At 43.0% G+C, this 576,716-nt stretch overlaps 1 protein-coding gene across 4 annotated transcripts; it reads left to right on the plus strand.

Moving 5' to 3' along the window:
* The first annotated feature begins 99,824 nt into the window (after nucleotides 1–99,824).
* Nucleotides 99,825–400,160, plus strand: FGF13 (fibroblast growth factor 13). 4 transcript variants are annotated; one of them, XM_083159475.1, is made up of 7 exons: nucleotides 99,825–100,093; nucleotides 100,516–100,701; nucleotides 265,805–265,972; nucleotides 346,894–347,004; nucleotides 350,280–350,383; nucleotides 391,806–392,004; nucleotides 398,541–400,160. In XM_083159475.1, exons 2-7 carry the CDS (start codon nucleotides 100,653–100,655, stop codon nucleotides 398,675–398,677), a joined length of 768 nt encoding a protein of 255 aa, XP_083015601.1. In that variant the 5' UTR covers nucleotides 99,825–100,093; nucleotides 100,516–100,652; the 3' UTR covers nucleotides 398,678–400,160. The 4 variants fall into 4 exon arrangements, with proteins under 4 accessions (XP_083015601.1, XP_083015604.1, XP_083015602.1 ...); XM_083159476.1 differs by lacking the exon at nucleotides 99,825–100,093 and adding an exon at nucleotides 100,121–100,271; XM_083159478.1 differs by lacking the exon at nucleotides 265,805–265,972 and having other exon boundaries at nucleotides 99,836–100,093.
* Nucleotides 400,161–576,716: the final 176,556 nt, after the last annotated feature.

The following is a 576,716-nucleotide window of genomic DNA, read 5'->3' on the forward strand; positions in this document are numbered from 1 at the left end:
GTGAAATTTCAGACATTTATCATGCAAACTATTTGATATCCTACACCCAAAAACTGATCAACTACTTAAACCCCCCCTATACACCCCCTATACACCCATATACACCCCCATATACACCCATATACACCCCCATATACACCCATATACACCCCCATATACACCCATATACACCCCCATATACACCCATATACCCCCCATATACACCCATATACACCCCCTATACACCCATATACACACCCATATACACCCCCATATACACCCATATACACCCCCATATACACCCCCATATACACCCATATACACCCCCATATACACCCATATACCCCCCATATACACCCATATACACCCCCTATACACCCATATACACCCATATACACCCCCTATACACCCATATACACCCCCATATACACCCATATACCCCCCATATACACCCATATACACCCCCTATACACCCATATACACCCCCATATACACCCATATACACCCCCATATACACCCATATACACCCCCATATACACCCATATACCCCCCATATACACCCATATACACCCCCTATACACCCATATACACCCCCATATACACCCATATACACCCACATACTCAGGGACACATTTATAAAAAGTACAGAAAACATTTGCAAAATAACGCAGGCATACTAGTAAATAAAAACTTACATCGGGCAATATGGCGGCGAAGTGTGCTGAGCAACACTGGCTGCCGCCGGCGCAGGTCCGACCAGCGCCGCTCCAGTTGAGCAAGGCTCCTATCCACGCCGGTCCTGGCGAAAATTAGCCGGCGGGCAGCATTGTATGCCCGCCGCTTTTCCCGATTAGATACATAAGGGCCCCTGGGCCCCAGGCGGCGGTCCATGACCTCAATTAAGGCCAATAGCTCCTGGGTAGAAAACGCCCTAGCCCTGGTTGAAGTCATGGTGGCAATGGCGCAGTTATTAATTGCAGGTACATATATCACTTTTGGTGCTTGCTGATTGGTGTAAAAAATTGTTTGTTTGGTATTAACTTTATTAATCCTTCTTACATTAACAAACTGGATGCGAATAGAAACTTACGCGGACCGTTCCGATATATGTGGTGCCCCAAGGGTTAATGCCCGGGACGTCAGGGGTTAACACATCCCCGCAGCTTCGCGCCCAAAACGAGTAGGACGGGCAGGAGGAGGAGACAAGTGGGGAGTGAAGATAAAGTGAAGGGGAGGAGAGCGGGAAGCGTAGGACTCACGTGGAAGGAGAGGACACGCTGGCAGGAGAGAACGGCGGGAGAAGAGGATACCCGACAGCGGCATCAGAAGCACAGCGGGACGGAGCTGAAGCCAGATCCAGCCGAGAGGCAGCGCGTCAGGAGCCCTGTGCGCGTCACTACCCAAGCGCCGAAGAAGGAGAGAGACGGCGACGTCAGGCCACGTGGGAGCAGGGAAGGAGACTGCACCGCCAGCCGCAGCAGCACGGACCGACAAGCTGCTGTCGCCGCTTCCCCCAGCCAGCGCACAGAGAGCCGGAGGAGCCGCTGAGTGGGGCAACGCTGCGCCTGCAGCGCCCCCACTAGTGTGCCCCGGTGAAGAGGGAAGAGAGAAGCAGAGACCCCTGCAAGGAGCCGCGACGCTGATCGTGACGGGCGGGAGCCTGCAACTAGATCCTGAAGCCAGGTACCCCCCTTCTCAGGCCAGCCAGGGCACAGCCGGACCCGCACCAGTCACCCTTACCCTAGCGCTGCCGCACACCAAACGCTCCCCAGCACTCCTACCCCAGTGCAGCACTCACCAATCGCTGCCCAGCAAGGCTGCCCAGCACCTCTTCCCCTTATAGAGGAGACAGCTTAATAGGACCAAACCCCACTACTCACCTGTTGTGCACTTAGGGGTACTGGAATACTTAGACAGATCCCAAGGGACCTGGGTCCTCACGTGGAGTAACTACTCCCACCCTGATTAACTCTCCTTCCCCAGTATTAACATTTGGTTCATTTGGACATAAGAGGGGGGACAGTGCCATCTTGTGGCCACCCTTGTAAATTGCACGCCAGGCCTCTTAAGGAACACTTTTTCAGGATTCACCGTACACCTTATTCTCCGGGACTCTCTGTGACATTGATATTCTGTCAGGGACTCAACACTAGGACGGACTGATATTACCGGCCACTTCATTGCAGGTGACCCCCGGGGGAAATTGTATTGATATGTGTTATGTGGTTTGATAAATGTTGACTGTGCCTTATGTATTGCGAAGTTTAGTTGTAAAGTGAAGTGTATAGCGCGCTTCTGAGTTAACAGTACGGGCGCGGTGTGGCGATCTATTAGTCACAGTAAAGCGGGGGTGTTCCGCCCTATACCACACCGGCCGGTATTCGTAACGTAAGAAGTACCTGGGGTCAGTCCGGACTTGGGGAAGTAAACCCACCCCAAATTAATACTATTGCCAATACTGCCGGCCAGGTTGGAGTTAATTGATACTGTGTACCTGTGTTCAGTAGGTGTTCAGTAATAACTGTCAATTGAGTAATTATTGTTGTATACTGCTGTGTCTTTACGTTTGCACTATTAATGATAGTGAGGGTCAGTGGGTAACGTTTACCTTCAGCCTTCCAATAAACCTGAGTTAACCCAGCAGCAAGTGTCCCTTTCATTGAAGAGCTACCTCTTGCCCACCCGGTTAACAAGAAACGGACGGATCTGGAGCGCCCCGGCGTCGTGAGGTAAGAAGCAAATTCCTCCAGTGCACCACATATACACACACCACAACCAACAGCATGCATTCAATGAAGAGAGAAGTACTGTATTTACAGTGTGCGGAAAATAATACACGCAACCCTCTACTTATAACTACGCTGCTTAAAGGGGGCACGATACACCGATATGCATGGAGAGGAGTACTGTATATACAGTAGGCGGAATATAATACACGCAACCCTCTACTTATAACTACGCTGCCTAAAGGGCCACAATGCAACATGTTTCTGTATGACAATTTCATACACATTACATATGCAAGGCAAGCATGATAACGTGATGTTTTGAAATGTGACTCACAAAGCATACACGAACTCCAACAGATACCAGCTGACAACACTCATCATTGGAATGACAGGTGCACACATTTCACGATGTAGCCCACAATGCTCCACAACCTGTGTATATACATATACGGGTGATTGATCAGGTGCATTGAGACCTGCGTAATTTAAGCGGCAATTATCGGCGGGAAATATCGGCGTAAATTTGCATCTACCTTGCGGGGAAATATATACGCCCCCTTGTTCGTGGCGGGAGATTAACATATAAATATTCAGTCAGATGCAGCCCACAATTGCTGCAAACATGTCTGACTCTGACGATTCAGCAGCAGAGGACGCTCTGCAGAGAGCACAAGCAGAATCCCTGCTTGAAGCATTACAGAAGAGGGAAGAGGAGCGGAGAAGGAGGGCCCAAGAGAGGAGTCGCCTGCAAGATCAAGCGGGCCCCTCAGTAACAGGCCCTGGTGAACCTCCACCAGCTCCACAAGGGCCAAGCAACCAGCCAGAACAAGAGGTTGCATCTCTCCAAACAGGTGTGACCCAGCAGGTGCATGGTGAGAGAACTGGGGCCACCAGAAAACGTGCTGCAACATCTAGGGTGATGACTGAGCAGGATACCACCACCAGAAGGAGAAACCCTGCATTTGTAGAGGCCGAAATGCGAATTCTAGTGCCCAGGGCACGCGAATGGATTGAATTGGCAACCAGGAAGCCGGGTGCCAGTGCAAGGAGAAACCTTTGGGACAAGATAACAGAGGAAGTGAACCAGGTGTCACCAGTGGTCAGAACTTGGGACGCGGTGAAGAAAAGGTTAGTGTGTTTGTCAGGTCAATTTTTCAGCAGTCTCCAGCAGGAACTGAGGCCCTTATTCTAGTTCACTCTTTCTGGCCAAATATTTCTTAGATGGACAAAACCATGTGCACTGCAGGTGAGGCAGGTGTTACTTGTGCAGAGATAATCAGATTTGGGTGGGGTTTTACACCTGCCTCACCTGCAGTGCACATGGTTTTGTCCATCAAAGAAATATTTGGCCACACATGGCAAAAAAACATAAGATCACCCACACTAGGAAATGTCACGTAGCTAGGGGTACCACCTAGTCCCTTTAATTCCGGACACATATTAATTACACAGGTTCTGTGGCTGGCTGACTTCAAGACTCCACTTCACCTAATTTTAAACTGCCACAGAACCTGTGTAAGTAACATGTGTCCGGAATTAAAGGGACTAGGTGGTAACCCTACACGTAGCACAGTGGTGCACATATCTCATGGTGATATTTGTATTTTTAAACTTGTAGGTGGACTGACTTCAAAAGTGCCCTGAAGAGGAAGATGACTGACCGGTACAACCACAGCATGTCCACCGGGAGCGGTCCTATGCCTGACCATTTGGAGTATACCCCCCTGGAGCTGGACTCCTGTGATGTCATCGATGTGGGGGAGATCAGGGGGATCTCCAATATGGACAGTGAGCTCCCGGCGGAGGTCTTTGCTGCTGCTTTTGATGGTAAGTCACAGTAATGCATTGTATTTAGAAAGATATTTTTTATTGCGTATGTGATGGTGACATTGTTTTCAATTCTTATCCTAGCAGAAGCAGAAAGTCAGGATGTACCGGCAGCATCTTCCTCTGCAGAGCCACAGGTGGAGCAGGTGGTCCAGCCTCCAGCAAGACGTCGCCCCCAGCCCCAGCCACAGGAGACATTGAGTGAGAGCCTGTTGGTGACGCTGGACAGGATCGAGCAGCAAGGGGTGGATGCTGCGATCCGTCAGCAGCAGGTGGCGGATTTTCTGGCGGAGTGGAAGGCCACAAACCAGCTGCAGGTTGAGGCGTTGAACCGCATTAATGAAACTCTGGCGGCTGGCATGCTAAGCATTGGCCAACACCTCAGCCGCCAGAATGAACTTATTGCGGAGCAGCTGTCCACCGCCAGGTCCCTAAGGGACAATCCCCCACCTGCTGCCCCACCCCAAGCTGCTCCCCAACCTTCCACCTCGGCTGACCCTCCTGTGTCGACTAGGGGAAGACGCCGAAAGCCAGCTGAGCCAAAGGCCCCTGTCCCCAAGGCCCCATCTAAAAGGGGCAAAAAAGGGCCCAAATGAGACCTGGTTCACTTCCTCTGTGGTTGGAGGCCAAAGGTTTAAATTGCACTGGACATCCGCTTCCTGAGTTGCCCATCGATCCATTTGCGTGCCATGGGCATGAAAGTTCGTATTTTGACCTCTACAAATGCAGGATATTTTTTTTTGGTGGTGTGTATCTTGCTTAGTATTCACCCTGGTTGTTGCAGTACGTATTCTGGTGTCCCCATTTCTTTCACCATTGCATTTGCAGGGTAACACATGTTTGGAGATATGCAACCTCTTGTTCTGGCTGTTTTATTATTTGTGTGTCTATTTTATTTGTTTATTTGATTTGTCACATTAAAGTGTCAAGCTGTGATGCTGAACAGCAAATAAATTTATTTTACAAATTAAAACAAAATTGTGGTATGTGTAATTTCTTGTGTGAAACAAATACTAGATTTATGTGTACTTACTGACCAGGGTATTTTTGAACATTTGTTGAAGTGTGGTGGAAGTTTCCCATGTGTAACCCTCTCCATGGCCATTCCCATGTTCCTATCCAACTTTTCCCTGCTAATTAGTTTGTGTCAGCACATGTGCAGAGCAACTTAATAGGTGAGAAAGCAGTTTGTGTGCAGGTGAGGTAGCTCCTACAGTAGTAGGTAAAAGCAGGTCCAGAACAATGCTTTCCTCATGGAGTGGGTGGGGCAGACAAACAAGGGTGAAAAGGTAAATTTCTGTAGGAATGCATATGTGTCCTCCCTAAAAAAAGATGTGTAAATGGGCCAAACATGATAAATTAGCTTGTGAACAAACATGCATAACTTTTAAAATATATATGATTTGACAGTGTCATAATCAGATGTAGGAATCCTTTGTTAGAGAGATGAGAGTGCAATAATGTGATTGGTGGCATCTTACATCCAGAGTGTAGTGAAATCCAAATCATAGCAGATGAGATAGTGGTACAGGTCATAATTTTGGGTACTATACAAAGATTGTGTGGAAAATAGTGGTCATGGGCTTCAAACATTGCTGAAACATCCTTTGTAGGTGTTAGATGTGGTTTATGTTATTGTATCCTAAATACAAAACCTATGTTAGTATTAGAGTGAACACGTTGACACATGTCGACTTGTGTAGATTGAGTGTGCTACTGCGTAAAGTCTATGAAAGCAGGTAGTGAATGTGTCTGTTTAGCAAATACCTACCTTAGCGTATAAAAAGATTCTTACCTTAAATTAAACAAACCTTTAAATGTGGAGAAGTATAGAAACATAAGCTTCCAATGTGTTTGCGTGCTGCATGTGTGGCTTGCAGGCAGTGAAATCATGGTTTGGAGTTAATAGACTGCAGCATTGCTTATTACATTCAGGTGTATGTGTTTGAGTAGTAATCAGCGTTAATTAGCCAACTCAGGCGCACGCTGGCAAGCGGTATCTGTAGGGGTGGTTTTAGCTGGCGGTTGGCGGCCGCCTGTTTTGTGTCCGAAACGAACGGTGCCTTAGTCGATCGTGCGGTAGTAGCACCGCTCATTTTTGGTGCACACCCCCGTGTACGCCCATATTTACACCCATTTTCCCTCATTATTTCGGCCGCTCCCATCAACACGCCCCTATGCCGCCCCATTACCCGTACGCTCGCGTACAGGTTTTTTCGCACGTTGAGACACCGGCCGTAAGCGTTGTAGAGTGTTCGCGCCGGCGCATTAGCGTATCTGCACATGCGCAGATCGTAAAAAACACCGGGACGTACGCGTACGGCCCGGACGCTCCAAGCAGAATAAGGCCCTCAGTGTACAGGGGCTGCAGTGTCCATAATACAAGGGGCTGTGTCCAGTGTGTCAGGGGCTGTGTCCAGTGTACAGGGGCTGTGTACAGGGGCTGTGTCCAGTGTACAGGTGCTGTGTCCAGTGTACAGGGGCTGTGTGCACTGTCCAGGGGCTGTGTCCACTGTCCAGGGGCTGTGTCAATTGTCCAGGGGCTGTGTCAATTGTCCAGGGGCTGTGTCCATTGTCCAGGGGCTGTGTCCAGGGTAACGGGCTGTATCCAGTGTCCAGTGTAACGGGCTATGTCCAGTGTGACAGCATATATCTAGTGTCCAGTGTGACGGACTATATCCAGTGTCCAGTGTGACGGACTATATCCAGTGTCCAGTGTGACTGACTATATGAAGTGATCGAAATTGACTAGAAATGAGTGGAAATTAATGTTGTTGAGCCTAATAATACTTTACGGGCAAAAACAGGCCCAAAATCTGTTATTTTAGCAAGTTTTAGCATTTTCCCCCAAAAAAATCCAGATCCAAAACCAAAACCCACAAGGGTGGTTTTGCCAAACACAATCCAGATCCAAAACACGAAGGGAGATCCAGATCCAAAGCCAAAACCAAAACCCGAAAAAGTGCCCGCCGCTCATCTCTAATTCCTACCATCAGAGATGAGCCCGATGCTATATACCAGAACTAGATTTCCCCTGGAAGTCTATTCATTGTTGCTATGTTAACCAGCTAACACACAGGTGCTTGACCGTGCACATATTTAAATTCCCAACCAATCACTAGCATACACCTGCACATAGGAAACAGTGTGGGCACACAGGGGTAGATGAATGAAGCAGTGATAAGGGAGTAAGCCAGAGGAGGAGTGGCCCATGGCATCCAATCAGCACTGAAGTAACATCTATAATTTACATACTATAAAATTATACAGAGCAACTTTTGAGACTATCAGCCAATCCAAAAGACCTAAATTGTCTAATGCTAAACCTTGGTAGTCCTGATAGTTTCTGTGGACTCCTTCTTAGGCAAAAGGCTTTTTTGGGGAGATTCTCAATACATTTTATTGCTGAGTTTTAATACATAATGGTTATGAGAGCTAATTACCTATTTTAATATAAACTTTTTAAAAAAAATTGTGGATGTGATAATAAATTGGTGCTGAGCACTTGGATTACAAAAAAGGTGGTTCTGGAATTTTGCACAAAATGTTGTCTGATTACAAATGGAGTGCCGTGCGTGTACTGTGTGGGGTGCAACTTTAATAATCCTGAACACATTGTGATGTTGATGAAGTCTTTGATTACCCACTCAATTACAAGTGGAATGCTGTGATTGCATTGTGTGGGAGGGGCAACCCCAATAACATTTTAACCCACCTCGTTGCTTATGCAGATTAAGATGTAAAACACATACAGATGGAGCCTTCTTCAACTAGCCTTCTCTGGATAGCAATGGTAGGCCATGGCAAAAGCTGGTCATGTCCCATGGAAGCCTATGGGCTACTACGGTGACCCACCGCCACCCCGCACTGCCCCCCGCCACCCCGCACCGACCCCACCCCTCACCTGTGTCCGGGCAGCACAGAGCTGTGCTGTCCGGACCTGTGACCTCCTCCTCCCTGCACTGTAATCCTCTTTTTCCTGGTGCAGGGAGGAGGAGAGGCCGCCCGGCAGCAGCATCCAGGCCGGGTAAGGGAGGGAGGGGGGAGCTGCAGAGACCTGCCAAGACCTGCTGCACATGTCTAATTATCAGCGGTCAGCGGTGAGTGCAATATGTGCATGGTTTTTCGGCACCCAAAGACAAAACCTCAGCTTACTGAAAACTTTGCTCACCAGTGAATGATTTTTTGGTTCTTGTTCAGTTTCACGGCACCAGCATGGCCGCCTGCTACTTCCGGGTTCGGCGCTTGGCAAACTTTCTAAAATAAAGTCCATGCCAACGTGAATAGTTCATACCCCCACTATCCATGTTGGCATGGAGTTGATTTTAGATAGCGTGGCGAGCGTAGGGAGCCACGGAGCCCGTATCGTGGGCGAGCGAAGCGAGCCCCGCAAGGGGACACCGACGCTGCTGCGACTGAGACGCTGCCGCCAGGAAACTAAACAAGTACTGATTTTTCTTCCGTTCATGGATAAAAATACGTCTATACTTACTTTTATCCTGGATGGAGATGGACAAAAAGTGGACAGGCACTGATGTATGAGATGTCAGCTGCCTGCCCCAAGCAGGCATCAACAAACCTGCATCTGCAGGGGTACACCCAGAGTTTTTGTGCCCATAAAATACTGTTTGGTCCCTTGCATCTGCCTCCTACCCTCCACCCTGGAGTGAACGCCCAAGCATGTGTGAAATTTGTGAAGACGTTAGCTCCTGGGGCTTGCACATGTGCATATTCACGCATGCGCAAAGCCCCACAATATGGACGGGGGGCGAATCTGGACCACAAAGCGCAGGTCCATCTTTGCAGCTTGCACCATGAATCAGACCCATGGCTCCTTAATACTACTATCTGATGCAATGGGTGAAATTCAATAGGATGAGAGATTCAGAAAGTGAGAGATTTGGTAAGACATCTCCAGTTTATTTAAAGCGGCAATCAATTACATTGCAAAACCAGTTTGATTTTGCAGTGTAAATGATTGACGCTTTAAATAAACTGGAGATGTCTTACCAAATCTCTCACTTTCTGAATCTCTCATCCTATTAAATTTCACCCTGTGTATGAAAAATACTAGGCTGTACTAATTGTGTTTTGTTGAACAAATAATTACAATCTACAAGTGTATGTGTCGGTGCCTGGGGGAGATTACCTTTAATTAAGTACATTAAATTGAAATTATGTATAAATGTTAAAAAAGTACACCCTTTCCTCAGTGTAATCTTACATTCTCTCATTATTGTATCATCCAACTAAAACCTTGTAATAGAGCTAATCATAAAACAAACTTTATGCTTAAAAAGAATTTGCAAGGGATTAATTAGCAAACTTCACAATCCACCATCTGTCAGTTTGGTCGTTAGCTGACACTTCTCACCTGCATCAGGATAGAACAGTTTTCCTGCCAACACATTGGGCTACCATATCAATAAAACATGTCAGGCAGGGGGATAATGAATAATCTGAGACTGTTCTGTGCTGCCTGACATGGTGGGGAAACTTACAATGGCATGATTGCTAACCCGTGATTGATCCGTTTTTTGTTTTTATAAATATAGGTTATTATTTTGAATGCAAAGAAAAAGAACATAGTGTATGAATCTATGTAACTGTAATTATGATGGCAATCAGGCAGTATGCCACTTACATTTATACATATAATGACACAACAAATTCAGCAAGCCATAATTAGACGTACAGTATGCATAGCAGGAGAATAGGCATCTATTGTATTACTCATAGATCTTAGCTTATGAATGCTAATAACTTTAAAGCACTTTGTTAATTGTACGTGACTTTAAAAACCCACGTTCCAATGTTTTCAGAACAATGCACTGTGTCATGAATAGAATGTTCCGATGATGCACGTACAGGCTGACTGGTAACATTGAGCCCATTGGGTGAATGCAAGCAAGTGGCCCTGTCTTTTTGCAAAAGAAAAATGGTATTTTGTATACATGGTCACCATGGCTATATTGCGGCCGCAGTGGCTCGTTTGATGAAGGTGCGAGTTCGATGCACATGTGGCAGCGGGTGCACATGTTACGCCAGGGATATCGCACCTGTGACATAGCAGACCATAGATTAGCATGGCTACTTATTTACAAACATCCTGTAGCTACCCTTATGGCTGAAAAAGTGTAACTGGACTGTAACAGGCTATCTCATGTACTGTAGATAAACTTCAGTGAGGGCATGCTGACAGAACTGCAGCCACAGCCAAAGTACAAAAATATTTCCATTAATTAATTTTATTGTGTAGGTATAATGATCATCATTGCAAACCAAAGATACAGCTAGAGGCCAATGCACCACAGGAAGTGTACTTAGGAGTGGCTGAATACAATTTTTCCTATAAATGCAAAGCGGGAACATATTTGTCCAAGTCCACTGGCCTAGTGTCTGTCTCATACACAAATTCTGCCTAAAATCTACATGCAATTGTGCGGAGCAGAGTATTAGTGATCTCCGTCTCCCTTCAAGTGCCCCATACCCGTGGGACACTGCCACCTGTTGGAGGGATAGCGGAACTGTCTCCAAAAAGCAGGTTTGTCCTCCTGTAATCAGAACAGTTGGGAGACATGCTGTATTCCCCTGGTGGGCCCTCATGCCCCAGTCTGATACTGGGATGCAGTGATGTCAGCAGCAGACTCTACAGGACAGAGCAGATGAGAGCCTCCATGACATAGACAAAACATAGACTACCCATTCTCCTAAAAACAGTAGTGCACCCTCTTTTAAATAATGTTGCGGGGCAGGGACTGTGCGTGTCGCTGTCGCATGTCCCCCTCTATTCCTGCAATGGAAATGGAGCCCGGTGATCAGCTCTGTAGACGATGGATCATTGCGTTGCTGGCGTTGGGGATCGGTAGGAGAAGAAGGCCCAGCTCTGGGAATCAGGAGGAGAAGGTCCGGTGCTGGGGATCAGGCGGATAAGGCTCGGCATCAGGGATCAGGAGGATAAGATGCGGCATCGGGGATCAGGAGAATAAGGTGGGGCTGATGATCAGGAGGAGAAGATCCAGTGCTGGAGAGAGCACTGTATTGCTGTGCTTGGAAGGAGAAGACCTGGCGTTGGAGAGATGGAGCACTGTACTGCTGGAGGTACAAGTGCTGCTTTCACTGAGAGGGATGGAGATTATCATCCACTCACTGGTCATCTCATGGCTGCAATGTTCTCCTCACTGGCCTCTCTCTATCCCAACTGACTCTTCTCCAATCTGTCCTCAACTCTGCAGCCAAGCTTATCTTCCTCTCCCGTCACTCTACTTCTGCCACTCCCCTTCAACAAAATCTGCACTGGCTCCCATTCCCCTACAGAATCCTCTTGAAACACACACTCACACTCACATACAGAGCCATCTCTAATTCCATTGCGCCATATATCTCTAACCACATCACCATTCATACACCCTTCCGTCCCCTAAGTTCGGCCGACACCTGTCATCTCTCCTCCACCCTCATCACTGCTTCCCACGCTAGAGTTCAGGACTTTGCCCGTGCTGCACCCCTTCAGTGGAATGCACTCCCTAGCTCCATTAGACTCTCCTTGACCTTGCAAAGCTTCAAACAGGCACTGAAAACTCACCTATTAATCAAAGCGTACCCTTCTGCTGCATAAAATAGTCTTGAGGCTGGTTCTCCGACCCCCTTCCTGCTTACATCCTGCTATCTAGCCACCTCCCACTTGCTTGCACCTCTTGTTATCTGTCTGTCTCCCCTTCCTACTAGACTGTAAGCTCCTCAGAGCAGGGCCCTCTTCCCTCCTGTTATAAAGCCCTCTTCTCTTCACATTTCACTCACAGCTCTCCTATACTCAAACACTCAGTGACCATTTTTGCTCGCATACTCCATCATTGGCCACAAGCCTCTAGTAGTACGTTGGTTGAGTCCTCACTACTTTATATTTAAGCTGTAATGTGTATTAAACTGTGGCCCTGTTTACTTGTACTCTATTTTTTGTTATTTATTCAATGTATTTTAAGTTTTGTCTCCCTGTACTGTTCCTTTGTACGGCGCTGTGAAATACCTGTGGTGCCTTATAAATAAAATAATAATAATAAAGCAAGGGGGGGGGGAAGAATTAGGAGGGACATAGCGATGGCTGTCACAACCCCCCTCCCCCTCTCCTCCTTTATTCTCTCTCTTCTCCTCTATCCTCTTTTCCTTTTTTTTCTCTACTCCCCTCTTCTTCTCCTCCAACCTCTCTCCACCACTATCCCCTCCTGTACCCCGCTTCTTTCCTCCTCTCTCTCCTTCTCTATCCACCTCCTTTGCCCCCTCCACTCTTACTTTACCCCTCTCCTTCTCTACTCCCCTCCTCTCCATCTCTACTCCTCTCCACTACTCCTCTACCCCCCTCCTCTGCTTTTCTACCTCCCTCCTCTCATCCTCTACACTACTCTGTCCTCCACTACCCCCTCTCTTCTCCTCTAACCCCTATCCTCATCAACCACCTCCTCTACCCCCCTCTTCTCCTCTCCTTTCCCCCCTCCCCTCTCCTCCTCTAACCCCCATCCTACTCTAACCCCCTTATCCTTATAATGGATCGCTATTCGCTATTATCTTAAAATCCATACGCAATTTACTATCCATTGAATGATTTTCCCAGGCTGTGCAAATGTGAGAAGTTCTGACTCTTCCACATCTCTGTGACCGAATCAGGCTAACCGAGGTCGGAGCTGATGTCACAGCACACCTGGGCACATCTGAGTTTTTTCTTATACTACCAGATAACGTCTGGTTACCACCCACAAAAGGTGACTTTCTGTCTGTCTTATTGAGATTGTAATAAGAAATTTTCACGAATTCTCTCGCTATTTTGGCTTGTGCGTGAAACAACCCATATGCATCCGCAGACATTCGATAATCGATAGGATTGCGAATTCGTACAATAGCAATTAACTCAGAAAAACACCCTATGTTTGAAATTTTCTAAGATGGGGGTTCTATTTCAAATGGGTTGTTGTTGTTATGGGCAACCAATCAGAATCTACTTCTTATTCATTTAGCACCTTCTAGAATCTAGAAGATAATAGACAGGTTCTGATTGGTTTCCTTTAGCAACATCACATTGGAAACAGAATTCCCATCTTTAGCGATTTTCACACTTTTGCAGCAAACTGAATAGGATCCTGTGTTCAATGAAAGGGGTTCAAATGCATATATTTTTTGCATGCAGGGTAAGCAATGTATCCTTTTGCATGTAGCTGACATGTTTTATTTGTTTTATTTCTAACCTGCAATTTTCATCTGTTTGGTCACACCCCTCCTAAATGGATTCAGTATTAAATCCCGGCGGTCGGGATCCCGGCGTTCAAAATCCCGACGCCGGAATCCCGACCGCCGAAATCCCGACAAGGGATCGCCCCCCCCCCCCTTGCGGGCTTGCTGCGCTCGCCACGCAGCGGGCCCGGTGCCTCGCTATGCTCGGCACACTAATTTATTCTCCCTCTGAGGGACACCCACGGAGGGAGAAAGTGTCGGGATTTCGGCGGTCGGGATTCCAGCGTCGGGATTTTGAACGCCGGGATCCTGACCGCCGGGGTTTACACTGCATCCCCTCCTAAATATTCCCCTACTGTAATACATCATGGCTTTGCTAAGGTGCACAGTTACTTGCTCATTTTACTGTACTCTTAACACAGAATCGGTAACTAAGGCCCTTATTCTAATCGGCACGGTACGGCCCGCGTGCGGCCGTACCGCCGATGTTTTGCCACTGCACATGCGCAGAGGTCATTCTGCGCATGTGCAGCCCCCTTCGCCGCAGACGGATTTCGTCCGCCGCAAAGGGGGCGTATAGGGGCGTGAGGGGCTTCATCCCCTCATTTCCCTATGTGTACGCCCCGCGTTTCATGGGCGTTCCCATGCAAATGCGGGGCGTATGCATGGTAATGAGGGCATGACGCCCTCATTACCATGACATGGGGGCGGAAAGCTGACGTCGCCGGATGTCAGCTTTCAGCCCCCATACAAGCTACCACACGGACGATTGTCCGTGTGGTCTCAGCTTGCGGGGCTGCCGCGGCGTGCGGCCCTGCCTTCGATGGTCGACGACCATCGAAGGCAGGGGGCAGCTCCCACCATGGTGGAGGCGTACGCCTCCACCATTTTGATGCGGATCGCCAGCCGTCCGTGTACGGACGGCAGTGGCGATCCGTCGGGTGGGCGGCCCTTGGTTTGTGCGGTCGGAGCCCCGTGTGCGGCTCTGACCGCACCAACCAGAATAAGGGCCTAAATGTGACCCCAAAATAATTAATGAAATGTACAATAGGCAGAATCAAACCAACTGTAGGAAGGACAATCACACAAATCTGCAGGAATTGTATCATACTTGCCTACTTTTGAAAACTAGTTTCAGGGAGATTATAGATGGTAATAGAATTTTGCACAGCGCCCCATTGAGAGGGTGTGTCATGCTCCACGCAAAGGACGTGGCTAGTTCCATACTGTATATGGAGAGATTGTGAAAAGAGATTATGAATGTGGCACCGAGAAGCGTGGGTGTGTACTGCTACATCTGAGAGGAATCTTTTAAAATGACATATCCAAATGTAGATGAGCCCCAAAGCCAATAGTAACAGCTACTTTACTTATTAAAATGCTTGAAAATAGTACTGATGATTCAATGTAAATGTATCTGTCTCTCATATCTTTTTCCCCAACAAATGTACAGTAACAGTGTAATGTGGGCTAGGTGAAATGAGGGAGATTGCTAGACTAATGAGGGAGAGAGGGAGATTGCTTCTATTTCAGGGAGTCTCCTGCAGAATGCAGGAGGGTAGGCAGCTATGAATTGCATACCACCATCACAACCCATAAATTAGTAGGAGACAAGGTGAATGAAACTGCAATGTCCTGGTGTCTGCCATATAAAAAAAGAGAGCATCCTAGTAATTAACATACAATAAAAAGAGCATTCTAGTCATTACCATTAAAACACTATTCTCTCCTGATGCTAAATAACGTGGATATAGCCAGATTTGTACAACAGTCCAGTAAGGTGGCAGTTGCACGACATCTCATCTGTACAGTTTAGCTGCGCAGCCATCCAGTGTTATAAAGTGCAATGGAAACACAGGGCAGTGCTAAGGGCTGAAATAGTGGAATAGCCTTTAACCTCCTCTCACCTTGTGGAAGCTGGATCTGCTTTTAATTAACACCCCTCCAAGGCTGTTACGCCACCTTTTGCACTTACCCCTATGATCACACAAGTCATTTTTCCTGGCTGCAGCATAAAGTGAGTGCTAGTATCTACACACTGCTTCTCAAATATTGATTTCCTTTTCCATCCTCCGTGAATTAAATCTTAGGAAGCTTCCAATCTTACTCGCTATATTGATTTTTTTCCCTAACAATTACATTTCATCATTAGAATATGTCCCAATGGAATGATCTCTATTAATTTTACTGTAGTGATTACAGCAAATGTATAACACATTATTTCACGGATATCTCTGAACAGTAGATTAACGTATTGTAAAAACATTGGGGCGAATCAAGCAGCGTAACTTAATTTCCACATACTGAGAAAACATTAATAGGATATATATATACATGCATAGATATGTCATGCCTATTCAATGCCGTACATATGGAAATGTAATACTAATAATAATGATAACAATTAATGGGAAAGCTGTCCATCCTGCAGGAATTCCCCCCGTCCTCCAGGTGGCAGCCTGCACTATGTTATATGAGGAGAGAGTGGCTGGTGGGTGCCAGTGATTAGACCCAGCCTGCACGATGTTATATGAGGAGAAAGGGCCTAATTCAGGTTGGCTCGCAAAAGCAAAATCTCTCTAATAGGCAAAACAATGTGCACTGCTGGTGGGGTAGATGTAACCTGCAGAGAATGTTAGATTTGGCTGAAATGTAAATTGCAGTGTAAAAATAATGCAGCCAGTACTTACTCTGCACAGAAACAACATAACTCTCCGAATTCTAAAGCTGTGTACACTACACACGGAGGCCATAGGGGCTGAATCGCTGGAAATATGGTCACTGGCGACCATATTGCCAGTGATGGGAGTGTGCCCCGGCGATAAATCACCGGGTGCGCACTCCCGTTTTCAGCGCCGTTCTAATCGCTGGTCGCAGGAGCTTGTTAAGTATGCACCTTAACTCTCTATGCACGTTACATCGGCCCCACTTGCAATGCACATGGTTTTGCCCATTAGAGAGAGATTATGCTTAATGAGCCAACCTGAATTCGGCCTATGTGCTCTTTGGGGCCTAGTTTTTAAAACTGCTATTCTAGATGTGCCACAGGTTTGCCACCCTGTTGGAATCATTCCTTTGGATGTCAGGATAATAAATAACTCCAAGTTCCTGCATGTGCACAAGGGCTGGTAAAACATCAGCATGATATGTAACTCAGCTGACCTGAGGGCTGATGGAATGATATATCACGCAGCTGTGCATACTGTGTGATCCAGTGTATGGCAGCAGCATATACCATTATATACTTCAGCAGATCAGGTCACCTGACTTACAGCACATCAGATGAGACGACCCACTGAAGACAGCCAGTAGCGGGTTATTACACACTGAGCAATACGGACAATATATCGGTCCTATCCATGTCAGATTGATATATTGTCCAATATATCGCCAGATGTGTACCTAGCCAAAAGATAAGTACAGACTCTACGATTTGTGTTAACAATGTGCACAATCATGATATCATTAAAAAGGCTCACTCCTGTGGATCGTTAACGATGACCCCTATCGTATGAACATGCAGTCAAATGTGACGATATTGTCAACGGCTGCATGTTCGGTGGGGGTCCCAGTGACATCACTGAATGATATTGTTAACGAAAGCCGGAGCAATATTGCAGCAATAGTTAATATTAGTGCGCAGCAAAGTCATTTACATAACATTGGAATAAAATGAACATCGGAATATACATGCAGCGAAGTTGTGCAGAAACAACGATATTATTAAAGCTGGAGTAATCCTGTAGTTAACACTTTGTTACCCTCCTAGGGATTTAGGTTTTTCAATTGCTCATTTAACACAGCAGTCTGATTCACAGAAATCATTTCTAACTTGGCAACAATTTTAGCATTGAAAAGTTGAAATCACTTGTCTCCACATAATGAACGCTTTTGTGATTAGCTAAAGAAATACTACAAAATGATCACTAATCAGCAATGTAGCTGAAGAAACGGAAATAGATTGTTTTCAAGCTGGATTGTTCAGAATGAGATTTCAAAGTGTTCTTTCATTAATGCCTTCTATAATAAGATTTGTTACACTGTAAATTCAGGCTTAATAATTTGTACCGGCAGATGGTATCATTTATCATCTCTTTGAAAAGGGGGGGGGGGGGGGCAGGGGGGGTCTGCTATGTCAGGTTTATAATATTGCCGTTTTTTTTTAAAGTTGAGAAAAAGATGAGTTGTTATTTATATATATATAGAGAGAGAGAGAGAGAGAGAGAGAGAGAGAGAGAGAGAGATACAGAAGTACCAACACACTCACCATTCCTAAGAATGGGGTGCAAACACCCACACTTCCCAGGCTGGGGTGCAGTGGCCTATGACCACACACTCTAGTAACTACAAATACAGGGGGCCCCAGCACTCACAATACTAAACTAACCAGGGGCGGATTGGCCTGCCGGGAAACCGGGCATTTTCCCGGTGGGCCGGCCCAAAATAGACATAAAGAGGCTGCTCACTACCCTTGCTGGGCCGCGGACCGCACGGCCGTCATCTTTTCAGCTAGCGGCCGCTGCCGCAGCAGTTTTCCCATAACAAATATGGCCGCAGCCAGCAACAGCTCTCTTACTGCAGAGTGCAGATGGCCGCGGGAGCAGCTGCGTGCGGCCGCACATGCGCACCAGCCCTCCCGCGGTTCTGTCACTGTGCATGTGCACCACTGTGTACCTGCGTGCAGGGAGGCGCCTGCCATGAGATGCGCCCTCCCTGCTGTCCATCCCCGCTGCTGTACTCAGGCAGAGCTGAGCTCCCTCCTGGCTCCGTCCCAACCCCCTTTGATGTCAGCCGATCTAAAGGGGCGGAGCTACACGAGTTGAAGGGGCGGAGCTACACGAGTTGAAGGGGGCGGAGCTACACGGGGAGCACAGGCAATGAAAGCATTTGAAAGAATTGATCCACTGCCAGCCAGTTTTTAAGGTAAATAAAATGTTGGTGCTGGCATTATGCAGCACTAGTCATGTCGGGCATTATGCAGTGTCACTACTGTCGGCAACTCGTGTGGGCGTTATGCAGTGTCACTACTGTCTGCAACTCGTGTGGGCATTATGCGGTGTCACTACTGTCGGCAACTCGTGTGGGCATTATGCAGTGTCACTACTGTCGGCAACTCGTGTGGGCATTATGCGGTGTCACTACTGTCGGCAACTCATGTGGGCATTATGCGGCGTCACTACTGTCGGCAACTGGTGTGGGAATTATGCGGTGTCACTACTGTCTGCAACTCGTGTGGGCATTATGCGGTGTCACTACTGTCGGCAACTGGTGTGGGCATTATGCGGTGTCACTACTGTCGGCTGCTGGTGTGGGAATTATGCGGTGTCACTACTGTCGGCAACTCGTGTGGGCATTATGCGATGTCACTACTGTCGGCAACTGGTGTGGGCATTATGCGGTGTCACTACTGTCGGCAACTGCTGTGGGTATTATGCGGCGTCACTCCTGTCGGCAACTGGTGTGGGCATTATGCGGCGTAGCTACTGTCGGCAACTGCTGTGGGAATTATGCGGCGTCACTACTGTCGGCAACTGGTGAGGGCATTATGCTGTGTCACAACTGTCAGCAACTGGTGAGGGCATTATGCTGTGTCACTACTGTCAACAACTGGTGCGGGCATTACACAGCGCCACTACTGTCGGCAACTGGTGCGGGTGTTACCCAGGGCTAGTACTGTCAGCAACCGATGAGGGTATTAAGCAGCGCTACTACTGTCGGCAACTGGTGAGGGAATTATGCGGTGTCACTACTGTCGGCAACTGCTGTGTGTATTATGCGGCGTCACTACTGTCGGCAACTGGTGTGGGCATTATGCGGCGTAGCTACTGTCGGCAACTGCTGTGGGAATTATGCGGCGTCACTACTGTCGGCAACTGGTGAGGGCATTATGCTGTGTCACAACTGTCAGCAACTGGTGAGGGCATTATGCTGTGTCACTACTGTCAACAACTGGTGCGGGCATTACACAGCGCCACTACTGTCGGCAACTGGTGCGGGTGTTACCCAGGGCTAGTACTGGCAGCAACCGATGAAGGTATTAAGCAGCGCTACTACTGTCGGCAACTGGTGAGGGAATTATGCGGTGTCACTACTGTCAGCAACTGGTGTGGGCTTTATGCAGCGCTACTACTGTTGGCAAATGGTGCAGGCGTTACACAGTGCTATTACTGTCGGCAATTGGTGCGGGCATTACGCAGCGCCACTACTGTCGGCAACTGTTCTTGTCTTACACACACACATATCTATCTATCTATCTATCTATCTATCTATCCAACTGGTGTGGGAATTATGTGGCGTCACTACTGTCGGCAACTGGTGTGGGAATTATGCAGCGTCACTACTGTCGGCAACTGGTGAGGGCATTATGCGTTGTCACTACTGTCGGCAACTCGTGTAGGCATTATGCAGTGTCACTACTGTCGGCATTATGCGGTGTCACTACTGTCAGCAACTGGTGTGGGAATTATGCGGTGCCACTACTGTCGACAACTGGTGTGGGAATTATGCGGTGTCACTACTGTTGGCAACTGGTGTGGGAATTATGCGGTGTCACTACTGTCGGCAACTGCTGTGGGTATTATGCGGTGTCACTACTGTCGGCAACTGGTGTGGGCATTATGCGGCGTCACTACTGTCGGCAACTGGTGAGGGCATTATGTGGCGTCACTACTGTCGGCAACTGGTGAGGGCATTATGCGGCGTCACTACTGTCGGCAACTGGTGTGGGCATTATGCGGCGTAGCTACTGTCGGCAACTGGTGTGGGAATTATGCGGCGTCACTACTGTCGGCAACTGGTGAGGGCATTATGCTGTGTCACAACTGTCAGCAACTGGTGAGGGCATTATGCTGTGTCACTACTGTCAGCAACTGGTGCGGGCATTACACAGCGCCACTACTGTCGGCAACTGGTGCGGGTGTTACCCAGGGCTAGTACTGTCAGCAACCGATGAGGGTATTAAGCAGCGCTACTACTGTCGGCAACTGGTGAGGGAATTATGCGGTGTCACTACTGTCAGCAACTGGTGTGGGCCTTATGCAGCGCTACTACTGTTGGCAAATGGTGCAGGCGTTACACAGTGCTATTACTGTCGGCAATTGGTGCGGGCATTACGCAGCGCCACTACTGTCGGCAACTGTTCTTGTCTTACACACACACATATCTATCTATCTATCTATCTATCTATCTATCTATCTATCTATCTATCTATCTATCTATCTATCTATCTATCTATCTATCTATCTATACATACTATTTTTTTTTAGAGCCAAACATATGACCAGGTTAAAGCTTTGCTCTAATATATATGTATGGGTATATATGTATGGGGAGGTTACGTAATGAGCATGCATATATATATATATATATATATATATATATATATATATATCCAACGTGGTAACCAAACGATCCAGAGACCCCAGGATACAGACCGGCACTGCAGCAATTTTCAAATAATCATTTATTCAGCTCAACGTTTCGGGTGTTGAGCCCCGTTTTCAAGAGCAATACATACGCTCTGTGTTGCGTATGTGTTGCTCTTGAAAACGGGGCTCAACCCCCAAAACGTTGAGCTGAATCAATAATTATTTGAAAATTGCTGCAGTGCCGGTCTGTATCCTGGAGTCTCTGGATCGTTTGGTTACCACGTTGGCTATTTGTCCGTTGGCAGGGCACGCAGTCTACCATTGACTTTCTGTGTACTGAATGCCGGACCGAACATATATATATATATATATATATATATTCATGAACTAAAACCCCATTATTTATTTATTGATTATTTGAATGTTAAGGTGAGTTAGTTTGTTGTAGTGAGTGCTGGTCCCCCTGTGTTTGTATTTACTAGAGTGTGTGGTCACAGGCCACTGCACCCCACCCTGGGATGTGGGTGCTGTTTGCACCCCATTCCTAGGAATGGCGAGTGTGTTGGTACTTCTGTATATATATATATATATATATATATATATATATATTCCACGAACTGCGGCATTCCAGTCTGATTGAAGTCTCCAATTGGTCTTGTCTCCAGTCTGAATGAACCAAATCATGGTTTTGATGCACCATGATTTGAGTCTTCATTTGAACACTTCAATCAGACCATAGTGCAGCAGTCCGTAGATTATATATATATATGTGTGAGCCGTTGTGACACCAACAAGTCTATTATAACTGTGTTATGCTTTCCTTGGGGTTATAGGGGGTCAGCTATTCACAGCATGGGCGTGTTATCGGAGTGATATGGGCAAGTTGCTGATAGTGGTGGCATACAGAGAAGCTGATTTGCTCGCATTGGAGGCTATACTGAGACGGATGATCTGCACCAAGGATAGGGCTGGTGAAAGTTTCAATAATGCAGCCAATGGTGGCAGCGTAGCAGCATTAGCATAAAGTCGCATACGCAACTGCATCAAAAAATACAAGGAAGACCACAATTGCATGCAACTCTGAATCAGATTCTATTAGTAGGGATCCGCCCCCTCTTGACAGACTCCACCCCCTCAGCAGACCACGCCCCCAGGGCTGCTTCCATAAATTTCCCGGGCTGGTTTTACATCCCAATCCGCCCCTGAAACTAACTCACTTTAACATACAAATAATCAATAAAATAAACAATTAAATAAATAATGGGGTTTTAGTTCATGAATTGATCAATGCTTTTAAGCTTGCAGCCCATCGCCAAGGGACCCCATTTCACTGCAAGTCCTACTCTAACAACTGGTCTCTCAAGAACCTGGCACCTACTGACACATTATAGCTAAAATGAGATATATATATATATATATTTAGAAGGAAAAGTGATAGATGTGCGCTCTGTCTGTTTCACCACTTTAGTATATTAGCAATCATGCATTGGTACATAAAAAGTTTTTTATTATGATAAATTTCATCACAGTGATAGTATGTCAGTAAAAAAGGTTTGTACAGAGTTTTAGTTCACTTTTCAAATTCAGATTACAGTTTTGTTCAGACAAGTAGCATCAGATCCAACTCCATGAAGTGTGTAGCTTCTTAAAATGCGAGAACCCTACGCGTTTCGTCCCTTTAGGACTTCATCAGGGGTGAAATAAGGATCCAATCTGAATAGTAACGTGAAGACAGATTTCCTCCGGTAATAAAGATAAGTTTATAAAGGGTTACTGACCACGTTCAGATAAAATCTCTGTCCTGCAGAGATATGGGACTTCAAAAAGTCCAATTTTTGCTGATAATTGTGGAACTGCTCTACCACAGAGATCACTCCCACGTATGTGTGGATAGAAAACTGACCCTCTCCTTCATATCTCTGCAGGACAGAGATTTTATCTGAACGTGGTCAGTAACCCTTTATAAACTTATCTTTATTACCGGAGGAAATCTGTCTTCACGTTACTATTCAGATTGGATCCTTATTTCACCCCTGATGAAGTCCTAAAGGGACGAAACGCGTAGGGTTCTCGCATTTTAAGAAGCTACACACTTCATGGAGTTGGATCTGATGCTACTTGTCTGAACAAAACTGTAATCTGAATTTGAAAAGTGAACTAAAACTCTGTACAAACCTTTTTTACTGACATACTATCACTGTGATGAAATTTATCATAATAAAAAACTTTTTATGTACCAATGCATGATTGCTAATATACTAAAGTGGTGAAACAGACAGAGCGCACATCTATCACTTTTCCTTCTATTTGTCCCACCTGGTGCCTATATTAACAGCTAGGTACGGTAGAAGTGCTGCTCACTAACCAGCGCAGAAAAAGGACCACACTCCCCCCCATTTTTCTATATATATATATTTAATTAATTAATTTAGCACTACAAGAGTGACTGTACACATCGCCACAGTGAGCTAGTGCATTTATAAAAAGTACGGGAGCATTATCATACTTGGAAGGTTTCATTCGGTATTAAACAATGTAATGATATTTTCTGCAAGTTATTGGTCAGTTATGACTCTAGTCTAATGAGTTTTATATGGAACTGTCACAGTCCAATGACAAGAGTTATATTACATTAAATTCTGCCAGTAACAGGCTTTTAGACAGCAGACGGACCCAGGACAAGGCAACATTATTGCAAATAGAGAGGGGCAAGATTACTTGGCATGTCGACCTTTCATGTGCTTTAAAATAGCTGGGTAGTAAGTGTTTGCTGAACCCCTGAGGAAAACTGGCATAAGCCAGCTGAAACAGCTGCTGGGTAACTGCTCATTGTGTCTCTGAAGACATGTTGAACCCTGTGGATTAACCATTAATTTAATTATTTACAAATGCTGGTTCTTTACTTTTTTCCATGGCGTGGGGAGGTTAGTGCTTTATATATTTATACATACAGTATATAGGTTTACCAGTGGTGTAAGTTTGCCCCAGTTCCCCGGAGGCATGAGAAAAGTTGGTGCCCCCCCCCCCCCCACACCCACACACACACGCGCACATACTTCTCACTCAGATGCACACACACCTCTTTCACTTCGCCATGCACACATACGAATATCACTCAGACGCAGAAGCATATGCCTTTCCATCAGAAACACAAATGTCTCTCATTTAGCCACGCACACCCCCCCCCTCATTTACTCAGATGTGTACACATGCACCTCTTTCACTCAGACTCACATGCCTCTATCACTCAGATGCACATATGTTTACATGGACAATGCTAGGGTGTTCCGCGCCCCCTGCAAACTAAAAATGTGTGCCCTCCCATACTTTACTAACAGACAGTGCTTGCCAAAAGCGCACTCTGAAAAGAGGGTGTAGAATGCCCGTAGTAGTAGTGCATTATCCACATAATGTGCTTAGTAGTGTCAAGGCAATATATATAGACTTTTTGTTGCCCTGTGCCAGAAAATGAATTGGTGCCCCTGTCCCCCACACATGCACCAAAATCAGGGATAGTGCGCCCCAAAGCTGCGCGTACAAATTTTACACCGTAATGCCTATTACACATTATGCCACACACCGTAGTGCCCATTGCACATGGTCACACACCATAATTCCTATTACATGTTATACACAACCATAATGCCTATTACATATTAAAACACACACCATAATGCATATTACATATTATACCACACACCGTAATGCCTATTACATATTATGCCACATAAGTGGCACTTACCTACATGCTCATTGCCAGGAGTTATATGCTCGTTGACAGGGGATTCTTGATCAAATCAAGGGGTTATGTGCTCATTGCCAGGGAATTACATGCTCCTTGCTAGATAATGTGTATCCGACATGTTTCGGGCCAAGCCCATCCTCGAGTATCTCTGAGGACGGCTTGGCCCAAAACATGGAGTCCGGGAGTGCCGCCTGATTCTTCCTGTCTACAAAAGGACTACAAGGTCCATACTGGTGGGCACCGGGTCAGCATAAGAATTCATTAGCAAGGAGTGCAGGACTGTAGGACATATATATAATCCTACATGTAATTTGTGTGGTTTTAGTTACTCATATTCAATTGCTTTTAAAATGAGCAGTTTGTCTATTATAACTCTGCTTTCCCTAGTGGTCTAGGGTGAAAACACTATAGCAAGTATTTCTTACCCCTTCCTGCCACAAACTCCACACACCCACCACAGCGTTTTTTGGTAGCAGCCAGTACACATACCCCAGGCAACGAGGAGCAGGGCTGGTCCATGCTTTAGATGCAGCTCCAGGCGTGTGCTGCGCCTGTCACACAGGCAGCCACAGCGCAAAACACATCAACAGCGCAGCTGCCCCAGTGGAGTCCCGGGTATTGGTGAAAAATTGTGGAACCTGGGAGGACATGCTGTGGGGAAGAACCGCTCTATGCGATAGCCGCTGTGGTAGAGGCAGTGTTGTTGCTGTGCTTCCAGCACCGCTGTCTGTGTGACAGGCTCATTGCTGCCAACATTTATTATAGACAACCCCTGCCTGCCTCACACACGCAGACACACACACACACATACACACACACACACACTGCAGCGTGTTGCAAGTGCTGTCCGTGCCTAGCTTTGGCTATATCCCCCATGGTAATTGCTACAGTAGTGCCTGTTGTTTCTCTTCTGGCCTTTTGGTGCACCTGAAAAGGGCATAAAAGGATTACAGGATTATAATATTGAATTAGAGCAACCAACGGACCTAGCAAGGTCTAGGGTGGGTTGGAGCTGTTTTGCTAGGTGGCAATCCTATTCCCTAGAACAGCGGTTCTCAAACTGTGGGTCCTGACCCCAAAGTGGGTCCTGGCCTTCTCAGCATGGGGTCGCGACTCCATGTTGCTGACCATCAGGCTGATGACTTTTCTAATGTCAGTCAGTGATTCAAGGAGTCTGAAAGATCTGTTGAATTGTCTGTTATTTTAGACTCCTCCCATCAGTTTGTGCCTCCACAATGCTGCCATGTATGTACTGTATGCTGACTACACGTGTGATGTGATGACCTTCTGCAGTAACTTGCTGGGGTCCCGTGATTATTTTTATTGTCTAATGGGGTCCCAGATCAAAATACTTTGAGGACCCCTGCCCTAGAACAAAGAAAATTTGCAGGTCATAGATTCCTAGATAGATAGTTTGTTCGTCGGGAGGCTTGCCACCTAGCAACAGCTGGTGGGTAGACTACCACATGAGGATCAGTGGGTCTCCAGTAATGTTTATCAAAGGTACGGCTGGATGACTAACGGGCAGCTTGCATTATTAATTGCAGCGGTAAGCCCTTGGCTGCAGTGGAAGTGGCAGCTGCGCCTCTAATTGAATGGCATTTGAAGACAGAAGTATCTATTCCTTCAAGATTCATTGCAGCGATTATCTATCCATGGATAGTAGATGGTCTAGCAGGACAGAAGGGTTTACGGCATTTATTGAAGAGCTGGGAATGCTCGTCCCGGATGGAGGATGTAATTTGAAGGTAAGCATGTATCTAAACACAGGTCAACATCTGAGTGATCTTTTAATATGGCGAACTCTACCAGTGGGTTGTTTAGGAACCTGGTTTTCGTGTGACCCTTATGGATGATATGAAAACTTAATGGGGTTTGTGTTACCCAAACACAAATGTGTATGAGGCTGAGCTCAGCACGAAGCGAAGGCTTAGGCTAAAGGAGATGCTAGATTCTTAGATAGCAGGCTCATATCTGTTGTAGAGTTTATGGAGGCGAGGAATTGTAAAAGTGGTTAAGTGTCCCATGTGCTAGACTAGCGGAGACAACATGGTCTAGAGAGGAAAGCTCCTTTTAGAAGGTGTAGGTAGAGTTTATTCTCTGTAACCAATAAAGCTAAGGCGGAGTCACAAAAGCATATGGTGGTAGATGCCAAGCTTAGCTGCTAAGAATTCTAAGGCTAAATTAAGAGTATTGGAAGAAGAGGCCTGTGACTGAGTAGCTATCCAGGTACTGTATTCGTTCATGATAGCTCGGTATCTGGCCCTCATTCTAGGTCTCAGAGAGGCATTGATTACTGCAACTGATGGGGATGATAGGTTGGCATTTGCTAACAGCCAAGTAATATCGCCATCCACATGGACTGTGGAAGTTTCTGGAGGAGATCTGGGGTCCCTTGGAAACAGTCCCTGGAGAGGCCTAGCGGAATCTTTGGGTCCTTGCGCAATTGATTGACTAAGGGGAACCAAATCCTGAAGGGCCACACTTGGTAGACCAGGATTAGGTGAGCTACTTTGTCTAGCCTGATCTTGTGGAGGACTTTTAGCAGCAGACCTGGAGGGGGGAAATGCATATGGGAGGGGAAGATCTGCCCAAGGGAAAGACATGGCACACTGCAAACAAAGGTTGGAACTTGTGCATAGGATGGGGTCGCAAAAATATCTAAACCTGGAATTCCAAACGTTTTGATAATGTTCTGGAAAACCTGTGATCTGAGGCTTACTCTGTCTAGAGTTAGGTGTTCTCGGGATAAATAGTCTGCCAGTTTGTTTAACTCCCCCAGTATATAAATGGCTGTGAGGAAAATGTTCCTCTGGACAGCCCAATTCCAAATCTCTACTGCTTCTAGACAGATGTAGAGATTTGTTGCCTCCCATTCTGTTTAGGTAATAGACTGTGGTCATGTTGTCTAAACAGACCTGTATTGATATTCCCTGAGAGTGGGGATGAATGAGGGAGTGTAGTTCTAGTTTGGCCATCCTCAGTTCTAATAGATTTATGTGGAACCTGGATTCCTGAGTGGACCACACGCCTCTTATTGCTTTGTTTTGTGTGCATTCCCCCCAACCCGTCAGGGAAGCATCTGAGGAGATTATTATGTTTGGAGTTGGGTCTAATAGAGGTCTTGGTAGGGGCAAGGGAAGAGTTGACGTGTTCTCCATTTCTGTTCGAACTGGAAAGGTTAACTGGATTTTCTCCCTCCAGGAAAGACCCCTTTGAGTAGGTTTCCTTGGAGGAACTAGGAAAATCTGCATAGGAGATGGACTTGCAGAAAATTGGGACCCAGAGCTCTAATTTTACCTTTGAGTTTGGCTAAGTCTCTCATCAACACTGCGTACGAGAAATAACCATTTGTACTTTTCCCTCATCCATTTCTCTGCTGGGACTGCAATTGAGAATGAGACGGAGTCTATTAGGAATCCCAGAAATATTATTGATTGACATGGGACTAGGATCGATTTGGGGTAGTTTATGGTGAAACCTAAGTCGAGGAGAAGAGTTGTAATTAGATTCCATTGTGAGAGGAGAGTTTCTCTGTCTGCGTGAACTACTAGTAGATCGTCCAGATATATTAGACAACGGATTCCCTTCTGACGAAGATGAGTCACTACCATTTTCATCAGGTAAGTATATGTGTACGGTGCATTCAAAAGTCCGAAGACCATCACTGTACATGGCTAGAGTGTGTCTTTCCAGAAGAATCTTAGGAATCTTCTGTGATTTTTGCAGACCCGTATTGAATGAAAAGCCTCTTTGAGGTCTATCTTGATACAATAGTTGTTTTTGGAAAGTAGGAATGGGACTTCTGGTAAGCCCTCCATCCTGAATGTGCGTCTTTTTATGAACCGGTTTAGGGCTTTGACGTTCAAGACGGGTCTGTAAAAACCATCTGTTTTCCTTATTGGGAAAAGATGACTGATCCAACCTTTTTGGTTTTGTCTGCTAAATCTATCTTGCCCTTTGATAGTGCTATGGACAATACTTTGTCTAGCAGCAGGCTGCAATTTTTTGTACAAGGAAATGTTTGGCATGGAAAATGGATAAGAGGTAGGGATAGCCCTTTCTCTATAATTTTTAAAATCCACCTATCTGTGGAATTTTTTTTCCAAACTGCTATATCTTAAGAGAGGCCAAGGTGGGGGTTATGTGTAAGGGACTTATCATAACCTGCCTCTCCTGTTGAAGGGCATTCCATCGCTTGTGGGTCTTGTCCTGCAGGAACCTACTCTTGATCCTCTGGTGTACCACTATATTCTGGGGCTGAACCACTGGCTGTTGCAGCTCGACCCTCTTGGGGAAAGGGTATTTTGGAGGATTGAGAGCCCTTGAGATCTGAGAAGGATCTGCGGGCCTTAAATCGTATCTTAACCTCATTGATGAATTCGGGGCCAAACAGGTCTGCATTTACAAGGTTAGGTACCTCTACGGGCTTAGGAGCGAGGTTAGTTAAACCTGCTTTTGTGAGCCAGCATACTCTGCGGTTATTTGATATGAATTCAAAAGTTTAGCCAATTATTAAAGTGGCTCTGCTAATAGCCTTAATTAGAGCGTTCTTAGATGCTATTAAGGAATCTAAAGAACTGCCACACTCCCCTTCCTTTTCAGCTTTATCTAGGACAAAAAGGAGGGGACCAGCTGCGTCTGACACTTTCAGCTGTATCTTTCTTAGAAGTTTATTGGTAGCGTCACTTTGGGTTCTTTCCCCAATCAGTGAGCTAAGTGCCGGGTCAATTTCCAGGGCAAATAGGGCTGGCATATCGGGTATGCCGGTATGGGTTCTTAGAACATCTCATCCTCTTTCACCAGCGTGGTTCTGAATGCTAATTGGGCAAAATTGTAAACCTCTGAGTGTTCGTTAAGTGCCCAATGAGAGGCATATCATTTATTAGGCGGCATTCTGCCCGCTAATTGTATCCTGCCCATCTGTAGGTCGCTGTACTTGCCTCTTTCAGAGGATGCAGATGTTCTAGTAAGCTCCTCTGACTCCCAGTCTACCAGAGGGGTTACTGGTTCACTATAATCATGAGGGTTAGGCAGCAAGTGCTGCGTGCTGGAACCCTTATGGGGATTCAATTCAAAGGCAGTGTATCTGTGCAGGCTGTGGGCAGAAGTTGGTGGTACAGTATGTCACTCACCATTTGGGTATTCCAACTACGGGCAATACCCAGGAAAGAGACGTGTTCTCCCATGCGGGCATCTCTGTGAGAAACATTTTCTAAATGTTTCTTTTTAGTGGTGTGTTTCCTCACCTTGTTCTGAGGTGGCTCCCTCTCCTTGTTCTGAGGTGGCTCCCTCTCAGACCGAGATCTATCCCTGCTCTCCTCAAAGCAGACAGGGACTGTGCTCTTTTTTTTCTTTTAATAACTAATTCTTCTGAGGAGGAACTGTCCTCAGACTCCTGTTGCCTCTTCTTTTTTTTCATTTTGGGCCACTTGCTGATGGATGGGGAGTGCTTCAGTCAGCCAGCTACTGTACAGCCTGGGAGGAGCTGTGCACAGCAGCTCACCCTAATATCAGACGGCTGCAAGCTCAATCTGCAGCTGCCGTGACTCATCCCATCCATCTGCTAATGAAAACATTTATAACTGCAGGATGAATCTGTGGGAAGCAGAAGACAATGGAGAAGTGCCCCCCAAAGAGGAAAAACCCAGCGGCAGCTGACTCCATTGACTCCCGCAGTTACGTGACTGAGGCTTACCATACTATCCCCATACATAGGCTTCATAAGTATTCAATTAAATTTGAATCCATACTGTTAATCAATGTTTCAGGACTGTCTTCTATCAGGATATGCAGGTCAATTTCCCTAAGGCTTGGTCTCTGGCTACCTGTAATTCTCTCTTGATTTCCACAGGAAGCTTAGAGGTTAAGCTTGGGTAAGGAGCGATGCAATGTAGATGTACAGCATGCACAAAATGTATGCATATAGGAGATGCAATTCATGCATGTTAATATGAACCCCTATGGGCTGTTTCACATGCTCTGGCTGCCGCCGGGTGGCGAAACACAGCACGGGTAAAAGCCATGCCATACAGAGTAGTTAATAATGGACTGGAGTGTGTCATTTCACACCGGTCCTCTTTTTTTAATATATATTAATTAGAAAAAAAAATCTCCAAACATAACCTTAAAACCATTGTAAACTTCTGTGCATGGCATGGCTTCTTCGCTTTGTGGAGTTTCACCGCCCAGCATCAGCTGGAGCGTGTGAAACCACCCTTAGGGCTGCAACCAAAATGCACTATTAAGTGAAATTGCTGGGCACACACAGGGCTTGGTTGGCCTGGAGTAACGGGTCCCACACATGCGCAAAGTACCCAACATTGTTACGTTGAGGCAGGGTCACCATCAAGAGGGTACTGTGGGCACAGCTTTCCCAGGTTTGGCCACTCTGACAGTAAGGGAAGGGTCCAGATTGCTCATTCCGCCCACCAGACCCCCCCCCACAGTCATGGCTTACTTCTTCCGCTGAGCTGCCCCCGCTGAAGCCCCCGCTGAAGCCCACTCTTCACTGAGCACTTCTAGAGGAGAGCAGGCTTCTCCCACACCATTAAAATGCGGCACCATCTGGTGATCCTATCAGAGCTTGCGTACCGGTAGCTGCTCCAATTGGCTACCGTGCTGCAAGCTTTGATAGTTTTAACAGTCGGCGGCATATTTTAAATGGCCGCCAGCACCCGGAGGTGTTTAAGAAGCCTGCTCTCCTCTACAAGTGATCCGAGAGCAGTTGGCTTTAGTGGGGGCACTGCAGCAGAAGAAGGGGGAAGCCTGCACTCTCCAGTGACCAGCACAGCAGCAGAGCCAGCCAGGTGGTGAGTGAGTGAGCACCACAGGGGCATAATATGCAAGGGGCAACCTAGGCAAAAGTGGCACTACAGGGGGCATTCAAATCTGGCTGGTTTGATCTTTTATGGGTGGTTGCTGTTTATTCAGTCAGTCCCACGATTTCTAGTGGCATCCATGCTTTGAGGCATGTGCCCCAGCAATGACCGGGCGTGAATGAGGTACACATACTGATATTCCTAACAATATTGGAAGTTGGTTCGTTTTCAGAGAATGTATTGCCTGAAAACATGAGCCTTAGAAAAACAGTTGAAATTCAGTTGATCAATATTGAGCATGACTGCAAATGGGGTTGGCAGATGACTGTGTGCAATGATTTATCATAGAAGCCAATAGGCCTTCAAGTCATCACCCTGAGCTCTGAGTAGAGTGTGTGTCTTTGTGGCATCCTACAACATGATTGTTGCATATATGTATACCTAAGTGAACCTTTTATGAAATGTTTTAGAGGTTGGTCTCTCACGGATGGAAATGTATAATGCCTTATAAGTGTTGTGGTATAACATGATCTGCAGAGACTTTAGTGAACTTTCATTTAAAGCAGGGTCTGAACTGTTTCAATAGAATATGTCTCCAGACTGAGATACACTGGTGGTTTCAAAGTCCTGCTATTAGAGAGAGCTGGTGTAAACAAAAGAGACATGCCAATAAAGTTTCCTGGAGCTGGGAGAGCTCAGGCACCAGTGTAGCGCGAGGTGAATGGTATAAAAGAAAAGAGCCGTTACCGGTGTGGCGCAGTTCCCCTAAGGAAAGAGTTAAATGCAGAGCTACGCAGCAGGCAGGGCAGATAGCGATGCTGGGGAAGGAAGTACACTGACCTGAGCACCTGGACGTCTTCGGTGCAGCAGGGAATGAGTCCGGCCTGACGAGGAGAGTCCCGGCAGTTTCCTTCTGGTAAGATCCAACGACGAGTCGTAGGAGGAGGGCTGTGATGTCATCCGGAGGGCGGCGTCTGAAGTGGAAGGCCAGGCTGGAGGGAGCCGCATCATCGCTGGGTGGCTGGACAGGCAGGGAACTTCAAGCGGCTGCTGGTGTCGAGATCCCAGCAGGGAGTCCTGAGGCAGGCGGCACCAGAGTCGGAGAGTCTTCTGAGGAGGTGGGGAACAGCGGAGACCGGGGCCTGCAGCGTATAGAACAGGGAGTGGAGAGTGAGCTTTGACGTTGCCCCGCAAGCCTAGTACAATCTCCCTCCCTAACCAGGCATCAGCAATTCCGCCTCATTAGCACCACAGCGAAGGAGGGTTAAATCAGTTAGCGCCTGGGGATGCCTCATAGACACAGAGCAGCTAATCCAAGTCAGGGTGACCGCTGGTAACCCACGCACATATATGTCCAGTCAGCATCAGCAGCTTAGTATTGAAGCATAGCTCCAGCCATGTATTGGGCAAACGTGTTAACATAGAAGAGCCAGAACTATAAGCAGGTAGCAAGCTGGCCACATACTGAAAGACAGTTACTTGATCCTCTGTTGGCAAGGAAGCAGTATTTCCTCACTGCATACCGGATAACTATCTTATACTCGGTACCCCGAATAGTAAATCTGGAGGGAAGGGGAAAGCTAAACCCGGCTTAGTGCTTAGTGACCTGGGGACGTTTAGTACCGAAGACCCGAGAAAGATGCCTATGCAGGAGAGATTAGCCAGAGAGAGTGAACTGAGTATTTCAGGTTCATGCCGATGAACAACTAAGTAGCATCTGGTATTTTAGAGTGCTTAACGCAACAGTACAGGCTAGTGGAGAACTAAATCTTCCAACAGGGTCCCGGCTACACCCGATTGTCAGTGTCAGGGGACGCCTATAAGGGGACACCTACCATCAGCCGGCAGCGAATTCAGACAGCAGCAAGTGAGAGGGCTAAACCCGACGGGCAGGGTCATGGGATGCCCACAACCCTCACCGGAATCCGGAGAGAAGCACTATCAATAACCGATTAGGATCCATCAAATACCGTCAGCTAGCTATACAGGCGCTGTCTAGGACAAGGAAGGGCTAAACCCGGCTCAGAGTCAGGGGACGCCCTGGAAGAAGCCACTCCATTATCTATTAAATGTTAGTGACAGTGTAGGAAAAGGCAGCGTTGATAGAACTATACTTGCCAATAGAAGGTCTTTTAAATCAGAAGGATTCGGTAGGAGCAGACTTAATTTTAGGGAAATGTTTTTAGGGAAATGTTCAGTAGCAACAGAATGTTCATAGCGTATTGACATTACATATACTAGGACATTGACATTTATTGATATAGACTGAGATTCTGTATTACTTACCTGGTGAAGTGTAGAGGTGGATGAGTAAAAGGTAGAAGATCTCTATAAAATAACAACGTAAATTAGAGTTGAGTAAGTGTACCGTTTATGCATTATTGTGCAATAATATCTTAGCTTGCCTAATTAAGCAGTAGTGAAAGGCCTATCACTCTTTAGGGTATTATTTTTAGTATTGTTATAGTATTGCTGGTGTTAGTTATTGACAACTAAGGTAAGGTGCCTATTGGAATGTGTCCTGAAACACCCAGAGTCGCAGAAGCCTGGAAGGGAGCAGAGCACGTTCCGGTCAAATAGAACCTTGTTGTCTGGATTGTAGAAAGTGCATATTGGCTGTGTTGCCCAATTCTTTGTGTATTGTTATTATATAAATGTGTATGCAACTAACTGTTTATTAAATAAAACTTGAAAAAGAAACTTCCGTGTGAATACCTGCAAGAAAGAAAGGAAACCAAAATACTTACCGGTTTGGAGAGGGTGACATCTTTTACATAACTTCTGCTGGATTTCTTTTTTTAAACTAAAAGTTTTCAAAGGTGTATTTCCAAATTTGAGTGTTTTTGTTTTATTTTTATCTCCATGATTTTTCCATCAGAAAACATTTTTTTTTTGCATGAACAGGCCTTTTCTTCTTTAGCATTCACTATTCACAGTGGTATATTAGCACATGTTCCTTCACCGTAGATATGCATGGGCCATATCTCAGTTTTCTGATGAAAGCTAGCTATGAATGGGATGCGGTCATTTGGTCTACTGCATTATGGTCGACAGTCATTAGGTCGAATCCATTAGGTCGACATGCTAAAAGGTCGACATGACTCTAGGTCGACATGGGAAAAGGTCGACATGATTCTAGGTCGAAAGGTCATTAGTTTGACAGGTCATTAGTTCGACAAGGTCATTAGTTCGCCATTGTCTATGTCGACATTCACAAGGTCGACATGGGGTTTTTCACTGGTTTTTTTTACCTGAATGTCAACACAGTCGAGGCCTCCATGGGTCAGACTCATTTTTGCAGTACATTCAGTACACAGATACTCAAATGGATTGACATCTGGTGAATATGGTTAACACCTTGATCTACAGATGGAGCCAACATTATCCATTGGGCTGGCCTGCTGGAGCGACCTGTTTTGGCGCACCAGTCTCTGAATCGGGGATGCGCAAGCATCTCACACGCGCATGCGCCTCGTTCTTGATTTACCTCAGTGAATGGCTTGCCAAGAGCGGCATAGATAAGACTGACTCCATCTGTGTTTGTCACGTCCCTCAAACCAATAATGAACACATTTTTGTATTGTGGCAGTGTGCATTATCCTGCTGAAAGAGGCCATGACAATAATATTGTCATGAAGGGGTGTACAGTACTTTAATTTTCTCGTTAATTTGAGCTACAGTACTGTTCCTCTGTAGGATAGGACCAAAGGCATGAGACTTTATTGAAGTATATAGATGTGTCCACATATAACTATCCTCAACTTTTGCCAAGTAGCCCCATTTGGTTTGCTGCCTCATGCATCCCACAATACACTTTTGCACCAAATATGCATATGCACCAGTACCCTGTACACTGGTGCTGCCATGTGTGTGACAGCAGTGTATGACACAGATGCTAAACTGGGTATAAAGACTTGAGATGTCTGGATCTAACCACATGGATGTGCCTAAGCTGTGACTTTATACCAATCCCTGAAACAAAAATACTAATACTAAATCCCTAGGACACTATGGGTGACATTTAATGAGATGCAAAAATTTGAATTTTGCGATGTTTTTGCCAAAAATGCCCGAAATCGCACTTTTCCCCGAATTCACATATTTAATGAGACGTGAAAAACTGCAGATTTTGCCGCGAAATCGGACATTCTGAAAGTGCGATTTTTAGTCATGCCGGAACTCGCATCCAGATGTTTTCCCGTTGAAAAGTATACAATTTGCATATTTAATGTGAAATCTGGAAAATGTGTCTAAAATTCTCCACATATGTAGACCAGGTTCTGACAGGTGAATTGGCCAGAACCCTGCACAGATCATTGCGATCTGTGCATGGTCCTGTGTAAAAAAAATGTGTAAAAGTGTCATGCCACATCCAGGGAACACTTTTTACATAAGGTCCCCCGGCCGAAACATGAGCACCGTGGTTAGTCAGCCTTGGACAGGGTACCTGGAGGAGTGGAGACCCCCCCCCTGGGGCCCCCCCCCCCAATAAAGCCCCCCCCCCCCCAGGCTTCGCCTGTCCAGGGCTGAAGCCCGGGGCTGTCACCGCCGTCCGTGGCCAGTGGACGCCAGCCTGATAGGGTTAAATCACACATTCCTAACATTGCTTTATGCAGGTGCAAGGGCGTAACTACCATAGGTGCAAGGGGTGCAGCTGCTATGGGGACCAGAGCTGTAGGGGGCCCATCTTTGCTGTCTAACTAATATGTTTTACATACATTTATCACCATCAGTTGCTAACTAGGGGGCCCTTACAAACTTTTGCTATGGGGCCTACAAATATCTAGGTACGCCTCTGTGCAGGTGAACTACAAGTGCCAGCAGACCTCCCCCACATTCTGGTACTTGGAGAACAACAAATCCAAGCATGCGGGGCATTAATTGGCTGTACGGGGTCTCTGTGCTGCAGAGCCAGCTCACCCCGTACTGACAGCGGGGTGAGCCGGCTTTCTACTGCGCAGCTAACACCTTCTGTAGCACTGTCCTGGCCCAGAATGAATTATTTGTGCTGCAAAGTATTATACATTTTATATGCTATTTTTGGCTCACGAGAAATGCTAATGAAAACACTGAATACAAAACTGGTATTTCTCTTCTGGCAAACACTATGGGTGAGATTTAATAGGATGAGAGATTCAGAAAGTGAGAGATTTGGGAAGAAATCTCCAGTTTTTTTAAAGCGGCAATCATTTACACTTCAAAATCAAACTGGATTTGCAGTGAAAATGATTGCCGCTTTAAAAAACTGGAGATTTCTTCCCAAATCTCTCACTTTCTGAATCTCTCATCCTATTAAATCTCACCCTATATTTCCATATAGTTTAATTGAAAGCTTAAGCCAAGAATGTGTAAATGGGCTTTAGAAAGTATACAGAATCTTGAAAATAGTCCTCCCCTCCCTAGCCAAGAACCATTCCTCCTAACAGATAAAAACTATTGTAAGGAAGAAAGAGACTTTTATTTTGATTGTAATTTCTCTGACCATTCTTAGCTTGTGAGAAGCTTCGAGGCAGCCTCAAGGCCTCAGCTTAGCACACCATGTAGCCACGTTATTGGAAAATCTAGATTCTCATTTTAAAAAACTAATTTTGGTAGAACTGCTCAGCTCACATTACAGAAGTGTCAGCAGATTTTCTACAGTCTTTGATATCTGCCAGAGTTTCTGGTAGAGATGAGTTTATCGTATGGAGCTAAGTTTTTGCTTTTATTATGTTATTATTAATCATTAACTTGATTTCCCCAAACATATTGCAGTGTTTTATGTGGGTCCCTGGGATCCCCTCACTTTCTAAAATTGGGTCCTACTCCATTGTTTCTGGGTTCCATTACAAGGGGTCTAAGGGCAGGCAGCAGTAGGAAAAGTGCTGTGGCCATGTGGCAGCGTGGGCAGTATTGGAGATAAATAGCAGTGAGGGTAAAGCTGGGGGCTGAGAGTCAACTGGGGGGTAGACAGAATTGTTCAAAACACTGAAGCTCCATTCTGACCTGATATTTAGGGCCTTATTCTAGTTCACTCTTTCTGACAAAATCCTTCTTAGATGGACAAAACCATGTGCACTGCAGGTGGGGCAGATGTAACATGTGCAGAGAGAATTAGATCTGGGTGAGTTATTTTGTTTCTGTGCAAGGTAAATACTGGCTGCTTTATTTTTACACTGCAATATAGATCTCACTTTGAAGTACAGTAAAACCCCACCCAAATCTAATTCTCTCTGCACAAGTCACATCTGCCCCACCTGCAGTGCACATGGTTTTGTCCGAAAGAGTGAACTAGAATAAGGCCCTTAGTGAGCAGGTGCCAGTTAGTAATAATCTGCCAGTAAAATGTTGACTTTCTCGGAGAAGTACAAGGGTCAGCCCTAATGCAGGATCAGGGAGAAGAATGCACTGCCTGGATAATGCTGTTTTGATCTAGTGTTAATATCACTAGGCTCTGCTCTGATTTTTTTTTTTTAAATTGAAGGTTAGTAAATCTGAGTAGATAACATTTCCCATGACAGTTATGGGAAAGGCAATCTGCTTTCTTAACCCTTTGACTGCCAAGTGAATTTGTCAAAACTGGTGTAAAACTTGCCAAGCAAACATTTTTAGTATCTTAATGACCTGTTATGTTTACCTAATATAGGAAAAATAATAATTTTTATCACAGCATTTTTTTTTTCATTTATATAACAAATGTGAGTGATGCTGGCATTTTTAGCTGATATTTTGCACATCGCTCACTGAGATGTTGACCCTTTTTTTGCGAATCTCTCAGAGATGTAGGCATTTTTAGCAAAAATTCTTTGCATCTCTCACCAAACTTTCAAAAATCTTAATGTAAGTCTCGTCACCAGTAGAAGGGGATATTCTATTTTACATGGGATGTTGCTATGGGCAACCAATCAGAATCTACTTCTCAGTTATTCAGCACCTTCTAGAAGATAATAGATAGTATCTGATTGGTTGCCTATAGCAACATCCCATGTGAAATAGAACTTTCATTTTAGAAAATGTCTCCCTCAGTGTCTGCTCCCACAGCCAAGGGCGTAACAACCATAGGTGCAAGGGGTGCAACTGCATACCTCCCAACATTACCCTCTCCAGGAGGGACACATTGCTCTGTTTCTGAACTTACCTCATAATGTATGATTGCCATCACCTGTTCCACACAGGTTAAGCCAGGCTTGTCCAACCTGCGGCCCTCCAGATGTTGTGAAACTACACGTCCCAGCATGCCTTGCCATAGTTTTAGCATTCCCTAATAGCAAAACTGTGGCAAAGCATGATGGGAATTGTAGTTTCACAACATCTGGAGGGCCGCAGGTTGGACATGCCTGGGTTAAGCGATAAGAAAGGAGTCTCCACACAGGTAATAGCAATTATTAATTAAGGGAAAAGTCCAGAAACAGAGCAATGTGTCCCTCCTGGAGAGGGTAATGTTGGGAGGTGTGCAACTGCTATGGGGCCCTGAGCTGAAGGGGCCCATCTTTACTGTCTTAGTAATATGTTTGGGGGTGCCGTGAAACTATACAAGTACCATATGTTTTACTTACATTTACCTTAGTCTCTAAATAGGGTGCCCATACAAACTTTTGCTATGGGGCCTACAAACATCGAGTAGGGCCCTGCCCACAGCGTATGAAGTGGTGGCTTTTTAGATATCCAGGAAGATCAAATGAATTGCTTCAGTCCAGCGCCAGATTAAAGCCCCAAACAATAAAAGTGTCTATAATATAAGCGGGCATTAACATAAAGTACAGTATAATGTACACATTTTTCCCAGTACCACAAATGCATTGTATAAACAATGTATAAACGATACCATAACTGTATAAACGATCAGAGGATTTTATGTGTCTTTTAAAAACCACAAATCATTAAAGCATCGTTGGCAAATTTTCATCTAGACACATGGAACAATGGGCCTTATTCTAGTTCACTCTTTCTGACAAAATCCTTCTTAGATGGGCAAAACCATGTGCACTGCAGGTGGGGCAGATGTAACTTGTGCGGAGAGTATTAGATTTGGGTGGGGTTTTACTTCAAAGTGAGATCTATATTGCAGTGTAAAAATAAAGCAGTGAGTATTTACCCTGCACAGAAACAAAATCACTCACCCAAATCTAATTCCCTCTGCACATTTTACATCTGCCCCCCTGCAGTGCACATGGTTTTGTCTATCTAAGAAGGATTTTTTTCTGAAAGAGTGAACTAGAATAAGGCCCCATGTGTGCCAAATACTGCAAGATATGTCATTATATTTCTGCACAGAGCTGCTGACAGAGGGTAGGGCCTGCTCCCCCATTCACTGCAGCCGCCCCTCGCCCACAGGTCAGCTGGTCGCTGTCCCCCACTTCACAGCAGCAGGAATGCTGGGTGCCTGCACTGTAAGCCAAGCTTGGTGTGACATCATCACGCAGCTTACAGTGCGGGTGCCCAGCATTCTAGATGCCAGATGCTGGAGGACTCAGGTGGACGAGCCAGAGAAGCCACAGGTATCCTTTTAATACATGAGGGGGGGGGGGGATATTGTCAGTCCCGGGCCCCACAATTTTTGATGGCAACCCTGTTTCTGCATGCCGAAGGGATCAGCAAGAAAGATGAACAAGCGGCAGGTACTATGTACATTGCATTATTATCATGCCCACGCATGAACAGCTTTTAAACAATAGGCTACCAGCACCCTGCGCATGATTTTTTGAAGCACCCCCCCCCCCTAATATGCTCCATTATACATATGCCACACACCGTGATCCGTGATGCCCATTACACATTATGACACACCCGGTGATGACCAGTGGTGCAAGTAGAATTGTACTGATAGCACATAGTAGGTGCAAGCAGCAAAAAATGGACATGGTCACATGTCATGAGAGGAGTGGTCACACAAGCTAGAGGAGTGGCTTCATGACAATAGGGGCATGGCCACGTTATGCCACATACCTTAATGCCCAATGCACATGAAGTCACATACCATAAAGCACAATGCACATGACGCTACACACCATAATGCCCATTACACAAGACGCCGCACACCGTAATGCCCATTACATATTATGCCACAAAAGTGCCACTTACCCACATGCTCATTGCTAGTTTCTTTCTCAATGCCAGGGGCTTTATGTTCAATGCCAAGGGGGTTTCATGCTTATTGCCATGAGGGATTACATGCTTGTTGTTACCGTGGATTACATGCTTGTTGCTATGGGGAGATTACATGCTCATTGCCACAGGGGATTACATGCTTGTTGCTACAGAGGATAACATGCTCTGCCATGGGGATTTCATGCTTGCTTTGCAGGATTACATGCTCCATCAAGGAGGTTCTTGCTTCTTGGGGCACTGTGCTCACTGCTGCTGCCTGCCTTGCGCTCTTGACTGGCACTGCCAGTGGGAGGGTGACTAGTTGGGGACTCGGTAAATGTACCCCCGACCAGGGGCGGATTTAGGGATGAGGGCGCCCCTAGGCACAACAATAATGTTTACTAAGTAGGACAGTTTACAGGGGCAGTATCTGCTTGTCCTATCCATTTACACTCTATTTAAGATGGAGTATAGTACAGTACAGTGGATATTTTGCAGTTATTGGTACATTTTGGGCTGACAGTACTATCACAGGCATCCAAGTGCCGCCCCCAAACATGTGCCACCCCTAGGCCGGTGCCTCACGTGCCTAATGGGAAATTCGGCTCTGCCCCCGACTCTGCGGCAAGCATCGGAGAGGGCTGTTGGGAGAGAGGGAATCGGGTGAGGCAGCGGGAGGATATTAGGAGCCGTTGGAGAGGGTGAAGTTCCACAGGGCAGGGGTATGGGCCCAGGAGCTCCTCCACTATGCAGCTTCACAGTTTTCCAGCCAAGCCACGCCCTGAGGCTGGAGCTTTGTGCACTTTTTAAACCTGGTGCCCGGCGCGGTCGTTCCTATGGAGCATGTCTGCTGCAGGCCATGGGGGAGGGGTGAGAGCAAGGAAAGCAGCTGTGGGAGGCGGGGACATCCCTCACTGTGCAGCACACACATGTCCTTTTTTTTCACTCAGTGCTGCCCTTCAAATGCTGCCGCCGCTAGGCAGGTGCCTAAAGCTACCTAATGGTAGCTCCGGCCCTGGGCTTATAACCGCAAATGTAAAATCACGGTCCATCTTAATCTTTTAGCTGTGAAAAATCTGATGCTTATCTTTTTATATTTAGAAACACATCAATCTGCATTATGATCTCCCACACGCTTTTCAAAACTTTCCCCAAGCTAATATCCCTTTCACACTGCACCTCAGACCCGGGTTATTATCGGGTTGCTGCCTGGTCCACCTTTGTTGAGGTGTGGTATGAAAGCACCAAAGCTTATTACCCAGGTCGACCATCACAGCAATTCTACCTGGGTTATAAGAAGGGTTAAACCTGGGTTGCCCTATGTCTAATGTGAAAGCATCGGACTGGGATCAAGATCCCGTGTCCGACTTGACATTGTGATCTGAAAGGGGTATAAGCCATGTCACATTGGTATGATACAGGATATCTGTGTATTCGGTGTCATATTCCTTTAGTTGAGATACAAATTACGCCAATGTACTGTACAGTAGTTGACCATTTTTGTAACTGGTGTCCACAATATTGCCTAATTTTAAAAATTATTTTTACAAAGGACCTCTTGATAGATAATGCAATGTTTGAGGACAGTCTCGTGTTCTGGATTCTTTTGTTTAACTGAAATTCTTTTTAGCAATCCAACATTTTTTTCTGTTTCATTCAGGTGTCCATCAATTGTCACATTAGTCAATTCTTTTCCACTCCACTGAAAATTTGGACACACGCCCCTTTACTGTCTACAATAATTCCTGTCAAATTGTTGACTGTATTTTTAATTGCAGTTCCAATGTGCACAGATATGTCCTCAATTCTATTCGCAACAGTACGCCTTGACAAGCTAATGTTTTCAAAACTTTTTCTTGTACTGTATGTACACAAGATTACTGCAGAGTGAACTATATCAATTCTTTATAAATGATCTTGAGTGAATGGTTTACTACTCTTGGTAGATTTTTGTGCGCCACTATACCCAGGGCTGCCGAGAGGTATGCTGATCGTTAAAATGCTTGGGGTGTGGCCTAATCACGGGAGGTGTGGTCACCTCCCACGATTAGGCCACCCCCCAAAATGTTTAGGGGGGCAAAAACCACTCTAAAGTTGAGGGGGGTATTATTGTCCCCGTCAGTAGCAGCACAGCTACAGCATGTGCTGTGCTGACAGCAGGCTCAGCATGAGCTCTCACGCTGTCAGTGAGACGCTTATGCTGAGCCTGCTGTCAACGCAGCACATGCCGAAGGTGCACGGGACCAGGTAATTAGTACCCCCCTCTGTAGCCCTGATTATACCCATTTTCCACCAAATTCCAGAGTCTGAACCAGTATTTGGAACATGGTTAGAATACAGGTCAGACCTGGGACACTTTCACCCTGCGGCTTAGGTCCGGGTTACTCACGGTTCAGCACCATTTACACTGCACGTTGGTGCAATATCTCTCTTCTGCCAGTGCTTTGAGATGTCATCAATCAGTCAAAACCAAAATGGTCCAGATCTCAGCACACCAAACCATTGACCTGCAGTGGGATGGGGAGGGTGTCTGTAACAGCTGTCATCAGGGAAATGGGAAGGGAAATATTATAGCCTCCCTCTATGAAGCATTGTTGGGTTAAAAAAACACAATGGAATGGACCATATTTGGAGGATGTAATCTCTCCCTACCCAATAATGGCTGTCACAGACAACAGCACCCAGGTTGGATGACCCAGCTCCTACGGCTTCCATTACCACCTTTATGCTGATGATACCCTAATCTATCTCTCCTCCCTCGAAATATCCCCATCACTCCTGTGCAAGGTCTCCGAATGCCTCACGGCCATCTCAGCCTGGATGACCCAACGCTTCCTGAAACTGAACATGGCTAAAACTGAACTTCTAATCTTCCATCCCCCGACCATCCCCTCTTCTCCCACTATCTCCATCAGCATTGGTGAAACCGAGATTACCTCCACCGACCAAACGCGCTGCCCCAGTGTCAGCATTGACTCCTCCCTCTCATTCACCCCCACATTTGTTCTCTCTCACAGTCTTGCCGCTTTCACCTCCGCAACATCTTGTGCATCAGACCATTCCTCTCCACTGATTCGACCAAAGTTCTCATTCACTCTCTTGTCATCTCCCGCCTTGACTACTGCAACATCCTTCTCTCCGGGCTACCTCTCACCCGCCTCGCCCCTCTCCAATCCATTCTTAACGCCGCTGCTAGGCTCATCTTCCTCTCCCGCCGCTCTACCTCCACCTCCCCCCTCTGTCTATCTCTTCACTGGCTCCCCATTCCTTTCTGAGTTCTCTTTAAACTACTCACCACCACCTACAAGGCTCTCTCCTCCTCCACCGCTCCTTACCTCTCTTCACTGATCTCTATCCGCACTCCCTCCCGTCCTCTTCGCTCCGCCGCCGACCACCGCCTGACCTCTCACCTAATCACCTCTTCCCACTCCCATGTCCAAGACTTCTCTCGCGCTGCCCCCCTGCACTGGAAAAACCTCCTGCCACCCATCAGGCTTTCTGATTCCCTTACCTCCTTCAAGCACTCCCTCAAAACCCACTTCTTCCGACTAGCCTATCCCTCCTCCTCCTAACCTCTTTTGCTCCTCCTATCCTGTCTACCCTACCCTTCCATCTGTTCCCATACATTCCTACTTACCCTATTGTTTTTCGTTCGTCCACCCACCTCCTTTTAGTATGTTAACTCTTATGAGTAGGGCCCTCCTTCCTCACGTACTCACCCTACCTCTTTACCTCACCAGCGCTCCTGACCTGTTCTTCCCTTCTTCTACTTCATCTTCAGCCTCCTCGACAATTTTGTCCCCTACTTCAGAACTGATGCTGATTTTAGTTCTACCAGCTATACCCCTATTTATGCTGTATTTTATCAACACACCCTGTACGTTACCTTGTAATTTGTTTTTTTGTTTGCACGGCGCTGCGGACACTTTTTGGTGCCTTATAAATAAACAAACTACTACTACCCAGTTACCTATTTACACTGCCCCTTAATGCACATCCTTCACAGAGTCAACCATGGTGGCTACTAAGGTAGGATTCCTGGGTCACTGGATCCGGTAGAGGGATGGAACTGTTTACCACTAAGCTGCATCCTTAGGTATAATGGCAACAGCATGGGATTTAGGGGCAATGGAAATGGGATATTACAGTAGCTCATCTTTGTACTTGCATCCTGTGCAGAAAAATGAGCTTCTCGAAATATGTTGCTCTTTTTGCATTCAAACAACCGTTTCTTTGACTTCCTCTGATTTTTTTCTTCAGCCGATACATTATTATACTTCAAAGCATGTTTCGTCTCAAAATGTCGATTCAAATTACACTCTTTGAACATTGCCAAAGATTCCTTACAAATTAAGTACATGGATTTTTCACCCACAATGTAAAATAAATATTTTAACATTTCATTTTTTGTTGGATTTTCTGCATTAATTGCCTACATTTCTTTCCTTTGTGGCATTCATTTCTCAATCTGTTCATAATTTAAACTAAAGATTGGTGTGAAAATATGAATGAGACACCCCCCAGCCCCCATGCCCAGATGCTCGCAGATTTCCACTAACCCCTACATATGACAATGACACCTCTATAAAAATATATTTTTTATTTATAATGTATAACTGCCTGGACTGTTTGCACAGCTTTGCTGGGTGGTGGGAGTGTGCCTACTTCAGTGCTCATTTCAGTGGTATAAGCTCACCCCAGTTGCCTGAAGGCAAGATAAATATTGGTGCCCCCCAAATAGCTCAATCAGTAAGGTGTCTGTCTCCAGTAAGACAGGTCATGGTTTCTAATACAGGTTATGCTGCTTGCAAAAATGATGTTAGGGGGAGTCAGCCACAGAAGTGATATTGACTGCTTTCTATTAACTGATTCAAACTAATAGAGGAGGAGAGGTGCCCCCCTGGGAGCAAGAGCCCGGCGGCAAATGACTCCATTGCTTCCCAGAGTTACACCTCTGGCTCATTTGCTGAGTGCGGTTGGAGATGGGATGTCTATTTAAGACATATCTGCTGCACCCAACATGAGGCCTGTGTCAGCCTTTATCCTGATGAGGATGGCTGCACAAAAGTGGTCAACTTAGAAATAGTCCCAAATATTTATACTGTACAGTAACCCCTGCTCTGATAGCAGGAGTCGGGAACGTGCACATCCACCCAACTGTGCGCGGCTGTTGGCAGTTTGTCAATGACAGTTGGGTTGCTCCGAGAACTTCCTGCATACTAGTGTAGAGCAGTTTGTAGGTAGTGCAATGACAAGTGGATAGTCTTACCACTTGTGGCACACTTGCATCCAGCTATATAAGTCCTTTTGCCTACGATATGTGCAAAATGGGCCTGGTGCAGAATGGCGAGGCATACTGTATGCTTCAGAAATTCATGCTGTACATTCTCATGCCTGATATAACACTTGCTGACCTGAACTAATTAATGCTCATGATTGGCATCTGCGCAGTAATACTGGCCCGATACCCAAAGAGGAAAAAATGCCCATAAAATAAACATTTACATATCATCATATATAATATTGCTATAAGTTGATTTTTGGTGATGATCCCTTTTTGTCCCTTCATACTTATCTAAAATCGATTAATGAGGTACCAATTTAAAGATTACGTTCTTCACTTCGGAAAAATTGTTCATTTAGAATTGCACATTGTTTTGTTTGTTTAACAAAGCCCTAGAGTTCTTTCCCAGGATGCGCCCATACAGCACAGCTAAGATAATCAGTTTTGCTCAGCTACTCGAAATGGCTACAAATAAACCGGTTCTTCTTTCATCCTACTACAAACCACCAAACTCACTATAAAATTAACTGCATGCAAAATTTTAGCATGGGCCACCTAGTACTATTTAAAAGTGTAACCTCTATAATGTTACCATTTGTTCCCAGGTCTTCACTTCTACAGCTTTGTTAGACCATTTAACATTTAGAGGAATTACTTCCTTTTTTTCTTTTATGAATGTTTGTAACTCCTTCACTTATTGCATTATTAGTGTGGACAGACAATCTTATTTTGACTGATTAATTTTTAAGGATTTTTGTTTACCTATTGTTGACTTGATATATAATTTCTTACCTACATTGTGTGCACACCGCCATGCCCCCTCCCTTTTAATTTCTGTATTCCTACTCCCATCCTTTAATTCATGGAAATGCAATACAAATTGATATTGAACTCTTTAATGAATTTGAACATTTCATACATGCAGTAGTGTGAGAGAGGGGGGAGAGGGTACTAATTAACTGGGCCCAGGTCTGATAAAGGGGACCATTGAGGCCCCCGTTACCTAGCAGCAGCAGCAGCAGCTTTTCTGTAATTCATTCTACAGGTGTGTCATGGGCTGGGATTTTGATGGTATCGTGTGGTGCTCAGGAATTGGAGACTGACCAGAAGATGACAGGTTAAAACGGGCAAGTATAATAAAGGATTTGATATCAGGAAAAACAATAGCAGATTTAAATACATCTTTGAGAAAAAAATCTATGACAAAAGAAATAAGCAAGTCTTTGCGGGGCAACTTGGATTTTCCAAGGGTAGTTGAGAATAACTGTGATGGAAGCTGGGGACGATGAATTGAAAGAATAACGTTGACTGTGGTTATGTTTGGAAAGAGGAGTGAAGCTGATAACGACTATTGGATCCGATGAAAAGAGCTGAAAGACCTTGAAATACTGGAACAGGCAGAACTTGGAGCTGGACTTGAGACTGGAACTGGACCGGGACTGGAACTAGAGTGTACTGCAAAGGACCAGGAAGGCACAAGGACTGGATGAGGGCCAACGGGAATGGCCGACCTGTAGAGACTGCGATGAGGCCAGCACTGACCCTGACCTGGCCCAAACACTCTTTTCCCACAAGCAAGATGGCGGCGCTGGCCTCCCAACACCGCAAACCCATACCGCATACTGAAGCCACCCACAGCCCGCTACCGCCTGTCTGCCCCTGGAGCCTGCCGGACACATGCCAGCCGTCGGCGGACATGGACAGGTGAGTATTGTGCCCGCCGTGTCCCGCTGCTGCAGCATGTGACACAGGTGCATGGCCACACCTCCCGCAATTAGGCCACACACCCTGAATGTAGCTGGGTCCCGTCAGGCTTTCTACTGCCTTGCATACATGTGATCTTCAAACTCTGTAAAAATTATAAAATTTTGACAAAACCAAGCAGAAAAAAAAAGTATAGACACACTGTACTTGGCAACAGCTATGAAACATAATTAGGGAGATTGCTAAAAACTTTATTAAATAATAGCCCTAAAACTAGAATAAAAAGATACCAACCAGATGTATAAAAGCTGCAGTCCTCCCAAGAGTTGTAGTATATACCTCAGTGGGCACTTTCAGTTTCTAGGAATTACCAAATCCACCATTTAGACTGCTGGTGGGGAGGAAGCACCGCAGGCATTTTGCGATATTAATCTTTTTATACATAAGTGACCATTTGGAAGCCACTTCCCTGTATATGCTGGTGCTGCCTAGTCGTTCTGTTACAGTGGTTACCTAGTTCCAATGTGTCAGATTAATGGTACTAGATATGGAGGAAATGACTACAGGTGTCCATCGTCACTGAGTATATGGTACTATTTCTAACAGCAATTGTGTACTCATAACTCAGAGACATATGAAAAATATAATGTATATTCCGATTTTGTGCTCCAATCCTATGGCCATAACAACAGGGGTTGTGGTCTTTGCTGTTCCACAAGTGCCATGTCTGATGTGTTTCTGAAGCATCCCCCACTTTTATGAATGACCTTTGGAGAAATCTATTACATTTATCCCATGGCGCTGTGATTGGCTGTGACAGGATCTGCTATCATACCACCTTTATGAATAATGTTCCATGGTTTACGTCACCTCTTTGAAATGCCCATTACAAAACGTTGTGTTTTATACTTGACTGGATAAAAGTGATTACATATATACATGATTTTTTACCTTATATAGGGAAACAGAAAGAAATACAGTATAGCATAGGCAAAAAAATACAAACACTCTTTGTTGCAGCCGTGCAGGATAATGAATGTGAAGATACACAATGAGAAGAATACAGCAGTATAGATGGTAATAAGAATACAGAAGTATAGATGGTAATAAGAATACAGAAGTATAGATGGTAATAAGTAGAGACAGGATTATATGCATTTGCATATTTGCATATGCATTTGCATATTTTGCCCATTCTCACTGGTTATTGCATATTTTACCTAAAATCTAGTGATGGTGCATATTTTAGGCCCTGCCCCCTTTCCCCCCGCCAGTCACAGCACTGCTTTGCCCTGCTGCTGCTGGCCAGGTAGTGGTAGAGTGTGCAGGCTGGGGCAATATGTGCGCAGTGTGGGGAACCTTGGATGTACGCTATGTCTGACACCGCTCTAAGCTGCCAATCCATGTTGATAAAAGTCAGTTGGGGCAGATGCCATTACGAAGCTCCTGAACCTTTGCCTGCCCCTGGCCTGGGACATTACACCAAGAGAGACTTCTGCAACAGAGAAGGAGGAGGGCAGAAGGGTTGTGACATCACGCATCGCGGAGGAAATGCCGTGTCACAGTGAGTATGCGGCGCAGGGAGGAAACCATCCACTGCACCGCCCTCACACACTATGCTGACATTGGATCCATCAGCGCTGGAGATGAGGGTCCGTGTAGTTGATGCCATAAGAGCCTAGGATGCTGCAGTCTGCTATAGCAGCCAGGGAGAAAAAAATCCTGTGTACAGCACTAGACATCTGCAGATGCTGTGGGCCTATTTTTGAGGTTTATTTGCAACTAATTGTATGCTGATTTTTAAATAAATAAGTTAAAATTACTTTTTTTATTACTTAATGTAGCATATTTTAACACTTTTCATGCATATTTTAGGTATTTTTCATGCATATTAGCATGCATATTTCAAGCTTTTTCTGTTGCATATAATCCTGTCTCTAGTAATAAGCGTATCAAAAACCACAATGTGCTTATTACCATCTATACATCAAGAAGAGTGCAAAGGCTCATTGCTCCTGAATGAAGCGTATTTCATTGATGTGCAGATACCGAAGAATACACAGAGTAAGAGTAAGTACATCACATGGAGACTGAAGAAACTTTCAATATAAGGGCTTATGCCGGGCTCTATTGCCACCCACATTCATTATCCTGCACCAAAGTGTATTTGTACTTTTATTGGCTATAATAATTGTATTTATAGAGATCTCTACTATAGTATGTGTCTGGGTTTTTTGTTTTGCTGTATATGTCATAACTAAGCATCAGATGCGCCAATCCTGAACCACTTTATCCACTCATTTATACAACATTTAAAGAAGCTAAGGTGAAATCTTCTTTGTGTTTTGGCTAGGCTTTATTAATTTATTGTGCATTTTCTTGTCTATTATCTTTTTATCTTGTCTATTGTCTGTCACTCTTGTTGGTCTGTTGGTGTAGTTGTGTCCATGTTGGGTAAGACCCTGATTACATCTGTACAGACGCTGACTGGACATCTGTGACTGCCTAAATTAGATATTTTCATTTCTTGACCAGTATGATTCCTTATTTGCTGATTTTAACATTATGTTGCCATCCATTCACCTTCACAGTGCAATGACTACTGTGATCTCCTCTTATCTTGCCTCCCTGACAGATGCCTCTCTCCACTCCAATAAAATGCTGGTGCCGGGCTCGTCTTGCTCTCCAAATGTACCATGTCCACGTAAATTATGTATCAAGCCCTACAATGGCTCCCCTTCCAAATCCAATTGAAGCTCCTCACACTCACAAAACCCTCACCCCTTCATCTCACACTTACATATATGACCTTATTTCTCTTTACACTCCCAGCCACCCTCTTCACTCAACTTCACTCCTTAAAAATGGTCTGCTGTTAGGGGCAGCCATTTTGTGAGGATCATTTTTCATTAGCAGCAGGAGCCAAGATGAGCGCCAGGACCGCAGACAAGTAGAAGTGTAGGTCCCGGCCACAGAGCCAGCGGCAGCAGTGGCAAGCGGAGAAGTAAGGCAAGGTTGGGGGGGTTCATTTTACTGGGGGGGCTGCCAAAATTTTCCATCGGGGGGGCGGGCGTAAAAATTTTTGTTACACCACTGCACACACGCATAAAGCTCACCCAGCTAGGTAGCGCTGCCGACCCCAGGAGGGTAAAATCATCTAACCCCATGTCCTGAAGGAGACATTTATTTATTAACAGTTTCTTATATAGCGCACACATCATTCCCTGCCCCAGTGGAGCTTACAATCTATATTCCCCACCACATGTACATGCACACACAGACATTCTAGGGTTATTTTGTTGGGAGCCAATTAGCCTACCAGTATATTTTTGGATTGTGGGAGGAAACCGGAGTACCCGGGGGAAACCCATGCAAATACGGGGAGAATATACAAACTCTGCACAGTTAGGGCCATGGTGGGAATTGAACCCATGACCTCAGTGCTGTGAGGTAGAAATGCTAACCATTACACCATCCGTACTAACACAGTGTTTGATGGCTAATGGACTGGCATTCTTTCCTGTCATCCACTTACAAGGCTGACAACATGACATACTAAAAAGAGGGGATAGGGAAGGAAGGTCTGAAAACAAAGAGCCAAATCACTAGACATTCATCCACTGCAGAACTGTACATACATCCAGTGTCTGCCCCGACACAGTTCTGACACCACACCACCATCCCAAAATGGAGACCACAACCTAAATAACATTTTGCACACAGCCTGTCCCAGCCGTGGCGTTGATAGGTCGTTACATTTACTTCAATGCTCCCTTATTATTATTACTACAAATTATTACTGGCTGTAGCAACTATAATGTTTTAATTTGCATGGAATTTTCTGTATTAGAAAATCTTTGGGGTAACACTCATTGTGTTACTCAATTCAGCTTTCGACATCATGATGCATTAAAGCATTTATCTCTAGATCACAGACTAGTAGGCCAATTAAAATCATTATAACAATTACGTTCGGGCATCAGAATAACCAGTCAGAAAGGTCAGCTTGACAAACCAATTTTGCTGGTATTATCCAATCAAAGTGGATAATTGAGTGCCTTAGAGGTTTAGAACAACTCAATGGCCGTGTTTTATGAGGGATGCTTTGTATCTTTCTAAATAAGAGTGACACAAAATCTTACATAGTATCGTGTTTATATAAAACTGATATGATAAAAGCTAGTGCAGTGTCTGCCTGTACCAAGAAGTATTTACAGCACCCATATCATTTAGTAGAAAAACTAATTATACTATTAATCTGTTTTCTGAATCTACTGTATATTGTTTGTGCACATCCTGTAGTCTGAGGGAAATGCTTTGAGAAGCAGGGAAGAGTAGATTGTGTCTGTATTAGGTTTCTCCGGCCTCGTCTCCTCATACTCATTGAATTACTTAAATATTAAATTTAGTACTCAGGCCAACAGAATCTAAACTGATGTAAATCTCTGGCCTTTTTGAGGCTTTAATGAACAACCACTTAACCTAAAATGCAAGTTGACTTTCATAAAAGCCTCCTAGCAACATTCCTAATTGCACATTTAACTGTTTGTTGGCTGTATATAAAATGACCTGTCGGACTAGAAAATTAATTCTTGAATCAGGCTGTCAGACTGCAGGCCTGATTCAGATCTGATCGCTGCTGTGTATATTGGCAGGGGACTATGATCAGCTAGCACCCACCCAGTCAGAGTGAAATCCCACCCCGTGTAAATCTGTGATCACTTGCGAATTGACCACGGATCTGCAAATCCGTTCACAACTCACTCACCCTCTAACTATTTTCCCAGTCTGTGCAAGTGTGCGTAATTCTGACCATTCCACAACTCTGAGACAGAGACAGGCTGTACAGTGGCATCACAAGGGTGGTACAGAATATATAGTGGCATCACAAGTAAGGTGTAGGCTGCTTCGTGGTGCCACCTTTCCAAAGTAATAGGAGCAGGACGCTGCAGTGTGACATTAAGCTTCCAGCAGTGCTGTAGAGTTTGTAGATTGGGAATATATGATCACAGTACATCCACATCCCCAGATGCGGATGGTGGTAAATTGGCCCCAAAATGTGCATACACACTAGGCGACATAATTAACGATTTCCCTCATTTTGTCCCCTCTGAATTTTATTGTTCATAATATTGGAAATATTTACACTATGCCTGCCAAGAGATGCACGTTCCTGTGGGTCGTTACAACCCCCTCCATCGCCTGCATGTGTACAGATGAGTGAGTGCATGTTTAACAAGGGCTGCAGCATGGCGCTGCCCCCACCGACGCTCCCCCACCCAGACCCGCAATCAGCCAGTGTATACAGGCCATTAGTCTACATCTTCTGTTGTCTACTCACTTCTCATACATTTGCTGCCTTTCCTAGGTGTTTTGGTCTTTGTCTCCAGCTGGATCTCATTATAAAATGACTCTGAATCTATCTCCTCTACATGTCAGCTGCAATATCTCCAGGCTCAATCCTATGTCCCCTGCACTTCTCTGTTTATACCACGCAACTTCTATTTTTTGCGTTTCAGAATCAGCTCTATGCTCATAATACCCAAATTGATCTCATTTCCAGATCTGCGTTGGCCAACATTATTGTCAGCATTTTGCCATTTCATCTTGTAAATGGTACAATATTGTTAATGATTTCTCTTGGTCTTTCCAGAGCTCTAGGACAAACGATATACAGTAGAGTGTACACACTAAACAATATTTCAAACTATATTGTTCAGTGGCCACATCCAGGAGTATAGCTGTTGTTGATGATATAGACATGATTAAACTGCATTTGCAGGCGACAACAAATGTGAGGTAGAGTTTTGCCATGTTTTGAGTTTTGACATGCCTGCCTCCCTAAATTTTGGGAGCCGTACCTGTCTGTTACTTCTGGGAGCAGTACGAGGCCAGCTTCTAAAGAGGGAACCAATAGCCAGATATAGTTAATGTAGCGGGCGGTAAAAACCAGGCCCACGGCAAATGTGCTGAAGATCAGGGAGATTGGCACCACTGGACCCAGCAAGTGAGCACAGACGCACTTTGATTTTTGCAATTTGCTTTTTTCTGATATTTCCCTAAGTGGTTTCCTGTATTTTAAAAAAATACACCAAATACAACTCTTTACATGTTTCATATCATTCTGCTAAGTAATGTGTCTCTCATTGCCACATTTTCCAGATACCTGGTTGCAGGATTACTCAATTTTTTGTACAACCAACTTTTAAAAGGCTTAAATGGAAATTTCTTATGGGATTTCTGAAGAATTTGGAGAACATGAAAATCTAAAGACTTGACACAACATTGTTCTTGAGGAATGAACCCCTTCGAACCCACCAGATGCGTAAAGGACCTCTAAAAATCTTAGATTCATTGTATACAGCTAGCAAAACCACTTGTGGGTATCTCAGTACAAACCCGGGCAGCTGTGGCATGTCACGGAAGGCTCTCTGTGGGGCTCGGGCAGCGTGCGGTAGTGCAGGAGGGTGTCAGGTGGCACGGCGGGACCTGGAGCTTGATGACCAGAATGCAGGGGTAGTGAGCAGGGACTGACTGGTGGACGGCGCCAGGAGGCCGGCGCCGCCATTTTGCCAGACACACCCAATTCCTGACCTCACGGTCTGGGAAGCCAATGACAGCCGCTCTTAGCACTTAAGAGGGATCTGCCTAGAAAGCTCAGTGTCAGTGCAAAAAGATAGACAGGCTGTATGCTTCCTGGCTTTGGTCTTGGCTAGTTGGTCCTAATTTCCAGCAATCTTTCTAGTCATATTATCTTCGCTGAAGGCTCCAGCTCCTTCACCGAGTTCTGCCTGCCTAGTCTTATCTCTCTCGTTGTGGATCCAGGCCGGTTTACCGCCGACTGCTCCTACTCTGTAGTTCTGTTACCAGCGCAGGGTTGTATGACCTATCACCCTATCTCCATTAGGCACCTCTCACATGGCTAACTATTCCCAGCCTCTTCTAGTTCCCAGACCGGATTCAATTTCCTCACCTATACCTAACTTCTTCCGTTCTGAAGTAACAAGCAATCACGAACCACCTCCAGCTTTTTCCGGACTCCAATATTCCTCAGCCATTATTTACTGCAAGACTCCCGCAAGACGTACTGAGATTGCACAAACTCTCTGTTGACTCTCAAAGACATTATTTGGGACAAATTTGTTTCTTTTCTTTAAATGCAGAGGTCTTTTATTAAACCGGCACACTTTCAACCTACTCCTTTTGGCTCAGCAGTTCTTCCTGACAGTCACACGAGTTCATGCAATCCTAAATCCATGACACGGCATTTCTATAGTCACTGCCTACCAGATGCGGCTGCAGGCCCTGGGCTGTAGCACAGACCAAGTAGAGGAAGGGGGGATCGGTAGGTACTTATAGGGTCGATCTCCTGTAGATCGCAAGCACTGAGCAAATCGGCATAAACCATTTAACACTGTTAAGCTTGGGGGGAGGGGGTGGGCGGCGGTCATGGGTCGCGCCCATGAAAACGCCCAGTGTTTCATGAGCGTTCCCAGGCAACGCTGGGCATTCCCATGCAAATGGTGGCGTGATGCGGGTCCCAGGGTGGGCAGCTGATGTCACTGGATGTCAGCTGCCCACCCTGTTCAGGTAGCAGGGTGCCGCAAATCTGAGTCCCCAGAGAGTGATTTAGATTTGCGAGCAATTAAGAAATCAATGGTCGGCACAACTGTCTGTTCTGAGGCAGCCATTTTGTAATGGACACTTTTAACGGTATTCCATGTGGACGGCCAGATATTTACTAAATTTGGCACAAGTAAAGAAGGTAGGTGCAAATGGTAGGTGGGACAGTGTCCAAATAGCAGGACTGTCCCACTGTAATTGGGACAGTTGGGAGGTATGCTGTAGTCATATTATGTAAGACACTGGTGTAAGACATTGATTTTTGGTCATTTATGCTGCTGTATTATATGCTCTATTGCACTCTCACATCTCTGTTCTGTCACATAGATACCTCTGTCTTTAAATGTGGATAATTATGCAGACATATACTCACTCAATCGTATTCATCCCAAATAGTGTAGCCATACTTAGCACACACATGACATCACTGCTATTTATGTTTTAAAATATTGCAGGTGCAACTGATACTCAAACTGTCAATGGTTACATGGCAGAGCTAAACAAATACTTTTTTATTGGCCAGTTGAGAACACGTCACCCTAAGGAAGGCATTACAGGATGTGGCTGGCAAGGGTTATCATTTATGATATCTTTTGATGGCATTGGGATTAGGTAAATAGGTAGAATCCCTTTCTTTAGAGAAAACACCCATTTATATTATATTTGGAGTCTGATCCTCTTGATTAATAGACTCCACGAGGGTCACTTTAACTCATAGGCACAGTGGGCAGTTGCCCGATGTCTCACAATTCTAGGGGCCTTCAAGCAGGAGTTGGTGGGGGCTACCCAGAGTGGTGAGGCAGCATTCTCTACCAATTTGCAGCCAGACAGTCTATTGCTGTCAGAATGCTCACTGGTGTATGGCTGGAGCTATCCGCCAATCAGAATTCTGGAAGGATATGGAGAGATGGCACAGAACCGTAAGAAGGGCATGATCTCACTTTTTTCTTTAATTTTTATCATGAATGGATGTAGAGGCCCCAGTGCGTTACTTTGCCCTAGACCTACAATGCTGTTATGATGACCCTGGACCCCATAGCTTGTTACACCCAGTGCCAGCTCTACCATTAGGCAGCTACCTAGGGCGCTGATATCGGGGGGGGGGGGGGTGCCACCATGTCTGCCTATCAAAACATTAAGAATGTCTATGATGATCCTTGTTGTGCTTAATGCAGGTGGTGGCTGTGGAACTTCTAAGACCTCAACCCATACTTTCCCTTTGGGCATACTTTCCTACTTTGCTGCCTTGTACTCTGTTGTGGGTGGCAAAGGGGAGGGTGCGGGGGGCCTCCAGAGAAAGCAGGGGACTTGACCACCACCCCAGGGGGCTGGTAGGACCTCACAATTTTTTAGCCTCCCTGCCATTCCGGAATATTAGGCAGGCCTTAAGAGGTTGAAAAGTGGGTATTGGTAGCAGTATAGGGGGGCAGTTGGTTGAAGTTTTTCCTAGGGTGCCGAGAAGCCTTAGCCCTGGTTACACCAACTTTACTTTCTTACTAATATTTATGACAGTTGTTTATGCTTTTCTTCACTCCATTTCTAATCCTAGATAGGCCAGTGCCAGGAAACTCTGAGGTTTTTACATGAGAATGTATTGTACCCTGCATACCTGTGTGATTTACAGAAGCTGTGATGAGAGATTTATATAGTGCATGCTGTTAAAGGAGTTCAACTCTTCAAACTGAAGTCATATTCCAGCACAAGAGCAGATTAATTACATGAGATAAAGATAAAACTGTGATAATAAAGGGTAAGATAATCTGTAGTAATATATTGTAGTATATGGTAACATAGAAGTGATAGGGAAGTACGGGTTGATAAATCCTACTTGAGAGTTATGTAGATAATAAATCACCCTGGAGTTTTTTTTAAATAATTTTACTAACATCAATTTTGATTAGAATATCAGAAGGAATTAGTAATTTACAATACACTAAGGGATCCCATATTTAGCTTGTAATGTAGCCACATTTTTTATTTTTTTATAGAGGAATATTATCCATTAACCTACAGTAGTATTCATGGCACTATATCAGAAAGGATCTAATTATACTTACGATAATTCCGTTTCTTCCGATCCACTCCATGGCAGCCATTACTCTGGGTTATTTCCTCTTGCTCCTATGTTTAGACAGGTAGATTTGACTCCGCCCACCTTGGGTATATATCCTCCCCTTCCTCCATACCCTGCAGTCTTTTGAGTGTCTCCTATATAAAGGATAATTACAGGGGGGGAATTCTAGGCTGCCATGGAGTGGATCGGAAGAAACGGAATTATCGTAAGTATAATTAGATCCTTTCTTCCTCACCCTCCATGGCAGCCATTACTCTGGGATGTACCAAAGCAAAACTATAATAAAGGGAGGGTCAATGAATAAAAACCACACAACTAGATGATGCTCAAGAAGGATATATTAAACATATCACAGTACAGCTTGTTGGAGCACCACCTTCCCAAAGGGGGCGGGAGATACATCCAAATTATAATAATTTGAAAAAGTATGAATGGAAGACCATGTAGCTGCGGCACATATTTCTTTCACTGAGAGCAGCGCTCTGTTGGCCCACGACGTCGAGACTGCCCTAGTTGAGTGTGCCTTTAGCTTCTCAGGAGCTTCCATGTTGTTTTCTCTATAAGCAAACAAGATAGCTTCCTTGATCCATCGGGCTATCGTTCCTTTAGAGGCTGCTTCTCCTTTCCTCGGTCCCGAGTGGAGAATGAAGAGTTGTTTCACCTTCCGAAATTCACTTACTCTCAGGAGATAGACTGAGATTGCTCTGTGAACATCTAATTTATGCAATCTTTCTTCTTCAGCATCCTTTGGATTTGGAAAGAAAGTTGGCAACATCACCTCCTGATTCAAGTGAAACCCTGAGACTACTTTTGGTAAGAAACCAGGATTTGTTCTTAACACTATCTTATCAGGAAAGATATTTAGGTACGGTTGTTCTGACCACAGTGCCTGAAGTTCGCTCACTCTCCTGGCAGAGGTGATGGCTGTTAGGAAGATGACCTTCCAGGTAACATACTTTAAAGGTACTTGGTCCAATGGTTCGAAGGGAGCAGACATAAGAACATTCAGAACCAGATTCAGGTCCCATGGAGCCAAGGGTTCCTTAAGTCTTGGACGTTCTCTCTTCAATGCTTGTACGAATTGTTTGATGAGAGGATCATCTGATAGTCTCCTATCTAGGAGGACAGACAGAGCAGAAATCTGAACTCTTAGAGTAGAGGCTGCTAGACCTAGCACAAAGCCCTCATAGAGGAATTGTAGCACACAAGGTGTTCCAAACCTAATATCTTCGGGGTACGACTGAGCCCAGGACAGAAATTTCTTCCAGACCTTGTGGTATATTTTTGAAGAAACTGCCTTCCTTGCTTTCAACAGAAAGCCTGCCACCTGCTCTGACACCCCTTTCTCTGTCAGAATCGCCCGCTCAACATCCAGGCAGTTAATTTCAGTGTTTTGATGTCTGGATGGAGTAGTGGACCCTGATGCAGTAGATCGGGGATCATTGGCAGAGTCCACGGCCCCTGCACCACCATCCTGAGGACAGTTGGGAACCAACTCCGCCGGGGCCAGTAGGGGAGAATGATCACCACTGTGGCCTGTTCCTGCCGTATCTTCTTCAGGATGCGAGAGATCATCGGGAATGGGGGGGAACACATAGGCGAGTTTGAACTCCCACTTTAGGGCGAACACATCGACTCCTTCTGACCCTGGGAGATGGTACCTTGAGAAGAAGCGTTGGACCTTCCTGTTTAGGTGTGTCGCCATAAGGTCTATTTGAGGGACCCCGAATCTTTGTGTTATCTCGTTGAACACCTGCTGATTTAACTCCCATTCCCCTGGCCGTACTTGTTCCCTGCTGAGGAAGTCTGCCAGCGTATTGTCTTCTCCAGGAACATGCAGAGCTGTTAGTGACAGCAGATTTGACTCTGCCCACGGTAGTATCTTTGTGACTTCTTCTAACAGGGCCTGACTTTTGGTGCCGCCCTGTCTGTTGACATATGCCACTACAGAGGTGTTGTCTGACAGTATTCTTAGATGGCTGTGCTTTACTTGATCCTGAAAGTGATGCACTGCATTTACTACCTCTCGCATTTCTCTTTGGTTGGAAGACATGGTGCGTTCTATTTTGGACCATAGGCCTTGACAGCTTGCTTCTTGCATATGTGCCCCCCAACCAGAGGAACTTGCGTCTGTGGTCAGTGTCACGTAGTGAGGCTGAGATAGTGGAGTGCTTCTGTGCTTCAGGAATGGACTTTGCCACCACACCAGAGAATCTCTTGCACCTTGACTTAAATTTACATTGGTATTTAGGTCTGAATGCACTCTCCTGAGAACCAGAGCTTCCGCCTGCAGAGTCCTCATCCGCCATCTTGCCCACGGAATTATGTCGATGGTGGAAGACATCATCCCTAGAAGGCGAAGAACTAGACGCAGAGATGACTTCGTCTGATTCTGAACTAATGCAGCTAACTCCTGGATCTTGACGCACCTCTCTTGCGACAGAGAAATCGTGTACTGGGTAGTATCTATCATCACCCCCAGGAACTGCAGTTTCTGGCAGGGCTTGAGATGGCTCTTGTCTCGATTGACCAACCAGCCGTGAGACTGTAGAATCTCTATCGCTCTTTGGACTGCTAGTTCCACTTCTAGCTCTGATCTTCCGCAGATTAGGAGATCGTCCAGATAGGACCACATGGCTATCCCCTGTAATCTTATGTAGGCTACAAGACTCACTATGACCTTTGTGAAGATCCTTGGAGAGGATGAAAGGCCAAAGGGGAGGCATGTGAACTGCAGGTGTTGATTTAACACGTGGAGCCTGAGAAACTTTCTGTACCTTGGGTGAATGGGCACATGAAAGTAAGCATCTTTCAGATCCACCGATGCCATGAAATCTGCTTGTTTTATGCCTTGTACTATGGACTTCAGGGTTTCCATCTGAAACTTTTTGTCCACAATGTATCTGTTTAAGTCTCTGAGGTCTAATATTGTCCGAAACGCCCCTGATGGCTTCCGAACCAAAAACATTTTTGAGTAAAAGCCGGCCCCTTTCTCTCCGCAGGGAACTGGTTCTACTGCTCTGGATTTTAACAGATCCTTGATTATTTGTCTCAAGGCCTGTATCTCTTCTGAATCTGTAGGATTTCTTGACTTCAGAAATCTTTTGTTTATTGGAACCTGCTTGAACTCCAGCCTGTATCCAAATTTTAGCACTGAGAGGACCCATCTGTCCTGTACTGATTCTTCCCACTGGTGGACGAACTTCAACAGTCCTTCTCCCACTGGGATGGACTCTCCCACATGTTCGCTGTCAGAATTTCTTGAACCCCCTTCTGGAGGCCTGACGAAAGGACTGTCTTGTAGATCCAGAGAATCTACCGTACTGTCTACCAGGCCTATAGGTCCTGGCTTCTTTGAACAGGTCTCTAGATGACTGACCCTGATATCTTTGCTTCTTATCCTGTGGCAATCTAGCCGATTTACCGCAGGTCATAAGTTGGATAATTGACTCCAACTTACTTCCAAATAATAGTGACCCCTCATAGGGAAGTGAGGCTAGCCTATTTTTTGAACCTGCATCTGCGGACCAGCTGCACAGCCATACTGCCCGCCTTGCTGCCACACCCGCTGCCATAGACTTAGCAGCATATTCTACTACATCCAGGGATGCTTCACACAGAAAATCAATGGCCTTCATCATGACAGTCAGGCTTCTTTGCAGATACTGTCTTGACACATTGTCTTCAATATCAGTGGCCAAGGACGAACCCCACGCTCTTAAGGCCCTGGAAGTTGACGCCATAGCCACTCCAGCTTTTAAGGATACTGCTGAGGCGCCATGCACTTTCTTCAGTGCACCCTCAGCTTTTTTATCCATACTATCCTTGAGACTAGCACCATCCTCCAGAAGGATTGTAGTCTTTGACACCACTTCGGCCACTGCCGCATCAACCTTAGGGACAGTACAGAATTTTTCAAATGCTTCATCCTTAATTGGGAACATCCGTTCCAATCTCTTAAAGTTACTCGACTTCCTGTCCACCTTCTGAAACTGACCAACCATTTGGTCCATAAGCACTTTATGCACCGGAAAGTTTCTGGTTTTGACAACCCTGTCTTCAAACAGAACATCACGGACCTCCTCCTTATCCTTAATGTCCATAACCTTGTAAACATACTTTAGGAGATTATCAACCAAATCAGGATTGTATGATCTCTCTTTCTCAGTAATCTCTCCAGATTCATCACCAGTATCATCATCTGTATCCTGAACCAACAACAAGGAATCTGTATCATCATCATCATCACCAGCACAGTCTAGGCTGACTTGGGATCTATTTCTTTTAGTCCCCTGCATATCCTTTAACTCATCCTTAGTAACAAAGGATTTCTTCATCCAGTCCATTAACTGGAGCATGGTTAAAGACTGTGCCTCTGCTGGCTGCCTGCAGCCCTTGCATATATGGACATCCTTTTCAGGAGGGAATTCCTTGTCACATAGCATACAAGTACTGGACAAATTCTTGGATTTAGCCTTCTTCTTTCCAGAAGCTTTAGACACACTAGAATCAGACAGATACAAAGCCTATCACTTAACTGCCCTAAGCTATGCACAGCATGTAGTAATACAAGTGCCTCACTGAGGGCTTACCTCTCCATGGCAGTTTCAGCTTCAGGGGGGGTAGAAACGCTTACAGGATCCATCTGCAGACTTCACACTTCAATCAGCATACAAGCTTCAGATAGTGTGTGAGATCCAGCATTTTTGAATCCAGCGCCAGTCACCTGCGCATGCGCAGAAGCGACTTCCGGACACCAGCCGCGTCACTTCCGCCTTGCGTTCCAGCCTCCAGAGCGCTACTTCCTGCTTTTGCGTTCCAGACGCTCGGGGCACAGTCCAGCACACTGCTTCCGCCCACCTCCAGCCTGAAGCGCTGAGCCGCTTGATCCCAACGCTGTACCAGCAAAGACTCAGCATGGAGGGGCAGACAAAGTGGATGCCACAGGCACAGCCTGATGTCTGGCAGCAGCTCCAGGCACACAGCGCAGGACGCAGCCTGATGAGTGCCTCTTCCCCCGGGGAGCCACCCCGCAGCCTGGCCACGCAGGGACAATAGCTGCAGCAAACGAGGTAAGCCAGGCACAAAATAAAAAAAAAATAAAAAAAAAAAACCTATCTACCTATCCTAAAACTTTGAGACAGGAAAAAGACTGCAGGGTATGGAGGAAGGGGAGGATATATACCCAAGGTGGGCGGAGTCAAATCTACCTGTCTAAACATAGGAGCAAGAGGAAATAACCCAGAGTAATGGCTGCCATGGAGGGTGAGGAAGAAAGATATATTGTGCAGGAAATATGGGCGTGGATTGCAACAGTATGTAGATACATAGTCAATATGGTCTTAAATGTGTCAACCTTTTCTGCATAGGCCATCTAAGTCCATGTCAACCATTTAACCTTCGACCTTTTGTCCCTATCGACTGTTGACTATCTGGTGTCGACCTGTTTACTTTCGGTACTTGTGTATTATCACGACGCCCGGCTATGCTATGTTTTCAATGTAGGCTAAGCTACGTTGTCAGCGTAGTCGATGCCGTGATAATACTTACCCTCCTCCGGCCCGGGCAACATGTCGATCCCCGCTGACTCCCCGCAATCCAAGGTGACTCCCGGCAGTCGCATTCAGTCCCCCTGCTCCGGCACTCGCAGCAGACGCTGTACGGAATTCAGTGTAGTGCCGCTGGCGGCGAATCACATGGTTTCCCTGCTCCCCCAGTGGCACTACGCTAATTGCGTACAGCATCTGCGGCAAGTGACGGAGCGGGGGGGCTTAATGCGACTGCCGGGGGGGGACTAAATACGACTGCTGGAGAGTCGGGGGGACTGAATGCGACTGCCGGGGAGACCCAGCTTGAGTCAGCGGGGATCGATGCGGTGCCCTGGCCGGAGGAGGGTAAGTATAGACCAGCCATGTTACCCCCACTATCCACGTCATACCCCCACTATCCATGTCATACCCCCAGTATCCACGTCGGCATGGAGTTGATTTTATAAAGCCTGAAGCGTGGCGAGCGCAGCGAGCCCCGTGAGGGGACGCATACCCGCTTCCCCTCGCCACGCTTCGGGCTCGCCAAACTTTATAAAATCATCTCCATGCCGACGTGGATACTGGGGGTATGACGTGGATAGTGGGGATATTAAGCATTGTGTATTTTTAGGGCTCCAGAGCCACTTACGTAGTTTACGTAGCCAGCCAGGGCCGGCGCCACCACTAGGCAGTGTTAGGCATTTGCCTAGGGCGCCACGGGGGGCGGTAGTTGGGAGCAGGGCAGGAGGGAGAGCTGGAGGTCTGGCTTAGCGGGCAGGAGGGAGGGCTCGCTGCGCTGTAGTTCAGTCCCGGTGCATGTTAACTGACATCTTCCTACACCCGCACCGCGTACAGCCGCTCAGCCGGGAAGCGTCTGAGGGTGAGCCACGTGCTCAGCGCTGCCCGGCTGAGCGGCTGTACACGGTGCGGGTGGAAGAAGATGTCAGTCACACCGCGCCGGGACTGAACTGCGAGGCCTCCCTCCTGCCCGCTAAGCCAGACCTCCAGCTCTCCCTCCCTCCCGCCCGATGAGCTAGACCCGGGTGAGTAATTATATATGCACTGGAGGGAACAGCACGGCGGCCGTATCCCTCCCCCCCCCAGATCAGCGCGCCGGCCATAACCCCCCCCCTCCCCCCCACCTGTGGAGCGGGTGAGCGCCGGGGCGCCCCCCCCCCCCGGCCTGGAGCGCTCTGGCGCCTTGCACCGGCACTGTAGCCAGCATAGTGTTGTATTGGTATTCTCAATACAACACTACATAAACTATGTAATAGGCGCCCTGATAATACACAAGTACCTTACTTTCTAGCTTCCATCTGCATACCAAGCACTATGATGTAATTATTTTTGGAACATGTAATCAATTACTAAATACTATGGACAAAGTTAAGGGATGTATTTGTAACTGCTGTTTCTGCGTTCTATCATTACCCAGTTTCCAACCTGGCCTGGCATCAATAATATCTGATCTGCTAAGAGGCCACACACCCATAAAGCTATTATGGGGATTATCCCACATTAATTAAAATAACAGGTGTTCAAAGGGTAATGTGTACCAGACACATATGTTGCATTCCACAAAGATCCTCCTGCGAGCTTCAACAATACAAAAAGGGGATGAAAAAGGACGTTCCTATCTTGCAAGGAGCGCTCCTCTTCTCCGATTTCAGGAAGATAAGTACAAAAGTCACCACAGTGTATCCTTAATCGTAAATGGGATAGTGGATAACCTTCTACCACACTTCAGGGGTGAGGGGAAGGTACCATACGTCCCTTGTCAGGGATAGGTGTCTCCTCTTCTCCGAGCGATAATATATTTCACCAAATGACAGGTCACATCAGAAACCTTTTATCCTCTTCACATGTATCCATATGCCAATAAACCATATAGGGACAGAATAGAACCGAAATATGGTGTAATACAATTTCATTTATTGGTCACAAACATACAGATAGGGGACAATGATAAAAAGGTGTTTCTATGGTCAGATGGGAAAAGAAAAAAAAAACCATATGTAGGGATTCAAGCTATTACCAGAAATGATGGAGAACTTAGGTGGCACAAAGTTCTCAAACGAGCATCAGAGGTAAAAAAGTCCCGGAAACTTTTTCCCTCCAGACGGGTGTACACCAGGTCCTGGTAACGCGATCCTCAAATGGGTAAGTGACAGCTGGGTCCTACGCGTTTCAACCGCCTTCTGCGGTCTTTGTCAAGGATAAACTTCCAGGCTGTCAGTTCCTGTTTAAAAAGGGTAAGTGTCCACCGGAAATTCGGATTGACGCGACGTAACGCGGCATCTCTAATTGGACACTTACCCTTTTTAAACAGGAACTGACAGCCTGGAAGTTTATCCTTGACAAAGACCGCAGAAGGCGGTTGAAACGCGTAGGACCCAGCTGTCACTTACCCATTTGAGGATCGCGTTACCAGGACCTGGTGTACACCCGTCTGGAGGGAAAAAGTTTCCGGGACTTTTTTACCTCTGATGCTCGTTTGAGAACTTTGTGCCACCTAAGTTCTCCATCATTTCTGGTAATAGCTTGAATCCCTACATATGGTTTTTTTTTTTTCTTTTCCCATCTGACCATAGAAACACCTTTTTATCATTGTCCCCTATCTGTATGTTTGTGACCAATAAATGAAATTGTATTACACCATATTTCGGTTCTATTCTGTCCCTATATGGTTTATTGGCATATGGATACATGTGAAGAGGATAAAAGGTTTCTGATGTGACCTGTCATTTGGTGAAATATATTATCGCTCGGAGAAGAGGAGACACCTATCCCTGACAAGGGACGTATGGTACCTCCCCCTCACCCCTGAAGTGTGGTAGAAGGTTATCCACTATCCCATTTACGATTAAGGATACACTGTGGTGACTTTTGTACTTATCTTCCTGAAATCGGAGAAGAGGAGCGCTCCTTGCAAGATAGGAACGTCCTTTTTCATCCCCTTTTTGTATTGTTGAAGCTCGCAGGAGGATCTTTGTGGAATGCAACATATGTGTCTGGTACACATTACCCTTTGAATACTCGTCCCCGGTGGTACGGGGTTACCACTAGCACTCCATCTTTCCACCTGCAGACCTACAGCGCTCTGATTCGGTTCACCGCCCCCCTTTTCCAAAATAACAGGTGTGTTTTGAAACTTAGTAAGGTTTCTTTGTTTGGTTTCCGCACTGGGTACTCCACTAATTTAAATATTGTTGACAATGGAGTAAATAATTAAGAGAGATCCAGATCCTATTAAGTTTAAGTTATTAGGGAGCTCTCTCAACAGGGAGGAGAGATAACTCCTTTATTTAACCTATTTATAGGCTGGAGGTGCTCCCCAGAGTCAGAGGTAAGTATATGTTTGGTCACATGGAGAAAAAGAAGACTCGTTGTGTGCCCCCACAACGAGTCTTCTTTTTCTCCATGTGACCAAACGTGTTTTGAAACTTGAAAGGGGGGAATTGAACAAAACTATAAGCACTACACATACCTGCCTGCTTTCTTTGTCTTTTTTTGTCTTCTCTCTGGATGAAGCTGGGAGAAAACATGTAGAAAGCTACTCCTGGGGATGAGGCCTGACTGTCAAGTCATTAGACCCCAACCCAAGATGGGGAAAAATGTGTGGGACCAAACCATGTGCACTGCAGGTGGGGCAGATGTAACATGTGCAGAGAGACTTAGATCTGGGTGAATTATTTTGTTTCTGTGCAGGGTAAATACTGACTGCTTTATTTAATTATTTTTATTAAATATTTTATTGAAGCAATGCATCTTAAGAACAATCAGTGTACATAGTAGAAAGTCTGAAATTAATCAGAACAGGTTACCATATGAATTACAGTTGTATAACTGCAGTGCTTGCCTATATAATTAGTTAATATATTTAAATAGAGAAATATTCTGATGAATAAACAGGACATACTTATATTTAAATAAGAGGGTGATTTCCTAATGCTCTAGTCATATACCATATGGAATTAATAAAATACTTGTGGATTTGTCATTTTATCGGATGTAATTTTGATTTGAAGAGAGCTAAACTCTCTCTGCCATGTTTCATCTGCCCCACCTGCAGTGCACATGGATTTGGCCATTAGCAAACCAAATGTGCTTTGGGAGCCAACCTGAATAAAACCCCATGTTTACTGCAGGTGGGCACCAATTCCTGCTTTAACCACACCCATAAAAATTATGCAATGAAAGCAACTAATGTGCTCAATGTCATACAGTTCCGTATGGACTGCAGCTTACCTTGTATGACAGTTCATTTAGGGTCCTGCATTGTTTATTGTTTCTTTGTGGTTTTGTTTCTTATCGCAGGCCACACACGTTGGATATTATTAGGTTGGGCCTCCTGTGAGTACCACCCTTATCATGTAAGGTCTGTGTCTCATTCCGTTTGATTTGTATACAAGCTGCTTCTGAGTGCTGCGTGTGATGAAGGCCTAAGAGATGCTGTACGATAGCATTCAACTGGAAAATAGGAATGACGTACTCTCTCTCCACTGAACCTGAAATGATGCGCAGGCAGATGCAGATGCACTTCTGATCTCTACCAGTGCATTATAATCTACCAGAGAACCAGCTCAACAGGATTTTTCACTGCTAGCAATTCTCAGAAAAAACACCCAGGCGTTTATCGCACATGATCGTCTCTCTCATAGCCTGAGCACCACACAGCTGCATCTCTTTGCAGTAACACAGTGAGGATCTTAATTGTTAGCAGGTGCTGCAGCACATTTAAGACATAAATAAACAGCTGTTTGAATCATGCTATGACTTATACACTGGAATATTTATTTGTAACTGACCAGGCTTAGAGCTCGGGCTCTGCCCTCTGTGACATTTCCAGCAAGCAGTATGATAATAGTAATAAAAATATTAATGCGCAAAGGTCCTGATTCAAACCCACTCGCCACCCGCATCCTCTTGGTAACATGCAAGGGGATCTGCCTGAGAACAAATCGCCTCGCATGCGGCCGACCGAAGGGGACAGAAACCATTCGATGGTCCCCGAGCGTTGCATGATTTCTTTCCCCATCAGAAATAAAGGTCAGTGAAAATTGACTTTTATTTCAGCCGGAAATGGCCAAAAACAGGGTAGGTGCGGACATCATGTGACATCAGATGCCAGCCCCGAGTAGGCATTGGCCCACCTGCGTTCCCAGGGGAACGCCCATAAAACACTGGGCATTCCCCTGTTTTGGCCCGGTGTCCACCCTTGCCCGCTCCCTCTGGAGCAAGCGGCTCGGCAAGAGTGAAACATTATTGGTATTTGTACTGTAGTTCTGTAGGTGTCAGCAAGCACCAAGCCGTTAATGACTGAGACTTTTAGTACTACATGTAGTCATTTTGATTTTTAATGACTATTAACATTAAAAAAGATGTTCCAAAATGCGGTCCTCAAGACACCCCAACGGTCCCGGTTCATGGCTCAGCCCAGATAGTTAAATCAAATTGACTGAGGTACTGATTTAAGCCACCTATGGCCAAGCATAGATATGATTAAAATGTGGACCGTTTGGGGACCGCATTTAGGAACCACTGGATTAAACTACTAAAGGAAAGTGTTCATACCCATGCACCCTGAGGAGTAAGTGGAATTTTATATTTAACAGGTGGACTAACAACTATAAAGTACGCATTTAGGAGAACATTCTATTGTGTTTGTGCTCCACTGGATCTGTACATGCCCACCGGCAGCTATCCAATTGTTTTTGCCAACTGGTGTTCTAACATCATGGGAGAAAAGTGACCGTTTGGTCACGCAAACTTCACTTTTTGCATCGAATGTTGATTAGGGTTTAGTCAGTTTTCTTAATCTGATCTGTCTAGGCGTGGTCAGCACGGAAAAAAGCCCACCAATTAAATAGTGTCTTACACCATTCCATCTTCAATTTAATTCCATTTAATTCATTCCATCTTCCACCATCCATTTAAATTCTTCTTGTGTGAAGTTTATTAGAAATTCCTGGGACTATGCTACATTGCATCACCTAAGAATTCTGCAATCTCTTAATTTCTTGATATGCTTGAATGATTTATATCAGGTGAATATGTTACTTGTTCTTGGATTTACATCTTTATGTGCAAACCTGTTTGCATGAACAGATGATAGGGACCGCCAGTGCCTGATTAACTAATCGATTGATTAGGCTGTAGCCTAGGGCCCCAGGACTGGGTGAGGAGGGCAACTTGCAGGTGACAGCCGGGGAATAAAATGAAAGCCTTTTACACTGCAACAAAAACACGGGTTTTTTCCTGGTGGACCCGGGTCAGCGGCAGTGTAAAAGGGGTTAACTTGTGTCCCTTTACACAGGACTTCTACCCAGGTCCTGACCAGGGTAGAACACGGGCAGGACCTGTGTAGTGGGCAGTGTAAATGGATATGCCGGGTCATCCGACCCAGCTCCTGTTTACAGCTAAAGGGGAAGCCCAACCTCCGGACCGCAGTGTCCTGCAGTCAACATGGAGTTTGGGCGGGGGGCGCACACAGCCTCCGCTGCTGTCTGCTGTACTGTGCAGACAGCAGCAGAGGCAGGGAGGAGTTGAATGGATTCCTGTGTGTGGCATCCATTCACCTCGCGGACAAGGGGCTCACGATGCACGGAGGCTGGGGGCAGCCCATCAGCTTGCCTTGATGCGTGGTAATCGGCGGTCCTTGTGCTTGGAGATGATGTAATCTCCAAGCGCCGCCCTTGTTTACACTGCGGGTTGGCACCGCAGTGTAAACGGACAAAGATCCGGATCCGACTTGGCTTGGAACCGTATTCCAAATCTTTTTTAGACTAATATAATATTAGAACAGAAATCCTATGTTCACATCTTTATACTGCAGTCTAATCTTCCTTGAATATCACAGTCATCATTAGATTTATAGGTGAGCACACTAACTTATACAGTATTGGGACTATTTTATAACCAATCTCTATTTCCACATAACTCCACTTGCAGAATCATGTCTGTAATGTGTCCCTCTGTACACGATGGTCTTGTATAACATCATAACTGGGTTCTCTATAGTAAAGTTCATTATAATAGAGTTTAGCGTGGGATCGGAGAGTTAAGTTTAGGCACTACCGGGGAACTGAGGGATAGGCTGTGGGAGCGGGGAGGGGGTGTTTAGGGTTAGGCACATAGAAGAGGGGCTGTGGGGTGGGGGTAGTTAGGTTTAGGTAGCAGGATACAGGAATCCATACATCTATAGCTATATAATTTGCTTCAAATATTTGCATCTTGCCACATTTTTTATTATTGTCAACCAAATTCAGGAAGCAAAGCAGCTGATCTATAGCCATCTACCTGCTCTAATCTAACAGGGTATACCCCAAGCTACGCACCCCTATAGTCATAGGGTGAACAGCACATTCCCCATACATCCAACACAGGCTTGTTGTTTAAAGGCTGCGAAGCTTACATCAGCTCCCTTATTCTAATTCGCTGGCTTGCACATTGAGCCTGTGCACCCTGAACTGTGGTTTCTGTGCAGCAGTGTGCTTTACTTCATTGCGTTGGTCCCTTGATATTATGGCCATTCTTCCCATTAAACGCCAGAGAGGATAACCAGTGACATTGCTAACAGCATACCAGCATATCAATCCCCTACTGAGCAATGACAGACATAACCTCCCTGACAGCCAGCTACCAGCATCAGGCTGCCAGATAATAGTGGCAGCGGCATATGCCATGCTCAGGTGACAGTTCCCACCGGAGCACCTTAGTTAACTAACATAGACCTTAGCTGTCCGGCCCAGCAACTTGTGCTTATTTTTATTGCAGATGCCACGTGTTGGATGCAAGTAAACAACCACAAACAGCACATGTTGATGTATTAAAGCTTACATCACCAGAAGTGTAGAGTTACTTTGCAGTAACCTTTCTTAACTTATTCCAAACCCAATGGCTGATCTCCATGACTTCTCACTGCCTACGGAACCCAAGCCAAAGAATCACAGTTCCATCATCTAAGGTATCTTCATGAGCTACGCTCGTTCTTCTTTATCTGCATACAATCGCATTTTCAGTGCAGTAAGGACAACTACTGTAATTCTTATTAAAAGAAGAGTTATACATTATACATTAAGCCATTCTACTTAACAAAAATACACATATATATATATATATATATATATATATACATTTTATGTACAATAGTCATTTCCATCTTTTTTCTATGTTTCCTTAAGACTTGTAAGGTGATCTGTGCACAGCTGTCTCCTGCACTTAGTTAGAGCAACTTGGAAAGAAAAAGACCAGTCAGAGGAATTCAGTTTCCCTAAAAATAGAATCGATATACAGCCTGTGACATGCCACTTTTCAGATTACTCTGGTGTGAACTGCATTGAGCTGATGACCCCTGTAATTGCTCTTGACATATATCCCATATTTGATTAACTTACTTTTTTGTGGACAATATCAGCAACAGGTGGTCTTACCAAGTGGCGAACAGGACTTACGGTTCTTAAGCAATTTAAAGTGATGCAGTTAAAAACCACTGGCTGCACGGTGTACTTATATTGGAAATCCTAACCAAGCAAAGGTAGGTACGAACACAGAGCGGTCTCTGACATTCTCGTCATCGTTCTAGACTTGGCTTCTTTTGATGAAACCAAAAGGATAACACGAAAATGTAATACATGAAGTCATATTTATGGAAGATTCTGACCATATGTTTTCAGATAAAAACTGAATTATGAAAAAAGCAGACAAAGCGATTTGTTTTGCACAGTGTTACGTTTCTGCTGAAGAATAGGTGTTATCTGCTGTATTCTTTCTGAGAGATTTATATTCTAGATCTCTGTGTTGCTGTCTATTCCTTACTGCCTTCTGCTGAGAAACCCTTTGGAGAAACATTTTGTATGAAGTAAAGATATTTGTTTTTATATGTGTTAGTGTTTTAATCTGAAAACAAAAGGTGTTTTTTTATTACTGGTATTGTATTCCCGGTGAAAAGTCAAGACTTTGGATGGTTTTAGTCATAACTTTGGTAATAAAAGCAAACCCAGACTTTAAATGCTACCAGCCTCCCACACACATTATGCCCACACTGTATCACTGTTTTATTACTGCCTCATTGAGGGCGTGGGGGAAACCCCTGTAGTTTACTGGCACAATTACAGCAGAGACCCAGTTTATAAGACGTTTTCTGCAAGGTAACATTATAGTTCTTGAACATTACCCTCACAAAATGATTACTGTAAATAGATCTGCATGAGTTGCAGGTACTCTCAGCAGATCATGTGCTAGTTTTAAGTGCCACAAGTCTAAAAACACTTTTACTAGTTTACTGTTTTTAATCGGATTGGTACTGGGTTGCTATGGATTTTGCAGAGCACCCAGCAACTTTAGCCTGTGGCAGAAAAGTCAGGATCCAAAAACCAAAGTCAACTTGTAGTAATACATTTTAAGCTGTCTGTGGTTTCTTTCAGTAGGGCTTAATTCAGGAAGTCCGGAGTACATAGAAATATAAACTTCCCCTAATTGCAAATTTATTAAACATAATTTAGGTTCTGATCATTTCCTGCACATTACATGCCGCTGAACCACTAGGACATTATTTTGCAATGCTTTACCAATTCTCCACATCTCCTCAGATTCCCCCATTCTGTTTTTCTGAGCACACAACAGCCTCACCTAGGGCCTATTTCAGACCTGTTCTCTAGGTTGCGTATGTTTGCAGCCTAGCGAGTAGGTAAACTCCGCCCAAATGCTGACTGACCGAACCCCCCCGCCACCGCGTGAATCCCTGCATTTGCCAGCAAGGGGATGTGTATGCTTATAGGCTATATTCTTATGCATTTAATTAGCTCTCGAGCTGGGATTACGTTCAAAATGGCCGGAAAAGGAAGTAATTTGCCCGTGGGCCGAATGGAGGAAAAATCATTTGATGGTCACTGACTTACATTTCAGATGGCTGCTGATGTCTGAATTTGGGGTGTGCGCTGACATCATGTGTAGTCAGCCGCCCACCCCAAACAGGCATCAACATGCTCGCGTTGGCAGTTGAACGCCCATCGTTTTTAAGGGGATGCCCGTAAAATGCTGTGCGTTCCCCTGCTACCGACACTTCATGCCCACTTCACTCCCCTGACAGTGTGAACACCTCAGCAGTGCGATGCTCGCCAAAGGGGGTTTGCACATGCACATACACAGACCCCTACATCGGAAACAGTCCCATCCGATTGAGTCTGAATCAGGCCCCTAGATCCACCACTGGTTCCCAGAATGCTCTACTGGCGCAGGGATCAAAGCATTGAATACAATTGTACAGAGCTGCTGTTTATGTTGGTGCTTTATAAATAAGCCATGATGATAATGTAAACTTGTGTAGTACTGGGAGTTTTATTCATTAAATATTTTGTTTTAAATTAGGTAAAGTGTAAAATAAAAGTACTTTGGTATTTTACATATAAAGACAGTACAGTAAAAGTACAGTATGTAGGAGACAAGAATTCATCATACTGAAGTGAAATATAAGTATTCCATGCAGACTTATGTGCCTTAATACAGTATCTTCTCTGTAATGAGCAATACTATGCCAGATACAGTGAGAGAAAGTAAATATCCATGACAACAGACATGTATTTGATCATCTACATATAACTAACACAGCATAATAGAAGTAAAACAAAATGCTGTACAATACTCTGTACATGGGGCCTGATTCAGAACTGTTCGCTAGGCGCTCGCAAACAGGTAAACGCTGATCACCCTTCCCCTCCCTCCAGTCAAATTCCCTCTCTAACATGTAAGGGGATGTGTACGCCCCAAGCAGGCATCTCTGCACCTGCTTCTGCAGGGGTACGCCCATGGGGACATACAGCCCCCTGCCCTCCCCTTCCCTCCCACTATGGAGCGAATGGCTCAACGAGTGAGCCTGTCACTCACTGCCCTGCTTAGAAGAGCAATGGTGAATAAATGCAGTGCGTCAGGCCAGCCCGACAGTCGTGACCCTACATTGAATATCCCCCTATGAATGAGGTACATTTTACATTGATTGCTCCATTAATGTCCCTATATTTTATTGGTGCAATTAGGAAGCAAGAGATATTACTGTAGATGTCTTAGGAGTTTTTATAGTGGATAAACATTTGCATCTTGGTTTTTACATAATAGTGTAATATTATTGCGACACATATTTGATTTGCAATAGTATCTGTCTTCTAAGTGCTTAACTGTATAGAGCAGGCATGTCCAACCTGTGGCCCTCCAGATGTGCTAAAACTACACATCCCAGCATGCATTGCCATCATTCTAGCATTCCCTAATAGCCAAATTGTGGCAAGGCATGCTGGGATGTGTAGTTTTAGCACATCTGGAGGGCCGCAGGTTGGACAAGCCTGGTATAGAGCCTTGATGTCTAACCTTGACACTCCAGCTGTTATTGACTATACATCCCAGCATGCTCTGCATCAGATTTAGCATGGCCAAAATAGCAAAACTGAAGCAGGGTATGCTGGGATGGGTAGTTTAAAAACATCTGGCGTGTCAAGGTTAGCCATCAAGGGTATAGAGTGCTATAAAACATTGGGTGCGAAGCACAGAGCAAAGAATTAGGATTCTTTGCTCTGTGCTTCGCACCCAAGGCTTTATATCACTCTGCTGAGCTGTTTATTATCCTTTCTGTAAGTCCCTGCATAACTATCATATCTAGAGAACAACTTAGTGGCATCTCAAAAAAGAGATGAAAATAAGCAATGGCTCATACTACAGTATATAAAAACATAGCTGAAAAACACACTGAAAGCTGCCATGCCCCAAAAATATACAGTATATAACTATTTGTGTATTTTTAAAAGTATACATATAAATCATATTATTAATAGCAATATACTGTAGATACATCAGACTAAGTACACACACTGTCTGAGAGGCACCGAGTCTGGCTCCCTATGATCTCACACTAGTCACCTTATCTCCCAGAGCGTGAATACCAAAATTAGACTGCAGGCAACAAGGTAAAGGGTGTTCGGCACAACTTGTGTTTGATGACAAGCACTATATCATAAATGTGCAATGTACAGAATTTCTGGAATGATCTTTGAAAATGTGTTCTCCGTTGGTGCTCTATGTAATTTAAAGTTAGAAAAATGGAGAGGTCCAGATTTGCCAGGCTGGATATTAAATGACAATAAGTAAAAAATAAAATGTGACATTTTGTTTTCATCTCCAACCAAAAATAGAATTCAATCAAAACTTGCACTCTACCTGAGCCCACGAATGCAGCTGGGCGAATCTGACAATCCCTCACTGAGGGGGTTATTTTGGTTCACTCTTCCTTACAAATTCCTTCTTAGATGGACAAAACCATGTGCACTGCAGGGGGCAGATGTAAAATGTGCAGAGAGTATTAAATTTGGGTGAGTAATTTTGTTTCTGTGCAGGGAAAATACGGACTGCTTTATTTTTACACTGCAATATAGATCTCACTTTGAAGTTAAACTCCACCCAAATCTAACTCTCTCTGCACAAGTTACATCTACCCCACCTGCAGTGCACATGGTTTTGTCCATCTAAGAAGGAATTTGTCAGAAAGAGTGAAACAAAATAACCCCCCTGAGTGTGGGCAAAACAGAAAATGTTACTTTGTATTGTGCCCACGAGCAACACCTTGAGGCCCCCATCCTATAGTGCGATATGGCCACTTATCATCCATATCCGAGCTTCTGGAACGAGGGATCGGATGAAAAGTGGCCAGATCGTATGCATTTTCCTCTGACTCCCATGCAAGGCGCGTTCCCATGCTCCTCGGATTGGAGATCGTTATGGCTGCCATGAATATTTGTTGTATCCCGTAGCTATGACTGGGATCACATATATACTCTCCGATCGAGCTGTGTTTGGTGATGGAGGGGAGGAAGCAAGGCTAGCTGCAATCATGTGGACCTTTGCACCTGGGCAGGCATTGCACTAGATTGCAGATAGAATAATCCGGCCACCAACTGTCAATTAGAATAAGCAGCTAGTTTACCCTCACATCCGCTGCAGCACTCCTGGTGACCGGCCCCTAATAATGTCTGCATGGCATGCTTTAGAGATGGATTCGGTATGAAATCCCGACGGTTAAAATCCAGACAGGGTTGAAATCCCGAATGGGTCATAATAGCGACAAGGACAAAATCCCGAAAAGGACAAAATCCCGACATTTAAAATCCCGACATGGACAAAATCCCGACATTTAAAATCCCGACAGGGTCAAAATACCGACATATAGAATGTACAGGTGAAACAGTCAACATGACGTTCCGTTGACAGGTCGCGAGGTCGACATGGGTTTTTTCACTGTTTTTTTGCCCAAATGTCGACACAGTCGACATGGACACAGTTGGAAGTCAACCGCAGCCCCTCACATAGCTCGCTTCGGGCACGGTGCCTCGCTGCGCTCGGCACACTATTTTATTCTCCCACCACGCCCTAGTGGATGGTAGGGCATGAAATACCGCCTGTCGGCACGTCGGGTCAAAAAAACAGTGAAAAAACCCATGTCGACCTTGCGACCTGTCGATGGAAAGTCATGTTGACTGTTTCACCTGTACATTCTATATGTCGGTTTTTTGACCCTGTCGGGATTTTAAATGTCGGGATTTTGTCCATGTCGGGATTTTAAATGTCGGGATTTTGTCCATGTCGGGATTTTAAATGTCGGGATTTTGTCCTTGTCGGGATTTTGTCCTTGTCGGTATTATGACCCATTCGGGATTTTGACCCTGTCGGGATTTTGACCGTCGGGATTTTGACTGCATCCCTCAGAGATCTAATCCTCATCTCTACTGATATCTACTCTATCCTCCCCTTATTCTTCTCATTTTACCACCGCAATACCTTTTATGCAGCAGGCCTTTCCCTCTCTCTGCCACTTGAAGAGCTGTTCAATGCAAAAGGAGGCTAGATATATGTGGACTTACCTGTTTTTATTATATGTGAAAGCTATGGATTTTATATGCAGACAGGTGGTGGGGCAAGAAGGTCTTTTTACTAAATGAGAGTGAAATTAATATGTATTTGGTTATCAAATATAGACTATATTTAATGATACATCTGGCAGTAAATGATTATCTCTGTACCATATAGTGGCAGTTATTTTGATGCTATCTGTATTATATTGCAGTTACAATGATGCTCTTTGCGTTATAGCCACACATCGGTGGGCAGTGGGTCCCATTCAGCGGGACCCGCCGCGCTGCAAGGGGGCTGTGTGTGGCCGGATCCTGCAGATCAGTTAAGTTGACTGTTAAGTTAAAGGCTGGGTTTAAAAAGGGACAGTTAAGAGCTGATTGGCAGGTGATAAAGTACCATGCACTTTATCACTTCCCCTCCCTTATTACTGCATCATACATTTACCCCAGTGTAATTACTGGTGGGGATAGCAGTGCTTGTGCAGTGGGTATAGAGAAGACAAGGCACTGTGCAATTACTGGTGGGCAAAGCAGTGAGTGTGCAGTGGGTATAGAGGAGACAAGTGATTGCGTAACTAATGGTGGGCATAGCAGTGATGTGCAATGGATGAAAGGGCTATTTGAATACAGAGTATCAGTTGTCCAGCAGCAGCCTTTATGGTAATTGTAACAGGTGAGGTGATGACCTGTACCAAGTAGTGATAATAGTCGTGTTGGGTATTTACCAGTGAGGGGTGATTTTCTAGACTCATGACATTCATGTCTGCCTCCCTATCTTCTACTGTTAAGTACAGATAAACATTTTGGACCTCCTATATCTAATTCCAGAGCAGAGGTAAACAAGCATCACACTTTCCATGACTCATTGGGAGTTCTTGGCCAAAAATCACTTACACGCAGATAATTGTGGTTTGCACCAGATATCAGCTACTGTAAATGTTGCTCATACGACGCTTTGCTGGGAACAGTCTAATTCAGAACTGCAAACTTCTGCCGACATAATCTATCAGTTCCACTTTTGCTTTGCGTTCTGCTGAATGCGCCATTTCACACTGTATTAGGGCAAATATTTCACACAGCAGTTGGTCATCTGTAGCGTGTGCCGGCCAGGCACTTTTTTTGCATGTTAGATTAAAGTGACTCACAAATGGCATAGAACATATTGCTCAGAATGCCCCCATATCTGAAAAAAGAGGACCGGTTCAGAACTACCTTGTTTTAGGTGAGTGCAGGTATTACGGGACTGCAGCTTTGTGGGCCCCCACATTTATAAAAGTCTCTTTACCTCCTCCCCCTTGATTTCCCTTATGGCCAGGCAGTAAAGTCTATCAAATTAATCAATAGGATGACTTCAATAATATAGACTCATTCCAGTGGCTTACTATAACAGCAGCCATGTAGCGATCACCAGCAGGAGCTTACGCACACCACCACCATGAGGGGCCATTAGAATATTTTGCTCTAGAGGCCACTAATGGCTAGTTCAGGGCCCAAAGTGTGTGCCAGTGGTTTCTTGCACACAGCGCATCTGCACTGTGGCGCACCATCTGGCAATTCTACTGACACTGCTGCACCCCTCCAATCACACACCGAACGCCCGCACTACTAGAGATGGGTCTTTTGAACGGATCCCATAAAAGACTGAGGGAGACGCCGATCCCAAAAAGGTGATCCGTCGTTCTTTTACTTTCAGTTTAGTTTTTCATTACAATGCATTTGCCTATGCTCAGCACTGCCACCTGTGGCAGCTGAGATGTACTAACTCAGGAGACTGAGTACAGTGCTGCGACTGCAAGTAAAAGAAAGAATAACAAGGCTGCTGCTGCTAGGGATGGCCATCGGTGCAGACGCCATTGATGGTTGCCATTGATGGCGATTCTGCACCCAGCCATCGATCAGTGTTTTACTTGGTTATGTATATTCTTATTTGTTCAACTCACTTTAAAAAAAAAAAAAGTAAATAAAATGGCAATAAATGATTGTAAAACAAATTATGCTTCTTTATTATCAAATCACCCCTTCGTTCAAAGTGAACCGATGATTCGCCTAAAATATACAGATCTTTTTTTACTGACTGATCTGCTGGATTCCAGCTCTCGCTAGTGACCCGTTTTGCCCATCTCTATGCACTACCGCTCCCAATCTCTGCCCCTCAGCTCTGGCTGACACATTTCAAATGTGGTGTCAGACGCTAGTGTATCAGAACTCGCAGATCTGCAGCTACAGTTAGCAATTGGCTGTTGGTCCCCAAGCTCCGATTGGCTCATGAGGTGATGGAAAAGCACGATATCAGCACTTAGAATCGCAAGGAGCTGGCCCGGGCAGCAGCGGCAGCAGAGGTGGTGAATATTGCTGGGGTCATTATGTATATGGCACTAAGTGGGCATTAAGTATATAGCACTATTGGGGAAATTATGTATATTCCACTACGGGTGAAGTTATGTAAATGGCTCTATGGTGGGCATTATGTATATGGCACTATGGGGGGGGGGGGGGCATTTTATATATATATATATATATATATATATATATATATAAAATATATATAGCACTATGAGAAGCATTATGTATATGGCACTACAGGGGTCAGTATGTATATGGCACTATGGTGGGAAGTATGTATATTGCACTACAGGGGGCATTATATATATGACACTATGAGGAGCATTATGTATATGGCACTAAAGGGAGCAGTATGTATATGGTGTATACATACTATGTATACTATGTAAGTGGTACTATGGTGGAAATTATGTATATGACACTACAGAGGGCAGTATGTATATGGCACTATGGTTGGAATTATGTATATGGCACTATGGGGGGGCACTATATACATGGCACTATGAGGAGTATTATGTATATGGCACTACAGTGGGCAGTATGTATATGGCACTATGGCTGGAATTATGTATATGGCACTATGGGAGGCACTATATACATGGCACTATGGGGAGTATTATGTATATGGCACTACAGGGGCCAGTATGTATATGGCACTATGGTGCGAATTATGTATATGGAACTATGGGTTGCATTATTTATGTCTATGTGTGTGTGTATGTATATATATATAAATATGTATATATATATATATATATATATATATATATATATATATATATATATATATATATATATACAGTACTAGGTGTTTCATTGCGCCCTACGGGCGCTCTTCACACCGTCGTAAGGGGCTACGCCCCATTAAAATTATAAATATATTTTAATGTGAATTATGTTTGTTATTTGTGGATGAATGTGTTTAATTTTGGGTGAGGCGGATGGTGTTGGCGGGAAGGGGTGTGTTGGGTTAGGGATTTTGGTGGTGTGTCTGTGTGTTGACCTGGGAAGTGTGTCAGTGAGTAATGAGTACACATGTGTGTCTGCGTGTTGACCTGGGAAGTGTGTCAGTGAGTAATGAGTACACCTGTGTGTCTGCGCAGTGATGAGGGAAGTGTGTCAGTGAGTAATGAGTACACCTGTGTGTCTGCGAGGTGATATGGGAAGTGTGTCAGTGAGTAATGAGTACACCTGTGTGTCTGCGCTGTGACCTGGAAAGTATGTTAGTGAGTAATGAGTACACCTGTGTCTGCGCTGTAACCTGGGAAGTGTCCGTGAGTAATTACACCTGTGTGTCTGCGCTGTGACCTGGGAAGTGTGTCAGTGAGTAATGAGTACACCTGTGTGTCTGCGCTGTGACCTGGGAAGTGTGTCAGTGAGTAAAGAGTACACCTGTGTGTCTGCGCTGTGACCTGGGAAGTGTGTCAGTGAGTAATGAGTACACCTGTGTATCTGCGCAGTGACCTGGGAAGTATGTTAGTGAGTAATGAGTACACCTGTGTGTCTGCGCGGTGACCTGGGAAGTATGTTAGTGAGTAATGAGTACACCTGTGTGTCGTGCGGTGACCTGGGAAGTATGTTAGTGAGTAATGAATACACCTGTGTGTCTGCGCTGTGACCTGGGAAGTGTGTCAGTGAGTAATGAGTACACCTGTGTGTCTGCGTGGTGACCTGGGAAGTATGTAAGTGAGTAATGAGTACACCTGTGTGTCTGCGCGGTGACCTGGGAAGTATGTTAGTGAGTAATGAGTACACCTGTGTGTCTGCGCGGTGACCTGGGAAGTGTGTCAGTGAGTAATGAGTACACCTGTGTGTCTGCGCTGTGACCTGGGAAGTGGGTCAGTGAGTAATGAGTACACTTGTGTGTCTGCGCTGTGAACTGGGTAGTATATTAGTGAGTAATGAGTACACCTGTGTGTCTGCGCAGTGACCTGGGAAGTGTGTCAGTGAATAATGAGTACACCTGTGTGTTTGCCCGGTGACCTGGGAAGTGTGTCAGTGAGTAATGAGTACACCTGTGTGTTTGCCTGGTGACCTGGGAAGTGTGTCTGTGAGTAATGAGTACACCTGTGTGTGTCTGCCCGGTGACCTTGCTGCTGTGTGCAGGCGGGGGTGTGTGTGTGTGCCAGGGGTGGGTGTGCAGGACGGTGGGGTGTGCAGGCCGGGGGGGGGGGAGAAGCGGGTTGCTGCTGCTTTGTGCAGGCAGGGGGGGGGGTGGTGGTGGTGTGTGTGTGTGTGCCAGGGGTGGGTGTGCAGGACGGTGGGGTGTGCAGGCCGGGGGGGGGGAGCGGGTTGCTGCTGCCTTGTGCACCCCCCCCCTAAGTTATTATAGACAACCTCCTCCTCTCCCCCTACTTCCCCAGACTTGCTGGCATCCCCCTCCCACATGTGACATACCTGTGGCGCCTGACACTCACGGGGCAGTCTTGCTTCACCCGGCCAGCGGCAGATTGGAAATGCCTGTGAGGAGCTACAGCCAGCCCAGAGCTTTATGATAAAGGAGGAGGCAGCTCTGCCGAGTCACAGCTGCATCATGCTTCTCTCCTCTCAGGCTGTGACCATGTGACTCTGCAACTCGAGGTCAGCCTGAGAGGAGGCAGAGCTGCTCCCCCTGGCTGCCAGAGGCTGCTATGTCAGCACCACAGATCTGCAGCTGCACAGACTTAATTTATTCACTGCACTCCCTTCCGCCCCCATCGACGCTGGCTGAGCTACATGTGTCTGTGAGTATTATAGGTGTGTGGTATTGCAGGGGGGTGTAGTGCAGGCAGGCAGGGGCCAATATGTGTGTATTATCTCTTATATAATAGAAACATAGAAACATAGAAACATAGAATTTGACGGCAGATAAGAACCACTTGGCCCATCTAGTCTGCCCCCTTTTTTAAACATGTTACCTCAAACCATATTTGATCCTTATTTTTTTGTAAGGATATCAATATGCTTATCCCAAGCATGTTTAAATTGTACTACTGTATTTGCGTCTACCACCTCTGATGGTAGGCTATTCCACTTATCTACTACTCTTTCTGTGAAAAAATTCTTTCTCACATTTCCCCTGAATCTTCCTCCCTCTAGTTTCAGTGCATGTCCTCGTGTTCTGTTGCTCCTCTTCCTGTGAAGAATGTCTCCCACCTGTACCTTGTTAAAACCCTTGATATATTTGAAAGTTTCTATCATGTCCCCCCTTTCCCTTCTCTGCTCTAAAGTATACATATTAAGATCTTTTAGTCTTTCCTGGTACGTTTTGTGATGTAGGCCATGCACCATTTTAGTTGCTTTTCTTTGTACAGTCTCTAATGTATTTATATCCTTCTGGATATATGGCCTCCAGAACTGAACACAATACTCTAGGTGAGGTTGTACCAATGACCTATACAGTGGCATTATTACTTCTTTCTTTCTACTGCTGATACCTCTCCCTATGCAGCCAAGCATCTGACTTGCCTTCTTCATTGCTTTGTTACATTGCCTAGGCTACATGTGTGTGTGTATTATGTGTGGTGTGTGTGTATAAGGCTGGGTGGGGGGTGAAGTTTCATGTGTGACCCTGTCCAGCGTTATACACACACTCTCAGGATGATTGACACATTGACACATGTAGCCAAATATATAAGATATATATATATGGCACTAATGGGAGCATTGTGTATATGGCACTACAGGGGGCAGTATGTTTATGGCACTATGGTGTGAATTAAGTATATGGCACTACAGGGGCAGTATGTATATGGCACTACGGTGGGAATTATATATATGGCACTATGGGCAGTATTATGTATATGGCACTGAAAATAGTTTTCAATAGTTTTTCTAGTCCTTTGAAATACGCTCACTTCTGAACTTAGCTGTGTTCCTTAATGCATTTACGGAACTTCAGGCTGCACACTCCCTGCGCATATCCGGGAGTTTTATTTCCAGCATCCGTTTCCACTGTGCTGTAGTAAGAATTAGCTTTATGGACAAAGTATCAAAAATCAAATGAAATGTATGAACTAAAGTGGTTCAAATATAAGGGCATGAGACTTCACAAAGGCTTCCACAATGCAGTATCATTTGTGTTATACAGAGAACATCTATGAAAGTGCATTTGAAGTACATGTACTTGATATTCAAGTTGTTCTTTGTCAACCATTATAATGATCACAAAATTACATTATGTAACTCTGCATGGTACTGTGATCATGTGCAATAAGACTTATCAACATGGCTCTATTAAAGGTAAAACAATTGACCCTTAAAATCTTAAAATTATAACTGAAACTTCAAGTCAGTTCAGTAATGAAAGGTAGATTTTAGCAGGAACATTTCCAATCAGCATGCATCAAATAGACCTATTATTTGTAATTTTTCAGTAAACAGCATCTCTAGCCAACATCTCCCCTTTCCGGGAGGCCAGGAGCTCCAGCTAATTTTTGGGAGCCTCCCAACTGTTCAGGTGCGGTAGGCAAGCATACATAAACATGTTATGTGGCTGCAGCAGAGGAGTGCTGCCCAACCCCCCTCTCCTTTTCTTTAAGTTATCCTGCTCTTCTACCATTGGGCAGGTCCCAGCCACAGCGTATTATACTTTTACATTTTCTCAAAAATGGTAAGTCTAAATAAAGTATTGATGGCACTATATTGGAAACTGCTGAGGAGGAAAGGGAGACTCTATAGTATTTCAGGTGACTTAAACAGGTGTAAGCAATGAGGAGGGTAAGTCAGATGCTTGGAGGAATCAGTAGCAGAAAGAAAGAAGTAATAATGCCACTGTATAGGTCATTGGTACAACCTCATCTAGAGCAATGTGTCCCATTCTGGAGGCCATACTGTATCTCTAGAAGGATAGAAATACTTTAGAGATGGTACAAAGAAGGGCAACTAAAATGGTACATGGCCTACATCACAATCATAGGCGAATCTAGAATTATGATAATGGGTGGTCCCAGATCTAGACACAACAGCAGCGGTACCTTTGCGCGGCGCAGCCGCGCGTCAAAAAGGGGGCGTGGTCTCATGGGAAGAAGGCGTGGTATCACAAAAAGGGGTGTGGTATTACACTTTAGACCATACACAGTAATGTCGATTACACATATTAGCAAACTCCATAATACCCATTACACATAAAGCCACACGCCATAATGCCAATTACACATAAGGCCACACACCATAATGCCCATTACACATTGTGCCAAACATCATGATGCCCATTACATACTATATAACAAACCGTAATGCCCATTACATATTTGCCACATAAGTGCTGCTTACCTACGTGCTCATTGCTAGGGGGTTCTTGCTTGATGGCACACCATAGTACCCATTACACAGGATGCCGCACACCATACTACCCATTACACATGATGCCGCACACCATAGTACCCATTACACATGATGCCACGCACCATAGTACCCATTACACATGATGCCGCGCACCATAGTACCCATTACACATGATGCTGCACACATAATGTCCCTTACACATGAGGCTGCACACATAATGTCCCTTACACATGATGCTGCACACATAATGCCCCTTACACATGATGCTGTACACATAATGCCCCTTACACATGATGCTGCACACCGTAATGCCCCTTACACATTAAGCCACACATTATGCGTAATGCCCCCACATACTGCCACTTGTAGCGTCCCTTAAGCAATGCCCCCAAAAGTGCCACTTACAGTAAATTCTTATATGAGCCTTCGCTGCTGCTGCAGGGAGAGATGGAGAGCGGTGCAGCTGCTTCTATGGGAAGAGGAGCAGAGCGCAGCGCAGAGCACGCTCCCACTCCCCTCCTGGTGTCCCCTCTAGCTGAGGGGACATTTGAAATATTGTGCGCGCTGTTGTTGTGCGTGACGTCGGGGGAGCACGCCGGGCACCGGCACCATATAATTAAAGGGGGGGCGGGCTGAGGTGAAAGCGGGGAGAAGAATTGGAGCAGAAGCTGCAGGGGTGACAGTCATTGACAGCTGGGCAGAGAGCAGGGGGCTGCCCGGCTGTATTCAGAGCACTGCAGGTCACGGCTGTTTGAAAGAATACCCCTTTCACAACAGAAAATGCAGGGATTTACCTGGGAATATGGTCCCAGGATCATGCAGGGACATTCCCAGGCTGACCCCTTATACACCAGCCTAGTCCCTGCATTTTCTGGTGTGAGGGGGAGAGACAACCACTCCCCTCTCCCTACCCCCCTTTAACCAACCAGCTATATCTTCGGAACCAACTGACCCATTTACATGAGACCAGTATCATATTGAAGAACTTTTGAGTTGGCTTCGAATGATTTTAGTCCTGTGAAACTGGGTTGTTTGGTTCCAGAGAAATCTGCCCTCAAAGAACATAAACACTCATGAAATTACATTTAAGAAATTAAAAAAAAAACGGTTTAACCTCAATATCCCTGGAACCAATTAACCCATATGGATCCAGCCTGGTATCAGATTGAAGGCCCAGCGATTTAGGTTCGACTAGATCAACCTCGAGCTTCAGTGATGCCGAAGGGGGAACTGGCAACCGTTGAACTGGGTGGGGGTCGGAATTAGTGGGTTATCCTATAGAGAAAACGTTCCAGCTTTGCCTGGCCATATATCCGGTTCCCAGAGGGCTAGAGACACGGGGCTGGGCTCGTTGGAAAGCCCTGACCCTCAGCTACAAAATGGGCTAATGGGTGGTCCTGTGCACCCCCGGACCACCCCCTAGATTCGCCTATGATCACAATTGTTACCCAGAGAGACTAAAAACATCTCAATATGTATAGATTGGAGCAGAAATTCAAAATGGGGGACATGATATAAACTTTCACATATATCAAGGGATATAACAAGGTCCAGGAGGGAAATGAATGGAAGTATTAGAACACAAGGTCATGCACTGAAATTAGAGGGATGGAGGTTTAGGGGAAATACAGTATGAGGGAAATGACTTCACAGAAAGTGTAGTGGACAAGTGCAATAGTCTCCCAACAAAGCTAGTAGGGGCTAAGACAGAACAATTTAGACATGCTTGGGATATACATAAGGATATCCTTACAAAGAAATATGGATCAAATAGGGTTTAAGGGTAATAATAAGGTAAAAAATTGGACCATATAAATGATTGCCATTTAAAGAATCCTCCAAGTTCAGCCATCTTCCACCGTTCTCTGGCTTCATTAAATCCCGCCCAATTACTCTGTTGAGGTTGCGGGTCATGGTATCATTTATATCAGCATCTAAAAGCGACAGTATGAACACAAATACAACATCACTCATTCACATATGACAACATAAAACTGTTAATTGATGGATGTAGTCAAACAAGCAAAACGGCATGAAAATAAAAATAGACCAATAGATTTCTTTCAAAAGTATTGTTATCTGATTTTTGGAAAGACATAAATCATTAAAATAATTAACAAGTGCATATGTCACGGGGCAGGAAATAAGAACTCAGCAGTTCACATTACTCCTCCTGATACTTCAACAGAGTCATTAAATACATTGTCATTGTTTATGTTTGGTATTCAGAGCTCTCATCAAGCTGAAGTGTTACATATTTGAAGCATCATACGTCTCATTCCGAAGAACATATTCTATGTACTTACTGTATATAAATAAATACTGCTTCCTCAGTCATGTAAAAAAGAAAAGAAAGGAAGTGGTGCTGTTTGATGAAAGATTGTGTAACAATATTTAATAACAAATTAAAAGCATGACATACATTATACAATAAATAAATAATAAAGGCCTTTGATAAAGCTGCATTCCCACAAGCAGTGAAACGCGTCAGAGGTACATTGTGGACCGGACCTGCCATCTCACCATTTGATTGTTTCCATTTGGACCCCTTTTTTGAACGAACATGGATGCATATTCCTTATACCCAGAGGATACCATCTAATCCACCCTCAAAGCTATTGGGGTACCAGCTCACCTCTGTGCACACCCACGCCATCAGCAGGAATCAAGGTTGCACTATTCTGTTCTCCCAAACTGAACACCTGGTCACACAGACCCCACCAACCTTGAGGACACCTGCCCGATTCATTATCAGGAGATTGCCACCTCTAGCGACACCAGCGACCCAGGGGTGCATCAACATCGAGCCCACCATCTTTATGGGTCCCCACTAAAGCGGACAAATAGTCGCATACTTCTGAGGACATCTCCGCCCCCACCACTATCGGGATTGGACATTCCTTATATCACAAGTGGTAATTATAAGCCCACAGGGCCATTACTCTTCACATCAGCTGTGCCCCCCATTTTATCCACCATTTGCATCCATTTGGTTCCAGTCATTGCAGTTTTCCGGTTCATACAGATATTTTCTTAATCACCACCCCATGAATTTTATATTGGTTTCATTTATTGTATAATGTATGTCATGTTTTTAAGTTGTTATTAAATATTGTTACACAATCTTTCATCAAACAGCGCCACTTCCTTTCTTTTCTTTTTTACTCGAATTATTGGGACTGACAACCCCATTATTAAGTGGCAGCTCCTGACAAAATACCCCTGGTAAGCGCCTGTCTGTGCACCCAAGGTAGCACACCCAATCTTTTCTTCCTCAGTCATGTTAAATATAATTTGTTATTTTACAGATCTCCCTTATTTTCATTTTTATTATACTTTTTATTCACAGAATGTTTCCATCAGCAGAAAATAAAATGTAGCTACAACCAAGGGTGTAACAGGCAAACATGTACATAATATACGACTTTGACACGGAAGGTGGGTCCCATAACACTAGCAGCTAAATGCCTTTCCCCTATGGTAGTTACACCCTTGGATAAAAAAATGACTCATAGAGCAAGTGATCCTTTGAATACTAATAATGAATACTCTGGAGGGTTAACAAAGAAACATTGGGAGTGAAAAACAGGAATTTTTTGCAATTTTTCCTGATTTTCCCTGCAAAGACACACAGGTTCAGTGAAACCAGTGTATACGGTTTTTGCCACCGCAGCCCCTAAAACCAGCGCTTTTCAGAGACTTTGCTTCACCTGCCCAATGCAGGTAAAACAAAATCAATAAGCCGCTGCTTGTGCTGGCTTATCAGAGCTAATTGTCTACCCCCCTATTATGCTCAAGTTTATATACAGTAAAATAATCAAATAAAAATTATTGAAGGTTTGCTATTTTTTCCCCATTTCCAGTAATTTAGGCTATCCAGGGACAACGCACTTTTTCCTGGGACCATGCATATACTGTAGCTGCAGTTTCTAATACTGTGGACATTGGGCCTATGTATTAATAATCATGGCACTGCTGCTGTTATTAACGCTTTGTATCAATTCATAGTTTTTCAGTTATAATGAAAATGTCCCTGCTACTGTATGTAGTAAGAGTACAGTAACTCGCATAGACATCAGTAGCAATAACTGCTGTGCCTGCGAGTTAGATGCTGGCATCATCAGTGGAGTCTTTCACATTTGTTAAGAACGCATCCAGGGAGAATCGGGGACTGTGTCAGTTTCCAGAACAGGCCGGAGACTGCAGCAGAGGGATCCCTCTCCTGCGAATATGTCATCCAATGCATAAAGCAGAACATGTGGTACGATCGATAAATGGTTAAAAGCGTTTTGCCTCGGTTTTGTCAATTCTTATGTGCAGGTTAATATTCATCCGACCAAATGGCTGTTTTGCAATAATACTCCATAAGCAGGAACACCCATGTGAGCGTTTAGTAGCTGCATGGTCTCTCCTACAGCACTAAATATAAACACATGTTGTTCTCTGACCAGCCAAGACTGTAGTGATGAGATCGAAGTCGCTGTAGTAGATGCAATGAGGGTGGTACACCCTCCTTTGATAAAGCCACCTAGAGTGGCGAAACGCATCAGGGAGCTGTTTGGACACCCCCATTTATACCGGATTGAAGTCTGAACCAACTTCTGGGATCCATTTCTATAAAGAGAACTTTGTACAACCCTCATTGCATCTACTACAGCAATCCTCTGCAGAAGTCCCCACACCCACAGTTTTGTGGACTGGACAAACCACCAATCCTACGGCAATCAGTAATTTGTGCCATCTTGGACCGACCGTACGGAGGACTGTTTGAGGACTCACATACCCTATTAAGGGCGGTAACTATCTCTACTAAAATCATCTATTCCCAGGGGTACAATAGGAACGGACTCTCTGGTGGCACTTAGCATATTATTGGGGTGCTCTTCTATTGTCTTATTACTTTTTTATGCTATGTGAGCATCATTTTAAATCCTATTATGTGTTAATAAAATCTTGGTTTAAGATCAGCCAATCTAAGACAGTTTTTCATTTATTCTCAAAATTGTGCGCTTCTATACCTGTTCTTTTTGCTATTTTTCTACGGGATTAACTATGCTCACTATTAAGCAGCTGCAGGAGAATACACTCTTGGTGAGCGCCCCCCAGCTCTGTCCCTCAGGGTCAGTTGTAGTTGTAAATTTCTTGGTACTGTGATCACGCCTCTTTGTTTAGGTACTGTGATCACGCCTCTTTGTTTAGGTACTGTGATCACGCCTCTTTGTTTAGTACTGTGATCACGCCTCTTTGTTTAGGTATTGTGATCACATCTCTTTGTTTAGGTACTGTGATCACTCCTCTTTGTTTAGTACTGTGATCACGCCTCTTTGTTTAGGTACTGTGATCACACCTCTTTGTTTAGTACTGTGATCATGCCTCTTTGTTTAGGTACTGTGATCATGCCTCTTTGTTTAGTACTGTGATCACGCCTCTTTGTTTAGGTACTGTGATCACGCCTCTTTGATTAGGTACTGTAATCACACCTCTTTGTTTAGGTACTGTGATCACACTTCTTTGATTAGGTACTTTGATCACGCCTTTTTGATTAGGTACTGTAATCAGGCCTCTTTGTTTAGTACTGTGATCACGCCTCTTTGTTTAGGTACTGTGATCACGCCTCTTTGTTTAATACTGTGATCACGCCTCTTTGATTAGGTACTGTGATCACGCCTCTTTGTTTAATACTGTGATCACGCCTCTCTGATTAGGTTCTGTGATCACGCCCCAAACCTGGCCCAGTATGGCAATTTTGTTTATATCTGAAGTGACGTAACCAGAATCGAGAGAGTGTATACGGCGGTACAATAATTTTCTTGTGATAGTTTGAAAGGGAGGGAATCGAACGTCGCAATTAAAATTGTATAGGTGTGTACTCGCATATTGACTGTAGTTTGCGGACGTTCAATTGGGAGTAGGGTCAATAGAACCCACCAATAAAAACCTACTTTGTATAGGTGTGTACTCAGCTTTAATATATAAGAGCTATTCATACAATTATGTAGAAAGTACTGTTTTTACATACATTTCTGTAAAAAATAGGCCCTACTGTATGTTCTATATAACCCTTTTATTATAATATAGTCAAATATTTTACTTTTTTTTTTTTCAAATTAAAGATAGACTTTAGAAATAACCTAAACACATTTCAAGAGTTCTATCTTTTAAAGGAATGAACTGGGCCAGCAAAATGCTCTATCACCACCAGAGAGATCACTTTTGACACTTTATCGTCATAGACCACTATAGGGACAGAAACATAACTCTATTTATCAATACTAGATTTTGTTTGCTTTGTAACGTCAGCTTAGGAGGCCGGAGAGGCTGTCACAGCTGCTGCAAATATCTCATTGACCTTTACTGGCAGCCTTCTAACCCAGACGCCACCACAGAGATGGATGATGCAGCACCATTTAATGTCAGCAGACAGGTAAGTATTGATGTATCTAGCTATACCTGAGTATATATTTCTTCAAGATACTACTTCCATTAATTGCGATTGATCTTAGTGAATAAAGACTGAAGTGTCTAAACAGTAGTAGGCATGGTAGCTGCCCACTCAAACTTGTTTTTAGCCTAGGCATCAAACCTCAATGGCATTAACTTTATTCATTTTGGCTGGATGTCCTTTCCATAAAATCAAGGGCCCGATTCACTAGGTGTGAGATGTAATCGCAGCCTAGTAATGTAATCGCAACCCAGGGAACATTTATACGCCACCCGACGAACAACACCCCTTCGGCGCACAATTCCGCTCTCTATTATTCAAGATGTGTTTGCAATGGTCGCTGTGTTTGAAGACCACATTACTAGAGAGGGCCTGTGTTATTCTTTTCACCTCCCCCATTCATGGACAGTGACCTACCATCCAGTCTGTTGGTAATGTGCATGCATCCCTTGTTTAATTACTGAATCAAAGGTATATACCATCAATTCTTCCAGGAGAGAGCCTAGCAATCATTTTTAATCATATTTGTTGTTATGCTATGCTATTCTGTTTATATAAAATTCTTTTTTCATTTTACCAGTGGTTGTGTGTATTTCATCGTAGTGAAGAGGCGCTGTTCTACATCTTTTTCTTTTTCTTGGTATATATTATAAGGGTTTGGCTACCCCTAAACTGAACAGCAGCCTCATTTAGAGGATCAGCTCCTATATAGGCGTCCTTGTCTTTTGTCTCTCATAGAAAAACACTTTGAAGCATGGTAGGACTCCTATTGGAGTAAGTTTTTACATTTTGTGTTTGTCTTTTTGCCAAGCCATGAGGATGAGGATCCCCCATTTAGAAATATGTTAGCAATCAATGTGATGGAATATTTATTACATGGAGTGCATGTGTGTTTACAGTGTATTTTTTGTGAACTACAGGTCCCAATGGGCCCTATTGGCCAAGTTATATTGGCACTTGTGGTTCCCCAATTGCCAGTATGCCCTGGCAGCCAAAAACTTTAGACAAGAAGTTTTTTTTCCACTAAGCTGGGAGTTCTATTGAAGCCAGGATGTTGCTATGGGCAACCAATCAGAATAAACTTCTTTATTTAGCACCTTCTAGAAGATAATAGATATAATCTGATTGGTTTCCAATAGCAACTTTCCTTCCTCGATAGAACTCCCATCTTAGTAAATAAACCCGGAAGACTCGAGTCTAGAAATGGATGAAATAATAAACTCAGTATTGTACTGTCATACTAAATGGATGCGGTACCTAGGTCTACAACCATATGGTCGACAGTCATTAGGTCAACCACTATAGGTCGACAACCACTAGATCGACACATGAAATAGGCATGAGTTTTTCATGTTTTTTTTTTTTTCAAAAAAAGATGTTTTTCATACTTTACTATACAAGTAAGTATAGAGGGCGAATAAAATAGGAATGGCCATCAGTGATTAGAATTAATTGATGGTTTATGGCCAATGTCGAATAGTTTTGCCGTTGATGGGGGAGAACCGGATGGTTTCCCACCGTCAATGTCAAGCTTAAACAAATAGTTTAGTGTTTCCCCAAGGTCCCCGGGCACGGAGCATAGCTCCGGCCCCTGCACCCGCCAAGCCCCGCCCCCTGTATTTCCATTGGCTCACAGGCCAATCAATCAAAGAAAATGGATGACCATCGATGGCAAAGGCAATGATGGCCATCCCTAGAATAAAACAGTGTGCCCGAAGCATTGCAAGCGAAGCGGTACAATTGTCTATGTTGACCTAAGTCAACATAGACACTAAAAAACACAAAAAAACTCATGGAAACCTTTTTCATGTCGACCTTTTCCATGTCCACCTAATGCTTGTGTCTACCTAATGACCATGTCAACCTTATGCATGTCAACCTATTTCATGTGTCTTCCTAGTGACTGTTGACCTATATTGGTCAAGCAAATGACTGTCGACCTTAGTACTGTCGACACTGACCCATACCCGTACTAAATATATAAAAACTTGTGCTCATGGTGTAGAGCTACTTCCAATATATTTTTAATCCCATATTGTTTGTAAAAGAAGCTGATTTGGAGAACAGTGCTACCCATACCATACACCGTATGATGACATGCCATCACTGATACTGCCTCCCTGTGTTATGAATGGATGGTTCAGCATTTGCATACCCCTTGCCTCAGCAGAATGAAGTCTTACCTCTCACTGCTGAGATGAATGATTGTATTCAGGCACATGATGATTGTAGTCAGACACATGATGTAATAGCATTAACCAGCTGGCTGCTGAGCTTGGAGGTAACACTAGGAACCTTTCTACAGTCTCCAGAGATTGAGCAAGCCGTGATACCGAGATCTTATTTATTTGTGTAAGGAGCTGAGAAATGAACCATACGCTTCTATCTATCGTTGTCCCCATGTATAAACGGCAGAGCCGCTGGTAGATTCAGCTACGGCAGCAGTGAAAGGGTTTCCATAGAATCACACCGAATCCTTCGCACTGGTCATGAATGTTTTAGCAGTGCAGTGTGATGTCCTATAGATTCAGTGTCAGCCGCTGAATATTATTCTAAGCGTAGCAGAGCATCTGGCTAGGATGAAGCACATGAATGGAGTTATGTTTATTGCAGGGATATTAAGATTCTCTGTCTAAGAGACCCCCAAATACTGCAGAGGGCAGATAACCCTACACAACATCCTTCCCAATAGTAGCAGTGATAAGGTTTCATTGACAGCTTCTGGAATACTTGGAATACTATATTTACATTTGTAACACATTTGTATTTCTATCAATGATGCTGTGTTGTTATGGTGCTTAGGGTTCCACAGTTGGAAAGAGATATGCGGTATGTTAAATCCATCAACATTTGCCATTACCAATATTATTTCATATGCAAGGGTTACGGTATAGATCAGTGGTTCAAGTACCCCCAACAGTGCATGTTTTCCAGGTGACCCGGCAGGTGCACTCATTATTTAGACACATTTTAAAAGATCCACAGGTGGAGCTAATTATGTCACCTGCGATTCTGTGTGGAGACCTGGAAAACATGCACTGTTGGGGGTACTTGAGGACCAGGGTTGGGAACCACTGGTATAGATGATAGACAATGTTTTAGTCTACAGGTCGACCGCTAATGGTCGACAGCAACTTAAGGTGGCCATACATCAGAAAGATATTGTACCCAATCATACAATCTCAATTGATTGTAAGATGGATTGTATGCAGATTGTGTGCACATCTTATGTACATAATCATACAATCAGTCATAAGATGGATTGTATGACTGATTGTAAGATGGATTGTATGCAGATTGTGTGCACATCTTGTGTACACAATCATGCAGTAGATGGATTGTATGATTGATTGTATGATCGATTGTGTGTAGATTGTGTGTCCAAAAACCACCAAGGACTGCCGGGGATTTCAAGGGAAATTGTACACAATCATGAGCGCAATCGATCTTAAGATCGATCTTTCTGATGTATGGCCAGCTTTAGAATGGTTGACATACCCTACGTCAATATTGACAGAAATTGTACACAATCTTTAGGTTGACATGGACATGGTCGACATGAATAAGGTTGACATAAGTTTTCACATTTTTTGGTGTTCATGTCGACATGGACAGCGTACAAGTGTACCGCGTCACCTCGCATGGCTCACTGCTTGCCATGCTTCGGGAACATTATTATATTCTCACTCTGGGGGTTATTTTGGTTCACTCTTTCTGACAAATTCCTTCTTAGATGGACAAAACCATGTGCACTGCAGGTGGGGCAGATATAACATGTGCAGAGAGAATTAGATTTGAGAGGGGTTTTACTTCAAAGTGAGATCCATATTGCAGTGTAAAAATAAAGCAGTCAGTATTTTCCCTGCACAGAAACAACATTAACCCAAATCTAATTCTCTGCACACGTTACATCTGCCCCACCTGCATTGCACATGGTTTTGTCCATTTGAGAATGAAATTGCCTTTACGAGTGAACCAGAATAAAGGCGTTAAGGTGAAAGATATGTTCAGTGGTTTAGGGGCAGATGTATTAAGCCTTAACAAGAGATAAATGCAAGGGTGAGAAGGAGAGATAAACATCCAGCCAATCAGCTCCTTACTGACTTTTTTCAAACACAGCCTGTAACATGGCAGTTGGCAGGTGATTGGCCGGACGTTTATCTCTCCTTATCACCCTTGGATGTATCTCTTTATAAAGCTTAATACATCTGCCCCATGTATGGAAGTTGAGATACTGTAAGTGCCAATATGCAAATGTAGCCTCATAATGTAAAAAAAAAAAAGTTTAATTGTATAGATCTCATCCTGAAGTTTTTAGAGATCCCATAATTCCGTAACAAATGGTTACATTTACTAAAGTTTCTAAATATGAAAAGATGGTGATGTTGCCCATAGCAACCAATCAAATTCCATATTTTTTTTAGGGTACAATAGAGAAATGGTAGACAGAATCCAAATGGATTCTATGGACAACATCATCTATTTTTAATTCTAAGCTTAGTAAATTTTAAGTCTAAGCTTTAGTAAATTTACACCAAAGTTTATGAATGATGTAAACTGTTGCACAGATAGAACTTGAAAAAGCTTTTTACATCCACTGTGTTACTGTAAATGTCATCAAAATCAGAATTAATTTGCACCAGTCCTATCCTCGGTGCAGAAGATCTGGCCTACTCTCACATCTGAATAACGAGTAGTTCTGTCCCACCTAACACTGACATGCAAATGCCCTGGTGTACTGCAATGATAGTATATACTCCTAAGAGGAGATCAGGATGACTTGTGCACAATTCGGGAGTTCTATTGAAGATGGGATATTGCCCCTAGCAACCAATTAGATTATGGTTCTTATTCAGATCTGATCGCAGTACAAATTTGTTCTCAAAATGGGCAAAACCATGTGCACTGCAGGTGGGGCAGATGTAAAATGTGTAGGGAGAGTTAGATTTGTGTGAGTTATTTTGTTTCTGTGCAGGGTAAATACTGCACCAGCTGCATTATTTTTACAATGCAATTTAGATTTCAGTTTGAATACACTCCACCCAAATATAACTCTCTCTGCACGTTACATCTGCCCCACCTGCAGTGAACATGGTTTTGCCCATTTTGAGAACAACTTTGTACTGCGATTAGAACTGAATAAGGGCCTAAATCTATTATCTTCTAGATTCTAGAAGATAGTAGATATAATCTGATTGGTTCCTAGGGGCAACATCCCATCTTCAATGGAACTCTCAACTTAGTAAATTTACCCCTTAGTGATCTTCATTCTTGTCAGCTTGTCACTAAGGGATATGGTCACTAGATCTACAAGCATTTGGTCTACACCATCATGTCAACATGCATTAAGGTCGACATGACTTAGTTGTCAACATGGGTTAGTTCAACAGGGTCATAGGTCGACATAAGCATTAGGTCAACATGGAAAAGGTCAACAGTCAAAAGGTCGACATGGGGTTTTTCACATGTGGTGTGGTGGGAAAATAAAATAGTGTTCAGAGTGTAGTGCGGCACTGTGCCCGAAGCATGGCAAGCATAGGGGAAGCGGTGCTACATTTCAGTGTCCATGTCGACTGTGTCGAAATTCTGGACAATAAAAAAATAAAAAATAACATGTCGACATTTTGACTGTCGACCTTCCCCATGTGGATCTAATGCTTGTGTCGACCTAATGACCCTGTCGACCTAACCCATGTCAAGCTCAATGCATGTTGACTTAATGGTGTCAACCTAATGCTTGTCGACCAACATGCTGTCTACCCAATGAACCATACCCGTCACTAATTACTTATACCCCTTTTACACCACCGCAAAACCCCGGGTCTTCAGTGGGTCAGACCCGGGTCAGCGGCGGTGTAAATGGGACACACCAAGTCCCTTTACATGGGAATTCTACCCAGATGCTTACCTGAGTAGAACACGGCTAGGACCTGGGTAGAGGGCAATGTAAATGGGACACACCAAGTCCCTTTGCATGGGACTTCTACCCAGATGCTGACCTGGGTAGACCACGGCTAGGACCTGGGTAGAGGGTGGTGTAAATGGGTACGCTGGGTCATCCGACCCGGCTCCCATCTACATCAATGGGAGACGTGCAACCTACGGACCGCAGTATCCACAGGTTTGACGGGGGGGGAAACATACAGCCTGCACTGCAGTCTGCTATACTCTGTAGGCAGAAGCAGCGGAGTAGGTGAATGGATGCCTGTGTGCGGCATCCATTCACCTCCTGGACGATGGCTGGGTGGTGTACGGGGGCTGGGGGCAGCCCAGCAGCATACCTTGGTGCTTGGCTGCCCCCAGCGCGGTGATCTGTGTTTCTGGCGGGGATCACCGCAGCCTCGGCGCTTGGAGATGATGCAGTGGCGTAACTACATTTTGGGCGCCCCCCCGCCGTTAAAGGGAGGGCGCCCAGCCACTCACCCGCCCCTCCGCCCGCCGCACCAACCCCCGCAGTCTAGATGTTCAGATCCGATATACCTGTGGGTACCTGGGGGAGCGGCAGGCGAGGACCGCAGGCGGCGCAGATGGAGACCGGGGGCGCGGCGGGAGAATAGGAAGAAATCCTATTCAAAAGACCGGGCGGCCGCTGATTGGCTGAGCTCTCAGCCAATCAGCGGCCGCCCGGTCTTTTGAATACGATTTCTTTATATTCTCCCGCCGCGCCCCCGGTCTCCACCTGCGCCGCCTGCCGCTCCCCCAGGTAGCCGTCAATGCAGGTGGGGGGGACGCTGCGAGGCGGCTGGGGGGACGGACGCTGCGGGGGACGGACGCTGCGGGGGACACAGAGGCGGCAATTACTTACAGCTGAGCCGGGCAGGGGGAGCCGGGAGTTGTCACTGTCAGTACGGAAGAAAAAAAAAAAAGCCCATACAATGAATCGGCAGCCTGTGATTGGCTGAGCGCTCTCTCAACAAGTCAGCAATTGGCTGAGAGAGCGCTCAGCAGCCAATCACAGGCTGCCCATTCATTGTATGGGCTTTTTTTTCTTCAGTACAGACAGCTCCCGGCTCCCCCTGCCCGGCTCAGCTGTAAGTAATTGCCGCCTCTGTGTCCCCCGCAGCTTCCGTCCCCCCAGCCGCCTCAATGCCCCCCTGCCCCCTGCTCCCTTCACATTGCAGCTAACGTAACTATAGCACTGCAGCCCCCGGCGCCCGCACATGCATAGTGCCCCCCCCCCCGCGGTCACGGGGGCTGCGGTGCTATAGTTACGCCCCTGAGATGATGTCATCTCCAAGCGCCGCCTCCATCTACACTGCGGGTGGGCACCGCAGTGTAAACGGTGTAAATCCCGGATCCGACCCGACTTGGATCCTTCTTCCAAATGCCGGGTTGGATCCGGGATTTTTGGTGTAAAAGGGTTATTATAGGGAAATCCAGGTCTCAGTATGAACAAATGTGATTGATGAACAAACACATTTCTTTGTTTAGGAATGAAAGTGAGAAATATAGATACTATTCTCTGAGACAGCAATGGTTCAATCACCATATTGAGTCACTTTGTCTTGGAGAGAATTTTGACATTTTGACAAATATACCATAAATGAAGACAAAATTGAAAGGTATAAGCCTTATTTTTTTAGACTAAATAGACTTAGAACGGAGCAATGACTTGCAGTGAAATACTGTATGCAAGAAAATTAAACTTTGTAAATTCTGATATGGAATAATCATTTTTACATACATTTTGCATTTGTTAATGTTTTAAGTTGATAGTTGAGCTTGAACTTTTGCCCTGGCCAACTCACATATGACAGGAGGGAACAGAAATGAATGCTCTTATTTACTAACCACCTGAGATACTGTAAGCGCTGTACGCAGAAGCCATAGGTGACACAAGCCTGTATTATTTATGCAGCTTAATGTTGTTTTATTTGTTATATATGTCAACTTTTCCCAAACTTTTGCAATGCCGATCCAGGGTCTGACCCAGCTACAACCCGGGTCCGGCACTTTCACACTAAGTTCTAGTCGCCCATTATACAGACGCGGGTTTAACCCTTCTTATAACCCGGGATCAATTGCCATGTTGGCCGACCCATGTTATAAGGTGTGGTGCTTTCTCACTGCACCTCCACCAGGGTCTAACAGGCAATTACCGCACTAGAGTATTAGATTTTTTTCCCATGTCATCCCTAAGCAAAAGTTTCTTATTGTATTAAATACATTTTGTTTATAGGTCTTCCTTATGTTCTGTTATGTTATGAGGGACAGGATTCACTTCTGTTTGTCCACATACTTTATGATTGGAAGCCCGAAGCACTGGTTTTGTTTCTTGCATTGACTAAATAATTTGAATTGTTTTGGGACCACCAATCCAGGGCACCCCTGCAAGTGTCCTGAGGCACCCACTTTGGGAACCACTGCATTAGACAACCTGCCAGAGAGATGGGCTTGTGATTCTGTAACAGCTGGATATCGAGTTATCTATCACTGTTGAACATTTCCGACAACTCATTTGCCAGTCTACATGTGTCACCTGACTGCAACCTATGTCAGTATAGGTGCCACACAGCAACAAGTCCCAATGATAACTTATGCTAATATTGAAATATTCCCAACCTTCAATAAATATGACTACTACTGCTAATGTATACTGGACACTCAATATACTGTATGCAAAATCTGAGCATTCACTTTAAAATACTGTACAATCGGTAAAGAAGTTAAAAGAATGAAAAAAAAAAACCCCACAAAAACATGAAACGTGCAAAAATTCATTTAAACACAGAACTCTCCCTGGAATTGATACCCTATTGTTACCTTCTGTGCATTGCTGTCATCATACAAGTGACAATGGTGTGTCTGCCTTATGTGATGTTAAGAAAGCAAGCAGTACTGATTTTTAGTAATGTGATGTCACTAGTCTTTAAGAAGCAGACTGGCCAGGGCTGGAGATGTATAGAGGGGCTTCATCCTCCCCTGACACTGGTCTTACCAAGGCTGTCCTGGTGTGGTCCATTAGAGTGGCAGGAGGCGGACCTCCAGTTTACCTCTATTTCTAGAAGGAGGAGGCGTATCTAAGGAGGTTATTTCCAGCTCATTTCCAGCCCTGACTGTCTGATCTGACAACGGCAAGCTCACGCTTACTACAACAGGCAGCTTTTGTGTTTCAATGTCTAAGACAGAGCATCCCTGCTAGTTCCATTCAGTTGAGAGAGAACCAAAGACAAGGGGACAAGGTAAGGCACCGCATCCTTCAGATCAGACACCAAACTGGCAGAAACCTAACTAGACCTTTCCAATGCAGGGCTTGCATACACACCACATTAACCATTTACCTGCCAGGGTATGAAGAACAATGCAGTCGAACCAAACAATTTATTTTTGCTTTGTTTTGCAAATTGACTACACAGCATCGTAAGTACATACTTGTTCCATCCATGTTTAGCAATGTGCTTTATTTGTTGTGCCTTTGTGTCTATTTCTGGTATGTCTTTAAGTGGTGATGGCATGCAATAGGGGGTGGGGGTTGTTAGGATATGAAAGGTAGAACACGTCTCTTTGTCTGTGTTTTTCGCATCCTGTAGTAAGGAAGTAAGATCCTCAACTAGAAATCCTTCATCCGATTCAGATACATATTTTTTTTTCTTTCTCCTTATAGTCATCGGGGGGATAAACGGACACCTGCAAAGAGACATTTTGGGGGGATCGAGGAGGATTCTCTGACATATTCATCTGAATCCTATCCAAGAACAAATTCAATCACATTTGGGAATTTTTACAAGCAAACTGGGATCTATGAGTGGAAAGGTGATCAAACCGAAGGAGGATAAAGATGCTTCTAAGGGTAAGCACCTTATAATGAACCTAATAGAGGAGAGCCATTTCAGGAGGTGACGACCTTCGACCTGTACACCTTTGTGATGATGTGACCATGCCTGTATGACACCAAAAGTGACTGAGATTCAAAACAAACACGCATGGTACTGTGTATTAGATGTGCCACCTGCCTACAGGATCAACAGTCTCAGCACCTTGCAGTGGAAGGGGTCATCCGCTCATAGGCAAGTGCAGGGGAGGGTAGAACGGATTCTTGAAATACGAACTTATCGATGAAATGATCAAAACAAGCATTATTACCGCCAATGAGCCGCGGTCACACATACCTGCTTTGTTTGTACTTTCACACATTAATAAATGTATAAAAAGCACAATGAAATTGGAGCCGGTGAAGGCAAGGGTGTACTGTATATACCAGCATGGCCGATCTATAGCATTTGCTACCAGCACAGTGTATTGTCTTGGTAAAAACACAACACAGGAAAAGCACATGGGAGACGCATTACACAGTGCATCACTGATGCGTGCGTTCGTTTTCATGCGTTTTGATCCATTTTGCCACGAATCTGTGTACACCAGCTCCCATAGCACGGGCTCCTTTGTGCAGGACAGCGCAGACTGTAGACATTATTATCATCATCATTATGTGCTGTATGCAGTATTTGTGGAGTATGTAATACCAGCAATGTGGCAATCCTTCCTGTAGAATCGTTGCGCTGGTCCCTGCCACCTGTGTGTAGAAGTTGTCTGCACCCTGTGCATCTACACAGAGGGATGATTTATGACGGCCCTCTCCGTTAACCATTTCAGTGCAAGCGTGCTACTTGCCAGTCTTCCAGCACTCACAATGTTAATGCATCAAGGGAGCACATTGCTCCCTGTAAGAGCTGAGGCTATAGCGATCTAAAGCATCACTATTATGTAGGATTAATAATAATAATGCTAATCTTCCACTATCACATTAACGAGTCTTTCTTCCTAGAGAAGGGCCATGCTTACTGCAAGAATTGATGTGTTTCCCCCCCTTACCATGCAATCGACTGGTTGTGCTGCTGGATGTAAACTGGGTGACAATTGCCATGGAGACAAGAAGGGCAGGAGGGGTGGGGGAGGACGTATATTACACTGCAACTGCATTAGTTTCATTTGCATCCTGAACACCAGCAGCAGCAATAATGCAGATCCAAGGTAGCCAGCTGTCTGACATTATGTCCATTCAAGGCTGAGCTTGGAGTAGAAGACAAAACACAAATACAGTAATGGCAATATCAGCCGAGTGCACTTATTTGCTGAAATCCTATTTATCACTTTTCAAACTTTTCCCCAAGGATACAAGGATAGTGAACATGATAACAATGGTTCACCTATTAAGTACTACAGCACCTATAAAGATAGAACTGTACTCTGTAAATTTACATAGATACATCTTTATATTTGTGTATGTGTATATATATATATATATATATATATATATATATACACATACAGTACATATATGTATATAAAATATGCGTGTTCGTGTGTATGTTTGTGTGTATGTGTGTGTATATATTTATACAAAAAAATAGAAATAATAATTTTTATATTATATTATTACAATATTAGAAATATATAAATTTCAAATATAATGTCTATATCAAATACATTTAATGTATTTTTCTATCTATTATTGCACATATATATATATATATATATATATGTATATATATATATATATATATATATATATATAAATAATTATACACTTTTGCATTATATAATTCAATTGAATATGTTGATATTGGTATTTGCATTTAATGGTGGTACTATTCTGGGGAGATGCTTCATTGTCGAGGATAATATAGGAAACAGCTGTAAGTCAGCAAATCTTCATATCTACATACTGTATAGAGTGTTTTGAATAATATCGAACAATATATGACAAATCAGTGTTTAATAAACCTTACGTATAGTGCATGCATTATTGTGTGTAATTACTTTTTTGCAGTACCATAGGATATTTTGGAAAGTGTGCAGTCTGCAAAGAGATCATTTTCATTGTGTGTGTGTATGTATGTATGTATGTATGTATGTATGTATGTATGTATGACTGTGTATATACTGTGTATATATATATATATATATATATATATATATATTATAATATTATATAATCATTTTGATGCAATGATTCCACAATACTCACTTTCACTGTTCTATATGAATCCATCACTGAATTCTATACGTCCTTTTCACTCAATTAGGTATTTTGGGTAACTACTGTATATAAAGTAATGATAAGAAATATGACAATTTGGTTATTCATACAATTGAACTGTTCTGGAATTTGGCGACTGCTTCTAATAGTAAAAAGTAGAAAAGTCTTTAAATTGATATTTTTGGGATTCTTGTTGGTTTTTCGCTTTAACCAAATATGCTGCACGCAAACTTCTATGGCCCTTATTCTGGTTGGTGCGGCCGGAGCCGCACACGGTGCTCCGGCCGCACAAACCAATCCCCGCCCACGAGACGGATCGCCACGGCCGTCCGTACACGGACGGCTGGCGATCCGCATAAAAATGGTGGGGCGTACGCCTCCACCATGGTGGGAGCTGCCCCCTGCATTCGATGGTCGTCGACCATCGAAGGCAGGGCCGCACGCCACAGCAGCTCCCGCAAGCTGAGACCACACGGACAATCGTCCGTGTGATAGCTTGTATGGGGGCTGAGAGCTGACATCCGGCGACGTCAGCTTTCCGCCCCCATCAGTGGCGTCATAGCCTCATTACCATGCATACGCCCCGCGTTTGCATGGGAACGCCCATGAAACGCGGGGCGTATGCATAGGGAAATGAGGGTATGAAGCCCCTCACGCCCCTATACGCCCCCTTTGCGGCGGCGAAACTTTATGTGCGGCGATTTCGCCTGCACATGCGCAGATTGACCTCTGCGCATGTGCAGACTGAAAACATCGGCGGTACGGCCGCACGCGGGCCGTACCGCACGATGCAGAATAAGGGCCTATCAGCTAATGAATTTGAGTAATTATAAATAGTAATAAAATCAGAATCTATGAATCATCTATGTCAACTTTTGATAAAAATATAAAGTTTTGTGTAAATTAGTTAAAATAAGTATCTATTCGATAAGCTCCTAAAACTGATCCACAAAGTTGTTATTAAATTCCATTCTGCAGTAACTCATGTAGCCTGTACAATAGGCATCTTATTTTAAGTCAACTATTCACAGAGGCTTGCTGCTGGCAAACCGAAGTTCACATAAGTAAATACTGTATGTTTGTGATTTGCTGCTGTTCATGACTACCCATATATTTCTCCAATTTTATTGTACTGTAATTTGCTGCATGCAAACGTCTATGTATATGTTCCCTTAAGCAGAGTACTTTATGGGACATGAAACTGGGCTATTACATAGTTGCCTACCCTCCTGCATTCTGCAGGAGACTCCCTGAAATAACAGCAATCTCCCTCTCTCCCTCATTAGTCTAGCAATCTCCCTTATTTCACTTAGCCCACATTGCACTGTTACATTTTTGGGGAGAAAAGGAATGAGAGACAGATACATTTATATTGAATCATCAGCACAATTTCCAAGCACTTTAGCAAGTATAGTCGCTCTTACTAACTGCTTTGGGGATCATCTACATTTGGATATAAGTAATTTTACAAGATTCCTCTCAGATGTAGCAGTACACACTAACGCTTCTGGGTGCCACATTTACAATCTGTTTTCACAATCTCTTCTTATATGGAACTAGACACGCCCTTTGGGTGGAGCATGATACGCCCCTTCAATGGGGCTCTGTACAAAATTCTGCTACCAACAATAAACTCCTTGAAACTAGTTTTCAAAAGTAGGCAAGTATGGGCTATTATCTATCTATCTATCTATCTATCTATCTATCTATCTATCTATCTATCTATCTATCTATCTATCTATCTATCTATCTATCTGTCACCTACTGTATATCACATTTGTATAGTATTCATTTGAGTGTATGCACCTATTTAAACAGTAGCGCTTTCTAGGAAATTAAGCAGTATAAGCTTTCTGAAAGTAGTATGCAGATAGGGCATCTAATGGTATAATATATTAATTACAGCAGTATCCACGTGCAAGGCTATAAACAGTGTGCACATAGTAAAAACACATTAAAAACGTATAGTACATGCACATGTGCAGACGCTTACTGCATGCGGGCACTGCAAACTACATTTGCACCTAGCAGTGCAGGTGGGGGCGGCACTGAGGGGTCACGCCCATGGGAACACCCAGCATAAATGTACCCGTGACGTGGGGAGCTGACATCAACGGATGATATCTGTCCGCCCACTTCCCATACAGGGAGCACGCAAATGTAAAACACCAGGCAGGTGTTTTACATCTGCGTGCACCTTCTAAATCATTTGATGGTCGTGGACAAGGAGGGGGGGGGGGGCATATAGCTCTGTGGTCAGCGGGCAAGGTTTTATCCACACGCAAGGCTGCAAATTTCACATTGTTTCTTTTGTTCTTTTGGACCAGAATAAGGCCCATAATTTACAATAGAGACAGGGGCAAAAGAGAAGGCCCATGTGCAATCTCCATCTGGGCCTTATCCTGTCTAGCCTGCAGAGAAATACACTCTTTGGTCATTAGTAGACTCTTTGGTTACTAGTAAACCCTAGTGCTGTCCAAGAGTCTGGTGCACATGTTCAGGTCTCCGGGAAAATGGTCGCCACACCATCAGCAGCGATATCAGTGGCAGCACATGCACAGCACAAGACCAGGTTTGTTATTTACAAAACATTCCCTGATTATGCCTCGGAGAGCCATCACAGGAACAGAGCTGTCTTGTAAGCTCTATTCCTTCATGCAATAATTGATAAATCCATGCAAATGTTATCAATATCACATTGCGAATCTGCTTGATATTACCACAGCACATCCGCATCTGAGGATGCAGATGCTAATAAATCGGCCCTGAAGGGATAGTGGGGCAGATGTATTAAGCCTGGCAAAGAGATAAACTGGAGTTAAATTGTAAGGAGATAACGCACCAGCCAATCAACTCCCAACTGTCATATTTCAAACACAGCCGATTGGCTGATGCGTTATCTCCTTCCACATTAACTCCAGTTTATCTCTTTGCAAGGCTTAATACATCTGGCCCACTGAGTAGACCTCTAAAAAGAAAATGTACAGTACTTTAATTAGGACCGGACAAGCGATAAAATAGAAAAGTTTATGTTAAATTTTACTGCACAGCAAATAAAGACTGGGAAGACTTACAAATAAGGTTGGATAAGGCTGGGAACCTGCTGCATACAATGAGTAATGTAAGTGGCAGAATAGAGACTTTGTAAAGTGAAAAAAACTGTTTATAAAACTGCACACCATACAAACACCTGTCCTTTCACTCTGTACCTGGATGTACTGAATATAGGTCGCTGGGTCTGGGGAGCACACCAAGAGCCTGCCCAGACAGGAGGTAAGGGGGGCTGGTGCGAGCAGTGTGGGGTGGCGAGATGCAGAAAGAAGCCCATAGGCTTTTATAGGGTAATGGCAGAAAAATCTGCGTTACTCTCGGCATTGGAAACTAAATATTATGAAAACAGGGTTTTTACCGCAGTTTTTTTTTATTGTGTGTCCAATTTTTTAGCCTTCGATCCTTTTGATGTGTATTTTGTAAATATAATAATGAATGCTCTGTCGAGGTAATTTGCTGTAAAGTATTTACAGTGAATCAGAGATCTGTTCAGTGGGACTAGATCAAGAGGGAGAAACTATTTTCTTGTTAGCTGTTGTCCCAAGATACCCAAGCAGCAGTGTGTAGCTAAACAACACACTTTGATTACTTCATTGTTTCAAGCAATAGATCATTATCAAACTGCACCATATACAACTTCTCAATTCTGTCAGCATCCAATATTAATAAAGGGCCACCAAAAATGGCCATGGGCCCCGGGAATTGGTTGGGTGGCCAAATCCAGGGAGGCATAGCCACACCTGCTAAAAGAGAAATATAAAAATAGTAAGCGCTGGTGCCACACACTCCATAAGGGACACCAGCATTCGCACAGGGGAACATGTGTACCGCTCAGCAGCACAGTTAGCAGATGACCCAAGCACGTTTCCTGCTAATTAGTACCCTCTACTCTTGATATCTCTCAGCACATCAATAGGCCATACACATCCAACATTGTCATGTTTATTTTGTATATTGGCTTTTACAACTGCTTTGTAAATTTGGTAAGAATGACAAGGGGTGGGCATGTATCTAATAACGTGTTTCTACAAAATTACACAAACATTGTATTTAACTTTTTTTTTGTTATACCATAAAGCAGTGGTTCCCAAACTTTTTTGAATCACAACAGACTAAAGTATGAGAATTTTATCCATGGTACCCCTGGGCCAAAAGTTGTATTGAGAAATAAAATATGAATTAAGGTAATTTTGTTTATATGTAATCCTTCTGTGGTGAGGGACAGAATTTGCTTCAGTTTGCCATTTTATTATTGGCAGTCACAAGCATTGGTTTTGCCTGTAACATTGACCATAATTCAATTCAGTTGGTCCTGAACCACCAGCCCGAGGTCCCCCTTGAAGGGTCCTAAGGCACCCAGGGAAACACTGCCATAAAGTAAATGTTTGCTAAGTCACCACTTTGTCCAATAACAAAATTTGTAAAAATTCTCAATTGTAGAATTTGACGGCAAAAAATTTAGCCCAGAACATTTACAGTAGCTACCTAATAGAACCGTCCCCTGACACATCTGCCTCCATCTTCCCATGTAGGTGCATACTGCATTCTATTTGTATTTTGCCTGTTCAGGGTGCATTCCTAATAATACTGTGCAAATACAGTTATTATGTCTTAACTGGTTACTCTGGCCATCCTATAGCATTTTGTAGTATGAAAGGGTCACCTAGGGTTCGCTCACAGGGCCACAGGGGAAAGTCTTGGCGGCCCCCATTTCCTGAAGTCCCACCTCCTTTTTCTAGAGATCTGGATCCAGACTGTGCACTTGAATTATACATTACACATATTTTGCATTATAACACACTGTAGTTTGTATTGTGCATTCATTGCTGTTATTAGCCTGGCACATTTTCATGTACTAGCAATATCTACTATACAGTATGTACTGTATACTATATTTCTAAAAGGGCACACACCATGCACACTCTAATGGTTAGCCAAGCCTCTGTGGTGACTGGCCACATTTCCTCTGGAGGTTGTCCATTCCCAAAAGTATGGGCCCCTAATAGTATGACCTAATAGTATTCTCCCGATAGGCCTTTTATAGCTTCGTCTGATACTGAGGGTGAAATTTAATAGGGTGAGATAATCATAAAGTGAGAGATTTGGTAAGAAATATCCAGGTTTTTTAAAGCGGCAATCATTTACACTGCAAAATCAAACTGGTTTTGCAGTGTAAAAGATTGCCGCTTTAAAAACATGCAGGAGATTTCTTACCAAATCTCTCACTTTCTGAAACTCTCATCCTATTACATTTCCTCCTGGGTCACCATTTAATCAACAGCCTTTACAGTAAATCAACAACCCCCTTATATGAATCCATTTTAAAACATTATTGTCAGATTCTGATTCATATTCATAACAGATTTAAAACATAATGTGGCCATTACTCCACCCTGGTAGACCACTTAAATGATTTGCTGCTTATTATAAACCTAGACAGTTGGTTTAGTTAGCAGTATTGCTCAGCTTAATCAGCGGGATCTAAGTATGACCACTCTGGCCAGTCCCGACACTTATGCCTGATGCTTGCAGGTTGCTGAAGATGTAGCTGTGTGTGTTATTCTTGGGCATCTCAGGTGCGCTAAGGCAAATCATATCAACACTAGATTCGTGGAAAATTCTGAAGAACATCATCATATCCACAGTGCATAAGTTTTACTGCTTATTTCACCATCCAGTAGTACTAAAATAACTTGTCTAAGTAAAGGGATTCAGGCATTATAAGCATGCTATTTTACTTGTTTGGGTTGCATGCACACTTCTGTACGAATAGCTTGTCCATAGAAAATGTAACTTAATGCCACCCCTAGACCAGGAACCGTGTCGACCTGGGGATATAAATGCCCATAAGGAGAATGCATTGATAGGGGCAAATGCTTAGGGGTGTGGCCAGTCTCCAGAGGAGGTGTGGCCAGCCCCCAAAGAGGTTTGGCTAACTATTATAGAGAGAATGGTCTAGGCCCCTTAATGAATATATACAGTATATATATTAATGTACCATACTAATAACAGGAATGCACTGTAGAAAATACACCATAGCCATGTGCTGTACAATGTAAAATATGTATATAGAATATAATGTATATTACAAGTGCAGTCTCATGCCCACTGTTGCTGCCCCCTGGAGGTTTCCCCTGTACCCCTCTGGGCCACCCTGGCCCTGTCCAGGAACAAGCTCACTCTGGGGGTTATTTTGGTTCACTCTTTCTGACAAATTCCTTCTTAGATGGACAAAACCATGTACATTGCAGGGGGGCAGTTGCAGAGGTGCAGAGAGAATTAGATTTGGATGAGTTATTTTGTTTCTGTGCAGGGAAAATACTGGATGCTTTATTTTTACACTGCAATATAGATCTGACTTTGAAGTAAAACCCCACCTAAATCTAACTCTCTCTGCACAAGTAACATCTGCCCCACCTGCAGTGCACATGGTTTTGTCCATCTAAGAAGGAATTTGTCAGAAAGAGTGAACCAAAATAACCCCCTCTGTGTGCTTCTGTGAAACGCTATGTAATCTCTCCTACATGAAACACCTCCATATTTGCCTTTTTTTTTTAAATTTTCTATTTTAATGCTCACATTTCCTAACATCGCCTCTGGCTGATACTATCAGCCCCTTCAGCTTCAAAAGTCATTCAGCAATTAGCCTCCTACCATACTGGGTGTTTGCACTTTCTGGAACATTCACAAGGGGAGCTTTCAATGAAATACATTTCATTATTCCTGAAAATGATGGAAAATGCTGATCTTGTACAGAAGGGTAAAAATAGAACTAAAGTAAAAAACACAGTAAACTTTACTCTACAGTTAGCAATGCTGAAAGAAAACATTGACCCTTTATGTCAAACTGTTCATAAATTCTCATTGCGTTGATCTAGAGCAGCGGTTCCCAACCTTTTTTCTCTCCCGTACCCCTATATTGGGCTGCTTTATGATTACCCCGTCCTCTCAATTTGAAATATCCACAGTACCCAGTGTGGTGTGGAAGTGGGCGGTATGTGTGTCCTTCTATTAAGGAGTAGCGGAGGAGTTGTGTGTGGTCAGGAATCGGGTGCCTCTGTGTCTGGCTGCTGGCTGTGTACTGTCTTTGGGGTTCCCGCTAACGCCTGTAGGATTAATGCTGCTGCTTCCTCTACCTGTGTTAGTGCAGGGCAGATGGTCACTTATACCTGAGGGCAGCACATGTACTGTAGCTCCCAGTGGATTGCTGGTCAGGTAAAAACATTGATTGCTGATGATGCAATGTGGACATCTTCCGCAATTGGTACACTTCTTCCACCATTGCCAATATTATTTTCAAGTACCCTCAACTGGTCTGCAGTGTACCCTCAGGGGTACCCTAGGTTGGGAACAGCTGATTTAGAGGATAACAAACATAACTACCCCAATGTGACACTGGACAATTTAGTCTAACAGGGAGAATTGATTCAAAATGAATATGTGGCATTTATTAAAAAAGAAAATAAGGAAACAAAATTGGGAAAAATGTGTTAAAAATATGCAATAATTACATCCTAGGAAATAGCAGGACTGATGCAGAATTGAACACAAGACATTGTAGCATAATGTCACTGGCTCCTGTCTCTGTGGAGTGGCCAGCCTATCACCACCCCTACACACACACACAGACCACCAACACCACCGCCACCCATGACCCTTGTGAAGCTACAGAGTATTTTTTTCCTATGCCCATAATGCTGCTAAGACGACTCAGCTATGCAGAGTTACCATGTGTGTAATTACACATGTTTTCAGACTGTCCGTTTGCACCAGAGACAAGACTAGTGCAAGTAACAAAGGCCATTAAGCCAAGAGCACAGAAAGGGGAGGCTTGGCTCCAGAGACTTCTATAGCTCAGCATCCGGGCATTACTTTCCTGCTCAGAATCTGGTAACAAATTACAATCAGTTATCAGTTGGCAACATAGATTAAAATTAATTTAGAAATAAAGTACTATTTATTCATGTTACCAAGGTATTGAAATTGAATTCCTAGAAATGCTGTTTTGGAATAAATGATATTTTAATAGCAGTGATAAATAGTAACACGTGGGGGTGTTGTTCCTTAATATGTATTTCCCATCATGTATCAGCATGCCCTATTTTATGTGACACCTCGCCACATTCATTATGAAGCAGTGATATTGCTAACCTGCTATATTTCATCTTTAGTGTACAGTCCTTCATCTAACAGGACTGAGTGCAGCCAGATCATTCTGACCTAGAACATTGCTGATGAACAACACAAGTCTCTGATCCTGTCGCCAGCTTGACAAGATTTTCTGTAATAAAGTTACAGAAAATAAGGCAGCACCACTGCATGTGTTAGTGTGTAGAACAGGGCTGGGCAACACCGGCCCTCCAGATGTTAATGAACTACACATCCCTGGATGCTTTGCATTAGTTTTGCTATGTGGTGATGCTGAAACTAATGCAAAGCATCCTGGGATGTGTAGTTCATTAACATCTGGAGGGCCGGTGTTGCCCAGCCCTGGTGTAGAAGCCGGTATTAGTATTTGGGAACAGAGCCCCTCATGGTGACCTGGCCAAGACACTTGTTTGGGCTCCTTTTTCAGACTCCTGTGTGAAAAATGTGAATTTCTTGTGATACTTGCAACAACAGATAAATATTGCATACAAACTTATTGTGTTCATTCACATTTACTTTTAGCAAATATAGTGCGTACATTATGGAACCACTTTGGTTACTTGCTTTTATTACCTGACTGTGCAAGGGGATGAGAGGCAGCGAGGGCCACTTGGATGGACAGAGCTTGCTGAGCATCCATAACCAAACTGCCATAAAATTTTAGAGCCATGACCCTCCTCTTTGTGCATTCTCATTGGTGTACTTTCTCCAAGAGGCACCCAATCATAGCCAGATTAAGGAGGATGCAGGGGAAACTGCACCCTATTCCCCTTCAGTCAGGGGGCCCCTTAGCCAGAGCACAGTACATCACTAGCTCACTCTTGTTTCCTGTCCCTGTGTTTCTGTAGTACAGATATAGGCGCCGAAACCGTGGGTGCTCCGGGGCCTGAGCACCCACGAAAGGTGAAGAGCACCCACGGCACGGGCCATGGCAGCGGGGTCCCAGCAGCAGATATGCTGTCATCAGCGGGGTCCCTGCGGTAGATGGGAACTAGTAGCGGTACTATAGTTAATAGATGGGAACTAGCAGCGGTATAGCCAAACAGGGTAACATGTTTAAATGAAGATGTTGCTCTGTAACATTGTCTTCATCTGTGTGTTTGGCAGGCAGCCCGTCTACCAAACAACCAGATGTATCCAATTTGGGTATGGATCATTAGATAGACATGAACTAGGTCGACAAGCATTAGGTCAACACCAATAGGTGAACATGCATGAAGGTCGACATGCAGGAAAGTCGACATGGGTTAAGTCGACAGGGTCATTAGGTCGACACACGCATTAGGTCGACATGGTGAAGGTCGACGGTCAAAAATGTTGACATGTGGCTTTTCACCTTTTTTTTACCGGAATGCTGACACAGTCGACATGGACACTGAAACATAGCACCGCGTGCGCTCGCCATGCTTCGGGCACGGTGCCTCGCTGCACTCAGCACGCTATTTTATTATCCCACCACGCCCTAGTGGATGGTAGGGCATGAAATACCGCCTGTCGGCACATGTCGGCTCAAAAAAAAAAAGTACCCCATGTTGGCCTTTCGACTGTCGACCTTCCACATGTCGACTGTCGACCTAATGACCCTGACGACCTAACCCTTCCCACATGTCGTTCTTCAGCCATGTCGACCTAATGCTTGTAGACCTAGTGACCGTATCTCTCCAATTTGGCTATATATGTCCGTATGTGCCCTGCTTTGACAAGTAGTGTGGCTCGTTTAAAAGAATGTGCAATGTAAATATACAACCTTGGATTTTCTTTCCAATTTTCATTCATTAAATTGCCTTGACAAGGTCATCACCACTTTTGTACAACATAATTAGCTACTTTAGTGTTTATTTGGTATACCACTTACGGTACTAACGATTTTATTGAATTGGACCAAAGTATTAATAGTATGATATCAGGGCAGGCTTATTACAGTGTTAAATGCAGTTGCATATAAGGGATCCAATAGCGTCATGCATATAACTGAATTTTAAATAATATCACTAGATTTTAAATAATTGATGATTATGTGCAATTATAAATCATTAAATGACATAGCTGCGGCTTCCGGGTCTCACTGTGCCTGTTTGTTGCTCAATGTGCATTTCAAGACTGCTGGCTGAATAAATCAGACATCCATTGAGGCTTCAGTTTCTTCAAAATTCAGAAATAGGCATTACACTTTCTTGTCAAGGCTTGCGTCTCCTCCAGGAAGTTAAAAATAGATCCTGACGAGGGTCTATGCTGAAGGAGCATTCAATTATGTTTTTGCCTGCTCTGGTTGTATGTATGAGGAACAGCGAGTGTCTGGATAATATGATTCCCCATCTGCTTAAAGCGCTTATCTAATTGAAACTCATACTATTCTTTCAATGCAGAAAATGAGTTCTTTACAGTACTTTGTAAACAACAATGTGGTACAGGGTGGTGGTGCCGGAAGGGGGGTTAGGAGTGGGTACTCTTTACCCGGGACATTACAGACAGGAGCATTCGATTATATTTAAAGGTAGTAAATAGATAGTTAAAGTAATAGATAGACATACACATTACTAAAAAGTTCTCATGCTAATGCGGGCATGACGGACAGGCGGGTGGTGGGCAGCTGACATCACCGGATGTCAGCTGCCCACCCAATTCCCCCTGAACGTGGACGAAAAGGTTGCTCAGAGCAACCTTACATATGTATGCACCTTCTACATCTTTCGAGGGTCAGCTGCCCACCCACCGCATCGGCGTCACGAGCAAATTTACATGGGAACTCCCAGCGTTTTCATGGGGATGACCATGAAACACTGGGTGTTCCCATGGGTGCGTCCCCCACCCGCACTGCTAGGTGTGAACGGGGCGGCGAACAAGCAGTTTGCTGTGTCCGCTCACACCAAGTGGCTGCACATGCGCATAACGGTATATACACATACCCAGTCACTCACCATCACTCCCTGCACAAACCTTGTAGTCATGCTACATTATGTGTATACCGTGTTGTCATGCTACATTATGTGCATACCGTGCAGTCATTCTCATTATGTATATACTGTGTAGTTATGCTACCTGGGTCCTCTATCACAATAATGCACCAAGTCACACATCGCTGCAAGAGAGGTTTTGGCCAAGCACAAGGTGACAATGTTTCTTCAACCACCCTACAGTCCAGATTTGGCCACGGTTGACTTCTTGGAGTTCCCTCCAGATCAAACGGGCCTAAAAGGATACCATTGTTTTAGACCATAGACATAGAGTGGAAGCGGCTGTGACAAGCGCACTCAAGGATGTGCCAGTTAATGCCTTCAAGGAGGCATACAAAGCTTGACATACACGCTGGCAATGGTGTACTGTATCAATGCTCAAAGGTCACAATTTGAAGACTATTAACCCTACTGTATGTACCTGAATGGTCAATAAAAAAAATCCAGAATTTAGTCTCAGTACTGATTACATGCGATACACTACAACAGCGTGCAATCTAGATGTGATGCGCTCTAGTACACCAAGTAATGCCTCCACACTTTTTAGCTTGTGTACTACGTGGGAGTAAGCATCACATCGCAAGCCAACAGAAACACGGTGTGATGTGAACTACACACGTTGTGTTTTTAACTAAAAAGTTCGGTACTTATGTATTATCTGGGCTCCCATGTTAAATGCACCCCATTTTTTCATACCCCTACTATCCAACTACGCATGGAGTTGATTTTATATAGTGTGGCGAGCGGACGCGGTCTCATAAGAAAAACGGGAGCCCAGATATTACATAAGTACCAAAAGTTCAATACACATCCCACCATCGCACCGTGTGGGCACCATTAGACCATAAATGCACTACAAGCAAAAGAGATTATGTATATTGCCATTGCAGGCTAGAAAGAGAGCTATTTCTGTATAGTTTATGGATAAACCTGTGTGCAATAGAATCCAAAGCCGAAATAATGAGGGAAAATGGGCGTAAACATGGGCGTACACGGGGGTGTGCACCAAAAATGAACGGTGCTACTACCGCACGATCGACTAAAGCACCGTTCATTTCGGACACAAAACAGGCGGCCGCCAACCGCCATCTCAAACCACCCCTACAGATACCGCATGCCAGCGTGCGCCTGGGTTTGCTAATTTACGCTGATTACTACCAAACACATACACCTGAATGTAATAACCAATGCTGCAGTCTATTAAGTCCAAACCATGATTTCACTACCTGCAAGCCACACACAGCACTCAAACACATTGGAAGCTTATCTTTCTATACTTCTCTACATTTAAAGGTTTGTTTAATTTAAGGTAAGAATCTTTGTAAGACCTGCTTATATATGCTAAGGTAGCTATTTGTTAAACAGTTAGACACATTCACTACGTGCTTTCATAGACTTTACACAGTAGCACACTCAATCTACACAAGTCGACATGTGTCAACGTGTTCACTCTAATACAAACATAGGTTTTGTATTTATGATACAATAACATAAACCACATCTAACACCTACAAAGGATGTTTCAGCAATGTTTTAAGCCCATGGCCACTATTTTGCACATTAATTAATTCAATCAATTAATTAATTTTCATAATTATAGTTGAAAGGCAAGATTTGCAGGTCCATATATGTGAAGGGTATGCCAGCGTACACGGACGTACGCTCACTCTCACGAGCGGTGACATAAGCTGAGTTTTCTATTGAAAACAATAGGGACCCGTCCGTGCAAGCTGGCGTACGCTCAGATAGCCGCAAGAAGTCGGTGGGAAGACGGACGAGAGACGTCCGTAAACGGTGGCGTACGCTCAATTGTACGCCAGTTGTCGGAGTGTAAGGGCTGGCCCGTCCGTGTACGTTGGCGTACGCTCAATTGTACGCCACTCCCCTTTGACGTTGTTTCTGGCCGTACGTATGCGGCTGAGTTGTGGGTGGACTTAACCACAACGGCCGCGTACGGATAGCGTACGTTAATAGCGAACGTACGCACGTTTGGCCGCTACGATCAGAATAACCTCCTTAATGCTTACACACAAGGATCCTCCCATCTAATATTACTTTTGCTCTAGGTATATTATGTCGTACAGTCTGTGGGCCCTGGTGATGGATATCCTCTGCTTGCCTGCTGGTGGGTCATTTACTATGGGCAAACATTTCCTGGTGCCTGGATGTTGGAGAAAGGCGCTGTCCAATTTCTTTCTTTTCAAACTATGGGTCAGTACAATACGGTGTACAATGAATAGCGGAACTCCTACAGCTATTCTACAGCGCACCGCTAACTCCGACTAGTGAATTTCTGCTCAAACCTGTCCTGGGGTACGAGCAGAAATCTCACCAAACTAGGGTGGCCATGCTGTTTTAAGCCCCAGCATGGTGCAAACAGCATTGGTGCGAGGTTCTTAAGTCAGAAAATGCCAGTAATCGCGACTTAACACCCATGAGTACCGCGAGTACCAGAATTCTCTAAGCGCACTGATTAGAATTGCTCTAGGAACTTGCTCCCGGCGCTATTCACTGCGCACCTTATTGAATCCACCCCTATGAAATGATGTATCCTAAAACATTTGATAAACACTAGGTATACTTAAGGATATGCCAAATGTCTTTATGTAATAGAACTTTTATACCCTCAGCCTACCTGACAAGGTCTTAGGGCGGGATGTACTAAAGGGAAAATGCGGTAAAACGGGGGTTTTACCGCATTTTCCTATGTACCAATACCCATACGCCCCGTTTTTGCCTGGCAGGGTATCGCCACCCTCTGGGCTTCTATCGCCGCCCGCCGTCCGCGCACCCCTCCTCCCATCCTCCTTTGATCTTCTTCTCCCCCAGCAGGTGTCACAGCCCTGAGGACATCCGGCTGCAGGGGGGAGGAGGAGACGCAGGGGGACACTGGCAGCCGCCGGGATGTGACGGAGACCCCCGCAGACCACATCACAGGTATCGCGGGGGTCTCCATCACCGCAACCCGATGCTAGCCGCATATGTTAGTACAGGCGAAGGGCGGCGATGTATATTAATACATCCCGCCCTTAGGAAGAAACATAGGGAACTGATGCAATAATGTAGTGCATGATGTCAGCACTGTAATGTGGGTTGGCCTACCACTACAGGTTGACAGGCAGAATGTCGACACATGAAAATGGTAAACATGCAATAGGTGGACGTGGTCAATAAATTGACAAAAGGGATGTTTTTGGTGTTTATGTCACCATAGGTTGACATTGATAACCGTGACCCCTCGCATGGCTCACTGCGCTCGGCACATGATAATATTCTCCCACTGGATGGTAAACTGGGAACATGTACTGTAGGTTTAAAAACATAATCATTAAAAACTCATGTAGACCTTTTTACATGTTGACCTTTTTCTTGGATGGACGCATGTCTAGCTGCAGAAGGATGGGCAAGACTCTCTGAGTCTGCACAAAGTGACAGCCTACACATTAAAGCAGAAGAGTTTTTGGGCATGCTTACCTTAATGTAAGAACCCTGGGAGCAGCTCACTAGTGGCATAATCCTGGTCAGTGGCATAGCAGATGTGGGGTCTGAAGGTGACGAGAATCCTTTAGTTCATGTTTGTCTCCACCTTTGAGATCACTGCTACCTATGAAGCCTCAGGTGCTTTTGGTGTTACGTACATTAGCAAAATAAAATGTAATACAAATACTTATATAGCATTAAGTTAGGACACTCCCCCTTCCCAGCTCTAAATCCTCACACTTTAGGACCTCCATTGTTTATTTCATGTTAGATGAGTTAGGGCACTAATACAAAAGCATAGCTCCTGATTTATGTTGGTATCCAGAGCCGGTGCAAGGGTTTGTGGCACTCTAAAATACTGTTTGCTGCTCCCACACACCAATACCTTTTCCTGTACCTCAGGTGAAAGTGTGGTGTGGAGGTGGCATCTAAGAAGCTCAAGACATGACGTTTGCATTAAATTCACCATGTGCACCGTGAGCGGGTCCGATCCGATGGCGACCCGCACCCGGCTGTATGGTCGTCATTCAGATCCTACCTGCAGCAGGTAGGATCTCAATAACGACGACCGACCCGCGGGACCGCGCATCGGATCGGTATCGGTCCACACCAGAACAGAAAAGGGCCCAATCACCACACAATCTACATCCAATTGGTCGGAATTGGATCTAGATTGAGGGAATCGGGCCCTAGTCGTCCTGGTGTGTACCCAACATTACTTTTGTGGAAGTCAGACTCAAGGGCGTCCTCCAGATTCGGGAGCCGCTGGCCAGCTGCCTAAATCTTCCCAAATGGTAGCGATAGCCCTGTGGGTATCTAATGGAAGAATGCCCATCTTCCAATGCTCCTTCCATCCTGTTCCCCTTTCCTAAATGCATCCTTTGAACAATGTGTGTAGATACAGAGAAGCAGTAAGAGAACCAAGGCCCTAGCGGCGGACACAATGGGGTGGACGCCATACTCCTTCACAAGAGATATCTTGATGTCCAAAAGAGGGTTGTGAAAAAGCTGTGACACAGGGGAGGAAGATTCTTGATATGGTAAATTATAATGTGTAAGTTATAGAAAGTATTTTTAAACTGAATAAAGTTTTATGTTAATTACAGTGTGTTCCTTAAAACTAGTCAGAATGTAATTCTGTTTAATGTATGAGTCATTGAACGTTCTGATCACATTGATATCACTGAACCTTCTCTGATTAGAAATGTCAGAAAAGTCAGCTAAATCATCTTGTCATTTCTCGTGTTGATAACCAAGTGATACATATCCCATGCATTATTTATCATTCATTCAATTACAGTGTGTCTTTTTGTTCAAAGCATGAACAGTCACTTTAATGGTGCATTCAGTACATAGTGAACAATTATGGTTTTCAGTCTGGAATAATGTCATTTCTTAGACGTCCCATATTAAGTAGTTTATGAAAGAGAAGAATTACACATCCATTTCTATTTTACTGGAGCTGCATTGGACACTTCTGCAAAATATCTGGGAAGAAACTGAAAGTAAACTACTGTTGACGAGACATTGGCTGTGCTGATTGGTCATGTCTCAGCAGGCATCCAATCAACTGCATTGAATCTCTAGTAAGGTAGGTATGGATAGGAAATATACATAACTGGCCCTGGGAATTAAGGCATATGCATAACCCAGCTATATAATACCTCTTTTACACCGTCGCAAAAACCCGGGTCAGTGGCGGGTCAGACCTGGGTCAGCGGTGGTGTAAATGGGTCACGCAGTGTCCCTTTACATGGGACTTCTACTCAGGTCCTGACCTGGGTTGAAAATGGCTAGGACCTGGGTAGAGGGCAGTGTAAACGGGTACGCCGGGTCATTCGACCTGGCTACCATTTACATAAATGGGGGAATCCCAACCTGCAGACCACAGCATCGGCAGCTTGGTGGTAGGCACACACAGCCTCCGCTGCTGTCTGCTCTACTCTGCAGACAGCAGCGGAGGAGGTGAATTGATGCCTGTGTGCGGCATCCATACACCTTCCGGACGATGGCTGGGGGTCCACAGGGGCTGGGGGCAGCCCAGCAGCTTATCTTGGTGCTGAGCTTGCCCCCAGCGCAATGATCTGGGGCCCAGCACAGAGTTCGGTGGTCCCTGCGCTTGGAGATGATGTCATCTCCAAGCACCGTGAAAACCGCTTCTGACGGGGGGGGGGGGGGGAAGGCGCATGCAGGAGGGGCAGCCACCGGTGTAAAAGGGAGCAAACTCCGGGTCACAACCGGGTTGCAGCTGGGTCTAAAAACCCGGGTGCGACACAGCGTTTTGGTGTAAAAGGGGTATTATTTACACAAAGTATTGGACTATTATTCCAATCATGCAATGAATGGAGAGGCTAGAGTAAAGGAAAAGGGTCCACAATTAGTACAAATGACATTAACTGTTTTGATGCAACATCAATATCAATAATTATCATTTTGTTTGTTGGCACAACTGTACTTTTCAGCTAATTTATTTGGATGCTATGCCATAATATCCCATAATTACAGTATATCAGTTATCTCTCAGCCGGTACTTCTTTACCTTGTTCATGAGCCTATTGTACTGTAATACACACTGCAGTTTTACAGGAAATAATTAGATACTTCATATCTGCTGTCATCCTGACCCGATGATTTACGTAAAAATCCAAAGTTTGGGGTTTTATACATGTGAGGGGCAGAATGGTCCTCTGTGATCGCTTGCAGACTCACCTTAGCCACAGTATAATTGAAATGTTGCGGCATTTGGAGGTTGGCAATGGGGCCGTGCTACAAAACAAGGGTGTGTCATCCTTGTTTTGTAGGTGTGTCACGTCCAGGCAGAGGGGGGGCATGGCTAATATAATTACCCTTTGACACACTGGCTGGGGGGCAGTGAATATTGGATTGCAGGTGGAGTCTAATTGCTACAGATGCCGCTGGCGATTAACTTCTAGGTAAAATCTGATTGGTTGCTATAAATCCTTCACTTTAGTAACTGTACATCTAAGTGTTGATGTTACAAAATCCCTATTAAGATCTACATTCATTAACATTATTAGGACGACTAATACAAATATAGAGAGACAGAAGAAATGCTGTACTTTCCTCACACATTGATTTGCATGCTGGTAATGTAGGAAGTTCTACTGTCACCATATCTGTAACCTAGTCCAGGGGAAATAGTTGCAATGCTATCGATCCCAGCATTACCCACATAAAAGTTTGTTTCAGAACATTTGTCTGTACTCAGTGATTTATTTTATATGAACAGTGTTGCTTTTTGCAGGAACGTCTTTTTGGACGTTCCTGCATCCTGTCTGGGGTTGGCAGTGTCCCGCGGCTGGGGTGGGGGTCACCCATGAATAGACACTGTGGCTGGGGGCACGGCTGGCTGCTCACAGAGCCGCTATGCTAGCCATGCCCCCACAGAGGTGAAAATGGGGGTGTGGCCATGCAGAATAGGCCATGGCCACTGTCGCTATGCCACACCCCCAAAATGTCATCCCTCTTTCTGGAAGCCCAATGTTGGATGGTATGGTGTTGTCATATTCCTTGCACTTCTCATTGCCCTGCCTCCCCCCACCTCAGGACGGTACAAAATACAGGGAAGAAAGAGCCAACATCTTCTATTCTTTCTACTATTCTGTTATACAATATGTATTGGATTCTGTTATACAAAATGTATTTCTTTTCCGACTACCAACATCACTCAATCCCTCCCTGACCTCATTATGTTATATGGATAGTGTAAGTTGGCTTGTTTTCCATGTAACAGATAAAGCTCTGGAGCTGTGTGACAGTAGAGAGAGGTCATACAGCAGCTGCAGCTCATCTCAGTACATGGTTACAGTCAGTGTTATGACTCATATTTAATTGATGTATTTAGGCTTGAGAACAGGTATAGCCAAGGCAGTAGAGAGCCTGCCTGGACCCAGGTACTTTTCTGGGGGCATGGCCTAATTGCAGGAGGTGTGGCCATGCACTGTTAAACTAAAATACAGAAAACATAGTACTTGAAGTACCTCACTGACTATGCTGCAACCCAGCTCATTTCAGTGTGTGCTGGGTTGAGGAGAAGCGCTGCTGCAGCTTCTGCTTTCAGGTAATGGGGGAGGACCAGGGCCGGCGCCACCACTAGGCAAATCTAGGCATTTGCCTAGGGCGCCGGCCACTGGAGGGCGGCATTTTGTGCCGCCCGGTTACCTGTCCTACGGCGCTGTGTATTTAAATCTGGCGGCGGAGGCAGCGGGGGTCCCTGCAGTCCATTAAAAATCACGAGCGCTATCCGCCGGGCTATGCGGAAGCGCTTCTAGTGTGAAAACTCTGGCAGCACGGTGCACGCTGATCTCAGCCAATCAGCGTGCTGCCAGTGTTTTCACACTAGAAACGCTTCCGCATAGCCCGGCGGATAGCGCTCGTGATTTCTAATGGACTGCAGGGACCCCCGCTGTCTCCGCCGCCAGATTTAAATACACAGCGCCGCAGGACAGGTACCCCCCCCCCCCCCCGGCACCGGGGCGCCCCCACCCCGACTCGCCTGGGGCGCTCCGGTGCCTTGCACCGGCCCTGGGGAGGACCAGTGTCCCCACTGGGCCTCTCCATCAGACCTGGACCTGGGTAATTAGTACCCCATCCCCTCCCTTAGTGCCACTTGGTATAGCAGTCACAAGAAACAAGGAAACGTATGTAGCTAAAAGGTGGGATGCCTTAATGAAAAAAAGAGGATGTGTACCACAATACAGTACATATAGTTCGCCAAAATGGTCCGCATCAGATATTGGAGTTATCAGCTATGGACCACTGGCACAGCAGTCACAGAATGCTAAGGCACTTTGATATGCCAACAGTATATGCATCAAGTTCCGGATGGTGTTTACTATAGAAGCCTTTGGGACTACAATGAGTTCCTGGACCCGTTCTTTCCCTCTGCTCCTTCCTCAGAAGAGCTGTTTCAGTGCGTAAGTAGCCATTTATACTGGCGATAAGAAGCATCAGTATGAGTGTGATTAGGGGTGGGATATATAGCATTGCATCAGCGAGCTGTACTAAGCATCGAATTCGCAATGTAGTGTTTACTGCCACTTACCGCAGACATACTACTACTAATATATGCAATAAGTATCGCAAAGGACTGCTCTGCCAAAATGAGCTGTCATTTGCGATGTTGAGACTTCTGGGTAGTGACTTTCGCAGAGATAATAAGACAAAGTAATTTACACTAGCGTGGACAACCGCTGACAAGTAATCAAACTGACAATTGTCATAATGCATTTATATTACAGAGCAGCTGGCACCAGCAAGTGCTAGTGTGGCCTAGAGTCGAAATATTTCCTTTATATTTTGCATGCAACGTAAAGATGTTTGAAGGAGATGGCAGAGAAACCTCAGGAGCAATGACATTTCTCCTAGAAGAAGTCTGGTTTCAAATCAAGTATAGACGACAATGCAACTAGGGGTGTACGGCCATGGGGGCAACACTGTGACTGCTCAGTGGCACCTGCAATTGCCTTTCAGGGTGCCTGAAACAGCACGCTGGGAATAGTATTACGGATGCTTTGGGCGGCTCTACAGGCTGCTGGGTGCTTGTCCAGAACTCTGTGGTAGCTCTACTAGCGTCAGGGTGCAATTTCATTCACTCTGAAAGACAGTTGCCGGTGCCATTTGGCAGTGATAACGCCGCCTCCATGGCTCTAAGGCCCCAGTTAAGTATCTCATGCTGTTCTACATCCTGACAGTGTCCCTGTCCCCTCTATGTGACAATGTGACATCCCATGTTTGAGTACATGACCATATTAATGACTTATCTTACTTTATCCATCTATTTATTTTTTAATGTTGTACTAATATGAAGTTACATATATCCTCCGCACACCACTACCCCATGGCTGACAATTTAATGTGATGCTTTGTTCGGGTGCTTCTCATTCACTGCAAAATGATGAGCTTCAACAGCAATATAACGCCTCCAAAAATGTGCACTGGCGGCTACAAAATTAAATTTTTAAATGAATTCCACCCAAAACTAGAAGCCTGTGTTTGGCGACTGATTTAGATACAGCCCATATATGGCGTGATGGTCTAAATGACCAATAACTAAAAGTATAGCACCATAAAATCAGAGGTTGGCTCACCACCTGTATTCTTCAAAAATATCAGAGGTAGACAAATGCAACTGTCCAGCTGTGTTGGGACTACCAGTCTCAAGCGTAATGGATTTTTTGTTACTTTGTCCACCCTCCTGTATAGCTATAAGGGGGTAATTAATCTTGGATTCCGACTGTCATTAGGACAGTTGGAATCCTGGCCTGTTTTCACCCAACTCAACAGTTTCTCGACAGGTGGAACTCAATATTCCGCCTGTCAAGTGTTGAATGGGGGGGGGGGGTGTGTTGAGAAACGGCTGTGAATTCAACAATCCACGGCCATTTCCGTCAAAATTCCATGGATTGGACAAAACAGATCAACTTTAAAATGGCTTGTTTTAAAGTCGGATATGTTTTGTCCAAATCCACCTTAAATGCTGTCAGAAACGGCAGCCTTGAATATGCGGAGGGCACTGTTTGCCATATCGGAAATAGCCCCCATAGGGTGCAACAGCCATTTAACAAGCTTCATTCACAGATATTAAATGACTGCAATTTATTTGAAACTACTCTCAGTTAGTTTCGTATTAAACACTGTGAAGACCCCTCAGCAGTTGAAATCTTGGATCCCTACCTCACAGATTATCTCCTAATAAATTTTAAACCCGCAATCTATGATCTGGAAACTGTAATGTGAATCTGATGTCTATGATTTATGTACTTTAAATTGATAATGGGAACATAACATTACTTCAGTATATTCTCTATAGAGTCTTTAATGGAAAGTTTTTGTTTCTTTGAGTTGATTTTTCTATCTTTTCAAAACATTTTGAGAAAGCTTGGTCGTAATTTTCTTTGAAGATCATCAATATTCTTTAGATCTGGAGCCCATAGGCTTGTGCCTACTTTGCCGATCTGATATTTTGGCACTGATCTCTGTCCTTAATAAGTTGCCAAAATGAGAACAAGTATGGTAACATTGCATTCTATAGATTTTAGAATACTGCTTTTAGAATGAATTGCATCGGCCAAATACAAAAGGCCACCAGTTAAACAGTTAAACAATGATTCAAACAGTAAAACAGTGATTCACAGTACAAAACAATGCATGACAAGGACATTGTTTATAAACACTGTCCCTTCAGTGATCATAACACGCATATATGCATCATGGTGGCATGTAAGAGCTTACATTCTAAAGGGAAAGAGCACAGAGACAGGAATGACACAGAGGGAAGAGTCAGCAAGAGAGGTATATGAAGCAGTGGATTAGGATGATATCTGGATGGCTTTGATAGAGATGGGCCTTGAAAACCTGTTAGAAGTTTTGAAGAGAGGTGGAGAGTCTGTTGGGGAGAGGGAGAGAATTCCAGAGGTAGGTAGCAACACAGGAGATACCTTATAGGCGGCAGTGGGCTGAACTCATCATTTAGAAGTTGCAGCATTTTGTCAAGTGAAATTGGCCAACAGGAGTGTGAAGAAAGATTGTAAGGTAAGAGATGGGAGAGGATTGAGTTAGGTCTGTGCAAGTGAGTGTGATGAGCTTGAGTTGGGTTCTGAAGAGGAAGTGGAGCCAGTGTATGGCTTGTAGGAGAGGGGAGGAACGTGTAGCATGTTTGCATAAGAATATGAATCTGGCAGCAGCATTAAGGACATATTGGAGCTAAGAGAGGTGGGAGACAGATAGTAGGAAGTTACATTAGTTCAATCTGGAGATGACTAGTGATTGGATGATGGCTTAGTAGCGTCCTAGGTAATGAAGGATCTGATCCTAGAATTACCTCCTGAAACTTGCCTGGTGAAGTAGTGGGTTAGCTATCACTGAGCCGGACCAGTATAGATGGGATAAGGGAGCAAGGCTCTAGCAATATTTTATTTACAGGGCAATTTTATCAGTTATAGAAAAGCATCTCTTTTGTTGCAAACTCACCATAAGGACATTTCCTGTTCCTAAAAATACCAGGGTTCCACCCCATCTCTTTATGGTTTAAAACTTTCTATTTTGTAGCATCTACCCCATTGGTTTTTAGATTATTTCTCATTGGAAAACATATATGGTTTGAGTATATGATTTGTACTTTGCATATAATGACAGCACAGTTTTGTTTTGCAGCCAAGCAGCAATATAATTTTAGACGCTGCCTTTGCAGAATCGGTGACTTTTCTTTTTTTCACTGAATGAGTCATGTTGGCTGCTGTTGTGTTACACAACATGGCTTTCTAATTGTGTGCCTCTTTCACCTGCTGTTGTTCACAAATAATTTAGGAATTAAATAATACTGGAGTGAGTGAAAGCAAAAGGAAATGCAATAAACTTGACAAAATAATATTATTGGACTGAAGGTCATTGTGGTACATTATAATCCAGATACAAAGCTACCACTGCTAAAGACATTTATCTAAATTGCATACACTTATGTAAGGCCAGTCTGGTCTAGTTTTCAGCCATTGTGATTATTATACATAACATTTCAATATACTGCATAAGACCCAGATGTTTTCAGTTATCACAATGAAATGAAACACTTATGCTGCTTTCACACCGCAAAACCTGCCTAGACCAGGTATTTAAAACGTTTTTTTTTTTTTTAAACGGGTCAGAGCCCTTTCACATACCTGGTCTAAAGCAGGTTTTCGGTGTGAAAGTCTGCACCGGCAGCACCATTCCCACCAGAACCCTGCCACCCTGTCCTCCGCCGACAGCCTGGAAACCCAGTACGGCTGCCCCATCTGCCTGGAGGTGTACCAAGCTGCGGACACACGTTAGTATGACTGGGGGCAATGAAGTGTGGGGGTGCAGGAGGGGCACTTACCCTGGATTCAGCATCCTGGGAGCCGCCTGGGTTTGACCGTGCATATCTAATGACAAACTGGTCCGCTCATTAGATATGCACAGAGCGGACCACTATTGTCTGGGTCTTAAATTCAGACCCGTTCTGACAGCAAAAAAAAAAAACGGGTCTGAAACGGGTAGGAACCTGCTTTTTTACTGTTTCCAAAAACCATTTTTTTGGAAATGGTAAAATCACTCTGCACCTTTCACAACGCACAGATTACCATTTTAAAATGGTTAAAAATCGGCAAAATACCGTTTTTTTAGTGCGGTTTGAAAGGGGCATTTATACAGTCAGAGTAGAAGATAAAAAAACCTGGATGTCTATAATTACTGTAGATTAATCTGTATTGATTAATACAATTACTTCTATCCATGACTTTCATATCATACTTGTCTACTTTTGAAAACTAGTTTTAGGGAGGTTATAGCTGTTAGCAGAATTTTGCACAGCGCCCTATTAAGGGTGCATGTCATGCCCCACCCAAAGGGCGTGTCTAGTTCCATATAAGGAGAGATTGTGAAAAGAGATTGTAAACGTGGCACCAAGAAGCGTGGGTGTGTACTGCTACATCTGAGAGGAATCTTTTAAAATGACTTATATCCAAATGTAGATGAGCCCCAAAGCAGTTAGTAAGAGCTACTTTACTTATTAAAGTGCTTGGAAATGGTGCTGATGATTCAATGTAAATGTATCTGTCTCTCATTCCTTTTTCCCCCAAAAATTTAACATTGTAATGTGGGCTAGGTGAAATGAGGGAGATTGCTAGACTAATGAGGCAGAGAGGAAGATTGCTGTTATTTCAGGGAGTCTCCTGCAGAATGCAGGAGGGCAGGCAACTGTGTTTCATATACAGATGTGTCTCATACACTGTGGCTTCAGTATTGCCATGTCCCAAATTGCATCTTATTCGATAAAATAAAACAACTGGAAGCAACAAAAATACTTTACTGGGTGCAAAGATTAATTTGATATGTATATTCAGTGGTGCCAAGAGAAGGGGGATGGTGTACTGATTACCTGGGCCAAAGTCTGATGGAGGGGCCCAGTGGGGCCCCCATTACCTGGCAGCAGCAGCTGCAGCTTTTCGCAACCCAACACATTATGCTGTGTGCTGACTGTAGTGTGGCCACTATGTGCTTAAAGTGCTTTTTTCTACATGGCCACACCGTCCATGATTAGACCACAGCCCCTGAAAAGTACGTGGGCCCAGCCAGGTTCTCTACTTATCTGTGTATACAAGTTTGTGAATGAAGTTCTGTGATGAAACAGCCATGGCTATTCTAATGTCATGTTCCGTTTTGCATCTTCTGCGACTTTGAACATGTTTAAGACCAATTCCTTTTCAGTTAAAAGTCCTTGCAACTATATTCATTAAAGGCAATACGTCGGAGCGCTCTGATTATGCTAATTTGAGTGACACCTGAAAAAAAAAATTGGTTTAAAAACAATGTTTACACTCCTTTTGGAGTATGTGAAGAGTCCCCAGTTGCCTAACTTTCCCTACCTTCCGTTTAGCCAGCGGGGCAGCTCGGCGGCTGTCAGATGTTTATTTCCCATTGCTCCGTGTTGCACCGGAGTTGCAGCTTCCGAAATCAGTTCAGCCGGCGTCCCGGCACAATCTCCGATTCTGTGGCTGTTTGTTGTAGAGATAGCTGATGGGGTGAGTTCTCTTGTTCTCTGCTCCAACGCGTTTCATGCCGCATGGGCACTTTTTCAAGGATACAGTTTGTTTGGAAGTTCCCTTCTTTTATTCTAAAACTTTATTGATTAAACAGGAAGTTCCATAGAGGAAGTTAAAATATTTTGGTGGGAACCACATGTGTTCCGTTTGACAGGTGTCACTCATATTGTATGTGAAGTTAATTTGAAGTTATGCATGAATTTTATTATTCTAAAAAGGCATTGAGTGATATATCTATATTAAGTCCAGGTGGGTGGAGAGTTTTAAGTTAAAAAATCCACCTTGTTTCATGTTTTAGGAGGTCTTTAACGATGTCGCCACCTCTCCAATTTTGATTGATTTTTTTTGTATTAGAATGAAGTTTAATCCAGTAGGATCTTTATTGTGCTTTTCTAAGAAATGATTCGAGACGCTGTGTGTGGTCAATCCTCTTTTGATATTATAAATATGTTCAGCTATTCTTGTTTTAGCTTTCCTTTTTGTTTGACCAATGTACTGAAGTTTGCACGGGCATTCTAAAAGATATATTACGCCCTCGGTTTCGCAGCTTATATGATTTTTTATTTTATACTCTTTCTTTGTAATATTTGATTTAAAGGTTTTTATTGCTTTTGTGCTTGTTGGATTTAGTTTGCAACCTTTACAGTTGCAGCAATGGTGAAATCCTCCGGTGAAATCCCCCCTTTTTATCAGGAGCTGCCCAAACATAGAGCGCGGTCATTCCTATAATTTATATATTCATTAAAGGCTGTGCTAAAATATGACCAGCACAACTCTGCTGATAGGACCACTGAAGCTGCATCCAAGGACACAGGCATTGGCTTTGGCACACCCACTAAGCAGGGTAGACACACCTCCTGCACTCTGGAACATTTTACCTCCACGCTCCCAAACAGCTGCGGAAAGGCACTCACCTGACAAGTGCAGCCATACTCCGTTCAGCATTGTAGGAGAATATATACCCATGTGCAGTGTGGTTCCTGCTTATGTGCATTTCATCAATTTACTGTTAATGTCTGAATCAGGCCTAAAGTCGCAGCCCAATGTCTCCAGTACACAATGAATGGTGTTTTGCTGTGCCTGCAATATGATTGAGATGCAAGAAATATACAGCGCCCCTCTCGTAGCGACTCGTGTCGGGCATCTTGCTCCTTATGGTATATAGGTGGTAGCTGTATGATTGAGGACACATCTGTACATGAGCTACACCAATTATCAAAATCACACAAATTAATAATGCTAGTGCTATTACATTGACCCTTCTCCTGCTCCCACCGGTCTTCTTGCCTGAGAACAAAATTCAAGAGCATGCAGCCGATTCATTCACTAGTAGCCAATCACCACGAAGATCACCTGACTGCCTATATAAACCAGAGAAATCCAAATGTTCCGATACTTAATGCTGTATTATTATCATCACACACTTTTCAGAGACTGAGCATCCTTTGACATGTGTCATATAACGCAGTGGGCGGGATGTATTGCGGTGCGAGTCTGGCAGCCACACTCAGAGGTTCTTTAAAGGGGCAGGCATTTACAAGGCCAAACCATGCCTTGTAAATGACTGCCTCTTTAAAAAAAAACATCAGAGTTAGATCAGCATCTCGCATGGCCACCAGACACGCACCACAATACAACTGACAGTGGGTGAAATGTAATAGGATGAGAGAATCAGAAAGTGAGAGATTTGGTAAGAAATCTCCAGGTTTTTTTTTAAAGCGGCAATCATTTACACTTAAAAATCAAACTGGTTTTGTAGCGTAAATGATTGCTGCTTTAAAAAACCCTGGAGATTTCTTACCAAATCTCTCACTTCCTGAATCTCTCATCCTATTAAATTTCATCCAGTATGTGCAAAAATATCAAATGGTTCCAAAAATGTGCCCTATTCTGTTTCTAGCTGCATCATTTTGCATGTATTGTACTTTTCAAGCTACATTTCACTGCACAGAAAAAAAATCAATTATCTATCGTTCAAGTTTTGTTACTTCTGTGAAATGATAATTTACACATACATATACAATTCACAAAGACTGTATTATCGGTTCTTCACACTTGAAAATGCCCCGTTCTGCTGCAAAGCCACTTTTACTGCAGTTTTTCTCTCTCTTTCGTAATGTTTTTTTAGCGTATCTAGCAGTTCAATACAATTGTATTATACAAAACCTATATTCAGTTTTACATTGGTGTTTATTTTGTTTTTATTATCTTGGCATAGCTATAGTGCTATGGTGCCCAGAGGCTTAGGGAGGTTGCTATGGACAACATCACCTTTTCTCTTTTAGAAGCTTTAGTAAATGTACCCCTATGATCTTGAGGCACTATAGGTATAATTGTCACACCGCATATGTACATGAATAGAGCCTTAGTGCACTATCATGATGCGTACAATGAACTAAGGCCCAACTGTTCTATAGTTCATGAAAGTACTGTAACCAGAGCACTACAAATGGCCGTAATATGAACGACTTCTGCAGAGAGATAGAAGTCTCTTCAAAAATGTTCCAGTGTAGCCCATACATTTCAGCTTCCCCCTATTAGACGGAGACTAGGTAATTTCTTGAGTTTTTGGAACCCTACATTTGTGCTCAGCCTGCCATACTTTAAAAAGTCTCACAAGGTAGGGGTGTGTTCACACAATAGGGCCCCCAATTCAAATTAAGCCACACAGGATAATCATAATGACCACATGTAGTGCCCCTGATTCATATTACACCACATAGTAATCACATGACACACAGTAGTGCCCCTTGTTCAAGTTATGCTACACAGTAGTACCTCTTATACATGTATGTTACACATAAATGTATAAGGAGAACATATTATCTTCAGCATACAGAAAGCCTTCTTCCCTTAGTGGCTTATCTTCATTTCAGTGGCAGTGACGGTATGACATCACATACACCGTGACAGAAAAGGAAGCAGCTGGGACAGGCATTTCTGATGGAATTACTGTGCAGGGTTGTGGTACAGGTGGAACTGAGTACCCCATACCAAACCAGGTGGTGGAACTCAGTTCCACCCAGTTCCCCTCCACTTTAACCCCGGGGCGTATACAATCATTACATTTTAAGATCACATTCAAGATAGTCATGATTGTACCAACGCTCCTAAATACCACAAGCTCAACTACTGGAAAAACACTTGTGGATACAAATGAAACTCCAACAGTCCATAGATTGAAAAGATTGATTTGAAATGAGGTGTAGATCACAGGGCGTCTCATGAATACAACAGGAAAAATGTGTTGTTTCCTCTAATCTTTCATACAGTTGGACCTTCAAGGACAAAGAGCTCTGCCCAAAATCCTTTTTTTTTTTAACAAAAATCCATTATATTTTGCCAGCTGTATAGTTGTACTCATTTTTATAGCTGGAAGCTAAGAAAACTAGCTGAACCCCTGACCTCAAAGCTGGAAGACATTTAGCTACTGTTCGGTATTTGTAAAAACTTTCATGTACAGTACTGTGTTCTTTGTACAAGATGTTGCCGGTCTGTATGAGGCACGAAATGTTCCCTGGTACACGCTGACATATCTTTTCAGCTGTAACAAAAAAGATGGATTTTATGGTGCATGATGAAAAAGTGACATATTTAGAAATGATAATTCTATTATGACCTGTCAAGTGTACATATTGTTTTACACAGCGCAGTGCATTCAAGTGTTTTACTATTTCAACTGTTAAGAGTTTAGCAGAACTGTATATTTGAGTTACAGTAAACCTTTAAAGGTAAAGTGTCATGATAATTTACCCCATACATGCATACTCTCCCGGAGTGGCCAGGAAGCTCCCAAAAATCAGGTCTGCCTCCTGGCCTGTTTATGTTTACATTCTCAAAAAAACAAATCTGGACCCCAACTCTCCATCCAACTACAGGCCCATCTCCCTCCTCCCTTTTGCCTCCAAACTCCTAGAACGTCTGACCTATAATCGTCTCCTAAGCCACCTTACTGCTAACTCCATTCTAGACCCCCTCCAATCCGGGTTCCGCCCTTTACATTCCACTGAAACTGCCCTGACCAAAGTCACGAACGATCTACTATCGGCTAAATCCAAAGGCCTCTTCTCTATCCTCATCCAGCTTGATCTGTCGGCTGCCTTTGACACTGTTGACCACCCTCTCCTGCTCAACACCCTCCGCTCCTTTGGCATCACTGGCACGGTCTTCTCCTGGTTCACCTCATACCTCTCCGATCGCTCCTTCTCCGTCTCCACTCCGAGCTCCTCCTCTCCTACTACCCCCCAGCCAGTCGGTGTTCCCCAAGGGTCAGTCCTTGGCCCTCTCCTCTTCTCCCTCTACACCACCTCTCTGGGCACTCTCATCAGCTCCTATGGTTTTCATTACCACCTTTATGCTGATGATACCCTAATCTATCTCTCCTCCCCCGACTTATCCCCATCACTTCTGTCCAAGGTCTCCGAATGCCTCACGGCCATCTCAGCCTGGATGACCCAACGCTTCCTGAAACTAAACATGGCTAAAACTGAACTTCTAATCTTCCATCCCCCGAACATCCCCTCTTCTCCCACTATCTCCATCAGCATTGGTGAAACCGAGATCACGTCCACCGACCAAACGCGCTGCCTCGGTGTCATCATTGACTCCTCCCTCTCTTTCACCCCCCACATTCGTGCTCTCTCACAGTCTTGCCGCTTTCACCTACGCAACATCTCACGCATCAGACCATTCCTCTCCACTGACGCGACCAAAATTCTCATTCACTCTCTTGTCATCTCCCGCCTTGACTACTGCAACATCCTTCTCTCTGGGCTACCTCTCACCCGCCTCGCACCTCTCCAATCCATTCTTAATGCTGCTGCTAGGCTCATCTTCCTCTCCCGCCGCTCTACCTCCGCCTCCCCCCTCTGTTTATCTCTTCACTGGCTCCCCATTCCTTTCCGAGTTCTCTTTAAACTCCTCACCACCACCTACAAGGCTCTCTCCTCCTCCACAGCTCCCTACCTCTCTTCACTGATCTCTATCCACACTCCCTCCCGTCCTCTTCGCTCCATCGCTGACCGCCGACTGACCTCTCACCTAATCACCTCCTCCCACTCCCGTGTCCAAGATTTCTCTCGCGCTGCCCCCCTGCACTGGAACAACCTCCCGCCACCCATCAGGCTATCTGATTCCCTTACCTCCTTCAAGCGCTCCCTCAAAACCCACTTTTTTCGACTAGCCTATCCCTCCTCCTAACCTCTTTTGATCCTCCTATCCTGCCTCCGTTCCCCTCCGTTCCTACTTATCCTATTGTATTTCGTTCGTCCACCCACCTATTTTTAGTATGTTAACTCTTATGAGCAGGGCCCTCCTTCCTCACGTACTCACCCTACCTCATTACCTCACCTGTGCTCCTGTCCTGTTCTTCCCTTCCTCTACTTCATCTTCGGTCTCCTTGACTATTTTGACACCTACTTCTGAACTGATGCTGATTTTAGTTCTACCAGCTATACCCCTATTTATACTGTATCTTTCTACACACCCTGTACGTTACCTTGTAATTTTTTTTTTTTTGTTTGCTATGTACGGCGCTGCGGACACTTTGTGGCGCCTTATAAATAAACGTACTACTACTACTACTACTGGCCCCCGTAAAAGATGGGTAAGTCCCTCAGAATGGCCCCAGCCTCCTGAAGTCCCCCCTTGGGGGGATTTCAGGAGAAACTTGATGATACCAATTGTATCATCATGGCCCCACCCCCATCATGCAATGCTTACAATACTGGCAGTGCACAGTGGGGGTCTGTCCACGATGATGCGATCGCAATGGCCACACACCCACTCAAGGCTTCTTTGCTGAGGTCTGCCCCCTTTTACGTCATGCCTGCCAGTCCCTACCTCCTGGAGCTGGCTGTCCTCTTCTGTAGAGTGCAGCCTAAAAGTCAGCAAACCTGGGTTATACCCTTCCCCCATAAGAATATAATAAGGCCACATACAAATTTATGTATTTGTATTTTTAACGTGACAGTAACCTTCATTGCACTCAGTGCACATACACACTTCTTAAAACTTACTTGGATCCCAATAGGAGGTCATTGTAAATGCAAGGAGATGGGGTTAAGAAGTGTTTAGCCATACATTTATCTTGGACAAGATATACATTTTCTGCTTTGTAAAAGCCACATGTTTAAATGCATTCTTGTAAGTATATCTTAGATGCAAATGGTACTTCTACAACTGCTGAAGCAGAAAGACACAGCACAGCACTGCAGACATTTAAAGGTAAAAAGAGTCACTTCAACGTTTTAGGGCCGAACATGTTCTGTCATCAGGAAGAACAGTTCTTCCTGAAGACTGAAACGTTGAAATAAATCTTTTTTTTATCTTTAAAGTACTTTCTGCATCTGCAGTTATACACCAGCTGTTTGTATCAAGGTCTGCAAGGGCATAGAATCAGTTGATAAACACAAGAGTGCTGATTCACATGTGTTGTGTATATTAGGTGCATATATAAATTCAATGAAGTGCAAAAAACACATTTAACAAGCCACAGTGTACATGGCCTAAATGGTACTGGCAAAAACCCTTATAGAACCTTTGCATTCTGGTGGACTTTATGCAATGAAGAACACCTATCCTTGTGTATCAATGCCTACTTTCCTATAGATTATACTGCGATTGCGAGCAGGGCCCTCCTACCTTTTTGACGATCTGTAAATACCCAGGGTGAAATTTAATAGGATGAGAGACTTAGAAAGTAAGAAATTTGGTAAGAAATCTCCAGTTTTTTTTCAATTGGCAATCCTTTACAATTCAAAATCACACTGGTTTTGCAGTGGAAATGATTGCCGCTTTAAAAAACCTGGAGATTTCTTACCAAATTTCTCACTTTCTGAATCTCTCGCCCTATTACATTTCACCCCGTTTGTTGTGTCACTGTCTCCAGTTGTAAAGCACAATGGAATATGCTGCACTATATAAAAACCTGTTAATAAATAAATAAATAAATAATAAAATAAATAAACCCTTAGGTCAGGCGGTAGGTTTTGGCTTCATAATCAGCTACGCTTGGTTGTGACATCAAAAGAAAGCGACACTCTAGCAACGTGAACCTAATACTACCTGTATGTAAGAGCAAGCACTTTAATATGTAATAAGCTTTGGCTGCTTCTACTTCATTACATTGGCTGCTGTTAAGTTAGGGATCGCCACAGGAGGAGCATGCAAAACGCTGGTATTTGATGTCAGTGCATTGAACAACTGCCTAGGTTGCTTACTGAGCAAACTAGAATCAGGCCCAAAATTGCTACAGTACGTCCCAGTAGTCCCAGTTCGTCCCAGTAGTCCGGAGGCAAGATAAATAGTCAGCCACAGAAGAGCTATCAACGGCTTTCAATTAACTAATTCAAACTCGCAGGGGAGGAGAGGTGCCCCCTTGGGAGCAGGAGCCCGGCGGCAGATGACTCCATTGCCTCCCAGAGTTACGCCGTTGCTTCCACAGTTCTTAGTGCATAGGCTCTTTAGGCTGGTCACATACCTGAAAGCGGGGTACACACCTTAAGATTATCTTTTCATCTTGCCAACTATTTTGCTGGATGGAATGAAAATCTGGTAATGTACTGAAGCAAATTGCAATCACCCATTTGCTCCAAAACACCCAAATACTGATGAAAATGGTGGTCCAGAAAAGTTGGTTAAATCATTTTAAACGGATTTGTCTAAATGACCAGTTGTGTCCATTTTCCAGTATTTTCTACCAATTGCCTCCCATTCTGTATGTTACCAGATTTTAATTGCTAGATGGTTGGTTGGAAAGGTAATCTTTAAGCTTGTGGCCACTTTAGCACTATGCGGTTAGATAATAACTGAGATTTTGATGTGCAGCTGATCACATTGCAAGATGTTTCCATATTGTGTAAATGTTTAACTATGACTAATTAGCTGCCCAATCACAAAAATTGCATTGTTCAACGTGAAAATAAATATCTTGGAATTGTGCACTAATGAAGTCATCTAAAATGAACAGCAGGCAACCCTGTATTGGAAATAAAAGGAGATGTCTACATGAGTAATTTTGTGCTATGTCCTCCCTCCCACAACTAGCAGAATCATAAAGAATGATCATTATTACCAAACGTGTTTTGTGTAACAATTAATGAATTCTAATTATGAAGATCTAAATATGCACACAATGCATACTTATGAAAAAGTAATGCATGCCCAAATAATGCATGTATGTTCTGTTCTGTATGTAACATGTTTAGAATAGTTTCAATTGAAAAGGAATGTTCCAAGTGGAGGATTAAACATACTCAGTTGTTAAAATTAAGTGATATAATACACTAAAGGCCCTAAAATCACTAAAATCTAGTCGCGGGACTGATGCTATGTATGCTGAGCGATCTGTGCTGACCAGTGTTCTATGACAAAAACACGGGCGGTTTTTACCTATGGGCTACACGGCTGCAGCCTCCCAGGTAAAATCCACCACTGTTGTCTGCCTATGAAGCCAGATGCAGTTCAATGTGACTGGCAGTGACATCCTATTGGAAGTCTGACCTGCCAGTCACCCAAGGCAGTTCCATTGGGAGGTGTTCCCTCCCTCCGGGTTGCCTCTCTGTGCGCAAATGCGCGGCAGCCCCCCAAACCTGGTTCTGTGCATGCGCAGTACTGCGGACCATACTGCGCATGCGCCGGACTAGGGAACCAGATTAAGCCTCTGGGGGCGCAGTATGTATGAAGTTACTGCGCATGCGCTGGCCCCATGCAGGGGACCAGTGGACCGGAATGTGCGGGGAGCGCGGTGGAGGCAAAGGCAGCATCAGCGGAGGAGGGGGAGGGGGCGCATTGTGGCAGCCCCCCTCCTCCAAAAGGGTAAGAGCCTCCACTGCCGGCGATAAAACTGCCTGCAGTCAAAATCTAGTCAGGTGATGGCAACGAGCGGGACTGCGCATCACCTTCCTTGTATACAAACAGAACTATGTTTATTTACTTTCTAAGTGATATAGTCAGATTGCTTAGAAATAGCACTGAAATTGCCCTGTGTGTATGGCGCTTTAGGATTAAATTTGCTTTGATGGGAGTACTATTGAAGATGGGATGTTACTCATAGAATACAATAAGAGTCTATTATCTTATAGGAGGTGCTAAATAAATAAGAATTAGAATTTGATTAGTTGCTAAGGGCAACATCCCATCTTCAACAGACCTCCCATCTTAATAAATTTACTCCAAAATGTCAAAACACCAACATTGAACAGTAAAAGGTTGGGCGAAAACTGCCTTCAGCATCATATACTGTACTATACCTATCTTTATATTAATGATCTGTTTCTGTAATAACAGCCATCACTAAAGTACAATTCACCTCTAAAGTGAGATCTGGTTTCTATTGTTGGGTATCTGAATGATAGATCTACAGTGTTTAGGTATACAGTCAGGAGGACAACAACACTATATGGTTGACAAGCAATAAGGTCTACAGGATAAAAACCAGGCTTAGTGCAAGGTTTTCTGGCACCCTAGGGAGAACTTCAGCTAACTGCTCCCACCACACAAACACCAATACCCACTTTCCGGAACCTCAGTGGAACGTGTGAAGGTGGCATTCTGCCATTTGCATTGAGTTCACCAGGGATGCCTCTCTCTGTGTCATGCTTAAGTTTGTGATAGACTCAGGGGTGACACGCAGGTTCTGAATGGGGCTTATGGTAGAGCTGGCCTTGGACGTAATGGTAGACACATGTTTTTTCCCCATATTTTACCAACATTTACTAATTTACTAATTACGTGGACTATGACTGGGCATAGTAACCTGTGGCAAGCACAGTGGTGGCATAGCGAGCCACCTTATCCGAAGTGTTGTAAGGGTAGCAAGCCTGCGAGGGAATATGTACAGTATATCTACTGATGGTGGTTATATTACCAAATATTACCAAACGTACATTTGACCCAAAAAATTTGTATCGACTATTTGTGTGTCGATCTCTACCATCTGACCATGTTGATCTTTTGTACTTGTTGACCTGGCCCTCTGTCAACCTTTTATCTGATGACATTTTGTACCTTTGGCCCTAATGCATGTGGATCATTTAGGTTACCAAAGATCCCTTCTATATAAACTATAGAGTTTAGACTGGCCATTGTTTTAATGAAACTAGAGTCATCAGTTTCATATAATTGGGTAATCTTTATTTTTTTATGCCGCAAATTGTAAAGCAGCAAATTAGTAATTGTTGTCAGCTAATGCCTATTAAATTGATTGTGCACAGAATATAAGTGAGCAAATGTAATAATCAAGATGATTCAGTCAAAAGGGGAACATTTAATGAATGTAGCAGAGCATACTCATTCCGCTAATGCACATAGCACACCTCTGCACACGTACACTATTTGGCTGTGTGAGATTACTCAGTTTGGAAATATGTCACAGTTATAAATAACTACGGGTCCCATTTAATAATAAACCTGATTGCCAGCAGCATACTGTACTTTGTTTAGTATCGCAGTTATACTAATGAACGCGCTGTTGATATTTAGTACTTACCTCGGGTGTGGTATAACATACCGACAGTCGGGATTCCAACAGTCATTGGCCCGACATCGGAATCCCGACTGCACAGCGGGGGGAGCACAACGAAGCTCCTTGCGGGCTCGCTGCGCTCGCCACGCTGCAGGCACAGTGGCTTGTTGCGCTCACTAACTATTTTATTCTCTCTTTATGGGGGTCGTGGACCCCCACGAGGGAGCAGTCAGGATTGCGACATCGGGGTAATGACTGTCGGAATCCCGACTGTCATTGAGTTGTCCGGCACCCTTTACCTCTCCAGCAAGGTCTCAGCATAAGGCATCACATGTCTTCTAAGTCTTCCCCCAGAATACCGTGGAACTAGCCAATGGCAGTGTGGGGTCAGGCTTAGGAGGATTGCGATGCATTATGCAGATAACATGCATGTTTATATGTGCTATGCGGTTCTCCCCTGCCGGTGCGGGTGATTACAGCAACTACTGTTAATGAATTTAAATCAAAACTGGATACATTTTGGGCCACAAAGGGAATCCTATAGATAGGACTTACTCAAGTCAGTAGTTACAAGTCAAATAGGTTGAACCCGATGGACTAACATCTTTTTTCAACCTTAATTACTATGTTACTATGTGGTCAGTGCTGCAGCCACTGCTGGTACTGTCACTGTTTATTCTATCACAGAGGGACAGTTGTTGCATAACTAAAAACCACATATTACAAACAAAATGTCAATGGAATTATGAGTTTCCTTGGCGCACATATAAACCCCGCATGTTATAGTGTCAATATCACAAATATCATTTTATTTTTTCCCAGTAGCCTACATTACTTTTGGCGGGAAGAAAAAATGTGGTAAAACCCCAGAAAACAGGGTTATTACCGCATTTTTGGAATGAACTAAAGCCCCCTTGGGGTTCCGATGTGGAGAGTAACGCCAGTCCTGGCTGGTGTTACCCCATATAATACTATGGGCTCCTCTTCATGACGATGGGTGGACTGATGTACCCTCGCTGCTTGGATTCACCCCGCCCAATATCTGTTCTATAAAACATTATATAATAATTGGGAGTGCCCACATCTAAGCATATAGCTTTTTTTTCTTTTGCAGTGTTATAAAACTAAACAGAAATCCCCAGTAGTATATATGCTGCTTTATATAGTAATGCTTAATGTACGATGTACAATCTCCTCACTTGTCTGAGCCTTGTAATGATACTTACAGTATATGCTTGCACTGGGGAATGATCAAAGCAGTGTTGTCTACAGGTTCCTTAAGTCTGCATATTGAAGCTCCTTAATTGTTAGCGATATGTCCTGGTTTTACAAATGGGAACAACTTGAAAAGAATTTAGATAATGCTGCAGAAATGTGAACATGTCCCAAAACTAAGGCAAGATGAGAGAAATGTCCAATACAGGCCAAGCTGATTAAATACAAATACACTCAGACAGCAGTTTATTACTAATGCCACCTTTTATGTCAATACTTCAAAGTATATGATTAGGCATATTTAGCCTTAACAATTATCTCTCAGTTACAAATGTAATTAGACTTATTCCTACAAGATAGAAAAATCCAGGAAAGTTATGTAAAACATTTGCAGCTGAAGCTGATCTGTCAAAAGTTGTGATATTGTATATAAAGATTGACATATACTGGAATGCTGTGTACGCACGGTGAAATTTGACATTAGAATTTGACTATATAGTCAAAATCGCATGCAGATCGCACAGGTTTTTAAACTTGGGCACCCGATGCGCGCTCCCGTGACAGCACAAATTAAAACCCAGATAGACAGGGCAGCAATGACTATATAGTGCAAATCTAATGCAGATTGTATGAATTGTATGTAAATAGTACAGAGTTAGCAAAGATTGCGTAGCACTCTAATCGTAAATTGAATAGCAAGGGAATCTCACCGTGTGTACACACCAGAAGTGACACTGGATTCTGACAAAAATGAACCTCACAATTGTGTTTGTACATGATAGGTAATAAACAGTACATTGCAAGTTTCACTGGGACAGGGATCCCACCCCGTTCATGGCTGTGAATGGCATCGCTATCGCTGCTGCAGCGGGCTGTCCCTGGAAAATATCCGGGCATACCACCAGTAGGTAGGTGTGCACCAGTGGCGCCTCCAGCTGTGCACCACTGGTACACCACCTCTAGCGGCACCCTCCCATTGCTCCCTCCATTGGGCATTACGATATGTGGCATACTGTAATGTGTAATGGGCATTATGGCATGGGTAATATGTACTGGGAGTGTGATGTGTAACAGGCAGTACTGTGTAGATTTTTGCAGCGTGCCTTCGGCGTGCAATATCCCTATTTATGGTTTGTCTGGCTTCTACACTTTGATCCTGGCTCCTATATTTTGTGTGCAGGATGCAATGCACAAGCCCAAACAGAAATGTCATTGTGTTCTAAAGTTTAATCATGTAGCCACTCCCCCCTCGTGTCATAGGACCACGCCCCTGACCAAGCCCATTTTTCACTGAGACATTTTCTCTACTAATAGTGTAAAAATGTCTGAGTACTGTTTATAGCTTCACCTAATTGAGAGACAAATATTTTCTAAAGTTTTCTTGTATTGGAACAAAGATATTTAAACAACCTTTAAATACACATAGAAAAATAAAATGTCACATGCAAGAAGCAGCAGCCTCTGTACTACTTACACACTGGGAGACCCGAATCAGAATTGCTAGTGATGCCACTGTGCTCTGACTGGGGATCCCCATTAGAGAGGCGTGTGTGTGTGTGTGTGTGTGTGTGTGTGTGTGTGTGTGTGTGTGGGGGGGGGGGTGCTTTTTAAAAGTTGTTATTTAACTTTTATTTTTCATCTTATTTGACTGTGCTACATAAATTGTGCATTGCTCTGTATGAGAACACTGTTTTATTAAATATTTATAAGTTATTTTTAAAGTTTCCTATATTTGTGGAAGCCTCAGGTTTTGCCTTGATTTGGCAGGTTAAACCAAGTAGAAGATTTGAATGTCTTTGGTGCTAATGCTTCCATCCCCTCAGTCTGTGTGAGGGCTTGCCGTGAGCTCAGTTTTGCTTCTGTGAAGCAGTCATCTAACTATACAGAAAGTGAAGTCACGGTGTATTATGTTTAATGCAAAGTAAAAGACTAGACAGGATATAGACAACATAATTTACATTCATCTTCAGAAAATGTATTTGAAGATAAATCTTCCTAGGTGAGTTACAAGATGGATTAACATGTCATTGTTCCGCTCTGCACATAGCTCAAGGAATGTGCCTGACATAAAATGTATTACATTTTATATTACATGGTATTTGTTTTAGCTATGTCTATCTTGAGTAGGCAGGACCATAGCAGGGTCACCATAAGGTGAGTAGGGACACCTCGCTCCATTCTGTTTGTTTTTTCCCCTCCCTACAAATCCTCTAACTTCTAATTTAGCCATTATGAAACATAAAGCATATCCAAAGTACTGGACATCACTCCGTTCTTCCACCTACAGCCATTGATTGAGTTGCCTGGAGCACTATCTATGTATATCCAACTATGATGACTACAGTACATTGCACATATCATTGACATACCAGATCCCATTGTGATGAATTCAGTAAATAGAAATCATTGCTAATGAAGAAATGCTATTTAGAGATTGTTCTTAAATGCAGAACCGACTGCAGTGACCCAAATACAATGCAGAAAGAACAAAATAATGGAATATATGACCTATCAGGCACTTTTTCTTTTTCTGGTAGTCGAATCAGTATGAGGTCACTCCACCATGAATTTTACATGAAAGAAAGGCGTGTCATACAGTATATAGTGAAGTACAGTAAAATGTATTTACATACACACAAAACACATAAAACTGTAATGTTTTCAAATGCACTGGGCAAAGAATAATTTGCATCAATGGGGCAGATGTACTGAACCCCCCCCCCCCCCTTAGCGCTTCTCAAATAACGGGTCCCGCATCTCCTGCATAACGAGGAGAAGCAGGCACCCGTTATTTGCTAATGTATTACCCCCCCCCAAGCCGATAAGGAGAGCCGTTATGCCCAGCGTTAACGGCTCTCCTTATTGGCTCCCCCCGGCGTCCCGCGCATGCTCAGTGCGCTTCCCCCCCCCTGTCCGGCTCTAATGGGCATGCGCGATATCTCGCAAAAACCACGAGATCTCCTGCGCAGCCCGAGCAAGAAGCAGGGCTAGTGTTGTCCCCACAGTGGGGGATAGGTCAACGCTAGCCCTGAGCTGGCGAAGCGGCCGGGGTGAATTAACGCCTTGAAGGCTATTAATACATCGTTAATCCCTGGGGGGGATTGCAGGGGTCAGCCCCGCCGAGCGTAACTCGGCGGGCTGTCACTAGCGCACGTTAGGTGCGCTAGTAATACATTAGCATAATCGTAAACCCCCCCAGTTAACCAGCGTTAAGTGCATTTTTGCACTTAACGCTGCTTCGTACATCTGCCCCAATATTCCATATAATCCACAAAAAAAGAAAAAAATCACAGCCGAATCTTGTGACCCCTTTACTATTTAGATATCAATTGGGGACTCTAGAGGATGTTCTGATGGCCACAGTAAAAGCAGAGCCCATTCTGGTGAGCCTTGTACAATGCGCAGCATTAGATGCAATAGATTATCCAGACTTTTCCATGGGAACCAACAAAATTAAAGCCCAATCTTTGTGATACAAGGGACAGCTTTTTTTCTGGTGGTTCCAGTAAATGCAGAACCTTCTCTTGTGTCCTCAGTGTAATTCATGTAATGCATGTAATGCAGACTCTATTCACTGTAACCGAGTACTCACCATACATTCTACATGATATGGAACATCTTTTGGTCCTGGAGTGTTTATCAGCCAATGTGGATGAGTCTCCTTTCTTGCTGTGAATGCAGTTTTTCGCTGCCATAGTTGACAGTAGGAGAAGGATGAGGGAAGTCTGCTAAGACTTAGGTGCTTTGGTGATACCAGATATCTTGTTCATATTAGGCATGGGGAGAACGGGGTATAATATAACATCAGCACCCAGAGGCTGCCATTATTTTAGTTAGTGAAAGTGGCAGACGCAGAATCGCTTAGACATACCGTGGAGCAGTCTTGTTGCTGATCATGTAAATGTCTGACAGTCTCTGCATGGGGCTGTCTTGTTTCACAGGAAATGGGAACCATCATCAACACCCTTGTCAACCCTTGGTGGCTGGATATAACGGAGAAAGGTTAAATATATAGTTTTATTCCTGCTTTCCACCAACCTATACATATTTTTTAAATAGTTGAATGCAGATCAAAATTGTAGTAACATCAGTGCAACACATAATCTATTTAGTTGATTGCTATTATGAGTCCATTATTGTGGCCCAAGGAAATGCACAGTCTATTTTCATGAGATCTTAAGCTGGGTACACATTAGATAAGAGATTTCTATTGAACTCCCGGACAAACAATAAAATGCATACACACTTTTATAGCATTTATACAAAAGATAGTGATAATGTCCATATCCAGGCATATGCTGTTGTTAACAATACATACAAATCTTCCTGCATGTTCAAAAGATCAGAAGAATCGACGGTGAACCGAAGGTGCATCATGAGTGAGCATACACGCTGGACAATTTAAACGATTTCTCGTTCACAACCCGTCGCTAACGTCCACATTATCTGTAAAATTGTGTACACAGCTTTACGATAATGTACAGTACATTCTGGTTATTCGGAATCAGCTTTATTGGCCAGGTATACTTGCGTATACTAGGAATTTGTTTTTGGTTTGCTGTGCAGCAGCCAGGTGGATAACAATTAAACAGCATACAGTATAAACAATAAACAATATAAACAGGTGGGGGAACATGTACAGTCATATAGAAAGTTATTCCGAACCTCAGGTGAACCTCTTGAGGAAATAAATTTTTTAGGCTTCTGGTGAACCTGGTGGGAATAGCCCTGTAGCGTCTGCCTGATGGCAGCAAGTTAAACAAGCCATGGCCAGGATGTAGTTGGACCTTGACTCTCTTCGTTGCCCGCTTTTTTGCTCTGGACAGGTACAGGTCCTGTACAGAGGGAAGGTCTGTCTCGATTATTTTCTCTGCAGTTCTGACTACCTTTTGAAGACTGCATTTGTCTCTCTCGCTGGCGGAGCCGTACCAGACCAGTATTGAGGAGCACAGTACAGACTCCATAATTGCGGAGTAGAAGAGGAGCAAAAGCTTCTGGAGGATGTTGAACTTCCTCAGTTGCTTAAGGAAGAATAGCCTCTGCTGCACTTCAAGAAGAAGCAAAATCATCTTGGGTTACCAAAGTAAATACAGAGCCCATTCACAGTAACATACTGTAGGAAAACAAACAGCCCATAAGCCGACCCCAGTAAAACACACAGTCTATACTGATGGCTTCAGTTTGGTGCCCAGTAAATGCTATTTTGGTTGCCCAAGAACATGCAGATCTCATTGTGGCACATAAATACAATTCAGACTCCATGCACTGATTACTAGTGAACTGTGTAAATCCTTTTGTTTGGTGACTAGTGTGAGGAAGTAATGGCTTATACTGTCACTGTCATTGATGTTCTTGAGCTCTCGTCTTTTGAGTACAGTATGTGGTTCTCCAAGTGTTGCGTACTAGCATGGTCAATACAGTTTATTCCTACTGGACATTGCCAGTTATTTATATTGTACAATACTATACTGTGCATAATGTATGTATAGTAATGACTTCACTTTGTTTTTTTTTAAATCATTACCGGGTCAGCAAAAGAGCAAATGCCCCATTGAAAGTCCATTAAGAAGGAGCCATGGACACCCAGTTTCCAAGCATCTGCCTAATGCTGGCTAGGTTCCCAGAGGAGCAGATGATCTGTAAAAGAAGTGCTGGTCATATTGAAAGTGGTACTCTGAAAACCAGCATCACATGGGTTAAACCCTTGTAACAGAGCCTTCTTGATCCCATTCTCCACTGATCTCCACTGTGTGAGCTTGGTGCCATCAGGCATTGCCTATCCACTGCTAACAGTTGGCCACAAAGAAGATTTGCAGTGCATGGCAAATTATCTATCATTAAGACATGACCGTTCCAATGAGATAGCCAAGACTGAAAATGAGCTTGAATGATAAGGAGTTGCCAACCCAAAAAAAGGCAAAGACTATTGATGCTGGGAGATGGAATTGCATAAGAGTTGCCGTTAATGACTAGCTCGCCTTCTCTGCAGTCCTTTAGTACTGGATGTGAGGGCTGACGGATTTATGGCTCCTTATACACTGGTTGTAGGATCAGAGGGCTGTTGATGGTTGAGTATCGGCATGTCTTCATGCTGTTTTCAGAAACTCGCAGGTTGCATGGAACTATGTTCTATTACTTCCTTTCAAATGCGTTGGGTAAATTACAAACATTAACATGAAACTTCATAAATCATTCATTCATGTTAAAACAGAAAATATAAAAAATATAATGTTGACATAATTACCTCCATTTTCCGTGTTCTGATCTCACATGAAAATGACTGCAGATTATATACTAATTACTTGTCTGCTAGATTTTCATTTGAGTGTTGCTCGTTACCTGCAAGTCTCCTTACCTGTTAGGCAGCTGAAGTCAGTGGTAGCAAATTGGTCATAAATGACATAGTTGATAGTGATGCATGTACAACAAGTTAGGGCAATTTGTTACGTTGCCAGACCTCGTTAGCATCATTTTTATTGCTGTATAAAGTTCAGTCTGCATGAAAAGATTCAACAGAAATAATTGCTGGAAATGACTCAGTCAATTGGAAATCAAGAATTGCCTGCGTTGTCATGTTTACCTATTTATAATGGCCATAAGCAGCCCATACTGTAGATTGAATTAAGTTATTTAAGTTTAGTTGAAAGTATACAATTAGATTTCTTGCACCTCTATTTTAATGGTTACATTTATTTTGTGGTATTTAAGCCAAATTATATAAAACTATAAAACATGTACATTAAAGCTATATTTCAGAATTGGATTTTGTTGACTTCATCATGGCGGAATGAATTATCATTGTGAAATACATACCGCCCAGCAACGAAACTAATCGCATATGTATTAACAACTGTGATTAGTATGGCAAAGGACAGCTTTTGGGAAAAGAGCTGCCCTCTGCAATGCCGCTGAAGCGGAGATGGACAGGGTTCCCGTCCCCCCGCCGACAGGAAACTGAGACGCGCGTGCGTGTGAAACGCACGCGCGTCTCAGTCAGATGGGGCGCCTCTCCGCCAGATTCTGGCGCTGGCGCAGCGCCAGCAAAGAAGAGACCCGCTCCATCTGTACTTGCCCTACATTGTCTAATACTGTAAGTCGTTGATTTCTTGTTTTGCCTATTTGTTTATGTACTTTGTAAGGTGCTGCAAAATCCCTTGTGGAACCATATAAATGAAGGACCATTATAAAAATAATAATTATAATAATAATAATAACAACATCCAATGGAGATACATCGGACAAAGGCGGTTATTCTGCATTCGTACTGGGGAGCAATGTTTTGCGTCTTTCTATTTCTACGCATGTGCAGATGCAGGGTTTGTGTTGCCACAAGTGTGCAGGCGGGGGGCATGGGGTGGCGGACTGGGCCATTCGCATATGGGAATGCCTAGCGTTTCATGGGCGTTCTTGTGCAATTGCCCCAATGACGCAGGTTCAGGGGGCGGCCAGCTGACATCATCGGATGTCAGTTGCCCACCCACTTCCTCCCTAGCGTCCATGCAAATGTAAATGACTTGAGTCACTTTTATATGCGTGCACCTTCTCCATTATTCAATGGTCGCCGACCATCGAATGATGTGGGTGGATCCCCCTAGGCTGCGAATAGATGTCACTGTCTTACCATTTGCGAGGGAATCTCCCTTCCAAATGGTTGGCGTCCAGGCCACCTTTCATAAGGCGGTGTTTGGTGGACTCGCAAGGCTGTGAAATCTCAGCCTGGTGAATCAACCACAATAACTCCCAAAGTTCTAAGGTCCCAGGTAATCACACACCTTTGTCTTGTATATGTTACATGCACATACACTTGTGCAGACTTTGACATTTAGATTTTCCAGGTGCAAATATAAATTATTTAGCAGAAAATACTTTGAATGAGGCCCAAGTTGTTAAATATGATACTCAATAGCTTTAGTACAGTACAATATATTTGATGATAAACATATGTTCCCATAGAAAATACACTTTCTATTTCTGGCTACAACAAATGACATGCTATCTAAACTCATCTATCAAAAGAATAAATCAAAAGTTCAATTCTAAGATTATGTTCCATCCTAATTCCTCTTTCTATAGTCTGTGATTGCCATCTTATTCTTCCACAGTTGTCAAAGGCCTTCTAGAACTGCAGCCTTATATAGACATGTGAATTCTCTCTGTTTTCAGTGATGACACCACTAGGAATTGTATTTTAATGAGGAGTCTGGCATATGTGTGGTATTAATGTTGCTGCTACTGTATACTTCAGTGTTTGATTTAGCATAAAGTGTCACAAGAATGTCTCGTTATGAATGATTCCCCCTTAGTTTTCAAGTTCTTAGTAAGAGAAAAGTTCTTCAAGCTTAGTATTAGTATACTTCAAACCTAGTATTAACCAAGTGAATTTGTCAAAATAGGTGAGAAAATTGCCCAAACAAACATTTTTATTTATCATAGTGACCAGAAATGTTTACCTTATATAGGAAATATAATCTATAATTTATATAACAAATGTGAGCAACGTTGCTATTTCTAGCAAATATTTTCACATCTCTTACAGATGGTTAAACATAATACTTCTAGTGCTATTCCGAAGCCCCTTGTGGGCTCGCTGCGCTCGCCAAGCTGCGGGTACAATTGCTCGCTATGCTCACCACCAATTCTATTCGCCCTCTATGTGGGTCGTGGCCCCCCACAAGCGACAATAGCCGTGGCCGTCGGGATCCCGTGTCGGGGTTTTGACCAGTGGGATTCTGACGTTGGTGTAATGCCTGTCGGAATCCTGACTGTCTGTCAGCCATCCGGCACCCGTACCACTCCTAATACAGGTAGATACATTCAGAATCAGGCCAGTTATCTCTAAGAAGAAAAACCAATTTCTTCTACTGTTTAACGGCAGACTTGTATGTATCCTGTGGCTTTTCTGATGCAGCAACAGTGCTATACAGCACATCCCTACCTTTATGCAGGCCAGCTGTTCAACAGCTGCCAACATCTGGATATATTTCCCAAAGCATCTGTACATAAACTCTTTGTGGCAAATATTACACTACTTCAATACACATTCTCATTTCTTTTTATACCCAACTTCAGTGGACTTTGACCATAGTGTATGGAACAGACCACAAGAAGCATTACCATACAGATATCCATACACAGAGAAAAAAGTACATGGAATAAGAACTAGGCCAGGCTTGTGCCGCTTTCGCTTTTTGGACCTAATTCATTTTGCAATGGCCGATTATCACACATCAGAGCGAATATTGGCAGACTGTCTAATGCACGTTTGTAAGCAAATTCAATTCTCTATGCTATGGAGACATCCACTGGAGCCATCACAAATTGCGTACACATTTGAAGCCGATGCACATAAACTAGGAATATCAAATCCAAAGGTTGCTCTGTGACTACACCATCTAGACGCTGCAGTAGCGGTGCAGGAGCCATTTTTTTACACCAATGAGCTTGCAGCTGACAGGCAGGTACATGCCCGAATAACAGCCATGACATGCCTGAATTTTCCTAACCACTACCCATAAACTCCTCAAAACGGTTACCTCCTGTCAATCACTTCTCCATAAAAGCCTCATTAGGAGCGGGATCAGAGCGGCACCTTGGCACATTGTGATCGCAGCTCATGTGCATTCTGCGGATAATTGCTCCATAGTGTGAAAACCATCCATTATGTACAAACATGATAAAGGCGCTTTGTATGCTAACATTATGTCTGGCGGGGATGTGGTCTTCAGGTTGACATTGTCTAGGTCAGTGATGGCTAACCTTTTCAGCTTGGTGTGTCGAAAATGGTGAAAAGGTGTAGCCTTCCTCGAGTCGTGTGTCACTTCAAGATATATCAATAATTTGGTGATATTTGCAGCCATAACAAAGATGATGCCCATTATACATATGCCACACACCGTGATGCTCCATTATACCTATGCCACACACACTGTGATGCCCATTATACATATGCCACACCATTATACATATGCCACACACCATGATACTCCATTATACATATGCCACACCATTATACATATGCCACACACCGTTATGCTCCAGTACACATATGCCACACACCTTTATGCTCCATTATGCCACCGTTATGCTCCATATGCCACACACCGTTATGCTCCAGTATACGTATGTCACACACCGTGATGCACCATTATACATATGCCACACACCGTGATGCCCATTTTGTGTATCAGCCTTCCTGAGTACACTGCCTGCACTGCCATACTCCAGGCTGCAAGTCCACTCAGAGCTGCAGCATCTACTCAGGTCACACACACTGTGATCTGCTTGCCCTGCACACACTGAGCACTCTGCATTTAATGTGCCTCCAGGTCCAGGACTCTGCTCCCAGCCCCCCAGGCAGCTCCTGCAGAAGTTTGTGACCTTGGGCTTTCAGTGCGCACACAGCAGACCCCGCTGGCTTTGTGGCCTTATAAAGTACTTATGCCACTGCCCCCAACCCATCCCCGGGCCAGCACGCTCCACCCCTGCAAAGTTTAAATAAGTCACTCACTGTCTTGTTAATGCTGCTTGGTGGGCTTCCTGGGCAGGAGAGGAGGAGACAAGACAGATGGGCACGCGCTGATCTCCAAATCCACTGAACCAGCAGGCAGCTGCATTCACAAAAGCCCGTGTCTCCTGGGAAGAGTGAAGCTCCCTGCCCAGGCAAAAATGTTGACATGCATTAAGTTGACATGGTCAAAAGGTCTACACTAGCACAAGTTGGACATGGAAAAAGGTTGACATGATTTTTTTTTAAATCGATTTACCTACTTTACCTTCTCAGTGGGCATAGAATAAAATAGTGTGCCAATCGCAGTAAGGGGGACGTGGTACACTTAGACAACCCAAAAAATTAAAAGCTCATGTGGACCTTTATCCAACTCCACCTTTTACTGGTATCAACCTTTTTACCAGGTTGGCCCTAATGCATGTTGAACTTTTTGATGTGTCGATCTTTTCACTGGTTAAGCTTTTTACTGTTGACCTATACACTGTCGGTCTGACAACCCATACCCTCTTAAGGTTAGTAGCATCATCTACCTAAAGGAAACTTGTTGCACAGACAGATTTATTTGGCATCATTTTTATTGTTACAGTACATCAAGTTCAGTCTTCGGGAAAAGATTCAGAAGAAATAATTGCTAGAAATGACTCAACTGGAAATCAAGATCTGTCTGGCTTATCATGTTTTCCTATTTAAAATTTCCATAAGCAGCCAGCAGAAATGAGGAACATTAGGTGTAGTATACACAACAAGGCATGATATGCTTGACAGAGGTCAGTGTGTAAAGAAGATAAAAAAATATTTTTTTAAAAAAAAGTAAAGTACTTAGAAATAATTATTTTTGCAAGATTACTACTTATTAATTTATTGAGTTCTTGGTCTAGAGCTGTGTTTTTCAACCACTGTGCCGTGGCACACTAGTGTGCCTTGAGCTGCTCCCAAGTGTGCCCCCAGATCTAGAGATGCCCAAACCAGTTTATAGCCACCACCAGTTCAACTGTTATTTACTGGTCTCTTTTTTTTACTGTAAATGGCCAATGTATTTTAGTTTTGTTACCTGTGGGGACCAGTATGATTGTTTTTTATATGGAGGTCAATAGGTTTGGATTTTTCCTGTAGGGGGCCAATGTGTTTTGCCCTGTGGGGATCTCATGGTGTGCCTTGGAAATTTGAAAATCTTATTTAGTGTGCCACAAGGTAAACAGGTTGAAAATCACTGGTCTAGAGCTTAATTTGATGATTCTCATTTAATAATGAATGTAAATCTTTTCCTATGACCAGTCAGGGAAACTTTATTTTCTGCATAAACCTGAAAGCTTTCTGATTTCTTATGAGATGTGTGATGTGTCTGTGAATGGTAAGCTTAAGGGGCCTACACACGTTGAGGTTTGCTGAGCATTCTGAGCGATGGTAGATCGCTCAGCACACTGCGATGTGTCAAGGGTGTTCGATGAGAACACTGGCCCTGACCGAATAATATCCAGCATGCTGAATATTAATAGCCAGGCGATAGTGATGCACAGGGAGCCAGTAGCGCACGCAGGGGGGGTTTCTGAGTACCCAGAAACCCCCTCAGGAGTCTAAGGGCCCGAGGCTGAAAGCTGAGGGTCCCCTCTTTCCATAGGTACAAGAATTTTAAAAATCGGCCCTTGGGAACCGGAGATATCTGACTTCAAAGCAGTGGTCCCCATCCAAGCCTGTTAATTGCTCTTCCCAGTCAGATATTTCAGGTTCTATCTGACTTAGAGTTTTTCTGAGGGTATATTCCAAAAGCTGGGACTCCCCCCCTTTGATGGACACTAGTAGCTTGTCTCTACTGTTCCCAGAACCAGAGATATCAGCCTTCCAGCAGCTGGTTACTGCTCCAGCTCCACACACCTGGTATGTAGTTTTATATTCTCGTTGGCAGATTGCTCTGCCTCCTGAACTCTGATCCCCTAGTCCTCAGTACCATTTGGTAGGTGGGATTCTCTAGTTTTATAATTTGCAGTCAAGCAAGCTGTCCTCCCACCAGAAAATTATGAATAATAAGCCCACTCCACTATACACCCCTCCTCTGCAAATTAAACATCATCTACCACCCTGGAAGTTATGTATGAGGGCCCTTCATTCAGCCCAATGCCCCCTTCTCCCACCCCATCTCCCACCATCTGTGCCGTAAAGGGGTAATTAGTGGAAATTACTGATCCAGGCCCTACATGCTGAGCGGTTGGGCCTCAAGATGCCTTGATAAAGAGATGCACATCTCGAAACGCGTCGGAAGGAGGACTTGCTATTGATTTTTTTGGATATACACTCTCTGTTGGAAGGTTTGTGGTACCTAATCGCCCCCCGAGGAAAAAGGTAGGACAGAGAATTTTTACTCAAATTTACAGAGTCTACAGTACCGGCCAGTAGCTCAGTACTAGTCCTGCCCCACTCCAGAAGTGGACGATAGTGCCTCCCCACCAGCAGACGGTGCAAGTTATACAGATAACATTGTATTTCTGTTTTTTAAAATAATTTTATACTGTAAAATAAAACTTTTTCAAGTTCAATTGAAAAGAAGCCAGCCTGGAGTGATTAAAGATACCTTGATGTTCGTGTACACACACAATAAATCGTGAGTACCGGTACGCAGCTTTAAGAAAGATACCCTGAGTTTCCATGCGTGTTAATGTGTAAGTGAGGTACGCCTCCCACAGATCATCTTTAAAAAGATACCCAGATAAGCTTACCCTCACTACATTCCTATGTAAGTGAGGGAAGGAGGATTATAAACCTGGGACAAAACACCATAATCTTGAAAACTGAACCCAACCCCCGTTCCAACCTAAACCCTTCCATATCTTTGTCTTTCTCTTCAACATAAAAAAATCAATGAGAGAATATCTAAAGGAGGAAGAAATCAAGGGAAGATCAAGGACCAGAAATACTTAAGTTAAGTATCCCCACACATCGTGCTTGACCCGGTGTAGCGCCATACCCCACATCCAAAACCCCCCTTCTCTACAACGATAATTGGGTTACTTAGGAATAACCCTTTAGGGTGAGGGATAGGCAGCAAAACATTGAGAATTACAGCGCCCAGGTGATTGTCTTACCATTTTTTACCGCTTAGGTCACCTAAGTGTCCATCTCTGTGCTTTGCTCCGCCCCTCTGGAAACCCCCTTCTGAAAATCCTGCGTTTGCCACTGATGTAATCGCTAAGGCCCCTACACACGGAGTGATGTAGGGGCATTTTCTAAGCGTTCCAGTGAGATCAATTAGAAAATGTCTCTAAATCTCTACATGTGTAGGCCTAATTACAGATGCTTATAATAATTGGTGCACAGTTTATGGTTTACTAGTAATAGAGTGTAAGCCATTGTAACCGATACAATACTGTTTCTGCTTTCATTTTCAAGTATGAATATGCATACCTCCCAACATGACCCTCTCCAGAAGGGACACATTGCTCTGCTTCTGGACTTTCTTCTTAATGCACGATTACCATCACCTGTGTAGAACAGGTTAATTGCAAAGAAAGTTCTTTCAACACAGGTGATGGCAATCATACATTAAGAGGAAAGTCCAAGAGCAGAGCAATGTGTCCCTCCTGGAGAGGGTCATGTTGGGAGGTATGAATATGTAATGTATGGCAGTTGTAACTTATTTGTTTGCTTTGGGCTTTGTGTATGTTTTGGTATGCACTCCAGTATATTTAAAAGACAATTTAAGAGAAAATAAATCATTTAGAGAAACGGGTTCCATATTCCTAGCTGTCAAATGGCATTTTAGTTTAGCACTAAACATAATATTAATAGAAACATATAAGAGCAAAGTATTTTTTGTAACTCCTGGACTACTGATGTCCTCACTAAATTACAAGTGATCAGATTGGATTGTATGTGACATATTTGAGTTTGCCCATTCAGCAGCAGCGGTGCCTCTCGGCGGACTATTAATCACGGGACATAGCTCACCACCCACTGAATTGTCACTGACTCACCAACCATTGTCAGTAATGTGGTTCAAAGCACAGCAAGATATTATTTTCTGTAAACAAGCTATTCTGTTCCATTACCTTTCTGAGAAATCAAACATGGATCAAGTTCAGATTCACAGGGTTTCAGCATTAAGCCACATGAACCTCTTTTAAATACTGTAAATTAAATTAATGTAATCAGGGAAGATCTTACTAAATGGAAACTATTAATGCTTTAATTTCTACAGAGATTTTCAGCTTTGTGCTAGTACAACCTAGGTAACAAATCATGGGTGGGTTGATTTGTGATTGATTGCTAAAGTGTTTCCAGAGAAGACTGATTAATGTGACCAGCCTATTAAATAATGTTAAAGTTCCATGTAAATCCCAGGCTAAATAATACATGGTACTTGGGAAAACATTTAGAATGCTGCTTCCTTGCTCCTCTGTCTTGCAGTTCTCAGGCACATTGTGTAGCTCCTGTATTGGTTGGCTTGCTGCTGCCCAATGTAAGACAAAATCTACAGTACAAATTAAATGCTAATTAGGAGGTTCTAACTGGAGCAGGACCAATAGCTTCAAAAGTAGGCAACCATACTTGCCTACTTTTGAAAACTAGTTTTAGGGAGATTATAGTTGGTAATAGAATTTTACAAAGCACCCATTGAGGGGCGTGTCATGCTCCCCCCAAAGGGCATGGCTAGTTCCATATATGGAGAGATGGTGAAAAGAGATTGTGAACATGGCACCTAAAATTGTTGGTGTGTACTGCTACATCTGAGAGGAATCTTTTAAAATGACTTATATTTAAATGTAGATGAGCCCCAAAGCACTTGGTAAAGTGCTGGGAAATTCTGCTGATGATTCACTGTAAATGTATCTATCTCTAATTTCATTTTTCCCCAAAAAATGGAACAGTGTATTGTGAGCTAGGTGAAATGAGGGAGATTGCTAGACTAACGAGGGGGATTGCTAGACTAATCAGGGAGAGAGGGAGATTGCTGCTATTTCAGGGAGTCTCCTGCAGAATGCAGGAGGGTACGCAGCTCACAAGGCTATCATCTCAGCCCTCTTTTTTGTACACCTATTCCCATGGTGACCTAATGATCACAGTATCCAGTAGCACCTGTATGCTGGTGACATCATCATTGTATTTATCCTCTTCAGAACTTTCCTTCTACTATCTTATGTAACTCTATTTCCACAGGGAAGTCCCATCATTATCTAACCTCAGCATGGCCAGAAAATAGCTTTTTGTCACCCTTCTCCACATGAACACCACCTCCTGTCCAATCTGCCTCATTGCATACAGCACCACAACTCCATCATTTCCTCAGCGCCATCCTTGACTAGAGGCGGACTAAACACTGTACTTTACTACACTTTGAACTCCACCATATCGCTCGAAATCTGACTTTTCTCATCTAGCAAATCAGAGAAACTGATGCTCTGATCTACTGTGTTATATTTTGTCTCAGCTTTGGCAACCTCCCCCTATCTGATATTTCCGTCACCCATCTGTCCCCACACAATCCACTATAAATGCAGCAACAAATTGACCTGCCTTTGTCATAAATAATATTTTCTGCATCACCACTAGCCACTGACTGCCACTTGAAATGTATAATTTATAACTGCTTTCCCAGAATATAGACTATTGCTAAACTTGGTGCAATAAGTTTGATGTAAAGTAACATTTTACATGCAGTCATTAGACAACGTTTTGTGTGTGTCAATGTTCATACCACACAGGTATCTGTTATATTATGATAAGTGGGCGTTCTAAGCATATTGGAAAGGGATCCCCCAAGACAGCAGGCATTCCCTCACTAGCCTTCTATTTAAAGTCTGTTGCTAGGCGCTGTAGTCTAGCTTGTTTTGGATGTAGACTGTAATGATGCACTATTAATTACTGTCCCAAGCTTGCCATACAGTGGTTTTATGTTGCTCTTACCACAAATATTGTAATATACTGTATGGAATTAAAAAGGAATGCTCACACAGTAGATATACATTCTGTAAGAGATTTATCAGGAACCCAATAACAAAGTCCATGTCAGAGTAACAGATGCACGTTTTGTTCTATGCTATTCTACTCAAGTTCAGGCAAATACTTCTTTGGGGGAGAGGCAAGATGGACTGGATGGGGAGGTCATTGTGATGAACCTTACCAGGACTGTGTTAAAAATAGCAGACCTCCTTTTTCTTGATAGCACTGATGTCACACGTTTCTCCGCCTTCTCACGTCAGCGGCTTCCTCAGGAGGAAGCCGCTGACGTGAGAAGGCGGAGAAACGCGTAGAGGGCGACGGGGACATCTGGTGGTGACTGGAGACAAGCCTGAGGAGAGCACAGCACTCTGCTATGACTGCAGTGAACTGCTAACAATTTGGTCGGAGAAACTCTCAGGTATCAAGAGCCAGATCCCCACTTGTCAAATACTAAACCCTCAATGAGAGTAATTAATAATCCAGTAACATGTGCACATGAGTGGGGGACACTTACTTTTAACAAGTGTAACTCCATGTGTATAGAAGGGTCATGGAGTCCTGAAAGGACACAATCCAAGATGGAAGATCAAAGATGTATAGTGTTCATTCTAGCACCCGCTATCTTTGAAAACCCATGCAGTTCCTGTTCCCTGCCTGGGGTGTCGCTGTCTGCTGTGGTGTTTCTAGCACAGGTCTGGTTTGCATATCAGTGCTGATATATTGACCACAATTTGCTAAAAGCACTACAGCAGACAGCGACACCCCAGGCAGGGAAGAGGAACTGCATGGGCTTTCAATGACAGCAGGTGCTAGAATGAACACTAGATGTATTTTACACAACAAAATACTTTAGATAATAATAATAATTAAATAATGTTATTCCAAAGCTGTGTACACGTATGGCGAAATGGGATGACACAAATTAATCTTTTTATGGGTTGAGATTTATTTTTGGATTCTGAATAGAATAAGACCATCAAAATGGAAGAGGTACAGCTTGTGCGCCCCTACTGTCCCTACTGTACTACTACAGTATGTGAGGCTGGAACGAGGTTGAGGATTGCTTTGCTTCATCGAGACCTCAAGTCGAGTGTATGTGAAATGAATAAGCTTTATTCACAGCTGCAAAAATGCAATGAAGCTGTAATAACGGGATGTAATGCAATATGCTGCTTTAAATGGCAAATGCTGTTTCCCTGTAATATGAGAGCAAATCAACTGTCAAAACATTGCAGGACAGGGAAACAGTGCTCCACACTGAATGCAATGTGTCATATCGGGATCTAATTACAGCTGCAGAATGCTATGTGTTTCTAGATGGTCAAAGGCGATACTCAAAGAGTCCCATGAGGCACTTAATGCTGGTAGGAACAAACTCCAGCTAGTATATATTAGTGTTTTGGTATTTATGCTCCAAACATTAATCGGCTAAGTTAGTAAATACATAGCAGCCTATCAGATTCTAGAACTCTTTTTGCATCCAATCAAATTTAAAAAACAAAACAACCTCCTTTTTGCATCACATAATTGGACATGATAAAGGTCAAAAGGGATCCTGATTGTATAAAATAGAGGAAAACCAATGAATAAATCGATTGACACACCATCATGCAAGCATGGTTATGAGCCACCTCCGGTGATTCGGGTACGGGTCGACCAATATTAGGTCGACATGCATTGGGCCGACCACGGAAGGTTGACATGGCTTACGTCAACGCACAAAATAGGTGGACATGCCTACGGTCGATATGATTGGAAGGTTGACACAGGCATTAGGTCGACAATGGCTAGGTCGACAGTCAAAAGGTTGGCATAAGTTTTTTTTGTCCTGAATGTCGACATGGTCAACAGGGACACTGTCAAAGTGTACCGCATCCCCTTGCATGGCTTGTTGTGCTCACCATGCTAAGGGCACGATGCCTTGCTATGCTCGGAACCCTATTCTATTCTCCCTCTGCGCCATAGTAGATTGTAGGCCTTGCAATACCAGCTGTCAGCACATGTTGGCAAAAAAAAACCATGAAAAACTCATGTCAACCTTTTGACTGCTGACCTAGCGATTGTTGACCTAATGTTTGTGTTGACCTTCCAATACTGTCGACAGGCATGTTGACGTAGTTCATGGGTCAACCTAAGCCACGTCGACCTTTAGTGGTCGTACAATTGCATGTTGACCTAATACGCCCGTATACCCATTGATTTCTATTATGAGTGTAGTGGTAGGTAGTAAGTACCTCCGCTGAAATACAATTCCAACTTTATAAATTTAAAGTTAGGTACTTATATGTTAGTTGGGCGCCCACTATAGTTAGTACGCTCATACCCATATCCATGTCGGCATGGAGTTTATTTTATATAGTGTGGCGAGCGCAGCGAGGCGAGCCCCGCGAGTGGACACGGAAAACTAAGCAAATAGCTTAGTGGGCGCCAAACTAACATATACCGTATATATTAGAGTATAAGTCGACCCGAATATAAGCGAGGACCTAATTTTACAACAAAAAAACGGGAAAACTTATTGACTCAAGTGGGACCCTCACTCGAGAATAATCGGGGGGGGGGGGGGGGGGGCTTTTTCAGCATAAAAAATGTTCTGAAAAAGTAGGCTTATACTCGAGTATATCTGGTAAATACCAATTATTCTGTTAGAAATTTGATAGAGAAAAGCATTCAGCTTTATACATATAGTGAAAACCACAAGCTTTCCTTTTTTATTTCATATTGCCTTTAGTTCATTACTGTCTTCAAAAAATATGAATGTTATGACCACAATGACCTCTTCCGAGCCTCTGTGCCCTGCACTACTTAATCATTTCATCTTTTCCTATTATACAGTTTTAAGTAGCTATAAATAACCTCTCCCACTTTGGCTGTTTTTCCATATAAAGCAATCACCAAGTGGAAATGCCGCTCGCTTTCAGTTAAGATTTATGGATTTTCAGGAGCCGTGAGAGAGAAAAAATAAAAAATTGTGGACTCCATTATGCACATGTTAGGTAACTGCGAATTAAGATTGAGGGCAAAGAGTTCTAAAGAATTCATCATTAATGAGCCAATAAAAGGTATTAGAAGGCATGTTGGCGGAACACTGCTGGCTTGTATCACTCTATTATACAGAATCCAACAGCCTAAGAGAAAGCGCCAAGGGAGCAACTATTTGGAGACTGTGCTTTCCAAAATATAATCTGAATAACTGAGACATAGTGATAGGAAAGAGTTATTTACAGGTTCAGAGCATGCTCGCTGTTGCTCAGTACATCCACACTACAAGTACGATAGCAAAGCTTCCTTATTTAGCCAAGCTTTGCCTGTAATGAAAGTATAACTATATCCCAGAATTGTAATTGTTATACAGTATATGGAGCATGAAGGTAAAATACATTGTTCAGAATTACCCTCGTTAGTACAGCTCTCTCTCTCTCTCACCCACTTTAGATCCATTAGAAAGTAAGCACGGATCACTCCATGTGTACACCCTATAGGGATGGTGATGCGTGGTCCCACACGTCACCATCGCCTGCTCAGATAGACAACACATGCACTGTCTTACCTAGTAAGATCACCTAGCAAGCATAGGATAAACATGGGTTAGCATACATCGCTGAGCACACATGGCTGGTGTATCGCATGTGTGTTACATAGTTACATAGTTATATAGTAGGTAAGGCTGAAAAAAGACTTGCGTCCATCTAGTTCAACCTAGTTGTTATTGGACAAATTATATTTCTACCCATGGATGTTATTAACCAATAAGTGTTTGTCCAACCTTATTTTGAACGTGTTTAATGTGTCTGCCGACACCACCTCTCTGGGAAGAGTGTTCCAAAGTTTGACTGTTCTGACCGTAAATATTTTTTTTCTTTTAGCTGAACAGAATCTTTTTTTCTTCTAATCTATAGTCATGCCCTTGTGTCCTAGATTCCTTTCTTGTTGAAAAAAGGGTGTTTGCCAGTTCCTTATATTGGCCCCTGATATATTTGTACATGTTGAGCATGTCCCCCCTTAAACGTCTCTTTTCTAATGTAAATAGTCCCAATTTGCTTAATCTCTCCCCGTAGCTTAAAGTCTCCATTCCCCTAATAAGCTTTGTTGCTCGTTTTTGGATTTTTTCTAATTCTATGATGTCCTTTTTATAGTGTGTGGCCCGGAATTGTACACTGTATTCGAGGTGACAAAATACTAACATGTACAGAACACCGACAATTGAAATACTGACAACATCAAAATACAGACGAGCAAAATACCTATTTTCTTGTACTATTACTGTTACTAATACTACTACCACCAATACTGTTACTACTACTACTGCTGCTACAAGTACTCATAGGTGCCGATTCTGTGGGTGCTCAAGGGCCCGAGCACCCACGGAAATTGATGAGCACCCACATGCCCGAGTCCCGCTGCTGGGCCGCCATATTAACTTGCTAATTTGCGGCTGCAGCACCCACATTGCTGGACCCGCCACCTGGGAAACAGTATGCTGGGAAGATTCTGTCCGCGGAGTACGTGCACTGTGGGGGCATTTATGTACCTGCACTGTGAGGGCATTTATGTATCTGCACTGTGTGGGCATTTATGTATGTGGAACTCTGTTGCCGTAATTTGAATATTGGAGACAACTGTGCTCCGTAATATAAATTGGTATTATTTTGTTGCCACACCCCTTCCTCATGAAGCCATTCCTCTTATATTTTTGGCTTGAGCACCCACCAGCAAAAGCATAAATCGGCACCTATGCTAGTACTACTACCACTACCTCATTTACTACTACTTCTACCACCACTACTATTACTATTACTACTTCTACTACTATTAATAATAATAATAATAATAATAATAATAATATAATCATAACAATAGTATGCGTTCTTTACATACTATAACAATATTTATACAGTGAATGCCATATTCCAGTGCATAAGAATACAGTGTTTTATAAAAGCAACATATAACACAAATGTTAAAGCATGTTGCTAATACAATATTTAATTTAATGAAATATGAAATTCCGCAATTACTGTGTATTTCATATGAAAGGAAGATATACACTACAAATTTGGTTCCATAATCCTTATGTCAAATCCATCCAGTCAGCCTCCATCGTACAGTTAATCTATATCCTGCTCTTCCTTGTCTTACCGAATAATAGGGTGAAATGAATGGATCAATAAATCAAATGAAAGGAAAAACATCCATCTGCTAGACAGGGAGAAATGGTTCCAGTAGAGACTTGGAGCTGAATCAATCCCGATCAGCAAAAGCCAATGCTCAAACTGAGAGCTTCATGAGGGTAGCTATGGGATCCTCCTTAAAGGGGGTTCTCTGCACCCCTGCAATAAAAGATCACTAATGCAGTGTACACATGGTTGTCTATTTTTCTATTAAATTTTGCTTATATAAGCAAAATCGAATGGAAATCAAACGCCTTAGATCACGAAAAATAGACTGTGCAGGAAAGACTATATAATACAGATCTGTACTATATAGTCTAAATTGAAGGTGTACATGGTTCTGTGCGATTCAATCCCTGATCCAATCGGGAATGAATTGGAAAGTAAATTGCACCGTGTCTACAGTACTGTAGTACAGATTGACAAATCTAATTGTTGTAAATGACATTCTACTGTGTGTAGAATTAGAACACTATTACAACTGATCTTGCAATTCTTAGGTACATGGCACTCCAAATGGTCCTATTAAAAAGTTTAAGGAACTTTATAAATAGATATACAGCATAGTAATAAAAAATGAAACCCCAATTAATTCTTAGTAATAATGAGACAAAATAAGTTATGTTGGCCATAACCCATAAGCAACAAGTCAGACCCCCTTATATTGGTTTGCCCACCACTGGTTCTGTCTCGTGTGTATTTCTCTCATAAAATAAACCTTAGCAAACAAGTGCTTTTCATTCATCAACAGAAGCAGTACATTTTGTACCCCACTTTCTTCAGATAATAGTTCAGAGGCAGAACTCTGGGAAGCAATGGAGTCATCTGCAGCTGGGCACCTGCTCCCAAGGGGGCACCTCTCCTAACCTGCAAGTTTAAATCAGTTAATTGAAAGCCATCAATATCGTTTCTGTAATTGAGTTCTGAAATGTGGGTGTCCTCTCTGTCTCTCTCTATATTTATATATACAATATATGGAGATATAAATATACATTTCAGAACGGACACACATATTGATTGTATAAGGTTGTGTGTGTGAGTGTGTGTGTGTGGGGTGGGGTGGAGGCAACCTCCGGGCAGCTGGGACAAACTTATGCCACTGTAATAGTTTATACAGGTACTTTGCTACCTGACTGTATAGCTTCCTTCATCAGAGCTTGTGTAAAGTATGCAGTAGTCTTACCATCAGGGAAACAAACATTGATACAAAATCACAGGGATTGCACTATATACATGAAATTCACTAAGAGATGAATTAGGTAATAGTGTTGTTTACCAATTCTGCATTGTGTAATAAAATAGTTATAATATCTGCTAAACTATGTTATCTTAAAGTCTAAGTTTTGGATAGAAAATCACAATGTTATTCCCCACGAAGCTGGCGCACATTCACAGAGTCATATTGAGTGTTGTCATTAAGGTATGGAATTCTGGCGATGGAGGAGTTAAGAGATGTATGTTTGTTGCTGAAGAAGTAATGAGAAGGTAGTACTGCAGAATAGTTCCATGGTTTGAGTGAAACACATCAAAGCAATTTTACCGAATTTCACTCTTTGAGCATCTCTTTAATTATTTATATGGCGGTAGATCCGCTTCTCTTTGGAAGTTAGGGAAATTCGGAGACTTAGTTCTGAGAAGTAAATTTTTAATTTTGTTCCTTTTTTTGAAGTCAATATAGTCAGAATGAGGGAAGAGAAAGTCTAACATGTCATATTTAAATGCTTCTTCTCTGTTGACACTTTTGTGAAAATATTCTAATGAATGTTTCACAAAATACCGGCAACATTTTTAATATTGCAGGCACACTCATACAAATGCATGAAGTTGATACACACATTTATACAGTATATAGAGTTCTTTAATCCAAGAGTGGATATTGTCAACTACATCAGCAGTTCCACATTGACCAATACAGTTAATGTTATCGGTCAGTGACATCCCGGGACCCTGCTCCATACATTTATCATTGACTAGATAGTCACCATTGAGCTGCATATACAGACAACTGGGGGGTTGGGTCGTTATCCACATAGATATCATTCATATAGTTAATAATATATCACCTAGTGCATCGATGGCTAACCTTGACACTCCAGGTGTTGTTTAACTACACATCCCAGCATGCCCTGCATCAGTTTTAGCATGGCCAAATAGCACAACTGTAGCAGGGCATGCTGGGGTGTGTAGTTCAACAACATCTGGAGTGTCAAGGTTAGCCATCACTGACCTAGTGTGTACTTACCATAAGAATTGAAGAGTATACAGACAGAGAAAAAAATGGTTCATACTGTAAGCTGTACTTGGATAGTGTTAGTAAATCACCTTGGTAGAAGTATTATTATTGGAATGACATGTGGATGAAGACAGCAGAGACTGAGGGGCAAATTTATTAAGCTTAGTGAAGTGATAAAGTGTCTGTTTTTTTTATCACCGGCCAATCAGTTCGATAACTGTGAAGTTACAGGCTTGGTTTGAACTATGACAGGTAGGAGCTGATTGGCCGGTGATAAAAACCAGACACTTTATCACTTCACCGAGCTTAATAAATCTACCCCTGAGAGAGTACATGCCTCCATGACTTTGTGGGGTAAATGTATTATACCTGCATGATAAGTGCTGGTATGATTACTGTTTTACCTCTTTATCGAGGCAAAGCTTTAAGTAGCAGTGACAGTATTGTGTCTCTCAACCAGCTGTCTCACTGGGCATCTGCGAGATGTCTGCTGTGGTGTATGGGCAATGACATCTGCAGCTGTTGATATCGATGGTTGGTGTCGGAGCGGTCAGCACTCCTGCATGTTCATAAATTGCCCCCTGCAGTGCCGATGATGACAGTGGCCCCTGTAACTGAGCATGCGTCTCCTTCTTTATACATGGTGGAGAAGCCGTGTCAGCATAGAAAATGGCACTGATTCTGCTTCTCCCCCATAACGTTATTATTATTAATATTTTAGCATTCATATTTTAACTCCTCCTTTGTTTTGTGCTAATAACAGACTTTATGGTTATTTATTAACAAATGCACTTTTTCAACCTTTTATTTTTCCATAACTCAAAGTTTTCCAAACGTTATTCAAGAATCGCTGTATTTGTAAAGTGGAAATCATTTACAAGGCAATACCAACCTGATTTTGCCTCGTAAATGTTGTCTAACATGTACGCACAATGTCGCTGAGTATGTGCGCTCCCGAGCATGGTCAGTGACATCCTCCATTGTCTGTACATGCAGGATGATGGAGAATATCACTAGGGAATGCAGCATGGTCCCGCTCACCAATCCCCCCTCCCGATGCTAGCCAGGTCGCGGTACGCATAAAATGTCTCTGGGTGCACATGTGTACCCAGCTTAACCTTATGAGTGCCAAGTGAATTTGTTAGAATATATGTTAAAATTGCCAAGCAAACATTTGTATTCATCATATTGACCTGGAATATTTAACTTATATAGAAAACAGAAATACAGCATTTTTTAATTTGAATTTATATAACAAATGTGAGAGACGCTGGCATTTTTAGTGGATATTTTGAACGTCTCTCACAGAGATGTTGGCCCTCAAAGGGTTAAGCCGCTGACCGTGGACAAGTAATGGGTACACTAACAATAAGCTGTTTTTGGCTATTGTTAATTTTCTGAATGTCTTTAGCAAATTTTTTTATGAAATGTAGGACACCCATTCTACATTTGATTACGCCTCACTGATAAAGCCACCGCACTGAGCTGACAAGTTTTACTTGAATGAATTGAAGACTACAGGGTAAAAGCTTTAAAAAAGAAAATGCTCACTGGGAGATGTTAAAGAAAGTCTGGTGCCTATAAATGAAGATGTTTTTACAAGATACTGCAAAAGAGATGATTATTTCTGCATCTTATCATGAAAGAATCAAAGAGTTTTTGAACTTCTTAATATAAAATATGTAATAGGATTTTGCTTGAACCTAGCTTGAGAACATCTGGCACAGTTATTTCATGGCATGTAGCAAACCAACCCCCCCCCCCCCCCCCCCCCCCCCCAAAAAAAGCACAATTGTAGTTACGTCAGTCATTCAAATTCCCCAATTTGTTATATTTTGACACTATCTGCAAAAAAAATACCTCTTACAGTACTATAGGTGCGCACAATGTAAGTTGTTATGAGCAGTGATGTTCAGTCAGGGTAGACAGCAGAGGAAGAGTCTTAACTGTCATACTCAAGCATTCTCCATTTTTTTAATACTATAAGAATGATTACAATAATACAAAGGAGATATATTTATCATTTATACATGTAGGGTAACTAAATCCCCATACACACTAGAACAGTGTTTTTCAACCACTGTGCCGTGGCACACTAGTGTGCCTTCAGCTGTTCTTAAGTGTGCCCCCAGATCTAGAGATGTCCACACCAGTTTACAGCCACCATCAGTTCAACTGTTATTTTTTGGGCTCTTGTTTTATTTATTTATTTATTAACAGTTTCTAAAGGAGCCCATACAAGCTCCGTTTTCGCTGGCTCCGTTTTTTACTATGCGATGCGCGCTCCCGCGCATCACATAGTACAGTACAAAAAGTATGTGCTGCACATACTTTTTGTACTAGGTACACATCAGATCGGATCGCAGTGCATGCACACTGCATGCACAAGGGATGCGATCCGATACGATGTGTGCTGTTTCAGCACAGAAAGGATCCGTTAAACGGACCGTGTATGGGGGGCTTTAGTTTCATGTGACGGACAATTTTTTTTATTTTTGTTACCTGTCGGGACAACTGTGAATGTTTTTTTCATATGTTGGCCAATGTTTTTTTTCCCTGTGGGGTACAATGTGTTTTTCCCTGAGGGGGTCCGATGATGTGCCTTAGCAATTTTAGAATCTGTCCGATGGTGTGCCGGGAGGTAAAAAGGTTGAAAATTGCTCCACTAGAGGATATCGTAAAATATATCGCTCAGAAAGGGCTTTCTGAGTGATATCTTTTATTATATCTCATAGTGTGCACACTCAATATCTTTAATGATGCGCACTCCCGCACATCATTAATGACCATTGATATGTGCCGAACATACAATGGCACTGATTCTGCTTCTCTCCATAACAAGCATTACTATTATTATTATTAATATTATTATTTTAACTCTGTTCCTATGGTAATAAACATACTTTATGGTTATTTATTAACACTTTCCAAATGCACGTTTTCAACCTTTTTTTTCAATGGTTTAATAGTTCCCCAACTTTATTCAAAAATCGCTGTATTTTTAAAGTGGAAATCATTTACAAGGCAATACCAAACTGGTTTTGCCTTGTAAATGTTTGCAGCTTTATGAGTATGACCATTCTAGGATGATATCGGACCCTATTACATTTACCCACAGGTATTAAAGATATTCATTCTTTAGAACAAGTGACTTAATTATTACCTTAGTCAATTTGATTTAACCATCAAGACTCAAGCATGGATATCCAGGGTTGGACTGGTGCACAGGGCGACAGGAGGACCCCCCCGGGGGCCCCACTCCCTGGTGGCCCACCTCCTCTTCTAAAGATCAGGTTCCAGACAGTGCATAATATATATGTTATCTTATAATGGACAGTAATATGGAGTTTTTTCTACAGTGCATTGCGGTTATTAATCTGGTACATTATGGTACTTGCACTAGCAGTGTTTTCTATATATATTTATCAAGGTGCCCATAACTTGCACTCTGGAATGATAAGCCAATCCACTGAAGTGGCTGGCCACATCTTTTATGGAGGCTGACCACGACCACTGCTATTACTGATGAATGACAGGATGATTTTTAATTTGTTATTTTGTTTGTATTAATTTAGATACCATGGGTGAAATGTAATAGGATGAGAGATTCAGAAACTGAGAGATTTGGTAAGACATCTCCAGTTTTTTTGAAGCGGCAATCATTTACACTGCAAAACCAGTTTTATTTTGCAGTGTAAATGATTGCCGCTTTAAACAACTGAAGCTTTCTTATCAAATCTCTCACTTTCTGAATCTCTCATCCTATTACATTTCACCCCATGCATGTATTTGGCTTTACTGAAATTGATCTAATTAAAGACAGCATGTAATTGGTTCATATAAGTATGATTGTAGTCAGATACATTATAGAATAAAAGCATGGATTGGTGAATTAGCTTACTGTACATATTATGTAGCTCTCAGCTCATACAAGCCATTCCTATTTTTTATTTGCATTGAACATCTGTATGGAAAGATGGCACATTGCTGTATTTGAAATAAAAAAATCTTCAAATGATCTGCTCACTGAATGCCACAGTTACATCTAATGTCCCTGTATTCCATGTCAGGAGGTACGCTATGCCAAGAGACAGTGTAATATATAAACAGAGACTGTGCTGTGACAGTAGAGTATGTAACTGTGTGCATATAGTATGTGAGCAGGACAGATGGCCCCAGGGGCTGGCTGGCAACTTTTGGCCTAGGGGGCATCCACAAGCAAGTGGCCCTGGGGTTGAAGTATGTTCACACGGTGTGATTTGGAGGCCGCCAATATTAACTCGATACTGGCTGACGCCGGGGTGCTGGCATTGGCTGGCAGGGAGAGAGGGACGGCGTCCAGGAAGCGGTCGCCCTCCTTTCGATCTAGTAGAAATAGATTGTGCTGCACAGTCTATTTCTACTTTCAATTCCAATGCTGCGTTGCTGCGCATCTGGATTGAATGTGGCTGAACAGTGTGATTTTCACACCATGTGTACACACTTTTGGGGTTGCTTTATTTACAGAATTAAAAACCTCTGCTCTACCATCTTGCAGTGGCCCCTCCAATTCCAATGACTGGGACAGTTGTGTGTCCAGAAGGCAGTTATTGGAACGGAAGGTCAAAAACAGGTAGGATTCTGGGAAAACCAGGATATAGTGATAGTCTGCAGGGGATAGGAATATAACGGGAGAGACCGCAGGTGAATGGGAGATAACTAGAGACACCACATGAGACAGGGAGACAGTGATAGAGACCGCAGGGGGACAGGGAGACAGCGGGAGAGATCACAGGAAAAAGGGAGATAACGAGAGATACCACATGTGACAGCGAGAAAGAGCACAGGGGACAAAGAGACAGCTACGGAGGGCAGAGGGGACAGAGAGAGAGAGAGAGAATGCAGGGAACACGGAGAGGGCAACAGAGACAGCAAGAGTCACAGACAGAGCGAGACCACACAGGACACACAGAGAGAGACTGCAGGAGTTGCAGAGAGACAGCAGGGGATGCAGAGAGACAGCAGGGGATGCAGAGAGACAGCAGGGGATGCAGAGAGACTGCAAGGGATGCAGAGAGAGCAAGAGAGAAATCAGGGAACTCAGAGAGAGTGAGAGAGACCGCAAGGGACGTGGAGAGTGCGACCATAGGGGAAGCGGGGAAAGTGAAAGAGACTGCAGGGTATACGGAGAGAGGGAAAGAGACAACAGGGGATGAAAAGAGAAAGAGGGAAAGAGACCACAGGGGACCTGGAGTGAGTGAAGAGACCACAGTGGATGCAGAGAGAGGGAAAGAGGCCATAGGGGATGCAGAGAGGGCAAAAGAGACTGCAGGAGATGCAGAGAGCAAAAGAGACCGCAGGGGACATGGAGAGTGTGAAAGAGACTGTTGTGGATTCAGAGGGAGGGAAAGAGACTGTAGGGGATACAGAGAGGGTGAAAAAGACAGCAGGGGACAAGGAGTGCAAGAAAGACCCCAGGGGACACAGCGAGCAAGAGAGAGTGCAGGGTATATGGAGACTGCAGGGGAAAGGGAGAGACAGCAAAGGACTAGGAGATAGAGAGACTGCAGAAGATAAGGATATGATGAAATATACTGCAGGGGACAGACAGGTGGTACCTCTGTGTTGTGCTCCGCAGCATGCAGGCAGAGTGCCAGGCCCAGCCTTCTCCTGTGCAGGGCCAGTATCAGCAGGGAGGAAGGAGAACTGAAGTTTCAGGAGGAAGAGAGTTGGGGGCGGGGCTACTGCACAGCACGGAGAGACGGAGTGCTGACCTAGTGCTGGGGGGGCCTTAGGGGGGGAACCTGTCAGTGAAAGGGCCTTTCTGCAGGGTAGGTAGAGTTATCATAATCTGTCCCTGTACTAGTTACTTCTGTACCTCCCTTATGGTGGCCCCATCCGGATCTGCCACGGCCAGCAGCATCTTCTCATATGATGCTGGACAGCACAGCAGCGTGCAGCCTGACGTGACAGCCTGGAGACAGGTGCAGCCTGGAGCCGTCCAGGCTGTCATCTATGTGCACAAACATAGCTAACAGGCGGCCCTGTTGCTGTATACCTGCACTGGCCTGGGGGGCAGATGGCACCCTGCCCCCCTGCCCAGCCCGCCACTGGATGGCCCCTGTGGAACCTAGTATGGACCCTTCCAGCCACTGCTCTGTCTGAGCTTTGTGTCCTTCATACTTCCTTGCCCTGGGAGCAGCTGCAGAGGCAGAGAACGTACAGTATTTCTAGGTCATACAAGGTCATTGAAGCTTGCACAACATATTTTCTGGTGGGACCATAAACTGAACATTTCTGAACTTGCACAATCCCCTTTACTGAGTTACAAAGTGCAACTTGGGTGTAGATGTTCAGGGAGCAATTACAGAGTCCTGTTGTTTGCATGTCATACAGTGTCGTACAGTGTCTGTCACATTTATATAGTGTATGTTATATTCTGAATTCAAATGAATTAAAAGGCTTCATTTTACAACTATCTAAATGTACAGTACTATATATATATATATATATATATATATATATATATATATATATATATATAGACATTGTAGGGTCTCTGCACACACTAAATTAACTGATAATAAATAGTGTAGATTTGGTTGATGAATTGATCAGTGCATTTAAGCCTGCAGCCCCCTTCAAGGGACCCCACTTTTCTGCAGGTCCTAACACTATCGCTGAAAATGGCTACAATACACATAGCTATCACATCAATGTTTGATTCCAGGCATGCTATCTGGTCTGAAGCTCACAGCACACTTTGCTTTTATAGGTGAGCAGCTACCAACACACCTGTCACTAATCATCTAGGGAAATGGTTAACATAAGCTATGGAATCTTAGTTAAGAACCAAATCTCCACTATTTATTATCAGTTAATTTAGTGTGTGCAGAGCCCCTACAATGTCTGTTTAAACAATGTGGTCACAAGCCATAGGGCACCCCAAAACTAGGAAAGGTGAGTGCCGATGTTAAGTGTATATATTGTTTATTAGATTAATTTTTTTAATTAGTCTTATTGTGGTCACATTCTCTCATGCACCCTGTTTTTAACTAAGATTCCATAGCTTATGTTAACCATTTCCCTAGATGATTAGTGACAGGTGTGTTGGTAGCTGCTCACCTATAAAAGCAAAGTGTGCTGTGAGCTTCAGACCAGATAGCATGCCTGGAATCAAACATTGATGTGATAGCTATGTGTATTGTAGCCATTTTCAGCGATAGTGTTAGGACCTGCAGAAAAGTGGGGTCCCTTAAAGGGGGCTGCAGGCTTAAATGCATTGATCAATTCATGAACCAAATCTCCACTATTTATTATCAGTTCATTTAGTGTGTGCAGAGCCCCTACAATGTCTGTTTAAACAATGTGGTCACAAGCCATAGGGCACCCCAAAACTAGGAAAGGTGAGTGCCGATGTTAAGTGTATATTATATATATATATATATATATATATATATATATATATGTGTGTGTGTGAAAAAAGGGGGTTTCAGAGAGCGCTTAAGAATATAAGACAATTTAAAATAATTGATATTTAATAAAATATACAGATATATAAAAAAACTGTAATCAGGTAATATACAGATACACGTGATGAACAATGAATACAGTTCTTATTAGTTGTTCAGTTTATATGATGACAGGGCCCAATGCGTTTCGTCATAATCATGACTTCATCAGGGGCGAGAAATGCAGTCGGATATCACTATGGTTGTCCTATACCGTGGTATCCACAGATGTACAATTCTAGATAATATTCGGGAATATCCCAATCACTCGAGACAAAAAAAATTTTTCTCAAAGTCAGTGAGGTTTTTTTAGGAACTTTTGTTGGAAGAGAATTTCCACAATAATGGTCTCAGGAGCAGTAGCATGCAGCTGGAGTTCACCACAGTGAATAACAATAATTATTGTTAGCCTGCTGTGTTCCTGTCTGAGGAGTCCTTTTTTTGAAAAGCTTAGGACCAACATACATATGGATACGGATGGAATTTGATGCAGTCATGCATTAATATTAGGATCTTAAAGGGATCCATTCTATTTATTCAATAAAAAGGTTGTATACCGGGAGTGAATATTTTCACTACCCACTAACATACAGAAATTTGCCCCTGAGGAAGTCGTATCGATGAAACGCGTTGTTTTTTTCCCTTTCTTTAACGAACCATACTGCATACAGATGAAAAGTGTTTTACTGGTTTTAAATTTGTATCAAATTGTAAACTTAATATTTGTCTGGAATTTCCATTGTTTGGATATCTTCTGGTGGTGGATTTTCATGATAGGGGCGCACTCTGTTTCTTTTTCCATATATATATATATATATATATATATATATATATATATATATATATATATATATATATATATATATATATATATATAATTGAGCACTAACAATTTTTATCACCAGAAAAGCCTGCATTGATTAAAAAAATTTAAAATAGTAATAAAAAAAAAAAAAAATATATATATATATATATATATATATATATATTAGACAAGTCACTAAAGCTCATTCCTCCCAACATGACCCTTTCCAGGAGGGACACATTGCTCTGCTCCTGCACTTTCCTCTTAATGTATGATTGTCATCACCTGTGTTGAAGCACCTTTCTTATCAGTTAACCTGTTCAACACAGATGAAGGTAATCATACATTAAGAGGAAAGTGCAGGATTAGAGCATTGTGTCCCTCCTGGAAAGGGTCATGTTGGGAGGTATGAAAGCATACCTCCCAACTGTCCAGATTTTTACGGCACCGTCCAGTTTTTTGGGGACAGACCCGCATCCCGCCCGGGACTAGTAATGTTACGTGAGGGGCAGTTGGGAGTCCCTCCTGTTACCTGCTGCTCTGTGAATAAATGCTGTGTGCATGCGCACAGTATATATTCCTGCAGACAGAGGGGCTGGGGGCATGGCTAGCAGCTCACAGAGCTGCTGGCCATGCCCCCACAGCAGAAAATGGGGGCGTTGCCTCACAGGAGTCGCACGATTTGTAGGCCATGCACCTTGTCACCAGGCCACACCCCCAAATTTCAATGTGTGTGTGTACACACATATATGCTGCATTATGATGTTGGTACTGTACATAGCTTGGATGCACCAAATTATGCAGAAACTACTTTATGCACAAATGACCCTTGGCCTAGTTCATAGTTGATTGCAGGACAAATTTGTTTTAACCATGTGCCCTGCAGGTGGGGCTGATATAAAATGTACAGAGAGAGTTAGATTTGGGTGGGGTGTGTTAAAACTGAAATCTAAATTGCAGTGTACAAATAAAGCAGCTGGTATTTACCCTGCACAGAAATTATTTTTACATGGATTTTTTTTAGGTTTTCCAAGTTATCTTATAATGATTGAATCCATCTCTTTAAAGGCACTGTGCAAATCTACAAATAGTAACTTAATTAAAGCGAGGAACGTATAGTAGCATCTATCAATATAAAGCAATAAAATTCAGCTCCTGAGGACTCGTGTCTAATTATAGATCCTTCTCGACCTCTCTGTTGGAGAACTATATACCCGAAGCAGTCGTCCATGACGGGCTAACTCTCCAGCGTCATGGAAAAATATATATCATTTTATTTTTTCCAGACCAGTGGTTTCATTATTTTACAAATTAAAATTCCAAGAACCACATTAGAATACATATGACATAAATAAAATAATACTGGTTCATGATATACAACATCTAGAAATTTGTATCCGTTCTATAAACCGAAATTAATTGAATCAATTTTTTTTTAATGAGTCAATTTAAAACTTGAAACGTTGAAAGCTAATTCACATATAGAACATATTACACATGTATCTATTACATGGCACTTAATACTAATGATACAGATCAGAACAGGAGGTTGTACAAACAATTGTTATGGTCATGTTCTGCTATTTAACTGCATGTTTCATTGACACAAAGTATTTGACTTGAGTGTTGGAATCTCAAGACATTTGTCAACCTAAAGAAACATGACAGCACGTGTCACACTTGGTTTACAAGACATATGAAACATTAAACCACTTCAATGATCTAGCAAGTTTCCTAACGTGTATGCTATTGTTCATTTTATGACTGCATGAGCATAAAATTGATTGTCAAAATTTTACCTTTCAGATTCACAATAGATTCTCTGAGGTTTTAATATCCAAAATGCAGGGTATAATCTCGCACATACATATAAAAAAAACTTGTTCATACGGTGTAATTTTTAGCATTACTGCCTCACAGCGCTGAGGTCATGGGTTCCATTCCCACCATGGCCCTCACTCTGCGGAATTTGTATATTCTCCCCGTACTTGCATGGACTTCCTCCGTGTACTCCGGTTTCCTCCTCAAATCCAAAAATATACTGGTAGGTGAATTGACTCCCAACAAAATTAACCCTAAAATGTCTTTGTGTGAGCGTACATGTGGTAGGGAATATAGATTGTAAGCTCCACTGGGGCAGGGACTGATGTGAAGGTTCAAATATTCTCTGGTAAGCGCTGCGGAATACGAGTGCGCTATATAAATAACTGGTAATAAATACATAACATTTACCACTTGGATTACTAGAACTTAATTCTTATTGGAGACTTATAGTGTGTACAGACGGTAAGATTTGGCTTCCGATGTTGCCGATATAGTGATCATCGGAAGCCATATTGCATACAGATCGCATTCTTTTTTAGGGCTTGCGAGCCCGATGCAGTGCCGATGCGCGCTCCCGTGTGAGCGCAAATCGGCAGTGAAATAGAGAGGGCAGCCAAGACTGCATAGTGCAGATCTGCACTATATAGTCTAAATTGTGCCACTCCATGCATGCCGTGCGATGCGAGTCCCGATACGATCTGATCGCATCGGGACTAGGGATGCCAATCCCGGGGCATTTTTTCAATCCCGGGATCCGGGATTGAAAAACGCTCAATCCCGGGATTCCCGGGATCCCGGGATTGGCATCCCCATTTTTAGCATAGTACCCACCCCGGCCGACCCGCACATCTACTTACATTAGGGTGCGGGCGGGCGGCCGGGAGTGGGTTTGGAGGTGCACAGTGCCTCCCGGCAAGTGCACCTCCATAGAAGACGGCAGGCGGGCGGCGGAGACGAGGCTGGCAGGCGGAGGCGGGCGGAGTCAGGCCGGCGTGCTGTCGGGAGGCGGGCAGGCGGAGGCAGGCCGGCGGTCACTGGTGACGTGTGGCCTGCGCAGCGTGACCTCTACTGTCACGCTACGCAGGCCGCACGCCGGGTCAGGCTACGGGAACAGCCGGGCAGCGTCTGAGATAGTGCTCAGACGCTGCCCGGCATTAGACTGCGCATGCGCAGTCTAATCCCGAAATCCCGGGATTGGATTCTCCAATCCCGGGATTGAAATCCCGGACTTTTTTAGGCCAAATCCCGGGATCCCGCCGATCCCGATCCCGGGATTGGCCACACTAATCGGGACATGCATAGTGCGGCATATTGCCCCAGTGTGTACACACCATTAGTCTCTTATTTCTGATCTACTTTAAACACAGACACTATTTACATACTGATGAATAATGACCCTACATTTTCTTGCTGAGAAATCTTTAACCCCAGCCGAAGCTGACCTGGCATATATTGCTTATTGGATGTCCTAAGCCTCACTTATGTCTAATTTATATCTGTCTGCCTGATTGACACATGTTTAGACTGCTAATGTCCACATGCCTTACATTTCTTCACCACAGGCGGTGTATTTTAAAAACCCAGTTATTGGATACAATCTCTTGCGCCTCATAATGACTTTGTTCGTAATGTTCCTTGTTGCCCTTCAAGAAAAGGTCACATAATAATGGTAAGATAATATGTAGTTGGAATGCTGTGGGGCTTGCCACATGCAGTCAGACCCAGCACAGCAAGTCTCACATAAGTGGCCTGTAACATTTTTATTTCTGCCTAAATAATGACTATTAATATCATATTACTAGGGTCACGGGCTGGAGTTGCTTAGGAATCAGTGCTATGTTTGCAGTCTCTGGAGTTTTTGTGCTGTATTAGTCAGTACTGTTCTTTTTCTACCCGCTTTATATTTTCCAGTATTAGACACATTGGAAGCTTAAGTGGCAACAAGATTTATGAATGAAAACCTTTGTTCTATTAAACAATGACGGAATAGCATTGTTCTTGAAATGTTTAGCTTTGTAGAGTTAAAGAGATTTACTGTATTATTGTTATAATACTATTCTAATGAGGAGATATTTTGCAAGACTAAATCAGTGCTAAACTGTACTGTACTTTGGGTTCTGATCTAAAATTCAGGATTTGTAGATACAGTAGATTTTAGTATCACAGAGCACCATGCCCTCTGGTCTATATTGTCATGACTTTCTGCACTTAAAGTTATTTATTGGTTGTTTTGTAAGTACCGTAACTATTAGAAGCACCAAGTTAAAAATATTCATACTTATAATCAAAGAAAGAAAATCAGTGGCATAACTATAAATTTTGCTCCCACCTGCCAAAAAGTTTGTGGTGCCCCCCCTTCCCCCCAGGCTCTTCTCCAGCGTGTTTCCCCAGTGTGTGACGTGATGACGTCACACGCATAACGGAGATGCTGAAGCAGGGTAGAGGAAGAGAGACCAGCAGACACTGCTTCTTCCCTTGGCTCTGGGGCATCCCAGTCCGCCCTATCACGCCCATCTGCCCACCCATCCTGTACACAGTAGCCAATATCCGGCTCTGTGTACAGTCAATTGAATCAGTGGGGGGATTTGTCGTCTCTGCCATGGCCGCCCACACAGACTCCACTGTTGCTTTCTCCCCCAAGCGGCAGCTGGGGCTGCCTTACAGTAGTTACGCCACTGAAATATGTATAATCCACCTTTGTGGCAGAAAATATCACCGTCCCCATGGATTCCAGTCTCCTGTAGAGCATACTTGACAATTCTGCAGAAATGCCTGTAAGACCCCAAATTTGAGGGCGTTTTCCTTAACTACCCAGAGATCAGTGAGCCTTCCTTTCCCTAGCAAATAATTGAATGTGAAAGTTGGGGACAATTCCCTGACAATTCCCATTATATTACGCCATTGAATAACATTCCCATGGCATCTGGGTATCTTAGCAAAATAGTTTACCACATTGCATTGTTTGCACATAGTCTAATGTATACCCAGCCCAGTTATTTCGTTTTACTATTTAAAGCCTTAACTTAAGACAGATACATTTAAATTCTAATTACAGAGTCTATTTGACCCCCCCCCCAAAATAAAAAAAATAAAAAGATGACAGGAATCCTATATCTTGCCACACAAGCTTTAAAATTGTTCAGCTCTTCTACTTGGAAATACTTAATGGAATTATCTTGTTTTGTATTGATAACAGAGCTTGTGGCCTGTTCTCCTTCCTGGTGAGATCATGTGAAAGACTATCAGACTGTTCGCTCCACAGCAGGGCAATGTGACTTGTCAGGAATGTAATGAATATAATATCAGTAGTATAATGTTGTCATCACATCCAACAGAGTACAATTATACATGATGACTGGAATGCTAGTAAAGTCATATTGCAGGTATAAATGAGCAGCCTCGTGTACATGAGCAAGAAGTTTTTAATACAAGATATGTGTAACCATGGTTACTTCTAATTTGTGTTAAACCGTTAAAAGCCTTCAGCGCTGAGAAAAGGCATATTTCATGATCCGATTTGATGACCAGTAAAGAGGAGAAGAAGATTTGTGGCAGGTCTGGATTCTAGATTTGTCAACAAACTGACGTCCCTAGCTGCCTTATTAGTTCCAGAAACAGAATAAACCAAGGTCAGCAGACTGTTAACAGAAATTAGTTCTAATTATTTGCAGTGACAGAATATTTATTTTTAAGTGAATAGGAGTACAGTATGTAAGGGGCAAGCTCAGTTTGACAGGTAAGGAAGCTTTGAGTCCCTAGTGAGCCAGAGTTCAACCTCCCCCGCCCCTGGGGTGTGGGGTGTGATCAAGTAAGAATTGAGAGTAAGAACTACATACTCAAACCCTTTTCACACTATAAAATGCAGGGAGTTACCTGGGAAAATGGTCCATGGATCAAGCAGGGACATTCCCAGTTTGGCCCCTTTCACACCACCTTTGTCCCTGCATTTTCTGGTGTGAGGGGGGGGGGGGCAGTGTCATCCAGGCAGTGGTGTCCGGGCAGCGGATGGCAGGCAGCGGGGCCCAAACTGTGGGGATCCGGGCAGTGGCAGTTGGGTGCTTGTAGCCAAGGCAGCCGAGAGGTATTGGGCGTGGCCTAACTGCAGGAGGCGTGGCCACGTCACAAAATTAGGCCACGCCCCAAAACATTTAGAGGGTAAAAAAACACTGTCAGTGATATGCTCATGCTGAGCCTGCTGTCAGCACAGCACATGCTGTAGGTGTGTGCTACCAGGGATGGACAAAAGGGGAAGGGGGGGTCTGACCAGGGCCCCACCGGGCCCCTCCAGCAAGTCTGGGCCCAGGTAATTTGTACCTGCTCCCCCCCTCAGCTTCCCTGCTTGTAGCGCCATTTGCCATGCAGCGCGGCTGTCCGGATCCCCGCAGTCTGGACCCCGTCGTCCGCTGGCCAAACCTCAACACCCGCTGCCCAGACCCGGGTAAATACCTTTCACACCAGCAAGTAACCTGGGCTGTTTGTGGGAGCAACCCTACTGGCTAACAGGGTTGAACTCCCAGGCAAATTTTCCTGGGAATATGGCCCGGGAACCTTGCACACCAGCGCTAGTCGTGGGTTGTTCCCGAGCTAACCCAGGAATTTTGGCTGGTGTGAAAGGGATATTACATACTTATTTAGAAGAAAAAAGAAAGATATGTCCTTTTGATGGTGCACCAAAGAAAAAGTAAAATGTTACTTTTATTAGGTCATCATAAAATGCTGCGAGAAAATATTAAAAAACACACAATGTTGACATACACAGGTGGGGTTCACACAATTAAAACAAAGGTGGCAGGCAGATGTTGCTAACAATGATTATACTGTATATTGAACGTGCTTAGGTGTGTCACTTGTTTACAGTATATGGCTACACCGATTCTGTGCAGAAATGTGGGTCTGCAGATCCCACACGTTGCTGCTAGATTGAGGGGTGCCAGGAAGGAGTGGATTAAATAACCTCTTGTAACTCCGCGTGTGTCTCATACTACAACTCTATTGAGGTCATGAAATAATCATGCGTCTATATTCTGAGACACTAAACAGGATTGCCCCGCATATGTCTCAGGATAGAACATATAAATATACAAAGATTACCAGAGGTCAATGCTCTCTCTGTGTGCAGTATATTTTTGCACACAGAGTTAAGTGCAGAGCACTGTTGCAGGCAAGTCTTAGCCCTTAAAAGGACTGGTGAGACATCGGACTGTTGAGAACACACAATCAAAATGCATATAAGAAAAATAAAGAAACGAGCAACAATCTGCCTGCGCACTGCTAGCCGGCACGTGCTTCGCAGATTAGCTTCCTCAGGGCCATACTTTACAGCCTACTCCTCTTTATTGGTTGCTACGGACAACATCCCATCTTCAATAGAATTCCCTTCTTAGTAAATTCACCTCTGGGAGTCTGTTTAATATTCATTGATTTTGCCCAATTGTACATATCCCGAATGATTTATATATCTAAAAGATACTTACATTGTATTTATTGTGGCTTTCTTTTGAGGTTGTCTACTAGAACTCATACCTTCATTTTGGAAATTCAACAACTGAAGTTTCAGCAGTGAGTTGGAACCAGCTGGGATAGAGAAACTGGATTTAAGGGAATTTTGTACTAGATTAATTCTGAACAATGAAGACTCAGTAATTATTTTAGTGTAGCTATGTTTGTTTGAAGTTAGTACACCAGCAGAAAACAGCATGCAAGTGCACAGTATCTTGAAAGGACCTTTACAAATAAACTATTATATTATACTAGTTACCAGCCTAGAGACAAGTAGAAGTACTAAAAAAACCCACAGCGCAGATAGTGACACTCAGCCCAGGAGATACAAATAAGCCTTCACCAAAGCTTAAAATAACATAGGACAACAACAGGGAATGTTTTGTAAATCCACTTGCGAGTTAACACAGAATAAAGTATATATATATATATATATATATATATATATATATATATATATTTATATATAATCACATACACAGTGAATATAAACCAATCTTAGAGTCTTTTGATCTAAAAGAAACTCAAAACAAGAAAAAGACCATAGTGCAGCATCGTCTGAAATAAGGTGGATTTATTTATTATTCAGATTCACTCACATTCTAGTGAAGTTAATGCACATATCAGTCCAACAGTATCTTCCCCAGACAGTTTCCCTAGGGACTAGATAAAAAATATATAGTGCAATAATGTATTTTTAAGGTAAAAAATTACATTTATTAAACACACTCACATGTAATCGGTAAAAACAGGTATATCACCCCTTGGGGGTAGTCAGATCCATATACTGTGCCTCAGAGATGCAAAACACCTCCCTCCAAATAGCCGGCCAGCGGTCCTCGTGGTGATGCAGCTACTCCGGGTGGCCTCAGGACAGTATCCGTTCAGTGGTGTTCAAACAGCTTTAGCGCGCTTTTGGGCAAACAATGCCTTTCTTCAGAAGTGTAGTTACCAGCCTGTCAAAATGATAGAACACCAAAACAGTAAAGTCAGCGCTTAAGTACTGTGAATTCCTCCCATAGGGGTGAGCAGCAGCCGTAGCCTTTTATTATATAGAACAGCGGTTCTCAAACTGTGGGTCTTGACCCCATAGTGGGTCACAACCATTTCTAGCATGGGGCCGATGGCTTCTCTGATCTCTCAGTCCGTGATCCAAGGAGTCTGAAAAACCATTTGAATTGTCTGCTACTTCAGACTCTTTGGATCATTTTGTGCCTCCACAATATTGCATTGCATGTGCTGTCTGCTGTTTACACAAATGTGGCGACCATTTTGTGTTGTGCTTACTGGTCTTAATGGGGTCCTGTAATATTTTTATTGTCTGACGGGGTCCCAGAGATCCCTTGATAAAGAATATATTATACATATAAAAGCTGTTATTTGCTTCAGTGTATAATGTTCATGTAGACATTGTGTTGCCAGTGGGAGTACTTTAGGATGTACATAAAGTTTATAATCTACAGAGCTGGAACACACTACTGCTCCTGAAAATGAATCCTTGTGAGCAAACCAGTCAGCATGTCAGTTCCCAGAGGAGCTACGCGCAAACTTTAGAACTGCGTGCTTCTATTGCGAATGACACTAATTAATTTGATTATGCAGATACTGTTTGTTAATATTTAAGATACTGTATATACAGTGTATATATATATATATATATATATATATATATATATATATATATATATGGAACAGTGATGTCCGGCACTCCTCGCACTCTGTGGGGTATTGCCCGGGTGCCTTCCAAGGTGGGGGATCCACCACATACAATGCACAGAAACCAGGCGTCACTCCGGGGCTTACGTGAAGTAAACTATGAACGTGACAGCCTCACATTAAAAGTTTACTTCACGTAAGCCCTGGAGTGACGCCTGATTTCTGTGCATTATATATGTATATATATATATATATATATATATATATATATATATATATATATATATATATATATATATATATATATATATATATATTCTGAATGAATGCTCACAAATTATATTTTACAGGCACATTTAATGTATAGTATATATCTACTGTATTTTCATTCATCTATATTTCCAATTACTGTACTTCAATGGTTGAAGAAAGATGTTCACCATACAGTACTGTAGTTCCAATATTACTTGTGGAACACTTCAGGCATACACAACATAAAACATGTTAGACCAAAAAAAATCAACAGTAGGAATAGAAAAGACGGAACATAAAATCTGCTGATGCAGATTAAGGCAGCTGATTTACAGTTTTGATGTATAAAAATCCATGGCAAATATTAATTTGAAAGTTGAAAGCAAAACCACAAAATAAAGCAGCTGAACATGGCTGGTTTACTAATTGCAATTTCAGAATTTTCCATTAATACTGTGTTGGAGCAGTGAATTTATAACACGATTACTGAGAAAAATAGATATAAATGTAATGGTTTGGTTAAAAAAACTGCCTGTATTGACTATAATTTAAACAATGTCTTAATACGCTAAGTGAACATGCTTTTATGCATTTACTAGCGACCTGCCCTGGCTACAAAAGGGAACAATTTTGAATGTATAGGCTATCAATACTTTCTGGAGACACCAGTAATCAAATTCTACATACAATAAAATAAAGTCCAATCGTTGTGATATATCTTTATTGGTCAAGACCGCATTTTGACAGCCATTTTTTGCTTCACTAAAATCATCACTTTTCAGCTCCTTTTTGTTATAAATTAATGTTTCATACACCTACCGTATTTGCCGGCGTATAAGACGACTTTTTTCCCCTGAAAAACATGCCTCCAAGTGGGACTTATTCGCCGGGTGCACTTCAGTTGGGATAGACATAGCTGCCCATAGTGGCCTCCCGATGCCCCCCCACCTCATTCTACATACCATCCAGTATCCAGTATCCAGCGCGGCCACGGTGGGTCATCAGCGTGGCCATGGTGGGTCATCAGCATGGCTGCGATGAGCATCAGCAGCGAGACAGGGGTGCCGGCCTTTTCTGCGTGACCATCCCCTTCCGCTCGGCGAGAAGCAGCGGCGCTCCGGCCCGCCCCTTGTCTAAACAGATCTCGCACATGCGCACTTGTGCCCTAGTGCCGGTCACAGGGAGATGCAGGGGCGGGCCGGAGGCACTGCAGTCGCGCTGCGGCCATACAATGGTGACAATGACAGGTATTGTAATGGCACTAATACTAATGGCACTCATGTAATACCGGTATAATATAAATTAACATGTTGAAATCAAATCTGATGTTCTTTTACGTTTTATTTGGTGTGTGGAAGGTGTGCGGAAGAGGGGGTAGTCTTATACGGCGAGTATATAACAAACTATATATTTTGGAGGTTATTCTGGTTTTGAGTGGAAATGTTGGGGGGTCGTCTTATATGCCCAGTCGTTTTATACGCCGGCAAATACAGTAATCCTTCCTTGACAAAACAAGCTCTTTAGAATTGTGAAAAACACATCAAAATCTGTCTAATGGTTCTTGAGATTAGCCCAAACACGCATAAAGATGCCTGCTGGCGACTTTACTTTATACTACGTAGAGAAGAGATAAGGTTGACCACACACAAGGCTTGTAGGTAGAACTACAAAATCTATTTAAACACCAAATTTATATTAATACTTTAACCTTTGTACAATCATAGTAATAAATACATTTTGGAACATACAAAATACAAAGATGAGACTAACAAATACTCAATGCAATACAAATACAGGAGTTTTTTTTTTATATTTTGCACTGGATAAAAGACTATCTTTTGGTAACCCTTGCATATTATAATAATAGTGGCCTGATTATGCAAATTGTCCTACAGCTGTAAATAATTTCAATTACTGAAAAACTAATTGGATTCAAAAACAAATTAGAGATCTATTTTCTTACAAATAAAGCAGATGGTGACTTGCATGAACTAGCTACATATGAACAATGTGCGCTCTACCTTTATAGACACAACCCTCTAAACTGCTCCACAATTTCTTTTCATTTGGATAAACATGAGATGATTGGTACAATCATTTCAAAGGTCATTTGGCCAGTTAGCATTGCGTTAATCGCCTAGAGGCATTTAACAACAGCTAATAAAATTCAGAGAAGCAACATAAAATCTACAGTATAGTGTTTCTTTGAATCGCTACTAATTAACACTACATTGTTTCAGCAGTATAGACAAAATATATCTAAATGTCAGTAAAATGTGTGCTTCGTAGAATTCAGCTGCACATACTGTACAAAGTGTTTAGTACCAAACTGTGAACATTGTGCATCTAAAACCATATTTAACACCCCAAAAATGAGAGTTGGAACTCTCCTCTGCCTTTTTTATTGTACTAATCTTATATATTTATTTTAGAATCTAAATACCATTGCCTATTAACCCCTTCAGTGGTGGTTTTTTTAGGTAGTACTCCCCACTGGGCGTTTTTTTTAGTGGGGAGCACTCCCTAAAAAACCGCACCACTGTTTCTCTCGGGGCCAGGCAGCGCCGCTAAGCACTATATAAGCCAATGCCCGGCCCTGCTCCCAGCAACTCGGCTGAGTTAGTAAGCCACTCCGCACACAGCAGGGGCAAGGAGGTGAGGCTGGGCAACCGGACAGTGGTAATCCCGAGAATTTTCCGGGCTTGCCAGTCTGGGCACTGGAGCATAGCTCAGAAAAATCTCGGTAGTACCACTGAAGGGGTTAATGGGGCCTACACACAGAGCGATTTTGGGTCATTATCTAAGCAATCTGACTAGATTTGACTAGATTGCTTAGAAAATCACTCTGTGTGTATGGGCTTTAGCGTTAGTGATGCACGGCCCCTTGCGCCGCTATCGCTGGGTGATGTAGATACTGCAAACAGTATAAATCTAGTTAGCTTGCCAGTGTTCTCACCGGAGAACACTGGCCCTGCCAGATAGCATAGAATACATCGCTGGTGCACCGCTGTGTGCTGAGCGATCTTACTGAGAGATCTAAGCAATCCTTCATTGCTCTAAACATTGATTGCAGTTACCCTGCGTGTAGGCCCCATTAGATTTACAAATTGCAGAGTTTTGTTTTGAGTGTACTAGGTACATTATTGTATACAGTATTACTATTCTGTACAGTTATAGATGTGTGGGATGTAAGGGCCCAAGGCGACCAAAGCAAATGCATAAGGTTTGAAAATATTTGGGTGATTGGTGGTTGCTGTTTAAAGTCTGAATGGTCTCATGCAGAGTTGGAAGAAATCCTGGTCACCATGGTGACAAATCTGACAACCAACCCTTTTTTCCACTTATACCCATCTGATAAGTTAATGTTGCTTCCTCTAAGGTGCAACTGCCAGAAAGCAATAAAACTGGTTCCCAGTGAAAAGAGCTCCTGAGTATTCTAGGGATGAGGAATTCCATAAAAGTTTTTAAATTATTACCCATTGCAAGTGCTCTCTGTTTGTGTTTTTTGGTCTCCTAAACTATTAGCTAAAAAAAAAGATGGATGAAGACTGTGGCACCAGTGTGAGATGGCAAAAATTGTTAAGGGTCAATGCCCCCGACTGTTCATTTTGGGAGGACCATTTTCAATAGTATTAAGGGGGCAGGAACCAACAGCGGCCCCCACCAGGACCACAGACCTGGAGCAGCGGTGGCTGAAATGGGGAATCACCTGACAATGAACAGATGCTATGGAGGAAGGGTCTCCACTCACACAATGCATTTCATGCATCAGAAAATGATCAGCTTGTTGAAGATCCTGAAGCCATATAAGTGTTTCCCCAGTCTATAAAGTAGCTAGGACGGACAAGCTGCAGCAAAATCGTCTGTGGGGGGATTCACTGAGCACAGCTGGACAAAAGGGTCCATGAAGACTGTGAGACAGATAGATCAGTAGACGGAGCACCCTTGGTGCTTGTAAAGAAACCCAAGGCACTATAAACCACAGATAGCAGAACAGTGGCCATGGTGATCTCCCTTAACTGGTATTCTATGTACCTGTGCAACTCAGAACTTCCCAGAACTAAGACATACCAATTATTATTTTTTAAAATGCTAATACTGTGTATCATTGGTACCATCAGAAAAGAAGCAAGGGTTAGTTATTCTGTTTCCACAGAAACTATATTTTTGCATCTCTTATGGCTTTAATCATACAAGCGAAAGATGACTTTTCTGCGGCTTGTTTTTTTATTTTTTTTTATTTTACAGTGCCATAGTCTTTCATTGATCCATATGAAACTGCTATACATTGCTTGTAATGTCTTTTCTTATACCCACTGAACTGGAAATGGAAAATACTGTTTATTATTCTGACAAGCATCGCTTTGTTCCTTTACTTAAAGAAAGTACAGCTCTTTATATTGCTGCATCCACTAATTCCAGCTATGCATGAAGGAAACGTGACATTTGTGGCCAGTCTGCTCACTAGCAAATTGAAAAAACTTGATGATGGATGATTATACAGATATCACCTGAGACTACATCAGAATGTATTGTAGACAGGCCAGTAGGTTATTTTAAAATAAATCTTCTAATCTCAGACCCTCCGCTGTGCAGAGCCTGCTTTCTCCCAGCGCTTAAATCTTTTTTCTTTTTGCCTCAGACAAGTTTTTCAGGAATATCTTTTCGGAGCTGAACGATATTGACGTTTTTTTGTGGCAGAGAGAAGATGATATATAATCATTCATGAGTTTGCATGAAATCTATGAAAAAGCAGCAGAAATTACTGAAATGTAATGAAGTGATAAGTATCTGCTGAGTGCAAATGTCATTGAGTGATCATGAAGAATTATTCACCTTGCTTTCTGCATTTGGGTATGATTATGCTAGTCTGCAAAATTGTACATTAGGTTTTGTTCACAAGAATTATTTAAATTATTTTTAATTAATGTTAGTATTTTCGGATCCCTCCCGGTCAGGCTTGGTGCTCACACTGTTGCTGTGTATGTTCTACTGTAGTTATCAATTGAGTGCTAAAAAATTGCAAACGTTGGTAAACTTCAAGGAAGTAGGATTGTACGATCCTCACACAATTTAGATAGGTAATCAGTTAATTGGTCTGGGGGCAGAAGGCACTTAGAATAGTGGGAATGTCTAAGGAGGAGCTAGCGGACATTTTGTGTGAGGAAGGAGCATTATGGATTTCCCACCCTCCCTCCCCAAGTCACCTTTTCCCCTACCTGTTTTTTCTTTTTCTTTGCCGGTTGGGGTTTGTCAACCTATATGTGGCAGAAAAGAATGGCAATGCAGTGGCTATTGCGCTGCTGTTTGGAGGTGCGCTCTTGCCAATACATTGTATACTTTGGCCTTCCTTTCGGGGGGCAATTGGGCTTGGCTGTCTGGACAGCCCTTTTATGGTGTATTGGGAAGAGAGTTGGAGACTCTGCATTTATTGGTGTAGCCAATGAGCTAAATAAAGTCATGTCGTGGACATGTGTAGCGCTAATAAGATGTAATGTCACTGATGATCTGCCCGTTCTTTCTTATTGCCACCATACTTACAGTAATTTATGTATTATAAATAAATAACGGTTGACCGATTTTAACCACTTGAGTGGTATGCCCCCTCCGCTCTAGCAATTGGACGCCGGAGCTCCCCTGCTGCCAGCCACCGTTCACTATTTGCATCAGGGACGTAGGCGGCAGGCTCGTGGATGGCCAGCGCGGCTCGGGGTGATTTGAGAGCGCTCAGAAGTTCAGGTGCCCGAGTCCTCCCTAGCCACCACGAACATCCCTGAGCCTGCTGCCTAAGTCACTGCTGACTGTGATTGGCGGCTGGGGCAGCGGGGGCAGCGACAGCAAGGAAGCTCCGGCATACAAACGCTGGAGCAGAGGTGAGGGGGGAACCTTTCTGCATCCTGTGGTAAGTTTTACTGGAGCAGGACAAACCTATACTGGTAGGGTTGTCCTGCCCCAGAAAAACCCACCACTCAAGGGGTTAATGGCATTTCAGTGGCCTGTGTTGTTATTTCTAGTTTTTAGTTATTATTTATCCATCATCTGCCGATAGAAAGTTTATTTATTGTTAATGAGTGGAAACCCATTTATGCTGTGTAAAATTAAAATCTATGGGTTTGCCACACATTAAATGCAGAGCATACACTTAACACCAATTTTTCCTCGCAGGTTCTGAGGCTGCAAGGGATAACCCTGCTTCTGGGGCTTAGAACAGTTTTCCTGCAGCTTATTGTATTGATCAACATGGTTGAAGGGGTGTGATTTGAATTTTTTTTTTTTTTTTTTTTGCAATGCACATGATTATGTCAGAAAGAGTGAACTAGAATAAGGCCCATTGTTTGTATGATTTTGGTTTGTATTATTTCAATAAAAGAGAAAAAGGTATGAAAAGATGAATTAGGTAAAGCTAAACAGTTAAGTTGTTAAGATTTCGTCATAAAGTATGTAACATACTGTACTCTCTGGCTGTGAGTGTGTGGTTACCCAATATACGATATTCAAGGCTATAAATTCTAGTATACATTTTATGGATAACATATTTGAATATTATCAAGATAAAAATGTCTATTTAACATCATGTAGCAAAAGTAGGGATTTTATTTTACCGCATATTGTAACATTAGAGAATCATCTATACCGACACTTTACCATTACGCCTTTATTGGGGCAGCTGCTCTCCAGCTATACTGGCTGGCAGAAGAGAGAAAACAATTTTGGCTTAGCCAGCCGGTCTTGGATCCCTTTTTGCAGTTGCACATGCAAAAATGTCAGTGTTAAAACAAAATGCTTCATTTAATTAAATACATTTTTCCCGCTGACGGCACTTTTATGTAACAATAATAGACTATAGGCAGCCCAACATATTAGGGCTAGTGGTAACTTCTTTTCTGTTTTGGCTGGAATTATAAAGAGAACAGATTATGTTTGCATGTCTAACAAAACTTTATTTATAGGTACAGTAATGCCACGTACACAGAAGGGTTGTTCTGAGCGATAGCTATTAAAAAAAAGAGTCTAGTGTGTATGCTTGATGTCATTAATGATGTGCGACCATTGTGTATGCAGCTTAATTTGACTATATTGTCAGTGATTGTATGCACAACTGCTTACTAATATCGTTCAATGTGTATGAATTGTCTCGTTTCACTGCGGTGCTGCTAGAAGTCTGGTGTGTACGGGCTTTAGTTTAATGCCTAGTCCACAGGTTTACCGTCATATGGATTTTTTATTACTCCTGTTTATCTCCTTATTAATGCCAGAATGTAACTATCTAAGGTATAATATTTACTGCTATTCTAATTAAAATTTGAAGTTGGCAGACTCTCTATTCATTAGTTAGAAAGTCAGTGCATATATCGTTAACTTAGACAGGAGAATGCAATTTACCTATAAATAACTGCCCTTTAATTTCTTATTTGGCTACTAGTGTATTGTTATTTATTATGGGAAAATGTGGATTTTGTTTTGCAGTCAGATATTAATTAGAAGTCATTAAAACCATTACCTTGTTCACAGTTAAACTATATGTGTTTTTAGTTACTGTTCCAGACAGAGAATGATGTCTCCCATAGATTATAATTAATTAATGTACACATCACTGATGTAGCTGATCTTGAGCTTTCTATATCTATTGGTCTATTTAAAAAATAAATATATATATATATATATATATATATATATATATATATATATATCGGAGGTGAAAAAGGGCACTCACCATTTGTTAAAAGTAATTTTAGTACTTTATTTCATCACAATGACAAAAGCTGACGTACCATCGACGTGACGTGACGTTTCGGTCTTGTGACAGACCATCATAAGGATTCCATGCAGCTTACAAACAGCAACTGTCAGACATGCAACCTGGCATCCATCCCCAGGGATGGATGCCAGGTTGCATGTCTGACAGTTGCTGTTTGTAAGCTGCATGGAATCCTGATGATGGTCTGTCACAAGACCAAAACGTCACGTCACGTCGATGGTACGTCAGCTTTTGTCATTGTGATGAAATAAAGTACTAAAATTACTTTTAACAAATGGTGAGTGCCCTTTTTCACCTCCGATATACCTTGATGTTCAGTCATCTGTAGGAGCACCCCCCCTTGCTTGTGATGCAATATATGAGTGCGGACTTTTCCGAAAATTATATATATATATATATATATATATATATACACACACACACACATATATATATACATATATATATATATATATATATATATATATATATAACAGCAGCTTGTTTGCCTCATTGCAGGCAAACCATAACTCCAAATACTGAACTTAATTGAATCGGAACATGGATTGCAAGGCACTTTGGGGGTTATTTTGGTTCACTCTTTCTGACAAAATCCTTCTTAGATGGACAAAACCATGTGCACTGCAGCGGGGCAGATGTAAAATGTGCAGAGAGAATAAGATTTGGGTGAGTTATTTTGTTTAAACCCCCACCCAAATCTAATTCTCTCTGCACAAGTAACATCTGCCCCACCTGCATTGCACATGGTTTTGTCCATCTAAGAAGGATTTTGTCAGAAAGAGTGAACCAAAATAACCCCTTTATGTATTGTGGTGATGTTGGGAAATGCATACTCACATCCCTGGAGATATGCATAGCTCTCCAATACTGAAAGGCCCAGTGGAAAAGGGTGAAACGCCACAATGGGCCCCTATCCAACTAGATATGTCTTGAAATATAAACCAGGGATTTTTATTTTGCTGCTGGTGAGAAATAGGCACATGCCAATAGTAGTTAGTGCAGTAGATACTAGATGGCAGAAGCCATCTGATGTCAGCAAAAATACAGAATCCATAAAGATGTTTAGGTGCCTCTTCTAACTGGAGCCAATCAGTTCTGTGCTTCATTCAACACCTCTCTTCCTTCCAAATCACCTTCCACCGGTGCCCAATGGCCACTCTTCACTGTGAGTGGTGATATACTACCCAACTTTCTGCACAGAGGGCAAATGTGCCAACTGCAGAAAGGCCAGGAGGATGTGTACTGACAACCAAGTTAATATATGGGTGTGGATGATAAGGTCTGCTGTATCTAGGTTGATATGCAAAAGATCGACTTTGAAAAATTTCACTATGCAAAATATCGTTATTGACAAAAGGTTGGCAAGAAAAGGTTTGACACGTGAAAAGGGTGATCTTCTGATGCTGTGAACCATCTGAAGCTTGGTCTTGACAAAGGGCCCGGTGTGGCTCGAAACGTTGACAATGTACTGTAAACAAGTGGTGATGTATTAAACTTTTTACTGCATTACTTCTGAAAGTCTGGTGAGTGCTCTTACTTGGATCTTTTTTATATTTGGCTGCACCCCTGGGATCTTAGCTTAAGAAATACACCCCAACTTTTGGACATAAGGATTGCGTGTGCCAGTTCCTTTCCCTCTATATGTATATGTATATATATATATATATATATATAGTGCATGTACTGACAGGCGGCACTCGGAGACATCCACACGTAGTGCAAAAGGTGAAACTTTATTCTTCTACGTTTCGGAGCTCGTGGCTCCTTCGTCAGGATCCTGACGAAGGAGCCATGAGCTCCGAAACGTAGAAAAATAAAGTTTCACCTTTTGCACTACGTGTGGAAGTCTCCGAGTGCCGCCTGTCAGTACATGCAGTATACAGGGAGGTTTACCTTCACAGGAAGGCAACGGAGCAAGGCACCTCCAGTGTGGAGGCTAAGGGAGTGCTGGGGATCTCAATAGTAAGGTATATATATATATATATATATATATATATATATATATATAAAAAAGATACAAGGGGTTACCAGGCGCAAAGTCCTCTGAGGTTTGTAAAAGTACAAAGTCCAATTAGGATAATCAAATCCAAGATGTGTGCAGCTCAGTTTCTCCACAGACCCTCACCACGGGTCAGACAGTAAATTTGCGAGAGGGAAAGGAGAAAAAGCGCACCAGTGAGTATTTTAAAAGTAACACTTTACTGAAAAATATATATGCTCACATACATCAAGTAAAGGAATTGTCAGCTTGCCAGCAATAAAAGTAATTCGGCACATCAGCGTGGTGAATGGATGGACACTGCGAGGAGGACACCGCTGGATACGGCGCCCACGCCGAGTAGATCTCAACCTCCAACACCGACCGCACGCAGGATACGCTGTAGAGCCTCCAACAGGACAGCCACACTTGTCAGGATTCTGGCACGCCCGACTAGTTTCGTCACCGGATGGACTTCTTCACCCCCTGATATTTAAATCGCATCCATCCTTTCTCTGGCCTTCAGTGTAACATTCATATCAGTGTAACATTAATGATCATATTTAAAATGAACCCTGGAGAAATTAAATCTTCTGTCAGTTCCTTATCTCAGAAATTCCTGACTGAAATGTATTAACTTGCTGACTAGGCAGTATATGCATTCAGAAGTAAATTAGACATGCAGAAAAGATTACGGCGTGTTAATTGTACAGTAAATTCTTTGACATTGTAACGATTAAAATTGATTTATTTATTTTTATCACAGAAAGTATCACTTTACTTACATAATTTGAAGCATGATGAATGACTTATAATGTAAATTGCTGCCATGTACTGTAAGTGCAATAACTAATATACTTCATTCAAGCATCAAGCACTCAGAGAATATTGTGGTATAAAGTGAGTGGAGTATTTCCTACTAGGCACGTGGCTTTTGGCACCACCTGCTGGAGGGGTCTTAGCAGGCCTCCTCGCTCCCCTGTATCAGATCTGCTGATCATTTTTTTGTGTAGTATCAGCTGGGACTCTAGCACCAAAGAAGGAACCCAGACATCAAGAAGAGGGCAGAGCCTGAGCCAGTAATGAGAGGTATCCATGGTTTAGATCTTCCATGTCTAGGTAGACAATATACGGTCAACAGCTATTGGTTGTCATTCAAAAAGTCGACATGAAAAAGGTTGACATGGGTTTTTTAAAGTTGACATTGGTCAACATGAGTTTTTCATGATACTTCATGATACTTTTTTTTTAAATAACGACTTGTTCATACTTTACTATCCATATAGGCATAGAGTTAGATCTGCGAGGCACCGTGCCCGAAGCATGGCGGTTGCAGCAAGCCACGCAAGGAGGCACAGGACAATTATATGGTGCACATGCCAACCTATGTTGACATGGACAATAAAAAAGCATGAAACCTCATGTTGACCTTTGTTGACCAAAACACCCATGAAAAACTCATTTTGAGCTTTGTCGTCCTTTTCAATGTTGACCTTTTGACCATGTCGACCTTTTGACCATGTCGACCTTTTGACCCTGTCAATCTTTTAACTGTTGACCTTTTGACTCTGTTGACCATTAATTGTTGACCTTTTGATTGTAGACTAAGACACTGTAGATCTAAAAGACCACAATTAGCTACTTATCATTGCTACTGGGTGGCACTGCAGGCTTAACTGCTTATGACCATAGAAGCTTTGAGCAGTTGTCGGTGGGCAATAATGTTGTGCCTAGGGTCAACTTGACTCCTAAAGCCACCTCTGGATACACTTGATAAACTTTGTTCTTACCACTACATGTAATTCCCATGAAATGCTGGGAGTACCCATGGGCGCAACTATCCCCCACCGCCCAACACCCCCCGCCCGCAATCTTGGGTGTATGCACTGGCCGAACAGCCTGTTTGCTGTGGCCGCATGCACCTGGTGTATGCACATGCGCAGAAATGCGGCTGCGCATACACCAAACATCGGTCCCCATGTGAACGAATGGTCCAGCCGAATGGACCAGAATAAGGGCATATGCATGCTCCCGCGGGAAGTTAATAAGGGTTCTGTTGCCTATACACGCAGTTCAATTTTAGCTATGTCATTCACAAAAAGCTACATACAGTATTACTAGACACTAGGTACTGTAGATCATTCGTCGTTCATATTGTTTAGTGTGTATGCACAAAATTGTGTGTCCAGGACACTGGAAAGCTCAAGGGAAATTGTTTTGCAATATTGTTAATTGAACACGTCGTCTAGTGTGTATACGCCTTTATATTGTAACTGTTGTATTACTCCAACACATAGGGGAGAAATGATTTCTCTAACCAGTCAGGTGCTTTCTTTTATTAAACAGACACTGCAATCCTATTTTATTTTATCCTGTCTTCCTGCACCATGGTGGTTTCAAAATCCAAGATTCATGAAATGGTCTGCAATTTTAGTCCATTTCAAGACAATAACTAATTTAGATTGCACCTTTTTATTTTACCTTTACTAAGCAGCAATATATATGACATCATTTAATACAAAAGATAATGAAATTCAAGTAGGCACCAGGGAAGTAGCCAAAACATTGTAGGCCGCAATACCTTTAGAGCAGGCATGTCCAAACTGTAGCCCTCCAGCTGTTGTAAAACTACACATCCCAGCATGCCTTGCCATAGTTTTAGCATTCCCTAATAGCAAAACTGTGGCAAGGCATGATGGGACTTGCAGTTTCACAACAGCTGGAGGGCCATAGTTTGGACATGCCTACTCTAGAGAGACACCACTCTGCAGCAGAGTGCATGCCCAGCATCAGTCTCTCTTTCTGGCCCATCAGGCCATTGGCCCTTTGGAAAACAATGCAATAGGGTTGTGGCATTGAACTTTAAGACTTAAAAAATCAAAAGAGGAACCTTGCATTCTTATCAATAAGAAATGGATTTATTGTCAATAAGAAATTGCTAACCTTGTTTTGCCTTTAATCAAATTGCTGCTTTAAATCTAATGACTGTGAATCATGTCAGCTCCTGCAAATCGCCATATTGTCATGTACTGCTATGTATGTAATACCACTAAATAACAATGAAATCTATTTTTTAGACAAATTATTCCACATTTTACTACACTGAACCATATGCTATTTAAGTCAAGTGTATGGGTGCTTTAATCAATTCAATATCTTAAAAATAAAAAGGAGTAGCTATAGACATTTTCTAGCTCCTGTATCACTTTAAACAGCGATCTTTAAAAAACAAAAGAGCAACATGACCCTTATTAAACCAAGTAGATTGTAATTTATTCTTACAGTTTAGATGTCGAGCTTTGCTTTGTCTTTTGCTAGATTCATGAAGCTGTTTATTTTCCACTTTGCTTAGCTAACTGAAAATGGACTGATCAATGATTGGCTTATTAGTACCTGTAATAGTGGCGGTGCCGCTCGAAGCCATTCTTTGATGCTGTGCTCAGCGTTAATGCTAAGCTTTGTGCTAGTAACCGACTATGTGATGGAGTATCCCCTATCCCAGAAGGCTTAAAACATAAGTAAAAAGTGAATCATTTCAGACACTGAGCCAGCAAAACAAAGCTAGTAAGATTAGATATAAAAATACAAAGGGGACATTAGAGAGTAGACTGCACTCATCTGCATTTCGTACAGAGCTGTAACATGAAGACGGTGTTCATCTGCATTGCTTACAGAGCATTAACAAGACAGAAATCTTATATTCGGCAAGGCAGACCCACAGTATACTGTAGTTCTTTATACATTCCCTGATATACTAGTTTAAAATGTGATAGATGCTAATTGCAATATACAAAGCATCTAAAATATTAATCTAATAATAATATTGTTCGAACAACTTGTAGCCAATGAATTCATTACAATGTTCACAGCAGCCAAAGTTATTAACATTCGTTATCTGCTGCCTGCTCATACAATATTACCGCTTTCGCATTGCTAAAGCCATGTCGGACCCAGGATTTTGATCCAAGGTTCAACCCTTTTACACCGAACCAGGGTCGCCCATTATACACAGGGCAAAATGGTTTTAATCCTTCTTAACTCAGGTTGAATTGACGTGTTGATCGACCCGGCAACAACCCAGCAATAACTCACTTTATAGATGCAATGTTATCCTGGGATTTTTGGATTCCAATCTTGGGATCATGATATTTATTTTGGGATTAAGAAAAATTAGGGTATAAAAAAGCACATTTTAAAATGTATTTTAAATTCTTCTACATCCCTGTCCTCCCTGCTATTCACCCCCATGTTCCCTGCTATCCATCTCCTCTTCACCTTTCCTCTGCCATCCTTATTCCACCTCTTGTCCTCCTGTCACAGATTACATCCTTCTTCCCCGGTACACCTGATATGCTCCCCCCATATACAGTAGCTCCCCCCCTTCTATCCCTCTTGCTCCTCCCCCTCCCCTTTCACTTACCTTGTAGACTTAGTGCTGCTCGAAAGTTGCCTCTTTCGACTAAGAGCAGCTGCATCACTAAACTCTATATATTCTACACTCTATATATTCTACCGTGGACAGCTGGGAGAGCCTGAGAGGACCTGACAATGCAACCACAATTTACATGTTTTTATCTTAGTAGACTTTGAGAGTGCATTTTCAGTTTAGATCATCCAAAGACCATTAAATTATGAATATTCAACCTTTTAAAAGAATGTGGTTACCTTTTAATCTTAAGGTATTGGTTTTAGCTTGGGTGTAAAATGCAAATTCTTGGATAATGGCTTGTATGCTTAAAAATGTGTTAATAGGAATACTTCTCAGTTCAGCATTCCATAGTGTTTCAACTCATGCATTGCAGTACTGGTCGCATGTCTACTGTAGTAGTAGTACGGATGGTGTAATGGTTAGCATCACTGCCTGAGGTCATGGGTTCAATTCCCACCATGGCCCTAACTATGCAGAGTTTGTATATTCTCCCCGTGCTTGCGTGGGTTTACTCAGGGTACTACGGTTTCCTCCCACATTCCAAAAATATACTGGTAGGTTATTTGGCCACAGCAAATATTAACCCTAGAATGAATGAGTGTGCGTGCGTGTACATGTGGTAGGGAATATAGATGATAAGCTCCATCCTGTATTGCAGGCAGATTAATACTGTTTAGGTTAGTCGAGTCACAAGCATTGTTTGATGGGATTTGCACCATTACGGTGCCTGTTGTGCAACGACTTGTCTTGTGTCATTGAATAAGCATGCTTACCTACTCTCCTGGAATGTACAGGAGGTTATTTATAATAACAAGCAGGATTGTCACAAGCAAATTTATAAAAAAAATTGTGAAATACTTTGTTAGTATTGAAAAAACCCAACATGCGACCGTATCTAGAGATCATTCTAACAGGATACTTGGTTGGTGGTGCTCCCAATGACAGACTTTGGAAGAACACACTTTTAAATAATTAGTGAAAGAATGGAACAACTGAGTGAAACTAAAAAATAAGTTTTATTACACAAGTTAAGAGACGTCACTTATTAATTAACGACTATACAAAGCAAATGCTATAATTAATAAAACAATTACATTTAACACAATGTCATCAAAATTACAAATTTATCACTGATTCAATGGCAAAAATGATTATTGGGTGGTTTTCAATCCAGGTTAAGTACATAATGGTGGGGTGCACCCGTGCATTTTTGTAATGAATAATTGATACAATTTGAGCAGGGGACGCGCGTGTACGAGACGCTCATGCTCCCTGTGGCAACGGAGCTTGCCCCGGGTCCCCGCAGCCTCCCCTGTTCCACCTCACCGCCCCGACCCCCCCCCCCCCCCACCCAACCCTGCCCATCTCCCTGAAGTGGATAAGGGCAGGATGCCGCTGCCCCACCACCGAAGACTGGGACGCACAAGCGTCCCAGTTTTAATGGAGTCCCTCTCCGCCGGCGCTTGCCAGAGGGGAGGTGCTGGCGAGCGCTGGCACTGAACGAGAAGGGCTCCATCTGTACATCACTGTGCCTCCTGATCCCTTCCAAACTAAGCAGCTAAGCAGTGATTGGCCGGATCAGTACCTTCTGGCAGACCATTAGGGAATATCCGGTGTTGTAGTCACACCCAGCAGAAGCACCAGATGTTCCATGAGAAGCATTCCTCTGTTTCTTTAACTATCTAGATGAGACCAGTCATCTTCATTAATACCTGTTATTTTTCTGGTATTTGTTTTTTTTTTGGAGTCTTTTGAAATTTCCTGATGAGAAAGCTAAGGGGGTATTCAATTATTCAATTATGTGTGTTTTGCCAAGAAACATAATTGGAGGTCAAATTTATATTCAACCATCTCAATGAAGGTGCCAAAAAGTTGAAAAATTTGTCATGGTAGAAAAACACGTGGATCTGCGAATTACCCGCTGATCCACGTGTTTTTGCCCATTTTTTTAATAATTTTTAGTCAATGCCATTTCCACAAAAAAAGGGAATCAGCATCAGCAAAAAAAGACTAAAAACCAGGTGAAAATGCCCGGAATTGAATACGAGGCAGAGAAAAAGTCTTAAGACTTAATTGAATACCCCCAAGGCTGTATGGTATGCAAGTTGATAAAATCATAATATGGATGACATTATACCATATGCTTAATTAATGTAATTGCACATTATGATTCATTAATGTATTATAGTTGTATTATTTGCCCTAACACACAAACATTTTATTTTAAGCTGTTTGTACTTGCACTTAGCCTATAGAAATTATGTCAGTGCCATCTTTTATTTGTGACCATTACACACAGTATTCTGTAGCTTTACAGCATCAACAAGCTGAAATCGGTTTACGCAAATTGTCATTTTAAGCGTATTGTATGGTTAATAATATGCGATCCTGCTGAGAGATGTAAATAGGACGGAATGTACTGAATGTACTGTAATATATCAGGTCACACTTTAGCATTAATTAGAATAAATGACTTACTACTATTTTACCGCAGAAATTGCTTGACTGGTGTGCCAGCATGGACTCCTGTCATTTATTATTTGCTTCTGGAAGGTGATGTTACACTTATACTGTGATCTTATATTATGATACAAATGTAGAAAGAAGGCATTTTTATTTCCCAATGTTTATCAATGATGCATACTAGAGATGAAGATTTTGATTTTGATTTGTCACCCGGATATGGATTTGGCTTTTTAAGTGGTGGTGAAAAGCTTTGGATTTGGATTTTTTTTTTAAATCGTAAAAAAAAAACCCAAATCACGTAATTTATGCCTTTTTTTTTGTCTCTAGAGTAATATTAACCTCAATAACATTAATTTACAGCCCTTTCCAAACAATTTTGCCCACTTTACAGCTCACAATGTCATTTTCACTCAATTTAGGACAAGGTCTGCAGCGAGCTGGCAGGTTATTAACACATGGAACTTCTGATAGTATCAGTATGGTGTATTGGGGTGCAGTACACACAAACAATAAAGAAGAGCAAAATTATTATTATTTTTATTTTTTTTGTTATGCGCAGCTTGTAAAACACTGCGTGGAGGCAGAACAATCACACACGGAACTTCTGACAGTATAGTATGGGTGCAGTACACACAAACAATAAAGAGAAAAAATTAATTTTAGTGTTATTTTTTGTAACGTGCAGCTTGTATAATGCTGCGTGGAGGCAGAACAATCACACAAGGAACTTATGGTGTATACTATTGGGGTGCAGCACACACAAAAAATAAAAAAAAAATATGGACTGGATGGGGCTTGTATAACACTGCGGGGAGGCAGAACAATCACACAGAACTTCTGACAGTAGTATATGGTGTATTGGATTGCAGTGCAGCACACCACAATAAAATAAAAAATGAAAAGCTGACTGTGTACTGTACCCCATTACACTGACTGACAGCCTCTGCCCTCTGCGCACTGGCACACAACTAGTACAATAACCCAGCACAAACACCAGCTCAAACCCCTGCACAAACCCCACTGCACAGCTCAAAATCCCTCTGCACTGCACTATACCCCTCTGCACTGCACAACATCCCTTTGCACTGCACTATACCCCTCTACACTGCACAACACCCCTCTGCACTGCACAATACCCCTCTGCACAACAGACCCAGACCCCTGCACTGCAGAGCAGTGCTCAGCTTGTGGAAGCATGTGAGAAATTCTCGGGATGCCAAACCTCTAAAGACTCAGCGTCTCACGAAAATCCGACGCAAGATTACCACGTTCGGCTGCGCTCGTGTTTCCGAACAAAGCCGGAAACTCGTGAGTGCGACTCGCGGACAGCTCAGGGGCCTATGTTCGGAGCGGTTCAGATTCCGAGGAATCAGAACTGCTCATCTCTAATGCATACAGGCCTTTCAAGCGACCATTGTGTATGTTTGAGGCTTGAAAGCTAATATAGCATGTTGGTCAATCACTAGTCTAGATCCTTCTACAAGTCATGAAGAAAAATGTAAACAAAATGTTATTATTTTTAAACACATTCAGGTGTTACTAACACCCACCTTCTCAATTCTATTTCAGAAGTAACTGATTAAGATGATTAATTACTAGAGAACACTTTTTCTAGTAAAGCATACGGTATGTTCTCAGACTTGGCTTTCTGTACCCAAAGAAGTCCATCTTTTTCAGGTTTCCTCAAAGAATCACATGTCAAATACTTATTTCCACTAGTGGATCTTTTAAAAAGTGTCAGTGAGTATTGAATACACCTGTGAATTTGCTAAGTGACCTGGAAAATGTGTGCTGTTCGGGTTCCTGAGGAAAGAGTTTGAGATCAACTGTAGACTAGAGGTGAAATTTAATAGGATGAGAGATTCAGATTTGGTAAGAAATGTCCAGGGTTTTTTTTAAAGCGGCTTTATACTGCAAAAATAGTTTGATTTTGCACTGTAAATGATTGCCGCTTTAAAAAAACTAGAGATTTCTTACCAAATCTCTCACTTTCTGAATCTCTCATCCTATTAAATTTCACCCAATGGTTCTATAGTTCAATGGTTCCCCAACAGTCCAGAGGGGTTATTCAAGTTCTTTTGGTCCTCCGTATAATCGCACAGAGGGACAATGTTGTGCGTCTGCACATGCGCTGGCGTGTTTCTGCGCATGTGCAGACGTAGGGTGCGTGCACCCACGGCGAACTTTAAATTTGCAGCCTTGCGAATCAACCAGAATAACCCCCCAGGTTTTATGGATGTCCATGGTTGAGCACAGATGCATAAAACATAATGACTGAGGTACCATAGTAATTAATTCAACTGTTCTAAATAAGCCACCACTTACCAATATGTGCACAGGTGGGCGTTTCAGCAATGGCTGTCAGCACATCAAATTCCCCCCTTTGTGCTTGTCTTATCACAATATACGGTCATTCACGAGATGTTAATATAAGACATTTTCTATTATGTATTTACAGAATATCCCACTTTGCCTGCAGATTTCTCCAGCAGAATGTTTTCTTAAGTGCTCTTTGGAGATTTCCTTATAATATTTTATGGCAGGATTTTTAAACTGTACTAAGCACAAATGACCATCATTTAACCAAATGCTTCTTTGCTATAGTATATGTACAAAGCACATATCTGGTATACATACTCGTTACTATTTACTTCCTTCACTACCTATAGTATAATACCTGTGTCCACAGAATTCCTCTTATGTTTGCAGTAGAATCACTCTAATACTGTGTACAATGTCAGATTAATGTCCAAATGGACCTGGAGCGGAAATTTATGAAAGGCCTATTGTGTGCAGCCATAGGGGGTGTGACAAGCGCCGCAGGGGTGTGACAAGGGGGGAGGAACAAGATCGGGCGCTGCGTTCCACTTGCCACCTTATAAATAAAAATATAATAATAATAATAATCATGGGCCTTGTTATAATTATATAACCACTCCCATAATGCAATTTACTGGGTAGTACTGTAGGGATGTGGGAGGGCTGTCTGCATTTCATGTGCTCTGGGAGTACTCCCGATATTCTGGAAGACTATAGCAGTGTAGTTGGTAAAGCGCTAAAGCAGGGGTGGGGAACCTATTTTGTGCCAAGGGCCATTTGTATGGGGAAAAAAATCCTTCGGGGGCCATATGTAAAAATTTCTCTTACAAATTGTCCTGCTGCAGCCGTCCCATGCTCCGGTGGCTGCCGCTGAATAGGACAGTCTCCGGCTGTTGATAAAGCGGATTCTCACGAGAACTACCGACCTCTCGCGAGAATTCCCCTGTACTTGACTCCCGGCAGAGCAGGTGGGCGGCATACGGCCCCCGGGTCTGAGGTTCCCCGCCCCTACTCTAAAGGGTCTATATTCGTGTGATAGGGAGAAAATACCTAAATCCTGGGTGTAAAAGGCAGGAGACAAGGATTCTATCAGATTGTGGCAAGGCATAGAGATGCTTCATTAGTAATGCTGGCCACACATCAGACCAACTTTCCTCCAACCATCCAACTACAGTAGTTGCTTGGATGGAATAAAAATATTGTACTGGATGGGAGCAAATGTAATATTTACTTCAGAAATTTGCTCCCATACAGTAACATATTTTTGCTGCATCCAAGCAACTAATTGGGTGGTTGGAGAATAGTTGGTCTGATGTGTGGTCAACATAAGGATTATGGTTGGACATCCTGCTCCATATCTCTTATCAGTGTAGCCTATCGGATGGAGCTACAATAGCAGGAAGTAGTGAGGGAAATTTCTGACAATATTGTTGTTGTTTAGTAAACCGGAAGTAGTGAGGGAAATTTCTGACAATATTGTTGTTGTTTAGTAAACCGGCTGCCAGGGTTGGTCTTTTGATTACCAGTATCTCTACCACTGGGACATTGTATGCACCCCACTATGAGTCCTGATCACTCTCACAAGACTTCCTCCATAGGTTACTCTGCATCAAGAGACATGAGCATGGTGCCCTTTGTACATTACTTCAGTTCTCAGGGTTCTTTAACCTAATTTTATGTAATTATCTGCAGCTGGTCCGTTCATAGATCATATTTATATATATTATGTTTCAGCATTTTTGTGACCCATCAAATAAAAAATTAAAACCCATGGGCCCGAAGCCTAAACATCTAGACAGGTTGCTTTTCTATAATTACATTGACTGCTTTAATTGAATAATGTATCAAAAGAAAGCTGACATATTTCTAAACTTCCCTTTAATGAATGAGTGTGATACTAAAGAGCAATTAAACCACATGCACCCTTAATTACAGCTCAATCATCTTGTACATGGAAAGCATTTTATTGTAGAATATGCTGAAATAATTAATGTCTTTAATATCAATCTTCAGTGTATTATGAAGTCTTTGAACTTGTAGCTGATGTTGAAATCTGTTGAAACAGCATTCGGCGGCAGACACGTTTTATTAAACTTGGCTTGACGATCCATACAGAACAGTACAACACATATTAACTAACCATTTTCCTATACAGTTTGTAAATTGAGCTCTGATGTTACATCTGCACTTGAACTTACCCATCATACATCTACCTATTAAGAGATTATCTCTCTAGTATCTATCGATCTACAGATGGGGCTGCCACCAGCTTATGTACAAACCTGTTGTAACTCGCGGTGCCCACATGTGGCCTCTTCCCAGGAGCATACACAACCATGCACTCCTATGGATGACGGTGTAGACTCAACAGGGTACAATTTCATCTGAACCCAGTTGGACATGGGGTGAGGTCAGGAGGTGCTGTGTGGGAAGGGGTGGGAGGACAAAGGGTAGTTCACAAAAGGAAGTACAATAGGCAAAAGAAGAGATAAACATATGACTTAGGAAGTAAGAAGCTAGTAAGTAGCTAGCCACACACAATGTAGGGGCTAGAGGCTGGAGCTGGGTGTAGGGGGCGGAAGTTCCTAGAGGTATGTGCAGAGGGGCTGTGAGAGACAGGAGGTGGAGCACCTTGGAAAGGGCATTATCTTCCTCCTGACACTGCTTGTATTACCTGTAGATGGTAGCCGCACAGTGCCATTTGACTGGTGCCTCTCAAGTATTTGCCCCCTTGCCCCCCCCCCGCGAATATCTAGAAACTTTGCCCATGAGGTATAAGTAGAAGCTTCAGTGCTTGACTCCATGTACTGGCAGTGCAAACATATATATATATATATGTTATATATGTACATTGGGAGTATATATATATATATATATATGTTATATATGTACATTGGGTGTGTATATATATATATATATATATATATATATATATATATGTACATTGGGAGTATATATATATATATATATATATATATATATATATATATATATATATATACTCCCAATGTACTCAGATACTTATCCTGGTCACAGGAAACCCAAATGTATTATTATTATTATTGTTTTGGAATGGGTGTGCTTTAAAACATATTTTTAATGATTTTTTATGTTTTCTTCAATCAGAGGCCAAAGTCAGAGGGATGATTGGGGATATCCTGTAAGATGTAGTAAATTACTGCGCTATCCAATTAGCCATAACAAGCTAGCACTTATAAGCTTGTATCTCATGGACTCTTATTCCTTGAGGAAGTCCTAAAATGAGTTTTATATGGATGAAACGCATTGGGAACAACAACAATACTCCTCCATAAGATGCAACTGTCAGCTTAAGCCAGCCATACATCTACAGATTGTCAGATTGGGGTGGTAGGAACAAAAACCTGGTAGTATCTGAATGGCAGTTTTCCAGCATTTCAAAGCAAATGGTCAACTGTGATTTGCTCTCATTCATTACCAGGATTTTGTTCCAACCAGCCCAATCTGACAATCGATCTGTAGCTGTATGGCTGGCTTAAGCTTATTATATTTTTTTAATTGTAAGGGTACATTAACTATTTTTTTACATTCATACAACGCTATGCGCATGTGCCACGCACGGTCTCCGTACTCGTTCTCACTAATACCGTACAGAAATGTGCACCGCATTCACTCTGGAAATATGGGCGTAATATGGGCGTCATTCGAAACTACACAGGGGCGTAGTTTCAAAGTGGGCTAAACTGGGCGTAAACATGGGCGTACACGAGGGAGTGCACTAATTCTGGTAGGCGTGCATTCGGACAGAACACCGACTGCAAACGAACCAACAGGCAGGAAATATGCGGTCTTCATAAGCAAGTATTACTTTGCGGACACCACTCGGTCATGCGCTAGGCATTCGGATCGCCCAATTAGTACGCCCGCACCTGAACCACTGTCAGCTGAACACAATACAATCCACTCCTCTACTCATTACTCATTAATTACACTCTTTAACTTCACTTCACATGATGTAAGGGTTAATGTAAAGTGGTAGTAATGTGTTTAATGTGTTTAAGTATCTATTAGGATTTAATTGATTCCAATTACAAACAATTTTTAATGAAGTAGCCTAATTGCATAAGTGTGTCATGTGACAGATTTATGAGTTCAGAGAATAGTCGTGAGTTTTGCGGAAATACACCACATTGGTGCGTACGTGCAGCTTCACGTCCGTTCTGACGCTGTAAGACCGTGCAGAATCTTTGTGTGGCCAACGCACACACATGGTTTGGATGTTGTCCGTAAACACACCCTCTTCTTAGAGAGCGAGTCCGTCCGTATGCGGAGGACCTGTGGGCGTTTCTTCTTACAATGTCCGCACAGCGTGGCGTGCGTTCCGCTCTGAAAGAATTCGGAAATTTACGCACCAACCAGAATAACCTCCTATGTGTTGTATCCATATAATGATAGTATACCCTACTGTAGTATACCCTACTGCATATGTACAATATGTCATCCCTGTTATCAGAAGTGGTGAGCTTTTTCTATTGGATTTCGACACCTTAACTTCTCCATATGTTGTGGCTTACTGGACTATTATGCAATGATACTTTTTCTGTTTTTTTTTTCCAATCTATATCAATGAGAAAGAAGAATTGGAATGTCATTAAAGACACGAGTTCTCTGCTTTGACAGTATATTTTTATATTCCTTGGATCAACCTGCTTGTCAGAGCCGGTGTAGTGGCGGGTTCTAAACATGTAATTTAGTCATCCTGAGGTGTCTATACATATAGTGGAAAAAACATTGATGTTGATGTCATATTCATTTGTATTCTAAAATGTGGTTTCTTGACCAATATAGTTTTGGCTTTGGGCTTAATAACTCTAGAAAAACAACACAATACTGCCAGAAAAACAAACACATCACTTAGTAGATATACCCCCAAGCTTTTAAGGCTATGCTATAATTGAGGATAATGTGGACTTTTTTTATTTGCTGTGTCTTGCAATGCCTGTGTGTGCGTGCCCTAAATCAGAAGACACAGAGGCATTCAGGCACAATACAAAGTAAATGAAATTTTTGCAACATCGCCAGCCAGAAAAAAAAAAAAAAAACATGTGTTGAAGCCTTTGAACAGCTGTGCACAGCAACACTGGTAGTTTAAAAACCTTCTGTACTACTATCCTTGCTGTTTCCTTGACGTCCAAGTATTTGCTGTTTTTTACATACGCTTTCAGTAACTGTAGCTCTGTTTTCCACTACCCCTGTTCTCCTGCCTTATTATGGATCTGGAAACACATAATAATGTTGGTACGTAAGTTATTCCTTATCTGAATCATTTGTGTAAATAGATTTTGATTTTCCATGCAAAGTCTTTTTCGTGACCTTTATTCTGTGATACAATCAATACATTTATTGGTCTCATGATTATACTATGAAAATGGCAATAACGTAGATCTGATAGAATAAAAGAGCAACCTGACATTTCGTGTACTGTTTGGAAATGCAGAATTTACCAATGACACTGGTTATGAATATTTCAGATATTCTTAGGAACTATGTTAAGAGCTTATTCTGCTTTGCCAACAATCTACATACAGACAGAATTTTATTTCACAGCTGTGGCAGATATTTTACTCCAGGTACATAGCATCTAGTTTACTTAATGAAAATCTATACCTCTACATTCTCTATCAACTACGCATTACAGTAAATGTTTTTTTTTGCAGTGATCACTTGATATTAAAGGATGAAATACACCAATATTATAATGTTTGCCGATATTCCTAGTAGCAATTGCAAAATAATAGAATATGGAAAATGATATCCTATTATTATTTTACCATTCTCATTTTTCTTTGTGTTTCTGCATTCATCTTTAGAACAGTCTACTAGTGTTTGTGCTGCATGAGAAATGTTAAATGTGACATGTATTATACAGTTATTAGATAGATTCAGATAGAGCTGCTGTCATTAAGCGGCGGTCTGCGTTCCCTTCCGATGGAGCTCCCTGACGGTCCCCGCCGCCTCCCCGTCACTGTTTGCCGGTCTCCGCCGCCTCCCTGCAACCCTGCCCATCTCCCTGAAGCGGAGTTGGGCAGGGTTTGCGGCCCCCACTGCCAGAAAACTGAGACAGGCGTACGTGAGACGCTTGTGCGTCCCAGTCAGATGGATCGCTCCTCCACCGGCGATTGCCAGCGGGGGCATTCTGGCGAGCCCCAGTGCTGGCTGAGAGGCGCTCCAGCTGTAGATACCAAAATACATACATAAAAGTACATACTGTACATAACAACACAAGCTATAGATGTGTATGTGCTTATATATGATATATACTGTGTATAGCTATATATATATATATATATATATATATATATATATATATATATATAGTGTCCCAAATGAAGCAGCACATCCGCTGAAGAAAAATACTTTAAAGGGTGCTCAGCCAGAAGACCGTGGTCCCCAATACAATCGTCCGGACTCGGTGGCACTCCCCAATAGTACAAGATACACTCAGGTATGTGGATAACGTTTCGAGGCACTTTATTGCCTCGCCATCAGATCAAAAGATGCAATACATATAACGATATTTATACTCACAAACCATCACCCGTGTTCACTCCCGGCGCGGGAGCATCCGCCGGCGTCTCCCGCCTTCCACGTCACTGAGCGTCGCATATATATATACAATGCATATTATATTCATAGAAGATGCTACTAGACATAATTGCACAGTCCTCTGTAAAATTTATGACCTGAATATCTAGTGTGTAAATATTTCTTATGTATTCATACAGTCTAGACATGATAAATTACTTTGAAAATAAGTCAGCTGGGAATGCTTGAACGTCTCTTATTAAGTTCATAGGAGAATGCATTTGAACAATGCGGAGAGATTGGGCAAATCTCTACAGTGTACTGTGTCCTCGATTATTCTATTCGTACAAGGTAAACAGAAATGTTTAACCTAGCAGGGACAAACGCAAGGTCTCCAGAGAGAGGTCTTCAAATGCTTGATTATGGGACAAAGTAAATAATAAAAATAATAAGCAATAATAATAGAAAAGTAAAACATATATACATGCAATAGAGTATTAATGTTGAAAAAATAATGCTTGTAATTTTAATGCATAAAAGAATGTGAAAAGCAATAATGAGGAAACTGTACGTTAATGTACAAAAAAAGGAACACATTATTTCTAATCTCTTTTAATTACATCCATTTTCAATATCCTACCAAATTTCCAATGTCATTAAGTGGATACAATTACACAAAATAAATATTAGTATTCTCTTAATGGTTTATTTGCTCACCCAGAATTGAACATGATTTCCTGCTACCAAGAACTGCAGAGGAGCACAGTTTATAGTAAAACACTATAGTGAAAACACAAGACGAATGCACTATTGCCAAAAAAAGTCTAAACTATTACTGAAAGCATTTTGTTGAAGAAACAAAACAAGGCAGATGCTCACAAAAATATGTCTCATAATTCAGATAAAATCATTTTTAATGACTGCATTGACAAGGAGTCTACTAGGTGCTGTTATGTTTTGGGGATACGACCACTAGGTCTACAAGCATTAGGTGGACAAGCATTAGGTCAATTACTGAAGGGCGGCATGCATAAAGGTCAACATGACTGATGGTCAACATGCATGAAGATCGACAGGGTCATTGGGTGGACACAAGCATTAGGTAAACTTGGGGAAGGTCAACAGTTAAAAGGCTGTTTTTCATGCCCTACTATCCACTACGGCGTGGTGGGAGAATAAAATAGTGTGCCGAGTGTAGCGTGGCACTGTGCCCGAAGCATGGCGAGGGGACGCAGTGCACCTTTTTTAATGTTGACTGTGTCGACATTCGGGACAAAAAAAAAAAAACATCAAGCCAACCTTTTGACTGTTGACCTTCCCCATGTTGACCTAAAGCTTGTGTCGACCTAACCCATGTCGACCCTCATGCGTGTCAACCTTCAGTGGTCCACTTAATGCTTGTAGATGTACATTTCTTTCTATCCAATCGTCCATACCCATAATTTGATATGAGTGACTGTGGGGAATGGGAAACCCCACTTACAGTATGTGTGCCCCTATGTCATCTGCATTTTTTGTCATAGCTAAACTAGCTTATTTTAGAAATCATGTTACATATTTGGGAGAGCATGTGATATAATTTATGTTGTATATTCTTAAGTACACATATGCTTAATAAAACAGACATACAGTACTACACAATAAACTTGAAAAAGCTTTACTTTATTATTTTCATGATATTAAAAATTACTTATGAATTACATTCACAAGTATATATTAAACAACACATACACAGCAGTGTACTAGGGGCCTGATTCAGAGTTATCAAATAGCTACGCATGCGTACCGATCCTAATGTGCATGAGTGACTCAAAATAGCAACACAAATAGCAAAAATATCTCATTGCAATCCCCTTGTAATTTGACTGACAGGAAGTTGGAATTTGGATGTGGAAACCAGACATTTTCTGGAAGTGTCAGAAAAAACACAGGTGCGCCCAGGCATTTTAATAGGGGAGGGTCTGTGACATTAGCGCCATTCTCAATCAGCCTTTACCTGTTTCAGAGTTGTGAAAGGTTCAGACTTACATTTTGGAGAATCATTAGATGTAAATGCATTGCGTATGGATGTACGACAGGATACCAGATATCGATATTGTCACTCTGGACGGTGGCTTACTACTCGCAGTCATATGTAATTTTGCAGAGGAGCAACCATTTCTGAATCAGGCCCTGTACAATAAATGTTAGCCATTAGAAGGACACAAAGATAGGCAGTGGTGCAAGTAGAATTTTTTTCTTGGTGGTACTGATGGACTCCACCAAAAATGGGCGTGGCAATGTGTCATGAGGGGGCGTGGTCACACAAAGCTAGAGGAGTGACTAAATGACAATAGTGGCGTGGCATCAGGAGACAGGGAATGAGAAACAGGGGAGAGCCGGGCAGCTTGTGCTTACAATTGTGGAGCCTGCTCTTCATGCTGTCGGCGCCGCTGATGCCTGTCAGTGTGACAGGCTAAATCAGCAGTAGCTACATACAGCACCAATCATAACGCTGGGTGGGCGGGCTGTGGATGCATTATATTTAGACTTAAAATAAAAATAGAATTGACAGTGGGTCAGGGGGTAAGTGGTACTGCGTACCTGCAACATATTTCTTACAGGTACTCCGTACCATGCCGTACCCCCTTACTTGCAACACTGAAGATAGGAATCCTACTAAGTTGCCGTTGTGCTGGTGTGCAAATGGCGGTAACAACATCAGAGTGCATCCCATCCCATCGCAGCTCAGACTTTACTGCTTGCAGCGCTATGCTGCAGTGTACAAAAATCTGCAAAAGCAGCAATAATATAAGTGCAGCATATACTGTATTTGGCAAGAAGATTGATCCTAACTGAAGCCCCCCAGTAGAGCAATGGTTATAAAGAGCACAAAAGCTGACACTCAGCTGCAAATGGAAACGTCAGAAGGAGAATGTAAACAGCAAGCTCCGACAGAAACACCCTGTGCTTCCCTTTACGAGTGTCTGCTTCCAGCTGGAATATGCCTGCTGGAAAAGGGTAAAAACCTCACTCATTTCAACCTTTCAGCTGTTCTCTTCTTGTACTGTGACTGTACGTCTTCAATTTACCATGAGAGTGAGGTTCTTTATAACGTGCGTCATCTTTGTATTAATATACTGAATGTATTTATTTCATTTATAGGCCAAGAAATGTCCTCTCCCATAAGGATTGAATATATTAAGGGAATTCAATTAGGTTTCCACAGTGCAAACAGCCACCAACCTACTTGAAATAATAGTGTAAGTCAGTAATAATATGCAAATGCGCAAGACACAACACTGTGACATTTACAGTAGGTACTCGTACAGCAATGTCTATTCAGTAGAGATTATAGTCATGTTTGTGATTATTCAGATGCTGACAGTGATCAGCATTAGGTCACATAGAACTCACAGTGGAACAGAGCCAGGGACGTCTCCTTGAGAGTCAGTTTATTTACCAACTGTGCCACTCCTCCTCTTTAGGAGAGTTTAGCAGTCCAGAAATAATCAAGTAAATGGAGTACCAAGCAAAATGTCATGATCTGACATGATAGAATATGTGAGGCACAGTTACTGTAACACCTTCCCATCCAGAGCAATGCATGCAAATACACAGTGTAACTGGTCCCGGATGATAGATCAACAGTGTCTAGAGAGACAGCCAATAGGTGGACACTAAAAGGTTGACAACCAATAGGTCCACATGGTCAAATGGTCAACATGAAGATGACATGATAGGTTGACACGTTAAATGTTCGACATGAGTTTTTCACTCTTTTTTTTGGGGGGGGGGGGAGTGTTTATACTTTACCATAGACATGGACCAGGGGTGGGTTTAGAACTCCTGGGGCCCTAGGCAAGACACTGATTTGGGGCCTCATGAGAATGCAGCAATCCTATGGGGGGGGGGGGGGGCAGTTGGTAATCATTCCCGGGGCAGGAGGGCAGACGTGATACGGGAGGATGAGCGGGAAAATATGTGTGTGTAAGATTACAGGGGAGGGGGAGGATGACATGTGGGAGGGGTATGTGAAGGTGGAGATGAGATGGGGAGATGTATCAAACATTGGAGAGAGAAAAAGTAAAGCGATAAAAATAGCAGCCAATAAGCTTCTTGCTGTTATTTTATAGGATATGTTTGAAAAAATGTCAGGAGCTGAATGGTTAATACTTTATCTCTCGCTCTTATGCTGTTTTATCTCTCTCCAATATTTGATACATCTCCCCCTAAGACAATGTTTCATTTGATGCGAGATTTCGAATTTTTGGAATATTGAGAATACATAGAAAGAGTTGGCAAATATATAATTTTTTAGATAGATAGATACATTGACATAAGAAGATATTTATAGGCCCCATTGCAAAAGTTTGTTAGGGCCATCTATACCACTCAATAATAACGCATGTTACTTTGAATGGGAAGGTGAGCCCCTCGCAGCTCTGGGCCCAATAGTAGCTGCACTCATTGCACCTATGGTAGTTACTCCATAGATAGATAGATAGATAGATAGATAGATAGATAGATAGATAGATAGATAGATAGATAGATAGATAGATAGATAGATAGATAGATATGAACTAATAATTATATATTTGTTCCAGAAGACCAAGCGATGTATTGCAATGGCCTCTCTATCTGTGCAGAACCCTGACTCATACAAGCCTTTCTTCCAATATGCTATTTTGGTGGAGTGTGCAATCAACATTCCATTTTAAAAAACGGTTTGCTTTCGATAAACATTTTTCGGAGTTCAGCCTAGATATCTGACTGAGCATATGGTGCCTAAGGGGATTAAACTAAGTGGGAGTCTGCCAAATGCTTGAATGGTTCGAGTCTTTGGGAAAGCTTAAGTTAAGGAAAAGCATATCTCTACATTGTAGGCATTGCTCACTATCATTTCTGACAGCAAAACAAATGTATTTCAAGCTACTAAAGAAGGATTTCCAGCAAGGGATTAGTCTTTTAGCATATTCAATAAACTATGTCTTACTTTTACAGAATTTGATCCATTAATGTGTGCTTGTGGTAATAGGAAAAGGTTTGTGATTAATAAGAACAATGTATGAAGAGAAGTAGCTCTATAAACCTTTGCAAATGTGTAATACCATCAGAGGGAAACTGGCATCATAGGAAAAACAACTTAGCATCAACTGGAAAGGATTACAAATGATCTCTCCTTTCTGATACCTTAGACAAAAATCACCCTAAGGTGAACAAGCAAGTGGGCACCACTAAATGGTTTGCTTTAGCCATAACCATTAGCTCATACTGAAAAATAACATGTAAGAAAAAAAAAAGAGAATGGTGTGTGAAGCGCTATACTCAAAGTTAATTGGTAAACTTAAGTAGAATAACTAGTTTGATCAATTGGGTATCATATTGGACCCCATCTTTGGACTGAAGCCTTTGGGGACTGATAATCCTCCAACAGAAGCATTTTAGGAACAAGCGAGACTGGTAAAAGTATACCATTCACTTTCTTTTAACTGTTCAGGTCCCTAAGCTCACCCAAACACATCAAAGTTGCTCATTGTATTTTCTATTTATTGCATTGCCTAACCTTGAGCTCTATTATTACTATTATTTTTATTTGTAATCCTTATTATTTTTTATTGTTCAATCATTATTTTATTTCTTATATTTCTTGTTATATGTTGTTATTTAATTAATAAATTAACTTTATCTTTGTGATACTAGTTATTCTACTTAAGATTGCCAATTAACTTTCTGATACCTTACCTTCTGAATATTGTCTTAAAGTACCTACAATGATGTGTAAATTGCTGCCCGGTAAATCGCTTAGTACATACACAATGAGCGATTTTCACCTTGCCCAGCGATTTTCATGGAGGTGGTACTTTCCACAGAAGGAGACTGCGGAAGGTGGTTCATTTGGCTGGTAAAACAGACTGACAGCCGCCGGCCTCTAGGATGCAGGAGCACGCAGCAGCGCTCACCGCTCATCCCTCGCCCATACAATCTTGGAGATTTTGAGCTCAAAGTAGCTCAAATTGGTAAAAGGGTGCTCAAAATTACCTAGTGTGTATGGGCCTTTAGTTCTCGTATATGAGTTCATTAAGTCGTACTTTAAAGATGGCAGAAAGAGGTAACCTAAAGGTCAAGTATTTGAAGAGGATTTGGAATGGCCTTGTCTGATCAAGACTGTGCTGTAGTTTATTAAATTTCTAAATATAATGAAATAGTATTACTTAAATACAGTACTGTTATGAATCACCATTCATCTGAACTTGGTAATATGTGTGCAAAAAACATATATAAATCAAAAACCACCATTTGGTCTGTCTAAGTGTATTACAATTCCTATTTTATCACAGATTCACCATTAAGTTACCAAATTCTACCACTCTCACTCATGAAATCTTCATTGTATCCTTGCCTTTGCTCTCAAACCATATTAAATCAGAATATCCCAAACTCAAAGGATACTGTATCCTCTATTTCAGCTATGTGTTGTACTGTAGCGTTTCTAGTACTGTGCTAATTCTGGCACATGGACTGGTTAGAAGGCATAAAATTACTAAGTTTTTTTCTAAACAGAAAGGAAACCCAGAATGTTTAAGATACAAAGAAAAATAATAGATCTACAATAGTTCCTTATGAATTAAAAAGGAAACTGCATGTTCATATATATCAGGCAAACAGCAGCATGCACTCAGACAAAGAATCAGCAATAATAAAAGGTTGAAGAAAAGACACAACCCATAGGTTATGCTGCCAACGTTTCCGACTATCACATCCTTTATCAAGACATATAATGATGATGATTATATGTCTTGATAAAGGACGTGATAGTCCGAAACATTGGCACATTATATATGCCTGGTGTCTTATTTTCTGTGAGTGCCGCCGCCGCCCCCCCACAGACATATATATATATATATATATATATATATATATACATACATACATACATACATACACACATACATCATACTGTACAGTATGTGAAACATCAAGGAATACTACATAGTCGTGTTTAGTCTTAATACAAATATTTCCTCTTTCCTTATCACATGATTAGCCAATGAGTCAGTTATTATTTGTATGTGCCACAAAATATTCCGAGGGCAATCCACGGAGAATAACATTGAGGGAAACAAAAAATACAGTATTATATAGACATATCTGTCATCATTAGAGAGTGTTTTGGTTTTAGTTATAATTTATCAATGAGCTTTAGTATTTGCAAAGCCACCCTCAAGAGCTTTGGTTCAGATAGGGTTTTTGCATTGCTTTTGGAATCCTTTAAAATCACTATGATTGATTAAAAACAAAGCAATAAAAATGTATAAGCTAAAGTCATGTACTTTGGACCTGTTTACATGCAATCCTAAAGTTCTGAACTGACAACAGATCTGAGCCAGGACTCAACCACACTCGGAACCCCAAAGTGATTCTGAACTTCGACGTAATTCGACTCGTAACCCCTAAGTTCGGATCTGTTCATATTTCAATAAAACCGAATTGCACACCTCTAGTCTGCACACATGACGGGTGGGTATGCTCATGATTCAATAGTGACTGTTTACTGGGATAACATTAAAGTTCAGAAGAGCAATGGAAGGTGAAACAAAGAAGTCCAGAATCTTGATACCTATTTCATAGAACCTGTATTAGGCCAACACTATTAAGGTCGACATGCATTGAGTTGACCACTGAAGGTTGAAATAGGTCACCATGGGTTGAAAGGTTGAAATAACCATTAGGTTGACAATGGGAAAATAAAATAGTGTGCCGAGCACTGTGCGGCGCCGTGCCCTAAGCATGGAGAGCGCATCGGTACACTTAGACGGTGTCCATGTCAACTGTGTCGACATAAGGGATAAAAAACATTAAAAACTCATTTCGACCTTTTGAGAGTCAACCTTCCCATTGTCAACCTAATGCTTGTTTCGACCTTCCGACCCTGTCGACCATACCATGACCAGTTTCAGGCCTCAGCACAGAGGCGTAACTCTGGGAGACAATGGAGTCATCTGCTGCTGGGATTCTGCTCCCAAGGGGGCACCTCTCCTCCCCTGTGAGCTCGACTAAGTTAACTGAAAGCTGGCTCCCCCTCCTACCAGGACCAAAGACGTCACACACTCTTTATTTTAAACATACTATACATAACACACACACATATGCATACATACATTTATATAAGGTGGTGTATATGTGTGTAGGGGGGCACCAATATTTACCTTGCCTCTTGGCATCTTATGCCACTGTGTCGACCCAATGCATGTCAACCTAAATTGGGTTGACCTAATGACTCATACCCCTGTGAAGCAGATAGAAGCAGCAGGGTTAGCATTAGAACAAATAAACTGTTGTGTGTTTTATCAACTTTTTGTTTGAAAACTCTACATATAACTTGTTATACTGTACTGTACATATTACTGTACTGTACATATTACTGTACTGTACATATTACTGTACTTGTTATACTGTACATATTACTCACTTACATGAGGCACCCAGTCCTGGCTTGTTTGATATGGGTTTAGTTATTCATTAATTAAAAAAATACAATTTAATATGTGCAACACATTTATTACGACTGTATATGTGGAGCTATAGGCAAAGCAGACATTACTCCACCGCTGTAAATCTGACAGGAATGTTCAATGTAAACATTTTTCATTAGTATTCTGACCTGAGTGAGATATTGATTGATTTGCTGAGGACTATCTGTCACCGTGTTTTACGCACTTTATCAGCCATACTGTATGTGCCTCGACATCAAAAATCATTTTATCTGCATGCTTATCTGCTGTGTACAATAGGCAGACATCTTTTTTACGGAGGACAGGAGATGGTAAGAAGGATGTTATGACAGGAATAAAAGTGTGCTAAAAATTCAATAATAGTAAATGCTTTGTTTTCACAATGTATTGCCCTAACTTGGACAAGAATGAATTGATGTACAGTACTATAATGTGTGTCTGGTTGGTTTTCCCCTACAGGTTGTACTGTAGAAAACAAGTTAATTGGGTTTGTGCAGTAATGAGAACAATGCCTTGTCAAATGAATTAATGGTCTTAAACTCTTTGAGTGCCAACATCTCTGTGAGATATGTACAAAATATCCACTGAAAATGCCGGCGTCGCTCACATTTTTATTCTAAAATAAAATAAAAAATGTGTTAAAAAAGATCATATTTATTACCTGTATTAACATTAACATTACAGGTCATTATGATGAATAAAAATGTTTGCTTGGCAATTTTCGCATCTATTTTGCCAAATTCACTTAGCACTCTATGGGTTAATCTCACTTATCACACTACAGCTGAGGTGTGTACAAAACGTGCAAATAACTGTGCTTATTTCTGGCACATGGGTTGGTTTTATTATTTTACGTTTTATCTATCATGACCCTAAATATTTATATTCTTTCTTTGCTTTTTGGGGTCTTCTTTTAAGTACAAAGGTTTCCTCCCACCTTGCAAAAATATACTGGTAGTGGCTACTGTCAAAAACTGTTAGCCTGTGTGTGTTTGTGTGTGTGTGTAAATTGGTAAGCTAGTTCCATAACTAGATATTTTGCTCCCCATGGCCAACAAAAAATGTTTTGGTGCCCCCGTATATTTATTATATTTTATTTACCTAAATGCTCATTGCCAGGGGTTACATGCTTGTTGCTAGGGTTTTCATGCTCATTGCCAGGGGTTACATGCTTGCTGCCAGGGCTTTACATGCTCTTTCTATCCAGAATCTGTAACATATGCTACCCAGTAGGACCTCTAACATCTGCCAAACTGTCCACTAAGACCTCCAGCATCTCTCACCTCCAAGGAGGTGGCTATTTTTGGACGGACACTTTAAGCAGATTCCATATGGCTACACCTATTGGAACCTGCAGAGACCATGAGCCTCACAGCACCGGCTCCCCCAAGCTACCGCTTGGGCTGTAGTGCCATTGTTACGCCACTGTTGTAAGCTCCACGGGGGCAGGGACTGACGTGAATGGCCAAATAGTCTCTGTAAAGCTCTGCGGAACATGTGTACGCTATAGTAAATAACTGGTAATAAATAAATGTAAATAGAATAAACATTAATCATACATAAACATAAACATCCACCACTGGGTCTTCAAATTGTCTTCAAAAGAAGAAAATTGTGTTGTACTTTCGAACATACAAAAATAAATGAAAATAACACAAACATACACACAAAAAAAACAGCAACAACAAAAAACCCAACTTTTTGTGCCACTAGAAGATGATAAAAACGTAGGTACTTTAACGCAGTGATCCCTGGCCTGCTGGGCATCCCAGGGGTAAATGCAAGATTTCTAAAGAGTGGTTTTCCAAATTCTATATAATAAAAGCGCTGCTCCTCCCCTCTATGTTGGGAATTCAAGTGCTGTGCATGCCGACGGCCACTAGGAAGCAGTTCAATTGTTCGGACATGCACTGACATTACTATTATTTTTTTCCCTGTCATTTTGATTGTCTGGTAACTAGTATTTGATATTACAGTGACTGTTGCCAACCCATTAAATGGGTTTAATTAGCAATTAATAAGATATAGCCTGTCTGACGCAAAGTCCAATGTATGTAATACATCAGACATATACACAGCCAGTGATTACAGTAAGCCATAACACTTTCTGAGCTAAAAGTTTTTTCAGGATGTGGGCACCACAGAGCAATCAAAGTCTCCTGCTCTGTGGAGCTTGGGAGCCAGTATGAGGGAGCAGCAGAAGAACCTAGCACCAGCTCTGGACATATTTGAACATACTGTATGGGTCTCCTTATACACTAGATAGTGTATGCAATATTGTATTCATAATTAATACAATAGTACAGTAGATGTACTAGGGAAGAGGGCATAAACTATAGCTATAATACAGTAATCATATTATATGGTACTATACTATTGTGGCTATGGTTTGAGACACTGGCTGGGTTAAAGGGTTTTCTGAGTAACTGGACCCCACCTCCAATGTTTGATTATTCTTGAAGGCTGCAATGGACCTTTATTTGAAGGTTTTTCAATGAACTATGCAGTGCTTAATTTATTGTTATGTGGTGATAAATTACATATTACTGCAATTGATCCATAGAATATCACAAGACAGCTGAGTGGTGATTGGCTTCAATGGTGATAGCAGTCAGCCCAGTATAGTTTAACATACTGCTTCTGCTGGGCCAGTGCTGATCTGCGCATGTGGGAGGAGCTAAAAGCCCAGACTGGAAACAAAGAGAATAAAACATATTAAAACAATATTTTCAAATTTCAAATATTGTTCAAATATTGTTCATGGAAAAAAATGCTTTATTCACAGTTAAAAGCATTTCTTTCTTTTTTTTTCTTTTATCACCATCATGAGATGGCTGTCATAGGATTGTGGCGGTACCACTATACAACTTGTTAGAGCCATGTCATGCCATAGGAAAACATGTCTCCAAAAAGTGTTTTCTGGAAAGACTACTAACACTTAAAAGTGGCTTATCTATACTGTGTGCAGAAATGCAGCAACCATTTTTCCTGTGATTTGTACATGTAGGAAAATCACTTAAAAATGGCCGCCACACTATTTCTCAGAAACCTGCCGGTGCACACTAAACACTGGCACAGCATAAGGATCTCCAAGTGACCCCAGTGCCTAGAGTCTATTTTCCTGTCTGCAAGAAAGGGTGGGTCCGGACACAGATGACATACAGGACGACTCCTGTCTTCATGCACCTCTAATTGGTAACCACTTCATAAATGGATTGAAGCAGGTGGAAAGGAAAAGCAGGTGCGCTGTAAAATCCCAAAAATGGGGGGGTCTACCACAGAATCTGTGAAAGTAGGCATGTATGTACATAAATTTTCACTGGCAATACAGCGATTCTGCAGGAAACCATGAACTTTATAGATATTAACAAGTGAATAATATTACAATGCATTCACATTATATTGGTGTAACTTGGACAAGAAGGAAATGCTGCACAGTGATATGTTTGTTTGTTCCCCTCTCCCAGTTTGTATAGCTGAAAACAAATTGAGTTGATGCAGTAATGAGCACAATGCCTTGTCTAATTAATTGATTGTATTTAATCCCCAGTGCCCCCCCCCCCCCTAACATGACTGAATTGTGTATACAATATGGTAACAACTGTGCTTGTTTCCTGATAAATGTATTATTTAAAAATAGAATACACATTTAAAAAAAAAACTTACTTTGTTGTTATTTAAAAAAAATCTAATAGCCATAATGAAAGTAATACCCCTGCAACTCTTAACCGGTATATTGCCGATTTTTAAGCCGTTTAAAATGGTTAGAGCTGCAGTGTGAAAGCTCCAGTCTGCATTTACCTGTTACAAATAACCGACATTTTCAAACGGGTAAAAAGTCCTACGCGGTTCAGAGACGTTTTTTATGCAGTGTGAACTGCTCTGAACCAGTATTTAGCACTGAGACAGCGCAGTGCATATGTAATGAGCGGACCCGCTCTTTACATATGCACTGCGTTGTCTCAGTGCTACTGTCTGTCCTGTTCTCCGCTGCTTTCACACTGCAAACCTGCTTGAGACCCGGTATTTACTGCAGTGTGAAAGGGGTTTAAAACCGTAATATACCGTTTTTCACCTGCAATATGAAAGGGGTCAAGTGGCTCAGACCCGGTTTAAATACTGTTTTAAAATACCGGGTCTTAAACGCTTTGGCAATGTGAAAGCAGCATACAGTAAGTATGTATGTATTTGACCGCTGCTTATAGGTTTGCCTGGGGCTATCCAATTAGCTCTGATAACTGGCATTTATCAGAGATTATGCTTTGGGTGTCTTGTCCCATATCACATGTGTTATCACTCGAAAATGAGTAAATTTTGGCCAAAAATTTAAAACATGATAAAATTGGATAGTCTGATAATAACCATCGGGCTAAACTCATGATAATAGTAATTCATTATATTTTTGGGGGAGAGGCAGTAGCAACCATGTATTTGTAGTTCTATTTTCAATATCAATTCAGTGTCTCTTGTTTATATGGTTGCTATGATTTTTATGAATATATATGATTACTATGGTAACCAATGGAGCATCTTCACACCTGCTAGATATGGCATCCGGAACGATGCATAATGCCCGGGCGTCATTACGCCACATGGTGCATTGCCACGGGACTGACGTCCCGCTGCAGGCAGGATTAATGCCATTTTCACGGTAATGGGGTTATAAGGTGATATTTTTTTCTTTTTGTAGGTGTTATGTAGGTATACTGATGACATTTCAGTATTTGAAATTAAATATTGAAGCCACTTCTGGTTTGTACTTTCTTTTATGTTCCAGAGAACCACACATACTATAAATTATATACTCTCTAGCTTTTGCTTGGATGTGGGGGCACCAGACAAGGTCAATTAAATTGGAATAGTGCTGGATCATGTATGTTAGTTATTGATAAGCCCTGTACACACGCTTAGATTTTTGCCTGTTTTCGATTCGATTTTGCTTATAGAAGCAAAATCAAATCGAATCCTAATCGAAATCGAATGGTTTTTGTGTCACTTTTGATCTGCTTTCGATTCGATGCGCGCTCCCGTTTTCACCAAATCGAACACAAAAATCTTCTATGCAGCCAAGGAAATCTCAATTCGATCCAGTAAATAGAATGAGTACATTGTGCCTACATTGTGAAATCCAAATCGAATCGAATGCAAAAGTACAGATCTAATGCCAAATCTAATGGGAAGATCCAATGCCAGATCTAATAGAAAATCGAATCTAACATCAAATCTAAAGCAAATCTAAGCATGTATACAGGGCTTTAGATAGATAGATAGATAGATAAAAATATTAATAGTACTATTAATTACTACCCCTAATTAGAATATGTCTAATTCCCATTGCATATTATTGTTTTTATATATTTGTATATAAATAAGTTAACACATTTCTTTAAAATCAATTTAGTAACTTATATTATGTTATTTATATTACCATCATCAAAGCAGGGCCCGGTTGCAGTATTGTTTTTGCATCCTTTTATTGCAGAAGACCATGACCGTCCTTCACAATTCCTATTTACCAAATGTCCTTTCTCCCTGCTTCTGGAAAAGGATTAAGATTTTTTTGCTGCATTTGCACCTTTTTAAGTTGAATACATAAAGTGCCCAGAACTAGTGCTCAATGACAATACAACTTTTTAATATTAAAAATATATATATATTTAACATTCCCGTGGATGGAAATTCCAACTGGTCCATAAATGCATTGCTGTAATATTTATATAATATTGCCCTATTATGCAGTGCAGTAATATGAAAACTAAAAATTGTTGGCATAAATATAGGTCTGACATACAAAAAATACATTCATTCCAAACTTTCTTGGACCACAGCACCCTTTAGTCTTGATAGTTTGGCCAAAAGTTCCCTCGTGCCCTCAGACTTCCCCATATACCATTTGTATACCATCCAGACTTCCCCCAATCCCCTTTTTTGCCTCTTTAATGATAATCAAGCTTTTCTCACACGTGCACCATTTAATTCCCAACAAGCACTTGCAGTTGCTGTAGCAATGGTTAATGCAGGAGTCTTCTTCGGATGCTGTAGAGGTGAGGGTAGGGAAGTAGACCCTTTACTGAGTCTCCACCTCTTACTAACTGGAGGCATTTTGTCTGATTAACTACTGAGAGAGCATCCTACAGGTCCTGGTGACATATCCCCTGCCCATCAGTGTGAGTGGTGACATTAATACTGCTGCACTTAGTAGTTTTGCCTTATGCAGTAGAAATATATGCCCGATAGCCTGTTCCAACCTATGTAAATAGTTGCCTACAAAGATGGCGGGAGCAAAAGGTTTAGTTTGGGCCTGCACCACCCGTCATCAGATTGGTAATCACTGCTTTAATACTGTAAATAACATAAGCGAACATACAAACTTCATCTGTCGTCATCATTCTACAGTATATAACATAAACACCATACACGGAACCCGGTGTAACTTATGGTCCACATGGATAATGTCCAGGGAGCATATACAGTAAAAAGACTCATGAATAAGTCAGTGGTAGATAGCAACTTCAGAATGAATTACTTTGTAAAGGTCCAAAGCAGTCACAGCAATAGAAAGAAGTTTGTTCAGTCTGTCTCCGCATAGTTGAGCTATCTGTCATTCCCGTGACAATAGTTTAGTACTAAGCTTTACAGGTTTTGTGCTACAGAGTCATCACTACTGACATTTCAGCACCTAAGCCCCTCCTTTCTGTCACACCAGGGGTCTGAGTCGCGGAGACTGAGACCTCTGGTGGGGACCTGGATCGGTATCTGAACCGGGGAGGTTGCAGAGGACCCTTTCGCATGTGATGCGAGACAGTGCACCCAGAGCCAGTAAACAGTCAATGGTAAAATACAACAGAGTTTTATTTAGCAGATGGTTGTAATACACAAGCAGTAAAGTATGCAGATGAAATAGTACAGTCTATGTAGATAGCAATACTTTACAGCTGGATGATGATGTGGTATCGATGGTGGAACATCGGATCCGGAATATCGGATATGGAGTTGTAGACTGTGGGTCTGGAATGACGGACGGAAACTGGAAGTTGAGGATCCGGAATATCGGACTTAGTGATGACGGAACATCGATGGTAGACGATGGCGGAACATCGGAAGGACCAGAGTCCTGGAGCTAGGCTTGAGTGCTGGGCTGTGGATGCAGGATCGCAGGAGATGGAGTACCTGGAACTTCACAGGAGATGGAATGCCTGGAGTACACTGCAGCATAGGAGATAACAACACCAGCAGGAAAACACTTGTATGGAAACAAGGACAGCTGAACACACACTGGAGACAACTGAAGCACTAGCAATGATTCTGAGAGCTCCCTGCATACTTATACCCACTGGGTGGCCAGGATTGGCCGGGCAGGTATGACAGGGAGATCAGAACCATCAGGATTGGACAGTGCAAACATGTGACTGGGAAAAACATGGCAGCCCCCATGTCTGCTATGGCGGGAAAGAGTGTTTGTACAAGCCATGCTTGTGGCCAGGAGCATTAACGAGTGCAGCTGTAGTGAGCTGATGCATCAGGTCAGACTGCAGGCTTTGCTTCACAGCTGCAGCATTAAGGAGTTACTGAAGAGACTGTGGAGAGGCACTAGAAGGTAAAATAATGTCTGTTTTATCCAGATCGTGACACTTTCTTCCTTATATCTAGCTTTAGGACCATGCAGCTCCTGCAAGAAGAAGGTCATGTCCATTATTATTGGTGAATGTAGAAGTATACAGATGGCACAAAGTGACACATGGTTGGAAAATATGGGTGCATGAATTTATGTGATGTGTACCTGTTGTATACAGCCATTGTGGAACTGTGCACATGCCGCGATGTATAAGATTCAGCAGATGGGGGCAGATGGGGGGGGGGGGGGGGTCGGGGGGAGTTCTTTTGTTTTTGCATTATTAATTGAGAACTGAATATAAAAACACTTGAGACAGTGTAAACGAAAAACAAGGCAAGAGAGACAATGGTTAATATTGAGAAATATAATTTATGAGGAAAAAATAACTAAAACCAAACCTATGTCGGCAGACAGTGACAAACAGAAATCTGGGGAGGACAGAGGAGGAGAGAGAGCTGGAGGGGGGGTTGAATGTAAGTAACTAATATGTTAAAAAAAAAACTATCCCAATACTAAATACAGGTAGAGTCTCTTATCTGAAATATTCCAAAAAACTTGTTTTTAGAATATTTCAGATTTTTTATTTTTTTTGTCCCTCCTGCCGCTTTCTCCATACTTACCAAGTCCCCCGATATCCATTTCGGCCTTCCAGAGCTTCTTTGGCGTCTTCAGTGGTCCCACGAGTGCACACCTGCAAACTCGCGCATTGCACCCCTGGGACCACTGAAGAAGATCCTGAAGGCTGCCGGGGACACAGAGGACACCAGGGGGGGGGGGGGGGGGGTGTACCAGATAAGTATGTAAAAAAAAGAATAATCCCAAAACTGTAAAATCCCTTATCCAAAATGCTCGGGACCACGATGAGGGATACTCAACCTGTATATACATTTATACTGTAAGTTCCACTGGGGCAGAGTGACGTGTATGACTAAACAAATGTAATGGCTTTAAAGAAAGGTAACTAAATGCATAGTTATACAGTATGTAATGCATAGTTATAATCAGTTATATGTAATGCATAGTTAATAATCAGTGACAAAATGACTGTAGAAACGCCATGGCCTTAAGGATGAGCATACAGCGGATTTGAAAAGAAGACAACCTGGAGGTTTCCGGATGCTGAAAGGTCAGTGGTGATGGCACTGTAGTATAAAAACCTCAGGAGTGACAGATAATTCAGCTAAGCAGACTTAACAAACCTTCTTCCTATTGCTGTGAAGGAAACATGACCAATTAGGAAAGAACTTGTACTGCAAGAATGGTGCAGTTTAAGGAGACTGAAGGTGACATTAATTACAAAGAACTGATTTTAAGTTCTGTATTTCATTTTATTGCTTTGCATGAAAAATCTGTGTTCCAAAAAAGTCTTATCCCATTAATTCAGTTGCCAATCATTTATGGCAACATTTATTGCAATTACTATTTATAATTTCTATACTGTGTTGGCATAGGTGTCGGGGAGAGGTGGCAAGAGGCGCCAGTCAGTGAACTGGGTCACACGCACAATGCAGCAGCCATCCAGGGTTGCCAATGGGCAGTATCAGGTTCGAGATAACCTTTCTGTCTTCACCTTCTCCCTCCCCACAGCCCCACTCCACCTGCCTCCAGGGTCCTCCTTCACCTTGCGCTCATATAGTACAGGATATATTAAAATACATCGCCACCCCCACCGCAGCAATGCTAGTATTAACATATGTGCCTAGCATCGCAATGCAGTGATGGAGGCCCCCCGCGATACCCCTGATGTGGTGTCTCCATCACATCCGTGGGTGCCTCTTCCTCCCCTCATGCCGGGAAGCCTAAGCAGGCCTGGAGGAAGGTAAGACAGGTGGAGGGTGGTCGGCATCTGCGGCGGGTTGCAGCGGGTGGTGATAGAAGCCCATAGGCTTCTATAGGGTATGCCACCCAAAGGTGATGATACCCTGCCCGGCGAAGATGGGGCAGCCCGGTTTTGGTACATTTGAAAGTGCAACAAAACCCCCCAAAACGGGGGTTTTACAGCATTTTTACCTTAGTACATCCAGCCATTACAGCTATTTCCTATGGGCTGCCCCTCCTCCGGGACAGCCTTGCACCCATCTCACCTCCTGCTTCCTACATTCCTACCTCTGCTCCCCCATTACTCTTGTCATTTGACACAAAGTTCCCCAGCTATCGAATCTGAGAGGTGCATCTAACGTTGCCCATTGATCACAGCAAGGACAGCTCTGTCCCTGAAGCTATGACTGCTAGCTCTGTGCTGCATAGGAGATCCAGCAATAATAGCGATATTTTGCACTTACCAAGTGCGCCGGCACTATGCTGATGCCCTGTGGTGGGGATCGCTGGTGGGAGGAGTTTTCATTCACTAACGTCGGTGTACCTTTCTGCTTCGCCTCCTTACCAAGGCGTTTAATAAATGTTATAGCGGCACAATATGTATGCTATAAAACATCTGCCTCTGCGTTGTTTATGCTGCATTACTACAGATAAAGGAGTCAAATTTTGGTGTAAAATATTATGTTTTGTAGAGAAACGTTCCAGTGTAATAGACTTGTCATCTTAGTCTTGAAGGTATCCTACTGTACATTGGTTTTAATTTCTTAATGTTGCCTAATTTAGAGTCCGGACAATTATGATGTTACAGTAGATTACTCTCCCCAGTAGTGTGGATGGGGCACAATAAAAAAGTTTGGGAGGCACACTTAAGGAAGGTAGAAAATATGAAATTCTGCCCTCAAATATTTCACAGAAATGTAGAATCTCTTCTCTACACACTATCTGATTTAATTGGCATGATTAGTATAGTTATTGAATGTGAGTATTTAACCTGCCATATAATTGTACGTAATGGCCGATATTCTCCAATGCAGTGATTGTGTGAAGTTGGTATCAGGTGTACAATGTGTCATTCCCAAATGGCGCAGTGTTATCACATTATAGTAGTTTTCCTTGATTGTTATTCAGATTAAAAGAGAGAGGACAGACAGTGTAAGGTGAGGACCAGAGAAAGATAGCTCACATCAGACTACAAGCAAAATATAACTGTATCCAATTATCCCCAACAAAGTTGCCTTGATAAAAGGGCAACATTGTAGGAGGACACTGCTTATACAACAGTACCAGGCCAATTGCTGGGAATAGGAAATGGAGCAGGAACAGACAACTAATATACCAAGGTCATAGACAGAGCTAATAAGAACATACAAAGCAGTATTCTCTTCTCAAAGTGACAAGGAGAGTTGACACAAGGAGACAGTTGAACATAGACACAAAAGAGCATCCACATCCTTTTCTTTTAATCACTTTTTCTAAACTTTTTTGCACTACTATACTAAAGTTCTAATATGAAGGTGTGATTAGCACACATCTTCTTTTTAATTATCCTGTATAATAAAAGTTAAATTTTAAGCGTATTAGTATCATTTGGACACCTAATAAAGTTATCTGCAGTGTGCACCCATTTATTCTCTACTGTTTCCTCCCCTTTTTTCCTATATACCTCAGCATAGTAGAAAGAAGAATTGTTAGTATAAAAGTAACAATTTCTAAAAATACTTTCAGTTGAGTGCTGTGTACACTAGCAGTATACCAATTTACAGCAATATCCAATTAGTCAATGAAAATCAACACAGGTTAATTGATCCCTTATCCAATTTGCCCCTATAAACCGCAGTTATAATGGGTTTTGTTTCACCCCCCTGAGGCAGGAGAAAAAAATTCCCAGATAAAATCTCCTGTTTTCGCGATTGTGGCCTTGAAAACACATGGGGCCAGGAACTTATGCCGTGTCCCATGTGTTTTCAGCCAAAAAAAATTGGAAGAAAAAAAAAACAGACAAATATTAGGTAGCCTTATAATGACCATTCAGTTTTTTTCTGCTTAACATTGCTTTGATGGTAATTGGATACCCCACAGAAAGTTGAGTTCTAAGCATGATGATCCTGTTCCTGCTGCTGAAAATGAATAGGTTTAGAGGTGGCAACCCAGCACTTATGAGGAAGATTTTCCTGGATTGGAATGTGGTGTAAAATGTGCTCGTATCTAAATTGAGTATCTTTGGTGGGTACTATATGCAAGGCGATATTATACTTGAATATTCAAATGGCAAATATGATATAAAACAGCTCCTATGGCCTTTACTCTTCCTGACTGATCAATCCCAGAAATCGACCCAAATCGGGTGCCTTTGATGTCCCCTACGGTCCTATGCATGCAGGTCTGACTTCCCACTCTGCCCCCCCCCCCCCCAGGGGGCAGAGAACAGGGGTGGCATGCAACACATCACATGTAAAAGGACAGATGCATTGTATTGCTGTGCGACCCTGCTGCCCAATAAGGTCCCAAGTAGCTTGTGGGGGTTCTGATGGCCACACACTGCTGTGTATAGTGATAGTGTAATGTATCAAGTATTCCAAATAAACTGAAGTATATCTGCTTCCCCCCCCCTCACTAATTTTCCTCCATGCCAGAATTGTCTATCACCAGTACAGTAATGCATGTACACTTACCTTCCAATATAGTGCTGTCTTGATTTATTGGTGCGTCATGCATGTGCAATCTGCATGGATTTTTGTGAAAAGAGGCCCATAGGCTTTATAGACCTAGCCATCTTTTGTTGGACTAGATGCAAGTCACAATCAAGAGATTACGGTTCCAGCTCAGTTAACTCTTATTTAACAAGCTCTGAAGGTTTTTGGAGTATGTCCACCTATGGCATCCGCTTACTTACCACAATGGAATAGCCCAGTTGGAGAGGGAACATGGGCCCTTATTCTGATTGACACGGACTTTACCGCATACTTTCGGATCGCGTCTTTACGCCGTCTGCGCATGCGTGGAGAACGCAACGCGCATGTGCCAGGCCTTGACTCCGTACCAGTTCGGCCAAATCCCGTCCCAAACTGTTCCCCGCAATCAGTCGGGAAATATGGGCGTATTATGGGCGTCATGCGGAATGACACATGGGCGTAGTTTCAAAGTGGGCAAAACGGGGCGGAAACATGGGCGGACACGGGGGAGTACACTTATGTTGGGGGGCGTACATTCGGATACCACTCCGAATGCACGCGATCAAAAAGGGAAGAAATGTGCGGTGTCCACAAGTGTACTATTGCTTTGCGGACACCACTCGTTCATGCGGTAGGCGAACGTACGCCTAATGACTACAAGCATTAACACCTGAACCCAATAGAATCGACTTCTTTACTCATTACTCACTAATAGGACGCTTGTCAGTGCTTTAATTGAAACCATTGCACTTCAATTGCTGTAAGGGTTAATGTGTGCAATGCATGTGTTAGGCATGCTTGTAAGGATATATTGGCATCTAATTGATTCCAATTCCAAATAAGCAGTTTTTTATGAGGATAGGTAATTGAATAAGAGGGTCATGTGATGTATTGCAGAAGATACTTAATAGTGGGTTGTTTGGCGTAAATACTCCGCTTACGGGCGGTAGCACCGCTTGGCTCCCGGTCGGATGCGGTATTTCCGAGCATACTCTGTAATACTCTGTAATACCGTGCAGAATCGGAGTGTTTCTCCCGCACACGCATGGTTTGTATGTCGTCCGTAAACACGCCCTGTTCTTAAAGAGTGAGTCCGTCCGAATGCGGAGGACACGTGGGCGTTTCTACGGACGATGGCCGCATGCGGCAAAACACCGTGGCGTGCGGACCGCTCCGTAAGAATGCGGGAATATCCGCACCGATCTGAATAAGGGCCATGGTGAGCTGGAGATGATTAGTGTATAAGGCCCATTTCAGGTTCCTTGCTTTACATATACTTAGTCATGTGGCAGTTTTGCTGCCAGGTCCAATTTGGAAGTAAAGTGTTACTGTATGCTATCACTTTTAAATTTTTACTCCTCGCCATTGTCAAGGAGGAGTTGGAAAATGATCACAAAAATTCAATACAAATATACAAGATATGCAGAGATAAGAAATTGCATTTTCATGGTATGTAAGTAAATGATCAAAATAGACCTCTTAATAATGATTGAATAGACAGTGCATTGGTGCATTTTAGTGAATAGTGGAATGTTTCATTTAATGAAGTCATTCTTCCAGCTGAATCTTTATTCCTTTTAACTTCCCTACATACTAAAGTATAAAATCTAAAGTTCAATAGTGCTCAAGCGTAGATGAGAAATTGCAAATCTATTGATTGATTGTTGCTACATCAGGCACAGATTTGCATTGCGCTGTCCAATATACCCCAATTCTGATCTAAAATTGGGATTGAAATAAGCGGTTTTAATATGGTTTCAGTGTCTGATACATTGTTTAAAGGAATAATTGGCTGAATGTTTTGAACTTCTATACTCAACTGTATGTAATTTAACATTTGTTTCTTTTTTGTATTTTTCCTTTTAAACTATTTTTTTGTAAACTTTCATTTGATAAAAACTGGCTTGGAAATCAAAATATACAGTATACAGTACATGTAGAAAAAAAAAGCAGCAAGGCCTCTAAAATGTCAAGAAAATTGATTTATTTTTCAGTCTTGTTTTATTAAATGTCATCAGACCTTATTACAAATTATACTATCTGATAGATCATTGCTCTTCTACTTTCATCCTCTTACCCAACAGTAGATAAAGACACTAATATATTCAATGTGTCAACACGGAGATAAAAAAATAATGAGTTTGTTTACAGTATATTGTGCTGATCCTAAGCAAAGTTTTATAAAATATGGCAGAATTCTCTGAAATGCAATTATAGGCGAGAAATATCCAGTACTATTAGTCTGCTCATACAGTATGCACCTTTTGTAATTACCTTTTATATATTAAATGCTGTATTTTTTTTAGATGTACTGGGAATTCTCTGGTAGTCAAATGGTTAAGTTTGTTCTTTAGCTTACCATTAAAGGTAGAGTATATTAAAGTGAAAATAGCTGCATTTTCCGAAAACTAAAGAGCAAGTAAATATCAAGTTACTGTAGTTGGGATTTTATTTCATAATTCAATTTATACTTGGAGTCACTGAAGTGTTTTCTACTTTCTTAAATAATATCAGTAATTCATCTGTGCTCTGCCGTTTTGACAGTTACTATTTTAATATATCATAGTTGCAGAGTTTCTCTGTCATTAACCCTTTGAGTGCCAATATTGCTGTGAGCAAATCTCAAAATATCTGCTAAAAATGCCAGCATCGCTCACAGCGACAGTTCTTTTAGTATAGATAAATACAAATACAGAAAAGTCAGTTAATTGAAGTTTAGTTACCATATTTGCCGGTGTATTAGACGACCGGCAGTATAAGACGACTCCCCAACAATAGGAGGGCCCCAGGAGGGCCCAGCTAAATGCAATAAGGGCCAGGAGGGAATGAAATGCCCACGGGCCGAGAGGGCCTGACTATCATGCCCACAGGCTGGAGGAGCCTGATCGGTACCCACGGGCCCAGTGCCCGATCACCCGGTGGTCTAGGGAGGGGTAGGTGGCCTGGGGCCGCCTACCTGCTGTTGGGAGAGGCCGCAGAGGGGAGCTTCGTCAGCTCTTCTGCTTTCCACCCTTGCTGGCCTCTCCAGATCCGGCCGACATCTTTCTTCTGTCCTGGCCAGCGGCGGCGCTGCTTCTCCGATTCGCCACCCTGGCGTCTTCTGGCCTCTTCAGCGGCCGCAGGAGCTCTTCTCCCCGCCGCAGTCTCCTGCGCTGTCCTCCGGCGGCTTCCGGCGTCCTCTTGCTCCTCAGCAGGGGAACTTCCTTCCTCGCCCTCCTGGCGGCACCTGACGTCAGACGCTGGGGGCGAGGCTGAGTACGGCGCGGCGAGCGCTGATTGGCTCGCCGCAGCCACCTGCCATTGGCTCCATACTCGGGAGCTCTGATTGGTTCCTGAATAGTGGGACATTCAAACCGCTGCAAGCGGCGCTTTGGATTGGCGGTCGCAACGGCACCAGATTCAAAACACTGCTCCCTTCGCCACTGCTTCCATACCGGCTGCATCTCGCCTCCATTAACCCCGCGCAGACCTCGTATAAGGCGAATCCGGCATATAAGACGACCCCCCCCCCACTTGGAGGCATTTTTATCAGGGGTAAAAAGTCGTCTTATACGCCGGCAAATACGGTAAATATTTCACCCCAAAAAAAAACTCGCTGCCATTTTTAACAGATATTTTGATGATCTCTCACAGCAATGTTGGCACTCAAATCGTTAATCAGTATGTAGCAGTGCAGAAGTCTGATTCTCCTCGATACAAAAGTGCAGACTCCCAATATTGGGATGCCCTTCCAGTCTCCTGGGAAAGTAAATCATCCTCCCAGATCGTGCCCACTTCCCCAAGTGGGTCACGTCATCACGACTCCCACCCTTTGGTACAACACCACGATTCATTACTTTTCCCTGTAAACTGTCCCGAAGAAAAACAGCAAGTATGACTAAGTGTAAATGTCACTTTATATATATTTCCTTTTAAGTCTGTAATAGCAACCTTTTAGTAATTGTCTAAAGTCATGCTATGTGCCTTTTACAGATTGTAATCAAGTAGGAAAGAAATACATAAGTACGTTATTTAGTACAATGCTGCAGAGGAGAGGGGTGTGTTCAGGGATGCTGAGAGATGGGATGGGGGAGTGGGAACATATAGTTTGGCCCTGTGCCTATGCATTGCCACTAAAATCACTTAAGTGGCTGCACAGCATGTACAGCGGGTCCTCTCCTCTCCACAGAGACGCAGCAGTGAGCACTAATGTGGACATTGTTTAAGGGGCCCTACTGAGGGCATTAAATGTAGAAGCATAATATCTAATAAGAATTACCTGAGGCATAATGTGTAATGGGCATTATGATGTGTGGCATAATGTGTAATGTGCATCATGATGTGCTGCATAATATGTAATGGTTATTATGATGTGTGGCATAATGTGTAAGGGGCATCAAAGTGTGCGGCATATTGTGTAATGGGCATTACTGAGTGCGGCATAATTTGTGATGTGCATTACAGTGTGTGTGTGACAATGTGTAATGGCCATTACAGTGTGGCAAAGGGGCTGTACCTGATGTAGCGAGTCTAAGGGGCTCTATCTGGTGCCACTACTGTGTGGTGTAACGTATATTGATACTATTAGGTGGCCACGCCCCTTCCCCATGAAGCATCACCCTAAATTTTTGGCATGCGTTTTCGGTGCACACTGTTCCTGTTTTGAGTATTGGAGGGGGGGGGGGGGTTAAATCCCTTTCTGGCACAGGGCACCAAAATGTCTACTTACGGCACTGATAGTGACAACTGTAAAAGGGACAGGAGTGGGTGCTCACTGGGGGTGTAACAATTTCTGGTGTTTTCTGGTGAGGAGTAGAGGTATTTGTGATATTTGGGTAATTATGGTAATGAGTTGTTTGCCTGGTCAATGAAGATTTTGGGGTCTGTTGGGGGAGATGGGATATTATTAAAGCTTTTGGGGCCACTGAACTGATAAGCATATTGAAACTTACACTTTCCACCAAGGTGTAGTGATTTATTAATTCTGCCTATTTTGGTGTTGGTTCTACCTACATTTGATTTGGTGCCGCCCACATGAAGCAACTACCTGCAATTTTTCCTGGGACACTTTTAGTTCCCAATCTGTCCCTGGACATCACTGTCTATGTTAATGTTTCAGTATATTGGCAATGCACTTTACTGGTGAAACTCCATATTGGGAGACTGTTACCCTATATCTTGACATACCTTTGTTTATTAATCATCTTACACATGCCTCCTCTACTCTACTCTCTAGTCTGCAAATTATCTTTTCATAGAGGGTTATATAACATTTAAATAAAAAAAAATGAGGGGGAAACCCACTGAAACATGGGGTATCCCCCTGTGATTATGTGACACAGCCCAGATAAATTCTCCAAGGGAATTAGTACTGCAAAAAAAACAAATACCCCTACTGACATACCCAGTGTGTGGGTATTGGGGTAAATAGTAACATAATCACACATTTGTGTATGTGGCACTACTAGTCCAGGGCACCAGCATGCCCTGCTTGCATAAAATGTACTATCCATTAACAATAATACAGGAGTATATCATTCTGCTAATAATTTTCCACTTTTTAAAAATGAACCATGTTCGATGACCTTGATGACAGATATAAAACATTCCCAGACAAGCATCTTACAGTAAAGTGAATATAATGATTGCTTGTTTCATAGATTTCTATCATTTTTACATTTACAGGACATAAACCTGTATCTGAGAGTGATATTGTTGCTGGCATACTCCCTGCATGCCTTCGGCTTCAGTTTGCACTTGATCTTGATGACTGATGTATATCTGTCAGTTGCTAATGATTTTGTAGGGCAAATATGCCAGCAAAGTACACAAGCATTCCCCTGGTAACTGGTGCTGCAGTTGTGTATTCACAGCATAGATGATACCACATTTTGAAAACGTAAACCTTGAGGTTTTGTTTACAGAACCCGATAGTTGAAGAAGAAAAATGGTACTTCCGTATCCGTGTGGCCACCGCTACGCCAGTTACCTTAGCCGCTACTGAAATAGCAGCACCATTGTCCCCTCAAGGGCTTGCCACAACTTTGCTAAAGGTATTAGATGGTGGGGTGGACCCAGGGTGGTGGTGTGGAGAGCTCCATAGCATAACCGGTGGCCGCAACCATACAATATGTAAGTTCTGTAGCATAAGCGCTGGCAGCAAAGATGAGGAAGTACCGAAAAAAACTTTTATGTGTAAAAAATTAACTACTTACTAGTTACTACTCTAATAGAGCAGTGTTTGCTGCATTTAAATAAATAACAGCATAGTGCACTGCTAGGATTTCAGCTAAGGAGATTCCTGAACCCAGGTGATTCTCAGCTCCTTGTTCAGTGTAGTGCTGTGTAAGCGATAGCTATACTGTATACTGTATATAGAGTTGATGCTATCGAAGGAATTCCATATTGGCCATGATGCACTCAACATGCTGCATCCTACAGCCGCTTAAGCATTATTTATACTAAAGAAAATAGGTGCCTAAGGACCTATTTCAGAGATGGAGGAAATGTCAAAGTTGTAAGCAGTGGTGTGTTTGATCAGCCACTGTGTATGCAACCAAAGCTGGGTACACCCTGGAGCAACAGGGAGTCGTTCCGCCATGCCAGTCAGCCCAGGTCTACTCTACCCACTGGTGCAATCACTGTTTCGTCCTTCCTTATCAGGCATGGTGTGCAGCTCATTAGACCTGGCATTGTCAGAGGAGAACCAGGGGAGCGCACATATCGCGCATACACACTTAGCGATATGCTGTATGGCCCAGTGAGGATTTATTGACAAAGTCAGGAATCATTTGTGCCTGGTAAATGTTGGAATGATTCCAGTATCTATCTGCCAGCGGCCATGCTATGTGATCTTAAAGGTTACCCAGAAGGTCAGTGTTTGAATGATGGTTCTATAGGTTGTATCTACGGTTGTATTCTAGCACACAAGTGGTGGCTCAGAGAAATCACCAGTGGGTGTCTTTATACATATTCGTGCGGCTGCGGCATTTGCAAATTTGCGCACAGCCATTGAGTACAAATTCCTCGTTGCAGAGGCATAAGCGCACATATCTGAATCCGGCCCTATGGTTATATGGTTGGATCTTGGTAAATTGGGAATTATGGGAAGATTTTTCTGACAGCAGAATCAGCCCACTGTAGGTTTCTAGGTTTCTTACCTCTGGCAATCTCCAGATTGTGTCCCCACTGTTTTCTTCTCTGCCCCCCCAATTTATAGCTGTAAATGTACAGTGTGTGCTAGGGATCCAAACAAGTCCTATCATACTGCTTAGAGCGCTTATCCATGATGGGCTGTTTTCGGGCCACGTCTTCAGTCAACAGTTTGCTAGTAAATTCTCATAAAATTATTCAATAAGCAAAAAATATCACATTTGCAATAAAAATGCAGACTGTCATAAATATGCCGCTTTTTCACTAGGTTTTATAATAATGTAGCTAGTTAACAGCCCATCCACATGACAGACTTGCAGCACACAAAGGAATAATTGTGTCTGTTGGTCACCATCTAATGGACACTGCATGCAAAACACTCCATAAAATAAGGGGCACCAATAGCCTGTTATTATAATAGATATTCTTTAAGTAAGTGAATTTATGATGCCATAAAATTAGATTATGTATGTACAGTATTGCTAAAAGTCTGCACCTGCCCCGCAGAAGTCCCTGGAAATGTAACTGCCCCAGTTATAAATCTATGGGTAAATTTACTGAGATTGGAGTTCTATTGATGTGTGATGTTGCCCATAGAAATATATGTATCCAAAATAATGTTTATTACAGAATGTCTTCGGAAAAAAAAGGGAAAGTAGATTGGTTTGGGGGCACGCTTACTTATAAAATATAACTTTTATTAGTTAATTATTAAAATAGTCTAATAGTCATGTTCTAGGTATTTACACATTTTTGTGTTAATAATAAAATAAAATGATTATTATTATTTATTTCATCCCTTCAGAGCTAATATGGTAAATTCTAAGGGGCGTGTAAAGTGGGGGGAGTAACTACTGCCAGTCCGTCATTGACAATGGATGGTGGACAGGCTTGTACTTTTTACCTAATAAGCCCATCTGTAGTTGACAAGTGCACCTTAAATGTATTGTACTGTACCATAATGCATAACTCCCAACTGTCCCGAATACCTTGGGAACGTCCTGGTTTTCTGGGACATTCCCGCATCCCTCCCACGGCCGGCAGTGTTCTGTGGCAGGAGGGGCAGTTAGGAGCCCCCCTGTAAGTTGGCGACCAGTGCTAAATAGACCCTGTGTGCATCAGAGGGGCTGGGGGCATGGCTAGAGGTTCACAGAGCCTATCTGCCATGCCCCACAGCGTCTAAACGGGGGACATGGCCTCACGGGACGGTGCAATTATAGGTCACGCCACCTTTCACGGCAAGCCACACACCCTCATTTTGGGCGCCATTGTCCCTCCTTAGAAGAACTGAAACTTGGGAGGTACAGTATGCCATAATGTTATGTCAGCCATTTGTTACTGTATAGTTTTATCTGTTAGGTTTTTAATGGAAGCGACATTTTAAGAAATGCATTTTTTTCAACAATGTGAGATATCAATAAAAAACTAACATAAAAATGCTAAATAGATTTGTTCGTTCATTTTTAGACTAATGGGAATTTTTTTTATAGTGAAACGTTCTAGCTAGATGTTGCTTGGGGATATTTGTATCCCATATTACCAAAGGATGTGTTTTCTAGCTGTGAGATATGTGCAGAGTACAGGCAGGGATAATAGTGCATAGCATGAAAACAGTCTGTTGTTGGGCTAAGGAATGCAGCACTGATTCCACTGTTTATATCGAAGTCTGGTAAGAAATGGTTCTTCAGAGCCATCCAGATGGTGCCGTTTTACTTTTTCTGTGCTTGCCAGCCTGTGGGAAAGTCATCTGATTTGGTTGTTAGCAAAACACAAGAACACGGCCAAGTCTCAGCCTCCACTGAGCGCAATTATTATCATTTGTTTATAAACCCTCAGCAGATTTTGCAGCGATATTAAATTTTTTGTTCAAGAACGCAAACTTTAGTATTGCAAAACCCGGCTGAATTCGCAGCACATTCAATAATCAATAGACTGCCCAGGCATACAGCTCATGGTATGCGTCCACAATGCAGTCCTGCAATAAAAGCTGCTGTCTTTTATATCACTGGTCGTACGCAAGTTGATTGACAGAAAGACGGCTTTTATGGTTGGTAACTGCCAGTTTTCTGGGAGTGGCAGGGAAAAAATGCAGGCTTGCTGAAGAATTTTAGGGGAAGTCATGTAATGTCAACTACGGCCCCGATATAACTGCTTCTATTGCATCTGCCGAGTAAGTCCCGGGCTGTGCACAGACTGCACACAGTAGAGAAATCATTCAATGGTGAGCATATTGTGAATTCACAATTCGCAAGCTTGCACAGGGTGGGATCTCACTCACACTGGGCAGCATCTATATAATAGCCGGGTGATCTAAAGGTGCTGCTAAATTGTGCTGCAGCGATCATGTATGCATAACCGCCACTGTTCACAGCAAGGGTCTGCTTTATGGCTAGGGGTGTAGGGAGGGCAGAGCTGGCGGAGCATGAGCTCCGGGTGCTGATACATCAAATGGTGCCGGAGCTGTACAGCATGCTCCCCCGCTCCCTCCCCCGCCCGCTCCCTGCTCTGCCCGGCATCACATAGCTGCCCTGTGTCTGCCGCTATTTAGTCTGCCACTGGACCGCTAGCCAATAGGCGCTTGTGGTCCAGCAGCCAATCAGAAGCAGTATTGATGGCTGCTGGACAGCAAGCGCCTATTGGCTAGTGGTCCAAAAGGAGACGTAAGTGAAAATAGCTGCGGACAGGGGCAGCTCAGCCGGGCAGAGCAGGGAGCAGGCGAGTGGGGAGTGAGCAGGCGAGTGGGGAGTGAGCAGGTGGGCGGGGAGGGGTCCAGTTGGCAATGAGCAATATTAGTCCCCCTTGGCAACGAGCAATATTAGTCCCCCTTGGTAATGAGCAATATTAGTCCCCCTTGGCAATGAGCAATATTAGTCCCCCTTGGCAACGAGCAATATTAGTCCCCCTTGGCAACTAGCAATATTAGTCCCCAGTGGCAATGAGCTATTTCAGTCCCCCTTGGCAACGAGCTATTTCAGTCCCCCTTGGCATCGAGCAGGAAGCCCTTTGGCATTGAGCATGTAGGTAAGTAGCACTTGTGTGTCAGATGTGTAATGGGCATTACGGTTTGTTATCTTGTATGTAATGGCCATTACGGTTTGTTATATAGTATGTAATGGGCATCATGTGTGGTCTTATATGTAATTGGCATTACAGCATGTGGCTTTATGTTTAATGGACATTACGGTGTATCAGTGGCGTAACTATAGCACCGCAGCCCCCGCGACCGCGCGGGGGGGCGCTGTGCATGGGCGGGCGCCGGGGGCTGCAGTGCTATAGTTACACCCCGCTGCCCCGCCACCCCGCTGCAATCCCCCGCAGTCTTTACCTGTCTTCAGTAGTACGCGCTGGTCCCGTCTCCCTTCTTCTGCTATGAGGACCACCACAAAATGTCCGCCCCCATTTAGCAGACAGTTCTCTGAAACTGTCTGCTGTATGGGGGCGGACATTTTGTGGTGGTCCTCATAGCAGAAGAAGGGAGCCGGGACCAGCGCGTACTGAACGTAGGTAAGACTGCGGGGGATGGGGGGTTGCATGGGCGGGTGTGCGGCGGGGCGGGTGTGCGGCGGGGTGGGTGTGCGGGTGCCCTCCCTTTAACGGCGGGGGGCGCCCAAAACCTAGTTACGCCACTGCGGTGTATGGTATAATGTTAGGCCTCCCCCTATAAAATAACTGGTAATAAATAAATAAATAAATTGCTAGGATACGGGGCAATGCAAATACTTCTGTTTAATAAGAGCAACCTGTCCAAGGCTGGTTTCCATACTGTAGGTGCAATATTACAGGTACTGTATTAGTTTTGGAAAAAAGTATTTACACTGAAATAATGAAACATAATGTGCGTTCTTGTACAATAACCATATGGCATAACGCAGGTAAGAACAAGCAAGATACAAAGCTACAGTTTGCATCATAATGAATAAATAATGCTTAGATCAAAACAAAGACATTATAATAAATACCAATGGTTCCACTCCCAAAAGATATCTTTTGGCATTAGAAAATTACATTACAGCTTTCCACACGCATAGAGTTTAAAGGCCATGGAATCAGTAGGACCTATGGTTCTTGTTAAGTGCAAATATAATTCATGTTATTTACTTATCGCATCTAAAAAAACTTTATATATTGTAGAGTCAATTAATTGCACAGGGGTAAAAACTAAAAGTGCATGGCACAGAATAAAGAGTGGGAAATTAATGATCTCTTGCATGTCTTGTGATGGGATTGGTACTAAATCCCGGCAGTCGGAATCCCGGCATTCAAAATCGCTGCGCTCGCCACGCAGTGGGCCCGGTGCCTTGCTGGGCTGGGCACACTAATTTATTCCTCCTCTATGGGTGTTGTGGACTTTGGCGTCAGGATTTTGAACGCTGGGATTCCGACCGCCGGGATTCCGACCGCCGGGATTCTAACTGCATCCCCTTGTGATAGTCATGCAGATCCGTCTTCTTTTTATTTATTTACCTTTGGCCCAACCTTCTCTTATTCTGCTAGAACAGCTAAGAATCATACAATACACACATGACATAAAACACCATAAAGTATAATAGTAATAATAATAATAATAATAATAATACATTCTTTAGTTTAAGCAGTTGCAGTCCACTGTGCCTCTGTTGCACATTATTTATTTGTGATCATTTCCAGGGCAGCCGAGAGGAATGCCGGGCCCCGGTAAAATTTTGGGGGTGTGGCCTAAGTGTGTGTGGTGTGGGCACCTCCCACACTTAGGCCACACCCCCAAAATGTTTAGAGGTGGGTAAAAGAAAACAATAAAAACTGTAATCTCAGACGCAGCACACACCTACAGCATGTGCTGTGCTGACAGCAGGCTCAGCATGACCTCTCACGCATGAGTGTCAGTGAGACACTCATGCTGAGCCTGCTGTCAGAACAGCACATGCTGTAGAAGTGTGTGCTACTGTTGATACCCGGGAGGGACGGAGGGGGAAGGGAGGGGTCGAACCAGGGCCCCTGCGGGGCCCCTTCAGCAAGCCTGGGCCCGGGTAATTAGTACCTGCTCCCCCCCTCTCTCGGCTCCCCTGATCATTTCATGTGAATGCTACGCTGTTTTAATGAAGATCTTGTTAGGGTTAAATGAAAATGTAATTTACCTGTAGCTTTACACTTGCAGATATATAAAACCTTGTGTGTGCTAAGGAATGCACTGATTCTTCTTATATCCATTCATATACAACAGGAAATAAAAGGTTCCTTTAGATCTACATCTACTTCTGCTCTAAGTGAATGGCTCATTAGATGGTTTTACAGAAGCACATGAACAGAATGGTCTCAACATGGGCAAATCTATAATTGGTGCAGTGTATGCAGAGCACATGAGCCTCATTCATGATAATTACCTATTTCATGGCACTGCTGATGTCACTGTGAAAATGGCACAGGTGCGCTAGACCCTAGAACATTGCAGAGTTTTTTTGTACAAGTGGTGGCCAGATATGAGAGGGACAATGGGTAAACTGCACACAGGCAAACCCGTCCTGGGTCTCAATCAATAAGTGTGTAATATTTGCAAAAAATGACATTGCTTACTAGTCCCTAGATACAATAAGGTAGGGCAATGGAATGCTGTGCAGGTCTTTAGACTTGTGTTCCTAAGAATCAGGGTTATATTATCTCAGTATAATGCTTTTTCCATTCACTGATCATTGCTAATCACATATTATATAATGCAGCCGAGTGCCAAAGCAATTCTCCTGGAGCGCCGGTAAATCCTCAGCGCCACCTCTCGCAAACCCCTCCCTACAGCACTGGTGCAGCCACTTATCCAGAGTGCCATGTAACAGGATCAGGGTCCAAATTTATCATACATACAAGTGGTCAAATTTGACACTATCTCACCACTTGGCATCCCGTCAGATCTCACAGTGCACAATGACCTTTTAGTGCCATTTATTTTTCCATCACAAGTTTTGAGGTATTAGAAACGTTGATAGATAAATGAGTAAGTAGAGTAAGAGACTTAGCATGGAATTTCTATCATATATTTAAAGCTAAGCAGTACATATAATATTACTTAAATAAAACTGAGTGAGAATAGATGTTTAATGTGTCCATTTCTGAAAAATAATAGTTATTTGTTCTGCAATGGGTAAAAGTGATTTAGTTCAGTTGCAGAAACACAAGCAGATTAAATGATGTTTCCCCACTTGTATGACTATAGTAGACAGTGGCATTTTGTTCCTATGGGCTGCAGGACTGGTAAAAACTGTTACCTCCTCAGCATTAGTGAAGCCATTGGTTTCACTGTGACTGGCAGTGACTTCCTATAGGAAGTTCTACCTGCCAGTCAGCCACATTACAGGCAGTCCCAATGAGAGGTGTAAAATTCCTCCAGGACTGCCAGTCCAGGCTACAATAGGCAGAGAGCTGGGTTCTTGTAGAAAGCCATTTTCTGCCTCCCTGTGCAGTCCTAGCCAGCTTCTTTGGGCTGCAGCCTGACAATTGTATGGTACCTGTGCCAGGACCTTGGCAGCGGGGACAGACGGGGACCAGTGGGGAGCGGTCCAGGCCTGACAGCATGGCCAGGGGCAGTCTCCCTCCTGCTTATAGGTAGGAGCCGTTTCTGATAGCAGATAGGAATTACCTTAACCGTATAATATCTTGCTAGTGTTAAAGAGTGCAGGTGGCTGGAATCCCTGCAGCTAGGACCCAATTCCAGGAATAATGCACCAGAGATGCATTTAAAACAGATAATTCAGGACACTGTCTAGGTGTGTTAAGGTTAAAGTAGATGTTTTTATTATGGAGCTAATGGAACAAGCTGCTTCTTTAAGAATCACAGAAAATATCAAATGGAACTATTTTTTTTGTATATGAACAACTTGATTAAAATACATACAGTACAATTGTATGAATAATAATTATAACCATATTCAATAGACAACTACTTATTTCTCAGTATTGATTCTTGGTCTTGGTAGTGTTTTTTTTTTTCTTCAAAACATAACCTGCCATCTTGTCACAGTCAACAAACACCATTACATCATATTCCTCAAGTTGACATAGAGGTTGATGACATCAATATCCCTGCTTCTAGGGTTGATCTTTTTCAGTGTTTGCACACTTGGTTATCACTGTATATTACTGTCGGTTGAGTGGTTGGCTGTCCATGTTGTTTGACCTAACCAAACCACGTCTTGGCTGCATAAGCTGCTGTTTAGGATAATATATTTGACATTTGCATTTTGCTGGATCAGTAGATAGATCTACCTTTTTTATTTGCATAAGTAGACACTTGTTGGCATAACTAGAGTTACAAGCTCAATTTACATCAAACAGAATCTGAATTTAAGGTCTTTTTAAAAAATATTTTCTAGAAAAAACATGAATTAGTGTTTGGTCTATTTACGTTAGGGCATGACTATCTTGACTACACATAAATCTATTTAGCATAGCTAGAAAATTCCTATTGCAGCTGCAATACCTGAGTAATTGTTGCCACCTACAACTTCGCTATGTCCACCTTTGGATGAGTCTTTTGTTCTGTGATTCCAAACCAATTGAGGATTGAGATGATTTTAGCATTCTGTTTCAATCCTTCTTCATATGAATCTGGATTCCCAGACAGAGGGTTATATTTATTAAGCTGCCCCAGAATGTCAAATCTATCTGGACCTAAAGGCACCTTACACTTATCTGAGGTATCGCATTTAGCTTTGCATGTGATACCTTGGTAACTGGTCACCAGGGAGCTGCCGGCCTCCCCAGTGGCTCGACCACATACAACATGCAGCACTTGTGATCTCTGGATCCAATGCACGGGACTGCATTTTAGATCGGAATTGGAGGATAGGCACATACAATTTGGGCACTTTCAACTGATTTCTCGCCCTGATCACTCAGAATCGGGAGAAAAGGGCCCAAATTGTATACGTGCACAGGAATAGATTAGAATTCATTTTCCAGCTGGACTTACTTAATCAATCTTTCCTTCAACACAATTTTGTTCATCTTACAGTTCCATATTGTGGCTGAATGCTTGGGTGAATTGTGTGATATCTGTACTGATGGTGTAATGGTTAACATTACTGCCTCACAGCGCTGAGGTCATGGGTTCGATAGCCACCATGGCTCTAACTGTGCAGAGATTGTATATTCTCCCCGTACTTGTGTGGGTTTTCTCCGGGTACTCCGGTTTCCGCCCACAATCCAAAAATATACTGGTAGGCTAATTGGCTCCCAACAAATTAATCCTAGAATATCTGTGTGCATGTACATGTGGTAGAGAACATAGATTGTAATCTCCACTGGGGCAGGGACTGATGTGAATGTTCAACTATACTCTGTAAAGCACTGTGGAATGTGTGTGCGCTATATAAGAAACTGGTAATAAATAATAAATAAATAATTCTGCAAGGAGCACCCACATCTGCAGGGAACACCCAAACTGTCTTGTTTTTATCACTGGCCAATCAGCTCCTACCTGTGAAGTTACAGGCTTGGTTTGAAAATGACAGGTAGGAGCTGATTGGCCGGTGATAAAAAGCAGACACTTTGGGGGAAATTTACTAAAGGAAATTTGTAAAAAAAATAGGTGTATTTGTATCCAGAAATACACTTATTTTTGACATTTACTATCCTGAAAATACGGCAATTCGTATTCGTATTGATGTGCTATCAATACGAATAACCATATTTTCGGGATAGTAAATGTCAAAAATAAGTGTATTTCTGGATACAAATACACCTATTTTTTTACAAATTTCCTTTAGTAAATTTCCCCCTTTATCACATCACCGAGCTTAATAAATCTACCCCTAGATTAGAATAGATCACTTTATCAAGTAGGGGTTTTGAAAACTGCCATAAAACCACCAGCAAACCAGCTTAAACATGTGCAGGTGAGTTCCGGTAAAGCACTGCACATATCACTAGTAGCTGCGCAGGCTTCGTTAAGTTTATAATTATAGAAATAATTACAAAAAATTATGTAATACTTCAAATCAATATTCAGCCCTAGACCAAGTTAGACACCAAAAATGGCACTTGATAAATACTCCCATTTAAAACTCGGAACCGTTGCCAATTCAGAGGTTTATGGTGGATTGCTAATGGCACAAAATCTGCTGCTTAGCAAATGTATTCGTTTCGGGAGAATAGACTAGTATGCAGGTGTCAAACCTACATGGATCCCAGTCACCTACCAAAACCTGGGATGCTTCTCAGACTATGGGCGGTATTCAATGGGGCTGATTCGCCAGGTTTTTATGGCGATTTTGTGCTGTAAGGCAAATTTCTGACTAAAACGGTGAATCAAGTATGAAGAAAAGGGTATGATACAGCGCTCAGGTTTATCTGAATTTATTACAATTTTAAAATTTTTCAAAGCATGACAATACAATGTATATGAGAATTCTCAAATATAAAATATAAAAAATAATAATGAAAAAATGAAAAAATGAGTAAAAAATGATTAAAAGAGTCTGCTGCAAGCACTCAATATTGGAGCCAATGGGTATTGAATGTTCTGAATAAACACTGGAGTGTATAGTTACCATACGTAGTGGATGGCTTTATAGGAATTTGAGAAGTCAAATAGTCCCAGAGATTTCCCAGTGAAGGATTCCTGTGTTTCTCACAATGGAGGCGATGGTATGGCAGTCCTTAAGGTACAGCTGGTACCAAATGAAAACGGCTGCTGGTTCCAGGAAATCCGCAATGATGTAAGACAAAACTGGTCCGGGTAAGACGTCCTCTACGCTTGTAGGGAAATAATATGGAGCTGTATAGTAGCTGGGTGGCTGTCCAATATGATGCTGGAGCAGGGATATGGGCTCAACGCGTTTCAGCGTGTTCACACGCCTTCATCAGGAGCTGGAATGATTTATCACTGTCAGGGTTCACCCTTTTATTCCCTGAGATTGATTAGGGAACTGGGTTCAGGTGTGGAAGGGGCTTCATGGGAAATCCCATGAAAACACATCAAAATAAACAAACATTAAAAAACCCTAATGAGTTTAATATGAATGCACAGAAGGATTAATTTCTAAACGATTATGAATCGTGTAGATAGCATAAAAACACATTAATGTCAAAACATATGTGAATAAAGTTTTGCAATGGTGTGGTCACGTGACCTCCGTGAGTCACGTGATCCGGAAATGCAAATGCATGATCCGATATACAAACACAGAATAGCAAGATTTATAATAGGGAGTTTGGATGGAAGCACATGTATAAGTGCTACAAATAGACCAGATCTTAAGACTGAAAACCGCTTGGTTTAAAACTGCTCCGTTCTCTGTAACGGAGTGTTAACTTAAATGCACAGTGTGGGCGGAAGTGACGTCGCGCCCTGTATGCGTTTGGGCGGAAGTGACTGGAAGGAGTCACTCAATGTGCTGTACGATCTAAAAGGGCGGAAGTAGCGTCACGCCCAGTGCTAGTGCTGGCGGATGTGGTAATGGTCCGCCGTTTGGGGACATCTATATGTCGGAAAAAACGGACATGACGCCCAAATTCCGATATAACGGAGCTGATCATGGAGGGCGGAACTAAGTGTCTATTATTACATATGGTTGGCAAAATTCATGTGCTTCACATCCAATGTAAATACATTTAGTATTGATTATTCTTAGTACATATGCTGGATCTCAACATAAAGGAGAAATTTATTATACATATATGGGTAAAAAATAATGATAATAAATAAGTAAAAATAGATAAATAAATAAACAAATAAATCAAACAAAGAGGCAATGGAATTGTAGGGATCTAGATCATACATCAATATGCTGGTGTCTCAGTCTCCAAGGAAAATATTGGAGAGAGGTATACAATAGAAATACAAATAGCAACAATAACAGCAACATTAGGATGCAAAAAATCTATAGATAGGGTGAAAATTTATAAATTTTATGAGAGATAAAATTTAAAGATGATAATAATGATTTGACAAAAAATGAGAAGACGTAGAGAAATTGAAATTAGTTATTACTTGATTTTTGTATCTTTAGATTATATCAAAAAGTAATAGCAAAGAATCTACATAACTTGCTGAGGGAGGGTAACTAGCAGAGAATACACATATCATGCTAAAGGAGGTTGGCAAGAACTAGGGAGAGAGTTGATGGTATTGAAGTGGTACATTGTAAGATGTTATTTGATACATATTTTCAGGGAAATATATCGGAAAAGAAGAAGGTTATATGTACCAGGGGTTGCCATAGGGGGTATCATAGGACGCTATTAAGCTCTAATGCCTCATTCAATCCCTCCGGATGGAGGCAATTTAGCTTAAAAGTCCAAAAGACTTCTTGTCGGCAGAGTGTTTTGTATCTGTCACCTCCTCTTAGAGAGTGAGGGATATGTTCAAGACCTGTTATTTGAATGTATTTGGGATCCTTTTCGTGGACATGCAGAAAATGTCTGGAGACACTATGACAAATAAGTCCTTTAAGTATGTTTCGGCGATGTTCGAGAAAACGTACCTTTAGTGGGCGCGTAGTGCGTCCCACGTATCTCAAACCACAACTACAAATTAAAAGGTAGATAACATAACTAGTATCGCAGTTGATAAAATTTTTGATCATTATTTGTTCGCCTTCTGCATTAACACTTATGGTCTTCTTTGTGGTGTATTGGCACATAGTGCATCGGTTTTTTCCACATTTGTGGAATCCTGGAGGTCTTTGTGGAAGCCAGGAACTGGCACTCAAAGTATTGGAGGGTTCTTCAATTTTTTTCAGATAACTAGGGGCTAAATAGGATTTAAGGGACCGATTCTTTTTGTATATAACTACCGGTTTATTTGGTATCAGGTCTTTAAGAATTTTGTCCTGTCTAAGGATGTTGTAATTTTTATTGATGATCCGTTTAATTTGTACGTGTGCATTATTATATTTACATATAAAGGCCATCTCATATTCTTTATTGTTTGTTTTTTTGGAATTCTGTTTTAACAGTACTTCCCTGTCCATTATTTGTACTTCTCTTAGAGCTTTTTGTAGGAGGGGGTCTGGGTATCCTCTAGATCTAAAGGAGGATATCATATCTGAGGCTTGAAGATTAAAAGTGTCCAGGGAGGAGCAATTACGGCGTATTCGCATGAGTTGTCCCTTCGGTATATTAACTTTCCAGGACTGATGGTGTGAGCTATTGAAATGCAGATATGACTGCGTATCTACTGTTTTAGTGAAGTTTGCTGTGGTGATTTTAGAATCTACTATGTGTAGGGAGATGTCTAAAAAATCAATGTGAGTGGAATCAAAATGGGAAGTGAATGATAAATTAAAAAATTTTGATTAAGCGTGGTGACAAATTGTTGTGCAGTGAAGTGATCACCATCCCAAATAAAAAAAAGATCATCAATGTAACGACCATAGAACACCAGGTTCGCACCAAAGCCGCCGCCCCACACATGGGTGTCTTCAAATTCACCCATGTATAGGTTGGCATAGCTAGGCGCGAACCTGGTGCCCATGGCCGTCCCCATCACCTGAAGATAATGAGTGTTGGAGAACAAAAAATTATTGTGGGTGAGAATAAAGAATATAGAGGAGATAATAAAGGATTGTTGTTCCTGTGTCAGGTCACTATCTCTATTTAATTTGTTGGTGAGATGTTTAATACCCAAATTGTGTGGTATGTTGGTATATAAAGATTTGACATCAAGTGTCATGAAGGCATATGTCTCTTTCCAAGTGATGCCCTCAATTTTCTGAAGGAAATGTGTTGTGTCCTTCAAATGTGACCTGAGCACAGGAACAAGAGGTTGTAAATAAAAATCCACATAATGTGATAGATTAGTGGTAAGTGAACCAATACCAGAAATAATAGGGCGACCGGGAGGTGAAGTGAGTGATTTGTGAATTTTGGGGAGGTGATAATAGGTGGGCGTGATAGGGTGGGGAGTAAACAAAAATTGCCATGTTTCTTTCGAGATTATATTTTTGGTTAAAGCGTCATCAATTAAGGACTTGAATTCAGCTAAGAATGAAGGGGTGGGATCAGATTTGAGTGTTTTGTAGAAAGTGCAATCATTAAGTTGGTTATAAGCTTCACGTAAATACTCCTCTCTGTCCTGGACGACCAGACCCCCCCCTTTGTCAGCCTCTTTAATTATTATAGATGTATCTTTTGTCAGTAATTTTAAGGCTCTTTTTTCCGCTCTGGATAAATTGGAAGATCTGCTATGTTTTTGTTTACATAGCTCTCTAAAATCTTCTAAAGTGACTTTGTAGAATGTTTCGACAATGGCACTTTTAGCTGATATAGGAAAAAATTCCGATTTTCGTTTAAAGGTCCCAGCTGTGGTATCATAGATCTTTTTATACACGTGACCACACCATTGCAAAACTTTATTCACATATGTTTTGACATTAATGTGTTTTTATGCTATCTACACGATTCATAATCGTTTAGAAATTAATCCTTCTGTGCATTCATATTAAACTCATTAGGGTTTTTTAATGTTTGTTTATTTTGATGTGTTTTCATGGGATTTCCCATGAAGCCCCTTCCACACCTGAACCCAGTTCCCTAATCAATCTCAGGGAATAAAAGGGTGAACCCTGACAGTGATAAATCATTCCAGCTCCTGATGAAGGCGTGTGAACACGCTGAAACGCGTTGAGCCCATATCCCTGCTCCAGCATCATATTGGACAGCCACCCAGCTACTATACAGCTCCATATTATTTCCCTACAAGCGTAGAGGACGTCTTACCCGGACCAGTTTTGTCTTACATCATTGCGGATTTCCTGGAACCAGCAGCCGTTTTCATTTGGTACCAGCTGTACCTTAAGGACTGCCATACCATCGCCTCCATTGTGAGAAACACAGGAATCCTTCACTGGGAAATCTCTGGGACTATTTGACTTCTCAAATTCCTATAAAGCCATCCACTACGTATGGTAACTATACACTCCAGTGTTTATTCAGAACATTCAATACCCATTGGCTCCAATATTGAGTGCTTGCAGCAGACTCTTTTAATCATTTTTTACTCATTTTTTCATTTTTTCATTATTATTTTTTATATTTTATATTTGAGAATTCTCATATACATTGTATTGTCATGCTTTGAAAAATTTTAAAATTGTAATAAATTCAGATAAACCTGAGCGCTGTATCATACCCTTTTCTTCATACTTTGTATATTTTTGGGAGCTTTACACCCTCCTGATACAGCAGCTTTAGTCACATCGGTGGTTACCCTTTTCTTCTCTTTTTTGTTGTGTAATTTACCCCGATTGTGACTATGAGTGGTTTTTCTGAAAGAATGCACAGAAGGAAAATGTATTTTTCCCAATGGGAAGATAATGGTAGTAGAGAAACTACAAATACAATTAATGAACCTGACATGTTTCGGGATTTATACCGTTTAGAGGATCTCCTTCGGGAGGAATCAAAGAATTGGCTAGATAGTGTGAATCTACAACATTATGTAGATAAAAAGATGATACCACGAGGTCTAAGACTCATGAAACCATCCATCTTTCAGGAGGATTCAGACTTCCAGAAGGATTGGGACAAACTTCTGGATGACTGTTCCACCAATATGTTGAAATTAATCATTAAATATAGAACCATGAGAACTAACCAATTAGAAAAGGAAATAGAGACAATCAAAACTAAATTAGAGGTGTTCTCTAGCCGTAAAGACTATAAAGAAAAGGATATGTTGATAAATGAACGTATAGAGAAATATGAGAGAGGACTTTTAGAAACAAAACAGAAGAAATTTAGGAGGGACTTAGATGATTATCAGAATGATGCAGTTCGAACATATAAAACTATCAATAAAACTAGAATTGACACCAGACGCCCCAGATCCAGGTCCAGACACCATTATAACAACAATAATAGGACACAAGAACCTAGGAGAAACTTCTCAAGGGATAATAAGGTTTTCTTCCAGAATAGACAGGAATATCAACATAGAGATACAGCTCCTCGTAACAGTTACCACCCTAGAGAGGAAGGAGCAAGACCCAAAGAGAGACAGCATTATAACAGAAGGGGGAGCAATAGATCACCTCAACGGGATTTTCAGATGGACCGTCCCCGCCCCAATCATTGGGAAAATCCACATCCCCCGCAATATGTAGGAACCCCAAAAAGGCAAAGGGAAAAAAGCCAAGAGGCTCCAGAGGAGGGGTACACTCAAAGAAAAACCACCAGAACGAACTAAAGGACAATCCGACAAATAACAGTTATAAAAATGTGTTTAATATTTCATCAAAAAAACTTGACACAAATGAATTATCCCTATTAGCTAAAGGCTTAAAATATGTACCTTCTGATGATCCGAACATTTTTGAATTGTTTGTAGAGCTAAATCGCTTCATACGCACTCTATGTAGGAAGAGATATTTTGCTAATAAAAGTATCACAGAACAAACAGATCCCGATTTTCCTATTGTACTAGACTCATCAGATGACCCAGCTCTAATAGCCTTACAGGAACTTGCAACAGAAAGTGCACAAATTTCACCCCAATATAAAAAGATCTATGATACCACAGCTGGGACCTTTAAACGAAAATCGGAATTTTTTCCTATATCAGCTAAAAGTGCCATTGTCGAAACATTCTACAAAGTCACTTTAGAAGATTTTAGAGAGCTATGTAAACAAAAACATAGCAGATCTTCCAATTTATCCAGAGCGGAAAAAAGAGCCTTAAAATTACTGACAAAAGATACATCTATAATAATTAAAGAGGCTGACAAAGGGGGGGGTCTGGTCGTCCAGGACAGAGAGGAGTATTTACGTGAAGCTTATAACCAACTTAATGATTGCACTTTCTACAAAACACTCAAATCTGATCCCACCCCTTCATTCTTAGCTGAATTCAAGTCCTTAATTGATGACGCTTTAACCAAAAATATAATCTCGAAAGAAACATGGCAATTTTTGTTTACTCCCCACCCTATCACGCCCACCTATTATCACCTCCCCAAAATTCACAAATCACTCACTTCACCTCCCGGTCGCCCTATTATTTCTGGTATTGGTTCACTTACCACTAATCTATCACATTATGTGGATTTTTATTTACAACCTCTTGTTCCTGTGCTCAGGTCACATTTGAAGGACACAACACATTTCCTTCAGAAAATTGAGGGCATCACTTGGAAAGAGACATATGCCTTCATGACACTTGATGTCAAATCTTTATATACCAACATACCACACAATTTGGGTATTAAACATCTCACCAACAAATTAAATAGAGATAGTGACCTGACACAGGAACAACAATCCTTTATTATCTCCTCTATATTCTTTATTCTCACCCACAATAATTTTTTGTTCTCCAACACTCATTATCTTCAGGTGATGGGGACGGCCATGGGCACCAGGTTCGCGCCTAGCTATGCCAACCTATACATGGGTGAATTTGAAGACACCCATGTGTGGGGCGGCGGCTTTGGTGCGAACCTGGTGTTCTATGGTCGTTACATTGATGATCTTTTTTTTATTTGGGATGGTGATCACTTCACTGCACAACAATTTGTCACCACGCTTAATCAAAATTTTTTAAATTTATCATTCACTTCCCATTTTGATTCCACTCACATTGATTTTTTAGACATCTCCCTACACATAGTAGATTCTAAAATCACCACAGCAAACTTCACTAAAACAGTAGATACGCAGTCATATCTGCATTTCAATAGCTCACACCATCAGTCCTGGAAAGTTAATATACCGAAGGGACAACTCATGCGAATACGCCGTAATTGCTCCTCCCTGGACACTTTTAATCTTCAAGCCTCAGATATGATATCCTCCTTTAGATCTAGAGGATACCCAGACCCCCTCCTACAAAAAGCTCTAAGAGAAGTACAAATAATGGACAGGGAAGTACTGTTAAAACAGAATTCCAAAAAAACAAACAATAAAGAATATGAGATGGCCTTTATATGTAAATATAATAATGCACACGTACAAATTAAACGGATCATCAATAAAAATTACAACATCCTTAGACAGGACAAAATTCTTAAAGACCTGATACCAAATAAACCGGTAGTTATATACAAAAAGAATCGGTCCCTTAAATCCTATTTAGCCCCTAGTTATCTGAAAAAAATTGAAGAACCCTCCAATACTTTGAGTGCCAGTTCCTGGCTTCCACAAAGACCTCCAGGATTCCACAAATGTGGAAAAAACCGATGCACTATGTGCCAATACACCACAAAGAAGACCATAAGTGTTAATGCAGAAGGCGAACAAATAATGATCAAAAATTTTATCAACTGCGATACTAGTTATGTTATCTACCTTTTAATTTGTAGTTGTGGTTTGAGATACGTGGGACGCACTACGCGCCCACTAAAGGTACGTTTTCTCGAACATCGCCGAAACATACTTAACGGACTTATTTGTCATAGTGTCTCCAGACATTTTCTGCATGTCCACGAAAAGGATCCCAAATACATTCAAATAACAGGTCTTGAACATATCCCTCACTCTCTAAGAGGAGGTGACAGATACAAAACACTCTGCCGACAAGAAGTCTTTTGGACTTTTAAGCTAAATTGCCTCCATCCGGAGGGATTGAATGAGGCATTAGAGCTTAATAGCGTCCTATGATACCCCCTATGGCAACCCCTGGTACATATAACCTTCTTCTTTTCCGATATATTTCCCTGAAAATATGTATCAAATAACATCTTACAATGTACCACTTCAATACCATCAACTCTCTCCCTAGTTCTTGCCAACCTCCTTTAGCATGATATGTGTATTCTCTGCTAGTTACCCTCCCTCAGCAAGTTATGTAGATTCTTTGCTATTACTTTTTGATATAATCTAAAGATACAAAAATCAAGTAATAACTAATTTCAATTTCTCTACGTCTTCTCATTTTTTGTCAAATCATTATTATCATCTTTAAATTTTATCTCTCATAAAATTTATAAATTTTCACCCTATCTATAGATTTTTTGCATCCTAATGTTGCTGTTATTGTTGCTATTTGTATTTCTATTGTATACCTCTCTCCAATATTTTCCTTGGAGACTGAGACACCAGCATATTGATGTATGATCTAGATCCCTACAATTCCATTGCCTCTTTGTTTGATTTATTTGTTTATTTATTTATCTATTTTTACTTATTTATTATCATTATTTTTTACCCATATATGTATAATAAATTTCTCCTTTATGTTGAGATCCAGCATATGTACTAAGAATAATCAATACTAAATGTATTTACATTGGATGTGAAGCACATGAATTTTGCCAACCATATGTAATAATAGACACTTAGTTCCGCCCTCCATGATCAGCTCCGTTATATCGGAATTTGGGCGTCATGTCCGTTTTTTCCGACATATAGATGTCCCCAAACGGCGGACCATTACCACATCCGCCAGCACTAGCACTGGGCGTGACGCTACTTCCGCCCTTTTAGATCGTACAGCACATTGAGTGACTCCTTCCAGTCACTTCCGCCCAAACGCATACAGGGCGCGACGTCACTTCCGCCCACACTGTGCATTTAAGTTAACACTCCGTTACAGAGAACGGAGCAGTTTTAAACCAAGCGGTTTTCAGTCTTAAGATCTGGTCTATTTGTAGCACTTATACATGTGCTTCCATCCAAACTCCCTATTATAAATCTTGCTATTCTGTGTTTGTATATCGGATCATGCATTTGCATTTCCGGATCACGTGACTCACGGAGGTCACGTGACCACACCATTGCAAAACTTTATTCACATATGTTTTGACATTAATGTGTTTTTATGCTATCTACACGATTCATAATCGTTTAGAAATTAATCCTTCTGTGCATTCATATTAAACTCATTAGGGTTTTTTAATGTTTGTTTATTTTGATGTGTTTTCATGGGATTTCCCATGAAGCCCCTTCCACACCTGAACCCAGTTCCCTAATCAATCTCAGGGAATAAAAGGGTGAACCCTGACAGTGATAAATCATTCCAGCTCCTGATGAAGGCGTGTGAACACGCTGAAACGCGTTGAGCCCATATCCCTGCTCCAGCATCATATTGGACAGCCACCCAGCTACTATACAGCTCCATATTATTTCCCTACAAGCGTAGAGGACGTCTTACCCGGACCAGTTTTGTCTTACATCATTGCGGATTTCCTGGAACCAGCAGCCGTTTTCATTTGGTACCAGCTGTACCTTAAGGACTGCCATACCATCGCCTCCATTGTGAGAAACACAGGAATCCTTCACTGGGAAATCTCTGGGACTATTTGACTTCTCAAATTCCTATAAAGCCATCCACTACGTATGGTAACTATACACTCCAGTGTTTATTCAGAACATTCAATACCCATTGGCTCCAATATTGAGTGCTTGCAGCAGACTCTTTTAATCATTTTTTACTCATTTTTTCATTTTTTCATTATTATTTTTTATATTTTATATTTGAGAATTCTCATATACATTGTATTGTCATGCTTTGAAAAATTTTAAAATTGTAATAAATTCAGATAAACCTGAGCGCTGTATCATACCCTTTTCTTCATACTTTGTATATTTTTGGGAGCTTTACACCCTCCTGATACAGCAGCTTTAGTCACATCGGTGGTTACCCTTTTCTTCTCTAAAACGGTGAATCACCCTATTCAATGGCCAGATGGCGAATACATTTCAAGGTTTTTTTCGCCATGATTCACCGAGTAGCAATCGCTATCTTTTTATGGTGAAGTGGAATGTGAACTTTTAAAATAAAGTGTTTTGTTTTTTACAATTGGTGTCAAAAAATCTAGAATTTTATTCTGAGGAGGGGCATGCTATTTCTATTCATGTGCTGTAAGCACATGAATATATATTTAATTTAAAAAAATATATTTTTTTTAATTTATTTTTTTACACAGACCAGCCAGCAGGGGGCCGGAGCCGAGTCGCTCATTAGATATTCATATATTCACTTCACCCAATCATTACATATTCATGATCGGGTGTAGTGAATATACGCGGTCCCCTGCTGGCACCCCCGGGGGGCAGCCTGTGCTGCCTGGCACCCAGGGAGCCCACCTCCCCCCCCCACAAACGTTCTGGGGCAGGCAGGGAGACTTCCATCTCCCTGCCTGCCACCGTCCTCAGGCTCCCTGCGGCGTTCGCCGCAGGAGCTCAAATTCGCCGGTCAGGGGCAGCGAGCCCCTGACTCGTTGAATACCGGAGCCAGCGAGGCTCCGGAACGCGGCGACCAGCGGTGAATGTGCAGCGAATCCTAAACAGGATTCACTGCACATCGCCAAAATCCACATTGAATACCGCCCTATGTGGCGGAAAATATTGCACATGGAAAACTATATTGTCAAACAAGAGTTTGACAATATACACTGTCCCTTTGATCCATTCTAATAGGAACCGGTATATACTGTGGTACAATTAAAATAATCCTTTTTCTTTGCTAAATGTTGTGTGTTGCAAAAGTTTATAAACAGTGACATACAGTATTTCAAATGACTAAGATACTACTTTTAATTTCCATTCACGCATAAAACAACAGTGCATCTTTTGTTCTCCAAAACATGTACTTGCTTTTCTTTTTCAAAAACTCTTCCTATGCTGCATTGCAGTATCCTCCAGCCTTTCCAACACATAAAACTGCTACCTCCGAACGATCAAGCTACACATAGCAGGATACATGGAAATGCAGAGAGAATTCCATTATTGTAGTTAGGGGCTATTTTTAAAGTTGGAATTAAGAGCCAGAGAATACAATGTTCTATTTATCAAAGGGTTAACACCGGAGAAATCTGATTTTTCTGTCTGTAAGTTATCTTCTGCTGTATGGTGCAAAGTAACACCATCCCAGAACTACTTTAGCTTGCTACATACACAGGGACGGCACCACTGCCCGTGTGCTCATGTTTCCTGGCACTTTACAGTTAGTTCCTCCTGGGGCGGATCAAGTTTGACTAAAAGCAGAATATTGCAAAGAATGGCTGGGCAGGGGGTTTATGGTAAATACCAGAGGTATAACATAATTAACCCTTAAGCGTGACTCATTAACTAGCAATGAGAAATAGTGCATAAGGGTTTGCAGATGGATGAACTCTGAAACTAAAAACCCACAGTGTATAGCACACTGATTCCCACCACCACCATATAGCACCATTGCCAAGGCCAGATTTTTTCTCTTAGCCCGAATTGCGTGGCTTAAAAACCCAGTGAACAGTGCAAAATCCGTGCCAAACAGAGTCCCGTTACTTCACAACCCCTTTGGAGCAAAAAGGCCTACTGAGGAGAAAAGGTCTTCCAGTTCCTCCTTGCCGAAGCTTAGAGAAACCCCATCCCTGACCACCAGGAGTCAAAAGGCCACTGACGGCTCAGGGTTGTCCCTTTTCCCCCAAGGGTTAGCCAAAGCTCTCCTCTGGGGAATGAAGACTTCTGCTCTGCCCAAAAGGAGAGAGCATTAGCTACGAGGGGGAAGGCAGCCCATAAGGGTCATGCTTAAAACAGTTAAAGGTGTGGTGGGTGCAATAAAAGTGCAGACACACAAAAAATAAGTAAATATATCCCAGCAGGGTGCCAAGACCTGATACCTGGCCTGGTCCTATACTGTCTAGCACGAATCAAGTAAACGCCATAATGTGTTGTGAAGCTTAACTGAAGCCCTGAAGTGAAATATCAGAGGTTGCATTTCAGATTCATTTGTTGAAAACAATGCAATCTTAATTCATTGTCACAACAATATTACTATGCAAGACTATTTTGTGTAACCGCTAAGGTGGGAGGGAGGAATGCAAGTGAAGCTCTGACAACTGCGCTGATATAGTGGTATAGATGGTTGCAGCAGGGTAAACCCGGGGTATACTACAAAGTACCCAATGTAAATAGTCTAGAGAGAGAGAGGGTTTTGGGAAAACCACTGCGCTACACTTCATTACTTAATATCATTGGAAAAATAAACCACTGGCACATGGATTTATTTAAAAAGAATATATTGCTTTATTTGTCTCAAATGAACAAGTAAATAAATAAATAAAAGGATATGTTACAGCAATAACAAACTATCTGTGATATCCTAATACCGGTATACTGACAAACCAGAACAAACATAAAACATAAAAAGCACTTTGTAATTGTGCAAAGTTCAATGACCAGAAATTTCAGTGCTACATAGTTACATAGTAGGTAAGGCTGAAAAAAGACTTGCGTCCATCTAGTTCAACCTGATCCATCTAGTTCAACCTGATCCATCTAGTTCAACCTGGTCCATCTAGTTCAACCTGATCCATCTAGTTCAACCTGTAACCTGCTGCTGTCTATTTAGACAGATAGGGCTCCAAAAGAAAGGCAGTCTAGTGTGGTATATCCAAGGAAAAGAAAAAACGGGGATGGGGGAACAGTCAAGATATTTTTTCCTACCCATGGGGGGTGTGTACCTCCAGCACCGGTAGTTACTTGTTGGTTCCAGGGGGAGCGATCTTCGTCTGCCGGCAGAGGTATCTGTGGGAGGCTACATGTGAAGTAGAATCTGAAAATCTCTATCATTATGTTACTCCCTACATTGCTCCAATGATCAGTCTATCACATTAGCTGCATAATAGTCATGTGCTTTGATGTTGGAAATTGAGCTCAGTACTGGGGACTGTTTAGTGGACAAAGGGGGTTATTCCGGTTGATTTGTTCGGATGTGAATTCACATCCTTGCGAGTCCACCAGAACCCGCCCTGTTAATGGTGGTATACTGGCCAACCATTCGCACGGCGCGTACGTTTGCATGGCATGCAAATTGTTGTTTTACATATACATCCATTCTTATGCCAGTGGGAACCTCCCACATCTTTCAATGGTCACTGACCATCAAAAGATGTGGTGCGCACACGCATATATATACAGTAAGTGACTCTCAGGTCACTTTTATATGCATGTACGTTCTCGCGGAAATGGGCGGGCATCTGGTAATCTGCCTGCCCCGGCGCCCAGGACCTCGGGCGATCACCATGGGAACGCCCAGCGTTTTTATGGGAACATCCATGAAACACTGAGTTTTCCCATGGGCAGGTACTCCTTCCCTTTGCCCTCCGGGCTCCGGCCGCACGCACCCAGCACACGCACATGTGCAGATATGCTCATGCGCAGCACTGAGAAAACAACGTCCCTGTGTGAGCAAACACCCAATACCAAATGGACCAGAATAAGGTCCAACTTGTATTCTATCATTATCAATAAAAAATAAACAAACTTAAAAATGGTCTGTATACTTCAGGACAACAAAAGTGTTGAAATGACGACTGCTTCGTGTATGTGTGACAACTTGATATTTGATGTGTGCATACAAAAATGTTATCATATAGAATGTACACAAATCTAAATCATCATGACCCCATGTGTATGTGTATGAGTATATATATATATCTATCATCTATATATATGTCTAGTGTCTGTGTGTATCCGCAAACACTGCCTTCTGTTGGCAGCAAGTGAAACTACATCTCTCTCTCTCACACACACATGCACAAACACAGAGGCACAAGGTAGCAGACTAGCTTTCGAAGCATTTGCTTCAAGCAGTATATATATATATATATATATATATATATATATGACATCATCAGGAACCATGTTCCTGAACATGTCCTGGCCCAAAATGTACATTCCATAAAATAATTTTAATTTTAAAGCTCTAAGGGGGTATTCAATCCCAGGTCACAACTGTCGATGTGGCCCGACAGCCGTGACCCTGGCCCGTTTTCGCTTTGTTCGACCGCAGATCGCCAGGCGTGATTCAATGTCCCACTTCGCTATTGGCTAAAAAGGGGCATTTCCTCGTAAACAGCCGTGGATTGTTGATATTTGTCCGAGATCGCGACAATTTCACAGCCGAAATCGACAAAACGGTCCCGACTGCCTTTAAAATCAGGCCCATTCTGTTGATCTGCCTCTTCAATGCTATCGGGAAAGACAGCATTGAATAGGCGGTCGCCGCTATTTCCCCAGGTCGCAAATAGCGGCCGGGATTGAATACCACCCTTTATGTGGGACTTTTTTCTTTGTATTATATAGATTGTGGGTAGATTGTCACTCAAATAAATGAAACCGCCTGCCCCGATGCACTCTACATGCATGTGCAAATCAGGAAAAAATGGACAGTGCCGCAGAGCCAGTGTCTACCGTATAAGCTGCCCTTTTCTTTCTTTTTTTTTACAAAAATTGTGTCCTTTAAATAAGCATCGCTATGCTTATTAGACACACAGGCAGACCATGCTGTTTAAAATGATGCCTATCTTATGTCTGTGACTGGGGTTGTATACTTACAAAATAATACGTTGCACTGTCTCCCAATAAACACTGTAGTGTAACATTTTGTATGCAGATACATCAGATACGTTTGCAGTCATATACAGAATATAGGTATATTATTTTAAACAGCAACAAGACACATTTTAAAGGAAACAGATGTGCAGAAAGATGTTTGCCGCTACCGAGTTATGCCACAACATGGCGTAACCGTAAAGGCTTTTTAAAGCTCAAGGAGGCTAGATTTAGGTGGACACAGCTATATACATTTATATCCTCCGCTTACATGTATGAGCAGAATCCAGAAATAATAGGTGGCACTTAGGGTCTTTAACTCTTTGAGCCGCTTACATTTGTTATATAAATTCAAAATGTTGTGTAAAAAAGTATATTTCCTATATACCTGTAATGTAAACATTACAGGCCATTATGACGAATGCAAATATTTGCTTGTCAATTTTCACACCTGTTTTGACAAATTCACTTGGCACTGAAAGGGTTAATGCTGAAAGTCCAAGTGTACTAAGATATGTTACAAGAAATTCCAAATTTCAGAATGAAGTTTGTTCTAAGAAATCTGCTCAGTAAACAAAAGACACCCCTTATCATTTCAGGCATTACATAAAACAATAACTACTCCATCTTAGTGTATCTGGTCAGTGACGCTGCAAGTAATGGATCAGCCGTGGCCTAGCAGCGGCACACTGGAATGCACAATACACTACATGATATTACTTACTGGGATCTCACCCTGAGGTATTATTTTTTATTAAATTGCTTGTAGTAAAAATGAAGCGCTGGCGCCCTCTATGGTTCATATAGAAAAGCAACACCAACTGGAAAATCTGCTAAAGCAATATTTTGTATGGTGTATGGAAACTGTTATTATGCTATAACTATTATAAAAAAAATTGATTAAATAAAATCTATAGTGTAATGTAGGGCTGTATTTAGTTATGTAGATTTTATGACCCTGAAAAAATGAAAACTTTGAATGTGTGTTGGCTGTGAGTTCTCCAGTGTCCTGCAGATATTGGCCCTCATTCTGATTAGCAAACTGACCCGTGCGTTCACACAGGCAGTTTCGATGGTGAAGATCTGTGCATGCGCATAAGCAGCTCCTCACGGTGGGCACCCTTGGAGACTTGCATAGTCTCCGAGGCGCTCGCAGTGGGAGGGGCATGCATGGGGAGTTTGCCTGTGTTTCCTAGGTGTACCCACAAAAATACTGGGTGCGCCAAGGAAAATGCTGGGCATCCCCATATGAAACAGGACCCCATCTGCATTCCGGAGGCAGGCGGCTGACATCACTGATGCCCTGTTCTCAGTGCAGGGCGCCGCTAATCTAAATCACCAGAGAATGACTTTGAATGCAAATGGAGGTTTATGCAAATTGGCGAGTGGCGAGAGGGTGGCGGCATTACAAGGCTCGGAAAACAACGATCTAACGCTGCTTTACGAGCCAACCAGAGTGAGGGCCATGGACCTTTGCACCATCAAGTGTTTATTTTTGGCATAGACTATAGGCTATATGATAAATATAACAGCAACAAGGTTAACATACAGTACATATCCTCATTTACTACCATGTAAATAGAAATGATCAGCCAAGTATTTTAATCACATAACTGCAAACACAATTTGTCCTGAAAAGCAACTACTTACACTAGATATTATCACCCACGTACCCTTATATCATATAAGGCAACGTTCTACTTTTAATATGTTTTTGAAATGAACAAATTGCATATGAAAATCAAGAGACAGCTGTTAGGAAAAGTAAATTAAAACATACAGTGCTTGTATAACTGTGCACACTCATGGACCTCACTGAGAAATGATTGACAGGTGACCTTTTAAAGGTGTTAACTGGGAGTAGTTGGGAAAACGCAGGCATGTCATGGCCATTCTTAAGGCATGTATTTGCTGTCAGCTGCAAGCCTGTATGTACAAATACATGGCACCTTTGGACACAATGTTCCTCATTTTTGTGTATAGACTGAGAACACAATTGCAGATGCGTTTTCAGTGGCTCCATTCCTGCTTGGCAGCTTAATTTGATAACATTGGCAGCTACTTAGTCTAGAAAATCCCAATTGCATCTGCGTAAACATAAATTAGGCCAAAGTCTCTACTGTATGAACTTCTCTTACATGCAAAAATATTCAATGTCCATTGCAAGGGGATCTCCAATGCTCAGCCTTCTTTAGGCCATTCCACAGGTTTTCTATGGGATAGAGATCTGGTCTCTAATTGGGCTATACCAAGACTTTCATCTATTCTGTAAATGTTCCGTGGATGACTTTGATGTTCTGATGTCATGAGAAATGGCATCATATCACACCCTACCCCATAGCCTTTACATATACAGAGAACAAAGACTGTTGGCACATGTAAGGAGTCATCAGATTATGCCAGAAATCCTTCTCTGGCTTTAATTGTACTCTTATCAACTCTGGAGGGACCTCCAGATTTTTTAAAAGTCCCTGATCTGCCATATTTTCGCCACTTGATGATTGCTACAGTTTTCCATCCATGATGTCAGGGTGCAAAGGATGAAGAGTAGAATATCTATCTATCTATCTATCTATCTATCTATCTATCTATCTATCTATCTATCTATCTATCTACTATATTATATATTCTTGACTGAAGGTCTGAGGGGGGTATTTAGTTTGGGATTACGACTAACGGAATATCGTGAAAGTTGGAGTTTTGTCCGGTCCGACAGCAACTCCACAGCTTGAATTCAATGTTCCAATTGTCGAGTGTTGGAAAGTCCGTGGATAGCCAAAAACGGCCACGGATTGTCGAAGAAATGGCTGTGAGTTCGAAAATCCGTGGGCACTTCCAACAAAACAGATCTGACTTTTTAAAAAGTCGGATCTGACACCTTCAATGCTGTTGTTAGCGGCAGAATTAAATAGGTTAGTGTTGATATTTCCCCTGCCTGGAAATATCAGCACAGATTGAATAACATTGTTTATCTTTAGTACATGAGTTCAGTAAAAACCAACAACTAGGAGAAAAGTCGTTTTGTGATGCCTTTATTGCTTTAAACACAAACCATGATTAAAAATAGAGTGACTAATACTGATGGCATAGTGACAGGAACCCAGATGGTGCTGTCAAAATATCCCTCTTTCACTTGTCTCTCAAAGAGACAGAAGATACCTTGGCCTTAATCTGAATAATGCCTTCTCATGCCTATAGTAATATATTTCGGGGGTGGAAAGCTTTTCCCTTCAACTACTGTACACAAAAAATACCAGTGGTATCTATGGTGGTTACTGAAGTCACCTGGAGGCCATGTGGTCCATTCTTGTGATTGGGACTTTTCTGTTTTTGAACTTAGTTCCTTATTTGTTATTACTGGATATTTCACCAATATTTTTTCATTGTAAACATTGCTCCCACATTCCATATTATGTATGCAGTTAATTTAATAAATGTGCAATAAGTGACTTGTGCTGTTGTGTGAACCTGTTTTATTTCACATTGTAGATAAAGAACTGGATGGCGCAGACAGTGAAACAACATTGCAATGAAAGTAAATTAGGTGGAGAATAGGGAACTAACAAAATAGATAAAGGAATGAATTTATTGCAATAATAAAACTAGAGATGTACAGGCTCTGATTTACTCTGATTTCAAAGCAGGATCTTATTCACTATCCCAAATCACATGACAGTTGTTGACAGTTGATAGCCAATAAGATCCTGCTTTGAAATCAGAGTAAATCAGAGCCTGCACATCTCTAAATAAAACATGCTTCTAAAATGGATATGCTGGAAGGAAGTAATTGTAAGGGGCCTACACATGGGGAGATTTGCTGAGCAAGAACACCCAGCACACAGCGATGTGTCCGCGATGTGTGCTGAGCGATCTGTCAGGGCCAGTGTTCTACGGTGAGAATCACTATCGCTATGGCCCCTACACACGGAGCGATACTTAGAAAATGCCCCTACGTCAACGTTTTTAGAAAATTAAATAGATTTACGGCGATGTAACTACTACTGATAGTTTGGAAACAATAAGAAATAAAATGTAACGATAGGTCTATTTTCCAAGATTTTAGTAAATATGGCTCTTGACTCTCAGTGTGCGCGACTATGGTAATGGACTTTGAAGTGACCGCAATACGGCTAAGATGCATATTTAGCCATCCAATAATCTTGCCAAAATATTAAATCAGATGAAACACTGAATCAGAGCCTCAGGCTGCAATGAATGCTCGTACCATGTGGGAAGTTTTCATCAGATTATTATTTTTTGCTTACATACATTTTTTGGTAAAGTGTATTTGATTTGTTTAGTGCTTTATGCAATATTTGTATCGTATAGGATATATGTGTACTTTGAACTGGTTTTTACATAGAAGGTCGCTATTTCAAAGATGATAGAAGGTTGATAATTTTGAATTTATATATGAAAATCCCTTTGTACACTAAATATTTTTGAAAACTTTTGATAATCTTTAAATGCGGTGATTTGTGGGCTAACAAAGTGACACGTTATTTATCATTAGGCATGCACGGAATTTGGGAATTGAGCATAGGACATGTCTCCAGACAAAACAGTCTGGTGTTCTGATTTAGCCTTCTGCTGCGTGGTTGTTTTATTAATTTATATTCCTTGTAAAAATAATTGCACCTACACACCATTCCAAAAAATGATCCATCTGCCAGCTCTTTATTGCAGCAAAATGCCATGCTGTCAGTCTTATTTACAATGATATATTTTTGTATACTTTATATATGTGCAATGCTTTTTAATACTTTAAGTATTGTACTATGTTTATGTACAGTAAGTTTGTGCCATTGAATTACAAGAATGGGTGGGGCTGCTATATGCTATACCAATGCTATACCATTTTCTATACTTAGCCTATGTTGATATGTGGAGGTATGCATCCCCAAGAGCACCTGTGTCAAGACCATCCTTAATGCTTTTTAACTGATATTACCAAACCATTAAATATATATATATATATATATATATATATATATATATATATATACTTACAAAACACTTATATACCATCAAGCTATAGTACTTTTTATTTTCACATGTTGTTGATAAATAAATTACTTTTTTCTTAAGGCACTCATACATCGCAACATGCGTTTTGTACTAGATCACATCATATCCCGTTCAAAACGCATCCGATGTGCTAAATCAGCATGCGTTTTGAACTAGATACGATCTAGTTCAAAAAGTATGTGCAGCACATACTTTTTGAACTGTACAATGTGATCGGCAGCCCAAAATGCACCTTGTATGGGCACAATTAGTAGTGTTTAGAAATTGTCTTACTGACTTGAAGACTATTCTAAAAAAAGAAAATGTATAATTTATATATCCAATTTAAAAAAAAGTGGAAAAACATTGAAACAAAGGTTAACTTAGGGTCAAACTGTTTTTTAGTTTTACCTTTGGAACCACATGCATGTTACTTGTACCTCCTCCACTGAAAACAATTATTGGCTATATATGATTAGATTATAATAACAACTCACAGATTTTACTTATTTATTTTGCCATTTTGCATGTTCATATTAAAGGTGGCTATTTTATTTTGTTAATGTTCACATCAATAATATTGTTTTGCTATCTATTTAGTTTCACTTTGTTTGTTTTTCTTAAAACATTTTATGTTGTTTCACCTGATGCATTAAGAAATAATTTTAGTTTTGTCCTTTTTAAATAAAAAATTAGTCACAAAACTTTTTTTAAAAATTGCCTGCTATTCATTAGAATTTTATGTTACACCACTGTTAATTAATCTATTACTATAACTATACAGTATAATCCAATAAATCAGTTGATTACTGGGCTGGAATATTTCCAGTTGGAAAGGGCTATGTATTTATCTATACAAGTTATTTTACATACAACACCAAATCGTTATTTTATCATGTTTTTTATAAGTCATTTGAGGATTTATCATTACTTATACACAGTTAAGGCTTCCATTTTGGGGCTGAGCCAATACTGGTATGAATGCAGTCAATCAGTTCCCAAGCAACAATAATTTAAATTGGTTTGCTTGTTCCTAGATATGATGCATTCTCTGAATGCTCGTTCCATCCAAAATGGCTGCTTCCATTATTTACTTTACTGTTTTAACTAGTCTGTATTGAATCGATCTCATACATATTGGTGAAGATCAAAAAACATGTTTAAAAGTGACATGTCACAAGATAAACTCAGCTTTAACTTTTCCTGATTACAAGAGTTAAGTTGCTAGAGAAAAACGGTCACAATTCCGCCATTATGATCTTACAGGGAGCGAATGAACAAATTACTTCGGTACTTATGTAGTATCTGGGCGTCCGATTTAGAAATCGGATCGCATCGCATCGCATGCGACCAAATCGTATGCGATGCGATGGTCAAGATTTTTCCATAGGATTCAATGTTAAAATGGTCTGAGTCCATTTTAACATAGAATTCAATGGGAAAAATGGGTCCTTTTCCTTTCCCCACTATCCAAGTGGGCATGGAGTTGGATATAAACCTGTGGCGAGCGTAGCGAGCCACCGAGCCCGAAGCGTGGCGAGCGTAGCGAGCGCCGCGAGGGGACACAGAATACTTTTTAAGAAATATGCGTCCCCTTGCGGGGCTCGCTTCGCTCGCCACGCTTCGGGCTCGGTGGCTCGCTGCGCTCGCCACGCTATATAAAATCAACTCTATGCCCACTTGGATAGTGGGGAAATGAACAGGACCTTCTTAACATTGAATCCTATGCAAAATCGCATTGAATCGAATCGCATCGCATCTGATTGTATGCCTTAAGGTAAGGCATACAATCACAAAATCGGCAGCCCAGATACTACATAAGTACCATTACTTCTTATTCATGATATTCACATAGATCCATGTCCAAATGATTTAGGGGGAGATTTACCAAAAGTTGGGGAGAGACAAATAAAGTACCAAACAATCCGCTTCTGTAATGTTGGAGCTGATTGGCTAATACTTGATTTCCCTCCATTTTTTCTTGATACCACAACCCCCTAGTGACTGATTCCACACTTAGAGACATTTTTCCAGGCTATCTTATACTCTGCTTGTTTTGTTTACTTTTAAAGGTTTATGTATACTCTGGAAATAACATAGCACGTATTTGCTAAGAAAGTATTAGATTCTCATATTCAGCTCTAACTTCAGTTCATTTTGTTATGTGGTAACCACAGTTTTGGATGACGCTCCCCCTGGCACACAAGAATACATTATGTTACGGCAAGATTCCATCCAGTCAGCGGATTTAAAGAAAAAAGAGTCCCCATTTCGTGCTAAATGTCACGAAATCTTCTGCTGTCCTCTGAAGCAAGTGCACCTCAAAGAAAACACAGAGCCGGAAGGTTTGTTCAACATGGATCCATGTTATGTTCGTTATCCCTCCTTTTTTTTTCCTTTCTACTGTTCGTGTCCCTATCCCGTGCTGTACATCCCCCGGCCTGTGTCAGGAATGACGCGGAGAACATAATGCGCTTCATATCATATCCCCCTGCTTGCCTGTTAGTGTCTTATACAGTCTACCAAGGGACACTGTATGATATTAAGCATGTATACGCATTATACAAAAAAAGAAGCAAATAACCAGAGAAAAATGACTTGGCTTTCCCCAGACGTAGCTGTTCTTTCCCCCATGCAGTCTGCATCATCGCACTGCCCTTTTTGGCTGCTAAATTTGCTTGCTCTTCTAAACAGCATTTACCCTCATGTTTTCTTCTGATATTTGAAGTAATGCACCTTTTTTGAAGTATGGCACATGCAAACAATCGATCCTTCCCCATAAGGCTTCTGCACTTGCTCTAGTAATTGAAAGTTTAGCGTCAGCTGCAAAAAAAAAAAGCAAGAGAAGAATGTGTTTGTAATGCACGCTGGACATGAATAAGTTGCATGCAAAAGAACTGCATCTTACAGAAGTCTGTTTGTTGTTTGTGTTTCTTTTCAGGATCAATAAAGGTTTGGATTCAATTATTTTTATATCAAGTGAAATTGAAATGGCTTGCATCTGTGCATATAGTATTGGATGGGGTAGTGCAAAGATATACAGTATATATTTTTAAGTAACTTATAAGGAGTCACAGGATTTGTGATTTCCCTGTCTTTATAAAAATAGGATTCATTCTAATATTGGGACATATTGTAAAACGGAACAAGAGAGCATCCATCTCCACATATTGTAGATTCTAAACAGATTGTGGCCTATCACAGCAGGATCTGCTAACTAATAATCTATAAAATGACCTAATAATTCCTGAGATGAATGCATATGTATACATGTACAGACACACACACACAGACATACACACAACAAATACACCCCCACCCCCGCTCGGTGCTGTTACCTGCAGGCATGCGAATGGATGATTAGCAGACTCATTCATTCGCAGCCTTCCGTGCGGGCACAAAATCATTTGTTGGTCGCGTACCAATTATTTTTCTAGCGCTCACAAATGAAAGACACCTCTTTGGTGTCTTACATCTGTGAATGCCTGTATGGGAAGCGGGCGGGCATCTGACATCCGCTAATGCCCACCCCCGTACCCGTGTCATTGGGTAATTACTATGAGAACGCCTATGAAATGCTGGGCGTTCCCAAAGGTAAGTTACCCGGCCAGTGATGTGTGCGAGCGCCAGCGGATAATCTATTCGCCGTGGTAACTCGCACACAGCAGCTGCACATGCACATAACAAGGGCCGGCGCCACCACTAGGCAAATCTAGGCATTTGCCTAGGGCGCTGGCCACTGGAGGGCGGCATTTCGCCCCCCCCACATGCCGCGGGGGTACCTGTCCTGCGGCTGTGTATATAAAGCCTGCGGCGGCGGCAGCGGGGGGTCCCTGCAGTCAAGAAATAACGAGCGCTATCCGCCTGGCTAAGCGGAAGCGCTTCTGTTGTGGAAACACTGGCCGCACGCTGATTGGCTGAGATTCAGCCAATCAGTGTGCGCCGTGCGGCCAGTGTTTACACAACAGAAGCGCTTCCGCGTAGCCAGGCGGATAGCGCTCGTTATTTCTTGACTGCAGGGACCCCCCGCTGCCGCCGCCGCAAGCTTTATATACAAAGCCGCAGGACAGGTACACACCCCTACCCCCGGCACCGGGGTGCCCCCACCCCGACTCGCCTGCACATAACGGACTATGCGCATGCGATGTTGCAATACATCGCTCCCCAGCGCGAACACACAGGGGATCAAATGAATCAGAATAAGGGTCAATGTATATACATACATCAATAGATGGAGTCCCCTCCAGCTGTCTATACCATGTGTTATAATTAGTCAATATAATATAATATATATACTGTATAGAGCAACATTTTTATCTATATATGTGGCGTACTTCTATCATTCGTTTTAATTAAAATAATGTCTATTATAAAGTTAGAAATACAATTTAGCGACAGCTGTGTGCTTTAATTGCCTGCAGTTTTTGACTCTGTTAAATATTTTTCAGCACATTGATTTAGAATTTATCATAAAAGAGTACATTGCAATCGGCGGTTATGAGGCTCTGTGTCAAAGTTATCAAATGTCATGTGAAATTAACACACAATAATTATCAGAGTGAAAATCGATACTTGACTGGAGGTTAAGTGAATGTATAACCTACTCAGCTGCTGATAGACTGCAGGGCTACAGTTTTCTGTGTAACTTAAAAGCTGTGAAGTCATTTGTTAGTGATTCAGAATACTGTGTCACAATTATCTTTTTTATAGCTCTATTATCTGACTACAAATGGTGAACAAAAGAGCCAAAATTGTCGGCCATGAAACACATGGAGATGTAAAGGTTTTGTAGTATCGCTATAAGGGACAATTATTCATTCAATTGGAAAATTGCTTGTAGGTCTGTAAAAAAAAAAAAAAAACTGATTTTATTAAAAACTATTATTGGCAATGGAAAAGGTACTTGGCAGAACAGAAATATTGTAATGTGAATATAGAATATGAAGAGGTTTAAGTTACTCTATGCCAATTCTACCTCGGGGCAAGGTAAGAATCTTATCTCTGGTGGAAGAATATTAGAAGTAGGAAATAAATATGTTTGTATTTGAAATCCCAGTATCTTGCATTATTCCCCTGCCTCCACAATACATCCACTTCGCTCATATGTTACCAGTATTATTTCCCTCCATTATACAGTGTGTGTAGGCATGGTTACAGACACAGGGTCCAGTACACTTTTGAGATCATGGCGGCAGAAGGAAGATGTAAGTAAATAGTTTGTGTGGCACTTTGCCCTCATTAAGGGGCCCATTTGTCAACAAGTTTCAAAACCTGTTGCATGTGATACATGGTGCTCCTAACTGTTGTGTTTAAAAAAGGCAGTATGAGTTTAAAATAGCTAAAACTCATTGATAAAGGGACCCTAGGTGTATTCTCTACGAGAAAATAAAAGATGTTTATATTTGAGAAGGAGGGGAAGACATCTTGTGGGAGATAGAGTAACAAACATCTGTTCATATCCATTATAATTTTTTTAGAAATTGGGATTAATCATTTTTAAATTATTTCCAAAGTTATATTTTACACAATTCCTGTTAAGTTTTTTTCAAATAGCTGTCTTTATGCTGAACATAGCACTGTCACATCAGCAACCATGGGTCATATAGTACCCGAGATGCTGCTATCTTAAAAAAAAAAAAAGTAAGCAAGTGAGCAAGAGTAAGGCAAGACAGCAAATAGATTAGGGACAGGATATAGTTTGTCACATTGTGGTGCACCTAAAAAGATTAATTAAACACCACTCTACATGTAACATGAAACACAAACTACATGTAACATGAAACAAGGACAACACTAGCCGTGTGGCCGCTCCCCTTGCGCTACACTATCCCTGTCTGTGTTATATATCAGTCCTTTTAAGAAATCTAATGTAAATATTTGTGTGAGACTGTACCAAGCCAAGTGCTGATCGGAACCTAGTACTGTATATTGTGGGCACTCTGGTTCGTGTCCAATCTAGCCATGAAACACATATCCTAATGTGTGAGCCAATGGTGGGCTGTACTAGTGGGCTACAAAACCCCTAAACAGCCAGCAGCGATTTTGCTGACATAGCATTCCATACACTCCTGTGTCTTATGCTGCCTTAGCATGGTACGGCTCTGCCGATCTCAGATGCAGCAGTTATAATGTAAGATGGTCTTTCAGATCCTGTGGTTGTGACGAATGACATGTGTTATAATTGGTACTATTAAATATAGACAATCCGGAACACTGTACTAATAAATCTCTTATGTCGTTATACATTAGAGCAGGGGTTCCCAATCTTTTTCTAATCACGGCACCCTAGAGTATCAGAATTTTTCCAGGGCACCCCTAAGCCCCAAAAAATATATATCAAATTAAGTAGATTGTGTTTATATGTGATTCTTAGGTTCAGTTATGTGGTAAAGGGCAGGATTTGGTTCTGATTGTACACATTTTATGATCGGCAGCCACCAGCACTGGTTTTGTCCAGAAATAATTAATCATAAATAATTTGAATTGGTCCTGGATGACCAACCCAAGGCACCCCTGCAAGTGTCCCGAGGCACCCCAGGGAGCCACGGCACACAGTTTGGGAACCACTGCATTAGAGTATAAATGTGTAAACCAACCCAGCCAGATCTTGAAGGAACACAGCAAAAGTGTATGTGATACATGTAAAGGCAATTGCAACATTGTATAACATCATTACTGAATGCACATAAATGGCCTTATATTGATGTTACTTGATAGAAAACCTGCTCACTCGGACATGTTGATCAAGAATCGAACAGATAAATTACACACTCCTCTGGCTGACCTGTTTTCAGTAATAAAACTGCCACACAGCGACATTCCTATACAGAGCAAATTATTGTGTTGGTAGCAGTGGCGTAACTATAAATTTAGCTCCCCCCCATCAAAAAGTTTGTGCCCCCCGGCTCCTCTCCAGCAGGATAGAGGAAGAGAGACCGGCAGACACTGCTGCTTCCCTTGGCTCCGATGCATCCCAGGCCGCCCTATCCTGTACACAGTAGCCAATAGCCGGCTCTGTGTGCAGTCAATTAAATCAAAGAGGGGATTTGTCGTCTCTGCCATGGCCGCACCCACGCTACGGCTGACTGGCCGCCGGGTCTCAGTCAGTGGGCAGCGGCAGCCAGTGCGTCGAGCGGATGGCGGCGCCCAAACAGACCCCACTGCCGCTTGCTGGGGCTGCCTTACAGTAGTTAAGGCACTGGTTGGTAAGACCTATCCACACACAGACCAGATCATTGATTTAAAAATGTATGAGCACACATTGTCCCACATATATATTTATGGGCAACAAAGCCCTACAATTGAAGTGACTGTGATATAATAGCTCCTATTAATCAATGAGATCCTTAAATACGGGATCAGCGCATGGGGGCACCGCATGTGCAATTTTTACATGCACTATACTCACTTTGTCCTTGTTTCATGTTACATGTAGTTTCAATATAAACCTAATAAAAGGTATATTTTAGAGTTGTTGAATTAATCTTTTTAGGTTAACCACAACGTGACAAACTATATCCTGTCCCTAATCTGTTACTATCATTTTTTGTCCGTGGTAGCACACCCCTGCAGTCCTACTAATACTGAGATCGTCACTTGTACCCAGCAGGGAGCCACATCTATTAATGATGAATTAAACTCTTATGGTCTGGTGCGACTGACCCCCAAACCTCTATCTGAAGACCAGCAAATATACAGCTGTGTGCCCATCTTCACTTTCACCTACATCTATACAGATGGGAAATAGAGTTCAGTATGATAAGGTACCTGAATCTTACAGTGGTGTCACTCTGAAAGTCATTTATATCTAAATTCAGCCAAGAACCTTGGATCGATAGACCTATTTTTGCACATTAGTTGTAGAAAAGAGTTATTGCACCTACTCCCAGTATGTTCCATGCCTTATGCTGCAGTGTGTTCGATGAAGTGTGTCATCTTGGTAATGTGTTGTTTGCTATCAGTCACCCATTGGTAATGCCTCTTGTGCAGAAATACCTGGTAGGCTTTCATGGAGGACCTTCAAGGATCTTCATCACCTTTGGATTTTTAGTTTACACGCTTGCAAAGTATTGGATACAGGGTTCAATATTGGCCTCAGTTGTAAGTCGTGGTTGAGGTATACTGTATTTCATGGTTATTAAAAGGCATAGAATGTGCATGTTTTTTATAATATGTAAATTTGACATCTTTCTGACTGCCCGAGGGAGCCCCTCTTGTGTGTAGTGCCCTGGGTTCCCATCAAGGTACTTTTTACAGCAATATATTTAGGTGATGTAGTCCTCTGATGCATTTCTTTGATTGTCCCTTGTTATCCAAATCATTTACAGTATACAGGTCTTTCATCAGATAATATGCTGCCGTCATAGCAATATAATCTCATATTCCGCATCTCAAACCTCATCCAAATTGTCAACACACACATTTTTGTGCGTGATATTTGCATGAAGCGAGTAGATTTTGCCTTTTACAGTGCTTTGCATTTTAAGTTTCTGTCAGTAGAGGCTCAATGGGGAAAATTTACTAACAGGAATACGCCTGGCTTATGGTATACATAGGCACTGGTATGCAAATACGACTGTATTTTCAGCATTCACCATTCAATGGTGATTCCTAATTTACTAAGAGGCCGTATATAATATACGGCGGGTTATTACCGCAAAAATATGCCTGGAAAATACTCCTTATTTTCCAGGCATATTTTGCTTGACTGATCCGTGCAGGCTTCAGTGTAATTACCAGTCCTGGCTCCCAAAATATGGGAGACAAAATGACTAGGCTTACCCCATATTTTGAGAAACAGCACCAGGCCCAAGCAGCCAGCAGGGTAATGGCACAGCCGGGCAACACTTATTATATAAAATCCCACAGCCAAACCATTATCTCCATGACTGGTCAGCCCGGACCCCTCCAAAAAATTGGTCCCCCCTCCAGGATTAACCCCGCCTGGTGCTGTCCCCGGTGCCCAAAGGGTGGTGGGCACCGGGCTGATGGCAAATGTTGTAAAAAATTGATTAAAACTATTATGTATTGTTGTAGAACTATGAGTCCCAGCAAGCCTGCACTGCATGCAGGGAATTGGAGAACCACAAGTCCCAGAATGTGGGGCATTAAAGGGCCCGCTGGTACTGTTAGTTCCATAAAAGTACAAATAGTTAAATAAATCACGGACACATATGAACAGTAAAACTTTATTACACACTGCAGTCACTCACTCATACTCACCTAGGGATTCCCTTGTGGGCCTGTCCATGTAGAATCTATAAGGGCTTCCTGATGAAAGAAATCATACTCGCCAATCATCTCTGCTTCTCTGGCTCCCAACGAACGCTGTGTGTTTACATATGTGGCTCCGCTCACGTACCAGGGGTTAGGCCCGCCCACCAGCCAATCATGAGCAGAGAATTCCGGATGCCCTGATTTGAATTCCTGATTTTCAAACACAGCCTGTGATATGGCAGTTACGAGCTGATTGACTCAGCTTATCACTCTCCGTTTTATCACTTTCCAAGCTTAGTACATCTAGTCCACTACTTTTAAAAATAAATAAAAACACCCAAAAATGTTTGGATATTGGGCAGGATGATTAGTGTAATGCTAGGACCCATCATTCCATGAGGAGGGAGTGGGGACAATATGTCATGTTGAGAAATTAATCAATTTTAACCACACCCCCTCCCCAAAGACCCATAATTGATAAATGGTTACAAGATTAAATCTGCCTAAAAGTACCAACCAACCAACTCCTAACTGTAGTTGTTCAGAAACAGCCTCACACTCATGTCAGTTAGTAGCCGATTAGCTGGTAGTTTATAGACTTTATCACTCCATGATTTAGTACATAGACCCCTTAGTCACACCAGGCACTTATGTGGAAGGTAGGGGTCTAGGATCATCAGTACGCAGAGGACCCCTTGGCTGATCCGTGCCGTGCCCCAAACACCCCCTTTGAATAGTTGAATTCATCCAGGTTTGCATATGTGAGCAATATTTTTGTGAACACATTTTCTGGTATCCAATCTCTATATCACCCCTTTTAAATATTTTTTACCTTTGCTATTTACTAACACACTCAGATAACACGTGTTAAATATTATTTATACCTTATTTTTTCAAGATTTTCAGTGCAAATGAATTAGCAAATGAGGCATTACACTTCTAATCTGGTTTTTATTTTTCTGATTGATGCAATTGCGTTAATGAACAAATAAATAAATATACATTGTTAACACTTGTATCCACTGACAAACTTTACTGTTACAAATCACATGCAAATAGGCCAGTAAGAAAACCTATCACATGTTGTTTGTTAATTGTATATCCTTTTTTATGCTCCCAATTGTTAGCAAGATCTCACTGTCAACAATGGTTTCCATGTTCCTATCAGTTTTTATGTGTTGCTTTCACATTAAGGGGGAGATTCAATTAACTTTAGAGCGACTTCTGGCGGCGTCCGCACTTTATCTACAGAAGGCAGATTCTACTCACAGCCTACGGAGGTGCAATCTGTATCTGCCCAACTGCTGCTGGCTGCTTGCGGATAAATGAATCCACCTTTAATACAAATTGATTTAGCTGGGAATAGTAATGTGATAGGAGCGCCAAAACAAACCTGCATCACCTTTAACAGAATGAACTAAACACGCCACAGCAAACTTGTTTATATGGCGTACAGGGGGTGTTCTGGGGTGCGCTGTAGACTTGTAGACTTGGTTGAAGTGGGTTGGCTGCGGGGTGTTGGAGGTATACTACAGGGTACCTCTTTGGAGAGAAATGGTACGAATGGTGCACCTTTGGCTGCCACCCTGCGCTCAGTTTCACTTAACCTTTATGATGTGTGTGCTAAGAGTTTAGCAGTACTATATATATCACATACACAGTGATTTAATGAATAAATAATGGGTTTATTGAAGTTCTCAAAGATTTAAAACATAATCTGAGACATTAATCAATGCATGTAGATACATGACATAATGGAAAAATATATATATATATACAATAAAAATAAACATTGAATAAAAAGTTAGTGGGTAAAAACATATGTTTTAAATCACTGTGTATGTGATATATATAGTACTGCTAAAATATTAGCACACACATCATCAAGGTTAAGTGAAACATAGCGCAGGGTGGCACCCAAAGGTGCACCATTCGTACCAAACTAGTTTTATAGTTTTTAAAATAAAAGTGTGGCCATACAATTCTAGAAAGTATTAAGGCCCCATACACTACTGCAATTTGGTTCGATTTGACCCAATTCTGACGGATCGGGCCAATAAATTAGACCAAAACGCAAGTGTTTCTCATCCGTTGACCCTAGAGGTTGAACCTCCTGCACATAAAATCTATCAGATCGGACCGATCTCATCAGCACCACATTGCGGGTGCTATGTATTGTAATTATTTGTATTGGGGACAATTCCGTAGGTGTGTGCCAGCGGTGAAGCACTGCTGGCACACACATATGTGCAGGTCCCGACAGCAGGGTGGGCAGCGGGTGGTGGGGCTGGCAACTGCAGCAGAGATTAAAAACTGTTTCTGCAGGTTGGGCGGGCAGCAATGAGCAGCGGTGAGTTGCAGCAGTTTTTGAGACATATTTTTTTTTAATTCTTATGCACTTCACTGATGCTGCAGCGCTCTGGGAGTCTTTACATGTGATAAATCACATGCAATTTATTGCATGTACAAATTTCACTTCAAGTGCCAAATCGTAAGCCCTCCCAGATAGCTGCCGGGAGGAGCTCAAGGGACCAGGGGCATCTTAACACTAGAGTGGGCCCCTGGGCAAAATAATTTGAGGGTCCCCCCCAACCAGAACCAACCTCCACAGCCACACCCCCCAAACACAAACATATGTGTACCATTGGCGGTGATCCGGGCAGCGGGGGCTGGGAACTTGTAGCGCTATTTGCCAAGTGGGAAGCGCTGTTGATTTAGAAAAGACTGGCTGGACACTGATTAGCCAGACGTTCTAGTCCGGCCAGTTTTTTCAAAATCAGCAGCGCTTTCCGCTCGGCAAATAGCAAGAGTACAAGCTCCCAGCCGCCGCTGCCCGAATCTCCGCTGCCTGGACCCCGCAGCTGCTCCCCGGGACAGTGCCGTCTTCCCCATTGGGGTGGGCTCCTAGAATCCTTAGGCCCCTGGGCAACTGACCATTAAGCCCAATGACTATGCTATCACACTGATGCACTCCCTCACTCCATCCCTGCACTCTATCACACTGGCATGCTCCCTAGCCTTCCCTCCACATCTTAACCTTTACTCCCAGCATCCTAACCCTCTCCCCCACAGCCTAATCCTGACCCACCCCACTAGTGCCTAACCTTAACCCCTGTACACAGCTACCTTACACTAACTCCCCCTCCCACTGACTAACCCACCCTACAGCCTAACCTTCCCTCCCCACAGCCTAACTCTAACTTCCCCTTAAGATCTCTTGACACACAAGCACGCACACAAGTTCACAAACAAAAATACACAAAGAACTTTACATGCAAGACACACTTGTCACTCACTGTTACCTTACAACAACTGACTGGGTAGTATTCAATGCCGTTCGCCGCGGCCAGAGAGGGGGTTAAACAGCGAGGATCACAGAAAACCAATGATTATTGCTGTTTTACTCCCTCGCCAGCCGCTCACCCTATTCAACGTTCCAGGGGAATCCTCGTCGTTACAGGATGGTGAGGATTCGCCCAAACAGCGAGATCCGCGGCTAATGCAGTGAACCCGCAGTATTTAGACGCGAGTCTCGCTGCTTCTGCAGCCGCATACACCAATTCCCCCTTGCTCAAAAAACGGAGGGGGGTGAGTTGAATACTGACAGTGCGACCGGTGAGTGGTGTCACCGCTCGCCCACAGCATTGAATAGACCCCACTGAGTGTACAGTCTTACTGGCTGGGCAGGCCCTGGAACTGCAGCAGTCTCTCCTCTTCCTCTCACTGTAGCTGTTGTCATAGCAGCCTGTTTCCCATTAGCTTCACCCCCCCCCCCCGAGTCCTGTGTAGGGCAGACTAGGAGCCTGATTCAACATACCCTCCAACATGACCCATTCCATTAGGTACAAAATGCTCTGTTCCTGGACTTCCCAGTGGCAGTTACAGAGGTTGGACTCCAGCACAGTCCAAAATTCAAAGAGGGGGGTCACATCAACTGCCAGTGAGTCCAGGACAGTGATGTTTGAGGTGGCAGTAGGTGTGGCTCCCCTATAAGAATATTGGACTGTGCTGCCACTGGCAAGAAAGTCCAGAAACAGAACATTGTGTACCTAATGGAATGGGTCATGTTGGAGGGTATGTGATTCTGGTTCACTCGCAAAAAGCAAATTCTCTCTCTAATGGACAAAACCATGTGCCCTGCAGGGAGGGGCAGATATAACACGTGCAGAGAGATTTAGATTTGGGTGGGGTTTTCACTTGAAACTGATATCTATATTGCAGTGTAAAAATAAAGCGGACAGTATTTACCCTGCGCATAAACAAAATAATCCTCTCTCGACATGCTACATCTGCCCCCCACAGTGCACATGGTTTTGTCCATTAGAGAGAGAATTTGCTTTTGCAAATGAACCAGAATCAGGCCCTATGTCTTTTGCCCACGGAATGCGCCCACAATACTGATGCGCTGTGGGCAAGGCACCACTGACACACACCTAGTTATGGCCCAGACTAACATATTGTATGAATGTATTCAGGTCTTACCTATAACAGTGCCCATTCTAGTACGAAGATAGTAAATGCACCTAAGGCAGGTGGGTGAGGTGCTAGTCTATATAGGAGGTGTCTCTACCTTCAGGTGCACTTATAGATATGTTTTCTAACCAGCCAAAATGTAGGATTTCCCATTGCTTCTCTTTCAAATGAGGCAACATGTTTTTACCATTATCTATCTCCGAAAATCCCAGCTGTCCCTTCTTCCCAAATGCTTCTTAACATTCCCTAAATCTTTTATATAATTTGTAGCTTACAAACATTCTGCTGACTCAACAGTAGAGGGAAGCATGCTATGAAACTGCTGATCTTGTGGTAGGCCGTGACCTTTCTACTGGTGGTATAATAATGTCACTATGGGTAGAGCTGCATGGGGATGATGGCAGGGATGGGGGGGAGTGAAGATAACCAAAAGGCAACATCTACTGTAGGGGTAGGATAGAACGGAGCATGTCCCAAGGTCAACAGCATATAATAGAATACTTCCCATCACAACAGGAATGTTGAGGCATCCCCAATTCAGGTGGAGTTCTTCCGGGATCCTGAAAATGAAATTTTGAGTTTATACGGGTGTGGTACAGTGGGCTGACAGTCAGGATTCCAACAGTCAGAATACCAACATTGGAATCCCAACTGCCGGTACTCCAACAGGGTGGTGACCGCATCAAAGCCCACTGCGGGTTCAGTGGCTCCCCACGTTCGCTACAGGTTTTAGTTTCCCAGAGTCTTCCGAAACTTGTGCGAGAGTTTGTTGTATGAATTATACTGTAGTGTCAGAGGGTATCCAACCGATCTCATCATGTGATAATAAAATAAAAGGTACAATTGCCAATGCGTTCTAAAAATTTGGTCTGTTACAGCTTTTAAGGCCCCCATACACTAAACGGAGGCATCACATGCAGCTTCGCAATAAATAGGATTTGGACCACGTATCTATTTTTATCATCGGTCAGGCAGCATGGCATAAAAGGTACTGATAATACGCACATATTTAAACACTCTATTAGCTTCCATGAGAGCGATAGAGCACCAGCCGTTTTATCTTCATTGTCATGGTGTTAGTGTAATGTCCAATGTGTCTCACTGTCACCACAATGCACATTAATCTCCGTGACAAATACAAGGACTGTCCTGTTATAAATCAAGGTTATCTTACATTCAGAAATAAATGAAGGTCAAAATGATTTCCGAAACCCTTCACATACATTCAGATAAATCCAAGACCAGCGTCATCTGTGTAACAGGATAAAGAACAACAGGCATAGATATCCTTATATAATATTTATGCTGGCATTACAGCTTCTGTTCATTACTCTTAGCATGTCTTATTTATACCTACAGTGCCAAAATAAATCTGCAACCAGACAGCCGCTCTCCTATACAGGAGAACTCATCAAAGCATGTACAGTAGCTTATGAAAAAGTCCGCTGGCCCACCCAAATGCCCACCCAGTTGGGGATCCCGACCGACATGTTGAGTGTATGATCGGTAAGTGTGTACACACCTAGATCGCCCACTCAGTCAGCTCAACAGCGAGGTCTGCTGAAGTGAGCACCAAGCCTGAGCAGTACTTGTAGACTCTCCGGGAAGGAGCATTCAGGTCACCTCACCAGGGGGCGGTGAGCATCCAGACTGCCCCTTTTCCTCCCACAGTGAGTCTGCTGCGAGCTTGTGGTCCCCATAGGGATGGTGGCCCCACTCTGTTAAACATTTAAATGGCCAGTAGTGCCAAAACGTGATGTCAAAACATGTTCCTCCTATAAAAGGATGTCTCTGGACCCCACCTTGTACCTATAGGGGTTACACTATGGATGATAGACAATGTTTTGGTCGACAGTGACTTGGTCGATACCTAAGAATAGTCAACATACCCTAGGTTGACATTGACAGAAGTTTGACACAAGCTTAAGGTTGACATGGACATGGTTGACATGAATAAGGTCAACTTGAGTTTTTCACAGTTTTTGTCATCTACAGTAAGTCGACGTGGACACCGTATAAGTGTCCGGTGTCCCCTTGCATACCACGCTGCACTTGCATTGCTTCGGGCAGGTTATATTCTCACTATGGCCTTTATTCTAGTTGAATCGGACGGATGCGTATTTCGGATGGGTACAGAGTGTTCTTAGCCCCACCTACCGTACGGATCGCTCACACCGTCCAAATGCGGTAAGACGCCAAGCGAATGGACCACGAGTGGATGTTTCAAGCGAACACCTCCCCCATCTTTGGGAACCTCCCCCATACTCCGATGGTCACCGACCATCGAAAAATGGACCGAGCGGTCAGGCAGCACTGAGTGCTGCCGTCCATTCAGACATTATTCCGTATGTAAGCAGGGATATGGGCGGGCAGCTGACATCCGGCTATGTCAGATGTCCGCCCCCCATGTCGTCATGGCCAGATTACCATACGTACGCCCAGCGTTTTCATGGGAAAGCCCATGAAACTCGAGGCATACGCATATGGTAATTAGTCCAAACATCCCTTCACGCCCCTCTCCACCCCCTGCTCGGATGGTTCCGACCGATCGTTTTCTGCAGGTAACTCAAGCCGTGTTCGGACGTGCGAGGCGTTTGCACATGCGCAGAAATGCCTCTGCACATGCGCAAACACCAGACATCTGCCGTACGACCGCACACGCAGTCGTCCGACTCAATCAGAATAAGGCCTATATGCCTACTTGGATAGTAAAGTATGAAAAACCACCTTTTTTTTTTTCAAAAACAGAAAAAGCTTATTTCAACCTTATTCATGTCGACCATGTCCATATCGACCTTAAGCTTGTGTCAACCTTCTGTCAATGTCGACCTAGACATTTTCGACCAAGCGAACGCATACCCCTATAGAAAAGATCAGGATTCGATAATCAGCAACATCTGAAGATGACGTTGATTCTCAGAAGCAAAGCATTCTGTATATTAGACAGCCATATAAGACCCTTTTTAATGAATGCGCACATTCAAGCGTTTCCGCATTTGTAATGAACCCATAAGTATTACACATACTGCTGAGTTCGGTAAGGTCCTGCCTGCTTACACCTCCTGACACCTAACTGACAGTGCAGTATTAGCAAATCAGGGCCCCGTTTCAGATGTGGTTGGAGTAGCAGTGTATGCTGTGCATGTGTAGTATGGGTCTGCAATGTTGGTCGCACTACAGAATAAGACTGTCAGTGATGCCTTTAGGGGGGCAACAATGGCTTCCTTTTCACCTGTTACAGGGGAGGGACAAGGGCAGGATGTATGTCAGAAGATGAAAATTTCCTATTAGCTAGGAGGGACTTGCTGCAGCCAGCTTGGGTGACCACATGGGTCATGCAGCTAGCCGATGGTGCCAGGGAAGAACCGGATGCAGTTGTGCAGGAGGAGGCATGACATCTGCTGAATTCAGTAACTATTGTCTATGCACTATTTAGCTAAAACAGGGCTGACATGGATAATTATCACACTAAGGGCCTTATTTTGGTTAATTCTTTCTGACAAAATCCTTCTTAGATGGGCAAAACCATGTGCACTGCAGGTGGGGCAGATGTAACATGTGCAGAGATAATTAGATTTGGGTGGGGTTTTACTTCAAAGTGAGATCTATATTGCAGTGTAAAAATAAAGCAGTCAGTATTTTCCCTGCACAGAAACAAAATTACTCACCCAAATCTAATTCTCTCTGCACATGTTACATCTGCCCCCCCTGCAGTGCACATGGTTTTGTCCATCTAAGAAGGATTTTGTCAGAAAGAATGAACCAAAATAAGGCCCTAAATTATTATAATAAAAAATATTTCTACAACACAGTAAGTAATGTTACAATATATTATAATATGTGCATATACACAATTAAGAAAAAGGAGGATCAATATTGGAAATGTTTTGAGGAACAATGCATCATCATATTAGTTCTTCTTCGATTAATTGATAACAGAAAAGTCCCCTTACATGTATATATCAAGCCATGAATGGATGGTTATATGTTCCTTAAATTGAACTGACATAAGCCCGCACTCCTTTTCTAGTATATGGAGGTGTCCTGGTCAGCTTGGAGATAGTTTTACCTCTCCCAGAGATGAAGGTATTTTGCCTCTTCCGCCGTGGCCCACTATGTAGTGCGGCTGTGCTACAGTATGTGGCTGCAGTGCATGTTCCTCCAATTCTCCAGTAAGGTAATGTACCCTGCTGCAGACCAGGACCCATCCACAGGGGCTTTTCGCTCCCAATTGGAGCTTTATCAAAGAGTTTCTGCCATGCAGGACTTGATATGTCCACAAAAGGGGACTTTTCTATCACCAATTACTGGATTAATATGATGTTGCATTGTTCTTCAAAGAATTGATAAATTGACCCACATTTTTTGTATTGTGTTTATGGACATATTTTACTATATAGTAAAAGTACATACTGTGTTGAATATTATTATAATATTGGTGTGAAAATTATTCATGTCAGCCCTGTTTCAGCTACACAGTATAAGTATATAGTGCAGAGATAAGACTTGGGGCCTTATTCTGGTTGGTGCGTACTTTCCCGAACTCTTTCGGATGGCGTTTTTTAGCTGTCTGCGCATGCGTAGGCAACGCTATGTGCATGTGCCACGCAAGGTCTCCGTACTTGTTCTCACCGATACCGTTCAGAAATGTGCACCGCATTCACTCTGGAGATATGGGCGTATTATGGGCATCATTCGGAAGTACAAAGGGGTGTAGTTTCAAAGTGGGCTAAACTGGGCGTAAACATGGGCGTACACGAGGGAGTGCACTAATTCTGGTACGCGTACATTCGGACAGCACACTGAATGCACACGAACAAAAAGGCAGGAAATATGCAGTCTTCATAAGCAAGTACCGTGCAGAATATGTGTGTGTCCACCGCACACGCAAGGTTTGGATGCCGTCCGTAAACACGCCCTCTTCTTAAAGAGTGAGTCCGTCCGAATGCGGAGGACCGGTGGGCGTTTCTTCGTACGATGTCCGCACAGCGTGGCGCGCGGACCGCTCCGAAAGAATTCGGAAATATACGCACCAACCAGAATAAGGCCCTTAGTTATTGTTGCCAACCATTGAATGATTTTTCCTGCCTTCGCATAACAAAAAAACAGTCTCAACTGTCAGATGACTGGCACCGACCTGTCCGCATACCCATGGGAATGTCCAGCAATGTCATGGGGACACCCAACCATGGTCCAGCACCGTCACCGCCCCCAGCCCTCTGTCCCCACAAAGAACGGCCTGGTGAGTGTGTAACTCGCCGAAGTCATTCGTTGCCCGGGTCTGCACATGCACAAATACGCTCACACGCAGACCCCCCAACAGTGGAATTGGGCCCCTTCCGAATGAACGTGAATTAGGCCCAATGTGTGTTCCTTTGTTAATTGAATTTGCTATCGAAATACCCATATTTGTATTTTACTAATATCGCCCACAAATCTGCCACTATTATAAATTAAATTTAAAAAAAAAATACCATTGGCTCCTCAAGAGTTAACTATGTTCCCAGTTGCAGCCATAATCATCTGAGGTTGTATAGAAAGAGCATAAAACCTGGGTATGACAGCCAGATCATATATTGTAGTACGCGATATAAAGATGGACAATCACATATTTAAGACAGTTCTTGTAAATAATCACATTGGGTGAAATTTAATAGGAGAGATTTGGTAAGAAATCTCCAGTTTTTTAAAGCGGCAATCATTTACACTGCAAAACCCGTTTGATTTTGAAATGTAAATGATTGGCGCTTTAAAAAGTGTCACCCATAGTGTATAAAAGATTACAATTCATAAAAAAAAGCAAATGAATATAAACGATTGACATATAATATATATATTTTAAGGCACTTTCCTGTTTTATTAACCCAGCAATATAAATCACATATCATAAAGTATTTATCACTCTGAAGGGTGCTGAATTGGCTGTGCAAGCATTCTGTCCAGATCAATGTCTGCAGAGTGGGGGATATCTCCAGCTATGTAATACATAAATTTCACAGTCCTCAATGAAGTCTCCCTGTAGTAGCAGTCAGAGCGATGCAGAATTCATTGACTTGGCCAATCAGAATATTGGGTCCAGACAGTAAAGCTGCATAATGAAACCATCAGCATGTAAATTAAATGTAATTAAATTGCAATATGAAATAATGATGCGTTTCAGCACAATAAAATGTTATTTCAGAGGGGAACACTTGGATGTACTGTATCTTTATTAATTTACTACTATCTGACTTTAATGTGTGATATAGTTATATTGTGTAATAATTGCCCTTAGCCCCTTGAGTGGTATGCCTGGAAATTTTCCGGGCTCAGCTGCGCTGCCGCAGCGGGCTGTCCCGGAAAATTTCCGGGCATACCACAAATATCAAATAGAGCCCCCCCTCCCCAATCACTACCCTAACCCCCCATCACCTGTGCTCTGGCGATCACACGCCGGAGCTCTTCTAATAGTGCTGCCCCCGGCGCTTCTGCCTGCTGCCATGCTTTTAGTAGCAGTGACGTCGGCGGCAGGCTTGGGGATGTTCGGGGCGGCTTGGGCACCCGAGTCCTCCCAAGCCGCCGCGAACATCCCCCAGCCTGCCGCCGACGTCACTGCTCAATGTGACAGGCAGCAGGAGGGGACACAAGTGGCGGCAGGGAAGCTCCGAGCTCCGGTGTACTAACGCCGATCCGGAGCAGAAGTGAGGGTAGGGTGAGCTTCCCACTGTGGTTGGTTTTGCTGGGGCAGGACAAACCTGCCCTGGTAGGTTTGTCCTGCCCCAGCAAAACCTACCACTCAAGGGGTTAATATATATTATATATATAATATATTTTTTTATGTTATGCACAGCCTATATGGTATCCGGTTGACAGATCTACGATGTCTAGATCAGTCATGTTATGGACGAGCATATTATGGTTACAATATTGTGACAAGTGTATTGAGCACCATGCCTGAAACGTGGCAAGCACTTGAGAGGGGACACTGTGTACATATACAGTGTCCACAGGGACCCCTGTGACATTTGGTACCAAAAGGACATGCAAAACTCATGTTGACCATGTGACCATCGACCACGCTCCTGTCGCTGTAACACTGCGTCTAACTTCGGTTACTGTCGATCTTGATGCAGTCGACTATCTTTAGGTGTTTAACTAGATGGGTTTGACTAAGGGTGGTTGATCGCCTACAGTATATATATATATATATATATATATATATATATATATATATATATATATATATATATATATATACTATACATTATAGGCACAAACATATCAAAATGACCTACACCTAACATTGTTACTTCGACTCGCCCCGCTTGTTAAATATCCGTTTCTGCATATCTTTTTTTGTTTTGACAAATAGTTACAGGTGTTCCCCAATCTGGGATTTTAATCCTACCACTTCTATTGCTGAATGTGAGACATTCTTTAAAATTGTTAGATCATCAGTTCTTAATTATAGCAGCATTTAGATGGGACCGTGTCAGATTATCAGGGCACATTGGTTATTGTTATTGAACTTAAAGTACAGCTAAACCCCACACATACACATTTATGTATGACTCGCAACAGTAACATATTTGCATGTAGCACTATTGATAAGTAAAGTTTAATGATAATGTGACTGATATTACCTTCAAATCATTTTTAAACAGCTGGAGACACATCCCAAATCTTCAGGAAACTTTTAATAAAGGGTTAGAAAAGATATCAAGAAAAGTCCAAACTAGACACGGAGGACAGTTGGGAGGTATACTTCATATATATGGTGTAATAAAAATTGAGGAAAAAAAACCTCCATAATACCCAAATGATCCCAAAAAAATTCAGGACAATATCTAGAATATTGTTGAGTAGATCCCAAGTTCTGCCGTTATTAATAGTTAAAGATCTAAGTCATTAATTGTTCTCTAACTTATCCCAAAATGCAATAATATGAGACACTGTAAGCTTGACATTGCTACTCTATGTATTGATATTAAAAATAAACCCATCTGACATGTGAATTATTTAAGACTACTAAGACAGAATGTTATTATGAAATTTAATATAAATGCAAAGTGTTTATTAAGACAGAAAAATAATACATAAACAAAAATAGGTACTTGTTTCCTAGCACGGCCACAATCTTTGGGATCGTGTACCTTTAAGTTAAGGACCATTAACATTGGTCCCGACGCGACCGACGCGATGCCCCCGATTTTGCCATAGGCTTCAATGTTAAAATATTTTTTTAACTTTGAAATCGGGAGCATCGCGTCGGTCTTGTGCCATTATAATGGCACAAGATGAGATGGACTTGATTAAATCCATCTCACATAGGAAAAAATGTGAAAAATGTGAAATGGGCCAATATGACCCATTTCACATTATATATGGCCCCGTCGTCACCCCACGATAGACGCCAACCCGAAGCGTGGCAAGCGCAGCGAGCCCGCAAGGGGCGGCGGTGCGCGTCCTCCGACCTTTTGATTCCCCTACTATCCACGTCGGCGTGGAGTTGAGAATATATAGTGTGGCAAGCGCAGCGAGCCACCGAGCCCGAAGCGTGGCGAGCGGACGCGGTTACCTGTGAAGTTATACGCGTCCCCTCGCGGGGCTCGCTACGCTCGCCACGCTTCGGGCTCGGTGGCTCGCTGCGCTCGCCACACTATATATTCTCAACTACACGTGGATAGTAGGGGAATGAAAAGGTCGGAGGACGCGCACCGCCGCCCCTCGCGGGCTCGCTGAGCTCGCCACGCTTCGGGTTGGCGTCTATCGTGGGGTGGGGTTTACGTTGTCAAATTTGGGGGTCTAGGGAATATTTTACATTGAATCCAATGTAAAATCGGGTCCCAGGGACCCTATTCACATTTAATACAATAAAAAAATCGGGTCGGTTGCGTCGATCGCATCGCATGCGACCAAATCGCATGCGATGCGATCGACGAGATTTTTCCGACACGACCACCCCGATGGAAATTGGTGTGGCCGTGCTAGGAAACAAGTACCCAAAAATATATTATCACATACATTTAATTCAATCTGTTTAGGAGATTAAGGCTAAAGGGTTTCAGAAATACTCAGTAACTGATATTTCATACCTGTTCAAACCTTGGTCTTTCTTGCCCAAAACCTCTCATCTGTGACATAGCAAAAAACTTGTTCTTTAGTTTAGAAAGTGATATAGCAATACGGTCCTTCCTAGGTAAAGGAATGTAGCCGATGTTTAGAATCTGTGAAGCGCATTAATGGCAATAAACAATGTGTTGGTTACCATCTATGACAGTGCTTCCGAACCTTTTTTCTCTCCCGTACCCCTTGATTAGGCTTTTCATTGATAAGTACCCCCTCCTCTCATTTTGAAATATGGACAGTAATTAGCGGTATGCGGATCCATATGCATGTCCTTATATTAAGGAGGAGCGGAGGAGTAGTATAAAGCCAGGAATCATGCCCTTCTGTGTCTAGACACTGGTTGTGTATTATCTCCAGGATTCCCGCTAACACCGGTAGGATTAATGCCGCTGCTTCCTCCACCTTTATCAGTTCTGGGCAGATGACTGCTGATGTCTGAGGGCAGCATGGGAAGCTCCCAGTGGATTGCTGGTCAGGCATATGGCAATGGGTCTTCTTCAGACATCAAAATACCTTTTCATCGTCCGCCATTACCAATATTATTTTCAAGTACCCCCAACTGGTCTGCAGAGTACCCACAGGGGTACTAGTACCCCAGGTTGGGAACCACTGATCTATGATAACAAATATATCTGGATAAACATCCAAAGCCAGGTGACATACTGTAAATAGGACACCTACACAATGTCAAAATATGTTAAGCCAGAGGTGTTCTCAACCTTCAAGTTTTCCAATCAGATGAAGTCTTGAGGATTTCTGTCAGTGGAAGCAAGTGAGATAATTGCTGACCCAGTAATCCCAGTAATATAGATTAACTCAACTGTTCAAGAAAATCCATAAAACTTGATTCTTATGTTGATATTTGAAGACTGGACTTGAAGACCTCTGTAAACCACAGTTGTCTAAAGCAACTTCAAATCTGAATTGATCAGGACCATATACATAGCATCCCTGCCCCTTTTTCTGTGTATGAATCCACTAAACCACACAGATCAAGTTGCAGGACAAAGCTGGCAAGCCTGTCACTCGAATTGTGCATTCCCACAATGATGCAAGATAGAGAAACACCTCCACCCAGAGGTGTAACTTCCATTGGTACAGCAGGTGCAGTGTCACCTTCTAACTGTCACCCACTGTTTTCCTTGTCACACTCTGCCTCCCTCTGCCTCTCCCTGTCACCCATGGCTGTGTTGCATATTATGAACTTGGGTTGTGGTAGAGGTGGGGGGCCCAAATTATGTTTTTGTACCTGGGCTTACCGCCCACAAGTTCGGCCACTGCCTCTATTCTATCATATCAACCTTCTATGGAGTATTAAAGAAAACCCATGGACGTATTTAATAAAGTATAAACATTTTTGCTGTTTAATCTATATATTACTAAATCAAGTCATGTCCAGATATAAATATAAAGCAATGTCTTGCTTTTAAAATAGTTTGTTATAATTTAGATCAGGGTCGCCGACTTTAGAAAGCTCCTCTCCGGGAGAAGAAGCCCGGAGAGGAGACTTTCAGCAGGAGTTCGGGGGCGGGGCTTAAATGCAACATCATTAAGCCCCGCCCCCATGAAGGAAAGTGCCTCAATTTGACGCTCTCCATGGGGGGCGGGGCTAAACGACGCGATTGTGACACTTTGGCCCCGCCCCCTTCTGGAGATCGTCAGAAAAGGTCATTTAAACGCCGGGGTGGGGGAAGCCGCAATCAGGGGAGGAGCGGGGGTCCCCCAGAATCCGGGAGGTTTGCCAACCTTTCCGGGGGGGGGGGGGGCGGGAGAGTGACCCGATTTTCGGGACCCTCCCGGCCATTCCGGGTGGGTAGGCAACCGTGGTTTAGATATGGCTTAAGAAGCTTAACTCAATTATTTGAGTGACCCATGTTGATTTTAATGTAATAGGGGTGTAATTCATGAATGAGAGTAAGGCAGATGCACAGAGATAAATAGATGGAGACTGTACAATTTTCCATCAGAGATTTTTTTAGTGTTGGCTGTACTAAAAATATACTTGCTACATTAACTGAAGGGACATGAACCTATCCTAAGGCAGCGATGACAACATAGCAACTTGCTAATCTCTGGAAAGAAAGCTTAAGAGATGCATCTGACAAGACCTTCCTGTACAGCTGTTTATCTTGGCAGCTGACAGACATGTAACTGATATTTTTGTCGAATTAAAACCTGGAAAAATGTAAGCAGTGCTAACTACATGGCAATATACTGGAAACTTCAGTTAGAGTTTATTCACACGAGGTCATCATCTGGGCAGATCATTGACAGTGCTCTGTTTTAATGCCTTAAAAGTGTATTTAAAGTACAACGTATAACTTATTATTTTACTTTAGTATTTCACACTATGGGACAGATGTATCAAGCTTCAAAAAGTAATAAAACGGAGAGTGTAAAAACATCCAGCAATCAGTTCCTAACTGCCAAGTTACAGTCTGGGTTTGAAAATGACAGTTAGGGCCCGATGGCTGGGTTTTTTTTTTTATGACTCTCCATTTTAGCAATTTTTGAAACTTGATAAATCTGGCCCTTAAAGCTTTTCAAAATGCCATAGCAACCAATTAGATTCTGTGGGCAAAATTTACTAAAATAGGAGTTCTGTTGAAGATGGGATGTTGCCCATAGCAACCAATCAAATTCTATTTATTTATTTTACTTATTTATTTAGCACCTTCTAGAAGATACTAGATAGAATCTGATTGGTTGGTATGAGCAACATCCAATTTTCAATAGTAAATCTACCCCTGTGTATCCTTTTCTAGGATGCAAAGGGGAAATGATAGACATAATCTGATTGATTGCTATGGGCCACATCACCTCTTTTCCTTTTTAGAAGCTTAAGTAAATTTACCCTCAAGAATTGACATTTGATTGTTAGGATAAAAAAAAACGAAATAATCTGTATGCATTTAATTCAGAGTACGTCTTCGGATATGTGGGTCTACAAGTCCAAAAAACCTACAGTGCGAACAGTTGGACAGTACTGTATGATGGGGTTCCAACGAGTGTCTAGATTGACAGTCAATAGGTCGACTGCAAATGGTCACCATGCATTCAAGTCGACAGGGTAAAAATGTTGACAGGGTCAAAAACTCAACAGGTAAACACTAGACAGTGCTTAGGGTTCACAAGTGCAAAAGTTGGACAGGGTCGTATAGTAAACATACTTTAGATCTATACAACACCCAGTATGACGTATCTGCACACACAAGGCAATCACTGCACCATCCGGGAATGCGATTACAAGGATCATTCCTCAATAGCGTGGAGTTCTAGATAGGTCAAGCAGTCATTAAGGACCTATATATACCTCTAGCTTCATTGACCCCAGTTGCTTGATTTAAATGGACATCCTAAGGAACCTGAGGGTTACCCGATGACTGATGGTCACACAGTTGATCGGATGCTGTGTCCTCCGGCAAGGCAACGGATCACAAGAGCCGGCAGTGGGCATCTTTTAACTCAAGAGGGCTCCTGGGGCTTTTGGGGCCAAAGCGTCTGTGCTCACTGCGTCCATCTCTGGATCAGCCCCTTAATGTGTTAAATCTAAATCAACAATCAGCTAAAAAATGAAGTAAGGCAGCTGATGTAACCTCATCTGTTACTACAAAAAGACTTGGCTGACATGTTTTCTCATCTCTTATAAATGTGACAGTCATATGGGAAACTCATTTATAATCATTGATGGCACATGATATTTCCTGTTCAGGTCTGTTACGCTGCATTCACATCAATAATGCTCTTAATGTGGTAATCCTGGTATTTTCCATAGCTACAAAATATTTACCAATATATGTATGGAGATTTAATTTGCAGACCAGATCATTTATTTGGGTAATTCCAGTCCCTACCATTACTTTATGTATGTGTTTTGGGAAATATATCTTACAATTAGATACAGGAGAGCAATGCTGCTTTCCTTCAGCAGAACTGTCCATCAAATATCTGGCATACGGCAAACATCAGAATATCGATGGCACTTATAGCATTGTTACCCAAATAGTATAGGACTGGTAGGATGCTAGTTTATTGCTATAAGATACAATGGCAGCCAGGGTCAGGATAGACTGGGGGGCATGAGGTGGCATCTGTCCAATGGGCTTGTTCAATTTCCGGGATTTTGCAAACGTCATCTCAGTTTGTATATGTTTTCTTCAGGCGAAGTCATAAAGTGGCTACTGCAATGGTAAGGAAAAGATAAGTGTGCCTCTAGTGCCACCTTCTGCAGTCCCACAGCCAATCAGCAGTTCCCCATTGAATTCAATGGGACAACACGTGGAAGATGGTGCCACCCTCTTCCCTCATGCTGAGCACTGTTACCCTCGCACTGAACATACTGCTGGCATCCCTGTACTACTGACAATGGCAGTCAACTTGCAATGAGTACAACCAATAACTGCCGAGACAGCCAGCACCCCTGTACTAAGAACACTGCTGGCCCTCCATCACTGCCGCCACTGACATCCCTCACTCTGAGCTCGATCAACCCCGAACTGCCGACACCACCAACACCTCCTGTCACAGTAAGTGTAATATTGGTGTATTCAACCCACCCTGTATATGACCTGCACTGTATCCGACCTGCACTGTATCCAACCTGAATTGTATCCGACCCACACTGTATGCGACCGGCTCTGTATTCCGCACTTTCAACTCATTCTATATCTTACCTGAACTGTATCCCACGCTGTATCCGACCTGCACTGAATCCCAAACTGTATCTGACCTGCACTGTATCCAACCTGAATTGTATCTGACCCACACTGTATGCGACTCGTTCTGTATTCCGTACTTTCAACTCATTCTATATCTGACCTGCACTGTATCCCACACTGTATCCAAACTGCACTGTATCCCACACTGTATCCGACCTGCACTGTATCCCACACTGTATCTGACCTGCACTGTATTCAACCTGCACTGTATCCTGCACTTTATCTGACCCGCACTGTATTTATTTATTATCAGTTATTTATATAGTGCACACATATTCCGCAGCGCTTTACAGAGAATATTTTTAAATAACACATTAGTCCCTGCCCCAGCGGAGCTTACAATCTATATTCCCTACCACATGTACACGAACACTCATACAGTATTTTTGTATTGTGGGAGGAAACTGGAGTACCCAGAGTAAACCCACGCAAACAGGGGGATAATCTACAAACTCCGCACAGTTAGGGCCATGGTGGGAATTAAACCCATGACCTCAGTGCTGTGTATCCCACACTGTATCCGACCCGCTTTGTATCCTGCACTGTATCTGACTCCCACTGTTTCGGACCCCCACTGTATCTGACCTGCACTGTATCCCACACTGTATCCGACCCGCTTTGTATCCTGCACTGTATCTGACTCCCACTGTATCCGACCCGCACTGTATCTGACCCGCAATGTATCTGACCTGCACTGTATCCCACACTGAATCCAACCTGCTCAGCTGTTGCAGTTTGTGTGTGCGGCTACAGTGTGGTGTAACCCTGGGGGTTATTCAGAACTAATGGCATGGCAGCTAAATTGCAGAGCCCTGCAAGATTGAAATGACACCACGTGTAAGCTTTCAAATTGTTTATCAGGGCCTGCAAAAACAAGCACAGCGATAAGCTACAAATTCATTCACAAGATGTGCACCATCATGACTTTTCCAGTGTGTGCAGTCTGTGCGTAGCCCAGGACTTACTCGGTGGCTGCAATAGAAACAGGCTAATCGGGGCCAGGGCTGATAGCAATGCTATCAGATCTGAGTATCACCCCCTGTTCAGTGGCGTAACTATAAATTTTACTCCACCCTGCCAAAAAGTTTGTGCCCCCCGACTCCTCTCCAGCGTGTGACGTGATGACGTCACATGCATAACAGAGAATCTGAAGCAAGAGAGAGGCAAAGAGACCAGCAGACACTTCTGCTTCCCCTGGCTCAGACGTATCGCAAGCCGCCCCAGCACGCCCATCCTGTACACAGTAGCCAATAGCCACTCTGTGTACAGTCAATGGAATCAGTGGGGGGATTTGTCGTCTCTGTCATGGCTGACTCCCCTCCGGTGCTCAGCCAGCAGGCAGCGGCAGGCAGCAGCATGTCAGTGTGTCAAGTGGGTGTTGGCGTCCACACAGACTCCGCTGCCGCTTGCTCCCTCAAGCGGCTGCTGGGGCTGCCTTACAGTAGTTACGCCACTTCCCCTGTTGCATGTTGCTGCAGTGAGGTGTGACCCTGTTTGCAGCTGCAGTGTGGGGAAGCGATGGACTCATGATGATGAGGGCAAATGAGAAATGAGGAGAGTAGCTACCATGGTATAATGGGCCTTATTCTAGTTCACTCTAAGAGGTAAATTCCTTCTCAGATGGACAAAACAATGTGCACTGCAGGGGAGCAGATGTAACAGGTGCAGATAGAATTAGATTTGGGTGAGTTATTTTGTTTCTGTGCATGGAAAATACTGACTGCTTTATTTTTACACTGCAATATAGATCTCACTTTGAAGAAAAACCCCACCCAAATCTAATTCTATCTGTACATGTTACATCTGCCCCACCTGCAGTGCACATGGTTTTGTCCATTTGAGAAGGAATTTGGAACTAGTGTAAGGGCTCTCGGTACTTGTGTAGTTTCACGGCGCCAGCGTGCGTCTGAGTCCCCTTGCGGGGCTCGCTTCGCTCTCCCACGCTGCGGGCTCGGTGGCTCGCTACGCTTGCCACGCTATTTAAAATCAACTCCATGCCGACATGGATAGTGGAGGCATGAACTATCCATGTTGGCATGGAGTTAAGTTAGTTTATTTGACATATTTAGTGGCGAGCGTACACCCGGAAGTAGCACGGCGCCATGCTGATATTATATTGTGCCCCCCCAACCTAGATATGTACTAACGCCCCTGCATGTACCGTGTAACTTTTGCTACCTGCATCTCTGACCTTTATTATTGGTCAACTGAAAGTCACGGTTACTGCTTCTTTGACCTCTACACCATACCTCCCAACTTTGACTGCATGGAAGGAGGGGTGCCTGCGCACTCCATAGGCACGCAATAAAATTTTGGCACTGCCGTGAGACTATGCCCCCGTACTTAGATGCTCTGGGGGCATTGCCGGAGCTCTCAGAGCTGCTGGCCATACCCCCAGCCCCTCTGTCTACCGGATGCACACAGCATCTATACACCACTAAGCAGCGGGTAGCAGGGGGGCTCCCAACTGCCCCCACCACCGCAGGGCACTGCTGGCTCCGGGTGAGACACGGAACCGTCCCCAAAAAACAGGACAGTCCCGCAAAAATCCAGGCAGTTTGAAGGTATGCTCTACGTGTAGTTTAGAATAAAGAAATACAGTATTTATGCCTTGCTTATAGACCTTTACATTTGGTCCTGACCACACCAGGTTGTTACCCCTCCAAGGAGAGACACCAAAATGCTGGCTCCACCTTAATGACTCGGCTCCTGTTACTGAGAAGGAGCCGGAAGTGCAGGTATATGAGTCCTGAACTATTGAAGATTCATTTTTTTAACTGCAGATTCGTGAAACACTTTCCTTATACTTAAATGTGGCAATTTGAAATTGCATTAAACTAGGAGGACCAGCACAGATTTCTCTGTGGAAACCCACTTCTTAAATTGAATGAAAAGATTAAATGCAGGTGACACAAGACAATGGAGTTTGCACAGCTTATAATGAGAGCACTACAATATGCGTGGTTTATTTCAGAAAATATTTCACATTTAGCGTCTGCATTTAGACATTATTCCACTAGAGGGCGCAAAAGGTCTTAAATAGCGAGTGTTCCTGCTCCGTGCTTTTATGCGAGTGGGTTTCCGGTTGCATGAATCGGAATCTTTATGGTCCACTGAGCGCATAACATAGGAAAAATGTCAGTATTGTGGTCCTGGGATTTATGTGTAAACACATTAATGTTTATTGGTTTACCATGTATTATCTACATCTCTCAGCAGTATGGCAATCACTGTGTGTGATGCACAGCATAATAATAGTAGTGGTGCAGTGGGTATGGGGAAACTACACTTGCAGGTGCCTGCATCATGCTAATGACTACAACAGTTATGGCATGTAAGCCATGAGGGTCAGTGGGCTCGGAGAGCATTGCAGAGGGCAATAGATAACATTTTACTTTCTTATAGAGGAAAACCGCATCAACACGGATATATACTGTAGCTGCATAGTGTGGCCACTAGATGGCAATAGAGTCGCTCTGGTATCATTCTGCTGGAACTGGCTGCAAACTATTTCATCAATCTTCACATTATACAGTAATTTCTGGTTTAACTTAATATGTCAGCGACTAAAGGACATAAATCTGCTGTAGGAAAAATTATGTTTAGTATGTTGAAAATGCAACGTTGTATACTGTAGTTTACATAACATTCAGGATTATTTCAATGATTGATTATATGTAAAGGATTGCACAGGCGGCTTTATTTACTTGCAGGTATTAGAAATAGACTAAAATACATCAAGTCCAATCACAGTTCCCTGGTGGTTTGTTTTAACATTTTACAACAGAAATATTCCAATTTGAATTGATCTTAGTGTTTGTCTCTAAACTTTCAATTACTTTTACATTTTATATACACCGCTAGCATTGTTGTCATATTTGCCTACCTGACCCTCTCCATGAGGGAGAAAATGCTCTGTTCCTGGACTTCCCTGGTAATGTACGATTGCCATCACCTGTGGTGAAACACCTTTCTTATCCATTACCTAGTTCCCCACAGGTGATGGCAATCATACATTACCCGGGAGGGTCCAGGAACAGAGCATTTTCTACCTCATGGAGAAGGTCAGGTAGGCAAGTATGATTGTTGTACATATTACAACTGTGTTTACAACATTTCATTATATGGCAACCCACATAAAAATAATTAGATGTGTGTTTTGCCCTGCACATCAAACTCCCACCAACCCCACACATCCTGGCTGAGAGGGAAGTAACCGGAATAACAGAAGAAGGTTATGATCCATCAGGAGGGGATGTAGTGTTTGGATGCATTTTATGTGAATGGTAACACTGCTGATGCCAAAAGGATAAAATACTTCACACTGTATTGTTAATCGGAATGCATGTATCATATATATATATATTCTGAATAATTTTAGATGCCAGAATAGGTTCCTCATGTATACTGGTCACTCTAATAGGCACTGCTTTAAATTAATTATTCATTATTAGATTATAAATGAATAGAATATTTAACAATAAAGAATCACAGTAGACCAGCACTTACAAAGTGTTTTGGGTCTGTTATTCCATCCATATTGCATACCCTCCAACATGACCCATTGCATTCGGTACACAATGCTCTGCTCCTGGACTTCCCTGGTAATGTATGAGTGCAAAGACAAACAAGGAGCTACTATGTAGCTGTATGGGCGCTGACAGTGGATGCTTTGTGAAGCTGCTACCACTGGGACTGAGTGGGTCCCAAAAAATGGAGAAAGAACAAAGAAAAAAGGTAGCACTTAAACCAATGAGGATTTACAATAAAAAATTGACATTTATTTGTGCACATACATATTATAACACTTTAAAAATATGAAGTAAAAACAATTTCAAAGTTCACTGCCCACCAAGCCACTGGTGTCAATGGGTTTTTCGGGGGAAGAAAAAACCAAAAATGGGGATCCGCTCCTATTTGTGCCGCCAGATGGTATGGCAGGGGACCATGGGTATAGCAGGGAGTCTTGAACTTCCCTTATCCAGAGAAATAATTAGATGGAATATAGTTACCAGTGCAGTCCTTTTGGTAGGTAGCTTTGGGAGATCTTTAATCCTTTTTTGGATAGCGTGTTTGCTGTGTCATCCCTTGTGGGATCTAATTATTTCTCTGGATAAGGGAAGTTCAAGACTCCCTGCTATACCCATGGTCCCCTGCCATACCATCTGGCGGCACAAATAGGAGCGGATCCCCATTTTTGTTTTTTTCTTCCCCCGAAAAACCCATTGACACCAGTGGCTTGGTGGGCAGTGAACTTTGAAATTGTTTTTACTTCGTATTTTTAAAGTGTTATAATATGTATGTGCACAAATAAATGTCAATTTTTTATTGTAAATCCTCATTGGTTTAAGCGCTACCTTTTTTCTTTGTTCTTAATGTATGAGTGCCGTCACCTAAATTGAAACACCTTTCTCGTCAGTTACCTAGTTCCACACAGGTGCTGGCAATCATACATTAAGAGGGAAGTCCAGGAGCAGAGCATTGTGTACCGAATGCAATGGGTCATGTTGGAGGGTATGATATTGTAGCTGGCCAGCCTCCCATTCTGTGTGTACTTCTTGCCATGAGGTCTCCCAGGGGATCCGATACGATTTGCCGGCGGTCGGGATCCCGGCGGTTGGAATCCCGACCGCCGAAATCCCGACAAGGGGGGGACATGGATCGCCCCCCCTTGCGGGCTCGCTGCGCTCGCCACGCAGCGGGCCCAGTGCCTCGCTACGCTCGGCACGCTATTTTATTCTCCCTCTATGGGTGTCGTGGACACCCACGGAGGGAGAAAGTTTCGGGATTCCAGTGTCGGGATTCCGACCGCCGGGATCCCGACCGTCGGCAAATTAACTGCATCCCCTCCCAGGACATGACTCCCATTTCCACAACTGTAGACCCCGGGCGAAATGTAATAGGGTGCAATTTTTTAGACATGTGCGATTTTTGGTCAAAAACGTCCGAAATCGCACATTTTCCGAAAATCGCACATTTAATAGGTTGAAAATCGCGGTAAAAAATCGCACTTTTTACCGCGAAATCGCACTTTTAGAAGTGCGATTTTTAGTCACATTTCAATTTGCATCCAGATGTTTTCCCATTATAAAGTATACAACTCGCAAATGTAATAGGGTGCGAATTTTGGTAAATGTTACCAAAAATCGCAAAAAAAATAGACCAGGTTCTGACAGGCGAATTTGACAGAACCATGCACAGATCATTGAGATCTGTGCATGGTCCTGTTAATAAAAATGTGTAAAAGTGTTTTTATAAAAAAAAAAACGGCGTGGGGTCCCCCCTCCTAAGCATAACAAGCCCCGGGCTCATTGAGCCGGACCTGGTTCCAAAAATACGGGGGGACAAAAAGCATAGGGGTCCCCCGTATTTCTGAAACCAGCCCCGGACTCTTGGACCGGTCCTGGTTCCAAAAATACGGGGGACAAAAAATCTGGGGGTCCCCCGTATTTTGAAACCAGCACCGGGCTCCAACAGCCCGCGGTGTCATGCCACAGCCGGGGGACACTTTTTATACAAGGTCCCCCGGCCATAACATGAGCACCGTGGCTGGTCAGCCTTGGACGGGGTACCTGGAGGAGTGGGGACCCCCCCAATAAAGGGGTCCCCCCCCCCAGGCTTCACCCGTCCAGGGCTGAAGCCCGGGGCTGTCACCGGCGTCCGTGGCCAGTGGACGCCGGCCTGATAGGGTTAAAATCGATCATACGTTACATTGCTTTATACCGGAGAACTACAAGTGCCAGCAGACCTCCCCCGCATGCTGGGACTTGGAGAACCACAAGTCCCAGCATGCGGTGCATTAATGGGCCCGCTGGGACTTGTAGTCCACCTGTAAAAAGAATGTTTATAAAAAACACACACACAGAGAAGTAAAAGTTTATTACACACACACACCTCACTTTTACACCAGCGTTACTTACCATTCCTGGATCCAGCGCTGGTCTGGCTGCTTCACAGCCGGCTCCCCCCGCACTGACAGGCAGCGGGGAGAACCGGCTTTCTCCGTTGCTTCTAACAGCTTCTGTAGCTCTGTCCCAGCGCTACAGAGGCTGAGAGCGCGATTGGCTGAGCTATGCGTCTCCATGGAGACGCATAGCTCAGCCAATCAGGACTGAGCTATGCGTCTCCATGGAGACGTATCGGCCAATTGCGCTCTCAGCCTCTGTAGCGCTGGAACAGCGCTACAGAAGCTGTTAGAGGCAACGGAGAAAGCCGGTTCTCCCCGCTGCCTGTCAGTGCGGGGGGAGCCGGCTGTGAAGCAGCCAGACCAGCGCTGGATCCAGGAATGGTAAGTAACGCTGGTGTAAAAGTGAGGTGTGTGTGTGTAATAAACTTTTACTTCTCTGTGTGTGTGTTTTTTATAAACATTCTTTTTACATGACTGAAAATGCGCACATTTTCATGACTAAAAATCGCCCGAAATCGCGGCAAATCGCATTTTTTGCCGCTAATTCGCATCTCATTACATATGCGAATTCGCAGCAAAAAACGCGATTTTTAAAGGTTCGATTTCTGGCGAGTTTGGAACTCGTCCAAAAATCACACCCTATTACATTTCGCCCCCCATTTCTTCCTAGTAACGCCCGTCACCTCTCTCTCTGCTTTATTGTGGTATCTTAATATTTTTTATGGGACAAACTTAGGGTCATATTAACACAGGGAGGAAGACAGATAGACAGATTGTTCGCCGGGTGCATGCACCCAGGACAGCGTGTGGGGGGTGGAGAGGGACGGCAGGCGGCTCTATTAGCATATGGGAATGCACAGCATTTCATGGGCGATACCATTAGAACACTCGGCGTTCTCATGCTAATGAGGCCATGACGCGGGTGCAGGGGGTGTGCAGCTGACATCGCCGGATGTCAACTGCCCGCCCATTTCCTTCCCAGTGTGCACGCATATGTAAGTGGCTTGTGTGCGATGCGCACAGCACCATTGTACCGTGTATCGGCACCTTAAGATAAAATGTACAGTATTGCTAAACAGGCACCATAATACTATGTATTACTTAGGGGCAACAGATCATATCATTTAGAGAATGGGGAAATCTTTCGGTCTGTGGTTCCCGATAAAGATCATGGCCATTGCTTAAGTCTTAGCAGCATGGCCCCCTTTGGGGAAAACTTTTTTCTTGGCTGATGTATTTTAAGATGCTAATAAAGTAAATGTCTATCAATGTTGTATTTACACCAATGTCATCCTAAGTGTAGAACAGTGAGTCACGGGCAAACGCAGGATTTTCAGAAGGGGGGTTTCCAGAGGGGCGGAGCAAAGAACGGAGATGGACACTTAGGTGACCCAGTATATGCCGGGTCAAATAAAGTATTATAGCTAGACCAAATGTATATAATAATAATAAAAAAAAAAAAAATATATATATATATATATATATATATATATATATATACACATACAGGGGCGTCAACAGCAGTGTAGATCCCTGGGGATAGCAATGTATTGGGGCCCCTACTGATCATCCAGCGGTAGGGGTGGGGGAAGCTTTGATGTCCCGCGGGTGGTAGGGGGTATTATATCAACCGCTCAGCATGTAGGGCCTGGATCAGTAATTTCCACTAATTACCCCACAGATGGTGGGAGATGAGGTGGGAGAAGGGGGCTTTGGGCTGAATGAAGGGGCCCTGATACATAACTTCCAGGGTGGTAGAGGATGTTTAATATGCAGAGAAGGGGTGTATAGTGGAGTGGGCTTATTATTCATAATTTTCTGGTGGGAGGACAGCTTGCTTGACTGCAGATATCTCCAGTTCCCAGAAATAGATTTCTTAGATTTTAATGGAATTAAAAACTAGAGAATCCCACCAAACAAATGGTATTAGGGACTAGGGGATCAGACTTCAGGGGTGAAATGTAATAGGATGAGAGATTCAGAAAGTGAGAGATTTGGTAAGAAATCTCCAGTTTTTTTAAAGCAGCAATCATTTACACTGCAAAAACCAGTTTGATTTTGAAGTCTAAATAATTGCCGCTTTAAAAAAACTGGAGATTTCTTACCAAATCTCTCACTTTCTGAATCTCTCATCCTATTACATTTCCAGGAGTCAGAGCAATCTGCCAATGAGTATATAAAACTACATACCTGGTGTGTGGAGCTGGAGCAGTAACCAGCTGCTAGAAGGCTGATATCTCTGGTTCTGGGAATAGTAGAGACAAGCTGCTAGTGTCCATCAAAGGGGGAGAGTCCCAGCTTTTTGAATATATCCTCAGAAAAACTCTAAAGCCGTGTACATACGGCTGCGATAGGGGCTGATATTGCTGGGAATATGGTCACTGGTGACCATATTGCCAGTAATGGGAGTGTGCCCGATAAATCGCCGGGTGTGCGCTCCCGTTTTCAGCCCCTAATCGCTAGTCGCAGGAGCTTGCGCCTGGGACCAGCTGATTACTTCTGCGGCACCGCCAGCAGAGGTTTCTTTTCATCAGCGACCATCTCTGGACCCTGATGAAAAGGAGACACTGAGAAATATATCTCCCCCGTGTGTACGCACATTAAGTCAGACAGAACCTGAAATATCTGACTGGGAAGAGCAATTAACAGGCTTGGATGGGGATAGTCAAATATCTCCGGTTCCCAAGGGCCGATTTTAAAAATTCTTGTACCCATGGAAAGAGGGGACCCTCAGCTTTCAGGCTAGCGCCCTGAGACTCCTGGGGGGGTTTCTGGGTACTCAGAAACCCCCCCCCTGCATGTGCCCCTGATTCAGTGAGTCCAGTTACTTTAACCATTTAACAGACATCGGATTAGTTGTCCATAGCAACCTATCAGCATTGGCCTATAATTTATAGGTATGTCCTTCATAAATGCTACCTCGAAGCTGAATGGTTGCCATGGGCAACTTCTTCACTGCTCTTTTTATTGCTTTATACATGAACCCAATAATTAAAAAATAATGTAACATTTTTGTATGTATTTAGGTCAAAATATATAATTTTTTAAATTTAATTATAAAACGATATGATATCATACCTCCCAATTGTCCCGATTACAGTGAGACATGCCCGCTAATTGCAGACTGTCCCTCCCTTGAGAGACAGTGTCTCGTGAGAGGGGCAGTTTCGGGGAGCCGACAATCACCGCTGCTCTGCTTCTACAGAGCAAACACTGATCATTAAGCTGGTGCCATGCACTCACACTCACACAGTATCTGTGCAGTGCAGGGAGAAGGCGGTGGCTGCCCAGCACTTCGACCCCTCCCCCAAATTGATGCTAATGGGGGTTGCTGCGCTAGATCACCCCACCTGATGAGCTCCACCCATCAACATTGGAGCCCCATCCCCTTTCTGGATCAGCCGCACCTTCACCCGAGACAAGACCAGACCCTTTCAGAGGAGATGAAGCTGTGTCCCTCTATACACATTTTATTTGTTGATAGAGATGCATCATCACGGCCTCCTTACATTGTCATGTTAACCTTTATATTTAGCTTCCTTACAACTACAACAGTCTAAGGGATAATCAAACATTATGAGATCGGTCACCCTTGTGGATAGCCACTTACTTCCTGATTACATGCGTCCAACAGTCTGACAGAAATAGATGTTTCCCTGTAGGAAAGAGAATAGCAGCCAAACTTTCCAACAGTGCACCCTTGTGTTGGGAAAATAAAAAATTACCATTATGTAACATAGACATTTATGTCAATGCTAGTGTGGTGAACCGGAATGAACAGGCCAGTAACCCCTTTACATTGCACTCCGGGAGGATCACTGGCTTCCCTTCTTCGTCTCTTCTTCTTGAAAACAGGACAAGAACCAGACCAAGGAAATGGTGCAATGGAATGTATTTATGTTTAAATAGGATACTTGAGGTCGGGTGGCAGGCAGGGCTACCTACAGTATGGCATAGACAATACTGAAAGGGGTGCACCATAATATAGTAAAATCACAATAATAGAATAAGGCAAGTCTGAATATGTAAACGCTTCTTTAGAAACAGGATATAACTAACAGCTATAATTTAATGCAGCAATGTAGCAGTTAGACTTTGGTGGTCACTCCTTTTGTCGCAGCTGACCATCACTAGCACAGTGGGCCCAAAGACACAGGGGCAGGTTACTGGATTATCTTTACCAACACGGAGTTAAAGCCCCAGTGTGAACCAGCCTCATCACCAAAGGAGTGAACCAACAACTTCCTCTTGGAAAAGTTAAAGATAACGTCAGTTAACACAATCAATGCAATTTGTCGAAAGGCATTCAATTCACTTCAGTGCAAGGCAATTTACAATAACCTTAACTTATAACACATTAACTTTGTCATATCACATAAATCACGATACAATTTAAAGCAGCACGCTAATACCTTACTGTAAGCAACTTCACGTGACTGGGTACCCAGCTACTTATTGTTGAACGCTGTCTCTAAGACAGACCTGTGCACAGGAATTTAGAGTTCGCTGGAGGCCTCTAGAACAACAGTCCTCCAATAGAAAGAAAGGACAAAAGCTTTTGGGGTGCAATGTCCTGAGTAAGGAAAAGGAATGCTGAAATGTCCTTTAAACAACTGGCAAGGCAAAAGCACTTTCTGTTTTCCACCACAAGATGGTGCTATAGGGCTACTGCTCCCTAGAATGGTGCTATAACTGGTTCTCAGTGTATTCTGACTCCACAGCGCAGGGGCCGTTACATGGTGACTTATGGAGTACAGTGACCCTTAGTAATTGTAAGGTCAGTTTCTGGCCCTATTGGGGCCTAGGGGGCTCAGGTCAAGGGCTCCGTTCCTAGCAATCAGTGCCTAGGCTTGTGCACTCTGCGTGGCTGCAGTGTCCCTGCGAGCTCTGTGGGACCGGAAAGTGGGGATGATCCTGGGTGACTCGGGGAGTCTATTATCAGTGGGATTAATTAGCGGGATACACTGTAAATAAGGGGGCAGGGCTGCTGTGTGGCACTTACTCAGGTTGACGCGGCACCTGCCGTTCGGGGCCCCACTGCTGGGCTCTTGTGATGCCTGTCAGGGCTCCGCTCCATTTCACCCAGCTGCGGCCTTCTTCTCTGTACTGCCAGAGGTGTGGGGTGGCAGCGTCACTCCTGCTGGCAGCGCTGCTCATATACGCCGGGTCCCTTCTCTCTGCTGCCTCCTGGGCTGTCAATCACCGCATGGTGAAGGGATGGCAGCCGGGTCCTGTTCTCTGTTGTGCACCGCCCGTCCCTGTGCCTCTCTGTCTCTTGGGCTGCACCGCGACTCGGCGCCCCTGTTCTCCAGCTGGGTCTGATGCTGCAGGTCACTAGGGGGGTGAGTGTGCGCCTCTGCTCTGTCTTCTCCCGGTCCTGCTCACCACGCTGCCGCTCACCGGGTCCCTCTGTGGCCGCACACTGCCTCCTCTCCAGAGCTGCTCCTCTGTCGGCTCCTGGCTGTCAATCACCGCCCGACTCTTGCATCGGCGGTGATGGCTGTGCAATGCTCCCCGCGCACGTCCTATGCTTACTCCTTACAACTGGGGCTCACACTGCAGAGACCTTTTTTCGCGCACCTGAGCAACTCCATACCCTCCAACATGACCCATTCCATTAGGTACAAAATGCTCTGTTCCTGGACTTCCCTGCAAGTGGCAGTTACAGATGTGAGCCTGCAGCAAAGTCCAATATTCAAAAAGGGGAGCCACACCAGCTGCCATCCCAAACATCACTGAGAGTTGATGTGACCCCCCCTCTTTGAATATTGGACTGTGCTGTAGGCTCACATCTGTAACTGCCACTGGCAGGGAAGTCCAGGAACAGAGCGTTTTGTACCTAATGGGATGGGTCATGTTGGAGGGTATGCAACTCCTCCTCTCCTTCGCGCCCTTTGCCCGCCAATAGCAGGGCATCCCTTTCCTGTCTGTTTCCCCAGCACCTTGGGTAAGTGCTGCTGCAGGGCGGTTGCCTAGCAACCCCCTGTGGTTATGTGTAAATAGGGCTACTCTGTGTGTGCTGGGCAGATAGAAGGGATACCCCCAAATCTGGGGTATCACACTAGCTCATTCTATAAACCAGGCATGTCCAACCTTGGTCCTCCAGCTGTTGTGAAACTTCACAACCCAGCATGCCTTGCAATTTAGCGTTCTCTAATAGCAAAACTGTGACAAGGCATGAAGGGACTTGTAGTTTCACAACAACTGGAGGGCCAAGGTTGGACATGCCTACTCTAAACCACAGGTTCTCAAACTTGGTACTCAAGACTCCACAGGATTTATGTTTTCCAGGTCACCAGGTGTATTTAAAATGACAGTAGGTGATACACATTGCCCCTGCCAGGTGCCCTGGAAAACCTGAAATTTGTGGGGTTCTCCCATTATCTCTTGTGGTTGACAGGGTAACAATGGGATGTTTGCACATAGGTTAATTTGTGAAGACATACAAAGGTCATGTGGACACAAGTTACTATTGGTGCATTTAATGTGTTGATCTCAGTTATAAATGCAGAATTAGCATATGAGGACACAATGGTAGACCCAAAATAAATCATTTTATATTTAATGTGTGTTACAATTTAGTAGTAGACGTACTGTAGCTGGGGATATTTGTCAGCGAGCGCTAATACTTTAGAGTTTGCAGAATAAAATGAATTGATTATTTCATGGCTTAGATTAATTGCACATAATTAGCTAAGGGAAAATCCCAGAATACGTTTGTTTTATTTTGTTTATTTTATTACTAGCACTAATATGATATATTAATGTATTGGCACTTAAAAAAACATCTTCTTAACAATGCACCTTAAGAACCTTATAACAGTATATATCCCCACCCAAAAGATAACATGCATACAGCTTGCTTTGTAACCCTGGCCAAACCGAAACAAGGCACAGATGTGAAAATACAGCAGTGACAACACATATCTAGCAATTAAATAATTGATGCATCTAGGGAATTTAGGAATAAAATCACTAGCAAACTGCATTCAGGTTTTTTTTTAAATGTTGACTGGTCTATTACTTATTTAGTTTGTAATAAAAAAAGAAGCTTATTCAGATAATATATTGCTCTGGCTAACACAAAATACTACCATATATTAAGTACATATATGGCATACAATGGAACACAATGCAATGCGATTTTAAATTGTATAAGCACCCTAATGGGTTTTTTCAATGTTAAATGGTCCCCCTATACGATTTTTAATTGTATAAGCACCTTAATAGGTGCTTACAATGTTAAATGCACCCCCACGCCACCGCCACTATCAACGCCAACCCAAAGTGTGGCGAGCTCAGTGAGCCCATGAGGGGCATCGGTACGCGTCCTCCGACCTTTTCATACCCCCACTATCCACGTCGGCGTGGATTTGATTTTAAAAAGTGTGGCGAGCGCAGCGAGCCACCGAGCCCGAAGCGTGGCGAGGGGACGCGTATTACTTTACAAGTATTCCGCGTCCCCTCGCAGGGCTCGCTGCGCTCGCCACGCTTCGGGCTCGGTGGCTCGCTGCACTCGCCACACTATCTAAAATCAACTCCACGCCGACGTGGATGGTGGGGGTATGAAAAGATCGGAGGATGCGTACCGCCGCCCCTCGTGGGCGCGCTGCGCTCCCCAGGCTTCAGGTTGACGTTGATAGTGGGGGTGCCGTGGGGGTGCTTTTAACATTGTAAGCACCCATTACGGTGCTTATACAATTAATAATCTTATAGGGGGGCCATTTAACATTGAAAGCACCCATTAGGGTGCTTATACAATTTAAAATTGTATACCATCGCATTGTATGCCATTGTATGCCATATACAATGGTACAGTATACAATTTTAAATTGTATAACATCAGGTGCCATCGCGTCGCATCGCATACCATTGTAAGGGCGATTTCACACACTCCGGCTCCTGCCGGGTGGCGAAAACCCGCACGGCCAGGAAGCCGTGCTGCACACATCAGTTTACAATGGAGGGGATGGCCACAGCCCGGCAGCCGTCCCTTCCAGTGGCAGGATCCGGCTGCAACCGGATGGCCGGGCCATGGTCGTCCCATGTGAATGGACACAATAGTGTCCATTCACAACTACTGTGCACGGCTTCTGGCTGTGTGGGATTTCGCCGCCTGGCAGGAGCCGGAGTGTGTGAAATAGCCCTAAGGCTTCTGGTATACGATGCGATGGGTGCCGTGCTAGGAAACAAATACCCATATTTGGACCAGCAATATAGCAACTGCTCGTACCATAAAAATAAACACTGTGGGCTGGCTACCACAAGGCGTTTTAAATCAAGACACCAGGCAAATACAGCATAAAATCATAATATAGTACATGTACATTTAGGTATATTAAAAATAATTAATTATAAAAACTTTACAGGATAAGTTAAGGCCCCAAACACTAGTGCAATTTGGCCTGATTCCGATATCAGGTGAAATTGGGCAAAATCGCATGTATTTGACATCCACTCTGAACCGATGCATCAGGTCAGAAGTCAGACGTTTTGTACAAAAGATAACTCGTATGAGCGGCCGTCAGGGGCCCACCGGTTTTAGCACCTGCGATGTATTGTATCCGGCTTACCTTGAACTTCCCCAGGGAGCTCAAGATAGATATGGTCTTACTTTCCCTTAAGACAAGTCGGACTAGTGTATGGGGGCCTTATCACTCTCATAGCACAGGTGTCTTAGGTGTTAAGCCATAGGTGGGGCACCTGTTCTACCATAATGTGCCAGTCAGCTGACCGAGAATTTTAAAGGCCCAGCTAATATGTTGGCCCTTTGGAGTACATGATAGACAGATCATATAATATTATTGAATTTTCAGTGATTTTTGGAGCTGCACATCTAAGGACCATGGGTGCTTGATGTTGTGGAGGGTTCTCCATAAATTGAGTAACCTTTCGTCTTGGTTCATGCCTCCATGATGTTGTGGTAAAGAAAGGCAGCATTCCTTCCCTTTGCAGGGGTGTCCATGTCTCTAGCATATGTACATTCTATATAATAGTGATGCACATGAACATGCATGCAGCACTTAGCTCCTGTCACAGTGTAGGAGATGGTACTGCAGACTAACTGGCCCCCAGGAGTATCCCAGCAGTTCTGGCTCCTACAGTAGTAAAAAAGGGGGTTTGGACCATGAGATCACAACTCCAAAGCCACTCCCCTTGTTCCTAGCGCAGTTTTGATGCGCAGACTACAGATGCTTCCGCAGTGAGCGTCCAAACAGGTAGGAAAGCGGATGGTACACATATATACTCCTGATCAGCCACCTGGGTGAGGTTTTGTAATGTATATGTTCGAATGATCTTGCGCATATACACTTACCAATCCGCCACCTGATATGTCAATAAGTAGATGCATTTAAATATGCCCGCCCTCTTATGACATCATATTTAATGGTTGCTGCAGCCGAAATCACACAGTGGGTGGGTCAGCCGTACACAGAGCCAGATGTGCAGCAGGGCTGACTCGATGTGTCTGTGAATGATATATATTGTTTGTCGACCGAATGAGATATATATATATCAAAAGGTGTGTACCAAAACTAAGGGAAACTGGTATGGTTTCTCTGGTCATCAAACGCTGGGCGGTCCCGTGGGATCGAATTCAGACCCTTTATCTCTCAACTTTATTTCCCTTTGAGGTTTGATACATCTCCCCCCAATGTGAGCACAAAGATTAAGTTAGAGAATGAGGATAACATTGTTTTATTAATTTAGGATGACGGATTGAGGATGAAGTATTGATTCTTGTTGCAGGATGAATGATAGGTTAATAGTAAAAGACGAGGGGTTACTTTTCACTTTAAAAACAAAAACGTGTTTATACCTAAATGGTAGATGCTGTATGTGGATGCTTTGTCTAATTACAGGTCATTATTACGGGACTTTTGGGTTAGAAAAGTTCCTGTTATATCTTTCTTATGCCAACGGTGTGGGTTATCTGGTAGATTCCCTATTAGCACTTAGGATTCATACTTGCCTACTTTTGAAAACTAGTTTCAGGGAGATTATAGTTGGTAGTAGAATTTTGCAAAGTGTCCCATTGAAGGGGCATGCCTGGCTCCACCCAAAGGGCGTGTATAGTTCCATATATGGAGACATTGTGAAAAGCGATTGTGAACGTGGCACCTAGAAGCGTGGGTGTGTACTGCTACATCTGAGAGGAATCTTCTAAAATGACGTATATCCAAATGTAGATGAGCCCCAAAGCAGTTAGTAAGAGATACTATACTTGCTAAAGTTCTGGGAAATGGTGCAGATGATTCAATGTAAATGTATCTATCTCTCATTTCTTCCCCCCCCAAAAAAAATTTAACAGTGTAATGTAGGCTAGGTGAAATGAGGGAGATTGCTAGACTAATGAGGGAGAGAGGGAGATTGCTGCTATTTCAGGGAGTCTCCTGCAGAATGCAGGAGGGGAGGTAACTATGGGCCTTATTCTGGTTGGTTCTTTGGGATGCGCGTTCTTTCGGAAATGACCGAACACCACGCACGGCGGACATTCTAAGAACACACGCCCACAGCTCGTCCGCATCCATTCGGACAGACTCGCTAAGTAGAGGGAATGTCTTCAGACTGCATCCAAACGTGCGTGTGCAGTGGGAACTCAAAGAATCTGCACGGTCTTACTGCGTCCGAACGGACGGGAATCTGACCTTACGCACCGAGATTCTTTACCCTTATGTTACCATGTGAAAAGTAACATGGTGAAACTTTGTTATAATGTGTTATTATTTATTAAATATTTTTTATCCCACACGTGTGCTGTTTCAGATTAATGTAATAGGCAGATTTGCATTTAGCTTTGGTTTACAGAGTTATGTCCATTGCTTGCAGTGTAAATGTGGGTCAGATACCAACAATACAGTTGTGTTTGCAGCATATATTCTAGTATTTTGTAATGGCCCATTTAGCCAGCAATGCTTCCAATTGAACCTGTGAAAAGAGTGTAATTAATCACTAATGACTAGAGGAGAGGATTGTATTGTGGTCAGCTTCGAGTGTTTAAGGTGTGGCCGTACTAATTGGGCGATCCGAATGCCTAGCGCATGAACCATTGCCTTCCACGAACTCAAACTTGCTTATGTACACCGAAGATTTCTGCCGTGTTGGTTCGCTTGCACTGGGTGACCGGTCCGAATGCACGCCTACCACTGTTCGTGCACTCCCACGTGTACGCCCTAGTTTTGCCCACTTTGAAACAGTGCCCTTGTGTACGCCCACATGATGCCCATATTATGCCCATATTTCCGGAGGGAGGTCGGTGCACATTTGTAGATGGTATTGGTGAGAACAAGTGTGAAGACACTGCATTGCACATGTGCATTGCGTTGCTTACGCATGCGCAGGTAGCTGCAAATCGCGGAACGGACCGCACCAACCAGAATAAGGCCCTATGTTAGGATTGTGTTACTTGTCATGGGCATTGTGGTCTTGCTTGATAATTGATGCTATTGCAAAGACAGCTTTCCATAAACTGGTTGTTATTGCACTATAAATCATATCATATAGAGATTACTGAATTATGTTATATGGTAGCTCTTCATTTATCATTTAAGAACTTGCAACACTAATGCATAAGTAGAGCTGTTTATGACTTCAGCAATAGGTGATTGCTCTGTGTATTATCTGTATGAGAATTGTCATGTAGACAACATTTTTTTACACTACCTTCAGGTTCTAATGCCAGAAATAGTGCATTAAATGGCCTTCCTTCTGTGCACTTAATGAATGGTGAACGGTTATTGCAAGAGTTGACACATTCAGTTCATCATAATAATGCATGTCAGCAATTCCGTAATGATTTTCTTCATTTTCTGCACTCTATCATAAGAATTGCATGAACAGGCTTGTCAGGACAAGGCATTTTTTACAGTATAGGCTTTAGGAAGGCACCCCTGATTAGTGGAAAAACAAGCCATTTTCTTTCTAGCTGGCAACCATTTTGGTTTTAAGAAGTTGACAAAAACAATATCAAAATGGAGGCATGTTTCAAAACCAGAAAATCTAAGAGATCTGTTTTGTTCCTGGACAGACAGAATCTGCAGTATCCCATGAGGTAAAAGTAATCGCAAAACTTGGCAATCGTGTTCGTGATATTGAATTTGCTCCTGGAAATTTTGTCTGCGCACATTTCCATATATTAACATACCCTCCAACATCTTATGGGCTGAAATCGGTACACAGGGGGCGTGGCCACTGGCAAAAGGGGGTGACCATGTGTAAAATGGGCGTGTCACCAACAGTGACAGGAATAATAATAATAATAATACACATAAAAAATATTGAATAAGCTGTCAGACTTGTGCCGAAGACACCTAACTGGGGAGAGAATAACAGAATTGGGTATTTATGTAAATTGTTGTTCCGGAGCTTAGGTTTTATGAATGTAATTTAATACCATCCTCTGGTATTAGTTGCAGTGCGGGGGATGGATTTAGTGGGTGCTGATTGGTGCTCTCAGTCAGGCTAGCTGAGAGGCAGTTTGAAAAGGTGTTATCTGTGCACTTCACTTGTATGGGCGTCATGGGCAGCCAGTGCTGCTGGTTTCTCAGGGCTCCGGATTCAGGGCTCCGGCTGCCGCTTACCCCAGATGAGCGCCGGAGGTCTCCGCCGCCGTCGGGTCGCAGGTGCCTGCGGTCTTGTTATGGAGTGCACGGCTCCAGTCAGGAACATTCGCTTGTCCGCAGCTAAGAGGCAGGGTGGGTGGACTCAGTGATGACCATTGGAGCTGTCACTCAGGAATGGAGGCTGGGGGCTGCTGTTAATCAGAGGAGTGGACTGAAGCGTCACCTCCCGGCCCCCTGCTGTGTGATTGGATGTGGTGCAAGCCTCGCTCTGCAGCCAGCCCTTCTTTCCCGGCGCCGCCTCTAATAACAACAGCACCACTGATTGACAGTGTACCTCCATCGCCAAAAAACGGTACATTCGGTACGCTATGATTTAGCCAGTACAGACTGTTAAAAAACGGTACCGTACCAGCAAAATGGTACAGATGGAGGGTATGTATTAAGGTAACCAGAAATGTGCACTCTGGAATGCGAGGGGAAATCAGGGATATCACTGGATATGTGCTTTCGGCTGAGGCAATTTGAGTCCATTTAATTATACAGCTACTTTCCTGTATGATTCAGCACATCGCTGCTCTCTTCTCCATGTGCCAGATGTACTAAGCTTGAAAAGTGGTAAAATGGAGAGTGATAAACCACCAGCCAATAAGCTTCTAATTGTCATGTCACAGGCTGTGTTTGAAAAATGTCAGGTAGGAGCTGATTGGTTGGTGGTTTATCACTTGCCATTTTACAACTTTTTAAGGCTTATTACATCTCGCCCCATGTAATTATAAAGATACATACTATTGTGAGTGGAGAGCACTTCTGTGCAGACTCCATATCGTTCTTTCAGCGAGGCTACATTACCTGTGCCAAGATGTCCACTACAACTTACTACTGTGTTAGAGTGACACAGTGGGAGATAATAGTCTTCTGCAGATGAGGCCTGTGATTGCCAGTCAGTGTTTTACCATCACTGCACCACAACATGCATTCACATGCACTCACCGACTGGTGAACTGAACGAAACCCCACCCCCTCAAACTCCAGTCCATGAGAACCAGTACTTGTAACAGTGAGTACGGCTGTACCCAGTATTTGTTGCATGAACCATTCCACTGGTTAAGCAACTGGAGTGTTTGTTGTCTCAGGGAATCCACTGGTGTGTGTGTGTGTGCTCTGATATATTACCAAGGTTGCACACACACATACAGTATTTCCAACACATATACAGTACCTACATTAATCACAAACGTCTTTGTCAAACAAATCTTTATAAACCATATAAATAATACAGCATTTTAAGAATAAAAAAAGTGTGAATTTAAATGCTTCCTTTAGCTGTGGTTTTTAATGATCATAAATAATGTAGCCTCATAGTAAACAACACCATTTTCATGTTGCACTATGATGCAGTTTTTTTCTCCCTCTGATCGAATTGCTGAAAGTGGAGCTGGGTCCTCCAACCAGGGCCCGCTCACTGCCAAAGCTTTTTCCGTGTCATCCGGTGTCCAGTTACAAACCCATTTATTTCGTTATTTTTCCCTTTGTGATCCAGAAGCCGGGATAAATATTTTGTCCTCAAAACGAACATGTTTGTCTTTGAATAAAAGGACGGGACGACATTCAGATCCAGGACATTGTCAGATATTGCAAGAAGAAATCTGCTGTGTGATGAATCATTAATGATCTCTGAAAGTCATAATGGGCTGTCATTAATGCCCATTAATGATCTCTGTTTACCACCAGTAGAGGCTGATGGTTCTGGCCAATACCTTAGAGAATACTTTAAATATGCCTTAAACTTTCCCTGTCTATTCGCCTGCTGCAAATGTAGACTGCAGCTGTGCTTGTTCACTTCGACTCCAAACCAAGATGTCTTTGGGGTTAAGAAAGTCCAATTCAGGTAAGTCGTTCTCATTTCTTAAATCATTATTTTAAAATTCGTTGTGAAAGACACCTCTTATTTTTTCTTTAAATACAGTAAGTCAATCTTTTCAGATCTCCCATTGCAAAGCATAATCAAATCTTTAGTTGATCGGTATAACAATCATGGATTATTATTATTAGACTTTTATTGTTATCGTTTATGATTTTCTTATTATCCCTTCTGACAATTTCCACGTTCTCTCTAGCTACAGAACAGTCATACACAATTACTGCAGACATTGTCATTCTTCCTATATCCGTTTATAATCTGGATCTATAATTGTGATACAGTATACTTTAAATACAGAATTCTACCATTGCCTACTAAAATGCTAAACCTTAGACTTAAGTGTACAGATCGGACATTTTTCTGGGAATTTTAAATTGCAGTTCATAGAAGTGTACTTGTTCTGCTTGTCATTAATTTGCTGGGATACATGAGAAAGGCTTACTGTATGAACCAACGCCCACAAATCTGAATATAAGCCAAGGCATCCTGTTCTCTCTGGTGTATACTGTACAACAGCAAGGAATTCAGTTAGGCATTTACTAATTGCCTCCTGTTGTGTGCTATGCTAATGAATTTATTAATTAATATCAGATTTATAGAATACATGTCACTATAATTGACCTATCGGCTAATATCTTGAAATACATTTTTCTTACCAGCAAAGCAGATTACACCTCAAAATATGTTTGAAATGGGCGGTTTATTAACCCTTTGAGTGCCCACATCTCGGTGAGAGATGTGCAAAATATCCTCTAAAAATTCCAGCGTCGCTCACATTTGTTATATGAATTCAAATAAAAATTTGTTGAAAAAAGATGATATTTTCTATATAAGGTAAACAGTGCAGGTCGTTATGATGAATACAAATGTTTGCTTGGAAATTTTCACACCTATTCTGAAAAATTCACTTGGCACTCAAAGGGTTGAGGTAAACTCTGATAATATATAATGACATGCGTTTTGCTTTGGCAAAATTACTTTGGGAAAATTCTGGAATAATAGGTCTGGGGGTGGATCGATTAAATAAAAAAAGAGAGAGAGAGATGTATGTATTGTATTTAGAAACATTTCGGCACTCACAGTGTACTTTAAAACAAAATGATCTTATGGAAGGTACATTTTGGCCCAGAGCAGGTTCAGTAGAGGAACCCAGTTGCTGATGATGTATCTATTTAATTAGAGGTTCAGGAACTGAGTTCCTGCTGAAACATAACACTGCCTAAACCTGACAGATCCTGACATAGTACATAAACACTTGCTGACTAATATGCCAGTTGCCCATTGGTCATACTGTTAGGGCAGTATTCAATGAGAAAAATTCGCTGTGATTTCTGGAGAGTTTGTGCTTTTCACGCGGTGGAGAGAGGTTTTTTTTCTCCAAAGGCGAGTCACCCTATTCAATGTGAAATATTCTCCGTCTTTCTAAGTGATTCTCGCCGTCTCTCTCCGTGTAGAAATTCTCCATCTTTTGATGGAGAGCAGGAATGTGAACTTTTAAACTAAAAGGGTGTTTTTTTTAATTTTGGTGTAAAAAAATCAGGGTTTTTTTTTCTGTGAAGGGCCATGTTATTTTTATTCATGTGCCTATAGCACATGAATATATATTTAATTTTTAAAAAAATATTTTTTTACATTTTTTTTTTTTTTACACAGTGCAGCCAGCAGGGGGCCGGAGCGCTCGAGCCGCTCATTAGATATTCATATATTCACTGCACCCGAAGCACGTTCGGGTACAGTGAATACTGGGTCCCCCGCTGGCTATAGGGGGGGCAGCCTGTGCTGCCTGGGTCCAGGGGAGCCCTGCTCCCCACCCCATATCCCCTGCAGCAGCCAAGAGAGACTTTAATCTCTCTTGGCTGCTACGTCCCCCGGCTCCCTGACAGCTCCCTGCCGCGGACGCTCGTCCGCTGCAGGGGTTAAGACTCGCCGCGAGTGGCGGCGAGTCTTAAAAACGTTGAATAGTGGGAGCAGGAGTGGCAGCGAGCCCTCCGGAACACGGAGAGTGCACGGCGAGCAAAAAAAAATGCTCGCCGTGCACGGAGAATATTTTCATTGAATACTGCCCTTAGTCTCAGTTTGTGTTAGCACAAACTGACAAGTAGGTCACAAAATATTTAAAAAATCCTTTTGTTCTAGCACTATATATACTTTTGAAGTTCATTTATGTAAATGTTATTACATTTAAAGAAAGAAACACAAAATCACATTATTCTGCAAGTTCATTAATTCATAATGACTGAACTAGATGGTAAATGTTATTCCCTACTAATTGTGGGTGGTGATTATATTAGTTGCTTCTCAGCTGACGCCCTTTTTGGTTAACTGGCATTTTCGCAGACACCAAGAAAGCGCTTACTTATTAATTGGCCCATTTTTAAGCAGAGACAGCTTCCAACATTTGCTCTTAAAATATGTTTCTCTTGAACTGAAAGGGCACTTGTCCTTTTTGTTTCTGTACTCACTGTTCAATACGTCTTCACTTTGACTTGATTTAGAACAGCCCATGTAGCTACTGTCTCTGTCTTAGATAATAAAATAGCACTATTGTATTAACTATTGTAGTGTAGTGTCTACTACAGAGAAAGACAGAACATTCTTAGGAGGTTTTAAAGTGTTTTCTTTATTGTGGGTGTGTGTGTATATGTATGGATTATGGAGGTCATTCTGATCATCACGCAGCGTTGCAAATTCCCAACAGTGAGCGATATTTTGCAACTGCAAAAAAACATTTATGCACATGTGCAACCGCTTGGCAAAGTGCTTGTTCGCCGTCCCTTTCATACCTAGCAGTGCGGGCGTGGGCAAGGGGTAGCGCCCATGGGAATGCCCAGCATTTCATGAGCGTTCCCATGAAAACGCCGGGCGTTCTAATGTAAATGCGCCTGTGATGCGGGTGCGGGGAGCAGGCAGCTGACGTTAGCTTAGAGCTGCGAGCGTTTGCAAAATCATTTGATGGTCGGTGACCATCGAATGATTTCGTACCCGCACGCAAGGCTGCAAATGGATGTTTATGCTAAACATCCATTTGCATGGGTGCCGGAATATTCCGCGTGCGAGGGGGGGCGGCGTTCATGTAGGCGGCATTTAAAGCACACGCAAAGCTGCGAATTTCGCAGCATTGCATGTGATCCAGGATGACCTCAATGTCATACACATACACACTCACTCACACACATGCATTTTAGATAGATTTGCAGCCTTACCTTATTCTGTAAAGATTCCTTTATTTAAAGAGAACCAGACTGCCTATGGCCATATGTAAAACCATGGTCTTCCCCTTTTACCTCACAATGGCCCTTATTCTGATTGGTGCGGCAGGATCCGAATATGCGGCCAGCACCGTGCGTCCTAAACCCTTCCATACGGATCGCCAACTCCGTCCGAACGCGGTAAGAAGCTGTCTGAACGGACCGCACGTATATTTCTCATGAATACACCTCCTTCATCTCAGGGAACCTCCCCCATCATTCGATGGTCGCAGAGCCGCATTACCATACGTACGCCCAGCGTTTGCATGGGAACGCCCATGAAACGTGGGGTGTAAACATATGGTAATGAGCCCAAACAGCCCTTCACACCCCTCTCCACCCCCTGTTCGTAGTGTACACATTTCATGCGGAATGTGGCCGTGCGTCCCGCTCGCACATGCGCAGAGACGCCTCTGCACATGCGCAGACACAAAACATCGGCGGCACGAACGCACGCGGATATTACCACTCCAACCAGAATAAGGGCCAATAATCCGTAGAATGTAACAAAAAAATGCAAAAAAGGGGTTGCTTTTTGACCTGCTAATCATTATTTTAGCAGCCTCCCTGTTGACGCAGTTGAGGTACTGATCAATAAAAGCAACAAAAGATGCCCAATAGGGTACTTGTTTAGTTTCACGGCGCCCGATATATCGGATGCGATATCGGCCGATATATTGGCCGATCTGATGCGATTTTTTCACCTGTTCATAACCCCACTATCCACTATGCATGGAGTTGATTTTATATAGTGTGGCGAGCGCAGCGAGGCAACCGAGCCCGAAGCGTGGCGAGCGGACGCGGATCACTGCGCTCGCCACATTATATAACATCAACTCCATGCGTAGTGGATAGTGGGGTTATGAACAGGTAAAAAATCGCATCAGATCGGCCGATATATCGGCCGATATCGCATCCGATATATCGGGCGCCTTGAAACTAAACAAGTACCCCCAATAGTATTCTTTCTTGTTTAAATTACTGTCAGTGCTTACAGGGGTAAATTTACGAAGATGGGAGTTCTATTGAAAATGGGATGTTGCCTATAGCAACTAATTATTAGAGTCCATCTATTATATTCTAGTAGGTGCTAAATAAATAAGTAGAATCTGATTGTTTTCTCTGGGCCCATCTTTAATAGAACACTCATCTTAGTAAATTTACCTCACAGACTACAGTCATATATCCATTTTCATTTGGTTTTCCCCACTGTCTCTGTAGTCTATGTTTCTGCAAAGATTGTGCTCGTTCATTGTGCGCTCATTTTTGCAATCCCCAGGGCCTGCCCTCTGTTTTGTCCCCATGCATACATTGTTTACCACCTCTGCACCCCCACCTTCTCCCAATATCTATGCTGCATATCTATTCCTTTACTCCTCTCATGCCTCCTGTTTGCCCGCTTAGCTCTAATGCTCAACTTGGAGCCTTTTCAGTTAAGAATTGTTGTAATATATGTGGGCGGGGAGACAGTTCCTGTTATCCTGTACTGCATGCCTGGTATAACCACACTGCTGTCCCTGTGTGACCTGACTCAATGTAAGGCAGAGGCAACGTGTAGTATTGTCTAGTATTACATAAAATATATTCACCATAGATAAGTCAAATGTTTGCCACAGCAAGGCGTTACATGGGTAAACGTGTTCTTTTCTAGAAGATGGAGGATTCATAGCTACCATGTCATCAGTACTGGTAGAGTCATAAGCTGTGGACACTCAGTGCAATACTGGCTATCGATTGTAACTATATAGTCAAAATGGAATAGAAAGTTAGTCTGAATCGCACTGTGTTCAGCCATATGCATTGCCGATTTCATACCTCCCAACTGTCACAATTACAGCGGGACAGTCCCGATTTTCGGGTCCTGTCCCGCTGTCCCACCCGCGGCAGGCATTGTCCCGCTGCGGGGGGTGGCAGTTGGGAGACCCCCCAATCTAATAGAATAGACGCTGTGCGCACGCGCACAGCGTCTATTCTCGTATGAAAATGAGGTTGTGGCTAATTAGCATAAGCCGCACCCTCATTTGCATAAGCCCGCCCCCTTTCCGGACGCTGTGTCCCTATTTCATCAGCACAGAAGTTGGGAGGTATGCGATTTGATGCCGATTCGATGCCAATGCGTGCGCCCGTTTAGTCAGTATCACATAGAAAAATAGGCCGTGCAGGTCTATCTTGACTATTTTGACTGTAAAATGTACAGTATTTGGCCTAGGGCCAAATTGCAAGATAGTCTAAATCTAAAGTACATCTAAAGTGCATTTAGCTAGGGTGATAAAGAGTGATAAAAGTCCAGGAAATCATCGCCTAACTGGTATTTTTTAAATACTGCCTACAATGTGGCAGTTGGGAGCTGATTGACTGGATGTTTATCACTATTTATATCACCCTTGAGATTATCGCTTTTTAAGGATAGATACATCTCCCCCAGTCTTCCTTACTGCCACTGCATCCAGAGGGAGCTGTACAGGGCTGCCATTAGGAACTTTGGGGCCTGGGATTGATTTCAAGTCTGTGCCTCCCCCTCCCCCTCTTCACTCCATTCCACTCTGGGACCAGCTTCGATTCCACGATTGGCTTCCCTCATAAAAAAAACCCAGACCCAGCCGCCCGCATATTTACTTACATGTGTGGTGCGGCTGGGAGGGTGGGAGGTGAAGCCGGGCGGGTGGGCAGAGGGGCGATTGAGCCTTTCGATGCAGCCAGCGTGGGTGGGAAGGCTGATAGAGTGTGGAGGACAGTGCGCCCAGGACTAGGCGCCGTAGGCAGGCTGTGTGACCTGCACAGCATGACCGCTGACGTCATTGCACTGTGCAGATCCACACTGCTTGGGATGGGAGAAGACGAGCAGCATTTGATTTTTCCATAGGAATCAATGTTAAATGTTCCCAAATGGTCTCTGAGACCCGGTTTACCATTAGGGGCAATGTTAAATGCCCCCCATGGCCTCCCCATTAGGTGTATTAGCCCAAATGCCCCTGCATTGTTAACGCCACCCCACCATCAACGCCAACCCGAAGCGTGGCGAGCGTAGCGAGCCCGCGACGGGCGGCGGTACGCGTCCTCCGACTTATTTCATACCCCCACTATCCACGTCGGCGTGGAGTTGATTTTACAAAGTGTGGCGAGTGCAGCGAGCCACCGGGCCCGAAGCGTGGCGAGGGGACTACGAAAACGAGCCCAAAGCGTGGCGAGCGGACGCGAACTACATGTTAAGTAATCCGCGTCTACTCGCGGGGCTTGCTGCGCTCGCCACGCTTCGGGCTCCTTTACGTCGCCCCCGCGGGGCTCTCTGCGCTCGCCACGCTTCGGGTTGGCGTTGATGGTGGGGTGTCGTTAACAATAAGGGGGCATACATCAAAATGGGGGGCCTGGGGGGCATTTAACATTGCCCTTAATGGGAAATCGGGTCTCAAGGACCATTTGGGAACATTTAACCTTGATTCCTATGGAAAAATCGGGTCCGTCGCATCGCGGCCGATTTGGTCGCATGCGATGCGATTCGACCCGATGAAAAAATTGGGTGCCCAGATAATACACAAGTATTATTATAGTACAATCATTATAAGATAATGCACAGTCTATTATTACTATTATAAGTACTACATATTGCCTGGGCACCAGTGGTGTCTCTGCCTAGTCCGGATCTTAGGAATCAATGTTAGGATAAATCTTTCATGCTCTCTGGCAGCTTCTCTGTCCTGCACTAATGTTACAGACTTTTCCTGGGTAAGATGCAGCTATGTGATCACTAAATATTGTATTGCTTTATTTAATGTGTGTATAAAAAGGCAAAGCTCTGCCATCTGATGTTTTATTATGCAGCATTTTTAGATTTTTTACATAGTTTCAATTTGCACAGATGGGAAGAAGAAGAAAGCTGAGTAGAAAATGAATTACCTAGGGGATTGTTAAATGTACATAGTACAATATCACACAGAAGACAATTGGATTACCTGCAAGTGCATTTACAATATCAGGTTAAGTTAGAAAGGTTAATAGTAAGTACATTTGGTACAGAATGGAGTGTGAATGCTTTATACAGTATTAGATGCATTAGGTTAGGTTATATTGGAGATCCGTGCGCATGTAAGGTATAAGTGCATAAGTGATCTAAGTGGAAAGCTATTGCAATCATTCCTTAATGTCCCAAATACTTTATTTTATAGAGCTGTTTATAGCCAAGGCTGAGAGAATATTCACATTATAATAGTGTAGAGTTTGCATTTATATTTACAAAGAATTAAGAATTGTTCAATATACTGTAACATCCTCTAGATGTCACTCTAGTCTCAAATGTTCCTTTCATTCCTAAAATATGTATACTCAGCCGGCTGGTCTGCCTCTATCCTCTGCTTCTCTCGGTGTTGTCATGTTTGTACAGGTTGTGTATCCCTTATCCGAAATGCTTAAAACCACAAGCGATATTTACTGATTTTTGAATATTTTTTTTTCATACCTACCTGGTCCCCCAGTGGTGCCCCCGACATCAGCGGTGTTCCCAGGCATCCACGGCAGCCTTCAGAATTCTCTTCAGTGGAATCTCCTGACCCAGGGGTGCATTGCGCGAGTGCACAGGTGCGCATCCTTGGGACCAGGCATGCCGCTGAAGAGGATTCCAATAGCTGCCTTGGAAACTGGGGGATGAGGTAAGTATGAAAAAAGAGGGATGGAGAAAGAAAATAAAATCTAAATATAAAAAAAAAAACCTGTGCAGTTGACCCAAAGAGCCCTGATAACTAGTGGTGTTCTCCCAGTGCTGACAGGTACCACAACATTGGTGTGCACTCAGGGGCAGCAGCCATTGCAGAGCGCACTGTCACCCTGGGCCTTATTTTGGTTCATTCTTTCTGACAAAATCCTTCTTAGATGGGCAAAACCATGTGCACTGCAGGTGGGGCAGGTGTTACTTGTGCAGAGAGAATTAGATTTGGGTGGGGTTTTACTTCAAAGTGAGATCTATATTGCAGTGTAAAAATAAAACAGTCAGTATTTACCCTGCACAGAAACAAAATTACTTACCCAAATCTAATTCTCTCTGCACATGTTGCATCTGCCCCCCTGCAGTGCACATGGTTTTGTCCATCTAAGAAGGATTTTGTCAGAAAGAATGAACCAAAATAAGGCCCCCTGTTATGGCACATTTTGAAACTGAATTAGTTGAGCAACTTCTGTATGATAACTTTCTCCTCACTCCATTCTCGGCCATATGCTATTGTCTCGTTCTAAGCTATATGAAATAGTATTGTACCATAAGATTCTCCTGAGACTGCACTCACAAAATGACAATGATCAGATATAGGACCATCTTAGGACCATCACTCCATAATTATCATTCCATACCTCTATGCTGTTTTTGATACTTGATTGGCCTCTTCAGCAGCTATCCTTCATACCATTGACCTTCATGAAACATTTATTTTCTGGTTTCCTTCCTACCTACAGTATTAACCTTTAGTGACCTATCGCCCAAAATAAGTTCCTCAAGAAAAGTGGTAATTACTAATTTGTTTTTAATAACTATCCCTGACCTTCTCCCTTCTATACTATCTTGTGTAACTAACAGTCTCACTGCTAAATCCACATGGATGTCCGTAAGCCCAATATGTCCTAAACAGAGTATATCTTCTCTCTCCAGAGAGGGGTGTATTCAATGCTTTCTCCGAGCTGTGACAGCGAGCAGGGTCAGTATTCAACTGAACCCCCCTGACACGCCGTTTCCCCCCTCGCTAGGTAATTGGAGCGAGGGGGATACGGCATGTGTGGATGCGAGGCTCACAGCTTAATGCAGCGGGCTCCCTACATTAACCGCAGGCCTCGCTGTTTCCCAGCCATGTCGAATAGGGTGAGCAGCCGGCGTGGGGGTTAAAGAATGAGGATCGCATGTTTTTTTGCGATCCCGCCATTAACCCCTTTGACGGCCACATTGAATACACCCCAGGGTGTCCACAGCACCTCAAGTCTCCCGCACTTTCAGCTGCACATTTTCCCCAGTATCCCAAACCCACTGTCTTGATGTCACACTTGACTCCGCATCTGCCTTATTAACCACATCCATTTTCAATCCAGTTTTGCCTCCATTTTACAAATACTACCAGAGTACACTAATTTATTGCTGAAATTGCTACCAAAATTCTAATCCACTCTTTCATAACCTTCTTCCTTTAGTGCAGCAACCTTGTGTTATCCATCTCCTGTACATCTTAAATTGGGTTTTCATTTATAAGTACTCATCCACTCAATTTGAAATATCCACAGTACTTACAGGTGGAGTAGAAGTGGAGTGAAAGTGAGCGGTATGCATATTCTATGATTATACTTATATTTACGAGTAGCCGAGGAGTAGTATGCGGTCAGGAATCAGGTCCTTCTGTGTCTGGCAGCTAGCTGTGTACTGTCTCCAGGGTTCTATCGCCTGTAGGATAAATGCTGCTGCTTCCTCCACTTGTGTTAGCAGATGATCACTGATGTCTGAGGCCAACACGGGTAGCTTCCAGTGGATTCTTGGTTGGTCAAAAGCACAAGGAAACGCTGATGATACTGCAGACGGAACCCAAAGTGATGCAACATATTTCATCTTCACGGCAACAGGAGACTTTTTCCACCTTTGGGAGACTTCTTCCCCTTCTCCTGCCTTTACCAATATTACTTTCAAGTACCCCTAACCTGTCTGCAGCCTACCCCCAGGGGTACACATACTATACCACAGGTTGGGAACCACTGCTCTAATCCAATTTATATTACATACCCAGACCAATCTTGCTGGTCCGCATCTGTTTTACCATTTTTGAAATCCCTGTGCTGGTTCTCAATGTCCCCCAGAATCCATTAGAAAACCCTTACCTTTATGTACAAAGCCAACAAACACATTTCCTCCTCCATACATCTTAAACACATGCCTCTTAGATCTACCTATGACCTATGACCTGTGCCTCTGATAATGATGTTATTTACCATTTCTTATATAGCGCAGCATATTCCGTTGCACTTTGCAATTGGAATCACCTATCACTTCCACTGAGAAGCCACTAGTTATGCAGGGAATTCCCTACCAAGCCTTATCAAATTCCACTGCAGCCTTCATATCTTTAAGGGGCAGATTTATTAAGCTTGGAGAAGAGATAAACTGGAGATAAAGCAGAGAAAAGGTAAAAGGAGATAAAGCACCAGCCAATCAACTCCCAACTGTATTTTTCAAACACAGCTGATTGGCTGGTTTTTTAGTGCTTTCTAAAATGTCTTTATAAGAGCTTTCCCTATACCTACATACTATTTTACCTTAATGTAACCTCATACCTCCCAACTTTATGTTCTGCTGGGTCGGGACAGGGGGCGTGACCTATGAAAAGGGGGGTGTGGCCTCACTGGATCACGTGTCCTAAGGCCGCCCCCCCCCCCCCCCCCATTTTTTTTACACAGTTGGCAGGTATGTAACCTCACAATTGTCCCAATACATACTTTGAGTCACACTCCATCCTTTTATTTGCTGGGCCCACTTTCTGTCATGACCTCTCTATTACTTGTTTATATGTCTTCCTTTCTTTTTAGATCCTAGTTTCAGACTATGTGAAGCTGCATCTTACAAATCTATAGTAATAATAATAATAACTGCTGCTTGTTATGTGTTCACAAAACTGACAGTTTATCCAAAATAACTAGTAATCCCAAGGCAGTAATTTAGCAATAAAGCCAGAGATTCAGCTGTAGCGCCATCACATGTATCATAAATCTGTGTGCTGCTAACCATATTTTTGTTTCTAAGCACTGAACCTAAAATTTGATGTATAACATGATATTGTTTTTATGAAAACAATAAAAACTAAAATACTATGTTGGAATGATTGGTCCCTATGCTTTAATATCTAACATTTTTCAACAATAACATTCTGGTATAACTACACTATGGGCCCGATTCAGACCCATACACAGATGATTATCGAAAGGCTGCACATGCACTGCTGCACTGTGCGGACAGACCATACGATGGCTAGCCTTCACTGGCTGCTCGCAAGTTGATTGACCGGCGCCAGGCATTTTGGGATGTTACGCCAGCGTTTTCTGGGAGTGTATACGCAGAGTGTATATGCAGAGTGACGGCGCCGGCCATGGGGCATGATAGAACAGATCTGTGATGGAACCCTCTGACAGCGCTGCAAAAAGAAGCCCATAGGCTTCTATAGGGCAAAAGCTGGCTATTCCCTCCACAGCGCAATATACATTCTGAGCGGCTCCTGGACGTAGTGTGTGGGGTTTAATTGTCTGATGTGGGTGGTACAGAAGCTGTTGGGTGATGCTGCTGGAGCACAGCCTCCTCCTGCTGTGTTAATGTGCCACCCCGAGGTCGCATTTCCATGCTGGTGTCCTGGTTATCAGCTGCTGACTTACTATTAGGTCCAATAACAATGCCGATTTTTCTTCCACAGAAGGCATAGTACAATGTACAACCTGGCAAGTTGTCTTTAATAACACCCCCCCCCCCCCCCCCCTCATTCTTTATGTTTCAACAATAAGACAATCTCTTGAATTCTTGTGCAGTGTATATAGTATATTAAAGTTTACGTTATGGGGGAAGGGATGTAGGAGGTTGCAAATTTGAAGCAACTCTGTATGTGTGTAAGAGCGGTCAGCAAAACAAAACCTGCTGTGGGTAGCATAAGAAGCATAGCGCCTGTGAGCTGATTCAGCGGAGGATGCTATGTATGCGCAGTTGCTGATTCTTATGTATTCATATCTGCAAAAATAAGCAGTCATCATCTCTACTGTAGGTCCTGGGTCACAAAAGTCCAGCCACCCCTGGCTTACATCATATGATTGCACCTTTATTCCAGTCTCAGATGCTACACTCTGTACACTCTCAATCTGATTGTAGGCCACCCACTTAGGTTTCCATCTTGTTTGTGCAGGAACATTCGAGGCACAAGCTTTTCTGGTGGCATTTGGATGGTTTGATGTAGTTTATATTTCATGATTATATGACCACTGGGGCATTCAAACACTTGTGTATTGTTTTTAACAACAGCTGTCCCGACAGGAGAAGATGTAACTGAAGGGAACGCTCTTTCTCTGCATTTGGAGAATAGGTTATCGATTTTCCACCAGAGAGACAATGCTCATCTTGACCTAAGCATCCACCAGAGACCTCATATACATTATCTAGACTGGGCTCGCAAGTAGCATCTCTAATAACTTCTTACTGTTTCCAGACAGCGTAGCATGATGAGATCTGATCAATCGGCCATGAATAGTAAGCACACTGCCACAAGACAGATCTATTACACAGACTACAGCTGTGTTGAAGGTTGTTATCTGCTGACATAATGCAGTAACTGTACTGATATAGTGCACATTATAGTTTGTTCCCTTTTATCTTTGTACTGTTTGCTAACCGTACTTGCCTACTCTTTCAGTAGACTATTCATTTTCAGGTCTCTTTCTTTTAAAGAGGCCAGGGCCGTGATGGTGTGACTCACATGAACACCTCCCCCTTCTGCTGCTGTGTAATGGTGTCATCGCACAGTGAGGGAAGGGCCGTGATGGTGTGACTCTCATCAACACACCCCCCTTCTGCTGCTGTGTAATGGTGTCATCGCACAGTGAGGGAAGGGCCGTGATGGTGTGACTCTCATAAACACATCCCCCTTCTGCTGCTGTGTAATGGTGTCATCGCACAGTGAGGGAAGGGCCGTGATGGTGTGACTCTCAGCAACACATCCCCCTTCTGCTGCTGTGTAATGGTGTCATCGCACAGTGAGGGAAGGGCCGTGATGGTGTGACTCTCAGCAACACATCCCCCTTCTGCTGCTGTGTAATGGTGTCATCGCACAGTGAGGGAAGGGCCGTGATGGTGTGACTCTCATCAACACATCCCCCTTCTGCTGCTGTGTAATGGTGTCATCGCACAGTAAGGGAAGGGCCGTGATGGTGTGACTCTCATAAACACATCCCCCTTCTGCTGCTGTGTAATGGTGTCATCGCACAGTGAGGGCAGGGCCGTGATGGTGTGACTTTCATCAACACATCCCCCTTCTGCTGCTGTGTAATGGTGTCATCGCGCAGTGAGGGCAGAGCCGTGATGGTGTGACTCTCATAAACACATCCTCCTTCTGCTGCTTTGTAATGGTGTCATCGCACAGTGAGGGCAGGGCCGTGATGGTGTGACTCTCAGCAACACATCGCCCTTCTGCTGCTGTGTAATGGTGTCATCGCACAGTGAGGGAAGGGCCGTGATGGTGTGACTCTCATCAACACATCCCCCTTCTGCTGCTGTGTAATGGTGTCATCGCACAGTGAGGGCAGGGCCGTGATGGTGTGACTCTCAGCAACACATCCCCCTTCTGCTGCTGTGTAATGGTGTCATCGCACAGTGAGGGAAGGGCCGTGATGGTGTGACTCTCAGCAACACATCCCCCTTCTGCTGCTGTGTAATGGTGTCATCGCACAGTGAGGGAAGGGCCGTGATGGTGTGACTCTCATCAACACATCCCCCTTCTGCTGCTGTGTAATGGTGTCATCGCACAGTAAGGGAAGGGCCGTGATGGTGTGACTCTCATCAACACATCCCCCTTCTGCTGCTGTGTAATGGTGTCCTCGCACAGTGAGGGCAGGGCCGTGATGGTGTGACTTTCATCAACACATCCCCCTTCTGCTGCTGTGTAATGGTGTCATCGCGCAGTGAGGGCAGAGCCGTGATGGTGTGACTCTCATAAACACATCCTCCTTCTGCTGCTTTGTAATGGTGTCATCGCACAGTGAGGGCAGGGCCGTGATGGTGTGACTCTCAGCAACACATCGCCCTTCTGCTGCTGTGTAATGGTGTCATCGCACAGTGAGGGAAGGGCCGTGATGGTGTGACTCTCATCAACACATCCCCCTTCTGCTGCTGTGTAATGGTGTCATCGCACAGTGAGGGCAGGGCCGTGATGGTGTGACTCTCATCAACACATCCTCCTTCTGCTGCTTTGTAATGGTGTCATCGCACAGTGAGGGCAGGGCCGTGATGGCGTGACTCTCAGCAACACATCCTCCTTCTGCTGCTGTGTAATGGTGTCATCGCACAGTGAGGGCAGGGCCGTGATGGCGTGACTCTCAGCAACACATCCTCCTTCTGCTGCTGTGTAATGGTGTCATCGCACAGTAAGGGCAGTCACGTGATGGTGTGACTCTCATCAACACATCCTCCTTCTGCTGCTTTGTAATGGTGTCATCGCACAGTGAGGGCAGGGCCGTGATGGTGTGACTCTCATCAACACATACCCCTTCTTCTGCTTTGTAATGGTGTCATCGCACAGTGAGGGCAGGGCCTTGATGGTGTGATTCTCATCAACACATCCCCCTTCTGCTGCTGTGTAATGGTGTCATCGCACAGTGAGGGAAGGGCCGTGATGGTGTGACTCTCATCAACACATCCCCCTTCTGCTGCTGTGTAATGGTGTCATCGCACAGTGAGGGAAGGGCCGTGATGGTGTGACTCTCATCAACACATCCCCCTTCTGCTGCTGTGTAAAGGTGTCATCGCACAGTGAGGGCAGGGCCGTGATGGTGTGATTCTCATCAACACATCCTCCTTCTGCTGCTGTGTAATAGTGTCATCACTGTGCAATGACACCATTTGTACACAAGCACCGTCATGTGACTTTTACTCATCACGTTCCCACTACAGAAGGCTGCTATATGCAGCAACAATGTAGCGGGACACATCTGTGTAGGACTGTGGATCTATGTACTAAGCCTTGGAGAGAGATAAAGTGGGTGCATATAAAGTACCAGCCAACCAGTTACTAGCTGTTATTTACCCAACACACCCACAGTTCAACATGGCAGTTAGGAACCGACTAGCTAGTACTTTATCCCTGTCCACTTCATCTCTCCAAGGCTTAGCACATAGACCCCTGTGTCCTATAGGGACCCGATCCAGGTCATTAAGCTTAGATGAACTGGACCCACCCCTGTGTGTGAACAATCCATATAGTGCATTTCAGTCAATTATTCACTACCCTACTAATATGATATTGCTCAACGGAGTCCCCTTTGAGTTTATACTGTATTTGTTAGTGATCTGTCAGGTGAGGCCTTCTTTGTGATTGAAGGCCATACTGATGATAGCTAACCTTTGTCTCAGGAGGCTGGATACTGAGGGGCTTCTTCAGTCAGTTGCAATTTGTATATATTTTTTAAAAAGTTGCATCTCTGCTACCTGATCTGAGCGAGTCACACCTGCAAGCTGCAACTCCCTCCCCTTCACTGTGACTATGGTCCTTTCTTATACCTGGCTGAGATGAGACAGGATTGTGACTGGAGGCGTGGAGTCAAATCACACCATGCAAAGGACTTTTATTGAAATTAAAGGCCAGACTGTGCAGCTAATAAGTTACCAAGGGAGCATCTGAATTGCTCTGCAAAGCGGACACAAATATATTCTTTATTTATTTATTTATTTTTTCATTTCAACACTTAATTAAATAAATATGTGTATGCTTTCCAAAAAGTACATAAATAAATCCCTGTTTGTTCCTGAAATGCGAGCATTCACTAATGTGTAAAGTATCTCGTTAGGCACAGCTCCTGCTTTCTTTTTTTTTTAAAAATGGGTTTGTTTTCAACATTTGCACTTACACCATGAGACTACATGCTCAGAACATCCCCTTACTATACTTTTTTTGTGTCTGGACACCCACTGCAGTCACATTCACTGTAAGGTGTTTATTTGCCTAACCCCTACCTTTTCTATAACTATTTGCTACATACAAGTCCTAGTGAAGTTATAGTGTACCACACAAGGATCCTGAATTTATAGATACCTGGTACAGGCTGAAAGACAGCAGCACACACTGGGGGGATTTCCGAGTGCCCAGAAACCCCCATGACGGAAGAAAGCAAGCATGATATTATAAAAGGTCAGTGGGAAGGGGCGAAGCCAATATGACAATACTGCATTTGAATCGGGTCATTTCAGCCTTGCCCCCTCACCAATATAACTATAAATTGTGGCATGGTGTTGCGAGGGGATGGTAATATCATAAGTAAAAATATTGTTAGAAACAAAATCCTGAAGAGTAGGCCAATGGTGTAAACTGCGTTTTGGGCACACATTAAAAGACCACACAATGCCATAGGGGAAATTGTAGATGACCTGGGAAGGAGAACAGGGGGTAAATTTAATAAAGTGTGCGTTTATAGATCACAATGATGTATCCAGGATGGTATCTTGTAGATTATGTGGACAAACACAATAGTATGATACAGTGGGAAGATGACACCCTAGATACCCTAGCTGCATAAAGGACGAAACTGAGAAGAATGGGGCATTGCATCACACGGTAGAGAATAAAAGCTGAAGAAGGAAAATCTTCAAGGTTAAGAACCATTATAGATGTTGTGTTTACTTCGTATGTCCTTAATACTTAGCGTGTAGTAAAGGCTGTATCTACACGTGGGACATTCTATTTATTCTGAATACTTACACATGGGTACTCTTTACCTAGCACGGCGCCCACGATGTCCATCGCGGTCATCGGGTGTAAAAAATCGCGGGCATCGCATGCACTACAGTAACGGGCGCGACACGACCGACGCGATGCCCGCGATTTCCCATAGGGATCAATGTTAAATTTTTCAATGGACACGATTTTTCAGTTCAATGCCTCAATGCCCGCGATTTTTCCATAGGAAACAATGTTAAATGGGCCACAGAGCCCAAATAGCCACCCTTATCAGTGAAATGTCCCCCACAATTTTTAACGACCCCCCACGATCCACGCGAACCCGAAGCGTGGCAAGCGGCGGCGGTACGCGTCCTCCGACCTTTTCATACCCCCACTATCCACGTCGGCGTGGAGTTGAGAATAGAATAGTGTGGCGAGTGCAGCGAGCCACCGAGCCCGAAGTGTGGCGAGGGGACGCGGATACCTTCACAGGTAAACGCGGCCCTACGCGGGCTTCACAGGTATCCGCGTGAGCTCGCCACGCTTCGGGCTCGGTGGCTCGCTGCGCTCGCCACACTATTCTATTCTCAACTCCACGCCGACGTGGATAGTGGGGTTATGAAAAGGTCGGAGGACGCGTACCGCCACCCCTCGCGGGCTCGCTACGCTCGCCACGCTTCGGGTTCGCGTGGATCGTAGGGGGGTCGGTAAAAATTTTGGGGGACATTTCACTGCTAAGGGTGCCTATTTGGGCTCTGTGGCCTATTTAACATTGTTTCCTATGGCTAAATCGCGGGCATTGAGGCATTGAACTGAAAAATCGTGTCCATTGAAAAATTTAACATTGATCCCTATGGGAAATCGCGGGCATCGCGTCGGTCGCGTCGCACCCATTACTTTAGTGCATACGATGGACGCGATGCCCGCGATGGGCGCCGTCCTAGGTAAAGAGTACCTACACATGTAATGGATAAAGCATATAACAGTGTATATCTGATGATATTCCTGGGGTCTGCTGTTCCAAACACTATCATTTTTTGAATGTTACTCAGTAATGAAAGGAGTAACTTTTGATGATTCTAGTCTCAACCCTCATGGCAAGACGTTGGCAAGGTAGCATGTGACATTGGGCAGCCATAGACAGTCTCACTAAGCTTAGGGGGTTATTCTGGTTCACTCCTTCTGGCAAATTCCTTCTCAAATGGACAAAACCATGTGCACTGCAGGTGGAGTAGATGTTACTTGTGCAGAGAGTTAGATTTGGGTGGGGTTTTACTATATTGCCGTGTAAAAATAAAGCGATCAGTATTTTCCCTGCACAGAAACAAAATAACTCATCCAAATCTAATTCCCTCTGCACATTTTACATCTGCTCCCCCCTGCAGTGCACATGGTTTTGTCCATTTAAGAAGGAATTTGCCAGAAGGAGTGAACCAAAATAACCCCCATATTTCCCTACCCTCCTGCATTCTGCAGGATGCTCCCTCTCTCCCTCATTAGTCTAGCAATCTCCCTCATGTCACCTGGCCAACATTACACTGTTACATTTTTGGGGAAAAAAGGAATGAGAGAAAGATACATTTACATTGAATCATCAGCACCATTTCCCAGCACTTTACCAAGTATAGTAGCTCTTACTAACTGCTTTGGGGCTCATCTACATGTGTATATAAGTCATTTTAAAAGATTCCTCTCAGATGTAGCAGTACACACCCACGCTTCTATGCGCCACGTTCACAATCTCTTTTCACAATCTCTCCATATATGGAACTAGACATGCCCTTTGGGAGGAGCATGACACACATCCCTCTAATGGGGATCTTTGCAAAATTCTATTACCAACTATAATCTCCCTGAAACTAGTTTTCAACAGTAGGCAAGTATGGCCCCAAATGATTTTAACAGCTTCTAGACAGGAGTTATTTATATACTTTACAACAGAGAGTATATAGAAAACATTTACTTGAAGGATAGGGGTTATTTGTGCAGTATGTATCCTTTTCTGTAATACAAACAGAAGCTACGTAGAGGGAATTGACATTGAAAAGGAAATTTACCTTGGATTTTTATATTACATTGGTCTCATTACATTTAAAATATTTTACTATTGAAATACAGTAAGTGCATTGTGGGTATTTCCGCAGATGCGGTGCAGCTAGTATCTGTGTTTTGTTGTAATTATATGAACAGCTAACACAAAGATCGCTACTACGGCTTATCCTCTGTGACCTACTTACACTCCGCAAGATTTGTTTTCATCCTGTTACTGTTTTGATGATGTGAAGAAGAGCAGAATAGGAATCACTTCACTTTGCTGGCATTAAACATTCTCATTGTCAGGTGTCCGCAGGAGAGTAACATCCAAGGATAAACTGTACAATACCTTCCCTAAGAGTAACTGTAGTGAATTGTGCATATCATCATTTACTTACTGTACAGCTCAAGGCACACCGGAGACATGAAAGGATATTGTTGGATACACGTTTATTTTATGGCTTCAGCGGCTGAACGTGTGGACAATATACGCAGTGTGTTATTTACATGTCTGCCAAGTGAAAACATGGCAGTTCCCGGATTGTAACAGATTGCTCAAGTCTGCATTAAAAGGAAGAGTTCTTGTTATGTTGTCTATTCTCAAACAGATAATTAATTATATTATCAACAGCCTGACATCAGCTTCCAGTCCACTATATACTCTCACGCAGCATTGCTGATTAGATCCTGGAGAAATGACACTGGGGATTCCAGATGCCGTCTCTAAACAATGTGCCTCTGCTTAACACTCTTCTTAGTAGAAATCCACTGGCTGGGCTCTGGATGGTCAAAGGTCTTTACAATACTCAGTAGCATGCTGTCATTTGTCTTAGTGTCACATAATCAGCTGTTCCTTTATCAGTCTCTAGCTACAGTAAATTGCAATTCTTCATCTGATTTCGTAGACCGTATCTGGTCACCCAGAAATGGCCTCAGAGATTGGTAGCACCTGGAGTTAATTGTTTGTCCAACTCTTGAATATTCAAAATCAGAACAAAATGCTCTGGAGCATTCCCAACTGCAAATCAGATGCATGTAATGCGATTTAGCACACCCCCACTATCCACGTCAGCCCGAAGCGTGGCGAGGGGACACAGTACGCATCCTTCTGACCTGTTCATACTCCCACTATCCAAGTCGGCGTGGAGTTGACTTTATAAAGTGCACAGCGGAAAATCAGCCCAAAGCATGTTGACTGCAGCGATCCCCGCGAGGGGACGTGGATTACTTGACATGTATTCCGTGTCCCCACAAGGGGGCACCCTGCGTTCGCCATGCTTTGGGTTTGGTGGCTCACTGCGCTCGCCATATTTTATAAAACCAACTCCACGCCAACGTGGATATTGGGGGTAGGAACAGGTCGGGATGACACCAAATTGCATTGCTAAATCGCATTGCATGAAAATCGCATGCATGCAATCTGCAGGCAGTTGCACCGTGAAAATGCACAAGTACCAACTTTATTTATTTAAAAGTTCTCTTTATGTGGGACTAACATATTATGCAGAGCTCCACAGAGAATCTTTATTCACAACACAGACACACATCAGTTTCATAGTTGCCTATTCTCCCGGTTGTGTCGGGAGGCTCCCAATTTTTAGGGCAGTCCCCTGCCCCCACGGAGAATAGGCTCTCCTCCAGCATCCCACCTGCTTCCTGGTGAAGTGTGTGGGATAAGGAGATTAACAGGGACTCGCATAGCTAAATGGAGTGGGTGGAGCTGAATATGGAAAGTCATGCAATTTAGCCACACCCCTACACACAGACTGACTAATTACAGTATTTTGAGGGTGGGACTTACTTATGCACAGCAGTCACAGTCAGCGCCTCCTCTCTGGGCTTCTCCCAGAGAACAGAGATTTATAATAGGCAAGAGCGGTTAATTTGTAAGTCCAACTAACCAACCAGTATGTTTCTGGAATGTAAGAGGAAATTGCAACAACTGCAGGAAACCTACACATGTACATTTTTCTTTAAAGCATCTACAGTATGTTTGGTTACAAAATGCTGTTATGTTGTTTTGATGTAGTGCTTACTTTTAGACTTAAATTTCAGTTATTTTCTATTCATTAAATGAAACCAGGAGCTTAGGCAAAGTTGATGGTAAAAATATGTAAATTACTAAAAAGACCAAAGAAACTTAATGAGTTTTCCCCCACATGTGGAGCTATACACATTTTAAGATACACATGTCACAGTAGGAGAAATGATCAAAGCTTGAAGAGAGATAAAATGGAGAGAGAATAAGGGGACAATTTATTAAAATAATTTTTACTAAAATAATGTAAAAAGGGTGTTTTCAGTTCCCACACTGTACACATTACATGGTACTTGTGTAGTTTCACGTGCTACTTCCGGGTTCTACGCTCGCCACAAACTATGTTAAAAAAGTAACTTAACTCCATGCCAACATGGATAGTTCATACCCCCACTATCCATGTTGGCATGGAGTTGATTTTAAATAGCGTGGCGAGCATAGCGAGCCACCGAGCCCGTAGCGGGGGCGAGCGAAGCGAGCCCCGCAAGGGGACTCAGACGCACGGCGCCATGCTGGCACCGTGAAACTACACAAGTACCCATTACATTAGTATCACTTAGATGCATTATTTATTTATTTATTAACAGTTTCTTATATAGCGCACACATATTACGCAGCGCTTTGCAGATAATATTTGTACGTCCACATCAGTCCCTGCCCCAGTGGAGTTTACAATCGATATTTCCTACCTCATGTACATGCACAAACAGACATTCTAAGGTTAATTTTTGCAGGGAGCAAATTAACCTATCAGTATATCTTTGGATTGTAGAAGGATACCAGAGTACCTGAAGTAAACCCACACCAGCACGGGAAGAATATACAAACTCCACACAGTTAGGCCCAATGCGGATCGAACACATGACCTCAGTGCTGTATGACAGTAATTCTAACCATTGCACCATCCGTGCTGCCCTATTAAAGGGATTATGGGACAGTTTTTGTGAAAAACTGCTCCAAACCCTTTGATTCACATTTTTTTTTTTAGCAACCAGTACGCATTCGCCCCAAAAAATGAACTTTGCTTACCATGGCACAGTTTACAGGGTAGTACCTTTTATTAGGGTTTAGTCTTTGGAAGGATATTACAATGTTTTTTGAAAAGCCTACTTTATTATGTTACTGAATTTTACTGTGTCCGAAAGTAGACCTTTGTCTCTCTTGTAAATGTGGTCTGATAAGTACGTAGTTTTTTCTGATCATCAAATGCTTTTGTGACTGTACCATTATTGTACTTTGGCAAAAATGGTTGTTTTAATAGTGCTTCTTTTATGGTTATCAATTATGGTGAACATGAGAACTACCATGAGAACTAACTAGGTCAGCATGTGATGTAGTTTTATAAATGCACCCTTTCCCACTCCTTTCTCCCATTCCAGTTTTAAGGATTTCTGTGTGGAAGAAGCTTGTGTGCTTTGGCATGTGTTTACATTCTGGGCATAGGCAATGCAAAAAAATAGTGTGCAGTATGCAATGCAAACTAACAAACTGTTGTGTTTACTTTCACATGCACAACTCCCTGACTCCCTAACTGCACATGTTGCCTGACCCCCTAACTGCACACGTACAACCTTTTCCTGACTCGCTACCTGCACATGTACAACCTTTCCCTGACTCCCTAACTGCACACGTACAACCTTTTCCTGACTCGCTACCTGCACATGTACAACCTTTCCCTGACTCCCTAACTGCACACGTACAACCTTTCCCTGACTCCCTACCTGCACAAGTGCAACCTTTCCCTGACTCCCTACCAGCACAAGTACAACCTTTCCCTGACTCCCTACCTGCACAAGTGCAACCTTTCCCTGACTCCAGAGGCAGAACTCTGGGAGGCAATGGAGTCATCTGCCGCCGGGCTCCTGCTCCCAAGGGGGCACCTCTCCTCCCCTGTGAGTTTGAATCAGTTAATTGAAAGCCGTTGATATCGCTTCTGTGGGTGACTCCTCCTCCTAGCAGGACCATAGATGTCACACACTATTCAAAACATAATATCCATAACATGCATACATATATTTATATAAGGTGGTGTGTGTGTTGGGGAGGGGGGGAAGGCATCAATATTTATATTGCCTCCGGGCAACTGGGACGAACTTACGCCACTGCCTGACTCCCTACCTGCACAAGTGCAACCTTTCCCTGACTCCCTACCTGCACAAGTACAACCTTTCCCTGACTCCCTAACTGCACATGTACAACCTTTCCCTGACTCCCTAACTGCACACGTACAACCTTTCCCTGACTCCCTACCTGCACAAGTACAACCTTTCCCTGACTCCCTACCTGCACAAGTATAACCTTTCCCTGACTCCCTACCTGCACAAGTACAACCTTTCCCTGACTCCCTACCTGCACAAGTACAACTTTTCCCTGACTCCCTAACTGCACATGTAAAACCTTTCCCTGACTCCCTACCTGCACATGTACAACCTTTCCATGACTCCCTACCTGCACACGTACAACCTTTCCCTGACTCCCTACCTGCACATGTACAACCTTTCCCTGACTCCCTAACTGCACATGTACAACCTTTCCCTGACTCCCTACCGGCACACGTACAACCTTTCCCTGACTCCCTACCTGCACACGTACAACCCTTCCCTGACTCCCTACCTGCACACGTACAACCTTTCCCTGATTCCCTACCTGCACACGTACAACCTTTCCCTGACTCCCTACCTGCACACATACAACCTTTCCCTGACTCCCTAAATGCACATGTACAACCTTTCCCTGACTCCCTAACTGCACATGTACAACCTTTCCCTGACTCCCTACCGGCACACGTACAACCTTTCCCTGACTCCCTACCTGCACACGTACAACCCTTCCCTGACTCCGTACCTGCACACGTACAACCTTTCCCTGACTCCCTACCAGCACACGTACAACCTTTCCCTGACTCCCTAAATGCACATGTACAACCTTTCCCTGACTCCCTACCGGCTCACGTACAACCTTTCCATGGCTCCCTACCTGCACACTTACAACCTTTCCCTGACTCCCTACCTGCACACGTACAACCTTTCCCTGACTCCCTACCTGCATACGTACAACCCTTCCCTGACTCCCTACCTGCATATGCACAACCTGTCCCTGACCCACTAACTGCACATGTGCAACTCTTCCCTGACTCCGGACCTACACATGCACAACTATTGTCTGACTCCTTAACTGCACATGCACAACCTTTCCCTGACCCCTACATGTAAATTCAAAACCTTTCTCTGACCCCTGCCTCCACATGTACAACCTTTCTATCTCCCTAACTACACAAGCACAACCTTTCCCTGAACCCCTACCTGTAACATCTTTTCCTGACTCCCTTCCTGCTCATGCACAACCTTTTCCTAACTTCCTACCTGCACGTGCACAACATTTCCATGAGTCCCTACCGGCACGTGCACAACATTTCCGAGACTCTATACCTGCACATGCGCAATTCTGTATAAAGAAAATAAAAAAAATCATAGGCACATTTTAAACCACGGGGCTCATAAACTTGGGAATCTGGTATGCGGGAGAACAGAGTAGGAGATCTTCACATGTTTTATGCAATAAGATACATCCAGGCCCGCCGCTAGAAATGGGGCCCGGGACTGACCTTCAGTCTTGGCCCCCAGCAGCACAGCGCCACCCCCGCCCGCACCCACGCGCACCCTGCCCCCATTACTTACCAGCATCCAGCAGCAGCGGCGGCATCGCCGTCTCCCTCCTTCACAGTCCGGAGTGCACACTGCACAGTGCAGCCTGCAGAGCTCCGAGCCCCTCTGTGTCCTGTGTCCTAGGCTCGGCGCTCTGCAGGCTGCTATTGTGCCTGCCGGGTGGGGGAGGCCCGGAGGCAGGATGCGGGTGCAGGGGGGTGAGCCGTGCCACTGTGGGCACCCCCCTGTCGGAGGCCCTGGATACAACTCCCCCTTAATGAGACTAGAGATTACACTTCGCTGACAATACAATCTACAGTGTTGTTATGTGCATGTGGTGACATCAGATATACGTGTTACTATTACGCACTCTCTATAAAAGCAAACTCCTATTTATGCATACATACTGTAGCTGTAGAAGGCGGTGCACATTTTGCTCCTCAGTGTTTACTTAAATAAATATCTACAATAACTTGTCGAGTCACACCAGGTATCTGCACTCTATAGGAAGGTAATCAATCATATTTAATCGATATAGCACAATGTGGCATTTCTGCCATGACAGGAAATGGAAATGGCCTCTTTATAAGTTAATAACCCAGTACTCTTACCATATTAACCAGTTAAATACTGTAAGTGCTACTATTTTGATATTGCTGTGTCATGAGAAGCCAGAGCCAAACAGTATAATATCTAAAATTCTAATCAACTGCTTGAGCCAAGGTCTTAAAATCAATATCTCTAAGTGGATACTCAATATTTTAGCTGTATCATTTACAAAATAAAATTATCTTGATTTCCAAGAAAGTGTGAATTGATGAATTCTATGAAATATATCAACTGACAATTTTACAGTATCCGATACATAAGATTTAGTGTGGAGGCGCTATACTAAATGCAAAAGGGTTAAGGTGGCCATACTCTACTGCAATGTATCGTAGCAGAGTATGGCCATCCAATCACCTGCAAGCCCCCCCGGGACCTACCCAGATGGCAGGATCACATGTGAAAAGACCGCATGCGATGTATACCAATGTATCTCATGCATTGATAACAACCCTCCCATCTGCTGAACATGCAGGTCAATTTTGGCTATATATCCAATGGCCCCAATGTTTAACGAGTCCAAGTGACATCACTGCATGCTATTGTTTACCGTTATCATTCAGGGGGAAATTTACTAAAGGAAATTTGTAAAAAAATATGTGTATTTGTATCCAGAAATACACTCATTTTTGACATTTACTATCCCGAAAATACGGCAATTCGTATTCGTATTGATGTGCTATGAATACGAATACGAATTGCCGTATTTTCGGGATAGGAAATGTCAAAAATAAGTGTATTTCTGGATACAAATACACCTATTTTTTAAAAATTTCCTTTAGTAAATTTCCCCCTCAGTGTCTACACTAAATATCGTTTGCCTGGAAGTTTAGAGGCAAACACTGCCAACATTGCTCATATAATATATTGGCTAACGTGTATGGGGCTTTAGAAATGAATCTGGTGTGTGCAATGGCAGAATCTGAGAAGATAATGGGGACAAAACATTTTTTTTTACCTATATAGGCGAAAGGAGAAGATTAAATGGAGGAATACTAAAACAGAGAGTTAGTTTGGTGGAGGGAGACAAAGCAATAACAGATCATCTATATAATTATTTTTGCTTAGAATTCACTATAGAAGGAGAGAGCTTAAATATGTGCGGGTAGCACCATTAATAGAGTTATTTAACCAGGTTCAATTTAAGGGGACTAGAAATGAGTGAATGTTGCACCACTGCACATAAGTAGATGCAAAAATAAAAGCTATTCACTCCATGTCACCAATCTGACAGTTTTGATCAACATACAGATGGAGCAGCCCCGTCGGAGATAGAATTGCCGTCCACCAGCCACCACCATCCACCGGAAGGGGGCGCGTGCGCACGAGTTGCACTTGCGCCCCATTATGATGGAGCCCTCTGCTACCCACTGCTGCTCCCTCGCTGCCCCTCCCAGTTGCCCCCAGCTCCCTGCCTGTCTCCCTGAAGTGAAGACTGACAGGGAAAGTGCTCCCCACTGCCGTGTTGAATGAGGGCGCATGTGCGTGTGAGACGCTTGCTCGTCCCCGTCAGAGGGAGCATCTCTCCACCAGCTAAAGGAATCTAGCGATTCCCAGCACTGGCTGAGAGGCACTCCATCTGTACCAAGAACGTCATCTAATGTGAACTCCCAATGTTGCTGATGATGCGTGCTTCCATGGGACATAAGCAACATCCTCCATGTAGGGCTAATGGAGAATGTCATGAGCAAGGGCCATGCTGCTCCATCACTACCCGTATCCGCAAGTACAGTATGTATGCACTTTCTGATGCCAGGTCCCGTTGCTACCAATGTTGGGCTGACATCATATCATGTGTACTGAGCTTTACATCAGTAGTTGGCATTATTAAGTATTGAAAGAGTTGTGGAATACAGTATCTAATATAAAAAAAACTTACAGGATCCCAAACAGCATGGCTAAATATATTATCAAGCGTACTATAATGGAAACTACTGAGGAGGGAAGGGATTTAGGATTAGCTATTTCAAGTGCCTTAAAGGCAGGTAAGCAATTTAACAAAGCAATGAGGAAGGAAAGTCAGATGCTTGGTTGCATAGGGAGAGGAATCAGTAGCAGGAAAAAGGAAATAATAATGCAACTGTATAGGTCATGGGTACGGCCTAAGCTGTAATACTGGGTCCAGTTCTTGAGGCCATATCTCCAGAAGATATAAATACATTAGAGAACATACAAAGAAAAACAACTAAAATGGTACTTGACCTACACACAGATTTTACCCAGAAAGACTAAAATGTCTTAAAGTATTATTGGAAGCAGATATAGGAAAGGGGGGACATGATAGAAACTTTCAAATATACCAATGGTTTTAACAAAGTCTATGAGGGAAACATTCTTCAAATGAAGATACGTATTAGAACACAAGGACATGCACTGTGACTGGAGCGGAAGAGGTTCGGGGAAATTACTTCACTGGAAGGTTAGTGGATAAGTGTACTAGCCTCCCTTCAGAGGTTGTAGAGGCTGTTTGAAGACAGGTATAGGCATATGAATATCCTTACTAAGAACTATGGATTAACCCCTTCAGTGGTGGGGTTTTGTGGAGCATAGAAAACCTCCCAGGGCAGGTTTATCTGCCCCAGGTGTACTACTCAACAATGCAGGGGCTGCTGCTAGTCCCCTGATGCTGTTACTCCATTGGCTGCTCAGATGGTGCACCACTTGTGCATACCTACATGTCAGTGGTATGGCCGAAAATCTTCCGGGGGGAGCCTGCACCTACAGTGCCACTCAGCCTCTGGGCATACCAATGAAGAGGGTTGAGGTTACCTAAAGGATAAATAAAAGGGGCAGACCACATGGACCAAGGGGTTCTTATGTTCAGCAAAATAACTAGCACAAAGTATCACATGTAGCCTTGCAGGCGATACCTCACCAACTCCCAACCTGGAAGCAACCAGGCTCCCTATTGGCTAAGATTGCATATGATACATTGTATGCGGTTCTTTTGCATATGATGAATCTGATGCAATGCCATTTACTGCCCCAGGATATGATGTAGCCTTGTGGTAGCCATGACAATCTCCAGATCCAATCTGATATGCATCGAATCAGAATAGGAAGTGATATATGATATAATATACAGATGTAGTGCTCCCTATCCAGCTGGGTCTGGCAGTCGGGTCGCTAACCACCAGCCCCCGTCAGCCGCCGGAAGGGGAAGTGCGCACATCTTCTTACAACGGAGCTCCCCACCAGTCCCCGCCTCTCGATCCCCCCCAACCCTGCCTGTCTCCCTAAAGCGGAGTTCTTATCTGCCGTCAAATTCTATGTTTCTCTAGTGAGCTCTCAAAGCAACTCGGGCCCCATAGCAGGAACACTCCCTGCACACAAGGTAGTTATGCCATTGTCTAGGAGCCAGTGTGGGCCTCCTCTCTAACTGGGCCTGGGATTTCAGTCCCAGGAAGTCCCCCTCTCATGGCCAATAATATACTGCACTTCACAGCACAGAGCACTTATCATACCTTTAAACTGCTATTATTTCTCATTAAGGGCCTTATTCTAGTTCACTCTTTCTAACAAAATCCTTCTTAGATGGACAAAACCATGTGCACTGCAGGTGGGGCAGATGTAACATGTGCAGAGAGATTTATATTTGGGTGGGGTTTTACTTCAAAGTGAGATCTATATTGCAGTGTAAAAATAAAGCAGTCAGTATTTACCCTGCACAGAAACAAAATAACTCACCCAAATCTAATTCTCTCTGCACATTTTACATCTGCCCCCCTGCAGTGCACATGATTTTGTCCATCTAAGAAGGATTTTGTCAGAGAGTGAACTAGAATAAGGCCCTAAGAGTATAGCATTAATAAATAGAAAGTTATAATTTACTAGTGACATGTACATATCTACTGTGTTCCATAGGTGCCGATTTATGTTTTTGCTGGTGGGTGCTCAAGCCAAAAATAGGAGTGGCTTCATGGGAAAGGGGTGTGGCCACAAAATGTTACCAATTTATATTACGGAGCACAGTTGTCTCCCATATTCAAATTATGGCAACAGTTTCACATACATAAATGCCCCCACAGTGCAGGTACATAAATGCCCCCACAGTGCAGGTACATAAATGCCTCCACAGTGCAGGTACATAAATGCCCCCACAGTGTAGGTACATAAATGCCCCCACAGTGCAGGTACATAAATGTCCCCACAGTGCAGGTACTCTGTGGACAGAATACACTCTTCCCGGCATACTGTTTCCCAGGTAGCGGGTCCGGCAATGTGGGTGCTGCAGCCGCAAATTAGCAAGTTAATATGGCGGACCAGCAGCGGGACTCGGGCCCGTGGGTGCTCATCAATTTCCGTGGGTGCTCGGGCCCTTGAGCACCCACAGAATTGGCACCTATGCTGTGTTCAAGGTACAGTAGGATTGACATTTTGATGATTAAATCTTTGTACGTGATAGTTGCTGTTAGTTCAAACACCACAATTGTTTTGAAATGGCAAGTGTTAAATCATGAGATTACCTTCTGCCGCCTTAGACACTAAATTATATTGCTTTTCATGGCTAAATTGATAATGAGTGCTATTTGGAAAGTTAACATTTAATATTTATCATTGTGATGTAAGAGAAGCTGCCAACATGAGCATTTTATCACTGTTTAATCCATGTACGCTAAGGTAGCCAAGAGCACATGCATCATTGTATAGCAAAAAGAGAACATTTGCAAAATGTTTTTTTTTTTTTTTACCTGATTTAGATGTGATTGCTGGGCTGTGAATCTTCGGAGCCCAGCAGTCAGGTAAACACCGGCCAGCCAGAGTCGATTCCCACCACATAGAAACAGCTGACTTCAGCGGCCCTCTCTCTCTCAACGGCCTGTTGCCGCCCACAAAAAGCCTACGGCAGTCAACCTTCTTGAAAACAGCCAGCGCTGGCTCTCCAGTACTGGCTTTGTTCTTACAGGAACCTTGTGCATGTGCACAGTGTATTGCACTCGTGCACAGGCTATTGGCAATCACTCAGGCTGTGAATTTGTACCCAGCGATCGGGTCTGAATCAGCCTTATATCATACTGGTATCCCACTAGTGGATACTGAAGTCATCAGATCCTACGTTGTCATTTATGATCTAGCCTTTGGCTATTATATACTGTCCAACATCCTCATGTTAATGGTATAATTTTATGGTCAAACAATGGTCAATAACCATATATTAAAGTGTCCTGTTGTTGCTATGCAGCGTGCATTAGCATCCAAATTTCAGCAAACGTGCCTGACTAAGGGGGGTATTCTATCCCTGCTGCTATTTTTGATGGGGGAAATTGGGGCAGCACCTATTCAATACTGTCTTTTCCGACAGCATTGTAGAGGCAGATAAACAGAATGGGCTCGACTTTAAAAGCTGTTGGGCCCGTTTTGCCAATAACAGCCATGAATTGTCGGAATCATGGAGTCTGGACAATCCACGGCCTTTTACGCGGACACGCCCCCTTTTCGCTGATCGATAGGTGGGGAATCCCACCTGGTCATATGCTGTCGAGCAAAATAAAAATGGGCCAGAGTCACGGCTGTCAGGACAGAATGACAGTCATGACCTGGGATTGAATACCCCCCTTAGTGTGTCACACTGCGGCTCCGTTCGCACCATGCAATCCTATGGGATCATTGGCGCAAATGTCAAAGCTGAATGCAGTGAAATTACACATACTGTACTGGACTGTTTGGGTAATACATTCTAGATACCTGCTGTACAAAAAACATTCATCACTTTGCTTATTACATATTCACACAGTGAAATCATATTGAGAAGGTCCTTCCTAACCTCGGGGGCACAATAGATATATTGCTGTACATAGCATAAGTGTGAATTTAACAGGTGTCTCCGGATCTCCCAGCAACATGCATATGCCGCACCCACGATCCATACACCTTGCAATTGAAAATCGCCTCTGCGAGCAGCCCAGTGGGGCATTGTGTTGCTGGGATGTAGTTTGCCTGCAGGAATCAATGCTGTCTTAAAGAGGTGCTGATTCCCAGAGCCCCACTCTTTCTTTGGGAAGGAAGTCCTGGTTTGTGAAGCTGAAGTGCCGCCAGGTGCATGCACTGATATATATAAGAGGTGTTTAGTCAGCCAAAATGACTTGGGTCACAGTGTTTATGATACTGTAGCTGATTTTCGGTGCAGACCTGATCGCAGGGCAGAGTCTAAAAAATGGACAACACCATGTGCACTGCTGGTGGGGCAGATGTAACATGTGCAGAGAGAGTTGGAAGCAGCAGCGATAGCACTGTATGGTAATGCAGCAGGTGTAGTCTATTACATGCAGATGCCTCCTGCTGCAGTAATAATGCAAGAAAAGTTATAGGATGCAGTATCGTATCGAAGCACCCACCATTGGCCGGTGCTCAAGCTAGGAACTCTTTGTCATACGATGGAGATCCATGTCCTCATCCCACCCCATAACCAGCAGCGATGTGCCTCCATGTCTCCAAACAGAGTTGGTACTTTGCTATGATGGGTGCAGGTGCAGCTGCACCTGATTGACCCTCTCTGTGCGCATTCTTGTGAAAAAATCCAAAATGCCAGGAAAAAAGACTCTAAATGAACGGTTATTGCTACCACTGTCCCTGTGGGTTTTACTTAGTACATAGTTGGGATGTCTTCATTAAAAATGTAAATATCCACCCTGCAAAATGTAATAATAATTTTGGCAGCACTATGATTATTACTACATAGAACCCTTAGCATGAATGATACTTTCGATCTTATGAGCAAAGTACCTTGTATAGAGATGTCTATAGAGTCTCAGGCAGAATTTAACTGGATTAAAAGGAAGGATAGTTAACATTCTCTTTTGAGGAAGAACTAGGCAGGATAATTCCACAGACCAATCAGGATACTTCATCTAACAGCCAATCCAGAGCCCTCAGCAATGATCATTATGGATTATCTTCTTCTCCAAATCCAGTTACTCACTTTGCATCTTTAATATGCCCTGGCAATGAAAGAGTCATTTGCCAATTAATTCAAATTATCTTTCTCTCCCCGGGAGGTGGCTCATGAGAGCAGGTTACCTTCATCAAGGCACTGCTCATCCTAACCTGACATGTCATGCCTCTGCAGAGATAGGAGAGCCTGCAATGTAAATTTATACATGACTTTAATCAACAAATGGAACCACTGAGCTGTAAATGCCTTTGTTACGCTCAGTAAAAGTAACCAGATGTTTGCACATGACATAGAATAGGAGATTGGTCAGAGCGATTCTGTATTTCATTGAAAAAGGAGGGGATCAGACCATCTGCATCTCTCTCTCTCTCTCTCTCTCTCTCTCACACTCTCTCTCTCACACACACACACACAGTTACAAGTGGCTCTGTGCTTGAAGACTGAGGCTGCTTCTGCTGCATTGTACACAGCTTTCTTGGAATACAGAAAAGGCTCATTTTTATCTCGAATGTAACTAGTGTGTCTAGGGGAAGATGCATCAGCTGGAAAAAGCAGACGTGAGCTGTATCTGTGATGCCAGAATGGACGTGGAAAGAACAGACCATTGTCTTATCGAGGTCAAGCCCATACTGCATCGTTGGTCAATATTCATGATTTAAAACTCTGGACAAAATTTCCGCCAAATAAATAAAGAAGAAGAAGAAGAAGAAGAAGAACTATAAGATCTGGGGCAGAGGCTAATGGTTATAAGTCTGAGGGACTGAAAAAGTTGTCACTATTTACAGGGGGAGGAAGCGAGTCAGGGTATATTTTTACTGGTGGATCGGAATTATTTGATCATTCTTCAAGAGGAACTCCACTACTGATTATACAAAGATCGATAGTACAGTTGCGAAGTTTCTTGGTCTCAAGGAAAAAAAATCGTCGTCATAACTGATCTAGCGGCGATCGCTGTACTTTATGCCTGAACAGACCGACCAAATTTTTGTTGTTGTTTGGTAAACATTAGTTATGGCTGCCGCTATCGCCAGCTCCCTTATTAGGCAGAAAAGACAAGCTCGGGAGAGGGAAAAATCCAATGCATGTAAATGTGTTAGCAGCCCCAGCAAAAGCAAAGGGAACTGTGAGAAAAATAAACTCAATGTCTTCTCTCGGGTCAAACTGTTCAGCTCCAAAAAGAGGCGAAGACGACGACCAGGTTAGAAAGCTTCTTATGGTCTAACGACAACCTTTATGCATCAGTCACGCTTCATCATGTATCGCATAGGTTACGTGTTTCAGCCATTCCACTTTATTGTATAATGCATTAGTAAATTACCTGTTTGATTAACTAAAGTGGATCACTAAATAATTAGACCTAATATTAAAGGCAAGACAAATGGTAATAAGTCGATGTTCAGGGCATAGTCTCCTGGATGTGATTGGAAGGAAATGGGAGCAATGTGTCATCTTATGTGTCTTTAGAAAATAATCTGTATTTTAAGATAGTGATTGGAACATATTGTAAGTCCTCAGTGTTCTAAACCTCTTCATGATGTTCCCTAATTAGGGAACAATTGCAGAACTGTTCTCTGTGCAGTTTTTACCAATGAAATGTCTTCTATAAAGTATTCTTAATTTATAGGTGACATGGTTTGGCAAAGCTACTGATCCAATCTGTTAGTATGTATGTATGTATGTATGTATGTATGTGTGTACTGTATGTGTGTATTAATGTAGGTATGTGTGTGTGTGTGTGTGAGTTTGTATACAGTATATATATATATATATATATATATATATATATATATATATATATATATATATATTGCCTGTTGTATTTCTACCAATATAAACCAGAAATGTGTCTATCAGTATTATTATGGACATTCGTCACATTCACTTACAAATATGCACTCAAACATTGTTGAAATGACAGCAAATTATAGTCCAGGCATCATTGAAGGTGATGGTAATCTTGTTAGGATTGTGGAACTCATCAGGTCCTTTCTATGCAGTATGAACGGCTGAGGCTGCACAGACTGGTATCTGTAATAATTTGTGTGAGGATAATCACCAGGCATCCCCCTTGCTGTAAACATATTATTTCCCATTCACAGTTCCCTCTGAGCAGCGGCTTGTTACGCAGAAATGGGATTTCCCTCTTGCTGTTTATCCTTCATGTTTTTCTCTCCCTCTCAGTGAATGCATGGACACATTGCACACATAAAATCATTCTGCATGTGGTTTTATGCAGCCTACTACAAAATGCACCCGTCTTAAAATAAAAATTTAGAGTAGAAAAAAAAAAAAACATTATGTGTATATATTTTTTTTTAACTTATGATACAGAAATAGGTAATATGCATTTATAACACCTCATGTTTCTGAAAAGAAATCACAGTGATTGATGTGATGGTTCCGAACTGAATTAGAAGTTTGTTGATTTCTGTAATGTGGAAGATGTGGTTCTAATCCACTTTGTGTTGTCTGTTTACTTATAGAACCTCAACTCAAAGGTATAGTTACTAAGCTCTATAGCCGGCAAGGTTACCACTTGCAGCTCCAAGCAGATGGCACAATTGATGGGACAAAGGAAGAGGAAAGCAGTTACAGTAAGTAGTTGTTGACCTGTTTCTTTTCTCTTACCCTCCGCACCATAGTGACCACGTACAAAGCTCTCTGAAAGCAGGGGAGGGTTGGTAGTGCAGATCGCAACTAGACAGGCAATAAAGTGCATTATACTATTGATGCAAATATTACAAAGACAAACTGAGCAGAGGGACGAGGTTATTGAGAACTAGCAGAGTGAAATGTTATCTCCATGGAGATCTAGAGATATCCTCTAGATTGTATTATACGTTTCATCAAAGAAACATACAGTATATTCACCCACACACCCTGCCAGTAATAGACCAGTCCCCACTCCAGTTTTACCCAGTTACTCATTTAACCCCTCACCTTTCCACATGAGTCAACATACACCAATGGAGCCTTTTCATACGGCAGGTTGCAGGTTAATCACGCACTAACCATCTCAACGCCTCCCTATTATGGAAGAGTAGATTGGGCAACACACACGCAGACAGAATAGTTTTATCAGGTCTTCTGGAAACTTCCATTCTCAAAGAATGTGTGATAATTGTTATTTTTAGACACCTAAAAGCAGATAAGAAAAGCAGATGTTGGAGTGTGAAAGCATTTAGTCATCAAAGCAAAAGCTGCCCTTATGTATTTCTTTTATCAGTGAAACTTTTTTAATATCTGCTTTTTGATTTTTCAATGTTGCTTTACGCAGAGAGCTTAATTTTCCAGGCGCCCAAATTCTGTCCTTGGGATTCGGCGCATATAGAGTCTTGTTCATGTGCTGTGATGTGTATATATTCATGAAAAAAGACCATATAATCTCTAATATCACATGTTACATATCCTATAATGTTGCCTCTAATATGTTCCCCCAGGAAATTAGAGGGTTACGAGGATATTTAACTTTTCATGCTAAATTTTCATGCCAAAAAATCAGGGTAGAATTGCATTTTCTGGGCTATTCAATTGTTCACCACTTTTCTTACATGAAAGTTAAACTGTTTTCTCGTGAGAACATATATTATCCAGGATAAGCTCCCAGACTTAGTTATTTTTGTAAAAATATATGGTTCGTTATGAGGGATTTTTTATCACCTGTAATCAGGGTAGATTTGCATTTTCTTGGCTATTCAATTGTACACCACTTTTTTTTGCATGAAAGTTAAACTGTTTTCTCGTGAGAACATATATTAACCAGGATAAGCTCTCAGACTTACTTATTTTTGTAAAAATATATGTTTCGTTATGAGGGATTTTTTATCGCCTGCCCCATGAGGCACACAGAAAAAAATCCCTAATGAATGCTGGCATCGGGGGTAATTAAATATCCCTGGAGCAGGGGGAGGTGTTTTAATTACCTGCAGTAAATTATCAAAGCTAATTGAATATCCTCCTTATTATAGAACAGAACAGGAATGTTTGCAACACATGTATATAAATGCCTATGCATGCAATGTTCTGCATAATACAGTATGTAGATGCTATATTACTAAATATTATTATTACTAATAATAATAATTATAATTGTGATGTTATGAGGAAACTGCATTCAGGGTTTAGATTTATATGTCCATGAAAATATGGATTTGCACAATTACTGTATTTTTACACTTATGCTGTATATTGAGGCTCAGCAAAAGCATTTCAAGACATATGCAAACCTACTCCTAGCATACATATGCATATACTATATTAAGTCATCATCATCAACATCTACTCGAATACTGCGCTCTCTGGAGAAGTTATGATTGGTAATGAATGTATGTCAGAGATACCTATGTATTACCTAAATAGGACGCATTTCCAAGGGACATGCTTACAGGCATGTGTGTGTCCTTACTGCACTGCACTTGAACATGAACGCACCTGATCTTGTATCTCTTGAAATGCAGGCAGCTCAAAGTACTGGTGCAAGTGATTTGCACAAGCAGTACGGTGCATTTACCACGGCTCACATATTTACACAGCACAAATTCATGCTGATCCAACTCCGAACTGTCCACCTTGTGTGTACCGCCACAGACATTCCCAAAAAAGGAATAGTGGCACCATTAAGTGGCTACTAGCCCTTTGTTAGAACATTACCTTTAGTCATGCCATGCTTAAGTTTTGATAATTCATAGAAATTACTTTTTCATCACCGCTAACCTTTTTCAAATTGGTTGAACCCAAGTAATTAACTGTGTAGAACATCATTAGTAGATAACTTTAAAGTCTCCCTTCACATTATTCTGTAAAGATTTTATTTATTTTAGCAATCTGCACTCAGAGATTGCTACAGCTTTCAAAATGATATATATTTATTGTTTTATTATTATTATTATTAATTTAAAGTCCATTATTATTATTATTATTATTTAATTCAAATTCTATTATTTATATAATATAAAAAGTGTAAAATATAAACACCTTAAACCAATTAACTAAAATAATTAAAAATAGTTATTTTGTATTTCGGGGGAGGGAGTGTGATAGAGTTCTGTGTAAGGTCCAAAAGGAGCATTGCGCAATGACAACGGGATGTTACAGGTAAGAAATATTTTTGCACTGGAGAAAAGATCATAGGTTTTAATTACTGAAATATGCCGAAATGAACACAGTCGCATGTATGTAAAACTCTAGCGTGACCTCATGCTGAAATAAATCTACAACAAATGTTAAAAAAACAATGCTTGCACATGTAAACAATATAAGCAGTCTTATGTTAATTTTTCCCTGTGAAACACCTAAAAATGCAGTTAAATAAGAAAAACTTTGCAACTATTCAAGAAGCATAATAACTAGGGAACGGTATAAAAAATGACTTTAGAACAACATGATGTACTACTTGGATTCTAAAGGGAGCAGCTAGAGTAAATGTTTTGATTTGAAAAATGAAATGATGAGTCATTTACTGTCAAGTTTTAATTTGAATGAACATTTATTAGCAAGAAGTGGCTAATGATTAATCAAAGGAAAGTCCAATAGTAGCAAATATCTGTTGCTGTGGTTTTTTTTGTACTAGTATTATTATTATTATTATTATTATTATTATTATTATTATTATTATTATATAATTGTACCTCTTGGCCTCTTCTAGATTATAACTGTTTAATTCATCTAGCAGTAGGAATTTACATTAATGAAAGACGTACATCATGTATGGTGATAAATTACAGCCGCCATGAAATAGTGACCCACTTAGTGCTACTTGATGCCTTTAAGAGGCTATATTAAGAAGCTGGTGGCAGCGTTTGAGAATACTTAAGCATTTAATATACAGATATAAACATGCTCAGTTTATTTGTATTTGTATTTATTTCAGCTTTGTTTAACCTCATACCAGTTGGCTTACGAGTGGTGGCAATTCAAGGTGTTCAAACGAAACTATACATGGCAATGAACAGTGAAGGTTACTTGTACACCTCAGTAAGTACTTGTTTCTTTATGGAATGTATTTATTAAGAACTGTGATAATAAATATATACCTAATACGCACATAACATTGAAAATACCTTGTTATTTAGAGAGAGCTGTAAGGACTTGCTTATGCTTGCAGTACAATGCAGCCTGGTTCTAGTACCGGATTAAAATAATGCTGCTTGTCTAAAGGTTTGAACTGATTCTTAAGTGAAATAATACTTTGCTGTAGAGAAGTGCATTTGTCTGCTGTATATTAGTTGGAATGTGTAGAGGGGTAGTTTATTAAGTGAGGCATTGATTGTTCCGTTGCTGTAGAATCTAACAAGTGTGTAGGAGGGAATATGAATGAATCATCTCGCTCAACAAAAACAGATGGAGACACACCAGCGCTTTTTAACATACAACGTTACTTCCATGTTTGACACGGGTGGAAAGAGAGGAATCAACCAACATCTACATTTCTTTGAGGAGCAAGTTTGAATATCATACATCAGAAGGGAAGTAACGTATGTTAAAAGCACAGGTGTGTTTCCATCTGTTTTTGTTGAGCATGTCTGTTTTTGGGGAGGGGTGTCTCTTCATCAGTTGTTGAGACTAGATCGGCTAATGCGCCAGAGGGTAGTCCACTTATCCATTTTTGGATGAATCATCTCATATAGTTACAGCAAAGCGCTCTACCTTTGCTCCTTTTTGTAAATGTCTACATCACTGAGGGGTGACACCAAGTGCCGACTCTTCTTCAGTGACAGGAGCCAGATGCAGCATGTAATATAACATTACATGTAGCAACTGGCTCCTGTCACTGTGTAGGAGCCAACCCCGAATCATACTTTTCTGTGGGGTTGCCTTCATCTTTGCTACCGCCAGAAGTGATAAAATGTGGGTTCGGCCCATGAGGCCATGAGACTCACCCGAGAAACCACATACCCTTTTTCCTTCACCGCATGCCTTTGGTGTGAAGACGTTAGAATTACTACATCAGGTGTCACCACCAGGGGGACCTAGCGAGTTACAGGCCAAACAACTGGTTTATCTATTTAGAATTTTTTGCAATGAATGTGTTATGGAAAATAATTACACGTTTTAGCCAATGATTGTACATTCCTTGTACCCCAACACAGCTACTACTCATGTTCTGTCTGTGTATATGCGAGTGGACATCACCAGGGAGCGATATTCTATAGGTTGCCATGGTTGTAAAGATGTCTTTAGCTATTGGAGCAGTGCAATTATTTCCAGAATATGGGACATCTCAGATATTAACACCCTGCATAGAAACCCATGGATAATGCTTTTGTGTACGAAAACAAATTAACCACAGCAGATTTCAGAGATATCTTACATCCTGCACACAGGGCCACCATTAAGGGGGTACTGTGGGAACAGCTGTCCTGGGCCCAGGCTCTCTGACAGAGAGGGAAGGGCCCAGGCCACTCATTTCACCCACCACACCCTCGACTTCCTCCGCTGAGCTGCCCTCGCTGAAGCATATTGCTCCCAGAGTGCAGGCTTTTCTTTTCACCTATGGACACCAACGACCATTTAAAATGTGGCACCGCCTGGGATCCAATCAGAGCTCGCATACTGGCAGCCGCTCTGATTGGCTTCTGGCCCGCGAGCCTCGCTTGACTTACAAGATAGCCCCATATTTTGAAAGAAAAAGTATAAGTGAAGCGCTTACTAAAAATGATCAATTGGGTATTACAATTAAAAACTATTTATTAATACATCATTATTGATGTTGTGAAGAATAGCAAATAAATTGCTACATAATCCAAAGAATAAAAGATAATAATGCACTTAAATAAGAAGTAGACAAGTTTAAAAAAGGACAATGGAAAACAGTTGTACTTATGGTGGAGTCCCGCTTGTTCCTATGTTGCTCCCTAGGTAGAGATAATGCCGGTTCTCAGATTAGTCCATTAGATCTGGAAATCGGAAGGTGTGGGTATCCATAAACCTGAGTGGGTTTTCTGCCCTGGGGATGTTAATTGAGTCCCGGTTTTTTTGGACAGCTTCACAATCCAAGCTAAGGGGCAGACCCAGAGTGAGCAGGTGGTGTTGTCCCAAATTGTATACCAAATGCAAAATAGCTCTCGATCAATGGTGAAGATTACAGAGGAGCTGGTTCAATGTGGGAATCCATCCAAGAGAGTCCAGTTTCCAAGGTTAAAAGTAACATAGTAACATAGTAATTAAGGTTGAAAATATCTGTTAGTCTAGTGTTTCCTGATGCGTTTCATCATCATCATCATCATCTGTCAACCCCCAAAGGGGGTGGGGGAGTCTGTTCTTTGCTTCGCTCTGCTCCCCCCCCCCCCCCCAAGTGACCAGCAGAGCCAGGCAGTAAGTAAGAGATGGGGGAGGGACTAGAAATCGATGCCGGGCCACACAATTTCCAGTGGCAGCCCTGCCTGCAGTTACTTCAGTTATGCAGGTATCCCCAGGAAATGGCTGTTTTGGTGGAAATTCACCCCAAAATAATATTGATTAATAATGCCCCTACACTAGCAAATAAAAAAAATAGATAAACAGTGAAAGGCTGGATACTTGGTACTGAATCAGCTCCTATGTAATACTTGTATATTCTATTATTTCTCCTGCAGTATTTATTTGTAAGGCAGTAATGTTATGTATACATTTTGCAGATGCTGTAGCTGGCACCACAACATATTCACCTCCAGCATGGCACACATTTCAGTACCTCTTCCCACCAATTTACTGACTGTTCTGTCTGTAATATACTGTGTATATATATATATATATATATATATATATATATAATGCTTGCAGAGAGAAACACACACCACTCCTTAGATTGTCGAGTGCCAGGTCAAAAGCAATAATATAGTCATATATCAAGGCACCCAGCAGAGTATCAATGATAGGACCGGCACCTCAATTAAATGAAGACAGATTACAGGTTTATTTCCCTATGAAGCATGGGTAAAAGGCCATGTTACCTCTTCCACGGGCAGCACGCATACAGGCAGACTTTCAAATAGGCATAAATACCAACAAATGCAGCTTTAAGTGACCGTGGGACTGATTCACCCTGACGGGCCGTTTCGGCGTGTGAACGCCTTCCTCAAAGGGTGTTGCATAAACATTATATATATATAATGTTTATGCAGCACATTTTACCAGTACTAATGGAAAAATCTGCACAATGGCTTAATGTAAAAAAAAATCACTTTCTATATAAGATATTATAGAGCACGGTTATATATTAGATTTAGTATTCTGTATTTCATAGCTCTCCTGCTCTCACGCCAAATAGATCTGATTATGTGCAACTGGAAGTCGAAGGCTGTTATTAACCCTTTAAGTGCACACACGAACACAACACTGGATTGTAGATCAAGATTATTATTATTTATGCTTTGTTTTTATGGCGCCACAATTAGCGCCCAATTACAGAACACATAAACAAAAAAGCCAAACAGAGACGTACAGTTGACTACAATAGAGGACAATTGCAGGGTACACACACATAGCTGCATCAGCAGGCGACTTTGGAATAAGCATCAGGCTGGCAGAAAACTGCAGGATTTGGGGCCATCAAAGCACATGAGGAAAGAGGGCCCTGCTCATGAGAGCTTACATTCTAAAGGGGAGGGGCAGACAGACAGGGCTGACAAAGATGGGGTAGACAGAAGATGCATCAATAAGGGCCCCTCTTACCTGTGGGAAGTCAGGTGATCATCAGGATTTTTACTGGAGATTCTGCTCTAGAAAGATCCAATATAGCTACTGCCAAATCATGCTCTACCATAAGCTCGGCTGTCCCTAACATCCAATCCTATGGTGCGGCATAAAAACATACACTTTACCTATCAAACATTTTTATATTTGGTATATCAGTATCTGGCAGAGAATTCTGAGAATGAATCCAGGAGTATATTTTGTATGTTGAGCTAAGTATCTATTTTAAAAAAAATATTCTCCTAATGCTAATAAATAAGTAAATTAAATAAATAAATAAATACATGTACTGTATTTATTGGACTGTGCTACCAAAAGCAAGTCATTGGTGCTGCAATATAAGCATACATAGACAACATTATGTTCAGATATAATAAATATAAAAGTAAATGCAAATAAATACAGAAATAATAATGCCCAGTGAAACTTATTTAGCATACAAATCTGAGAAATTGTAGGGTCTTTAGATTACACAACTGGCAGATGTAAGGGAAAGGTGTCTGCTTTCTGTTTTAGAATCTCTCATTAGCCAAGGTACTAGCATTGGTCAGTACTGTATACTGTAGCTTTGCCCATTCGTAGAAAGCACAGATGCATCGAGAATATTATAGTAGGCGGATATCCAATTAAGTTAGGTCATTTATGCAGTTATTTTTACAGTTGGATGATTTGTTTAAAATGCCCAAACATTCTCCTGCAAAATATATCTTTATATGCTACTCATTAGATGTAGCATTTGACAGTAATCTCTGTCCTGCAAGCTGACCGACATTTAAGTGGAAGCTGGCTCAATCAATACTTGTGATATGACTCTCCTGCAAACTGTGACAGCTTATTACAAGCTTCTCCGATACCATTTCACTCCGGTAACCTATGACTCATAAGTACAAAATCAGGTTTTGCTATTGTTTTTTGTTTCTGTCCTTGCTGTTGAGTCATTATGTGATATTTAATTGTATGTTATTAAATGACATAAACTATACACTTTCATGTACCACATTTATCTCCATTGTTAATATTTTTTGAGTTAACACCCATTTCTATGGGCCAGGAGCAACTATTAAGAAAGTTGGTTCCCTGTTCAGGCCTCCTGTTCTCTAGCAAGGTTTACTATGATTTCTCGATAGAAGTTTTACCGAGGTCCTTATGCCGACACCCATTGACCTACAGTCAAAATACAGAGACAGTCGCTACATTCATTTGCCAACATGTTCAATTGAACGACGTAGTCAAAATGCTGACATTTAACATGCTGGCGTGTCAACATGTCGACACGTGTTACCGTGGTGTTTTTTGTGTCTATGTCGACGTATATGGACATGGACAGCGTTTAAATGTACTGCATCCCCACACATGGGTCGCTGTGCTCGCCATGCTTCGGCTGCTATTGTATTCCCCCCCCCCCCCCCTCCGAAGTTCCACTGGGATGATAATGCATGAACAGGCGGGTTTTTTAGCTTAAATTGCTTGAAAACTCACGTGGACATGTTAAATTGAACATGTCGGCATAATGACCGTATAATTTAACTGCCAGTCAATGAATGTCGGTATAATGACCGTAGGTAAAATCTCCGTCTGTAAATTGACTGCTACCTCTCTGCTGGCAGCACAAAAGTGTAGACTGTGCCTACATACACATCTCCACAAAAATGGCATCTTCCATGTGATTTGGGCAAAACTACCACCACCGACAGGGGACTCCGAACAGAGAAGTATTGTAGAACACAGGTGCAGAGTGTGCAGTATGGGCCGCACACCTTGCCCTCATTATAAATTCTCCACTGGCCAAGTCTTCCATTTATGGTGGATTATTCGATGGTTGAAAGTGTCTTTCGATGGAAGTAGTTTGTTGAACCAGGAGTGTACCTTACTGACTGAGGGCTACATCAGTTAACGTAATATCTTGTACTATACAGTAGGCTATTGAAATGAGATATGGAAGATGAGCAAAGCACGGTATGGGGTTTGTACGGTGTTGGGAGCAAAGTAGTACTAACTGAGGTGCCCAGGTGTAAAATTATCTTCTATTTTTTTCTTTACTCCCAATTTTGAGTCTGCAACGTGAAGCACGTTCCCTGTTTAGTGGGGAGCAGCATCTCTCTACAAAAGGAAATGAATAGTACGCGGGGTATGGGTAAAAACTGGACCAGGACAAGACCCCCGGACCGCCGGACCGTACATCAAATTCTGCAGTCCGGAGCTTGTAGTGTCCGTTCCGGGGGTGTCCTGTCCGGGGGTGTTCTGCCTGGGGTACTGCCTGTGACACCTGTCACCAGGGAGTGGAGGAGGGGGAGCAAAAACCGGACGGTCTGGACCACATGGGGAGGCAGCAATCTCCCCTTTCCTAATGTCCCTGGTGATACCTATCACAGGGAACACCCCCCCCCCCCGGACAATAAATCCCCCCGGACGGAACACCCCCCGGACCAGACACTACAAGCTCCGGACTGCAGATTTTGATGTCCGGTCAGGCGGTCCGGGGTTTAGTCCGGGTCCGGTTTTTACATAGTCCCTAGTACGCATACTCTGGAGATGCCAATAATTGAGTCATTCTTTGCTGTCAATAGAACATTAAACTTTATACTGGAAATTACATTTTAGGACAATTTCATCAATGTCAAAAAAAGGCTGCCAGTGTCACATTTATTAAAGCCGTCCCAACACCTTGTAACCTCTCTGAAAAAGAATTGTTGTAGTTGGATGGACATTGAAGTGACATGAACACTATTTTCATCATTTGCATTTCCAGTGACACCCAAAATGCTGCAAACGTAGTGCAAAATGTCATATGCAAGCGCAGCTTTCAAACATGGAACTGTGATTGCACTAGTCCCACAAATATTGTAGGTGTACTTATGCTGTCAGTTATAACTAGGGATCTTGCTAATTGATATATATTATGTGTTTGTGTTTTTTAACAAGATTTATTTGCAATATTGTTATACCAACTTCATTAATATAATGTACAGCCAGAATATTGTTTGAGTATAAATGTTTTGCAAAAACGATCAGTCAACCAACAGTTAGGCAGCAAAGCCATTTCATGTCGTGTGTACTGTACCTAGTCAGTGATTTTCTCTATCCGCATTGGCTGCGTAGAAAGGTAATTACTTGTGCAAGACACAGAATTTCCCATCTGCAGTTCATGACAGAAAGAATTCACAGTTCTTCATTCCCCAATGAGACAGGAACAGAGAACATGATTTTCTGTGAAAATGACATTTCACTTTGAAACTCCTAATTATAGATTTTTTTTTAATCTTATTTGGCCGCTTTAGAGCATTTTTTAATTTTTATCATTGGATGTAATAAAATAAAGATTTTAGTTTCTATTACAATTGCACATTAAAAAGACCACCTCAGCCAAAACATCTTTCCTTACCTGTATACACTGGGTATTCATGGTTCATTAATGAAGGTGCCCATCTTCCGTGAAGCTCTCACATTCAATATGGATGGTGACCTCTTCCTGTCTCTCTTCATAACCCAATTATAACACAGACATGCATGGGGAATGTGACGTACATTAGCGCTGGGTTGCTAAACCTCACTGCCGTGCTGATGTGACATTGAGAGATTAGTGTATAGTATATGTCTCTGAAGCAATGCTGACTAAAGACATTAAGGGGGAAATTTACTAAAGGAAATTTGTAAAAAAAATAGGTGTATTTGTATCCAGAAATCAACTTATTTTTTACATTTACTATACCGAAAATACGGCAATTCATCTTCGTATTGATAGCACATCAATACGAAGACGAATTGCCGTATTTTCGGTATAGTAAATGTCAAAAATAAGTGTATTTCTGGATACAAATACACCTATTTTTTTTTACAAATTTCCTTTAGTAAATTTGCCCCTACATTTCAAGAATTTGTCAAATTTATACAAAAAGTTGTGAGGTATTCGTGTCATATTTTTGGCTGAGGTTTGCCTTGAGAGTCATTCTGTAGTAGTAGTATGTTTATTTATAAGGCGCCACAAAGTGTCCGCAGCACCGTACATAGTAAACAAAAAACAAATTACAAGGTAATGAACCGGGTGTGTTGATAAAATACAGCATAAATAGGGGTATAGCTGGTAGAACTAAAATCAGCATCAGTTCTGAAGTAGGTGTCGAAATTGTCGAGGAGACTGAAGATGAAGTAGAGGAAGGCAAGAACAGGACAGGAGCACAGGTGAGGTAAAGAGTTAGGGTGAGGAATAAGGGCCCTACTCATAAGAGTTAACAGACTAAAATGAGGTGGGATAGGATAAGTAGGAATGGAGGTGAACGGACGGAGGGGTAGGGTAGGCAGGATAGGAGGATCAAATGAGGTTAGGAGGAGGAGGGATAAGCTAGTCGAAAGAAGTGCGTTTTGAGGGCGCGCTTGAAGGAGGTAAGGGAATCAGAAAGCCTGATGGGTGGCGGGAGGTTGTTCCAGTGCAGGGGGGCAGCACGAAAGAAGTCTTGGACACGGGAGTGGGAGGAGGTGATTAGGTGAGAGGTCAGTCGGCGGTCGGTGGCGAGCGAAGAGGATGGGAGGGAGTGTGGATAGAGATCAGTGAAGAGAGGTAAGGTGGAGGAGGAGAGAGCCTTGTAGGTGGTGGTGAGGAGTTTAAAGAGAACTCGGAAAGGAATGGGGAGCCAGTGAAGAGATAGTCAGAGGGGGAGGTGGAGGTAGAGCGGCGGGAGAGGAAGATGAGCCTAGCAGCAGCATTAAGAATGGATTGGAGAGGGGCAAGGTGGGTGAGAGGTAGCCCAGAGAGAAGGATGTTGCAGTAGTCGAGGCAGGAGATAACAAGAGAGTGAAGAGAGTGAAGCGATGTGCGAGATGTTGTGGAGGTGAAAGCGGCAAGACTGTGAGAGAGCACGAATGTGGGGGGTGAAAGAGAGGGAGGAGTCAATGATGACACCGAGGCAGCACGTTTGGTCGGTGGAGGTGATCTCGGTTTCACCAATGCTGATGGAGATAGTGGGAGAAGAGGGGATTTTCAGGGGATGGAAGATTAGAAGTTCAGTTTTAGCCATGTTTAGTTTCAGGAAGTGTTGGGTCATCCAGACTGAGCTGGCCGTGAGGCATTCGGAGACCTTGGACAGGAGTGATTGGGATAGGTCGGGGGAGGAGAGATAGATTAGGGTATCATCAGCATAAAGGTGGTAATGGAAGCCATAGGAGCTGGTGAGGGTGCCCAGAGAGGTGGTGTAGAGGGAGAAGAGGAGAGGGCCAAGGACTGACCCTTCGGGAACACCGACTGGCTGCGGGGTAGTAGGAGAGGAGGAGCTCGGAGTGGAGATGGAGAAGAAGCGATCGGAGAGGTATGAGGTGAACCAGGAGAAGACCGTGCCAGTGATGCCAAAGAGGTGGAGGGTGTTGAGCAGGAGAGGGTGGTCAACAGTGTCAAAGGCAGCCGACAGATCAAGCTGCATAAGGATAGAGAAGAGGCCTTTGTATTTAGCCGATCTCATTCTGTATCTCATAAAATAAATATTATGCAATGTAATCTGACAAAGGTATCCGGATAATAGGTAAACTGTGTCTAGGTCCACAGTCAATAAGTTGACACCATATGGTCAACATTGACGAAATGATGACATGCACTGACACATGGTTGACGCAAGCAAAAGTTTGACACGTTAAATGGTCAACATGAGTATTTTACTAATGGGGTTTCATGTCAACAGGTGTCGGCACAAAGGGAAAAACTGAGGTGTCTAGCTTTTTCTTGTACCGACTTATTGTCAATGTTGCCGTTTTCCATGTCGACTATTTTGTCCATGTCGACCTTGTGTCTGTTGATCTTTTGTGCTCGACCTACTGACTGTTATCCTAGACACACTGTCGACCTTTTGATCCACAGGCCTGCCAATGGCTGCATTATTTCTTGAGCATTTACAATAATAAAAATTCTTATAAATATTCAATAATTCTTGAACATTATATAATATATTAAAATTAATACTGTGTTCATTCAGATGGTATTATTTATTGTGTGGACTCCAGACTCCTGACTTTATAGGTGTCTGTTAGACAGACATATCACTTCAGACACATTCAGCCACAAGGGGCACATTTAGCAATATCACATGAAACCCTTATTGGTGAAGATTTATTAAATCTTGGCAGTGGCGCATGCAGGGTGGTTTCTGAGAACCCAACACCTGCCCCCCACCCAGGAGTCTAAGGGTCCTAGACTGAAAGCTGAGGGTCCCAAATTTCCATGGGTACAAGAATTTTAAAAATCGGCCTTTGGAATCCAGAGATATCTGACTTCATAGCAGTGGTCCCCATCTAAGTCTGTTAATTGCTCTTCCCAGTCAGATATTTCAGGTGGGACTTTTCATTTCAAAAGCTGGGACTCTCTTCCTTTGATGGACACTAGAAGCTTGTCTCTACTGTTCCCAGAACCACAGATATCAGCCTTCCAGCAGCTGGTTACTGCTCCAGCTCCACACACCTGGTATGTAGTTTTATATTCTCGTTGGCAGATTGCTCTGCCCCCTGAACTCTGATCCCCTAGTCCCCAATACACTTGGTATGTGGGATTCTCTAGTTTTTTATTCCATTAAAATCTAAGAAATCTATTTCCGGCAACTGGAGATATCTGCAGTCAAGCAAGCTGTCCTCCCACCAGAAAATTAAAAGCCCACTCCACTATACACCCCTCCTCTGCGTATTAAACATCCTCTACCACCCTGTAAGTTATGTATCAGGGCCCCTTCATTCAGCCCAATGCCCCCTTCTTCCCCCCCATCTGCCACCATCTGTGCAGTAAAGGGGTAATTAGTGGATATTACTGATCCAGGCCCTACATGCTGAGCGGTTGATATAATACCCCCTACCACCCGCGGGACATCAAAATTTCCCCCACCCCTACCGCTGGAGGATCGGTAGGGGCCCCAATACATTGCTATGCCCAGGGGTCTACACTGCTGTTGACGACCCTGTATGCATATATATATATATATATATATATATATATATGAATGTATATGTATGTATGCATATATATATGTGTGTGTGTGTATATTTTATATATATATATATATATATATATATATATATGTGTGTATACATATATATATATATATATATATATATATATATATTATTATTATTATTATTTATACATTTGGTCTATCTATAATACTTTCACTTACCCGGCATATACTGGGTCACCTAAGTGTCCATCTCTGTGCCCTCTGGAAACCTCTTTCTGAAAATCCTGCGTTTGCCCCTGCTTGGAGAGAGAAACTCTAGCAACTCATCAGCTTCTAACAGTCATTTTCCTAGTACAGCCTGTAAAATGACAGAAGATGATTGGTTTGTACATTATGGACGGTATTCAATTGTTCTTCACCAGTATTTCAGCTCGCTATCCCTGTGGATGGGGAGCTGCATCTTATGCAGAGCACGTGCACCACAATTAGTGAAAATCCAACAACTCACTTAGCACTACATGTCTCCCCCATGGCAAGAGACAAAGGTGTGATACAAGGCCATGAACCCATACTGTGAGGCTTGCCCCCTTTATGTTTGCATGCACCACACCTCCCAAATGTTGGGAGATACTGTATGATATCTGGGGGCTCCACCCTCTGTTCTGCTGGCTAGTAGCATTCCTGTAGGCATGTTTCTGTTGGCATATAACTGTGCAATGCTAGTTTTGTTGAATTATTAATTGGCCCTGCAAGTAGTGCTACTATACTAATGATAAACTGCTGCACTAAAACAGCCTTCATATACGCTGCTTGGTAGATTTCCCCCTAGTCTTTCATTGTTAATTGCTATTCACACATATGTATCACATGGTCATTGTGGATATAATGGACAATACTAGTACAGGTTGAGTATCCCGTATCCGAATATCCGTTATCCAAATTATTCCGAAAACCATACATTCCAGAAAGTGGAAAAAAAATGTTTTTTTGCTAAAAACTCACTGGGGACATTTGTAACAGCACTACTGAGGACATGATATGTAACTGGCACTATATATGTACAAGAAAATGATTGCTTGGCAGTCAAATTCAATATCTGAGATAGTACACAAATTTTGTTTCATGTTTTGAAACCTTGTTTTTTGAACAAATAAAATATATTTGTGTGTATTTCATGTGTTTGATGTGTTTATACAGCATAAATGCAAGATACTTCAAAATACATCATTGAAATATTAAAATATTCCGAAATACGGAATAATCCATTATCCAAAATTCTCCTGGTTCCGAGCATTTTGGATACGGGATACTCAACCTGTATATCCATTATACTAACCATTTTGAGATTGGGCTCTTTAGATAATTCTTTCTTCTGGGTCTTTACCGTGGAAAACATTTTGTGCAGATAATTATCCTGCAGCAGTGAATCTACAGTACGTGGGATTAATGAAGTTTTCTCTGATTAACAACTACTGCCTGGAATGGAAATGTGTAATACAAATATTATATATTATATATGTCTAATACAAGAATATACAATATTTCCCCTATTTCTATTGCCTTCTTCAAATAAGATTATAGATGTAGATTGAATGTTAAATCTGAATATAATTTATAACTTGCAGAACTGTAGCCAGAATATTTTAGCTGTAATATACTTTGTGCACTGTATAAAGCCACATTCCAGACACCCATAATGCTCTAATGAGTTCTAATAATTGATCGCCTTGTTCCAGACACGCACCGTAGCAAGTTTCTATCTCTCTCCAAAACCCTTATTAAATGCATGAAACTAATCCAAAGGCAGAGACAGGTTTATTTCAAACAGCATTTTAAATGTGCTCTCTTTGGTAATGTTTGTATTTTATTGCTATTCTACACAGTGTAAATTCTTAATAAAGATTACTTAACGTTTGTAGGTTCTCTAGGGGCTTTTTGAGGATTTACCCGCTTTTTGGAATTACATTATATATTCTATTTCCATTTTTATCATTTGTGTTATACAGTAGATCTGATATCTTTTTACTTTGTCCTCTAACACATATTTTAGGCATTTGGATCTGACTTGCTCCAATTATTCCATCTCGCACATATATACATTGACATGCTGGTGGCGAATCATAAGCCTTTGATTAGTGAATTTGATTAATTAATAATGTCCATGGAACTTAACACAATATGATTTGAAGATAAGGCACATACATGGATGTGCTAATGGAGATATATAATGGCTAGAAATGCTGTAAAGGTGAATGTTTTGCTTTTCTACCTGTAATATGGCAGGTAATGTGATATTATGTTATGCATGGCAAGTGATCTGTCGATCAGTTTGAGAAAGGAAACAGATTTCCAACTATTAAGTGATGGCATGGCCGGATGAAGTCGTAGGGGGGCCCAGGTCACTTTAGACAGGGGGTCCCCCTTGCACTTGTCATTACTTTGGGCAAACACAGAGAAAGGGCAGTATAAACTTGGTCAATGGGTAACTGCAGGGGGGGGGATTAATGATATATATATATATATATATATATGCAGTACATACCACATAAAAAGCCTGTGTTTGTCCCTCTGTACCTTACTCTGTAGGACTGTGGGAGACTTCACAGGCTCAGCGCAGCCTCTGATTAGAAACCCTCCCATGACGAGGCTGCTGCTGTTGTCCTTCACACTTGTGCATTCAGTGTGCCTTGGCTCCCGAAGCTCAGCACCATTAATCATTGTCACATTGGCAGACAGGTGAAGCTGCAGCACTACCCCACTCCCATGCACAAAACCTTTAGCTAAAAAAACAACAAACAAACACTTTTTTTTATTAAAAAATACATGCTAACCACAGGGTGCCCCTAGCTAGAGGGGGGCCCAGGGGTACTGATCCTCTGTGCCCCCTCCCCCCAACCCTTATTCCAGCCCTGAGTGACGGGCTCCCAGTTCTATGACAGACTAACCAGACAGTTAAATGTTAATCTGTTTGTATTGGAGACTGCACCCTCACATCTCTGCTTCCACCACGTCCACACAATCCATTTGCATTTGCTTAACTAATAGGGAAACGTGTTTGTGTCTGTATGGTATATGCCGTCTAGAGAACTTTAAAATGACATATTTTGAGATTGTTACGTCCATTGTGTAAGCACTTGTTCTCTATAATGTGCATCACCCTGGCTCTCCCTGCAGCAGCAAGCACTTACAGTATCTGCATTGGATTTGATCTCACTAGTACAAATATTTTTTCATTCCCATTTCAAGCCTGTTGATTTCAAATAAATGACTCAATGGTGGGGGATGGGTACATGCAGACGTCTGCGTATTTCTGTCTGACTGACGATAGAAGCACTGCAGAGAGGTAAATGTTAGGCACACTCTGCAACAGCATGGATTCTACAAATAAATTGATCAAAATTGAAGCTATAGAGATATAAAGAAAAGTGCTCAATGCTAGACTAGTCTCAAAGGTAAATGCCTTTCCTCCAAGACCTTCCCTAAGAGGCGTAACTTTGGTAGGCAATGGAGTCATCTGCCGCTGGGCTCCTGCTCCAAAGGGGGCACCTCTCCTTTGTTGCGAGTTTGAAACATTTACTTAATAGCCATCAATTTTGCTTTTGTTGTTGATTCCTCTCCTAGCAGGACCATAAACATCATGTTTGCAAAGTGTCACACCTTGTATTCGAAGAACCCATGACCTGTTCCATTAGAAGCAGATACCTTACATTCATACATACACACATGCAGACATATATTTATATAAGGTGGTGTGTGTGTGTATGTGTGTGTGTGTGTGTGGCGAGGGGGTGCGCCAATATTTATCTTGCCTCCAGGCAACTGGGACAAACTAATGCCACTATTCCGAAGCATATGCGGACTGGCAGATGGGACTACTACCAAACATCGAATCAGCACGCATTCAAGTAGGTCCCATTCTGCTCATTTGAGGCCTGGCAACTTTGCCTCTAGGTCCAATGGAAGCCACATCCAGGGCCTAATTCAGGTTGCATTAAAATAGCAGTGCATGCCGCAAAGTACTGATGTATAATGTATTTAAAGGAAAACATTGATATTTTCTTTAAATAGTTAGGGCAGCAGATGAATAGAAGTTATTCTAATCTGAGAACATGTATACAACATGTACACACATGTGATCCTTTCGCCCGGTAACATCGCAGACGGCTTAGGTGGGGGGCGGCGGCCATACACTGCTGCAATACATCGTAGTGTATGGCCACCTTAAGTCATAGATAGTTATTTCCTGTTGTGTGTATAAACAGGAAATTAAACACCTTTTCAGAAAACTTTATTTACTGCCATATGGCTGCAAGAAGCTAAGACTTCTCATTTGGAAATATGCTATATATTTATTTTTATATTCCCTGATGATAGCAGGAAGCCAGGAGCAGAACAGCTTTTGATGGGTACATCAGGAGCAGAATGACAGATACATCCATGTTCCAATTTACACCCACTCGGTCTTCCCTCGTTACCTAGGCCATCCGTTTTTAACATATTTTCAAAAGCTTTCAAATAATTGCAGCCTGAAAAATAGTTGGTGCCTGTTGCTAGGTAAAATGTCTTTGAGAAATTGAATTTATTTCAATATTTTTAATACTGTATAACTTTAGTTTATTATTTAAAGTGGAATAGTTTCCTGAGTATTTCACGGTCTGTTCCTATGGCACAAGTTTGTATGGTATAACTATAGATGGAGCGTCAGCCATTCTTGGCCGGTGCTCGCCAGATCCCTTGCGCTGGCGAGCGCTGGCGATAGAGACTGGGACATCCGTGCGTCTCACGCGCAAGCGCGTCCCAGTATCACGGTGGCTGGGAAGAGTCTCCCTGCCCGACTCCGCTCCAGGAAGAAGCTTCCCAGTGGGGGGGGGGGGGGGGGCGGGGGAGGTGGCAGGTTCCGTTTGCCAAGGGTCGTGCGAGCATCTCGTAGCTGGCCGCTGGAGGGGCTGCCGATTGAATCGCCAGCCCCTGCAAAGTTAAAGCCGGCATGGTATGTAGTAAGCTAGTCAACAATTATAATAATAGTATGTACCAGTTAATAGGTTGACAGTGTAATGTGAAGTGTCATGATGACTAAATGGTTGACATGTCAACACAGTCAATATATGATGAAAGATATTAGGGTTCAGGTTAAAAATGTATTTTCTACATTGATAATATGTCAGCATTTTGTCAGTATCGACATGTTGATCCTGTTGACATTATGCTGTTTAGAGAACATTGGGGTTTATTCTAGTTCATTCTTTCTGACAAAATCCTTCTTAGATGGACAAAACCATGTGCACTGCAGGGGGGCAGATGTAACGTGCAGAGAGAATTAGATTTGGGTGAGTTTTTTTGTTTCTGTGCAGGGAAAATACTGACTGCATGATTTTACACTGCAATATAGATCTCACTTTGAAGAAAAACCCCACCTAAATCTAATTCTCTCTGCACAAGTTACATCTGCCCCACCTGCAGTGCACATGGTTTTGTCCATCTAAAGGTGCGTACACACGGAGCGACCATATTGCCTGCAATGGGAGTGTGCACCGGCGATATATCGCCGGGTGTGCGCTCCCGTTTTTGCCCCTGTGGTGATCGCTGGTCGCAGGAACATGCTCCTGCGACCAGCTGATTACCACTGCCGGGCTCCCCCAGGCAGTTTCTTTTTCATCAGCGACCATCTCTGGTCGCTGATGAACAGGAGAAACTGAGCAATATATTGCTCAGCCATATATTGCTCAGCAATATATGGCTGAGCAATATATCTCCCCCATGTGTACACAGCATTAGAAGGATTTTGTCAGAAAGAATGAACTAGAATAACCCCCATTGTGACTGTCGACCGCAAACACATTATGGCAAGTAAAATACTATGCAGGTTAGATGCAGTTGTGCAGTATGTTGCATAAACCAATGTCCATTAAAGAAACTCTAATATATATCACATACAGTATAGGGCCTAATACAGTAAATCAATAAAGGAAGAAATCTTGGCTGACATTTAATGAGATGCGAAAAATGGCAAAAATGCAGATTTTGCAGCAAAATTGCACATTCTGAAGGTGTGATTTTTAGTACCGCCGGAACTCGCATCCAGATGTTTTCCCATTACAAAATATAGAAATCGCATAATGAGATGCGAAAATGGGAAAATGTTACTAAAATTGCCACACATGCAGACCAGGTTCTGACAGGCGGATTTGCCAGAACCATGCACAGATCATTGAGATCTGTGCATGGTCCTGTCTTAAAAAATGTGTAAAAGTGTTTGAACATTTCCTCAAATTCGCACATTTTCATGACTAAAAATCGCACATTTCCGCACTTTTTTCACTTCACTGTACCAGTGAAAGAGATCTCATAGATCATCCCACCATCCTGGATCTGACCCTGGTTAAGGGCACACGGTGCCCCCTGTGCAACACATAGTGCTTTATCATTTCTTGCAGGTAAAGGGGCATGACTACACCTCCATGATTAGGTGACACCCCCTATAGTACCTAGGTTCCTCTTAGCTCTCTAGGGTCCTGTATATAGCTACAGAAATCTATACCACTACTATGGTACCAATACATTTCTATACTCTGCTAACACATACCCTCCAACTGTACCGATTTACCCGGTACAGCACCATTTTCTAACGGCCTGTACCAGATAAATTTCCCTGTACCGATTGTACCGGTTTTCTAGCCTTCAGACACAGCGCTTGACAGGCGCCTCCTCCCTTCACATCTCAGTATCAGCCGAGGAGGCCGCGGGAACTCTGGGAGTTTTAGTTTCCAAACGCCGGCTATTCCCCAGGGAGCTTGAAGGGGAGCTGCCAAACAGGGCTACCAAACAAGGTGCAACACGACGGGCCCGCCTCCTCCTGCTCGGGGATAGACTGGAGAAATTCACTCAGTCATGCATGCTGTCTGGAGTGTGCACTGCAGTGCATTGTGCAACAGGAGAGGACCAGCGGGGCAGGGCTGGTAAAGTGATTATGTTCAACTCACACACACACAGGTATTGAAAGTATAGGAAAGGAGGTGTGGCCACACCCCTTTCCCGTAGCCACGCCCCTCTCCGATAATTAAAAAAAAAATTGTACCGATTTCTGACCCTCACATGTTGGAGGGTATGCTAACAGTGTACTCATCTGTGGATCTGGTTCCCATGTGATTACAAAATGCTGCTTGAGCACTGAGTCTAGCAATACTCATAGGCTACAAACTACACTTACATTAGTTTGCAGTGTGCCAAGTGCAGGCAAATGGGTTAATAGATGTGAGACAGATATATGGAGTTATAGTTGTTTTTTAACCCTCTGAGTGCCAACATCTCTGTTGTAGATGTTTAACCCCTTCCTGACAGAGCCTGTTTTTGCCTTCCTGACAGAGCCCTTTTTTTCAATTCTGACATGTCTCACTTAAGTGGGGATAACTTTTTTTTGCTTTTACTTATCCCAGTGATTTTGAGATTGTTTTTTCGTGACACATTGTACTTCAAGTTAGTGGTAAATTTTCGTCGATACAGTCTGTGTTTTTTTGTGAAAAATACCAAAATATCGTGAAAAAATGGAAAATTTTGCGATTTGCAAAATGTTAAATTTTCTGCTTGTGAGACAAATAATCTTACCACTCAAAATAGTGAATAACTAACATAGACCATATGTCTACTTTATGTTTCCATCATTATTTCAACCTCATTTTCATTTTTTTGGACACTAGGAGGCTTAAAATATGAATAGCAAATTCTCAAATTTTCAAGAAAATTTCAAACACTGATTTTTTTTAGGGACCAGGTCAGTTATGATGTGACTTTGAGGGACTTGTATGTGAGACACCCCCATAAATTATGCCATTTCAAAAACTGCACCCCTCACAGTATTCAAAACAGCATTTTGGAAGTTTGTTAACCCTTTAGGTGTTTCACAGGAATTAAAACAAAGTGTAGGTGAAATTTCAAAATTTCATTTTTTTTTCGGATTTTCAATTTTAATACATTTTTCTAAGGAACACAGTAGATTTTACTAGAGAAATGTGACTAAAAATTGATTCCCCCAATTCTTTGGTTTTCATAAATATCCTATATGTGGCCCTAGTATGCACGGTGACCAAACCACAGGCTTCATAATAGAAGGAGCACCTACTTGATTTTGGAGCCTCCTTTTTATGAGATTATTTTTTAGGCACCATGTAGGTTTCTAGGCACCATAAAATGCTAAAAGTTAGGTACCCCCCCACAAGTGACCCCATTTTGCAAACTACACCCTTCAGGGAATTCATCAAGGGGTATAGTGTACATTTCAAACCCCCAGGGGTTTCACCAATTGTGGTACAACTGGGCAGTGAAAATGAAAAAAATAAATTTTTCATTTTCACAGCTCAGTTGTATCAAAATTGGTGAAACCCCGGGGGGTTTGAAATGTACACTATACCCCTTGATGAATTCCCTGAAGGGTGTAGTTTGCAAAATGGGGTCACTTGTGGGGGGGTTCCACTGTATGGGTGTTTCGGGGGTCATTCAACCAGAATCTGTGCTGCAAAATCCAAAAATCACTCCTTCCCTTCTGAGTCCTGCCATGCACCCAACTGGTATTTTTTGGTCACATGTGAGGCATTGCCGTACTCGGGAGAAATTGGGGCACAGATTTTGGGGTGCTTTTTCTCCTTCATACCTTGTGAAAATTAAAAATTTTGAGCCAGAACTGCATTTTTCTGTAAAAAAATGTAATTTTTTACAGAAAAATGCAGTTCTGGCTCAAAATCTTTAATTTTCACAAGGAATGAAGGAGACAAAGCACCCCAAAATCTGTGCCCCAATTTCTCCCGAGTACGGCAATGCCTCACATGTGACCAAAAAATACCAGTTGGGTGCATGGCAGGACTCAGAAGGGAAGGAGTGATTTTTGGTGGTGGAATGAATGGTGGGTGCTATGTCGCATTAGCAAGACCCCCGAAGCACCAATACAGTGGAACCCCCCCACAAGTGACCCCATTTTGGTCACCAGCTTTGGGATGGGGGCTGGCGCTGCGGCTGGCGGGGGGGTGGGAGCGGTGCTGGCGCTGCGGCGGGTGGGTGGGAGGGAGGGGGGCTGCCGGGTGGGAGGGGGGGGGGGGCTGGCGATCGGTGGTGATCGGTGCTGTACAGCACCGATCACTGTGTTACCGAGCGGCTTAGCCGCCGGTAACACAGAAAACGCTGCAATTGGCTGTTCACATTTGAACAGCCAATCGCAGCGATCGCCGCGAGGGGGGATGTCTGCTGTCAGGGACAGCAGACATCTCCAAACTGTCACCGCGTCTATAGACGCGGTGACAGTAAAACCATGACGTATATATACGTCTTCGGTCGGGAAGTACCTCCCGACCATGACGTATATATACGTCATATGTCGGGAATATCTATGTATATATATGTGTGTGTGTGTGTATGTATATGTATATATGTGTATATATGTGTGTATATATATATGTATATATATATATATATATATATATATATACACACATATATATATGTGTGTGTGTATATATATATATATATATATATATATATATATGTATACACACATATATATACACACACACATATACACATGTGTATATATATATATATATATATATATATATATATATATATAAAATTCAGCTGATTTGATTTATTTTTATTTTTAGCAGCTCATGCTGCTGCTGCTGCTGCTGTGGGTACGGGGGTGGGGGGGGGAGCGCACGCTGCGTGCGCTCCGGCTGCGACTGCCGGGTGCTGCTGCCCTGGACGGTGAGCTGCCGGGGGGGTGGGAGGGGGTGTCTGCGGATCGGTGGTGATCGGTGCTGCACCGATCACCACCGATTTCTGTGTTACCGAGCGGCATAGCCGCCGGTAACACAGAAATAGCTGTGATTGGCTGTTCACATTTGAACAGCCAATCACAGCGATCGCCGACCGGGGGGGGCACCCCTGCCCCCCCTGGGCGACGAGGGGGGATGTCTGCTGTCAGGGACAGCAGACATCACCTAACTGTCACTGCGTCTCTAGACGCAGTGACAGTTAGAAGCCATGACGTACATGTACGTCAAATGTCGGGAAGTACTTCCCGACCATGACGTACATGTACGTCAAATGTCGGGAAGGGGTTAAGATACTTTACAGCATGCTCTAAAAATGCCAGCGTCACTCACATTTGTTATAGGGATGGCCATCGTTGCCATTGCCATCGATGGTTGACATCAATGGCAATTTTGCAACTGGCCATCGATAGTGCTTAATATTTTTACATATCGATGGTCATCCATTGTGTTTGATTGATTGGCCTGTGGGCCAATCAAAACATGGGGGCAGGGCTTTGCGGCTGTCAGGGGGCGGAGCTATGCACCATCCCCCGGCACTTAAAAAAAAAAAGCAAAACATCGTTTTGCTATTCCATCGATGTAGGGAAACCATCTGGTTCTCCCCCCATCGATGGCAAAAGTATTCGACATCAGCCATGAACCATTGATGATTTTGAATGATCGATGGTCGATAGCCATCCTTAATTTATTATATCAATTCAAATAAAAAAATTATATTTAATTAGATTTAATTAGATTATATTTCTTGTATAAGGTATTACAGGCCATTATGATGAATTAAAATGTTTGCTTGCCAATTTTCACAACTATTTTGATAAATTCACTTGCCACTCAAAGGGTTATCCCGTTTTTAAAAGTAGCTTTAAATGATTCAAAAGCCACCTTACAGGCATTTGTCTGCACAGAAAAAAAAAAGCCTAAGAAACCGTTTAATACCCCAAATTTCTTACTTTTTCTCTCTAATAGACATTTATACTGTTATCCAATATGTATGTGTATTTTTTATTTTTTTTTATGGCACAGGCTGATTTAACTATTTGTCCAATAATTAAAACTTTGCGGGTAAAGTCAAAATCGCGTCGGTCGCATCGTATGCGGCCAAAAAAAGCATAAGATAGTACCGACGCAATGCCCGCGATTTCCCATAGGGAACAATGTAAAATGCCTCAAATTACCCAAATCAACATTGGGAACAATGTTAAATGGACCAGAGACCCCCAAAAACCCCCCTGACCAGTGAAATGGCTCCCCAAAAATAGTTAACGCCACACCACGATCAACGTCAACCCGAAGCGTGGCGAGCACAGCGAGCCCGCGAGGGGCGGCTGTACGCGTCCTCCGACCTTTTCATACCCCCACTATCCACGTCAGCATGGAGTTGAGAATAGATAGTGTGGCGAGCGCAGCGAGCCACCGAGCCCGAAGCGTGGCGAGCGGACGCGGATACCTGTGAAGCCCGCGAAGGGACGCGTTTACCGGTGAAGGTATCCGCGTCCCCTCGCGGGGCTCGCTGCGCTCGCCATGCTTCGGGCTCGGTGGCTTGCTGCGCTCGCCACACTATCTATTCTCAACTCCACGCCGACGTGGATAGTGGGGGTATGAAAAGGTCGGAGGACGCGTACCGCCGCCCCTCGCGAGCTCGGTGCACTCGCCACGCTTCAGATTCATGTTGATCGTGGGGTGGCGTTAACTATTTTTGGGGGGCCATTTCACTGGTCAGGGGGGTTTTTTATGGTCTCTGCCCCATTTAACATTGTTCCCTATGTTGATTTCGGTAAATTGAGGATTTTTTACATTGTTCCCTATGGGAAATCGCGGGCATCGCGTCTGTCGCATCGCATGCGATTTTTTAGCCCGCATGCGATGCGACTGACGCGATTTTTGTACCTGCGATGCCCCAGATCAAGATCGTTGTGGCCGTGCTAGGAAACAAGTACCAAAACTTGAAATTACCGGTGACTTTTTGTTTTTCATCGGAAGATGCAGAGAATGCATAACTGCGCTAATCAGAAATTGTCGCGGACCACTGGATATGCTCCCACATGTAAGCTTTAAATGCTAGTGATAAAATATCTGAATGCACAGTAAAAGAATCTTTTTAAAAAGATGAGATAAGTTGCTTACAGGAGAAAAGATGATCTCGCCTTTGTTCCATGAAGCACAATGTGCAATTGCTTAGCACTGGGAAGAGCAGACAATTTGTATAATTGCATTATTTGCCTTTGCATCTTCTGCCTACCCAAGCCTGAAAATCCACATACATACCCTGCAGAGATCTCCTTTTTCATTATCAGTTGGATCAGACTGCGTCGTGCTAGATGATGTAAATCCACATAAATTTATATTTTAATCATGTAATATTTATTGTTCGCTGTTTTTTTTTCATGTGTGTGTCATATGGTTTAACCCATAGATACCACTATATAGCGCTAGTATAATTCAAATGCATTTTCCATGGACGCTGTTCCAAAGGAGTACTACCCATCCACCCATAGGTGGATTTAGACCTTATGGGGCCCTAGGCAAGATACCGGTTTGGGGCACTCCAACAATACATATCACTATATCTTTGCTGCTGATTGCAGGCGGCATCACTAGAGTATCTTGGCACATGCACAGTCTACCTATAAATGCTCAGCTGCATCAACATCGGCATTGCATACAAATGTGAATCAGGCTCTAGATCTTTTGTACACATAATACCTGTGTCCCATTTAAAGTAAATGGACCGCTCACATACAGTGGATGAAACCATTTTGTGTCTCAGGGGAGGGGGGCTGCCTCTGGCCACAGCCGCCATGGGCGTACAGCGATACAGGCACACAACCCCCCCTGTCACTGCCGACACTGCTCCCGGTCCCTGCAGAGAGTTCCCGACGCCTGTGCAATGATGAAAGGCACTGAGACTGGCAAATGCGCAGTACAAACATCTGTACTGTGCATGTGGCTAGCTTCTATGGGCTGCTTCGGCAGCAGCCCATAGAAGGAATTCATGGTCCTGGCGCCTGTATAATACAGATGACAGGCACTGGGACCAGCGCCTGCGCAGTACCGATATAGGTACTGCGCATGCGCAATCGGGGATTTTGCACGGCAGCCCGCAGAAAGGCGTACCAGAGGGAGGGAACCGGAGGGAGGGAACACCTCCCAATGGGACTGCCTTGGTGACTGGCAGGTCGGACTTCCAATAGGAAGTCACTGCCAGTCACAGTGAAGCCAATGCAGTCTCATAGACTGCATCTGGCTTTAATACAGTGGTGGATTTTACCTGGGGGGGGGGGGGCTACAGTCCTGTGGACCATAGGTAAAAAACTGCCACTGATCCTATCAAAGTCCACAGGATGTCATGACGTTACGCGGTAGTTGTGCAATTCTCCTCTGCCAATGTTTTGGATGACCAGGATATTTTAATGGGGCCCCTTGGGAGATTTTGGGCCCTAGACAGACGCCTAGGTTGCCTTGGGGAAAATCCGCCTCTCCATGCATCGGGGTTTATTTGAAGGTCTGCTGTTCAGTGCAACTCTTTGCTATGTATTTTCCCCATTAGGTTTGTTACTGACAGTATCATTTTCACATTGCTTTGCTTAAAAGGGAATAGTGTTAAAGCTATTACATGAAATAGGAGCCTAATCGCATCGGAGATCAGGTAATTTCACAGTTGTAACTCACAGCTATTACAAGCCACCCAGTCACACTATAGAGGACTCTGGAGCTCTGTTTAAGGTGACTGGAAAGTCTGACTCTTGCAGCGATGTGACTTACTATGCAGCACACTGGCCAAGCTGTACTGTAGAATATAGGGGATGTGTATATTATGCTTTGGAAGATTGTCTAAAAGCCATTGCCAACCAACTGATTAATGTTAAGGATTTTTTAGGATGTTCAGGTCTGTACACATATACATCACATTTAGGGGGATATTCAATCCCGGGACACGACTGTCGGGCTGGCCCACCAGCTGGGACCGCCGGCGCGAATGGCAATCCGCAGGCTGGATTCAATGTCCTGCCTGCTGAACACCAAAAAGGTGGTGTGGCCTTGATATACGGCCGTGGATGGACGAGCTGCAGCCAGGAGCTCGACAATCCATGGCCGTTCTCGGCAGAACTTTAGAAGCAGTCGGCCCGTTCTGCCGAGATCCCTGTTCAATGTTATCAGGAAAGACAGCATTGAATAGGGCCCCGCCGCTATTTCCCCCATCACGAATAGCGGTGGGAGATTGACTACCCCCCTCAATCTGTAGATTTTTTTAATGAAACATGAGTCTTTTATATATTTAACTTGCATTAATTAAACTACTGATTTCAATTTATTTTTCTCTGTTCCTTGCTCTCTTTTATCCTTACATTGTTTGCTAGCTAGAAATCCTGGAAATAATATACAGCAGTATTGAAATCCAGTAACTAGCTTCACCTTTACTATATGATGTGCAAAATATAATGCTAAGATTTCCTGGCTTTAATGCAAACCGGTAATTTTCATCTATCATAGTTTTCAATCACAGAGACGATCATTGCTTCCAAGATCTAAGAGCTTGTGGGATATATCTCCCTTGAAGGTTTAAAATGTCAGTTATTCCTAGGTACGGCATATAACACTGACTGTCTACAGAACGTAGGCATAGGCTAGCATAATACCACTGAGCAAATTAGCAGTAGCCTTGAGCAACGTATCAGATATTCCAGTTTCCCAGCTTAGAGATACTGCTGCTAATGAAAGTAAATGTCGTATTGTTTTTTTGTAGGTTACAGCACACTTATGTGCATCATCTTGTTACATAAGATTATTTAATCAAATTAATTCAAACTAAATGCTAAATTTGCATAATTACTAATTGTCAGGTATTTGACCCGATAATTAGAATGAATTATTGACGCGTTTCGCAGCAATAATCTATTTACACTGTAGTACATAAAGAAGTGAAATGACCCTAAAAGCAATAATGTTGGTTCTGTAGAAGGAGTCAAAGCTGTTCTGTGCATGCGGAACCCTCTCCTGGTAATTGTTGGAAATAGTAGTTTATAGCCTATTGCATGCATGTCCAAACTATGGCCTTCCAGCTGTTGTGAAACTACAAGTCCCATCATGCCTTGCCACAATTTTGCTAATAGGGAATGTTAGAACTGTGGCAAGGCATGCTGGGATGTGTAGTATCACAACAGCTGCAGGGCCATAGTTTGGACATGCCTGGGGTCCTACTGTATGATAATACCATCTGGAGTCCCACAATAGTAAATATCCCACAAATATACTGTCATTTGACCAATAGGCCTCTAAATATTGGATACAGTACACAGAGGGGAAGAGACAGCTGATTTTTGTTAATTAGTTGAAGCTAATGATAAAAACCAGCATAATGCATATAATAAAAGAAATTATAATATTCTCAATCTTTTTTACTGTAGAAATGTGGTATATAGTATCGGAATGCAGTCACTTTCCCCGCGGTCGGAATCCTGGTGGTCAAAACCCAGACGCCGGAATTCCGACTGCCGAAATCCCGGCACTTTGTCCCTCTGTGGGTGTCCACGACACCCATAGAGGGAGAATAAATTAGTGTGCTGAGCACACAAGGGGGGGCACTCCATATCTCCCCCTTGTCGGGATTTCGGCGGTCGGGATTCCAGCGTCGGGATTTTGAACGCCGGGATTCCATACCAATCCCATAGTAACCATTGCTCCACTATTTAATATTTGTATTAATAATAATAACAATAATAATTATATTTATTTATACAGCGCCAATATATTCCGTTGAACTTCACAATGACACAAGTGTTTTTGGCAAGGCAGTACAGCTGGGTACGCACTATGCAGTAACCGTTCCACACAGCACAGCACCGAGGGGGGATTTTTTTGTTTAAAAACCTTGTGGATCATCTAATCTGAACTGGCTCGCTGTAGAAAGTTTTGTAGTAACGATGAGCACTTATATATTGGGGGAGATTCATCACCGATCAGACAGTCCATTGCGGAGGTGGGGGGGGGGGGGGGTTCACAGTCTCCAAGCCTGGGGCAGGCTGGGGTGGACAACAGGCCAAGCCAGGGGAACACCCAGTGTTTTATGGGCGGCCTCTTCGGTGGACACAGAAGGAAATAAAAATAAGTTCTGACTGACCTTTATTTCCGAAGGGTAGAAAAATCATCCGATGATCGGTGACCATCAAATTATTTCTCTTCCCTTTTGACCGCATGCGAGAAGAGGGGATGTGTTTGCATACATCCCCTTGCATGTTACTGAGGGGATTCGGCAGCGGACTTTCGTTCGGTCGGCGTGCGGCATTACAGGGCTCGCTAAGTGGCGGATGACCGCTGCTTAGTGTGCCTTACTGAATCAGGCCCATTGTGCTGTGTAAATGATCTATCCAAATAGTGTAATTAAACATCACCTTTCATAATCCTTAGGACATGTTATTATTCAGAGAGAAACAGATAATTCTGTAGTGTGTAGACCGGAAAGCAGATGTTATTAAATTAGCATCAACTCTCATAAAATGGTGAATGGTGAATAAAACCTTTTTATTGGGCTCCTAGCTTAAGGATATACCAGTAATGGAACTGTCAGTTATTTAGCTGCAGTACATAACCAAAGTACCATTCAGATAAATTATTCACAGTGTTGTGTAAGAGAATATTCTAACGGATGTGTTAGTGGCTGAAAACACGCAGCAATTGTTGTCATAGAAGAGAGAAACGAACGCTTGCCTTCATTTATTCTCATTTATTAAACCTCATATGCTTTAACGATGCCGCCAATTAAAAAAAAAAAAAGATTGAAAAAATATATTGGGTGAAATGTAATAGGATGAGAGATTCAAAAAGTGAGAGATTTGGTAAGAAATCTCCAGGTTTTTTTAAAGCGGCAATCATTTACATTGCAAAATCAAACTGGTTTTGCAGTGTAAATGATTGCTGCTTTAAAAAAACGGAATCTCTCATCCTATTAAATTTCATCTTTTCTTTTATAAATGGTATATGTGTTAGTTTACAATTGTAAAAAAGCAGTTTAAGTATGTGCCTCAGTTCTTCATCAAACGCTATGCTCACACCTAGACAAAGCTGCTTTGTTCCTTGTCCAGCTCAGAATCTCTCCGCTCATATCCTATTGGGACATGGTGGCAGTGCTCAGCCTTGCGCTACAGAGCAATGGCTGTCCATTTTCTTATGCCTGCTTACCTACGTGTTAAGGTCCCAGTACGTATCACAGAACTGGAGGTGTACCAAGAATAGTAAAATCTCAAAAAACAGATTTATTTACTCCAGAGATCATTACATTGGCCCTTATTCTGATCGGTGCGGATATTCCCGCATTCTTACGGTGCGGTCCGCACGCCACGGTGTTTTGCCGCGTGCGGCCATCGTCCGTAGAAACGCCCACGGGTCCTCCGCATTCGGACGGACTCACTCTTTAAGAACAGGGCGTGTTTACGGACGACATACAAACCATGCGTGTGCGGGAGAAACACTCCGATTCTGCACGGTATTACAGAGTATTACAGAAATACCGCATCCGAACGGGAGCCAAGCGGTGCTACCGCCCGTAAGCGGAGTATTTACGCCAAACAACCCACTATGAAGTATCTTCTGCAATACATCACATGACCCACTTATTATACATGTCTAATACACATGTGTATTGATAGTATTAATATTCAGTCATGTCCATTGTTAGCAGTTTTTAAGTGTGGGACAAGTACAGCATATGTGGGGGATTACTAAGGTTTCCTTGAAGCAGCAATGGTTTCAATTAAAGCACTGACAAGCGGCCTATTAGTGAGTAATGAGTAAAGGAGTAGATTCTATTGGGTTCAGGTGTTAATGGTTGTAGTCATTAGGCGTACGTTCGCCTACCGCATGAACGAGTGGTGTCCGCAAAGCAATAGTACACTTGTGGACACCGCACATTTCTGCCCTTTTTGATCGCGTGCATTCGGAGTGGTTTCCGAATGTACGCCCCCCAACATAAGTGTACTCCCCCGTGTCCGCCCATGTTTCCGCCCCGTTTTGCCCACTTTGAAACTACGCCCATGTGTCATTCCGCATGACGCCCATAATACGCCCCTATTTCCCGAATGATAGCGGAGAACAGTTCTGGACGGGATCTGGCCGAACTGGTACCGAGTCAAGGCGTGGCACATGCGCGTTGCGTTCTCCACGCATGCGCAGACGCCGTAAAGACGCGATCCGAAAGTATGCGGTAAAGTCCGCGTCAATCAGAATAAGGGCCATTGTGATTTATTCTGTAATTTAGACAAAGCAAGTGCAAATCTATGTCAACAGCAAATCAATACAACACACATACTCTGCCAAATACTAATTAGTTTGCACCAACAATTCGTTTTTCTTTTTTTTTGAGCGCTGAACTATAGTAGTTATTTCGTCTGCAGGTTCTATATCATAACGAAGCTAAAAAAAATGGTCTGTATATATAACAGGACAAGATGCAGCATTTGGTAACATTCATTTAATGAAATCCATTTATCTAATGAGCGCACATTTATAAGTACTAGGGAAGGCCAACTGTGCGATTCTGCACACAGCCATCTATAGTCAGAAACTATGTGATGGATAACCATCGATAGTTTTAGATATCGATAGTTATCCATCACCTTTGACTGAATGGCTGGAGGACTAATGCAAATGTGGGGGTGGGGCTTCCGGGTGTTATGGTCTGTGTCCCGGCACTTTGAAGAAGAAAAAAAGAAACATTGTTTCTACTATGCCATCGATGTCGGGAAACCATCTGGTTCTCCTCCATTAATGGCAAAAGTATTCCACATCGGCCATAGACCATCAATGATTTTGAAACAGGATGAGAGAGAGAGAGAAGGAGAGAGAGAAAGAGAGAGAGTGATTGTATTTAGAGAGAAGGGGCACTCACAGCGGACTTTAAAATAAAACGTATCCTATGGAAAGTACATTGTGGCCCAGAACCGGTTCAGGAACCCAGTTCATGATGATGTCATATTAAATAAGAGGTTCAGGAACTGAGCTCCTGCTGAAAAATAACACTGGTTACAGGTATTGGTAGCATCATTATTGCAAATTATGGTAACAGGCACTTAACACATTACTTAATGTAGCTTTTTATTGTGTAATTTAGTACTGTTTTACTTGTTTATGATGATCATCTATATATATATATATATCTCTAGTGGCTAATTGTGTGCCTCTGAAACACTGCCATCTGTTGGCAGCAAGTAAAACTACATCACTTTCTCTCTCACACATGCACAAACACAAGGCAATCCCAAGGTAGCAGACTTGCTTTGCAGCATCAGCTTTGAGCAGGCTTACTAGTTATATTATATTGTTTAATTGTTTATTGGACATACTGGTTTGGAATATGTATGCTTTATGTGAGTTATAAGTCCTTTATATGCCTCAGCATAGAGCAGGTGCGATATCTGTTGATGTATTCAGTGTAATCTTTATTTTATTATTCATTTTATTTGATCAATTTTATTATGAATTATTATAATTTATTTTTATATATGTGTTGCTAAGAGAAAAATGGGTACTTGTGAGTTATCCGGGCGTCCGATTTTTAAATCGGGTCGGATCGGGACATCGCATCGCATCGCATGTGACCATCGGATGCGATGCGATGCGATGACCCGATTTTTCCATAGGAATCAATGTTAAAATGGACTGAGTCCATTTTAACATGGAATTCAATGGGAAAAAGGGTCCTTTTCATACCCCTACTATCCAAGTGGGCATGGAGTTGGATATAAACCTGTGGCGAGCGTAGCGAGCCACCGAGCCCGAAGCGTGGCGAGCGTAGCGAGCCCCGCGAGGGGACACGGAATACCGTCCCCTCGCGGGGCTCGCTTCGCTCGCCACGCTTCGGGCTCGGTGGCTCGCTGCGCTCGCCACAGGTTTATATCCAACTCCATGCCCACTTGGATAGTAGGGGTATGAAAAGGACCCCTTTTTCCATAGGAATCATTTTAACATTGATTCCTATGGAAAAATCGGGTCATCGCATCCGATGGTCGCATGCGATGCGATGCGATGCGATATCGCATCGCATCGCATCTGATTGTATGCCTTAACTTAAGGCATACAATCAAAAAATCGGACGCCCGGATAACTCACAAGTACCGAAAAATGTAGTCTATATGTAAAGTGAAATATTTATTTTTGTAAACGGATACCTTCCTAAATTCACAACTTCCTATGTGAAAGTCTTCAATAAATGTCCAGTACAGCAGGGTGAGACTGGGTGTAAAGCAGCAGTACTGTGTATATATAGGAGTATACAGCTCAGCACTGCTTAGGTGAAAACTGAGCAAAGACTTCCATTGACACAGAGATCCTCGGGATTCTGATTCTGTGTTTATGCCTATAATTTTCTAGAATGCAAGAGTAATATTAGACATAATTTGTTGGTTGCTAGGGGAAACATCGCCTCTTTTCCTGGGGAGCTGTGGGGGACTTGCAGGGGTGCCCTGGATTAGTGTTTCATGACCAATTCAAATTATTTATGGCTCATGTAATAGGAAAGCGGTGTACAAAATGAAGTGAATCCAATCTTTTACCACATAAATGACCTAAGGATGATCATGAGATAAACACATTTTACTTAACTTAATATTTTTTTCGACCCTCTCAATGAGAAACTTTAGCCCTAAGGGCGCCGTGAAAAAAATTCTGATACTCCGTTATTCTAAAACGTTTGGGAACCACCAGCGCACAGAGGAACCCTGGGCTGCCCTAACCATTTTGCCCCCCTTCCCTCATCCCAACCCAAGATCACAATACACCACACAGCAGTGGTTGAAAGGGAGTGTCAGGGGGAGGCAGACTGTGACAGGGAAAAATGGTGAAGAGGGTGACAGGGGCAGCAGTGGGCTCCTTAGTCCTAAGGGGCCCTGGTGCAGTGCACCACTGCACCTGCTGCACCAATGGCAGTTCTGCCTCTGGCTGTGTGTGTATACCATAAACAGCTCCCTATACACTCTTACCAGGTCAGCAACTATGCTTGTCCCTTGCCGTTTCACTCTAGGTCACTGCAGCATTTGCCTACCCTTTGTTACAGCCTTGCCCAACTGTCCTGCTTTCTGCGGTAATGTCCGGGGCAGACAGTGTCCCGCGACTGTGTGTGTGTGGGGGCAGTTGGAAGTCCCCCTGTTACCTGTGAATAGAGGCTGTGCGCAAACATGGAGACGTGGCCTTGCGGTAGTGTCACAGTTATAGACCAGGCCCCCTTTCCGCTAGGCCACACCCCCAAAATTTCGGGTGCCCTCCTCGCCCATCCTGAAAGTTGTGAGGCATGCCTTGCCTGGTATTGCATATTACAGTTGGATAACAATATGGGCATCAGAGGGTGAAGTGAATCATGGGATCAAATGTTTGTAGTTCAATGCCATCAGCAAGATTTAGTTTTTACTTATTCAGGTTTATATTGCTGATGTGGAGTGTAAATATGAGAGACACCAGGATGAGATAAACTACAGCTCCATGCTAGTGGTTGGAAATTATTGTTTGGAATCTCAGTCTAATTAATTACATTTCTGAGCCGTTTAATCCATGTATTGCCAATTCTGAAAATTCACAGCAGAGTGTGTGTGATAGATTTACATCCATTTGCGCTAATGTGTCCTCATCTGTTTTTTTTCTTCTTCTATTTTTAATTTAATCTTCAGGAATTCATTACTGGGCTGTTATATCTTCTGTTTTATGGTGCTATTTGGCTGCCTACTGTATTGCTGTACTGTATCCTTTGTATAAACGATGCCAGCATTCCATACACCCACATATCAGTGCTGCATTATATACTGTAGTCTGATGTATTATATAGGCTGTATCTGTTTCTCATCTATATGCAGCTCATGTTTCCTGGGCCTCTCCGCTCTGCTTTCTGTTCAATAATAGGAGGGAAATCCAGTTGCCATGTTTTTTTTTTCATATTAAGCATTTTCAAAGAGAGCCTTTGAAGTAGCATGAGTCAGAGTCAAGCCTCATCATTAATGTATTTACTGCACCATGGGGGATGACCTATTACAGTATATGTACAGGGAAATCCACAGTACATTTAGTACTGTAAGTATAGGCTTCTGCAGAGGTATTGTGCCAAGGACCTCAGCACTCAGGTTACTGAATCACATGATGAGGTATATCCCTGTCCATGTTGTCTTATTATGGCTCCCAGTACCGTGTCTGCCTTTACGAGCCTTGCTGTAATGAGATCCCAGCAGCCGCTAGCAGTATACAAATTACGCAGTTACACTGCAGGTCGCTGGAGCATTTTGTCCGGCTCTACTCTGTGTCCCAGTCTTTCCGTCCTTCCATTAATCTATATCTTATGTTTCCTGTTTTCCACATCCCACGGTGAAACCTGTAAATGCTTAGGATTTTTTTTACCATGGTTTGTTTCTATAGTCCTGCCTGTGTCATCCTCAGTTTCTAACTTCCCTCGTGCTATTCTAAATAATACAGCCATCCCACTGTCTGAAAGGGGTGTGGTATGGGGCTCCCGACGTCGGCATCCCGACTGAGCATCACTCAGATGTTGGCACTCAAAAGGTTAAAATATACAGAGTTGCGCTGTCTGAATGTGAGTAATGGTCTGTCTTTCCCAGACGGATGTTGGCGAATGTTTCTCCAACAATAAAAACTAACTAAGACAAGGCATAAAATGGTCAGTATCTATTGGATAATAAATAGCCAAAGGGGGTATCACCCCCTGCAACTGACCATTCTGCCGTGCCCTATGGGCATATAAAGGTATCTTTAACCCGATCTATCCAGCCTTTTATTCCAGTTGGATCAGAGCTCACCTTGCATCAGTGCCCTATAGTCCTTGAAAGGTTTCTTTCACGTCACACAGTCAGAGGGTGTCCCAATCATCAGTAGTCCAAGATGGATGAAAAAGGCACTTTTATTTAGGTCACAATATTCCAATAACAATAAAAATGTTAAAAAGTCTTTAAAATATAAAGAATAAATAGTGTATTCACCACTCTGTATATTTGGATCGTATATTTTGGGACCGGTAATCCCTGGTGTCTACAGTGCTGCAGTCTTGTGGCGCGGATCACCTAAACTATTTTCTTGTTTGGACTCAAAGGGTTAAGATTACTAAAAAATAATAAATTACCCACACAACTCAAGTAATATGGGAAGACTAAGCTTGTGAGACATCTCTCCAACTGATTACCACCTACTGTAGCCCACAATATATACAATTTAATGAGTCATGTTTTTAAAATTCATTTATATCTTGTCTTGCCAAACATTGAATCTCATCCAGGAAAGACTAATAGGATAACATAAATGATCCCTCTAGTGAAACCGTAATAAACAACTTGTTCTGTCTTGATATAATCACCACACTTTCTATACACCTCAACATATGACTAATGGCCAGTGAGTTTATAGGCTGTATTGTCATGTATTTTATTTAGCCTATGAAATGGCATCTAAAAGGTCTCCAGTTCAATGCAGCTGTGTAGATAGTTTAGTATTGCATTAAGGACCTTATTCAGGTCTGTTCGCTGTGGCTGCTCGTTCGTACAGGGACCAATGTTTTCTATTGCACATGAGCATTTCTGCGCATTCGCTGGGTGCCTGTGTCCATGGCGAACAGTCTGTCCGTTGGGTGCACGCACTTATCCTTGCGTGTGGAGGGCGGGGGGTGGCGGGCTGGTCCATTAGCATATGGGAACGCCCAGCGTTTCTTGGGTGTTCTCATGCTAATAGCCGATGACGAGGGTGTGGGGGGGCGGGCAGCTGACAGCACTGGATGCCAGCTGCCTGCCCGCTCCCCCCCCCCCGAGCGTACATGCATATAATAAGTGGGCGGTTACCACAAGGATGAGAATGGATGTTACTGTGTAACATCCGTTCGCAAGCCCTGTGTGCGAATCCACCTTGCGAATGGGTTTGGTTGGCTCGCAAGGGTGCGACTTCGCATCCGAATAACGTTAGAGTTGTATTACTGTATCTATCTGTGATATTTTAAAACAAATAAAAATGACACAAACCATCTTTTTTAATGATATTATTGGCCCTATGCCCTCAATGATTATGTATTCATCTACTTTACTAGCGGACCAATTGAGCTGTCCTTGCAATCCCTAAGGTAGCAGTGTTACTTACCAAAGCAATGCTGGCCAGCTGCACATGTGTGAGTTCATGGCTGCAGGGCACACGGGTAAATATACTTAAGGTGTCCATACACTTATCCGATTTGGGCTGATTTCGCCCGATTCCAACGGATCGGGCCGAGAAATCGGACCAACTCAGATGTGTTTTACTTCCCATCTGACCTGATGCTCGGTCCCGTGCGCATCGGGTCAGACCCTACAGATTAGACCTCATGCATGGGCATCCCCATGAAAACCCATCTTCGTCCTGGCACACCCAATCTTCGTCCTGGCACACGCAAATAAAAGTCAGTTCTTTTTGCGAAGACAGGAAAAATCATTCGATGGTCGTCTCTGTGAGGTTGCGCTTTACAATTGTATACAGTGACAGAACAGACAGCAGAGTAACTTTGCAGCAAAACGTCATGCAGACTGAATCAACTCTCCTGGGTGTCTACTAATGGGTGATTGCACAGTCAGATGGTATGTTACTCCATGAGTGCGACATTAGCGCTTGGAAAAAATAAAAATAATAATAAATAAATCCCTGTGTTTTTTACTAAAATAAATTCAGCAATACAGTAAGCGATGTCCGTGGTTAGTAAAACGATTGTTAAAACGGCCACAGGGTCAGATACAGCGCATTTATTGATCCCTACTAGTGCTGTAGATGGGCTCATCTACTGGGACACACCTAGTGGAACACCCCGCAGGCAAGCCTGGGGTCTCCGGAGAGTATGCACCTTTATAATTACAGTAATACTGCACAGTTATAAACCGCCTAATATCTGTTACACATCAGCAAAATTCTCCTATTGTATCATGCTGATATAAAACTGACAATTATATTTTAATTGTCTATTTTCTCAGACCTGCTGACAACCGCAGAGAGTGGTTATTGTGATGACACAACTGTCATATATGTCATATACTTTTTTTTTTGAAAGATTTCAAATGCTCATCTAAGTGGATCCACACTTGACAGTCTGTCCTCTTGCTTGCCTGAGCACGGCTGAACTGTGAAGCCAGAACATTCAGCATTCTGAGAGTTCTTCTACTGAAGGCTATATTTAGAATTTGTGATGGCGTGTGGGATATACTGCATTTGTATTTCCTTTGTATATTGATATGTCATTCAGTAGAAGTGATCGATTAGAAATGATTATTTCATATAAATGTAAGAATGACTAGTGCTGCTGGATGAAGTCAGGTGTGCTGTCATTTTGGGGGTGTGAAGCAGAGGCATAACTACGGGAGGCAATTGAGTCATCTGCCGCTGGGCTCCTGCTCCCAAGGGGGCACCATTCCTCCCCTGCGGGGTTGAATCAGTTAGAAAGTCATCCATATTGCTTCTGTGGCTGACTTTCCCTCCTAACAAGACCGTAGGCATCACACTCTCTTTATTCTAAACATCATTTTTGCAAGTGTCACACCCTGTATACGAACCCATGATCTGTTTTACTGGAGATAGACACCTTACCGATTGCGCTATTTGGGGGACACCATTATTTATCTTGTCTCCGAGCAACTTGGATGAACTTACGCCACTGGTGTGAAAACATATCAGACATCGAAGACATGGAATTATTCAGTGTAATTCAGTGATTTCACACTCCCACAACATGCCCTTAACCCCCATTACATGGAATGTTTCCGTGTATAGTTACTGCTCTAATTCAGCATGGATTGCTAATCAGGGAATTTGAAAATCTTGCATACGGGGGTCCAAATAGTAAAAAAATATCTGTACTCATAGAAGTGTAGGAGAGTAGCCACAGATTGATTGAAATGAAACCAGTGTACAGGGGCAAAAACATGACATTTTCTGTTTGTGAAAACGCAGGCAAGCCCAGGCATGTTTTAGGTGGGTCTCTGATGATGGCGATGGCCACTTCAGGCCTGATTCTTGAGCAGATTTGTGAAGGCCTACACTGGCGCAGATGGAAAAAGATTGATCAACGGTTCGGGTTTTGCAATTGGATCTGTGAATACATTGCTATTTGTGATGGATTCACAGTTTTGGAAGGGATGGCTTTCCTGATTAGCAATACATGGTGAATTAAGACGGTTTATTTCAAAGTACATTATTCTCTGGCCCAGCACATGTGCAGTCACTTTGAGTGCGCATACAAAGTGACCTGAGAGCAGAGGCGGGCTGGGCAGGGGGGCAGGGTGCCATGTGCCCCCCCGGGACGCTCAATCGTGTCCTGTGGGGGCCGCCATTGTTCTGAGGCTGCTGCTGCAGCCAGGCTGACCAGTTTCCGACTGGTTTCCATAAACATGGCCGCCGGCCTCCTGCACTGAGGACATGTCTAGTGCAGGAGGCCACTACAGATTCTCTGTTTGTTCCACCTACTTCCTCATGCTGCAGCCTGCTGCTGCCTCACACACTTCACTTGTCTGGCATCAAGGTAAGGGACTGTACAGGCTGAGCAGCCTGTGGGGGTCCCCTTATTATTAATATTATACAGGGGGAGCAGCCTGTGGGGTCATGTTATACAGGGGGAGCAGCCTGTTGTGTCCTGTTATTATAAAGGGGGAGCAGCCTGTGATGTATTTTTATTATACAGGGGGAGCAGCCTGTGGGGGTCCTGTTATTATTATACAGGGGGAGCAGACTGTGGGGGTCCCGTTATTATTATACAGGGGGAGCAGACTGTGGGGGTCCCGTTATGATTATTATTATACAGGGGGAGCAGCCTGTGGGGTCATGTTATACAGGGGGAGCAGCCTGTGATGTATTTTTATTATACAGGGGGAGCAGCCTGTGGGGTCCTGTTATTATACAGGGGAGCAACCTGTGGGGTCCTGTTATTATACATGGGGAGAGCCTGTGGGGTCCTGTTATTGTTTAAAGACAGGAGGAGCAGCCTGTGGTGTCCTATTATAGAAGGGGAGCAGCCTGTGGTGTCCTATTATAGAAGGGGAGCAGCCTGTGGTGTACTTTTATTATACAGAAGTAGCAGCCTGTGGGGATCCTATTATTATACAGGAGAAGCAGCCTGTGTTGTCCTGTTATTATAAGACAGGGGGAGTAGCCTGTGGTGTCCTGATATTATACAGGGGAGCAGCCTGTGGTGTCCTATTATTATTTTTGGTACTTGTTTTCTAGCACGGCGCCCGTCGGGTCCCATCGCATACCATTAGTTAAGGTATGTGATGGGACCCGACCAGACCCGATACCCAATTACAATGGCATACAATGCGACGCGATTACACCCGATTTAACATTGTACAGCAACCCTAATGGCTGATTACAATGTTAAATGCACCCACACACCCGATTTTTATTTGTACACCCACCTTGATGGGTAATTATTATGTCAAATGGCCCCCATTGTTAACGCCACCCCACTATCAACGCCTACCCGAAGCGTGGCAAGTACAGTGGTACGCGTCCTCCAACCTTTTCATACCCCCACTATCCACGTCTGCGTGGAGTTGATTTTAGATAGTGTGGCGAGCGCAGTGTGGTGAGCGCACATGGAATACATGTGAAGTAATCCGCGTCCGCTCGCCACGCTTTGGGCTCGGTGGCTCGCTGCGCTCTCCACACTATATAAAATCAACTCCACGCCGACATGAATAGTGGGGGTATGAATAGGTCGGAGGACGCGTACCGCGGCCCCTCGCGGGCTTCGGGTTGGCGTTGATACTGGGGTGCCGTTAACAATGGGTGGCATTTCACATAGTAATTACCCATCAGGGTGGGTGTACAATTAAAAATCAGGTCTCGTGTGGCATTTAACATAGTAATCAGATATCAGGGTGGCTGTACAATGGGAAATCGGGTGTAATCGGGTCGCATCGCATGCGATGCGACCCGATTTCATAGACCCGATGCCATAAGATTAAAATCGGTGGCGTCGTGCTAGGAAACAAGTAACTTTTTTTTTTTTTATTAATACATATTTTTAAACCACAAAACCTAAATTTAACAATGCGCTGTTACTTATGGGCCAGTGCTCTGGTATTTGCCCCCCAGGCTAAAAGTTGCCAGCCAGCCCCTGCCTGAGAGTGACTTTTGTCAATGTCTAACTAATGCATGTCTAACATTTGTCAATCTCTAACTATTGCTTATCTAACTTCTGTCAATGTCTAACTAATGCATGTCTAGCTTTTGTCAATGTCTAACTAATGCATGTCTAGCTTTTGTCAATGTCTAACTAATGCATGTCTAACTTTTGTCAATGTCTAACTAATGCATGTCTAGCTTTTGTCAATGTCTAACTAATGCATGTGTAACTTCTGTCAATGTCTAACTAATGCATATCTAACTTTTGTCAATGTCTAACTAATGCATATCTATTTCTGTCAATATCTAACTAATGCATGTCTAACTTTTGTCAATGTCTAATGCATTTCTAACTTCTGTCAATGTCTAACTAATGCATGTCTAGCTTTTGTCAATGTCTAACTAATGCATGTCTAACATTTGGTTCTGAACTATTGACTGACTACACATTGGGGGTTATTCATATTAGTTTGGTCCACCATGCGCTCGGGAAATCGTCCATGGGAACTCCCAGGGTTTCATGGGCATTCCCATGAAAACTCTGGGCATTCCCATGGTAACAGGAGCGGGGGGGGGGGGGCAGTCAGCTGACATCACCGGATGTCAGCTGCCCGCCCAGTCCCTGTGGATTGTGCATGCACAGCTAAGTGACCTGAGAGTGACATAGATATGCCTGCTCATTCCACATCATTCGATGGTCGGCGACCATCGAATGATGTGGGTGTTTCCACATAGGCTGCGGATGGATGTTTATGTTAAACATCCATGCGCAGGTCGTGCGAATGAACCCGGTGTGCGGGGGGGGCAGACCGCCATTTGGTGGGCGGTGTCTGGGGGGGACACAAGGCTGCGAATTTTCAGCCTTACGAGTCATCCAGAATTAAGGGCCACTGTTTGTGAGCAATGCCACACACATTAACATATATTGTATGTATCAATGCAGAATGCAAACCTATAAGAAAAACATAGGAGTTGCTGAATAATAGTGAATAGAAACAAATCAGTTTTCCGAATGTGCTCATTCTGTGTGTTTATGCCTATAGGAGGTCTGTAAACGACTCATTCTTTACAGTAATCACCCCCTTCATTATACTCCTGTTGTGCTGCACAGACATTTACAATAGCAGCTCATAGATTTCTTAAAGGATTTCCTGCTAATGTTAATGAAAAGCATACGGTGATGAGTTGTGCAATGTCTACTCAAATGTTCAATTGAAATGAGTAGTGCAATGGTATAGCCGCGGTCTCAGGAGTGCGAGCCTCATGCCTTTCTCTCTGATGAGCCACAATGTCAAAATAAATATTCAAAAGGGGTTTAGTGAGTTTCCTCTCCGTTTCATCCCACGCAGTTTTGACTGCTGGTTCCTCTTGAGATATTTTAATTTTGCCCAGTAGCCTTTTCAGCTGACGGTTATAGTTGCCTTCAGTGTTTGAGAAGAAAGAAGGATTTACTGTCTTCTAACTACTAAAAACTTGAATAAACTAAAAATATGATTCCCTTTTTCACATTTAGACTTGAGCTGGTGGGACCCTCGCGCGTGGCCCCACCACGCTCCAGGGTAGGAGGTGTGGCCATGGGGAAAGGGGGTTGTGGCTTCATAGCAATGCCACGATCATGAGGTCACACCCTATTTTCTTCACTGTTGGGAGCATGGTGCTGTGTGACCTGCTGGCCATGCTTCCTGTCCCCCTTTCTCCGTGCATAGCATTTATTATTGGTATAGAAAGAAGCTTTTTTTTCTGAAGTGCTCAGTTGCAGTTGCCACTATGATGCAGGGTGCATGCCCCTACCTAGCAGGATGCTACCTCTTTCTGTTACCCCAGCACTTTCCTACCTTTTCCCAGCACCCTCAGCACAAAGTGCTCTATTAAGATACAACCCAGTAAACCAATGTGAGGGCCATCATTTAATACTCTGGACATTTCTATGTTATTTAAAAGTAAGCAAAAAGTTTGAAAGAGTCAAAAATGTAGTCCAGGGATTCGTTAATTTCAGAGGACACTGATTGGTTGTGAGCTGGACATCCTACAGCCAATTATAGCGTGACTTTAATAGTTGAATGTTCTCCTCTCTGGCCTTTTTTTTTTTTAAAGCATGTAATACATTGGCCATAAAATACATGAGAGTGCATCTGTTAAAACTAATTTTCTAAATGAATGTATGGAATTCTATTCATATTGTGTAAATACTGTATTCGCTGGTTGTAAATGCCAATATTTGTTTCATTTTGTAAATTTTAATTGACTTTTTAATTTCCTTGTACAGTTGTGTTCATTGTATAAAGGTTTCTTTAATGGGCTGACTTGTTCATGCCGACTTGCAGAATGTCATAGGCTAATGCAGGGGGGATTCCAGCTGCTCTATCTAGTCAACGCCTTGCATCATTCATGACCATAATAGGAGACGTGGCAGTTGTAATTCAATTTTACCAGAACCGCTGCCACACCATGCAGAATACGTTTTGTTACAGAGCTGTGCCCTACTTCCATATATAACTGCATGCAGTGATCGCTCGCTGTATATTGTTAAGGTATTACATACTGTATGTTCCACTTTGTCTGAGGTTTGTTAAGTTACCTGTAGGTCATAATCGCGGTCTCATCACAAGTTGCTATTGCCTCATTCCTGTAAACATGTGGTTGGGTGCTGCAGTTATATGTACCAGTGCCATACAAGCAGGATGAGCGGGCCTACACTGCTATAGTGGTACAGATGAATAATGTATCACACCTCTGATTTAATATTCCTTAGTGATTATTCTTTGTGTAAAAATAGACTAATAATCCTCATTTTCTTCCTGCTTTTCATTATTAAAGCTCTGTGCATTATTCTACACTAACTGCATTATTCAGGACCTATCATTTATTTTACAGGAACATTTTACGCCTGAGTGCAAATTCAAAGAGTCAGTGTTTGAAAATTACTACGTGACATATTCTTCAATGATCTACAGACAGCAGGGTTCGGGACGGAGCTGGTTTTTGGGTCTCAACAAAGAGGGTGAAATTATGAAAGGAAATCATGTAAAGAAAAACAAACCTGCAGCTCACTTTCTGCCGAAACCTCTAAAAGGTAGCGTGTATATATAATCTGTTTATCGCATTACATGTCAATGGTAAATATTCCCTTCAAAATGACAATGAGTCATTACCAGAGAAGACAATTTTGTATTGTAGCTTCAACAATTAGAAAAAGAAATAGTAGAGTTTTTACAAACTTCAAGGTAGACCTGGGAGGAACCCATAGGAATGTAATTGCACTAATGCAACAGGTTGTCAGCAACAGAGTGATCTGGGAAGAGGAATGTTGGTTTCTCCTGGGAGGTTCCACCTTCAGGAGTAGGGTGGTTTTAGAAATGTGACAGCAGTAGACACATTTTGGAGTCTGGCACAACATTATTAGCTGCCCCCCACCCCCAAAATAAATGCTAATCATTGTTTGTCTTTGTGCCTCCCTATGGTATAGAATATAATGTGCCCCTTCGCTATATTATATGTGCCTCTGCCCCTGTAATATAGATTATAATGAGCCTCCCCATTTTCAGTGAGAATTGGATCCCCACGCTGCCTTTAGAACCCTTGTATTGCCCCGTTCCAGCTCCATTTTTTGCCGCATCCTGCAGGAAAGATCTCTGTCGTGCTGCCCCCAGCATGTGCTGCCCCTAGGCACGTGCCTCAGGTGCCTAGTGGGAAATCCAGCACTGGCGACTGCCTATCTACAATGGATGTTAAGGAGGAGAGGCATAACATTCCAGAGAGATATATTGAAGAAGTTGCTCATACCAATGAATCAGCTTCTAGTTATCATTTGTCTATAAAATTACAGTTAGAAGCTTACTGGTTGCTATGGGCAACTTCTTTACTTTATCAACCTGTAAGCATGATACATCTCCCCAGAAGGCTTCAATCAAGTATATATAAACTCTAAGGTTAACATTGTGCAAATGATACAGTACTGTATGTGACATAACCCACAATCATCATTCACAGGTCCGATTTGGCCTCTTTTTACCCGATTCCGATGAAGCAAAAAGTGTCCAAATCGGGGGTTTTTGACACCTGATCCAATGTGCAGTCCCATGCACTTGAAAGTCGGATCTGCTGCACGTTCGAACTCCGACTCAGCCCCCATCCCAGCTGCGGGGAATGGGATTGCATACCAAATATTGTATGCAAAAGGACCACATACTATATATCATATGTGTCCCTTCCATGCGGTTCAAGGAGCATCACAATCGGCTTCCTTTCATGGAGAAGTCGCGTAGTGTATGGGGGCCTTAATTCTGATACGTCTAGTAATGAAAGTTAGGATGAGGAAGGCAGAAAAGTTACCGCTTTTATTAAGTCATGTTTGCTTTCTTAGCGCTATGGAGTCTATGTATCAAAAGAATATGAACCATAGGGGACCCATTAATTGATCTCTTACAGTCCGCTATACAGCTGTTACTTCATGAATATCCTACACTGAGGGAGCAGAGCTAGTTAGTACAGAAAATATTCTGCTGTCTCTTGTGCAAGTTCCATATATTGCTGAATATTGATGTCACCATATTCCTGGTCTTTTCCAGTTTAACAAGCTCAGAAAAGCTTAATTTCTAGGGGCAGCATTCAATGTGAATACTCGGAATGTGCAGCGAATCCTGTTTAGGATTCGCTGCACAGTCGCCGTGTTCCGGTGGGCTGGAGCCTTCGCTGCCAGCCCTCGCTGTCACCGTATTCAATGCTGTAGGGGCTCGCTGTCCCTGACAGCGATTCTTAACCCCTGCGGCTGATGCCGCAGGGAGCCGGGGGACGACGGCAGGCAGGGAGATGGAAGTCTCCCTGCCTGCCCCAGAATGTATGTGGGGGGAGGAGGGCTCCCCGGGACCCAGGCAGCACAAGCTGCCCCCAGGAGAGCTAGCAGGGGACGCAGGTAGGGAGCCGGTTGCACTGCTCCCGATCATGCATATGTAATGATCGGGAGCAGTGAATATATGAATATATAATGAGCGGCTCTCAGCTCTCGGCCCCTTCTGGCTGTTATGTGTAAAAAAAATAATAATAATTTTTTTAATTAAATATATATTCATGTGCTGTAAGCACATGAATAAAAATAGCATATCCGTTTACACAATAAAAAGATGTCGATTGCTACATAGTGACACATGGCGAAAATCACTTAGAAAGCAATTCGCCATCTGATAATTGAATACACTCACGGCGAATCACATTGAAAAACCCATTGAAAAACCACAGCGAATTGCGGAGATCAGATTGTGAATTGTCCGTCATTCACTGTGCAACGTCGGAGAATATTGCACTTTTTTCAGTAAAAAGATTTACCTTAGAGCATGAAAATAGCACACATTCACCGTAGAACATGGCGAATCAGCCTCATTGAATACTGCCCTAGGAGCTACGAAGGGGACGCGTATTACTTTACATGTATTACTTGCTGCGCTCGCCAAACTATCTAAAATCAACTCCACGCCGACATGGATAGTGGGGGTATGAAAAGGTTGGAGGACGCGTACCGCCACCCCTCACGGGCTTGCTGCGCTCACCATGCTTCGGGTTGCCGTTGATCCTGGGGGTGGCGTTGACTATGGGGGGACATTTAACATTGTAAGGACCCATCAGGGTGCTTGTACAATAAAAAATCATATACGATCGCATCGTATGCCATTGTATGGCATACGATGCAATGCGATATTTTATTGTACAATATTGCGTCGCATCGCATACCATTGTATACCTTATTTAGCACAATGGTATACGATGTGATGGGCGCCGTTCTAGGAAACAAGTACCCTGTTTCCTATGGAAATAGCTGCTGGATGGTGACAGGGATCTTCCCGATTGCTGTGCTCATCTGCCACTGCCCTGTGTTCTCACCAAGTACAACTGTTCCATGACCCAGCAGTAAAAGCTTTGCCAATGCAATTTTCCTACGTAATAATATTATGTTTTACCAGTCACTGGGACAGCTGCAACACAGGGCAATGTCTTATTTGGATCTGCAATCTAATCTTCTATATTTTTGAAACTTATGGGGCCTACATACATAGCTATCCCTGGGCATTTTCTAAGCGATCTCACTAGATCACTTAAAAAATGCCCCTACATCTCTCCATGTGTAGGGGCCATAGCGATGTGTGGCACCATGCATTGCTAGCATCCCGGCAATTAATATCCAGCATGCTGGATAAATCAAGTTAATCGACGGGGTCAAGGATTGTGTGACAGTTCGATAACTGGCACATCGGTGCAGCGATGTGTGCTGAAGTATCTAGCATTAATCACAACTCTCATCTCCCCCTTTCTAGGCCACTTTAGACTTATTTAATTGTGTATTTTCGTTTATTAATTGACTTTTGCCAGTAAATCTTTTTAAATTATGTGATTCTGCCTATTTTAAAGATGTTATTATTATGTTTTACTAACGTTTACCAGAGGCATTAAATGTATTTATTGCTCCACCTTCTGATGTGACATCAAGATAAGACAAATCTCAGTTTCTTTCTAGGTCACTAAGCGAACTAGGTCAATAGTGAAAATACCATCCAAATTTATTTAGTAGTTTTTGCCGGAGCAAACAGACAAAACATTCAGAAAAACATTTTTTTTTTCATCTCCATGGTTCATAAACTAGAATTATATTTCTCAAAAATATTTGTACATGCAGTTTTACTAATGTATATATTTCTAAAGTTACGCATTGCATATTTATTTATTTTATTTATTAACAGTTTCTTATATAGCGCAGCATATTCTGTTGCGCATTACAAAAGGAGACATTGATACAACAAACAGGGTATTTATAGACAGTCAAAAGGTTGGAGGGCCCTGCTCGCGAGCTTACAATCTATTGGGAAATAGGCATTGATACATAAGGATATATAATGTATTCTTTATTGCATCGATTCCACCAGAATGCAAGGTTCTGTGACTGGTTTTGGAATTTGATAAGCTTGCCTGAAGAGATGAGTTTTTAGGGAATGCATATAGGTTTGGAGACTAGAGGAGAGTCTTATAGTCTTATTGTGTTTGGGAGGGCATTCCACAGAGTGAGTGCAGCCCGAATAAAGTCCTGCAGTCTTGAATGGGAGCGAGTAACGAGTGTGGATGAGAGACGCAGATCTTGCGAGAAGCGTAGAGATCCTGTTGGAAGATATTTTGAGATAAGAGAAGATATGTATGTTGGTGTAGTTTGGTTTATGGCTTAGTGTGTAAGTAAATTAATTTTCTATTAAATACAGTAGAATACAGGTAACCAATAAAGTGACTGACAGAGTAGCTTTGCAGACGATGAACATCTGGCTAGGAAGATTAGCCTTGCAGCTGCATTCATGATGGACTGTAGTGGTGAGAGTATGTACTGGGGAAGGCCAATAAGGAGACCATTGCAATAATCAATGCGTGAGATGATGAGAGCTTTTGCAGTGGATTAGAGTTTTTGCAGTGTCTTGTGTAAGGTAAGGGCGAATTTTGAATATGTTTTTTAGGTGTATGTGGCATGATTTTGAGACAGATTGAATGTGGGGTACAAAGGAAAGTTCTGTGTCAAGGATAACACCTAGGCAGCGTGCTTGAGAGGTAGGAGTGATTGTCATTTTCTCAACAGCAATAAAGATATCAGGTTGGTAACTACTATTTATTGGCGGAAATATAATTAATTCTGTTTTTGAAATATTAAGTTTGCGGTGGCGAGATGACATCCAGGAAGAAACAGCAGAAAGGCAATCAGAGACACGGCTCAATACAGATGGGGACAGGTCCGGGGAGGATAGGTAGAGCTGAGTATCATCCGCATACAGATGATACTGAAATCCAAAGGAGATGATTAGTTTGCCAAGAGATGAGGTATAGATTGAGAAAAGCAGAGGAATTAAAAAATGAGCCCTGAGGTACTCCAACTGAAAGAGGTAGCGAAGAGGAGGTAGAATCAGAGAAACGAACATTAAAGGAGCGGTTAGATAGGTAGGATGAGAACCAAGAGAGGGATGAGTCTTTAAGACCTTGGGATTGTAGTTTTTGTATGATAAGTGTTAAACACAGTTTAACAGTGTTAAAAGCAGCTGAGAGATCTAGAAGAATTAGTAGTGAATACTAGTGGCCTTTAGACTTAGCAATGACCAGATCATTCACAACTTTAGTCAGTGCTGTCTCTATGGTGTGCTGGGCACAAAAGTCTGACTGAAGTGGGTCCAGTAAGTTGTGCGAGTTACGAAAGTGTGTGAGGCGGGTGTAGGCAAGTCTTTCAAGTAGTTTGGAGGTGCATGGAAGTTAGAAATGGGACGGTAGTTTGAGAGAGAGCTTGGACCAGAATTCTGTTATTTTTTTTCAGAATCAGAGTATTAACTGCGTTTTTGAACAATGAAGGCTTTGAACAATATGGCTTTCATATGCATTTTGGGTGTGCTAGATTCTTTAATATGTTTCAGGAGTAATAATCTGCACAATATAGAGTAACTCTCACATCATTGTACATATCATTAGATTAGTAACAGTTTTTGGATAGGATTAATGTTTTATGTCATACAGTACACACATTTTTCATCACCTTCGGTCTTAGTGCTACAGTAGGTAAGGTAATAGTTTTCTTCAGCCTCATTTGCAGAGTGGCCTTAACCAGTGCCATCTTTCCCATTGGGCTTAATGGGCAGTTGCCCAGAGGACCAAGGTTTATAGGGACCCACCCCAATGGGGAAGATGCCACTGCCCCGGGGAGCTGCTGAGGCTGCGGTGGCAGGTATCTGGGTCCAGGCAGCGGTGGCTGGAAGCTTGTAGTGCCGCTATTTGCTGGGGGTGATGGGGCAGGAAGGAAGCACTGCTAAATTAGAATTCTCTCAGCCAATCAGCATCTGGCCAGTCTTTTCAAATTCAGCAGCGCTTCCTGTCCGCCGCCTGGCAAATAGCGCTACAATCTCCCAGCCCCCGCTGCTCGGATGCTGCTGCCTGCACGTAGGCGAGGTGAGGAGGGGGAGATGGAGAGGGAAAGAGGGGTCCCACTGAATTATTTTGCCCAGGGGCCTCTGCAAATGTTAGGACAGCCCAGGCCTAAACCCCTTCTTTAGAGTTTGAGGCATGCCGTACATTGTCAGAGAAACAGTAGATTGTTATACCATGTGCTGGTAATGGCACCTTCTGTAGATAGCTTCAGTTCAGCCTAAGTATATTCTGTATTGAGAAGATGTCACTCTGGTTATGTAAATGCGCGCTGATGGTGCTTTCACATTATAATTGCTTAGCTCTCTCTAAAACAGAAAACTACTTCTGTTGCAGCATATTGTTTACGACTAATCCAGGTGATGGATGGTTTGTGCATTATATTTTAATGCAAATGAACACACTGACTCCAATAAGCACTCAGCCACGCTGTTCCGGGAAGTCCAGATGAAACATTATTTACATTTTTATTTTATGTTTCCATAAAGTTCCAATGTCAAACAGCCAAAAAAGTTGAACGCCATTCCCTTGATACATAAAGCTTCATATGAAGGATTTAAGCAAACAACTGACCCATCCGTTACTTAATACATGCATAATACATAATCCTTTAAATTAAGTTGTTTGTTTTAGAAGTGAAAATAAAATATTAATGTTGTTTTTCTTTTCCTTTTCTTTCAGTGGCTATGTACAAAGAACCTTCTCTTCATGATCTCACAGAATTTTCCAGATCCGGAAGTGGCACACCAACCAAAAGCAGAAGTGTTTCAGGGGTACTAAATGGCGGGAAATCTATGAGTCAGAATGAGTCCACGTAGCCAGCTGAAGGCATGACGAAGGCCATGGAATGCCCAGTAATAGAACCTTACCTCTGGATGCTGTTGAATTCTTACTTAGCAGTCTTTCATCCAAATATTCAAGTTTTTCAGGACAAGGACTGGACTTGCATAGGTCACTCACTTCAGCCATTAGATCTCTGGGTTTTCAGTGGATTCCATCATTTTAGAATGTGCTTTTTTGCATCTCAGAAGGCATCGGGATAGTCAGCAAAACATACCGTGGAATAAACCAAGGAGAGGACATGCTCTGATCTCTGTTTATATCACTTATGCTTTGTGGAAACGACACAAAAACATTTCACAGAACTTAATGCTGATATGAAATTTTGCTTCCAACCAAGAAATAAAAAGACCACTTTTGCTCTTTAAAGAAAATTTTACTGCTTATATGTTTTATAGGGGGCAAACATACAAAATGTAAAATCTGTTGTTTATTGGCTTACAGTTTTATATATAAGCTTGATTACATGTATTATTCATCTGGAGAAGTGCAACACTTTGATTTTTCAACAGAAACAGCTTTGGGAACCCATTCCGGTTCCGCAGAGCTGGATCTCCTTGCCAAAATCAGTTCAGATCTGAGGCGACACCTCAGTCTCAAGTAAACAGTGTTCCTGTAACTTATAATTATAACATGCAATTTTTTTTTTAATATCTATATATACCATATGTTTGTAGTATTCTGATTGTAGTGTTAACCAATTCATGTAGACACAGAAACGTATTGTCGAACAGAAGCAGTAAAATATACCATTATATGGATTCTATCATCCACCTATGTCATTTTCTCTTAATTCCATTTTTGTGTATAATGTTATTTAAATGTTGTGATTTATTTTCTAACAAAAAAAAGAAAAACTGTGGAATTAAGGAGACAATTTTTATAGCAAACGTCTTATTTGTAAATGTCCTTTTTTCAATGTATGGCATATTTACAGTACGTATCGTAGGCGAGGAGACATTTTGGGCAGGCTACAGAACAGGAACCTGTGTCTGCTATTTCAACAAAATGTTTATATTATGTTTTCCAAGTACAGTAGGTGGTCATATCCTTTGCATGGTTGAAGAGAAGGTTGAAGTCAAGGTGCATGACATGTTTAGTTTTGTGCATTAGTTAAGGAGGATTTATTTTCTCCTCATAAATATAAAATGGAATGGAGGGTTTAAATCTTGTACACACCGTTGATTTCTTGTATACACCAAATGCACTGATCATTTTTATTAAAATGTTATCATTTTTACAAAACAGTATTATTAATTTCATAGCTAAAATGTTTCTCCTCCTCCCAATACCAAATGTTAATACAATATTCTGGTTTTAAAGCAGACTATGCATTATCACTGTTTACATGTTGTCATAATCATTTATTTCAGTTTGACTCTACAATATATTTTATTTTTAATAGGACCCTGTTTACGTTGAAGCAGATTGTGCACTTGTAAAATAAATATGTTTCCTTCAGCTAAATATGTTGGTCTTATCTTTGTTGTTCATGATTACAATGGGGCCCATAAAAAACGTTGTGGCCTTGCTCCAGTGGGGGTGTGGCTGGGTTTGGCTATTAGAGATTGCATGATTTAGGGCCCTTGATAAATATATTTTTAATAAACACTGCTAGTGCATACATGACAATATAACACATTAACAACAGCAATGCACAATAGAAAAATACACCATCGTCCTGTGCATTATACTCTAACATATGTATAATGTAATATTTAAGTGCACTAGAAAGTAGTCTGGAAAATGATCCCTAGAGAAAGAGGTGGGTCCACAGACAGTGGAAATTACCAGGGGATTCTCCTTTTCCCCTGTGGGCCAGTCCACCTGGCTAAGCAAGTCTCACCACAGAGAGTGTGTGATACGCAAATGTCCCCACAGAGAGTGTGTACTAAACTAGTGTCACCGCAGAGAGTGTGTACTAAGCAAGTGTCCCCACAGAGAGTGTGTACTAAGCAAGTGTCACCGCAGAGAGTGTGTAATAAACTAGTGTCACTGCAGAGAGTGTGTACTAAAGTAGTGTCACTGCAGAGTGTGTTTGCTAAGCTAGTGTGTGCTAAGCAAGTGTCCTTGCAGAGAGTGTGTGTTTAGCAAGTGCCAATACAATTACCAATACAGGTTGAGTATCCCGTATCCGAATATCCGTTATCCGAATTATTCCGAAAACCATACTTTTCAGAAAGTGGAAAAAAAATTTTTTTTTGCTAAAAACTCACTGGGGACATTTGTAACAGCACTACTGGTGACATGATATGTAACTGGCACTATATATGTGCAAGACAATGATTGCTTGGCATTCAAATTCAGTATCTGAGATAGTACACAAATTTTGTTTCATGTTTTGAAACCTTGTTTTTTGAACAAATAAAATATATTTGTGTATATTTTATGTGGTAATAAAATATATTTGTGTTTATTTTATGTGTTTATACAGCATAAATGCAAGATACTTCAAAATACATCATTGAAATATTAAAATATTCCGAAATACGGAATAATCCGTTATCCAAAATTCTCCTGGTCCCGAGCATTTTGGATACGGGATACTCAACCTGTATCAGTAAAAATAGACAAGGCTGTGGTGTGAGTGTAGAGTCACAGAACCGATTGAGCCATCAGAAATGTATTGGGTGGTGGCTGGCAAGTGTAATGGTTGTTTTATGGGAGGGTAGTGGGTGTGTAGTGGGTATGTTGCATAGCTAAGAAAAATATTTGCTATAAGCAAAGCTGGATACTAGGCGCTTGTTTGCATGAGAAAAGACAATGCAAGGTTTAAGAATGGGGATTGAAGATAAGGGTTAAGACAAGATGAGAGTAAAATCTAAAAGTATAAAGGTTAAAGACACAAAATGATAAATATAATAAAAATAAAAAACAAAATAATAAAAATAAAATAATAAAATGTGCAGCAAATGTTTTACAGCTCTCTTTAGAGATATTGAGAGGGTCCAGATGGGAGCTGACTATCTTGCCCTAACGTCTACCTGAGTTTTGATGACTGTGAACATCAGGCGGCTCACTGCGGCAGCTTGTTTGCCGATCAGCGGCTCCAGCATGTAGCGGCTGCTTCTGGTGACGTCACCGAGATCTCCGGCTTCTACTTCGGGGCGGCAGGCAGTAGTGTCTCCTCTGGGGGTCCCTCTTCTTTGCATCCGTTGGATGCTTTATCAAGGAGGATTTCATTTAAAATTAATTTATTTTTTATAGCAAACTTTATTGTTAAAAACGGAAATTCCCAGAATCGGAAGTAGTTCCTTTCGGCGGCAACCTCATGGATTACTTCAGGTTGTTTAAAAAGGAAGACTTTCCTTTTGGATTTTTTTGCACAAAACTAAAAATAAAATAACAATGAAAAATAAATAAAATTTAAAATAAAAATATTTTTTTTGTTTAAAACCTAGGAAACTAGCTGCATTATGGGTATTATATATCCATTGCAGTTTATCTTTCTAATGAGGGACTCTGTGGCAATTACAGTATCTCAGACAGCCAGTGTGGTGCAGCAAAGTGAAGGTAATTAACAAAACATCTTTTATTCTATATTAAAGACTCAAAGACAAAATGCAGTATTACACTATGCCTGTCCCATGCACATAACTCCTATACAGTATATGTCTGTGGTAGTCTGAAAAAAGGGGAACAAAGCATACTGTACCTTCCAACTTTCCCGATATTCGCAGAACTGTAAATATTTTTAGACTGTCCTGCTGTTCCACCCAAGCCGGGCCGGTGCAATGTTTTTTGGCACCCTAGGCAAAATATAGTGAACAATTACAAGTGGCATCTTTGAAGTTCCACACCTGCCGTTTGCATTAAGATCAACAAGGAAGCCACAGTATCCTGAAGTGGGGGGAGGATTTGAGAGGCCCCCTGGTACTGGTTGATCTGCTTAGCAGAGCAGTGGGTAGTAGATGCTGTGCGCATACCTAATTCAGAATATTGGGGCAGATGTATTAAGCCTGGTGAAGAGATAAACTGGAGATAGGTATGGACAATTGCTTTTGTCCTTTAATACTCCTTAAACCTGCATTAATATAAACATTATTGACTTTCCACCTCTCTGCAACAATTGGTCTCAACAATTGATGTATCACACCTGAACCAGACCAGATATAGCCCTTGGTAAAGTGGGTCCAGTTGTCAATCACACACCACGTAGGTGTCACAATGCATCCGTACCCGGTTCCCACTTACCGGTCCGGCAGCGCTGGGGTCCAGGCTGGTGAAGAGCAGTGGATGGGAGTCCGCACCACCCGCTACTAGTGTTTCCTTTTCTGGCTTCCTCCTCTGGCAGCTTTTATTCACAGGAGGCTGCAGCTCCTAACGGGAAGTGTGCACCACTCTGTATAAGAATTAAAGGGTCTGGTGTGACAAAAGATGAAGTCTCCACCTATGTAAGGAAATCCCTGGGAGCAGTCTAGTGCTACAGTATAGGCTCATATCTAGCTCCATCGTGCCTGACCCTTGTGATATTGGCTACCTACAGTATGTCTGACTTTGGCTATTCCTAGTAAAATGATTCCACATGATTATTTGATGCTATGTTTGGTGGTCTTCTGGTTCAAATGTAAATAAATAAATGTGGCTTCCTTGTTACCTGTACCTGCCTTCTTCCTGGTACTTCACCATCTATTTGGTTCGGCTCTGGTTTATGGCCTACGCTTGTGCATTCAATGATATGCGCCCAGCTCTATCCAGAGTACACCAGCCCCTTTTAAGAAGGAACCAAAGACATAGGCCGTGGCTTGCAAGTCAGTTGAAGCCAAGTCCAAAGCTCCTTGTGGGGGTGGGTCCCTGGTGAATAACACCAGCACGTTAGACTCGGCATCTCTTCTGGGTTTTAATCATCCCAAATTACAGGCAAGCATCCATTACATAAGGGAACAACAATTATTATTTTTTTCTTGCCAAGGATTTAAGATCGTTGCGAGAACTTTCAGGTCCTATTTTTGCATTAGATCTTCGCTATAGCTGAATTGGCTCCAGTTTTCAAATGAATGAAAAATTATAAAATTAAATTAATTTCTCCATTTGAAGTACTGTACATTAATAGTCTAGGCTGCTTACTTAACAGAATCAACTTAATTTAGTTTTTTTTTAACAACTATCTTCTTTCAACAATAGCAAGAATTTGTTTTATTTGTGATAACTTATGCTGGTAGTTATGTTTCAAACACAACACATTCATATCTCCTCACTAATGTTATGAAGAGGTGTGGGACTGTTGGGACATCCTCAGACCACAGCCATGCATTCTACCTGCATACAAAGAGTAGCAATGCAGACAGGGCCAGATTAATAATGGGCCTGGTGGAGCTGTAGCTCCAGACCCACTCTCCAAATAGGCCCATTTTGTAGCTGAGGGCCGGGGCTTTCCAACGAGCCCAGCCCGAGTCGCTAGCCCCATGGGAACCAGAGTTAATGCCGGCGGGCAAAGCTAGAAGTTTTCCCCATAGGATAACATGGGACCCACTAATTTCCCACCCAGTTCCAATGGCTGCTAGTCCCCCCTCTGGCATCACAGAAGCTCAAGGTTGATCTCAGTCGAACGCAAATCGTTAGGCCTTTAATCTGATACTAGGCTGGTCCATATGGGTTAATTGTTTCCAGAGAGATTGTGGGTAAACCGATTTTTTTATTTCTGAAATGTAATTTCATGGCTGTTCATGTTATTTGAGGGAGATTTTGCTGAAAACAAATGGCCCAGTTCACGGGACTAAAATCATTCGAAGCCCACTCAAAACTTCTTCAATATGATACTGGTCTCATGTAAATGGGTCAGTTGGTTCTGAAGATATAGCCGGTTGGTTAAAGGGGGGGATAGGAGGGGAGAGGGGGTGATTTTTTTCTCCCCCTCACACCAGAAAATACAGGGACCATGCTGGTGTAAAAGGGGCCAGCCCATTAATGTCCCTGCATGATCCTGGGACCATATTCCTGGGTAAGTCCCTGCATTTTTGGTGTAAAAGGGATGTTATTTCAAATAGCTGGGACCTGCAGTGGTCTGAATACAACCGGGCAGCCCCCCTTAGTCTGAGTGCCGCACCTCTACCTTGGCTATACTGTATATACTGTACTGTATATATATGCCATTGTACTCTTTGGCTGGAGGGAGTGTGCATATATATCATCTGATGCTCTCGGTGCTGGTGATACATGGTCGGCACTGAAGCCCAAAGTCTGCAGCCGCCACTGGAATTGTAAGTACAGGTTGAGTATCCCCTATCCGAAATGCTCGGGACCGCGAGCATTTCGGATAGGGGAATTTTCCGGTTTTTAGAATATTTTTTTTGCAGCCATACTTACCTGTCCCCTGATGGTCCCCGGGCATCCCTCGGCGTCCGCGCAGTCCCCGGGCATCCACAGCAGGCCTCCGGCATCTTCTCCTGGTCTCCAGCGGTCCCAGGAATGCATTGCGCGAGTGTGCGCGCGCACCGGTGACGTCACCGGCGCGCGCGCACACTCGCGCAATGCATTCCTGGGACCGCTGGAGACCAGGAGAAGATGCCGTAGGCCTGCTGTGGACGCCCGGGGACTTGGTAAGTATGAAAAGAGGGTTAGGGGTTAAAAAAAAAAAATAATAATAATTCGAATGATTCCAAAAACCACGGTTTTTGGAATAATTCGGATAAGGGATGCACGGATAGGGGATACTCAACCTGTATATCTGCAGCTTCTATTTTCCCTCTTTTCTGTGCCAGGCCCTTGCATATGCCAATCTCTTTGCCATTTTCCACCCTATACTAAACCCTTTGCATTTTTCCTATGCCAGCCCCCTGCCTTTTCCAGACATATATAATTAGTTGAAAGTATTTACACAAATTGAGACACACCCATGAGCAGACCACCCAACCATAACACTGGTCACGCCCCCCACATTATTAGGTGCTGGCCACAACCCCTATTATTGCGCATAATAGGCCCTTGATCATTTTCAGCTCCAGGCCCATTTAGACCTTAATTTGGCACTGAATGCAGAGGATGAGTGATGCAGTTAGCACACCCCTTGTTCGTTTGTTTGTCCCTCTCTTTTCCCACCACAACCGATTTCCCGCCGTTTTGATCAGTGCATCCTCAGCTTTGTTGGGTGCTAGCACTGAATGTGTTAAACAAAACCTTTTTGCTATAAAACTTAGCTTGGAGACTAGGTCCTAACAACCCTGATGTGTTTTGGTATATTTGTGGCAAATATGGTGTTGCAAAAGAAAGAAAAAATCCTACTGTATTCGTAAAACAAGCATATCAGACTTATTTTGGACATTACATAAGCCAACAAGACAAGATTTGGGTACCTCACAGAGTTTGTAAAACCTGTGTGGAATTACTCCGCAATTGAACTAAGGAGGTTATTAAGGTTCACATGCAAAGCTGCAAAATTCACAGCTTTCTGTGTGGTTTAAACTTGGTCTGCATGAAATCCGCCTCCCCCTTGCATGCCGAGTTCCCCCACACGCATGCAAATGGATGTTTAGCATAAACTTCCATTCGCAGCTTGCCTGCGGGGAGGTAATCATTCGATGGTCACCGGTCATCGAATGATTTCTAAGGGGTACACAAATCTAAGACACTCTCTGGTGTCTTAGATTTGCGGGCTCCCTGTACGGAAGCGGATGGGCAGCTGACATCCGTTGATGTCAGCTGCCCGCCCCTGGCACCCGCATCATCACCGAATTACCATGGGAATACCCAGCATTTTCATGGGAACACCCGTGAAACGCTGGATGTTCCCATGGGTGCAGCCTGTCACCTCCGCACCACGCCCTCTGCCTGCACTGCTAGGTGCAAACAGGATGGGGAATAAGCAATTTGCCATGCCTGCTCGCACCAATTGGCTTCACATGCACATAAATACTGATGTGCAGGCAATTGCTTCTCGTATATTTTTTGAAAATTTCCATCCCTTGATATTGAAAAATTAAAGGCATGCTTTAGCCCTGGATGGGTGAAGCCTGGGGGGACCCCTGTATTGAGGGTATCCCCGCCTTCCCTAGGTTTCCCCGTCTAAGGCTGACCAGCCATGGTGAGTATGGTTTGGTTGGGGGACCTTACGTAAAAAGTGTCCCATGGCTGTGGAGCCCGGTGCTGGTTCCAAAATATGAGAGACCTCCAGTTTTTTGTCTTCCGTATTTTTGAAACCAGGACTGGTTCAAGAGTCCGGGGTTATTTTTAGAAATACGGGGACCCCTATACTTTTTATCACTCCCCCCCCCCCCGTATTTTTGTAACCAGTTCTGGCTCAATGAGCCCAGGGCCGGTTATGCTCAAGAGTGGGGACCCCATGCCTTTTTTTTAAGACAGAATCATGCACAGATCACACTAGTCCAGGGCTGGGCAACACCGGCCCTCCAGATGTTAGTGAACTACACATCCCAGGATGCTTTGCATTAGTTTTGCTATGTGGCCATGCTGAAACTAATGCAAGGCATGCTGGGATGTGTAGTTCACTAACATCTGGAGGGCCGGTGTTGCCCAGCCCTGCACTAGTCTGTACATGTTCTGTCAGAATCTGGTCTGTCTGTGATTTTTGGTAACATTTTTCCAAAATTCCATCCTATTAAATTTGCGAATTGTATACTTTTTAATGGAAGCAAATTGAAGTGCGCTTTTTACCGCAATTTGCATCCTATTAAGTTGGCGATTTTGGAAAAACGTGCAAATTCAGCCTTTTTTTACTAAAATTTGCAAAACTCGGAATGTCTCATCCCATTAAATGTCTCCCGAGGTTTCCATGATGCTTGCTGCCCATCAGTGATGTTATTACTTTGTACAGAAAGGCATTATGTAATCAGTTATTTTCCTCTAAGTTTGGACAAGGAATAACTGGCATGTTCTGCTTTACTTGAGCTTCTGGTCCTTTACTAGTAGTCAATTAGTCATTTATTAGTGGGCTTTTAGTCATTTTCGATTGGCCTTTTAGTCATTCATTAGTTGCCTTTTAGTCATTTGAAAGTTCCCCATTAATTGTTTAATATCAATACTTTTTTACAAAAAATTTTTAAAGGACAATGACAAATGAATAAAATGAGTGGGAAACACTGAAAGTACAGACAGAAAAAGGAATAAACAGGGTGGGTAAAAGAGTACATCGTCCCTAAATCGAAGCAATACACCATCATTTAGCTGACAATGCGCTTGCTATGCTCAAACTAAATGAAATACGGGAGATATCAATAAGCTGTTATTTTGTACTGATTTATACATCATGTTGATGAATTGAAAGCATTATAAGATGCTTTCCTCTGATATTAGAGGACCATGATGTTGTTTTGTAAGACAGAAGAAAACATAGTAGAATCCTCTTCCCTCCCTTTTTTAAAGATCTTTTTTAATAGGAATGTTCTTTATTAGGCATACAGTACTTCACTACTATTTCTGCACACTTCGCCCATGTTTAAATACTTAATTTTATGGAGTCAGCACTGCAGTCATGGCAAAAGAAAACCCAAACAAAAAAACAATGGGAAATCGGCCCCACTCACATGCAGTAGGTTAGACACAGGGACAAGAAGGGAGACCTGAGCATGAGCAGTAGACTCTGGCATAATTAGCTTCACAAAGTGATAAAATGGAGAGTGATAAATAGCCAGCCAATCAGCTGCTACCTCTCATGTTACCGGCTGGGTTTGAAAAATAACAGGTAAGAGCTGATTGGCTTGTTGTTTATCACTCCCCACTTTATCACTTTGTGAAGCTTGATACATCTGGCCCATAGAGAGCAGGGGCCACGGTAGACAGGAGGGTCCCTATACAGAGTCTGTACACAGGTCCCCTCCTCTTTTAATTTGCCCCTGTAGGTCCGGTTGCTGGTTTATTTAGGCAGTTCAGTGTCAGACTGGGTCATAAAGAGTCTGACGTTAGAAAAGGTAGTGGGGAACACCAAGGATTTCACCTGTACAGCTGTGGGACAGTACAACCCTGAGGTAGTGGGCTTAATGTTGGAGGGCCACCTACTCTTCCAGAGGTCCACGAAACAGCCCAAAATGTTTCAGGGCCAGATGCACTAAGCTTCAAATTGATAAACTGGATAGTGATAAACAGCCGGCCAATCAGCTCCTTGTGTACCAAAAGTGGGTAATTACACTACTGTGTATACCCTTGGGAGCGCTTGGACAGAGTTGCTGACTCAATGGGAGCAGCTGCTTGGGTAGGGAGGGTCAGTCCCTACAGAAATACAGAAATAAGACAACACAAAAAAGCAGCGCTCACATCCAATGATGAGTGAATCAGATTTGAAAATTCATATAACAATTTATTAAAAAAACAATATTAAAAATGTATAGCAGCATGTTGATAACAAATATAATTTTTTGACAAGTGTACACTATTACAAAAAGATTATAGTGGCAAAAAAGGGGGGATTGTAAAACCAAAAATAATGACTGGTGCCCAGATCTCACGTGTAAATGGATGACCCCATCCGAGGTGGGAGGATTGAAGAACCCGCACTGTCCACGCTAGAAGTATAGTCCCAGTAGTTTGTGGAGTCCGTAAAACGGCGATTTGTAATCCTGTAAGCACACCGAGGGAGTGGCTGATGTTGTGAGAGCCTACCTTCAACCTCGTGGCCGGGTGTCCAGGTTGAGTTGTGATAGAATTGAGCCGTAGACTTCCAGGGATTCTTTGGGAAGAGTTGTGGTCAGATGATTGAGCAGGAAAAACCTCCAAATAGTTGTCCAGGATCTGGCACCAGCACTACCAACGCGTTTCGCTGTCCAAACGTCAGCTTTGTCAAGGTATGCTGCTGTATGATCTGAACCTATATTTATACCCAGTGCATTATGGGATTCATTTGCATGATTAATCTGATTCACTCATTTTGTCGACATAGTAATCAATAAATTCTTTTAGTATATAATGGAGACAGACCTTAAAACTATAACAAATCTATAAATTATATAAAAAACAAACAATTTCATATAGAAAACACAATATAATTGAGTTTGACCTTTAAGAACTATTTCCGGGTCAGCTGGGTGACCTCATCTTATGTTAATTCAGACTTTTGCTCGTATAATATAGTAGCATGGGAGGGCAACTAGACCCTTCATATGTTGATAATCGCCATCCTCAAACATATGGGTTGTTGATCCCACTATTATACATCAGGATTATTTGACATGCATATATAATCCCCGTTATTCGGGGTTTTGAACCGAAATTAGTTCCCCTGATGCTATGCCATCCCCTTGGTAACGTTTACGCGTCACCGGAAGTGACGTTCCGTTATACATAATGTTAATTTATTCACAAGTAGACATTATTAGTTTGCAATTTCATACAGACATATTACAATATTGTGTCACTATTCCCGTTTGTCTCGGGTCTCTTCTTTGCAGGGGATGGCGGAAGTTTCGCCATCCGTCATCCCCCACCAGCCGTCGTAAGGGGACGCGCGTGCACAAGATGCACGCGCGTCGCCTTACAATGTGGCTCCCCCCCGGGTCCCCGCCACCTCGCCGAGGGTCGCCCCGGGTCCCCGCCTCCTTGCCGCCCCCGTAACCCTGTCCATCTCCCGGGAGCGGAGACAGACAGGGTTCCTGTCCCCCCGCCGACGGGAAACTGAGACGCGCGTGCATGTGAGACGCACGCGCGTCTCAGTCAGATGGAGCGCCTCTCCGCCGGCGATCGCCAGCGGACAGATTCTGGCGGAGCAAGAGCGAGAGGCGCTCCATCTGTATGTAGCATAAATAGGACGTGCACAATGTCTTTAACAAACCAATAATTTCAGCAACAGGGACTGCCACACGACTGTGGCTGAATTGATTGGTTTGTTTGGGTCCCTTACAAAAAATAGAAGAAATTCCTCTCTCCCTGTACAAACCGGCTCTTCAGAGGCAAGATGTCGTCCTCCGATTCCTCACCACCTTCAGTGTGTACTTCCTCATCCTCACAGAGTATTAATTTGTCCCTGTGGACTTTAGTCTCTGGGGGCAAATTTTGGTTTTCATTGAAGAATGATAATTCATTTTGGTAAACATCATCTTCTCCACATTTTGCAGAAGCAACCTTCTACACTGCTCACTGACCAGGTTCCCAGCTGTACTAAAAACTCTTTCAGAGTACACACTGGAGGGGGGACAACTCAGGTAAAATAGAGCCAGTTTGTTCTTTTTCCTGCCAGTACAGATACGGGCTGTCTGATATGTCTACTTGGATGCTGTAACCAATGTAATCCTCCAACATTTCTTCAATGGTGACAGCATTGTAGGCAGCAACAGTAGACATGTCAGCAATCGTTGACAAGTCCTTCAGTCTGGACCAGGTGTCCGAACTCTCTCCTGCCTGTCATACATCACTGCCAGCGGGTCACGTAGGATATTCGAGCTGTTTTTTCGCAGCCACAGGTATGGGAGAAAAATTAAGGAGGAGCTGTTGTGTCACGGTATGCTTCAAATGACAATCTCCTGAGTCTCGCTGGAAACAGAGACACAACATATGCTTTAAACCAAGGATCGAGCATGGTGGCCAGAATGTATTCCTCTGACTTTAATAGACTGACCACCCTCGTATCCTGGCAAAGAGTATGAAGGGCTTCACCCAGAGGACATACATGTTTGTGGAATTGCAACGCTTTATCTCCTCCTTCACTTTCTCCAGCTGCTTCTGCAACAGCCTGATCAGGTGAATAACCTGACTGAAGCTGGCAGTGTCGGAACTGACTTCACATGTGGCAAGTTCACATGGCTGGAGAACCTTGCACATTGCAGAAATCAGTCTCCACTGCACTAAAGTCAGATGCATCCCCATTCCTTTTCCTATGTCATAGGTGGCTGTGTAGGCTTGAATGGCCTTATGCTGCTCCTCCATCCTTTGCAGCATATAGAGTTGGAGTTCGAGCGCGTCACAACCTCTTTTTTGTGGTGATGGCAGGGCAGGTTCAGGAGGGTTTGATGGCACTCCAGTCTTCGTCAGGCAGTGACAGAATGTCGAAAGTGTCCCACAATTTTGTGGGTCACCGCAATCATCTCCTGCATGCTCCTGTCACTTTTAAGAAAATGCTGCACCACCAAATTTATTGTGTGAGCAAAACATGGCACATGTTGGAATCTGCCCATGTGCAATGCCTGCACAATGTTACTGGCATTGTCCGATATCACAAATCCCATGGAGAGTCTAAGTGGGGAAAGCCATGGCTTCAGTTTCTCTAAGAGGTTGTCGGCATTGTGCCTCTTACTGAAACTGGTGATACACAGCGTAGCCTGCCTTGGAACGAGCTGGCGTTTCAGAAATGCTGTTGCTGCTGTTGCTGTGGAAGGCGATGCATCTACCCAGTGGGCTGTCACAGTCATATAGGGCTTTATTCTGGTTCACTCTTAGAGACAAACTTCATCTTTAATGGAAAAAACCATGTGCACTGCAGGTGGGGCAGATATAACAAGTGCAGATAGAATTAGATTTGGGTGGGGTTTTTCTTCAAAGTGAGATCTATATTGCAGTGTAGAAATAAAGCAGTCAGAATTTTCCCTGCACAGAAACAAAATAACTCAAATCTAATTCTATTTTGTTTTTGTGCAGGGAAAATTCTGACTGCTTTATTTCTACACTGCAATATAGATCTCACTTTGAAGAAAAACCCCACCCAAATCGAATTCTATCTGCACTTGTTATATCTGCCCCACCTGCAGTGCACATGGTTTTGTCCATTTTAGAAGGAATTTGCCTAAGAGAACCAGAATAAGGCCCATAGTCCTTAGTTTGCCCTGTAGCAATTGTCCACATGTCCGTGGTGAAGTGGACAGTGGGTACAACCACATTTTTCAGGACATTGAGGATACTTTTTTGGACGTCTCTGTACATTTATTTATTTTATTTATTTACAGTTTCTTATATAGCACAGCAGATTCCTTGCGCTTTACAATAGTAGACAGTGATAAGACAAACTGGGTAACAACAGACAGACTTGGAGGTAGGAGGGCCCTGCTGCAAGCTTACAATCTATAGGGATATAGGGGGGAAACATAAGGACAGGCACCAGTAATAGCATAGCAGTTACAAGTCCAGAAGGGAAGCTATATAATACATAAGTGCCTCGGAGGGTTATGCATGTAGAACTTAAATATGATAGGCTTGCCTGAAGAGGTGAGTTTTCAGGGAACGCTTGAAAGTTTGGAGACTGGTGGAGAGTCTTAATGTGCGTGGAAGGGCATTCCATAGGATGGGAGAAGCCCGATAAAAGTCCTGTAAAAATGAATGGGAGCTAGTGATCCGTGCAGAAGAGAGACGCAGATCTTGTGTAGAGCGTAGTGGTCGAGATGGGAGATATTTTGTGATAAGTGCAGAGATATATGCTGGTGCAGTATGGTTAATAGCTTTATAAGCAAGTAGAAGTGTTTTATATTGAATACGGTAATATACAGGCAACCAATGGAGGGACTGGCAGAGCGGATCAGCAGACGATGAGCGTCTTGCAAGGAAGATCAGCCTAGCAGCAGCATTTAAAATTGATTGCAGTGGTGAGAGTCTGTTCTTGGGAAGACCAGTTAGGAGGCTATTGCAATAATCATTGCAGGATATAATGAGTGCATGGATAAGAGATTTGGTAGTGTCTTGTGTGAGATAGGGTCGTATTTTGGATATGTTTTTTAGATGCATGTAACATGATTTGGAGACAGATTGAATGTGGGGAAGAAAGGACAGTTCAGAGTCGAGGATGACCCCTAAGCAACAAGCTTATGGGGTAGGGTAGATTATCGAGTTGTCAACAGCGATGGAGATGTCAGGATGGTAACTGTTCTTAGTTGGCGGAAATATAAGTAATTCCGTTTTGGAAATATTGAGTTTGAGTTGGCGACAAGACATCCAAGATGAGATGGCAGAGAGACAATCAGAAACTCGACCCAAAACCACTGGTGACAACTCTGGGGTTGATAGATAGATTTGAGTATCATCAGCATACAAGTGATACTGAAATCCGAAAGTGCTGATTAGTTTGCCAAGAGAGGAGGTATAGATTGAGAAGAGCAGAGGACCTAAGACTGAACCTTGCGGAACTCCGACTGACAGAGGTAATGAAGAGGAAGTAGAGTTAGAGAAGCGAACACTGAAAGAGCGATCAGATAGGTAAGATGTGAACCAGGAAAGGGCTGTATCATTAAGACCTAGGGAGTGTAGTGTTTGTAAGAGAAGAGAGTGATTGACGGTGTCAAATGTAGCAGAAAGATCAAGAAGAATAAGTAGTGAGTAATGGCCTTTAGACTTAGCCGTTACCAGATCATTCACCACTTTAGTCAGTGCTGTCTCAGTGGAGTGTTGAGAGCGAAAACCTGACTGAAGTGGGTCTAATAGGGTGTTAGAGTTAAGAAAGTTTGTGAGGCGAGAGTAGACAAGTCTCTCCAGTAGCTTGGAGAGGCATGGGAGCTGAGATATAGGACGATAGTTAGAGAGAGAGTTAGGGTCAGAATTCTGTTTTTTTAGAATAGGAGTTATCACTGCATGTTTGAGCAGAGAAGGAAAAGTACCAGTAGTAAGAGAGAGATTGCAGATTTTAGTTAAGGTTGGAATAATCACAGGAGATAGATTTTTAATGACTTGCGCAGGTATAGGATCGAGAGGAGAGGTAGTAGAGTAAGAGGATAAGAAGAGTGCGGATACTTCCTTTTCATTTGTGGGCTCAAATGAAGAGAAAGTGCCAGAGGGTTCAGGTGGGAAAGAAAGAGGGTTAGAGGTTGTGGAAGAGCATACCATTTCATCTCGGTTGTTATCAATCTTGTCCTTAAAGTAGGAGGCAAGTTCTTGTGCACTGATGGTAGCCGGTGGGGGAGGAGGGGGAGGGTACAGAAGAGACTTAAAGGTGATAAAAAGTCGCATAGGGTTGGTGGCATGAGAAGAGATGAGAGATTGGTAGTATGTTTGTTTGGCAGTGTCCAAAGCATTGCTGTAGGAGTAGTAGCTAGTTTTATATGCGAGGAAATCGAGATTTGCGCCATTGGCGTTCTACTTTACGTGACTGATTTCGTAGTTGTCTTGTTGTTTTGGTGTGCCACGGTTGGCATCTAAGCCTACGTGGGGTGTAATGGGTAGCTGGAGCCACGTCATCAAAGGCTGTTTCAAGAGTCTGGTAGAGGTGGGAAACAGCAGAGTCAGGAGAGGTAAATGTAGAAATTAGTGAGAGCTGTTGTTGCAGGGAGGTGGTAAGTTGTAGAAAATTAATTGCATTAGTATTTCTGCGGGTTAGAGTAGGCTTGCATGATTTCAGTGTCAGTGAGCTTGGGGTAATGGAAGAGAGTGAGAGGGTAATGAGATTATGATCAGAGAGAGGGAAGGGAGTGTTAGTAAAATTAGAGTCTGAGCACAGCCTGGTGAAAACAAGGTCAAGGCAGTGGCCTTCCTCATGAGTAGAGGAGTCAGACCACTGGGAGAGGCAGAGAGAGGAGGTTAGAGAGAGGAGTTTGGAAGCATGCAAAGATGGTGGACTGTCAATAGCAATATTGAAGTCACCCAGGATGACAGTGGAGATGTCAGAGGATAAGAAGTGGGGGAGCCAGGCAGAGAAATCTTCTAGAAATTGAGTTTTGGGAAGCCCAGGTGGGCGATAGATAGCAGCAACATGCAGAGAGAAAGGGGAAAACAAAAAAAATAGAGTGAACTTCAAATGATGTAAATGTGAGTGAAGGAGCAGATGGTAGAACTGAGTATGTGAAGTCTTGTGACAGTAATATACCAACCCCACCTCCTTTACAGTTACCAGGCCTGGGGGTGTGAGTGAAGTGGAAACCACCATGTGACAGTGCTGCAGGCGAGGCCGTGTCTGATTGTGGGAGCCAGGTTTCTGTAACTGCCAGCAGGTTGAAGTTGTGAGAGATGAAGAGGTCATGGATGGATGTTAATTTATAGCAAACAGCGTGCATTCAATAGGGCACATTTAAATTGTTTGGAGTGTGGTGGGAGGCATGTGATATTTATGAGGTTAGCCGAATTTCTAGGCATACAACCAGTAAACTCTGAGTGGGACAGGTGGTTTGGGCCTGGGTTTGATGACATGTCACCAGCTAATAAGATTAGAAAGGAGAAATAGATAAAGGTGGATGTTTGTGTTTTTTTGTATTGGTGGTGGGATGTGGATGTGAAAGTACAAGTAGAGAAGTAAGTAAGTAAGTAAAGTAAGTGTTTAGAAGAGGGGAGTGAATAATAGAAGAGTCAATGTGCACAGAGTGGTGAGTGTCAGGGAGATTATAGTATGAGTGAAGTTTGGTGAAAATTCCATGTAATGAAATGAGAAGTAGCAGTTTGGTGAGCATGATGTAATAATGTATATTGTATTTACCTTGCTTGATGTTGTTCAATGTTTTTCAACTGTTTTTTTAACTGTTCTTTAAAAGTAAATATCACAATTTCTCACTTAGTAGATTTCTAACTTAGAGAACTGCCCAGGCAGAGGAATGCCTTATAAGTACATCCTGGGTATCGCCTGCCTAGTGAAGTGGAATCTAGATGGGATTATGTAGCCGGGACAAAGAACCTCCATCCATCATTTAAGTCCCACTCCTTCAATGGCAGACACCGGACGCACGTCTTACATCAACATAGCTGAGTTATCCGCTTTGCCATAGGATGACTGCTGTTGTACTTTGTCCTCATCGCAAACAACTGTTGGATGGTCAATTGCTTAGTGAAAGAAGTAATCGTGTTCCGACTTCCTCTCTTCGATAAGGAACAATTCCCAGCAGCAACAGCGGCAGCAGTAGGAGTAGCACAGTAGGATCCCCTGGAGGAATCCCGGATAGATGAGGAGTCAATCGTGCAGGTGACATGGCTTGCAGGACTAACTCCTTGGGGATTTGTCTAGTACCACTGGAATTTAATGGCAGGATCACTGGACTTTAATGGCAGTATCACTGGAATTTAATGGCAGAACCAGTGGACTTTAATGGCAGAACCAATGGACTTTAACGGCAGAACCAATGGACCTCAATGGATTGGACTTATGCAGCAGTATCACTGGACTGGACTTTAACATTAGTACCACTGGACTTTAACAGCAGTACCACTGGACTATTTAAAGGCAGTTCCACTGGACTTAAATGTCAGTATCACTGGACTTAAACGTCAGTACCACTGGACTTTAATAGCAGTATCTCTGGAAAATAATGGCACTATCACTGGACTTAATTTTAACAGCAGTTCCACTGGACTTTAAAGGCAGTTCCACTGGATTTTAATGGCAGTACCACTGGACTTTAATGGCAATACCACTGGATTTTAAAGGCAATATCACTGGACTTAAATGGCAGTACCAATGAACTTTAACAGTAGTATGCCTGGACTATATCATTCAGCACCAATGGAGCAACACAGGACACCAGCAGCAATAGGTAGCACAAGACACCATGGACAGCACTAGCACTAGGCAGCACAGGACACCAGCAGCACAGGACTTTTATACTGTAGCAGGTCACCACCCCGCAGGCCACCACAGCCCCAGAGCACGTCCACCCACTACCCTCTATAATGTTGGAGTGTAGATGGCGGCACCAGCATGGGATTTATATAGAGTCTGGATCTCGCGAGATCCGATGCAGGATGATGACATTTTGCCGCGTTTTGAGCTCCGAGTCTGGGTGGGAATCGCCAAACAGTGTTCAAGTCTGTACTCGGATTGGGGGTGTTGGGGTTTTTGGATTCCCATAATCCAAACCCACTCATCCTTAATAATGAGTAATGTGAACTACTTTAAAAAATAAAAAAACCTCTGTTTTTTGTGTGTGATTACTGTATTGTTTATATATGTAACGGTACCATACCATGCTTATTTATCCTCTACTTTGAATGGTCTAATTGCCATTTGAAGGAGAAGGAACCGCTGTTAACATAACACAACAGAACTAATTGAAGAGAGCCAGATAGGTTTACCTTGCATGTTTTTGGAAAATTGTTTAGTGGAGGGTGTAGGAAACCTCTTTTTGTGTCAACCTGTCGCCGACCATCGAAACATGTGGAAGGTGCACGCATATGTAAGGTTGCAACCCTACATATACGTCTATGCTCAAGGGGAAGTGGGCAGTGTCATGTCATCTGCCCACCCCCTGCATGTCCCTCACGGCCTCAATAGCATGAGAACACCTAGCGTTCTCATGGGAACGCTCATGAAACGCTGAGCGTTCCCATATGCTAATGGAGCAGCCCGCCACCTCCCGGCCTCCGCCCGCAAAGATGTGTGAGTGCACCCAGCAAACAGTTTGTTCGCCGTGGGTGCATGCACCCAGCGTATGCAAATGTGCAGAAATGCTCATGCGCAAAGCGCAAACATCAGCCACGTGCGCCATCCGAACAGACCTGAATATGGTCCATACAAAGACCTCAGCAAAACCTTATGAGGCAAGTGCCAAAGTGGTTTTACTTTTTGCCAATGTCATATAATATGTAAAGTGTGCTCCTTTCACATGAACCTGTGATTACTTCAAGCATCCGATAGTATTAAATGATTGTATCCTAGAGAACCCAGAAAGCACATAATCCTCCATACTGCTGTAATCTGCATTCTATCCTTTTTTTACTTGGATTTGTTTCAATTGGGAAGATTTGTTATGGCTTTAGAATGAAAAAGAATCAAACAGCGCTAATAAGATAGTGACATGTGAGGGGACTAAACTCTTCCAGCTCTGTTTCTGTTAATCCAGCAATCTGTATGCTGCATGTTTAGTATTTGTATTTTAATGATATTGAACCTGTTATTTAGAGCTTCTGTGGTGAATCAATCCAGCAAATCAAACTAAACAATCAAACTCCCCATCCCAGTCAGCTTTCTAAAGATGACAGAGGAATATAACGAGAACAATACATGGTTTTCAGTGATTTGTTTGTTATATTTTTTTGTTATCTCTGGAAAATGTAAAGACCATTTTCAAACAGGACGCAATTGACATTTATTTTCCAGTATTTTGAATATAAATCGGTGACTGTAATAAGCTGAAAGTTGACAAATCACTTTACAGTGGGTGTGGTTTATGTCTGTACATACTTTCCAATGGAATTGTCAATCATTGCAAGCGAAGGTGCACCCAGAAAAGATAGAAGACCACTAGGGCCATGTCATAGTACTCAGCACCTGCAAACACATATGCAGCACCAAGGACTCATCAGGCGGGATCAGGCGGGATGTAATGTTGCCCGAGTTCAGCGGCCATGCAGGATGCCGGACGAAATCAGACATTTTTTAAAGGGACAATCCATGCCTTGCAAGTGATTTTCATTCATTAAAATGTCCAAGTTGGGCCGGTGCCGGCGCATGTGCAGTATTGATCTCGGAATTGCGCTTGCACATACCCCCAGCTTCTATGGGTTGTTTCGGCTGTAGCCTAAAGAGCCCAGACTGCGCATTCGCATACCCCAGGGAGCAAAATTGCCTAGAAACGGCCTTGCCTTCCATCCACGCCCGGCTATGTCCAGTCATAGGTACTGTACCCGCTTTATGGTTTTAGTGCTGCACAACACAGAGGTAGAAAGTACTTGCACAGGGCAAGTTAGGCAGCGCTTATTTCAATGAATAAACCAAGGTGTATAAAGGTATAAATTTTACTGTTTAAAATAGCATATAAATACAGTATACATTTACAGGTATAAAACAATGAATAACATAACTCAATAAAAATTGGAACGGTAGGGAAGTAAAAGTAAATTGGAGTTAATAATGGCAATAATAAAAAGGAAGGTATCCCGCCTCAGTGGACATTCATATAGTGGAAAAAATATATATTTTTGATCACTGAATTGTGGAGAGCAGGTAAGTGCACTTTACCGGCTTGGAGTACTGGATCCTTTTTGAAGAATGAAATGGTAGCTGGAGAGTCCTCACAATGTGTGCGGCCGTAGGATATGCCGCTGGAGGAGTCAGAAGTCGCAGGTGGAATCAATCCTCTAGTTGAGGTGTGAGACAGATGGTGAATGTCTCAAAACACCGGAGGGATGTTAGTACAGCGATTTGACCTGTAGTTAACAGCAGCAAATAAGATGTGGCTTCCATGTCCAAGTTAGAAACCTCGCTAGGTGTAGATGTTGTTAACCAGCGGTATCTTGGAGCACAGTGTCCGCCTTTAAATGGAATCCAGTGTTGGGGTGTGAATAATTATCCACAAAGAGAGAGTGTCCACAGCAGTGTCCTGAGGCGATGTCCTGAGGCAGGGATAACCAGGGGGTTCAACTAACGCGTTTCACTGCGTCCTGCAGCTTTATCAAAGGTGTGGGGAACTGTGTACCTGGTTCAGGTATATATACCTTCTCTAATGAGAAATCTAGTGCACCTGTGCGGTGCAGCATAGCAGTACTAAACACTCAAATTAAGCAAAATAGCAAATAAAGAATAGGTAGGCAGACATATAGTATAGCAATATTATAAGACACTCAAAAATCACTTCAAAATTATGTGTACATAAACATTTATTGTATTTTGTTCCGATCACGTGATTTGCGGAGATCACGTGATCGGGATACTGTCACACTTAAAAAAGGGGAATATGTGTCCCATGAGATCATAATCAGAGAGATCATTAGACCAATGAGAATCGCAATCAGTAGTTCCAACATTATAAAAGGCATTCATAAAGCATTTGAGGTGTATCACGTATTTCTATAGACAATTCGCTTATGGAACGCATATTGCGTTCCAAATCCAATGGCGTTCAATCGCTTCCGCCTCTGCCCCGGAAGCGAAAGACTGCTCTGAGGAATGGATAATTGTTTAGACGACATAGAGGGGCGCGGCATGCAGCAGTGTTAGCCCTCATGTGTACTCGTCGCTTCAGCGTCATTATGTGACGCGTGAAAGGGGGCGTCTGTTCGCTCGAAGGTTACCCCGCCCATCAGTGGAGCGCACATGCGTTCCAAATGGAGGGCACATGACCGGGCTAGCCAATCAACAATAGGCATAGTTTTACGGCAACTAGATGAGAAACACATTACATAGTTTATCTTGAAGATGTATATATACATTATATTAGACATCTAGAAACCAACAAGAAAGCCCCAGGGGACCAAGGTAAAAGAAATTAATTACTTATATTGGATGATAGGATAAATTTTCAAAAAAAAGAGAGAGAGAGGGGGGGGGGGGGGGAGGGGGAGGGTTGGGGGTTAAATGAAAAGGACTGATCATGATAAAACTCTTACATCTACATTATAATGGGACCTCTATTTTTATATATATATATATGGGATCCATTCAATAATAGCTAAACATATTTATATTGCTAAGCTGATGTTTGGGGGAGGGGGGGGGAGGGGGGGGGGGGAGGGAAGGAACATGAGAAAAACAAGAAAATGTATAAATGTATATTCTATTATGAAGCCAATGGATAAATATAAATTTAAATATAAATTCAAAGAACTATATTCAGCTCCAAAGGAAGTATTACAATTAATAAATCCCTTTATCTTCATTTTATCATGATAAAATGAAGATAAAGGGATTTATTAAATGTAATACTTCCTTTGTCATTTATTTACTCACCTGTACGTGCAATTTGAAATACGTGGGGAGAACCACACGATGTTTGAGGTCCAGATTCCTTGAACACCGTCGGAACATCATAAAAGGATCTCTCCTCCACAGTGTCTCTAGACATTTCTCTGAATGCCACAATAATGATCCCAAGGATTTGAAACTAACGGGATTGGAACATGTACCGCCCACTAAGAGGGGCGGGGACAGGTTCCGTATCCTATGTAAACAGGAGATTTTTTGGACATTTAAAATGGATTCACTCTTTCCCAGAGGATTGAACGAGGCAATGGAGCTGAATATAATTCTTTGAATTTATATTTAAATTTATATTTATCCATTGGCTTCATAATAGAATATACATTTATACATTTTCTTGTTTTTCTCATGTTCCTTCCCTCCCCCCCCCTCCCCCCCTCCCCCAAACATCAGCTTAGCAATATAAATATGTTTAGCTATTATTGAATGGATCCCATATATATATAAAAATAGAGGTCCCATTATAATGTAGCACTCTAACATACAAATACTTAATAAAGACATAATATACTCAAGCGGATGAATTCCTCTCCTTTATTGAATATTGAACATTGAATATGAACAGGGATTAAAATAAAAATAAAAATAATCATTGCATTCCGAGGAATTATGCCTGTAAAAAGATGTTCAGCATATATAAAATCCCATGTTTGATGCCTACCTTGAATAAGTTTTATCATGATCAGTCCTTTTCATTTAACCCCCAACCCTCCCCCCCCCCCCCCTCTCTCTTTTTTTTGAAAATTTATCCTATCATCCAATATAAGTAATTCATTTCTTTTACCTTGGTCCCCTGGGGCTTTCTTGTTGGTTTCTAGATGTCTAATATAATGTATATATACATCTTCAAGATAAACTATGTAATGTGTTTCTCATCTAGTTGCCGTAAAACTATGCCTATTGTTGATTGGCTAGCCCGGTCGTGTGCCCTCCATTTGGAACGCATGTGCGCTCCACTGATGGGCGGAGTAACCTTCGAGCGAACAGACGCCCCCTTTCACGCGTCACATAATGACGCTGAAGCGACGAGTACACATGAGGGCTAACACTGCTGCATGCCACGCCCCTCTATGTCGTCTAAACAATTATCCATTCCTCAGAGCAGTCTTTCGCTTCCGGGGCAGAGGCGGAAGCGATTGAACGCCATTGGATTTGGAACGCAATATGCGTTCCATAAGCGAATTGTCTATACAAATACGTGATACACCTCAAATGCTTTATGAATGCCTTTTATAATGTTGGAACTACTGATTGCGATTCTCATTGGTCTAATGATCTCTCTGATTATGATCTCATGGGACACATATTCCCCTTTTTTAAGTGTGACAGTATCCCGATCACGTGATCTCCGCAAATCACGTGATCGGAACAAAATACAATAAATGTTTATGTACACATAATTTTGAAGTGATTTTTGAGTGTCTTATAATATTGCTATACTATATGTCTGCCTACCTATTCTTTATTTGCTATTTTGCTTAATTTGAGTGTTTAGTACTGCTATGCTGCACCGCACAGGTGCACTAGATTTCTCATTAGAGAAGGTATATATACCTGAACCAGGTACACAGTTCCCCACACCTTTGATAAAGCTGCAGGACGCAGTGAAACGCGTTAGTTGAACCCCCTGGTTATCCCTGCCTCAGGACATCGCCTCAGGACACTGCTGTGGACACTCTCTCTTTGTGGATAATTATTCACACCCCAACACTGGATTCCATTTAAAGGCGGACACCGTGCTCCAAGATACCGCTGGTTAACAACATCTACACCTAGCGAGGTTTCTAACTTGGACACGGAAGCCACATCTTATTTGCTGCTGGTAACTACAGGTCAAATCGCTGTACTAACATCCCTCCGGTGTTTTGAGACATTCACCATCTGTCTCACACCTCAACTAGAGGATTGATTCCACCTGCGACTTCTGACTCCTCCAGCGGCATATCCTACGGCCGCACACATTGTGAGGACTCTCCAGCTACCATTTCATTCTTCAAAAAGGATCCAGTACTCCAAGCCGGTAAAGTGCACTTACCTGCTCTCCACAATTCAGTGATCAAAAATATATATTTTTTCCACTATATGAATGTCCACTGAGGCGGGATACCTTCCTTTTTATTATTGCCATTATTAACTCCAATTTACTTTTACTTCCCTACCTTTCCAATTTTTATTGAGTTATGTTATTCATTGTTTTATACCTGTAAATGTATACTGTATTTATATGCTATTTTAAACAGTAAAATTTATACCTTTATACACCTTGGTTTATTCATTGAAATAAGCGCTGCCTAACTTGCCCTGTGCAAGTACTTTCTTCTTTCCTATCAGTGGGGAGTGACTACCCCCACACCCAGGCAGCAGCTTACATTATAGAACCAGCTCATTGTCATAGCGCTTGATTATTCCCAGTGAATATCTCCTTTTCACAACACAGAGGTAGACTGGACATAATTCTGTCATTCCCAATAATTTATTTATTAACAGATTGTTGCTTTGTAGCTGTGACTTGCAAACACACAGCACAGACAGTGGACTGAGAATGCATCATTGGCACCTGTGGGAGGGACAGTGGGACTACAGTATAATGCTGTAGTTGGGACAATTGGGAGGTAGAAATAGCTAATGCTGGATTAAGAGCCTAATGGGCCTGGAGCTGAAAATCTTCAAGGGCCTATTGTGAAAAGTGCAGGAGGTGAGGCCAATGCCATGTACTGTAGACATGTAGATCCCATACACAATCTCTCCTTAAATATATACAGTAAAACGACAAAAATTACATAAATGTGTAAAACAGAAATGCAATTTTAATACTTATGATTTATGGCAAACTATGTGACCACTGGTGTCTGTCTGGGGATCATCATGCTGTCATGATGATGGCCCTATTTTTTTGTGGAGGCCTGGAGCTGCAGCTCCATCCGACCTATTGTTAATCTGGCCATGCAAATAGCCCCTCTCAGCACGCCAGGTCCTGTGAGACTCTCCTGGCATCGGGCAGCTTTTTTGATGACAGTGCGCTGTGTGTATGAGTCAGGCAAGCTATGACGGCAAACAGTGCTTATTGCTCGCCATCATAGCCTGCTCTCAGTACTCAACTGACCCCCTGCACTCACTGTTTCCACCTCGCTATTTCTAGAAAGTGAGGTGGAAACGGCGAGTGCAGCCGTCAAAACTGCAAGGCTGTTAGCTATATGCAGCAGGCTCGCGGCATTAGCCGCGAACCTCGCCGTTCGATGGGGTTAAATGGCTAGGATGGCTTGTTTTCGATGATCCTCACGGAAAACAAGCCATCCTTCTCATAAAACCCCCTCGTCGGCCCTTTAGCTGTTTCATAGAGAATGGCTATAATGTTACAAAAAAAAAGTTTACGCTGGTTGTGGCTCCCTGACAGGTAGAGCTGGGGCCACATTGAGAAATGTCAATCACAGATATACAGTATATACAGTATTGTATTGGCCCTGCAGCGCAGCAGATCGTCGATATATCTACAGATATCAGTGCATCTGGCTGCTATATGTTTTGTATTTATCATTTTAAAAAAAAAGAAACACTGGAGAACCTGTGCACATTATGATACAAACATGTGGCCATTGGGGCTGTAGGAATTATGGGCCTAATTAAGAGATGAACACAAGCAGATCCTGCCCCCATTCAATGAAAGGCTGCACCTTAGAGGGTTCCGTGATGAAGGACCCGCTCTGTACATGCAAATGACAGGTCCTGTGCATGTGCAGGTGTCCTAGAATAGGAGATACACACAAAGCAGAATTACAGACACCACAGCAGCTTCTTCCATGTGATATATTTGGACCAATAGGAATCTGGTTTAGATGGATGAAAGGGTCTGAGGACAGCCATGGCCGTGCTTCTTACAGCTTTTCACGCATTGTAGCAGGCGGCTGGGCACTTTTAGGTAAGTACTGTGCCTGGCTGGGAGCAGCAACCATGCCTCATTGCTCACAGCCATGAGTGGGGTCGTGGAGTCAGCTCATAGAGGGGAGGAAGGGGAGAACAAAGCTGCTGCTGCCCAGCTTTTGTAGGCTGACAAGCAAATGAGTGCACCTCTAAATACATGCAAGTCTTCCATTCTAGGGGAGTTGCATACAGGGCTGCTGAGATTGGGTACTAATTAGCCGAGCCCGGGCTTGCTGGAGGGGCCTGGCGGGGGCCCTGGTCTCACCCTTTCCCCTTCCTCCAATGTCCCTTCCTGGCAGCACACACCTGTTGTGCTGTTCTGACAGTAGGCTCAGCATGAGCATCTCACTGACTCCACCCTCAACTTTAAAGTGTTTTTTTACCCCCCTTAAATGTCTTGGGGGCGTGACCAAATCGCAGGAGGTGGTCATGCCTCCAGTGATTAGGCCACGCCCCCAACATTTTACTGGGGCCCCGCATACCTCTCGGCAGCCCTAGTTGCATATACATTGGAAAAGCATCAGGGAAATTTCTACTTCTCCCCAGGGCCCGTCTCCTGCAACAGCACTTCCAGCAGCTGCGGCTGCTGCTAGGATTGCCGTGAAGCTTGTAGATGGGCAGACTCTTCCCTGATACTTCCCCCCAGCCCCCCCTTCCCCCCACTCCTAATCTGGCACTGTGATCATCATTTGCACAATCATTAACCCAGGACTCGAGCAGCCACAAAGCATACTGTACAATCTCGCCTGCTTTGTTGTGGTGAAGCGTATGCATGGGCATACGTATGGCGGCATGCTGAGCTGTGAATAGTCTCACATGGCGATCACCTCAATAAAGAGGAATAAAAGGTGTGTGTGCCTATGACGTGCAGTACTCATTTGTGGACACTATAGTTTTTACATCTATGCTGCAGTGCATGCACATTGTGGCATGAAGGAGCATGACTACATCTGTATGACTTGTGGATGCATGTTCGACTCACAACAGGCTGCATCATAAGGGGATATTATTATTATAATTTTATTTATAAGGCGCCACAAGTGTTTCGCAGCGCCGTACAAAGGAAAAAATACAGGGAGACAAAACTTGGCATAACATTGAATAAATAACAAAAATACAGTACAAATAAAGAGCGCCACAGTTCAATACACATTACAGCTTGGATATAAGTAGTGAGGACTCAATCAACATACAACTAGAGGCTTGATGCCAATGATGGAGATGAGTATGCGGACGAAGATGGTCACTGTGTGTTTGAGTATAGGAGAGCTGTGAGTGAAATGTGAAGAGAAGAGGGCTTTGACAACAGGAGGGAAGAGGGCCCTACTCGGAGGAGCTTACAATCTAGTAGGAAGGGGAGACAGACAGATTACAAGAGGTGCAAGCAAGTGGGTGGTGGTTAGATAGCAGGATGTAAAAAGGTAAGGGGTCGGAGAACCAGCTGGTTTATGCAGTGGAAGGGTACGCTTTGATGAATAGGTGAGTTTTCAGTGCCAGTTTGAAGCTTTGCAAGGTCGGGGAGAGTCTAATGGAGCGAGGGAGTGCATTCCACTGAAGGGGTGCAGCACGGGCAAAGTCCTGTACTCTAGCATGGGAAGCAGTGATCAGGGTGGAGGAGAGACGACAGTCGTCAGCCGACCGTAGAGGGCGGGAGGGTTTATGAATGGAGATGAGGTTAGAGATATATGGAGCAATGGAATTAGAGATGGCCCTGTATGTGAGTGTGAGGTGTTTGAAGAGGATTCTGTAGGGGAATAGGAGCCAGTGCAGATTTTGTTGAAGGGGAGTGGCAGAATTAGAGCGGCGGGAGAGGAAGATAAGCCTGGCTGCAGCATTGAGGACAGATTGGAGAGGAGCCAGTTGGGATTGAGCGAGGCCGGTGAGGAGAACATTGCAGTAGTCGAGCCGTGAGATGACCAATGAGTGCATGATCAGCTTAGTTGCACTCTGTGAGAGAAAGGGCCTGATGCGAGCAATGTTGCGTAACTGGAACCGGCAAGAATGGGCCAGGGCTTGGATGTGGGGTGCAAAGGAGAGGGAGGAGTCAAGAGTGACACCCAGGCAGCGGAGTTAGGGAACGGGGGAGATGATGGTGTTGTTAACAGTGATAGAGATATTAGTAGGGGGCATAAATGACACCTTTTCTGTTACTAAGTTGCCCTTGCAGTATCTGAAGGTGTAGGGAGCTGCAAGTGGGACTTATGCTGGGATGCGGTCAATTTACCTACAATCAAAATCTCGACAGTCAAAATACCGACAACCATTGACCGACGGTCAAAATACCAACAAGGTCAAAATACAGACATGTACATACTTTACCATCCCAGTGGACATGGAGGGGGAATATATTAGTGTGCCGAGCACAGCGAGGCACCGTGCCCGAAGCACGGGGTTCATGTCGACCTGTGTCAACATACAGACCCCAAAAATATGAAAAACGTGTCTAATTTTTGACCTGTCTATATTTTAAATGTATTTAAATTTTTGACCATGTCAGTATTTTGACCGTCGGGTTTTTGATTGTAGGTAAATCATACCGAGCCCCTTCTGCTAAACTCAAAATTCCGTGTGCATTAAAGCGGATAGAATCTTACTCTTCAGTTGGACTGACATCCATCATGCTGTATGCCTTGTTTCCTGGCAAATCACAATTTAATACATTTTACCCATAATCATATTTATTGTTTATGGTTTTCAGATGTTTTTTTGTCTGCAGCACTGTGCAAAACTAATGAGTCTGAAATCCTCTCTTAATGCAAGATGAATAATTCCACTAATCTAATTCAGAATGCATTGTGTGTGTACAATTGTGCCCATCTGTGTATCTAGCACAGCAGACCTTAGTAATGATATCTATGTCTCATGTTCCTCAGGGCTGGAAAGCAGAAACATTTATACTGTACTACTGATGTTTGACATTACCACTTAAAATTAACCAAGGAAGAACTAACAGAAACAATACATACAATATCATACTTGATAATACTGTATATACTGACATTATTATATAATTACATGCAGTCAGTTTTCGAAAACCTCTATTTTTACCGCTTACATACATAGAGGCCATGACAGAAGACAGCCGTTTTTTAGGGTTACGATATCTAGGTCTACAGTCAAAATTATTGGTCGACAGTCACTATTGGTTGACAGGGTGAAAAGGTGGACAGTCAAAAGGTTGACAGGGTCAAAAATTCCATAGTCAAGATGTCGACATGATCAAAAGGTCGACATGTTTAATAGGTCCACATTCAAAAGGTCAACATGAGTTTTTTGTGTTTTTTTCAGCCTATGTCGACATAGGTAGAAAAGGACTTGTCTGGCTCACTGCGCTTGCCATGCTTCAGGCACGGTGCCTTGCTGCGCTAGTCAAACTTTTATAATGTAACTTTGTGCCCACGTGGATTGTAAAGTACGAAAGTAAATTGACTGTCGATCAATAGTCGTTGACCTTTTGACTGTCGACCTAGGCGCTGATCTAATGACAGCATTCCGTTTCTAAGCCTTGAATACTAATAACAAAAAAAATATTTTTAAATCTTGCATTAGATTATCATAATTCATGCATGATAGACTTCATTGAAATGTTAGCAGTTCAAGTTCTGTGGAAAAGCTGAAATGGTAGAAAGTTATGCAGTAAACTAACAGGTTAAAAGAAAGTTTGGGTTAGCAATGAAAAAATAATGTGAATTTTAAAGTGATAAACACATTTGTTTTCATGTAGAAAACCTTTTACATCTGATCAAACAATTCCTACAAGTGTCCTATGTTTGGAAACTGAAGTAAACTCTGAGGAAGAGGTCTAACACACCCAAAGTCATAACAGAATCATCCTGTGAGATCGCTAGTTCACAGGACAACAGCTCAAGCACAGCTTAATAGTGGATGAAATAACAGTATACATCGGGCAGTATTCAATGAGAAAAATTCGCCCTGTTTTATGGCGAATTTGTGCTTTTTTCGCCTTGGACGGAGCATTTTGCTCTCCAAAAGCGAGCAACCCTATTCAATGTGAAATATTCGCCGTCTTTCTAAGTGATTTTCGCCGTCTCTCTCCGTGTAGCAATTCTCCATCTTTTCATGGAGAGCTGGAAGGTGAACTTTTAAACTAAAAGGTTTTTATTTTTAATTTTGGTGTAAAAAAATCAGGATTTTTTTTCTGTGAAGGGGCATGTTATTTTTATTTATGTGCTTATAGAGCAGCCAGCAGGGGGCTGGAGCTCTCTAGCCGCTCATTAGATATTCATATATTCATTGCATCCGATCATTACATATGCACGATCGGGTGCAGTGAATACTGGGTCCCCCGCTGGCTATAGGGGGGGCAGCTTGTGCTGCCTGGGTCCCGGGTAGCCCACCTCCCCTCCACATATGTTCTGGGGCAGCCAGGGAGACTTTAATCTCCCTGGCTGCCACCGTCTCACGGCTCCCTGCCAGTTCCCTACCGCGGACACTCGTCCGCTGCAGGGGTTAAGATTCGCCGCAAGTGGCGGCGAGTCTTAACCACATTGAATAGAGGGAGCAGGAGTGGCAGCGAGCCCTCCGGAACAGGGCGAGTGCATGGCGAGAGAAAAAATCTCTCGCCATGCACAGCGAATTTTTTTCATTGAATACTGCCCATAGAGGTGGCAGATACTTACCTTCTCCCTGAACATCCCTATCCCTTCTTCTCTGAGGCCTAACCCTAACCTTGCTCACTGCAGCCTAACCCTTTCCCCTGTAGCCTAACTGTAACCCCTCCTCTTTAGTCCCTAATACCCCTTTCACACGGCAGCTCTTAAACGGTAAATTTACAGTTTTTTTTGTCTTTTTAAATGGGTAGAGCTGCAGTGTGAAAGCTCCAGGGGGCTTTACCCGTTTAACAAATACCGGTATTTGTTAAATGGTTAAAAGCAGTGTCCTGCCCGTTTCAAAACTGTTTTTTTGGGCAGTGTGAACGGCTCCATTTCTATGGCTTGAAACATGAACCTTGGGGGTTAAACGGGTTGAATGTGAGAATGGTATTAAATGCTATTTAAAACGGTTTTCACCTGCAATGTGAAAGGTCTTAAGGCTCAGACCCATTTTAAAGTCCTGTTAAAGAATACCGGGTCTTTACTTGTTTCTGCAGTGTGAAAGCAACATAACCTTATCTGTACATAGCCCAACCCTAACCCATCCTGTAGTGCCTAAACTTAACCACCCCTTCAACCCGCAGCCTATCGCTAACAGGGCCTGGCATACTAAATGGATTCCAGCAATGGTGTTAACAGTAAAGTTGGGATTCTGGCACTGGTTTTTGGCCGCGAGTCAGGATTCTGGCATCGATCATTTAACTGGCGGTATACTAACTGCATGCTGAAATAACGTCTAAAGAGAAAACTTATGGGGGCTTTGAACTACTGCCCATGAACTACTGTAAAATTGGAAGAAGGTTTTATCGGTGGATAAAGTTTTAATTCTTTGGTTTTCTTGTAGTGAAAGGACGATTCCTCAGTGTATGATATGGAAATGTTATTGTCTGGGTTTCTTTTCTTTGGATCCTAAGTCAGTGACTTGTTGCCCAAGTGATTGGTGCTTTGAAACAAAAGTGCTGCCATAGTCTCGTATTTTGCTGTACCATGCAATGTCCTTTGATCTACATCTTGTACACCTAGTTGGTCAAGCCTTTACCCTACAGTACAATACCATACAGGGTATGAATGATTTCCTCAGCGCTAATATTGATTCTTTCTTGTTCTCATATGGGATTCACCCAAAAAGAAGAAAAAAGAAAAGAAAACAATAGTGTGATACTGTTTCAAACAAATTTTTCAGTATAATGGTGTAGTACGCCTTTAAGTGCTGAAAATTCGTACCAGATTTTATTGTCTACCTGGATAACAGTAGACAACTGCGTTTTTAATTTGAGGGGGATAATTCACCACCAAGAGGATCCACTCTGTCTTCTATTTCCCGTATTCAATTCAGACTCAAAGGGATGAAAAAGACATCATGGTGCAATACGTTTTAATGGATAAAACAATTCCATTTAAAAGTACACGGAGGGTATATACAGAGGACTCTCACCATTTGAATATGCCCACAATGCAATTGTAGACAATCAGAGCATAAGATGGAAAAAGAGCAGGCGTCCCTGGAAACTCCTTCACAATGATAAGAGCCTCTGCAGTCCTCCCCAGCGTGCAGGTAGCCGACCGGTTTCGATACAAAGTATCTTCTTCAAGGCTAGCCTTGAAGAAGATACTTTGTATCGAAACCGGTCGGCTACCTGCACGCTGGGGAGGACTGCAGAGGCTCATTGTGAAGGAGTTTCCAGGGACGCCTGCTCTTTTTCCATCTTATGCTCTGATTGTCTACAATTGCATTGTGGGCATATTCAAATGGTGAGAGTCCTCTGTATATACCCTCCGTGTACTTTTAAATGGAATTGTTTTATCCATTAAAACGTATTGCACCATGATGTCTTTTTCATCCCTTTGAGTCTGAATTGAATACGGGAAATAGAAGACAGAGTGGATCCTCTTGGTGGTGAATTATCCCCCTCAAATTAAAAACACAGTTGTCTACTGTTATCCAGGTAGACAATAAAATCTGGTACGAATTTTCAGCACTTAAAGGCGTACTACACCATTACTGTATACTGAAAAATTTGTTTGAAACAGTATCACACTATTGTTTTCTTTTCTTTTTTCTTCTTTTTGGGTAAATCCCATATGAGAACAAGAAAGAATCAATATTAGCGCTGAGGAAATCATTCATACCCTGTATGGTATTGTATCGTTGTGTGTGAATTGGCTTTTCACTTTTTTGTCTGGTTTCCACTAGCTGCTGATTAGCGCATGGTCTAAGAATCTGTATCCCATATTTGCTTTACCCTACAGTGATCATGCAATGCAGAACTACAGTACCTTTAATGAAATAAAGAAGATGGTACAGTTGGCTTCAAACCATGGAATGTAATTTTCGGCTCTAAACACCATCAAGCTGGTTTGAGAGAAACTGGAGGGTAGGGTGAAAGAAAAATCAGCCTATAAATGATTGTCACAAGTGTAGCCACTTTGGCCATAATATCAGCAAACGTTGGCCTCTTTGATGAGTCTAAAATGTAGATAAAATATTAAACAAATTGATCAATTGTTATCTATCTATCTATCTATTTGGTCATGCCTAAGCAGATTTTGTACATCCTCCCTGTGCTTGTGTGGGATTTTTTCAAGTTCTCCATTTTCCTCAGAAATTCAGAAACACACTGGTGGTTTAATGGCTATACATTGTTGAGTCAGAGACTGTGAATAACTGAACTATTCTCTGTAAAGTGCTACATACAACTGGTAATATAAAGATATGTACAGTATTTTCGCTATCATAGATGTCTGGTCAACAGACCTCTGAGATGACAAATGGCAGAATTCAGATCTGTCTGAAGGGTTCAGGTCTCGTTGCTGGTGACAAGAGGAATGGTTCATGACTGGTGCCGAGCTGAGTTAAGAATACCCAAAGTGGCCCAGAAAGACGACAGCAACAACCCCGTGACAGACCCAGACCAGTCATACTGCGCATCCTAAACTATGCGGATAAAGCTCGCCTGATGGAAGCATACAGAAGACACACCGATCTTAGATATGAAAACATCAAACTACTCCTTTTCCAAGACTTTTCCTATCTGGTTGCATCGAAACGGAGAGAGTTCACCCCTATATGTAAAAGGCTCCATGAGATGAACTTTCGATTCTCCTTACTTTACCCAGCCAAACTAAGAATCCTCTACGACGGGAAAACTTACATCTTGGACTCCCCACAAGCAGCAGCAAACTTCCTGGACTCCATTCCCCCCAGGCCTACCCCCTGTACAAATCAGGTGGACTGTTAAACACTCGCTAGCCTGGAAATGCACCACTCCAAGCCAAGGCTTTCGCAGCTAAGAGACTGAAGACCACTGTTTGGTATTGTATTACATTGATTCAGAAATGTTTGTTTGCTCTGTGCAGTTACGTTAAACCCTGGCCTAAAGAGGCCCATATACATTTGCACCTGCAAAATGAGCCCCCAGAAACTTCCCCCGGGGGCCGGACGGGGTGCCCCGAAGTAAGGCTAAACCCAGCGACAGCTGGCAATGTTATAAGCATTATGGATGATGGGTGTTTGGATCCAGCGGGCGCTATTCTAGTCAAGGACCATCTACATACCACATTTCATCCCGGCTGGTCCCAACGACCCTATGTTTGGTTCCAAAAATATTCAAAAAATGTTATTGTATTTTTTATCATTGTTTATATTGTTTGCAGTACAGGGAATGTATTGTCAGGCACAGATAGAGGCCTTAGGCCAATAACTACCCCCCATGGTCTGCTCGCTGGGACAGACAGGGGATCTCAAAGGGTCGTAACTAACTGGCCACACCCTAGGGCAGGAATAGGTTAATGACGCAACAAGGTACTAATAGCGCAACCAGGACCCAGAAAGAGCTGAAGTTTGTCTCCTGGAATGTAGAAGGCCTAAATTCGCCGATTAAAAGGCGCAAAGTAGTCAGCAGACTAAAACGTCTGCAACCAGACGTGGCCTTCCTACAGGAGACACATTGGGACATTAAAGACCCCAATGTACTCAGAGACTCGTGGATCAATGAGTTCCTAGCAGCATCCTACACAACTAAGCGTAGGGGTGTACTAATCTTGTTCCGCAAACATCTACCCTACACTATAAAAGACACGTGGATAGACCCAGAAGGCCAATTCTTATTCATCAAGGTAGAAATTTGCAACTCCCTATACACGCTAGCTACTGTATACGCCCCCCAAGCCCCAAATGCTCCCTTCTACACCTCAATTTACACCAAACTACTGAACTGGAAAGAGGGTGAAGTAATACTTGGTGGTGACTTTAATAATGTACTCTCAGAAGGTCTGGATAGAACGGGCAGGAGACCGATAGCTACAGACAGGATCTACACCTCCCCCATAACAATCCTCATCGACTCCCTACAGCTAGGCGACCCCTGGAGAAACCAACACCCTACGGCCAGGGAATACACATTCTATTCTCACCCACACAACACCTGGTCCCGTATAGACTTATGGCTAATTTCTAATACACTATATCAAAGGGTAGCAGACACAGGGATAGGTTTAATAGATTTATCAGATCACGCCCCAATCTGGTTTACCATCAGATTGCAAGATCCAATCAAAACGTCATACAACTGGAGGTTCCCCTCATATCTAGCCCAATCAACAGATTTCAGATTGCATCTAGAACATGCCCTACATACATACACCTCTGACAATGGTCAGCATCTGGAAGACATTCAATTATTTTGGGCAGCCTCCAAGCCAGTAATTAGAGGCCAACTGATAGAATATGTAACTAGAAGGCGTAAAAAACTCAATGCAACCATTGCCGAGCATAGTAAGAACCTTGCTACAGCGTATGACAACATGCTTCTTTCAGACACAACTGACACACGTAAACAATATAGCGAAGCAAAACACGCATACGACGCGCTATGTACAGAGAGGGCCCAATTTTCATATGACTGTACCCGCAATAAATATTTCAGAAGCTCCAATAAAACGGGTAGGCTCTTAGCTAATCTCATCCGCTCACAATATTCTCCTCTCCACATACTACATATAACCACACCGGACGGATCCCTGGTAACAAGAACCAAAGACATCTCTGCAACCTTTCAGAGCTACTACACTCAATTATATGGGGAAACACCTGACAGGCCACAGGCTGCCGAGCAATTCCTAAAACTAGCTCAACTCCCGATTATCACCACAGAAGAAAGGGAGTCCTTAACGACACCGATCACTGACCAGGAACTCACACTTATTATTAAAACACTCAAAAAAAGCAAGTCCCCTGGCCCAGATGGGTTCAGCTCTGAATATTATCAGATGCTGAGAAGCAAACTTATACCACACCTTCTTCACATATATAATTCCATATTAAAAGGTGCACCACCACCTCCAGACTTTACTGCAGCCAGAATAGTGGTATTCCCGAAGCCCGGCAAAGACGCCACCCTAGTGCAATCCTACCGCCCCATCTCTCTCTTAAATGTGGACCTAAAGATTTTCACCACAATCATGGCCCAGAGATTACAACCAATTTTACATAGAATACTACACTGTGCTCAAAATGGGTTTATTAGAGGCCGTACGTCGGTTCATAACGTACGCACCCTAATAGCAGCAATGCTCAAATTCAAACTTCTAAACAACCGAGAGGCCTTGATAATTAGCTGCGATGCCGACAAGGCATTTGATCGGGTCTCCTGGTCCTACCTTAGGCGGATCTTTCAATGTCAACAGTTTGGCCCTGATTTCATAAAAATCTTTGACATGCTCTACTCATCCCTGACGGCCCACTTAACAATAAATGGCTTAAACTCCCCCCACTTTAGACTATATAGGGGAACACGACAGGGGTGCCCGCTCTCCCCACTTTTGTTTAACTTAGCACTGGACCCCCTAATCCGTACATTTTACCATAACAGCTCTTGGCAGGGGATATCCCTGGGGGACTCAGTGGTGAAGGTGTCTGCCTTTGCCGACGACTTGTTATTATACATGAGCAACCCCAGGGAAACTCTCCCAGGATTGCTAGATACGCTCTCCACCTTCCACGACATCTCAGGCTTCTTGATAAATTGTCAAAAAACAGAAGCTTTAGCGATGTTCCCCGAGGCCCAAGAAGATTGGGACACATCGTTCCCCTTCAAGTGGAATCAGGGACAACTCAAATACTTAGGACTGCAATTCTCTAGGGAGGTTGCAAGCACATATACACTAAATTATAACCACTGTATAACCCAAATGCTAAATGACTTCAACAAATGAAAACACCTACCGCTATCCTATATAGGACGTTCAAATCTTTACAGAATGGTGTCCTTCCCTAGATTGCTATATGTGATACAAATGCTCCCCTTCCTCCCCCAAAAACAGGATATCCGAAACATTAACAAAGCAGTAACAAAATTTATATGGGCTGGGAAACGACCTCGCATATCACTGGTGAAACTGCAACAGCCAGCACTAAGTGGGGGTATCAACCTTCTCTGCGCCCAGGAATATGCCCTGGCCTCTAACTTACGCTATGCCATGGACTGGGTAGGAGGTGTAGATAATTACACTTACTGCTCCATCGACCAATCATTCCTCCAAGATCTCACGCTTGACGCACTGCTACACACTCCCTACCCCCATCTCCCAGGGTCCCTTAAGGCCAACCCTCTCTTAATATCTCCCTATCTAGCCTGGAGAGCCATGAGGAAGAAATCGCACCTGCCGTTAAATACCTCACCACACCAGCCGCTGATTCATAACCCTGAATTTCAAGGGGGGAGCCCAGACCCCATTTTTCACCTTTGGCATTCCAAAGGCCTTAGGTCTATTCACCAATTCTTAGACGAAGACCAAAAGACGCCTCTCACCTTAGTCCGCCTGAGAGAAAGATTCCCGCAACTCCAAATACCTATGTTCGCATACCTCCAAGCGAGAAGCTATATATTAAAAACACTTCCCAAACTAGTAGCAGACAACTCTGACAGGTCCTTGGACGTCATGATTATACATAGAAAAGGTAGTAGAGCCCCCACCTCATTACTATATTGCCATACTCGCACAAACCTGGATCTTTCCAAAATTACTACTGGGATGGGTAGGTGGGGCGAATCGTTCCCTGATACTCCACTAGAATCCATAATCAAAGCATCTGTATCCTTGAACAAACAACTCCTCTCAGCCACATTCATGGAAATGCAACTGAAGATTTTACATAGGGCATACTATACTCCCAAACTCAGATATTTAACTGGGGCCTCTGACAAAACGCACTGCTTTAAATGCTCCGAACCGGAGGCAGACATATACCACTGTCTATGGATGTGCACCATAGTTCAGGATTTTTGGCAAGAGACTGAAAGATATATCACCCACACACTTTCCATACCATTCAAAGTCTCAGCTTCATGGGCGCTATGGAACATATTCCCAACCAATCACACCCCCAGAATAACCCACTCTTCTAAACGACTATTGGCAAAAATTGCCGCAGCCAGTAAAAAAACTATCCTATCTCAATGGACTCAACCGGTGAAAATCCCTCACCAACTCATGTTATCGAAACTAAAGTTCTTATTCCAGATGGATTGGATTGAATGTCTTCTAGACACTGAGTCGAGAGCACCAAAATTCTTTGACACATGGCTCCCATACCTTTCCACCCTGACACCCCCTGAATGTGATAGAATCAGACAACTGGTACGATCAACTACCTGGTACAACCTGACCACTCTCCAATTAGGCCACCCACCCTTCTAATCTTATACACATTCCCAACGCAACTCATGTTCACGATCCGACTTAAAGGTCCAAGCTAACAACGTCTGAGACGTGCCCGGTGCCCAAATTTAATGTTATAAAGTCCTGGTTTGACTGTAAAACGTCTATGTGACAAGTACCATTACTGCCACTTTCTGTCTGTGCTGAAAAGAAATATGTTACATCCTGTACGCTTTACATGTATCCTTTCTTGTACTGTAACCCCTGTTGAATCAATAAATAAATGTTTAAAAAAAAAAAAAAAGAATACCCAAAGTGAAAGTGAACTGAGATATTTGCTTGTTGACTTAAAGTGTGAAATTTACTAAAGGTCAATTTTTGTATATTTTTTATGAATTTAAATCGATACAAATAATTGTTCTTCCATGGCCCAAAAATATAACATTTATTAATTTAAAAGTTAATGTAAAAAAAAAAAAAATCACCTTTGTGTTTCAGCCCCTAAAAGCCAACAATGATTTTAAATAATTTTCCTCCATTGAAATCATCGAAAGTCATTGATTAGTAAATTTCCCCCTACGTTGGCTTTAGTGATGAACTTTTCTACTCTTCCTTGCAGTTCACAGAGGCAATGTAGCTGAAATATTGACCCTTCTATACTTTTAAGGGATAATCTTACTGCTAACTTCAAAATCACTCTTCAGCACTGGGCAGATCAGGTACTCTTCATTGTCAATAATCCAGTGGCAATGGTAACAGTTGATTAAAAATTAATACTAGCAGTGGGGAATTGAAGGAAATGAAAACCTGGGGAGAGACATATAAAAGTGGAACAGGCGACTATAACTTTACAAATAGTGCATTACAAAGCAGAAAATATGAAAACAAGAAAAGTTTAATAAAATGTAAACCAAGAGGCGGAGCAAAGGAAATCAGAGACGGACAGATTTTGATAAACAGGGAAAACGTATTCACTGAATATATTTTCTTGCTGCTGAGTTGACATGTATGTAATTGCCTTTCTATCATGATCACCACAGGTTTAGTCATTCAGCATAGAGGAATTCCAGCATTCAGACTGGTTTATGTGCAAGTTGTCAGCGCAGGCGGTTTTTGTGTTCCCGGCTGTGACCGTGGTGGACCAGTGGAGGGCGCTGGGTAGCAAGACGAAGGAGGTTTGAGGTAGTCGGAACTCATGCACGGTGGATTGAGGAAGATGACCTGCTGGGGACACAGAGGATTGGCTGAGACCTAAAGCAGAGGCGCGGGGTCTAAGCCGACAATGGTATTCACCAGGGACCCCCGCAAGGGGATATGGACTTAGCTGCAACTGCCGACCAGGTCGCAGCCCTCTGCCCAGGTTCCTCTGTGGCTTTTGCAGGGTTAGATACTCTGGGGTCTCTAGAGCAATGATGTTGAGGGTTACTTAAACCATCGATGGTGATCGATGGCACTGAATGCTTGACAGCAACACGGAGGGTACGGAGGGATGCATATAACAGACAGTTCACAGTATAGGGGACTGAGTACCACGGGATGCGGCTTGGGAGCCGGAGAAGACACGAGGGTGAACACAGGGAGTACTGGAGATCGCTGGGGAATACTTGAGGATCAATGGAGATCGCTGGAGCGGCCTGGAAGCCGACACTGGGGATCACTGGGGCGGCCTGGGAGCCGAGGTTGTAGTTGGCAGCCTGGGAGCTGCGAGGCGGCCTGGGAGCCGGGGTTGTAGTTGGCAGCCTGGGAGCTGCGGGATGGCCTGGGAGCCGGTGATGACAGTTGGCAGCCTGGGAGCTGCAGGATGGCCTGGAAGCCAGAGATGACGACCTGGGAGTCGTTGGTCTATGATGTCGATAACCAGGAGAGAATGTCGGAGTCTCTGGAGGCACTTTGGAAAACAGTTGACACAGGATGTCGACAACAGATGATAATGTGACAATACTGGGATGCAGCAACTGATGGACGTCAGGGATGACACAGATGTTGTTAGTCAGGGATAGACGGCAGAAGCTGAGTGTCGACTGTGAGGTAGACCGTGCCTGTCGACAGATCAGGACTCTGATGGTATTAAGTCACTGATAGGGTTGAAGGTAGTTTGGCCTGGGAGCTAGTGGGGATTTGCTGGCCAGTGCCAGCGGTATCCTCTGCAGGGGATGACTTGCTAACTCAACCGCAGTGATGGAATTAGCAGGAGTCTCTGGAGATGAACGGAACCAGGTAAGTAGCAGCAGGACACTAGGAGAAGGTATCGCTGGAGACTGGATAGCCAGGAGCCTTGGAATTCTCTGTCTCTGGGGTAACCACACAGGAAGCAGAAAGAACATTTGTTCAAGGCAAGGAGGACTCTGGGAAGCTGGCTTATATTCCTCCAGGTGATTGCTTGATTGTCTGCAGCTTGCAGCAGCAGGCAGAACCAGGAAGTATGCCTTGAGTTACCTGGGATCATGTGACTGGTGCTGAACTCAGGGAGCTTCACAGGAGTTCTAATCACTGAAAATGCAGAGCAGCTGCAACAGCAGCAGCTAGGAAACAAACAGGCATAGAAACCTCAGGAAATAACTGTGAACCAAGTCAGGTTCATGACAGTACCTCCCCCTTTAGGGGTGGACTCCGAACACCCCAATGAACTTGGCAGGGACGGGAGGATCGGGCCCTTGAGGCTAGGACTCCACTATAGCTTAAGTTGCATCTAGTAAGATAGCCAGGGGCTTTTGGATAGCAACTTGTAGAATTCAATTTAATTTTTTCCTGAGGCAAAACATGGTTTTCATCTTCGGAACAGGTGGACCATCCATCATTGACAAAAACTGATTTTACTGGAATATCTTCCTGGAGAAGAACATGGTCGGGAGGGATAGAACCTCCCGGGAATGGAGTTTCATCATGAACTGGGTCATAATCAGAAACTGAGTCCAATTCTAATGGACGTATATGATCCTTTCTCTTTGAAGTATCAGTTAGAAAGTCCTGTAAATAATGTAAAGCAGAAGAACCAATACAGATTGCAGACTCTGAATGATCAGTATACTTCTCTTTAGGGACAGAAGTGATGTTAGCTGGTACATCCATGGGACTAGAATTTCTTAAAGGACCTGCAGAAGGACAGAGTGAAATTACACCCATCTTTAAGTCAAGGGACCGGGGTTTAGAAATATCTTTATCTCTGGAGATATGATGACTCTTAACCCCTTCATGACAGAGCCAGTTTGTGCCTTCATGACAGAGCCCTTTTTTTCAAATCTGACATGTCTCACTTAAGTGGGGATAACTTTTTTTTGCTTTTACTTATCCCAGTGATTTTGAGATTGTTTTCTCGTGACACATTGTACTTCAAGTTAGTGGTAAATTTTGGTCGATACAGTCTGTGTTTTTTTGTGAAAAATACCAAAATATCGTGAAAAAATGGAAAATTTAGCAATATGCAAAATGTTAAATTTTCTGCTTGTGAGACAAATAATCATACCACTCAAAATAGTTAATAACTAACATAGACCATATGTCTACTTTATGTTGCCATCATTATTTCAACCCCCTTTTCATTTTTTTGGACACTAGGAGGCTTCAAATATGACTAGCAAATTCTCAAATTTTCAAGAAAATTTCAAACACTGATTTTTTTAGGGACCAGTTCAGTTCTGATGTGACTTTGAGGGACTTGTATGTGAGACACCCCCATAAATGATGCCATTTCAAAAACTGCACCCCTCACAGTATTCAAAACAGCATTTTGGAAGTTTGTTAACCCTTTAGGTGTTTCACAGGAATTAAAACAAAGTGTAGGTGAAATTTCAAAATTTCTTTTTTTTTGCAGAGTTTCAATTTTAATACATTTTTCTAACAAATACAGTAGATTTTACTAGAGAAATGTGACTAAAAATTGATTCCCCCAATTCTTGTGTTTTCAAAAATATCCTATATGTGGCCCTAGTGTGCACGTTGACCAAACCACAGGCTTCATAATAGAAGGAGCACCTACTTGATTTTGGAGCCTCCTTTTTATGAGATTTTTTTTTAGGCACCATGTAGGTTTCTAGGCACCATAAGTGCTAAAAGTTAGGAACCTTCCCCACAAGTCACCCCATTTTGCAATCTACACCCCTCAGGGAATTCATCTAGGGGTATAGTGTACATTTCAAACCCCCAGGGGTTTCACCAATTTTGGTACAACTGGGATGTGAAAATGGAAAATTACATTTTTTTACACAAACATGCAGTTCTGGCTCAAAATTTTTCATTTTCACAAGGAATGAAGGAGACAAAGCACCCCAAAATCTGTGCCCCAATTTCTCCCGAGTACGGCAATGCCTCACATGTGACCAAAAAATACCAGTGGGGCGCATGGCAGGACTCAGAAGGGAAGGAGTGATTTTTGGATTTGGCAGCAAAGATTTTGGTGGAATGAATGGTGGGTGCCATGTTGCATTAGCAAGACTCCCAAAGCACCAATACAGTGGAACCCCCCCACAAGTCACCCCATTTTGCAAAGTACACCCCTCAGGGAATTCATCTAGGGGTATAGTGTACATTTCAAACCCCCAGGGGTTTCACCAATTTTGATACAACTGGGATGTGAAAATGGAAAATTACATTTTTTTACACAAACATGCAGTTATGGCTCAAAATTTTTTATTTTCACAAGGAATGAAGGAGACAAAGCACCCCAAAATCTGTGCCCCAATTTCTCCCGAGTACGGAAATGCCTCACATGTGACCAAAAAATACCAGTTGGGTGCATGGCAGGACTCAGAAGGGAAGGAGTGATTTTTGGATTTTGCAGCACAGATTTTGGTGGAATGAATGGTGGGTGCTATGTTGCACCAATACAGTGGAACCCCCCCACAAGTCACCCCATTTTGCAAAGTACACCCCTCAGGGAATTCATCTAGGGGTATAGTGTACATTTCAAACCCCCAGGGGTTTCACCAATTTTGGTACAACTGGGATGTGAAAATGGAAAATTACATTTTTTTACACAAACATGCAGTTCTGGCTCAAAATTTTTCATTTTCACAAGGAATGAAGGAGACAAAGCACCCCAAAATCTGTGCCCCAATTTCTCCCGAGTACGGCAATGCCTCACATGTGACCAAAAAATACCAGTGGGGCGCATGGCAGGACTCAGAAGGGAAGGAGTGATTTTTGGATTTGGCAGCACAGATTTTGGTGGAATGAATGGTGGGTGCCATGTTGCATTAGCAAGACTCCCAAAGCACCAATACAGTGGAACCCCCCCCACAAGTCACCCCATTTTGCAAAGTACACCCCTCAGGGAATTCATCTAGGGGTATAGTGTACATTTCAAACCCCCAGGGGTTTCACCAATTTTGGTACAACTGGGATGTGAAAATGGAAAATTACATTTTTTTACACAAACATGCAGTTCTGGCTCAAAATTTTTCATTTTCACAAGGAATGAAGGAGACAAAGCACCCCAAAATCTGTGCCCCAATTTCTCCCGAGTACGGCAATGCCTCACATGTGACCAAAAAATACCAGTGGGGCGCATGGCAGGACTCAGAAGGGAAGGAGTGATTTTTGGATTTGGCAGCACAGATTTTGGTGGAATGAATGGTGGGTGCCATGTTGCATTAGCAAGACTCCCAAAGCACCAATACAGTGGAACCCCCCCACAAGTCACCCCATTTTGCAAAGTACACCCCTCAGGGAATTCATCTAGGGGTATAGTGTACATTTCAAACCCCCAGGGGTTTCACCAATTTTGGTACAACTGGGATGTGAAAATGGAAAATTACATTTTTTTACACAAACATGCAGTTCTGGCTCAAAATTTTTCATTTTCACAAGGAATGAAGGAGACAAAGCACCCCAAAATCTGTGCCCCAATTTCTCCCGAGTACGGCAATGCCTCACATGTGACCAAAAAATACCAGTGGGGCGCATGGCAGGACTCAGAAGGGAAGGAGTGATTTTTGGATTTGGCAGCACAGATTTTGGTGGAATGAATGGTGGGTGCCATGTTGCATTAGCAAGACTCCCAAAGCACCAATACAGTGGAACCCCCCCACAAGTCACCCCATTTTGCAAAGTACACCCCTCAGGGAATTCATCTAGGGGTATAGTGTACATTTCAAACCCCCAGGGGTTTCACCAATTTTGGTACAACTGGGATGTGAAAATGGAAAATTACATTTTTTTACACAAACATGCAGTTCTGGCTCAAAATTTTTCATTTTCACAAGGAATGAAGGAGACAAAGCACCCCAAAATCTGTGCCCCAATTTCTCCCGAGTACGGCAATGCCTCACATGTGACCAAAAAATACCAGTGGGGCGCATGGCAGGACTCAGAAGGGAAGGAGTGATTTTTGGATTTGGCAGCACAGATTTTGGTGGAATGAATGGTGGGTGCCATGTTGCATTAGCAAGACTCCCAAAGCACCAATACAGTGGAACCCCCCCACAAGTCACCCCATTTTGCAAAGTACACCCCTCAGGGAATTCATCTAGGGGTATAGTGTACATTTCAAACCCCCAGGGGTTTCACCAATTTTGGTACAACTGGGATGTGAAAATGGAAAATTACATTTTTTTACACAAACATGCAGTTCTGGCTCAAAATTTTTCATTTTCACAAGGAATGAAGGAGACAAAGCACCCCAAAATCTGTGCCCCAATTTCTCCCGAGTACGGCAATGCCTCACATGTGACCAAAAAATACCAGTGGGGCGCATGGCAGGACTCAGAAGGGAAGGAGTGATTTTTGGATTTGGCAGCACAGATTTTGGTGGAATGAATGGTGGGTGCCATGTTGCATTAGCAAGACTCCCAAAGCACCAATACAGTGGAACCCCCCCACAAGTCACCCCATTTTGCAAAGTACACCCCTCAGGGAATTCATCTAGGGGTATAGTGTACATTTCAAACCCCCAGGGGTTTCACCAATTTTGGTACAACTGGGATGTGAAAATGGAAAATTACATTTTTTTACACAAACATGCAGTTCTGGCTCAAAATTTTTCATTTTCACAAGGAATGAAGGAGACAAAGCACCCCAAAATCTGTGCCCCAATTTCTCCCGAGTACGGCAATGCCTCACATGTGACCAAAAAATACCAGTGGGGCGCATGGCAGGACTCAGAAGGGAAGGAGTGATTTTTGGATTTGGCAGCACAGATTTTGGTGGAATGAATGGTGGGTGCTATGTTGCATTACCAATACAGTGGAACCCCCCCACAAGTGACCCCATTTTGCAAACTACACCCCTCAGGGAATTCATCTAGGGGTATAGTGTACATTTCAAACCCCCAGGGGTTTCACCAATTTTGGTACAACTGGGCTGTGACAATGAAAAATTACATTTTTTTACACAAAAATGCAGTTCTGGCTCAAAATTTTTCATTTTCACAAGGAATGAAGGAGACATAGCACCCCAAAATCTGTGCCCCAATTTCTCCCGAGTACGGCAATGCCTCACATGTGACCAAAAAATACCAGTTGGGTGCATGGCAGGACTCAGAAGGGAAGGAGTGATTTTTGGATTTGGCAGCACAGATTTTGGTGGAATGAATGGTGGGTGCTATGTTGCATTACCAATACAGTGGAACCCCCCCACAAGTGACCCCATTTTGCAAACTACACCCCTCAGGGAATTCATCTAGGGGTATAGTGTACATTTCAAACCCCCAGGGGTTTCACCAATTTTGGTACAACTGGGCTGTGACAATGAAAAATTACATTTTTTTTACACAAAAATGCAGTTCTGGCTCAAAATTTTTCATTTTCACAAGGAATGAAGGAGACAAAGCACCCCAAAATCTGTGCCCCCATTTCTCCAGAGTACGGCAATGCCTCACATGTGACCAAAAAATACCAGTTGGGTGCATGGAAGGACTCAGAAGGGAAGGAGTGATTTTTGGATTTTGCAGCTCAGATTCTGGTGGAATGAATGGTGGGTGCTATGTGGCATTAGCAAGACCCCCGATGCACGGTGAAATGATGAACCTAGTAATCCATCGATGTGTGGTATATTTTGAAACACTCCTTTATACATAGGCCGGGTTTGTCGGGGCAAGTTTCACAGTGGAAAATAGTTTCCTTTCTTATTCCCTTTTTATAGCAAACTTTGCACCTTTTTTGTGTCCTTCCCTTTCTTGCAGTGGAGGGGATTTCGTTGGGAAAATGCTGCCCTGGTACAATACGGGGGCCAGTACTAGAAGTACTGGGGCCCTCTGCCTGCTGGTTCCCAAATATTAGGCCCTTTATGACTTCCTCTTGAAAGTGCATAAATGTCCCCCTCTGGCCGGTAGAACGGAATAGCACGTAAGCGTTATACAGTGCCATCTGGATGATATACACGGCCACCTTCTTGTACCAGATATTTGTTTTCCGCAGGGCACTGTACGGCTTCAGTACCTGATCTGAAAGATCCACTCCGCCCATGTACTTATTGTAATCTAGGATACAATTTGGTTTGGAGGTGTGGGTACTGGTACCTCGTACAGGGATGGAGGTGGTACTGTCTCCATGAATTGTTGTCAGTATAAGGACATCCCTCTTGTCCTTATATTTGACCAACAACATATTTTCGGTGCATATTCCCCTGCTTTCACCCCTTCTCATTACTTGGGCAATGTGTGTTTTGGGGAGGCCTCTTTGGTTCTTGCGCACAGTACCGCAAGCTGCTGTACCTCTTGAACCAAGGGCCTTAAACAGGGGGATGCTGGTGTAAAAGTTATCCACATAGAGGTGATAACCCTTATCCAGGAAGGGGTGCACTAAATCCCAGACAATTTTGCCACTAACACCTACGAGGGAGGGGGGGCATTCTGGCGGTTCAATTCTTGAATCCTTCCCTTCATATACCCTAAACCTGTGGGTGTACCCTGTGGTGCTTTCACACAGCTTATACATTTTTATGCCATACCTTGCCCTCTTACTGGGAAGGTACTGGCGGAATTTAACCCTTCCTTTAAAATGTATAAGGGACTCGTCAATACAAATAAATTTTTCAGGGATGTATAGCTCTGCAAATTTGGCACTGAAATAATCAATGACCGGCCTGACTTTGAATAGCCGGTCAAAGGTGGGATCATCTCTGGGTGGGCACTGTGCATTATCGGTGTAATGTATAAATTTATGGATTGCCTCAAAACGAGTCCGGGTCATGGCCATACGGTAAAATGGGGTGCTGTACAGAACATCTGTACTCCAATATTGCCTAATTTGTGGTTTTTTTACTATGCCCATATGAAACACCAGACCCCAAAACGCCATCATCTCTACTGCATCTACAGGGGTCCACCTAGCAAATGATGACGTGGGGTTTTGAGCAATAAACTGCTGGGCATATAAATTAGTTTGGTCCACCATTAAATTTATAAAATCATCAGAGAAAAATAATTTGAAAAAGTCAATTTCTCTGAGACCTGTGGAATCAAATTGGATTCCTGGCATGGCCAAAAACTCAGGAACCTGGGGCTCAAAATTGTCTGGTGGTGGGGTCCATACGAGATCAATTATTGGGGGGGGGGTCTCAGCTGCTCTACGGGGGCGTCTTTGAGGGGGTCCCTCATCACCAGAGGAGGAAGAGGAGCTTAAGACGAATCCTTCAAATTCCCCGCTTGCCTCACTGGCTGTGTCAGAATCAGAGGCAAGCATGGCATATGCCTCCTCCACTGAATACATTCTTCTGGATGACTGGGATGACATTTGGGATGACATTTTTATTTTTGTGTTACTGGTAGTGAAATGTTTCAACACGTGTATAGTGTAGGGGGGGGTACAAACTTTATTTCAACCCGGGAGGTATGTAGTGTGTTGTGTGTATGTAGTGCAGAACAAAAAAAATACTTTATACAAAAAAAAAAAAAAATGAAGGGGTTAAAAAAAAAAAAAATTGAAGGGGTTAAAAAAAAAAAATTGAAGGGGTTAAAAAAAAAAAAAAAAAGGTCCTGCGCCAAAAATTGAGCACAGATGTTGGTCAGTAACGTCTGTCACTGAACAGCGCTCAAAGGCAACAGGAATTTGATAAAAAAAAAAAAAATAGATCAACCCTGTGCCGAAAAAAGCTGATCAGTGATGTACGTCACTGATCAGCGCACAGTGGCCACAGGACACCCACAAAATCACAGTGTGTGTAAAAAAAAAATTAAAAAAAGACCACACAGCACCCACAAAAAAAAAAAAAAAAAGGTGATCAGTGATGCGACACTGATTACCAGTGAGGGGCAGCAGGTGCACAACCTTTGGTGCAACTGGCAGCAACTGACAGGTATATATAAAAAAAAAAAACCTCTGCACCCCCAAAAAGTTGCTGATCACCTCAGATATAGTGATCAGCACAAAAGGCAGGGGTAGCAGACACAAAATATACACTCTCTATCACTCTCTGTCACTATCTCTCTCTATCTCTCACTATCTATCACTATCTATCACTATCTATCACTATCTATCACACTGCAGCAGCAGCACTGACAGTTATATGTATAAAAAAAAACCTGCACCCCCAAAAAGGGGGGGTAGCAGACACAAAATATACACTCTCTATCACTCTCTGTCACTATCTCTCTCTATCTCTCTATCTCTCACTATCTATCACTATCTATCACTATGACACTGCAGCAGCAGCACTGACAGTTATATATATAAAAAAAAAACCTGCACCCCCAAAAAAGGGGGGGTAGCAGACACAAATCTCTCTATCTCTCACTATCTATTACTATCTATCACTATCTCTCACTATCTATCACTATCTATCACTATGACACTGCAGCAGCAGCGACAGTTATTTATATATAAAAAACCCCTGCACCCCCAAAAAGGGGGGGTAGCAGACACAAAATATAGCTCTCTCTGTCACTATCTCTCTATCTCTCTCTATCTCTCTCTCTCTATCTCTCTATCTCTCTATCACACTGCAGCAGCAGCAGGAAGTCCCAAGAAGTCAGATCCAGGAAGCGTCCAGCACGCTACAAGCAGTGATCAGGTAATCAGGTAAGGTATTTGCAAGGATCAGGTAAGTATGAGCAAGGATCAGGTCAGTATAACGGCAGATAGGCACGGTGACCGCTCTGCACGCTACTCCAGACCGGAATGGCGTCTGCAGCGCAGTCACCGGTAGTTTAAATGTCGCGCCTTGGCTGTGATTGGTCCGTGGGTCCCACGGACCAATCACAGCCTTGGGGGCAGGTGGGGTGAGGGTGGGGTGAGGTGTCATCGTCACCGATGACCCCCTCATGCCCCCTGACGCCCGGCGGTGATTGACACCTGTGTTACCAAGCGTCCGATTCGCTGGTAACACAGGAAAACGCTGTGAATGGCTGTTCACACTGAACAGCCAATCACAGCGATCGCCGACGGGGGGGCGACATCGCAGCCCCCCCTGGGCATGCAGGGACATGTCTGCTGTCAGGGACAGCAGACATCGTCCCTCTGTCACTGCGTCTCGAGACGCAGTGACAGTTTAAAGTCATGACGTATATATACGTCATGTGTCGGGAAGTACATCCCGGCCATGACGTATATATACGTCAAATGTCGTGAAGGGGTTAATATATGGATCCTGGAGAGCCTGGTCTTGTTCAAGTTTAGATACTCCAGAAAATTGAGAATGCTGAAATACACTGGGACAGGCAGAGTCCGGGCTGGAACCGGAACGGACTGAATCCAGACATTCAGATGGTCCATCTTGGACCTGGACTACACAGGGTGTAGACATAATGGCACAGGAAGAAGGCTGACCTGGAGTAAATGGCTTGGGTGCCATTTCTGGAACTGGAGAAACAGATACAGATGTTTTAGAAGTATTATGCATAAGAGCACTGCGGCATTGAGGCTTGTCACCCTTCCTGGATGTACAGAGGTTACAGTCTCTAATAAGGTGACTAGCACTACCCCAATAGAAGCATAAGTGGAGCTGTCTGCGACGGTGACGTTCAGCTTCCGAGCATTTGGGATGCGAGAATCTCCTGACTTTGTCTTCACATTGCATGGAAGAGAATGGATTATTTCTCAGGGAGTTTATAAAAGGAGATTGTTTAATTGCAGTGGGTCGCGCAGAACTTCTTGCTGTAACTTGTGTACTCTGAAGAATCTCTGGTATTAGCAGAATAATAGTGGACAGAAGACTTTGCAGCTGTTCCAACAATCTATGAAGAACGAGGGGTTTGTACCTGCGCACTGAATCTATCTTTTTGATAATCTTTAACTAGCAGCTGCACCTAAACGGGTGACTAATCCCGTTTAAGAAATGGGCAAGATATGAGAATAATTTTGTGGTGCTGCGCTCCGTTAATGAAAATTCTACAGTCTGTTTTAAAATGAATAAATTGTTGTTCTTTATTTGTAATTAATAGAAAATGTGTATGCGGCAATAGACCTTTTCAATACAAACGCCTGACTTGAAAGACAGAAATATTGTATTCCTTCAAGGTTCTTACAATTGCTCGTGGTGAATAAATACAAGAAAAGAATAAATGAAAAAAATCAATCAAAAAAAATGAAAAATGAAAAAAAATGCAGAAAAAATCAACACAAGTGTGTCGTCAGTTATCTGTCCAATAAATTGGACGGTGTGTACACAGTTGTCACAATATTTTGCAATAATTGCAGTAAATTCAGGGTTCCTTGGTAAGAAAAAAAGGTGTGTTTGTACTTAGTCTGTGCTTTAGAACAATGTCAAGCGGCGTCCCGCTATTTGTATTCCTCCTGTCACTGAGTTACCGGTTAATGCTGGTACCTGTAGATTGGCGTTCGTGTTCGGTCGCGGTTTTTCTCATTTGGGAGGTGGCTTGGGATCGCAGGGTCCTGGACTTGGGTGCTGCGCCCGTCTACTACGTGGCACCGGCAGGTCCGTGCGTAACACGGCTGACCGGGCTGCAGTGAGGCAGACGCTGCTCCCTGTCTGGAGATGGAGCGGCTCACCGTTTCTGGATGGAGATCCTTCACGGTGACCGTTCGGTCTCCTTTACAAGACCCTGTATGACCTGCCTGGCTCACCCTCCTTCCGATACTCACCACTGCCGGTACACTTGGTATCCTTCAGTTTCGCTCAGGTCTCCGCTGCGTGGCGGTGTGTGCACCCACCGGCCGCTTCGACGTGGGATCCTTCCAGATGCTGCTAGCTTGGTTGCTAACAGGTATAGATGTGGTAGTAGTGTATATCCTCCAACGCGTTTCGGCTTCTGCCTTCTTCTAGGGAGATTGAGTGTGGAGTCAGTGGTGTTCTTTAAATGTCCCTCCATTTCTCTTTTCATGTCCCTGGTTGGTTCAAATTTCTGGGTCTCTAATTGGTCTGGGTCCTGGAATGGTCCCTGATTGGTCTATGCTCTGCACATGTCTTTTGTTTACTTTCTGTCTTAAATGTCCCTCCATTTCTCTCATCATGTCCCTGGTTGGTTCAAATTTCTGGGTCTCTAATTGGTCTGGGTCCTGGAATGGTCCCTGATTGGTCTATGCTCTGCACATGTCTTTTGTTTACTTTCTGTCTTGATTCTACAGCAGCTACAAATAATGTGGATGTTTTGATACACTTATACAATGTTTCCTATCTGTTGCGGGTTCTGCTCCAGGGTTGAGTGCGTGGTAAACTATTTAGTTAGTTTGATTATTTATTGCGTTTATCAAAGAAATATTTGTTAGGACAGTAGTTTCTATATTTAATGGTTACATGGCATTACGCTGTCCTGTGGTTATTTGTCTGGGTATGGTTGGTATTGGGCAAGTGGTTGCTAGGGTATTGATTTTTTGGACGGGTGTTTATTCTATTTTGTTTATTTGTTTATCCTGTGGTCTGGGTGTGATGATAAAAGTGGTTTTTAACAGCTCTCTATTCCTATTTCTTCCCAACTATGGCTTTCACTTCGTTATCTAAGTTTAATCCCCGAGGTTTTAGTGTTTTTAATTCGTACATGTATCTGAGTTCAAGTTTGTTTATTTTCTGTGTAAAGTCTCCTCCCCTCCAGTTGCTTTTGACCTCTTCTATTCCGATAAATTTGAGTGTGCTTGGGTCGCCATTGTGGTGGTCAAGGAAATGTTTTGACAGGTTATGTTCCTCGTTTTTTTTATTGATGTTTCGGATGTGTTCATTAATTCTTATTTTCAGGGGTCTTTGTGTCCTTCCTACATATTGTTTATTGCATCCACATTCTAGCAGGTAGATCACTCCTTTACTGTTACAGGTGATTCTGTTTTTTATTTTATAAGTTTCTTGGGTTGATGTGGATTTAAATGTTTTTGTTGGTTGGGTGGTCTTTTGTTTCTGATTTTTGCAGCCTATGCATGTTCCACAATAATAGAAGCCTGTGTTTGGTTCACTTTTATTGATGGTTGACTGGATTTGTTGCTTTGGTGGGATGTGGTTCTTTATCAATTTTTGTTTAATGTCAGGGGCTTTTCTGTATATTATTCTGGGTTTTTCTGGGAGGATGTCTGCAAGTGTTTCATCTTGTAATAAGAGCGGCCAGTGTTTTTTTAGGATATATTGCAATTGTTTTGATTCCTTCGAGTATTGGGTGATGAATAGTACCTCTTCACTTATTTTGTTGTTTTTATTTTTGTATCTCAGGAGGTCCTTTCTCTCTATTCTCTCTACTTCTTTGCATGCAGTTTCTAGCTCAGTGGGTTTGTAGTCCTTTTCTATGAATTGTGATATCATGTCAGTGCTTTGTTTTATGTAGTCTGTGTTTTTAGAGCAATTACGTTTTAATCTGATAAACTGGCTTTTTGGGATGGATTTTAGCCAGTTGGGATGATGCCAACTGGTAGATAGTATAAAACTATTGACATCAACTGATTTTTTGTATGTGTTTGTATGAATTGTGCCCTCTTCAATGAAGATCCTGAGATCCAGGAATTCTACTTCTTGTTTACTGTATTTGTTTGTAAATATCAGGTTATTGTTGTTTTTGTTCAGGTATTCTAGGAAGTTTTGTAATGATTTCTCGTCCCCTCTCCATATAAATAGTATGTCGTCTATGAAGCGTTTCCAGAGCACGAGATTTGACCCTGGGCCCCCCTCTGTCCATATGTACTTGTCTTCCCACCAACTCATGAACAGGTTAGCGTACCCAGGGGCAAATCTCGTGCCCATCGCGGTCCCTGTTGTCTGAATGTAGTACTGTTCCTCAAACCATACATAGTTGTGCTTCAGAATGAATGTGATACTGTCTATGATGAATTTGGTTTGCTCGGGTAAGATGTTGGAGTCTTTGTCTAGGTGATATTTTATACTGTCTGTGCCTTGTTTGTGATCTATTATGCTGTAAAGTGAGGTGACATCAGATGTGACTAACCAGAAATCATCTTCCCATGTTTGGTTTTGAAGGTGGTTGAGTATGTGTGTTGTGTCCCGTATGTATGATTGTTGTTGTTGTACATATGGTTGCAGGAATGTGTCAATGTAATGTGAAAGATTTGATGTTAGAGAATTAATTCCGGATATGATCGGTCTGCCAGGTGGTTTGGTGGGGTTTTTGTGGACCTTGGGTAAGTAGTAAAATACTGGTATGACTGGGTTCTGGATCTGAATGAATTTGTGCTCTTGTGGGTTTATGATGCCTATCTCGCTCCCTGTTCTCAGATGTTGTTCTAGTTCTGTTTTGAATTTGGATGTGGGGTCATGTTTGAGTTTCATGTATGTTTTGTCATCGTTTAGGATCCGATGTGCTTCCTCTAGGTAGTCTTGTCTATTTAGGATGACTATCCCCCCGCCTTTGTCTGCTGGCTTTACGATTAATTGTTTATTGTTCTGTAGATCTCTCAATGCCCTCTCTTCCTTGTTTGTAATGTTGCTATTTGATTTCTTATGTGTGATGCCTTCAATATCATGTTCCACCATTTTTATGAAGGCATCTATCTGTGGTCCCTTCAGGTGACTGGGATAAAAATGGGATGCTGGTTTTAATTCCGTATGTTTATATTTGGACAGTTCGTTATCATTTCTGACTGCTGCTGGTATTATGTTGTTGAAGTATTTTTTAAGTGTGAGTTTTCTAGCAAAGTTGTGTAGGTCTAAGTACGTTTGGAATTTGTCAATTTTGTTGGTGGGGGCGAATTTTAAGCCTTTGTCTAAAATTTTCAGGTGGTCATTAGTTAATTCTTGATTGCTTAGATTGAATACCCCTTTTCCTATCTCGCTATTTTCTTGATTTTTCTCATTGTCTTTCTTGGTCTCTCCTCCCCTGCACCCTCTTCTTGTCTTTTTATATTGGTTTTTGTTTTCTTGTTTGTTGCTGTGGGTTTTGATTTTTCTGTTTTTAGTTTGGTGAGTCTGGTGTGTCGTATGTCTAAAAAAAGAGTGGTTGGTTCTGGGGTGGCACATGTTGCTGTATCTCCTGCCTCAGGTGTGGTGTTTTGTGTGTTTTGATTAATGATCACACTGTTATCCCCTAAGAGGCTGTTTTCCCACCCTTTCCTTAGTGACAGTCTGGCTATGTTGTCGTAGTTCAATTCCTCTTCTGAGATGTCTTCTTCAATTTCATGGACAGAAAAAGAAGTGTCATATATAGTTGAGTTCAAACTTTCTTGTGTGGTGTTGCTCACTGTGTCGGTAATAATTGGTTTTGTGTGTATTTTCGTCATATACTGTTGATATGTTAAATTAAGTCGTTTGTATACCGGACTGCGGACTGTTTTGATTGGTTGGTGGTTTTGTGCCGTGTTTTTCAGTTTAGATTTATTGTTTTTTTGATTTTTGTGGTTTTAGTCCAAATTTGTCTCTAAGGATTTTTTTCTTTTTGGTCTCAATAAGTTCTTGTTCGCTTTTAAGTAGTCTTTCTTTCGTGAGATTTGATAATGTGATGAATTCTGTCTCCTCTTTGAATGGTGTGAGTTCTTTGTCTAATTTGCAGCAAGAATCTATATATGGGATTGACCGACATTAGAACAAACAGGTTAGAACGAGCAAATGAAGCCTTTCTCCCCCTATTAGGGGATCACCCACCACCCAGCTTGAACACCTTTTGTGACACATTTCTCAACCTAGAAAAATTAATTTCAAAAGAGACAAGACTATGGTGGGAGACTCAAACACTAAAACTCTATGAACAGAATAATATCATACCAAAGGGATTACAATTTAAGAAAATACCAACCCATGACCTAAATGACATACAATTTATGGACAGATGGAACACCATATTGAAAGAATGTTCACTAGAGCTGATGAAATTAATTATTGACAACAATAAGACCAAACTAGACAACATTGAAAAAGAGATAGACAAATTAGACAAAGAACTCACACCATTCAAAGAGGAGACAGAATTCATCACATTATCAAATCTCACGAAAGAAAGACTACTTAAAAGAGAACAAGAACTTATTGAGACCAAAAAGAAAAAAATCCTTAGAGACAAATTTGGACTAAAACCACAAAAATCAAAAAACAATAAATCTAAACTGAAAAACACGGCACAAAACCACCAACCAATCAAAACAGTCCGCAGTCCGGTATACAAACGACTTAATTTAACATATCAACAGTATATGACGAAAATACACACAAAACCAATTATTACCGACACAGTGAGCAACACCACACAAGAAAGTTTGAACTCAACTATATATGACACTTCTTTTTCTGTCCATGAAATTGAAGAAGACATCTCAGAAGAGGAATTGAACTACGACAACATAGCCAGACTGTCACTAAGGAAAGGGTGGGAAAACAGCCTCTTAGGGGATAACAGTGTGATCATTAATCAAAACACACAAAACACCCACACCTGAGGCAGGAGATACAGCAACATGTGCCACCCCAGAACCAACCACTCTTTTTTTAGACATACGACACACCAGACTCACCAAACTAAAAACAGAAAAATCAAAACCCACAGCAACAAAAAAGAAAACAAAAACCAATATAAAAAGACAAGAAGAGGGTGCAGGGGAGGAGAGACCAAGAAAGACAATGAGAAAAATCAAGAAAATAGCGAGATAGGAAAAGGGGTATTCAATCTAAGCAATCAAGAATTAACTAATGACCACCTGAAAATTTTAGACAAAGGCTTAAAATTCGCCCCCACCAACAAAATTGACAAATTCCAAACGTACTTAGACCTACACAACTTTGCTAGAAAACTCACACTTAAAAAATACTTCAACAACATAATACCAGCAGCAGTCAGAAATGATAACGAACTGTCCAAATATAAACATACGGAATTAAAACCAGCATCCCATTTTTATCCCAGTCACCTGAAGGGACCACAGATAGATGCCTTCATAAAAATGGTGGAACATGATATTGAAGGCATCACACATAAGAAATCAAATAGCAACATTACAAACAAGGAAGAGAGGGCATTGAGAGATCTACAGAACAATAAACAATTAATCGTAAAGCCAGCAGACAAAGGCGGGGGGATAGTCATCCTAAATAGACAAGACTACCTAGAGGAAGCACATCGGATCCTAAACGATGACAAAACATACATGAAACTCAAACATGACCCCACATCCAAATTCAAAACAGAACTAGAACAACATCTGAGAACAGGGAGCGAGATAGGCATCATAAACCCACAAGAGCACAAATTCATTCAGATCCAGAACCCAGTCATACCAGTATTTTAATACTTACCCAAGGTCCACAAAAACCCCACCAAACCACCAGGCAGACCGATCATATCCGGAATTAATTCTCTAACATCAAATCTTTCACATTACATTGACACATTCCTGCAACCATATGTACAACAACAACAATCATACATACGGGACACAACACACATACTCAACCACCTTCAAAACCAAACATGGGAAGATGATTTCTGGTTAGTCACATCTGATGTCACCTCACTTTACAGCATAATAGATCACAAACAAGGCACAGACAGTATAAAATATCACCTAGACAAAGACTCCAACATCTTACCCGAGCAAACCAAATTCATCATAGACAGTATCACATTCATTCTGAAGCACAACTATGTATGGTTTGAGGAACAGTACTACATTCAGACAACAGGGACCGCGATGGGCACGAGATTTGCCCCTGGGTACGCTAACCTGTTCATGAGTTGGTGGGAAGACAAGTACATATGGACAGAGGGGGGCCCAGGGTCAAATCTCGTGCTCTGGAAACGCTTCATAGACGACATACTATTTATATGGAGAGGGGACGAGAAATCATTACAAAACTTCCTAGAATACCTGAACAAAAACAACAATAACCTGATATTTACAAACAAATACAGTAAACAAGAAGTAGAATTCCTGGATCTCAGGATCTTCATTGAAGAGGGCACAATTCATACAAACACATACAAAAAATCAGTTGATGTCAATAGTTTTATACTATCTACCAGTTGGCATCATCCCAACTGGCTAAAATCCATCCCAAAAAGCCAGTTTATCAGATTAAAACGTAATTGCTCTAAAAACACAGACTACATAAAACAAAGCACTGACATGATATCACAATTCATAGAAAAGGACTACAAACCCACTGAGCTAGAAACTGCATGCAAAGAAGTAGAGAGAATAGAGAGAAAGGACCTCCTGAGATACAAAAATAAAAACAACAAAATAAGTGAAGAGGTACTATTCATCACCCAATACTCGAAGGAATCAAAACAATTGCAATATATCCTAAAAAAACACTGGCCGCTATTATTACAAGATGAAACACTTGCAGACATCCTCCCAGAAAAACCCAGAATAATATACAGAAAAGCCCCTGACATTAAACAAAAATTGATAAAGAACCACATCCCACCAAAGCAACAAATCCAGTCAACCATCAATAAAAGTGAACCAAACACAGGCTTCTATTATTGTGGAACATGCATAGGCTGCAAAAATCAGAAACAAAAGACCACCCAACCAACAAAAACATTTAAATCCACATCAACCCAAGAAACTTATAAAATAAAAAACAGAATCACCTGTAACAGTAAAGGAGTGATCTACCTGCTAGAATGTGGATGCAATAAACAATATGTAGGAAGGACACAAAGACCCCTGAAAATAAGAATTAATGAACACATCCGAAACATCAATAAAAAAAACGAGGAACATAACCTGTCAAAACATTTCCTTGACCACCACAATGGCGACCCAAGCACACTCAAATTTATCGGAATAGAAGAGGTCAAAAGCAACTGGAGGGGAGGAGACTTTACACAGAAAATAAACAAACTTGAACTCAGATACATGTACGAATTAAAAACACTAAAACCTCGGGGATTAAACTTAGATAACGAAGTGAAAGCCATAGTTGGGAAGAAATAGGAATAGAGAGCTGTTAAAAACCACTTTTATCATCACACCCAGACCACAGGATAAACAAATAAACAAAATAGAATAAACACCCGTCCAAAAAATCAATACCCTAGCAACCACTTGCCCAATACCAACCATACCCAGACAAATAACCACAGGACAGCGTAATGCCATGTAACCATTAAATATAGAAACTACTGTCCTAACAAATATTTCTTTGATAAACGCAATAAATAATCAAACTAACTAAATAGTTTACCACGCACTCAACCCTGGAGCAGAACCCGCAACAGATAGGAAACATTGTATAAGTGTATCAAAACATCCACATTATTTGTAGCTGCTGTAGAATCAAGACAGAAAGTAAACAAAAGACATGTGCAGAGCATAGACCAATCAGGGACCATTCCAGGACCCAGACCAATTAGAGACCCAGAAATTTGAACCAACCAGGGACATGATGAGAGAAATGGAGGGACATTTAAGACAGAAAGTAAACAAAAGACATGTGCAGAGCATAGACCAATCAGGGACCATTCCAGGACCCAGACCAATTAGAGACCCAGAAATTTGAACCAACCAGGGACATGAAAAGAGAAATGGAGGGACATTTAAAGAACACCACTGACTCCACACTCAATCTCCCTAGAAGAAGGCAGAAGCCGAAACGCGTTGGAGGATATACACTACTACCACATCTATACCTGTTAGCAACCAAGCTAGCAGCATCTGGAAGGATCCCACGTCGAAGCGGCCGGTGGGTGCACACACCGCCACGCAGCGGAGACCTGAGCGAAACTGAAGGATACCAAGTGTACCGGCAGTGGTGAGTATCGGAAGGAGGGTGAGCCAGGCAGGTCATACAGGGTCTTGTAAAGGAGACCGAACGGTCACCGTGAAGGATCTCCATCCAGAAACGGTGAGCCGCTCCATCTCCAGACAGGGAGCAGCGTCTGCCTCACTGCAGCCCGGTCAGCCGTGTTATGCACGGACCTGCCGGTGCCACGTAGTAGACGGGCGCAGCACCCAAGTCCAGGACCCTGCGATCCCAAGCCACCTCCCAAACGAGAAAAACCGCGACCGAACACGAACGCCAATCTACAGGTACCAGCATTAACCGGTAACTCAGTGACAGGAGGAATACAAATAGCGGGACGCCGCTTGACATTGTTCTAAAGCACAGACTAAGTACAAACACACCTTTTTTTCTTACCAAGGAACCCTGAATTTACTGCAATTATTGCAAAATATTGTGACAACTGTGTACACACCGTCCAATTTATTGGACAGATAACTGACGACACACTTGTGTTGATTTTTTCTGCATTTTTTTTCATTTTTCATTTTTTTTTATTGATTTTTTTCATTTATTCTTTTCTTGTATTTATTCACCACGAGCAATTGTAAGAACCTTGAAGGAATACAATATTTCTGTCTTTCAAGTCAGGCGTTTGTATTGAAAAGGTCTATTGCCGCATACACATTTTCTATTAATTACAAATAAAGAACAACAATTTATTCATTTTAAAACAGACTGTAGAATTTTCATTAACGGAGCGCAGCACCACAAAATTATTCTCATATCTTGCCCATTTCTTAAACGGGATTAGTCACCCGTTTAGGTGCAGCTGCTAGTTAAAGATTATCAAAAAGATAGATTCAGTGCGCAGGTACAAACCCCTCGTTCTCTATATTGTACTAAGACTGCTTACCAGCAGCAAGAATCTATATATGGGATTGACCGACATTAGAACAAACAGGTTAGAACGAGCAAATGAAGCCTTTCTCCCCCTATTAGGGGATCACCCACCACCCAGCTTGAACACCTTTTGTGACACATTTCTCAACCTAGAAAAATTAATTTCAAAAGAGACAAGACTATGGTGGGAGACTCAAACACTAAAACTCTATGAACAGAATAATATCATACCAAAGGGATTACAATTTAAGAAAATACCAACCCATGACCTAAATGACATACAATTTATGGACAGATGGAACACCATATTGAAAGAATGTTCACTAGAGCTGATGAAATTAATTATTGACAACAATAAGACCAAACTAGACAACATTGAAAAAGAGATAGACAAATTAGACAAAGAACTCACACCATTCAAAGAGGAGACAGAATTCATCACATTATCAAATCTCACGAAAGAAAGACTACTTAAAAGAGAACAAGAACTTATTGAGACCAAAAAGAAAAAAATCCTTAGAGACAAATTTGGACTAAAACCACAAAAATCAAAAAACAATAAATCTAAACTGAAAAACACGGCACAAAACCACCAACCAATCAAAACAGTCCGCAGTCCGGTATACAAACGACTTAATTTAACATATCAACAGTATATGACGAAAATACACACAAAACCAATTATTACCGACACAGTGAGCAACACCACACAAGAAAGTTTGAACTCAACTATATATGACACTTCTTTTTCTGTCCATGAAATTGAAGAAGACATCTCAGAAGAGGAATTGAACTACGACAACATAGCCAGACTGTCACTAAGGAAAGGGTGGGAAAACAGCCTCTTAGGGGATAACAGTGTGATCATTAATCAAAACACACAAAACACCCACACCTGAGGCAGGAGATACAGCAACATGTGCCACCCCAGAACCAACCACTCTTTTTTTAGACATACGACACACCAGACTCACCAAACTAAAAACAGAAAAATCAAAACCCACAGCAACAAAAAAGAAAACAAAAACCAATATAAAAAGACAAGAAGAGGGTGCAGGGGAGGAGAGACCAAGAAAGACAATGAGAAAAATCAAGAAAATAGCGAGATAGGAAAAGGGGTATTCAATCTAAGCAATCAAGAATTAACTAATGACCACCTGAAAATTTTAGACAAAGGCTTAAAATTCGCCCCCACCAACAAAATTGACAAATTCCAAACGTACTTAGACCTACACAACTTTGCTAGAAAACTCACACTTAAAAAATACTTCAACAACATAATACCAGCAGCAGTCAGAAATGATAACGAACTGTCCAAATATAAACATACGGAATTAAAACCAGCATCCCATTTTTATCCCAGTCACCTGAAGGGACCACAGATAGATGCCTTCATAAAAATGGTGGAACATGATATTGAAGGCATCACACATAAGAAATCAAATAGCAACATTACAAACAAGGAAGAGAGGGCATTGAGAGATCTACAGAACAATAAACAATTAATCGTAAAGCCAGCAGACAAAGGCGGGGGGATAGTCATCCTAAATAGACAAGACTACCTAGAGGAAGCACATCGGATCCTAAACGATGACAAAACATACATGAAACTCAAACATGACCCCACATCCAAATTCAAAACAGAACTAGAACAACATCTGAGAACAGGGAGCGAGATAGGCATCATAAACCCACAAGAGCACAAATTCATTCAGATCCAGAACCCAGTCATACCAGTATTTTACTACTTACCCAAGGTCCACAAAAACCCCACCAAACCACCTGGCAGACCGATCATATCCGGAATTAATTCTCTAACATCAAATCTTTCACATTACATTGACACATTCCTGCAACCATATGTACAACAACAACAATCATACATACGGGACACAACACACATACTCAACCACCTTCAAAACCAAACATGGGAAGATGATTTCTGGTTAGTCACATCTGATGTCACCTCACTTTACAGCATAATAGATCACAAACAAGGCACAGACAGTATAAAATATCACCTAGACAAAGACTCCAACATCTTACCCGAGCAAACCAAATTCATCATAGACAGTATCACATTCATTCTGAAGCACAACTATGTATGGTTTGAGGAACAGTACTACATTCAGACAACAGGGACCGCGATGGGCACGAGATTTGCCCCTGGGTACGCTAACCTGTTCATGAGTTGGTGGGAAGACAAGTACATATGGACAGAGGGGGGCCCAGGGTCAAATCTCGTGCTCTGGAAACGCTTCATAGACGACATACTATTTATATGGAGAGGGGACGAGAAATCATTACAAAACTTCCTAGAATACCTGAACAAAAACAACAATAACCTGATATTTACAAACAAATACAGTAAACAAGAAGTAGAATTCCTGGATCTCAGGATCTTCATTGAAGAGGGCACAATTCATACAAACACATACAAAAAATCAGTTGATGTCAATAGTTTTATACTATCTACCAGTTGGCATCATCCCAACTGGCTAAAATCCATCCCAAAAAGCCAGTTTATCAGATTAAAACGTAATTGCTCTAAAAACACAGACTACATAAAACAAAGCACTGACATGATATCACAATTCATAGAAAAGGACTACAAACCCACTGAGCTAGAAACTGCATGCAAAGAAGTAGAGAGAATAGAGAGAAAGGACCTCCTGAGATACAAAAAAGTGCGAATTATAACTCACCGATAATTCCTTTTCTTGTTAGAGATCCCATGGCAGCCATAACACTGGGATATCCTCCCTTCTCCTAGTTCAGACAGAATGTTTTTCAGGGACCGCCCACCTTGGGTATAATAGCCTCCTCCTCCCTCTCCTCTGTGTCTTTCGTTTGTCTCCGTTTCCATCGGTTTCTGAAAAACACATATATCTGGGAGGGATCTAGATGGCTGCCATGGGATCTCTAACAAGAAAAGGAATTATCGGTGAGTTATAATTCGCACTTTTCTTTTACGATCCCCATGGCAGCCATAACACTGGGACATACCCAAGCTCACAAAAAAATGGGAGGGAGACCATGATATATGCAGTTAAGATTTATTACTCTCATCAGTTAGCTTTCACTGACAGAGCTTCATTTAACACATGGTTCCCAAAGTGGGCAGTTGTTATATCCAGGGCATAATGCTTCGAGAACGTATGGGGCGATGACCATGTTGCCGCCAGGCAAATGTCCTTCACCGACGCTTTGGCCTTCTTAGCCCATGACGTTGAGATTGCCCTAGTAGAGTGTGCCTTTATGATAGAAGGTACTACTTTATCCTCGTGTTGATAGGCGTAGATTATCACTTCTCTGACCCATCTAGAGATGGTCTGTTTGGCTGGACATAAGCCTTTCCTCGGACCCTCTGGGATAATGAATAAATGGTTTGTCTTCCTTATGCTGGCTGTTCTCTCTTTGTACGTGGATATAGCTCGCACCAAGTCTAGCATATGCAAAGTCTCTTGCTCCTCATTTTCTGGTTCTGGGAAGAAACTCGGCAATATTATATCCTGGCTCAGGTGGAAAGAAGATATAACCTTTGGAAGGAAGTTCGGGTTTGTTCTTAAAACCACCCTGTCTGGGAAGATGACTAAGTAGGGTTCTTCAATCCATAAGGCCTGCAGTTCTCCAATCCTCCTTGCCGACGTTACTGCAATGAGAAATACCACCTTCCACACCAGGAATTTCATCGGAATCTCTGATAAAGGTTCAAACGGTTCTTTAGCCAGAATTTGTAATACTAGGTTCAAATCCCAGGGAGCTACTAGAGATCTTACAGGTGGACGCAACTTTCTCATGGCTCTAGAGAATCTCTTGACCATCTTCTCCTCCGCCAGACTACGGTCCAGAAGAATACTTAGAGCTGAGATTTGTGACTTAATCGTAGCTGTTGCTAGGCCCATCTTGAAGCCGTCCATCAGGAACTGTAGCACTTTTGAAGTTGGTATTTCGTGGAATTCTTCCTTAAAGCTTCCCCAGCTTAGGAATTTTAGCCAAGTTTTATAGTAGACTAACGATGACACTTTCTTCCTGGCCTCCAGAATCATCCCCACTACTTGGTTGGATAGATTGTACCTCTTCAGAACCTTCCGCTCAATTTCCACACCTTTAAGGAAAATATAGCTGGATCTGGATGACAGATTGGCCCTTGCATCAGCAGGTTGGTCTGTACTGGTATACTCCATGGCTCTTGTATCCTCATGTTGAGTACTTTTGAGAACCACGGTCTTCTGGGCCAGTCCGGTAGGACGATAATCACCTCCACCCTGTCTTCTGCTACTTTCTTCAGAACTTTGCTTATCATTGGGATGGGGGGAAACACGTATCCCAGCCGGAATTTCCATTTTATCGAAAAGGCATCCATAGCTAGGGCTTGTGGGTGATAGAATTTGGAGCAGAAGTTCTTCACCTTTCTGTTGCCAAACGTCGCCATAAGATCTATCTCTGGGAGACCAAATCTTGTCACAATTGAGTTGAATGTTGTTCTGCTTATCTCCCATTCTCCGGGAAGCACCTCCCTGCGACTTAGGAAGTCTGCTAGTACGTTTTCCGATCCCGGAATGTATACCGCTGATATTGACTGAAGATTCGCCTCTGCCCAAACCAGAATTTTCTCTGAGACCATCATCAGTCTCCTTGCTCTTGTGCCCCCCTGGTGGTTCAAGTATGAAACTACAGTCTTGTTGTCTGACATGACCCTCAGGTGCGAACCTTGAATGACTTGGGACAGCTTCTCTATCGATCTCCAGACCGCCAGTAACTCCCTCACATTGGAGGATCTCTGACTCTCTTCTGTCGACCAGGTTCCCTGAACAGATCTTGATTGAAGGTGGGCACCCCAGCCCAACATACTTGCGTCTGTTGTCAGAATTAGGTACTCCGGGTTTTCCAGGTTTGTGTACCTTGCTTCCAGACCCCTTGTCCACCACAGCAGCGACCTCTTCGTTTTGTCGTGTAGGGACACAAGTTGCTTTTCGCTGTTCTTGTCTCTTGAATAGTGAAGAAACTGCCACTGGAGAGTTCTCATTCTCCATTGGGCCCACGGTATTATCTGGATGCACGATGCCATCATGCCCAGTAGCTGGAACACCTGACACAAAGGAGATCTCTTCTTTAGAAACAGAGACTTTGCTAAGTGATGGATTCTTACACACCTCTCCACTGACAAGGCTACTGTGAACTTTCCAGTGTCTATTCTCAAACCTAGAAACTGTATCTTTTGACACGGGACCAGCTGGCTCTTCTCTAGGTTGACCACCCATCCGTGCCTCTGAAGGAAATTGATAGTTGTCTCGATATCTTTTTGCACCCTTTCCTTGGATTCTCCCGTCACCAGAAGGTCGTCCAGGTATGGCCAGATCTGGATCTGCTGTTGTCTCAGTTCCGCCATTAGGGTTACCAACACCTTCGTGAAGACTCTGGGCGATGTCTTGAGGCCAAAGGGAATGCATGTAAATTGGAAGTGACTCCCCATTACCGAAAATCGGAGAAATCTTCTGTCTCGATGACACACTGGCACATGGTAGTAGGCATCTCGCAAGTCTATTGACGCTAAGAACTCGCCTTTCTTCAGCCCCATCATGATCGATCTCACACATTCCATACGGAATTTCAGAGTCTTTACCCATGTATTGAGGTCCCTCAGATCCAAGATGGTCCTGAAGCCACCTGTGCTCTTTTTCACTAAAAACAGGTTCGAGTAGAACCCTTTCCTCCTTTGAGTTTCTGGTACTGTTTCTATAGCTTCTATTTCCAGCAACTGCTGGATCTTCACTAGTAGCTCTTTCCTTTGTCTTATGTCTTTCGGAGTCTTTGAGACCAGGAACCTGTTGCAATAGGGTACCTTCATAAATTCTATCCTGTACCCGTTGTTGACAATGTCCAGGACCCATCTGTCCCTTATGGTCTCTCTCCAGATCTCCGCAAACCTTAATAATCTTGCTCCCACCTTCAGTGGATAGTCATGACCTTCCCCCTCTCCGAAAGGACTGGCGGAAAGTTTGTCTGGATGTACTGGCGGTGCCTCTTCTGAAGAACGGCCGCCCCGGCCTGTAGCTCTTCGCATCTCTATAACTCTGTTTGCCAACATTCGGAATAGGGAATTTATTTCTTTTGTCTTGGGGTAACCTGGTAGATTTCCCCCCAGACAGTTTCTGGATCATATTGTCCAGTTTAGACCCAAACAAGTAGGTACCTTCAAATGGGAGCGTAATCAGTCTATTCTTAGACCCTGCGTCCGCACTCCATGGCTTCAGCCATAAGGCTCGCCTTGCCGAAACGCCCGCTGCCATAGTTTTTGCTGCCAATGAGACTGTATCTAGAGAGGATTCGCATAAATATTCTATGCCCTTTTGCATGATCTCCACACTCTTGATCAAGTATTGTTTTGAAATACGCTCCTCAACATCCGTATGCAAGTTAGTTGACCACAGCCTAAGCGCTCTCACCACCGATGCTGTAGCCACACTCGCCTTGAGAGATGTAGCAGCTGTAGCATGTATCTTGCGTAAAGCGTTCTCCATCTTTCTGTCCATAGGATCCCTAAACGTTGCGCCATCTTCTACTGGGATTGTGGTTTTGGACACAATCTCGGCTACCGCGCCATCCACTTTAGGGACCAGACACCAATTGAGGAGCTCCTCATCCTTATATGGATACATTTTCTCTAACCTATTATTTGTACCTGTTCTTTTATCGATGTTAGACCATTCCTTGGTTATCAAGTCCCTAATCATTTTATGTACTGGGAAGCACCTGTTCTTTTTAGGTTTGTCTTGGAACAGTGGATTATCCTCCTCCGTGTCCACTGGCTCTTTAAAGTTCATTGCTTTGTAAATCTTTTTTAGCAAATTTTCTACTATCTCCAAATTAAATGACCTGGAATCCTCAATTTCCCCAGGTTCATCCTCAGAATCCTCCTTTTCTACGACTTCAGTTGGATAATCATCTACTTCTTGTGATAACTCTGCTTGCTCTCTGGATCTTTTAGGATTTTGACTTTGTACAAACTCTTCCTTGGACACAAATGAATTTTTCATCCATTCCATCAAGTTTTTTAATACATCCGTCTGTTCCACTTGTTTAGTGATTTTTGACTGGGTTTGCAAGCATTTTCCACACACTGTGGCTTTGTCCACAGATGAGAATAACATGTCACAGGTCATGCAAGTACATGACACAACTTTCTTCTTTGCAGTCCTCTTTTTAGGCACCGGTGAAGAAGGCACACTATAATAAAAAGGATAATTACTATCTAAGCTTAAATAAACAATCTAATGCCCATAAAAACCAGGGTTACCTCAATTGGGCATCAACAGGCTTAGGGGAAGAAGGTAGATCCATCTCTGACCAGCCTAGCAGACTCCTGACACGAGTGACAGTCTGCTGGCAATACAGGTTTAAATAGCGCGCTTTAACCCTGCGCTCTCCTCTCTGGCCGCTCAAAGCATAGCCATGTGGAACCAATATATCCAGCCGAGTACCCGGGGGATGTTTTAGCCCGTGCACCTGTGAACACGCTGGGCGGAAGTGCGGCATCAGCGTGTTTCCGCCCCTTCTGCCTGCGGCGTTTGCTACAAGTCCTACCGCCGCTATGACTGCTGTAAGCCAGCCACCTCCAGACGCTGCTGCGCCTCTGCCACAGCTCCTATCTGAGCCCAGCAAGAGACCACTCCGTCTTCTCCCTGCGCGCGCGCCGGCGCACTACAGGTACCAAACAGCGCTGTTATGCTGGCAGTTTGTTTTCTAGGCAGGTATACTTAGCTGTACGGCAGGACCCAGTCCACACTCCTTTCAGCTCCTCTTCTTCCCGGGCAGCTACCCGTCAGCTGAGGCTGATTCTGAGGCACCCGCTCAAACAAATAAAATACCCTGTACTGTCTAACTAACGGAGACAGAAAGAAAAGACACAGAGGAGAGGGAGGAGGAGGCTATTATACCCAAGGTGGGCGGTCCCTGAAAAACATTCTGTCTGAACTAGGAGAAGGGAGGATATCCCAGTGTTATGGCTGCCATGGGGATCGTAAAAGAAATAAAAACAACAAAATAAGTGAAGAGGTACTATTCATCACCCAATACTCGAAGGAATCAAAACAATTGCAATATATCCTAAAAAAACACTGGCCGCTATTATTACAAGATGAAACACTTGCAGACATCCTCCCAGAAAAACCCAGAATAATATACAGAAAAGCCCCTGACATTAAACAAAAATTGATAAAGAACCACATCCCACCAAAGCAACAAATCCAGTCAACCATCAATAAAAGTGAACCAAACACAGGCTTCTATTATTGTGGAACATGCATAGGCTGCAAAAATCAGAAACAAAAGACCACCCAACCAACAAAAACATTTAAATCCACATCAACCCAAGAAACTTATAAAATAAAAAACAGAATCACCTGTAACAGTAAAGGAGTGATCTACCTGCTAGAATGTGGATGCAATAAACAATATGTAGGAAGGACACAAAGACCCCTGAAAATAAGAATTAATGAACACATCCGAAACATCAATAAAAAAAACGAGGAACATAACCTGTCAAAACATTTCCTTGACCACCACAATGGCGACCCAAGCACACTCAAATTTATCGGAATAGAAGAGGTCAAAAGCAACTGGAGGGGAGGAGACTTTACACAGAAAATAAACAAACTTGAACTCAGATACATGTACGAATTAAAAACACTAAAACCTCGGGGATTAAACTTAGATAACGAAGTGAAAGCCATAGTTGGGAAGAAATAGGAATAGAGAGCTGTTAAAAACCACTTTTATCATCACACCCAGACCACAGGATAAACAAATAAACAAAATAGAATAAACACCCGTCCAAAAAATCAATACCCTAGCAACCACTTGCCCAATACCAACCATACCCAGACAAATAACCACAGGACAGCGTAATGCCATGTAACCATTAAATATAGAAACTACTGTCCTAACAAATATTTCTTTGATAAACGCAATAAATAATCAAACTAAATAGTTTACCACGCACTCAACCCTGGAGCAGAACCCGCAACAGATAGGAAACATTGTATAAGTGTATCAAAACATCCACATTATTTGTAGCTGCTGTAGAATCAAGACAGAAAGTAAACAAAAGACATGTGCAGAGCATAGACCAATCAGGGACCATTCCAGGACCCAGACCAATTAGAGACCCAGAAATTTGAACCAACCAGGGACATGATGAGAGAAATGGAGGAACATTTAAGACAGAAAGTAAACAAAAGACATGTGCAGAGCATAGACCAATCAGGGACCATTCCAGGACCCAGACCAATTAGAGACCCAGAAATTTGAACCAACCAGGGACATGAAAAGAGAAATGGAGGAACATTTAAAGAACACCACTGACTCCACACTCAATCTCCCTAGAAGAAGGCAGAAGCCGAAACGCGTTGGAGGATATACACTACTACCACATCTATACCTGTTAGCAACCAAGCTAGCAGCATCTGGAAGGATCCCACGTCGAAGCGGCCGGTGGGTGCACACACCGCCACGCAGCGGAGACCTGAGCGAAACTGAAGGATACCAAGTGTACCGGCAGTGGTGAGTATCGGAAGGAGGGTGAGCCAGGCAGGTCATACAGGGTCTTGTAAAGGAGACCGAACGGTCACCGTGAAGGATCTCCATCCAGAAACGGTGAGCCGCTCCATCTCCAGACAGGGAGCAGCGTCTGCCTCACTGCAGCCCGGTCAGCCGTGTTACGCACGGACCTGCCGGTGCCACGTAGTAGACGGGCGCAGCACCCAAGTCCAGGACCCTGCGATCCCAAGCCACCTCCCAAACGAGAAAAACCGCGACCGAACACGAACGCCAATCTACAGGTACCAGCATTAACCGGTAACTCAGTGACAGGAGGAATACAAATAGCGGGACGCCGCTTGACATTGTTCTAAAGCACAGACTAAGTACAAACACACCTTTTTTTCTTACCAAGGAACCCTGAATTTACTGCAATTATTGCAAAATATTGTGACAACTGTGTACACACCGTCCAATTTTTTGGACAGATAACTGACGACACACTTGTGTTGATTTTTTCTGCATTTTTTTTCATTTTTCATTTTTTTTGATTGATTTTTTTCATTTATTCTTTTCTTGTATTTATTCACCACGAGCAATTGTAAGAACCTTGAAGGAATACAATATTTCTGTCTTTCAAGTCAGGCGTTTGTATTGAAAAGGTCTATTGCCGCATACACATTTTCTATTAATTACAAATAAAGAACAACAATTTATTCATTTTAAAACAGACTGTAGAATTTTCATTAACGGAGCGCAGCACCACAAAATTATTCTCAAATCTATGAAGAACACTCAGAGGCTCAGAATCCCTTTGACAATGGAACTGGGAAATCTGCGGACAATTCATGGGTGACCGGGGACAGGAAACTGGAACAACCGGAGTTGACTTGGAACATGGACTAGAAGTACCCAGGAATTGCTGGAGATCGTCCAAACAGGAAGTGACAGCAGGTGATGCAAAAATTTTTTGGACAGTCGACGCAGGAGGTGTCAACGACTGCTGTATAGTGTCCAATCGAGTGGATACTCCCTGGAGACTCTTCGTTATCCACTGCTGAGTGGCTTCTTGGATCTTCATACGGGCGGAGACATCTGGAAGAGCCGCTGGTCCCACACTTGGGTCGTGAGCCGAGTCCATCGGCCTTGAACAAACTGTCAGCGCAGGTGGTTTTTGTGTTCCCGGCTGTGACCGTGGTGGACCAGTGGAGGGCGCTGGGTAGCAGGACGAAGGAGGTTTGAGGTAGTCGGAACTCATGCACGGTGGATTGAGGAAGATGACCTGCTGGGGACACAGAGGATTGGCTGAGACCTAAAGCAGAGGCGCGGGGTCTAAGCCGACAATGGTATTCACCAGGGACCCCCGCAAGGGGATATGGACTTAGCTGCAACTGCCGACCAGGTCGCAGCCCTCTGCCCAGGTTCCTCTGTGGCTTTTGCAGGGTTAGATACTCTGGGGTCTCTAGAGCAATGATGTTGAGGGTTACTTAAACCATTGATGGTGATCGATGGCACTGAATGCTTGACAGCAACACGGAGGGTACGGAGGGATGCATATAACAAACAGTTCACAGTATAGGGGACTGAGTACCACGGGATGCGGCCTGGGAGCCGGAGAAGACACAAGGGTGAACACAGGGAGTACTGGAGATCGCTGGGGAATACTTGAGGATCACTGGAGATCGCTGGAGCGGCCTGGAAGCCGACACTGGGGATCACTGGGGCGGCCTGGGAGCCGAGGTTGTAGTTGGCAGCCTGGGAGCTGCGAGGCGGCCTGGGAGCCGGGGTTGTAGTTGGCAGCCTGGGAGCTGCGGGATGGCCTGGGAGCCGGTGATGACAGTTGGCAGCCTGGGAGCTGCAGGATGGCCTGGAAGCCGGAGATGACGACCTGAGAGTCGTTGGTCTATGATGTCGATAACCAGTAGAGAATGTCGGAGTCTCTGGAGGCACTTTGGAAAACAGTTGACACAGGATGTCGACAACAGATGATAATGTGACAATACTGGGATGCAGCAACTGATGGACGTCAGGGATGACACAGATGTTGTTAGTCAGGGATAGACGGCAGAAGCTGAGTGTCGACTGTGAGGTAGACCGTGCCTGTCGACAGATCAGGACTCTGATGGTATTAAGTCACTGATAGGGTTGAAGGTAGTTTGGCCTGGGAGCCAAGGGGTCTAGCCTGGGAGCTAGTGGGGATTTGCTGGCCAGTGCCAGCGGTATCCTCTGCAGGGGATGACTTGCTAACTCAACCGCAGTGATGGAATTAGCAGGAATCTCTGGAGATGAACGGAACCAGGTAAGTAGCAGCAGGACACTAGGAGAAGGTATCGCTGGAGACTGGATAGCCAGGAGCCTTGGAATTCTCTGTCTCTGGGGTAACCACACAGGAAGCAGAAAGAACATTTGTTCAAGGCAAGGAGGACTCTGGGAAGCTGGCTTATATTCCTCCAGGTGATTGCTTGATTGTCTGCAGCTTGCAGCAGCAGGCAGAACCAGGAAGTATGCCTTGAGTTACCTGGGATCATGTGACTGGTGCTGAACTCAGGGAGCTTCACAGGAGTTCTAATCACTGAAAATGCAGAGCAGCTGCAACAGCAGTAGAGATGGGCTAAACGGCTCACTGAGCGGACCCGGGTCGGTCAGTGAAAAGATCTAGATCCTTTGGGCGGCTCTGCGGCTCACTTTGTGTAAAAAAGACAGTTATTTATGGTTTGAGTTAGTGTACCATACCTCCCAACATGACCCTTTCCAGGAGGGACACAATGCTCTGTTTCTGGACTTCCCTCTTAATGTTTGATTGTTATTACCTGTGTGGAAACACCTTTCTTACCCATTTACCTGTTTAGAACAGGTAATAGCAATCATTCGTTAAGAGGGAAGTCCAGAAACAGAGCAAAGTCGTAGGTCAGAGATGGGGAACCTTTGGCCCTCCAGCTGTTGTTGGACTACACATCCCAGCATGCCCTGCTACAATTTGCTATTTGGCCATGATAAAACTGTTGCTGGGAATGCTGGGATGTGTAGTCCAACAACAGCTGGGGCCAAAGGTTCTCTAACCCTGACCTAGGTGGTGCACTTAACATAGATTGTTCTCCACAGTATTAGCCCGCAGAATCTATGGTTTTACACACAGGGGAAATTGACTAATAATTGAATAGCCCTGCGTGGTAAACACAGTAGATAATTGAATATTGAATACGTTGGGTTTGCCCCCTTATATATCTCAGGGTCTCTTCCTGTGGGGCTACCGGTCTCTGTACTACTACTACAATTAGCCTGTAGCCCCTCCCCTTGAATATCTCCCCAATAGGCCCTCTCATCCGAGCCGGGCAGTGCGATGTGTAGGCATAGACTACAATGGGCTATCGCCATCTCAGAATGGCGGTAGCCCAGGGGTGCGAAGCCGGACTGCCCGATGTTGGTACATCGGGCAGCTTCGCATCCCCCATAGAAACCTATGGGGATGCGGCCGGCGGCGCTGAAAGGGGGATCGCAGCAGGGATCGGAGATTCCTGCAGCGGTTCCCCGATGATACATTTAGGGGATACTGGCTTACTAGAGTAGAAGATACCATGTCTCTGGTACATGTACAGCTGCTAGCCAGGGAGTACACGGAGGGTGTCAGAAGGAGAAGAGGAGCTTACAGCGGGATGCGGCTCCTTAAAGCGTTCTGTATATTGCACATTTTAGAGAAATGTAATGACATCATCTCCAAGCGCCAGGCCCGCGGTGATCCCCGCCGGGACCACTGATCGCCGTGCTGGGGACAGCCCAGCACCAAGGTAAGCTGCTGGGCTGCCCCCAGCCCCCGTGCACCCCTCCAGCCATAGACCTGGAGGTGAATGGATGCCTCACACCGGCATCCATTCACCTCCTCCGCTGCTGTCTGCTGAATATAGCAGACAGCAGCGCAGGCTGTCTGTGCCCCCCTGTCCAACCTGCGGATGCTGCGGTCCCCCATTGATGTAAATGGGAGCCGGGTCAGATGACCCAGTGTACCCATTTACACCGACTGCCCTCTACCCAGGTCATAGTCATGTTCTACCATGGTCAGGACCTGGGGAAACAGTCATTTGGTCGACTGAACTAGGTCGACATTAGGTCGACATGGTTTTAGGTCGACGTGGTTTTAGGTCGACATGGAACAAGGTCGACGTGGTTAGTAGTAGTAGTACGTTTATTTATAAAAAAACAAATGACAAGGTAACATACAGGGTGTGTTGAAAAAGTCGGCGTGGTTACAGGTCGACGTGGTTTTACGTCGACATGGAACAAGGTCTACATGGTTATAGGTCAACATGAGGAAGGTCGACAGGTCATAAGGTCGACATGGGGATTTTCACTGTTTTTTGAGCCGACATGTGCCGACAGGCGGTATTTCATGCCCTACCATCCACTAGGGCATGGAGTGAGATTATAATAGTGTGGCAAGCGAAGTGAGCCACTGTGCCCGAAGCATTGCGAGCGATGCGAGGGTCCGATTTCACTTCCAACTGTGTTGACATTCGGGTCAAAAAACAGCGAAAACCCCATGTCGACCTTATGACCTTTCGACCTTCCTCATGTCACCCTAACGTCTATGTCGACCTAAAACCACGTCGACCGTTCCATGTCGACCTCTTCCCATGTCGACCTTTCTGCATGTCGACCTAGTGACTGTCTGACCAACGCTTGTCTGACGAACAATCCAGTTCCCAGGACCTGGGTAGAAGTCCCGTGTAAAGGAACACGGCGTGTCCCATTTACACTGCCGCTGACCGGAGTCTGACCCGCTGAAGACCCGGGGTTTTGCGGCAGTGTAAAAGGGGTATTAATTTTGCTCGTTGCCAAGGGGGATTAAATTTGTTCATTGCCAAGGGGGACTAAATTTGCTCATTGCCAAGCCCCCCCCCCCCCCCCCCTCCAAATGAAAGTTAAAAGAAGGCCCCCTCCCCCTCCAAATTAAAGTTAAAAGTACTACACAGCCCAGCAAACTCAGATCTAGTAAAAAAAAAAAAAACATGTGCACTGCCTAACTAAAGTCTGTGTGTCTGTGAGAATGTGTGTTCATACTTCTACACACCTTTCTATGATACTGTACTAGTTGAAGATTGTGAAGCAACCTTGCAATGCCTCTGCTGAGTCTGCTGTTGACCTCCTTCAGGGCTTCAAGAAGAATCTAGATCTGCACATGACACAGCAGCAGCAGCAGCAGCACAAGCAGGCTTGTTTTTCTATTCACTCAGTCTCCAATTAGAAGAAAATATCTCAGCTGCCAAAGGTGGCAGTGCTGAGCTCAAGCAATGCATTGTATTGTATGCAATGCAAAGCGAAACTGATCCGGATCACCATTTTGGGATCGGCGGATCCCTCGTTCTTTGGAAGGGACCGTTCAAAAGAACCGGATCGTTCACGAACGACCCATCTCTAAACAGCAGCAGCTAGGAAACAAACAGGCATAGAAACCTCAGGAAATAACTGTGAACCAAGTCAGGTTCATGACACAAGTGCAGGTAAACAAAGGAGAACAGTTAACAAATGTGTAATCTACGAAAGCAGTGAAAATTTATGTCTAACAATAATAGCTAAGCCAACACAGAATAAAACAGAAAACAGGCCCTACACAGAGCCACGATACACAATGCAATGGTGTTGGAGGGAACTGTGCAGGAAATCCACAGAAAAGGGATCAAGAAAGTTAGGACTAAGCAGGCACAGACGTTTTCCACACGTTTTCATGCAATTTCACGTGCGAGTGCAATGTTTTTGAAATGAGCATGTGCATTTCTGCACATGTACAAGTGCCGGGTGCATGCAGCCGCGGTGAACAGAGTGTTCGCCAGGCGGGGGGCATGAGGCGGCGGGCCGGGGGATTTGCCCATGGGAACGTCCAGCATTTCATGGACGTTCACATGCAAATCACCAAGTGACATGGGTGTGGGGGGTGGGCAGCTGACATCACCGGATGTCAGCTGCCCGTCCTGTTCCTGTCAAGGGTGCATGCATATAATGCATATATAATGACCTGAGAGTCACTTAGATATGCATGTGCGCACCACATCATTCGATGGTCAGCAACCATCGAATGATGTGAGTGTCGCCCCATAGTCCACAGAATTCGCAGAGTTGAGTGTGGCCAGAATAACCCCCTTAGTCTCCACTGGCTTATAGTTGTGAGCCCAGGAGAAACCATTTGATGGTCGCTGACCATGGTATGGTTTATCCTGCTGCGGGCACATGCAAGGGGATGTATTTCCATAGCACATCACATGGTTGCTAGGGGATACGGCGGCAGTAGGCATTATATAAGGTAATGGGGGATATGCACTGAACAAAAATTGATGCAGTTATTTTCCTCAAATTAAATACTTACCCTTTGCCTTCATGTCCCATATATTTAATAAATAAACAATCAGAACTGTACAGTAGTTGGCAGATATGTTAATGTAATCCAGCACAAAATAACATTATGGTCTACATGCCAGGTAATAATACCTAAACATCTTTAGCACCAGTAGCTGCGGACGTCTTGATAATGTTTATAAAGACCTGACATCGAGCACAAGTTCTTCAGGAATGTAACTTATACACCACATTACCTCCCAATGTCATACATCTTCATTGTACAGATGTTAAAGCAGCTGAATCACTTGATTGCCTAAATCCCTGATGTTCACACTTAACTGCATTCATCTACATGGATGAGGGGTTTTGCATTTTGTTACTGTAATTGTCATGTGATTTTCAAGATTCAGGTAATGACAAGTTCATTTTAATTAGGTGAAGATAACTTAAAATGTTTAAGGATTGTGCTTTATTTTTTATATTTTATCATTCCCTACAGTACATGGTGGAAGAATCTGATCACAGGGCGCTCAAATTCTGTTCTGAGATGAACTTTTCAGACTGGTATTGTTCGGGCAATTAACATCTGCTCGGTGAGGTCCGAATTCGCTCCCCCCGGCCGATGGTGGGGGTTTTGCACATATGCGCATGTGCAAACCCCCGGATGGAACACCTTGATGGGAAGCCACGTGGCGGATGCAGAGGATCTCCCAGCGTTTTATGGGCGTGCCGACAAAATCAGTGGGCATGCCCATAGAAACAGTGGGCGACCAATGAATGATTTCCATGTACTTACGCATGTGAGTGGATGTGTAAGAGTACACATCCGCTTGCATGGTAGCACAGGGATTTGCTTGGCAGGGGTGGGGGGCATGCATTCAGTGGGGTGTCATTTACCTGCTCGATAACAAACCAATCATTTCAGCAACAGGGTCTGCCACATGACTGTGGCTGAAATTATTGGTTTGTTTGGGCCCCACAAGATAAGATGCAAGTCACCTCTCCCTGCACAAACTGCCTCTATAGAGGCAAGATGTCATCTTCATCCTTATCCAATTCATCTCCTCCCAAGCCTATCGGGGCTCAACGTTGCTTCCCCGACATTTGGGAGAAGTACCCAGACCTACCGGACATTTCCTCTATATTTTGATAGACCAATTTCAGCCTATGCTTGGTCCTGCAATTCGACATCTACAGAGCCAGAAAGTCCAGAGCTTAGGTGCAGTGGGACTGAACTTGTGTCGCCATGGAAAGTTGTGCTGGCTGCAAGTGGCTAGGAAATGATGCGTTTATCTTTTTGATGTCCTACTCTTGGGGCCTGGAGTTTTCAGAAATGGGCTACAAATGGTGCTTAAAGAAAATAACATTCTAAATGTGGTCCATGACTGTTGCTGGTTGGGGGATGTGTCGTCCCACCAATATGGGGTGGTTCTGCAATGTCTTTGATACACAGGTAGGAGATGTACAGGGCATCCGAGAGGAATGCCGGGCCCCGGTAAAATTCTGGGGGCGTGGCCTAAGTGTGGGAGATGTAGTATGTCTGAGAGTCAAAGCCCAGGCCAGCGTCAGCGCTGTGCAACATCGAGACATGTGCCATTGCATACCACCCAACAGTCCCGAAAACCGTGGGACTGTCCCGGTTTTCGGGGACATTCCCGCATCCCTCCCGCATGTGCACAGCATCTATTCCCGCAGCCAGGGGGCTGGGGGGATGGCTAGAGGCTCACAGAGCCTCTAGGTCATGCCACCATAGCATCAAAACGGGGGCGTGGCCTCGCGGGAGAGCCGCGAGTATAGAACACGCCCCCTTTAATTAGGCCCCTTTCATTTTCAATGCGCCTACGGCGCGGATTCATCTGTCCCTCCTCCGTATCCAGAGAAGTTGGGAGCTATGTATTGCCATGGACGGGCATCTACTTGACTGTCTGCCTGCAGAGCAGTAAGTGTCAGACACAGCTCAGCCAGAGTTTAAGAGCGCCTGCCACAGCCCCCGCTGGTGCTTGTTCCCCCAATGCCGCTGGTTACTAGAGGTTCCAGATCGTCATTCCTGATTATGTCATTTTTCATCTGAACTTCAGAAACGGCATTCCGGAACGCTTTGGTGGAAAAATAGCCCTACATATATATATATATATATATATATATATAGCTATCTGGGGGCGGCGGCACTCGGTCCAAACGGAATAAAAGTCAGGGGGTTTCTACCTTCATCTACACAGCATCAGTCCGGAGTGCCACGCATATGCAATTTTCTATATATATATATATATATATATATATATATATATATATATATATATATATATATATATATATATATATATATATATATATAAAAGCAAGCAAGGGGTCCGGCACTCTGGCTGTAGAAATTCAGCTGCTTAGGTGCGCTTCTATCCCTCCAGGGAAAATATAATATGAACAAGCAGAAGTCACTCTAAGAATTCATTCAATACTGCACGGCGGCAGTCAATACAATAAACGTGAAGACACTGGTATAGTGTAAAGCCAACGTTTCGGGCGGGTAGCCCTTTATCAAGACATGAAAAAGTGTACAAACATTACTCACATTTATAGTAGAAAAACTGTCAAATCACTCTGTGCACACCACCACCGTGCTGGCACCCGGCGAGGAACTGATGACATCATCGGCGCTGCTGCACCGACAGGTTCTGACTCACCGGGGGCGTGTGTCCATCACCGTGTACCTAGTAACCATGGTGACAATAGTAAATAAACGTGGAGAGAATCAGTCACCATAGTAAGTGCATGGTGACCTCAGTGTAAGTAAACATACTCGCATGAGAACATTTCTAACACCATCTACACCTAAAGTGAGGGGAAAGGGGGAGCGGAATGACCACAGGACAGCTTTAAGCGGGGAACTGAAATGAGCTGGTGTAGCGGCAGGTTCCCGTGAGCAGACAGTGTCACAATGGTCAGCGTCCAACAGTCGAGTCAATGTACGGCAGTAGGCGCCGGGTCACAGTGTGAGATTACCTGTGAGAGGGCTCAAGGGGAGAGCTCAGCGTGCGGTATGCGCGGCTGTCGGGGATCGTGAACTGGAAAACTAAAAAACCGGGTCTGAGGTGTCTGGATGCGTACACGCATTGCGTGTGTGCATGGTGCTACAGAGAGGGTCTGGAAATGTACACGCGAAGCGTGTGCATGGTGCTGAAAGTGAAATGTGACAGGGAACACGCAATGCGTGTAACCATGGTGATGAACGGAAAGTTTCAGTCCAGTGTGCGCCGACCTGATCAAGTGATATGGCAGGGTTGTGTGAGCAACTATGTGTAAACAGCTGGGCGCTGTTTTGTGGGGATATGAGTGTCAGTCTACGTGCAAAGCGCTAGGGAAAAAGGAGTGTGAGGGGGAAAAGCAAGTAAGTGACAGGTCAGAGGAGGATAAGATGTGTGTACACCGTGTCGATGGATACAGTCTGTACTAAAAGGGGGAAGAAAAGTGAGTGGGTGGGAAAGGGAAAGGGAACTAGTGGAGAATGTAGACGCTGTGGAGTGTATAACTCAAGTGGGACACTGTATATAAAGTGATCTTACAGGGGTAATCCATGTGAATCCGTGACAGCGGAAAGTGATAATAATGCATATCAGTGATATTAAACAAATATTATTGCGAAAACAGGCAAATGCGATACCAATACAATCGGCTAGAGAAATCTGGGCTAAAAGGGCCCAACGCCCGCCAGAGAGTCACACAAATGGTCCATGAATGAGCCTGAGTATTCCAGGTCTCAGACTATGTAGAGGGAACATAATGTAGAAATGGGGGCTGCCAGCCAGAGTGTGCACTTAGTCCAGGTGCCGGATAGGCTCTTCCAAGTGGAAGTACCGTCTGTCAACCGTGAGTGTAACTGGGTAGGTCCACGGGTATCAGAAAGGGGGGTTCACAAGAAGCACGACATGGGAAGTAATTCGTTCAAACCATGTGGTTGTACAGTGTCAAGTGCATGTATCCATTTCGATTCTAATTTAAGTAGTGCTTTGCCTCTATCGCCGCCTCTGGAGTTGGGAGGAATGCAGTCGATAATCTTATATCGGATGCTCGGCAGGGTATGGTTTGAGGCTTTCCAGTGTCTGGCCACCGGTTGGTCAGAGCCTTTGTTGCCCAGTGCTGCTCGTATACTGGATTTATGAAGGGCCATCCGCTCCTTAAATTGTCTGATAGTCTTACCCACGTATAGGAGTCCGCACGGGCACTTGATATAATATACCACATAGGTGCTGCTGCAAGTGAGAGGATGTCTTATGGGGATCCGTGTTCCCGTTCTGGGGTGCAGGAAGAAATCTCCTGTTTCCAGCCCTCCGCATGTGACACATTTAAGGCATCTGTAATTGCCGTTTTTTCTCTTCAAGAATGTGGTGGGCGGAGCTTCCTTGAGGTCAGAGATATCGTTTCGGACCACGAATTCTTTTATGTTTCTACTGCGCTTGTATGCCGGCATCAATGTCGTGGATTTCAGGCTGCTCAAGTGCGGGTCGTTAGTGACAAGTGGCCAGAAACGTTTAGCAATTCTGACTATTTCAGTGCTGGCAGTAGAATAGCTCTGAGTCCAAATCATCCTGTCAGTTTTAGCTGTCTGGTTGTCTCGTTGCAGAAGATCTTCCCTCTTGAGTGCTAGAACACGGTTTTTAGTGTTGGACAGTAGCTTTCTTGGGTATCCTCTTGTAGCGAATTTTTTGTACATGCTTTCAATCTCGATTTTTGCCACCTCTGAGTCTGAGCAAATCCGCATCGCTCTCAGGAATTGGGAGTATGGAAGACTCCATTTGGAAGCAGATGGATGGAAGCTGCTGCCCAATAGGGCAGTATTCCTATCAGTGGGTTTGTGGAAGACAGAGGTTTCAAGCCGCAAATCAGGGGTGAGCATAATGGTGACGTCCAAGAAGTTGATGGTCTGGAAGCTAGAATTCATGGTGAATTTGATGTTCACGTCCTTGCTGTTGATGTCTGCCATGTATAGGTTGAAGCTTTCCTGAGTACCACTCCAAAAGACAATGATATCATCAATATATCGATGGTATAGTTTGATGTTTTGAGCGATGGCAGGGTCTGAGAAAAATAACTCATTCTCTAACTCGTACATAAATATATTGGCCAAACTGGGTGCCACGCAAGATCCCATCGCAACTCCCGCTAGCTGGATGAAGTATTTGTTGTCGAAAAGGAAGTAGTTGTTGGAGAGTGCTTGTTCCAACAGGTTAATGAAGAATTCTGTATCCGGGCCTGAGTAGATGCCACTGTGCTGCACAGCTCTTCTGACTGCGGCTATCCCTCTGGCTAGGGGTATGCTGGTATATAACGAAACAACATCTATGGTACATAGAAGCCATTTTTCAGGAAGAGGTGAGATGTCCCGGAGCAATAGCAGTAATGCTGTTGTGTCTTTTAAATATGTTCTTTGTTTTTGCACAATCGGTTGCAGGAAAAGGTCCAAGAATTGGGCTGCAATGTAGTAGAGAGAGTCCCTTGCAGCTATAATAGGTCTCCCTGGGGGGTTACTGGGGTCTTTGTGTATTTTCGGGAGAGTATATAGGATCGGTACCTTGGGAAAGTCAGTGGTCAGGGCTACACGGATGTTGTCCGGAATAAGGTTGGCTGCGACCGATTCTGTAAGAAATTGATCGAATTCTTTCTTGAAGACAGTGGTGGGGTCTTTGGGCAATAGACGGTATGTGGAATCATCATTCAATTGCCTGTAAATTTCTTGTTTGTAGGCAGATAAGTCCTGTACGACAATACCACCCCCCTTGTCTGCAGTTCTAATGACGATGTCATTGTAGCCACTAAGGGCTTTAAGTGCAAGGCGTTCAGATTCCGAAATGTTGCTTTGAAAGTCATGTCCTTTGGTATGTATTTCTGTGATGGAGCGGTCCATGTGACCAAGAAAACATTTGATGGACATGTTGGAAGATGTCGGGTCGAACGTGCTGGTTTTGTGCAAGGGGTTAGGTGCCGGTAAAGTGGAGTTAGAATTATTAAAGTGTTCTCGAAGTCTTAACTTTCGACCTACTTTATACAGGTCTACTTTGTCCTCAAAAAGGGTGGGTGTGTGGGTCGGCACAAAGGAGAGCCCTTTATTAAGTGCTCTCACCACTCGTCTCGTTTCCACAGGTATGACCGACGCCAGGCCACGCCCCTACGCGTTTCGTCACTAGGACTTCGTCAGAGTCTGTGGAAACGAGACGAGTGGTGAGAGCACTTCGGTTCGTTTATGCTGCTTGGAGCAGCGCAAATATATGCTGTTTACACCCGCGGTTGTGCCTAACCGTCATCTATGGTACGTGACCCAGTCCTCAATTTGCTGTTGGACTTTTACTATTTTGTCTGAAAATAAAACTTTATAAGCACTATGGGAGCGCTCCTCTCTTCTCTTTTAGAATACTTTTACCTGTGAATCCGGGTGCCCGCAAGGGTAATTATTGGAGCTGCCAGTCGAAAAAACAGACCCTGAGTGCTAAAGGATAAAAGACACAGACGGGACTTTGGTTCCAATTATTAACAGAAACTTTAAGGACTTGCGCACTATATTTGGACTTTTTTGTGATATATATATATATATATATATATATTTATATTTGTGTTTGTGAATTTCAGCTTTGCAAATGCATAAATACAAGTGGGAATAAGAAAACATCAAAAGGAAATGGGGAACGAATCACTGCAGGATAAGCAAAAGCAATATTTGATATATTGACATATATCACAATATGGCCACAATGTGGCTTTTGTGTTACATACTGTAGGCTCATGAATTATTATTATTTATTTTTTTAAGTTTCTTCTTCAGTGTTAGGGGCAGATTGAATTTTATTATAATTGTTTTAAATGAATACGTGTCTTCATTCAAAGATGTGCAGTTTGATTTAATCACATCATTTAACTTGAGCCTGTCCTAGTTTATTTTTCAATGCAAGAATGGCTCCTACAGTAATATGATTTGCGTCTTAATAAGTGAATTAGCTTGGTATGCACGATTACTGATGTCAGAACTATTTTCACTTAAAATGGTAGAATAAGCTTATAGGAGATTGTCACTTTAACCCTTCCCTTCCCATTAACAGTAATTGGGTGGGGAACCCGAGCCATAACTAGACTTTTTGGCCTACATTTCCGACTGTGGCCCTCATGCACCTATCCAATACTGTCTGCACGGTGTGCACTCCTGGCTTCATTTCTATTCAGAGCCAGATTTATTACAAGGCAGTACAGATGGCTCGTGCCCTTGGGACATAGGGGGTCCGAGCAGCTATCCGCCCAGCCCAGCAGAGAAAGGGATATGTTAGAGAGGACAAACAATGTGGGCCGAGCAGGAGCTCTGGACTTCATGATGCCCACTCCTTCCATTGCCAGATGTGTGCTGTATATGAATCTGTAGGCCACCAGAGCTGTCCTATGAAATAATGAGGCAGAACGTAGCCTTTGGTTACACATCAAACACACCATGGCAGGTGTGGTCTCCCTGCCTCCACACTTCTCCCTCTCATCTTTGGCCTTACCTGCTTCAAGCCTTCTAGCTGCAGCATGGCCACATGGCAGTAGAAGAAGAGATAAGTGATCCGCAGAGGCGGGCTGGGCAGGGGGGCAGGGTGCCATGTGCCCCCCGGGCCGCTCAATCGTTTTCTGTGTGGGCCGCCATTGTTCTGAGGCTGCTGCTGCTGCAGCCAGGCTGACCAGTTTCTGACTGGTCTCCATAAACATGGCCGCCGGCCTCCTGCACTGAGGACATGTCTAGTGCAGGAGGCCACTACAGATTCTCTGTGTGTTCCACCTACTTCCCCATGCTGCAGCAGCCTGCTGCCTCACTGTCTGGCATCAAGATAAGAGGGACTGTACAGGCTGAGCAGCCTGTGGGGTTCAGTTATTATCCAGGGGGGAGCAGCCTGTGGGGGTCCAGTTATTATTCTAAGGGGGAGCAGCCTGTGGGGGTCCAATTATTATTATACAGGGGGAACAGCCTGTGGGGGTCCTGTTATTATTATACAGGAGGAGCAGCCTGTGGGGGTCCTGTTATTATTATACAGGGGGAGCAGCCTGTGGGGTCATGTTATACAGGGGGGAACAGCCTGTTGTGTCCTGTTATTATAAAGGGGGAGCAGCCTGTGATGTATTTTATCATACAGGGGGAGCAGCCAGTAGGGGTCCCGTTATTATTATACAGGGGGAGCAGCCTGTGGGGGTCCCGTTATGATTATTATTATACAGGGGGAGCACCCTGTGGGGTCATGTTATACAGGGGGAGCAGCCTGTGATGTATTTTTATTATACAGGGGGAGCAGCCTGTGGGGTCCTGTTATTATACAGAGGAGCAGCCTGTGGGGTCCTGTTATTATACAGGGGGAGATGCCTGTGGGGTCCTGTTATTAATATTATTATTATTATTATTATTATTATTATTATTATTATTATTATTATTATAAGACAGGGGGAGCAGCCTGTTGTGTCCTATTATACAAGGGGAGCAGCCTGTGGTGTACTTTTATTATACAGGAGTAGCAGTCTGTGGGGGTCCTATTATTGTACAGGAGGAGCAGCCTGTGGGGGTCCTATTTTTATACAGGGGAGCAGCCTGTGTTGTCCTTTTATTATTATAAGACAGGGGGAGTAACCTGTGGTGTCCTGATAATATACAGGGGAGCAGCCTGTGGTGTCCTATTATTGTTTTTTTTTTAATTAATACATATTTTTAAACCACAAAACCTAAATTTAACGATGTGCTGTTACTTATGGGCCAGTGCTCTGTACTTACCCCCCAGATATGCATTAAAATAGGAGCCTGCACTCATCATTACAAATCATGTACAAATCATGTACAAATCTTTTTTTAAATTTTCTGATGCAAAAATTATTATCTAAAGTGAAAGGTACAAAAGGTGGTACTAAGGATTAGTACCAATTTTTTTAAATGTGTCAGCCTGGATCAAGAATGGTCCCAATATCAGGATATTCTCCCCTGAGGCATTGGGATAGCCTGGCTGAGATTTATTTAAGTGACAAAATACAAGAAAAATATAAGAAAAATATGTATATATATATATATATATATATATATATATATATATATATATATATATATATATATATATATATACAAAAATTGGGTGATGACCCCAAGTGCGCTACCAAGAAGCAGCTACTCTATAAGTCACCCCTGTTAGCGGGAGATGAAACTAAGAAGTGTAGAAACCAAGATATAGAGAGCGCTAAGTCGTAATCCACCACCTGATATGAGTGTAATATTTCACTTCATAAATTAATACATACAACTTTGTATAAACAGGATAATTTATTAAAACTTTTTTTTTAAAATCCATTGTTGTGTTCTTTCAAGATGTCAACAAAAATAACCCAACGCGTTTCGCCTTTCAGGAAGGCTTCATCAGGGTTTTTTTTATGCACACATGCACTGCAAGTGGTAGAAAGAATGCCAAACATAAGTAACACTGTTCATTCAATGTTTTTAGGTTAAAGAGAAGTACAATGATGAAGTACAGTAATGAAGGAGGTACATTTTATTATACAGGAGTAGCAGTCTGTGGGGGTCCTATTATTGTACAGGAGGAGCAGCCTGTGGGGGTCCTATTATTATACAGGGGAGCAGCCTGTGTTGTCCTTTTATTATTATAAGACAGGGGGAGTGACCTGTGGTGTCCTGATAATATACAGGGGAGCAGCCTGTGGTGTCCTATTATTGTTTTTTTTTTTATTAATACATATTTTTAAACCACAAAACCTAAATTTAACGATGTGCTGTTACTTATGGGCCAGTGCTCTGTACTTACCCCCCAGATATGCATTAAAATAGGAGCCTGCACTCATCGTTACAAATCATGTCACTGTATCATGAGAAGGGAGATTAATTAAGGGAATCTTTTTTTAAATTTTCTGATGCAAAAATTATTATTTAAAGTGAAAGGTACAAAAGGTGGTACTAAGGATTAGTACCAAATTTTTTAAATGTGTCAGCCTGGATCAAGAATGGTCTCAATATCAGGATATTCTCCCCTGAGGCATTGGGATAGCCTGGCTGAGATTTATTTAAGTGACAAAATACAAGAAAAATATAAGAAAAATATGTATATATATATATATATATATATATATATACGTGAAAAATGTGATTAAAAATCCAGCGAAATATTGTAAATAATCATCAGGTGACTGACACGGATGGGTTACCACAGCATATAGTTCTGTGGTATTTATTAGGCACAATTGCAATAATTATGTGGTGCTATATGGATATCTGTGGAGCTAAGGAAGATTCCTCAGAGATGGGGAGACAGACACAGAGATAGTTAAATAGCTGATCTCCTTGGATCTCAAATCATTCCTACTTTCCGGCCGTGTGTCATTAAGACAGTGAACGGACCGAATGAGGGGGTGATTATAATTGAGACCAAGTTTTAAGATCAGTAGAAGGAAGATGAATAGGGATCTGCTGTTGAAGCCCAGGTCCAGTGTCACCCCTGTTGGTATAACCAGCACAGGAGATCAATCTGGCACTGAGCACAATGAGAGTCCCTTAGGTATAAAGGAGGTAGCAATCCCTAGATAGGGAATTTTACTAAATAGTGTGTCCTCTCTACTAATGTGTTTACAAATAAACAATTTAACGTCTGCCCCCTAGTCCCCACAATTTATAGTCATACAAATAGTTAATCTCTTACTCACAGTCTCAGGATATTAGGAGTATACACAGATGCAGGGTAGCGTGTAAGAGCTCAATGATTCCTCCTTTCAGCACCTGTGTACCCCATCCGTGACAGTCGTGCCTGTCCCTGTTGACGCGCGTTTCATCTGAGAGCTTGTTCACCAGTGTGTGCTGTCAGATAGGCAGCGTGTATTTGTACCCATTCACTTTCGCGGGTATGAAAATCTCTGTTATCATTGGACAAGTGTTTCTTACGTATTGTGCTTCCACGGGTCTTCCGCATTGTCAATCAAGCTAGTCTCCCCGTCAGAGCAGACTCTCCCCTTCCGCATTACGTAATGTCTGTCCGCAATCTCACTTGTGGCTCTCATCTGACATGCCAGTACGTGCTGTGATTACGGCATCTTCCTATGAGGGCGAGGTTAGTGAGCGCTATCACCATAGTGACTATTAGCGTCTCTCCACTTCCTCATTCTAGTCTGTCCCATTATTGGACATGTGTTTTCTAGGGGGCGGATTCTCAGAATACTGTCTCCATAGTGATGGACGGCGTCTTTCGTTATTACACATTGTGAGTGATCATACTCTAATGTTAACGATCTATTCCTGCATAATTATCTTATAAGAAATATTCTTGCTCTCAAAGGTTGGTCCCTTTTTATTCAACTAAACACATAGGCATTTCATTACTATTTATATTGCTGAGCTCAGGGTCGGTGCTTGGGTGTCCGGCGCCCACCTGCAAACCATACATTTTGTGCCCTTTCACATTGCAACAAGCTGCAGCCCGATTGTGGGAGTGTATGCAACATGCGATCCTATGGAGTATCTCGGGTGCACATGTATGCATGCACCATCTCAGTGCTGTGTCCGCAAAATGTTGCAGGCACTAAAGGTGCCCATACACGCTGCGAGAATCGCATACGTTATGAGCTATATCGCATCCCATCACACGGCATGCATGCAATGTGTGTGCAATGCGATCCGAAAGCAGTACAAAAAGTATGTGCAGCACTCGTGACTGAGGGGGAAAGGAGGGGAGAGAAGGAGGAGATGGTTGAAGAGGGGAGGAAATAGAGGGGGCGGAGTGTTGAGGACTGGCAGCGGCACTGGCACAGCACACTGAGAAGAGGGAAGGAAGGGTGGCGCTGCTGCCTGTTCGGCATTTGATTGACAGCTGACAGGCGCAGGGAGCAATGGGTAAGGGGCTGATCCGGACATGACATGTCATCCAGGCATTCACAGACAGTTCTACATGCCTCAGCGCAAGTGTCTGTGAGGAAGAGGGGGCAGGTCGCAGGAGGAGGACAGTGTGTGCGCGGTGCAGGGAGCTGCTCAGCCTCTCCATACTGCCACCCACTGTCAGACAGGCACTGCGGGCGCCATACAGGCTGTGTGCCCTCGCGGTGCAGGGAGCAGCTCTTTATACTGCCGCCCGCTGTCAGATAGGCGCTGCGGGGGGCGTGCAGGAGGCAGTGACAGTGAGGGCTGAGGCAGCTTTAGCAGAGCAGGGAGGGAGACAGCGCCTTTTCAGCATGGCGCCTCCCTGCTTTGCAGGAGCTGCTGAGTGGGTAGCGCCGGCCCTGGCTGAGCTTATTGAAGCTCCGTTTCCTATTAAATTCCTGCCTATCAGTTTGATCATCCCGGTGGCATACAGACAAGCCTTCCTTACTATTTGAGTTAATGTTAATATTTCTATTATCTACTATTTTATTATTAATCTGAGAATACTGTATTTAAATGAAGTTTTATTAGTGCAGAGCCTATATAAAGTATAACCGTGCGATAAAATAAAATAAAGTGAAAAAATCCAAACAGTGAATAAATGTGTGCTATTTACATTGACTAGTGTGACAAAGGCCCTTATTCAGATCTGATCGCAGTACAAATTTGTTCTCAAAATGGGCAAGACAATGTGCACTGCAGGTGGGGCAGATGTAACATGTGCATAGAGAGTTAAATTTGGGTGGGGTGTGTTGAAACTGAAATCTAAATTGCAGTGTAAGAATAATGCAGCTAGTATTTACCCTGCACAGGAACAAAATAACTCACCCAAATCTAAAACTCTCTCCACATGTTACATCTTCTCCCCCTGCAGTGCACATGGTTTTGCCCATTTTGAGAACAAATTTGTACTGCAATCAGATCTGAATAAGGCCCAAAGTGACAGATATGTGCTTATACTAATTGGTACAATAATTATTTTATAGGGTGAAAAATTTGTTATAATAATCATATAGAAGATATTGTGCTAGGAATTTTTTTTTCAGGTAAGAGGATAGAGTGCCAGTGTGCTAAGTGGATACAAATAATTATGGTGACTATGGGCGAGATTTATTGTGTTTACCGTTTTTACGAAAATGCGATTTTTGCTCAAATCGCCCTTTATCGCCGTTTTAAAATCGCATTTTTTTCCAAAAAGCGAATATTTAATGAGGTGTGTATTCCGGCATGAAAAGTGCGAGTAAGTGCAATGTAGGACGATTTTCGGGATGAAAAGTGCGATTTTTTAGTCATGAAAAGGTGCGATTTTTTGTAAATGTGCGATTTTGTGATTGATAAAAAATAAAAATAAAAATTGGCGTGAGGTCCCCCCTCCTGTACATAACCAGCCCCGGGCTCATTGAGCCGGACCTGGTTCCAAAAATACGGGGGACAAAAAGCGTAGGGGTCCCCCGTATTACTGAAACCAGCCCCGGACTCTTGCACCGGTCCTGGTTCCAAAAATACGGGGGGACAAAAAATCTGGGGGTTCCCCGTATTTTGAAACCAGCACCGGGCTCCAACAGCCCGCAGTGTCATGCCACAGCCGGGGGACACTTTTTACACAAGGTCCCCCGGCCGCACCATGAGCACTTGGACGGGGTACCTGGAGGAGTGGGGACCCCCCCAATAAAGGGGTCCCCCCCCAGGCTTCACCCGTCCATACCTACATACTTCATTTTACTGGGGCATATACAATATATGACCCCTGTTGAATTACAATTGATAAATTGTTGGATCTTTATTGTATTGCCATATCTGTCTTCCACTTCTTCACATTTCTGCAGAAGTGCACCCTCCTTTTTAAAGTATAAACAGAGAAACAATACTTTGAGCCAAAGTTGCAATTTATAAAATTTGCCATATTTTACCAAAAAAGCTGCATCAATAAACACAGTACAAGCCACTTCCAGATCTGAATCAGAAAACATCACAGCACTGACAATCTAATACAAAGATAATTATATAGCAAAGTTCCAAATCGCAAAAGCATTTCTGTGATGACTAAATGGGTCATACTGAGTGAAGTTTGTCTGCAATGTACTTGGATGGCACAACTGACAAATGTAAGCGACAAGCTGGAAATAATTCACTGCTGGCATATATGGCTACTGTCACGTTTTACCTGTAATAATATGCTGTCAGGGTGATAATAGAATTGCTGTGATGCAAAGACAGCATGTAGGCTGCAATGTGATGTTTGTACTGACATTTAATAAACACTTCTGCATTAGATTAGGCACCAGAACTGCGCTATATAGACTGGGAAATAAATTGGCCTAGACAGTGAAAGCACACAGGTGCCTCTGCTGTGGGCCCAATGGTAAATGTTGTTTTACTCTGATGAGACATTTTGGGTTCTGTTTATAAGATGCTGCTGCATGTTTCCTGGAGGCATTTTTGACGCATTCTCAAAATTACAATCTAAAATGCTGACAAGTGAAGTAATGCTGCCATTCTGCTGAATGCTGACATTAAGATGTAGGGATACAGTTAAGCTGTGGTGTGGGTGGGGGGAGAGGTAAGCTGTCGGTTAGGATATTCTGCCACTGGATCGGATGACTTCACCGGAACTGTCCATCAGTTGAGCCCGTGGAACTGGCAGAAGCGGAATGCAGGTAAGTCAGCAACGCATCGCCTTGACCTACTTTTTGTAGACATTATAATCCTGATATATGACATAATCGGAGTTGGGTACGGAATACCATGGTCAAAATACAGACAACGGCATCCCAACTGTCATAATCCCGATATATTTTGGTGAGTACTGTAACCTTTACCTTTTCCATAACCCACCACTCTCCGCAGCCTAACCCTACCTTATCTTCCTGTAGATTAAACCTTACCCTTGCCACCCAAGCAGCCTATAGTGTAACCCTAGCCCTAACTCTAATACTTACTGGTGGACTGTGTCATCATGTTCTAATAAGATTTATTTTTAAAATCCATTTTTATCCATAAGAAATTGCAGCAGTAGCTGAGCTAAATTGCCCATACACCTGCAGGTTCGATCCTCCGACCAGCACTAAGGTTCAGACGACCAGATGTGCAGATCAGTGGCCAGCAATGATCTGTGATCCTTTTGGGGATCCTGTATATTAAGCTTGTTAAAAAGTCTCAATTTTGTGATCCTCACTGGTATTGGGATTTGGGGATTGTCCCAATACACTGCTGGTATATGGGCATTTTTATTCAACTGCCTCTCACAAATTTTCCAAATTGGTAAGATGTCATTTTTGTAGTTCATATTGTTTTGCAGGAGCCATCCAGGGGTTAAAGTGGTCCGAAATGGGACGGAACGGCATTCTGCCAGTTCTATTTGGAGGCAGAACCATTCCGCCCCTGCCAGTCAACCTTCCCTGGAGTGGAACACCAAATGAGCAACGAGCTGATCCTCCCACCACCATCACTCCACAACCTAACCCTATTACTCCCACCACCACTCTGCAGCCCAAGCTTGTTCCTCCCACCACCATGACTCTGCAGCCTAACCCTATTCCTGCCACCATCATCCGTTCGCAGCCTAACCCTGTTCCTCCCACCACCATCACTACCCAGCCGTAACCCTATTAATCCCACCATCACTCCCCAGCCTAACCCTATTCCTTCCACCACCATCACTTTGCAGCCTAACCCTATCCCTCCCACCACCATCACTCCACAGCCTAACCTTATTCCTCCCACCACCATCACTCCACAGTCAGACCCTATTCCTCCCACCACCATCACTACCCAGCCTTAACCCTATTAATCCCACCATCACTCCACAGCCCAAGCCTGCTCCTCCCACCACCATCACTTTGCAGCCTAACCCTATCCCTCCAACCCCCATCACTCCACAGCCTAACCTTATTCCTCCCACCACCATCACTCCACAGTCAGACCCTATTCCCTCCACCACATCTGCAGCCAGACCCTATCCCTCCTTGCCAGACTTGCGTTCAGGATTCTGGTTGCCAGGATTCCAGACTCGCATTCTGACAATTATTGGGATTCCAATGCTGGTATTCTGATCACCAGAATCTTGTCCATGGTCCCCTAGATGTAATAATGTGATTTTAATAGGGGGCACTACTCTGTAGAAAAATTTTAATTTGGCACTTGGATCTCTAGATACACCACTGCTAAGAAACATTCTGTCTGCTTTCTATGACAACAGCTGGTCTGGTAACACCGCAGCTCCCAGTGCCTCTCCACTTGAGGCCTCCCCCTCAGACTGTCCTTTAAAAAAAAATGAATGTAATATGTTATTCCTGTAATTCTAGGTCTGCTTCCAAAAGGAAGTGAGGCAGTGCGATAGTATGTTATGGCAATCTACTTGCCACTATGTCTACCATTATCTCTCCTTGTCACTTCTGTGTCGTGTTGCCCACTGATCCCATCACCCTCTGCCTCTCCATCTCCCACTGCCTTAGCCATTCCCCTGCATGTCTATCTCTCCATCACTCCATCTCCTGGCACCCCTGCTGCTATAATACATCACCCTATCCCTGTCATAAGTATTCAATATTCACTTTGAGGCCACACTCTTGTGAGGCCACACCCATTTCCCAGAAGTGTGCACAAGTAACCAACTCATCCTCTCATGGTGCTCCCCCCAGTATTTTTTATCTGCATCCACCCCTGCTCATACATAAGACTGCCGTGAATGTAATGAAAAAGTAATGTGGAGGATCCAGACTAGGTTTTGGTATCAGTAGCACAGTGTTTTTCAACCACTGTGCCATGTCACACTAGTGTGCCTTGAGCTGTTCTCAAATGTGCCCCCAGATCTAGAGATGCCCAAACCAGTTTACAGCCACCACCAGTTCAACTGTTATTTACTGGTCTCTTCTTTTCATGTAAAGAGCCAATGTATTTTATTTTTGCTACCTGTGGGGACCAGTGTGATTGTTTTTTTTATACGGGGACCAATTTTGTTTTTTTCCTGTGGGGGCCAATGTGTTTTGCCCTTTTGGGATCTTATGGTGTGCCTTGGCAATTTTAAAATCTTCTTTAGTGCGTTGCGAGGTAAAAAGGTTGAAAATCACTGCAGCAGCAGAATCCCCGCTGTAATCAGCAGCACCTGGGATATCCTGATATAAGGGTTTTCAGGGCAGAGTCACCTTGCTCTCAATGGTGGAATATCTACCCGAGTGATAGGCCAGGGTTGTTATAGCATAACCTTCTATGCTGTAACCTGCTGTTGAGAATACACAACAAAGTCGTCATCTGAGACTCTGTGTTTGTGATCCTTGTCACACTGCATACAAAAAGCTTGCTGAATGGTAACCCTAATGTCTGTGGATCCTCTCTGATACTTCCTGTGCAGAATACATGTCCGTTCTGTTTTCCCTACAACCAGTCTTGTACCAGTGAGACATACCACATCATGAAAGCTGCAAGTAGCTACAGTAAGTTTCATCTGCCATTTGAGCGTTGTTGATTACAGACAGCAGGACAGATTGGGTTCTGTAAAACCACTATTTCCTGTAACAGCAGGCTTCCACTTGTTTTTCCAAACCTGCATCATTTGAGGCTCTGCTGGAGCCAATCTATTTTTAATTAAGTGTTTAAGGTTTTTTTGTTAAAGAATAACATTCTGCAATTGTCAGATATAGACTTACTTTTGTAGCTTGGCACATCATTTGGCCTGAAAGTAGAAGATGTCACATTGTAGATGCCATGATAAAAGGGTTGCTGTGTCTTGACAACACCAATTTCTCAGGAGAGTCAGAGTGACAAGTGCAGCCTGTTCTGCAGTGAATTCATATTAAACCATTTTATTTAGATACAAATAAGACAAAATGTAATGTTACGGATGGAGACATTGGGGATGATAGAGAGTTAGTAGCAAACTGTGCAACAATTTGTAAAAAAACAAACAACATTTATGTAGGAATAACATATTTCTTACATTCTGTACAACTGTGCTGAGTTTATACCAAGGGCCAAGGCCCTGTAGCTCGGCAGAAGTTGTGCATCCTGCCAGATGTGAATACACATAAAGGCAGGGGCATAATTAAAATTTTGTGGGCCCCATAGCAAAGTCTTGAAAGCCGCCCCGACCACCACAGCTGTCACTACAATGCCCATTATGGGGGAGAAGAAAAGAGTGAGAGACAAAGAGGGTATCGGGAGAGAGAGAGGGGTGCTAGTGACAGTGAGAGAGGATGTCGGAGAGAAAAGGAGAGAGAATGTCGGGGAGGGAGGGTGAGAGAAAGAGAGAGGGTCAAGTAAAGAGAGGAAGAGAGAGATGGTGTCAGGGAATGAGAGAGAGAGAGAGAATGTAAGCGAGAAAGAGAGATAACGCACCAGGTAGAGAGAGCGGAAGACTGTCACAGAGAGAGTTAGAGAGAGTGTCAGTGAGAGAAAGATCGTGTCAATGGGGAGGGAAAAAGAGACCATTTCAGTGTTGAGAGAGGGAAGGAGAGAGTGTCAGAAGAGAGAGAGAGAAAGAGTGTCAGGCAGAGAGATTTTCAGTGAAAGCTAAGGAGAGAGAGAGAGAGAGAGAGAGACCATGTCAGGGGAAAAGTGAGACAATGTCATAAAAGTAGAGAAAGTGTCAGAGAGGGTGAAAAAGAGAGAGAGACCATCTCAGGGAGAGGGAGGGATGCAGAGAGAGCGGCAGGGAGAGGGAGAGAGTGACTGTCAGAGAGAGAGAGAAGAGAAAGAGACAGAGGGAGAGCAAGCAGGAGATACACTACCTGATTACAGCACAGAACAGGGGGTATGGAGGGCTTATGAATACAGATAAGGAGAGAGCACCATAATGGGAGCACATACTGACAGATGGGGGAGGGAAGCTCACTCTCACTAAGTCTGATGTCTCCAGCAGTCGTCTACGCCTTCCTCTCCTCCATGGTGTGGTTTCAGGCTGCAGCAGTGGCTCCTCCTCCCTCCACAGTGGCAGAGGGTCCTCACCACCACAAAGCAAGATCAGAAAATACTAAATACTTAAATTCTAAAGAGTGCAGGGGATTGTTTACTGGGCCTCAGAGTCTCCAAGCAACTGGCCCAATAGCATTTGTATCCTCTGCACCGTGTCTGTATAAATGCTGTTTTACATGAGCTTAATTTGCAAAAGTATGACCTTATTGAGTTTGGACTACGTTAGAACTTCCTCGCTTGTAATTTATTTATTTGATCTTATCTTTAAAGACGTACTTATTTACTCAAGCATTTCACTGACATCTACTGTTAAGCTTGTTTTGTATTTTGAGCTGTAAAGACAATGGTAAAGCTCTTTGAGTCCTATTGTGAGAAAAGTGCTATATAAATATCATTATTATTATTATCAATATTATTATTATTATCATTATTATTATTATTATATAGCACATACATATTCCGCAGCACTTTAGAGAGAAAATTAGTCCATTCACATTATTTGTTCCATACCTGTCAGCCATAAGGGGTGATAAATGATAGACGTGCAGGTCTGTAGCTGCATATATGTGATATTCAGATCTCTTCGCTAGACTGGGTATATTTGGTTACCCCCCCACACCCCCCCAACAAATGCACGCCAACCTCCCCAGCTCAATCCTCTTACTACACTGAGAGCAGATGTGTTTGCTTACACATTCACTTGCAAGTGCCGTGGCATAGAAAAAATAATTTGATGGCTACTCACCATCGAATGACATCCTCTGTTCGCAGCAGAAAAATAGCCCAGGACTTACTTTTCTGCTTTATTTCTCCAAATTGGTGGTGGTTGCTGACATCATGTGACTTCAAACTTATTTACAAAGGTGAGATGTTGCTATGGGAAACAAATCAGATTCTATCCATGTGCTAAAGAAATAAGAAGGGGATTCTGATTGGTTGCTATGGGTCTTCTGCATTTTATTATCATGTAAAGTGCTGGCCTATTTTTGCTGTGGTATGTGCAGAGACCTATGTGTCTCTTTTTATCTAGTTTTACTCCTTCTTTACACACACTAGAGATACAATTCACTCTGTGTTGACTCAAGCTTGGCCAATACTGGGATCGGGATTGGCGGGATCCTGGTATTTGGCCCCAAAAAGTCCAGGATTTCAATTGCGGGATTGGAGTATCCAATCCCAGGATTTCGGGATTAGACTGTGCATGCTGCTGCCAGTGCCACCAGCCCGGAGGCACCGTGCACCCCCATACTCACTGCTGTTTGCCCCACTCCCTTCCCCCGCCTGCCAAAGTATAATATGTAAATATGTGGGTCGCCCGGTGTGGGGGACAGGGACAATCCTGCTAACTAGGGATGTCAATCCCAGGATCCTGGGAATCCCCAGACTGAGCATTTTTCAATCCCGTATCCAAGGATAATAAAAGTTCCCCGGTATTGGCATCCCTACCCTTGAGTCACATGTATCATATGTAGGAAACTACAGAGGAAGAGAGGGATCTAGGTGTCACTATTTCAGGGGACTTAAAAGCAGGTAGGCAATGTAACAAAGCAATGAAGAAGGCAAGTCAGATGCTTGGTTGCATAGGGAGAGGTATCAGCAGTAGAAAGAAAGAAGTAATAATGCCACTGTATATGTCATTGGTACGACATTATCTAGAGTACTGTGTTCAGTTCTGGAGGCCATATCTCCAGAAGGATATAAATACATTAGAGACTGTACAAAGAAGGGCAACTAAAATGGTGCATGGCCTACATCACAAAACGTACCAGGAAAAACAAAAATATCTTAATACAGTATGTATACTTTGGAGTAGGGAAGGGAAAAGGGGGACATGATAGAAACTTTTAAATATATCAAGGGCTTTAACAAGGTCCAAGTGGGAGACATTCTTCACAGGAAGAGGAGCAGCAGAACAATAGGACATGCACTGTCTTTGAAGAAAGAGTAGTAGATAAGTGGAAAAGCCTCCCATCAGAGGTGGCAGAGGCACATACAGTAGTACAATTTAAACATGCTTGGGATAGGCATATTGATATCCTTACAAAAAAAATATCAAATATGGTTTGAGTTAACATTTTTAAAAAGGGGCAGACTAGATGGGTCAAGCAGGGCAGGCGACAGGGGGGGTCAAGGGGGACAAGTGTGACGGGCCCCAGCAATCTCAAGGGCCCCAGAGCTTCCATGCCCCATCATGGCCGCTGGCCTGTCAGTGACCCTCGTGGCCAGGCCGTCTACTGTACACCACCTGTGTGTGGATGAGTCTGACTGTCTCACCGTGTGCCACTGCTGTCTACTGTGTGTGCACCCTGCCATATGGTGCTCAGAGCCATCTACTCTGTGTGTGCACATGGCCTGTGGCCACAGGTGCACAGCCATACCCGCCGCTGGCACTGTAGCCTCAGTCTCTGGCTCCTGTACTTTATAGCACATGTGCGGGTCGTCTGTTCCATGCCTGCTTGTAGTGCTCAGCGTTCTTTTGTGAAAGTGACAGGCCAGCAGAAGGCAGCAGCCAGGAGCCAGGCCAACAGTAATGAGAACGAGAAAGCAGGATCTGGAGCAGCGAAAGGTTAAATGAGGCTCATACAGAAGAGGGTTGTGTGGATTTGGGATTAGGTGGGGGCCCCAGAAATATAATTGTACAGGGCCCCAAGATTTCTGTTGCCAGCCCTGGGGTCAAGTGGTTCTTATCTGCCGTGAAACTCTATGTTTCTATGTTTTGGCTGGTGAGTGATGGTGGTGGGAGGATTGGGATAAGCTGGGGAGTGATGGTGGTGGGAGGAATAGGGTTAGGCTGTGGAATGATGGTGGTGGGAGGAATAGGGTTAGGCTGCGGAGTGATGGTTTTGGGAGGAATAGGTTTATATGCTCACATATGAGCAGTTTTCTTCTTGATAAGATATCTGGTTGCTGAGCGCTGTTTCCATATTAAAAGATACTTCTATGTGGCGCTAGACAACACAACACCAATGATTAAACAATATATAATTATTTATTTTCAAAATACCAAATGTTTACCATATATGAAAAATAACAAAGAAAAATAAATAATAATAATAATAATAATAATAAAATATATTGAAAATAATAATAGAAATAGAATAAATAATACATGAAAAATGTATAATAAAAATATAATAAAAAAAGTTATTATAATTAATATATAACCAGTGAAATGTAAATAATTATAAATATAATCTTGTCTATTTGAAATAAAATCAATTAGTATGCAAGCATAAAAACCTCCGTGGGTTAATTATATTAGTTGCAAGGCCAGATGGATTAAATTGAGTCCATGGACAATGCTGTGCTGCGTATTAATAAAGATTGTTATTCTCTAGGGCAGGGGTTCCCAAACTTTTTTGAATCACAGCACCCTAGAGCATCAAAATATTTTCAAGGCACCCCTAGGCCAAATGCTTCTTATCGAGAAATTCAGAAAAAAAATATTAAATTAAGTGCGTTGTGTTTACATATCACAGTTATCTGGTGAGTTTCCAGTAGTGTAATTCATTTTCTTCTGTTCGTTCCATATTGTATACTACAAAGAAAAATAAACATGCCTCAGGTGACGAGAAGCCATTATAGAAACCATTTCAATTCGAAGTCACTATTGTGACCCCCTGGTGACAAAGTTTTGAACTATAAAATATACTCCATTTCTGTTTTTGCCAATCTACTTGCCACATCTTTATCTCTTACATCTGTAGCAATAGTTTTTAATCCAAAAAAAACCCAGATATGTATGCAGGGGAACAGTTATGTTTGGCCTTAAAATGGGCGGACAGAGCATGCGTTCCCACTCCTTTTTTTACCCTTATCGTAGTAAAAACAAATCCCAGGATATCAAAGGAAACTAATTTGATTTTGTGTTTATAACAGGGTTTAATTCTAGACATAAAGAGATTGAGAAGTCAATCAGGAAACATTGGCCAGTGCTACAGAAAGATCCAATATTGAAAGATCTTATTCCGGAGAAACCGGTATGCATCTATAGAAATGCATCAAATTTGAAAAACAGGCTTACATCAAGCCGATTAAAACCTCCAGTGCGCCCTGGGAGCATATGGTCCTTCGGCTTCTATAGATGTGGCCTATGTCTACCATGTAGACAAATTAAAGGGGAAAAAAATAAAACCACTGAAGTAACAATAAATGGGAAGGTAGCTAAAATTTGTGATTTCATCACATATAATAGCCAAAATGTAATGGTACTTATGTAGTATCTGGGCTGCCGATTTTTTGATTGTATGCCTTAAGTTAAGGCATACAATCAGATGCGATGCGATGCGATATCGCATCGCATCGCATACGACCATGCGATGCGATGCGATGCGATGACCCGATTTTTCCATAGGATTCAATGTTAAAATGGACTGAGTCCATTTTAACATGGAATTCAATGGGAAAAATGGGTCCTTTTCATACCCCTACTATCCAAGTGGGCATGGAGTTGGATATAAACCTGTGGCGAGCGTAGCGAGCCACCGAGCCCGAAGCGTGGCGAGCGAAGCGAGCCCCGCGAGGGGACGGTATTCTGTGTCCCCTCGCGGGGCTCGCTACGCTCGCCACGCTTCGGGCTCGGTGGCTCGCTACGCTCGCCACAGGTTTATATCCAACTCCATGCCCACTTGGATAGTAGGGGTATGAAAAGGACCCCTTTTCCCATTGAATTCTATGTTAAAATGGACTCAGTCCATTTTAACATTGAATCCTATGGAAAAATCGGGTCCATCGCATCGCATCGCATCGCATGCGATATGGTCGGGTGCGATGCGATGCGATGGACCCGATTTCAAAATCGGCAGCCCAGTTACTACATAAGTACCAATGTAATATATGCCATCAAATGCACATGTGACACATTTTACATTGGCCGCACTTCACGTTCCTTAAAAACCCATGTTGCTGAACACGTGCGGAATATACAAAAAGGAGTGGGAACGCATGCTCTGTCCGCCCATTTTAAGGCCTGCATAAATATCTGTTTTTTTTTTATTAAAAACTATTGCCACAGATGTAAAAGATAAAGATGTGGCAAGTAGATTGGCAAAAACAGAAATAAAGTATATTTATGAGTTCAAAACTTTGTCACCAGGGGGTCACAATAGTGACTTCGAATTGAAATGGTTTCTGTAATGGCTTCTCGTCACCTGAGGCATGTTTATCTTTCTTTGTAGTATACAATATGAAACGAACGGAAGAAAACAAATTACACTACTGGGAACTGATTTATCATCACTGTTTTATCATCTGTATATTGTACAGTGCTGTGCGTACTGTAAAGATGCTGCTTATTTTCAAATTTTGTATATTTTCCAGATGTATTATTATTTTTAAAGTTTTTAACATGTGTATTGTGCAATATTTGTACAGTGCGGGTCATTTTTCCTGAAATAGGAGGTTATCAGTCCTTGGCACGCATAATAAGGAAGTTCCAGTGGAACGCAAAAATAGGGGAAGGCGATCTGCGCTTTTTGCCACCTAAGGACGTGATGTAACAGAGATCGCGGTCTATTGTGCTATGGAACGCACTATCAGGAAGTAACTCCGTGCGTTGGAACGCACATTTCATGCTAAGCATGTCATCAGTAGGCGCGCCGCATCACATTATTATGATGCGCGCCATACACTGCCCGGCTATAGTACATCCGGCCCTGTAATACGCCAAGTGGGTGCAGTGGAACGCACCGCACTTCCGGCTATCGCGTTCCTCGGTATCATTTATATACTTAATTAGCACGATAGAGCTATACTGTGCTTTATACATTTTTCAGGAAACTGACCCAAACTTTTTAATGGAGTTTTATATGCTCTAAAATTGTAATTACACATGAATTGTATGTTATTAGATTTAATGAGATACAGGAAATGGAAGTCATCTAACTTCCTGTACACAAGGTATATAAATCCTGACTCATACATTCCTCTGTACACTTGAAGAAGATCTCAGAGTAGATCGAAACGCGTTGGTGGTGAACAGAGGAAGGATTCGCTTTGGACTACTGATATCCAGTCTGGGACCTTGGTCGGCGTACTCCCTGGTCGGATCATCCGGAAGTCTTTCCAGGTTGTAGACCTTATATTCAATTTCCCTTCCTCTCCAGCAGTCTGAGTGATACCCTCACTTTTTTATCCATTTTTATCTTGTATGTTTTGTATTTCTGGATGTAGAAGTTATTAAAAGTTTTTTATGATCCATCTACCATGTGATCTGAAAGAAACCTTAATAGGAACATCTCAGCACTGATACTAGTGAGTTGGGGTATGCATTACCTTGGTAACACCTTCCCCCCTTTTGGTGTATTGAAAGATACCTTGATGTGAGAGAATAACATCTGCACACTGTGAGTTGGTGTACGCATCAAAAGTCAAAGATACCTTGATGTGCTTTATTAGTCACATCTTTGATGTGAGTTGGGTACGCGAGTCATTTCTAGATACCATCAGGTGGAAGGAACAACTTCACAGCCCTTACTTTCCTGCACGGGTGTTAAACGGATTCTGTAGTGTGGACTTCACCATATGCTATTTTGTTTCTGTTTCATTTCATGGACTAATACAAATGAAAATTTGCTGCAATGACCTTTTTTCCCTCCATCTGCCCAATAGAATCATCCCATAAACAAAAGGGAAGTATTGTGTGTTGTGTTATAAGCGCTGCAAGGTTTCCACTTAAAAAAATGTGTGGTTTGTTTCAGAGTTACCTTTGAGCGCTATCCTTCAGATTCACAGATTTTCTGTTGTATTAATTGTGGAGTACTGTAGTTCATGGTGTTTCTACTCTGTGTATCTGTGTAAAGCTGCACTTTGGTTTCATGGCACACTTTCTAGTCATATCATTTCATCATAAAATGACCTTCACAAGAATGGTAAATCTGTTGCTAAGTTGCCATAATCAATAAATAATGGGCTTAATTCAACACCATTTGGAACGGGGCGACACTGAGGGAACTAAAAGTCAGTTGAGTCCGAAGGAACTAAAAGTCAGTTGTGACTACCTATTATCTTAGTGTACAATAAATATAGTAAATCCATGTGCAATAGCATAATTACATATTGAGCCTGATTCAGACTTGCTTGCTGGGCTGCAAGTGTTCCGATCATGGAGTAAAAATCTTTTGATGGTTACATACCACTGAATGATCTTTCCTCCTCTCTCTTGCACTCACAGCCGCTACGTAACTCAGGATTCACTCGGCGTCTGTCAATCAGACTGTGAGCTCCTTGCAAACACAGAAGTTTGCCAAAGGTGCTCGCAGCCAGCAATGCACATGCGCATTACAAAACATGCACCTGTGCAGTGGCCAGACCATCAACCAGTGTCCAAATTCAGACCTTACCGCAGTTCTGTAATGGTAATTGTGAGGGGGTGGTTGGGCTTACATGAGCATCACATTACACTAAAAGTTAGCTTCATCGCATTATTAAAAAGTTGAACCTTGAATGTGGCTACTCTAATATTACACATTTTTTCTGCTGCTACTCTGCTTCCTAATGCCTTTAATTACTCACAGAGAAGATAAATGCATAGTAAATCAGCCTTGATGAGGTTGTTGGAGCCGGAGATACAGATCACATTGAGTGTGCAGTACAGTGACTTCCTCTTTGCAAGGATATTACTGTAGTAAGGTAAATGTGCAGCAAAACCAATGCCAGCAGTAACTGTACTGTATTTAATTCACTACAATGCTACTGAGACTCATTATTTTACATTGCAGGTTTATGAGATTAGCTTAGCTGGAAATTCTCAGAAAACACGGACTCTGTGGCAGAAATATTTATGGCAGATATGACAGTACATATCCAGTAATGCCTACCTTCCTTTGCATTGGTTTAAGACTGAAGATCCAACTTGCAAGGTTCTTCCACAATGGACAGCTTACAGCACTATTCTGCAGTACTGAATAATTGTGTGTGTGTATATGTGTGTGTCTGTGTATATTTATGGGAATTGGTACGAAATCCCGGCGGTGAGAATCCCGGCGGTCAAAATCCCAACGCCGGAATCCCGATCGCCGAAATCCCGTCAAGGGGGGGACGTGGATGACCCCCCCTTGCGGGCGCGCTACACTCGCCACGCAGCGGGCCCGGTGCCATGCTACGCTCGGCACACTAATTTATTCTCCCTCTATTGGGTTTGCTCCAGTCTCCTCCCATAAACTAAAAAATATACTGGTATATTCCCCGACAAAAAGTATCCCACTATGTAAATGTGTGTGTACATGGGTAGACTAGATAGGCCAGGTGGTCCTTATGTGCTGTAAAATTCTATGTTTGTGGATTTCTATATGTGTATACTGTATGTATTAATATCTGTAACAACTCTTCCTCCGTTGATGGTGTTATCACATTCATTACTTCTGGAGCATCACTGCCTTCAGTGGCTTATCAATATCGATGGATAGTCTCAGTGGTGTAAAACCATCTACAAGAAAACCATTGATAGTATAACCAACTGATGGCTTTATGTGTTTTGGGACGCTGGAATTAGGCTCCATGTTCCTACACCTTGGAGAGAGAAAAATAAATAAAAATTGTTAGCTCCATATCATCGATGGCAGCAAACCATATGGTTCCCCCCCATCAATGGTAAAAGTAGTTATAACTAATTATGCAACTAATTCTATTTGCACACGGTTTTTCAGATCATCAACAACTTTAAGGAGAGAGGTTCCGTAGTTGCAAAGAAGGCTTCAGAGTGCCCAAGAACGACCAGCCTGCACTAGGACTGTGTCTCTTCCAGTTGATTCAGCTGCAGGATCAGGGCACTAGCAGTTCAGAGTTAGCTCAGGAATGCCAGCAGGCAGGTGTGTGTGCATCTACACACACAGTGATATGAAGACTTTTGGAGGATGGTCTGGTGTAAAGAAGGGAAACAAAGAAGCCACTTCTCTTCCAGAAAATCATCAGGGACAGACTGATATTCTGCATAAGGTGCAGGAACTGGAATTGTAAGGACTGGAGTAAAGTAATTTTGGTACTTGTGTAGATTCACGGCGAGCGTACGGGTGTACGCTCGCCACGAAATATGTCAAAAAAAGTAACTTAACTCCATGCCAACATGGATAGTTCATACCTCCACTATCCATGTTGGCATGGAGTTGATTTTAAATAGCGTGGCGAGCGTAGCGAGCCACCGAGCCCGCAGCGTGGGTGAGCGAAGCGAGCCCCGCAAGGGGACTCAGCCGTGAAACTACACAAGTACCGTAATTTTCTATGATGAATCCCTTTTCAGATTGTTTGGTGCATCTACTATCCAACTAGCCCAATGCTGTTTTGGGCAATTAAAACTGATATTGCGATTATTCACCAATGGTCATTATTGTGGTATGCAATTAGCGGCCATTTTAATAAGCCAAAAATGGAATTGTGAGTGGGTGAAGACACATAATTTGGGAATAAGTCCCAGATCCCATGTGGTATCATGGGACCTAGTGGCTGCTTATCAGGGATTAGGCTATGCATGCCACAAGCATGATAAGCATAACACCCGATAACAGCGGATGTCGGGGGAAAGTACATCGGCATTGGGGCTAATAGGTAACCTTATTAACAGCAATGAAGTACCACTGCTGATAGGCTACCCACCTCTACTTAATACAATGTTACACCTACAAGCATTTATATTATGCTTCCTACTAAATCAGTGATTTAGTACATGAGAATGTACCAGTACAGACCAATCAGCCCCAATGACCCCCTTCTGAGTTAAGTGTACAAATCTGCGTCACCCATACAGTAATTGCAGCATGATTGCTTTCAGAGGATGCGCACTATGCAGTGATGTAAAATACAGGAAGAAAGCTATTATACAAAAGTGGAGAAGGTGCAAATGCCAACCCATCAAATGCAGTGTACTTGATAAATACTAGCTAGAAACGGAGATTACTTTATATGGGCAACCTCTCTTCATTTCCAGTTCACTCTTTAGATTATTCAATACATCTTCCCAATAGTCTATAAACTGGAAAATCAGCATCTGGCCCTCAATATTTAATCACAAATGATGTACACATTTCTAAGATAAGTCTAAGATAAGTCAAATAGATTTTTGCAACTCTGTAATTATTTTGGGGGTAGCCTAAATATGGTGGGCCCAGGACAAGTATCCTTTATTTTAATGGTCCAGGCTAGAGGCATGCCTGTATTATTTATTAGCCCAAAATGTGTCATCTTTCTCTGGTTCAAAGGGTTCCTGACGTATTTCACTTTAACAATTACATACTCTATAAAACCTGTTTTTGAATGGTCTTTTGGGAAACCCTGTATTTTCCTGTCTACTACCCCAGCTCTTGGTTAAGTACAGCAGGCGTAATACCTTGGGGCCTAGTAAGTAATTATCTGTAAGCTGCATTCTTCTTATCACTGCATTGTTTAAAATCCAAGGACAAATGAAAATGTAAGTTTTATTTTACATTTGGCCTCTGGCAATGGAGATTTGAGAAACATGAATACAATCTGAATTTTCTTTCATTAAATATGAATATGTCTTATTGTCAACTTATATTTGAAAGATTATGTTTTTACTTGTTTTATTTGCCACAATGCAGTGTCAGTTAGGATGGAACTGTTCTGATCATAAAAAAGTCAGAATTCAAATGAGTTAGCTCTTCTTAACACATTTAGACAAGGAAGTGGTTGCCGTGGCAACAACAGCTACGTGAAATAAGGGCCTGCTTCGCTACTCAGTGTCTTTTTTCACTTTATTGCTATTTTGCAAGTAAACTGAAGCAGTATAGATGGGCCAACTTTTTCACATGAAATAAGATAGTCTAATAATTATTGCCTAATGCATCTGGACATAGTTTATATATAACATTAATACAATAAATGTTCTATTATATAATCAATTTTTAATCAGTGAGTGTTAAGTAGCAAACAAATAAATCCACATAACATTTGGTATTTATGTTTAAGGCAGTGGTGTAACTATAAATTTTGCTCCCCCCTGCCAAAAAGTTTGTGGCGTCCTACCCGCCCCCCCAGGCTCCAGCGTGTGTTTCCCCAGCGTGTGACGTGATGAAGTCATAGGCATAACGGAGAACCTGAAGCAGGAAAGAGGAAGAGAGACCAGCATACACTACTGCTTCCCTTGGCTCTGACGCATCACAGGCTGCTCTAGCATGCCCATCCGCCCGCCCATCCTGTACACAGTACCCAATAGCCGGTTCTGTGTACAGTCAATGGAATCAGTGGGGGGGATTTGTCATCTCTGCCATGGCCGCACCCATGCTGTTTCTGACTCGCCTCCAGTGCTCAGTCAGTGGGCAGCGGCAGGCAGCAGCATGTCAGTGTGTTGTGCGGGTGCCAGCGCCCACACAGACCCTGCTGCTGATTGCTCCCCCAAGCGGCTGCTGGGGCTGCCTTACAGTAGTTATGCCACTGGTTTAGGGCAACAGAATAGAAACTTCATTATAAGGTACTGGAAGTGAGGGAGCAATAAAAAAAATAGTAATCTGCTTCTGTTGTATAACACATAAATACCAAATGCTCTGGTCAAGAACATGGCAATTACAGATGAATTAAAAAACAAACAAAAAACATGCACTATATTGGAAACTACTGAGAAGGAAAGGGATCTAGGAGTCATTATTTAAGGTAAAATAAAGGCAGGGAAGCAATATAACAAAGCAATGAAGAAGACAAGTCAGATGCTTGGTTGCATAGGGAGAGGAATCAGCAGCAGAAAGAAGTAATCATGACCGACCTCATCTAGAATACTGTGTCCAATTCTGGAGGCTTTGGGGGATATTCAATCTCCCACCGTCATTCCCGATGGGGCCCTATTCAATGCTGTCTTCCCCAACAGCATTGAACAGCGATCTTGGCAGAACGTGCCCGACTTCACAAGCAGTGGGGCACTTTCTGCCAAGAACAGCTGGGAATTGACAAGCTCCAGGCCGCAAGTTTTCGGCTGCTTCTCATAGCCACACCCCCTTTTCGGCGCTCGGCAGGCAGGACCTTGAATCCTGCCTGCAAAATCCCTGTTGAGCCGGCCGAGAATGGGACAGAGTCACAGCTGTCGGGCCAGCCTGACAGTCGTGACCCTACATTGAATACCCCCCCATATCTCCAGAAGGATATAAATACATTAGAGAAGGTACAAAGAAGGGAAACTAAAAGGGTGCATGGCCTACATCACAAAGCCCCCAAAAAAACTAAAAAAAAAAATCTCAATATTATTATTGTTTATTTCTATGGTGTCTGAAGGGTTTCTGCAGCACCTAACCATACATAAATGACCAAAAACAAAATAACAAATGACAGTACAAGACAAGTTACAGGACAAGTACATGGAAAGTAAAGCAAGTTGCAACAGGGGAGAGGACATTTAAACAATTTGTTGGGTGGCAGATATATATATATATATATATATATATATATATATATATATTTATTATTACTTATCTAATGTATACATCATTTTTTTATAAGTATTATCACTTTAAGGAATACCTGGAAACACCAGGTGTCTTATGGTATAGCACTCTATAATATCACGGCTATCCCATCCTATTAATATTGGATCCAAGCCAGGTCTATTAAAATACATATCTAAACACATTATACCGGAAGTAAATATCTGGGGACATATTCTAATTGAGCACTATGGGGTACACTACACACCTGTGTAGAATCTCCACTACCGTAGCCTCACACCAGAAGTAAATGTCCCGGGACACAATTAATTGAAACACCGTGGAGAACACCACACACTTATATAGAATCTATAATATCGTAGCCTCACACAGGAAGTCAATATCCGGGGACACAATTAATTGAAACACCGTGGAGAACCACACACATGTAGAATTTCTAATACTGTAGCCTCACACCGGAAGTCAATATCCAGGGACACAATAAATTGAAACACCGTGGAGAACACCCCACTCGCATATAGATCCCCTAGGCCGGATGTCTGTTAGCAGACACCGGAAGTGGTCATCTGGAGCGCACGGTGGAACGCACCGGCGCTCCGATTCATAGGCTTTCCTCTTAGGTTTCATTTGCCCAGTATTTGTTTAAAGAAAGAGATACAGCGCCATTACACATTTATTCAATTTGTAGGCCGATTGCCGAACAGTTGATAACGGAAGGTGTCATTCTCCTTCACATACGTATACCGGAAGTAGTCACTTTAACGCACAGTGGAACGCACTGGCGTCCTGGAAGTACCACAGAGGTACAGCATTTTGTTAATATACTGCCCTTTATAGCAAAGATTGGGATGCCCCATTTTTTACACATGTTCAGTGCTTTCATATTTATCAGGACCTCCTTTTTATTACTCTACAAAAGCCTTATCTTTGGCCATATAGAGTATATGCCCATTTCCCTCCCACAGGAAGTGAGGTCACTCACAGAGGGGTATATTAAGGAGCCTCATTTAGCCATCAGTACACTGTCTCCTGGAGACCCTGTGATTCTTGGTTCAGGCTTTAATGAGGTAAGGTTGCACTCCTTGAGACTCCATATATGTGATGTACCTTATAGGTACACACTTGTGAAATTTGTCATTGTAACACTGGATTTTGGTTTTACTACAGAGACTGTATAAACTGTGGACAGAGGGATACCTCACTGCATATTGCCACTTTTTTTGTTAATCAGCCCATTGCTTGTTTTTCACCCCAATGGTATGTAAATTATTGATATGTGCACCCTATGAGTATATACCTGTTAATATACGGTGGTTGATATTAGGGTCTTAATTTACTTTAGAGGCTGTATAAATACACCGTTAGGAACAGAGGAATTCCATATTGATCGTAACAACTTCCTGTGTGAATTTATCTACTAAATTCTGGTCTAAGAGACCACGTTCATCTAAACTGAAGCTGTGTAAATCTATGATTATGGACAGAAGAACATTGTCATTTTGTACATGAATCTAATCTGAGAGATCTCTTTCACCTGAATTGGTATGTAGCACCTATTATATATAAAACGGACATTCACAATCCATATGGTTTAACTATTTTCAACTCATTGCAGTTGGTCAGATAAGAAAAATACATATTTATTTTGCCCCTGCAGGTAACTCTATTTAAACAATTAGAGGACATAACTCCACCCATTAATTATATATAGGAGACATCTCCATATTGGGTATGTAGTAACCCTTTGCTATTAACTCTTTCTGCCCACCTCCTCCATCTCTTCCTCCTCACCTCCTTGAATGAATTATGCCCTCCTCCTGGCATTTTTAAGTATTCTTTTGTCTTTCTTTGTATGTTTGTATATCTCCTTTTTTTATATAAATGTACATGTTGTATATTTTATTATATGTATGTAACGGCATGTTTTACCACTCACATAGATTGATTCATTGCCCCTGATGAAGTCCTAATAGACTAAACGCGTCGGGCTGCGGATCTACATTGTTTGTGGCACTTGTCTGAAAAATCCGAAACAGTGAAATGAATTCTTATTGCTGGATGAACCGCTAAGAAATGTTTACTTGTTTTTACAAATTTTTATTGATTCATTGTATGCACAGCCACTAAGTGGTACACTTAGCGCACCCCTATTCTTTTTTCATATATATATATATATATATATATATATATATATATATATATATATATATATGAGGAATAGAGGTATAGAGAGCGCTTTCAACCACCAAATGGAGATTCAAACAATAGTTTCAACCAGCGCTTTCAACCACCAAATGGAGATTCAAACAATAGTTTGTCAAAATACAAAACAGTACAAATCTTTATAAAACCAGTGTGCTTTTTATTGAATGATTTTTTCAGTCACATCTGGAAATGGTATCCTTTTCGGAAATGACAGTAACCCGACGCGTTTCGTCTTGAAAAAGACTTCATCAGGGGTTTAGTACATTGTGGTATTAAAACGCTTATACCAGCGTATATTTCTTCAGATATGCGTAAACGATATAGAATACAAAGTACAAAGAATCAAACAAAACTTGTAAAGGGGTAATCAAAGCAGCTAAAATATTATATGAAGAGTGCATAGCCACTGAAAGCAAAAACAACCCAAAGAAATTTTTTAAATACATAAATAGTAAACGTTTAATTAAGGAAAACATAGGCCCACTAACTGATACTAGTGGAAAAAGTGTTACTGAGGACAAGGGAAAAGCAAAACTGTTAAATGAGTTCGTCTCATCAGTATTTACTAAGGGAGAGCAGACTGTGGAACGAACATTTACCACAAACGGGACAAATAAGCCAGATCTCATTGTGGATTTCACGCCGAAAGAAATAATACTGAGGCTAAGCAAACTCAAAACAAATAAGTCACCAGGGCCAGATAGGATTCATCCGAGGGTATTAATGGAATTAAGGGATGAACTAGCTACCCCCCTACATTATATCTTTAGCAAGTCACTATCGTCAGGTATAGTACCAAAAGATTGGAGAATAGCAGAGGTAGTGCCAATATTCAAAAAAGGAAAAAAGGAAGATCCAGCTAATTACAGACCCGTTAGTTTAACATCAATTGTGGGTAAACTATTTGAAGGATTTTTAAGGGATGGTATCCAGGAATATTTAGATCATCACCTTCTACTCAGTACTAACCAACATGGGTTCGTGAAAAATCGTTCATGCCAAACTAATCTACTAGGGTTCTATGAAGAGGTTAGCAAAAACCTCGATAATGGAAATGCTGTAGATGTGATTTTCCTAGATTTTGCTAAAGCATTTGATACTGTCCCACACAAGAGATTGATTAATAAAATGGAGAACCTAGGATTGGGTGAAAATATCTGCAGATGGGTAGGGAATTGGCTATGTAATAGAGAACAAAGAGTGGTTGTGAATGGTGCCGTATCAGATATGATACCGGTACTAAGTGGAGTGCCCCAGGGTTCGGTTTTGGGGCCCATTTTGTTTAACATTTTTATTAACGATATTGGGATAGGGTTACTCAGCAATGTATCCATCTTTGCGGACGATACAAAACTTAGCAAAGTCATCAAATCACCAGAAGATGTCACCATGCTTCAAAATGATCTTGCAATTCTAGATGAGTGGGCAAAAAAATGGAAGATGAGGTTCAATGTAGATAAATGTAAGGTTATGCACCTTGGAAGACAGAACCAGTGTGCAAGTTACAACCTTAACGGAGAGGAACTGGGTAATTCCATACTTGAAAAGGATCTAGGAGTCCAAATAGACAGCAATCTAGGATGTAGTGCCCATTGTAATGTAGCTACAAAAAAGGCCAACAAAATTCTGGCATGTATTAAGAGGGGAATGGAAACTAGGGACTCAAGGGTAATTATGCCACTATATAAAGCATTGGTGAGACCTCACCTAGAGTACGGAGTACAGTTCTGGGCCCCACACTATAAAAAGGACATCATAGAATTAGAAAAAGTCCAAAGGCGAGCAACAAAGCTTATTAGGGGAATGGAGAATTTAAGCTACGGGGAGAGATTAAGCAATTTGGGACTATTTACATTAGAAAAGAGACGTTTAAGGGGGGACATGCTCAACATGTACAAGTATATCAAGGGCCAATATAAGGAACTGTCACACACCCTATTTTCTACTAGAAAGGAATCTAGGACGCGAGGGCATGAGTATAGATTAGAAGAAAAAAGATTTCATTCAGCTAGTAGAAAGAATTTCTTTACGGTCAGAACAGTCAAACTCTGGAACTTTCTTCCCAGAGAGGTGGTAACGGCTGGCTCATTAAATGCGTTCAAGGCAAAGTTGGACAAACATTTACTGGAGAAAAACATCCATGGGTACAAATAAGAAATATAATTTGTCTGTAAAATACCAGAACCAACCAAATCAGCAATGGATATCTATACAGGTCGAGTATCCCGTATCCGAATATCCGTTATCCGAATTATTCCGAAATACGGACATTCCAGAAAGTGAAAAAAAAAAATTTTTTTGCTAAAAACTCACTGGGGACATATGTAACAGCATCACTGGGGACATGATATGTAACTGGCACTATATATGTGCAAGACAATGATTGCTTGGCATTCAAATTCAGTGCTGAGATAGTACACACATTTTGTTTCACGTTTTGAAACCTTGTTTTTTGAACAATTAAAATATGTTTGTGTGTATTTTATGTGGTAATAAAATATATTTGTGTGTATATTATGTGTTTATACAGCATAAATGCAAGATACTTCAAAATACATCATTGAAATATTAAAATATTCCGAAATACGGAATAATCCGTTATCCAAAATTCTTCTGGTCCCGAGCATTTTGGATACGGGATACTCAACCTGTACCAGGTTGAACTAGATGGACGCAAGTCTTTTTTCAGCCTTACCTACTATGTAACTATGTAACTCCCTCGAAGGGGCTGACTTCAAAATCCAAAGCAATTTAGCAGCGTTTATATCAGCTTGTTTTTGCTCCAAAACTACGTAGGTTGTGATGACCTCCCTCACAGGGGTATAATTCAGATATCTAAGAGGTTATTTCAAATAGGCATACTGACGTATAGTAGTCTAGTGGCTGTGATAGCTTTCACTTTAAAAGGATGATTGCCCAGATCGTCTCTTTGTGGGGGCAACGTGATCAAGGAGAGTCCACAATTGTTATGGGTCTTTAAATAGTAGGCAGTATTCAAATTAATGTAAGTGGGACCATCCCATAATAAGGAGTTATCCACCTGGTAAAATCAGTGTTTGGCCCTGGGCAACCTCTTAGATATCTGAATTATACCCCTGTGAGGGAGGTCATCACAACCTACGTAGTTTTGGAGCAAAAACAAGCTGATATAAACGCTGCTAAATTGCTTTGGATTTTGAAGTCAGCCCCTTCGAGGGAGTTCTATATCGTTTACGCATATCTGAAGAAATATACGCTGGTATAAGCGTTTTAATACCACAATCTACTAAACCCCTGATGAAGTCTTTTTCAAGACGAAACGCGTCGGGTTACTGTCATTTCCGAAAAGGATACCATTTCCAGATGTGACTCTGAAAAAATCATTCAATAAAAAGCACACTGGTTTTATAAAGATTTGTACTGTTTTGTATTTTGACAAACTATTGTTTGAATCTCCATTTGGTGGATGAAAGCGCTCTCTATACCTCTATTCCTCCTATTTCTAAACACCGCCTCCCACTAACAGGGGGGGACATAGAGTAGCTGCTTGTAATTATCTAAGGGCGCACGTGGGGTCATCCTTTTGTGATATATATATATATATATATATATATATAAATAAATATATATATATAGACATTGTAGGGGCTCTGCACACACTAAATTAACTGATAATAAATAGTGGAGATTTGGTTTATGAATTGATCAATGCATTTAAGCCTGCAGCCCCCTTCACGGGACCCCACTTTTCTGCAGGTCCTGACACTATCACTGAAAATGGCTACAATACACATAGCTATCACATCAATGTTTAATTCCAGGCATGTTATCTGGTCTAAAGCTTACAGCACACTGTGCTTTTATATGTGAGCAGTTACCAACACACCTGTCACTAATTATCTAGGGAAATGGTTAACATAAGCTATGGAATCTTAGTTTAAACAGGGTGCATGAGAGAATGTGACCACAATAAGACTAATTTAAAAAATGAATCTAATAAACAATATATACACTAAACATCGGCACTCAACTTTCCTAGTTTTGGGGTGCCCTATGGCTTTTAACCACATTGTTTAAACAGACAGGGCACCCCAAAACTAGGAAAGTTGAGTGCCGATGTTTAGTGTATAGATTGTTTATTAGATTCATTTTTTAAATTAGTCTTATTGTGGTCACATTCTCTCATGCACCATGTTTTAACTAACATTCCATAGCTTATGTTAACAATTTCCCTAGATGATTAGTGACAGGTGTGTTGGTAACTGCTCACATATAAAAGCACAGTGTGCTGTAAGCTTTAGACCAGATAACATGCCTGGAATCAAACATTGATGTGATAGCTATGTGTATTGTAGCCATTTTCAGTGATAGTGTCAGGACCTGCAGAAAAGTGGGGTCCCATGAAGGGGGCTGCAGGCTTAAATGCATTGATCAATTCATGAACCAAATCTCCACTATTTATTATAAGTTAATTTAGTGTGTGCAGAGCCCCTACAATGTCTGTTTAAACAATGTGGTCACAAGCCATAGGGCACCTAGAAAAGGTGAGTGCCGATGTTTAGTGTATATATATATATATATATATATATATATATATATATATATATATATATATATATATTAAAAGCACACGAGAAGAGAGGGCCCTGCTCGTGAGAGCTTACATTCTAAAGGGGAGGGTCAGACAGACAGGAATGACACAGAAGGGGTAGAATATGTATAGTTTGGAGTAGAGAAGGGAAAGGGGGGACATGATGGAAACTTTCAACCATATCAAGAGTTTTAACAAGGTACAGGTGGGAGACATTCTTCACAGGAAGAGGAACAACAGAACACGAGGACATGCACTGAAACTAGAGCGAGGTATCTTACTCCGCGTGCAATGGAGAAGTATGGGACCATGCATCACCATCGCTATAGGGTGCACATCCAGAGTGATCCATGCTTCATTGCTAAGCGATCTAGTCAGATCGCTTAGAAATGGGGCTTAAATCGCCTTAAAGATGTTTAGGATATGATAGGATGGGTTCGGAATAAGGATTTATACACATACAGTTACACTAGATGTACCCAGGGGAGGGTGATGGCCATGGACAGGGGAGACATGGGGAACATAAATTTGCTGAGCTGTGCAGGACCTAGGCAGCCATCTGTTGGTCCAGTTTTACTTTTTTTATGCTAATATTTAATTAGAATTGTAATGAATTATTCATGAATTTTTATGTCAAGCTTTATTAGATCTCAGTTCATTTGATTGTTACTACTTTTTCTCACCTGGATAATGTTTAGTGTAGTACAACAGTAAAGCTTTATCCTATTCCTCCAAGTAAGCATTCCTGAGCACGATCTTGTCACATCCACTTAAATAGCATTAGAAATGACCATCTTGTTCTCTACTCTATGACCTGCCACATTGCCATCACTATTTACAAAGTTGTGACTAAATAAAGAAGCTTCCATATCAATATTTGATAACGGTGATAGGAATTCTATTTGCCCACTGTTGCCCTACTGTAGCTATCCATGTGAGCTAGCCAGTCCATACATTTATGTGTTTAAGTCATATCCAATAAACCTCCACCTTGACTTACTGTCACAGTGTTTATGGATGTTATTTATTATTCTTATCCTGTCGCAGGTACTCGTCCTCTTTCCAATATACAGTACCTCATGTGCACACAAAAAAACACAGTTTTAATAGTGAAAGAGAGGATTTATGAACTTGGAAAAAGGTAAAATTCAAACATAATAAAACAATAAAGTTTACAAATGTATTGTTCTTTTTGTCAAAAGATCTACAGTACTTTATACAATTGTTTGATGTGTGATGATCAGATTGTTTTATTCCCCTGGATTTTGATTATTTTTATTTAAAAAAAAATGGTGACAAAAAAAACAACATTGTAATTTGGGTCTGTTTATGTTCCTATATTAATATTTCTAAAGTTAACATTCATTTATATTTAATTTTCCAATGGCAGCTTCACAACTGTCACTATTTCTAGCTATATTGACAAAAAAGCTGCAGCAAACTGGGTAGCTAAAATTGAGCAACAGAGCAGCAGTATGAACACATGTTTAATACATTATACAACACCTACAATATAAAAAAAAGTGGCACAGTAGTGGCAGTTACAATGGCATTTTAAGAAAGAATGTACCAATATGGGTCTCTGCCAAAAGTCACACTCAGGGCTGCCAAGATGCAGGAAGTGGTGCAGAGAGAGAGTGGGGGAGTACTAATTACCTGGGCCCAGGTCTGATGGAGGGGCCCCCATTAAATGCATCAGCAACTCTTCTTAACCCAACACATGAATGTTTGGCTGCATTATGGCCAGGGATGCATAAAGTGCTATTTTTTCTCTTTTGTAGAGTGCATGACAACGCCTCTTGCAATTTGGCCACAACCATGAAAAGTACCTGGGCCCAGCCAGGCTCTCTACTGCCCTGGATGCAAGGTTTTGATCGGACAAAGGTGGCGAGGGGGTGGCCATGTTCCTAAAGATTATTAGAAAAATAGAGTAAGCACACTGCACAGGGTGGGGGTGGTGGCTGCACACCAAGACATCCCCCCCCCCCACATCAGCACTGCAAATAGCAACAATGTGCCCCCTAGCAGCTGGCCCAGACTCAGACCTTCCCTGGGCCTTTTAACAAGCCTGGACTCCGGTACTTACAGGTACTACCTTTCCCCCAACCCTTGGCTCCCTTGGACATTGTAGCTAATTACCAGAGGCCTGGTCATGCTGAGCAGGATAGCCCAGAAATAATGTGTACTGGACTGCACACTAGCATCAATTGTCATGCGCCTTTAAGTTTGTGGTGCTATGGAGAAAATACTCCAGAAGAATGGATGATCTTCAATGGAATTAGGCCTGACTGTATAAGTAGGTGGAGAAAATCAAACAAAAGCTGCTAGTACTTTTTATGTATTTCTGTGTTGCCTGCTTCATCTGTGATCACAGTCGCCATTTTCTCTGAATTTTTATCATCAGTAGCCTTCAGCTTAACTTTTTTACATTCTACTGTGTTTTTAGGTTCTTCCATTTCAGTATAAAAACAAAGATCTTACTATGAAATGTAACGTAAGTGGTATGCAGCACTCCCTCCACCCCTATATTTATTAAATGACTTGGTTTATATTACTACTGCTACTACTACTTCTGCTACTGCAACTTGGACTATCAATGTTATACGAAATGTATTTTTTCTGGGTGTTCACTCTGGTATTCAGACAGTGGTATAGCAGTTGCAAACTGCTTGTTATTGGAGGATTGGGGGGTATACACTGCGCTGTCAACAAGAGGAGGTAGTAAATAGTATCCAATGAAGTGGTTAAATCACGCTGTGCACAATGATGGAGGACACACTGTATATATCAAGAATATTTTATGTATATAAAGACATCAATAAAAATAATAGTAAGTGGGTAATCAACAGAAATTGGAGTATAAAAACACACAAAACATGTACATATTGCACTGATATGGAGTAATAAAAAAGCTTAATGGGTTAAAAGCAGACTCAATAGGATTCCTTAGTAGTATCTGCTGGCGTCCCAGCTTAGAAGATATAGAACAATAATAATAGCTCAGAGACGGCCGCTTGGTAGAGACCAATGGTTAGTATCCTTAAGCAACAGGAAAGTTATTGAGCCAAACAACCTGATTTAGCAAGTGGGCTGACAAGCAATGTTTCCATGCAGGTGTTTGGCAGGTATAATTTGTACCGGTGGTGCCTGCGGGTTAGTATAAGCAGGAAAAGCAAAGTTAATATTATGCTTACGCAGCGGAAGTCCCGGGATGTCACTCGTGAGTGGGAGTGCGGGTATTGCTCACTGGCTGGAGAAAAGTAGAAACGGCACCTCCGTGGATGATGAGAGGTCTGTATGCCGGGGTGTTAGTTCTGCTGCGAGCGGCTTCACAAGTGTGGGTGTAGCGCTCAGATCCACAGCGCCGGTGGAAGCGGAGCTGCTAGCCGGATGTAGATGCGGCTGATGCGGCTGGTCTCTGAGTGTAAGGGCGGAAGTCAGAATCACGTCTGCTGGTAGCATTGGCGGAAGTGGGGCAACGCGTTTCGTCTCCCAAAGGCTGGAGACTTTTTCAAGCTGTAATGAGCCATTCCTTGTGCTTCATATTTATGGGCCAAAGTTAATGCAATAATTGATCAATTGGCAACATCATTTGATAAACGATTAATTAAAGGTACAAACTAGTTATATACATTTAAAATTACAGCGTGTCCTCTAGAAACAGATGTATAGTAAAACGTTTTTTTTGGTAATTAGATGCATTCATAATAATCTAGATACTTTGTATCAGCCACTTGTTGATTAATTCTAATGGATAGAAAATTAATAGATAAGTACAGAATCTTTAGGGATATATACAATTCAAAGAGAGCAAGAGATCATATTCCTAAGTAAAATATACAATATATGTTTAAAGACAGCAAACAGATAGTTCCATGGGACAAATGTCCTGATATGTAGATAGTCATTTGTAAATGTTAAATTAGGTAAACCTCCACAGTTATAAATCAGTATAAACAGGGACTAGTAGCTTAATAGATCTAATGTATTTCTTTGTGGAAGTACCACAATTTATAAATAATCTGAGGGACAAGAATCTATGGGAAAAGAAGAGAAGAGAAGCAAACATGTAATTGCATGGTCTAGAACAACTCTATATAATTTGATATTCCATATGTCATTCAGAAGTCCTAGATTTAACTAGGGGACAAATATCTAATTTTAAATTTTTTAATAACTGCTTATTATTGTTTCAATATAGATACACAAAAAGCTGACCTGGCAAAGATTATAACTTAAATGTGTCAAAACACACAATTGGCAGCATTCATGTGTAATGTTTGAATATAGGGATAGCAGCAGGAGAGCGCTGATTTTAAAAATGAAGATACAAAACCAAGTTGATGAAAATCCATAATTTAAAAAGTGCAATGAAGAATTCATATAAATAAATTAGAACAAAAATGAAAAGGATTCCTTCTGTGGTCCTATGCTTTTTCTCCACATGCTTCCATAGAGTGAATGACTGTTAACACTTTGGTGGATAGCTCCAGGCATCCACCACTTAGCATGCTGACAGCCATTCACTGTCTTGGTGCGGGCCAGGTGGGTTGGTCCTGTCTGCTTTGCTTGCAAATCACAATCTGGATGGCATTCTCCACCTGCCTCCCAAGAAGCTCTGGAGGCTCCAGCCAAGGTGACAGATGCCCCAGGGCCTAGTCTGCCCCTGATTGAAGTTCCCCAGCATCATGGGTAATGGGCAGTATGGATGGTGTAATGGTTATCAACACCTCACAGTACTGGGGTCATGGGTTCGATTCCCACCATGGCCCTAACTGCTCAGAATTTGTATATTCTCCCTGTACTTGCATGGGTTTCCTCCGGGTGCTCCAGTTTCCACAATCCCAAAATAAACTGGCGTGTGAATTGACTCCACTGCAAAGTGCTATATAAGAAACTGTTCATAAATAAATAAATAATGGGTCCCTGGGCAGCTGACCAGGGTACCTGTACAATAAGATGGTCCTGGCTCTCTTAACCACTCTTATGTTGTAAATTAAAAATGGCCTCCACAGTTTAACACACCAAGCACTTCAGCACTTTTGTGGCTGAAATGCTTGGTTTACTGCTGCACAAAAAAAGTCAATATTTAGGAGACAATATATTTTTGCATTTCTCTTAAGCATCAGTTTTAAATAACCCCCACAGATAAGAGCAATAGCAAAAGTTCTGCATATTCTTTGTTATTCACAATGCAAAAGACCCACACCCCATGCTTGTCATGTTATAAGAAACCCTATTAATGTCAAAATCCATAACATTTTCACATATTCTGTCCATTGAGGTCCATTAACCCTAGTTACCACCCATTAACAAGCTTCTTTAATGGACAATGCTATCAGGGGAAATTGGGAGGGCAATTAAATAACCTAATTTAAAGCCTAAAGCTACCTCCAGTAATTTACCATGGGTAACTGAATTCCCCCTAGGATGGGTAACTTAATTCCTCCTGTAATGACGGTACCCAATATCATATTCTCAGTCCATCACTTACATTGAGAAGCAGCAGTGGTAGCTTCACCAGTAAGGCAATGACAGATTTTGTCTCTCCTTCGTTAGCAGCCTGTGCATTATAAACATGAATTGAGTAATATTATGAGAAGTCCTCTCAACAGTTTTTCTCTAGGAAATCGCCTATGCTCACAAAATGATAGCATCGGATATGTAAGATTTATTTACTAACTAATCCAAATGTGCAAATACCCATAGCAACTAATCATACTGTATTTAAAAGATAAAAAGCAGAGCCGTAGCTTTCATTTAGCAGTGTTGATATCTCATGCAATTGGTTGGAAATGCAGTAAATACTGTGAAAGAAATCACTAAACCGTATCAGGCATGAGACTATGTAGTATGGTAAAGTAGTAAATATCAGGAATTGGACACCAAGGGAAAATTTACTATGCTCCCATGTTTCTGCTGAATTGCACCATGGCTGGATACGAATTTACATAGGTCTGTTTTATTTTTTTATTTTCTTTATTTATCATTTTCTCATATACTTATATAAACACAAATATACATAGCACAGTATAATAGTATAAAAAGGAATATACATAAACCATGAATTCTGCAATCGTATAACCACCTAGTTTTTAGAAGTCTTTATAACTATACAAAATCTAGTTATAAAAAGGGAAAAACAAAACACTATAAGAACCAGGGTACCAGCTCATAATGGGCCTTATTCTGGTTGGAGCGGCCGGGCCGTACGCGTACGTCCCGGGATTTTGTATGATCTGCGCATGCGTACATTCGCTAATGCGCAGGCGCGAACACTCCACAACGCTTACGGACGGGCTTCTACGTGCGAAAAAACCTATACGCGAGTGTACGGGCATTGGGGGCGGCATAGGGGCGTGAAGAGGGGAGTGGCCAAAATAATGAGGGAAAAAGGGCGTAAATATGGGCGTACACGGGGTGTGCACCAAAAATGAGCGGTGCTACTACCGCACGATCGACTAAGGCACCGTTCATTTCGGACACAAAACAGGCGGCCGCCAACCGCCATCTCAAACCACCCCTACAGATACCGCATGCCAGCGTGCGCCTGGGTTTGCTAATTTACGCTGATTAGTACTCAAACACATACACCTGAATGTAATAAGCAATGCTGCAGTCTATTAAGTCCAAACCATGATTTCACTACCTGCAAGCCACACACAGCACTCAAACACATTGGAAGCTTATCTTTCTATACTTCTCGACATTTAAAGGTTTGTTTAATTTAAGGTAAGAATCTTTTTAAGACCTGCTTATATATGCTAAGGTAGCTATTTGCTAAACAGTTACACACATTCACTACGTGCTTTCATAGACTTTACACAGTAGCACACTCAATCTACACAAGTCGACATGTGTCAACGTGTTCACTCTAATACAAACATAGGTTTTGTATTTATGATACAATAACATAAACCAAATCTAACACCTACAAAGGATGTTTCAGCAATGTTTTAAGCCCATGCCCACTATTTTGCACACAATCTTTGTATAGTACCCAAAATACAGAACTGTACCACTATCTGATCTGCTATGAATTGGATTTGACTACACTCTGGATGTAAGATGCCACCAATCACATTATTGCACTCACATCTCTCTAACAAAGGATTCCTACATCTGCTTATGACACTGTAAAATCATATATATTTAAAAACTTATACATGTTTCTTCACAAGCAATTTTATCATGTTTGGCCGATTCACACATCTTTTTTTAGGGAGGACACATATGCATTCCTACACAAATGTACCTTTTGACCCTTGTTTGTCTGCCTCACCCACTCCATGAGGAAAGCATTGTTCTGGACCTGCTTTTACCTACTACTGTAGGAGCTACCTCACCTGCACACAAACTGCTTTCTCACCTATTAAGTTGCTCTGCACATGTGCTGACACAAACTAATTAGCAGGGAAAAGTTGGATAGGAACATGGGAATGACCATGGAGAGGGTTACACATGGGAAACTTCGACCACACTTCAACAAATGTTCAAAAATACCCTGGTCAGTAAGTACACATAAATCTAGTATTTGTTTCACACAAGAAATTACACATACAACAATTTTGTTTTAATTGCTAAAATAAATTTATTTGCTGTTCAGCATCACAGCTTAGTAGACACTTTCATGTCATAAATCAAATAAACAAATAAAATAGACACAAAAATAAAAAAAACAGCCAGAACAAGAGGTTGCATATCTCCAAACATGTGTTACCCTGCAAATGCAATGGTGAAAGAAATGGGGACACCAGAATACGTACTGCAACAACCAGGGTGAATACTAAGCAAGATACACACCACCAAAAATTTATCCTGCATTTGTAGAGTTCAAAATAAGAACTTTAATGCCCATGGCACGAAAATGGATAGATGGCCAACTCAGGAAGTGGATGTCCAGTGCAATTTAAACATTTGGGGTCCAACCACAGAGGAAGTGAACCAGGTCTCATTATTTGGGCCCTTTTCTCCCCCTTTTAGATGGGGCCTTGGGGACAGGGGCCTTTGGGTCAGATGGCTTGCGGCGTCTTCCCCTAGTGGACACAGGAGGGTCAGCAGAGGTGGAAGGTTGGGGAGCAGCTTGGGGTGGGGCAGCAGATGGGGGATTGTCCCTTAGGGACCTGGCGGTGGGCAGCAGCTCCGCAAGAATGTTATTCAGGCGGCTGAGGTGTTGGCCAATGTTTTGCATGCCAGCCGCCAGAGTGTCATTAATGCGGTTGAAGGCCTCACACTGCTGCCTGTTTGTGGCCTTCCAATCCTCCAAAAATTCCCCAATCTGCTGCTGACGGAGCACAGCATCCACCCCTTGCTGCTCGATCCTCTCCAGCGTCACCATCATGCTCTCTTCCCATGTCTCCTGTGGCTTGGGCTGGGGGTGTCTTCTTGGTGGAGGCTGGACCACTTGCTCCACCTGTGGCTCTGCAGAGGAAGATGCTGCCGGTACATCCTGGGTTTCTGCTTCTGCTAGGATAATAATTGAAAACAATGTCACCATCACATACGCACTAAAAAATCTCTTTCAAAATACAATGCATTACTGTGACTTACAATCAAAAGCAGCATCAAAGACCTCCGCCGGGAGCTCACTGTCCATATTGGAGATCCCCCTGACCTCGGCCACATCAATGACGTCCAAGGCGTCCTGCTCCAGGGGGGTATACTCCAAAGTATCGGGCATAGGACCTCTCCCGGTGGACATGCTGTGGTTGTACCGGTCAGTCATCTTCCTCTTCAGTGTACTTTTGAAGTCGGTCCACCTACAAGTTTAAAAATACAAATATCACCATGAGATATGTGCACCACTGTGCTAGTGAACATCATGACTACGTTACATTTCCTAGTGTGGGTGATCTTATGTTTTTTATCCATATGTGTCCCACACACACATTAATGTCTCCATTAGGAGGCATTTCAGTGTCTCATCTCATTCATTAGGCCACTAAATGCACATACATAGATCACTATGCAGAAATGACATCATCCCTGGCCAAATTAGGCACCTCCACCTGTTGTGAAACTACACATTCCACCATAGCTTGACAGTGTGGTTATTATGGAGTCATTTAACTATGGGATGGCATACTGGGATGTGTAGTTTCTCACCAGCTACATGTGCACAGTTTGCTCATTCTTGTTTCAGTTGCATCATATGGAACATGTAAAGGTGGCCATACACGTTACAATTATTGTATACAATATTGCATCTCATAGCATATCGGTTTTGCGATGAGATCAGATTAGATGAGATCTAGTCCAAAAAGTATGTGCTGCACATACTTTTTGTACTCATCGCTAAACCGATATGCTATGAGATGCGATATTGTATACAATATTGTATACAATAATTGTAACGTGTATGGGCACCTTTACAACAACTCTTTCCAAAACACACTTTCTCTTGTCCCATCACATACTTCACATACTTCACATGAGCAGAACTGTGCCCATAACCTCACATCACACCAATGGTGCATGTTTCATATATCAATGTGGGTTATTAGACATGGTTGTGTTCACATGTGACATTGAAGTGTAGCACTATCTACAAACACACCTTTCTATTATTCTCAAAACATACATGTAACATATGTACACACATATGACATTATCAGGGGGACAAACACACTTGCCTTTTCTTCACCGATAGCCAATCTCTGACCACTGGTGACACCTGGTTCACTTCCTCTGTTATCTTGTCCCAAAGGTTTCTCCTTGCACTGGCACCCGGCTTCCTGATTGGCAATTCTATCCATTCACGTGCTCTGGGCACTAAAATTCTTAATTCTGCCTCTACAAATGCAGGGTTTCTCTTTTTGGAGGTGGTATCCTGCTCAGTCCTCACCCTAGATGTTGCAGCTCGTTTTCTGGTGGCCCCAGTTCTCTCACCATGCACCTGCTGGGTCACACCTGTTTGGAGAGATGCAACCTCTTGTTCTGGCTGGTTGCTTGGCCCTTGTGGAGCTGGTGGAGGTTGAACAGGGCCTGTTAGTGAGGGGCCCGCTTGGTCTGGCAGGCTACCTCTCTCTTGAGCCCTCCTTCTCCGCTCCTGTTCCCTCTTCTGTAACGCTTCAAGCAGGGATTCTGCTTGTGCTCTCTGCAGAGCGTCCTCAGCTGCGGAATCGTCTGAGTTAGACATGTTTGCAGCAATTCTGGCCTGCATCTGACTGAATATTTATATGTTAATCTCCCGCCATGAACAAGGGGGCGTATATTTTTTCCCGCAATGTACTTGCTAATTTACGCCGATATTTCCCGCCGATAATTGCCGCTTAAATTACGCAGGTCTCCACGCACCTGATCAATCACCTGTATATGCACATACACAGGTTATGGAGCATTGTGTTCTGCATCGTGAAATGTGTGCACCTGTCATTCCAATGATGAGTGTTGTCAGCTGGTATCTGTTGGAGTTCGTGTATGCTTTGTGAGTCACATTTCAAAACATCACGTTATAATGCTTTCCTTACATATGTAATGAGTCTGAAATTGTCATACACCAACATGTTGCATTGGGCCCCTTTTAGCAGCGTATTTATTAGTAGACGCTTGCGTGTATTCTTTTATGCACACTGTATATAGAGTACGTCTCTCCACGGAAATGGGTGTATTGTGCCCCTTTAAGCAGCGTATTTATAAGTAGACGGTTGCGTGTATTATTTTCCGCACACTGTATATACAGTTCCTCTCTATACATTGAATGCATGCTGTTGGTTTTGGTCTGTGTATATCGGAACGGTCCGCGTAAGTTTCTATTCGCATCCAGTTTGTTAATGTAAGAAGGATTAATAAAGTTAATACCAAACAAACAATTTTTTAGACCAATCAGCAAGCACCAAAAGTGATATATGTACCTGCAATTAATAACTGCGCCATTGCCACTATGACTTCAACCAGGGCTAGGCCGTTTTCGACCCAGGAGCTGTTGGCCTTGGTTGAGGTCATGGACCGTCACCTGGGGCCCAGGGGCCCATATGTCTCAAATATGGACAAGCGGCGGGCGTATACTGCTGCCCGCCGCCTAATATACTCCACGACCGGCGTCCGCAGAAGCCTGGGGCAAGTTGAGCGGCGCTGGTCTGACCTGCGCCGGCGGCAGCCAGTGTTGCTATGCTCACTTCGCCGCCATATTGCCCGATGTAAGTTTTTATTACTAGTATGTCTGCGTTTTTTTGCAAATGTTTTCTGTACTTTTTATAAATATGTTCCTGAGTATGTGGGTGTATAGGGGGTATATATGGGGTGTATAGGGGGTGTATATGGGGTGTATAGGGGGTGTATAGGGGGTGTATATGGGGTGTATAGGGGGTGTATATGGGGTGTATATGGGTGTATAGGGGGTGTATAGGGGGTGTATATGGGTGTATAGGGGGTGTATATGGGTGTATATGGGTGTATACGGGGTGTATACGGGGTGTATAGGGGGTGTATAGGGGGTGTATAGGGGGTGTATAGGTGGTGTATATGGGGTGTATAGGGGGTGTATATGGGGTGTATATGGGTGTATAGGGGGTGTAAAGGGAGTGTATAGGGGGTGTATATGGGGTGTATATGGGTGTATAGGGGGTGTATAGGGGGTGTATATGGGGTGTATATGGGTGTATACGGGGTGTATAGGGGGTGTATAGGGGGTGTATATGGGGTGTATATGGGTGTATAGGGGGTGTATAGGGGGTGTATATGGGGTGTATAGGGGGTGTATAGGGGGTGTATAGGGGGTGTATAGGGGGTGTATATGGGGTGTATAGGGGGTGTATATGGGGTGTATATGGGTGTATACGGGGTGAATAGGGGGTGTATAGGGGGTGTATATGGGGTGTATATGGGTGTATATGGGGTGTATAGGGGGTGTATAGGGGGTGTATATGGGGTGTATATGGGTGTATATGGGGTGTATAGGGGGTGTATAGGGGGTGTATAGGGGGTGTATAGGGGGTGTATATGGGTGTATATGGGGTGTATAGGGGGTGTATATGGGTGTATAGGGGGGGTTTAAGTAGTTGCTCAGTTTTTGGGTGTAGCATATCAATTAGTTTGCATGATAAATGTCTGAAATATAACAGCAATGATAATTTGGAAGGTTATGAGCATTACTAATGTGAATTTTTCTTTCCCCCTTTTTTATGAAACCCAATCTTCGATTTCTATGCCATCAACATGAACATTTCAGCACGGGCAAGAGCCCGCATAGAAGCCCGGGAGCAGGCAGCCCGGGACCAGGCAGCCCAGGAGCAGCCGGAAGAGGAGGAGGAAGAGGAGGAGGAAGAGGAGGAGGAGGAAGAGGAGGAGGAAGAGGAGGAGGAAGAGGAGGAGGAAGAAGAGGAGGAGGAAGAGGAGGAGGAGACAATGGGTCAAGCTGGGGCCCACACAATTTCCCCATCCCCTTCCCCCACCCCCTCCCCAACCCCCACCCCCTCCCCCACCCCCACCCCCTCCCCAACCCCCACCCCCTCCCCAACCCCCACCCCCTCCCCAACCCCCACCCACACCCCTACCCCCACCCACACCCCTACCCCCACCCACACCCCTACCCCCACCCCCTCCCCACCCCATTTCCAACCCCCCTACACCTCTCCACCACCCACCCCCAAACCTCTCCAATCCCCACTCACACCCACTACCAGCATCCAAATTCCAATCCCATCCCCCTTGCTCCTGACCCCCCCAACCACCGCACACCCAACCAGCGGCGACCAGGATGGCTCAAGTAGCCGTAAGTAAATAATGTGTCTAATGTTTACCTACACATTTCTACACATAAACAATCACAACAACCACATATGTGTATCCAACATCAACATTAGTTGCAACATATCACTGCAGGGCGACCATGAGGTGTGTCCTGTCCTTCTCCAGGAACAAGGGTCCCCTTGGTGGTTTTTTTGAGTGTGGCCATGCCTCACCCCTTGAATAATTGACATAACAGTACATCCAATGAGATATCCGACATTAGTGGTGTGGTAGTTATGTGGCTCCAGGTGTTGGGTAACTCCAGTTCCCAGCATGATGTGCAACATAAATGTAGAGATTGTTTTGTTAATAGTGTGTGAGGCCATGCGGATGCATGCTTTACAAACATAGCTGTAGGCCTATAATTTGTACAGCAATGTCCTAAATTTAAAATAGTAAGGAGTGCTTAAGCCACAACAATGTCATAACCCTTAAATAGCACAGCCTAATTGTGAGGTTAGAGGAGAGTCCCCCAAAACCAAAGTACCAATTGGGATACAGCATACATTCATCCAAGAAGGAGTAATTTAATTAATGTTATTTACTATGTACAGTATGTGTGTGTTAACATATTTTTTTTTAGTACTGTGTTTACAGCAGACCCATCTTCAATGTAGTTTAAAAATGTATGTGGCCTTCACACATAACTCACAACTTTTTATTATGTACAAATACAACAAACATTTGTGTATGTTATATATAAATTTTTTTTTTATCCCTTCACTACAGACACTGAACAGCAGCAGGAGGAGGTGGCAGCCCTTATTCGGGAGATATTCCTGACCCTTTTTTATTTGCAACTTCTTTTTGGCCTACTGGAGGCCCGCATTTAATTTATTTTTATCCCCCCCCCTTATTATGTTTGTTATAAATAAAAGTTAATATTGTGTTATAAATTGCCTGTGTTTTTAATAATAAATATGTTAGAGGGCTTGTAAGGGTAGGTACATACAGATGTGTAATGTAAGTTATATTAGTAATTTGAGGTGAGGGGTAATGATTGATGTGTAAATGTGTGTGTTTTTGAGTAAAATAACACATAGTGAAAATGCATGAATGTTTAATGTTTTTCGATTAAAACATCACACATAACATCAGGGTAGGTATACATGTTACACATTTTGGACACACTAATTATGGACATAATTTAGTACATATACAGAAACACCAACATAACTTGATTTAAAAGTAACAGCAATATGGGGACACATAGATAGTGATTAAAATGCCACATTAGAACATAACAAATATACATGTAATGAGGGTTAAAATGTTGTTTTATTAGGGTCTTTATTAAGGTAGACAATTGAGTTAATAGAAAACAATAATTGAATAACAAATAGATTAATTAATCAATTGTCAGAATTGTAGTTGAAAGATTTGCAGGTCCATATATGTGAAGGGTATGCCAGCGTACACGGACGTACGCTCACTCTCACGAGCGGTGACATAAGCTGAGTTTTCCATTGAAAACAATCGGGACCCGTCCGTGCAAGCTGGCGTACGCTCAGATCTCCGCAAGAAGTCGGTGGGAAGACGGCCGAGAGACGTCCGTAAACGGCGGCGTACGCTCTGTTGTACGCCAGTTGTCGGAGTGTAAGGGCCGGCCCGTCCGTGTACGTTGGCGTACGCTCAATTGTACGCCACTCCCCTTTGACGTTGTTTCTGGCCGTACGTATGCGGCTGAGTTGTGGGTGGACTTAACCCCAACGGCCGCGTACGGATAGCGTACGTTGTTTTGGAACGTACGCACGTTTGGCCGCTACGATCAGAATAAGGCCCAGAATCCCTACCCCTATTCGCACTCAATAGTGCTATTGTATGTATACAAATCCGCTACTCAAGTAAACATATTTATATGTATCCTAATCAATATAAAAGATAAATAAACCAATAATATAAGGAAGCAATAGAAAGAAGAGAAAATAAAAGGAGATATAGAAGAAGAAAAGAGGTCTAGTACGGATCAACACACAAAAAAACCCCTGTTAAAACTCAGACGAAGAAATAAGTAAATAAGTTCATATATAACTCTTTCAGCTTTCAGATAGGCATAGAGTACATTAGACTATAGGCTATATTAATGCAACAGGTCTGAAAAAACGGTTAGGATAGGTCTATACAGGGTCAGGTTATTAAATATCAACCATGGACTCCATAGAGATAAATATTTATATGATGTGTCATGTAGTTGGCTGATATCCTTTCCATAGCTGCCACATACCAGATTTTATTCAGTAGTTGCTGTAATGGAGGTGGGTCTTCGCATTACCAATACCTGGCAATCAAGCATCTTGCCACGTTTAGGATATGACAGCTTATCTGAGTTTTTATCTAACCCATCTATTTGGCAGCCCAGGAGGAAAGACCATGCTGATTTTGCAACCTGTATTTTAAACCTGAAATAATAGTTGTGAGACCTTGTCCCAAAATCAAATGATCTTGGGGCATGTCCACCAGATATGGATGAAAGTACCCTCCTCACCACATTTTCTCCAACATCGATCAGAAGCTGAACTATACATTTTGCGTAAGCGAGATGGAACTAAATACCACCTATAGTAGATTTTATAGGCATTTTCCGTAATTGCTGAGGAAATTGAGGCTTTAGCAACCTTCTTGCATATAGTCTACCAGGAGCCCTCATCTGGTGGATCTCCTAAATCTCCAATCCACTGGGTTTTGTGTTTTAATTTGTCAGGGAGTTTGACTAAGTGTAGACTAGTATATAAATCTGAGATAATCCCTTTGATTAGAGGATGATGGAGACCAAGGGATTCTACCACGGAAAGGGGTCTGATGATCGCAGCAGGGGGTAACAGTGGCAAACGCAGGATTTTCAGAAGGGGTCAGTTAAAGTATTATAGATAGACCAAATGTATATAAATAATAATAATATATATATATATACATACCATACATATATATACATACAGGGGCGTCAACAGCAGTGTACACCCCTAGGCATAGCAATGTATTGGGGCACCTACCGATCCTCCAGCGGTAGGGGTGGGGGAAGCTTTGATGTCCCACGGGTGGTAGGGGGTATTATATCAACCGCTCAGCATGTAGGGCCTGGATCAGTAATTTCCACTAATTACCCCTTTACTGGACAGATGGTGGGAGAAGGGGGCATTGGGCTGAATGAAGGGGCCCTGATACATAACTTCCAGGGTGGTAGAGGATGTTTAATATGCAGAGGAGGGGTGTATAGTGGAGTGGGCTTGTTATTCATAATTTTCTGGTGGGAGGACAGATTGCTTGACTGCAGATATCTCCAGTTCCCAGAAATAGATTTCTAAGATTTTAATGGAATTAAAAACTAGAGAATCCCACCTACCAAATGCTATTGGGGACTAGGTAATGAGAGTTCAGGAGGCAGAGCAATCTGCCAACAAGCATATAAAACTACATACCAGGTGTGTGGAGCTGGAGCAGTAACCAGCTGCACGAAGGTTGATATCGCTAGTTCTGGGCACAGTAGAGACAAGCCACTAGTGTCCTTCAAAGGGGGAGTGTCCCAGCTTTTGGAATATACCCTCAGAAAAAAAAAAGTCAGAGAGAACCTGAAATATCTCTCTGGGAAGAGCAATTAACAGGCTTGGATGGGGACCACTACTTTGAAGTCAGATATCTCCGGTTCCCATGGGCCGATTTTTAAAATTCTTATACCTATGGAAAGAGGTGACCCTCAGCTTTCAGCATATGGCCCTTAGACTCCTGGGGGGGTTTCTGGGTACTCAGAAACCCCCCCTGCGTGCGCTACTGGGTAAGGAGTTGAAGAAGTGTCGCAGTTCAATATACATAAAACTACTTACAGATGGTAAGTTATGCTTATCGCATAGAGCCTCTAGATATACACTTTTATTGGAATCGTGAAGGTCAGAGACTACTCTGATACCTTTTTTGGCCCATGTGGCAGATCGTTTAACATTATTTCCTGGGGAAAATGCTGGATTAGCCAATAAGGGAGTAATAGGAGAAGGGTATGAGGTGGTTTCATAGCGGGATTTACAAAAACAAACTAAATTTAGAAAAACTGCGCTGTTTGTCTGGCACCATGTAAGAACACACCTTTACACAGATTATTTTTTGAAATGATGGTTTTTGTATAGAATCAACATTTATTAGAATATTTAAAAGTTTTTATTCAGGTGGCCACCTTAGAATACAACAATATTATTACACACACTAAAAAGAAAATTAATGGTACTTGTGAGTTATCCGGGCGTCCGATTTTTTGATTGTATGCCTTAAGTTAAGGCATACAATCAGATGCGATGCGATGCGATATCGCATCGCATCGCATGCGATCATCGGATGCGATGACCCGATTTTTCCATAGGAATCAATGTTAAAATGATTCCTATGGAAAAAGGGGTCCTTTTCATACCCCTACTATCCAAGTGGGCATGGAGTTGGATATAAACCTGTGGCGAGCGTAGCGAGCCACCGAGCCCGAAGCGTGGCGAGCGAAGCGAGCCCCGCGAGGGGACGGTATTCCATGTCCCCTCGCGGGGCTCGCTACGCTCGCCACGCTTCGGGCTCGGTGGCTCGCTACGCTCGCCACAGGTTTATATCCAACTCCATGCCCACTTGGATAGTAGGGGTATGAAAAGGACCCTTTTTCCCATTGAATTCCATGTTAAAATGGACTCAGTCCATTTTAACATTGATTCCTATGGAAAAATCGGGTCATCGCATCGCATCGCATCCGATGGTCGCATGCGATGCGATGCGATGTCCCGATCCGACCCGATTTAAAAATCGGACGCCCGGATAACTCACAAGTACCAAATTAATAAACACGCAGTATAGCTTAAAATATTATTCTACTTTAATTGGAATACAAGGACACCTTGGATAGTAACTTGTCGCAATGACAGTGGTAAAAAGTCTTTGTATTATATTTTGCAACAAGTATAACGGCTGTAGATAGGAATACTTGAAATGCAACACAGTCTTGTTGGTTTACAATGTGCCAATTAGGCGTTTCTCACCTGCGCCTCCATGCGCTGTGGCTCCGGGTGGTGAGTGATGTTGAGTGTCCCTCCAGTACGGGTGCAGGGAGGGGAGCAGACCGGTGTAGATGGTAATCGGGTCTTCGCTCTTACCCTCTCCGGAGCTCTCACTGATAGCTGTTGGTGCCGGCAGCGCTTCTCTCACAAGGGCTGCGGTGATCAGTGAGAGTGCACGGGAGCTACGGACCTGTGATGGAGGGGTCCGGGCTGAATTCCTGGTCTCCCGGCTGGCACCGCTGGATGAGAGGGGCTGGAAGCGTCTCTCCCACTGACAATACCGTCACCCGTACACTTAGGAGTTCTCAATGCCGCTGAAGAGGCTGGCGCTGGAGGAGTTGGTATTTGACGCAGGTGTGTCGACTTTTTCAAGATGTAGACTGCTTTGCAAGCTATTTCTCCAAGGTGTCTCTGGCTGGGGCTTCCTCTAACGCATTTACAAAAATCCCATATTTCGCATGTAAATGCTATAATTGAATGTGATCTGGTGGATATTGGTCTATCCAAAGGAGCTACTGTAGGTCTAATATAGTGGACATTGAGGAAATATGTAGGATTTTATTTATTTATTAACAGGTTCTTATATAGCACATACAAATTCCGCAGCGCTTTACAGAGACTAGTTATAAGCAAAAACACATAACAAATTACAGTACAAGACAGTTTAGGACAAGTACATGGTTAATACGGATAATTACATCAGGGGACAGGACACTGAAGCAATAATCAGGATGGCAGAGGTTTATATATTCTAAGAAAGGCACATGAGGAGATACAGTAGGGCCCTGATCGTGAGAGCTTACATTCTACAGGGGAGGGTTAGACAGACAGGGGTGACACAGAAGGGGTAGAATTGAGTATAAACAGAAGGTTTGGATGAGAGATGGTCGGGTTTTATGCAGGAGGGTAGGAAGAGGTCAGCTTAGTCTTTGATATTTTAAGTCTAAAAAAGCGCTGGGTCATCCAAGAGTAGACAGCAGAGACACAGTTGGAGAAATGAGTGAGGATAGAGGGAGAGAGATCAGGAGAGGAGAGGTAGATTTTAGCTTCTAATGAGACCCACCTAGGGGCATTTGATGTTGCAAATCATGCAATTGCTTGGCTAGGGTGTGTAGCATAATAATATAGATTTATGTCTGGGAACCCGTTTCCTCCATTGCTAGCTGTTCGTCGTAGTGTCGCAAAACTGATGCAATGGGGTTTGAGTTTCCATACGAATTGGACAAACCATTTATGTAATTGAGAAAGGGAGGTTTTAGGTACTAGTACTGGGAGGGTTTTAAAAAGATACATTAAACGGGGCAGAATATTCATTTTTAATGCTTCTACACCGCATAAAAAGTCTCCTTCTAAGCCAAATGCATGTAGGGTTTAGAATATAAAAGATCAACTAATCCGGTCAAAGGCTTTTTCAGTATCTAATGATAAAACTACGGCCGGTATTTGTGAGTTATTGAGCGATTGTATTAGACTGATCACCCTCCTTCTATTGTCCCTGGCCTCTCTGCCTGGGACAAAGCCTACTTGATCATTGTGTATCAAATCGGGCAATACATGATTAAGCGGTCTATTAAAATTTTTGCGTAGATCTTTATATTTGTATTCAGCAGCGAGATAGGCCTATAGCTTGCACAGTTAGATGGATCCTTCCCCTCTTTTAAGATGATTATTATTCTGGCTTCGAGTGATTCTGTGGAGAAAGAACCTCCTGTCATTACACTATAAAAAATTTCTGCCAAATTGGGGGATAGTATGACGTTGAATGTTTTATAGTAGTTAGCTGTGAAGCCATCTGGGCCTGGAGCTTTGTTGGATTTAAGATTCTCAATCGCTGCTGAGACTTCTTGAGACTCTATTTTGGCACTAAGCAAAGCTAAAGCTGAGGAAGAGAGTTTAGGAAGTGGCACTGGTCCAAAAAAGTATGCTTTGACTCTGCTAGGGGGGGTGTGCTGTTAGTGAGAGAGAGAGATTATACAGTTGTGTGTAATATTTTCTGAATTCCTCCGTAATGGAAGAAGGGTCTTGAGTGGGTAGTCCCCCCATGTTTTAATAGTCAAAACATTATTTTGCGAAAGTTTTGTGCGCAGTCTAGCAGCTAATATTCTATCCGCTTTATCCCCTTTTTCATAGATAGTCTGGTTAAGTTGTTTGAGGGATGATTGGGCCCTTGCAGTAAGCAGGAGACCCAATTCCCCTCTAGCTGCTGCCAATTTTTGATAATCATCGGCTAATCCAGTCTTAGAGGAAGGGACATTTGGTCCCAATAAGCATTGCAGCAGCCTGGAGTGTTTCACTGGAGGAGAGATTTGACCAGAACTGAACCTTAAAGCACCTGAGGCCTTTGGTTTTTCCGGAGAACCGGGGTCACTATAGAAGCTAAAAGACCTTTTCTACAGGCGCTTTAAACATCAGAATCTGGTAAACCTCCATCTTAGTCAATTTTACAGCAACAGTGTTGCATACTATTTGTTTTTGTGTGATATTGTGTTTTTTATTGAGTGGTTTTTATTGAGTGTTATAAATAAATGTTTTTTTTTACAATATCACACTGATGATGAAAATTTTATTTTTCATATACAGTATCTCCATCATACAATTTAATGGTGAGCCTCTAGTTAGGCGAATAAATCGTGGATAAGGAGAGTACATTTCTTTTTTACTATATTATTCTGTCACTGAATTTATTTCCCCACATTTTCTGGAAAGGTGTCAGCGCACAAAATCACTTAATCTTTGTTTTCATATAGTCTGGTTAAGTTGTTTGAGGGATGATGCGGCCCTTGCAGTAAGCAGGAGACCCAATTCCCCTCTAGCTGCTGCCAATTTTTGATAATCATCGGCTAATCCAGTCTTGGAGGAAGGGACATTTGGTCCCAATACGCGTTGCAGCAGCCTGGAGTGTTTCACTGGAGGAGAGATTTGACCAGAACTGAACCTTAAAGCACCTGAGGCCTTTGGTTTTTCTGGAGAACCGGGGTCACTATAGAAACTGAAAGACCTTTTCTACAGGTGCTTTAAACATCAGAATCTGGTAAACCTCCATCTTAGTCAATTTTACAGCAACAGTGTTGCATACTATGTGTTTTTGTGTGATATTGTTTTTTTTATTGAGTGGTTTTTATTGAGTGTTATAAATAAATGTTTTTTTTTACAATATCACACTATGATGAAAATTTTATTTTTCATATATCTCCATCATACAATTTAATGGTGAGCCTCTAGTTAGGCGAATAAACCGTGGATAAGTAGAGTACATTTCTTTTTTACTATATTATTCTGTCACTGAATTTATTTCCCCACATTTTCTGGAAAGGTGTCAGCGCACAAAATCCCTTACTCTTTGTTTTCATATAGTCTGGTTAAGTTGTTTGAGGGATGATGCGGCCCTTGCAGTAAGCAGGAGACCCAATTCCCCTCTAGCTGCTGCCAATTTTTGATAATCATCGGCTAATCCAGTCTTCTTATGAAGAATTTCAAAGGTGAGCTACATGTGACATCAATTCCGTGATCCGTTTTGTCCGAGATTTCCGCGGTTCTAATCAGAGCTCCGCGGTTCACGGCTTGTGAGCATCCCAATGTAACTGGGGCAATGTAGTGGGGCTGGCATTGAGCGAGAAATAGTTCTGTATTTCAGATTGTATTTGTGTACGGATAACAGGATTAGCTAAAAGCCTCTTCTCCTGACGCCAGATAAAGGATCGATTACGAGGATACAGAGTTTCTAGGTCTGCTGCAAATGGACAGTGATCCGACCAAGTGCTGGGATGGATTTTTACATCTAGTATTAATTGCGCAGGATCAGCACTTAGAAACATCATACCTAGTCTGGTATTTAGATCATGGACTGGGGAGTAAAAAGTAAAATTTTAAGCTGTTGGTTCTTTCACTCGCCAAGCATCAAATAAAAGGTGATTAGATATTAACAACTTCAGAATTGGCTTTCACTACTTTAATTGAGGTAGCAGGGATTGGTTTGGCTCTATCTAACTGTAGGTCCAAAATGGTATTGAAATCTCCCGCTACTACCATCCTACCTCGTCTATGCTGAGAGGAGCGTGCTGAGGGTACGGAAAAACTGAGGTTGGCCGGCATTTGGAGCATATACATTAACAAATGTGAATAAAATACCATCTAATTCGCCCACTAGAATGAGATAATGCCCTTCTGGGATTTGGATAATATTAGTAGGTGTAAATGTATGGTGACATGCGAACATTATTGCAACACCTTTTTTTTACGGGACTGGTCGCATGCATGGTATGTTAAAGGAAAGTGTTTTCATTTAAGCTCAGGGTGTTTAGATCCAACAAAGTGTGTCTCCTGTAAAAAAAATAATATCGACTTTAAGAGTACGCAAAGTGTGAAATAAGGTTGATCGGCGGTGAGGAGAATTCAGACCTTTTACATTAAAAGTCAGTAGTTTAGTAGCCATTTACAATTAAAATGGGCTATATGAGGAATAAACAACCCGTATTTAGACCTCATAGAAAAGAAGAAGTACTGAAAAATAGAAGAAGAGGGAAAGGTGTTGGCTGGGTATAGACCCGCCCACTTTGTCGGAACCACGGAAAACAGGACAAGAAAAAATGGCCTATTGGCCAAGGGTATCCGAAAATGGCCATATTGACCATATGGGGGAATGCGGCCGGGCAGCCTAATACCTAGGTTATAAAATAATATAAATATTCTGCCAAACTGCCATCCTGTCTGCTGCTGCAGTGCCACTCCTTGATGAGCCACGTGTTTGTGCCGCCCACTTGTGTGGCTTAGCATAGTTATCCAGCTACCTCGGTGCAACCTTTTGCCCTAAAAACAATATTGTGAGGTGTTCAGAATAGTCTGGAAATGAGTGGAAATTAATAATAATTTGAGGTTAATAATAGCGTAGGAACAAAAAAAAATTCTGCTGTTTTTATGCTTAAAAAAAAAAAATCAGAACCCAAAACACGAAACATAAAACACGAAACACGAAAATGGTGGTGTTTTGGAACAGATCCAGATCCAAAACACTGCCCGAGATACAGACCCAAAACGTGTTTCACGGAACACGAAAAGTGCACGTGCACATCCCTATTAGAAATACGATCACATCGCAGTTACAGAGGAACATTGTGGTTCCTCTGCGACTGCACCTTGAGTAAGTCTGACCTTATTCAAGCTGCCTGTCACACTGCAACTTGCAAGGCCAAGGAAACTGGAAATGGATGCTATTTGGCCAATTATTAAATATAAATATGTTTCCTAAAATAATTATCATTAATTTTCATGTAATGGCTAGTGCATGACTGCATTGAAGTCAACACTGCATTTATAACAAGTAACAATACCAAAACTGAACCACCATTTCCAGGCATCACATTACATTGTCCTTGATCCACAGGTATATTTTTAATGGGTGCAAGGTGTTCGGTGCCAGGGTTCAGGTAGGCCCACACGAGGCACACCGCGAGCCCATTTGCTCCCCACTCGGTTGGTCCGGTGCTGGCAGTGCAGTGATGGAAAGGGCTGACAATAAGGCAGCGAGTGATTTCCTATAGGAAGGCAGCTCTCTGCTAATCGCAATCCAGATTGGCTGTCCCAGAGGTATGGAAGACCGCCAGGTGGGACTGCCTATAGAGTCTGTGACTGACAGGTATAACTTCTAATAGAAAATCACAGCCAGTCACATTGAAGCCAGGCCAGACATGGACTGTACTGGCTCACTCCCACAGTGGCAGATTTTACTGTGTGTGTGTTTGTGTGTGTTGTGTGTGTGTGTGTGTGTGTGTGGGTGTGTGTGTGTGTGGGGGGGGTGCCCTTGTATTTGTACAATAATGAGGAAACAATTTAATTTACAATAAAGATTTAACACATTTGAAAGACATATGACAGGAAACGTCTTGCAGGCCTACTGGAGCTCATGTGTCTTTATCACCTGTCACAAACTAAGAAAACAAGGCGCTTCCAGCTCCCTCTAGGTGTTGGTCTCTAAGGAGTTCAGCCATAGGCAGAGAGTGTGCCAGCAGTTTATTAATAAGCTCTGTTGGAACTCATCATATCATGTGACTTATTTGTTAAGTTATACTTATATAGTAATTGCAACTTTGTGCTGACATTGGCTTTATTTCATGTATGTACATAGCAGCAGAAGGAAGAAGGAACATGACAATGTAAAACCTAGTGCAACTGTTTTGATTAATTTATATCGCAGCCTTCAGTAGGAGCAATCTAACAGGATTTTGCTATTGATATTGACAAGTCATGCTAAAGGGATACCTTGTTGCTTATATTATGCATGTCTTATTTCACTCTACCTAATGTTTGTTGTATTACTTACAATGACGTGTGTGACATGAAAGGCCTCCATATACTTATGCAATTTGACCTGATTCTGATGGATTGGGCCCAGAAGTCAGGTGAAATCAGCCCAATTCCCATGTGTTTGACATCCCATCCCATCACACGCACCCCATATTCAGCGATCAGCGGCGGAAATATAAGTCAGTTTAGACTTTTATTTTTAAAGGGGAGAAAAATCATTCAATGATCGGTGAGCATCAATTGATTTCTCTCCTCTTCAGCCGCATGCGAGGTGATGTGCTCTCGTACACATGCTAGCGAGTGAGAGAGTGCGGGCGGTGTGGAGGGTAGCGGTCGCACGGCGTGCAGCAGGTGGGGCTGATCTGTTTGCTAGACTGTGTGTATTTGCAGCCTAGCAGATCTGATTTAAGCCCTAACTTTGGGGTTTTGAGTGGAACCAAGTCCCAGCAGATATAAACTATGGGCATATAAGATAGAACAGTGAGGAACGGGCAATTAAGGGATTGGAGGGTGGAGAAGGGGGGTTGGGGAGAAAAACTAGAGTCAGTAAGAAATCAATAGAGCATCGAGATCTCAACGTAGCCTCAACTGAAGCATCTAAAAATAAACACAAACTCAAATGCTTACTGGCTAATGCAAGAATAATTAAAGAGAACATAGGCCCATTAACCGATATCAACGGTAAAAGTTGCTTGCGATACTGACCTACAACTGTGTACATATTGATTACATAATAAATTGACTCTAGCTGTATTATATTTATTTTTAATTCAGCGAAACATCAGCGTTGTTTATTTTTCTGTAACTGTATCTATTTGTTTGGACCTATCTCCCCCCCCCCCCCCCGGGATCCCGACTGCCACCATCCCGAACATAAGTATGCAGGGCAGATTAGAGATTAGAGTTGGGGGGGGGGGGGGTTAGAAAAGGAGTGTTAGGAGGAAGGTATACTTAACGGACCCCTGCCGAGATTCCATCCTTTGGAAAGCTGGAGTCTGTATTCTGCCCCCCCCCCCCTTACCCCCACATCCCCACTGCTGATCGTCCATGTGTATTACTCAAAGATATCTCTTGTATTCATTGCATTCCAAAATGACATGCATCCCCTTACACTAGAGTGGTGGAAAGTGTTTATCAAGCTCCACAATCTGAAAGTTTATTCTGAGAACACACGCATCTTCACATGAGAAAAATTCCCCATTTAAAAAGGACTATCTAAAATGTAAGATTATTAAAAAGTTTTATTGAAGATGTTAGCAGTGAAATCAAGTACAAGCGATAGCAACTTCAACCACAGAGTTATGTATTAATCTGATGTTGGTTGCAGAGAGAACAAGCAATAATTATAGGATTTATTACAGTGTAGATTTATTTCAGACTTGTATTATACCAATTTTTATCATTCCTGGAGAAAGCCCAAAGGAAATCAATGACAGTATGAAGTAAATTTAATTACTATTGAACAGAACTGAATGGTTGATATTACTGTATTGTATAATAAATTCCCTCTGTTTTTGCTTTGAATGTCACTCCTACGCAAGGTAAATTAATTAATTGCTGAATTATTGTGCATATTTGCCAGCTGTCCCTTATTCCAGTCATAGTACTGTACCTGGGTATACAATACATGTTTGCCTTTTTTTCTAATAATGTTCTTAGAATTTTGTTCTAACGCTGTTATTTATTGTGTGTAAAATATACTATTTATAAGATTTTGTTAACTAGGCATTTTATATAACTGCAGAATGTAAAAGAGAATGGGCAGCATGGACAGACGGTGTAATGGTTATCATTACTGCCTCACAGAGCTGTGGTAATGGGTTCAAGTCCCGCCATGGCCCTAAATGTATGGAATTTGTATATTCTCCCTATGCGTGGGTTTCCTCTGGTACTCTTGTTTCCTCCCACAATCCAAAAATATACTGGTAGGTTAATTGGCTCCCAACAAAATTAACCCTAGAATTAATGTTTTTCCTTATACAGATAGAGCACCTCTCATACAGCCCCGGAAATCGCCAGAATACCCCCGCTGAGGATCGCCAGAGGAGAGGCGATATCCGACTGGGATGCGTGAGTGTCTTACAAGCACGCGCATCTCAGTCACCCGGTGGTGGGGAGAGGAAACCCTGCCCATCTTTGCTTCAGGGTTAGGGGGAGGCAGCAGGGACTGGCTTGGAAGTGGCGGAGCACTTCATCAGAATGGGGTGCGCAAGCGTCTTGTACACATGCACCCCCTTCAAGCGGCTGACAGAGACTGCGTGTGAGTGCGCTGTTGGCAGCCTGGAGCCTCTACCTACTACCAATGAGTCCCCGAAGACTGCCCCGGGAGCCACCATGATGAAAAAGAGAACCTAATTCCTGTACAAGAGTCGCTCTAATGGCAGGAAGAGCCCGTCCAGCACCTCGAACGGACACTGCTCGGAGGAGTGGCAGCGATGACCGTGGTAGCCTCCGACTGAGTGAATGAGCCTCCCAATTCCCCCTTCTCCCACCTCAGTGTGAGTGTGTGGCCAGGTCTGGTCGGCCTTCTCCGCTATAGCCACCTGATTTCCTTTGCAGATGTGGGCAAGAGGGTGGGAGCAGACTTCCAGGCCCAGATCCCTGAGTTCAAGCCTGGTATGTACCCCGTTGTCTGTGCCGGGCGAGGCTCCTGGCTGCCTGGCACCCTAAATTTGTGCCGCCCCTAGGCCCGTGCCTCACATGGGAAATTTGGCCCTGCCTTTAGAAGCTCCTAGAGGCCAGCTCAGTCCTTTCATATGTGCAGATGTGCACCATGGAAGCACTTTGTAGCAGACTATGCTTAAAGACACATACGGTTTACCGACAAATTACATTTATATAGTACTAAGATTAAGATTACTGTAGGATTAAACATGGATAAACATAAATTTTAAACAGCAATTTAACTGGTATATTGGCACCAGAACTCCAACATGGATTACTATGCCAATGTTGGAATCTCTATAGCCTCCTGTTACGCGCCGCCATGGCGGTGCACGGCGGTGCACGGCGGGTACTGTACTCACCCGTCCATGCCCACCGCTGGCTGGCGTGTGTCGGCCTCCATGGCAGGTGAGGCGGCAGGCAGAGATCCGGCAGTGTTGGATAGCAGCATAGGAGTCTGCAGCGTGGTCCCGCTCTGAGGCTATAGACGCCGGGAGACCAGCGCCGCCATCTTGCTTGAGGGCAAACAGGGGATTGGGCCCAGTCAGGTGTTTCCACCTGTTTCACTGTGACAGCCAATGGCAGCCGCCCTCTATGCATATAGGGGATCTGCCTAGGTAGCTCAGTGTCAGTACAAAGATTCTTCTGTGCCGTGCACTTCCTGGAAGACTCCTGACTTATTGTGCCCTTGGTATTTCCGCTGTGTCCATCAGCTCGCTATTGGCCATAGAACCCATCACTTCATTCTAGTCACGCTGGTCGCCAGCTCCTCCCTGGAACTCCTGGGTGCTACCTCCTGGATTCCCAGCTCCGGATCCACTTCTGGAACTCTCAGGAATATAATTCCAGGATCTTCAGGTCTCAGTCATTCTCCATAACTCTTTCAGTCATCGGATCCATTGTTGTTGCCATCTTCTCACTTCTTTATCTGGACATTCATTATCATTGTTACTGGACTTTGCAGAGACTTTATCTCTTCTACTGAAGCACTCTAAAGTATCTTTCAAGTATTTAGCAAGTTGCTATTATTATTTTTTTGCCTGCCTTTTCTCAAAGAAGTATTTGAGTACCTGCATGACATCATTTATTAAATCCGCTCATTTTAACCCTACTGCTGCTGCCTCGTCTCCAGTCCCTGAGCATCACACGACCCCATCTGAATCTTCTACCATGACAGCCTCCATGCCAATCGCATACAGTATGTATCCTAGAAACTCATTGCAGAGCTGGTCAAGGCTGGTGGGGGATAATGATGTTGTGGGGACCCCCACAAGTAAAACTGCTGCCAGATTCCCCTCTGTGACACACAAACACACACTCACCTGACCTGGCCATCACAGCAGCAAATGCCAGCAGCTCAGGATCAGTGTCTCGCAGTGTAGTCAAGTGAACCCCCCCAACGAGACAATGACCTTGAGCTGCCCCAACCTGAGCACAGTGACGGAGGAGATCCTGCAAGACAATGACCCTGAGCTGCCCGCGTCTGGTGCACAGTGACAGAGGAGATCCTGCAAGACAATGACCCTGAGCTGCCCGCGTCTGGTGCACAGTGACAGAGGAGATCCCGTGAGACAATGACCCTGAGTTGCCCACGTCTGTTGCTCAGATATAGGATATCTTCTGTGGCCGTTGTTAATGAATAGACATTAAAATAAGCATATGTGGCTATGTGGTGGAACCTCATAGTGTGGGGGCCCACAGGATGGCCACCCCTGTCACCCCTCCCTTAATCCGGCCCTGACTCACTGGCAATATTTCCCCTGGATTTTCTATCAGGGGCACAAAATATAAACTCTTCCATAAAAGAAAGGCTGGAGAAAACTGGTACACTGATCCAAATGAGAAGTCTAATATTAGATTTTTCCATCCGCTTTAAACCTTCAGACATTATAAATTCCTGACATTTTTGTGTAATTGATCCTCATTGTCTGCGAGTTGGATATTATGCAGTTCTTAGCTATTGAAAAAAAGGAAGACAGAAGCTGCCTGCAGATGAACTCCATTACAATATACCAACATGACTTTCACACTGGATATCATTACCAGGGAAGTAAAATCTATATATACTGCATTGTCTACAATACAGTTACCCTATGATTTGCAAATTATTATTTGCACTCTCCTCTTTGGAAAGTCAGCAATGAATTAGCAATTCAAAACCATAACTAGACATTTTGGTACCACAAAGAGCACTTTGCCCCTCGCTACTTTGAACACGGACAGAGTACACCAAAGGTGCACACTTGAAAATGGGCATGGTTGCATAGGAAAGGGATGCCAAGTTCAAATGACTCCACACAGTAGTACTCCTACAGCATGTTACACCACAATACACATGCTGGTCCTCATTAGGGCCAGGCCGCACATAGCGGCCAAACGGGTCCCAATCAACGGTGTGTAGCCAGATCCTGTGGTACCACCACACTATGTGAACACACACATAGCATGCTGCAGTAGGCAGGGGCATCTTAAGAGAGGAGGAGGCCCATGTGCAGCCTCCATGGCTGGGCCCCCTCCTCTGCCAGATGCTGCACTGGGAGCAGTAGTGGAGTCTGAGCATTAGAGCGCTCAGACACCACTGTTCAGAGCCGGCCTTAGGCATAGAAATGCCCCATGGCATTTGGAATGCCTAGGGGCATCAGCAGCTTCTGCTGATTAAAATGATATGCAGCCTGCCTATATTCTGTGTGTGAGTGAGGCTGTATCTGCATATGAAATAGTGTATTCATGGAAATCACTGTAACATAGCATTCCGTATGCAGGTACAGCCACAGTCGCTCACAGAATATAGGCATGCCGCATATCATTTTAATCATTGGAAGCTCCTTGTGGGTGCTGGTCATAACAATGCAAATAAGATGAATTTTCAGCAAAAAAGCACCCAACATTAGCAGAACTGGCCAGGAGTTGCATGGCCTATTGAGTCAAGATGTATGAGGAAACATCTGTATCCAAGCAGAGGCAAAGGTCACAGTGTTAGGGGCTGTGCGAGTGCTGTCTGCGGGTGGGTTGGTTGTGCAACAGTGTTCGGCATATGTGTAAGGGGCATTATGTGTGTCATGTATAAAAGCATTATTAATGTGCGACATATGCGTAACAGGCATTATGTGTGTCATGTGTATAAGGGCATTAATAATGTGCAACATATGTGTAAGGGGCATTATGTGTGTCATTATGTGAATGAAGGGCATTAATAAAGGTTGGCATAATGTGTGAGGGGCATTATGGTTATAAGGACATTAATAATGTGTGTGGTGTAAGGGGCATTACTGTGTGGTATTATCAGGGGTGCCAAGAGAAAGGGGTAGGGGGTACAAATTACCCAGGCCAAAGTCTGATGGAAGGGCCCAGTGGGGGCCCCGGGCCCCCTCCTCTTAAGTGACAGCAGCAGCTGCAGCTCTTCTCCTCTGCCCAGCACACACTGCTTTGTGCTGGGTTGCAGTGTGGCCATGGAGGTGCTTAAAATATTTTTCTCAGGATTTTTTTCTAAGGGTATAATGTGAATTATGTGAGGAGTAATGTACATAAGGTAAAGTGGTACTACTGTGTGATGTAACGTGAATAAGGGACACCATCACATGATATAATGTGAATAAAGTTGCACTACTGGGTGGCATTATTTGAATTGGGGGTACTATTGTGCGGCAGGGCCGGTGCAAGGCACCGGAGCGCCCCAGGCGAGTCGGGCTGGGGGCGCCCCGGTGCCGGGGGGGGGGTGGGGGGTGGGTGGGTGGTGTGTGTGAGGTGTGGGGTGGTACCTGTCCTACCGGCGCTGTCTATTTCAATCTGGCGGCGGAGGCAGCGGGGGTCCCTGCAGTCTATTAAAAATCACGAGCGCTATCCGCCGGGCTATGCGGAAGCGCTTCTAGTGTGAAAACTCTGGCAGCACGCTGATTGGCTGAGATCAGCGTGCGCCGTGCTGCCAGAGTTTTCACACTAGAAGCGCTTCCGCATAGCCCGGCGGATAGCGCTCGTGATTTTTAATAGACTGCAGGGACCCCCGCTGCCTCCGCCGCCAGATTGAAATAGACAGCGCCGGTAGGACAGGTACCCGGGCGGCATTTTCCGCCCTCCAGTGGCCGGCGCCCTAGGCAAATGCCTAGGTTTGCCTAGTGGTGGCGCCGGCCCTGTTGTGCGGCCATGCCCCTCCCCAGCAAGATCACACCCCTGTTTGGGCTGCGCACCAAATGTGTGCGCTGTTTCTATTTAAAATATTGCGGGTAGGGGCACCAAAATGATGACTGCTATGATGAGGGTGGATGGTGCTGGGAAAGGGGAGCAGGGTCAGAGGCGGAACTAGTGGCGGTGCTAGGGGGCACCAGCCAAAATCTTGCCTAGGGCGTCATTTAGGCTAGGACCGGCTCTGCCACTGTTCATGTGCAGACTGCTGGTAACATGGCCGCTGTGCCATTTTTCTGGTGATTTCTGCAGCACTCCTGCCACTGCCGCTGGACTCTGGAGGCTAAGTATTACCAAAATGGGTGCAGTGTGAGCCCCCATGCACACTGCACCCATTATAGATACGCCACTGGTGCAAGGACAAGACAGCAGGACAACTACATTTCAAGGGGAACATGTACATTTGAATATATGTGTTCACACAGTGCGGCGGTGCCGCAGGATTTGGCGACACGCTGTGTGTGGCCACACACAGCCTCCTTGCTGCCAAGCAGCTCCCGCTGAACAGGACGCACATGGTTTAGCGCAAACTGCCACAAGACCATAGCAACTGTCAGGACGGTATCTGTCCAATCAGCAGACGAGGAGGCTCAATCCATTGATTATTAGTGCAATTTTAGTTTTTTTATTCAAGGACAAACAACATTAATATTATAATATGAAGAAATTATTATGTAATAAATATGTGTGTTGTTTTATTAATCTAGTAGTAATATTATCTAATTATCTATATGATCTATTTCTTAGTAAATTTCCCCCAATGTCTTACCCCGTGGGCATTATAGGAACAGACCCAGTATATGCTTGCTCCACATGTAACTCTATGTGCAGGGCTTAATAAGGTGTTATTTTACTTTAATTTGTGTTTTTTTATATCAGGGTTGCCTACCCTCCCGGTCCCAGAAATTGGGTTCCCCCACCCGGCTTCCCGGAAAGGATGGCAACCCTTCCAGATATCGGCGGACCCCCACATTTCCCTGGTGGCAGAGTTATATATTGCTGTGAATCACAGATTTTCGGTGGAGGTAGCTGGGCTAAATATGCAATTTGCGCCGATTTACCTCAGCTCCCTCCCTGGAGACCCACAAATTGCACGATATGCATTACTAGGGGGCAGGGACTAATAATGTCTCCATCAGGCCCCGCCCCCAGAAGTGCTGCTGACAGTCTCCTCTCCAGGGTTCTCCCGGAGAGGAGACTGTAAAAGTCGGCAACCCTGTATTATATGTAAGTATTCAATTCAGTGTGATCACTGCAGCCCAGCCCACAGAAGTATGGGCTGGGCTGAGGAGAAGAAAGTTCCTACTGCCGCTGCCTGGGAAGTAAGGAGGGGGATGGGGGGGTTGTGGCGGAAGACCTTTGTCTGGTTATTTAGACAGCCCTGGAAACAACACACAAGGAAGTCAGAGATAAACAGAAGTGGCCTGAAATCAGGAGAATTTTTTATTAAATCGGTGGATATCTGGGTGTTTGGCATCATTGATCCATTTAAGAAAAATAAGTATTTCTTTGTCTGTCAGACATCAGTATTTCAAACCTAGGGCCTAATTCAGACCTGATTGCTGCTGTGACATCAGCGTCAAGGCCGGAGCTAACAGCACAGACCCTTCCTTAAAACACATCTCCGTACCATCCCCAAATGTTCCGTACACATGTACACATTTGCCTTGCACACACACAGCAGCGATCTGAATCAGGCCTCAAGATGTGTGGTTATACGGTATTTCCTATTGGATTCATGATGAAACTGTACTGCATACCAATCCCTCCAATGGTTGTTACATTGGTGGCATCAGCTGTCTTTTATATGTAACGATATAAAATGTACCATCTCTAATCTTACTGTATGTTGTTTAGATATTAAAAATTCAGCACATTTAATATGAATGGTGCACTAAGGATCTAGCAGCATATGAAGCAGCATATGGTTAGCTTTGCTTCAACATAAAATATAAATGTTTAAAGAACTGAAGGTAACTGAGAAACTGTCAACAGCTTTTCTCTTGGGTAATGATGACCATATGGAAAGAGAAAACATATCTGTGATCTGACCTAAAAAAAAAGACATATTGGAAGTGAGTACAGTTATATAATGCAACATAATAATAATAATAATAATAATAATAATAATAATAATAATAATAATAATAATAATAATAATAATAATAAACATAATAATAATAATCATTTTAAAATTGATAAATCGTGAAATGACAAAAACAATTCATATTCATGTTATGTCTTTTTTAATGAGTTTCTGAATTTGCTGCAATGGGTATACTTGCCATCGACAGTTTAGTATTGTCAAACACACACATACTTTGGAATTGTAATTGTAAGACATTGGCATTAATGAAGGGCTTTGTTGTAAGCAAGTTATAAGAGTTTAAACATATAATTGAGTTTAAGAAAATACAATTAAATGACATTGAAGCACAAGAGGTGTGGTACGTCGGAATTGCGATGGTCCGTATACTGACATTGGAATCTTGGCCGAGCGCAATAACGGCTTGCTGTGCTCGCCCTGCTGCAGGCTCAGTGTCTCACTGCACTCGCACAGGTTCTGCTCTCCCTCTATAGGAGTCGTGGTTCCCCACAAGGGAGAATAGCCGGGCATTTAAACAGGTGGACATTTAAAGTTGAGATTCTGATGTCGGTGTATTGACCATCGGAATCCCGAGTGTCGGGCCGTCATTTGGAACCCAGCACAACTTGGGAGCAGAAGTAATAATGAGTTAAAGCCAAGTATTTACTGCAGTATATTGTAGATTATAGTTGCTTTACAATTTTAAAGCATGAACTTTTAAACAGTGTTCTGCCGGAGACCGAGCGCATTCTTACAGCGGCCATGAACATGCACAAATATATGCATGCACAGAGCCACACCATCAGTCCCTAGTGCTAATACGCTGGGGACCGATTACTAATGAATCAGGCCCAATGTGTCATTAAGCCAGTGCTATACATGGTAGTCTGTTATAGTTTAATGCAATTTGTCAGTAAACCAAGGTACACACAGTAACATATCACTGTTACCATAGCAATACTCCCTATCCTAACCTTATTAAGGTGTTTGACAATGCCTGATCCCAGTGGCGTAAGTTCATCCCAAGTGCCCGGAGGCAAGATAAATGTTGGTGCCCCCCCCTAATACATACACATACACACCTCTGTCACGCAATAAAAACAGACACTTCTGTACTGGGGTGGATTCAGAACAAAACAACAGGGGGGGGGGGGCATGACAGGGGGAGGAGTTATTTGTGTGTACTCCCAAAACAATGGGTGCAGCCTCACAACTATTTCTTGGCCTCTGAAGGCATGATGAGGAGAAGCAGTGTTGAAAAGTGAAAAGGTGATGGGGTGAAGAAGGAAGGGAGGCAGTGATGGAGTGGGGAGTGAGAGGTACATTAAAAGAGGAGAGTGAGAAGGAAAGGGGGAGTGAGTGAGAGGGGGAAGAGAGAAGGGTGGAAGGGGTGGAGTTTTGGACAGAGAGAGTGAGGGAGTGAGAGAGAGGAGGAAGGGGTGGAGTTTTGGACATAGAGAGTGGGGGAGTGTGAAAGAGGGGAGAAAAGGGTGAAAGTAAGTGTGAGAAGTGGGGGGGCTGAGAGTGTGAGAGGGGGGAGAGAGTGAGAGAGATAGAGAGGGTTCTAGGTGGAGAAGGCTGAGTGTAGAAAGGGGGGTAAAATAGGTAGGGTGAGAGGGGGTGAGTGTGAGAGAGCGTGAAGAGACAGAGTTGAAAGAAAGGGGGGAGAGAGTGTGAGCTGGAAGCAAGACAGAGGGGGTTAAAGAGAGAGGAGATGGGTGAAAGGGTGAAGAAGAGAGAGAGTTTGAGAGAGAGGAGTGAGAGAGGGTGATGAGAGCGGAAGAGTGAGTGTGTGAGAGGGTGAGAAGAAAGGGGGATGAGAGATATTGAGAGAAGTGAGAAGGGGGAGTGAAAAAGGTAGAGAAGAGAGATAGGGGTGAGAAAAGGAGTGAGTGGGAGAGAAGGGTGAGAGTAATGGAGTAAGTGTGAGAGAGGAGAAGAATAGAGGGGAGGTTGAGGGGAGCATACGTGTGAGAAAGATGGAGAGAAGAGAGATGAGGTGGGAGCGAGTGTGAAAAAAAGGGAGAAAGTTAGAGGGGAAGGGGCTGCAGATATGGGTGCACCAGACACTAGAAAATATACGTCCTCTTATTAGGATTAGGATCCTCTTCTCCGAATAGGGGGGTAAATCAGCATAAATGTAAATAAATACCAGACGCCCCTTTTATTGGTTAAGATCCTCTTCTCCGCCTCAGAATCAAGATTTAGTATCCAACCAGTAGGTTACTGATCACTCCTCCCTTACTGGTAACACTCGAGGAATATGGTGATAGTTCCCAAAAGACAAAATGAAGGAGCATATAGTGTAACACAATTTTATTAAAGATACCATAAAATAACACAGTAAGCACAAATGGATGCAAATGGCCTGTTACCCTTTTAGGTGGAGGTACATGGAGTGAATCCAGCCCTCCAACACGCATAAAGACTGCTTGTGAATCCGGATTTCACCAAACGACTTTAAAGATGGTCAGGTTAAAGGTCCAAAAGCCAGTCCACAGTGCCTTAGTCCTATGTGCAGAGTCCAGTCTTCAAGCGCTTTCAACCTCCACTGAGGTCTCTTTCAAGAAGGATATGTCTGGATCCTATCCTAGTCCGTATAAATACCTAGGTGCGCCAATCAAATCTTTCCATGCTACGACTGGCACTGCTTTCCTCCAATACAAAACATAGTGGGTTTGGTCTTGGTGATGTCTTAAGCCTGTTGGTATAATGATTATTAGCGGCAATACCACGTGTAGTCACCGGAAGTTGAAGTCCTCACTTCCGGTCCGTGGCTAAATGTGCCTCTGATTGGCATCCCTTGCAGAGCACCGGTAGTACCGTTCCTAGGTAAAACAAGTTCCCCAGCCTAGTATGAGCAGTCCCTCGTGTACATCCGGTGCCGGATAAGGTGCGTGGACATCGCGTCCAGACGTCACTTCCAGTCTGTGCGCAGCCTCCTTTTCTTTCCTTTGGAAACAACGCACTGTTGTGTTTATGATCCTTAATACATAGATTCCGGGCCTTTCATTGTGTGGTATGAGCAGACATTCATGTTGTAGATAATCATGATGTCCATTATACAGGGTCCCAGACTGTTTCAAAGGTTCATACGATCAATCATTTTTCATTGCCTAGTAAATATTGTAAGAAAATCTCCACAATATAGGGATAATAACAATTAGTAATACATCACAGATCACCAATTAAAAAGACTATTAAAATGACAATTCTTTAAAAATACCAATAAAAATTGTATAGCAGCAGGGACAGAATAAAAATCGTGGAGCAGCAAGGAGTGAGTAAAAACATAAATAGCATTCATAAAAACCATTTAACTTCAAAATCACTGTTGCGGCCTCTTCGTTTCAGAGTGTCATAATTGTAAATACATTTCATCTCCTCCTGTGCTAAAATCATGAGCAAATTCCTGTTCCTGATATTGGCCGATACTTGTTTCATGCAAAAAAACCTAATGATAGAATTGGGAGAAGAATTGTGTGTATTCTTAAAATGATAAGAAAGTGAATGGGATTCCAGTCCCTTCTTAATATTATTCAAATGTTCTCCCAATCGAACTTTAAAGGGTCTGGAAGTCCTACCAATTAAAAAAAGATGGCAGGAGCATTCAATGGCATAGACCACATTTTTACTATTACATGTCATGAATTGTTCAAAAACATGAAAGATACCATTAATATCAAATTTCTCGTATTAAGTCATGCCATTATTTTTGCTGGTCTTGCACCCCGTACACCCCCCACATCTGTGGAAACCTTTAGTGCCGATGGTCCCTTTTGGTTTAACAGAAATCAGTGCACTTTGTACAATTTTGGTCCTGATGGTAGGTGCCTTTCTGTACACAAATTTGGGATGTGTTGGGAGATGGATCCCTAAAATGGGGTCTTTCTTTAAAATGTTCCAGTTCTTTTTAAAAGCCCTTTCAATTGACTTGTGTTGGGCATTAAAACCTGTAATGAATGCCCACTTAAAATCATTATTTGTAGGAATTTCTTTTGCATGGTTATTAAATAGATCATTACGATTAATCTGATCTGTGGCATCAAATTTTTTTTAAATAAAATCAGAATCATATCCACTTTTAATAAATCTTTGAGCCAAACTTGTGGCCTGTTTCTTATAAATGGTGTCATCTGTACAGTTTCTTTTTAGTCATTTAAACTGACCACCAGGTATGGCATTAAGCCATTGGGAATGATGACAACTGTCATTTGGGATATATGCTAAACAGTCGGTAGACTTAGTAAAAGTTTTGGTTTTTAAGGCCATCTTCAATAAAAACAGTAATATCTAAAAAGTCTACCGTGATTTTACTGATATTAAAAGTAAGTTCTATATTCCTCCCGTTAGTATTCAAATGTTGACAGAAGGAGTCAAGTTCAGATTCACTGCCATTCCAAAAAAAGAGGATATCATCAATATATCGTTTCCAGGACACCAGATTCACCCCATGTGGATTATTAGTCCACACAAAATCATGTTCCCATACACCCATAAAAATATTTGCATAGCTTGGGGCGAATCTGGTGCCCATGGCAGTCCCTGTTTTCTGAAGATAAAAACAATCCTGGAATAAATAATTGTTATTTCAAATAAAACTGACTCCTTCCGATAAAAAATTTTGTGAATCCTGGTTCAGGTCACTGGCTTGTAAATATTCGTTGATGGCATGTAGACCATTGTGATGTTCAATGACGGTTTATAGAGACTTCACATCTGCAGTAACCATTAACATCTCCTCTGTAACTCTTATAGTGGGTAGGATATTTAAAAGGCTTTTAGTATCTTTTAAATGGGACAGATTGTTCAAAACCAGCGGTTTTAAATGGAAATCTATGTATTCTTATAGATTCGCTGTTAAAGAGTTTGTGCCCGACACTATTGGTCGGCCGGGTGGGTGTGAAATACTCTTATGTACCTTAGGCAATAAATAAATAACAGGAATGGATGTTTCCATGTTTAGAGGAAATGTATAAGTATTTTCATCCAAAGTTCCCTTTTGTTTAAATCTATCTAAAAGGGTCCCACATTTTTTTAACATGCCTGGCTGGCAATGACTGTGTGTACAGTCCAGTGCCGTGTGGCCACGCCCCCCTTTCAGACTGCTCCTCCTGAGCCACTCGCTCCCTCTTAGGGATGGCCATTGTTGCCATTGCCAAAGATGGTTGCCATCTATGGCAATTCTGCAACTGGCCATCGATAGTGCTAAACTATGCTATGGATGACCATCGATATTTTTACATATCGATGGTCAACCATTGTGTTTGTTTGATTGGCCTGTGGGCCAATCAAAACACTGGGGTGGGGCTTCATGGGTGTCGGGGGGCGGAGCTATGCTCTGTGTCCCGGCACTTAAAAAAAAAAAAACAGCAAAACATCTGGTTCTCCCCCATCAATGGCTAAAGTATTCGACATCGGCCATGAACCATCGATGATTTCGAATCATCGATGGTCGATGGCCATCCCTGCTCCCTCTTATCTGGCTGCAAGGAAGGTACCAACTGCGTGCACTGCATTGCAGAAACTGAAAGTAAAATTAAGCTCCCAGCAGCTCTGAGCTTCCTGCAGCAAGGTCTGCTAGGAGCTGTAGTTTATTTTCATTTTCTTTAATGCTGTGTGCGCTGCACCATGCTCCTCTCTCTGTGCCCCCCCCTAGTGGCTAACGCCCGGCGGCCAATGTCTCCATTGCCTCCGGGAATTACGCCACTGCCTTAACCACTTCTCAGCATTCAGATATGTGATATTGGGACACAATTTTCTATTCTGCCCCTGCTTACCCTTATACACAATCAGATACATAGCAATATGTACTAAGCCTTGGAAAGTGAAAAAGCGGAGAGGGATCAACAACCAGTTAATCAGCTCCTAAGTGCCATGTCACATGCTGTTTTTGAAAAATGACATTTAGGAGTTGGTTGTTTGTTAGCCCATCTCTCAACTCTATAGCTCTCCAAGGCACAGTACAACTGGCTGTTAATGTCATACACACATATTTTGTGGCTTATGCTAGTCCGTGTGATGACATCATACTGGTCCTATGATGTTCCAGCCAAGGCCCTGATAAGCCAAAGCAGCACACTAGGGGGTAATTCTGTTGTCTGGTCTTGACTAGCATAGTCAGAGTTTATTGGAGCTGGTGGTATTTGATTTTGACATTTTAATTTCTTTATATAGTAATAGGAGAGTAGAGAGGAGGAAGAGGAGAGGAAGGAGGAGCTGGCGGAAGCAGCCTTGAGCTGCTTCCCATTTAGCATGTTCTGGACATTATTTGGCAGCGAGGTGAGTGTGCTGTTGTTTCTTTTCGTGCTTTGGTGTTTGCACAATTAGGGTTTTTAATGGAGATGGGGCTAACATTAAAGTGGGTGTGTCAGGGCATAGACAGTGGATTTGTCCCAATTTAGTAGGGCTAAATGTCAGGCCGTGAGCCAGATGCACTAAGCTTCAAAAGTGATAAACAACCAGCCAATCAGCTCCTCACTGTTATGTTACAGACTGGTTTTGAAAAATGTCAGGTAGGAGCTGATTGGTAAGTTCAGGCATTCCCAACCACGGTCCTCAAGGCACACCAACAGTGCAGGTTTTAGTGATATCCCGGCTTGAGCACAGGTGACTTAATTAGTATCTGAGGGATTCTGGTTAAACCATCTGTGCTGAAGCCTGGATATCACTAAAACCTGCACTGTTGGTGTGCCTTGAGGACCGTGGTTGGGAATGCCTGGGTTAGTTGTTTATCCCTCTCCATTTTATCACTTTTGGAGCTTAGTGCATTTGGCCCTGTGTCTGCCCAAATCTGATTAAACTAAGGCTTTTTTTTTATTATTTATGGTATTGCCAGTGGTTTGGGCATTCATTTTTGAGGGCTTGCTGATAATGGGCTTTAATAACGTCAAATTTGTCATTTTTTCCCCTTTCCCCATTATTGGTTTGTATTTGCTAATGCCTCCATACTGTACATGCATTTCTGCTGTATATGGCAGTTGTTTAACACATGTGCATACAGATCCTATTAGCGAAACATTTTGGCTCCTGTCCAGATAATACACTTTTTCATCTGAATTCAATTGTTATACTGTGATAGGAGAGTTTGATATTCACTTTTTTTATCACGCACATCGTCTCCAGAGAGGTCGGTGTTTAGTAACGTAAAGCAGCTTAACCCAATAAAAGTAATATTAGGGCACAATGTGAACAGTCCCGTTTGGGCACCCATACTAGTCACTTTTCGCACATGGGGTACCAAGCTGAAATGCCAGCGCTGGCAACAGGTCACAACCAAAAATAAAGATAATTCAATAGCTCCATTGGGCACCATCTCTTGGCTGCTGGTCCCGAAAACAAATGGATTCTGCCCATTATGACTAATATGGAGATTTGTGTATAACTTAATTATTTAGAATTTCTATTTAATCTTTATTTAATTAAGGTGACGTAGAGGAAGAACCCCTTGAGAGCCAGGCATACCCACACCCTGGCAGAGGCAGGCACCACCTGCACCCCGGGAGAGGCAGGCACCACCTGCACCCCAGCAGAGGCAGGCACCACCTGCACCCCAGCAGAGGCAGGCACCACCTGCACCTCAGCAAAGGCAGGTACCACTGGCACCCTGGCAAAAGCAGGCACCAATGGCACCTAGGCAGAGGCAAGCACCACCGGCACCCAGGGAGAGGCTAGCACCACCGACACTCTGGGAGAGGCAGGCACCACCGGCAGCCCGGGTGAGACAAGCCCCACCTCCCCAGGTGAGAAAGGCCCCCTCGCCAGGGAGGAATTTGCCCCATCAACATTGTGGCATGCGCCTCCAACAAAAACAGAGTGGCATGAGCCCCAACAACAATTGAGTTTCATGCAATACAATTTGAGTGTTGCATAATGATACTGTTTCTCTCCCCTCCCCCTCCCAATTGGAGCATCTCTATTCTGAATCTTTGAGAGCTGCGTATTCATAATTTCTGAAATAAAAAAGAGGTGCACAGTACTTTGACTTTTTTTTTAATTATCAGCCCTGTAACCTATCAATCTCCGGCATGTAACATAACACAGCTGCCGTAGTCTGCCACATAAATCCGACATCGCCTTGATTGTAATAGTACTTACATAGTGTACCAAATTTTGTGTCCATGTGGTCTCTCTTATATTGGGAAAACCCAATGTAAATTTAAAGAGCGCATGGCAGCGCATAGGTCCGCTATTAAAGCTGCAATCGACAGCGGATCTAGCGAACAACCTGTCGCTCGCCACTTTGCCGTTTTCAAACATCCATTAAACAGTCTCAAATATCGTATGATTGACTGTATCCCCCCCATGAGACGTGGTGGGGATCATAATCTAGCACTATTAAAAAGGGAGAGTTTTTGGATTATGCAACTTGATACCATCAGCCCTAGGGGTTTGAACTAGAATCTCTCATTCACCTGCTTCCTTTGATGGCTATTTAAAATATTACTTGTTGGTTGATTTCTGAAAATAATCGGTTGCTGAGTATAGATTGGATCATTTGTATGGTCGTATTGCTTTAATAATGTTATTGTGGGATTGATTTTTCATCCAATTGTTGCCATTGCATATTATGTCAATTGTATTTTTCTCATATGTTTTCATTTTTTTCTTTATGCTTCTCTCTTTTTTCGATTGGGTTTTTCAAAACTGATGCACTTTATATCCAATATTGGCGCTACTGATGCCTTTATGCGCCATGGTTTTGGTGCAGTTCTCAGCACATTGTGCTGGAGTTTGGTCTTTTTTGAACCTGTTCTCTTTCCATCCTGTGACCACACCCCCGCAATTAGCGGCAGCTGTGATGAGCGTCATTGAGTGCAGACAGACACTGGGTGAACGTTGATATAAAATACAGTTGTTGCTGTAATTATTTTGCGAAGTCACATGAGTGCCAGATACCTACCAAGTGATTATATGGAACTACAGGAACACTGATACTGCCGTTCTGTGGAGGCACCCGTGCAAGTCAATCTGATGGTCGTTTGAGTGCCAGATATCTTATCTTTGTATATATGTGTATATATATAGGGTGTAGGAAGCAGGCGGCACTCTCGGATTTGGTGAAGCAAAAAGTGAGTTTAATCCGACATGTTTCGGGCCAAGTCAGCCCGTCCTCAGGGATCAACAACATTACAAACGTGCACAATATAAATACAAAAACCAAGCAGAAAACACACCCCCCACGCTGTGCGGTCACCCGTCCCTCATACCTGCGTCCTCCATTGTCAGTCTACAGCTCTGCCTATACACAGCGTGTATTGCCGTTCCCAGCGCCATTAGGGAGGCCGTCACTCTGCCCAGTGTTCAGTCACTCCCTCTGACGTCATCGGGTGTCTCCTCACGCTGCGGTCCAGGACAAGAGCCAAGCCTCACTCTGGATTGTGCAGGGAGATCGCGGTTGCCATGGTGCCTGGGGGTACACAAAATTACACATTATAAACATTGTTAAAATACACATCTAAAATAACGTGATCATTAAGGGCTGATGCAGCCAAATTACGAGGCAATGAAATTGCCATAAAGGTGAGAATAAAGTGAAAATGTAAAGAGAAAAATGTTAAAGAAAAAACGTTTTAAAAGACATTTGCAGTGTGACATACCTGCTTCGCAGTGCCTGCCAGGGGGGTCCTTTGCTATCTCACATATTGTGAATATATTATGTAAAATAATTAAATTCTATGATAAAAAAAGCTTGGATAGCCCCTAATCTGGCACAGCACTGTTCCGCTTGATGTCTGGTATGAATGAACAGCTATCTACACATATTGTGGACAAATTCATAATATTATAAAAAATGGTACATTCCATGCTGTTCATTTAACCCTCGAGGAGAGAGTGTGTCCAAAAGGTGAATCCACCTTGCCTCCAGTTGTAGTAGCATTCTTTTTCTATTGCCACCTCTGGGGGGCACTGGTACATGGTCTACAATTTTAGACCTGATGCTCGATACACTGTGTTTTTTCTCAGCACAGTGTCGTGCGACCGGTTGCTCACCAATAATATCTGCCAGGGGCTCTCTCTTTCAGCCTGTGTCTACCTACCTAGATGCTTTTCTAAATCCCTGCATACAGGCAACCCAGTCCTATCTTAAGGACACTAATCATCTTTTGGAGCTTTTGAGTTCCCTGGACAATCTGCCTACAGGTACTATCTTATGCAGTGCAGATGCTGTGGGATTGTATACGTGTATACCACATGTTGAGGGAATGAGTGCAGTGGAAAACATGATTAGCACTAGTGAGGCCTATAAAGGCCCATCAGTACCATTCTTCATGAACCTGTTGAATTTAGTGCTAAATCGAAATTATTTTTTGTTCAATGGAACGATGTATCGACAACAGCTTGGCGTAGCGATGGGATCCAACGTGGCTCCATCCTACGCCAACGCTTTCATGAGTGAGGTCGATCAATCTTTGTTTTTTTCAGCCCCAAACGCAGACAAAGTCATTCTATACCGCAGATTTATAGATGACTTGCTCATTATTTGGAGCGGTACTGCAGAGGAGCTAAGGAGTGTTTTTGAGGAGCACAACAGTCGCATACATCCTGTTAAATTTACCTTTGACATGAGTATGGAAGTCATACACTTTCTGGACGTAAAAATACATCTTAGAGCCAGTAAAATTGAAACATCATTATATGTCAAAAATACAGATCGAAACACCATTTTGCATCATGACAGTTGCCACCCCATAGCACTACGTCAAGGCCTCCCTTACTCTCAAATGTTGAGGGTAAGGAGGATCACCAGCAATGATGACACGGCCCAACAAGCCTTAAATGACATGCAAAGTAAATTTGAACAGAGGGGTTACAATAGGAGAGACCTTGAGAAGATCAGAAGTAAAGTCCTCAGTATCCCCCGTGAGACAGCACTTACGACTAACAACAAGAAAAAGGACCTGGGCAACAGGATCCCATGGGTCACACAACACACAGTGGGTAGCATGGAAACCACCAAACGGGTTAAAACCCTATGGCCCATAGTGGCCACAGATAGGGAATTAAAAAGCCTATATAACACCCGAATCATGCCAGCGTATATAAGAGGACGCAATTTAGCAGATCAACTAGTGAAAACAGACGTGGCTAGATTAATGAAGAAAAACACCATGCCAACCCATTTTCTATCTCGCTCCAAAGGCTGTTTTAAATGTACAGGTTGTGTGACATGCAGCTCTATGCTAGCAGGGGACACAATAAACCACCCCCACACAGGCCGCAAAATTAAAATTAAACACTCTGTCACTTGTTCCAGCCGCTACATTGTATACATCCTGTCTTGCCCGTGTGGGCTTTACTACGTGGGCAAGACAGAATGCCAGTTTAAAGAAAGGATGGCGAACCATCGCCTAGCCATCAGACAGGCACTCACAACTGGCCGGAGTGAGCAACCGGTCGCACGACACTGTGCTGAGAAAAAACACAGTGTATCGAGCATCAGGTCTAAAATTGTAGACCATGTACCAGTGCCCCCCAGAGGTGGCAATAGAAAAAGAATGCTACTACAACTGGAGGCAAGGTGGATTCACCTTTTGGACACACTCTCTCCTCGAGGGTTAAATGAACAGCATGGAATGTACCATTTTTTATAATATTATGAATTTGTCCACAATATGTGTAGATAGCTGTTCATTCATACCAGACATCAAGCGGAACAGTGCTGTGCCAGATTAGGGGCTATCCAAGCTTTTTTTATCATAGAATTTAATTATTTTACATAATATATTCACAATATGTGAGATAGCAAAGGACCCTCCTGGCAGGCACTGCGAAGCAGGTATGTCACACTGCAAATGTCTTTTAAAACGTTTTTTCTTTAACATTTTTCTCTTTACATTTTCACTTTATTCTCACCTTTATGGCAATTTCATTGCCTCGTAATTTGGCTGCATCAGCCCTTAATGATCACGTTATTTTAGATGTGTATTTTAACAATGTTTATAATGTGTAATTTTGTGTACCCCCAGGCACCATGGCAACCGCGATCTCCCTGCACAATCCAGAGTGAGGCTTGGCTCTTGTCCTGGACCGCAGCGTGAGGAGACACCCGATGACGTCAGAGGGAGTGACTGAACACTGGGCAGAGTGACGGCCTCCCTAATGGCGCTGGGAACGGCAATACACGCTGTGTATAGGCAGAGCTGTAGACTGACAATGGAGGACGCAGGTATGAGGGGCGGGTGACCGCACAGCGTGGGGGGTGTGTTTTCTGCTTGGTTTTTGTATTTATATTGTGCACGTTTGTAATGTTGTTGATCCCTGAGGACGGGCTGACTTGGCCCGAAACATGTCGGATTAAACTCACTTTTTGCTTCACCAAATCCGAGAGTGCCGCCTGCTTCCTACACCCTGTATTGGGGCTGCAAGATCCACACTGGAAGGCACCGGGTCAGTAAACGACTGGACCTACTATTGGGAGTGCCGGCCACCACGCAAACTATGTGTATATATATATATATATATATATATATATATATATATATATATATATATATATATACATACACATAACACATGAAAATCCTGTGTTTGTCCCTGTGTTTGTCCCTGTGTACCTTACTCTGTAAGACTGTAGGAGAACTCACAGGCTCATTGCTGCCTCTGATTAAAAACATGAGGCAGCAGCTGGTGCTGCTACTGTCCTCCATGGGCCTGAGAAGCATGTAAATGAGCTCCACCAATCAGAGCTCAGCACAAATCTCTTAGCCTCTGTCTTCTTGTGCAAAGTGTCAACTCCCAGTAATGCACTGCACACTTGTGCCTTGGCACCCAATGCTCAGTACCATTAATCATTGTCACATTGGCAGATAGGTGAAGCTGCAGCACTACCCCACTCCCATGCACAAAACCTTTAGCTAAAAATAAAAAAAAATATTATTTAAAAAAAAAATACATGCCGACCACAGGGGGGCCCTAGTTAGAGGGTGGCCCAGGGGTACTGACCCCCTTTGCCCCCACTTTAATCTACCCGTGTGCCCGGGCCCTTTCAGGGCCAGAGCAAGGGACAGCTGCACCCACAGCATCCCCCTGTCGGTGGCCCTGATAATGAGCAGATACAGGGGGTTATTCAGACATGCCCACAAAGCTGCTTTTTTTAGCAAATGGACAATACCTTGATGCACTGCAGGTGGGACAGATGTAACATGCAAAGAGAGTTATATTTGAGTGTTATTTTGTTTTTGTGCAGGGTAAATACTGGTTGCTTTATTTTACACTGCAGTTTTTCAGTTTGAACACACCTCACCCAAATCTAAAGCTCTCTGCACATATTACATGTGCCCCACCTACAGTGCAACATGGTTTTGTCCATTAGGTAAAAATAACAGCTTTTCTATCAGGTCTTAATAATCCCCACAGTATTGTTTCCATTACGAGCAGTATTATTAGCATTTAGATAGGAATACAGATCTTTTTCAGGGAATTTAAAATACTGCCAAAAGGGTTCTTCGTGCTAAAACATCAACTTTCCCTAATGCAAGCATTTTTTCTCCAGTAGGTCTTAAAATACAGTATACAGAGGTTTTATGGAATGGTAGCGCAAAATTAGGTATTAATATGTAATGTAATAATGTAATATTATTTTGCTGCAACAAGAGCGGTTCCTGTGTCCAGTTCCATTTTCAATTTAACTCCCACTTCTGTACTTCAGGGATGATCCATATTACTTGGCAGTGTGCTGCCGTCATACTGTTCAATTTTAGACAAGATACTGTATTTTTCCAATTTCTGTCTGTCAGTTAAACAAGATTTATATTCTGTCACCTTGTGAGCTATGAAGCTTTATTTCTTTCATGGTGAGTTTGTTGTTTAATTACGTTATTATCTATTCTTTCAGGCTGGCATACTCTTTCAATATGACCCTTTTTTGACATGACTTATATTTTTTTTATTTTAACCCAACATTAGTTTGCATCATGGGCCAGATGTATCAAGTTTCAGAAAGTGATAAAATGGAGGGGTGCCGGACGGCTCCCCGACAGTAGGGATTCCGACAGTCATTCCTCCGACGTCGGAATCCCGACTGCTCCCTCGTGGGGGTCCACGACCCCCATAGAGGGAGAATAAAATAGGTGGCGAGCGCAGCTCGCCACCGTGACCGCAGCATGGCAAGGGCAGCGTGGCGAGCGCAGCGAGCCCGCAAGGGGCTTCATTGCGCTCCCCACACTGTGCAGTTGGGATTCCGATGTCTGACTAATGACTGTCGGAATCCCGACTGTCGGGCAAATATACCACACCCAAATGGAGGGTGATAAACAGCCAGCGGATCAGCTCCTAACTGTCATGTTACAGGCTGGGTTTGAAAAATTACAAGTAAAAGCTGATTAGCTGGCTGTTTATCACTCTCTACTTTATCACTGTTTTGAACCTTGATACATCTGGCCCCATGTTAGGTCTGCCCACATAGGAAAAGTGACAGAAAAAAAAAACATTTCATGTGCCATATATTTAGGTCATTTTTGTAACTCATACATCTATTGCTGCGGTCTCTATTTAAATAGTAATAAATTCTACACAGTCCAATGTTATCTAGTTCAATAATCCTTTTTAAGATGGGTACACACTATAAGAAAAATTGTGCAATCTGGCCAAAATTACTTATAATCGTGAGAAGGCAACAATTTTGCCCAATACTGTAGTCTATAAAGAATGGGTCATTTTTGATGAAAGTGTAGTGCGCTACTGCACCAGCTTAATACAGCAGGAACAGGGTGAGTAGGAAACCACGTGAGGCAAAAGGCACCCCAGTGATGATTCCATGCGAGATCCCATTTAGATAGACTGCAGAGGGCCCCCAGAAAATAGGGGGATAACACATCAATAAGGAGAGTCCTAGTAGGCTGCTGTTGCACTACTGGTCCCAGGATATACTGGTAATGTATTGCTGTCCCATATTTGTTTATGCTGCGAGTGAAAGGGAATGCTTGACTGATGTATTCTAAGGTAATCTATATGAATATTGTGCTGGAGAAGAGAAGACCAAGAAATTACATATGCATGCCGTGATAACCCTGTGTGGACTTTTAAATAAACTGCTTGTTGTTTGTGATGAGATGGCCTGATGTACCATTTCTTACCTCCACTCCCATATCTGTCGCTGCCCGGGTATCACACTACCATGCCATGCAGAGAATAGATGCACACTCTAGATTACTGATAAGCAAAACAATTACAGAAAACAATACCATTTAACCTGATATACAATTGAGCACATGTTTGCCCAAAATGCATGCCACCCATAGGTGTGCGCAGCCCATTTTCTAAGGGGGTGCACCATGGAAAAGGGCGTGTCCATCATGCCTACTGGCCATGTCCATCATCACCTATTATTACACATACTGTAATGACCTTTATAAATAATGCCATGCACAATAATGGCCATCACATACTGTATGGCCACACACAGTAATGCCCATTCCACATAATGCCACCCAACATTATGCCCATCACACATAATGCTGCACAACGTAATACCCATTCCACATCAATGTCAGGGTTCAACAAATTTTAGTAGAACAGGGACAGTGCAAAAACTTTACACCATAATACATATTACATATCACACAGCCATTACATAGTACTGTATACCAGGGCAATTAAAGTATAGGCAAGTACAGTATAACACAGTATATATACAGACAGCTGATACACACTCACACACAGCATGCACATATACACACACATAGTATACATACAGGCACAGCATGCACACGCAGAGATGTACTGTAGTATACAGAGTCCCCTCCCACACACACATAGTATACATATATAAAGCCCTTCTATACAGTATACATACAGACAGCTGATACACACTCACTCACACACACACCTTTTTGACATAAACATAAAAAAGTAGCCAGCATCATTAATGACCAATATAAAAAGTTCCAACATCATTAAAGACCAATATAAAAACAACTTTTTACACCCCCCCCCCCCAAAAAAAGTCATAGACTGCCCATATTCTGTAACATACATGTACAAACCCCCCTGTTCCAGCATCTCTCCAATCAGCAGCCCTGCGGCACATTCTAATCACCAGGCAGGAAGTCCTCCAGCCCTCACGCAGCAAGCAGTGTTCAGAATTGCCTGAGACAGGCTTAAAGGAGCTGTGCACTTCAGCTCCCCCTACAGGCTGCCATGGTCGTCACTAAAAATGTAGTGTGTATCATGCTGCCACGTCTTTCACTGCAGCCAGCCCTGCTCTGCTCCCGGAAAAAAAAAAAAAAACACTGTTCAACTGCGATGTCAGCCCTGGCTGCAATCGTACTGGGGGTGCCCATCATTAGGAGGTGCCTGTGCACCCCTGGCACCCCCTTTGCGCACGCCTATGATGCCACCTACCACATCATGGTGAGCCTCGTGGGATGGCAGTCTGTATAAGCAACATACTGCATCTACAACAATAAAAACATACTGTATATCTACAACAATACAAACATAATGTATATCTACAACAATACAAACATACTGTATAACTACAACAATACAAACATACTGTATACCTAGAATACAAACATACTTTATATATACAACATTACATACCTGTATACCTAGAACAATACAAACATACTGTATACCTACAATACAAACATACTTTATATCTACAACAGTACATACCTGTTTACCTAGAACAATACAAACATACTGTATACCTACAATACAAACATACTTTATATCTACAACAATACATACATACTGTATACCTAGAACAATACATACATACTGTATACCTAGAACAATACAAACATACTTTATATCTACAACAATAGAAATATACTGTATACCTATAATTCAGAGTAAGCATGAATATAAAATGTGAACAATCTCAGAGATGTGAACTAGAATATCTCTGGATATTTTGACCTTTAACCCCTTCATGACAGAGCCAGTTAGTGCCTTCATGACAGAGCCCTTTTTTTCAAATCTGACATGTCTCACTTAAGTGGGGATAACTTTTTTTTGCTTTTACTTATCCCAGTGATTTTGAGATTGTTTTTTCGTGACACATTGTACTTCAAGTTAGTGGTAAATTTTGGTCGATACAGTCTGTGTTTTTTTGTGAAAAATACCAAAATATCGTGAAAAAATGGAAAATTTAGCAATATGCAAAATGTCACATTTTCTGCTTGTGAGACAAATAATCATACCACTCAAAATAGTTAATAACTAACAAAGACCATATGTCTACTTTATGTAGCAATCATTATTTCAACTTCCTTTTCATTTTTTTGGACACTAGGAGGCTTCAAATATGACTAGCAAATTCTCAAATTTTCAAGAAAATTTCAAACACTGATTTTTTTAGGGACCAGTTCAGTTCTGATCTGACTTTGAGGGACTTGTATGTGAGACACCCCCATAAATGATGCCATTTCAAAAACTGCACCCCTCACAGTATTCAAAACAGCAGTTTGGAAGTTTGTTAACCCTTTAGGTGTTTCACAGGAATTAAAACAAAGTGTAGGTGAAATTTCAAAATTTCTTTTTTTTTGCAGAGTTTCAATTTTAATACATTTTTCTAACGAATACAGTAGATTTTACTAGAGAAATGTGACTAAAAATTGATTCCCCCAATTCTTTTGTTTTCAAAAATATCCTATATGTGGCCCTAGTGTGCACGTTGACCAAACCACAGGCTTCATAATAGAAGGAGCACCTACTTGATTTTGGAGCCTCCTTTTTATGAGATTTTTTTTTAGGCACCATGTAGGTTTCTAGGCACCATAAGTGCTAAAAGTTAGGAACCTCCCCCACAAGTCACCCCATTTTGCAATCTACACCCCTCAGGGAATTCATCTAGGGGTATAGTGTACATTTCAAACCCCCAGGGGTTTCACCAATTTTGGTACAACTGGGATGTGAAAATGGAAAATTACATTTTTTTACACAAACATGCAGTTCTGGCTCAAAATTTTTCATTTTCACAAGGAATGAAGGAGACAAAGCACCCCAAAATCTGTGCCCCAATTTCTCCCGAGTATGGCAATGCCTCACATGTGACCAAAAAATACCAGTTGGGCGCATGGCAGGACTCAGAAGGGAAGGAGTGATTTTTGGATTTGGCAGCACAGATTTTGGTGGAATGAATGGTGGGTGCCATGTTGCATTATCAAGACTCCCAAAGCACCAATACAGTGGAACCCCCCCACAAGTCACCCCATTTTGCAAAGTACACCCCTCAGGGAATTCATCTAGGGGTATAGTGTACATTTCAAACCCCCAGGGGTTTCACCAATTTTGATACAACTGGGCAGTGAAAATGAAAAATTACATTTTTTTACACAAAAATGCAGTTCTGGCTCAAAATTTTTCATTTTCACAAGGAATGAAGGAGACAAAGCACCCCAAAATCTGTGCCCCAATTTCTCCCGAGTACGGCAATGCCTCACATGTGACCAAAAAATACCAGTTGGGCGCATGGCAGGACTCAGAAGGGAAGGAGTGATTTTTGGATTTTGCAGCACAGATTTTGGTGGAATAAATGGTGGGTGCTATGTTGCACCAATACAGTGGAACCCCCCCACAAGTCACCCCATTTTGCAAAGTACACCCCTCAGGGAATTCATCTAGGGGTATAGTGTACATTTCAAACCGCAGGGGTTTCACCAATTTTGATACAACTGGGCAGTGAAAATGAAAAATTACATTTTTTTACACAAAAATGCAGTTCTGGCTCAAAATTTTTCATTTTCACAAGGAATGAAGGAGACAAAGCACCCCAAAATCTGTGCCCCAATTTCTCCCGAGTACGGCAATGCCTCACATGTGACCAAAAAATACCAGGGTACTTATGTAGTAACTGGGCTGCCGATTTCTAAATCGGGTCGGATCGGGAGATCGCATCGCATCGCATGCGACCATGCGATTCGATGCGATGCGATGCGATGCGATGACCCGATTTTTCCATAGGAATCAATGTTAAAATGGACTGAGTCCATTTTAACATGGAATTCAATGGGAAAAATGGGTCCTTTTCATACCCCTACTATCCAAGTGGGCATGGAGTTGGATATAAACCTGTGGCGAGCGTAGCGAGCCACCGAGCCCGAAGCGTGGCGAGCGAAGCGAGCCCCGCGAGGGGACGAATACCGTCCCCTCGCGGGGCTCGCTTCGCTCGCCACGCTTCGGGCTCGGTGGCTCGCTACGCTCGCCACAGGTTTATATCCAACTCCATGCCCACTTGGATAGTAGGGGTATGAAAAGGACCCATTTTTCCATAGGAATCATTTTAACATTGATTCCTATGGAAAAATCGGGTCATCGCATCCGATATCGGATGCGATATCGGATGCGATGCGATGCGATATCGCATCGCATCGCATCTGATTGTATGCCTTAACTTAAGGCATACAATCAAAAAATCGGCAGCCCAGTTACTACATAAGTACCAATACCAGTTGGGCGCATGGCAGGACTCAGAAGGGAAGGAGTGATTTTTGGATTTGGCAGCACAGATTTTGGTGGAATGAATAGTGGGTGCCATGTTGCATTAGCAAGACTCCCAAAGCACCAATACAGTGGAACCCCCCCACAAGTCACCCCATTTTGCAAAGTACACCCCTCAGGGAATTCATCTAGGGGTATAGTGTACATTTCAAACCCCCAGGGGTTTCACCAATTTTGATACAACTGGGCAGTGAAAATGAAAAATTACATTTTTTGACACAAAAATGCAGTTCTGGCTCAAAATTTTTCATTTTCACAAGGAATGAAGGAGACAAAGCACCCCAAAATCTGTGCCCCAATTTCTCCCGAGTACGGCAATGCCTCACATGTGACCAAAAAATACCAGTTGGGCGCATGGCAGGACTCAGAAGGGAAGGAGTGATTTTTGGATTTGGCAGCACAGATTTTGGTGGAATGAATGGTGGGTGCCATGTTGCATTATCAAGACTCCCAAAGCACCAATACAGTGGAACCCCCCCACAAGTCACCCCATTTTGCAAACTACACCCCTCAGGGAATTCATCTAGGGGTATAGTGTACATTTCAAACCCCCAGGGGTTTCACCAATTTTGGTACAACTGGGCAGTGAAAATGAAAAATTACATTTTTTTACACAAAAATGCAGTTCTGGCTCAAAATTTTTCATTTTCACAAGAAATGAAGGAGACAAAGCACCCCAAAATCTGTGCCCCAATTTCTCCCGAGTACGGCAATGCCTCACATGTGACCAAAAAATACCAGTTGGGCGCATGGCAGGACTCAGAAGGGAAGGAGTGATTTTTGGATTTTGCAGCACAGATTTTGGTGGAATAAATGGTGGGTGCTATGTTGCACCAATACAGTGGAACCCCCCCACAAGTCACCCCATTTTGCAAAGTACACCCCTCAGGGAATTCATCTAGGGGTATAGTGTACATTTCAAACCCCCAGGGGTTTCACCAATTTTGATACAACTGGGCAGTGAAAATGAAAAATTACATTTTTTTACACAAAAATGCAGTTCTGGCTCAAAATTTTTCATTTGCACAAGGAATGAAGGAGACAAAGCACCCCAAAATCTGTGCCCCAATTTCTCCCGAGTACGGCAATGCCTCACATGTGACCAAAAAATACCAGTTGGGCGCATGGCAGGACTCAGAAGGGAAGGAGTGATTTTTGGATTTGGCAGCACAGATTTTGGTGGAATGAATGGTGGGTGCCATGTTGCATTATCAAGACTCCCAAAGCACCAATACAGTGGAACCCCCCCACAAGTCACCCCATTTTGCAAACTACACCCCTCAGGGAATTCATCTAGGGGTATAGTGTACATTTCAAACCCCCAGGGGTTTCACCAATTTTGGTACAACTGGGCAGTGAAAATGAAAAATTACATTTTTTTACACAAAAATGCAGTTCTGGCTCAAAATTTTTCATTTTCACAAGGAATGAAGGAGACAAAGCACCCTAAAATCTGTGCCCCAATTTCTCCCGAGTACGGCAATGCCTCACATGTGACCAAAAAATACCAGTTGGGCGCATGGCAGGACTCAGAAGGGAAGGAGTGATTTTTGGATTTTGCAGCACAGATTTTGGTGGAATAAATGGTGGGTGCTATGTTGCACCAATACAGTGGAACCCCCCCACAAGTCACCCCATTTTGCAAAGTACACCCCTCAGGGAATTCATCTAGGGGTATAGTGTACATTTCAAACCCCCAGGGGTTTCACCAATTTTGATACAACTGGGCAGTGAAAATGAAAAATTACATTTTTTTACACAAAAATGCAGTTCTGGCTCAAAATTTTTCATTTTCACAAGGAATGAAGGAGACAAAGCACCCCAAAATCTGTGCCCCAATTTCTCCCGAGTACGGCAATGCCTCACATGTGACCAAAAAATACCAGTTGGGCGCATGGCAGGACTCAGAAGGGAAGGAGTGATTTTTGGATTTGGCAGCACAGATTTTGGTGGAATGAATAGTGGGTGCCATGTTGCATTAGCAAGACTCCCAAAGCACCAATACAGTGGAACCCCCCACAAGTCACCCCATTTTGCAAAGTACACCCCTCAGGGAATTCATCTAGGGGTATAGTGTACATTTCAAATCCCCAGGGGTTTCACCAATTTTGATACAACTGGGCAGTGAAAATGAAAAATTACATTTTTTTACACAAAAATGCAGTTCTGGCTCAAAATTTTTCATTTTCACAAGGAATGAAGGAGACAAAGCACCCCAAAATCTGTGCCCCAATTTCTCCCGAGTACGGCAATGCCTCACATGTGACCAAAAAATACCAGTTGGGCGCATGGCAGGACTCAGAAGGGAAGGAGTGATTTTTGGATTTGGCAGCACAGATTTTGGTGGAATGAATGGTGGGTGCCATGTTGCATTATCAAGACTCCCAAAGCACCAATACAGTGGAACCCCCCCACAAGTCACCCCATTTTGCAAACTACACCCCTCAGGGAATTCATCTAGGGGTATAGTGTACATTTCAAACCCCCAGGGGTTTCACAAATTTTGGTACAACTGGGCAGTGAAAATGAAAAATTACATTTTTTTACACAAAAATGCAGTTCTGGCTCAAAATTTTTCATTTTCACAAGGAATGAAGGAGACAAAGCACCCCAAAATCTGTGCCCCAATTTCTCCCGAGTACGGCAATGCCTCACATGTGACCAAAAAATACCAGTTGGGCGCATGGCAGGACTCAGAAGGGAAGGAGTGATTTTTGGATTTTGCAGCACAGATTTTGGTGGAATAAATGGTGGGTGCTATGTTGCACCAATACAGTGGAACCCCCCCACAAGTCACCCCATTTTGCAAAGTACACCCCTCAGGGAATTCATCTAGGGGTATAGTGTACATTTCAAACCCCCAGGGGTTTCACCAATTTTGGTACAACTGGGCTGTGAAAATGAAAAATTACATTTTTTTACACAAAAATGTACTTCTGGCTCAAAATTTTTCATTTTCACAAGGAATGAAGGAGACAAAGCACCCCAAAATATGTGCCCCCATTTCTCCAGAGTACGGCAATGCCTCACATGAGAACAAAAAATACCAGTTGGGTGCATGGCAGGACTCAGAAGGGAAGGAGTAATTTTTGGATTTTGCAGCTCAGATTCTGGTGGAATGAATGGTGGGTGCTATGTGGCATTAGCAAGACCCCCGATGGACGGTGAAATGATGAACCTAATAATCCATCGATGTGTGGTATATTTTGAAACACTCCTTTATACATAGGCCGGGTTTGTCGGGGCAAGTTTCACAGTGGAAAATAGTTTCCTTTCTTATTCCCTTTTTATAGCAAACTTTGCACCTTTTTTGTGTCCTGCCCTTTCTTGCAGTGGAGGGGATTTCGTTGGGAAAATGCTGCCCTGGTACAATACGGGGGCCAGTACTAGAAGTACTGGGGCCCTCTGCCTGCTGGTTCCCAAATATTAGGCCCTTTATGACTTCCTCTTGAAAGTGCATAAATGTCCCCCTCTGGCCGGTAGAACGGAATAGCACGTAAGCGTTATACAGTGCCATCTGGATGATATACACAGCCAGCTTCTTGTACCAGATATTTGTTTTCCGCAGGGCACTGTACGGCTTCAGTACCTGATCTGAAAGATCCACTCCGCCCATGTACTTATTGTAATCTAGGATACAATTTGGTTTTGAGGTGTGGGTACTGGTACCTCGTACAGGGATGGAGGTGGTACTGTCTCCATGAATTGTTGTCAGTATAAGGACATCCCTCTTGTCCTTATATTTGACCAACAACATATTTTCGGTGCATATTCCCCTGCTTTCACCCCTTCTCATTACTTGGGCAATGTGCGTTTTGGGGAGGCCTCTTTGGTTCTTGCGCACAGTACCGCAAGCTGCTGTACCTCTTGAACCAAGGGCCTTAAACAGGGGGATGCTGGTGTAAAAGTTATCCACATAGAGGTGATAACCCTTATCCAGGAAGGGGTGCATTAAATCCCAGACAATTTTGCCACTAACACCTACGAGGGAGGGGGGGCATTCTGGCGGTTCAATTCTTGAATCCTTCCCTTCATATACCCTAAACTTGTGGGTGTACCCTGTGGTGCTTTCACACAGCTTATACATTTTTATGCCATACCTTGCCCTCTTACTGGGAAGGTACTGGCGGAATTTAACCCTTCCTTTAAAATGTATAAGGGACTCGTCGATGCTAATACATTTATCAGGGATGTACAGCTCTGCAAATTTGGCACTGAAATGATCAATGACCGGCCTGACTTTGAATAGCCTGTCAAAGGTGGGATCATCTCTGGGTGGGCACTGTGCATTATCGGTGTAATGTATAAATTTATGGATTGCCTCAAAACGAGTCCGAGTCATGGCCATACGGTAAAATGGGGTGCTGTACAGAACATCTGTACTCCAATATTGCCTAATTTGTGGCTTTTTTACTATGCCCATATGTAACACCAGACCCCAAAACGTCATCATCTCTACTGCATCTACAGGGGTCCACCTAGCAAATGATGACGTGGGGTTTTGAGCAATAAACTGCTGGGCATATAAATTAGTTTGGTCCACCATTAAATTTATAAAATCATCAGAGAAAAATAATTTGAAAAAGTCAATTTCTCTGAGACCTGTGGAATCAAATTGGATTCCTGGCATGGCCAAAAACTCAGGAACCTGGGGCTCAAAATTGTCTGGTGGTGGGGTCCATACGAGATCAATTATTGGGGGGGGGTCTCAGCTGCTCTACGGGGGCGTCTTTGAGGGGGTCCCTCATCACCAGAGGAGGAAGAGGAGCTTAAGACGAATCCTTCAAATTCCCCGCTTGCCTCACTGGCTGTGTCAGAATCAGAAGCAAGCATGGCATATGCCTCCTCCACTGAATACATTCTTCTGGATGACTGGGATGACATTTGGGATGACATTTGGGATGACATTTTTATTTTTGTGTTACTGGTAGTGAAATGTTTCAACACGTGTATAGTGTAGGGGGGGGGGTACAAACTTAATTTCAACCCGGGGGGTATGTAGTGTGTTGTGTGTATGTAGTGCAGAACAAAAAAAATACTTTATACAAAAAAAAAAATTGAAGGGGTTAAAAAAAAAAAAAATTGAAGGGGTTAAAAAAAAAAAAAATTGAAGGGGTTAAAAAAACAAAAAAAAAGGTCCTGCGCCAAAAATTGAGCACAGATGTTGGTCAGTAACATCTGTCACTGAACAGCGCTCAAAGGCAACAGGAATTTGATAAAAAAAAAAAAAAAATAGATCAACCCTGTGCCGAAAAAGCTGATCAGTGATGTACGTCACTGATCAGCGCACAGTGGCCACAGGACACCCACAAAATCACAGTGTGTGTAAAAAAAAAATTAAAAAAAGACCACACAGCGCCCACAAAAAAAAAAAAAAGGTGATCAGTGGTGCGACACTGATTACCAGTGAGGGGCAGCAGGTGCACGACCTTTGGTGCAACTGGCAGCAACTGACAGGTATATATAAAAAAAAAAAACCTCTGCGCCCCCAAAAAGTTGCTGATCACCTCAGATATAGTGATCAGCACAAAAGGCGGTGGTAGCAGACACAAAATATACACTCTCTGTCACTATCTCTCTCTATCTCTCACTATCTATCACTATCTATCACTATCTATCACTATCTATCACACTGCAGCAGCAGCACTGACAGTTATATGTATAAAAAAAAACCTGCACCCCCAAAAAGGGGGGGTAGCAGACTCAAAATATACACTCTCTATCACTCTCTGTCACTATCTCTCTCTATCTCTCTATCTCTCACTATCTATCACTATCTATCACTATGACACTGCAGCAGCAGCACTGACAGTTATATATATAGAAAAAAAACCTGCACCCCCAAAAAGGGGGGGTAGCAGACACAAATCTCTCTATCTCTCACTATCTATCACTATCTATCACTATCTCTCACTATCTATCACTATGACACTGCAGCAGCAGCGACAGTTATTTATATATAAAAAACCCCTGCACCCCCAAAAAGGGGGGGTAGCAGACACAAAATATAGCTCTCTCTGTCACTACCTCTCTATCTCTCTCTATCTCTCTCTCTCTATCTCTCTATCTCTCTATCACACTGCAGCAGCAGCAGGAAGTCTCAGGAAGTCAGATCCAGGAAGCGTCCAGCACGCTACAAGCAGTGATCAAGTGATCAGGTAAGGTATTTGCAAGGATCAGGTAAGTATGAGCAAGGATCAGGTCAGTATCACGGCAGATAGGCACGGTGACCGCTCTGCACGCTACTCCAGACCGGAATGGCGTCTGCAGCGCAGTCACCGGTAGTTTAAATGTCGCGCCTTGGCTGTGATTGGTCCGTGGGTCCCACGGACCAATCACAGCCTTGGGGGCAGGTGGGGTGAGGGTGGGGTGAGGTGTCATCGTCACCGATGACCCCCTCATGCCCCCTGACGCCCGGCGGTGATTGACACCTGTGTTACCAAGCGTCTGATTCGCTGGTAACACAGGAAAACGCTGTGAATGGCTGTTCACACTGAACAGCCAATCACAGCGATCGCCGACGGGGGGGCGGCATCGCAGCCCCCCCTGGGCATGCAGGGACATGTCTGCTGTCAGGGACAGCAGACATCGTCCCTCTGTCACTGCGTCTCGAGACGCAGTGACAGTTTAAAGTCATGACGTATATATACGTCATGTGTCGGGAAGTACTTCCCGGCCATGACGTATATATACGTCAAATGTCGTGAAGGGGTTAAAACAAATACATGTAATTCAGCAACTTGTTTTCTGTAAAGTACTAAGCAGAACCTTTGTTATTTGCATAATGTGTGTACCATAAATGTAAATTAGAAATAACATTTTTTTCTCCAGATTAAGCTAAAAAGAAATCTCTACTTAGCTGTTAAGTAGCATTTGACATTGAGGGGGACATTTACCAAAATGGATTCGTAGAAAAAAGGTGTATTCGTAGGGAGAAATACACCTTTTTTTTACGAATTTGTATTTTCGGGATTTACAATCCCAAAAATACAACAATTCGTAGTCCTAAAGATGGAACATTCGTATTTGTAGTTACAAATACGAATGTCTACACCATCGATAGGATACGACAGAAATCACCATTCAAAAGAATGGTGGTTTCTGATTTACTAAGCAGCCGTACTGACAATACGGCTGCTTAGTGGTGTGAAACACCCACGCAAATACGACAGGAAAATAGAACACCATTTTCCTGTTCTATTTGCGTTTTAGCCTGCACGGATCAGTCAGATCCGTGCAGGCTGCAGTGTAAAAAAATAGAAAAAATAAATAAATTAAAAAAAAAAACGGCGTGGGGTCCCCCCCACAGCCGAAACCAGCACCAGGCTGAAGGAGCCGGGGCCGGTAATTAAAAATCAGGGAGCCCGACAAATAGGGGTTCCCCGATTTTTAACAACCAGCCCCAGGCTCCAGGTCCGGGGCTGGTTCCCAAAATACGGGGGACAAAATGAGTAGGGGTCCCCCGTATTTTAAGAACCAGCCCCAGGCACAACCAGCCGGCAGGGTAATGTCACAGCCGGGGGACACTTATAATATAAGGTCCCGCGGCCAAAACATTCTCCCTACCGACCAGTCAGCCTGGCCAGGGGCCCTGGGGGAGTGGGGACCCCCCCAATAAAGGGGTCCCCCCCCTCCAGGACTTACCTGACCAGGCTGAAGCCTGGTGCTGTCCCCGGTGACCCTGGAGCGGTGGTCACCGGGCTGATGGTATTGTGTAAAAAATAGATAAACCATTGTTTTTTACTGTGGCACTACAAGTGCCAGCAAGCCTCCCCAGCAAGCTGGGACTTGGAGAACCACAAGTCCCAGCCTGCTGGGCATTAAAGGGCCCGCTGGCACTTGTAGTTCTACAGTTAAAAAAATAGTGCACAAAACACACTGACACACTTTTAAAATAAAACTTTATTACACACAAAGCCCACACATACTGATACTTACCTATCTTCTTCCCATAGGTCGCCCTGATGTCCTGTGTCGTCTTCGGGATCCATGTCGACGTCCTTCTTCATGTCGACGTCGCTGTCGGCGATGGTGTCCCCGTCCGGATCCGAAGAAATCCATTTGGGAAGCTGTGGAAGGAAACCATACTCACCTGTCCCAGCGCGACGTAGTCCAGGTAAGGGTCTTTGCAAAAAAACAAACCGACAGCCCCGAAACCAAACCGGACTCTGACGGAGACGCACGTGTGTTTATTTACATCGTGCGGCTCCGCCTCCCGAATGCCGCTATTGGCCGCCTTGCGGCCTAGCGGCTCCTGATTGGCCGCTAGGCCGCAAGGCGGCCAATAGCGGCATTCGGGAGGCGGAGCCGCACGATGTAAACACACCGTGTGTCTCCGTCGTGTCCGGTTTGGTTTCGGGGCTGTCGGTTTGTTTTTTTGCAAAGACCCTTACCTGGACTACGTCGCGCTGGGACAGGTGAGTATGGTTTCCTTCCACAGCTTCCCAAATGGATTTCTTCGGATCCGGACGGGGACACCATCGCCGACAGCGACGTCGACATGAAGAAGGACGTCGACATGGATCCCGAAGACGACACAGGACATCAGGGCGACCTATGGGAAGAAGATAGGTAAGTATCAGTATGTGTGGGCTTTGTGTGTAATAAAGTTTTATTTTAAAAGTGTGTCAGTGTGTTTTGTGCACTATTTTTTTAACTGTAGAACTACAAGTGCCAGCGGGCCCTTTAATGCCCAGCAGGCTGGGACTTGTGGTTCTCCAAGTCCCAGCTTGCTGGGGAGGCTTGCTGGCACTTGTAGTGCCACAGTAAAAAACAATGGTTTATCTATTTTTTACACAATACCATCAGCCCGGTGACCACCGCTCCAGGGTCACCGGGGACAGCACCAGGCTTCAGCCTGGTCAGGTAAGTCCTGGAGGGGGGGGACCCCTTTATTGGGGGGGTCCCCACTCCCCCAGGGCCCCTGGCCAGGCTGACTGGTCGGTAGGGAGAATGTTTTGGCCGCGGGACCTTATATTATAAGTGTCCCCCGGCTGTGACATTACCCTGCCGGCTGGTTGTGCCTGGGGCTGGTTCTTAAAATACGGGGGACCCCTACTCATTTTGTCCCCCGTATTTTGGGAACCAGCCCCGGACCTGGAGCCTGGGGCTGGTTGTTAAAAATCGGGGAACCCCTATTTGTCGGGCTCCCTGATTTTTAATTACCGGCTCCAGGCTCCATCAGCCTGGTGCTGGTTTCGGCTGTGGGGGGGACCCCACGCCGTTTTTTTTTTTATTTATTTATTTTTCTATTTTTTTTACACCTTGCAGCCTGCACGGATCTGACTTGATCCGTGCAGACTGCTAGAAATAATTCGTATTAGCGGCCGTATATACGGCCGCTAATACGAATCATTACACCATCGGAGGGTTACAAAGCAGTCGTATCTGACTGCTTTGTAAATCCCCCTCCGGAACACGACTTTGCATACGACTTAAACAGTCGTATGCAGTCGTAGGGAAACAACCAATACGAAAAACTAGGTTTTTCATATTGGTAAATTTCCCCCTGAGTATGTATTATGTAATATTTGTATTGGCAGTCATTTCCATTTATATTATAATCTCTAATTAACTACAGGAATTTAAAATCATTTTAAAATCATATTGACTTTATGTTTCAGGATAACAGATTACAATAAGCTGGTTCAAATCAATTTAATACATACTTTTTTTTTGTAAGATTTGTAGATTTGATATTTTTAGTGTTAAAGAAAAAAGAATGCTTTGTAAGTGGATAATAAAACAAATTTAAAAGTTGCTAAATTTGTACCGCGGGACACTGCAGCCTACAGTTCGGACTGTCCCACAAAAATTGGGACAGTTGAGGTACAGTATGTGTTCATGTGTTACATTATATTTGTGCATTTATATGATTACATTAGAAGAAATAGGACTTGATTCAAGACAGAGACGTTTTGAGCACATTTTACTTTTACCGTACATGCATCAGAGTCACACTGCACACATGCAATGATTGATTAACTATAGTGGATGCAGATAGAAAGCATTTGTGGGAGTCAAGAAGACAATACAAGGAGGAGCAAAGTGGAATTGTGGGGATCCGGGACAATGTTACCCACACACTCCAAGGTCAAATGAATTGGAAACAGGCTACAATGATCCTGGTTAGTACATGTTCCACCTACAAAACCATTGGGTAGTTCTAAAGATGTAAGGGTCAACTGTCATCCACCACAGAGGTAAACAGAGTACAATGGTCTAATAAAGGCATGATTAAGCAGTAAGAAGTAGTGATTATATAGGAATGTGTTGTGCATGCCGGTGATAAGGGTTAAATTTAGGTACTGGGGGTGTGGAGTAAGGGTTAGGCTGCATGTAGGGTAATGGTTAGACACTAAAAATGGGGGCGGTTAGGCAATAAGGGGTTAGGGGTTAGGCTGCAGAGGGGATGGGTTAGGTATAGACACTAATGGGAAGGGTTAGTGTTAGGCTGCAGGGGGGTTAGGGTTACCCAGTGCCTATGAACATCGGGATGCCACTTTCAATCTTCTGCCTGCCAACATCCACACTGTCGGTAAACCATATGTATCAACACACACACACACACATATTCCATAGACAAAAAACCTTATGGTTTCACATGTCCCATTAAGGCTTCTCACACATGATCTGACATTTCAGAAACCTGTTGTAACTCTTCCACTTGAACTCCAAAAAGAAATGAAATTCCGATCAATAAGGCTGGCACCTTAATGGATGTGTTCCTTGCGCAATACAGTTATGGTACGCCATCACAGCCTGTGGGTAAGTGCAGATTCAGCACTCTCACAGAGTGAGATTGCTGTCACTCACACAATGGTGGAGCTGCTAATTCACATACTTGTATGCTCATTGGAATACACACATGCAGTCTATGCAACTGATGGTCTAAGCAGTTATGTGGTGCATCCCACTCAGTGCCCACACCCATCCCATTCGGAAACCACAACATTCCTACCTTGTTCCAATATCCTTCTCACTCCATACATCCATCTGATCTAGTATACACATTTAGCTCCCTCAAACATTTTGGTTGATTGCTAAAACTATAATACCCCATCTACGGTCTATGCATCTACACTTACTTCCATTATACACTTCCTTGCTGCTCTGTCTTCCCCAAACCCTACTGCTGTGTTCTCCCATCTGTGCTAGTCTGCACTAATTTATCTGCGCCATCTGTCATTCCCCAACTGTACCTTGTCCGTATCAACCAT

Source organism: Crinia signifera, chromosome 9 (genome assembly GCF_055691185.1).
Source record: "Crinia signifera chromosome 9, ASM5569118v1, whole genome shotgun sequence".
NCBI lineage: Eukaryota > Metazoa > Chordata > Amphibia > Anura > Myobatrachidae > Crinia > Crinia signifera.

Bases quoted from the DNA above. Each gene is read 5' to 3' on its own strand.
- FGF13 (XM_083159475.1), top strand. From the start codon at position 100,653: ATGAGTGGAAAGGTGATCAAACCGAAGGAGGATAAAGATGCTTCTAAG. The intron at 265,973-346,893 runs GTTTGTTCAACA...GTTTACTTATAG, and splicing joins AGAAAACACAGAGCCGGAAG to AACCTCAACTCAAAGGTATA. The intron at 347,005-350,279 runs GTAAGTAGTTGT...TATTTATTTCAG, and splicing joins GGAAGAGGAAAGCAGTTACA to CTTTGTTTAACCTCATACCA.